This window comes from Dendrobates tinctorius, unplaced genomic scaffold (genome assembly GCF_039654945.1).
Source record: "Dendrobates tinctorius isolate UK_male_01 unplaced genomic scaffold, ASM3965494v1 ptg000518l, whole genome shotgun sequence".
Classification (NCBI taxonomy): Eukaryota; Metazoa; Chordata; class Amphibia; order Anura; family Dendrobatidae; genus Dendrobates; species Dendrobates tinctorius.
Genome location: NW_027362177.1, coordinates 18,010 through 449,334, shown reverse-complemented (window position 1 = coordinate 449,334; position 431,325 = coordinate 18,010). Strand labels below are relative to the sequence as shown.

At 44.5% G+C, this 431,325-nt stretch overlaps 2 protein-coding genes across 21 annotated transcripts in view; one reads left to right on the top strand and one right to left on the bottom strand.

The window, feature by feature from the left end:
- Positions 1 to 14,185: 14,185 nt before the first annotated feature.
- LOC141078221 (protocadherin Fat 4-like) lies at positions 14,186 to 308,683 on the top strand. Of its 20 annotated transcripts, XM_073565020.1 has the most exons (57): positions 14,186 to 14,390; positions 18,280 to 18,419; positions 36,998 to 37,057; positions 38,453 to 38,530; positions 43,338 to 43,448; positions 43,639 to 43,752; positions 43,980 to 44,070; positions 44,481 to 44,593; positions 54,324 to 54,497; positions 64,722 to 64,844; positions 65,471 to 65,728; positions 70,745 to 70,843; positions 74,328 to 74,500; positions 74,641 to 74,786; positions 84,584 to 84,876; positions 85,762 to 86,031; positions 90,432 to 90,572; positions 93,037 to 93,253; positions 98,274 to 98,435; positions 98,551 to 98,702; positions 99,061 to 99,232; positions 101,471 to 101,679; positions 104,665 to 104,847; positions 118,886 to 119,105; positions 119,893 to 120,026; positions 123,632 to 123,775; positions 127,614 to 127,855; positions 133,184 to 133,293; positions 135,652 to 135,768; positions 145,044 to 145,180; positions 148,616 to 148,807; positions 158,100 to 158,197; positions 159,131 to 159,253; positions 168,589 to 168,771; positions 169,310 to 169,405; positions 175,746 to 175,856; positions 175,969 to 176,067; positions 193,469 to 193,525; positions 196,631 to 196,741; positions 196,877 to 196,966; positions 203,792 to 203,869; positions 243,942 to 244,052; positions 244,188 to 244,280; positions 257,144 to 257,254; positions 257,550 to 257,642; positions 261,686 to 261,763; positions 264,775 to 264,885; positions 265,332 to 265,430; positions 268,896 to 268,973; positions 272,087 to 272,164; positions 274,241 to 274,318; positions 282,844 to 282,921; positions 287,194 to 287,271; positions 291,272 to 291,349; positions 295,598 to 295,714; positions 297,195 to 297,366; positions 306,873 to 307,027. In XM_073565020.1, exons 1-57 carry the CDS (start codon positions 14,327 to 14,329, stop codon positions 306,891 to 306,893), a joined length of 7,359 nt encoding a protein of 2,452 aa, XP_073421121.1. In that variant the 5' UTR covers positions 14,186 to 14,326; the 3' UTR covers positions 306,894 to 307,027. The 20 variants fall into 20 exon arrangements, with proteins under 20 accessions (XP_073421121.1, XP_073421132.1, XP_073421127.1 ...); XM_073565031.1 differs by lacking the exon at positions 148,616 to 148,807; XM_073565026.1 differs by lacking the exon at positions 175,746 to 175,856.
- A 34,446-nt stretch (positions 308,684 to 343,129) lies between these two features.
- Positions 343,130 to 431,325, bottom strand: part of LOC141078220 (ubiquitin carboxyl-terminal hydrolase 34-like) — a 99,115-nt gene continuing 10,919 nt past the window's right edge. Inside the window, exons 4-28 of the mRNA XM_073565019.1 lie at positions 428,876 to 428,923; positions 425,113 to 425,178; positions 424,950 to 425,030; positions 424,534 to 424,619; positions 423,096 to 423,264; positions 410,541 to 410,615; positions 410,282 to 410,433; positions 402,247 to 402,295; positions 402,020 to 402,124; positions 399,603 to 399,647; positions 399,241 to 399,345; positions 399,003 to 399,150; positions 397,014 to 397,648; positions 390,995 to 391,152; positions 390,468 to 390,546; positions 374,146 to 374,272; positions 373,956 to 374,063; positions 370,608 to 370,712; positions 370,322 to 370,446; positions 369,935 to 370,058; positions 368,900 to 368,979; positions 367,143 to 367,283; positions 366,807 to 366,950; positions 345,473 to 345,632; positions 343,130 to 344,395 (exon numbers count right to left, since the gene is read on the bottom strand). Coding sequence (XP_073421120.1) covers positions 343,788 to 344,395; positions 345,473 to 345,632; positions 366,807 to 366,950; positions 367,143 to 367,283; positions 368,900 to 368,979; positions 369,935 to 370,058; positions 370,322 to 370,446; positions 370,608 to 370,712; positions 373,956 to 374,063; positions 374,146 to 374,272; positions 390,468 to 390,546; positions 390,995 to 391,152; positions 397,014 to 397,648; positions 399,003 to 399,150; positions 399,241 to 399,345; positions 399,603 to 399,647; positions 402,020 to 402,124; positions 402,247 to 402,295; positions 410,282 to 410,433; positions 410,541 to 410,615; positions 423,096 to 423,264; positions 424,534 to 424,619; positions 424,950 to 425,030; positions 425,113 to 425,178; positions 428,876 to 428,923 — 3,723 coding nt within the window. The 3' untranslated portion in view covers positions 343,130 to 343,787. The remainder of the gene's footprint in view (positions 344,396 to 345,472; positions 345,633 to 366,806; positions 366,951 to 367,142; positions 367,284 to 368,899; positions 368,980 to 369,934; positions 370,059 to 370,321; positions 370,447 to 370,607; positions 370,713 to 373,955; positions 374,064 to 374,145; positions 374,273 to 390,467; positions 390,547 to 390,994; positions 391,153 to 397,013; positions 397,649 to 399,002; positions 399,151 to 399,240; positions 399,346 to 399,602; positions 399,648 to 402,019; positions 402,125 to 402,246; positions 402,296 to 410,281; positions 410,434 to 410,540; positions 410,616 to 423,095; positions 423,265 to 424,533; positions 424,620 to 424,949; positions 425,031 to 425,112; positions 425,179 to 428,875; positions 428,924 to 431,325) is intronic.

The following is a 431,325-nucleotide window of genomic DNA, read 5'->3' as shown; positions in this document are numbered from 1 at the left end:
TTCTTGGAGAACAGGAGAAGTCCCAGAAGACTGGAGAAGAGCAAATGTTGTTCCTATCTTCAAAAAGGGAAGACGGTGGACCCAGGGAACTATAGGCCGGTGAGTTTGACTTCTATACCAGGAAAGATCTTTGAACAAATTATTAAACAACATGTATGTAAGTACCTGGACAAGAATGAAGTGTTTAAAAAGAGTAAGCATGGGTTTGTAACTAATAAGTCATGTCAGACTAACTTAATTTCCTTCTATGACAGAATCACTGATTGGGTGGATCACTGAAATGCTGTAGATATAGTATATCTTGACTTCAGCAAAGCATTTGACAAAGTATTTCACACAATCCTTATTGAAAAAATGGCTAAGTATGGAATGGACAAGGCAACTTTTAGGTGGATTCATAACTGGCTTAGTGATCGGGCCCAAAGAGTGGTTGTAAATGGCTGCACATCCAGTTGGAAGAATGTCTCAAGTGGGGTACCACAGGGCTCTGTCCTGGGCCCTGTGTTGTTCAACCTCTTTATCAATGATTTAGATGAAGGAATTGAGGATAAACTGATAAAATTTGTTGATGATACAAAGCTAGGAGGGACAGCTAATACTAGAGAAGAGAGAGAGGATTCAAAAAGATAAAAATAAACTGGAGCAGTAGGCAGCAACTAACAGAATGGTTTTTAACAGGGAAAAATGCAAAGTACTACATCTTGGCAATAAAAATGAAAAAAAAAACATATACAAAATGGGAGGAATAGGACTAAGCAACAGCACATGTGAAAAAAAACTTGGGTATACTAATTGATCACAAACTGAATATGAGTCAACAGTGTGATGCAGCAGCAAAAAAAGGCAAATGCAATTTTAGGATATATAAACAGAAGCATACAGTCTAGATCACGTGAAGTTATTATTGCCCTCTACTCCTCTTTGGTCAGACCTCATCTGGAATACTGTGTCCAGTTTTGGGCGCCACATTTTAAAAAAGACATCAACAAACTGGAGCAAGTTTAGAAAAGAGCGGCCAGAATGGTGACCGGTCCGCAAACCCTGTCTTATGAGGAAAGGTTGCAGGATTTGGGAATGTTTAGCTTGCAGAAGAGAAGACTGAGAGGAGACTTAATAGCTGTCTACAAATATCCCAAGGGCTGTCACATTGTAGAAGGATCATCTTTATTCTCATTTGCACAAGGAAAGACTAGAAGCAACGGGATGAAACGGAATGGGAGGAGACACAGATTAGATATTAGGATGGTTTCACACTTGCATTTTATCGCGCAGCGCATTGTGCGCTATCGGTAGCATGCGCAATTGTCCCCTATCTTTAAAATGGCAGGCGCAGTGTCCAGCTATTGCACGCGGGCCTGAGTGTTTGCGTGCGCTGCGCATTTTCCAGGTGTGCGTCCAGATGCGCCGGACGCTACATGTTGCATTTTTTGTTGCGCCCAACGTCGTTAAAAAATCGCATGCATGCGTCAGCGCACGAAATGCGTAAAAAAATTGTATTTTAGTCTATGGTGTCGCTGACGTGTGCTGTGAAGTGCGCATGTCAGGGCTTTTTGAGCGCGCGCAATTTCAGAGTAAACAATGTCTAGACACTTGTTTAATACACCCCCTAAACAAGCAACATTGTTTTGGAGGAGGGTAGATAAAAGAAGGGGTCTGTAGTGCCAGATCATTACAATCCAGACAGACTGCAAGACAAAGAAGACAAGATAACACCCACCCAGCCTGAGACAATCCACTACTTTGGTGAACACAGCAGCTATAATGTGAGTATTCTAAAATCAATTTATGTGAGCCTGTCCTTTAAAATATATTATGTACTAATGTTTTTTTTTTTTCCAGCATGTCTTCTGGATCCCAATACAGTCCTTCCAGGGAAGAATTGGAAGAAGCAGAGCGTGAGGTGAGTATTTTGCTGCTTTTGTGTAAGTATACCTGCCTCTCCAAATCGGTAATTATTTCTGTTCTTTTTTACAGACCTCAGCATCGGACCAGCCAAGTGAGCCGGATCAGCCGGAGCAGCGTACACAAGGCTCGGCGGGGAGGAGACGCAATGTAAGTATCCATTATTTAAAGTTACCTTTTCTTTTAAATTCTGTTTTCTATACCTGTTTTTATGTCCTGTTTTTCATGTTCTATTTTTTTTTTCTCTATACCAGTCTCCACGATTTCCACGATTCTAATGTATTTCATTTCTAGGTTCCACAACGGGATGAAGACCTGTACATTGACACCGAGCAACTGATCATACTTGTCCAGGAGCGTGTCCCATTGTGGGACAGCCGTGACCAGCAGTACAAGGACATTGTGGTGACCCGGCAGCTCTGGAATGTGGTGGCCGCTACGTTGATGGAGGGCTGGGACAGCGCCTCTGCAACTTTTAAAAAGGCGTTTAGTAAGTATTTCCCTGTTGTGTGATGCTGTCTTGAGTCTTTGTCCTGAGGATACTGTTTTGTTTCCTGATAGATAGATTCTATCAGGGACCATAACAGTGTCCTCAGGATCAACATTGAATGCATTGTGAATTGTAATGTTGTATTGTTCATGCTTTATCTCTTGAACCTGATGATACTTGTGTGTTTACTGCAAGATATATTCTTGCAGTGAACACACAAGTGTCCTCAGGTTCAACAGTCAATGCATTGTGAATTGTAATGTTGTATTGTTCATGCTGTATCTCTTGCACCTGATGATACTTGTGTGTTTACTGCAAGATATATTCTTGCAGTAAACACACAAGTGTCCTCAGGTTCAACAGTCAAGGCATTGTGATTTTTAATGCTGTATTCTTCATGCTTTATCTCTTGCACCTGATGATACTTGTGTGTTTCTTGCAAGATATATTCTTGCAGTAAACACACAAGTGTCCTCAGGTTCAACAGTCAAGGCATTGTGATTTTTAATGCTGTATTCTTCATTCTTTATCTCTTGCACCTGATGATACTTGTGTGTTTACTGCAAGATATATTCTTGCAGTGAACACACAAGTGTCCTCAGGTTCAACAGTCAATGCATTGTGAATTGTAATGTTGTATTGTTCATGCTGTATCTCTTGCACCTGATGATACTTGTGTGTTTACTGCAAGATATATTCTTGCAGTGAGAACACAAGTGTCCTTAGGTTCAAAAGTCAAGGCATTGTGATTTTTAATGCTGTATTCTTCATGCTTTATCTCTTGCACCTGATAATACTTGTGTGTTTACTGCAAGATAAAGGATTGAATCTCCAGCGCTGGACTTCAGTTAAAAATTACCATGAGTAAGACCCTCTAGGTCGAAACGCGTTGGTTGGAGACCACCAGAGACCCCATCTGCCTGTATGTCCTTATTCATACTTTTTTCTGTCCGATTTTAAGAATTTATAATAAATGATGAATTTTTAACTGAAGTCCAGCGCTGGAGATTCCATCCTTTATTTTGCTTCAGTCAACGCCCCTGATCAAGGTGACTCCGTGCGCAGGAGGATTATGGATCGCAACTGAGACTGGTGAGCTGACCCCCCTTCATTTCCCCTATCCTTCTATTACTATATTTACTGCAAGATATATTCTTGCAGTGAACACACAAGTGTTTCTCAGGTTCAACAGTCAATGCATTGTGTATTGATTTTTTTTTTTTACACCGCATTGACTGTTTGACAAGGGAAATCAGGTGTGCGTGATTATACAAGATGTTGCCAGCTGTGCATTGTATAATGTTTATTTTATTATTTTTTCAACAGTGAACAAAGTCCGCACATGTTGGTGCTCGATGAAGGACCGCTTCAACACTGATGTTCGTGCTGATGGACAGGTTCTCAGTGGCTCATCGGCAAGGAGCAGACCCAAGTACCGATATCATCGTGCTTTGGAATTCCTACGACCGGTCCTTGCCACCAGAGCGTAAGTATAATTTCCTTTTTTGGGGGGGTTTTCATTGAACATAATCGGTGATTTTATCTTCCACATATGATCCTTCTTGTAAATGCATGATACTAATTTTTAACTTTTGTTTCAGCAACACCTGGCGCAGCACCCTGCAACCTGTCCCTGGAGCGGTTCTTCATCGATCGACCTCGAACCCGTCCCAGCCATCCGACAGCCAGGAAGCAAGTTGCAGGTCAGCAACACAAGACAGCTGGTGACCAGGAAGCTGGTCAATCAGGTGTTCCCCTGTCCCAGGTCTCTGCCACTGGTTATGCGGGCACTACCCACCAGCGGCAGAGAGCCTCGGACAGGAATGTCATGCCCGAGTTTCTGCACTTGAGCGAAGCCTTTCATGCCAGCCTCAAGACGCTGGCCGAAAGAGTGGAAAGTGTTTTTTCACTAATGGAACCTGGTTTTAACCACATGGAACACCTCATCCACTCTTGCGACCAGCGCCTTGAACGGCTGGAGGCCGACCTCAATAGACCAGCGCACCATTTCTTTAGTAAAATTGAACGGGGCATGGCGGATCACCTTAGTCCTGAGCAACAGCTGAATGTGTTACATGCCTGCAAGACTACTTTCTTGCAGGCTATGCAGCAGAATCAGTACGTGCAGCAGTCAGTGGTGTCATTTCCACCTGTGCCACCGCTGACTCGCTTCACCACAGTACCGACTTCTGCTGCATACCACAGCACGGCCACCTGCATTCCTAGCCAAGCCAGACACCACTACGCCACACCAATGCCGAGTGCTGCTGGACATTCCACCCCCGCCACCACCATGTCAAGCGTTGCTCCTGTCTGGAGCACCAGTACTGCCACCGTTTCCACATCTTGGCGCACCTCCAGCGCAAAATCTGCTTGGGCCACCGCCACCTCTTCTCCTGTTCAGACCACAGAGACTACATCATCTCCGGATCGGAGCACCGCCACTTTGCATCATCAGCATGGGAGCACAGCCACAACTCCTCATCATTCCAGGAGCACCTCCACCACTCATCATCAGAGGAGCACCGCCACCTCTTCTCCTCATTGTAGCACCGCCACCACCCCTCTTCAGAGGAGCACCGCCACCGCTTCGGCTACACGGAGCACCGCCACCACTCCTCATCACAGGAGCACCGCCACCGCTTCGCCTGATAGGAGCACCGCCACCTATTCTCCCACCAGAAGCACCGTGCACACTTCACCTTCAATTTGCACCGACACCACAATTTCTCCTGGAAGGAGCACCGCCAGCGCCTCCACCAAGCAGCCAGGGGAGACTCACATTCCATATTTTATTCTTCACAGACACGGTCCAACATCTCGAGGCGGTCAACAACTGTAAGGCGGTCACAAGGTGGTAGTCGGTACAGGCAGGTGACTCCTGCCCCAAAGAAGAAGAAACAAAAGACTTTGTTAGTCAGTCCCCCCTCTCCTTCCAGCGTTTCTCAACCAGCCTCCAGTTCCATGACTGATCTCCCTTCCCCCAGTACTTTAGTAGCCCCTTCACCTAGAACCCCTTCCTCAATTTCCAGCCGTTCCTCATCTCTCCACACCCCCAAAGTATCCCACTCTTCTCCCAAACGTCCTTCAAAAGAAAAATAAGCTTTTTTTTAGTTTAAAAAAATAAATGTGCAATTTTTCTTGTTCAAAAAAGTTTGGTTTAATGTGTCTTTCGCCGCCAACACACACTGCGCCGTACATACACTGTGCCGTACATTTTTCTTTTTTGTCAACACATAGCTCCATTAATGACACGTTTACGTGTGTCAATCTTGGAGATATATGTAGTCAAAACCAGAAATCTAGATGACTTGTACTTTCCACATCAGTCTCTTCAGTCAGGTAATAAAACACAGACTGAATAGAGGATGGTGTTGAGTGCAAGGCCTATCTATTGTTAGCTTGGTTTGTATCCAAAACAGTAACTTCACTATGGTGTGTTTTAACATCATTTAACTTTTTTTGATACAGTTCAAGGTTATTATAGATAGACCTTGTAATTAACCTCACCCTCTATTCAGTGTGTGTGGATAAACTGAGTAGATGATGTGTAAAATACCCGCCATATGTACAATACCCTGGCCTTGTATCATAACAATCACACCTGGGCAGGTGAATACACATGAGTTGTAACCAGCAGCGTCGCTTCAGTCTGCATATATATAAAACTCAGACTGTAGCGCTGCTGCAGTTAACCTCATATGTGTATTCTCCTGACAATGTGTGATAAGCATCTGAAGTGTGGATGTGTTAATTTTGCCGTCCTCACTTCAGCATGACACCAGGCCTGGGTATTGTAGAAGTTGTATCAACTTTATTATGTATACAGTCTTGAGTTCTAAACTGGACACAGTGATGACAGTACAACTAGTATGGATAGTCAGTGTTTTAGGTGTCATAAATAGTTATGGATGCTCCTGAATTCCAAAATGAATAATTGTAACATCATGACAGGTGACACAAATATTAGTTGTATTATCTCCACTGTCGCATCACACCGAACTCAAAGTGTAAAGATAATAAAGATCATACAAGTTGTGTGTATGTATAGTCACCTGATCTTGAGTACTATTAAATGAAGGATGCACAAAACACAGCATCATGAATTCATTCGTACACCTGGCCAGTTGATTATTATATTGAAGTTTAAAAAGACAGAGTGCACTCGGTACAGGTATCAACAATTTTTTTTATTAACATAAACACAAAAGTAAAGTTTGTTACACCATTTGGTCTTGCCAGGCCACCCGTCCTAGATCTGAGTTGAAGTAGGCCACAAATTGGTCCCTCATTTGGCCAACTTCAACGGATGACCTGAGAGGGTGCTGATTAAATTCTGGCAAGGGGTTAGGAGCGGCATCATCAAGTTCAAAGTTTGGGTGCTCTCTAACCATAACAAAATTGTGTAGAACCACACAGGCCTTCACCACCTCATCTACTGTTTCCAGTTTCAGATTAATGGCTGTGGTTAAAATGCGCCATCTAGAGACAAGTATACCAAAGGCACACTCTACAGTTCTTCTTGCCCTGGTCAGCCTGTAAATAAAAATTATTTTGTTGTGGTCCAAATTCCGGCTGGAGTAGGGTTTGAGGAGGTTTTGGCACATCTGGAATGCCTCATCCCCAACCACTGCAAAGGGCTGTGGTGGACCTTCGGTGTTGGGAAGAAGACGTGGCATGGGGAAATTGAACTGGTTGCCATGCAACCTCCGGCCTATGTCCGAGTTCTTAAAAGACTGGGAGTCATTCCCACGCCCAGATGCACCAATGTCCACTGCAACAAACTTACAGTCTGCATCAGAAATGGCCATGACTACAGTAAAGAAGTACTTTTTGTAATTATAGTACTCTGATCCAGTTATTTTTGGTTTTATAATCCGGATGTGTTTCCCATCCACCACACCCAAACAGTTGGGGAAATTGCAGACTGTCCAGAATCCTTCTGCATTTTCAATCCACTTTTCCATGGTGGTTAGGGGCAGAAATTTGGGACAGAACGTCCCACAAAGCCCGGCAGGTGTCCGCAACTATTCCCGACAAGGTGGAGATTCCAAGCCGGTACTGGAAGTGCAGTGAAGAGAGGGTCTCTCCAGTAGCCAGGAATCTGGGAAACAGAGAAACAACAAAAATTAATATTTGTGTATCTGGATTTTTACAACACCAAAAAATAAAATTACAAACAAAAAAAAAGGCATAAACATAAATATGCAGCCTTTTCTTCACTACATGGCATAATAATGCTGCAGCCTTTGGTTAAGTACATGGAAGAACAATAATTCATAGTACATCTGAGAGAACAAATAAAATTAGGCAGGCATTGTTTTTCAAATACTACGTACCGTAAGGTGACCAGGAGCCGTTCCTCAGGAGGAATCGCACGACGGAGCTGTGTGTCCCGTCTCCGGATGGCATCTTGGACACGACCAAGCAAATACATGAAGCTTTGTTGGGTCATCTGTGTGTAATCAGTAAATTTATCTGGGTTTGCCTGGAGCTCGCTGTAGAGGGTGTGGTACGCTCCACGGCTCTCCCGGAGTTCAACAGTCGGATGTATCCACAAACGCCGCCGCTGCCGTCTTCGTTGTCTCTCTCCCTTTGTTGATGGCAAGCAACTGCATAAGCCTGAGCCATCCTGATGTCCAGATCCAAGTTGAAGTAAGAAGTCTTGCAGCGCAGATCCATGTTGTCAAGAGAAAATCCAAGGAAATGTGAAGAATTCAGCTGTAAACTGGGTCTATATAAAGAATTTCCATAATACAAGCCCACTGCTGTCCCATTGGTGGTGTCTGATGCAAGAGTTTTTCTAGAATTTTCCTCCTGTGATTGTGACACCATACACATATAAAAACGCTACCCCTGCTATATCACAGGGAGCAGTTACCCCAGTTGCCACTTCATCTTATGTTAACCCACAAGCAGGAAGAGGATGTCCTCAAGTTCTCCCCTGGAAGCAGCTCAAGAAACCAGCTTCCATCACCCCAGGAGGGAACCAACATTAAAGAACATGCCCAAAATAACTGTTACCCAGGAGGGTATTAGCACCGTTGTGCCTTTTTTTGTTTTGTTAATCATGTTTTTCTTCCAGTTTTCTTCAAGTTGCCTGGTTGCATTGGCAGCCTTTATTATGAAAAATTGAACTGCCGTGATCATGAACTTGGAGTGTATCACAAACTTTCTTGTAAATAGTTGCACCTCTTTAGGTGCCCTTTCTTGGTTTTACATAGGCCTTCTAGGAATAAGGACTACCTCAACCTGGAGCATTGCTCCAACCTAAGGACACCGCAAGAAATCCCGGCTGGGAGCGGTGTCCAGCACTTACAAGAATTGTGATGTGTTAATATGAAGAGTTATATAATGTGTCTTATGAGAGTATTAATAGTTATAGAATAGCTTTTATATAAAAATATAAACTGATAGTAATGACTAGGTATCTGATTAGGAGTAAAGAGATGGAAATTTAAATAAAGAATATTCCGGTGACGAACCAGGTACCAGCAGTTGTCACTTATGGTCAAGAATAAAAGGGTTTTGAATAGCACTTTAAATTAGGTAACGTAACTTTAAAATAAGGTAATGCAATAAATCATAGTTAGTTAAGTTGTTTGCAACGTTCAAGAGCCAGTGCCTCCCACAGTGGGAAGTTTAGATAAGAATTGTTTATCAGCATACCAAAAATTTTTGTAAGTTCCTTTGTTTTGTCTAACTTTGTTCACTTGCAGCCCGCGGACATGCTGTGTTTAACGGGGGGTATGTGGTGCCCCTGAGGGTTCAGTCGCCACAGAGGTACTGCACCTCCGGAGGTGCGGTACCCCACCATCCAGGTAAGGTGGGGACACCTGACCACACTCCAACACCTGCATCCCACACAACATAGTAGTGTAGCAAAGCACCCTTTGGTGGTTCCCTGCTTGGAACACAGTGCTGGGAGGTGGGTGGAGCTTAGTCTGCACCAACAGATTGGGAAGAGTTTAGGATTTAGTCAGTCTGATGGGGTCAGAAGGAGAGAGAAGATCCCCGGAATGGGATGGACGAGGGAAGTGCTGCAGCGGACCTCAGTGACCTGGGTCTGCTGGCACGGGAAAGAGACATTGATGGAAAGCCTGACTCTATAAGAAAGATAGATTTGAAAGGAACGTAAGGAGAAGAGGAGGACTGAGGATTAGGGTTAGAGCAGAACCCTTCCCAAGTTCACAGCGCAAGGCCGGGGTCCGGTCCCCGAGGTCGTAGGGATACTAATGGTCCTGTAGCAGACACCGGAGGAATAGAAGTTGTCACCACTTTATTCCCACACTAGAATTTGGGGCACAACAGAAACGAGAGTGAGCCGGGACTTAGTAGCAAGGAGTCCCTGAAGCAGGCTACAGCTGTCTGCCGTACAAGTAGAGTTCATAGGAACATCTGACAGGAGGAACTCCAGTGTAACTCAGTACTGAGAGTACTTCACTATAGGCGCAAAAGGGGAGACGTTCAGAAAAGGAACATGTTGGCGGAGTGTGGGAAGGGAGTGCTTCATCTTGCCTGGCAGTTGGCTGAGCCCCTTACCCGGAGGACATGGCACGGATGTGGGCACCTGTATGCACAACAAACTGTGAGTAAAGCTTTGGAGCTACATGCCCTGGTGTCCTCCGCTTGTTCTTGCGGTCACACACTCCGCACTGCTACATCTCTGTGCCTAGCACTGCACCATCTACGTCTCCTTTATATCTCCTCACCTACACTGCCCTGGGACTAATGCCCTACCTGTGGAGGGCCACAACATCATTGCTGCACTACACCATCTGTCCCAGAGGATCTGTTTGCAGCGTCGGCTTAACACCTCTGTTGCCGAACACCACAGGTGGCGTCACAAATCATTCCTATACCAACTTTCAACCATTGCCCACACATGCAATGAACATTTCCGCTGTCTACAATGGGCACCCAGGGCCACGACCGGGTCATAGCTGCCGTGACAAAACCCCTCTTGGAGAGAACCGCGGGCCCGGTACCGAGTACCCCACCAGCCCTGGGAGGGCGACTCAACTATCGCATCGGGAGGGCGGTAATGTCGCGATGGGGGCAGGCTTTGCAGCATTGAGAATCTCTCCCCCCCATGTGCTCACCCATGTATCCACTCACTCTTTCCCCATGTGCTGACTTCTCCCATCTCTGCTCTCTTTGACCTGTCTACCCCATGTGCTATCCCCCTTCTGACATTACAGCAGGAGATCGCAGAGGATACATTTTGTGAGGTAAAAAATTTTTTTAAAACAGTCAGTGAAATATTTTACCTCACAAAATGAATCCACTGTGATCACCTGCTGTAATGTCAGTATTGTCTTTTGCTTCCTCCCCTGCCCATTAGATATGGTGTGCTCCATACACGCTAACACACTCATCCCTGTGTCAGACCATGTACAGAACATACCACAGTTCCTGGGCAGTGGTGGAAGCAAAAGACAATACTGACTTTACAGCAGGGAATCGCAGAGGATACATTTTGTGAGGTAAAATATTTTTTAAACAGTGAAATATTTACCTCACAAAATGAATCCACTGTGATCCCCTCCTGTAATGTCAGTATTGTCTTTTGCTTCCTCCCCTGCCCAGGAGACGTGGTATGCTCTGTACACGGTCAGACACACTCACCCCTGTGTCTGACTGTGTACAGAACATACCACAGCTCCTGGGCAGGGGAGGAAGCAAAAGACAATACTGACATTACAGCAGGGGATCTCAGAGGATACATTTTGTGAGGTAAAATATTTTTTAAAAACAGTGAAATATTTTACCTCACAAAAAGAATCCACTGTGATCCCCTGCTATAATGTCAGTATTGTCTTTTGCTTCCTCCCCTGCCCAGGAGATGTGGTATGCTCTGTACATAGTCAGACAGTCAATTTTTAAAATGAACTTTCGGTCGTGGGAAAACCCCTTTAATGTGACCGACTTCCTCTGCCTGTAGACACGTCACGCATCTGCCGCCGAGATCAGCCAAATGATTCACTGCACCTGTGCGTAATTTGCGCAGGCAATCAGACCGCCATCTTTGTGCAGACAGATGGCGGCCACATTAAAACTGCACATGCACTCCTCCTGTACAAAGATGGCGGCAGTCAGTGAATCATTCAGCTGATCCCGGCACCAACGTGTTCACGACGATGTTCCACTGGTGGTACCGTGCAAGAGGCTGCATGAGTGTGAGTGTGTGTGTGAGTCTGAGTGTGAATGTGTGTGTGAGTGTGAATATGTGTGACTGAGTATAAGAGTGTGAATGTGAGTATGTACTGTATGTGAGTGTGAAAGTGAGTGTGAGTTTGTGACTGTGAGTGTGTGTGTGTGGTGCGACGGTGTTCCGCTGGTGGTACTGCGCAATAGGTTGGTACCAGCAGCAGTTTCTGTATTCAGACACCCATCACTTGGGTGACTCAATATGGCGGTCGGTGAACTTCCTCTGCTTGGAATTCTGGGTTACGGTGACATCTGGACAGAACAGGAAATGAAAACATTACAAGGCAATTATATAAATAGATAGGGGGCAAATCACTGAGGGATCAGTGACCTGTCAGAAGCCATACAAGTGAATAGCCCCCCCACAGGCCGCCCTGGAGCATGAGCATAACATTAATTCAAAACTGAAAATAAAGATTAAACAACAACCACAAGACGGATTTCATCAATCACGGTATTAAAATCGTAATGGCGCCAACCTGACACCGTCTGTAGATTACTCAGCACAATCCTGTTGACATGTTCCCTTTAAGAGACACGTTACGATTGATGAATTTGATGGACGAACGTATTGATGTCCCGTCCAACTCTGGCTTCTCTCTAGCTCTCATCATTGCCCAAATCTGGTGAGAAAATATCAAGTCGACAAATTTTTGCACAACTCCGCATTACGAAAAAACGTAGCGAATTTTCAGAGCGTTTTATGCCAGTCTTCTGGTGTAAACGTTTTCATGAATCAGGGTTTATGTCTGTTCAAATCTGGCACAGTAAGAAGATAATGTTCTGCTCTCACCTGATATGCAGTGGGGAAAAAAGTATTTAGTCAGCCACCAATTCTGCAAGTACTCCCACTTAAAAAGATGAAAGAGGCCTTTAATTGACATCATAGGTAGACCACAACTATGAGAGTCAAGATGAGAAAACAAATCCAGAAACTGACCTTGTCTGATTTGGCAAGATTCATTTTTAAATTTTTTTTCAAATTATGGTGGAAAATAAGTATTTGGTCACCTAAAAACATGCAAGATTTCTGGCTCTCACAGACCTGTAACTTCTTCTTTAAGCGGCTCCTCTGTCCGCCACTCATTACCTGTAGTAATGGCACCTATTTGAACTTGTTATCAGTATAAAAGACACTTGTTCACAGCCTCAAACAGTGACACTCCAAACTCCACTATGGTGAAGACCAAAGACCTGCCGAAGGACACCAGAAACAAAATTGTAGCCCTGCACCAGACTGGGAACACTGAATCTGCAATAGGCAAGCAGCTTGGTGTGATGAAATAAACTGTGGGAGCAATAATAAGAAAATGGATCACATCCAAGACCACTGATAATCTCCCTTGATCTGGGGATCTACGCAAGATCTCACCCTGTGGGGTCAAAATGATCACAAGAACGGTGAGCAAAAATCCCAGAACCACATGGGGGACCTTGTGATTAACCTGCATAGAGCTGGGACCACTGTAACAAAGGCTACCATCAGTAGCACACGCTGCCACCAGGGACTCAAATCCTGCAGTGCCAGACGTGTCCCCCTCCTTAAGCCTGTACATGTCTGGGCCCATCTGAAGTTTGCTAGAGAGCATTTGGATTATCCAGAAGAGTATTGGGACAATGTTATATGGTCTGATGAAACCAAAGTAGAAACAAAATTCATCGTGTTTGGAGGAGACAGAATGCTGGGTTGCATCCAAAGAACACCATACATACTGTGAAGCATGGGGGTGGCAACATCATGCTTTGGGGCTGTTTCTCTGCAAAGGGATCAGGACGACTGATCCGTGTACATGAAAGAATGAATGGGGCCATGTATCGTAAGATTTTGAGTGCAAACCTCCTTCCATCAGCAAGGGCATTGAAGATGAAATGTGGATGGGTCTTTCAGCATGATAATGATCCCAAGCACACCACCAGGACAACAAAGGAGTGGCATCGTAAGAAGCATATGAAGGTCCTGGAGTGGCCTAGCCAGTCTCCAGATCTCAGCCCCATAGAAAATCTTTCGAGCGATTTTAAAATCTGTGTTGCCCAGCGACAGACCAAAAACATCACTGCTCTAGAGGAGATCTGCATGGAGGAATAGGCCAACATACCACCAACAGTGTGTGCCAACCTTGTGAAGACTTACAGAAAACGTTTGACCTCTGTCATTGCCAACAAAGGATATATAACAAAATATTGAGATGAACTTTTGTTAATGACCAAATACTTATTTTCCACCATAATTTGAAAAATAAATCTTGCCAAATCAGACAAAGTGATTTTCGGGATTTGTTTTCTCATTTTGACTCTCATAGTTGTGGTCTACCTATGATGTAAATTACAGGCCTCTCTCATCTTTTTAAGTGGGAGAACTTGAACAATTGGTGGCTGACTAAATACTTTTTTTCCCCACTGTACATGGCTGCAAATGTAAATTTTATTTTTGTTATTCAGAAAGCCTATTATGACTTCAGACATCATGATTTGAGGTACAATTCAATATTTGCAAGTGTGATCCATTATATTTACTGAAGACATTGCCAAAGGCATTTGTCAGTCAGCTGAACTCATCGGATTTAGAAAGTCATGATAGAGAAGTATGGAGGCTACAGACGAGTCTGACAGAACAACATGAGCGCGGGTTCCTGTTATGCATTGGGATTACTGGCAACAATCAGTTGTCTTGTAATAATCCTCAGAGAACAGATTCTTTATTAGGCTCATTATTGACTCATCGAGATGCCGAGACAATTAGTAAACTATCTACTTTTACATTTTGCTATTTTGCACCTTTGTGTTCAAGGTAAGTTGTTTGAAGTCTTGTAGTAAAAAGTTGTATGATAGATTCTTTCATTTTGTATCCTCTGAGGCTATGATCACACTTTGCATTTTTGCTGCGTTTTTTTCTGCAGGAAAAACTGCTCTCTTGGCAGTAAAGAAACTGCTTACAAAAAGCAGTTTTGCTGCATTTTTCAGGATCCCAAACCAGCTTTGTTTCCACCTCAGAAGCATGAACAGAGGTCACTAATACAAGACATATGTGAAACCATAAAACCATTTTTGGAAAATGTAACAGTGGTGGGAGGTGAATTGGTCAGGAATAGTTTACCCAAGACATGGACAGAGCATTGAGCTTGTAGGACACTGTTTACTTTCATACCATTGTCGGTCAATGTTTACTTTGTACACATCACTAATTTAATTTAACTATATCAATCCTATTAAATTGTAGGAATCATAAACTGCCATTCTCAATTGCCATGAACATCAAGACATTATGGTTTAAACTTAGGAATAATTACAAAAATAAATGGGTTTCACATACTGCTCTATCTGCTTTTTTTCCACTAAAAACGCATCAAAACCTGATAACTGCGCTTTTTTCTGTGTTTTTGCAGTATCCATTGCTTTCTATGGGTGAAAAAACACTGAAAGAAGTGAGATGCTGCATTTTGCAAAACCAAGGTATTGCACAAAATACTGAGGACAAAAAAACAAGCTGTGTGCATTAGATTTCTGAAATCTCATATTTTGCTGGTACTGTAAAATGCAGCTGAAAATTTGCATTAAAAAAGCAACGTGAGAACATAGCTTTAGAGGATCATTCTGTACTTATTTATACACTGGTGAAATTAATGTTACTTTATTCCCATTCATACAATTTGCAAATTAGATACATTAAAGTCACTTGACTTAGTCCACAGTTAGATGGCCGAATAAATTGGAGTGGACTGACCGGCGGCTCTCCCAACCAGTGTGACAGCTGTCTAGATACATGCAGCTCTCATGTTCGGGTCAAGAGAGCCGCCAGCCAGTCCTTGCACTTTGTTCTGATCTTGCTCCGATTTACACAACTGTATGATTGCTCCCTTCCTATGTATTTGAACTAAGTGAAAGTTTTCCTGGAGTGCACGTGCTGAAGGTTTTAACTTTTTCTATGATGGAAAGAGATAACTGTATTTACAAAGTAGATATAATTCATAAACCTACAGTTGTGCTCAAAAGTTTACATAGCCCTGCAGAATTTTTGCTTTCTTGGCCTTTTTTCATAGAATATGAATAATAACACCAAAACTTTTTCCTCACTCATGGTTTGTGGTTGGGTGAAGCCGTTTATTGTCAAACTACTGTGTTTTCTCTTTTTAAATCATAATGACAGCCCAAAACATCCAAATGACTCCGTTCAAAAGTTCACATACCCTGGTGATTTTCGCCTGATACCATGCACAAAAATTGACACAAATGGGTTTGAATGGCTACTAAAGGTAACATCATCACCTGTTTGCTTGTAATCAGTGTGTGTGCATAAAAGCTGAGTGAGTTTCTGGGATCCAGACAGACTCTTGCATCTTTCATCTAGCCACTTACGTTTCTGGATTGTGAGTCATGGGGAAAGCAAAAGAATTGTCAATGGATCTACGGGAAAAGGGATACGAAAAGATATCCAAGGAATTGATAATGTCAGTCAGCAGCGTTCAAACTGTGATTAACAAATGGAAAATCAGGAGCGCTGTAAAAACAAAACCATGGTCAGGTAGACCAACAAAAATTTCATCCACAACTGCCAGGAAAATTGTTCGGGATGCAAAGAAAAACCCACAAGTAACATCAGCTGACATACTGGACTCTCTGAAAACTAGCGGCGTGGCTGTTTCAAGATACACAATAAGGAAGCACTTGAAGAAAAATGGGCTGCATGGTCGAGTGGCCAGAAGAAAGCCATCACTGTGCAAATGCCACAAAGTATCTCGTCTACAATACGCAAAACAGCACAGAGACAGCCACAAAAACTTCTGGAACAAGGTAATTTGGAGTGATGAGACCAAAATTGAACTTTTTGGCCACAACCATAAATGATACATTTGGAGAGAGGTCAACAAGAACTATGATGAAAGGAACACCATTCCTACTGTAAAGCACAGAGGTGGATTGCTGATGTTTTGGGGATGTGTGAAGTACAAAGCACAGGAAACTTGGTCAAAGTTGAAGGAAAGATGAATTCAGCACGTTGTCAGCAAATACTGCTGCGCATGGGACGTACTTGTACATTCCAACATGACAAAGATCCAAAACACAAAGCCAAGTCGACCTGTCATTGGCTACAGCAGAACAAATTAAAGGTTCTGGAGTGGCCATCTCAGTCTCCTGACCTTCAGTATCATTGAGCAACTCTGGGGAGATCTCAAGCACGCAGTTCATCCTAGACAGCCCAGGAATTTACAGGAACTGGAGTTTTTTTGCCAAGAAGAGTGGGCAGCTTTACCATCTGAGAAAGTAAAGAACCTCATCCATAACTACCACAAAAGACTTCCAGCTGTCATTAATGTTAGAGGGGGCAATACACGGTATTAAGAAATGGGTTATGTGAACTTTTGATCAGGGTCATTTGGATGTTTTGGGTTGTCATTATGATTTAAAAAGAGAAAACAGTAGTTTGACAATAAATGGCTTCACCCAACCACTAAACATAAGTGGAGAAAAAGTTTTTGTGCTATCATTCATATTCTCTGAGAAAAGGCCAAGAAAGCAAAAAATCTGCCGGGGTATGTAAACTTTTGAGCACAACTGTAAGTGCCCACGATCAGGTATAGAATAAACCTGCACAGCAAGTGAGTTTACGCAGCGGTAAATAGAAGCACAGAGGGCATGGGATTTCTATAAATTCCTTTCACTGCACTTGTAATGTGGAATGCAGAGTTTTAGACTCGGTGCAAATGCGCTTCATCCAAAACGCTGCTATTCCTGATCGTGGGCACCCAGCCTGATAGATATTAGAAGTGATGGGGCAGTTTAACTAATCCTCTGCAAATCTTAGAAAGTGCAAATCTATTCTAGGCAGTCTTTATATACACCAAGGGTACCATATTTAGGAGAAAAGCCAGTAGCACCGTTCCAGTAATTTGGTGCACAAGGAAAGGACCGCTGTCCAAGTATATCTTCACCGTGAAGCCCCATCATAGGCAGGAGTGGCGACAGTCCAAATCATGAAATTTTTCAGTTTTTATTTGATCTGACAATTTAATAAGCAGATATAGTCCAATGTTCTGTTCTGTGCAATGGTCTTTATTAAGGACATCTGTTAGACAAACATAAGGGGTATCAATTACGTCAGCAGATAAAAAAGGAAGGATATAGGAAGGATTGAAAAATAACCTGATTCATTAAAGCTTTAACAACAAAATTCTGCTGTAAAAGCTTTGATCAGTTCCAAAATGTAGGCGCAGCTCTGACTTGTGTCTAAATTTTGCGATCAGTTTCTCACAGCTCCTACAAAATGGGTGGAGCTGGGGAGGGACAGGAGCATGGCAGCATTCATGATGGGAAGTTGCATTCCCTATGCCAGAAATCTCACTCCAGTCCTGACTGGAGTGAGATTTCTGGCGTAGTGCATGGAGGCTTAATTTCTGTGTTATATTTGTTATCTTGTAATGTTCAGACTTCATTTTGGATATACTTGTTTTCCATCTTTATGAACTTTTGTCTAGCTTTATAGCACCTTTTGCTTAGCTTACTTCATGCCACTTTGCATTGTCAACCACAACCCATTTTCAGTCTCAGCCATGCACTTTGTTAAAAAAAAAGGCTAAAAAATGTCTACAAAATATAATAAGTAGGTCTAAAACTCGATGCAACTGTATGATTAAAATGTGTGAAATTTAAATAACTGGTGATGTGAAAACTTTATTGAATAGGTGGTGGTAAGCCATTATCACGCTCATCTCTATATTCCACTCTTCATCTACAAGGAAATCACACAACAAAGGAGTTGAGGGACGTGGAAGTCAAATATGATGCAACTACATCCACAATACCATTGACTGCTTATAATGTGGTAACCACTATATGTTACTGTAGACTTTACTTAAGAATAAAGCTGGCCGCACACAAGGGAGAGTTTGCTCAACATTGTTGGCTCCCTCCTTATCCAATAGCTGTAGTGCTTACGAAGCTGCATCGGGAACCCGGATACCTGGAGCGCTCCCAATGATCTGCTGTTAGGCGCCGCAGCTGTATGTCTCGCGGCCGTTTCACTGTCACAACACAAGCATGGGAGAGCCCAACAAACAGGCTCTCCATGCATGTATTGTGCCTGTCACACATCCGTGGACACATGCAGCTGCGGCAGCGAACAGCTGATTATCGAAGAACTCCAGGTATCCGGGTTCACGATGCAGCTTCTTCAGTAAGCACTATAGCTTGCTGAATACAGAGGGAGCCAAAGATATTCACTCATCTCTACTCCCGAATCCCCCATGCTCATGAACGCTTGATTTGACTCAGCAGTTATGTATTCTTCACAGGTGGAGAGGAGAAAGCCACTGCCAGACTTTTTTGGCAGTGCCATATTCCCTCTGAAAACAAAAATTCCAAAATCCGAAGCTTTTTTCCCCTGACATCATCTGTTGATTATCTCAGGAGGACCTGTTAAAATAAGCAGGTTTTGGTTAACTTTTAACTCCTGTGTATGGGGGCCTTAAGACTGCCCAAATATGACTGTCAGCTGTACAATGTCTGAGGAATGGCACGCCATCACCCAAGATAGTCTAACTGGAAAGTTTTTTGTTTGGGATTTTGTAGACACTTTATTGATATGCCACTATAATAGTAGTTGTTCCAGGATTTGTAAAACTTTGTTAAAGAATAGGGAATTAGGGAATGATCAAAAAATTAGGAAATAAGAGTTACATAACCCTTGTATTCTCCCCCACTACACTGCATCCACCTGTTGGTTCCTGCCTATATCGAAAGTGATGACATCATGTCCATCAATCACCTGACCCCTGGAGTCAATTACTGTTCTAAACTTTGATGTTTTCATGTAGTCTGAAGACAGTGATTGTTTGCGGAAGATATTTGATGGATAAAACATCACTTGCGGTAGCGGCTGGGATCGCAGGAGTGTCAGTGCTGTAAAAGCAATGCTTACTGTTTTTTGCCTATTTTTGCAAAATTTTACAACATCACAGAAAATGACTAAAAGAAACCTTTCCATGAAAATGTTTTTGTAAAATGAATCTGTATATCTGCATGTAAGGTAGTGTGTGCGTTAATATACTAGCCTACCTCCGTCTTTTCTGATATTTAGTGCTCTTCTGAGTGACGTTATTGCTCTGCAACCACTCGCAAAAATGACTTTTACAATGCAAGTCTATGGAGCTTCAGAATGAGACACCATACACTTACATTGTAAAAGAGACTTCAGGCTCACAAACAGAGCATAGGGTGAGCGGGGCAGTCGCAATTGCAGTGATGTCAATGAGAAGAGGAGCAGAACAGTGCTGGTTCTCAGAGAAGATGGTGCTAGGTGAGTATGTAAACACACTCGCTACCATACTTGCACATATCCACAAATTTATGGAAAAAAAATTTGTTGGAGTGTTTTTTTAAAGCAATGTTATCTTTATGTGCACATTGCTTTGAATAGATGATAAACTTGTGGGGGCGAGTAACCCTTTAAATTAATCATGAGCCAACGTACTCAGATAAGGTGTTTTCAGAGCATGCTCGAGTGCTAACAGTGTCTTCGGCATGCTCAAATAATATGTTCTAGTCCCTGCAGATGCATGTCTCGCGGCTGTTCGACAGCCACAAGATATGCGGGGATTGCCTAACAAACAGGAAATCCATGCAACTGTTTTGGCTGTCTAACAGCTGCAAGACATGTCAAGGAGGAGGAAAAAAAACAAAAGGTCACAAAGGATGATAGGACAAAAGTTATGAAAAATAAAACATTATTTTTATTGCGACATAATTAAGAATGCTCATAAAAAGAGAAAGAGGAGCACTCAGGTGAATATAATAAAAGACATATTTTTATTGAAAGTTCAATTTTGGGGGGGAGGTCCGGTCTTGGTCAGATGGGTGTTGTGGTCTGGCGCCTCCCATCTAACGGTGACGTCCTCTTCTTTGCTGCCTGTAGTGGCTCCTGTGCAGGCGCACTGCTCTGCCCTGTTGAGGGCAGAGCAGAATACTGCAGTGCGCAGGCGCCGGACCTTTGCTGCCACGACAAGCAGCAAAGAAGTGGACATCACCGTTAGGAGATGTGAGGCGCCAGACCAGACCGCGACACCCATCGGACCAAAACGGACCCGGACTGCCCCTGGATGAGTATAATCTAACTCATTTTTCTTATCTTTTAGGTTACATCGGGAGCTTATCTACAGCATTACAGAATGCTGTAGATAAGCCCCTGATGGCGGTGCTGGCAGCTGATATTCGAAAAATGGGATGACAGATTCCCTTTAACGTGTTTCATATCCGAATGGTCTGCCATTTATCCCTATGAGCAAGTATATGTATATCCAATACTATATCTACTATCTGGTACTACATTTTAACATATACTATTGCTTTGTTCAGTGTGTATTTCTTTTCTCAGCTGCAAGACATACAGCCGCGGGACTTGAACATATTATTCGAGCACCCCAAAGTCATTCAGTTAACACCCGAACATGCTCTGATAACACCTTATCCCAGCACCTTCACTCTTCACTATTTAAAATTTAAAATGTGTCTGTCAACCAAATTCACAAAATAAACTCTATTCATTGTGAAAGAGTACTTACCGTATCATTTCATTTTTACTGTCTAATATGTCCATCAGACTGGTAGAGGTCCGGGTCCAGAAGTGCTAAGCTTTTGCCTGACTTTTTATTGAGCCTGTGCACCGCTCTGTGGCTATGTTCAGACAGAAGCTCAACAGTTCAGCCTGCTGAGCTTTCAATGTTATTATTATTATACATTTATATAGCGCCATTTATTCCATGGCGCTTTACATGTGAAAAGGGGAAATATAGACAAGTACAATAAACATGAGCAATACAAGACACACATAAGTACACAAGGAGAGAGGACCCTGCCTGCGAGGGCTCACAGTCAACAGGGATGGGTGAGGATACACTAGGAGAGGATAGAGCTGGTTTTGCAGTGGTTCAGTAGACCGATGATCATTACAGGCTGTAGGATTGTCAGAACAGGTGGGTCTTCAGGTTCTTCTTGAAGGTTTCCGTTGTTGGTGAGTCTGATGTGTTGTGGCAGAGAGTTCCAGAGTATGGGGGAAGCACGGAAGAAGTCTTGTATGCGGTTGTGGGAATAAGAGATGAGGGGGGAGTAGAGAAGGATATCTTGAGAGGATCGAAGGTTGCATGCGGGTGTAGGAGGGAGGGCCCCCGCAGAGTGTCCAGGCCGGAACCAAGGGGACCGCCATCTAGGTTCCTAAGCGAGCTGTGCCCAGGGGGCAGAGAGAGTGGGTGGACCACGGAGACTGACAGGACAGCAGGGGGAGGAGTCAATATAAAAGGGGCAGGGGGCGCGCAGGGGAGTGAGTCAGCAGAACGGCAGAGATGGAGCAGGAAACTGGGAGGGCCAGAACGACAAGCAGCGACCAGAGAGGAGGCCAGCAGCAGAAGGGAGACTTACGGTGGCCTGCAGGGAAAAGGCGCCGAGCTGACCAACAGGAAGTTGCCGCTATCCTCCAGCCCGAGGTTACGGCCTGCCCGCTACCTCCCGATGCCGCTATCCTCCAGCCCGTTGCGGCCTGCCCGCATCGCCCGCTATCGCCCGCGGCCATTACCGCTCCACTCCAGTCCGCAGCTGCGGCTTATCCGTTACTGCCCGCAGCCGCCACCACCCCACTGCAATCCGCAGTTGGGGCCTGCCCCTCGCCATCAGTGAAACCCTCTGCACTGCCCCAGGCCATGCATGCAGCCTACCAACTGCCGCTTCACGTAACTGCGGCTCACCCCTGCCCGGGGGCTATGGTCTCCTTCATCCCGCTAACAGGTGGAACCCGCTGCCCTTACAGGGGGTTGCTCCAGCAAAGGACTTGCCTAGGGCCTGTTGTGCCCCCACCTCGCCTGGGCATCGGAATGCCCGAAGACTACGCCAGATCCTCAGCGGCTGGGCCCAGCGGCTACGACGCCGCAGCACCATCATCCGGGACACCAAGGGACATCTGGACAGATAAGTGACTCAATAGAGCTAAGGACCCATAGTCGGCCATACCGCGGCCCTATAGTGACCGGCCTTCGCCGGGGTAGTCGTGTTCCCATTTTTAGTGTTTGTTTGTGCTGAGTCCCTGTGTGGACGACTGCTGTTATTTTGTTTGGTTGCTTAGGATAGCCCTAGCGGCTTCCAATTATAAAAGTTACTATCTAAAGCACAAAATAGTCTTGCGTCTCGTCACTGCATCCCGCGTACCTGCTATTACCACATTTGGCGTAGTCAGCACGATGCAGTCTCCGAGTGCGGACAATAGCGCCCCAGACCAGGACAGGGCCGTAAATTCAACAGATAATGAGGGCCCCCAGTCCAGCATTTCGCTGGGGGCTATGCTAAGCAACCTGCCTAGGTTTTCCGGCTCCAATACCATGCTATGGAGCTGGACAGAGCGAATGCGAGGGCTCTTCCACCCAATGACTCCTGACCTGGAGACCGAGGTAGCTCTCATGGCATTGGACGGGGCGGCTCAGAATTCAGTAATGTTGAGGCCTCCTGGACACCGCAACACCTTTGGTAGAGTTTTGCAGATTTTGGAGCAGACCCATGGGGACCCGACCAACGTGGGAGAGATGAGGACCTGGTTGTTTAGTCGGATGCAGGGGGAGGGGGAGACTAATACCCAGTATATGAATGCTCTCCAAGAGTTATACACGGCCTTCGAACGGAAGGACGGCATAGGGGTAGGACCTATCGACATTACCCTACGCGACCTGTTGGTGACTGGACTGCAAGACCTGTTCATAAAGCAGGCGTTACGGGAGCAGGTCAGAGTGAACCCACATATGGAATTTTCATAGGTGGGAAGTCAGGCACGCGCTCGAGAGCAGGAGCAGGGAATGGCGGTCCCCGTGGGGAAGGTCCGGAGTGTGGAGGCCTCCGTGAACGCTGTCGAGGAGCCCCGATGGATAGAAGAGATGAAACAAGAGTTGAAGAACATCATGGGTGAGTTGGCCGAAGTGAAAAGAAGGACCGAGTCCAGGACTGGATTGCCTAGTTTCAATCCCGGGCCCTGGGGGCCTCGCCCTACCCGAGGTGGTCGGTCATCGCAGCCTCGCTGCTATCAGTGCGGGGAGCAGGCCACTTTGCCCAAGAGTGTCCGCGGCGTGGGAGGTACCCACCCCGACGGCCATTAAACTAGAAGGCTCCGGGCTGGGGGGACGCCGCTCGGTGCCAGCAACCACAATCAGGAGTGGTGGAAGTCCCGAAGATTTGGTCGCAAAGTGTCCGGTGGTATGGGCAGAAGTCAAGGGCCGTGCTGTCCGGTGCCTAGTGGACACGGGGTTGCAAGTAACAACCATGCCTGCAACTTATTTCCGGCAGCATTTCCCCGAGGCAGTGAAACCCCAGTGGGGATCCATGATCAGACTGGTAGCCGCCAATCAACTAGTGGTCCCTGTTGCTGGAGTAGTGTGGGTGCAGGTGACACTGTGTGGTAAATCCCTCAGCCGCCGAGGAGTGGTCCTGACTCAAGGGGAAACCAATAAGCAGCATCCAGTCATTCTGGGCATGAACATACTGCGGGAGTTCGGCAATCTGCTCCTCAATGACCCCACACACAAGACCCTGAAGCAGTGGGGTTCCCACATGGCCCAAGGACAGGTATTCCAGCAGTTGGTGGGGGAAGCGCGAGTCCTCCAGGACTGCCAGGAGGGCGAGGCCCTGGGCAAAGTCATCGCACCAGCGGCTCCCCTGCTGTGTGGCGCCCCTGAGGCTCAGTCGCTACAGAGGTACTGCACCTTCGCCTAAGGTGTAGTGCCCCACCACCTAGGTAAGTTGAGAACTCCTTTCCACACTCCATCACTCGCATCCCACACAACAGGGTAGTTCTGCACAACCACGGTGAGGTGTCTCTCTCCTCCTAGACATTAGGAGTGCCTTGGTGGTTCCCTGCATGGAACACTGGGTGTGCTGGGAGGTGGGTGGAGTGGAGATCCATATAAAAGGTTGGGAAGGTTTAGAATTACAGGTCAGTCTGGACAGTCAGTCAGGAGAGTCTGAGGACGGGTCCGAGAGGAAGGAGTGCTGCAGCTGCCTCAGTGATCTGAGCCAGCTGGCACGGGAGACAGAAGGAGAAAGACGTAGCACTGCAACCTAAGCTTCCCTAGGAAAGAGGAGTAGAGAGAACAGACAGGAGTTGTGGGTCGGAAGAGGTACCCTGCCTATAGGTTCTCAGCGCAAGGCCGGGGCCCGGTCCCCGAGGTTGTATGGACGCTTATGGTTCTGCAGCAGACACCGGTGGAGTAGGAGGCTGTAAATGCACTACTCCCATCTAAGACTTGGGGCACAACAGCAACTGAATAGAGAGCCAGGACTCCGTAGAAGGGAGTCCCGGAGAGAGGCTACAGCTGTCTGCCATACAAGTAGAGTTGTTAGGAACATCTGACAGGAGGAACTCCAGAGTACTACGTACTGGAGCTCTTCACACCTTAAGGCGCAATAGAGGAGTCGTTCAGGAGAGGCACATATTGGCGGAGTGTTGGAGAGGAGAATCCTGACTTGCCTGGGAGGTTGATTGAGTCTCTGCCCCGGAGGACACGGCACGGAGGCAGGCACCAGTGTGTACCACGGACTGTGAGTAAAGCTTTGGAACTGCAAGCCCTGGTGTCTTCCATTCATTTGTGCGCTAACACCGTCAGCACCGTTACGTCTGGGTACCAGCATTCCTCACACCGACTGCGCCTATTCTCATCTATTGCAATTACACTGCCCTGGGGTTACAGCTTCACCTGTGGGGAGCTACACCATCTATGCTGCAACACACCATCAGCCCCAGAGGATCTGCATGCAGCGTTGGCTTAACATCTTGCTTGACAAACACCACAGATAGCGTCACGAACTATCACATAAACTATATCAGAAACCACCATTGATTTGGGTGCCCAGGGCCACGGACTGGGTCACCGCTGCTGTGACACCTTTCCCCCTGACACCGGCCCAGTACCGAGTACCCCACAGCCCTGGGAGGGCGACCCACTTGTGCTGCTCCCTGGGCAAACAGGGGTGGCCCTGCCAATCCGAGCCTCAATACCATTGGAGGGCATAGAGATGCAGGTGGAGCCATGCTACTCGGAGCGCTTGCCTCCGGGCATACTGGTGTCCCGCTCCCTGACCACAGTGCAGAGGGGGACCGTCCTGGTGCGCTGTGTCAACCTTGAAGACCAAGACATCGTCCTGAGGCCTCGGGCCAAAATGGCCAAGCTGGTAAGGCCTTTGGAAGAAGTGCTGCCGGCCCCTGCAGTCCAATTAAGAGTGCAACCCGAGGACCCTTGGGCAGTGACTATTCGGACTCTGCAGGCTGCCGAGACCTCAACCCAAGAGAAGGGACGAAACATCCTGGAACAAATGCGGGCCGAGCTCTCCGGCCTGACTTCAGCCCAACTTTCCCAGGTAAAAACACTACTCGGACAGTACCACAAGGTATTTGCCAGTCATGAGGATGATTTTGGATGTACCACCGCCATCACCCATGGAGTCCCCACGGCAGGAGCGGCCCCCATCCGCAAACGTTATTGGCAAATTCCTCCACAGCTCTACCAGGAGGTGAAAACTTTACTGGCTCAAATGCTACGAACGGGGGTCATCCGAGAAAGCAAAAGCCCCTGGGCGGCTCCCATCGTGTTGGTCCACAAAAAAGATGGCACCCTACGGTTTTGTGTGGATTATCGAAAACTGAATGTCTGTACTATCAAAGACTCGTACCCACTACCCCGCATAGAAGAATCCTTGTCCACCCTGGGGAACGCGACTTACTTCTCGACTTTAGACCTGGCTAGTGGGTACTGGCAGGTGCCCATTTTGGAAGAAGACAGGGCTAAGACGGCGTTCATCCTTCCCATGGGACTGTTTGAGTTCAATCGGATGCCGTTCGGGCTGGCCAACGCCCCAGGGACCTTTCAGCGGTTGATGGAGCGGTGTCTGGGGGATCTCAATTTCGAGGCCACGTTGATATACCTAGACAATATTATCATCTATGCTGCAACGTTTGAGGACCACCTGAGGCGGTTGGGGCAGGTACTCGGCCGGCTGCAAAAGTACGGGTTGAAGGTAAAACCCCAGAAATGCCACCTATTTCGCACCCAGATCGAATATTTGGGGCATATCGTCTTGGCGGAGGGCGTAAGACTGTCCCTGGAAAAGGTTGCTGCCATCCAGGGATGGCCTACCCCTGAAACGATAAAGGACGTGCGGGCCTTCCTGGGGTTGGCCGGATACTACCGTCATTTCGTAAAGAATTTTGCACGTCGAGCCCGAGCCCTGCACGACCTGCTGAAAGGGGCTCCCGCCGAGGCAAATGTGCGGAAAATCCAGTGGCAACAACCGCAAGAAGAGGCCTTCCAAGACCTTAAGGCGGTGCTCTCAGGTGCCCTTTTGTTAGCTTATGCAGATTTCTTGCAACCATTCATCCTACACACTGACCAGGGGAAGAGTCTTGAGGAGATCATTTGCATATTCCCAGTGCCTTCTGGGATAAGTGAAGAGTCTCCGCGAGCTCAACGATCACTGGGTTTTGGCCGATGCAGCTGAAAAGAGGAAATAGGAAAACCAGGGGAAGAGTCTTGAGGAGATCATTTGCATATTCCCAGTGCCTTCTGGGATAAGTGAAGAGTCTCCGCGAGCTCAACGATCACTGGGTTTTGGCCATTGCAGCTGAAAAGAGGAAATCGGAAAACCAGGGGAAGAGTCTTGAGGAGATCATTTGCATATTCCCAGTGCCTTCTGGGATAAGTGAAGAGTCTCCGCGAGCTCAACGATCACTGGGTTTTGGCCGTTGCAGCTGAAAAGAGGAAATCGGAAAAACCGCGCGCCGATAATTTTGGCTCATCTTTTATCGTTTTTAGAAATCTCAAGATGGAAGAGGCCAGGAGCCATTTGGTGAGCTGCATTCCTTGCTACATGTTCACAGATTTACCAGTGGAAAAGCCAAACTTCACATGCCACAAATGCAAGCTTGTGTCCCTGTTGGAGGAAAAGTTGCAAAATCTCGAAGAGAGGTTAGCTACGTTGAAGATCATTAAGGAAGGTGAAGAGTTCTTGGACAGAGCAGAATTATCTCTTCATGTTACAGAAAGAGAAGAAATTCGAAGTGCACCTGAAGAAACAGAGGAATGGAGACATGTGACCCAGAGAAGCAGGAGGATCAGGAGGCAGTCAGCAACCATACTGCTCAGAAACCAGTACCAGGCTCTCACGCAGGAAAACGATGAAGAAATGCATCAGGATAAGACTTTGCCAACAAACAGCAACCTTGTACGCCTTCAGAGTCCTCCTGGATGGAGAAAGAAAAATGTTGTGAAGAAGAAACGGAGAGTGGTGGTCATGGGGGATTCCCTGTTGAGAGGAACAGAGGCCGCTATCTGCAGACCGGATATAACTTCAAGAGAAATGTGTTGTCTTCCAGGTGCAAAAATTAAAGATGTGTCTGACAGGATATCAGGACTCTTCAGACCTACAGATGACTACCCATTCCTGCTACTACATGTGGGGACAAATGACACCGCAAGAAACGACCTGGAAACCATCGGCAGAGACTTTGAAGACTTAGGCAAGAAAGTGAAAGAACTGGGAGCGCAGGTGGTCTTCTCTTCCATCCTCCCAGTGGATGGCCATGGAACAAGGAGGTGGAATAAGATTCTGCAGGTGAACAACTGGCTACGTCGATGGTGCCATCAGCAACGATTTGGATTTCTGGATCACGGAGTGAACTACTTATACGATGGACTGCTTGCTAGAGATGGGGTGCACCTTACGAAGACTGGAAAGCATGTATTTGGAAGTCGCCTTGCTACACTTGTAAGGCGAGCTTTAAACTAGAACAACATGGGAAGGGAAGCAAAAGACCAGAAAAAGCCATACACCTGACAAATGCTATTGAGAACTCTGCTATTAGAAGTGGAAAGGAAGAACAAAGACGAAAGAATCTAATTAATAAAAATATTGGAGAAAGAGAAACCAATCACAAACTAAAATGTTTCTATACTAATGCACAAAGCATGGCCAACAAACAAGGAGAATTGGAACTACTAACACAGGAAAAGAAATATGATGTCATTGGAATCACTGAAACTTGGTGGGACAATACACATGATTGGAATACAAGACTAGAAGGATACAACTTATTTGCAAGAAACAGACTTGATAAACGAGGAGGGGGTGTCGCATTGTATGTTAGAAACGCATATATCTGCACAGAGATTGAAGCTTCAGAGACAGGGAGTTCTGTGGAAACTGTTTGGGTAAGAATACAAGGACAGAACAATGGAAAGGACACCATTGTAGGCATTTACTACAGGCCGCCTGTGCAAGCTGAAGATATGGATGAACTCTTTATGCATCAAATGGCCAAGTTCTCCAAAAAATATGACATAGTTGTCATGGGAGATTTCAACTATCCAGACATTTGTTGGGAATCTCTCTCAGGCAAAACTAACAGGTCAAGGAAATTCTTATCCTCTCTTGCTGACAACTTTATCTTCCAAAAGGTAAGGGAGAAAACAAGGGGAACTGCTACCTTGGATCTAATCCTTATAAACAGGGAGGAAATGGTTGAGGAGGTAAAAGTGGCTGGGACCCTAGGAGGTAGCGACCATGCTATTTTAGAATTTTGGATAACTAGAGGCGGAAGACCTGTGAAGACTCAGACGTCAAGGTTAAATTTCAGAAAGGCAGATTTTAAGGGATTCAGAAAGAGAATTGGAGGGATCCAATGGCTGGATATCCTTAAAGACAAAAATGTCCAGGAAGGATGGGAAATCTTGAAAAATGAAATTCTCAAAGCACAGTTGTTAACAATTCCGAAAAGAGGGAAGAATAGGAAGCATTTAAGGAAACCAGGATGGATGAACACAGAACTTAAGCACATGCTAAAAAGGAAGAAAAAAATGTTTATAAAATGGAAAGAGGGAGGCATATCTAAAGAAGAATATAATGCTGTCTGCAGAACCTGCAGGGCACAAATCAGATTAGCTAAAGCTGAAAATGAATTGAGGCTTGCAAGAGATGTCAAAAGCAATAATAAAGGATTTTGGGGATATGTCAAAAGTAAAAGAAAAGTCAAAGATGCTATAGGATTTTAAAAGGATGAAAATGATGAAATGGTAAGACAGGATGTTGAGAAGGCTGAGCTTCTAAATTCCTATTTTGCATCTGTTTTCTCTCAGAAAGGAAATGTAACATCAACTGTTATTCACTGTCCTATTAAGGGAATAGAAGAATCCAGGATATCTATAAACAGAAAGATAGTGAGGAAACACTTAGCTAACCTAAATGAATTCAAGTCTCCAGGTCCAGATGAATTACACCCCAGAGTACTGAAGGAGATAGCAGAAGAAATTTTTGAACCCCTCTCCATAATCTTTGAAAATTCTTGGAGAACAGGAGAAGTGCCAGAAGACTGGAGAAGAGCAAATGTTGTTCCTATCTTCAAAAAGGGGAAGAAGGTGGACCCAGGCAACTATAGGCCGGTGAGTCTGACTTCTATACCAGGAAAGATCTTTGAACAAATTATTAAACATCATGTATGTCAATACCTGGATAAGAATGAAGTGATTAAACAGAGTCAGCATGGGTTTGTAACTAATAAGTCATGTCAGACTAACATAATTTCCTTCTATGACGGTATCACTGATTGGGTGGATCAAGGAAATGCTGTAGATATAGTATATCTTGACTTCAGCAAAGCATTTGACAAAGTCTCTCATACAATCCTTATTGAAAAAATGACTAAGTATGGAATGGACAAGGCAACTGTTAGGTGGATTCATAACTGGCTTAGTGATCGGACCCAAAGAGTGGTCGTAAATGGCTGCACATCCAGTTGGAAGAATGTCTCAAGTGGGGTACCACAGGGCTCTGTCCTGGGCCCTGTATTGTTCAACATCTTTATCAACGATTTAGATGAAGGAATTGAGGGTAAACTGATTAAATTTGCTGATGACACAAAGCTAGGAGGGATAGCTAATACTAGAGAAGAGAGAGAGAGGATTCAAAAAGATTTAAATAAACTGGAGAAGTGGGCAGCAACTAACAGAATGGTTTTTAACAGGGAGAAATGCAAAGTACTACATCTGGGCAATAAAAATGAAAAAAGCATATATAGAATGGGAGGAATAGGGCTAAGTGACAGCACATGTGAAAAAGACTTGGGTATACTAATAGATCACAGACTGAATATCAGTCAACAGTGTGATGCAGCAGCAAAAAAGGCAAATGCAATTCTAGGATGTATTAACAGAAGCATACAGTCTAGATCACGTGAAGTCATTATTTCCCTCTACTCCTCTTTGGTCAGACCTCATCTGGAATACTGTGTCCAGTTTTGGGCACCACATTTTAAAAAAGACATCAACAAACTGGAGCAAGTTCAGAAAAGAGCGACCAGAATGGTGACCGGTCTGCAAGCCCTGTCTTATGAGGAAAGGTTGCAGGATTTGGGAATGTTTAGTTTGCAAAAGAGAAGACTGAGAGGAGACTTAATAGTTGTCTACAAATATCTAAAGGGCTGTCACATTGTAGAAGGATCAACTTTATTCTCATTTGCACAAGGAAAGACTAGAAGCAATGGGATGAAACTGAATGGGAGGAGACACAGATTAGATATTAGAAAAAACTTTTTGACAGTTAGAGTGATCAATGAGTGGAACAGGCTGCCATGAAAAGTGGTGAGTTCTCCTTCAATGGAAGTCTTCAAACAGAGGCTGGACAGACATCTGACTGGGATGATTTAGCGAATCCTGCTTTGAGCAGGGGGTTGGACCAGATGGCCCAGGATGTCCCTTCCAACTCTACGATTCTATGGTTCTATGACGGGAGCCTCCACGGGCTAGGGGTTGTACTGTCACAAGTTAAAGACGGCCGGGAGAGAGTGATCGCTTATGGACGCCGACCACTTCATGACTCCGAGCGCAACCCTGACAATTACAGCTCCTTTAAGCTCGAGCTCCTTGCAGTAAGTGTGGGCCATGACGGAGCAGTTCGCAGAGTACCTGGCGGGCTCCAAAGTGATAGTGCGGATTGACAACAATCCACTGGCCCATTTGGAGAATGCTAAACTAGGGGCTCTGGAACAGAGGTGGGTGGCCCGGATGGCCAAATTCAACAATAAGATCATCTATAAAAGAGGAGCCGAAAATGTACACGCTGACGCCCTCTCCAGGATCCGACATACAACCCCAGGGAAAAGTCGAGGCGACGAACTGGAAGGGGAAGAGACACCGTTCGCCCTCACCGCTGCCGCGCTCACGGCTGCCACCCAGGAAATGTCCCCCTCGGAACCCCTAAGGGGTATGCTGGAGCAATCCCGTGATAGATGGATCCAACAGCAGGAAGAAGATGAAGAAATTGGGCTCCTACGACGATGGGTAGCAGCCGGTAAACTACCCAATGACTCTCAAAGACAGACTTTGACTCAAGATATGTTGCTGATGTTACGACAATGGGAGAGACTGGTCATCAGAAGGGGACTATTGCATCGTAAAACAATATCACAGGCAATGTCTACGGCAACTTGGCAGGTAGTTGTGCCCAGAGTCCAACTCAACGAACTGGCCCGAGAAGTCCACGAAAAAGGGGCCCACTTCGGGGCTCAAAAGACCTTGCAATGGTTGCAGCAGCTGTGGACGAGACTTGCCGGGCCTGCCGCCTATGCGAGTTAGCCAAACCTCCCGCACAGCGAGCCCCAGTGCAAACAATAGTGACATCAGCGCCCCTCGAACTTTTGACCGTGGATTACTTGACTATTGGTCCCGCATTCCAGGGGTACGAATACTGCCTCTTCATGGTGGACCATTCCACTAAGCTCACTGTGGTCACTCCCACCCAAGACCAAACCACGGAGTCGGCCGCCTCCGCAATTTGTAGAAGCTTTATACAAGTGTACGGCTGCCCTCGATGAATACATTCTGACCAAGGAGCATGCTTCCTGGGAAAAGTTATGGAGGAGCTACATCGTCTCTACGGTATCGACAAATCCCGGACCACGCCATACCACCCGCAGGGAAACGGGGCCTGCGAATGATTTAATCGGACATTAATTCAAATGCTGCCTACCTTGGAGAGTGACAGGAAGGCACGCTGGCCCGAATATGTCCCTGAACCAGTATGGATCTATAACAACCGGATGCACCGAGTTACTGGCTATACCCCCTACTCCCTGCTATTCGGGCGAGATGGCAAAGGGATCACGGAGGTAGAATTGAACCCAGAGGAGCCCCAGCCCTGGATTGGAGTATCATCGTGGGTACGAAATCACCGACATCGGCTGCAAACCCTCCACCGAATTGTTCATACAAAACTCCAGGACTTAGAGCACCCAGAAAGGAATCTGCCTCCACCCCCCAACCTCCAAACTGGAGACCAGGTACTCGTACTAGACCAGCGCCCCCAGAATAAATTAGAACCACGCTGGGAAGAAAGTCCCTACGGAGTCTTGCGCCGCATAAGCCCCAATGGACCTGTATATGAAATACGACCCGAGAAAGATGGAACACATCCCACTCGCACTGTGCACCATAATATGTTACGCTTTTGTACTTCCGCAGACCCTGTGCAACCTGAGCCTACCCCCCAGGTCCCTGAACCACTGCCAGTGGCCTGGGACCTGGACGACGAGGAAGACTTCCCAACGATACCCGCGGGCCCTCCACTCAATGACAACTCAACTGGCCCAACTAGCCTGCCCGAATCGACTAGCCTGCTACCGTCCACCACCCCGGAAGACTCCACCGCAGTCGAACTTAGACGCTCCGAGCGGTCAACAGCTGGCAAACCCCCTGAACGGTACGAACAGGACCAGTTCATATGGCAACAAAAACTGGCATCTACACAGGCCAATCCGAGCCTACTAAGGCCCTCGCCCGAGGACTGGCGAGCATACAGGATGGGGGAGTGTAGGAGAGAGGGCCCCCGCAGAGTGTCTGGGCCAGAACCAAGGGGACCGCCATCTAGGTTCCTAAGGGAGCTGTGCCCAGGGGGCAGAGTGAGTGGGTGGACCGCGGAGACTGACAGGACAGCAGGGGGAGGAGCCAATATATAAGAGGCAGGGAGCGCGCAGGGGAGTGAGTCAGCAGAACGGCAGAGACGGAGCAGGAGACTGTGGGAGGGCCAGAATGACAAGCAGCAACCAGAGAGGAGGCCAGCAGCAGAAGGGAGACTTACGGTGGCCTGCAGGGAGAAGGCGCCGAGCTGACCAATAGGAGGCTGCCGCTATCCTCCAGCCAGGGGTTGCGGCCTGCCCACTGCCGCCCGCGGCCGCTGCCACTATCCTCCAGCCCGTTGCGGCCTGCCCGCTATCGCCTGCGGCCATTGCCGCTCCCCCTGCGGTTGCAGCCTGCCCGCTGTCGCCCGGGGACATTAACGCTCCACTCCAGTCCGCGGCTGCGGCTTATAGGTTACCGCCCGCAGCCACCACAACCCCGCTGCAGTCCGCAGTTGGGGCCTGCCCCTCGCCATCAGTGAAACCCTCTGCACAGCCCCAGGCCATGCACGCGGCCTACCAACCGCCGCTCCACGTAACTGCGGCTCACTCCTGCCCGGGGCCTGCGGCCTCCTTCATCCCGCTAACAGGCGGAACCCCACTGCCCTTACAGGGGGTTGCTCCAGCAAAGGACTCACCTAGGGCCTGTTGTGCCCCCACCTCGCCTGGGCGTCGGAATGCCCAAAGACTACGCCAGATCCTCAGCGGCTGGGCCCAGCGGCTGCGACACCGCAGCACCATCACCTGGGATGCCGAGGGATGTCTGGATGGATAAGTGACTCAATAGAGCTAATGACCCATAGTCGGCCATACCGCGGCCCTATAGTGACCGGCCTTCGCCGGGGTAGTCGTGTTTTCATTTTTAGTGTTTGTTTGTGCTGAGTCCCGGCGTGGACGACTGCTGTTATTTTGTTTGGTTGCTTAGGATAGCCCTAGCGGCTTCTACTTATAAAAGTTACTATCTAAAGCACAAAATAGTCTCACGTCTCATCACTGCATCCCGTGTACCTGCTATTACCACATGGGTAGGTACTGGGAGACCATGTGACAGATGTATGGAGGAGACAGGTTGTGGATGGCTTTGTATGTCATGGTTAGGGTTTTGAACTGGAGCCTCTGGACAATAGGAAGCCAGTGAAAGACCTGGCATAGGGGAGAGGCTGGGGAATAACGGGGAGAAAGGTGGATTAGTCGGGCAGCAAAGTGTAAGATGGACTGGAGTGGTGCCAAAGTGCTGGAGGGGAGGCCAGAGACTAGGAGGTTGCAGTAGTCGAGGTGGGAGATGATAAGGGCATGCAATAGTGTTTTTGTGGTTGCATGGTTGAGGAATGCACGGATCCGGGAAATATTTTTGAGTTTGAGGCGGCAGGAGGAGGCAAGGGCTTGGATATGTGGTTTGAAAGAGAGGGCACCCCAAGGCACCGAGCATGCGGGACTGGGTAAAGTAAGCAGCCATTGACATTGATGGCTAGGTGTGGTGGAGAGGTAGAGTGAGATGGGGGAGAGATGATAAATTCTGTTTTGTCCATGTTCAGTTTGAGAAAGCGAGCAGAAAAGAAGGCTGAAATAGCAGACAGACATTGTGGTATTTTGGTCAGTGAGGAGGTGAGGTCAGGTCCAGATAGGTAGATCTGCGTGTCATCGGCATAGAGGTGATAATGCAAGCCGTGGGATTCTATGAGCTGTCACAAGCAGAAGGTGTACAGTAGATGGAAAATAGTAGGGCTCCTAGGACTGAGCCTTGAGGAACACCGACAGACAGGGGGCGAGGTGAGGAGGTGGTGTGTGAGAGGGAGATACTAAATGTTCAGTCTGTTAGGTATGATGAGATCCAGGCTAGGGCCAAGTCTGTGATGCCAAGAGATGAGAGAATCTGTAGCAGGAGGGAATGGTCCACGGTGTCGAAGGCAGAAGACAGGTCCAGGAGAAGGAGGGCAGAGTAGTGTCACTTGCTCTTGGAGTTTAGTAGGTCGTTAGTGACTTTAGTTAGGGCAGTTTCAGTTGAGTGAAGCGGTTGGAAGCCAGAGTGTTTGTTTTTTTACAATCAATGCCAGTACTTTGATCATCACCGATCTGATGCATGCATTAGGTCGTACCGATCATTTAAAAAAATTGAAATGATAGTAACTCTTTAAAGGGAACCTGTCACATTATTCTTGCTGCCCATACTGTAAGCAGTACAAGTCGGAGACAGTCTCCATCATTATAAACATGGTAACTCTGCTGCATTTCAGAGGAAAATGTAATTGAAAAATAGCGTGGGACGAGATGACTAGGATGACGGGTCAAGGAAGCAGGTCCTCCCGGAATCAATGCCCTGAACAGACAGACTGACTGGTCTCTCCCTACTTGTTTGTACATGGAGAGACGTGTCAATCTACTTGACTGGATGGTGAGAAGCTGCCAGGGACATACTTATGTTACCGGTCACCTCGTTTCCACCTTACGTTTTCAACTCTGCTGCAGCATTTCAGAGTAAAACAAGTATAATGAAGGTGCCATGTATTGGATTCATGTTGCCTTGGCTCTTGGTTGTTCATGGCTCTTGATTCAGGCCACATGATTTATGTGACTGGATCCCTTTAAATATTGAGGCTGATAGCCTTACTTTGAAAATTCATGTCAAAATGGTTGTTCCATAAGATAGGGAATAAATTGCTGGCTTCTGGAGGTCTGACTGCTGATATCATCAGTGATTCAGAAAACAGGGCTATTGAATTCAAGAACCCAGCTTTGCAGAACAGCATCTTGAATGGGGCATGGCTCTCAAGATTCCTCCTCCATTCTTTGTCTACAAGACTGAGTTAGCACTATTAGTCGTTGTCATCAGTTCCGTTGACACTGAGTGCAGCACTCTGCAAGCTCAAACTCCATTCAAACTCCTCCTTACTGGGATCTTGCAGTGAAGAGGAACATCCTATTGGTTGTAGTGGTAGAGACACCAATAATCAGACATTTATTACTTATCGTGTATATAGGTGATAAATTTAAAGTGTTGTAATATGTAGTTAATGAGAACCTGTCATCATGTAAGAGTAGCCAGTTTTTGCTGTAGTTTTATTACTTCTGCTCTCCTGAGTAATCCAGTTTTTGTTTTGTTAAAATCCAGAGATATGGGCTTTTTTGCTTAATGCTAATTTTAATGGTCTCTAAAAGGGGTGTGGCATGCAGATTATCTGGGGCGGGTCTTTAGGTTGTGCTGCATAATTACCCTGTAAGCCACGCCCCTTAGTAAAACTATAAAAATAAGTACTAATTAAAAAGGCCCACATCCCTGGAACCGTACGGACGATTTAAAAAAGAAAACCAACGGAATACTCAGGGGAGCAGCAGTAATAAAGTAACAGCAAAACCTGGCCACTTTTAATATGGCGATATAGCCTCTTTATTATTGAAAATATGTGCAAAATGTAACCTCATTTTATTTTTTTGCTGTCAAGGACAAAGGTGACTATGGACCAGTGTTTGTTCAGGACAGCTACAGAACCTCCATTCTAGAGGTATGCTATAGATTTTTTTTCATGAAATACAGTAGTTTGTGTATTCACTTATTTTTATCAGGTTTTTTTAGCCATATAACAATTTTCTTTTAAGATGGGTGTCTTAGGGTGCTTTCACACTGCATTTACTCCTACGTTCAATGGCCATGTTGGGGCTTCAGTCCAAACTACTTCAAAACCAGATTCTGCCATATGCGCCGGCGGGGCCATTGAATATAATGGTGCAAACGGAGTCACTGTGTGTTCTGTTATCCATCATTTTCGGCCTTATGCACCTACTGGAGGTGGCAGCTAGAACTAGTAGACTGCATCTACAAAACTCACAAAAGTTATACCTTATTCAAAAGTGAATCTTTATTAAATAATCTTTGAAAACCCATCAGACATAGGTATATCATAATATTAAGATACCAATGAGTATAGACAAATATTCCTTTATCTGAGCTAACTGGTCTACCCATATAGATATGAGTGTAAGGTGATAGAGACAATCAAAGATAGAGGTAGACAGATATTAATCGAAAACAGGTCTCTCCCAAATAATGATAGTACAATGCCTAACACAGGAATGCTCTGTTCTTGTCCTTTGTATCTATCCCTACCTACTCGCTGAGGTTGCCACCCTACATATGCAAGCGGTTCACCTCTCAATGTAGACTCGCACTTATATGCCCTAGTAGACCCTATAGTCTCTGGTCTCGGGTCATAGACGCCGGGAAAAATACCGGCGCATGCGCAGTAGCGATTATATGCTTTGCCCACAGTTGGGCAAAGCATACTGCGCAAGGGCAAGCGGCCTTATGAATGCACAGCCGCTGACATACTACGCACGTGAACGCAAGACTTACTATAACAAAATATGCAGAATAAGCCATGCCCGTCGGACTGGACCGCGGCGATTTCCATAAATCTGAAGAGTGATAAAAAAGGTATTTATGCATCAAAGGTGCGGGGACAGGGGGGAAAAAAGTACGACTACAATACTTACGTAACACACAATTGAATGATATCATTACATGATATCTCAAAAAAGGGGTGACAGATTCCCTTTAAGCCCTGACTGGGGCCATATAAGAGAAAATCCAGTGTGACCACATCCTACAAACTGAACCCCCTTATATTGTAAATTGAAGTCTGTCTTCTAAACACCTCTTGCTAGTCCGGCTTCAGAATACTCCAGCAGTTACTGCCTATTAAATCTGCAACCGACCATGTAACTGAATTGTGTCTGGTCATCTCCATTTATACTCCTTTTTCCTCCCTCCACGCTCCCCGCAACCCCCCCCCCAAAAAAAAAATAAATAAATAAAATTTGAGACATGAGGTAACTTACAAGCTTGTGAATACCCCTTTAAGGAAGGGGTAAGTAATGTTAGTTATGTGTTTCCTTCTCAGACTTGTGAAGTAAATACTACAATACTACAAGTAGAAGCCAAAGATAAAGATGCAACTCTCATTAGGTACAGTCTGTCGGTAAGTCTTTCATTGGCACCATATCGATAATAGTTTTTTCTGTAATCATTTTTATGGATATCTCTTTCAGATAATCATCTTGAACTTCCAAAAATTAGAAGGCCATTGTGTATTTTTACACTGATCCCCACCTATATCGCTTATTAATTAGATATATACTGTAAACATATGATTGACGGTAATTCAACCAATGAAACCCCCCACACACCCTGATCTTCTAATAAAATTATTTATTATCATATGTCCATGAGTAGCAAAAGTAAGTGAACCTTTGCTTTCAGTATCTGGTGTGACGCTCTTGTGCAGCAATAACTGCATCTACCTGTTAATTATTGATTAGTCCTGAACATTGGCTTAACCCCTTAACGACCAGGGATATTTCAGTTTTTGAATTTGTTTTATGCTCCCCTTCTTCCCAGAGTCATACATTTTTTTTTCTTAATTTTCCAGACCATATGGTCATGTGAGTACTTGTTTTTTTGCAGGACAAGTTGTACTTTTGAACGACACCATTGGTTTTAACATACTGTATTGTGTACTGGAAAATGGAAAAAAAAAATTCCAAGTGTGGTGAAATTGGAAAACTTGTAAAAAAAAAATGGCGCCATATTCTGAGACCTGTAGTGCCTCCATTTTTCATGATCTGGGGCTGGGTGAGGGATTAATTTTTGCACGCCGAGCTGACATTTGTATTGATACCATTTTGGTGCAGATACAGTCTTTTGATCGCTTGTTGCATTTTATTGCAATGTAGCAGTGACCAAATAAAACGTAATTCTGGCATGTTTAATTTTTTTCTTGTTGCACCGTTTCAATCGGGTTAATTCTTTTTTTTATATTGATAGATCAGGCGATTCTGAACGCAGTAATACCAAATATGTATATATTTTTTTTATTAAATTGTTTTTACTTTTTTCAATAGTCTCTATTGGAGACTAGACACTGCAGTACTCTGATCTCTTCTGCTACACACAGGTGATGATCAGATCGCCTGTATGTAGCAGAAATGCTCACTTGCTATGAGTGTCAACCACGGGATGGCGCTCATCGCAATCTGGCAATGACAACAATAGAGGTCTGCGGCAGACCTCTGGTTGTCATGCCGACCCAACGTTGACCTGCGATCATGTGATGGGGTCACCAATGGGCTGCATTAGCAACGTACTACTGTTAAGCATGCGTTAACAGCCGCTGTCAGAGATTGACAGTGGCATTTAACTATTTCACAGTCGCGGGTGAATTGCGATTCCACCGGCTGTTGCGGGCACATATCAGCCGTATGGATCAGCTGTCATGTGCCTGGAAAGGTGCAGGCTCAATGCCACAGCCTAACAGGGGGAGTCTGACATGGGCGTATCATTACGCCCAATGTTGGTAAGGGGTTAGAGGAATTTTAACCCATTCCTCTCTACAAAACAGGTATTACTCTGTTATGTTGGAGTTATTTGCTTCAGTGCCTTCCACAAACATTTTATAGGATTAAGGTCAGGACTTTGACTTTGCCAATCCAAAATGTTAACGGTATTCTTCTTTAAAGGGAATCTGTCACCCTTTTTTTGAGATATCATATAATGATATCATTCAATTGTGTGTCACATAAGGATTCTCTTAGTACTTATGCTTCCCCCTGACCCCGCACCTTTCATGCATATATACCTTGTTTATATTGGTTCAGATGTATGTAAACTGCCGCTGTCCGGTCCGCTGGGCGGGGCTTATTCAACTGCTCCCCCCTCCCTGTCTTGCTCTACGCATTTCTTCTTGTGTAGAGCGAGACAGGGAGGGGGGGAGCAGGTGAATAAGCCCCGCCCATCGGACCGGACAGCGGCAGTTTACATACATCTGAACCGATATAAAAAAGGTATTTATGCATGAAAGGTGCGGGGTCAGGGGGAAGCAAAAGTACTAAGAGAATCCTTATGTGACACACAATTGAATGATATACTTGACAATGAATGGGAAAAGACAACCAAGCCATCAGGAAAAGAACCATTTTATAGTAATGAAAAAACCTGAGGCTACGAAAGGATTCTTTCAATATACGCTGTTTTTTATTTGTAGATAGCAGTCACACAATGACCCAACGTTTCGGCCGTACTGGCCTTTTTCAAGGGTATCTTATCTAAATAAAATATAGACATCAAATTACAATTACTGAAGTGTTTAAGAAAAATTAATAAATTCCTGACTGATATTTACTAAGTGCAAAAATATAATAATAATAATAATATTATGACATACAATTAGAATGATGAAATTATATACGGACATGGTGTACATCATTGGAAACAGGTAGCATAAAGAAAAAGAACTTTTTCATTTTTCATATCACAAATAACTACAACCTAAGGCAGTTTCTGGTATCACGATCATGTGGTATATAGGATAATAAGGAACAATTGTACCTGTGTGGCTATACTTTGAAAGTTCAAGTTTCTAAAGGAAAATAGAAAAGAAGGGAGTTTTTTGTAAAAAAGAAATGCAATCCTAAAAAAGGCATCATATCTGTAACACCACCAGAAGTCAGTCCCAAGGTGTAACGAACCTGAAAGTGAGGCATGCGGAAGAATAGGACAGCGCCGCAGTCAGATGAGCGAGTGAATGAGACACCGACAAGTGAATCTATTTATGCCATTTTAATGAAAAAATACACTACAGCTGGGTAGAATGAGTAGCGCTGGGTGGCGCTTGCGCAGACCGTCAACCAGGACGGAAGTGGGGCATAAAACCGGAAGTGAGGCATATTGGAAAAAAGAAAGGAAAAAGAATATAACGCCAAAATTAACCATGCATGGCGCAATCATATGCGCAAGAAGTATATAAGTATCACCGGGATATTTAAATCCCTAAAAACAGTGTAATTAATAAGACTTCAAAACCGAAGGTCATATTGAAATTGCGCATGCGCCGTCCTACCATGCGGACGGAAGTGGGGCATATTAAACTGGAATGATACCTCAAGAAAAGGGTGACAGATTCCCTTTAACCATTCTTTTGTAGAATGGCTAGTGTGCTCTGTACTCTGAGTCATTGACTTGCTGCATGACCCACGCTCTCTTGAGATTTAACTCATATACCATATACCTGTGTCCTTACATTTTCCATTAGAATTTCCTGGTATAATTCAGAATTCTCTATTCCTTCAATAATGGCAACCCATTCAGACCCAGATACAGCAATACAGGCCCAAACTATGACTACCACCACTGTGTTTCACAGAAGGTATGAGGTTTTCTGCTTTAATTATTTTTTTCTCTTTTTTCAAACATAAAGCTTCTCTTTTAAGCCAAAAAGCCATTTTTTGGTCTCATCCACAAAACATTGTTCCAATAGCCTCCTGGCTTTGCCAGGTGATAGCAAACTGTAAATGAGCAGCAGTGCTCTTTTTGGAGAGCAATTACTTTCTCTTTGCAATCCTGCCTTTTACACCATTTTTGGTTAATGTCGTCCTGATAGTGTACTCATGAACATTAACTAATATGAGAGAGTCCTTTAGTTGTTTAGAGGTTACCTAGAGTTCCTTGTGACCTCTGTGACCTTTATACAGCTTTGTTGGTCAACCACTCTTGATGATCTGTCTGACTCTAGATTGGTGTATGCCAAACTTTTTAGAGATGATTCTGTAACCTTTTTGAGTCAAATGAGTTTCATAAACTTTTCTTCTGAGGTCTTGAGAAACCTACACTGTTCTGGCCATGATACATTTAGACCAACCTGTTATGTAGATCAGACTTTGATCGATTTATGTTCTTTAAATAAAACAGGTCACCCACTCACCCTGATTGACAACCCATTGATTGCAAACACCAGTCTCTAATTTCACTTTCAAGTTATATGCTAATTCTGAAGATTCACATACTTTTGCCACTCATGGACATGTGATATTGGATCACTCTACTTAATAAATTAAAAAATATATTATTTTTGACCAATTTGTTTGATTTTGTTCTCTTTATCTACTACTTAGGACTTGGATGAAAATCTAATGTAGTTTTATGCAGAAATATGAAAAATTAATTCACAAATTTTCAATACCACTGCATAAGTAATCAGAAGACTCAGACCCATGCTGAGACATTAGAGCAAAAGACTAAAGGGGGTTTTACACATAGCGATATTGCTAGCAATATCGCTATAACGTCACCAATTTTGTGATGTTATAGCGATATCGCTATGTGTGATACTTACCTCCGATCGGCTCCCCCGCTGTCCATCGCAGATCGCACGAGATCGCGCAGCTCCATTTCTCGTCGGGTGCTTCCTGCTGGGCTTCCTGCTGGCGCCGACGAGCGACGCGTGGACGCGGGCGGGAGGACGTCAGGATCGCCGCGTCTGAAAGGTAAGTATCGTCCACTGTATTGCTGCTGCATCACTGGAGAGTCTGCCTGTGTGGCAGCTCACTAGCGATCATTTAACGATGCACCAGCGATCCTGACCGCGTCATATCGTGGTCGGGATCGCTGGTGCATCGCTAAATGTAAAAGGGCCTTAAACCTCTTTCTCCTTAGTCATTATTTTCATGCACCCCCTGTAGAGCAGTTGAGCATAGGATAAATCTATCGCTCATATGCCCAATTTACAGGGAGGTGGAAGTAAAAGAAAGAGCCACTTCATGAAGAGCCTAAGGGTTGGATATCCACACGCACAGTCTTTTCTTTTTTCTAAGATGAATACATGAGACCCAGAAACAAATGTAAATGTATTGAAATCTTAATAGGCATATATAGAATTACAAAAGTATTTATGATCCAAATTATGCCCGAAACCGCTTATTTCTTTATTTGTAGAGTATTTTTCTTTAATACAGGGACCAGAACATGATTATTTCCACATGAATCCACTAAATGGAGTGATAACATTGGCAAAAGTTTTAGAATACAACCTGATTAACAGATTTGATCTTTATGCTGGAGCTGCGGTAAGACGGCCACATATAGTATGTACTATGTTTGTGCTACTAATATTCGTATCCCTAGATGTATGGAGTCTTGAGATGTAGGCAGTACTAACGCATACATAATAATGATAGCAGTAATGTTGCTTTATGTAGTTCTCAAGAATTTCAAGTGTACATAAATTGATGCATTTTCTATCTACATTCGATGAAGAACCCATCGGGCCATTCCAGCATGGTGCCTGTGCTTATAGACATACAAGATGTCGATACAATGAACCCTCATTTTAATTTTCCTTTATATGAAGGCTCGATATCAGAAAATCAGGTGAGACATTATTTACCTCCAGTTATACATATTACTTAATGCTAATGAGAACTTGTCCTATGCTTTATGCCCCCAAACAACTAACACAACTAACTTGGCCTTTCAACTCCTGTTTTTTTGTAATGGAGTTCATAGTAGCCCAAGGTAATACCATACCGTATGGTAGTTTGTAGTGAATTGTTTATTGAGTCTACTTTTTTATGAAAATGTCACTTTCTAATTTCTAGACAGGCAGAATAACTACTCAACCAGAGGCAATAAAAGCTGTTGATGGTGATCTTGGCATAAATGAGACTGTAAATTATTCGATTAGAAAGGGTAAGTGTTGTTAGAGATGTACAATAATCTTCCAGCTGTTTAAAGGGGTAAATTGTAAAATATTAATGTTCCTCGACTACTCGGCCATGCCGTAGAACTACTACACAGAAGAGAAAATGGTTTTGTGGTTTGAGATTTTCATGTCATTCTCACATCTCATTCTTAAACAGGTTTTCTAACAGTTTGATATTGATGACCTATCTATAGGAATAGTCATCAATGTCAGATTGGTTGTCTTCCGCCATGCAAAAAACCCACAGATCAGGTGTTTGCTTCCAGCGGATATAAACAATGTGTGGTGGCAGAAGACCACCACTCCAGATCGGCTCATAACATCACAACGACGATGTAATATCACCACTGCGTACAGCAAACATTCACGTGGTACAATATTTGTTCTTCTATTGCAGTGTACCCGACTGAGTTGACGAAATTTATTTCTATTGACCATTCAGATGGACTTATTTCTGTTAATAAGGAAATAGACAGGGAAACGGTCAGTCTTATCACTGTGGAAATTCAGGTAACCTGCTGTTAATAGCAAATTATTGATTATTGATAATTCTTCCTCGCACACTAGATGTTTTTTTTTCTGAAAGTTGATGTCTGAAAACACTAGAGATAACCATGGGAGAGGTACTGGTCTTTGAAAAGGGGGTCAGTAGGCATAATATATTGGAGGGGGGTGATAGGGGACAAAAGGCATAGTACAAGTAGGTATTGTTACAATAACACAGAAAGGAAAAGCCACCTCACCGAGACAGTACGTTTCTTTCCGGAGTTCGGAGCAGCGTCACTGCCAGGGACTAAACCCGTCATAATTTGCAGAAAAGGGATCCAGCTCAATGGATATAAAATCTTCAACTTTATTTGCAAGACTGTCGATCAGCAGAAACACCAACACGTTTCTGGCATCTGACACCTTCAAGTAGATTATATCTGTTGAGCTGGATCCCTTTTCTGAAGATTATTGGAACAAGAAGGCACAATGCATGGTCAGTGCAGGACGAATACCATAGGTGACAGGGGGTACAATACAAGGGGCATAGTAGATGCAATATTAAGGACTCCTGTGTGTGTGTGGGGGGGGGGGCAACAGGCACAGTATGAGAGGGGAACTCAGGCAGCTCCCCTGGTTACAATATTAGTGGCCAGTAGAGTTGAGCGAAACGGGTCGAAAAATTTCAAAAGTCGACGACTTTTGGCAAAGTCGGGTTTCATGAAACGAAACCCGACCCTAGGATGAGGTCGGCCACGAGGTCGGCGACTTACGCGCCAAAGTCGCGTTTCAAAAGTTTGTTTTGCGCTCTTTTTCAGCCAATCAGGATCCACGGACACTGTGGGCAACGTGATGACATAGGCAGGGGTCACCACCATCTTTCAGAAGGGCATGCAAGTGATTGGCTTTGGTGGGCGTCACAGGGGTTATAAAAGGGCGTGCACGCCGACCGCCATCTTACTTCTGCCGATCTTAGCATAGGGAGAGGTTGCTGATTCTGTAGGGAGAGCGTTAGGCAGGGAAGAAGAAAAAAAAAACTGCTTCTGCTGCTAGCGATTTTGCCTGTACAACACACCAGTCACTGTGTGTGCAGTGCAAGGGGAGGCTATATTGTGGTGGATCAGCAGTGTTGGTTGTTAGGCTGCCTTCTAAGGCTTCCTGACAGCTGCATTGCTGTTTACCCACTGCTCTGCAAACTGCTTTTTTAAAATCAATCCCAATTTTTTTTTTTGTCCTGCTGAGGTACTGTCACGGCACCGCCAGACTCAGGGCCTGCTGTCCCGGCCTCGGCCAGTAGGAGGCACCGGACTATCACATCACCGTCAGACTCAGGGCCTGCTGTTCCGGCCTCGACCACTAGGAGGCGCCGGACTGTCCTATCACCGTCTGACCCGTGGCCTGCAGTTTCGGCCTTGGTCTCTGGGAGGCGTTGTGCTTCAACCCCGAGTGATGGCGGCGATAGTCATGAGGCTCCTGCGCAGGCGTCTGCTGGACGCAGGCTTCGCTCCTCGGTCAGTCATGAAGGGGCTGGTGCATTACCATCCAGCCTGGTCCTGGGGGCGGTCCGGATGACATCATCAGGCCACGGGCCTGTAAGGGATGACCTGATCCCTCAAATACCTTGGGACTGCTCTTGCAGGCCGCCGGATATATTCTTGGTTCCCCTGCGTGTTACTGTGTGAATTGCTGTTGACTGACTCTGACTTTTGCCTGGACTTCTGACTCTGCTTCTGCCTAACGATTCTGTACCTCTGCTGCCCTCCTGGTTTATGACTCTTACTTCGGCCTGGATTCTGACTCTGCTTCTGCCTAACGACTTTGTACCTCTGCGACTCTCCTGGTTTATGACTCTGGCTTCGGCCTGGAATCTGACTCTGCTACTGTCTACTGTTTTTGTACCGTTGCTGCCTGACTGGTTTAGTCTCGGATATCATTGCCTCTGTGTCCTGTATTGGAACACCTTTCTGGCGACTGTCCTGCTCTGGTCATTGCTCCTATTCAGACAGTGCCTCCTGGGCTCTGCTATAAATCCAGATCCCTGTATTGGGGTAAAGGGGATCAGTGTTTCTCGGGGTGCTGTCTGGCTGCAGTCCAGACCGCAGGCAGACGTCACAGGTACTGAGCGTGCATTTTTTCACACCATACAGCGTCAGTGGGCCTCACACAATCCAAAAGTGTCCAGTGTCCACTAGTGTGTGCAGAAATTCAAAATCTCCCTTATCCTGTAGTCACTTTTTTCACACCTGTGCCATCGAGCCTGTGACATAGCGCTCTGATATTCAGTGGGCCTCACACAATCCAAAAGTGTCCAGTGTCCACTAGTGTCTGCAGAAATTCAAAATCTCCCTTATCCTGTAGTCACTTTTTTCACACCTGTGCCATCGAGCCTGTGACATAGCGCTCTGATATTCAGTGGGCCTCACACAATCCAAAAGTGTCCAGTGTCCACTAGTGTGTGCAGAAATTCAAAATCTCCCTTATCCTGTAGTCACTTTTTTCACACCTGTGCCATCGAGCCTGTGACATAGCGCTCTGATATTCAGTGGGCCTCACACAATCCAAAAGTGTCCAGTGTCCACTAGTGTCTGCAGAAATTCAAAATCTCCCTTATCCTGTAGTCACTTTTTTCACACCTGTGCCATCGAGCCTGTGACATAGCGCTCTGATATTCAGTGGGCCTCACACAATCCAAAAGTGTCCAGTGTCCACTAGTGTCTGCAGAAATTCAAAATCTCCCTTATCCTGTAGTCACTTTTTTCACACCTGTGCCATCGAGCCTGTGACATAGCGCTCTGATATTCAGTGGGCCTCACACAATCCAAAAGTGTCCAGTGTCCACAAGTGTCTGCAGAAATTCAAAATCTCCCCTGTCCTATAGACACCTTGTACCTTGTTTTACATTACTATATAGTTTGTTGGATTTTGTCTACATTTCTACCAAAAATGAGGAAGGCTGGTGGAAGAGGCCGTGGAATTGGGCGGGGGTTGGCAGCTGGTAATGATGGTGTTGGTGGTGGATCTGATGGTAGTGGCAAAAGCAAAATAGGACCGAATGCAGGAGGTGTTGAGCCTGCGTCATTGTCTGGCTCCACAAGGCCTCGAAGGCTTAGTTTTCTAGGAGTTGGCAAACCGCTTTTAAAGCCAGAGCTTCAGGAAAAAGTTTTGTCTTACATTGCTGACTCAGCCTCCAGCTCTATCGCCTCCTCTTCTGAAGTTGTAAAAAATAAAAGCACTGAGTCGTCATTGGAAGCTCATGTTCATGAACCACACCTTTCCTTGTGTTCTTCACCCCAACCAAGATTGAAGGATGACGCAGGCCATACTACTGATTACTCCATGGAGCTGTTTTCACATACCATGCCTGGATTATCAAGTGAAATGGTGAATTACCCAGGCCAAGATGAATCTGACATGGAGTGCACTGATGCACAGCCGCTGATAGATGATTCTGCTGGTACATTCACTCAGAGCACTACATTGTTCTCGCAGTGTACAGAGCCAGATTCTGACCCTGATGAGACTCAGGTGCCCCTTCTCGCACACTATACCACCATACACGGTGACACAGAGGAAGGTGCACATGACATTGAAGAGGAGGTGATGGATGACCCAGTTGTTGACCCAGATTGGCATCCATTGGGGGAAGAGGGTGCTGCTTCCAATAGCTCAGATGAGGAGGAGCATCCACAGCAGACATCGACATCGCAACAGCTGTTATCTGGCAGGCCCGGAGCACTCCAAAGACAGGTTCCAAAAATCAAAAGAGTTGCTGGACAGCTTGTCCAGAGGGTCAAAAGATCACAGCGTGCTAGGCCGCAAAATGTCTGCCAAAGTAGGAAGAGTGCAGTGTGGCACTTTTTTGAACAAAATCCTCATGATCAGGCCAAGGTTATCTGTAAGAAGTGCGCAAAGACCTTTAGCCGAGGGAAAAATCTGAAAAATTTGAATACCAGTTGCATGCTTAGACATTTAACCACCATGCACTTGCAAGCGTGGACACAACACCAAACCTCAAGTGCCACATGTGCAACTGATCACAAAGAAGGTAGTCAGCAACGCTACATTGTTTCCCCCACTGTAAGTCCACCGGTTAGCACAGCAGCAAATGTTGAGGTGTCGTTGCAAGGCCACAGCAGTCAGGGAATCCCACTGTTATATCAATGAAATACTGAATCTAGGCCATCAGAAAGAACACCAACTCCATCACCATCATCAACCCTCTCTCAGTCCGCCCTGTCCACCGCTACTTCCACCATATGCAGCTCTCAAGTCCAGCTCACCCTCCCAGACACTATGAGTAGGTCAAGAAAGTACTCAGTCTCTCATCCGTGTACACTGGGTTTGAACGCCCACATTGCCAAACTAATCTCGTTTGAGATGATGCCCTATCGGTTGGTGGAAAGCGCAGCTTTCCGTGAACTCATGGCCTATGCAGTACCACGCTATGACCTACCCAGTCGCCACTTCTTCTCTCGCAAAGCCATCCCAGCCCTCCACCATCATGTAAAAGACCGCATTGTCCATGCACTCAAGCAGTCAGTGAGTGGAAAGGTGCACCTCACAACTGATGCATGGTCCAGTCGGCATGGCCAGGGCCGTTACGTGTCCATCACTGCGCACTGGGTTAATGTGGTGGACGCAGGGTCCACAGGGGACAGCGGTGGTGGGACAGTGCTGCCTAGCCCACGGTATAAGAAACAGTTGGCTGTAGGCGTTCGACCCTCCTCCTCCTCCTCCAGAAGCGAAAGCTCGTCCACAGAGCGCAGTCGTACGAGCACTCCATCTGCAGCTGCCACTGTTGCACACGAGGTGTCCCCCTATTGAGCAGCTAGTGGAAAGCGTCAGCAGGCTGTGTTGCAGATGAAGTGTTTGGGCGACAGACACACCGCCGAGGTGCTGGCCGAGTACTTGAAGCGACAAACTGAGTCATGGCTGGGCAGTGTACATCTTGAGGCAGGCAAGGTAGTTAGTGATAACGGCCGTAATTTTGTGGCAGCCATAGCCCTTTCAAAACTCAGCCACATACCTTGCTTGGCTCACACCTTGAACCTGGTGGTGCAGTGCTTCCTCAAAAATTATCCGGAGTTAACAGCCCTGCTCCAGAAGGTGCGAAGACTGTGCGCGCACATCCGCCGGTCGCCTGTACACTCCGTTCGTATGCAGAAGCTGCAGCGATTGCTCCACCTTCCCAACCACCGCCTCATTATCGACATTGCAACAAGGTGGAACTCCACCCTGCACATGGTGGAGCGGCTGTGCGAGCAGAGGCAGGCCATAATGCATTTGTGGGAGGATACACGGCCAGGCACTTTGAGAGCAGACATGGAGTTGACAGGTGTGCAGTGGTCGAAGCTGAAAGACCTCTGTAAAGTCCTTCAGTGTTTTGAGGAATGCACACGGCTGGTAAGCGCCGACGACACCATCCTAAGCATGAGCATCCCACTTATGCGTCTGCTCATGCAAACTTTGACGCACCTTAAGGAGCAGGCGTCTGCAGCCAATGTTGATGAGGAGGAAGAGGGGGAGGGAATCCTTGATGACATTCAGCCATTGTCTGCTCAGGGGCCTCTCCTGGACGAGGTGGAGGAAGAAGAGGAGGAGGAGGATGATGATGGGGATGATTACTTAGGGGAGGAGGATGCATCTCGTGGGGCAAGTGAAAATGTTGGCGTGGCAAGGTCTGGTACAGGGTTTGTGCGTGACTGGAGGGATGTGGATTTGCCAGAAAGTGCTCCTCCACCCAGCACTCGCAGTGCATCATTGACACCGGGAACATTGGCCCACATGTCAGATTATGCCTTGCAGATCCTAAAAAGGGACCCCCGCATTGCCAAAATGATGAACGATGACGACTACTGGTTGGCCAGCATCCTGGATCCACGCTATAAAGGCAAATTACAAAACATCATGCCACAGGAGAACCTTGACCTAATATTGGCTAATAAACAAGCAACTCTGGTAAATCGGTTGCTTGAGGCATTCCCAGCACACAGCAGCGGTGATGGTTCTCACATGAGCCGTACGGGCCGGGGGCAGCTTGGCAGAGGTGTTCATGGTGCACACAGCAGAAGTGGCGTTGGAGATAGGGGTTTCATGACAATGTTGTGGACTGATTTTTCACGGACCGCTCACACAACTGGTAATACTGCATCGATGGAAAGTGACAGGAGACAGCAGTTGTCAACTATGGTTACAAACTACTTTTCCTCCCATATCGATGTTCTCCCACACAGGTCATTCCCCTTTGACTATTGGGCCGCTAAACTGGACACCTGGCCTGAATTGGCACAATATGCCTTACAGGAGCTCGCTTGCCCAGCTGCAAGTGTGCTATCGGAAAGAGTCTTCAGTGCAGCTGGATCAATCCTGACAGAAAAAAAGGACCCGTCTGTCAACCCAAAATGTGGATGATCTAACCTTCATTAAAATGAACCATGCATGGGTTTCCAAGGATTTTGTCCCACCTTCCCCTGATGACACATAGGGTGACAGAAAAATGGCTTGCTTTGGTCCACCTCTTCCTGGGACTTGACCTATTTAGCCTTTTGCATCAGCTGAATGTCCAACATCAACATATGCCACTTTCTAAATCTCCCTAACTGTGCTGCCCCCCCCATGGCCGGGGTCACCACCTAGCGCACGACACCGTGCGAGTGCCGTTGCCCTGGACAGGTGGGTAGGCCGACTCTTGGGCGCGGGCACTGGCACAGGGTCCCTCATAGTGCAATCAAGTGTCTCTGACGGTGGTGGTGCACACCCGCCGTCAGACACACCACCGTACTATGAGGGGCCCAGTGCCAGTACCGACACCCATGAGTGGGCCCCCCTTCCTTGGGCAGGGCCCCAGCATTTGCAATCTTTACCTCTCCCTGCTCCTCCGCTGTGTAGTCTGGGCCGTCAAATCCATACTGTGCCTGACACCGTCTGAGCCTGCCTCCTGATGTATAGACATATATTTTGAATGTGTACGCTATCCATACATGTTATCCGGGGATACGGTACCCTTTCTCACCTTTGTGCAATCACGTGCAATCCATACTGGGCTTAACACCGTCTGAGCCTGCCTCCTGATGTATAGACATATATTTTGAATGTGTACGCTATCCATACATGTTATCCGGGGATACGGTACCCTTTCTCACCTTTGTGCAATCACGTGCAAGCCATACTGGGCCTAACACCGTCTGAGCCTGCCTCCTGATGTATAGACATATATTTTGAATGTGTACGCTATCCATACATGTTATCCTGGGATACGGTACCCTTTCTCACCTTTGTGCAATCACGTGCAATCCATACTGGGCCTAACACCGTCTGAGCCTGCCTCCTGATGTATAGACATATATTTTGAATGTGTACGCTATCCATACATGTTATCCTGGGATACGGTACCCTTTCTCACCTTTGTGCAATCACGTGCAATCCATACTGAGCCTAACACCGTCTGAGCCTGCCTCCTGATGTATAGACATATATTTTGAATGTGTACGCTATCCATACATGTTATCCGGGGATACGGTACCCTTTCTCACCTTTGTGCAATCTCGTGCAAGCCATACTGGGCCTAACACCGTCTGAGCCTGCCTCCTGATGTATAGACATATATTTTGAATGTGTACGCTATCCATACATGTTATCCGGGGATACGGTACCCTTTCTCACCTTTGTGCAATCACGTGTAATCCATACTGGGCGTGAGAACGGCTGGCGAGCTGTTAAGCAAGCTACAGCACCTGTGGTTTGCACACGTAAGTTTTTCATTTTTTCAGGAATGACGGTTAGGCCTAATTCCGGAACTACGGTTGACCTGCACTTACTGAGAAATCATCGTTCGCGGGTAATAATTGTAATCAGTGATCCCCATCACTAACGTTGTTCAGCGGGTTATCTGCACCTGTAAGCGACAAACGCTGGCCTTTTCAGTGTAGCGCACATGCAGCCACGGACATGTAAGGGCATGACACACCAGTTATTGGCCAATCTCATGTGCCAGAGCCTCACGTGTCCCTCTAGTAAGCCGGACTCGGACCGCGGGGCATGACGGAGTCTCGTTCGTTAACGGAATTAAGCTTGCAATGTGTGCATCTGTTCTGTAGCTGGCATGGTTGAGGTTTCCCAGGTGGAGTCGAATTTAACCGTAGGCTCCACTCCTGGTGGTGCCCTTCTGGACATTCCTTTAAGGTTCAGCTTTGCAACCATACTGCCCACGTAAAACAAACACTTTGCCTTCATGAACGCTGTTTGGAGGGTCATGACTCGTGGGAATAACGCCGCCCAATCAGTTAACCTGCTAGAGAGATCCTTCGTTGCTCCCAAGCTTGACATCACACTCCCTAGGAGGAAGGTAATGCCACTGTGGCGACCGCACTCCTGGGGGCGACACAAGTGCACTGATGCCCAGCCACTGCTCGATGAATCTGCTGGTACATTGACCCAGACCACTACATTCCCCTCGCACGCTTCACGGCCTGAATCTGACCCTGATGAAACTCAGGTTACCCTTCCCATATACAGTTCCATCTTACACGGTGACAAAGAGGAAGCTGCAGATGAAAGTGCAGGTTCGGCCCACCCGCCATCAGACACACCACCGTACTATCAGGGGCCCTGTGCCAGTGCCGTCGCCAACGAGTGGGCCCCCCCTGCTTGCTCAGGATCACAGCACTTGCAAGGTTGAAATACTGTGCAGTGAGATGGAAGATGGGGACGACGAGGAGTCCAGACTAGTACAGGGATTCCTTAGCGAGGAGACTTATTTGATTGTTTTCAATGTTGGGACAGCAATTTTTGGGGAGCACTATACTCTGGAGAATGATAGATGGGGCCCACCATACACTGGAACATTCCAAAGGTGGACATCAGACACTGGAGCAGCATTTACAGGGCCCATTATACACTAGAGCATTAAAAATGGGGCCCATTATGTTTGGAGCATTATTTGGGCCCATAAGACAGTGGAGCTTCATCCATGGGGACCAACATATAGTGTAGCATTATGTGGAGCTCATCATATACTGTTTCAAACATTATATGGGACCAATGATTCTGTATGGAGAAATAGATGGGCCTCGTCATGAGATGTAAAAAGTGAAGTATTTTTCATTGTACTATACCGCTATTTCTCTGCCGTATCGGAGCATGATGAGTTGTGGTATGTGTTAAAGGGGCGCTCTTTGGCCCAGGGCACATGAAAACCTGGAGCCAGCCCTACCCCCCCCCACAACTTTAGCCAAATAACCCCCATTTTTCAGTGCGTAACTTGTATTATGAAGTTAATTAAGGTTGACAAGCGTAAGTAAGAAGAATTGATGCTTTTGGCATTCAAATGGGCACTGTAGGTGTGTTTCCTGTCCTCCTCTCACTGCCGACTTTTATTCCCCATTGACTTACATTGGGTTTCGTGTTTCGGGACGACCCCAACTTTTCCCTATAATCGGCCGATCTTGCTCGACCCGACTTTTGGAAAAGTCGGGTTTCACGAAACGAAACTCGACCCTAAAAAACCAAAAGTCGCTCAACTCTAGTGGCCAGTAACAATGATATTGGAAGTAACAGGAAAGTCACAGCTAGAACAGCCTTAGATTAAGAGTTTAGGAAGGAAGGCAAAGGACCTCACCAGGGGACATTGTAGATTTCTTGAATGTGTTTTTTTTGGGGTGTAGGAGAGTGCGTATTTTGCTATGGCGTTTTATGATTTCTATATGCACCCCAGGCTTGAATTATAGATAAATAACGACTATATCATTTGCTTTAGGCTGCTCAGCAAAATAATCAACTTAAAAGTGCAGACTCGGTGGTACTGATCACTATTTTGGATATAAATGACAACACTCCACAGTTTTCTCAAGCCACCTATGAAGCATCATTACCTGAAAACTCACCATCTGGATCAATGATTCTTGTTCTTAGAGCAACTGACAAGGACCAGGTACAACAATAGTATCAGTGTATATATATATATATATATATATATATATATATATATAAATATATTAAAGGGGGTTCCTGGAAATTATCATGATATGGTGAGTGCAAAAAGCCAGTAAAGTGCATACACAAATTTAGAGACTGATCATCATTAAACTAAAAGGAAATCTATTACCCCTTTAACTAAGGGCATTTAATAGAATCACATAAACTTATAAGAGGGATGCGATAATATGGCCACATGGCCAACCAAGTCAAGGAACTGTTGCATTATAATACAAAGTATTTTTTGACAGCACCCCAAATGATTTACTCCATTTAAAAGAAGTTTGTCATGGTGAGAGATTCAGTGGAATAATTCCTGCGTGACTTCCACTCATTGCAATGGAGAAAATGCATAAAAAAATACTTGCATTACTACATTTCACTCATATGGGGGTCACGCTTGGTCTTTGAAAGATAATAGCTGGGAGGGGGAAGAAAGAATGATAACTCCCAGATTGCCTCTGTGGCTGTATAAGTCATAGCAGACCAGTGGCCTGTAAAGGAGGTGAGGAACGGAACGCCTTGATAGAGAGTGTTCCCCAGTGAGTAGATAGGAGCTAAGGATGAAGGTGATTGCATGCTGTCTGGCTGTAATAGCCAATGTCTGGGTAAGTAAAGCTTTTGAGTGCAAGTGAAAAGGTCTTCTCATCTCCAAGATCCTATCCCAGTATATTGTTGGAGGAGTAATAATAATAATATTAGCAAATACCTCCAATTAGAAATGTAGTATAGTTCTTCTGATTCGCTATGTCACGTACCCCATGTAGGGCATTGCAGTAGCTAAGGTATGCATGGTTACAACCACTCATATAGTGACAGCTACGGTAGTTGTTATTGGTCATAACCTTGGAAACCTAAGCTACTGCATTGCCCTGTACATGGGTTAAGCGACATAGCGATTAGAAGAACTATGCTACACTTCTAATTATAGGTATTAGCTAATATTATTATTATTACTACAAATACTACATATTGGGACAGGATCTTGGAGATGTAAAGCCACTTTAACTGAATTAGTTACCATAGTTATAATTATTATTTATTTATATAGCGCCATTAATTCCATGGTGCTGTACATGAGGAGGGGGTTGCATACAAAGTTATAGATATCGTTAACAGTAAACAAATTTACAATGACAGACTGGTACAGAGGGGAGAGGACCCTGTCCTTGCGGACTTACATTCTACAGGATAGTGGGGAAGACACAGAAGGTCGGGGATGCAGCAGCTCTGGTGGTGATGAGGTGGCAGAATGGTTATTGCAGGCTGTAAGCTTTCCTGAAAAGATGGGTTTTTCCTGTCCCGATACGTAGTAGGTGCCACAATAATATTAGAAGTATTTGCTAATATTATTATTATACCCAATAAAAATTAGGATAGGATCTTGGAGATGGCAATACCCCTTTATTAGGGACTGTAAGGGATGTGCACACGTTGACTATTTGGATGCAACCATTTCTGCATATCTTGTAAAGAAAAAAGCACCGGACAATACGCACTTTTTTATGTGTTTTTATCTGTGTTTTTGTTGAACTATGATTGCTTTTTGTAGCTTATAAAGCTAGCTGAAAAAAAAACAAAAGAAAGCAAGCTTAAATGGGTGGACGATAAACTCACATTTAGTGGCCAGTGTCAGGCAGCTGCTGCAAAGGCAAATAAAATAATTGGATGCATTAAAAGAGGCATAGATGCTCATGAGGAGAACATAATTTTGCCTCTATATACAGTTGTGGCCAAAAGTATTGACACCCCTGCAATTTTGTCAGATAATACTCAGTTTCTTCCTGAAAATGATTGCAATCACAAATTCTTCGGTATTATTATCTTCATTTAATTTGTCTTAAATGAAAAAACACAAAAGAGAAAGAAGCAAAAAGCAAAACATTGATCATTTCACACAAAACTCCAAAAATGGGCCAAACAAAAGTATTGGCACCCTCAGCCTAATACTTGGTTGCACAACCTTTAGCCAAAATAACTGCGACCAACCACTTCCGGTAACCATCAATGCGTTTCTTACAATGCTCTGCTGGAATTTTAGACCATTCTTCTTTGGAAAACTGCTCCAGGTCCCTGATATTAGAAGGGTGCCTTCTCCAATCTGCCATTTTTAGATCTCTCCACAGGTGTTCTATGGGATTCAGGTCTGGACTCATTGCTGGCCACTGGTCTCCAATGCTTTCTCTCAAACCATTTTCTAGTGCTTTTTGAAGTGTGTTTTGGGTCATTGTCCTGCTGGAAGACCCATGACCTCTGAGGGAGACCCAGCTTTCTCACACTGGGCCCTACATTATGCTGCAAAATTTGTTGGTAGTCTTCTGACTTCATAATGCCATGCACACGGTCAAGCAGTCCAGTGCCAGAGGCAGCAAAGCAACCCCAAAACATCAGGGAACCTCCGCCATGTTTGACTGTAGAGACCGTGTTTTTTTCTTTGAATGCCTCTTTTTTTCTCCTGTAAATTCTATGTTGATGCCTTTGCCCAAAAGCTCTACTTTTGTCTCATCTGACCAGATAACATTCTTCCAAAACGTTTTAGGCTTTTTCAGGTAAGTTTTGGCAAACTCCAGCCTGGCTTTTTTATGTCTCGGGGTAAGAAGTGGGGTCTTCCTGGGTCTCCTACCATACAGTCCCTTTTCATTCAGACGCCGACGGATAGTACGGGTTGACACTGTTGTACCCTCGGTCTGCAGGGCAGCTTGAACTTGTTTGGCTGTTAGTCGAGGTTCTTTATCCAACATCCGCACAATCTTGCGTTGAAATCTCTTGTCAATTTTTCTTTTCCGTCCACATCTAGGGAGGTTAGCCACAGTGCCATGGGCTTTAAACTTCTTGAAGACACTGCGCACGGTAGACACAGGAACATTCTGGTCTTTGGAGATGGACTTGTAGCTTTGAGATTGCTCATGCTTCCTCACAATTTGGTTTCTCAAGTCCTCAGACAGTTCTTTGGTCTTCTTTCTTTTCTCCATGCTCAATGTGGTACACTCAAGGACACAGGACAGAGGTTGAGTCAACTTTAATCCATGTCAACTGGCTGCAAGTGTGATTTAGTTATTGCCAACACCTGTTAGGTGCCACAGGTAAGTTACAGGTGCTGTTAATGACACAATTTAGAGAAGCATCACATGATTTTTCGAACAGTGCCAATACTTTTGTCCACCCTTTTTTTTTATGTTTGGTGTGGAATTATATCCAATTTGGCTTTAGGACAATTCTTTTTGTGTCTTTTCATTTAAGACAAATTAAATGAAGATAATAATAACAAAGAATTTGTGTTTGCAATAATTTTCAGGAAGAAACTGAGTATTATCTGACAAAATTGGAGGGGTGTCAATACTTTTGGCGACAATTGTAAGTCACTAGTGCGACCACACTTAGAATACAGTGTACAGTTCTGATCTCCGGTGTATAAGAAAGACATAGCTGAACTGGAGCAGGTGCAGAGAAGAGCGACCAAGGTTATTAGGGAACTAGGGGGTCTGCAATACCAAGACAGGTTATTACACTTGGGGTTATTTAGTTTGGAGAATCGAAGGCTTAGGGGTGATCTTATTACAATGTATAAATATATGCGGGGACAGTGCAAAGACCTTTCTAATGATCTTCTTACTATTAGACCTGTGACGGGGACAAGGGGGCATCTTCTACGTCTGGAGGAAAGAAGGTTTAAGCATACTCACAGACGCGGATTCTTTACTGTAAGAGCAGTGAGACTATGGAACTCTCTGCCATATGATGTTGTAATGAGTGATTCCCTACTAAAATTTAAGAAGGGACTGGATGCCTTTCTTGAAAAGTATAATATTACAGGGTATATACACTAGGTTCCTTAATATTGCGTTGATCCAGGGAGCTAGTCTGATTGCCGTATGTGGAGTCGGGAAGGAATTTTTTTCCCCAATGTGAAGCTTACTGTTTGCCACATGGGTTTTTTTTTGCCTTCCTCTGGATCAACATGTTAGGATAGGATATGGGTTGAACTAGATGGACTTAACGTCTCCCTTCAACCTTAATAACTATGTTACTATGTTACTAAATAAAGATATAGATAGATATCCAGCAGATATATAATTTCACAACCTCACGACGCATTCGTGCCTTGCGCGTGGAGCTTATTATGCATCTATTATACCTAATAAATAAAAAAAATAAAAAAAACAATGCAGGATCCCCGTATTTTCAGTAACCAGCAAAGGTAATTCAGATAGCTGAAAGCTGATATTATCCTGCTGGGACGGTCCATGGTTATTGGGCCCTTCCCAGCCAAAAAAATACCAGCTCACAGCCACCCTTGAAGTGGCACATCACATGAGATGTTCCAATCCTGGCGCTTTGCCATGGCTCTTCCCGAGTGCCCTGGTGCTTTGCAAATTTTGGTCCACTCCTCTTTGCAGATCATCTCTAAATCATGAACATTTTGAGGCTGTCGCTTGGCATCTCGGAGCTTCAACTGCCTCCATAAGTTTTCTATGGGATTAAGGTCTTGAGACTGGCTAGGCCTCTCCATGACCTTAATGTGCTTCTTTTTGAGCCATTCCTTTGTTGCCTTAGCTGTATGTTTTGGGTCATTGTCTTTCTGGAAGACCCAGCCACGACTCACTTTTAATTTCCTGGCGGAGGTAAGGAGGTTGTCACTCAGGATTTTACGGTACATGGCTCCATCCATTCTCCCATTGATGCGGTGAAGTAGTCCTGTGCCTTTATCAGAGAAACACCCCAAAACATAATGTTTACACGCACCTCCAGCTTGACAGTTAGTTAATGCCAAAAACCTCATTTTTTGTCTCATCTGACAACAGCACCTTCTCCCAATCACTCACAGAATCATCCAGGTGTTCATTGGCAAACTTCAGACGGGTCTGCACATGTTCCTTCTTGAGCAGGGGGACCTTGTGGGTACTGCAGGATTTTAAACATTTACGGCGTAATGTTTTACCAATGGTTTTCTTGGTGACTGTGGTCCCAGCTGCCTTGTGATAATTAACAAGTTCCCCCGTGTGGTTTTAGGCGTATCTCTCATCTTCCTTATGATCAAGGATACCCCATGATGTCAGATTTTGCATGGTGCCCCAGATCGATGTCAGTCATTTTGTATTTCTTCTATTTTTTTTTTACTATTGCACCAACAGTTGTCTCCTTCTCACCCAGCATCTTACTTGTGGTTTTGTAGCCCATTGCAGCCTTGGCCTATGATCTTGTCCCTGACATCGTTATAAAGCTATTTGGTCTTTCCAAGTTGTAGAGGTTAAGCCCCCGACACACACAGCGATCTCGCTAGCGAGATCGCTGCTGAGTCACAAGTTTTGTGATGCAACAGCGATCTCACCAGCGAGATCGCTGTGTGTGACAGCTATCAACGACCGGCCCTCCTGCCGGGTATCGCTGATTGTTGTTGAAACGTCTGGACATTTTTGGGGTCGCTGGTCTCCCGCTGGCCAGCACGCATCGCTGCATGTGACAAGCGGGAGACCAGCGACCAGCAAGCAGGAGCTGGTAACCAAGGTACACATCGGGTTTCTGAGGGGCGCGCGGCACTTAGAAACCCGATGTGTACCTTGGTTACCAGCTCCCTGCATCAGCGCGCTGGTAACTAAGAAGCACTGCGGGTAACTAAGCGACGTGCATCGCTTGTTACCCGCGTGTCGCTGGTCCTGATCACTGGTGAAGCTGCCTGTTTGACAGCTCACCAGGGAAGAGTCCTGAGGAGAGAATTTGCATATTCCCAGTGCCTTCTGGGATAAGTGAAGAGTCTCCGCAAGCTCATCGATCACTGGATTTTGGCCGTTGCAGCTGAAAAGCGGAAATCGGTAATCCAGGGGAAGAGTCCTGAGGAGAGAATATGTCATAGTTGTCATGGGACATTTCAACTATCCTGACATTTGTTGGGAATCTCTCTCAGGAAAACTAACAGGTCAAGGAAATTCTTATCCTCTCTTGGTGACAACTTTATCTTCCAAATGGTAGGGGAGAAAACAAGGGGATTTGCTATCTTGGATCTAAACCTTATAAACAGGGAGGAAATGGTTGAGGAGGTAAAAGTGGCTGGGACCCTAGGAGGTAGCGACCATGCTATTTTAGAATTTTGGATAACTAGAGGAGGAAGACCTGTGAAGACTCAGACGTCAAGGTTAGATTTCAGAAAGGCAGATTTTAAGGGATTCAGAAAGAGAATTGGAGGAATCCAATGGCTGGATATCCTTAAGGACAAAAATATCCAAGAAGGATGGGAAATCTTGAAAAATGAAATTCTCAAAGCACAATTGTTAACAATTCCGAAAAGAGGGAAGAATAGGAAGCATTGAAGGAAACCAAGATGGATGAACACAGAGCTTAAGTACATGCTAAAAAGGAAGAAAGAAATGTTTATCAAATGGAAAGAGGGAAGCATATCTAAAGAAAAATATAATGCTGTCTGCAGAACTTGCAGGGCACAAATCAGGTTAACTAAAACTGACAATGAATTGAGGCTTGCAAGAGACGTCAAAAAGCAATAATAAAGGATTTTGGGGATATGTCAAAAGTAAAAGAAAAGTCAAAGATGCTATAAGATTTTTACAGGATGAAAATGATGAAATGGTAAGACAGGATGTTGAGAAGGCCGAACTTTTAAATTCCTATTTTGCATCTGTTTTCTCTCAGAAAGGAAATGTAACATCAACTGTTGTTCACTGTCCTATTAAGAGAATAGAAGAATCCAGGATATCTATAAACAGAAATATAGTGATGAAACACTTAGTGTCATGCGGGGCTTAGGTCAAAGGAGGCTGAAATACCCGGGGCCCCTGCGGAGTCCCTCCAACTAGGGAAAACCCTGTCTGACCCTCAACCCAGGGTTTTTGCTAATGGTGCAAATGCCTGAGCCTCCAACCTTTCCTTATCTCCTGCTCAGCCCTAAGCTGAACCCTCCACCCTCCACCCAGTGAGTTGTCAACCACCAAAGCCCTCACAGTAATGACAGACAGGGAGAACTTAACCCACACCGCGCCGCAAACACACAGGACAATACTGTAATGTGAGCAGGGCAAAACAAAGCACAAATATAGGAAGGCGAAAAGGTAACAACGGATCATACGCCACCAGATATGAATTTCTCTCTCCAACACCTCCTCTCCAGACCGGAACCACTTGGCATAAAACACAAGCTATAATCGGCGACGCCCACAGGCCAGCACGACTATTTAAAGACCGTGGGCGTGACCAAACATCCCACCTGATTTCCAGCTAGATTAACCCCCGATAACCTGAGTAAAATCAAGCCGGCGCCACTGAATCTATAGTGGACGGAGATGGAACTACCGCTGCCTGCCGGACGCTGTGGTGTGAATAGCGTCCGACATGACACTTAGCTAACCTAAATGAATTCAAGTCTCCAGGTCCAGATGAATTACACCCCAGAGTACTGAAGAAGATAGCAGAAGAAATTTTTGAACCCCTCTCCATAATCTTTGAAAATTCTTGGAGAACAGGAGAAGTCCCAGAAGACTGGAGAAGAGCAAATGTTGTTCCTTTCTTCAAAAAGGGGAAGAAGTTGGACCCAGGCAACTATAGGCCAGTGAGTCTGACTTCTATACCAGGAAAGATCTTTGAACAAATTATTAAACAGCATGTATGTAAGTACCTGGATAAGAATGAAGTGATTAAACAGAGTCAGCATGGGTTTGTAACTAAGAAGTCATGTCAGACTAACTTAATTTCCTTCTATGACAGAATCACTGATTGAGTGGATCAGGGAAATGCTGTAGATATAGTATATCTTGACTTCAGTAAATTATTTGACAAAGTATCTCACACAATCCTTTTTGAAAAAATGACTAAGTATGGAATGGACAAGGCAACTGTTAGGTGGATTCATAACTGGTTTAGTGATTGGACCCAAAGAGTGGTCGTAAATGGCTGCACATCCAGTTGGAAGAATGTCTCAAGTGGGTTACCACAGGGCTCTGTCCTGGGCCCTGTATTGTTCAACATCTTTTTCAACAATTTAGATGAAGGAATTGAGTGTAAACTGATTAAATTTGCTGATGACACAAAGCTAGGAGGTATAGCTAATACTAGAGAAGAGAGATAGGATTCAAAAATATATAAATAAACTGGAGCAGTGGGCAGCAACTAACAGGATGGTTTTTAACAGGGAAAAATGCAAAGTACTACATCTAGGTAATAAAAATGAAAAAAGCTTATACAGAATGGGAGGAATAGGGCTAAGCAACAGCACATGTGAAAAAGACTTGGGTATACTAATTGATCACAGACTGAATATGAGTCAACAGTGTGATGTAGCGCAAAAAAGGCAAATGCAATTCTAGGATGTATTAACAGAAGCATACAGTCTAGATCATGTGAAGTCATTATTGCCCTCTACTCCTCTTTGGTCAGACCTTATCTGGAATACTGTGTCCAGTTTTGGGCACCACATTTTAAAAAAGACATCAACAAACTGGAGCAAGTTCAGAAAAGAGCGACCAGAATGGTGACCGGTCTGCAAACCCTGTCTTATGAGGAAAGGTTACAGGATTTGGGAATGTTTAGCTTGCAGAAGAGAAGACTGAGAGGAGACTTAATAGCTGTCAACAAATATCTCAAGGGCTGTCACATTGTAGAAGGATCATCTTTATTCTCATTTGCACAAGGAAAGACTAGAAGCAATAAATAATAATCTTTATTTTTATATAGCGCTAACATATTCCGCAGCGCTTTACATTTTTCACACATTTTCACTGTCCCTAATGGGGCTCACAATCTAAATTCCCTATCAGTATGTCTTTGGAGTAAGCAATGGGTTGAAACTGAATGGGAGGAGACACAGATTAGATATTAGAAAAAACTTTTTGACAGTTAGAGTGATCAATGATTGGAACAGGCTGCCCAAAGAGGTGGTGAGTTCTCCTTCAATAGAAGTCTTCAAACAGAGGCTGGACAGACTTCTGTCAGGGATGATTTAGCGAATCCTGCTTTTGAGCAGGGAGTTGGACCAGATGGCCCAGGAGGTCCCTTCTAACTCAACGATTCTATGATTCTATGTATCGACACACCAGCGATCCTGACAAGGTGATATCATTGTCGGGATCGCTGGTGAGTCGCTATGTGTGACGAGGCCCTTAGAGTCTGATTGATTAATTGAATCTGTGGACAGGAGTCTTTTATAAAGGTGACTGACTATGTAAGACAGTTGTCTTTAATGCAGGTAACTCTTAATGTAAAATTAACCTACCCTTAAAATTATAGACTGTTCATGCTTTGTCAGTGGGCAAACTTATAAAATCAGCAAGGGATCAAATACTTATTTCCCCAATGTAAAAGTTTAGCCCTTAAAATGACCGATGAAGCCCTCTCAGCAGGTAGTGTGCTGGAGAAAACTTCCAGGTTTCAAATCACATAAGCTAACAGCCTCAGTGAAACATATCTCCCCTTCAGTAAAAATGTAAACATGCTGAAAGAATTGAACTGCTGGAGATTTGAATCTGCACCAAATCTGCAAGTCACAAATAAGCAACGTGTGCATGAAACTTCAGAATTCTCATAGATTTTGCTGTCATGAGGAATCCCTTCAGACTTTATGGCAAATCCGCACTGCAAAAATACAGGAAAAACATGGCAAAAACGCAACGTCTGCCCATGGAATAATATGGCAGCGATATGTTTGGCAGTATATACTTTTGTAAGTTTGCAGCTGTGGCCGGTTGACGGGCAAGGTTGGAACAATGCAATAATACAAAAGAGGCTAGTGCAACTCCACTAAACAACTAAGAAGGGCAAGGAATAGTTTCCACAATCCTACTGCATCTCACAGGGTTTGACCAATAGGTGTCATCTTATGTCAGCACAATCTGAACCTCTGGGGGAATGTGTGGTGGTTCTCACGGTACTTCAGGCTTGGGTAAGAAGACTGTTCTGAAGCAACTGATGCATTGTGTGTGAAGTCAAACCCTGAAGCCATCAAGCCTTGGGTTCATGTTGGCATAACATTATTGTGTTTTTGTGTTAGTAAGGAAAGGTATCTGACACTCCAGGCTAGTGCTGCTGCCTTACAAGCTGGACCCCCACTATACAGACTTTTAGGACATTATGACTGACTTGTCATAATTGTTTTTGCAATATTTTCAAAATACTTTTTTTAAGATATTGAAAAGAAAGCCGTGACAAATATGTTATCCATAACAAGGTCTTTACATTTTAGGATGGGCTCTCCAATGGATATTTCCTAACCAATAATACAATGTTCACTGTGAACAAGAACGGGGTGATGTATTTTAATAATGGTGAGCTTGACAGAGAATCAACACCAAGACTAAATGTCCAGGTAAGTTTTGTTTGTTCTAGTAACATTTTATCACTCTGAGATGCACTTCCTCCCCTCTCACAGCACGCCGAAAAAAAATCAGTATTTTTCACTTTCACTTGTTCTGCACTATTATTACTTTCTATTTTTTACGGTATAAGGATGTTTCTCCTAGCCGAAAAAGTTGAACTGTGTTAGGAACTAACTATTGTCCCTGTAGTCTTCAGGAACTAAAGAAGAGTTGAACATTGGACAGCAAACAGTTGGGTGACAAGGATTAGTGTCAAAATGCATTGTGTTACTAGTGATTGGACATTGCACCATTAGATTACCTGGGACTGGTTAGTAATGCTTCACTGGGCCATCATTGCATTGACTCACCGCTGCACCTTGTTTTATCCAAGATGTGGCAAATACAGCCAATGAGTCATGTCTGCCCGCAGAGCCTTGGGCACCTTGACGTTTCCCTCACGACTGATTTCACCAATGTAGTTTGGTCTCAATACACCAAAAAACTGACCCTATGGAACAAATTTTGCTAAATATTGTGGAAAGCATTTCTTGACCACTACACTAAATTTTACCTGCTTATGCTTTTTGACATGAAATATTTTTGAGTAGAATATTTGATATGACATATTTTGCAGGTCTGGGCGTTTGATGCATTATTGGGTGGTCTAAATTCCAGCACGAAGGTCATTATAACAATTACTGATGTCAACGATAACAATCCAGAATTTAATAACCTGCCCCTCCGTTATACGATACCGGAAGGGGACTACACGGACACCTCACCCGTGCTAGTGGCGAAGTTAAATGTAACTGACTTGGATGCAGGATTAAATGGACATGTTATAGTTTCCGCAGATGCCGAAAATGGAGATAAGAGTTTCACAGTGCAAGAAGTAAGATTATTAGTATGAGCGTTTGTTTTTTAATCAAACACATCAAAAATTTTGTGATGATTAATTCCTTTTAGAACTGTAGCCGTGTTTAAGCTTATGTTTTTTTCTGATACAAATCTCCATATCATCTCTATTGACATAGAGGGAATTTGGTTGTGGTGAGATAATGGCTATGGATTGATTTAAGCAAGATTTATGAATTGCAACTTTAAGGGCTCGCTCATATGAGCGTATACATTGGACAAGCGATATCTGATATTTTCGGATAAGGTGTTACCCGAGCATGCTCGAGTCCTAATCGAGTGTCTTCGGCATGCTCGAATAATAGGTTCTAGTCCCTGCGGCTGCATGTCTCATAGAGGTTCAACAGCCACAACACATACGGGAATTGCCTGTTTGTTAGGCAATCCCTGCATGTTTTGCTGCTGCGAGACAAGCATGCTCGGGGACTAGAACATATTATTCAAGCACGCCGAATACACTCGGTTAGGACTTGAGCATGCTCTGATGACATCATATCTGAGCACGATCGCTCATCATCACTAGTACTTACTAGTATTGGTGTTGGCATTATAAGGATGTTTGAATGCTGCCATCATTCCAACCCTGGATTGTGTCTGATCAGGATGACATCGCCCCTAAACTGTTTCTGACCTCCCACTTGTGCAGTTTAATAAATAATTTCCCTCTTCAACCTGCAAAATGTTTATGCAAATACCACTAGTGGAAAAAGCTGAGACTATTGGGAGTGTTCACTGAGAAACCATAGTAGGTGGCAGGTATAAATATCATTTATTAATCCACCACTTACCATTAGGCCAAAAAAATGCCTGTATTCATTGCACTATTAATGCAGCTAATTTTATACACAACACATTCGTTTAATCAAGATTTATTGGATATCAAAGACAACAGAATTAAAAAACCATTGAAAACTGCTAATCTGCTCTTGTGCAACATCAGTCCAGGCATTACTGCCTATCATTGTGCTGTAGAGTTGCACTTGTAGTGCGCATCCGGAACTGAGAATACAGTTAAAGGCATTAACCCCTTCACATCGCAGCCCTTTGTTTTTGCGTTTCTGTTTTTGCGCTCTCCTTCTTCCCAGAGCCATAACTTTTTTATTTTTCCATCAATATGGCCACGTGTGGGCTTGTTTTTTTGCAAGTAGTACTTTTGAACAACACCATTGTTGTGTACTCGAAGACGGGAAAAAAATTACACGTGCAATGAAATTGCAAAAAAAGTGCAATTCCTCAACTGTTTTTTGAAAAATTTTTTACCATGTTCACCAAATGCTAAAACTGACCTGCCATTATGATTCTCTAGGTCATTATGAGTTTACAGACACCAAGCATGTACAGATTGTTTTTTATTTAAATGGTGAAAAAAAAATACAAAGTTTGTTAAAAAAAAGAAATGGCATCATTTTCCGAGACCTGCATCATCTCCATTTTTCATTATCTGGGGCTGGATGAGGGCTTATATTTATTTGCCTGCTGAGCTGATGTTTTTAATGATATTAATTTAGTGTGGATATCACCTTTTGATTACCCGTTATTGCATTTTAATGCAATGTTGTGGCGACCTAAAAAACGTAATTCTGGCATTTTGACTTTTTTTTTCGCTATGCCGTTTACTGATCGGAGTAATTCATTCTATAGCTTGAAAGATCGGGTATATTTTATTTTATTTTTTCAATTGTTTTATTTTGAATGTGGCGAATGGGGGGTGATGTGAACTTATACATTTTTTATTTTTTAATATTTTTAGAAACCTTTTTTCCTTACTTGCTTCAATAGTCCCCATGGGAGACTAGAAGCTGTGATAACCAGATCACCGTAGACACAGGCAATGATCAGATCATCTGTGTGTAGCAGAAATGCTCACTTGCTGTGAGCACCAACCACAGTGCGACACTCATAGCAATCTGGCTATGACAACCGTATAGGTCCGCTGGAGACCTCTGGTTGTCATGCCGACCCATGATCATTTGGCAGGGTCACCGATGGGCGGTATTAGTGACGGGCTTCCGGCGCCATCACATTAAATGCCGCTGTCAGAGATTGAAAGCAGCATTTAATGGGTTAACAGCCGTGGGTGGATTGTGACTCCACCAGTGGCTGTCAGAGGCACATGTCAGCTGTTCAAAACAGCTGACATGTGCCGAGAGAGATGTGGGCTCAACTCCAGAGCCCACATCAAAGGGAGGGACATGACATGCGCAGTACATGTATGGTGCATGTTGTGAAGGGGTTAAAATATTAATCATAGTCCCGTCCACCAAGATGTTTCTCTGGATAAGCCGGCTTCATCAGAGCCCCTGTGTCCCTGAGGAAGCCAGTTGTTCCAAGTAAACTTGTTCATTTCAAATAAAGAAGATTTTCCATTTAAAAAGAAAAAGCATAGTATTACACATAGCATAAAATGTTGTTTATTTCTGAGGGTTTTTTTTTTCATTTACATTTTAGGGCTAAACAAAAATTTTAAATGTATAAGAAGATAAACATTTAAATGCCATAATCTAATCACATCTAGAACATTGCGCACAATACTAGGAAAAGTCTTGATAAAAGTAACCTTGTATTCAAGGAGATTTCTTGTCTTTTAAAGCCATCTAGTGAGTGGAATGAATTTCTGACTGTTTTTGCAACATTTAAAAAAAAATCCTACTAAAACAGTCACTCCAATGAAACCATGTCTCCTTTTTCATACATAAAGGCACAGGGATATCTCATTTATATCGTCTACAGTAGAACATGGCATAATGTGACTACATATACAGTGGGGCAAAAAAGTATTTAGTCAGTCAGCAATAGTGCAAGTTCCACCACTTAAAAAGATGAGAGGCGTCTGTAATTTACATCATAGGTAGACCTCAACTATGGGAGACAAACTGAGAAAAAAAAATCCAGAATATCACATTGTCTGTTTTTTTTTTCATTTTATTTGCATATTATGGTGGAAAATAAGTATTTGGTCAGAAACAAGCAATCAAGATTTCTGGCTCTCACAGACCTGTAACTTCTTCTTTAAGAGTCTCCTCTTTCCTCCACTCATTACCTGTAGTAATGGCACCTGTTTAAACTTGTTATCAGTATAAAAAGACACCTGTGCACACCCTCAAACAGTCTGACTCCAAACTCCACTATGGTGAAGACCAAAGAGCTGTCAAAGGACACCAGAAACAAAATTGTAGCCCTGCACCAGGCTGGGAAGATTGAATCTGCAATAGCCAACCAGCTTGGAGTGAAGAAATCAACTGTGGGAGCAATAATTAGAAAATGGAAGACATACAAGACCACTGATAATCTCCCTCGATCTGGTGCTCCACGCAAAATCCCACCCCGTGGGGTCAGAATGATCACAAGAACGGTGAGCAAAAATCCCAGAACCACGCGGGGGGACCTAGTGAATGAACTGCAGAGAGCTGGGACCAATGTAACAAGGCCTACCATAAGTAACACACTACGCCACCATGGACTCAGATCCTGCAGTGCCAGACGTGTCCCACTGCTTAAGCCTGTACATGTCCGGGCCCGTCTGAAGTTTGCTAGAGAGCATTTGGATGATCCAGAGGAGTTTTGGGAGAATGTCCTATGGTCTGATGAAACCAAACTGGAACTGTTTGGTAGAAACACAACTTGTCGTGTTTGGAGGAAAAAGAATACTGAGTTGCATCCATCAAACACCATACCTACTGTAAAGCATGGTGGTGGAAACATCATGCTTTGGGGCTGTTTCTCTGCAAAGGGGCCAGGACGACAGATCCGGGTACATGAAAGAATGAATGAATGGGGCCATGTATCGTGAGATTTTGAGTGCAAACCTCCTTCCATCAGCAAGGGCATTGAAGATGAAACGTGGCTGGGTCTTTCAACATGACAATGATCCAAAGCACACCTCCAGGGCAACGAAGGAGTGGCTTCGTAAGAAGCATTTCAAGGTCCTGGAGTGGCCTAGCCAGTCTCCAGATCTCAACCCTATAGAAAACCTTTGGAGGGAGTTGAAAGTCCGTGTTGCCAAGCGAAAAGCCAAAAACATCACTGCTCTAGAGGAGATCTGCATGGAGGAATGGGCCAACATACCAACAACAGTGTGTGGCAACCTTGTGAAGACTTACAGAAAACGTTTGACCTCTGTCATTGCCAACAAAGGATATATCACAAAGTATTGAGATGAAATTTTGTTTCTGACCAAATGCTTATTTTCCACCATAATATGCAAATAAAATGAAAAAAAACAGACAATGTGATTTTCTGGATTTTTTTTTCTCAGTTTGTCTCCCATAGTTGAGGTCTACCTATGATGTAAATTACAGACGCCTCTCATCTTTTTAAGTGGTGGAACTTGCACTATTGCTGACTGACTAAATACTTTTTTGCCCCACTGTATGTATAAATAAAGGTAGTGGAAATCAGTCGGTACAAAAATGGTGTCGTTTGGAGCTTCATCCATCCCTAAACTATCTGATAGACTTTCTTTGCCAATTGCCTTTAACTCGTTTGTTGAATTAAATACTTAAAAGTTGTTTGTGGCAGGGAGACATTATTATTTTCTCCATGTTGATTCTAGTTCAGAATGTGGGAATGTCCCTAAATCACTGGCTAAATGGCTTCCTAGTAATTTCCCATACAGTGTGAACCTCTCATCTTTGGTAATGTGTCAACAAGGTATACTCTCTAACCACTTAACATTTGGCGTTACCAGCAATTGCATGAGTATTATATCTCCTAACTTTTTGAATGACTTAAAAGGTGCACGTCCAGTATAATGAGCTGGCTTACTGTTTCTGTTTATTTGGTAGTGTCATTATATGTGTAGTATTTATAAACCTGTTGATAGATTCAATTATTATAATTTTTTATAGCTTTGAGAACCACCAAAAGGTACAAATCTATCAGTTTATAAAATTTAGGTAAACAGTTTTGCCAAAATTTAAATTGCATACTTAGCATGGTATGACATGATGCCTTATTCTCCAGATTTAATTTTGCCTTGTTATTTCTGTTTTAGAATGGTAATATTTTTGTTTCTGGACCTGTGGACAGAGAAGTAAAGGACAAATTTGAAATAGTTTTAATAGCATCAGACAAAGGAAGTCCTCCGAGAAAGGTAAAGTGATGAATATAGATATAATATGTTCAGGTCATATGAAAAAAAAAACTTTCCTAACATTAACAAAGCATTACACGCTCATAGCCGTGGGCACATATCTTCATAGGCTAATATAGTAATATCCAGTCTTTTTGTAGTTAGGTAGCGCCAAAAATATTGTCATGTTCATGGGAAAACACCATCATAACCTTATGTCTGTTATGAAAAATACACCTCATTGTGTAACATTACCTGGAACCAACGGCGAATACACCTCAGAGATAGACATATGGCTGCCATTGGGCTCCTGGAAAGAGGGGAGAACATGCAGCCATCCTCTCTCCATCAGCCCTACAAAGTTGCCAAGTGTATGGGAAATAAACCCAAGGATCGTGGAAAAGAATTGAATGTAGCAGCCTGCATTCTGCTTTGGATATGCTTGTAACAGATGTGCTGCATTATTACTCTGCAAGCTATGACCCTTGGAAAAAAACATAAAGTTACGGCAGTTCAAACTCAGTGTATTCACAGCAGTTCACTGTGAGAATTTCTCACAATGATCTGTTATGAAGACACTGAGCTTGAACAGTTGTGACCTCTTCACTGACATTTTCCCACGGTAAAGAGGTCATCGCAGTTCAGGCTGTGAGGGAGCGCAAACTCAGTGACGTCGCCGCTAGTCACTGAGGCTGCGCTGGCAGCATCTCCTCATTCACCAGTGTTTTTCAGCCGGTACGGTCGCATCTTAGTACCGTCCAGGTTGAAAAATGTATATCCCCCAGATATGGTTTATGGTGTGGGACACAATGAAGGACAGGTATGGTATATTGTTGCTTTTTTATTTTATATTTATTACACGAGATCGAGGGCTTCGCATGGATTAGGTGTGTGTAAGTATGGTTTAATTAAGAATAATAAAGGAGTCTGTGTCTTTATTTCAACTAAAGGATTTTTTAATGGGTGTCTGTGTTTTCTTTACAATTTGACTATTGGGTTAGTAATATTGATGCCTCTTCATTACTAGCCTCCATTACTAACCTCGGGGCTTGATGTAACCTTAAAGGTGACATCAAAACCCCAGCTATTACCCCATATGCCACCGCTACAGGGCAGTGGGAAGAGCAAGGCTATGTGCCAGAATTGGCACATCTTAGAGATGTGCCTTTTCTGGGGTGGCTGAGAGCTGATGTTTTTTGCCGGGGGGCCAGGATCCATGGCCCCTTTCTAGGTTATTAACATCAGCCCTCAGCTGTCTGCATAGTCATTGCTCGCTATTAATTATAGGGGGACCCCTCACCATTTTTTTCTGTAAAATAATCTTTTATTAATTAAATACATGTCCAGTATTTTGCACACACAGTATACTAATAGTTTTTGTCACTGACATGCATATATATACCTATTCTATGTGGATTTACTGTATGTAATCCATCTCTCCTATCCTGTCGGCTCCTGCAGTGATTTTACAGAAGCCGGCAAATAAATTACCGGCTATTCTTCTAAATATCTCTCTCTGCAATATAAATACATATATATCTAATATATACTTACCTTGTAATGTCTTCACATCCTGTTCCGTCCAGATGTGTCCGGATCCCAGAATTCCAAGTGGCAGAATTTCACCGACCGCCATATTGGGACACCCAAGTGATGGGTGTCTCAATATGGAAACCGCTGGTGGTACCAGCCTCTTGCACGGTACAACCAGTGGAACACCGTCACACCCCACACACACAAACACACACAGCACATGGGGTACACAGGTCAAAAAAGAGATGACATGAGAGGAAAAGACAGCAGATGGGGGAGAGAGAAAGCACACAGGGGTGAGAGAGAGAAAGCACAGGGGGGAGACAGCTCAAACGGGACAGCACATGAGGGGAGAACACAGCACAGGAAGGAGAGAGACAGCAGACAAGGGTGGCAGCATATGGGATAGACAGGTCAAAGAGAGCACAGACGGGAGAAGTCAGCACATGGGGAAAGAGAGTGGATAGGTGGGTGAGCACATGGGGCCTGCCCCATCGTGACATTACCACCCTCCCGATGCGATAGCATCGGGCCTCCATCTAGTGTATATATATATAATCTATTCTAACCTGTCACTCTGTGATAATACTGTACGCGGCAGGTCATTTGCCGGCTTTTAATCTATCTATTCATCTATCTAATATAAGTATGTTTGTGTCTTGAAGAATATTTCATTTTAAAATGATGTGTAAAGGAGAGAGAACTGCTGTATGTAAAAGCTCATGTTAAAATCGCATTGCATACAGATTGCATACACATGTCATGCGGATGTTCCGTTTAAAAATCACACAGAAATTGCATGACACTCGCATTGAACTCGTCTGTTTTTTTTTTTCTCACACATGGGTATGAGCCCTTAGACCTGACAATCCCTTTAGGTAAATGAGGTCTCTTGCATTTTTTTAAATTATATTTTTTAGTTTTCTTTTGTACATGTATTTTATCGCGTTTTTGACACTGTGGTTTTTGTCTCTTGTTAGTGTGTCATATTTTGAATAAAGCTGCTTCGTTTCTGATACTTCCTGGTATTTGGCTTTGACAAAACTTTATTGCTATAGCAATGTGCAGATTACATGTGTTTTTAATAATAATAATCTTTATTTTTATATAGTGCTAACATATTCCGCAGCTCTTTACAGTTTGCACACATTATCATCACTGTCCCCGATGGGGCTCACAATCTAAATACCCTATCAGTATGTCTTTGGAATGTGGGAGGAAACCAGAATACCCAGAGGAAACCCACGCAAACTCCTTGCAGATGTTGTCCTTGGTGGGATTTGAACCCAGGACTCCAGCGCTGCAAGGCTGCAGTGCTATCCCCTGAGCCACTGCATTTCTGTCACGGAAGCACAGATGTGCACTCTTTACCTTCGGGTGTTCCGCACCTAATGAAAAATTTGGGGAAAATCTGCACATAAAGCTCAGCATACCCGCTAAATTCTTTTTCAATATGAAACAAACACCACGGGTCAGTTTATGCTGAGTAAAAAATAAAGCACAGTGGGCATGAGATGTCTATGAATCACATCCACTTTGCTGGGAAATGTAAAATGCTGCATTTTTGATGCAGTGAAAATACACAGCGTCAAAAACTCACGAAAATCTCATTGTGAGCACACAACCTAAAAAATAACACTAAATAAAAAGGCCCAAATCTGAGGAACCGTACTGTTGATTTAAAATAGAAAAACTACGGAATAATCACGGGGAGGGGGCACAGAAATAAAATGATAGAAGAAACTGGCCACCCGGTGATGGGTCATCTTGAAGAGTTGGTGATGGAGCCAACCTTAGGTTCCTTACCTTATTCGTCTTGTTGTTGCTTTTTCCACTATAGATGGGAGGTTCCACTACTATGTTCACAATATAATTGTAAAGAATTTTCATTATTTTGGTCCTTCCAGTATAAAATTTGAAGTTGGTGTCTTCAAATTACAGATAAGTGTAACATGATTATTTTCCTTCCTAGAGCTTCGCAGATGCAGTGATTGTCATACAGGACATTAATGACAATGTCCCAACTTTTACAAAAGAAGACTACTCTGCGGATCTGATCTTAACTAAAGCAAAAGCAGGAGATAAAATTATGTCAGTATTCGCTACTGACCTGGATAGCGGGAACAATTCCCTCATTTCTTATAGGTAACACATAACTGATGTTAGAAGTCCGATTAAATTAAATTTTAGGTCTTTTTTTGCGTCATTGCTTGCAGCTAGTTATTTCATTTATGCATTTAGACATTTTTAAATATATTTAATTTATGCATGTAAAATACATTTAGGTTTGTGCAGCCTCATAGTGGATTTGCCATTAATGAAGAAGATGGAGACATCTTTTTAACCAGCCAAGTATCTGGTATTTCTGGAACTAATATTGTCATCCCTGTGATGGCAACTGATCATGGCTCTCCCCCTTTGTCATCCACTGGTAAGTTGCTTTCAATTTGCGCTGAAATGTAAAAATGTCATTGCATTCTTCACTTGACTTCCCTAACCTTCTTGTAAAACTGATTACATTAAGAAAGATGGGTAATTTACGTGTTATCGTTAGGACTTTTAATTTTGCTGTTAAGGATGCTAATCTCAAGCTTTGTGATGCCATCTTGTATGCAACTACCATCTAGGACTGCCTGCAGAATTTTGCTGCCATTCTATAGACATCTTAAAGGGGTTTTCCCAAGAACAAAAGTTAACTGTAATCAATAGATCTTGAAATAAGAATAATTTCCACAATTGGATGTGTTTAACCCCTCAATGACCACCTATACGTCTTTTTACTGACCTGAGATATAAGAGAATAGCATCACCATACAGGTCACAATCCAGCAGCTGTCAGCTGTGCACTATAGCTGACAACTTGATGCATAGCCACAATCAGTGTTGGCACTGTCCATATCTGTTTAACCCCTTATATGCTGTCAATAATGACTATATCATATAAATAGTTAACACAGTGTGCGGTTTCCCTCTTTAACCCCATCGACATCCTCAGATCATGATTGTATGGTCCTGATATTTGCCATGGCAATTCACAGCCAAATAGCGGCCTTAGAGTCTGCCAGCTACAGTGACATGTTCAGGAGTTATCAACATTTACAGCTGTGGCCAAAAGTATTGACACCCCTGCAATTCTGTCAGATAATACTCAGTTTCTTCCTGAAAATGATTGCAATCACAAATTCTTTGGTATTATTATCTTCATTTAATTTGTCTTAAATGAAAAAACACAAAAGAGAATGAAGCAAAAAGCAAAAAATTGATCATTTCACACAAAACTCCAAAAATGGGCCAGACAAAAGTATTGGCACCCTCAGCCTAATACTTGGTTGCACAACCTTTAGCCAAAATAACTGCGACCAACCGCTTCCGGTAACCATCAGTGAGTTTCTTACAATGCTCTGCTGGAATTTTAGACCATTCTTCTTTGGCAAACTGCTCCAGGTCCCTGATATTTGAAGGGTGCCTTCTCCAAACTGCCATTTTTAGATCTCTCCACAGGTGTTCTATGGGATTCAGGTCTGGACTCATGGCTGGCCACCTTAGAAGTCTCCAGTGCTTTCTCACAAACCATTTTCTAGTGCTTTTTGAAGTGTGTTTTGGGTCATTGTCCTTCTGGAAGACCCATGACCTCTGAGGGAGACCCAGCTTTCTCACACTGGGCCCTACATTATGCTGCAAAATTTGTTGATAGTTTTCAGACTTCATAATGCCATGCACATGGTCAAGCAGTCCAGTGCCAGAGGCAGCAAAGCAACCGCAAAACATCAGGGAACCTCCGCCATGTTTGACTGTAGGGACCGTGTTTTTTTCTTTGAATGCCTCTTTTTTTCTCCTGTAAACTCTATGTTGATGCCTTTGCACAAAAAGCTCTACTTTTGTCTCATCTGACCAGAGAACATTCTTCCAAAACGTTTTAGGCTTTTTCAGGTAAGTTTTGGCAAACTCCAGCCTGGCTTTTTTATGTCTCTGGGTAAGACGTGGGGTCTTCCTGGGTCTCCTCCCATACAGTCCCATTTCATTCAGACGCCGACGGATAGTACGGGTTGACACTGTTGTACCCTCGGACTGCAGGGCAGCTTGAACTTGTTTGGATGTTAGTCGAGGTTCTTTATCCAACATCCGCACAATCTTGCGTTGAAATCTCTTGTCAATTTTTCTTTTCCGTCCACATCTAGGGAGGTTAGCCACAGTGCCATGGGCTTTAAACTTCTTGATGACACTGTGCACGGTAGACACAGGAACATTCAGGTCTTTGGAGATGGACTTGTAGCCTTGAGATTGCTCATGCTTCCTCAAAATTTGTTTTCTCAAGTCCTAAGACAGTTCTTTGGTCTTCTTTCTTTTCTCCATGCTCAATGTGGTACACACAAGGACACAGGACAGAGGTTGAGTCAACTTTAATCCATGTCAACTGGCTGCAAGTGTGATTTAGTTATTGCCAACACCTGTTAGGAGCCACAGGTAAGTTATAGGTGCTGTTAATTACACAAATTAGAGAAGCATCACATGATTTTTCGAACAGTGCCAATACTTTTGTCCACCCTCTTTTTATGTTTGGTGTGGAATTATATCCAATTTGGCTTTAGGACAATTCTTTTTGTGTTTTTTCATTTAAGACAAATTAAATGAAGATAATAATAACAAAGAATTTGTGTTTGCAATCATTTTCAGGAAGAAACTGAGCATTATCTGACAGAATTGCAGGGGTGTCAATACTTTTGGCCATAACTGTAAGTGGTAAAAATACATTTTTTCATTCCCGTCATGCCACTTTGCATTCATTCCTTAACATCACCTGAAGGGTTAATAAACTACCTTACAGCAGTTTCCAATATGTCGGAGGATGTTGTTTTTAAAATGGTATTACTTTTGGAGGTTTTCCAATATATATGACTCTCAAAGTCACTTCAAACCTGAATAGGTCCCTAAAAAAATAAATTTTGTAAATTTTGTAAGTTTTTAACATTTTTGTGAAATTTCTGATATTTTTATAAATAAACACAAAAGATATAGACATAAATTTACCATTAACATAAAGTACAACGTGTCAAGAAAAAAACAATCTCAAAATCATTGGTATCTGTAGAAGCATTCCAGAGTTATTACCACATAAAGGGATCCTGGTCAGATTTTTAAAAATTGGCCCAGTCAACTTCTTTTCTTGGGAGAACCTCTTTAAAGAATGTAGGTTTATGACTTGCTTTTTGAGAAGAGCAATCTTTACACCAGATCCAGGCTGTTAGTATAATGCAGAATGCAACTTCCGAAGTCCAAAGCAACACATCAACTTTTACTGTAGGCTTACAGATAGGTTTCAAAGAGTAAGTAAAAGAATATTATTTTTAATGAGCACAGACAGAGAAAGGATTAATTCTGGATTTTGAGTGTATGCTTGTGTGTATGTATGTATATGTTGTAGGGGTTCACTTGCTTTTAGGCAGCTGGTAGCGTTCACGCAGACATGTAGCTCCTTGGTCAAACAGGGACATTTATTACTGTAATCGCACAGACCTGAAGAATAAATCCGCGGGGTGAACGTCACAAAAATAAAAATAAAAACTATTCTTGTACTGCTGTCTATATGTTCATTCTACCTCCAAAAAAATTGGAATAAGGCTCGGCTCACATTTATCCTGTGCTTTCCGCTGAGTGCTTACTTTGGGGTTTCAGTGTAAATTCCCCTAAACCACGATTCAGACAAAATCCCCTATGGAACCACTCACTTATTAGGCAGATGGAGTCACTTTGCACTGATCTGTGTTCTGGCGGTGTCCCATCATTTTTGGCTTCTTTTTAGCGCACAAGTGTGGATGACCAAAGATCTGTGCACGCCAAAAAAGATGGATACCACTAAAACAAATGGAGTACGAAGTCTCTCTGCTTCATTATGGTGGGTTGTGCTGTCTGGGGTTTCGTCTGAATCGCATTTTTGTGAGCTTTACATGGAAACGCCAACATAAGTGCTGAGTGTAGAACACAAGAATGTGATCCAGCCTTATACTAGAAGCAATCAAAAAATATTATGTTCCCCAAAATGTTACCAATGAAAAACCTAATTTATCCCGCACAAAACCAGCCCCCACTCAGGTCCGTCATCTGTCACTGGAACTATAGGGAGATTCCACTTTACTAGTAGAACAAAGACTCTGGAAATGCGACATGCTCCCACACCCTCAAATAAAATCCAGTGAATTCTGCACTCCCAAATCCAAATTTCCCCTCTCCTTCTGAGCCCCACTGTGCCTAAACCACAGTAAGCGGCCAAATGTGTGGCATTATTGTAATGGAGAGAAGGTACTTTACAATTTACGGGTGCATATCACTAAACGCACAAGCTGGGCACAATGTATGGGGGTACTACAATATATGGGGGCTCTACAATGTATGGGGACAAAATGTATCGGTACTAGACTGGCAGATTTGCAATTGTCCAGAAAAAAAAGCCTGACGTGGGCGCTGCAAAGTAGTCACCTCAGCCGTAGATTAATTAATTGAAAGGTGCAATTTCTACAATGGGGGTTTTCTGCTGTTCTGGCACCTTAGGGGCTCCACAAATGTTGCCCAAAAACTATTCTAGCAAAATCTGTGCTCCAAAAGCCAAAAAGTGCTCCTTCCTACTCAGCCCCTGACATGTGGCCTAAGGCCAGGGTCACACTGGCGAGGAATACGGCCGAGTGAGAGGCGCTAAAAGCACGCATTAGACACGGACCAATGATTCTCTATGGGGTCATTCGCACCAGGCGTATATTTCTCATCCGTATTCTACGGTCCGTGCCAATCGCAGCATGCTGCGATTGTCAGCGTACTACGGCCATAGTACGCCAATGCAAGTCTATGGGTGCGCAAAAAATACGGATTACACACGGAGCACACATGTGACTTGCGAGAAATACGCACCCGGTGTCTTTTAGCAAAGCCGGCAATTCAGAATTCAGTGCGCTATACAGTAAACTCACACTGACAGTTTTAATAAAGAAACGAATGAATAGATATAGACACATAGAATACATATATATATATATATATATATATATATATGCATTCTATGTGTCTATATCTATTCTTTGGTTTCTGTTAGAAACCCTGTCATAGGGCTCCATTATATGTCCATTTTGCAAGCCTGCGAGAAATTCTCGCCATACGGATGCCATACGGATTACATACGGATGCTTACATGCGCAAAATACGCGACCACACCTTGATTACGGATGACATACGGAGCACTGTTTAGGGGCCATTCATCCGTATTACGCATGTAAAATACTGACCGTATTTTGCGTTGGTTAGTGTAACCCCGGCCTAACAGTAATTTCTGACAATATGTGAGACAGCATCGCGTTCAGTAGAAATTGTGCAATAAATTGCGGCGTCTAGTTTCACCTATTGACCCTTGTTTACTTGACAAATTTACAGCAAATACAAAATTTACGTTTTTACCGCTAAATTGCGAGGTCCAGTTTCACTATTTCACACTTGTGCACTTCACAAATTTACAGCAAATAAAAAAAATTAAATTTTTACCACTAAAATTTCCATGTCTCAATGTTATAAAATTCTGTGAGGCACCTATGGATTTAAAATATTCACTACACTCCTGGATGAATTCCTTGAGGGGTCTAGTTTTCTAAACGAGGTCACTTGTGGGGGGTTTCTGCTGTTTTCACATGTCAGGGGCTCTTCAAATGCGACATGGCATTCACTATCTATCCAAGGCAAATAGTGCTCTTTCCTTTCCTAGCCCTGCCATGTGCCCAAGCAGAAGTTTGTGACCACATATGGGGTAAAGTCGGGTTGGGGACAAATTGCGCAACAAATTATGTTGTCCATTTTCTCCTATTATCCATTGTAAAAATTACAAATTTGGGGCTGAAACAACGTTTTTGTGAAAAAAATGAAAATTTTCAATATGATGACCTAATGTTATCAAATTTTGCATAGTATTTGTGGGTTCAAAATGCTCACTATACCCCTGGATAAAATTTAGGCACATCTGTGGCTCTTCAAACATGACATGATGTCCGCAGACCATTCCATCAAAGTCTGTGTTCCAAAACGTCACTCCTTCCTTTCCGAGCCTTGCCGTGCACCCAAACAGTAGTTTTCCTCCATGTATGGGGTATCGCAGTACTCAGGAGAAATTGCACAACAACTTTTGGGGTCCATTATTTTCTCCTATTACCCTTGTTAAAATAAAAAATGGGGCTAAAAGTACATTTTTGAGAGGTAAAATGTGATTTTTTTTATTTTCACAGCTCTACGTTATTAACTTCTGTGAAGCTCCTGGGGGTTCAAAGTGCTCATCAGACATGGATATAAATTCCTTGAGGGGTCTAGTTTCAAAAACTGGGTCATATGTGGGGGGTTTCCACTGTTTAGGCACATCAGGGGCTCTCCAAACGCGACATGGTGTCCACTCTTGATTCCAGTCATTTTTCTGTTCAAAAAGTCAAATTGTACTCGTTCCCTTCCAAGCCCTGCCGTGCACCCAAATAGTAGTATTCCCTCACATATGGGGTATCGGCGTACTCAAGACAAATTACACAACAAATTTTTGGCATCCATTTTCTACTGTTACTCTTGTGAAAATAACAAATTTGGGGCTAAAGAAAAATTTTGTGAAAAAAGTTAAATGTTGAATTTTTCCTTTCACATTGCTTTAGTTCCTGAAGCACCTGAAGTGTTAATAAATTTCTTAAATGTGGTTTTGAGTAATTTGAGGGGTGTAGTTTTTAGAATGGTGTCACTTTTGGGTATTTTCTGTCATATAGGCCCGCCAAAGTCACTTCAAATGTGATGTGGCCCCTAAAAAAATGGTTTTGTAAATTTTGTTAGAAAAATAAGAAATTGCTGATCAACTTTAAACCCTTCTAACTTCCTAACAAAAACTTGTTTCAAAAATGATGCAGATATAAAGTAGACATGTGGGAAATGTTGTTTATTAACTATTTTATGTAACATAACTTTCTGATTTAAGGGCATAAGAAATAAAAGTTTGAAAATTGCAAAATTTTGGAAATTTTCGCCAAATTTCCGATATTTTCACAAATAAATGCAAGTCATAGAGAACAAAATTTACTACTATTATGAAGTACAATATATCATGAAAAAAACAGTTTCAGAATCAGTGGAATTTGTTGAAGCGTTCCAGAGTTATTAATACATAAAGTGACACTGGTCAGATTTTAAAAATGTGGTCATTAAGGGGTTAATTAGGTTAAAAGCAAATGAACAAAAGATGGTCCAACAGTGTATACAAACATGATATATTGTTTGCAGTAGGAGGTTTCTTGCCCAGTAATGTAATCCTATATTGGCTCTTAAATTGCCCTTTAAGAAATGAACAGAAGGAAAAGCTGAATGGACTTTATGAAATTTTGTAACTTAAAATCATTAAAAGTAAAGAAATGTATCAGAATTCAATTCTGTACAACAGTACAAGTACAAATGAAAGTAATAATACTTTGTAACATATCTTAGGCTACTTTCACACATCAGGTTTTCGGCGTCAGGAGCGATCCGGCGTCGTGCCGGAATGCCGGATCCGGCAAATGTTTTGTAAAACCTGATGTGCCGGATCCGGTTTTCTGCCGGATCCGTCTTGTTCTTGACAGACAAAACCAGATCCGTCTCATCCGGTTCATCCGTTTTTCTATCCGTTTTTCGACGGATTAGGCCGGATCTGGTTTTTAAAATTGACCCTTGTGGCCTTCCGAACGGGATTGGCTACTGGAAAACAATATATAGCATGTTCCTACAGCCCTTCTTTGACAGGTTGTAGTGGGCAGAGCTACTGAGCATGCTCAGACCAAAAAAACCGGATCCGGCCACCGGATCCGGCTTTCGCCGGATCAGGCGCATTGCGGCGCTCATAAGCTTTCATTGTGTGAAAAAGCCGGACGCGCCGGATCCGGCGTGTCCGGCTTTTTCGCCGGAGACAAAAAACGTTACAGTAGCCGTTTTTTCCAGACGCCGGATCGCGACACATTGCCGGATCCGGCGAAAACCGGATGAAACGCATGGCCATCCGGCGCGATCCGGCGCAAATGCAAGTCAATGGGGGGAAACCGGATCCGGCATTGCATTTCGCCGGATCCGGTTTCTGTCAAAAGCGCCGGATCGCGCCTGACGGCGAAAACCTGATGTGTGAAAGAGGCCTTACAGAAATCTGATTATTTCTCCTTCTATTCAATGAACACAGATTTTGACACTACATAATAGATGAGCGACAGTTGGTGCTTTTAAAATGTTATGGGGAAGGAGTAGCTAGAGGCAGACACAGAAATTCTCCTGAAACAGTTACAGTTCTCCATAGAACTTTATGAGCACCAACTGTCATCTCCTAATCTCTAGTAATGTGAAAATCTGTTTTCACAAAGGACAGATTTTACCCATAAATTGAACATTTTGGAAACAACTGATCAGTCAAGGAGGAGAAAGAAGTAGATTTCTCTAATAAGATATTTGACCAAGCTTATTATTTTCAGGCATACTATTGATTTATTTAAGAAAAAAAATCTTTAAAATGTTGCTCATTCCTGAGTTATTAAAAACACCTGCAGCACGCTCTAAAACACGAAACCACAAAAAAAAGCCTCAAATCATATTCCCCTTGGTGCTGTTGGCCACTCCTTTACTAACACTGGCCAGTCCCATCGCTGGTCTACGTGCTTTCTTTTCTGGCAGGAACAGGCAGATGACCACTGCAGCCATTCATTGGCCAACATAGTGACATTGTTGGTTGATTGACTTCATTGGTCACCAGTTTTTTACCATTAGAACACAAAAGCACGGAGAACGACCATATATACCGCAGCAGTGAAAGAGGAGCTGCAGGTGAGTATGATTTATATATAAATATATACACTCACTGGCCACTTTATTAGGTACACCATGCTAGTAAGGGGTTGGACCCCCTTTTGCCTTCAGAACTGCCTCAATTCTTCGTGGCAGAGATTCAACAAGGTGCTGGAAGCATTCCTCAGAGATTTTGGACCATATTGACATGATGGCATCACACAGTTGGCGCAGATTTGTCGGCTGCACATCCCTGATGCGAATCTCCCGTTCCACCACATCCCAAAGATGCTCTATTGGATTGAGATCTGGTGACTGAGGAGGCCATTTGAGTACAGTAAACTCATTGTCATGTTCAAGAAACCAATCTGAGATGATTCGAGCTTTATGACATGGCGCATTATCCTGCTGAAAGTAGCCATCAGATGTTGGGTACATTGTGGTCATAAAGGGATGGACATGGTCAGCAACAATACTCAGGTAGGCTGTGGCCTTGCAACGATGCTCAATTGGTACCAAGGGGCCCAAAGAGTGCCAAGAAAAAATTCCCCACACCATGACACCACCACCACCAGCCTGAACCGTTGATACAAGGCAGGATGGATCCATGCTTTCATGTTGTTTACGCCAAATTCTGACCCTACCATCCGAATGTCGCAGCAGAAATCGAGACTCATCAGACCAGGCAACGTTTTTCCAATCTTCTACTGTCCAATTTCGATGAGCTTGTGCAAATTGTAGCCTCAGTTTCCTGTTCTTAGCTGAGAGGAGTGGTACCCGGTGTGGTCTTCTGCTGCTGTAGCCGATCTGCCTCAAAGTTCGACGCACTGTGCGTTCAGAGATGCTCTTCTGCCTACCTTGGTTGTAACGGGTGGCAATTTGAGTCACTGTTGCCTTTCTATCAGCTCGAACCAGTCTGCCCATTCTCCTCTGACCTCTGGCATCAACATGGCATTTCCGGCCACAGAACTGCCGCTCACTGGATTTTTTTTCTTTTTCGGACCATTCTCTGTAAACCCTAGAGATGGTTGTGCGTGAAAATCCCAGTAGATCAGCAGTTTCTGAAATACTCAGACCAGCCCTTCTGGCACCAACAATCATGCCACGTTCAAAGGCACTCAAATCACCTTTCTTCCCCATACTGATGCTCGGTTTGAACTGCAGGAGATTGTCTTGACCATGTCTACATGCCTAAATGCACTGAGTTGCCGCCATGTGATTGGCTGATTAGAAATTAAGTCTTAACACACAGTTGGACAGGTGTACCTAATAAAGTGGCCAGTGAGTGTATATATACTGTATGTATATATATATATATATATATATATGTATGTATAACCTTTTGCATGGTGATTTAAAAAAAGAAATCAGTAGAAAACCCCTTTAAATATTATAAATATTCACAACATTTTCCATATTCCTTTATTCTAGCTTCTGTAATTATCAGTGTTTCAGAAGGTCAAACAGAGTTTGTGAATTCCAACTATAGCTTTAGCCTTCTGGAGGGGATGCCAGAAGGCACTGATGTTGGCTCTGTTGCGGTCACGGCTGGACCTGATGTGGCAGTAATGTATTTTGTTCAAACGTATGCAGACGTATTCTCCATAACAGAGAGAGGCACAATTATTACACAAGTCACATTAGATCGCGAGGAACAAGATAGCTATAATGTCATTGTGACGGCGGTGGACTCAGAGGATCCTCCTAATACAGCCGCCGCGAAGGTAAGACGGATTTCTCTATGATTAATAATGACTTTGCTCTTGTACTAGAATCAGGGGCGAACATAACATTAGTGCAACCTGCGCAGCCACATAGGGGCCCGCCCAATAGATAAGGGGTCCCACTACCACCTCCAGAGCAAGTGGAATTGTGTATTACAATGAGATATTGGACAGCAAGGGCCCATATATTGTTCTTGCCCAGGTGCCCTCTTCTGTCTGTGTCTGCACCTGTCTAGAATTAAATAACGAGAGAGAGAGGATAAAAGTGGAGTTCTTAATTCCACTTACTAGAGTATGGAATCTTCAACAGCTTGGTCCAAAATTCACGTTACTACTTTTTCAAAAAGAATGAATCTCCCAAATTTATATATACACCTTTTTAAATAAATTTAGAATTTAAACACAAAAAAACTGTAAGGATAAAGCTCTATTTGCTCTAATGAAGAGGATTGAAGGGAACTTGTCACCATGAAAATGCAGTTCAGTCTGCAGTCATCATGTTATAGAGCAGGATAGCTGAGCAGACTGATATATAGTTTTGTCAGAATAGATTCAGTTTAACCTCTGTTTTCATAATTCACACCGTTTCTGTGATTTTCAGTCCAGTGGGCGGTCCTACCAGTGACTGACAGCCTTCTATGTATACGTGTATACAGATATGGCTATCAGTCATTAATAGGACCGCCCACTGGACCAAAAACCCCCAAAAAGAGCAGTGGTTTAAATGATTAATACCCAGGTTATACTGAATCTTTTCTCACAACACTATATATCGCTCAGCTCCTTCTGTGCATGGTGACAAGCTCCCTTTAAGATGGTCCGTCATAGATATTTTTCACTAATATCAGCCTCAATATGTTCAGGTATTTGTTACTTCTTTCGCAGGTCACCATCACTGTAATGGATGCGAATGATAACTCACCAGTCTTTTCACCAATCATAAACTTAAATGTAACATGTCTAGAAAACAAGAATTTCCTGGATTTGGACAATGTCACTGCTACTGATGTAGACGTTGGGAAGAACGGTGCCATAACATACTCTTTGGAAAATGATTTTGATAGCACCTTCTATATTAACAGTTCCACTGGCAAATTAATGAACATAAAGCCATTAGATGCAGAAAATACTGATAACTATGACCTTAACGTAATTGTGAGTACAAATTCTCTGGAAGTATCTTGTGTTCATGTTAGCAGAGAAGGGTGACGTTACAAATGGCTGAACAATGGGAACTTGCGCTGTGTCTATGGCAAACTTAAGTTTTACATGGAATCTGTCAGCTGCATGATGTAGGGACAAAGAGCTTGATTCCTGTGATGTATCACTGACTGGGCTACTTGGTGCAGTTTTGATAGGATCCCAGTTTTCTGTCCTGTAGATGTAGCACTTGTCAAAATACTGAGCTGTGTATAACCCAGCCCACACACCTCATTGGCAGTTTCCTGTGAACACTGTACATCATGAGCAAGCTGCCAATCAGAGGTGGAGGGCAGGGTTACACAGATTAGCCGGACTGTTCTGCACATGAGACCTAGTCCACTAATGCTAATCTCCTGCTGATAAAACACTGATTGTATTGAAACTGCAGCAAGTTGCTGAGTAAGTCACATCTATTAGACCTATTAGACCTGATGAACTTTGTAAATTCACATTAGAATTGCAGTATAGTCGTGATATTAAAATGAGCATGTGATGGTGTATTATGGTGTGTGGGGTATCATTCTGCCTATGTTCATATTTTTACTGATTTTAGGAGTGTTGTCTTGCTGCTCTGTATCATTCTGTGTATCCCCTCTAATGCAACAACACAGCATTTTCATCTTAAATATCCAGACGTCTATTTTCAGTAGGTCAAGAACCATAGACTGTTGTCATATGAGTCTTTGAGTCTTAAAAGTTGACTCTTAATATTTAGTAATGGCTGCTGCTTGCTTTTTATATCAACTCCTACAGGATATTGTCTGCTATCTTTACAAGACAGAGACACAGCATCATTGAACAATCGATGTTCCATAATAAGTTGATTGAGCCATTCTATGGGACTCTGTGCCTTGCTTACCTGCAGAGCAAAGGAGATTCCGAACAAACTATGCAGGTTGATTAAATACTCAAACAATAAGAGATAAGCCCCTACCACCTCCCCCATACCCATGTACGATGACCTGAAACTTAAATGTGGGGATTTTCTATCCTTCTGAGGAGTGAGACAAGTAAGAGATCCTTTGTGGGATGCATGGACAGCACCTTAGAGAGACTTTGCGAAACCTGGATTGCCCTGGAAATACTTCTTGAGAACCTTTTATGGAGAAGTATCTGGAACCACACTGCCATATCAATCTCTAAGCAGAGGATTGTGACTGTCATCTCCTATGACATTTATCCCGTTACTGGACTGTATCCATGTTCTTGGACTATTTTATCCTCTGTGTGATGGATTGTTTTATGAATCTTTCAGTTTGCATATAATAAAAGTTTTTGGTACTGTTCACTCATCTCTTGTTCTGTTGATTGTATGATACTGGAGAAGGACCCTGTGACAACAGGTGGCAGCAGTGGGATGAACAGAGCATAACCCAATGGAGAACCACCCACAGAGTGAACACAGAAATTGGACCGTATCTAGTCTACAGGAGAAAGACAGATCTGGGCCTGAACTTCCAGGAACTGACAAAAGAGGTCTTAATTGATCTACTGGTGAGTGCTAGCCAGGCCACCTCCTTCAAGATGTCTGATGGACAAGTGGTGGAAACTGAGATCCCCACCACAAAAAGCCATTGGTTGGTGTGGTATGGAGAAGAAATGGTGGTTCTGGGCCCAGACGTCTTTCAGGACTATAAAGGGGAGGCTGCTTGCCGAGCACAGAGGAGACAAGAAGCATTGGAGCCCAAAGGAGGGAGTAATGTGAGTTGGAGTGTAAACCCAACGATCCGGGAGCCTGTACAGATCACCTGGATGGACTTCAAACCATTTGATGTTTCCGAAGATGTGGAGGGGTTCTACAAGGACTTTTAGCAGCAGTGTGCCATGATGGAGGTGCCCCACTCTGGCTGGATGTGTTTGTTAGTGGGACTCCTGAACGGAAGGCTTAATGAACCACTGACTCACAGCAGAACTGGGATTATAACATTGTAAAACGGCATATCCTGGATTACCATTCACCACGGGGGGATCATTTAGGATGTATGCTCATAAGATGTCCCAGGCATATCAGAAATGGCTGTAAGCAGAAAATGCCTTCACTTTGGAAGATGTTATACAGGTGTCCCTTATAAAAATAATTTATTTCCAAGTGCCCCACAGAAATACGGGAATGGGTCCGAGAGCGTATGCCGCACACCTTGGATAAAGCTGTAACCCTGGCCTAGCTCTTACTATCCGACCGCAATGGAGGAGCCTTCCGGACAATAAATCACAGGCTGCTCCCGTGCCTCAGTCCCCTCCGTTTATATCTGCCCCTTCACCCAGCCACAGGCTGATGGCAACCACATCTCACAATCCTGGGCCCCTACAGTTCCAACCACTACCTGTGGGAATCACAGAGACGAGATGTTGTAGGTGTGGGCAACTTGTGCAACTGCAATCCAGCTGTTCCTCAAAGATTAAGAGGAAGCCCCACGCACTCCATCCTGCCTGAGGAAGAGTTACATTGCCATGTTGTGGAATCCGTCACCTGAATACAGGCCCTTCAAGCACCTCACTATCCCAATTTCACCGGGAATAACCACCGCGACCCTTATCAGAGTTGGTAAGCAAACCGTCCTCTGCTACTACATTTGGAGAGTCTTGAGATACAGAGGAGTTTAAAAGAGAAACAAATGGTGACACTACCTTGGCCGCCCTTATGCTAAGGGCAGAAGCAGGGCATATGGGAGATAATGGGGATAGCTTCACCCTAGTAAAGGGATTGTATTATCACGTAACAAAGATTAGTGACAAGGGCATTCCTGATGCAGCGATCAGGCAACTCATTGTCCCTCAGAAGTATGACACAGCTACTCCAACTGGCCCATCACACCCCCTTGTCTGGGCATCTAGCGAGGAAAAAGACTGAAAAGAGTCCTACCCAAAGATTTACTGGCCTGGCATCTCACAGTCAATAGTCCATTATTGCCACAACTGCGATTTGTGCCAGTGAATGTGGCACAAGATAAGGTACTCCTGCCACCCCTGCCCATAAATAAAGAACCATTTCAACGCTTAGCTATGGACATTATAGGACCTCTGGCCCTCCCCAGCCAGTCAGGGAAAAAATACAACATGACAGTGGTGGACTATGCCACTCGATATCCTGAAGTCGTGGCCCTGTCCAGTATTACAGCAGTAAAGGTAACCAAGGCTCTTGTTACCATTTTTGGAGCGTGGGAGGAAACCCACGCAAATACGGGGAGAACATACTCCTTGCAGATGTTGTCCTTGGTGGGATTTGAACCCAGGACCCCAACGCTGCAGTGCTAACCACTGAGCCATAAATTAATTTTATTAGATCAAATGACTAAAAATTGGCATGTGCATATGTATTCACCCCTTTTGCTATGAAGACCCTAAAAATTTCAAGTGCAGGCAATTACCTTCATAAGTCACATGCTTAGTGAAAAGACGTCCACCTGTGTTCAATCTAAGTGTCACATGGTCTGTCAGTATATACACTTTACCTTTTCTGAAAGGCCACAGAGGCTGCAACACCATTAAGCAAGAAGCACCACTAACCAAACAACACCAAGAAGACCAATGAGATCACCAAAAAAGTCAGGGGCAAAGTTGTTGAGAAGTACAAGACATCAAATCCATTATCATTAAGGAGCTCCAGAGTTTCCAAGCAGAAACTGCAGTATCTGTCCATCTGACCACAATAAGTCGTACACTCCATAGAGGTGGTCTTCATGGAAGAGTGGGCAGAAAAAATCCTTTAATTACACACAAAAATTGTAAGGCTTTTTTTAAGTTTGCCAAAAGACATGTGAAAACTCCTCAAATGTATAGCGGTAGGTGCTGTGGTCTGATCAGACCAGAATTGAGCTTTATGACCACCAAGGTAAACACTATGTTTGGTGACAAACCAACACAGCTCATCACCCCAAGAACACCATCCCCACAGTGAAACTTGGTGGTGGCAGCATCATGCGGTGGGGATGTTTTTCGGCAGCAGAGACAGGTAAAATGGCCCTAGTCAAGGGAAAGATGAATGGTGTGAAATACAAGGATATTCTTGAGTGAAACCTGTTTCAGTCTGTCTAACCACTGAGCCACCGTGCTGCATATATTTTATTCTAAATACATTTAAATACATGGGGTTTAGCCTTTTCTCCAAATATAGATAACATTATCATAATGTATATTAAAATCTTTACATTTTGAGTAAATTAAATAAAATATTGACCCCGGCACCCAGTACAGATAATCCTCTTATATCCATGCAATGTACAATTTAGAAATTTATGGAGGGGAAGAGAATTATAATATAAAAAAATGGGTAGTTTATTCATGTAAAAAAATGGGCAAATATCTTCAGGAACCACAAAGGATATTATGTGACAGGTTCTTTTTTTTTGCAGGCTCGAGATGCTGGCACTCCACCATTGTCTTCTACAGTTCTGATCCATGTTACTGTTCAGGATGTTGATGATAACAGTCCTACCTTCCCCAAATTGAATCTATACAACATTACAGTAAAAGAGAACGAACCTCCTCATGTGGTAATGATACCCAATACATACATTATTAAGATGATTACAGAACTGTGCAAAAGTTTCAGGCAGATGTGGAAAAATGCAAAGTAAAAATGCTTTAAAAAAGCAGAAGTGTTAATATGTTTTTTATCAATTAACAAACTGCAAAATGAAGGAACAAAAGTAAAATCTAAATCAAAAGAATGTTTGGTGTGACCACCTTTTGCCTTCAAAACAGCATTAAAGCATCAATTCTTCAAGGTACACTTGTACACGGTTTTTGAAGTAACTCTGGGAGGTTGTTCTAAATATCTTGGAGAAATAACCAAAGATCTTCTGTGGATGTAGTCTTGCCCAAATCCTTCTGTCTGTTCATGTAGACCCACACAAACATGATATTGTTGAGATCAGGGCACTGTAGATGCAATATCATCACTTCCAAGACTCTTTCTTTACACTGAAGATATAACGTTGCATGTATGTTCGGGTGGGTGCAGTCCTACAGCAGAATACATTTTGGAGCCAATCAGATGCTTTCCAGCTGGTATTTCATAATGGATAAGTATCTGCCTATATTTCTGTGCATTGAGAATACCATTAATCCAGAGGTGTAGCTAAGGTTTTGGTTCGGGGGGGGGCATTTCTGAGTGGGCCCCTAACCAGGTAAACCTGATTACAACTATGGTGACACACCCTAATGGTGGATGTAGGAGAACCTGAGCAGATGATGGCGCTGTTACTAATAAAAATGTATATACGTAGACCAACACTGATATTACTGCCATATGGTAACCATATAGTGGCAGATACCAGTCCTGCAGAACATTACAGAGATTACAGTACAGTTATATATTAGATGACTTACAGCTGATGTTCTTTCTGATGGATTCATTAACTTTTAAAGTTTTTTCCATTGGGCAAAGACCGACATAACAACTTCTTCCAGCCAGACTTTACAACAAAGACACATTTCACATCTCATATTTTCAGCACCGTCCCCATCTATTCCCAACCTGCACAAACTCCATATTCTGCTAAAACCTCAATACTAAGCCGCTACTGCCATATGTGTCCCTATTACTGCACCTACTGTGCGGCACTGCGTGCCCTCAAGATGGTGAAGCAAACATCTCAAATATATTAATGCTCTATGAAAGTGCCCTAGAAAACAGTGTCCACACTAAAAAGTAATAATGCCATCTGTGTACTAACTAGAGTGCTGTATAACAAAAAGTGCCCACGTAACATTTAATAATGTTCCGAGTCTCACCCCTGTACAGCTCCCGTCTACACAGTGTGATGCTCCCCTATACATACACAGTATAATGCCTCCAAGCAGTATACTGACCCATTAGTAGGCCCCAAACTGTTTGATGACTCCAATACTGTATAATGAGCCCCAGACTTTACAAAGACTCCAAATTAGCTCACACACGGTATGATGGCACCCTCACTGTAATCTCCACACTGTATGATGATCCCATAAATAGCCTCCATATAGTTTATTGCACCCCATAGTCATCCATATAATATAATGCACTATTCATAGGCCTCCTTTTAGTATAATGCACTCCCCATAGGCCTCTATATAGAATAATGCACTCCCTATAGGTATTTATATAGTGTAGTGAACTACCCATAGGCCTCCATACAGTATAATACACTCCCTATAGGTATTTATATAGTGTAGTGAACTACCCATAGGCCTCCATACAGTATAATACACTCCCCATAGACCTCCATATAGTATAATGAACTCCTCATAGGCCTCTTTATAGTATAATGAACTTCCTATAGGCCTCCATATAGTGTAATGTACTCTCCGTAGGCTTTCATACAGTATAATGCAGTCCCTAAAGTCATTCATACAGTATAATGCACTCCCCAAAAGACCTCTATATAGTATAATGCTCTCCCCAAAGGCCTCTATATAGTATAATGCACTCCACTTAGACCTCCATAAAGTATAATGCTCTCCCCATCTTAAAAAAAAATAAAAATACAATATTCACCTCTACTCCTCTCTCCCCCACTGCTCAAGGGCCCCATTGTGTCCGGGTGGCAGTGCAGGGAGATCGAGTCTCCATGCCCTTCCTCTCTGAAAAGACAATTTGTATAATTAGTTTCCTAGAGGAGCATTGCAAGGTTTAAAAGTCTCCTCACCTTGGTATATCATTCTTGACATGTCACTCTCCGCAAGGAGAAACATTACCCCTGGGATTCCGGTCACATGTCTCTCACCCAGTTAAATCAAATCTGACACTTTGCACTGACGAGGGGGGAGTACCTGAAAAACAGTTACGTTAAACTCAGTATAACCTAGCGTTACTGATACAGCTTACAAAACAGATACATAAATACCATCCAGGAGCCTACTGCCTGCTTTCCTACAATATGTATATATGTGTGTGTGCATATGTGAGAGAGAAATTACATTCTATGTTCTACCACAAGAATATTCCTATGTGTCATTAATTGCTGTTTCTTTTAGTTGATAAATGTTTCTGCTGAGGATAGAGATTCTGGACCCAACGCTGTCGTCTTATATTCCTTTATGGAAGTCACTGACCTGTTTTACATTGGAGAAGAGTCTGGTAGTATCTCCAACCTAAAACCTTTAGACTTTGAGACAAGGGCAGAGTACATGTTGAATATAATTGCATACAACCGAGGAAAGCATCAGCCTCATAGCACAGCCACCGTCATAGGTATGTCTGTTCATGTCTTACAATCATATCTTATTTACAAACCAAAAACTCAGGATGTACAATATGTTAAAAGGAATCTAATTAAAGTAGAATTCATGTTATTTTTTTATTCACTAAACCTTTGTTAATACTTGTGCTATATACCGTAAATCCAACCAAATACTCACCGATCGCCGTCTTCCCCAGTTTCCAGCGCTGCTTCGGTCCCCTTCTCACTCATGTGACTGCAATTCTGACCAGCCGGACCACACTGGGTTTACGTGTGAGCTGGAAGTCGCTATTAGGCTGGATTCACATTAGCATATGGCATCCGATGCGAGAGCATGGGATGCGAAATGCTAATCACACTCTACTCCAACTCTGCCGCGAGCGTGACTCAAGTGTCGGTGCTCTGTGCTCTGATCCTCTTGCATCAGAGAATTGGAGCATAGGTGTGAAGGAGACGGAGAAAGTAATTTCTCCATCTCCTCCATTGCCTTTCTCTGCATATATTGTACTGCACTGGGATAACATCTGAGTGCAGTCCGATGTTTCTTATGCACCTATTAGCTTGTTTCGGTGCGAGTGAGCCGAGCCTTAGGGTCCATCGCAGCATGCTGTGATTGTTCTCTCATGCTGATTCAGCATGAGAAAATAATTGCAGATGTGAGCTGCCCCATAGAAAAATACTTGGCTGAGTCCTATGCAATGTTTTATTGCATAGCACTCGGCCATGTTATACGCTCGTTTGACCCCAGCCTTAAAATGTAAGTCTATGGTGCCTTGTGACGCTCCATAGACTTACATTATAATAGCAACTTCCGTCTGACACATAAATCGCAGTGTGATCCAGGGAGTCAGAATTGCAGTCACGTGAGTAAGAAGAGGACCGGAGCAGCGCTAGAAACCAGGGAAGACGGCAATCAGTGGGTATTTGGTTGTAGTTACAGTACAAAGCATACGTATTAACACGGGTTTGGCTAATAAAAAATTAATGTGCGTGTTTCTTTAAATAGCTAGGTAGAATAGTCTAACACAGGTAAAAGCATACTGTCCTTTCTGCAAATAGATGTATGCATCTATATATAAATTTGGTTAAATATATGGGGGATGGGCTGATTGCCAGGTATTGCATTGATCAATCACATCATTCCCCTCGCAGCACCACCCTCATGTGCTTCATTGACTGGAATCAGGACATCATCTGTGCACCTGCAATCTCATTTACATACAAATTAGAAGTTGTTCTTGTCATTTCTACCCTACCCAGCAATATAATTACTTTTCAGACTCTAAAATCTAACTATCATTATCACTTTTGTACTGGTAACATCTTGTATAAATTGTATAAATCAATAAGACATGCGAATATATGAAATATATGTGAATATGAAATCTCTCTCACACCCCTCGCCCCAGCAACAAACATGGTGGAGGAGTTGGCTTGCTCCTGTCTGATACCTGCTCCTTTACCCCAATTCCTCTGCCACCCTCCTCTACTCTTCCCTCGTTCGAGGTGCACTCCGTCTGCATCTATTCCCCCTCCAACCTCCAACTGGCTGTCATCTACCGCCCCCCAGAACTAGCCATCTCCACCTTTCTCGACCACTTCACTACCTGGCTACTCCATTTCCTTTCTGCTGACATCCCCACCATCATCATGGGCGACTTCAACATGTCTATTGACACTTCCACCCCGGCTGCCTCTAAACTTCTATCTCTCACGGCTTCCCTCGGCCTCACTCAATGGTCCTCTGTGGCCACTCACAAAGATGGTCACACGCTGGACCTTATCTTCACCTGTCTCTGTTCCCTCACTAATCTCAATAACTCACCCCTCCCCCTGTCTGATCAGAACCTACTGACATTCTCTTTCCTCTCCTCTCCTACTCCGCAACCCCCCCTCCATAAACTCGCTCACCCTCGCAGGAATCTCAAACACCTCAATTTACAATCACTCTCTGAGTCCCTTCTCCCTCTTACAGACATAGCTTCCCTTCATGACACAGATGCTGCTGCCACTTTTTATAACACCACAATAACAGCAACACTTGATTCGGCTGCCCCCCTCACGCAGAGCAAAACTCGAACAATAAACAGGCAGCCCTGGCTGACCAGCCTGACCAAAGAACTGAGACGGGTTTCCAGGGCCGCTGAGCGGAGATGGAAGAGAACCCATTCTATTGAGCACTTCAGCGCATACAAGCAATCCATTGCCAGCTTTAAGTCCACGCTCTCTGCCGCAAAACAAACTTACTTCGCATCTCTCATATCCTCCCTGTCTCACAACCCTAAACAGCTCTTCAACACTTTCAATTCTCTACTCCGTCCCACAGCACCTCCTCCCTCTCCTCTCATTTCTGCTGATGACTTTGCCTCCTTCTTTAAGCAGAAGATCGAAACGATCAGACAAAACTTTGGCCCGCAACCCCCAATGCCCCTCTTAGCTGCTCAGCCCTGTTCTGCAAAAGCCAGCTTCTCCACCATGACAGAAGATCAGCTCTCCACCCTTCTGTCAAAATCACACCTCACCACTTGTGCCCTCGATCCACTCCCGTCTTACCTCATCCCTAACTTGGCCACAGTCTTCATCCCATCTCTAACACACCTCTTCAACCTTTCACTTACAAATGGTATCTTTCCCTCATCCTTCAAACATGCCTCAATCACACCCATCCTCAAAAAGCCCTCCCTTGACCCATCCTCTGTGTCTAACTATCGCCCGATATCTCTTCTCTCTTACGCCTCAAAACTACTGGAACAGCATGTATATCTTGAACTGTCCTCCCACCTCTCCTCCTGTTCCCTCTTTGACCGGTTACAATCTGGCTTCCAACCGCATCACTCAACTGAAACTGCCCTAACTAAGGTCATTAATGACTTACTAACCGCCAAGAGCAAGCGACACTACTCTGTGATCCTTCTACTGGACCTGTCCTCTGCCTTCGACACCGTAGACCATTCCCTCCTGCTACAGACTCTCTCATCTCTTGGCATCACAGACTTGGCCCTATCCTGGATCTCATCATACCTAACAGACCGAACATTTAGTGTCTCCCTCTCACACACCACCTCCTCACCTCGCCCCCTATCTGTCGGTGTTCCTCAAGGCTCTGTCCGAGGACCCCTACTATTCTCCATCTACACCTTTGGCTTGGGACAGCTAGAATCCCACAGTTTGCAGTATCGCCTCTACGCCGTGACACGCAGATCTACCTATCTGGACCCAACCTCGCCTCCTTACTGACTGAAATCCTACAATGTCTGTCTGCTATCTCAGCCTTCTTCTCTGCTCGCTTTCACAAACTGAACATGGACAAAACAGAATTCATCATCTTTCCCCCATCTCACTCCACCCCTCCACCAGACCTATCCATCAATGTCAATGGCTGCTCTCTATCCCCCGTCCCACACGCTCGGTGCCTCGGGGTGGTCCTCGACTCTGCACTCTCTTTCAAACCACATATCCAAGCCCTCGCCTCCTCCTGCCGCCTCAAACTCAAAAATATTTCCCGGATCTGCTCATTCCTCAACCACGAAACCACAAAAACACTAGTGCATGCTCTTAATAATCTCCCGCCTCCACTACTGCAACCTCCTACTCTCTGGCCTCCCCTCTAGCACTCTGGCACCACTCCAGTTCATCCTACACTCTGCTGCCAGACTAATCCACCTGTCTCCCTGCTATTCCCCAGCCTTCCCCCTATGCCAGACCCTTCACTGGCTTCCTATTGCCCAGAGGCTCCAATTCAAAACCCTAACCATGACATACAAAGCCATCCACAACCTGTCTCCTCCATACATCTGTGACATGGTCTCCAGGTACCTACCCGCACGCAACCTTCGATCATCTCAAGATCTCCTCTACTCTCCCCTTATCTCTTCCTCCTACAACCGTGCTTCCCCCATACTCTGGAACTCTCTGCCGCAACACATCAGACTCTCACCATCAACCTGTGAGATGACCCACCAAGACCCACCTGTTCCGACAAGCCTACAGCTTGCAATGATCCTCGGTCTACTGAACCACCGCACGACCTGCTTTACCCTCTCCTACTGTATCCTCACCCATCCCTGTAGACTGTGAGCCCTCACGAGCAGGGTCCCCTCTCCTTATGTACTTGTGTGTCCTTGTCTTACACATGTTTATTATACTTATCTATATTTCCCCTTTTCACATGTAAATGGAATAAATGGCGCTATATAAATGCATAATAATAATATATCTTTTAGCATTTTGTATAATCATTTTCCCTTCCTAAGCCTGGAAAAAATAATGTTCAATAAGTGTAATGAAATAAATATTCAATAGGGTAAACAGCTGTAATAATGTTGAACTTCAGCCCTGCCACGTGTAGCAGAAATGATCATCTACTATGAACGCTGGCCACGGGGTGGCGCTCATAGCAGATTGGCATTGACAATCACAGGGGTCTCCTGCACGGGGGTCTCCTACCAACCCATTGGAACCCCATGATCATGTGACAGGGGTGCCGATGGGCTGGGTTTGTTATGCGCTTCTGGCACACTCATGTTAAATGCTGCTGCCAGAGATTAACAGCGGCATTTAACATATTAACAGCGGCGGGTGGATTGCAATTCCACCCGCGGCTGTTAGGGGCACATGAAAGCTGATCAAATCAGATGACATGTGCCGGAAATTATGCGGGCTCAGCACTGGACCTATACCTATATGTACTGTACATATACATCATAGGTCGTGAAGGGGTTAAAGGGAACCTGATTTATGCTTCCCAAACCGTAGTCAGCTTGAATCAGAGCCTGGCTGCACAATTGCCATCAGGTATATTTTCCTCTGAGACATTTCAGAATTTCAGAGAAGATATACTTTAATGTTGCAGCCAGGGACCATAAGAATAGGAGAGACTAGTCCGGCTCCATCCCAGCCGGCTCCTCCCAGGGCCGGCCCCTGCAGTCGATTATAGGTATCTCCCATGTGTGTACATTGTAGACAAATTAAAACACACCCTGATGAGACTTGATCTTAGATCCTTACAATCACTCTTGTTCATTTTTTCAGTGTTTGTAGAAGATGTCAATGAGGAAGGGCCGATGGTGGAATATCCAGTATACCATACAGTAATATGGGATGGTGAATTTGCAACTGGAAGTAAGATTCTTGATATAAATGCTAAAAAAGAAAATAAAAATATGGATGAAGGAATCCACTATTCTATTTCAGGTACACATCTTGTTTTTTCCCAGTAGAACTTAGTAACACAATTTCCTGTTAATCGGTTACGTATTATGGTTTCTTTTTCAATTTTAATGAAAATTTAAAAAAATATTTGTTTTAGGTGAAAACAGGGAAAACCTTTTTTCAATAGCAAACGCAACTGGACACATCTTTCTAACAAAGGACCTCCCATTGCACAGCTTCCCTGAGTACTATGAGTTCACAGTCACTTGCACCGACAGTGGAGAACCACCTCTATCCACATCCGTTAAGGTACTGCACCATACCAACGCTCTGTTCACTCATCCCATACTGATAGGGATTTTATAAATTAGATGGCTGTAAAAGCACAGACAGCATGCAGCTCCGCACTTGTTCTCAAAGTGCCGAAAACCTCTATGGGACCCCAACAGGCCTCCTTATAAGTATCTGTATAACTGCCCGTGATGTCATTTGATGTACTACGGATACGATACAGCTGCATGTTTTTCATTATGAACAGAAGCCATGAAGTCAGTCTGAATATAACCTCAGATTATATATCATATACAGTGTCTATTGATAGTAAGAACAATAACATGGAATAATTAAAACAGATCTTTTCATCTATATTTCATTTTTGTATTACAAGGTATATGTGGTGATATCATCAAGCAGTGTTACTGTCCCGGTTTTCTCAGCAGAATATTATAATCCTGAGCCGCTCAGTAACTGGACTGCGCCTCACACATATTTAATACAGATCAAAGCATTTTATCTACATTCATCGCTCAATTACAGCATACAGGAAGAGACGGCTAATGGTAAGACTGATCATCAGGAGAAAAACTATAACTGGACCAAGATGTATCTGGTGTTTTCAAGAGTTCTGGCATTTAAAGGGAACCTGTCACCAGGTTATTCCTGTATGAAGTAGGGCCAGCACTTGTATTCCCTATGTGACAGAATACTAGAATGCTTTCTATATGACCGATGGGGCGGTCCAGTCTGATGGACATCGCTAGTCTTAATCCGGCGCCTCCTCTCTTCTTAGTTCCTATTCATGGGATAGGGGATAACTTGCTGATCGCTGGGCATTCGACCATTGGAACCCACAATCATCTGGATAATTTTAGCTCTGCAGAGGCCCACCTTGAATGGAGCGGAGGTGCGTATGGTCAACCACTGCTCCATTCATTATTTAGGGGACTGCAATAAATAGCGGAAAATTATACTCTGCTTGTAAAGTTTGCTAATATATTTTAAAGCTTTACTTTCTATGTAAGTATACAAAAGTAAGAGCCTTAGAGGTAAACATTTTTGTAAAGGGGACCAGCAAGTAGGATCAACCTTCGTAAGCCGTCTACATGTACATGCAGATCATTAGATTCCAGAGAAATCCACATTTTTTAAAAAATGTAAGTGAGCTGTTACGATCTATGGGCTGGATATAAGGCGGCCAGGGTGGTAGTCGGGGCAATTGGCTATTCTGTTCACACACCCTGGCATCCCACAGATGAAATATAATGTCTTTTCCGCTGCATGTGCAGCGTGCGCAGCAGAACACTCACATTCACTGTCAGAGTCCCCTCGGCTGCGGTCACTCCTGTTCCGCATCCATGAACTTCACAAACCACTTCAGTAAAGTCAAACCGTTGGAAAAGAACATTGACTCTTAGCAGTAGGGCATCCATCACTTATGCAGCACAATCTACATGGAGTTTTTGTCTTACAGTCTTTCTCTTTCCGGCAATCCCTGCCTTACTTCTGGACAATCTCTGTCCCACACCTGTACAATCCCTGTCCCATTCGTGCTCCAGGCCCACCAGCTACCTACCATTCCCTGGTCCGGCTTCAGTAAGAATAGGTGCCAGGTTCGCCGTCTCAGCTTCACCTGCCCCGGTTGTAATCCCCGGATTCTCTTCAGGTTGGTCTCTAGCTAGTGACCACCCGCACGCCGCTCAGCCTGGGGCCCTTTCCTGCCGTAGCAGCCTTATTCCCATGGCTAGCAGACAGTCCTTTTTCACTTTTCACTGCTGCATCCTGACTGCACCAGGAAGTCGCCTACTATATCCCACTGCTCTGTGCTGCACTGCTCTGTAGTCCCTCCCAACAGGAAAACCCCTATGCTATCTAAATCTAAGCTAATAATCCTATTTCCTATCTCTATTGTGCCCCACTAATCTAACCCCACTATTATCCTATACTAACCTCTATACTATCCCTACTCCTACACATATTAAATACATCACAATACAGTATATAAACAATACAGCACATTACACTAACATTAGCAGGCGACAGGGTGCCGCACGTAAGACAGGTGTACAGTATCCACGGGGGGGGAAGACACATGACGGACCCTGTCACCTCCTTGCACGGACATAGATCTCCCTGAGAATCTGCCTCCAGAGATTATTTTAAATGAAAGGTGGCGTTACCAGTGTGAGACATGTAGATCAGAAGAGCAGGCTGTCAGTCATTACACTGGCAACACCCCATTTTATTTAATATAAGCTCTGGAGGCAGATTCTCAGACGTATGTCCAGCCCATAGATCTTAGCAGATAATTAACACATTAAGAAAAATGTGGATTTCTATGGAATAAAATGTCGGATCGCAGCTAGCAATTATTATAATTATATTTAATTATATTATTATAATATAGTATAATATAATAATATAATATAGTGTTGTTATATTAGATATTATATTAACTATATAATTATTATTTAATTATATTTTATTAAGCTTCCTATAACCTGCATGCCAATATAGACGGCTTACGAAAGCTTATCCTACAGACAGATTCCCTTTAATATTTGTGTGTTACAAAATGCCTTAATATTTATTGCTGTATATGTTGGTCCATCTTGCACCACGCAGTGTTGTGTGAATTCTTTATATTGCTCAATATCAATACATCGACATAGTCTGTCCTATAGATTTACACCTTGCCTATAGTAGATAAATCATTGTAAGCTTTGGCTGAGTATAATCTAACAGAGAAGTGAACGATGATCTGCATTTTATAAAACATTCTATGTGTGTATTATATGTAGATTATTTTGACATCGATCCATCGTCTGGAATAATAAGAACAAAGAGACTTCTAGATATCGAAGATTTTCCTAGTAATGTGACTGTGAAGGCAGCGGATTCACAAAGTCCCTGGATCTACAGTGAAGCCATTGTACATGTGACTGTTATCAGTGCTAATCAATATGCTCCTGTCTTCAACAACTCTCTACAAAAAGTGATAGTAAAAGAGGTGAGATTACTTAATTAAAGGGAGCAAAATGCGAGAGCCACAGAAAAAACGACCATAAAGTCCCGTATATTGAAGTATAAAAATTCAATAATTTATTATTTAAACAGGTGCAATAACAGGCAAAGTTTTTTTTTTCAATAAAAAATGTTGCATAAAAATACCATACAGATAAGGACGCACCTAGGGAGAAAGGTACTGAATGGAAAAGCCAGGGGGGACATACAAAAACAGGTATAAAGTGCTAAAAAAAAATCAAAATGTGTAAAAATCGAAAAAGTGCTTGTGCAAGCCAAGGGGAATTGAAATCACAATTGATGCAAGTACATGATAAATATCAAAGTGTGGGTCAGGGGAAGAGTGCCGAAACGCACGTGGGGGAGGATGGCATCTGGGTGCCAGGGATTCACACTGCCATTGTAAGTCATTTTCCACTTTGGATACAATGAATCATTAATTATTCCAGTGTGCCCTCATGCACATCTTATTATGTACAAAACCTTATTTTGTATGCTTTATGGCCAATGTGGACATGCGTTTATGTGCTGCATGTATACCAACTCAAACCAAGCTCAATTTTTGTGTTTTTCTTTGCATTTTTGCATTTTGTGCAAGCTGGGTTGTGGCCTCCCTCTCCTGAGCTGGAAATTGCATTTAAAGGCATCCCCTTACAGGTGTCCACTGGTTTGGACCCGGTCCTTTTGTCTGCCCTTATTCACACACTGACATCAACTTTGACACATGATAAGGTTTTTAATATTAGACAGTGTAGGACCGCCCCGACCACAGAGTCACCTTGTCGACGGTGGGACGGCTTTTATGCTATATTTGATCAAATACAGTATTACTAAGAACTCTGTATTACTTAAATGCACTTTTGCTTTTTATTTATTTAATTACGGCAGGGTTTTTCTCATTTTGTCTTTTGTAGGTTTTGTATGCTTTCCGGCCAATATGAACATGCGTTTATATGCTGCATGTGTACCAACTCAAACCAAGCTCAATTTTTGTGTTTTTTTTTACATCTTATTTTGTGTTACACCATGTATGTGACTTTTTCACTTTCACAATGAGTACGCTATATTTTATGACCCACACTTTGATATTTATCATGTACTTGCATCAATTGTGATTTCAATTCCCCTTTGCTTGCACAAGCACTTTTTCAATTTTTACACATTTTGTTTATTTTTTTTATATCCCCCTGGCTTTTCCATTCAGTACCTTTCTTCCTAGGTGTATCCTTATCTGTATGGTATTTTTATGCAGAATTTTTTATTGGAAAAAAAACTTTGCCTTTTATTGTACCTGTTTAAATAATAAATTATTGAATTTTTATACTTCAATATATGGGACTTTATGGTCGGTTTTTCTGTGGCTCTCGCATTTTGCTCATTTCAATTCCCGACTGTCCACTTGTCTCTACTTTGGTCCGGCTTCTTGGTCGCAGGGTTATTACTTTTACCTTTACTTACTCACTTATTTCATAATTTGGTATACATTGTCCCTGCCACCTTCAAGCATCTCCTTTGTCATTTTTTCATTTAATTAAAGGGAAAATTAAAGTGATATGCAAAAAATATAACAATTCTGAATCTGGAGATATGTGAGAATGATGATTGTGATTGGTCAAGGGTGAATGCTTAAAGAGGACCTGTCACTTGCATTAAAAGGGTTGTCCATTACTGAGCAACCCTTTCTTAAAGGGATGGTGCCATCAAAAGGAACTTTTTTTTCAACAATTCAAAAAATTTAAAGCATTAACTGCTTCAGCCCCAAAACCTGTTTTCACCTTCACGACCCAGGCCAAATTTTACAATTTTGACTAGTGTCACTTTATGAGGTAATAACTCTGAAACACTTCAACGGATCCCGCTGATTCTGAGATTTTTTTCTTTTGTAACATATTGTCCTTCATCCCTGCAGGATTTTAGTCCATGATGGTGTAGTGTGTTACTAACGGTAATGTTTGACACTGTTCCAGCTCTCTTCAGGTCATTGACCAGGTCCTCCCATGTAGTTCTGGTCTGATTCCTGACCTTTCTCAGAATCAACCTTACTCCTCAAGGCGAGATCTTGCATGTAGCCCCAGACCGAGGAAGATTGACAGTCATCATGTGTTTCTTCCATTTTCTAATAATTGTGACAACAGTTGTTGCCTTCTCACAAAGCTGCTTGCCTATTGTCCTGTAGCGCATCCCATCCTTGTGCAGGTCTACAATTTTGTCCCTGGTGTCCTTAGACAACTCTTTGGTCTTGGCCATGGTGGAAAGGTTGAAGTGTGATTGAATGTGTAGACAGGTGTTTCTTTTACAGGTAACAAGTTCAAACAGGTGCAATTAATGCAATAATAATAATAATAATTTTATTTCTATAGCGCCAATATATTCCACAGCACTTTATATTATACATAATACAGGTAATGAGTGCAGAGTAGGAGGGCTTCTTAAAGAAAAATTAACAGGTCTGTGAGAGTCAGAATTATTGCTGGTTGGTAGATGATCAAATACTTATTTCATTAAATAAAATGCAATTTAATTATTTAAAATCATACAATGTGATTTTCTGGCTTTAAATTTTAGATTCTATTTATTTTCCCTACTGTATATCCTGTAGATCATAACTTGCTAAGTTGTGACAAACCCTTTCACGACACTTAAAAATCAATAAATAGCAATGTGTGTTCCTCAAAAGAGTGTGCGTCCATGCTATACAGTTTCTGTATGTAGTGAGTGTGCAAATATAGGTGGACCTGTATGTAGTTAGTGTGTTTATCTATATTGCATTTGTGCAATATGTGTGTGCAAATGTGTGTCATGGCCTGTCTATGACCAATATCTGCTGGAAAAACCCGCTGAGAGTTTATTTTTTCCTAGCAGATTCTACTGTAAGTAAAAGAAATAGATTTATCAACTGAGCTAATAAAATTCAGCATCACTAATGTCTCTCTCTTACTTACCTTTGCTTTTTTCATGTCCTTTTTTATAGGAGCAGAGTGTTCCTACATTCATTGCTCAGGTGCAGGCTACAGATAATGATCCAGGCGAAAATGGTTTTCTCACATATTCCATCCTGAACAGTCAGAATCACTTATTTTCTATAGATGCTACCAATGGAATGGTTTTCGCGACTATAACCTTTGATTTTGAAAATGGAACTCATGAATTTGAGGTCAGAGCTATGAATAGATGGAGTAAAAGCAGAAAATGTATCACACTGTATATATGCAACTTTATCAAGAGAGGATGGGAGGTCGACCCACAGGACGGAATTACAATCCTACACCCTTTAAAGTGGATCTGTCACCAGATTTCACAATGCAAACTGCGTACAACCTTAAATAGATCTCTTAGAATTAATGAGACTGTTGAACTTAAAGGTACTGTCAAACTTAGCGATGTCCAGCGATCCCGACCAGCGAGATGACGCGGTCAGGATCGCTGGTACATCGCTAAGTGAAAAAATAATAGCAGGGGTATATCTACCAATGGCGAGATGTGTTATTTATAGCAGATTGGTACGGACTAGTTTATTAAAACTTAACTTTTAATCAACCTTTAAAAAACAACATAATATCAACAAAAAGTGCTATACAAAGTGCTCGTGCTAAAGTGTGTAAAAATAACAAATTGTTCAATGCCGCCTGAAATAGCCCATACAGGACAATAGGGCAATCGTTATATCATTTTGTACCTTAATTACAGCAGCCACAACTCTGAGCGTAGCATGCGTATAAGGCCTCAGTCCCTAAACCCAACGCGTTTCATCTACCACAAATTCATCAGGGGAGTAGTGGCATTTAGTCAGGTGGCATTGCGCGCCATATCGCGCTCTCATTACCTTTTATATACATTCAGAAGTCCCGCGGTCTATCCCTATTTCCGGACGCAGGGGCTGGCACTTCCGGTTTTCACCTTGCTTAGACCCTTAGACTCCTCTCCTGCCCCACTTCCTGGGCATGTCTAAGGGCCAAAGACGTCACATCCGGTGACGCGTCATGGCCAGATCCTATGCCCCACTTCCTGGGTTCGTCCTAGTATCGGCAGCGTCACATCCGGTTTAAACAGCGATGTAAACACATCGCGTTCATGTGACTCGCCCGTGCCCATGGCAACCAGACGCTATTATGCGTATCTAATTAGGGCGTTCAGCATCTCGTTCCATAGAATGGGGCTCGGGCTGGAAAAATCATACATCTGTTCTCATTTAAGTATAACCAATATTAGTGGCTTAGAGACGTGTATAATTGATTTTTCCAGCCCGAGCCCCATTCTATGGACGCGATGTGTTTACATCGCTGTTTAAACCGGATGTGACGCTGCCGATACTAGGACGAACCCAGGAAGTGGGGCATAGGATCTGGCCATGATGCGTCACCGGATGTGACGTCTTTGGCCCTTAGACATGCCCAGGAAGTGGGGCAGGAGAGGAGTCTAAGGGTCTAAGCAAGGTGAAAACCGGAAGTGCCAGCCCTGGCGTCCGGAAATAGGGATAGACCGCGGGACTTCTGAATGTATATAAAAGGTAATGAGAGCGCGATATGGCGCGCAATGCCACCTGACTAAATGCCACTACTCCCCTGATGAATTTGTGGTAGATGAAATGCGCTGGGTTTAGGGACTGAGGCCTTATACGCATGCTACACTCAGAGTTGTAGCTGCTGTAATTAAGGTACAAAATGATATAACGATTGCCCTATTGTCCTGTATGGGCTATTTCAGGCGGCATTGAACAATTTGTTATTTTTACACACTTTAGCACGAGCACTTTGTATGGCACTTTTTGTTGATATTATGTTGTTTTTTAAAGGTTGATTAAAAGTTAAGTTTTAATAAACTAGTCCGTACCCATCTGCTATAAATAACACATCTCGCCATTGGTAGATATACCCCTGCTATTATTTTTTGATACATGAGGACATGGCAGGATTCCTGTCCACAGGAATAGACACCAATCAATGGATGAATGAAGCTAAAGACGTATTTTCAGATGGTAATTTTACTCAGAAAAAATATATGCCATCATTTAGTGCAGCTTTTAAGGAATTGACTAAGGTATATAAAGAACAGATCACATCCTGGTGGGAGGTGCAAAGCTTGGAGAGTTATATTAAAGCAGGGATAGCACCCCGACATCTCAGAATCTCCGTGAACTTCGGTTACAGATATAGGAATTCAGCTTTACTGGCAAAACTTGAAAAAGAGGCAACGGATAGTTCACTGAGGCTGATGAAGATACTCCTCGATGAGGAGAAATCTATGTTAAATAACATTAACGAACGCCTCAGGGAACAGATTGAGGTAACCAATCTGTTTCAACAGAAACAGACTTTGCCCTAAAGGAGTCTAACTTGCAGGGCATAATAGAGAAATTTCAATATCATTTAAAGGAGAGGAAACATAAATATTTTATTCGAGATTGACAGGAGTTCCGCGAAAACAAAGCATATACAGTTACTAAAACTAACCGTACACAAGATACCGATATATCTTCCTCGGAGGCAGAATATTCTGACTCCAAGGTTAGATTTAAACACGGTAGAGGAAGAGCCAGAGGGAGAGGTGGCTCACGCGGGGGAAGGGGAGCGGGTCGAGGCTCACCACAGAGGGAGCATTCTTTAGACTCCAACTACCCTCTAAGGAGCAGATTCAACAGCCGGATCCCCAACTGAACAATCATATTATTAATTTATCCTCAAAATCCCTCAGTAGTGAACAGATGGCGGTCCTAAGTAAAGGCATGTCATTTGTGCCTACCTCTGACTTTGAATGTTTTGAAACCACTAAAGACCTCAATTTATTTGCCCGGAAATTGAAGTGGAAAAAGCACTTAATTAACGCTGATAAAAAAAGCTGTGCCGAACTGGGGATCGATGAAGATCTGTTAAATGATGTTAGATTTTTGTATCACTTGGGGGATGTGGACCCTAACGAACAGGGTAAAGGACCCTTTACAGCACTAAAAAATAAGAGCAGACGTATGCCACCTACCAGCAGTGATGCTGGTGCTATAGATGTCTTTCTGAACCTGGTCTCTAGGGATTTGATGGAACTTGATAAGATTAAAAAACGTAGATTTCACAACCTTTCCAAAAAAGAAATGGATGGGTTGTTGGATCTTGAAAGAGATAAGTCTATAATAATAAAACCATCAGACAAAGGGGGTAACATAGTGGTGATGGATGTGGCCCAATACAAAACACTTTGTTACTCCCTGTTACAGAGATCCATGGGTTATGAAAGGCTTAAGGGTAACCCCACAGAATCCTATGTGAAAGAACTGAAAGGATTAATTGATGGAGCCTTTCATTCTAAAATAATTGATAAAAATGAGAGAGAATTTCTGACACCAATGCATCCAGTTGTTGCAACCTTTTATGCTTTACCAAAAGTGCATAAGGGTCTGGTCCCTTTAAAAGGAAGACCCATCGTCTCTGGGATCGGGAGTCTAACACAAAATTTGGGATTATACGTGGACCTAATCTTAAGACCATTTGTCATTTCCTTAAGTTCATACATCCGAGACACCACGGACCTTTTAGTGAAACTTGACAACATTGATTTGGACACCAATATGATATTGGGTTCAATCGATGTAGAGGCCTTATATTCATCCATCCCCCATACAAAAGGTCTAATGGCTGCGGACTACTATTTAAAAACTAGGGGTATCCAGTATTCGGAACATAACAAGTTTGTCATCAAGGCCCTTGAATTTTGTCTCACTAGGAACTTTTTCCTATTTGATGGAGAGTACTTCCACCAGCTCAGGGGCACCGCGATGGGCAGCCCATGTGCGCCATCGTATGCAAACCTGCTCCTGGGCTGGTGGGAGGAAAACATCGTATTTGGAGAGCACACAGTTGTGGCAGGGGACAATATTGTGCTCTGGCTCCGCTACATCGACGATGTGTTCGTAATTTGGAAAGGAGACAAGGAGGGGTTTGGTAATTTTGTAAGAGGATTGAATAAGAATGATCTAGGCCTTCAATTCACCTTTGAGGCTGATAGACATAAACTATCATTCCTAGACATCAGCATTGAAAGAGGGGAGAATGGCCAGTTAATAACTAAAACTTTTAGAAAACCCACCTCCTCTAACTCTCTGCTGAGATGGGAATCTAGCCACCCAGCCCCACTCAGAAAAGGCATTCCAAAGGGGCAGTACCTACGAATGAAAAGGAACTGCTCTAATTATAGAGACTTCAGGGAACAAGCCGATGATTTGAGATCTCGGTTTTTGGAGCGTGGATATCCGGATGATATCCTCAAGGAGGCTTATAAGACCACTGTAGTCAGGGATAGAAAAGAGCTTTTAATCCCAAAGCAGAAAAACACAGATGAAGGGACGATCAGATTTATAACGAAATACTCTAATGGAGCCAATGACCTGAGGGAAATCATGAAACGGCATTGGCCAATTCTCCTCATGAATCAGGACATTCTAGGGATTTTACCTGGTACCCCACAAATTACGTTTAGAAAAGGTCGTTCCATCAAGGATAGATTAGTCCGCAGCCATTTTTCCTCAAACACTAACACTAGGCCTACCTGGCTGGGTACCCAACCTAAAGGGTGTTATAAGTGTGGCAACTGCAAATATTGCGCATCAATCACACAGGACACTATGTTCCGCAGCAGTGTCACAAGAAAAACTTTTCCTATACATCAGTTTATCAATTGTAGATCGGTTGGAGTCGTGTACAAGATTACCTGTAGATGCAGTTTAGAATATGTTGGTAAAACCAAGAGAGAGCTCAGAGTGAGAGTGGGAGAGCACCACAGGGACATCATAAACAAACGAGACACACCAGTGGCGAATCACATCAATCAGGCCCATAATGGGGATGTTAAGGCCGTCAGTTTCATAAGCATTGAAAAAGTCCCAAAAAATCAAAGGGGAGGAGACTGGGATAAGCGAATTCTTCAAAGAGAAACTTTCTGGATCTTCTCACTACGAACAGTACATCCTAAGGGACTTAATGAACTCCTTACCTATTCTTCCTTCTTGTAGGGAGGACTTTAATAGGGTCACCAAAGTATAGGGAGAGCCGCCGTTGAGTGGGGGCGCTACTTGCGCAGGAATTAGGGTGCCAACCTCCGCGTTAGGTAGGTGACATATAGAGAGGGCTTAATAGGGTAAGATCTAGTGAGCACCCTTTTTTATTTTTCCCAAAAAAGGTCCGTGGTGTCCAGTATATACCATGCAACATCTATTAACTAATATGACATTTTGACAAATACATTCTGGTAAATATTTTTTCCTCTGGAAAGTTTAATCATACGTTTTGCATCTTGATTATGGTGTAAAAATGTTGGATCTAGGAATGCACTGAAAATGTCCCTTATATGGGTTTATCAGCAAAAGACAGAAAACAGTTTTGCTGATTTCTCTAAATTATACACGTCTCTAAGCCACTAATATTGGTTATACTTAAATGAGAACAGATGTATGATTTTTCCAGCCCGAGCCCCATTCTATGGAACGAGACGCTGAACGCCCTAATTAGGCTAGTTTCACACTTGCTTCTTTTTGCAGCGCGTTTTTCCCGCAAAAAAACGCATTAAAAAAACGCATACAAATGCATACAAACGCTGCGTTTTTTTCAAGCATTTTTATGCGCATGCAGGAAAAAAACGCAGCGTTTTTGCGCGTTTGTATGCGTTTTTTGTGCGTTTGCGTTTTTTTACATATTTTGGAAAAACCCCACAAAAAAGAAAAAACAACCATTCAACAACACACAAGACCAATGGGACTGCATTGTGGGTGTGGTATGTTAATATATAGACCCTGTCTACAGTATTCTTCACATTTGCTTGATTCTTCTCGTGACCATGGATCTGCGCTGGAAGAGTTTTCACTTCAACTTGGATTTGGACATCGCGATGGCTCAGGCGTATGCAGTTGCTTGCCATGAACAAAGGAAGAGAGAGAGGCAGCGAAGACGGCGGCGTATGTGGATACATCCGATTGTTGAACTCCGGGATAGCCGTGGGGCATACCACACCCTCTACAGCGAGCTCCAGTCAAACCCGGAGAAATTTACAGATTATATCCGGATGTCCCACGAAAGTTTCATGGATTTGCTTGCTCGTGTCCAACAATCCATCCGGAGACAGGACACACAGCTCCGTCGTACGATTCCTCCTGAGGAACGGCTACTGGTGACATTACGGTATGTTTTAAAAACCAAGGGGTGCGGTCTGATGGTTTTTTTTTAAATTTAGTATTCAAAACCTTGGGTAATTAGTTTTCGTGAATGTACTAATATTTTATTTTATAGTTTTTTAAAATAATATACATAAATATTAATTTTACTTCTTTGTCTGTTCACAGATTCCTGGCGACTGGAGAAACCCTATCTTCACTACACTTCCAGTACCGTATTGGAATCTCTACCTTGTCTGGAATTGTTGCTGACACCTGCCGGGCTCTCTGGAATGTTCTTTGTCCAGAATTTATGCCCCTGCCCACCGCTGAAAAGTGGATGGAAATTGCTGACAAATTCTGGACAGTATGCAATTTTCCCAACTGTTTGGGAGCTGTTGATGGTAAACACATACGGATCATCAAACCCCAAAGAACGGGATCTGAGTACTATAATTACAAAAAGTACTTTTCAATAGTACTCATGGCGATTGCGGATGCCGGATGTATGTTTGTAGCAGTGGACATTGGAGCATTTGGCCGTGGTAATGACTCACAGGCTTTTAAAAACTCAGACATGGGCCGGAGGTTGTATGGCAACCAATTTAATTTCCCTATGCCACGGCCTCTTCCTCACACCGAAGCTCCGCCACTGCCCTTTGTAATGGTTGGCGATGAGGCTTTTCAAATGTGCGGAAACTTACTGAAACCCTACTCCAGCCGGGACTTGGACCACACCAAAAAAATATTTAATTACAGGCTGACCAGGGCCAGAAGAACTGTCGAGTGTGCTTTTGGGATTCTTGTCTCCAGATGGCGAATTCTGGGCACGGCCATTAATCTTAAACTTGAAACAGTCGATGAGGTGGTGAAGGCCTGTGTGGTTCTACATAACTTTGTGATGGCTAAAGAGCACCCGACCTTTGAACTGGACGATGATGCTCCTAACCCATTGCCTGAATTCACTCAGCACACTCTCAGGTCATCCGTTGAAGTTGGCCAAATGAGGGACCAATTTGCGGCCTACTTTATTTCTGATGTAGGACGGGTGCACTGGCAAGATGAAATGGTGTAATGTTTTTGTTTGTTTATGGTAATAAAAAACCTTATTTGATACCATTACTGAGTGCACTATATTTTTTAAACTCCAATTAAATAAAAAACTTCCCATGTATAACTGAATTTTTTGATGTTCACACACCTGGGCAGGTAAATACACATACGAGTTAAAATGCAGCATTGCTAGTCTGCGTGAAATATATTGGAACGAGCAAAGCTGCAGGCCATGAATCAGGAAACCAAATTTTTTCAAGAGAAAATTGTGCAACTAGTTGAAAAAAAAGTATGTGATTTTCTCAAAACACAACCCTCAAAACCCAACCCCAATGAAAGTCAATGGTGAATACAAGTCAGCATTGAGTGGATGAATGTAATCTGCTCCATTCCAACTTACAAGTTATTACACTAGGCCTTGGAATAACTATACTAGGCCGTGGTATTTCAAATATGAGTATAGTAGGCCTTGGGGCTAGTAGTATAGTAATATGTGAAATACCACGGCCTAGTATAGTCATACCAAGGCCTACTGTAATAACTCGATTTTTAACAACTAGCATCTTGTTTCACAAAAAACAAACTGGTGAAACTAGAAAGAAACTTATTTTTTAGACAAGTTTCAACAGTTTGTTTTTCATGAAACCAGATTCTAGTTGGTAAAACTAGAGTTATTACACTAGGCCTTGGAATGACTACACTAGGCCGTGGTATTTCAAATATGAGTATAGTAGGCCTTGGGGCTAGTAGTATAGTAATATGTGAAATACCACGGCCTAGTATAGTCATACCAAGGCCTACTGTAATAACTCGATTTTTAACAACTAGCATCTTGTTTCACAAAAAACAAACTGGTGAAACTAGAAAGAAACTTATTTTTTAGACAAGTTTCAACAGTTTGTTTTTCATGAAACCAGATTCTAGTTGGTAAAACTAGAGTTATTACACTAGGCCTTGGAATGACTACACTAGGCCGTGGTATTTCAAATATGAGTATAGTAGGCCTTGGGGCTAGTAGTATAGTAATATGTGAAATACCACGGCCTAGTATAGTCATACCAAGGCCTACTGTAATAACTCGATTTTTAACAACTAGCATCTTGTTTCACAAAAAACAAACTGGTGAAACTAGAAAGAAACTTATTTTTTAGACAAGTTTCAACAGTTTGTTTTTCATGAAACCAGATTCTAGTTGATAAAACTAGAGTTATTACACTAGGCCTTGGAATGACTACACTAGGCCGTGGTATTTCAAATATGAGTATAGTAGGCCTTGGGGCTAGTAGTATAGTAATATGTGAAATACCACGGCCTAGTATAGTCATACCAAGGCCTACTGTAATAACTCGATTTTTAACAACTAGCATCTTGTTTCACAAAAAACAAACTGGTGAAACTAGAAAGAAACTTATTTTTTAGACAAGTTTCAACAGTTTGTTTTTCATGAAACCAGATCCAAGTTGGTAAAACTAGAGTTATTACACTAGGCCTTGGTATGACTATACTAGGCCGTGGTATTTCACATATGACTATACTAGGCCTTGGGTTGGTTTTTAACATGTATTTACCCATCAGTGTGTGTGAGCGGCGCAAACAACATTAATGAAACTTTTTAATGGTGAACCACAAATGTAAATTTATTTTTAATCAAAAAAAGTAAACCAAAAAATTATTTTTTACGGCGTTTGGGGGCAGATGGTTTCAATTTGGGGGTGTGCAGGGAATATGCAACACTTGCAGTTGAAGACGGTGTTTGAGGGGAAGGGGCAACAAAACTTGTGGGGGAAGGTAGTCCAGTTAAGGGAATTAAACTAGGAACACTTGGAGGAGAGGAAATCTGTTCAGGTACATTAGTTGTAATGGCATGTCGCCGTAGGCTTGTGTGCCTGGACCGACTTTGGCCCAATGCCCGCCTTGATAGATTTCGCCTTGAACTAGGGGCAAATATTGAGTGTAGGTCCCCCGTCTGCTGGTGTGGCTGCTGCTGCTGCTGAGGTGGCTGCTGCTGCTGCTGAGGTGGCGGCTGCTGCTGAGGTGGCTGCTGCTGCTGCTGAGGTGGCTGCTGCTGCTGCTGAGGTGGTTGCTGCTGCTGAGGTGGCTGCTGCTGCTGAGGTGGCTGCTGCTGAGGTGGCTGCTGCTGCTGAGGTGGCTGCTGCTGCTGAGGTGGCTGCTGCTGCTGAGGTGGCTGCTGCTGCTGAGGTGGCTGCTGCTGCTGAGGTGGCTGCTGCTGCTGCTCTTCGTTGGCAGTGCTCGTCCTTGCAGGAGGACTGGTGGCGGCAGTGATGGTCCAGGTTTGCAGAGTGGTGGTGGCAGGGCTACTACATGTTGTTGTAGCGGCAGGGCTGTTCCATGTTTGCCTAGTGGTGGCTGAGCTCCACGCATGCATGGGAGTGGCGGTGGTGCTCCAGACAGGAGCAGCGCTTGCCATGGTGGTGTCGGTGAAGTGACCAGCTGCACTCAGACTTGTGGTGGTGTAACGGTGGGTGTCCTGGCTTTGAATAGAGGTGTCCGTGCAGTGGTATGCAGCACAAGTCGGTAGTGAGGTGAAGCGAGTCAATGGTGGCACAGGTGGAAATGACACCACTGACTGCTGACCGTACCGATTATGCTGCATAGCCTGCAAGAAAGCATTGTTGCAGGCCTGCAGCACATTCAGCTGTTGCTCAGGACTAAGGTGTTCCGCCATGCCCTTTTCAATCTTACTAAAAAAATGGTGTGCTGGTCTGTTGAGGTCGGCCTCCAGACGGTCAAGGCGCTGTTCTACAGAATTGAAGCGGTGTTCAAAGTGGTTAAAACCACGTTCCATGAGTGCAAAACCGCTTTCAACTCTGTCGGACAGTGACTTGAGGCTGGAATTAAAGGCCTCGCTCAAATGCATAAACTCGGGCAAGACATTCCTGTCCAAGGCCCTCTGCCGCTGGCGGGTAGTGCCCGCATAACCAGTGGCAGAGACCTGGGACAGGGGAACACCTGATGGCCCAGCTTCCTGGTCACCAGCTGTGTGTGTGGCTGACCTGCAAGGTGCTTCCTGGCTGTCGGATGGCTGGGACGGGTCAGAGGACGTCCGAGGAAGGACCGCTCCAGGGCCAGGTTGCAGGGTGCTGCTCCAGGTGCTGTGGAATAAAGGAAAATCATTACTACCATGCCTTTACAAGAAGCATCAGCTGTGGATTAGAAAAACACAGATTAATAAAAATAAAAACCCAAAATTTATAATACTTACGATCTCGTGGCAAGGACCGGTCTTAGGAACTGCAACGCGTGATAGTGACGGTATCGAGTTCTGGTCCTTGACGCAGATCCACTGCGAACCTGGCCCTCAGCACGAACATCACTGTTGAAGCGGTCCTTGATCGAACGCCAACGTGTTCGGACTTTGTCCACTGTTGTTAAAAAAAAAAACAGTGCCGTCAAGGACAACAGTCACTGCGGCACAATGTAGCAATACAATACTCAAAGCAGTCACTGTAGACCCCGATGACACTGTTGTGTTTCCTGCTAAAATACACCTAGCACGAAACCCAACAGTGCCGTCAAGGACAACAGTCACTGCGGCACAATGTAGCAATACAATACTCAAAGCAGTCACTGTAGACCCCGATGACACTGTTGGGTTTCCTGCTAGAATACACCTAGCACAAAACCCAACAGTGCCGTCAAGGACAACAGTCACTGCGGCACAATGTAGCAATACAATACTCAAAGCAGTCACTGTAGACCCCGATGACACTGTTGGGTTTCCTGCTAGAATATACCTAGCACGAAACCCAACAGTGCCGTCAAGGACAACAGTCACTGCGGCACAATGTAGCAATACAATACTCAAAGCAGTCACTGTAGACCCCGATGACACTGTTGGGTTTCCTGCTAGAATACACCTAGCACGAAACCCAACAGTGCCGTCAAGGACAACAGTCACTGCGGCACAATGTAGCAATACAATACTCAAAGCAGTCACTGTAGACCCCGATGACACTGTTGGGTTTCCTGCTAGAATACACCTAGCACAAAACCCAACAGTGCCGTCAAGGACAACAGTCACTGCGGCACAATGTAGCAATACAATACTCAAAGCAGTCACTGTAGACCCCCATGACACTGTTGGGTTTCCTGCTAGAATATACCTAGCACGAAACCCAACAGTGCCGTCAAGGACAACAGTCACTGCGGCACAATGTAGCAATACAATACTCAAAGCAGTCACTGTAGACCCCGATGACACTGTTGGGTTTCCTGCTAGAATACACCTAGCACAAAACCCAACATTGCCGTCAAGGACAACAGTCACTGCGGCACAATGTAGCAATACAATACTCAAAGCAGTCACTGTAGACCCCCGATGACACTGTTGGGTTTCCTGCTAGAATATACCTAGCACGAAACCCAACAGTGCCGTCAAGGACAACAGTCACTGCGGCACAATACAGAGCAGGGAAATACTCACTAAACGCCTTTTTGGAGGATGCTGTGGCGCTGTCCCAGCCATCCATCAACGCTGCGGCCACCTCATTCCATAGCCGCCGGGTCACCACAATGTCCTTGTACAGCCGGTCACGGCTGTCCCACAACGGCGAACGCTCCTGGACCAGGCTGATGAGCTGCTCATTATCCAGGTAGACGTCTTCATCCCGTTGTGGAACCTAGACAAAACACATTCATTAGAATAATCAAATTTAAATTGAATAAAAAGTTACAAAAAAAGAAACATAAAAAAGAGTAAAAATAGAAGATAAAAAATAAAGAACATTACAAATCATTTGATACATACATTCCGTATCACCACCGGGACTTGGCTTCGCTGCTCCTGCTCTTCGCCCTCAGTAGTCCCGTCCGCAGAAGATGATGATGACGATGTCTTAAAAAAGTAGAAAAAAACGTAAGAGATTTGGAGAAGCAGCAGATATACTTACTAGATGCACGAAAATAATCACCTCACGGTCTGCTTGCGCCAATTCCTGCCGCGATGGGGAATACTCGGATTCTGAAGACATACTGCATGTAAAAATAATAAAAATCATTAGTACATACATAATTTAAAAGGACAGGCATATAATGTAATATACTCACATTCTTCGCTGATATAAGATGGGTTCCTTGTTGACTGTCTGCTCTCCAATCTGTCAGTGTAGTAGTGGCAGAGTTTTGGCAGGCACCTCCTTTATATAGACTTTTTTTTTTTTACTTTAGAAGATTATAACTAGTACAACAAGTGGACACTACCAAAAAAACGCAGAGCTAAAAAAACGCTTACATGCGCATGCCAGTGCGCACGTATGCGCATCCATAGGCTATAATGGCCCTTTTTAGCGCAAAACGTGCGCATACGTGCGCATGCGCTTTTTTGCAGGGCCAAAAAATGCAACATGCTGCGTCTGGAAAATACAAACGCACACCCCAAAAAAACGCAGCGAATGAAAATCGCATACGTGCGCATGCCAGCGCGCAGGTATGCGCACCCATGTTAAATATAGGGGAAAAAACGCATGCGCACGTATGCGTTTTTTTACAGCGCAAAAAAACGCAAATGTGAAACCAGCCTTAGATACGCATAATAGCGTCTGGTTTAGGGACTGAGGCCTTATACGCATGCTACACTCAGAGTTGTGACTGCTGTAATTAAGGTACAAAATGATATAACGATTGCCCTATTGTCCTGTATGGGCTATTTCAGGCGGCATTGAACAATTTGTTATTTTTATACACTTTAGCACGAGCACTTTGTATGGCACTTTTTGTTGATATTATGTTGTTTTTTAAAGGTTGATTAAAAGTTAAGTTTTAATAAACTAGTCCGTACCAATCTACATTGCTAAGTGGTTGCTAGTGAGCTGCCACACAGGCAGATCTCACCAGCGACATCGCAGGGGTCGGGGTCGCTACTTACCTGTCACACTAGGCGATCCTGCGTCCTCCCGCCCGGCTCCACGCTCGTCGCTCGTCTCTCCACAGGACGCGCCACAGGAAGCTGATGACGAGAAGCGGTCCAGGACGTTCTCGCGCGATCAGCGATAACCAGTGGGGGAGCGGGTCGTAGGTAAGTATCAGACACAGCGATATCGCTAACAATATCGCTATAATGTCACAAGTTATAGCGATATTGTTAGCGATATCGCTTAGTGTGACAGGCCCTTAAGCCTCCGTCACACATAGCGATCTCGCTAGCGAGATCGCTGCTGAGTCACAAATTTTGTGACGCAACAGCGATCTCACCAGCGAGATCGCTGTGTGTGACACTGACCAGCGACCGGCCCCCCTGCCGGGTATCGCTGATTGTCCTGCAATAGCCAGGACATTTTTTTGATCGCTGGTCTCCCGCTGGCCAGCACGCATCGCTGCGTGTGACAGGCGGGAGACCAGCGATCAGCGCGCTGGTAACTAAGGTAAACGCAGGGTTTCTAAGCACCGCGCAGTGCTTAGAAACCCGATGTGCACCTTAGTTACCAGCTACCTGCATCAGCACGCTGGTAACTAACGTACACAGCGACGCCATGCGCTCGGCGTCACTGGTGCTGATCGCTGGTGAAGCTGCCTGTTTGACAGCTCACCAGCGATCATGTAGCGACTCACCAGCGATCCTGACACGTTGATATCGTTGTTGGGATCGCTGGCGAGTCGCTATGTGTGACGGGGCCCTTACTTTGAAAATTCAGGTCGTAATGTCCGTGTAATCCACTTTGAAGGCTGTTATAGGGGTTCTCCAAGAAATTGAATGAAATATATAAAATCCAAATATATAGATATTACAAATTTTTCTAAATGCCTCTATTTGGCAAAAAAAAGCAGAAAGGTCATCTTTATTTAGTGATCTGTCAGGATTTTAAAGGGAATCTTTCACCTGAAAAACCGCTATTAAGCTAAAGATATGGGGTTAATCTGTAGGATAATAGCATCCTAAATCATATAATGGAAGTAGAAGTCAAGGATGGTGTTTAAGAGATCAATCATATTCCTTTTTTATATGAATTTTGTGAAATAAATTTTCTAACTGTGGATTATTTTACATGTGTAGATTTTCATTTCTGCCGAGGATGATGGAATTCCACATAAGAAACAAGGCTACATTACTCTCGATATCCGAGTAGTGGATGTTAATGACTGGGAGCCCGTGTTTCCACCCCATGGCGATATGTACGTTGGAGAAAGTGCACCAATCGGCACAGTCATTGGTCAAATCACAGCAACTGATGAAGACAGCGGAGATAATGCCTTTATAGTCTACAGTCTGTTTGGTAATGTAAATGGGTTATATCATATTCTATGTGTAATCTAGAAATAAAGCAGTGATGTACGGCCGCCCCCTGCCACCAGCCTTACTCCTAGCGCCTGCCAAATAATTTCTGTTCAATTCATGGCTGAATATCTCCTGACATTCTCTAACCTTGCCATTTCTTTGGTTTTTACTTGTTCAAAGTTTTTCTGTATTTTTTTTAGTCGTTTCTATTTCTTTAGGTTATGTTCAAATACTACATTTTGGCTTCATTTTTTTCTGCAGGCAAAACCTGATCTCTTGGCAGTAAATAAGTTGCTTACAAAAAGCAGGCTTTTGCTGCATTTTTTTTGTGCGGATTATATGTGTCATATGCTTAATAAGTTTAGTTTTATGCACCAAAAAAAGCAGCAAAAACGCTTGGTTGTGGTTTTTGCAGCATTTTTGGACTTTCTCAGTGTTTTGCATGGTGAAAAAATGCCTCTAAAACACAATTCAGTAAATAAAAAAAAGGAATTGTGTGTTTGAAAATAAAAGCAGCTTTTATTTTTCATGAAAAAGCAGCAAAAAAACACTTAAAAATGCAACGCGTGAACATAGCCTCATTATGTTTGTTTATCTCTTATTTTCTGTCATAAGCCACATTCAATAATTAGCGAAGCTAAATGTCAGAATATCGTACTGAACCCTAAAATATACATATCCTTTACCTGCTTCATGAATATCCCATTATACCACTGTACATGTAGCAATACTATTACCATGTGACTTAATGGTTGCTGACGTTCTCTTCATTTCTCTGAGGACAGATGAAGGTGATCAATTTGATGTAGATAGACTGCTTGGAAACATTTTCGTTAAACGTCATCTTGACCATGAAACAAAGGAAAGGTCCATACTAACTCTTACAGCCAAAAACAACAAGACGGCTCCTTTCTACCAGGTGAGGGGATAGTGAGATCCTGGATGTACTGTATAGGAGGTTACTTTAAGAGGTCTTAAGAGTCTTATCCACTATATTAATAAATCCATACTTGTACTTCAACAAGTAATGGCATCCTATATTGCCTGAAGTCATTGCACCAGTCATGTAGCAAACATCCAGGATAGAGACACCTCAATTTGTCTTTCACTGGTTCTTGCAGTCTTCTGGAGGTACTGACCAGGGTTGCCAAAACCATCCAGAAGCTCTTGGACAGTCAGTAAAATTAGGGCACTCTTTACCCCTGTCTGTAGAAAAAATTGATGTGTCCATGATTGTTTTGAAGCTGTATAGCCTTGTACATAGTATTACGACTGTATATGATGACCTGAGGTTAGTATCCTCAATAGTCAGAACCTCCCACTCCCGTCTCCAAGACTTTACACGTGCCGCGCCAATTCTTTGGAATGCACTTCCCAGGTCAATACGATTAGTCCCCAATCCCCACAATTTTAAGCGTGTCCTGAAAACGCATTTATTCAGACTGGCCTATCGCCTCAACACATTAACCTAACCTATCCCTGTGTGGCAGAGCCAAAAGTTTTATCATAACCAGGTTCCCAGCATCATGTTCCCACATGCTTTATGCATCCATTAGCCCTCTGTGTCTGTACTGTTACACACTTAACATTATGGCTGGTCCATACAATCAGGGCAACTGTTACCACCCACCTTTCGTGTCTACCTCTTTCCTCATAGACTGTAAGCTTGCGAGCAGGGCCCTCACTCCTCTTGGTATTTGTTATAATCTACGGTATGTGATTATTGTTATGCTGTAATGTCTATTGTCTGTACAAATCCCCTCTGAAATGTAAAGTGCTGCGGAATATGTCGGCGCTATAAAAATAAAATTTATTATTATTATTATTATTATTTATCACCGTTTTGCAGTTCACAGTGAATGCAGCAAATGTCTTTTTATTGGAAACATGGTCTGTAGACATGTATCACTGATAATCCTAGTGATTTCGTGTGCTCATGTAATGTTATGTGTTCATATAAAAAGTTTGTTATCCATAATTTTTCAAGAAGCTATCCGAAAAAATAAAAACTTAAGTTTGCAACCCTGGTATTCTAAAGGTTAAAAATAGGGATGAGCGAGTAGTGAAATACTCGGACTCGTTGTACTCGTTACGAGTAGCTCCTAATACTCGGGTACTCGTAACGAGTCCAATGTAAGTTTATGGGAAATGCGAGTAATGGGCTGTGTGTGTGTGCGGGCCTGTGCTGGGCTGTGCGGGGACTGGCCGGGCTGTGCGGGGACTGTGCCAGGCTGTGCGGTACTGTGCGGGGACTGTGCCAGGCTGTGTGGGACTGTGCCAGGCTGTGTGGGACTGTGCCAGGCTGTGCGGGACTGCGCTGGGCTGTGCGGGGACTGTGTGGGGACTGTGCCAGGCTGTGCGGTACTGTGCGGGGACTGTGCCAGGCTGTGCGGGACTGTTCTGGGCTGTGCAGGACTGTTCTGGGCTGTGCGGGGACTGGAGTATAGAGTATATAGTTGGTCATTAATGACCAACACCTCACTCTACTCACCCACTGACACTGACTCTACTATATACAGAACACCCCTTTGTTGGGCCTATGAGTCACATACATGGGCAGTCTGCAGCACAGGCACTCACAGCGTATTCATGTGTTGGTGCGCATGCACGATGCTAAAGGGAATCTTAGCTTCTCAATGTACGTGACGTCACTTATTGATGACACGTACAAACAGGGAAGAACCTAAAAAGGCAAAATCATGTGTGTTAAATATGGCAATTGATTGAGGATGTCGCCGGGCGAGACCACCTGAAGAACTTAATAATAATTAATGATAATTTTATTTCTATAGCACCAACATATTCCGCTATTCCACAACACTTTACATTTTAGAGGGGACTTGTACAGACAATAAAGACATTACAGAATAACAATAATCACATAAATTAACAGATACCAAGAGGAATGAGGGCCCTGCTCGCAAGCTTACAATCTATGAGGAAATAGGGGAGGCACGAAAGGTGGATGGTAACAATTGCTTTCATTGTTCTGACCAGCCATAATGTAGGAAATTGGGTGTTCATGTAATGCTGCATTAACCAGTTATTAGCCAGAATGTGTAAAAGTACAGACACAGAGGGCTATTAAATGCATAAAGCGTGTGAGAACATGATATGAGGAATTTGGTTATGAAGAAAATTATCAGTGGGCAACACAGGGATAGTTAGATTAATGTGTTGAGGCGGTAGGCCAGTCTGAAGAAATGTGTTTTTAGGGCACACTTAAAACTGTGGGTATTGGAGATTAATCGAATTAACCTGGGTAGTGCATTCCAAAGAATTGGCGCAGCACGTGAGAATTCTTGAAGATGGGAGTGGGAAGTTCGGATTATTGAGGATGTTAATCTTAGGTCATTAGCAGAACGGAGGGCACGGGTAGGGTGGTGCTGAACCATGCAGTGCTTTGTGGGTGAGAGTGATAAGTTTATATTGAATTCTGGAGTGATTGGGTAACTATTGCAATGACTGGCACAGGGTAGAGGCTGCAGCATTCAAGACAGATTGGAGAGGGAGAGTTTAGTAAGATAGAGTTACAACAGTCTAGACAAGAATGATTAAGAGCAACAGTGAGGCCTCGTTCATATGTCCGTGTCTCTGGTACGTGTGGTGACAGTTTTAACACGTACTAGAGACACATACTCATGTAGACCCATTCAAATGAATGGGTCTGTGCACATGTCAGTGTGTTTCCACGTACTGTGTGTCCATGGGCAAAACACGCTGGCATGTCCGTTTTTTGCCGTCACCACAGACGGCGAACAGACATTGATTTTCTCTGTGTGCACGGATGGCCACCAGGGAAGAAGTACTACAGTAAGCGCTGTTCCCCTGCGGCAGGTGCTGAACGCGGCTCTCATTCTCCCCTGCTCTGTCGGCTATTGGCGTCAGCAGAGGAGAATGACTGAAAAACCAAATGTGGGTTCCCCTTATGTTTTTGAACCAACCCGGCAAAACTCACAGGTGCGGGCTGCTATTCTCAGGCTGGTAAGGGGCTATGGATATGGGCCCCCTAGCCTAAAAACAGCAGCTCGCACCGTTGAATTTTGCCGAGTTGGTTCAAAAATATAGGGGGAACTCACGTCGGGTTTTTCATTAATTCATTCTCCTTTGCTTGCACCGATCGCCGGCAGAGAAGGGGAGAATGAGAGTCACGTTCAGCACCTGCTGCAGGGGAACAATGTTTTATAGTAGCGCTTCCTTCCCGGCGGCCATCCATGTGGTACTGAAGCGGCACACGGTTGCCACATGTGTGGCGCACGTATTGCACACACGGACACTGATATCGCCGATCCCAGTTTTTCCGGTACCGGAAATATCAGGACGTGTGAAAGAGGCCTAAGAGTTTTTGCAGAGTCGAAAGTAAGAAAAGGTTGAATTCTAGAAATATTTTTATGGTGCAGATAACAAGAGCGAGCCAGTGATCGGATGCATAATAATGTTAGCATCCACATCAAAACATATTCCCAGACAACCCTTTTTATATTGAACTATTACCCATAATAACATTTTAGTTATATCTTTCAGGCTAAAACTCTTCTTACAGTTTACATACTGGACGAAAATGATAATGCTCCACAATTCACACTGCAAGAATACTTTGCTGAAATAGATGTGAAGAGTCCAGTGGGATCATCTGTAATAACTATGGAAGCAACAGACAGGGATGAGGTACAAACTTGATATATTTTTTCTATGAGTTAGAGTTTGTGATATGAAGTAAAGTTTATTTGGATGCACAGAACAAACAGTGGATACTGCGTTCACTACATTGCCATCTATCCTGACCTTTTTCCAGTAAGCTAGAATACTTGCTCTATGGGACAATGTGTCCACTTTGTCTTTCCCTTTACCTGTGCAGTCGGTATACTGATGAAGGTCATTTGAGACCGAAATGTTTGCACTTATTCATGGACTGCAATTAATATTAAGTAATTTGTTCCAAAATTAACAGGCAGGTAGATGTTCACAGAGGCAATTAATATTAAGTAATTTGTTCCAAAATTAACAGGCAGGTAGTGTGGTGCCCCTGAGGGTTCGGTCGCCACAGAGGTACTGCACCTCCTCCTGAGGTGTGGTACCCCACCATCCAGGTAAGGTGGAGACACCTGACCACACTCCAACACCTGCATCCCACACAACATAGTAGTGTAGCAAAGCATCCTTTGGTGGCTCCCTGCTTGGAACACGAAGCGTGCTGGGAGGCGGGTGGAGTTTAGTTTGCACCCAAAAGAGCGGGAAGAGTTGAGGACTAGGTCAGTCTGTGAGAGAGGATCCCCGGAGTGGGAGGGATGGAAGGAAGTGCTGTAGCCGACCTCAGTGACCTGGGTCCGCTGGCACAGGAAAGGAACATTGATAGTAAGCATGACTCTCCATAAGAAGGAAAGGATTAGTACGGAACGTGAGGAGAAGAAGAGGACTAAGGATTAGGGTTAGAGGAGAACCCTTCCAAGTTCTAAGCGCAAGGCCGGGGTCCGGTCCCCGAGGTAGTATGGATACTAATGGTCATGCAGCAGACACCGGAGGAATAGAAGTTGTCACCACTTTATTCCCACACGAGACTTGGGGGCACAACAGCAACATGAGTGAGCTGGGACTAGGTAGTAAGGAGTCCCCGAAGCAGGCTACAGCTGTCTGCCGTACAAGTAGAGTTCATAGGAACATCTGACAGGAGGAACTCCAGTGTAACTCAGTACTGTGAGTACTTCACTAAAGGCGCTAAGAGGGAGACGTTCAGAAAAGGCACATATGTTGGTGGAGTGTTGGAAAGGAGCACTTCATCTTGCCTGGAAGTTGGCTGAGCTACTGACCCGGAGGACACGGTGCGGATGCATGCCCTTGTACCACAACAGACTGTGAGTAAAGCTTTGGAACTACATGCCCTGGTGTCCTCTACTTATTCCTGCGTCAACCTGCCCGGCACTGCTACATCCCCTGCGCCTGACACTACACCATCTATGTGTCACTTCACCTACTCTGCCCTGGGACTACAGCCCTGCCTGTGGAGGGCTATAACATCATTGCTGAACCACACCATCTGTCCCAGAGGATCTGTCTGCAGCGTCGGCTTAACATCTTCATTGCCGAACACCACAGGTGGCGTCACGAATCACTCATAAACTTTCATCACCATAAGCACACTGAACATTCCCCTTTTACAATGGGCGCCCAGGGCCACGGGCCGGGTCCCAGCTGCTGTGACATCTCCCATTGAAGCTCATCGGGCCCGGTACCGAGTACCCCGCCAGCCCTGGGAGGGCGACCCAGTAGATGTTCAAAGAGACAATTATCTGCCTGTTCTACCTTCCACTGGCTCAAAGTGGTCACTGACCACTACTGCTGTTGATTCAGCTGCTCCACATCAACAGAGCAGCTCTTCTTCTTCTGGGCTTTTCTATCGACATGGCGTGACTGCTGACGTCATGCTGATTTGACAGCCGGCTACCTGCCACTGTATTGCTGGCAGGAGTGGTCTGTGACCGCTTTTTGGCGGCAAAGATCAGAGCCGTACACAACAGGCAGGTAGTTAGCAACCATCTGTCTGTTAGTTCCTAGGCTTGTAGTAAAAAAAATGACATAGTCCTGCATAACCCTTCTAAGCTAGTATGCCATGATTGCCCCAAGATATTGATTAACCAAAAATCCAATTGCTCACTTTCCCAGTCATTTCCATCAGTAAAAAGATTTAAAAGGTGTTTCCCCTTAACAACAAACCTTTTCCAATAGGCTCAATTATCTATAAAAAAAAAAAACCCCATAAACAAATTAACTTTACTTACCCTTACCAGGTCCAGCTGTGCGTCTCCACTGCTGCTCTGGTCTTTGTTGATCGGCTTTAGTGGAAATATAACTTCAATAGCATTGCCACCAATCACTGAGCTCAACGACTCTGACAATGTTAGCGGAATGAGCTGCTGAGCTCAGTGATTGGTTGCAGCGCTGTCAAACTGATGTCACCAATGCAACTATATAACAGACACCAGGGCAGAGATAGCTACACAGCGCTGTACCTGGGGAAGTTGAGTAAAGCGGAGTTTGTGTTGTACAGATAGCTGAGCACATGAGAAAAAGTTTGTTGAAACTGGGACAACCCCATTAAAACATGTTTGCTTTTTTAATAAGGTTATCATGACTATTGATATTTATCAAAAATATCTAATTCTTAGACAGTGCAAACTTAGACCGAAAAGGTTTAAAATGTGCCAGATTTATCATAACGGTTCGTACTGTTTGATAAATGCGGTGTATTTTAAGTCCGTCTATTCTAAATTTACACCACTTTTTAGTTGGCTTAACTTGTGTGTCATACTTCTGCTGCTTTGTTTTTTTTCACCAGGGTTTTTAGGCCATGCCCCACTTCCAATAACCCATACCCCTTTGCAGTAAGCTCAAGCAGCCTTATTGGGCAAGGCGCAGAAAGTCGTTATGGTGCACTTCATGAAAGACATTTCTCTGGTTCAAATTATGCTGGGATTAGCACTTGTGTGGGGGGGGGAGTGTTCTTTGCTAAAAATCTGAACACCAAGTAGCACTATAACTAAATGTCATGGACCCTATAAGACCGGTATATTTACTTTGAAAAACCTTTTTAAAAGTTTAATCAAAATCTGTACTGACATTTCCTCATTATCGTCCCCATGTTGCTGAGATCTCACGCTGCTCAGCACAAGTTGCAGCTGTCGGTAAATGTTACGGCTGATCGGTATATAATTATTTATGTTGTTTATTTCAATTACTGACATATATGTTACTATTTACAGTCCCCGCTTTTCCAGTACAGCTTTCTAGTAAATTTTAGAACATGGTTGTCAGGTTCATCTTCCTACGAGAGTGACAAAATGTTACCATACTGTCATAAGCACATGATACATATGGAATAAAATCCGTAAGATCTTCAGCCTGAAACATGAAAAATAGCCAAGATCAATATTCTTTAAGTAAAAGTTTACACTACAAGAATACATCTTCTCACATCTGCAAAACTGAAGTCTATACCTTGACAACTTATCAGAAAGTTGGCGCAGTGAAAGTCTCTGAGGTTTTTAGTATGAACTGTTGTTTGAATACACTTGATTTGTATAACCTCATGTTATGTAACTTTAAAGGGGTGGTCTGGGACTAAACATATTGATAACCTACCTTTAGGATAGGTCATCAATATTACAGTAGATTAGTTGTTATCATGCTTGGCAGTAGCCAGATATAACAATGTACAGGGTGGAAAAAACTTTTTTAAAAAAAGGGGGCTTGTCTAAAACCATACAATAATACTGAAATAAGCTGTTAATAATGCAAAAGGGAACAACTTTATTAGGAGATTAATAAAAAAAAACATATTGAAATGCAATACAAGGAATTCATACAAAGTAGGGAACCAGGAAAAAAGGAAAAGGGGTATGGCAGCTGGAAAATCCTCACTGTCTTTTCAGCATTTTTTGTATTTTTCATTGTCCTGTATAGTGTGAAAAAAATTGTTTGGTTATATAATGTTAATACATATTTCCGACAGGGCAATAATGGGGTTGTTGAGTATTCCCTGGTGTCTGACCCGTCATCCAACTACTTCGTATTTGAAAATATAAGATATGGAAAAATAATTACTGCTACAAACCAACTGAAGCCTGGGTTGGTCACTCTGTCAGTAGTCGCTAAAGACCGAGGGTCTCCTCCACTCACAAACATGAGCTCCGTCATTGTCAATTTGGTAAATAAGAAGAAAACTCTGCCGGTGTTCAGCCCCAATGAAGTAAGGTACGGATGTTTTTTAATTAGGGTATATGCAGACGTTCTGCAAAAGCCGCAGTGTTGTCAGGAAAAAAAGATGCGTAAAACATGTGCGGCGTTACAGCTTTTTTTTGCTTGTGTTTTTTTGATGATTTTTTTTTTTACTTGCGTTTTTTTTTTCTCCCCATTCGTTTAAATGGGTGAAAGATGCTGAAAGCATTGACATGGAAAAAGGCTTTGGAGGTTCTGCAAGAAAAAAAAAATCAGCATGTACAAGAGATTTCAGAAATCTCATTCGCTTTGCTTGTAGTGTAAATTGTTGCAGTTTTTCAATGACAAAAACACATGTAAAAATACTACATATGAACAAGCCTTTAGCAGGTTACCCACTACTGGAGAACCGCTTTTTAATTGCTTATGTGCCCACTTATAGTATAAAAAAATAATATACCTACCTCCCACACTCGCACCGCTCCAGCAATGTTGGTGGTGTGATTCCTGGCAGTCCCGTCACATTCTCATGTCATTTGACAATAAAAAAAATATATAATTTAATAAAAAATTGCTGACTGGCTGCAGCCATGTGGTATTCCCGGTGGTCACATGACATTATAATCTCCTATGACTGCCAAGAATCACGGCACGGACATTGCAGGAGTGCGGACAGTACAGGAGGAAAGTATATTTATTGTTTTACAATATGGCTATATATTGTTATATCATACATGCTAATCCTGTTATATAGTGTCCAGACAATAAAATGTACACAAAAGTGCCAAACCTATGTGATTACTCCTGGTGTACTTGTCTCCAGGGGCCACCCAGCAGACAGGAGCCTTAGGGATAACATCAGATGTTTGCTACCCATATGAGAGCAGCATAATGTGCCAAGACCTTGATTCTAGTAATGTGTCACTAAAGCCCCTAAGTTTTGTGACACAACAGCGATCTCACCAGCGATATAGCAGTGTGTGACACGTATCAGTGACCGGCCCCCCGCCGGCTGTCGCTGATCATGCTCGAATGCGCTGGACATTTTTTTGATCGTTGGTCTCCCGCTGGCCAGCATGCATCGCTGCGTGTGGCAGGCGGGAGATCAGCGATCAGCGAGCTGGACGCTGGTTTCCAATGTAAACAGCGGGTAACTAAGGGTGCGCTGGTGCAGGGAGCTGGTATCTAAGGTAAACAGCGGGTTTCTAAACCCGCTGTTTACCTTGGTCACCAGCTCCCTGCACCAGCGCGCTGGTATCATAAGGTACACATCGACGCGCGCTCGTCGTCGCTGGTGCTGATCGCTGGTAAAGCTGCCTGTTTGGCAGCTCACCAGCGATCATGTAGCGACACACCAGCGATCCTGACAAGGTCATATCGTTGTTGGGATCGCTGGTGCGTTGCTATGTGTGACGGGGCCCTTACTGGGCTGCTTGCTGCAGTTTTGATTAAAAACTGTTTTATCTGCTGCAGATCTAGCAGTTCTCCAAATACTGAGCTCTCTATAACCCCACCCATACCACTGATTGGCAGCTTTCTGTGAACACCGTGAAAGCAGCCAATCAGTGGTGGTCCATGTAGTCCTCTAGTGATAATATCCTGCTGTTAAAACAATGATTGTATAAAAACTACACTGAGCTGAATGGTAAGTGATACATGGCTGGAATCGCGATCTCTTTTCCTACATTGTGCTGATTTCAGATTAGGTGGGTACAAAACCTGGTGACAGATTCCCTTTTAAGGTAGTAAGTTACCAGACAGACCCATTCAATAGAGACTTTCATCCGAATAGGTAATCCATCCAGATTTTACAATAATTTAGATGTCTAAAAAATATACTTGGGTTGCTGCTCTCCAACCAGTATAAATAAATATTAATTGTCAGTTAAGTAATGAAGTGTTACGTTGCCATATGATACTATAGTATCTCCGCTGGTCTTTATCAGGTGTCAGTGTGAAATGTTGTACTTTATATATGGCTGCGGCCACCAATCGCTGTCTGCGACCATACTGTCAACATGGATGGTGCATTGCCACCGAGACTAGTGATTGGCTGTCACATTAATGAGTCAAATTTTTGTCAGCCAAAAAGAAGGCACAGGTGAGTAAGCACGGTGGATTGGAAGTTAGTTCTGTGAGAATTTATTACTTTATCTCTATGCATTTTGTACAGAGACTAATGATAAGCTATAACTAAGTATCTGTATGATATAACTGTACTGTGCAAAAGTTTTAGGCAGGTATGGGAAAAATGCTGTAAAGTAAGAATTCTTTCAACAGTAGAAGTGTTAATAGCATATTTGTATCCATCATCAAAATGCAAAGTGAATGAACAAAAGAAGAAATCTACAGTAAATTAAATCAATATTTGGTGTGGCCACACTTTACCTTCAAACCAGCATTACAGCATGTCACGGCGATAACTTGCATGGGTTCCCACAGCCGTGCTACTCACTGCATTTTCTGCCCTGCCTGGACTCGCCAACTCTGCTGCATATCCTTAATGTCTCCACATGGCTATGGGGGGCATGGCCAGATCCTAACCCTGCTGTGTCCTGCGGGGTTTGGATTCCCCAGCCAATCATCATCCAGCAGGTGCTATATTAGGCAGCGCCGGCCTCCTCACCTTTGCCCGAGCTCAGGTTCCTGGTTCCTGTCAGTCTCAGCAATCCATCCTGTGTTATTTCATCTCTTCTCATCTGTTACTGTTCAGGCTCATTTACTTGTTCTATGTGACCTCTCTGCTCCTGACCTCAGCTTTGTATTCTGAACCTGTATTGCCTTCCCCGACCCCAAATTGTCAGACTGTGTTTCTGTCTTAACCCTCCTGTACCTCATATACCTTGCTGCCCTGGAGTGATATCTGGCGTCTACCAGTACCAGCTATCCTCACCATCAGAGGCTCTAGTGAATACTCTGGAGACACTTAATCAAGCCCCTCCATTGTATGCCCGGCCCATGGCGCAATGAGTCCACACCCATCAGAGTTACATTGCATCAGTTCTTCTAGGTACACTTATCACTTGCAAAGTTTTTGAAGGAACTCAGGAGGGAGGTTGTTCCAAACATCTTAGAGAATTAACTACAGGTCTTTTGTGCATGTAATCATACGCAAAGTCTTCTGTTTCTTCATGTAATCCCAAGCAGACTTGATTATGTTGAGATCAATGTTCCAAATTGGCTCCAAATTTATTCTGCAACAGGAAAAACATACAGCCAATGTCATTAAATGAATCATGAGAGGTCTCTCATGCCCTCCAACCCCCCAGCATTTCTATATTTATTGCTAAATTCCCTGTCTAATCAGCCCTTTATTGTTTTTGACACCTAAACAGGTTTTTAAAAAAGTCTTTATAAACTCTAATATTTTTATGTAAATTAGATTTTTGACTAGTTGATAGGGCATTTGTTTCCCCAGACTAGTCATCCCACTCAACATGTCACTATCATATCACTCATCTAAGGGCGTGACAGAATGAATTGTGAGAGCCGACGTCATCACCAGCTCTTTGTAAAACTCGCTCTGTTTTCTTCACCCACACCAATGCTCCTCTGAAGCCGGATATACACACGTGGTCAAAATTGTTTGTACCCCTCGTTTAATGACAGAAAAACCCACAGAAATAACTTGAATCTGACAAAATTAATAACAAATCAAAAACCTGTGAAAATGAACAAATGAAAGTCAGACATTGCTTTTCAACCATGCTTCCAAGAATTTTTTGAAAAATAAAACTCATGGAAAAGGCCTGGACAGAAATGATGATACCCTTAACTTAATATTTTGTTGCACAACCTTTTGAGGCAATCGCTGCAATCAAACGATTCCTGTAACTGTCAATGAGACTGCTTCCTGGCTTCAGAAGCCGTCTTCTTCCCTTCTAGACATGCGCAGTGTGCCTCTGAAGCTGAGCAGCATACACCCGGCTTCAGAGGCGCTATGGCTTGGGTAAAGAAAGACGTGAATGCGTGAGTTTTGCAGAAAGCCGGCGATGGCGCAGGCTATTGCTAATGATTTTATTACGCTCACAGGGGAATGATAACATGCTGAGTGGGATGACTGTTCTAGGGAAACAAATGCAACTTTTCAAAAGGTAAATTTACATATGGAAAACTGAGTTTATAAAGACTTTTTTAACATGTTTTTAGGTGTCAAACACAATAAAGGGATGGTTAGGCAGGGTATTTAGCAGCAAAAATGCAAATGCTGGAGGGTTGAAGGACATGGAGGACTGGTCAGGTTCCCTTAAGAGAACTATCTTTAGCATAAAGAAGAATGAACAAGCAGTCCTGAAAGTGATGATATAGTCAACAAAGAGGCCTGATTTCAACTTCAAGTCTTTCTGGGATTACATGGAGAGACAGAATAAGGGTCCCGTTACATTTAGCGATGCACCAGCGATCCCGACAACGATACGACCCGGTCAGGATCGCTGGTGCATCGCTAAATGGTCGCTAGTGAGCTGCCAAACAGGCAGATCTCACCAGTGACGCAGCAGCAATAAGCGATCTGTCGGCGGTCGCTCTTACCTGTCACACTGCAGCGATGATGACGACTTCCGCCTGCGTCCATGCGTCACTAGTCGGCTCCAGCGGGACGCCAACGAGGAAAAAATAGCCCAGGACATTGAAGCGCGATCAGCGATATCCAGCGGGGGGGCGGTCGCAGGTACGTGTCACACAAAGCGAGATCGCTAGCGATATCACTGTTGCATCACAAAATCGGTGACGCTTTAGCGATATCGCTAGCAATCTCGCTATGTGTGAAAGGCCCTTAATTCACACAATCGACATCCAAAGAAGATCTTTGGTTTGTTCTCCAAGATGATTGCAACAACCTCCCTGCCGAGTTTTTTTTAAAAACTGTGTGCCAGTGTATCTAGAAAAATTGATGCTTTGATTCTGGTTTGAAGGCAAAAGATGGCCACACCACATGTTAACTTGATTTAGATTTCTCTTTTGTTAATTTTTTTTGTATTTTGCGTCTTGATAAAAATATGTTATCAAAATTCCTATATTTGGAAGCATTCTTTCTTCTCAGCATTTTTCCACACCTACCTATGGTACGTTTGGTATCTTTTACACATTACTGTAAGTTCTGTGAGGGAGCTATTGGACACCTGAGTATTTCCAACTGCAGAAAATTCTGAAATTCTTTCCTAGATTTTCTCTACTCTGTTTGTTTCTTTGTATAAATACATTATGGCTTTTCTTTTATGATGTCCGATATTTTTTACTGCAGGAATAAGAAAAATCTCCATGGAATAACCATTTCTTTTTATGTATAAATTATATTTTTTTTACTATTGTTTTGAGAACTCAGGCCAAGATGACCTGATCTAATGATGAACTCTTCCTCTTTAGCACAGTTCTTAGAGAAAACGAACCCAAAGACGAACCTGTCTATACATTTTCTGTTAAGAATGCTACAGGACAAGATGTCACGTACAGAATTGTTTCTGGTAATGACGGAGGTATGATCATCCATCAATCTATCATTATTTTTATGCTATTCCAAGTCTTTAATTTAAAAACTGGCTTACTTTTAGTTTGGTAATACAGTGATCCCTCAAGTTTAATAATAATTGATTACAGGGTTACTGCTATAAGTTACAATTATTGTAACATACGACTTGACCTATAATAATAATTAGTAATTGGCTGCAAAGTCTCCAAAATGTCAATCAAAAATAAGTACGGTAATTATAAAATAATGATAGTAATAACAATAATAATAATAATGCTGATGATGAAATGTGCTGATAACTAATAAACAGAGATTGTAGCCTTAGGCCGGGGTCACACTGGCGAGGAATACGGGAGAGTGAGAGGCGCAAAAAGCACGCATTAGACACGGACCAATGATTCTCTATGGGGTCCCTCGCACCAGGCGTATATTTCTCCTCAGTATCCTATGCTCCGTGCCACTCGCAGCATGCTGCGATTGTCAGCGTACTATGCCGTAGCACGCTAATGCAAGTCTATAGGTGCGCAAAAAATACGGATTACACACGGACCACACGTGTGACTTGCAAGAAATACTCACACTGACATGTTTAATAGAGAAAGAAAGAATAGATATAGACACATAGAATATATATATATATATATATATATATATATAAATATATATCTCTATGCATTCTATGTGTCTATATCTATTCTTTCATTTCTTTATTAAAACTGTCATAGGGCTCCATTATATGTCCATTTTGCAAGCCTGCGAGAAAATCTCACCATACGGATGCCATACGGATTACATACGGATGCTTACATGCGCAAAATACGCGACCACACCTTGATTACGGATGACCTACGGAGCACTGCTTAGGGGTCTGTCATCCGTATTATGCATGTAAAATACGGAGCGTATTTTGTGCAGGTTAGTGTGACTCCAGCCTTAGTCCTTATGTATAAAAGGACTAAGTGTCATTTCAAGTTGTCCCATTTAAAAAAAATCTTGTATCATAAGAAGGTACCTCTGAAGCCATAGAGACATGCTAAAAGTTAGTATTGGTGGAAAATCAATCGATGGAAACTCTGCCAGTTGCAAGGACATTGCGACTTATTGAGAACATAACCTCAATCAGTTATCACGACAATGTGTCTTGGTCAGAGCATAACCTCTGCCAGTTATCAAGACAACGTGTCTTGGTCAGAGCATAACCTCTACCAGTTATCACGACAATGTGTCTTGGTCAGAGCATAACCTCTGCCAGTTATCAAGACAACGTGTCTTGGTCAGAGCATAACCTCTACCAGGTATCAAGACAATGTGGCTTGATCAGAGCATAACCTCTACCAGTTATCAAGACAACGTGTCTTGGTCAGAGCATAACCTCTACCAGTTATCAAGACAACGTGTCTTGGTCAGAGCATAACCTCTACCAGTTATCAAGACAACGTGTCTTGGTCAGAGCATAACCTCTGCCAGTTATTAAGACAATGTGTCTTAGTCAGAGCATAACCTCTACCAGTTATCAAAACAATGTGGCTTGATCAGAGCATAACCTCTACCAGTTATCAAGACAACGTGTCTTGGTCAGAGCATAATCTCTACCAGTTATCCAGACAACGTGTCTTGGTCAGAGCATAACCTCTACCAGTTATCAAGACAATGTGTCTTGGTCAGAGCATAACCTCTACCAGTAATCAAGACAATGTGGCTTGGTCAGAGCATAACCTCTACCAGTTATCAAGACAACGTGTCTTGGTCAGAGCATAGCCTCTAACACTTATCAAGACTATGTGGCTTGGTCAGAGCATAACCTCTGCCAGTTATCAAGACAACGTGTCTTGGTCAGAGCATAACCTCTACCAGTTATCAAGACAATGTGGCTTAGGTAGGACTCTCCATTCCTGTTAAAAGACTTATTCCATCTGTTAAAAAACATGGAGCTGGGGAGGAGTGTGGAGAGCAGGATGAATAGACGACGGACATTTAGAGTAGATTTTGCTTCGACGGGTTCTGAGAACTCTTTTAACAGGAACGGTAAGTGCCACCTTCTTTTTCTCTTTTTCATGGACTGTTCTAGTATGATTATTCTTATTGGCCGGCATATATAATAGTAGGAATCACTCTGCAGACCTTGGGTCTGAGCTACTGGGCATATGTGTAAATGTATCACCGTTGAGTCGATGAATGATCACAAACTTGGTTCCGCAACTGATTGGATCCCTTACGCGGGCCCTACAATCGCTGGCAACACATTTCCTTTTGTTGGGAGATGTGCTGCCAGCAATATGCAAAATATATGGGAACAGCATGCGCATAGTAACGACAATTCGGTTGTATCGAGCATCAGCCCATCTCAGTTTAATGTAATTTACAGGTCAGTTTTATTTGGATGAGAAAAATGGAAATCTGTGGACAACAGAAAAATTTGATGAAGATGTCCAGCCATCCTATAATATCATTGTCGAGGCAGATACGCCTCCTGATGCCCAAGGTAAATAATAATCTTTATGTAGCAATAACCTATTCACAGGTAACAACCAATATTGTAAAGTATCTTGTACTTGGTATAAGCTCAGCCCAAGTTATCATTCCTTAAGTTAGTCAATATGTGCATTGTGCATAAAAACATGCAAAATAAATGAACTGCGGTAATTATGGCTACCAAGCAGAAATGTACCATTTTTGTAGAGGATTTTCTCTCAAGCTGCCATATTAGGCTTATATTGGTAAATCAGAGATGGATCAGCACCCAGTTTTGTAATTATGATTGTTTTACTTACAGATGGACATTTAAACATGACAACAGAAATAGAAGCCATATTATTAGTCATTTTTGTATTTAGCATTGTAACGGGGTCTTCCAATCTCGGGTACCTTTCAGTACCACCCCGTGTTTCCGAAGGTCCACTCTGCTTTGGTTGGAGTCTGAATGAAGGACGCTGGCTGGAATTCCTTGGTTACCTGGGCGCATATAAAAGATCACTGCTTCTCCACGTATTTCCAGTCTGACAACACTTTACTCACAGGACACAGAATATATCACACAGATACAGAGGGCAGGCCAATAGAAAAGCGGCAGGCCAGACATACATTACAATAGCCACAGGTGGCCGGAGCCTGCCGATATTTACTGTGGGAATTACAAAGGTGCGGGGGAGGGGGCGGACAAAAGGGGAATATCGTGTCTCCTCTGCCCAGGGCGCAGCCTGTGGGCTGATGCATTAGGGACATGCATCTCCCATGGAACCTATTATACATACATATAACTGCACAACATGTTCTGGGTGCTGAGTGGTTCCGTAACACGTAACAAGCGTCACGGGAACTTTGTTAGAAAACGTACTGATACAGTAACATTCGTTCTCAGTTTATGAGATATTTCTTGACTGGTAAAATATTTTAGAAGATAATAACTACAATATGTGATAATAAGCATTATAATATAGTTTGCACTGGAAATTACATGTCATTTATTTACAAAGGAGAATTCTACTTCCATCCAGCTTTTCCAGATTCCTGGATGACAGCTTTGTACCCCCTCTAACTATGCCCCTACCTATTGCCATTCATTATACTTCATGCAGTCCAAACAAGTGTTTGCCCACATTGGAGACTTAATAAAAAACTGATACAAATAAAGATAGCGATCAGTGATGAGTGAGTATGCTCGTTGCTCGGGTTTTTCGGAGCATGCTTGGGTGATCTCAGAGTATTTGGAAGTGCTCAGAGATTTAGTTTCTATTGCCGAAGTTGCATGATTTTCAGCTACTTGACAGCCTGAATACATGTGGGGATTGCCCGTTGCGCGGGTCTTTCGGAGCATGCTTGGGTGATCTCCGAGTATTTGGAAGTGCTCGGATATTTAGTTTCTATTGCCGAAGTTGCATGATTTTCAGCTACTTGACAGCCTGAATACATGTGGGAATTGCCCGTTGCTCGGGTTTTCTCGAGCATGCTTGGGTGTCCGAGTATTTTGGCGTGCTCGGAGATTTTGTTTTCATCGCCTCAGCTGCAAGATTTGCGACTGCTGGACAGGCAATCCCCACATATACAGTTGTGGCCAAAAGTATTGGCACTCCTGCAATTTTGTCAGATAATACTCAGTTTCTTCCTGATAATGATTGCAATCACAAATTCTTTGGTATTATTATCTTCATTTAATTTGTCTTAAATGAAAAAACACTAAAGATAATGAAGCAAAAAGCAAAACATTGATCATTTCACACAAAACTCCAAAAATGGGCCAGACAAAAGTATTGGCAACCTCAGCCTAATACTTGGTTGCACAACCTTTAGCCAATATAACTGCAACCAACCGCTTCCGGTAACCATCAATGAGTTTCTTACAATGCTCTGCTGGAATTTTAGTCCATTCTTCTTTGGCAAACTGCTCCAGGTCCCTGATATTAGAAGTGTGTTCTCCAAACTGCCATTTTTAGATCTCTCCACAGGTTTTCTATGGGATACAGGTCTGGACTCATTGCTGGCCACCTTAGAAGTCTCCAGTGCTTTCTCTCTAACCATTTTCTAGTGCTTTTTGAAGTGTGTTTTGGGTCATTGTCCTGCTGGAAGGCCCATAACCTCTGAGGGAGACCCAGCTTTCTCACACTGGGCCCTACATTATGCTGCAAAATTTGTTGGTAGTCTTCAGACTTCATAATGCCATGCAGACGGTCAAGCAGTCCAGTGCCAGAGGCAGCAAAGCAACCACAAAACATCAGGGAACCTCCGCCATGTTTGACTGTAGGGACCATGTTTTTTTCTTTGAATGCCTCTTTTTTTTCTCCTGTAAACTCTATGTTGATGCCTTTGCCCAAAAAGCTCTACTTTTGTCTCATCTGACCAGAGAACATTCTTCCAAAACATTTTAGGCTTTTTCAGGTAAGTTTTGGCAAACTCCAGCCTGGCTTTTTTATGTCTCGGGGTAAGAAGTGGGGTCTTCCTGGGTCTCCTACCATACAGTCCCTTTTCATTCAGACGCCGACGGATAGTACGGGTTGACACTGTTGTACCCTCGGAGTGCAGGGCAGCTTGAACTTGTTTGGATGTTAGTCGAGGTTCTTTATCCAACATCCGCATAATCTTGCGTTGAAATCTCTTGTCAATTTTTCTTTTCCGTCCACTTCTAGGGAGGTTAGCCACAGTGCCATGGGCTTTAAACTTCTTGATGACACTGCGCACGGTAGACACAGGAACATTCAGGTCTTTGGAGATGAACTTGTAGTCTTGAGATTGCTCATGCTTCCTCACAATTTGGTTTCTCAAGTCCTCAAACAGTTCTTTGGTCTTCTTTCTTTTCTCCATGCTCAATGTAGTACACTGTTGTGAGTTCATTTTCCCCTTCGTTACTGAGGTCTGGTGAACTCCCTATTCTGGTAAAGGAAGGTAATGAGCCTGATTATCAGGCACCTGAGCCTAATGAGGATGACTGGCTGAGTGGAGTCACGGACTGGATATAAGGCTGCCGATGCCCTTCTGCCCTGCGGGTGATTTCTCTGTGGACTTCTAAGACACCAGTCTGATTCCTGCTCCTCTAAAGCTAAGTTTTCTGCTTTGCCTGTTAGCATTCGTGTTTTGTTTTTGTTTTCCTTGCTTTTCTGGATTCTGCCATTCCCTGCTGGGGTGAGCTGAATCTCCTTTTGCCTGTTGCTCTGTCTTCAGAATATTCCTGAGTACTGACATAGCTTTTTTGAAGCCTAGCGTCTTCAGGGCCTTTTTCACTGTCAGTCTGTTGGCTCTTATTTTCATAGGGTTTTTCACGGATTGCAGACAGCAGCCTTCCTGTCCTTTCCTATCTAGTTAGCTTGGGCCCCGTCTTTGCTCAGTCTATCTTTCTGTCTGTGTTAGTGTTTTCATCTTGCTTCACCGTCATTATATGTTGGGGGCTGCCTATTGCTTTGGGGTCTGCTCTGGGGCAGTTTAAGTTTCCCCTTTCTTTCTTTAGGCCTATTTAATTCTCCGGCTGTGATCGAGGGGTCTAGGGCATCGTAGGAACCCCCCACGGCTGCTGCTAGTTGTGTTGATAGGTTCAGGGGTCTGCAATCCGATAGCTGCCAACTTCTCTGGTTTTCTGGACTTAGCTAGCATTTCTGTTTTTGCCTCCTACGGTGACTCAATCATAACAGAATCACCCGCCATACCGCAGATCCTAGGGTACTCAATAGCAGGAAAGAATTGTGTTTAAAAAAAAAAAAAAAAAAAAAAAAAAATTAAAAATTAAAAAAAAAAAAAGAGTGTGTATATTCTTTCCTCTATATCTCTGAGGCCGTAGGGGGAATTTTTTTCTCTCAATGGAGATAAAGCAATTGTCTGATTGTGTAGAGCAGCTCGCTGCGGAAGTGCGGGGAATTTCCGCCTACCTTGCTCGTTCGCATGCTGTTGAACCCAAGATCCCTACACCTGATGTATTTTTTGGGGATCGATCTAAATTTTTGAGTTTCAAAAATAATTGTAAATTATTTTTTGCCTTGAAGCCTAACTCGTCAGGGAGCTCCGCGCAGCAGGTTAAAATTGTCATCTCTTTGCTGCGTGGCGATCCCCAGGATTGGGCGTTTTCTTTGAAACCAGGTGATCCTATTCTGACTAATGTGAACGCATTCTTTCAAGCTTTGGGGTTGTTGTATGACGAACCTAATGCTATTGATCAGGCTGAAAAGACCCTGTTGGCATTGAACCAGGGTCGAGATTCTGCAGAGTTGTACTGTCAAAAGTTCCGAAAGTGGGCGGTCCTTACTACCTGGAATGATAATGCCTTGGCTGCTCTCTTTCGGAAGGGTTTGTCAGAAGCCGTAAAAGATACTATGGTGGGATTTCCTGTTCCCTCTGGTCTAGACTATTCTATGTCATTAGCCATTCAGGTTGATCGGCGTTTACGTGAACGCAGGATTGCACGAAAGGTGTTGCCACCGGTTGAACAGACGTCTGAACCTATGCAATGTGATAGAGTTTTGTCTAAGGCGCAACGTCAGGAGTTCAGAAGGTGTAATAAGCTGTGTTTTTTCTGTGGAGATGCCTCGCATATTATTTCTGTTTGTCCTAAACGAGAGAAACGCTTTGCACACACGTTTTCTGTTGGTGGTGTTCAACCTAAGTTTCTTCTGGCAATTAATCTGATCTGCTCCCTGTCCACATTTTCCTCCAAGGCTTTTGTGGATTCGGGAGCAGCGCTAAACCTAATGGACTTGGATTTTGCTAAACGTTGTGGATTTCCGATGACACCTCTGCAGACGCCTATCCCTTTGAGGGGGATTGATGCTACTCCTTTGGCTAAAAATAAACCTCAGTTTTGGACCCAGGTGGTCATGCGGGTCGCCCCAGACCATCAAGAAAATTGCAGATTTTTGGTGTTGTATGGTCTGCATGATGCCGTTGTTCTGGGGTTTCCCAGGTTGCAAATTCATAATCCAGTTTTGGATTGGAAATCTGTGTCTGTGGTGAGTTGGGGTTGTCGGTGTGCCTTTAGTGAGGCTCCGGTTTTTTCCACCTCTCCTCAGTCGCATGATGTTCCTGACTATTTGGCGGACTTTTATGATGTATTTAGTGAGAATGAGTCTGCGTCCTTGCCTCCTCATAGGAGTTATGACTGTGCAATCGAACTAAGCCCGGGGTGTAAATTTCCCAAGGGTCGGCTCTTCAATTTATCTGTACCCGAGCACGAGGCTATGCGGTCCTATATTAAGGAAGCATTGGAGAAGGGTCATATTAGACCATCCTCTTCACCCTTAGGTGCCGGTTTTTTTTTTGTGGCCAAAAAGGATGGTTCTTTAAGGCCTTGTATTGATTATCGTGCCCTCAATAAAATTACTATTAAATATCAGTATCCGTTACCCCTGATTTCGGATCTATTCTCTAGAGTGAGAGGTGCTTGCTGGTTTACCAAGCTTGACCTCAGGGGGGCGTATAATCTTATCCGCATTAAGCAGGGGGATGAATGGAAGACGGCGTTTAATCCTCCGGAGGGACATTTTGAGTACCTGGTGATGCCTTTTGGGCTCACTAATGCCCCTTCTGTCTTCCAGTGCTTCATGAACGATATTTTCCGAGACTTTGTCGATAAATTTTTGATTATCTATCTGGATGATATTTTGATCTTCTCCAAGGATTGGGATTCTCATGTGGAACATATTCGGACTGTGTTCCGGATCTTGAGGGAGAATTCCCTGTATGTCAAAGGATCGAAATGCCTTTTTGGAGTACAGAGGATTTCATTTTTGGGATTTATTTTGTCTCCGTCAACTATTGAAATGGACCCGGCCAAGGTACAGGCCATTTATGATTGGGTTCAGCCCACTTCTTTGAAGGCCCTCCAGAAGTTTTTGGGTTTTGCTAATTTTTATCGGAAATTTATAGCAAAATTTTCTAGTATTGCCAAGCCATTGACTGATCTGACTAAGAAGGGTGCTGATGTGTTGAATTGGTCTCCGGAGGCTGTTGCTTCCTTTCAGGAGCTGAAGCGAAGATTTACCTCCGCCCCGGTTTTGCGGCAACCTGATGTCTCACTCCCGTTCCAGGTTGAGGTGGATGCTTCTGAGATTGGTGCAGGAGCTGTTTTGTCCCAAAAGGATCCTGTAACATCTAAAATGAATCCCTGTGCTTTTTTTTCCCGAAAGTTCCCTCCATCTGAACGTAACTATGATGTGGGGAATCGGGAACTGTTGGCCATGAAATGGGCATTTGAGGAGTGGAGACATTGGTTGGAGGGAGCTAAACATCAAGTTGTGGTCCTCACTTTACCTAGAGTCGGCTAAACGCTTGAACCCTAGACAGGCTAGGTGGGCCTTGTTTTTTACACGTTTTGATTTTGTGGTCTCTTTTCTTCCTGGAACTAAGAATGTCAAGGCAGACGCCCTCTCTAGGAGTTTCTTTGCTGATTCTCCTGTGGTGACCAAGCCTGCTACCATCTTAGGCGAAGGGGTAGTTCTTTCTGCCATCTCGCCCGATTTGAGACTTGCTCTGCAAGAGTTCCAGGAGGACAAACCTGAGCGTTGTCCCAGTGGAAAGTTGTATGTTCCTGACCAGTGGAAGAAGAGAGTGATGTCTGAAGTTCATTGCTCTTCATTGGCTGGTCATCCAGGTATTTTTGGTACTAGAGATCTGGTGAGTCGCTCTTTTTGGTGGCCCACCTTGTCTCATGATGTCAGGAATTTTGTGCAGTCCTGTGGGACTTGCTCCTGGTCTAAATCTTGTTCTCGCTCTAGTGGGTTGTTGATGCCTTTGCCGGTCCCCAGGATGCCATGGACCCATATTTCAATGGATTTCATCTCTGATATGCCGGTCTCTCAAAGAATGACTGTTATTTGGGTGATTTGTGATAGGTTCTCTAAGATGGTTCATCTTGTACCACTCCCTAAGTTGCCATCTTCCTCTGAGTTGGTGCCCCTGTTTTTGCAACAGGTGGTTCGCTTACACGGGATTCCTGAGAACATTGTATCTGACAGAGGAGTTCAGTTTGTGTCTAGATTTTGGAGGACTTTCTGTTCCAAGCTGGGAATTCAGTTGTCCTTCTCCTCTGCTTTTCACCCTCATACCATTGGGCAGACAGAGAGAACAAACCAGACCTTGGAGTTGTATTTGAGATGTTTTATTTCCGCTGATCAGGATGATTGGGTTTCATTTTTGCCCTTGGCCGAATTTCCTTTAAATAATAGAGCTAGTTCTGCCATTTTGATGTCACCTTTTTTTTGTAACTTTGGGTTTCATCCTCGATTTTCTTCAGGGCAGGTGGAGCCTTCTGCCTGCCCAGATGTTGACACTGTGGTGGAGAGAATGCACCAGATCTGGGACCAAGTGGTGGATAAGTTATCTCTCTCCCAGGAAAAGGCCCAGCGGTTTTCCAATCGACATAGGACCATTGGTCCCCAGTTTAAGATTGGTGATATGGTGTGGTTATCATCAAAAAATATTGCTATGAAGGTGGCTTCTCCTAAGTTTAAGCCTAGATTTATTGGACCTTACAAGATTTTGGAGATTATTAATCCAGTCTCTTTTCGTTTGGCTCTTCCTGTCACATTTAAAATCCATAATGTGTTCCATAAGTCCTTGTTGAAGAGGTTTGTTGAACCAGTTGTTCCTGGGGTGGCACCTTCAGACCCTGTATTGGTTGAAGGTAACATGGAATATGAGGTAGAGAAAATACTGGATTCCCGTTTGGCTACATGGAGACTCCAGTATTTGGTTAAGTGGAAGGGTTATGGTCAGGAGGATAATTCCTGGGTCTCTGCCTCTGATATTCATGCCGAAAGATTGGTGCGTGCCTTTCATCGGGCTCACCCTGATCACCCTGGTGGCGTGGTTGAGGGTTCGGTGACCCCTCCTCAAGGCGGAGGTACTGTTGTGAGTTCATTTTCCCCTTCGTCACTGAGGTCTGGTGAACTCCCTATTCTGGTAAAGGAAGGTAATGAGCCTGATTATCAGGCACCTGAGCCTAATGAGGATGACTGGCTGAGTGGAGTCACGGACTGGATATAAGGCTGCTGACGCCCTTCTGCCCTGCGGGTGATTTCTCTGTGGACTTCTAAGACACCAGTCTGATTCCTGCTCCTCTAAAGCTAAGTTTTCTGCTTTGCCTGTTAGCATTCGTGTTTTGTTTTTGTTTTCCTTGCTTTTCTGGATTCTGCCATTCCCTGCTGGGGTGAGCTGAATCTCCTTTTGCCTGTTGCTCTGTCTTCAGAATATTCCTGAGTACTGACATAGCTATTTTGAAGCCTAGCGTCTTCAGGGCCTTTTTCACTGTCAGTCTGTTGGCTCTTATTTTCATAGGGTTTTTCACGGATTGCAGACAGCAGCCTTCCTGTCCTTTCCTATCTAGTTAGCTTGGGCCCCGTCTTTGCTCAGTCTATCTTTCTGTCTGTGTTAGTGTTTTCATCTTGCTTCACCGTCATTATATGTTGGGGCTGCCTATTGCTTTGGGGTCTGCTCTGGGGCAGTTTAGATTTCCCCTTTCTTTCTTTAGGCCTATTTAATTCTCCGGCTGTGATCGAGGGGTCTAGGGCATCATAGGAACCCCCCACGGCTGCTGCTAGTTGTGTTGATTGGTTCAGGGGTCTGCAATCCGATAGCTGCCAACTTCTCTGGTTTTCTGGACTTAGCTAGCATTTCTGTTTTTGCCTCCTACGGTGACTCAATCATAACAGTACACACAAGGACACAGGAAAGAGGTTGAGTCAACTTTAATCCATGTCAACTGGTTGCAAGTATGATTTAGTTATTGCCAACACCTGTTAGGTGCCACAGGTAAGTTACAGGTGCTGTTAATTACACAAATTAGAGAAGCATCACATGATTTTTGGAACAGTGCCAATACTTTTGTCCACCCTCTTTCTTATGTTTGGTGTGGAATTATATCCAATTTGGCTTTAGGACAATTCTTTTTTTTTCTTTTTATATAAGACAAATTAAACGAAGATAATAATAACAAAGAATTTGTGTTTGCAATCATTTTCAGGAAGAAACTGAGTATTATCTGACAAAATTGCAGGGGTGTCAATACTTTTGGCCACAACTGTATTCAGGCTGTCAAGTAGCCGCAAATCATGCAGCTGCGGCAATAGAAACTAAATCTCTGAGCACTTTCAAATACTTGGAGGTCACCCAAGTATACTCCGAACAACCCCAGCAACGAGCATACTCGCTCATCACTAATAACGATAGTTCCCATGTCATTAAATCAACATTTTCTATTCCCATTGTATTATGGGCGTTCATAGTCTGTGATTATGGGTAATGCGCGACTATATTTTTAAAGTACTTTATACATATTGTTCACAGGTCCACTGTCTCCTAATATGGTCCAATTACAAATTATTGTACCTGACGTCAATGAGGGTCCAGTGTTTGAGAAAAACATATATGCCGCTACAATAATGAATACTGTTCCTCCCGGATTCCCAGTTATTAAAGTCACGGTATGATACGTGTATTGATGTCTGTATTTTGTGGCTAGAAGTGTAACTGCTCGCACATTTGGGAATAGGCGACTCCTCTGCAAGTCACAGGCGTCCTCCCTTGGAAAAGGTCACAAGAAAGTTTATAGAGATATCTTTACTCAGGGCTCCTCCATCTTCCCATTTTACAATTCAAAAGTATTTACACACAACAAAGCAAAAGCAGCAGCTTCTGTTACTCACAACATTCACACTTAATGGGACCCTTTGTTTTCTTTTTTGGTGGATCTTGTCCCAATTTAATTCCATCTTACAATCCATTTCTTATAATGCCAGCTACCTTGCCTTCATGTTCTTCCAATTGTCATCCAGCACGTCTATTTATGTAGTTCCAATCTGCACCATACTGGCACCTGATACATCCTAACTGGTTGCCAATCTCCAATGTGATAAATCAACAAAAAGTATCAAGCATTTGTGAAGTATAAAGGAATTGATACATGTTTTTATAATTATTTAAAAATATATAAATCTGAAAATCGCGACTTGCATTTGTATTCATCCCCCTGTAGTCCGATACCCAGAAATAAAATCCAAAATAACCAATTGCCTCCAGAAGTCACATAATTAGTAAATTGAGCCCACATAAGTGTAACTTATTCTCAGTATAACTACAGCAGTTCTGTGAAGGCATCAGAAAATTAGTGATCAAAAAGCATCATGAAAACTAATGAACACACCAGACAGGTCAAGGATAAAGTTGTGAAGAAGAGTAAAGCAGGGTTAGGTTATAAAAAATAGCCCAAGCTCTGAAGACCTTGCAAAGCACTGTTCAGTTTATCATCCAAAAAATGGAAGCAGTATGGCACAACTGAAAATCTACCAATATATAGTCATTAGTGATGAGCGAGTATACTCGTTGCTTGAGTTTTCCCATGCATGCTCCGATGTCCTCCGAGTATTTTGGCGTGCTCGGAGATTTAGTTTTCGTCGTCTTATCTGCATGATTTGCGACTTGTAGACAGGCTGAATACATGTAGGAATTCCCTAACAAGCAGGCATTCCACACATGTATTCAAGCTGTCTAGCAGTCACAAATCATGCAGATGAGACGACGATAACTAAACCTCCGAGCACGCCAAAATACTCGGAGGACACCCAAGCAAAGAGTATGCCCGTGGCGATTTTGGAGGAGCTGCAAAGATCCAGAGCTCAGGTGTGACAATCTGCACGCAGGAAAATATTAGTCATATACTCAACAAATCTGGGCTTTATAGAAAAATGGCAGGAAGAAAATAATTTTTGAAAACAAGTTACAAGAAGTCCTTTTGCAGTTTGCAAGAAGCCATGTAGGTGAGCCAGCATGTGGAAGAAGGTCCTCTGGTCAGATGAGATCAAAGTAGAACTTTTTGGGATAAATGCTAAACAATATACAGTACATAGCTGAACAATAACACTACACATAACCGTGAAAACACCTTCTCCACCATAAAACATGGTGGTGGCATTATCATGCTGTAAGGAATGGATGCTTTTCTTCAGCAGGGACAGTGAAGCTGGACGGAGTTGATGGGAAGATAGGTGGAGCTAAGTACAGTGAAACCTGAAGGAAAACCTGTAGAGGCTACAAAAGACTTGGGATTGGGGTGTAAGTTCACCATCCAACAGGACACTGACCCTAAAAAATACTGCCATAGCTACAATGGAATGATTGATATCAATGCATATTCGTGTGTGAATGGCCCAGTCACAGTCCAGACCGAAATCACATTGAGAATCCGTGGCAAGACATGAATATTGCTATTCGCAGACGCCTCCATACAATCTCACTGAGCTAGAGCTAGTGTGCAAAGAAGAATGGGCAAAATTTTCAATCTTTACATGTACAAAGCTTCGACTTGGGGACTGAATACAAATGCCCATCAGAATTTTCAGATTTATATTTTTAAAATACTTAGAAAACAATTTATGATTTTCTTTTCACTTCACAAATACTTGCTACTATGTGTTGGTTAAATCACACAAAATACCAATAAAATACATTTAAGTTTGTGGGTGTAACATGAAAAAATGTGTAAAAGTTCACAGGGTTTGAATGCTTTTTCAAGGTACATCTGAAACCACAATGAAAGAAGATGGATGGATGCATCACACCACATACAAAATTCAGCAGCTATCTATGGGACAACCCCTTTAATACTTAAAAGTGAGCAGGAGATAACGTTGCCCACAGCGATTGTCAGTCTGAAGGTTCTATAAATAGGAAATTTGACTCAAAGTCGATCTATATTGATTGACTCAACTCTACTCAGCATTAGTGATAAGCGAGTATACTCATTGCTCGGGTTTTTCCGAGCATGCTCGGGTGTCCTTTGAGTATTTTGGCGTGCTTGGAGATTTAGTTTTCGTCTTATCTGCATGATTTCCGACTTGTAGACAGGCTGAATACATGTGGGAATTCCCTAACAAACAGGCATTCCACACATGTATTCAGGCTGTCTATTAGTCGCAAATCATGCAGCTGAGGCGACAAAAACTAAATCTCCGACCAGGCCAAAATACTCGGAGGACACCCGAGCATGCTCGGAAAAACCCGAGCAATGAGTATACTCGCTTATCACTAATGCTGAGTAGAGTTGAGTCAATCAATATAGATCGACTTTGAGTCAAATTTCTTATTTATAGAACCTTCAGACTGACAATTGCTGTGGGCAACGTTATCTCCTGCTCACTTTTAAGTATTAAAGGGGTTGTCGGAAAAACCCGAGCAATGAGTATACTCGCTCATCACTAGTCAGCATCTCTCCAGGTCCTTGGTTTCTTCCCAAATCATTCTCCTTTGTGACAGCCACAGGGAAGACCGTCATTATCAGATTGTTAGGCAACACTTCAATTTGACTTCTTTTGCTTTTAGCAGCTACTTTCCTTAGCTTCACAGCGATACACAGAAGCTTTGTTGGATTGGCTGGCATGGGCTTGTGATACACAAACCTTGGTGTTCTACAGTTTTCTGGTCAAAGAGGCAGATTGCCGTCAAAATGGCAAATACTATAGCACCCATACAGCTCCATATATGACCCAACAAATTTCCCGTAGTGTTCTAGATTGCTCCACAACATGGCCTCCATAACATGGCACACATGGTAGCCCACTGACCACCATCCATTCCCTTCTTATTTGCAAAGACCACTGGCCAATCCAAGAGCAAAATGGGAACATAAGACGACATTCAGATGTCAGTAAAGTGAGTCCGAGTGTCATCAGTGTCTTTCGTCGATTTTCCTGATATTTTTTGTCTGTGTTTTTACTGTTTAAGTAATAATCTTCTAATGTATAATGTATTCATTTCACTATTCTAAGAATATTTTATGCAAATAAACCCCCCAAAAAACAGAAAAACAGAAAAGGAAAGACTGCGACAGATTCAAGGTTATAATAATTTTGTTTTTTTTGAAGGCTAAAAATGGAGGTTCTTTGTTAAAGCCAACACTTACCTACAGCTTGGTGGATCAGTCAGGTTATGAGTTTGATATTGATAAGCACACAGGACAGATTGTAGCTGCCAATGTGACCGGAAAAACTGGAACTTTTAACTTCAAAGCGCAGGTTACTGACCAAAATGGACTCTCTGCCCAAGCTGAGGTTCAGGTATGTAATATGTAGGTCATGTAGGTAGGTAGGTCATGGTTTAAAGTTATTACTTCACCAGGTTTTCGCAACCCTATCTGAGAGCAGCGCGATGAAGGAGACCCTAATTCCAGCTATGATCATTTCCTGGACTGCTTGCTGCAGTTTTGATAAAATCACTGTTTTATCTGCTACAGATCTACCAGTTATCTGAATGCTGACTTCTGTATAACCCCACCCTCACCACTGATTAGCAGCTTTCTATGTACACTGTGCATAGGCGGAAAGCTGCCAATCAATGATGGGGTTGTGCTATACTGAGCTCATGAATATGGAGGACTACATGGCAGCAGGTTTACTACTCCTCTAGTGGTACTCTCCTGCTGATAAAACAGTGATGAATCAAAACTATATCTTCATTAATATCTCTACAAAACTTTACCTTATGCTGCTCTCAGGTTTCAGAAAGTTGCTGTAAGAAAATGCATCCGTATATAACAGCCTTATATTGGCTAGTTTCACATCTCCGTTTAATCTTCAGTTAGGAGGCTCCATCATTTTAACAGGATGAAAAAGTGCAGAATGCATTTTTTTTTTCCTTTTGTTGTTAAAATGATAGACAAACTTCCCAAAACCCAGAGGACTCCATTATAGTCTATCAGGTCCGTTCGGCTCTATTTGTGTGCTTGTTGCAATACATGGATAAAAGTAAAGAACACAACTCTTAATCATTAAATTCAAGTTTTTCATTCAGTACCATTGACACAAATGCATAAAATCCAGCCTCTTGCCATGCAGTCTGCCTTTACTAACATTTGTATACAAATATCAAAAGACTGTTCGTTACTTCCAAACAGAAAGCAGTGTGTACAGGTGCTTACTAAGAGCAGTCATCTCCTACATAACCTACAAATATCATTGCCCTCTGTAGCGCTATACCATGCAAATATGAAATATATGAAATTTGAATTCCATTACTGAACTAGAAAATAGGAAAAAGCATTGATACTTAGCGCATACTTTGGCCATTTCATCCTTGCCTAGCCGCCACAACAAGGCGATCTTCTTTGCTGGGAACATATCTAATGTTATTCCTCTCCTGGGCTGAAGAATACATTTATATGGGTAATTAATTGCTGTGGCTGCTGGGAATACATGAATTGGTGAAACGCGCGTTAGGTGTTTGGTGGGTGAGCTGTTTATGCAATGTTGGTAATTTACCTGTGATATTTGTGTTCTTTTTTCTATGTTAGATACTTGCCCTCATTCCCTGAGGGTGCATACCTTTGCATTTAGAGTTATTTACATCCTTCTAAACATTATATACCTATTGGTTGAATTTCTTCATTATAAGTGAATCGTCATTTAGCCCACTATTAATTGTACATGCATATATATAGCGTTGCTTTAATATTTTTTTGATATATGTTAGATATGCTTTTCATATGTATGTACATATATAGGTATCAATAAATTCCCAGGGGTTTCTCACAATAGCTCACCCACCAACTTTTAGCTTTCATACCTTTATTTGGTGTTTACTTGTACTCATTGTTTTTACTGAATATCTAAATTTAAATAATTTTTTTTAACTTTCTACTGCTTGTAATTTGTGTTCATTTCGGTGGTTACGTGTGAATGCTTACTTTTACTACGTAAGCAAAATGTGAAGGATTTATTTTGAATAAGAAAAAAAATTGGGGGGTGCGTCTTATAATGCGGATATACCTTACCGGCCGCAGTGGAGCAGGGTCCCAGGGTCGCTGCTGGAGGAGGAAAGAGTGGCGCGTCGCTGCAGGCCGCAGACTGTGATGAGGGGATGTTCCAATGTGCACCGCTGCAGGTGAAAATGGCTACAGTGCTCTGTGGTGCGGGGAGGCTCCGTCGGCATTTTGTGAAAGCCCGGAACCCCCCGCATATCCATTACTGCGGTGGCCTCCGGGAAAATGGCCGCCGGGGGCGGCGCATGCTCAGATTGAGCATGTGCCCTTGAATGTTGTACACCCACACTAATTCAGCCACAAACTCAGGCCACAGTATCTTCCAATCTTCCTCTAACGTTCAAAGCATCTGGATCAACGTCCGATTAAAGCATTCACAAGCTCCATTCCCCTGAGGATGATAAGGAGTAGTTCTGGACTTCTCAATCTGGTATAAACAATGCAACTCTTCCATCACTCGACCTTGGAAGCAGGCACCCTGGTCAGAGTGGATCCTTTTCGGGCATCCGTACATCTGGATGAAGTCTTATTAAAAGGCCTGTGCAGCAGATTCAGCAGTCTGGTCTCGGGTTGGAGTCACTGCAACGAAATTGGTAAAATGGTTGGTCATCATCAGGCAATGCTCATACCCAAGATGTGCCGGGCCTACAGACAAGTAATCTGTCATCAATACCTCCAAAGGTGCAGAAGTCACAGTGGTCTGTATCGGGGGCCCTCTGTTCTTGGGGTTTGGCTAGGTCACAGTTCTGACATTTTTGGCAGTCCTCTTCCATTGTGGTCCTCAATCGGGGGTGATACACCAGCTTCTGTAACCACTGGAACGTCTTCTCCCGACCAAAGTGAGCCCCTCTCTCATGAGCCTCTGTAGCCACCACAATGATCAACTTCTCTGGGAACACTACTTGCCAAGTGACTCACAATTCTCGTTGTAGCTGTACTCTTCGGTATAACAACCCATCTTCCAACTGAAGCCTCTCCCACTATCTCAGAATCCGCAGTATCCATGGTGACAGACTGTCCCTCTCTTGCCGGCTGGGACGTTGCTTCAGGGACACCCACTGTTGCAGCTGAGCGAGTTCCCTATTTGCCTGTTGAAGGTGGACCCAGTCATCCCCGGGCCATCCCAACACCTGTTCTTCAGACGTCTCCCCGATCTGTCCCTGCGTCACCACCAATAATTTGGCCAGGTCCCAAAAATCAGGAATCTCTTCCGCCTCCAGCTCTTCATCTCTGCCACGTTCGGGTCGCTCATGAGTGACCCTCGAGATGGCATCAGCATGGATGTTCTCAGCCCGGGCCCGGTAGGCGATCTTGTACCGATACTTCGCCATGCAGGCCACCCATCCTTTTTCCAAAGCCCCCAACTTTGCATTTTCCAGGTGGGCTAGGGGGTTATTATCCATCCACACCAAGACTTGTGACCCAGAATGGTACTCTGTCAACTTCTCAGTCATTGCCCACACCAATGCTAGCAGTTCCAACTTGAAGGAGCTATAATTGTCCGGGGTCCGCTCTTAGTAATGCAGAGACCGACTCGCGTAAGCTATCACTCGGTCCTTTCCTCCCTGAATTTGTGACAGGACTGCCCTCAGACCATATAAGCTTCCATCAGTGTGAAGGATGAAGAGCTGTGAGAAATCCGCATAGGCAAGTATTGGGGCTTCTGTCAGGGCATTTTCAAGGCTCTGAAGGTTTCTTCCTGACTGTTTCCCCACTGAATAGTTTGGTTCTTTAAACCAGTAGGAGACTCCTTTTAGCAATTCTGATAAAGGGTTGGCGAGGCGTGTGAAATCTTTTACAGGTCTTCGGTAGTACCCAGTAAGCCCCAAGAAGGCCCGAACATCTTTCACCGTCGTCGGGGTGGGCCACTCCTGTACATCCGCTATCTTCTCACGCGCAGGCCTCACTCCTTCACCAGATACAACGTGCTCCAGATACTCAATTTGCTTGCGGAAGAGGTGACATTTTTGTGGCTTCACCTACAGGCCATGACCCTGCAGCCGACATAGCACTTATTCTAGCTGCCAAAGATGTTCTTCGAAGGTGGCCGCATAAATGATGATGTTGTCAAGGTAAATAAATGTTGCTTCAAAATTCAGGTCCCCCAGGCATCTCTCCATGAACTGCTGGAACGTCCCATGGGCGTTTGTCAGACCAAAGGGCATCAGATTAAATTCAAACAGTCTCATGGGCAATATGAACGCCGTCTTCGGCCAGTTGTGTTCAGCCATGGGCACCTGCCAATATTCGCTGGCCAGATCCAGGGACCAAAAAGTGTTTTGCTTTTCCCAAGGCAGACAGCGACTCTGTCATAATCCAGGCTGGATCTGACAAGGTAAATGGATAAGTGAACTTTTTTTCCTTTGGCTTGGTGCCAAAGTGGGTTGATTGCCCCCGGTGGCCATTCGAATTATAACACGTGGTGTCGTTCATTCTAAGTTGCCCCGGTGGTGGGTAGTGGTATCGCACTTTAGTTCTTTGGTTAAGTGCACGTGATTAGGTAACAGGTGTGAATGCTCTATAAATGAGTGTCAGGTGGTTCAATCACTGTTGGTGATATTGTGCGTTAGTCATTCACAAGGAAGCCTGGGTGAATGAAGGAGCTGAACATGAGTCCTGCTCAGCCCAGTCAGAGGGGACAAGTGGCAGCTAGGTGGTCTGCAAGAAGGGCTGGCATGGCGTGGTGGAGTCACAGTTTATGGTGTCGGCAGGAGGTGTTTGCATGGCTTGGTGCAGTGGCGACGATGGTGAGAGTTGCACTCACCATGCTGGACCTGGTTGCTGAGAGCTGGACTCAAGCATGCTTGACTTTTTGGGCAGAAGCTGAACTCATCATTGGGACTCTGTTACTGGGCTGCTGCAATTGGTGGTGGACTCTGCTCCAAGGCTGCACTATGGTGAAGGATCCAGTTATGGTGATGGATCCGGGTGGAGGAGAAGATGCACGCAGGTGGTGGGCTCTGTTGCTAGGAGCGTGCGCAACAGAGCAAAGCTAAGTGGTGTTTCCCCTGTATTGTCATCTTTCCTCATGTGTGTTTTAGTGCAGTGGTGGGATTAGTTTCCGCACCGACCAATTCCCTAGTGAGGGTTTAGGTCAGGGCGAGCTAGGGTTTTTAGGTTCCTGTTGCGCGCCCGGTGCGGAACCGGCATAGGGAACGTTAGGAGTGCAGGGACACTGGCTCAGGGGAGCTCAGGAGGTCTCCACTTCCATATTCTCTATCGCAGGGCCCACCATTGTTAATGTTTCCCAGGTTTCCCTTATTGTTTAAATTCGCCTTACTGGAGGCGGGGTTTCCAGACTTGTATATGCGTGTAATGTCTAATTTTGCCAGTTGGAGGCGGTGTATCCAGCTGCACGTGTTTATTATTTAAATTCACCCCACTGGAGGCGGTGTATCCAGGGTCACGTGTGTCATATGGGTTCGCCTTGCGGTACTCGCTGCGTCCAGACACACGTGACCGTGACAGACTCCTCAATTCTATGTAATGGATTGTAATCCCGCACTGTGCAAGCATTCAGTCTTCTGTAGTTGACGCAGAAGCGCAGAGTTCTGTCCTTTTTCCATACTAAAACAACGGGAGTGGCCCATCGACTCTGATTTTAATGTATTACTCCGCTCTGTAGCATGTGAGCTGGCATCTACTTCACTTCTTTGTACATCTGAGGAGGTATCTGCCGATAACTTTCACGAACTGGTGCAGCACATCCTGTAGGAATTTCATAGGTGATAGCCTGAGTGCACCCGAAGTCCTCATGACAGGCAAAGACCCCCTGGTAACGCTCTAACAAAGCCTCCACTTGTTGCACCTGCTGAGGTGAGAGTCCTGTCAATTAAGGCCGCATCTGTTCCAAGAATCAATGACCCTCCTTGGTACTTCTGGATAAGTATTCTGGTGCCATTGTAATGGCTAGGGTTCAGGGATTTCCTTGCATTGCTGCCAATTGCACGACCTCAGGTTACACCAATATTGAGGCTATCTTCTCCCAGGTTGACACACTGCACTACAACGTTACCGTCATGAACTGTGGCCAATGTCCAAGCTATGAAAAGTCCAGGAGGTAGTTGATCCACCAATGTCAGCTCTATCTGCACCTCTACCCCCTCAAGGGGCATACAGGCTCGTACTGGCAACATGAGCGCCATCTGCCCAGGCGGTAGAGTAAGTTCCCCAGAACTTTCCCTTCACTTGACATTTCCTGAGCCTGGGCAGCTTGAATCAGTTGCTGGAATGCCTTTCTTTGGGGAGTTCGTGGACTCCACCGGTCCAAAAAGGCCTCTTGCGGCTCACTGATCAGGAGAGATCCAATCTCTTTCAGTACATTCATTCCAAGAGTCACCATGGGCCTGCTGTCAACGTCCCTGGCGACCAACATGACCCCTTTTCCACCCACATCCTTTCCACATACTCTGATCTCCATCCAGACCACCCCTGCGACCGGGTGTGACGTCCGCCTGCGGGTCTGGGCTGCAGCCAGGCAACACCCCGAGAAACACTGATACCCTTTACCCCTATACAGGGATCTGGATTTATAGCAGAGCCCAGGAGGCGCTGTCTGAATAGGAGCAGTGACCAGAGCAGGACGGTCGCCAGAAAGGTGTTCCAATACAGGACAAACGTGGAGATATGCGAGTCTAAACCAGTCGGGCAGCAATGGTACAAAAACGGTAGACAGAAGCAGAGTCAGATTCAGGCCGAGAGTCATAAACCAGGAGAGTAGCAGAGGTACAGAATCGTTAGGCAGAAGCAGAGTCAGATTCAGGCCGAGAGTCATAAACCAGGAGAGTAGCAGAGGTACAGAATCGTTAGGCAGAAGCAGAGTCAGATTCAGGCCGAAAGTCATAAACCAGGAGAGTCGCAGAGGTACAGAATCGTTAGGCAGAAGGAGAGTCAGAAGTCCAGGCCAAAGTCAGTCAGTCAGAAAGCAATTCACACAGTAACACACAGGGGAACCAAGAATATATCCGGCGGCTTGCAAGACCAGTCCCAAGGTATTTCAGGGATCAGGTCACCCCTCATAGGTTCCTGGACTGATGATGTCATCAGTACCGCCCCCAGGACCAGGCCAGATGGAGATGCAGTAACCTCTTGATGACTGACAGAGGGGTGGAGCCTGCGTCCACCAGATGCCTGCGCAGGTGCCCTTACTCTGTCAGCACCATAACTCCCCGGCGAGCCATGGCGCCTCCTAGTGACCGCGACAGGAGCAGCAGACCCAGAATTTAACGGCGACGTGACAGACCGGCGCCTCCTAGAGGCAAAAGCCGGGACAGTAGGCTCTGAGCCTGACGTGACAGAACCACGGCCCTGTCCAGTGGCCGAGGCAGGAACAGCCGTCCCTGAGTCTGACGATAAAGTGGCGGTCCGGCGCCTCCTAGAGGCCGCGACCGGAACAGCAGGCCCTAAGTCTGGCGGAAACGTGACACCGGGATGGGCAGCAGGTTGGCTGCCATCAGTCTGATTACGGGCCACCACTCTGGGCGTGACACTTCTGGAAAGAGATGTCTAAAGTAAACTTTGGGCATAGTGGTCTCTTGCGATCCAGTTTCAATTAGGCAATGATCTGCTCGCCCATTCACTTCAGCCCAGATGGTGGGGCTCATAGTGATTAGACCTCCGGGACTTCCTTTTTTCCTTGGTCCTTCAGGCTGCGGGCTGTGTCCCCCAGCCACTGAGCCTACTAATTTAATGGCTGCCGTGGTAGAGACCACCCCCTCTCGCACAGCCTCTGGCATAATGTCCAGTGTTCTCACACCTGAAACAAGTCGGATCTCATTCTGCACTTGGCTGTCGCTGTCTCATTCCCTGACTAGGCTCGACAGACAAGCAGGACTCTGAATCACTCTTGTCGCTCGATGAGGGGGACGCTCTTGACGTATCTGGGGCTGAGGCGGGGACTCTTCTAATGCTGGACCACTCTTCCCCCATTTCTGATATTTGTTTCCGGATTTCTCGGGGCCACTCTGGCTCGGAGCAGGCAGGGTGGGTACCTCATTGCTCCGGACCATTCCTGCTGGGGCCACCACCCCCTGCTCTTGCTCGCTCACGTGTGCTTCCGACCCTGTTTTTAGAAAAGTCATGCGCAGCTTAGTATGCAGGCACTCTCCAAAAACTTGTTCGAGCGGCGCATCCCTGAGACCTGACACAAACTGATCCCTCATTATCACATTAGGGGGTCCCACTCCCATAGCCCCCACATCATCCCACTTAGCGATATGCGCATTCATCTCCTGCAACGCATTAATATACTGGGTCACAGACTCTCCTTTCCTCTGGACGCAGTGGATCAGTTGCATCCGTAGCTCCCCAACATCTCGCTCATGGGGGGAACAGAACATGACAGAACACCGAACCTCACCATCCAGGGCCATCACAGCAATCTCAGCTTGCATAACAGGGGTCATGGGATGCATCCACAACATGCTCTTAACCCTCTCGGTCCAGTTCCACAGCATCATATTATCCCCCGTGAATTTTGGGAGATTACTGAGCATGGCCCCCAATGGCAAGCTGGATCTTGGGGCACTCATGGTGGATTGGTCTGCTGCGTCTGTGTCCAAAGACTGCATCCTGTCGATTGCGCCAAATGTAATGCAGGTAAATTGGATGCAGCAACACAAAGGTGCAGAGCAAGGGTTAACAGGGGTTTGGTTTAATTAATACAAAGAGAGTTCTCCTGGCAGGGAGCAGAAGGTGTTAAATAGATTTTAAGCTAAAGAATGCAAAGAACAGGATAACTGAAGGTCACAGTCTATGCATTTAACTGTTTCACTTATCGTGAGTCCGATGCTGATCACTTCTCCAAAGATGAAAATTGAAAGTCGGCTGATGCCGATGTTGTGATCTTCAGGCTTCCCCGCCCAACTGAGTGTTCTCTTTCGGCGGCAACGGGCGGTCACCGGTCTGACCTGTTGAACCCCTAGTCCATCACACTGCTCTACAGTCAGGAGTTTTTCTGTACAATCTCCCGCTCGGCGTGCTTTGCAACCCGGAGTTCCACACAACACTCTCCCGCTCGGCGTATTCTGCAGTCTGGAGTTCCGCACAACACTCTCTCGCACGGCATGCTCTGCAACTGGGAGTTCCGCACAACACTCTAACTAGCACGCGGACTAACTCTACCCGCGCTGCGAGGCAGGTCCCTGCTCTCTCTCTTCTCTGGCGGGAGTCCTGTCTGTTTTCCCGCGCAAAACTCTTGGTCCCTGCTATACTTACCACACCCCCTCTCTGCAGGTCATGGGTGATCTCCGTCCTCAATTTCCTTCCCACCCTGCAACAATAGGCATGGCCCCAGCAATTCTGAACCTGGTGCTCTGCTGGCACCCGCAGCACGGTCTTCTTCCCTACATTACTAAAATATACCAAGAAACAGAATTCCCTAATATAAGGCTGTTGACAAGATTATTTTTTTAGTGATAGAAGTGAACTGAAAATACAACAGTACTGCCGCAAGAAATGTAAAAATCCAACAGTTGCTCTGAAAGTCTGTTAACAAAGTACAAGCTGCCATTTACGTAACCTACCAGGTGGTTTCTATAATACATTGCATCATAGATGAACCTCAAATATTTTCTTTTATCTTTGTTCTCCAGATTCAAGTGAAATCGCCATCGTCATCAAATGATTTTGCGGAGATTAAGATAAATCAGACAGTAGATGAGGTCAAGCTGCATATTCCAATGATCCACAGGTACCGCTGTCCCGGAGAACTCCATCAACTATAATACAGTTGCCAAATTACCTCACGTTAGTTGCAGCTTCTCAAGTCTCATATAAAGAGTTCCTATCCGACTTTTCAGTTGTTATCTTACAAATGTTGTAGCATTTCAGAGTAAAACATACAAAGCTGCCATAAAGCAGACTGTCTGATTCATTCTCAAGGTTCAAGCAGAAAGAATCCCCGAGTCCTTAAGTTACACTTAGGCAAGCTGCCAGTCAGTGAAAAAAAAACATTTGTGTGACGTCTTGTTCCCGATAATCAGTCCATGGAAGATCACACAACAAATGACCAAAAGGCTTGTTTGTCAGGTGATAGGATCATTTATGCTGCAATAAAAATCATTGTTATCGTCAGCCATTACTCCGTGTAAACAGGGGATGAGCTGCCAGCAACAAGTATAAGAGCTGTATATAGCTGTTTATAGCTGTATAAGAGCAAGCATTCTATTCCCATCAATTTTTGTTGGCCTGTGTAAACAAGAGTGCCAATTAACTTGTATATATCTGGCCAGCTCAATTCTTGGTGCTCTAGGCCAGAGAAACCTGCCCACAGGCTGCCCCGAAGCACAAACAGTCTGTCTCTCTTAGTTTCTATGATGAGGGGCAGCTTGTGGGAAGTTCGATCCTTGGTTTCTCTGGCTTAGAACAGGAAGATAACACTCTGCCTACATTCCCGTCCCAGAGCACAGGCATATATATCATTAACTAAAAACTTCTAACAACTGATTACACAAGAACCACAAGACAGATTTCTTCACCCAGGTATCATTTTAATCATTTTAACACTGCCAACCTGACAATGCCTGAAGCTTACTTTGCAAAATCCTGCTGACAGGTTTGCTTTTAGAGGCATAAAACTTTTATTATTTCTGAATGTTACATAGACTATGTTTCTCAATTGCAGGGTCTTGGAGCAAGTTCTGCAGGACAAAGTTAAAATCAGCAGCTTTCATTCTGATCCCAATATTAAACAAGATACAGACATTGAATTTAAGGCTGCTGATGAGAGTAACCAAGACGTTGTAAGGTATTCTTCAGCAGTATTATGAAAGACTGATATCAAATTAGAGCAAGCATTTGGATGAATTGACCCAGTTTATTTTACATTTGGGTAACAAGTTTGTTTGTTAGATAACTGATACTCAGTTATTCTAATTCAGTGAAGTTATGTGTAGCAAACTTGTAAAAATTGGTCTTGACTCACTGACCATTATTTTGCTTGCAGTTTGGTAACATGCTACAAATTATATTTCTTGTCCTTTTAAAATATTTATAAGGGTATGATTGTGCCCCATTAAATGCTACTGCTTCCACTGCCACCTTTGCATACTTGGTGTTTGATTGTTTGTATACTTCTTGTGCCTGCCTGGTGCTCTTACTCTATTATGAGGTCCGGTCTGTCTTTTGGATCCCTTAGCAAGATCTTTTGAGAAGCACAAGTGGATGAGAAAAACCTCAGGTTCCTGAACTGTAAAAGATAGTCCCCTACTTCATATAGACAGGGCATAGAGATGCTTGAAGTCATGGTGACCATGAAGGCAGCAAGGAAGTTTTCCCGTAGCAGGCGCGTATAAGTAGAAATGCCCTTTCTAATGTCCCTTTGCTTTAGAAGGGTGGGTAGCATATAGAGAGATGGCCGGACAGGGACTGAAATTCAGCCCTGGTATTTGACCTGGTATTTGAAAGCAAACAAGCTCATGGTACCCTTTCCTCCCACACTTCCCCAGATGAGGGTTTCTGTGACAAATATTAACCTTCCAGATGTTTGAGAAAATCGAGATTTATTGCAAGACCTATATTGCTGCTGTATAAGATTAAATAATACTGCCACCCTATGGCTACATAATACCACTACATAGTGACAGAATAGTGCCATTATATTTGTCTTTAAAGAGGTTGTCTGCTCCTGTGTGCATTTTCAGCGAGCCACGTAGCTTGCCAAATTCTAAAGGTGTGTAATGCTCACAGTTAGGATTTAGATCTATTCCAGCAATTGTCACATGATTAAGTATGTGATTTGCATACTTGCGGTCACATACCCACTAGAGTCTCAGCCTATTCGCTCAATGTTATAGTGAGCAAAGCAGCTGAAACTCTAGTCGGCAGGTGACTGCAAGTATGCAAATCTTATACTTAGTCATGTAACAATCGCTGGAAGCGTCTACAGGACAAATAATTCCACTATTCTATAACTAAATACTACCACTATACCGTACAGGCCAAAAGTTTGGACACACCTTCTCATTCAAAGAGTTTTCTTTATTTTCATGACTATGAAAATTGTAGATTCACTCTGAAGGCACCAAAACTATGAATTAACACATGTGGAAATATATAATTAACAAAAAAGTGTGAATTAACTGAAAATATGTCTTATATTCTAGGTTCTTCAAAGTAGCCACCTTTTGCTTTGATTACTGCTTTGCACACTCTTGGCATTCTCTTGTTAATTCATAGTTTTGATGCCTTCAGAGTGAATCTCCAATTTTGAATTTTTATGCCCTTAAATCACAGAGATACAGCACACAAAAAACTTGATAAGTAACATTTCCCACATGTTTACTTTACATCAGCACAATTTTGGAACCAAAATTTTTATTTGTTAGGAAGTTATAAGGGTTAAAAACTGACCAGCGATTTCTCATTTTTGCAACACCATTTTATTTTTACGGACCACATCACATTTGAAGCCACTTTGAGGGGTCTATATGATAGAAAATACCCAAAAGTGACACCATTCTAAAAACTGCACCCCTTAAGGTGCTCAAAACCACATTCAAGAAGTTTATTAATCCTTTAGGTGCGTCACAGGAATTTTTTGAATATTTAAAAAAAAAATGAACATTTAACTTTTTTTCAGGTTCAATTTTTTTTATTTTACCAAAAGTAACAGGAGAAATTGGACTGCAAAAGTTATTGTGCAATTTGTCCTGAGTACGCTGATATCTGATATGTGGGGGGAACCACTGTTTCAGCGCATGGCAGACCTCAGCAGGGAAGGAGCGCCGTTTGACTTTTTCAATGCAAAATTGGCAGGAATTCAGATCGGACGCCATGTCGCGTTTGGAGAGCCCCTGATGTACCTAAACAGTGGAAACCCCCCAAAGTGACCCCATTTTGGAAACTAGACCCCCCAAAGAACTTATCTAGATATGTGGTGAGAACTTTGAACCCACAAGGGCTTCACAAAAGTTTATAACGTACAGCGGTACAATTAAAAAATCATATTTTTTCCACAAAAATGATCTTTTCACCCCCAATTTTTATTTTTCCAAGGGTAACAGGACCCTAAAAGTTATTGTGCAATTTGTCCTGAGTACGCTGATACCCCATATGTGGGTGTAAATGACTATTTGGGCGCATGGCAGAGCTCGGAAGGGAAGCAGCGCCATTTGACGTTTTTGGCTGGAATTGAGATCGGACACCATGTCGCGATTGGAAAACCCCTGATGTACCAAAACAGTGGAAACCCCCACAAATGACACCATTTTGGAAACTAGACCCCCCAAGGAACTTATCTAGATGTGTGGTGAGAACTTTGAACCCCCAAGGGCTTCACAGAAGTTTATAACATACAGCCGTACAATTAAAAAATCATATTTTTTCCACAAAAATGATCTTTTCACCCTCAATTCTTATTTTTCCAAGGGTAACAGGACCCTAAAAGATATTGTGCAATTTGTCCTGAGTGCGCTGATACCCCACATGTGGGGGTAAACCACTATTTGGGCGCATGGCAGAGCTCGGAAGGGAAGCAGCGCCATTTGACGTTTTTGGCTGGAATTGATATTGGACACCATGTCGCGTTTGGAAAGCCCCTGATGTACCAAAACAGTAGAAACCCCTCACAAATGACACCATTTTGGAAACTAGACCCCCCAAGGAACTTATCTAGTTGTGTAGTGAGCACTTTGAACCCCCCAGTGCTTCACATAACGCCCGGGCATGAAAATAAAAAAATCGTATTTTTTCCACAACCATGATCTTTTAGTCACCAATTTTTTCATTTTCCCAAGGGTACAAGGAGAAATTGGACCCCAAAAGTTGTTGTACAATTTGTCCTGAGTACGCTGATACCTCATATGTTGGAGAAAACTACTGTATGGGCACACGTCGGGGCTCAGAAGGGAAGTAGTGACATTTGGAATGCAGACTTTGATGGAATGGTCTGCGGGTGTCATGTTGCTTTTGGAGAGCCCCTGATGTACCTAAACAGTGGAAACCCCCCACAAGTGACCCCATTTTGGAAACTAGACCCCCTAAGGAACTTATCTAGATGTGTGGTGAGCACTTTGAACCCCCCAGTGCTTCACAGAAGTTTATAACGACCGGGCGTGAAAATAAAAATATCGTATTTTTTCAACAAACATCATCTTTTAGTCCCCATTTTTTATTTTCCCAAGGGTAACAGGAGAAATTGGACCCCAAAAGTTGTTGTCCAATTTGTCCTGAGTATGCTGATACCCTATATGTGGGGGTAAAACACTGTTTGGGCACATGGCAGAGCTTCGAAGGGAAGGAGCACCATTTGACTTTTTCAACGCAGAATTGGCTGGAATTGAGATCAGACGCCATGTTGCGTTTGGAGAGCACCTGATGTGCTCAAACAGTGGAAACACCCCAATTATAACTCCAACCCTAACCCCAACACACCCCTAACCCTAATCTCAGCCCTAACCCTAGCCCTAGCCCTAGCCCTAACCCTAACCCTAGCCCTCACCCTAACCCTAATGGGAAAATGCAAATAAATACATTTTTTTTATTTTATTATTTTTCCCTAACTAAGGGGGTGATAACGGGGGGTTTGATTTACTATTTATGGCGGTTTTTATGTTTGGCGGCTGTCGCTCGCTAAAAGACGCTTTTTATTGTAAAAATAGTTTTTGCATCACCACATATTGAAAGCTATAATTTTTCCGTATTTTGACCCACCGAGTCATGTGAGGTCTTATTCTTTGCGGGACGAGTTGACGTTTTTATTGATACCATTTTCGGGTACGTGACATTTTTTGATCGCTTTTTATTCCGATTTTTGGGACGCAGAATGAACAAAAACCAGCGTTTCATGAATTTCTTTTGGGGGGGTGCGTTTACACCGTTCCGCGTGCGGTAAAATTGATAAAGCGGTTTTATTCTTCGGGTCAGTACGGTTACAGCGATACCTCATTTAGGCCTTTTTTTATGTTTTGTCGGTTTTTTGCAATGAAAACAATTTTATATAAAAAATAATTATTTTTGCATCGCTTTATTCTGCGAGCTATAACTTTTTTATTTTTTTGCGGATGATGCTGTATGGTGGTTCGTTTTTTGCGGGACAAGATGACGTTTTCAGCGGTACCATGGATATTAATATGTGTCTTTTTGATCGCGCGTTATTGCACTTTTTGTTCAGTGCTATGATAATAAATTTATTTTTTGCTTCGTTTTTTATTTTTATTTGTTAAGGGGTTCGCTAAAGGGGTTAACTAATGGGTCAGTTTTATAGGGCGGGTCGCTACAGACGCGGCGATACCAAATATGTGTACTTTTTTTTTTCAAAAAATGAATTTATTGGGGAATTTTTTTTTTTTACTAATTTATTTAGCGATTTTTTTTTTAAATTATTTTTACACTTTTTTTTTTTTTTACTTTATTACATAGTCCCAGGTGGGACATCACTGTCATGTGACAGATCGCTGATCTGTCACATCACAGATCACTGTGACAGATCAGCAATCTGTCACAGGCAGTTCTGCAGACTTCCTCATGCCTGCGCTTTGCAGGCAGTGAGGAAGTCAGCTCCCTACAGGCCCCTGAAGGCCCCCGTCGCTATCTTGGATCCGGGGGCCTGTAGGGAAGGAGACCCTGCAGCAGCGCTGCACATTGCGCTGCTGTGGGGGGCTCAGGGAAGCACGGAGGGAGCCCCCTCCCTGCCGATGCTTCCCTTTAACCCCCGGTACACCGCGATCGTGTTTGATCGCGTTGTACAAGGGGTTAACATGTCGGGGGCGGTCTGTGACCACCCCTGACACATTGTGCCGGGTGTCAGCTGCGATAATCAGCTGACACCCGGCCGCGATCAGCGGCGCTCACCAAGTGGGCGCCGCTGATCGCATTAGTTGTACTATCCCGTCCTTGAGGATTAAGTCCCAGGGCACATGGAGGGGATAGTACGTCTAATGGCAGAAAGGGGTTAATTAAACTGATAGGACTTGATTTGTAAAGGCACACACCTGTCTGTATAAGCCCTCACAGCTCACAGTGCATGTCAGACCAAATGAAAATCATGAGGTCAAAGGAACTGGCTGAGGAGCTCAGAGGCAGAATTGTGGCAAGACACACATCTGGCCAAGGTTACAAAAGAATTTCTGCAGTACCCAAGGTTCCTAAGAGCACAGTGGCCTCCACTATCCTTAAATGGAAGAAGTTTGGGATCACCAGAAGTCTTCCTAAACCTGGCCGTCCAGCCCAACTGAACAATCATGGGAGAAGAGCCTTGATGGGAGAGGTAAAGAATAACCCCAAAATCCCTGTGGCTGAGCTCCACAGATGCAGTAGGGAGATAGGAGAAAGTTCCACAAGTCAACTATCACTGCAACCCTCCACCAGTCTGGCCTTTATGGCCCAACGGAAGCCTCTGCTCAGTGCAAGACATATGAAAGCCCGCATAGAGTTTGCTAAAAAACACATGAAGGATTCCCAGACTTTGCGAATTAAGATTCTCTAGTCTGATTAGACGAAGACTGAACTTTTCGGTGATCAGTCTTAGCGGTATATGTGGTAAATCAGGCACTGTTCATCACCTGCCCAATACAATCCCAACAGTGAAACATGGTGGTGGCAGCATCCTGCTATGGGGGTGTTTTACAGCTGCAGGGAAAGATGACTGGTTGAAATTGAAGGAAACATGAATGCAGCCAAGTACAGAGATATCCTGGATGAAAACCTCTTCCAGAGTGCTCTGGACTTCCGACTTGGCCGAAGGTTCACCTTCCAACAAGACAATGACCCTAAGCTCACAGCTAAAATAACAAAGGAGTGGCTTCAGAACAACTCTGTGACCATTGTTGGCTGGCCCAATCAGAGCCCTGACCTAAACCCAATTGAGCATCTCTGGAGAGACCTGAAAATGGCTGTCTACCAACGATCACCATCCAACCTGACAGAACTGGAGAGGATCTGCAAGGAAGAATGGCAGAGGATCCCTAAATCCAGGTGTGAAAAACGTGTTGCATCATTCCCAAGAAAACTCATGGCTGTACTAGCTCCAAATAGTGCTTTTACTCAATACTGAGCAAAGGATCTGAATACTTATGACCATGTGATATTTCAGTTTTCTTTTTTAATAAATTTGCAAAAATTTCTACATTTCTGGGGTTTTTTTCAGTCAAGATGGGGCGCAGAGTGTACATTAATGAGAAAAAAATGAACTTTTTTTTGATTTACCAAATGGCTGCAATGAAACAAAGAGTGAAAAATTTAAAGGGGTCTGAATACTTTCCATACACACTGTATATTTATATATAGCTCTTGCAAAAATTAAGAGACCACTTTCAAATGTTCAGTTTGTCTGATTTTTCTCTTTATAGGTTTATTTTTGAGTAAAATGTAAATTGTTCTTTTAGTCTACAAACTTCTGACATGTCTTCGAATTTCCAAGCAATAAATTTTGTTTTTTTTTTTTTTCTGTAAAGGAGAAATGGTCAAAATTAAAAAAAAAATCCAGTGCTTTCAGACCTCAAATAATGCAAAGAAAACAAGTTCATAGTCATTTAGAAATAGCAATACTAATGTTTTAATTCAGGAAGAATTCAGAAATCAATATTTTGTGGAATAAACATGATTTTTTAAAACAGCTTTCATGCATCTTGGTATGCTTTCCACCAGTCTTTCACACTGCTTCTGGCACAAAAATTTATGCAGGTCTTCTTTGTTTGATGGCTTGTGACTATCCATCATCCTCTTGATTACATTCCAGAGGTTTTCAATGGGGTTCAGGTCTGGAAAATGGGCTGCCCATGACAGGGTTTTGATGTGGTGGTCTCTTAATTGTTGCAAGAGCTGAAGAGCCCGGCGTTGCCCGTGCATAGTAACAAACTGTGGTTAGTTATAACAAATTATAATGATTATATTGCACATAAAGTGTCACTGTATGTCATCTCCTCCTGTATATAGTTATACCTGTGTGTCATCTCCTCCTGAATATAGTATATACCTGTATGTCATCTCCTCCTGTATATAGTATATACCTGTATGTCATCTACCCTGTATATAGTATATACCTGTATGTCATCTCCTCCTGTATATAGTATATACTTGTGTGTCATCTCCTCTTGTATACTGTACATAGTATATACCTGCATGTCATCTCCTCCTGTACATAGTATATACTTGTATGTCATCTCCTCCTGTATATAGTATATACATGTATGTCATCTCCTCCTGTATACTGTACATAGTATATACCTGTATGTCATCTCCTCCTGTACATAGTATATACTTGTATGTCATGTCCTCCTGTATATAGTATATACTTGTATGTCATCTCCTCCTGTATATAGTATATACATGTATGTCATCTCCTCTGTATATAGTATATACAGTACCTGTATGTCATCTCCCCTGTATATAGTGTGTACCTGTGTGTCATCTCCTCCTGTATATAGTATATACCTGTATGTCATCTCCCCTGTATATAGTGTATACTTGTGTGTCATCTCCTCCTGTATATAGCATATACCTGTATGTCATCTCCTCTTGTATATAGTATATACCTGTATGTCATCTCCTCCTGTATATAGTATATACTTTTATGTCATCTCCTCCTGTATATAGAATATACTTGTATGTCATCTCCTCCTGTATATAGTATATACCTGCATGTCATCTCCCCTCTATATAGTATATACTTGTATGTCATCTCCTCCTCCTATATATTAGTGATAAATCCACCATAATGATCATTAACCTAAACCACTGTACTAAACCTCATATTATCTCCATGTGCTGGCCATATAATAGTAATATTAGTTTTACACCAGTGCCCTGCAGATCATATCTGTGTATAGTGTACAGATAAATCTAGCGACTGACCGGTATTGTTCTTGCAGAACCATACACTGTTATAACCAGAGCCCTAGACAGTAACAGTACCCTCCTTTTGTTCCCCCACATAGTAGTGCTTCCTCTGTACCTCCTCATAATAATAATACTCTACTGTGCCCCCCTCTGCAGTCCCTCAAAGTAAGAATTTCACCTGTGCCTCGTTATAATAATAATCTCTGTGTGCTTATACAGTCATCATATGCATTGGGGAAAGCCACTTTGAGTCTGAAAAGCTAGTAGCCATGGCGTGGATATCTCCTTTCCTGCAGTTTAGTTAGTGAAGTTCTTGAGATGGAAGCAGAGGAGCCCTTTATAGCAGTAAACCCTTCTGAAACTGGGTGGAGCTCCATGTCATCTAAACTCCCCTGCCTGCATCCCCAGAATGCCTGGGCAAAGCTGAGCATTGTTCACCCCCCATTCTTGCAAATGCTTAAAGTGAGTTCATGGTGGACAACTGTTACCGCGTAGTATTTCATTTTGTGTGTCTCATAAAGCTGGTCTTACATGATCCAAAAAGCCTCCCGAAGAAGGTTAGCGAAGCGCGCGTTGGGGCAGCAGGGACACCAGGACATCCACGTGCATTATATTGGTAATGGCTTTTTAGCCTTTTTATATGTCTAATGAATGTTTTACCGCTATGCACTTTATATAGGGCTTCATATAGCCCTCTTATGAGCACATTTTTTTCTCATGACTAGCATTTAGTTGCATTCTTTGCTTAGGTGAGCACCTTAGCATTTTAGTTAAGAATAGGGGCATTTGTTTGCATAACCCCATCTGCAGTGTTGGGTTCATTGATCCATTGTTTATTGCATATAAATTGTGCCATTGATGTAGCGGGTTTAATCATTCTTTTATCATTACATAATGCTGTTTGCTTGCACTGTTGGTATTCTATGGCATGATGTCTCTGATTACATGTAAATTCAGTACTACTTTATTTTACTTGATTTTTTATTTATTTCAATAAAAATAAAAAAATTTTTTATCAGTATCCTTCAGTTTTGCCTAGTTCCTAGGAACCCATTTTTGTGATCTATGATCCAAAAAGCAACCGTCTTTCTCTGGCAGAGCCATAAACAATGAAAGGAGTGGTGGAGGGCATGCACGGCCACTGTTGTATTCCAATGGGGCATTGCAGAATCACGTTTTTAGAATCTGTGGTGTCCTCCTGGTCAAACCCCCACCGATTTACAAGTTAGTTTGGACACATGAGGAAGGATTAATCCTAACATTTCAAGTTAAGTCTATGTTCTTTTTCTCTACCTCTTTTTCCAGAAAGTTGAAAGACAATATATCCACAGTTAGAAACAAGCTGAGTTCAACATTTGGAAAACCCACAGATATTGTCATCCTACAACCGCAGAGTTATGCGCTGAGTCAAGAAGCTACAGTTGGCATTGCGGCCTTTGGGGGGCTCTTGGTGGTTCTCATTGTTACTGCATCAATCTTTTTGTGGAGGTAATGTCTTTTTTTTCTAATTGAAATTAAAGGGAACCTGTCATGTCCTTTTTAGCATGTGTAGCGTCCCCAATGCGTTGTTAGTGATGCAGTGTTTTTCAAAGTGGATTTGAGCAACACCAGGAACATCGTTCAAATTGCATGGGTGGCGACAACAGTGACTGAACTAAATGAAGCACACCCCTATGACTACATAAGTAGGTATGAGCTAACTATATAAAGTGCTTTTTGCACATGATTTGACCGCCATTTTTAATGAAAAAAAGCATGTTAGTGATGCAGATTGCATCACTAACAACGCACTGAGGACCACTTACTTCCATGCTACAAAAGAACATGACAGGTTCCCTTTAACAGTATAGTTATTTACTGTACCTTGATACCTCGCCCCCGATGTTTTTTTTTCTCCTGTGAAATTTTATATGGATCTGACAGAATATACTTGTATACGTTGTTGATGCTGTTGTATGTGGGAATATTCTCCCTAAAGATCATTGTGTACATACGACACCTGACAGAGCCTGCACAATATTTTTAGGAAAACTTGCCAGAAGGGCAATAAAGAAGCAAGTGAGGAATGGATTAATAGGATGCATCCATCAAGTGGTGATGATGGGCCCCCAAAAGATAAAGGGTAAGTTCAAAACATCTTTTGCTTGAGTAAAAGTGGGTGAATATTACGTGATTTTGTGGCGTTAAACAACCACTTATGGGTAAACATTTACCGATCGGCATTCATTTGATAGCCGGTTTACATTGGCAGACAGTGCTGCAGATGCGCACTGAATGATTATTTATATATCGTTTAGCTTACATAGGCTGCCATTGTTTTTGGCAGCACAGGTGCTGTTTACACAAGGCGATGTGTTGCCGAGAATGATGATTTTTTTCCGAGAATGATGATCTTTTCTACAGCACAAAAGATCATGTCGCCTACCAAATGAACTTTTTGTTCGCTCGTCGATTGATCGACAGAATGTGTAGACTGCTTGATTAACAAGTGTCTCTTGGAACTTTTGCTCAAGGTAATCCTGCAGTATAAATGGGCATTTTATGTTAGGCTCACTACATAATGTGGTTAGGTAGGTTTGGTTTTCTCTTGTCAAATTTAGAAAAGAAAACACAATTAAAAGTTGAAAGTGGGTAGAGCGACAATATAGGATCCACATAGATCCTGCTACTTTTTTTTTCTTTCTTTTTTTTAAAGATCAAAGGATTCAAAAACATGATGTGAAAAGCGTCTAAAATGATGAGCAATACAGTTTAATTTAGAAGAAAAAAGTAGAATGTTTGAGGCGTATTCTGGACATAAAACATTTCCAAATTTACAATTATGGATTTGCATTGGCCCACATGCAACTAAAGCCTCTTTCACACATCAGGTTTTCGCCGTCAGGCGCGATCCGGCACTTTTGACAAAAACCGGATCCGGCGAAATGCAATGCCGGATCCGGTTTCCCCCCCATTGACTTGCATTAGCGCCGGATCGGGCCGGATGGCCATGCATTTCATCCGGTTTTCGCCGGATCCGGCAATGTGTCGCAATCCGGCGTCTGGAAAAAACGGCAACTGTAATGTTTTTTGTCTCCGGCGAAAAAGCCGGACACGCCAGATCCGGCATGTCCAGCTTTTTCACACAATGAAAGCCTATGAGCGCCGCAATGCGCCGGATCCGTTTTTTTGGGTCTGAGCATGCTCAGTAGCTCTGCCCACAAGACACATATATAAAAGCATGACAGTGGGACCCTCAGCCACACCCAACATGCCACCCAAGACAGCAACCAGGCGCAGGAGAAGGCAGGAGACCACTGCAGCACCATCAGCACCACCACCACCCCAAATGGAGCAGCATGCTGAACAACGGGAGGGGAGTCCAGCAGCATATGAGAGAATGTAATTATCAAATCCCCCATTCCTCAAAACTAGGGCCATGGAATATCAAGATATTCATTGGCCCTTTGTTTCTCTTTATTCAACAGCCGCCCAAGAGATGCAGCAGCAGCAGTGGCAGCACTGGCAGCACTGGCAGCAGCAACAGCACCACCCACAGCCATGGAGTCTGGCCAGCAAGAGGACAGCAAATCTTCTTCTGGGAGCCTTCCCTCGCATCGTCAGCGTTTGACGGTAAGTTTTTATTTCCAAAATCCATCATCTCTGTAATATATGTCTATTCATTGCCTTTTATTTCAAAACAGGAATCACAAGCTGAAGAGGAGCTCCCAGAAGAAGAAGGAAGGGGTGGACAGACACCTGGAGTGGGCTCACAATTGGTAAGTTTTTTGCATCAAACGCAGAAACACAACATCACACTACACACAACACATAGAAAACAATGTTCTGCAGACCACACACAGCAAACAAATGCCAACATCCAAACACATAAATTTTTTTCTTTTCTTCTCTAGTCTTCCCAATCTGGTACTCGGCCAAGAGGTCCTCGCAGTGCCTCCCAGGGTCGTCGGCGACAGCATCGCGGCGGTCACCAGCGTGTAAGTATAATATTTAAGTGAAATTTTGGCACACTTTTTATTTCATGTCTTAAGTGTGGTGACTAATTTTGCTATTTTTCTCTTTTACTTTAACAGCCTTCACAGCGTGCTCCCGACTCAGACGGTGAGGATGGAGGAATAGATGTGGACCACCTCATCGTTCTCGTCAGAGAAAGGGAGCCGCTATGGAATATGGCTGACCGCCGCCATGCCGACCTGATCGTTACCCGACGACTCTGGGAGGAAATCTGTTCGCTCCTTGTGGCCCGCTGGGAGGACCTCGATGCTCGGGCCCAGATTAAAGAGCGTAAGTATATACAGTACCGGTTGCTTGATGTAAACCAGTGTTTCCCGAACTCCAGTCCTCGTGGTTCCCACGGATCATGTGTTCAGGATTTCTATTTACTATGGAAATCCTGAAAACATGACCCCTGGGGACCATGAGGACTGGAGTTTGGGAAACACTGATGTTGTATACTAACCACTTTGTCCTTTCTCGTTTCAGGGGACAGAATTGTGAAGCGGTGGAGGTCTGTGAGGGATCGTTTCAAGAAGGAGTTCAATAAAGAGATGCGGGCCCCGAGTGGATCTGGAGGACGCAGGAGCAAGTACAAGTACGCACGAGCCCTGTCGTTCCTCCGGGATACAATGGTCACCAGAAGGTAAATATTACACACCACATGTGAAAAAAAAATGTTTAGATGTAACAATTTTTTTTCAGCCAGGGCCATGCCATGTCACTATTTTAATTGTTTTTTTTTCTCTTTATTCCACAGCACGGTGAGCAGCACTCGGGAGCCTGCACGATTGGACCCTTCTGAGGCGATCCCTGAGGAGACCGGCACCGAGGGACACTTCGACCGCCCAGGTACATCTGCACCTTCCCAGCCTTCCCACACATTCGACCCATCTATCCCATCCACCAGCACAGGAGCATCGTGGCCGCCTACATTACATGAAGCTGCTGGTGAGGAGATCACTTTCCCTTTACCCCACCCTTCTGCCCCTGCCACCTCTAGTACACCTGCGGGTACTGGGCGGCAGAGGGGTCAGGAAAAGACTTATGCGCCAGAGTTCTTGCATCTGAATGCATCTTTCCAGAACTGTCTAAAAGTCTTGTCAGAGCAAATCTCCGCAGGCTTTCAGCAGATCAACTCCAGCATTCTGGAGGTGAAGACACTTCTGCAAACCATGCATTCAGAAGCAAGATCTTCGCCAAACCACACCTTTTTCAGGTCTGTTGTGGAGCGCATGGAAACGCTCTCTCCTACCCAGCAGATGCATGTAATGCATTCATGCCACGGTGCTCTCCAGCACGTTACCTCCCAACCTCCTCCTCCCACCCCAGTAGTTCCTCCACCTGCACCCCCTCCAGCCACTTTCCATCCTCCCCCTCCTATTACATACCAGCCACCTCCCCAGTACCAGCAACCTCCCCAGTACCAGCAACCTCCCCAGTACCAGCAACCTCCCCAGTACCAGACATCTCCCCACTTCCAGCAACCTGCCCCATACCAAACTCCTTCCCCGTACCAAACTCCTTCCCCATACAACTTTCCATCAACATCATCTGCTCCTGCAGTCCCTGCCCAACCCTCCACTCCACCGCCCACCACCTCTTCTGCCTCCCACATGTCCACCCATTCTGTAGCTTTTTCCACACCTTCACCTCTAACTGTTCCTTCCCCACCACGATCCCAGTCCTCTCTCCACACTCCCAGTGTCGAAGTGTCCCGCAGCCCCTCCAGCAGTATTTCCACCCCACACTACACAGATTTGTAATGTGTGTTTTTTAATAAAAATGCCCATTGGGTTTAAAACCTTTATTAAAAAAGTTTTTTGCACTTTAAAAACATTTTACAAAAAAAAAAATATTTTAAATAAAAGTTAAATTATCGTTTCACAATGGTTGTCTGTCATTTCTTTCTGCGGCTAAATATGTTTAAAAAAAAGGTTAAATACAGGTTATTTCAAAGGTAAAAAGGTATTCAAAACCAGGTATATAACTGTGGGTAAATTTTAGCTTTTTGCCACGTTTGTGTTCCTGGTTGTGTTTGAAGCAAAGTATTTCACCTAAAAAGTTGTGTTTATTGTTGGTGATTTCCTAACAATGTACACAACTTTTGTTAAAAGGTGAAATACTTTGCATAAAACACAACCAGATACACACCTGTGGCCTAAAGGTAAAAATAGTAAGACCATGACAAGATAGCCAACTTTGGTTGGCAAAGGTATATACTGTTGGTACAGAAGGTACACAAGTTTGGTTAGGGCACAAATCTTTCACACTCTGTCATCCTGCCAGTGTACTCTGCCTTGAGGTGACATAAAGTACAGTGCAAAATTGTCCCTCATTACTGAAGCCGTCACAGAACTTCTAGTGGTAATGTCATGGTAATCTTGCAAGGTGGTTTCTTCAGAGGTGTCCTCAATGGAAATGGGTTCCTTGCAGATAACAAAATTGTGGAGTACCACGCAAGCTTTGATCACCTCGTCCACAGTTTCTGTCTTGAGGTTGATCGCAGTCAATAAGACCCGCCATTTGGCTGTCAGAATACCAAAGGTACATTCAACCATTCTTCTTGCTCTTGTGAGGCGGTAATTAAAAATGCGTTTTGTTCTTGACAATCCTCTGCTACCATACGGTTTCAAAAGGTGTTCTGACAGCTGGAAGGCTTCATCCCCTACACAGACAAATGGCATAGGTGGACCAGATGTTTGCAGCAGCGGTCTAGGGGGTGGGAACTGGAAGGTGTTTCCATACAGTTTACGCCCCATGGCAGACAGTTTGAAAACTTGAGAGTCATTGGAGCGGCCATAGGCCCCAATATCAACAGCAATAAATTTGTATTCCGCGTCAGCGATGGCCATGAGGACAATTGAAAAATATTTCTTGTAATTGAAATATTCCGATCCCGATCCGGCTGGCTTTACAATGCGGATATGTTTCCCGTCCACAGCGCCCAAGCAGTTCGGAAACTGACATATCTGTTGAAACTTTTCTGAAATTTCAATCCACCTCTCTGTTGTGGGCTCTGGTAAAAACTCTTCAGCTAAGGAGTCCCACAGTGCACGGCATGTGTACTTCACTATTCCAGATATGGTGGAAATCCCGAGTCTGTACTGGAAATGCAGTGACGAAAGGGATTCTCCAGTTGCAAGAAATCTGTGGGGAATTAAAAAACAATCAATTAGTTTAAAATCACAGCATTACATACCAAAAGTCAGCTATAACACTTGGAGCTGCAAACTACCACCAACAAGATTGCAGTGAACGTGTGCTCTGATGCGAGCATATCCAATAAATGTGGCTTACCTTAAAGTCACCATCAGACGCTCTGCGGGTGAAACAGAGAAGAGGCAATAGGTGTCCGATTTTCTTATGAGGTGTGCAATGCGCTCCACCAAGTAATCAAAATTCTCCATTTTCATCCGAACATATCCAAAAAATGTATCCGGGTTTCGTCTAAGGTCCATGCAGATTGTAGTATAGACCCCACGCGTCATTCTCTTGGCTGTGATGTGGTGGATCCACAAACGTCGTCTACGATGCCTGATGCGCTGCTGCTGTCTCGCTCTCTCCTTCTCCAGAACAATCACCCTCAAACGATTCGCCTCCGCTGTAAAATCCGCCAAATTCTTCAAAATATTTCCAATCACAACATCCATCTTCACCAGTAACTTGCTCTTCTCTCCAACCTGCACTTTCTCCTTTACATCCTGTCAAAGAAGGGCTGTAGGAACACGCTATATAAGGTTTTTCAGTAGCCAATCCCAGTTGGAAGGCCACAAGGGGCGATTTTAAAAACCGGATCCGTCGTAATCCGTCGAAAAACGGATCGAAAACCGGATGAATCGGATCCGGTTTTGGCTGTCAAGCGCAAGACGGATCCGGCAGATAACCGGATCCGTCACATCCGGTTTTACTAAACATTTGCCGGATCCGGCGCTCCGGCACGACGCCGGAACGCGCCTGACGCCGAAAACCTGATGTGTGAAAGTAGCCTAAGCCTTCCATCTGTGACCAAACATAACAAAAGTGTTATCCAGATCAAGTCATAGATAACTCCAAATCTTGCTGTCCAGCTTTTTGGTTAGCGATTGGGAGGGTCTAGTTGGTTAAACAAACGGATGGGGTTCTCCATCGTTGGGTGCCAATCGGTTGTTATGTCAGCTGTGAACTTAACAAATTCGCCCTGATAGTACGAATGGTCGTAAGGATGCTAATGACATCAACTCAAGGGTTACTCTGACATGACAGCAAAGCCAGCACTCACATGGAACAGCTGAGAGCAGAGATCACTCAGATCATAACTGTTCAACCCTTTGAATGCCACAGTAAATAGTAATAGAAGGGTTTAGGTAGGTGGTTAGACAGGGTTGTCAAAGAAATTCCCCCAGATCTGTCGTGGCTTTATGCCTATTACTTTTTATTACTGACGGGCTGTAATTCTTTTGGAGTATTTATGTTTTTACTCTTTCTAGGGAAACTACCCCGCAGGGCTTCAAAGAACCAAGTAGGGGTTTCTTTAAAAAAATACCTTCAGCAAGTGGTGATGATTGGTCCGCAAGTAATGTTCCTAAAACAGATAATGCGTAAGTCTAATATGTCTATTGCCACAGATAGTTTCTCAACATCATATTGGAGGGATGATTGGTTTTCTTTCTATTTTATGTTTTATTATATTTATATTTTTACTCGTTTCAGAAAAACTTCCCAGAGGGGCTTCAAAGCAGCAAATAAGTTTTTAAGTAAAGTGATACGTTCAGCAAGTGGTGCTGCGGCTGCTCCTAAAAAAGATTGTGGGTAAGCTTGAAATGTCTATTGCTTTTGTTAGAATACATTTCCTTTTGTCAGATTTTGAAAGCAATACACCATTAAAACAGAATGTAAAAAAGTATAGCATACATATGGATAATGCTTTTTATATAATCAAGGTCAATGGTCATAGGAAAAAAGGATACAAAAACATGATGTGCAAATGAAAAGCAAAATGGTTTAAGAAAAAAATGTTTCTGGGAGAGATATACTGTATACTGTACATACGGTATTTCCCACTATACCAACATCTTCTTGCAAAGATATTACTAGCAGGCTACAACATTTTGGCATACACTATATACAAAAGCGTTAAATCAGCTGTCAGAGGATAACAATGTGGACATGGAAACTAAATACACCAGAGGCGGACACTGACAGCTTAGGGCTCTGTGCAAGAAATGTGTCTGGGCCCCCCCTTATTTTATGGTGACAAAGCTTTATATGTATATATATATTATATAAAGCTCAAAGTGTGTATGTATGTATGTGTGTGTGTGTATTTCCTGGATAGGCATCCGCACCATCGCAGCTACAGCCAGAAAATTTGGCACAGTCACACGTGTGGACCCCGAGAGCGTCCTAAGCTATGTTGTGAGGTGAAATTTTAACCCCGCGCGTTCCAATTCACCAAACAATTTTGCCCCTATCTGCATACTGGGGAAACAGTGTGTGTGTATCAAGCCCCGCCCCTCATTATGATGTCACAATGGTTGCCATGGCAACGCTGATGTCATCAAGCCCCGCCGCTCATTATGATGTCATAATGGTTGACTATGGGATGGAGGATGTGTGATGGGTACAGTGGGGCAAAAAAGTATTTAGTCAGTCAGCAATAGTGCAAGTTCCACCACTTAAAAAGATGAGAGGCGTCTGTAATTTACATCATAGGTAGACCTCAACTATGGGAGACAAACTGAGAAAAAAAAATCCAGAAAATCACATTGTCTGTTTTTTTTCATTTTATTTGCATATTATGGTGGAAAATAAGTATTTGGTCAGATACAAGCAAACAAGATTTCTGGCTCTCACAGACCTGTAACTTCTTCTTTAAGAGTCTCCTCTTTCCTCCACTCATTACCTGTAGTAATGGCACCTGTTTAAACTTGTTATCAGTATAAAAAGACACCTGTGCACACCCTCAAACAGTCTGACTCCAAACTCCACTATGGTGAAGACCAAAGAGCTGTCAAAGGACACCAGAAACAAAATTGTAGCCCTGCACCAGGCTGGGAAGACTGAATCTGCAATAGCCAACCAGCTTGGAGTGAAGAAATCAACTGTGGGAGCAATAATTAGAAAATGGAAGACATATAAGACCACTGATAATCTCCCTCGATCTGGTGCTCCACGCAAAATCCCACCCCGTGGGGTCAGAATGATCACAAGAACGGTGAGCAAAAATCCCAGAACCACGCGGGGGGACCTAGTGAATGAACTGCAGAGAGCTGGGACCAATGTAACAAGGCCTACCATAAGTAACACACTACGCCACCATGGACTCAGATCCTGCAGTGCCAGACGTGTCCCACTGCTTAAGCCTGTACATGTCCGGGCCCGTCTGAAGTTTGCTAGAGAGCATTTGGATGATCCAGAGGAGTTTTGGGAGAATGTCCTATGGTCTGATGAAACCAAACTGGAACTGTTTGGTAGAAACACAACTTGTCGTGTTTGGAGGAAAAAGAATACTGAGTTGCATCCATCAAACACCATACCTACTGTAAAGCATGGTGGTGGAAACATCATGCTTTGGGGCTGTTTCTCTGCAAAGGGGCCAGGACGACTGATCCGGGTACATGAAAGAATGAATGGGGCCATGTATCGTGAGATTTTGAGTGCAAAACTCCTTCCATCAGCAAGGGCATTGAAGATGAAACGTGGCTGGGTCTTTCAACATGACAATGATCCAAAGCACACCGCCAGGGCAACGAAGGAGTGGCTTCGTAAGAAGCATTTCAAGGTCCTGGAGTGGCCTAGCCAGTCTCCAGATCTCAACCCTATAGAAAACCTTTGGAGGGAGTTGAAAGTCCGTGTTGCCAAGCGAAAAGCCAAAAACATCACTGCTCTAGAGGAGATCTGCATGGAGGAATGGGCCAACATACCAACAACAGTGTGTGGCAACCTTGTGAAGACTTACAGAAAACGTTTGACCTCTGTCATTGCCAACAAAGGATATATCACAAAGTATTGAGATGAAATTTTGTTTCTGACCAAATACTTATTTTCCACCATAATATGCAAATAAAATGAAAAAAAAACCAGACAATGTGATTTTCTGGATTTTTTTTCTCAGTTTGTCTCCCATAGTTGAGGTCTACCTATGATGTAAATTACAGACGCCTCTCATCTTTTTAAGTGGTGGAACTTGCACTATTGCTGACTGACTAAATACTTTTTTGCCCCACTGTATATGGGCACTGGACTATGGGATGGAGGATATGTATGACGGGTATATGGGCACGGGACTATGGGATGGAGAATATGTATGACGGGTATATGGGCACGGGACTATGGGATGGAGGATGTGTGATGGGTATATGGGCACTGGACTATGGGATGGAGAATATGTATGATGGGTATATGGGCACTCGACTACGGGATGACAGATATGTATGATGGGTATAGGGGCACGGGACCATGGGATGGAGGATATGTATTATGGGTATATGGGCATGGGACTATGAGATGAAGGATGTGTGATGGGTATATGGGCACTCGACTATGGGATGGCGAATATGTATGATGGGTATATGGGCATGGGTCTATGGGATGGAGGATGTGTGATGGGTATATGGGCACTCGACTATGGGATGAAGGATATGTATGATGGGTTTATGGGCACGGGCCTATGGGATGGAGGATGTGTGATGGGTATATGGGCACGGGCCTATGGGATGGAGGATATGTATGATGGGTATATGGGCACGGGCCTATGGGATGGTGGATATGTATGATGGGTATATGGGCATGGGACTATGGGATGGAGGATAATTATAATTTGTTATAACTAACCACAGTTAGTTACTATGCCCGGGCAGCGCCGGGCTCTTCAGCTAGTATATATATATATATATATATCCACACATACATGTATATGTATTACAGTCTCCTGTATATAGCCATCCTTTATTACACAGTGCCCTCTCTTGTTATGTATAGCACCGTCCCTTACATATCCGATTATATAGAGCCCTGTCTTTATTACATACTGTCCTGTCTTGTTAACTGTATAATGCAATGACAGCTAATGGAGCATGAGAAAGCTTCATTTCTAATAGAGAAGCTGATGGACTGGTCGTCTGGTCATCAGATCCTCCATCAGCAGTCATTTTATATCTAACAAGAGGGGGACTATGTATTAAAAGAGGGCACTGTGAATAACAAAAATAACAAGAATAAGCTACGTGAGAAACAGCACTGTACATAACAGCAGAGGAAGCTATATAATAAGGGATGGCATTATATGGCTAGAATTGATGTTACCTAATAAGGGATGGTGTTATACATAATAAAAGAGGAAACTATGTAACTAAGGACTGTGCTTTACATAAGTGAGTACGCTATATACTAAAGGACTGACCTATACATAATAAGTGAGTACACTACATACTAAAGGGACTGTGCGACACATAGTAAGTGAGTGCACTATGTACTAAGGGACTGTGTTATACCTAATAAGTGAGTACACTATATACTAAAGGACTGTGCTATACATAATTAGTGAGTGCACTATATACTAAGGGACTGTGTTAGACATAATAAGACTACATCCCTGTATCTGTGTCAAGCAAATGTCCTGAATATTTTTTTCACCACCTCAATAATGATTATGAAAATCCCATATCCACCACCAATAAATGGCAGAAAGAGAGGCCTCTCTTTCTGCCATTTATTGGTGGAGGATATGGGATTTTCATATCCCTGTATCTGTGTGCAGTGTCAGTGTGCTACCAAATTTCCTCAAAATTGGATCAGAACATTCTCTGACCCTCACGGATCTCATTCTCCCATCCCAATCCCCCACATCTCTCATTGTCCTCCTTCGCCCACATTCCATCATTGTCCTCTCCCCCATTCCCATCATTGCCCTCTTCTCCACCTCAATCATTACCCTCTCCACCACCCTAATGATTGCCCTCCCCATCACCGCCCTTTCCATCACCTCCACCATTGTTCTCCCCCTCTACCCCATCCATCATTGCCTTCTCCCCCACCACCCTCATCATTGTCCTTTCCACCAGCTCTATCATTGCTTTCTTCCCCTCTTCCCCACCACCCGCATCATTGTCATTCCTCCACCTCAATCATTGCTTCCTCCACCACCCCCACCATTGCCCTTTCCACTACCACCATCATTGTCGTTTGCACTACCACCATCATTGCCTTCTCCCCCACCACCCCATCATTGCCCTTTCCACCATGTCCATCATTGCCTTCTCCCCCACCAACCCCATCATTGCCCTTTCCACTACCTCCATCATTGCCTTCTCCCCCCCACCCCCATCTTTGCCCTTTCCACCACATTAATCATTGCCTTCTCACCATCACCCCCATCATTGCCCTTTCCACCACCCAAAAAGCTAAATCCATAACCAAATTTTACTTTACAGTTTTTTGTGTCTTTTCATATCCAAACTAAACATGATTTATTGTCATGCATTGTTTTTCCTCATTGTTAAAGGGGTTATCCAAGACTTTGTTGTGGGCTAAGATGCCCAACGCCGAACTCTGCCGGCTCAGAGCAGTCACAGACCGCTCCTTCTGGCAATTCTACTGTTTCATTTGACCACACGTCAAAAAAAGCAGCCCTTCCTCTTCCACTTTGCTCTGTCGACGGGTCGTCACTGCCGATGTCATGCTGATTGACAGCCGGCAACTGCTGGATTTTTTATATCACAGAGGTCAGAGGCAAGCAATACAGTTCATTTAAATAAAAATAGCAAAGAAAAAAACAACTAAACAGAAAGTTTTCAGAACAGGTATACTATACTGTATATAAAACTCTACTTGCAAAGATATTGTTGGCAAGCTTAAATGTTACAGTATATTATTTAAATAATCAGAAGATAGCATCATGGATATTGAAAATAAATACACTTTGCAAAGTTTATTAAAAAAAAGAAATTTTGCATAAAAAGTTTTGTTTTTTTTATTGCAAAACTGTAAAAAAAAGTATGAATGACAAAAAACAATGGCAGAGCCGTTTGTCATAAACAAGCCCACATACATTCCGGAAAATAAGTATTTGATACAATGCCAATTTGGCAAGTTTTCCCACCTACCAAGAATGGAGAGGTCTGCAATTTTTATTATAGGTACACTTCAACTGTGAGAGACAGAATCTTAAAAATAAAATCCAGAAAATCACATTGTATGATTATTACATAAGATCAGACATTTCCTGTAGTTCTTAACCAAGTTTGCACACACTGCAGCAGGGATTTTGACCCATTTCTCCATGCAGCTCTTCTCTAGATCTTTCAGGCTTGTGGGCTGTCGCTCGGCAACACTGAGTTTCAGAGTTGCAGCTCCATCCAAAGATTTTCTATTCGGTTCAGGTCTGAGAATGTCTAATGTTTCTGGTCATTGTCATGCTGGAAGACCCAGCCACGACCCATCATCAAGTCTTACTGAGGGAAGGGGGTTGTTGGCCAAAATCTCGTGATACATGACCCATCCATCTTCCCTTCAATATAGTGCACTTATTTTGACTCATTTGCAGAATAGCACCCTCAAAGTATGATGCTTCCCTCCCCCAACATGCTTCACGGTTGGAACAGTGCTCTTGTGGTTGTGTCTAGATCTTTCAGGTTTGGGTGCTGTCGGTAGGCAACATAGAGTTTGAGCTCCCTCCAAAGATTTTCTATTGGATTCAGGTGTGGAGACAGGCTAGGCCACTCCAGGACCTTGAAATGCTTCTTACAGAGCCACTCCTTAGTAGCCGTGGCTGCTTGTTTCGGGTCATTGTCATGCTGGAAGACCCAGCCATGATCCATCTTCAATGCTCTTACTGAGGAAAGAAGACTGCTGGCCAAAATCTCACGATGCATGACGGCAGCGACGGCTAGATGAGTTTGGAGGAGCGCAGTTCGTCGCGTCACTGCCAGTCGCCCTGAAATGACATCGGCGGTCTCGCAATGGTTTCCAGGACTCGCGAGAAGGCTGGCTTCCGGGTCGCTATGGCGTTCGGGCTAGATGGTGGAGGTGGTGAGTATGGGTCCCGGCTTTTCCTTTTCTTCCGCAGGATCCTTGGAGAGTCAGCTTCAGCTGGCGCAGAGAGGACCTGTCCACTTTCTTCATAACACCAGTGATCTTCATCCTCTTTCTCCGCAGATGTACCTAAGGCTAGGCACTTCTTCAGCCATTCAGCGCCTCCTTCCTCTTCAGCTCTCCTGGCAGTCTCCTGTAGCAGCTTCTCCATGCTTCACTCTTTTGCACATGTAAGGGGGTGAAGCACAAGAGGACTCAGAGGGGGGTCACCTTCTCCTCTCCTGATCTGGAGCCACTTGGCCAGACAGCAGGCTTGCTAGGGGGAAGACTTTCCACCCTGGACGTGCTGGGTCATGTGACTGCTGGGAGGAGAGAGGAACAGGAAGGAGGGCAGCCTGAGAGCACGCGAAGCTCAGAGCAGCATGTGGAGGGGACAGGGCAGGTTGCAGCTGCATGCAGGGGAAAATAGAGAACTCCCATTCAGAGGACAAATCCAGGGGGACTGTGCAGAGAGACTGCATCTTGAGTACGTGAAACCAGAGCCTGCAGTGACTGGAGAGGTGAGCTCTGACCCCCATGCAGAGACAGTGACCCCCCCGTGCGTAGCCCTGATACCTGTGGTGTTGGTGCAGAGCCCCTGACTCCTGTTGAGAGACTTATAGAGACACAGAGCACCGTACCTGCAGAGAGACTGCTAGTTTTGAAGCATAGAGTCATAGCAGCGGGACCCGGAATGCCTTGTGTTCCCCCTGCCTCTCTTCATTAACCCCTGAGACCCCTGTTGTGGGTCCTTAGAGACTGCAGAGCCTACAGCGACTAGAGAGACGACAAGTGCCGCTGCTGACAGCGCCGACGTAGGAGGAGACTGCCCTACAAGCAAGTACTCAGCAGACTGATAAGTTCCAAGAACACCCGTTTCTAACTGCTATTCTTTTTGACTGTTTGATATACTGCTTTAAAACCAGTTTAACCCCTACTGCTTTCTCCCTGCGAGGAGTATCATATCCCTGTAAATAAAACCCTTTAAATTTTGATCTGTCTCGGTTCCGTGGTGACCTACCCAGCACCTGCACGTTTATTACATTTGGCATAGTCGGCAGGATGTCACACGGTAGCGCGGACAGGGCAGATCAAGCAGTTGGGGGAGGCCCCATGTCTAGCATTTCCCTTGGAGCCATGTTGAATAATCTGCCAAAGTTTACTGGGAGTAATGTGATGTTGTGGAGTTGGACAGAGCGTATCCGGGGACTGATGAAGATGCATCCTATGACACCGGCCCTGGAGATTGCATTAATGGCCCTGGAGGGGGAGACACAGGATTCTGTTATGCTTATGTCCCCCCCAGGTAAGAGATACCCTGGACAAAGTGCTGCGCATACTTGAGGAGACGCATGAGGATCACACTGATGTAGGAGAACTGCGCATGCGACTGTTTCACCGGGTGCAAAGAGAGGGGGAGACTGTGACACAATTTATGAATGCAGGCAAGAGCTCCATATTGCCATCAAATGGAAGGACGGCGTATGTGTAGGGTCAGTTGATGTTATGCTCCGGGACCAGCTGGTGATGGGTTTGCGCGAGAGGGCATGCGGGTAAAGCCAGAAATAACTTTCTCTGAAATTGGCAGTGAGGCACGTGCATGAGAGCAAGAGCAGGGAGTGTCAGGGCCAGTGGGGAATGTGCGGAGCGGGGAGGTAACCACCCCCATGGACACTATCCCTCAATGGGTGGAAGACCTCAAGATGGAGTTTAGATAGGTCCGTGAAGAAATGGCGGCCTCATGAAGAACTTGCGCCATAATATGCTCACATTTTCATTACTATGTGTGGGGCACTTATTTCATACAAAAAAGTACTGTGGCTATTCTACATAGAGGCATCGACGATTTTCCATTCTCCTCCCATGCTATCAGTGCGCAGGTGCGCGTTCCCTTGCACACAGCAACGAAAGTTGCTGTTTCAGACCAGTCAGATACTCTGCGCATGCGCGCCTGTATCACCCAAGCGCGATTCTCGTGGTATTACATGTCAGCTTGATTCTCGCCATAGCGCTGCAGGACGGCCAGTGCTCAGGGATAGGACGGGTCCATGCACACAAGGTTGCTATGCACACACCGGTGCTTGTTTAAGGTACTAATTGGACTATATTTAACATGCTAATGTTGAGGATTTGAACACACTTCCCCTGATGAAGCTGCTATAAGCAAATAATACGCGTGGGGTTTCCTCCCACACCCCTGCTCCATGTCCTCCTTGCCTTTTCAGCCTATTCTGGCTCTCTACATGCACTCCGTTTAACGGTCTTTGATATCCTCAACAGGAACATGGTCGATGGCTGGCTCTTTTCCACCTTTGTGGGCAATGCGGGCATCCAGGACATATTCTATTATTCTGGATGTGTAGTGAGTATGGATTATTAACCATCATATCTCACTGGCGCTCTGGTGTTCATGTTTTCCTGCTTCTCGTTATATATACACGTATAATTTTTTCTGTGTGTCCTGTCAGTGGATATGTTTTGGTCCACCTGTGGGTTTTCTACTTTGGATTATCTACTCATTTTCCCACAGTACATCTTGACAGGCTTCAATTGTTGCAGTGGCTTTGGTATTTGCAGAGGGGGGCCATTATACCATTTATGGTTGTATGCTACATCTGGGCTTAGGGGTGTGATATTGTGACATTCGTGGGGGTTTTTTAACTGTTTTTAAAATCGCGTATCCTGTTTTTCTCAATAAAAGCATTATTTATATATTGACTTCTCACTCATGTATTGATTCGGTGTGCATACCAGTGTTTTGCATGGGCTGTGTACTATCCATCAGCTAGTGCAGAATCGGCTGCAGGAGTTAGAACATTCTCAAGTCACTCCTCAAAGGGGGACAGCTCTGCGGCCTGGAGATCGAGTCCTGGTGAGGGAAAAGCGCCCACACAACAAATTAGAGTGCCGTTGGGAGAAAAGACTGTACAGGGTGAGGCGGCGACTTGGCAGAAAGGGTCCCGTCTACGAGGTCCGGCCGGAAACAGACGAAGGGGCCGCCACTTGCACGCTGCATCGGAATATGCTGCGTCCTTGTTTCTCTCGAGATCCTGAACCAGTTCCATTGGCCCCAGTGCCTCCACCAGCCGTACCAGTGGTTAATGTTGATGTTAAAGACGAGGAAGATATCCAATTTCCCCCAGGGTACTCAGAAACAGGGCTGGTGCCTGAAACTACCAATGTGCCGGGAGTGGCCCAGACTCCCGTTCCTCCCACAGCAGCTGACACCACGGCCCCTGCTGAATTGAGACGCTCTGAACGTTCAACCGCTGGTGTACCCCCCCGCTCGATACAATCAGGATGAGTTCACCTGGCACCAGATTGGAAGATTGTCAAAAGGAACTTCAGAAATTCTCGCCCGTGGAATGGCAAGCGAAAAGAGAGGAGGAATGTAAGGGGGTGAAGCACAAGAGGACTCAGAGGGGGGTTACCTTCTCCGCTCCTGATCTGGAACCACTTGGCCAGCTCAGAGCAGCATGCGGAGGGGACAGGGCAGGTTGCAGCTGCTCCCAAGGGAGAAGAGAGAACTCCCGTTCAGAGGACAAATCCAGGGAGACTGTGCAGAGAGACTGCATCTTGTGAGTACGTGAGACCAGAGCCTGCAGAGACTGGAGAGGTGCGCTCTGACCCCCGTGCAGAGACAGTGACCCCCGTGTGTAGCCCCACTACCTGTGGTGTTGGTGCAGAGCCCCTGACTCCTGTTGAGAGACTTATAGAGACACAGAGCACCGTACCTGCAGAGAGACTGCTAGTTTTGAAGCATAGACTCATAGCAGCGGGACCCGGAATGTCTTCTGTTCCCCCTGCCTTTCTTCATTAACCCCCGACGTGCCAGCGCGGGAGAAGATGACCCTACAAGCAAGTACTGACAAGTTCCAAGAACACCTGTTTCTAACTGTTATTCTTTTTGACTGTTTGATATACTGCTTTAAAGCCAGTTTAACCCCCACTGCTTTCTCCCTGTGAGGAGCATCATATCCCTGTAATTAAAACCCTTTAACTTTTGATCTGTCTCGATTCCGTGGTGACATACCCTGCACCTGCACGTTTATTACACACATACAGAAAACTGAGATACTTATAGACCAAAATCATCCCACACTTTTTCAAGTTAACCAATCAGATTTAAACAAAAAGACCACCAAAAAACTGGTTTTAAATGGAATAATAACCTGCTTGTGAATTCACAGCTGACTGAGATTTGAACTTTTGACCTCAAAGAAAAACCATACCATACACAATAATGTAAAAGACCAAAAGGGAAGGGGGTGAGGGTTTGTATTATCATGAGACCCCCATTATATTTGTTATGGGGGGCTTCCAATAAATTTCTATTACAAAGCGAGGCATAGGATAGATCCGTCATTGGTCGTTAAGGGGTTAACACCAGATACATCTTAGTCCAGTTATAGTTTTTATCCTGATGAGCAGTCTTACTTGTCTCTTCCTGTATGCTGTAATAGAGCAATGAGTGTAGGTAAAATCCTCTCCATTCTTTGTAGGTGGGAAAACTTGAAAAATTGTCAGTGTATCAAATACTTATTTTCCCCTCTGTATACAGTTAGGTCCATATATATTTGGACAGAGGCAACATTTTTCTAATTTTTGATCCAGACATTAACACAATGAATTTTAAACAAAACAATTCAGATGCAGTTGAAGGTCAGACTTTCAGCCTTCATTTGACGGTATCCACATTAAAATTGGATGAAGGGTTTAAGAGTTTCAGCTCCCTAACATGTGCCACCCTGATTTTAAAGGGATCAAAAGTAACTGGACATATTAAATAATTGTAAATAAAATGTTCATTCCTAGTACTTGATTGAAAACCCTTTGTTGGCAATGACTGCCTGAAGTCTTGATCTCATGGACATCACCAGACGCTGTGTTTACTCCTTTTTGATGCTCTGCCAGGCCTTCACTGCGGTGGTTTTCAGTTGCTGTTTGTTTGTGGGCCTTTCTGTCTGAAGTTTAGTCTTTAGCAAATTAAATGCATGCTCAGTTGGGTTGAGATCAGGTGACTGACTTGGCCATTCAAGAATATTCCACTTCTTTGCTTTAATAAACTCCTGGGTTGCTTTGGCTTTATGTTTTTGGTCATTGTCCATCTGTAGCATGACACGACGACCAATCAGTTTGGCTGCATTTGGCTGGATCTGAGCACACAGTATGGCTCTGAATACCTCAGAATTCATTCGGCTGCTTCTGTCCTGTGTCACATCATCAAGTATCAAAAAGCGCTCGCCGCTCAGTAAATGTAAAAAAGAATGATCATATGCACTGCGCCAATGTAGACGCTTCCAGAAAATACACCGGTGTTCTCTTGAAGTTTGTTCCTGTAGCAAAATTTGGTGGGTACGCCTGTGTCTAAAAGACGCCGTGTGCACATACTCTTATAGGTTATTACTGACAGACCATGTGCATACGTTCAGCATTTGGTCAGTTTTTTACCTCAGTATCTGTAAGCCAAAACCAGGAGTGGGTGAGAAATCCAGAAGTGGTGACGCGTTTCTATTATACTTTTTCTCTGATTGTTCCACTCCAGGTTTTGGCAAATACTGAGTTAAAAAACTCACGTGGCCTAATGCTTTGTTACTGTATACTTATCATACCAAAACATTATTCAACCAATCAGTTGATTGCATTGTGGAAATGAAAGTGAAAAATAAATACACTTTATAAAGGTTAAAAAAAAAAATTAAGTTTTTAATTCATCGGAAAAGCAAACCCGCCTAAACCTACATCAAATGAGATATACAAAATCAAAAGTTATGGGTTTTGGAATGTGACAATATGTTTTTTTTCCCATGCAATGTGCGGTTATTGTGCAAACCTACAAAAGAAAAAATCATTTTAAAAAACAATATACATTTTTGGTGTTGATGTAATTTCAGCCACCCATTCATGTGAACGAATCCCAGAACCTATTGTCAGTCTTCTCAGAAATGTCTGCAGCAAAATCTGCAGTGTGTGAATTCAGCCTAAGGCCGGAGTCACACTGGCGAGGAATACGGGAGAGTGAGAGGCGCTAAAAGCACGCATTAGACACGGACAAATGATTCTCTATGGGGTCACTCGCACCAGGCGTATATTTCTCATCCGTATCCTACGCTCCGTGCCAATCGCAGCATGCTGCGATTGTCAGCGTACTACGCCCGTAGCACGCCAATGCAAGTCTATGGGTGCGCAAAAAATACGGATTACACACGGAACACACGTGTGACCTGCGAGCAATACGCAGGTCTTTTGGCTGGTGACAGGAAATGGGCCAATCCATCATCAGGAAGCCTAGACATGCAAATGAGCTCAAAAAGCGCTCCAGACATCCAGGAAGCACGCCTCCACGGAGTACAGCAGCGTCATGGCGTCCACATATATTAATGTTGAGATGCTCATTGTGCTGGTGCAGGAGCGTCCTGAAATATGGGACCCACGCGATGCTAATTATGCTAACCGGACAAGAAAGGAGGCGACATGGAGGCGCATCTGTCGCCAGATGTACCATGACTTTGGTGACCGACCACGTGATGAGCAGCATAAAATTCGTAAGTGCAACGCTAAACATCATTAACCTTAGCACGCAAAAAAAAAGGAATCTAGAATCAGCACCCCCCTTCCTGTGCATGTACTTTTAGCCTCATGAGGCCGTTACATTAGGATGTGACACGTGGCTTCACACAGCCATAATTTGGGGTTAGGCCACAAGCTCCTCATCCTCCTAGACAAACAAATTATTTTAAGTGTAGCTAATGAGACCCTGTGTATCTGCCCAATTACATATGCCACCATGGGTAGAACGCACACCCCAGAAGGCCCCATGCCTAGACTACTGTTTTAGAAAATGTGACCTCTCAAATATGTGAATTTGACTATTTTTCCTGTCACATTGCAGTGGAAGATGTGATGAAACGCTGGCGAAGCAACCGGGACCAGTTCCGCCGGGGACACCAGCAGCGGTCCAGGAGTGGGGATGCTGGATATGTAAAAAGGAAGTACATATACTATGACCGGCTGTCCTTCCTCGCCCCAATTCTGGATCTGAGACTGTAAGTACATACCTCACACCATATTACACAAATACATTCCACAAATACTTTACAGGAACAAAAATATTGATGTATTTTTGCCTCTGTTCTATTTCATAACAGAACTCAATCCAACCTTACGGATCGAGGAACAGCCTCAGAGGCAGAGCCCATTATAGATCCTGTAGGGGATGAGGTGGCTGGCCCATCTTCTCCCCCTACAAGAAGGATGGCTGAAGATGAGGCATCACAGGACAACACAATGGCTGGCCTACACACAACACCACCAGGACGGTCTGCTGCTGCCACATCACCCATCCTGGAAGAGCCGGGCAACATGAGCAGCAGCCCAACTGCCCAGATCAGGTCCTCCCCACAGGCTGCTCTTACATCATGGCGAACAAGAAGAAGGCGCCAGGTCACTATTCAAGAGAGCAGGACCAATGTGGACACAGGGGTGCTCAATTATTTGTCTAGAGTAACTACAGATGATGGGGAGGAGGCCTATGCACGTAGCCTCACCCTTTATCTCCGTGCCCTTACCCGTGAGGTCCGGCTCCGTATTAGGGGATGTATTCAGATCCTGCTTGATGCAAGCACCCCCCCAATACCCTATATGAGGTTTTTGAATTTCTGGAGAGGTGGCAGCTCTCACCACGAAATCTAATGCGTATGAGACCATCCACACAGATGCTTGCTCAAGCAGGGTCCGAACAGCCCCTAATACATGGGCCAACACCTCAACCCCTTCCTCCCCCTACCCAACCTTCTATTCCGCAGCCCCAAATGTCATCCTCAAGCCAACCCCACCAATATGGCCACTTGTACCCACCCAGTGTTGGAGGCTGGTCCCAACCTGGTTGGGGACAATCTGGCTATCTTGGTGGGTATGAGCCACGTGCCTACCACAGCCAACAAGAAGCCCCTCACCATCATCATTACTCTGGCCAGTATCCCCAACAGTCCCAAGAGGCAGGACAATTCCAGCATCATGGGCAACAGTATGGCCCCACACAGGGCGATGTTGGCCACCAGTGTCCAGCAGCACCCACAGGCTGTTCTTCCACGTTCCCCTTCCCCAACCTATGAGGATTTATGATTCTGATGGGGGGAGATGTCCAGTGCGTTTTAACTGGTGCTCCAAATAGAAAGGAAAAAACAGGTGTTCTCCATCACCAACATTTAGAACATAATTTAACATTCACATTTTTAAACAATGTTTTCCAAACATATGAAACAATCCATCATGACAGGCAACGCTACCTCACGCTTTTCAGACAGATATTACATGTGTGTACAAAAGAGAATATTTAAACGCGCTATACTGTAAAACGAAAGGATGAAAATACACTACTCACTTGCTAATGCCTAGGAAAGGCGTGCTGGCCTTAGTGAAGTAGTCACCTTTTTTGCTAGCAATCTCTAGAAAAAAAATTCAAGGCGACCAGCATTCAGAATATCACGCTCTCTCTATGTCTTAACAAGTGACTTTTGTATTTTCATCCTTTCCAGTATAGCATGGTTAAATATTCTCTGTTCTACAGACAGGTAATATCTGTCTGAAAGCTGTGAGGTAGCCTTGCCTGTCATGGTGGAATCTTTCTATGATTGGAAAACATTATGAGGAAATGTGAGTGTTATCTTGTAGCCTTTATTTTGGTGATGGAGCTCACCTTTTGTTGGCAAAGCTAGTTTAATCTTGTCATGCAGCAATGTTGTTATTGCCTAATCTTTTTTTGTGTTTTGTTAAGTAATGTTAATTGAAAAAAAAAGTTAAAGAAGGCACAAAGGGTCATTTGCCCATTGCCAAAATGTTCTTATGGCAATATTATGTTTGCCTTTAAGCAAACCAAAAAAAAAAGGCAAAACTAAAAATTTGTCTACTCTAGTGAACGTCTGTGTGATTTTTCACAATCCCTCACAACATACTAACAGACACAAACCAATGCAATGAAACACTCATAGAATCATAAGGGCTTGAGTAATATATATTTAGACACAATTAAAGAAACAAATTATAACATTGACACAGCATGCTCTTGACAAGAAGTTGCACCCTCAGGTGAGATAAAGTAATTAGTGAAAATATCACGCACTTTTAGGCCAGAGAGCGGTCTACGTTGAGGGTTCATAGGTGGTCTCACCCTGCGCACATTGTCCGGCCTACGCACAACACCATCAGAGGAGGAACAATCATGTATCCAGGTGAAGTTATGCAGAACAACACAGGCTTTCACAACTTCATTCACATTTTGCTCACTCAACTGAATGGCAGACTGGAGTACCCGCCATTTGGCACAAAGAATCCCAAAGGAACACTCCACCAGTCGCCTAGCACGTGATAGGCGCAAGTTAAAAATTCCGCGCCTGTGGTCAAGGTTGCGCCGGGGATATGGCCTCATGACATTGTGCGATAACTGAAAGGCCTCATCTGCCACAAGGACATAAGGGACTGATTCTTCGGGGGAGCCTGGTAGCTGGCGTGGTGGTGGTAGATCCCACTGGTTGGTGCGTAGCCGCCGAGCCATTATGGAAGTATTGAAGACTCTAGAGTCTCACGTCCTTCCATAGGCCCCAATGTCAACAATTATAAACTTGTATTGAGGGTCTACCAGAGCCAACAATACAACAGAAAAGTTCGGCGGCTTACGCACCCTGATATGTTTGCCATCCAGGGCCCCAATACAATTTGGAAACTGGCAGTCCTCCTCAAAGTCCCTTGATATCCTTAACCAGTCTTCCATCCTGGGCTCGGGCATGACCACTTGATGGAGTCTTGTCCAGATTTCTGTACATGTAGACCTCACTATGCCTGAAATGGTTGACTTTCCAATGAGAAACTCATGGTGGAGGGCGGCATAAGACAGGCCAGTAGACAGGAAGCTGTAGAACAGAAATTGTTAAGTTTAGAATGCCTAAAGTAAAAAAAATCAGTTACATGCCGACCAAACTTGGTAAGAATTGAGAGAGAATAACACACATATTTGGTGGCACAATGACTAAGTGATATGCAGGACATATTAGATCTAACATTCTGGTGTGTAAGTTGAAACATATTTGGAGTAAGATGAGGGCATTAAACTTTGTCCAAGAAGGCCAAAAAACATAATTTATCACACACATTATGAACATAGAGAATGTGGTTGTGTAGTACATACCGTATTGTGAGTAGAAGTCGCTCCTCTGCAGATATCGCTTTACACATCCTTGTGTCCTGAAAGGTTATCCCAGGGCGCACTGTCTCCAAGAGTCGATCAAATGTGGAAATGCTCATGCGACAGTACTGGTAAAATTTCTCCGGATGCTCCCGCAGAGAAGAATAGAGGCGGTGAAAATGACCTCTTGTGAGTCGTTGCCTCAAAAGTGGATGTACCCACATGCGTCTCCTCCTCCGCGGATCCACTATTACTGGGTATGGTTGCCCAAAGCGCCGTGACAAGAGCCAGGTAAAGAGAACCTGCTCAGTTGTAATGAATCTCAGACCCTCTGCCATGCTGCACAAAGAACACCAACACACCTCGTGAAAGCAAGGTGACAAATGGACAGAATGGAGGCAGCCACCTGTTTCTGAGTGTATAAATAGGGTGCAGGCTAATGATTTAAATTGTATGCAGGCCTCAAAACCGTTAAATGTCCATTTTGCAAGGCCGCGAGAAAATCTCGCCATACGGATTGCATACGGATGCCACACGGATTACATACGGATGCAGACATGCGCAAAATACGCGACCTCACCTTGGTTACAGATGGCCTACGGAGCACTATTTAGGGGTCATTCATCCGTATTACGCATGTAAACTACGGACCGTATTTTGCGCAGGTTAGTGTGACTCCAGCCTTAAAGTCATAAATTGCTTATGCTGAAAGGTAAATGGCATAAAATACAACAAGACATGGTGGAATGATTTTTTTCCTTCCACCACCAAAAATAAAATATATTTAATCATTTACAGTAATTATATGTGACCCCAAATGGTGCATTTTTAAAATATACAACTAATCCTGCAAAAGACAAGCCAGATACAATTCCTTAAGGAGTTTAAGAAACAAGCAAGCCAATGTTTTCTTTCTTTTTTTCTGCCCCTGTGACCACATTTGACTGATTTATTTTACAGCTCAAAGAAAGCAAAAAAGCAGACTCTAGATCGGAAGACGGATCAGATTGAAGACAGGTAATATCACCAACTAAATCACCCCTAAAGTGTTGAAGAATGGGAAAATCGCTTGTTATATGTGGGTTTCCCTTCAATAAGTAGATCATGTGACATACCTCCTTCAGCCATGAGGCCTTAGAAATAGGATTAGCTTCTTAGGTCTCATGTTTACTCTCACTCTCTAGAACCCTAAGGGCCCGTCACACATAGCGATCTCGCTAGCGAGATCGCTGATGAGTCACAAGTTTTGTGACACAACAGCGATCTCACCAGCGAGATCGCTATGTGTGACAGCGATCAGCGACCGGCCACCCTGCCGGTATCGCAGATCGCTGCAAGAAACCTCTGGACATTTTTTTCGTCGCTGCGTGTGACAGGCGGGAGACCAGCGATCAGCTGGTAACTATTGCACACATCGGGTATCCATGGGACACGCGTCCCTTGGATACCCGATGTGTACGTTAGTTACCAGCGAGTTACAGGTGCCGCCGCCGCCTCACGCTGGGGACCAGGAGCCCTCGGAGTGTGTACCTTAATCGCACGCTGGGGACCAGGAGTCAGCAGGACGCCGCCAGGAGAGGCCGGGGATGCAGGCGCGCCCTCTGCTGGTGGAGGACTGGAACATCATGCACACTTGTCCACTGCTCTCGGGCTCGCTCCTCACCTCAGCGTCGGCGTGCTGATCGCTGGTGAAGCTGTCTGCGTGACAGCTCACCAGCGATCACATAGCGACTTACCAGCGATCCTGACACGTTGATATCATTGTCGGGATCGCTGGTAAGTCGCTATGTGTGACTCCAGCTTAATGCAACACAGGGAGCTGAACATGCGCAGTGATCTGCCCTTGGCCAAAGGCATGCACCAAGACCTCACTACTGAGATAGACATAGATCCCAATGGAGGGACACATGTACATCAGATATTAACTATCTTAAAATTACAAGATGGAGCAACAAAACGTGCAGTATGCAGAATTTTTTTTCCATTCTTAAAACTGACTCTGACCTTAATGGACCCTTTAATTGTCAATAGAACCCTTCTGTTTCAGTTGCATCAGTTATAGAACAGATGCAAAGATCCATTTTGCACATGAATGGATGATAAAAATGGACAGCTCCTTTGATCAGATGATGATCTGTTTATGACTTTGCAATGTGGTCAGGTCTGTGCAACAGCTCCAGTGGTTCTTCATTTCTGTATCCTGTAGAGTTCCTACAGAAAAGGAACTTGAAGAAGTCAAAATAAGTGAAGATACCGAGAAACCCACTATAGGACAAAGAGACAGATATGATGATGGTGGACCCTGATTATATAACCTGAGCTAACTACCTGCCTGTTCTGCCGACTGCTGGCTCACAGCAGTCACAGACCGCTCCTGCTGGTGTTTCTGCTGCTCCATGTCAACTAAGCAGCTCTTCTGGGATGCATTGTTGGCAGGTCATGACTGCCGACACTATGTCGATTGACAGCTGGCTCCCCGCAGTTAGGTAGCAGGGAGCCCTCTGTCAATCAGCATGACATCAGCAGTCGCACCCTGACAGAGCAGAGGGGAAGAGCTGCTCTGGTTACATGGAACAGCAGAATCAACAGCATGTGCGGACCACAACCGGTCTGACCTGGCATTGGGCAGGACAGTCAGGAAGTAAGCAACTACAGTTTAAACCAATAAAGGATCAATCTTGCAGTTTCTAAATATCTTAAGTCTGCAACTTTATTTTTGCAAAAGACAATGTTACCAAAAATGCCATCACACGACCTGCGAGGGCGTTAACTTACTGTAAATTATTCCCGCAAGAAAGGAACCACCTGATGTGAATTTAAGAAAATTGTAAATAAGATAATCAGTAAGCCAGGAAATAAGAAGTGCCCTACCCACAATTAAAGTGCCCACGCCACTTAACTTCCGTTTAACATAATGCTAATGACTTGGATCTAAGGACCATACACAGTCCCTGTCCCTTTGCTATATTCTCCTGTGATCACTGAAGAGTTATGTTGTAAATGACAGGCGTAAGCCTGAGATCACTACATTTCATCTCAGTTAGACCAATATCCTAGTACTTCAGGATGGACATCTAAGCCTTTTCACTTACAGATATAGATCGCAAAAATAAATAGAAGATCTGTTCTCTTCTTAGTAAAAGTAACAAGATGGTCACTATAGCTGAAGGGAGGTGGATTTACTTTTTTTTTGCTATGACATCCATTGTACTGGTGTTATAAAACATTGGTTTAGTGCAGTGGTCCCCAACTTTTCTGACCTTGAGAGCCACATTCAGCTTAGAGAGAGGGTCGTGAGCCACATTCAGCACTGAGAGAGGGTCGCGAGCCACATCCAGCTCCCACCCCCCCTCAAAGTAGTGTCAACCAAAACCCCCATTACAGGTATATTCATAACCAAAGCTTTTCCACATAAATCACTCCAAAGAAGTACAATGAAATGCAGGGGTTGTTCCCACAATATCCCCATTCAGTATTCTCCCATCAAGGACTCTCAATACACTGTCGCATCCAGCTTCAAGAACCTCCTCTAACAGGTAGTACCATCCTCCAGCGTACCATACCTAAATCATCTCTAAACCCCAAGACAGTATATGTGCATCCAGATCTGCTCTTCTGTGCAGGGCTACTCAAAAAATTCACCATTTTGAGATGTTCTCTTCATACCTGTTTGCTAGATCTGGAGCTAATGCAGAAAGCTGGCAGACAGTCGCGAGCCACAATTTATGGGACCGTGAGCCACATGTGGCTCCCGAGCTACAGTTTGGGGACCCCTGGTTTAGTGATTAATACACATCAGGGGACATTTATCATTAAGTCTGCACCAAAATGTGGGCGCCAACTCTTCTATAACATTAGGAAGTGTAGTATCTTATATTATACCCTGATATTACCGTGTTTTACGGCACAACTGGTGGTCTTCTATTTATTTCTATGTAGCTACATAGCGGGCACCAAGGTGCTCCAGTCCGGCACTGGCCGACTCCCAGAAAAAGTCATAGTGCTGGGGTGACAGTGTTGTCTAACAAATTCCCCCAAATCTGTCATGTCTTTATGCCTATTACTGTTTATTATTTAAGGGCTGTAATTCTTTTGGTGTATTTATGTTTTTACTCTTTCTAGGGAAACTTCCACGCAGGGCTTCAAAAAACAAAGTAGGGGTTTCTTCAAGAAAATATCTTCAGCAAGTGGTGATGATGGGTCTGCAAGTAATGTTCCTAAAACAGATAATGCGTAAGTCTAATATGTCTATTGCCATAGTTAGGTTCTCAGCATCATATTGGACGGAGGGTTGGTTTTCTTTGGTCAAATTTACAAAGAAATACACTATTTTATGCTTTGTTATATTCATATTTTTACTTGTTGCAGAACAATTTCCCAGAAGAGCTTCAAAGCAGCAAGTAAGGGTTTTATAAAAGTGATACGTTCAGCAAGTGGTGCTTCTAAAAAAGATTATGGGTAAGCTTGAAATGTCTATTGCTTTTCTTAGGATAGGGTTATTTTGTCAAATTTTCAAAGCAATACAGCATTAAAACTGTATGTAAACAAAATATAGCATAGAAAATGGATAATGCTTTCTATATAATCAAGGAAAATGACCATATGAAACAAAAGGATACAAAAATATGATGTGAGTAGAACATAAAATTACAAGCAAAATGGTGTGTTTAAGAAAGAAATGTTTTTGGAAGAGATATGCTGTATACTGTACAGATTTCCCACTATATCAACATCTTTTTGCAAAGAGATTACTAACAGGCTACAGCACTTTGGCATACACTATATACAAAAGCGTTAAATAAGCTGTCAGAAGATAGCAATGTGGACATGGAAACTGAATGCTCTATATAAAGGTTATTAAAAATCTACTTTTTTGTCATTTTTAACACTTTCACAAAAAAAATGATAGACTCATTTATCATAAAACTAAGACCACATATGACGACTTCAGTGGAAAATTAAAAAGGATGTGAGTTATCTAATTGATGACCAATTTGTTTTGTTATTAGGCTGTGTTCACACACAGCATTTTTTTAGCGGTTTTTATCGCGGTTTTCACTATAAAACCGCTAAAAATAAGCTTCCCAGTCATTTCTATGCATTTTGCACTTTTTGTGCACATTGATGCATTTTTTTACCTCGAAAAAACCGCATCGCGGTAAAAACCACAGCATGCTAATTAATTTTGCGGATTTTTCTGCGGTTTTGGCTTCTTCCATGCTGTTTGAAACCGCTGCGGAAAAAAACGCATCAAAACCGCGCAAAAACCGCCACGGAAAAATAGGTGCGGTTTCTGGGAAGGGATTCAGGTTTTTGAACAGAAATTTTCTGCAACGTGTGCACTTAGCCTTATGGTGACATAATGTAAGACATGAAATATTGATGCTGATAAAAATGAAAGAACTAAATTTCTGCAAAACAAAAATGTGAATGAAACATTTGAGCTTATTACTGGAGACGAGAACAAGAGGTAAGGCTTTACTTCAAAACTTGGTTAAGAAATACACTACCGTTCAAAAGTTTAGGGTCACATAGAAATTTCCATATTATTGAAGGAAAAGCACAGTTTTTTTCCAATGAAGCTAACATTAAATGATTCAGAAATACACTCTATACATTGTTAATGTGGTAAATGACTATTCTAGCTGCAAATGTCTGGTTTGTAATGCAATATCTTCATAGGTTTATAGAGGCCCATTTCCAACAACCATCAGTCCAGTGTTATTATGGTATTTTGTGTTTGCTAACTGTGTAAGAAGGCTAATGGATGGTTAGAATACCCTTGAAAACCCTTGTGCAAGTATGTTAGCACAGCTGAAAACAGTTTGGCTGATTAGAGAAGCTATAAACCTTACCTTCATTTGAGCTAGTTGAGAATCTGGAGCATTACATTTGTTGGTTCCATTAAACTCTCAAAATCGCCAGAAAAATAGAGCTTTCATGTGAAACTCAACAGTCTATTCTTGTTCTTATAACTGAAAGCTATTCAATGCGAGAAATTGCCAAGAAACTGAAGATTTCCTACAACTGTGTGTACTACTCCCTTCAGAGGAGAGCACAAACAGGCTCTAACCAGAGTAGAAAGAGAAGTGGGAGGCCCCACTGCACAACTGAGCAACAAGACAAGTACATTAGAGTCTGTACTTTGAGAAATCGACGACTCACAGGTCCTCAACTGGCAGCTTCATTAAATAGTACACAAACGCCAGTGTCAACATCTACAGTGAAGAGGCGACTCCGGGATGCTAGCCTTCAGGGCAGAATAGCAAAGAAAAAGACATATCTGAGACTGGCTAATAAAAGGAAAAGATTAATTAATATTGGCAAAAGAACACAGACATTGGACAGAGGAAAATTGATAAAAAGTATTATGGACAGACGAATCCAAGTTTGAGGTGTTTGGATCATGCAGAAGAACATTTGTGAGATGCAGAATAACTGAAAAGATGCTGGAATAGTGCCTGATGCCATCTGTCAAGCATGGTGGAGGTAATGTAATGGTCTGGGGTTGCATTGGTGCTGGTAAAGTGGGAGATTTGTACAAGGTAAAAGGGAATCTGAATAAGGAAGGTTATCACTCCATTTTGCAACGCCATGCCATACCCTGTGGACAGCGCTTGATTGGAGCCAGTTTCATCCTACAACAGGACAATGACCCAAAGCACACCTCTAAAATTATGCGAGAACTATTTAGGGAAGAAGGCAGCTGGTATTCTATCTGTAATTGAGTGGCCAGCGCAGTCACCAGCTCTCATCCCCATTGAGCTGTTGTGGGAGCAGCTTTACCGTATGGTGCCCATCAAGCCAAACCAACTTGTGGGAGGGGCTTCTGGAAGCATGGGGTGAAATTTCTCCAGATTACCTCAGCAAATTAACTGCTGGAATGCCAAAGGTCTGCAATGCTGTAATTGCTGCAAAGGGAGCATTCTTTGACAAAAGCAAAGTTTGAAGGAGAAAATTATTAATTCAAATAAAAATCTTTTTTGGAACCTTGTCAATGTCTGGACTAGATTTTAAATTCATTTGGCAACCCATTTGATTAATAAAAGTGTGAGTTTTCATGGAAAACACAAAATTGTCAGGGTGACCCCAAACTTTTGAATGGTAGTGTAATTAATTTGTTTCAGATTTTTACAATTTTTTTGCTACTTGTATTTTCCAAAAGCAACATAGGGAACTTGCCCAACAAGCTAAATCCATAACCAAATCTTACACACACACTAACACACTCACACACTTACACTCACTCTCACACTCACATTCACACTTACACACTCACACACTCACTCATACACACACACTCACACTCACATTTGCACACTCACATTCACACACTCACGCAGCCTCTTGCACAGTACCACCAGCGGAACACCATCGCACTGCGCCTGCGCGAATTCCGCTCAGGCACAGTGAATAATTTGGCTGATCCCGATGGCAGATGCATGACGTGTCTACAGGCAGAGGAAGTCGGTCACATTAAATGGGTTTTCCCATGATCGAAAGTTCATTTTAAAAATTGTCTGTGTCTGAACGTGTACTGAGCATACCACATCTCCTGGGCAGGGGAAAAGCAAAAGACAATACTGACATTACAGCAGGGGATCACAGATGATTCATTTTGTGAGGTAAAATATTTCACTGACAGTTTTTAAACAATATTTTACCTCACAAAACGTATCATCTGCGATCTCCTGCTGTAATGTCAGTATTGTCTTTTGCTTCTTCCCCTGCCCAGGAGCTATGGTATGTTCTGTACATGGTCAGACACAGGGATGAGAGACAGAGCACAGGTGGAAGACAGCTCAAACGGGACAGCACATGAGGGGAGAACACAGCACAAGAATGAGAGAGACAGCAGACAGGTGGGATAGTATTTGGGGTAGACAGGTTAAAGAAGAGAGCACAGACGGGAGAAGTCAGCAGATGGGGAAAAGGAGAGTGGATAGGTGGGTGAGCACATGGGGAGAGAGATTCTCAATGCTGCAAAGCCTGCCCCCATTCTGTAATGCTGTAGATAAACCCCCGATGTAACCTGAAAGAGAAGAAAAACACGTTATATTATACTCACCGAGGTGGGCAGTCCAGTCCGATGGGTGTCGCCGTCCCGTCCGGCGCCTCCCTTCTTCATGCAATGACATCCTCTTCTCCTGTCCTGTAATGCTCCAGCGCAGGCGCACTGCTCTGCCCTGTTGAGGGCAGAGCAGAGTCCTGCAGTGCGCAGGCGTCGGGAGATGTCTGGCGCCTGCGCACTGCAGAATTCTGCTCTGCCCTCAACAGGGCAGAGCAATGCACCTGTGCAGGAGCCATTTCAGGACAGGAGAAGAGGACGTTATCGCATGAAGAAGGGAGGCACCGGACAGGACGGCGACACCCATCGGACCGGACCGCCCACCTCGGTGAGTATAATATAACGTGTTTTTCTTCTCTTTCAGGTTACATCGGGGGTTTATCTACAGCATTACAGAATGCTGTAGATAAGCCCCCGATGTCTATGTCGGCAGCCAATACGGCAAAAAAAGGTGACAGATTCCCTTTAAATAAAATGGGAATGGTTGGTTGTATCAACTTCCTGTCTGTGGCACATTAGTATATGGGAGGGGGAAACTTTTCAAGATGGGTGGTGGCCATGGAGGCCATTTTGAAGTTGGCCATTTTGGATCCAACTTTATTTTTTCCAATGGGAAGAGGTTCATGTGACACATCAAACTTATTGAGAATTTCACAAGAAAAACAATGGTTTGCTTGGTTTTAACGTAACTTTATTCTTTCATGAGTTATTTACAAGTTTATGACCACTTAAAAAATCTGTTCAAAGTGCTGCCCATTGTGTTGGACTGTCAATGCAACCCTCTTCTCCCACTTTTGGGAATGCCGGACCTGACACCCATAATGTGGTGGTGCACCATCTTGCTGGAAAAACTCAGGGAACATGCCATCTTCAGTGCATAAAGAGGGAAACACATCATCACGTAGCAATTTCAGATATCCAGTGGCATTGGGGTTTCCTTTGATGAAGGATGGCCCCACTATCTTTGTACCCCATATACCACACCATACCATCAATTATGGGTGTCAGGTCCTGACATTCCAACATGAACTGTTTCCTGGAAAGTGGATTGGTCGTCATGGGCCAGTTGAATGGCCACCAAGGTCTCCCGATCTGCCCCCCTTAGACTTTTATCTTTGGGGTCATCTGAAGGCAATTGTCTATTGTGTGAAGATACAAAATGTACAGCATCTGAAACAACGGATACTGGAAACCTGTGCTGGCATTTCTTCTGCGGTGTTGCTATCAGTGTGTCAAGAGTGGGAGAAGAGGGTTGCATTGACAATCCAACACAATGGGCAGCACTTTGAACACATTTTATAAGTGGTCATAAACTTGTAAATAACTCATGAAAGAATAAAGTTACATTAAAACCAAGCAAGCACACCATTGTTTTTCTTATGAAATTCTCAATAAGTTTGATGTGTCACATGACCTTCTTCCCATTGAAAAAAATAAAGTTGGATCCAAAATGGCAGACTTCAAAATGACCACCATGGTCACCACCAATCTTGAAAAGTTTCCCCTCTCCCATATACTAATATGCCACAAACAGGAAGCTGATATCATCAACCATTCCCATTTTATTTAGGTGTATCCATATAAATGGCCCACCCTGTAGTTTTTGTTTTTCTATTGCAAAATTGTACAAAAAAATCTAAATAACAAAAGGCAATGGCAGAACTGTTTGTCATAAAATAAGCCCACATACAGTGGGGAAAATAAGTACCATATTTTTCGAATTATAAGACACACTTTTTTCCCCCAAAATTTGAGTGAAAAATGGGGGTGCATCTTATAATGCGGATATACCTTACCAGCCGCCGTGAAGCAGGGTCTCAGGGTTGCTACTGGAGGAGGCAAGAGTGGCGAGTTGCTGCAGGCTGCAGACTGGGATGAGGGGGTGTTCTGATGTGCGCCGCTGTGGGTTAAAATGGCTGTGGTGCTCTGTGGTGCGGGGTCTCTGCCGGCATTTTGTGAAAGCCCACAGTCCCCCCCCTGCAAATCCATTACTGCGATGCGGTGGCCTCCAGGAAAATGGTCACCGGGGGTGGCTCATGCTCATATTGAGATCTCGGCAGCAAGATCTCGTCCCGAGATCTCAGGAGACGAGATCTCGGCACCCGAGGTCTCGTTGCCGAAATCTCAATCTGCAATGCACCGCCCCGGCTGCCATTTTCCCAGAGTCCCCTTGCACATCCATTACTATAATGTGGTGGCCTGCGGGAAAATGGCCGCCGGGGGTGGCGCATGCGCAGATTGAAGTCTTGGCAACGAAATCTCGGGAGAAGAGATCTTGGCATCCGAGATCTCGTTGCCGAGATCTTAATCTGAGCATGCGCTGCCCTCAGCAGCCATTTTCCCGGAGGCAACCACATCAAAGTAATGGATGTGCTTGGGGGCTTCGGGCTTCCCCGCACCACAAAGCACTGCAGCCATTTTTACCCGCAGCAGAACACGCCCTCATCCCAGCCTGCGGCCTGCAGCAACGCACCACTCTTGCCTCCTTCAGCAGCAACCCTGGGACCCCACTTCACCGCAGCCACCACCCCCGGTATGCAATAAGACGCATGGATTATAAGAGGCACCACCATTTTATTAAAAAAAAAGTTTTTTTCCTATTTTTCTCCTCAAAATATGGGGTGCGTCTTATAATCTGCAAAATACGGTATTTGATACACTGCCGATTTTGCAAGTTTTCCCACCTACAAAGAATGGAGAGGTCTGCAATTTTTATCGTAGGTACACTTCCATTGTGAAAGACATAATATTAAAAATAAAATCCAGAAAATCACATTGTATGATTTTTTTACATAATTCATTTGCATTTTATTGTATGAAATATGTATTTGATTACCTACCAACCAGCAAGAATTGTGTCTCTCACAGACCTGTTAGTTTTTCTTTAAGAAGCTTTCCTTACTCTGCACTCATTACCTGTATTAATTGTACCTGTTTAAACTTGTTTTCTGTGTAAAAGACACCTGTCCACACAATCACACTCCAACCTCTCTACTATGGACAAGACCAAAGAGTTGTCTAAGGACACCAGGGATGAAATTGTTGACCTGTACAAAGCCGGGATGGGCTACAGAGATGGAAAAGATCCATTTTGCATATGAATGGATATTAAAAATGAACAGCTCCTTTCATCAGACAATGACCAGTTTTTGGCTTTGCAGTGTGGTCAGGTCTATGCAAACGCTCCAGTAATTCTTAATTTTTGTATTCTGCAGCGATACTACAAAAAAGGAAATTTCACAAGTGCAGATGAGTGAAGATACCAAGGAGCCCAATTCAGGACAAATAGACAGGTATTATGATCGTGGACCGTGATTACAGTGGCATGTAAAAGTTTGGGCACTTCTGGTCAAAATTACTTTTATTGAAAACAGTTAAGTAAATTGAAGATAAAATGATCTCTAAAAGGTCTAAAGTTAAAGATAACACATTTCCTTTGTATTTTAGGGGAAAAATATATTGCAATTTTTTTATATTTTAAAAATTACAAAAAGAAAAATGGGCTGATACAAAAGTTTGTGCACCCTTGGAGATTTGTGTGTTCAGATAACTTTGACCACGGTTTCAGACCTTAATTAGCCTGTTAGGGTTGGCTTAAGAAGAAGCACATTAAGGTCATGGAGCAGCCTAGCCAGTCTCAAGACCTTATTCCCATAGAAAACTTATATATGGAGTTGAAGCTCCGAGTTGCCAAGCGACAGCCTCAAAATCTTAATAATTTAGAGATGATCTGCAAAGAGGAGTGGACCAACATTCCTCCTGACTAGTGTTGAGCGATACCATAGAGAAATATCGGATCGGATTGGATCGGCCCGATACAAAAAAAGTATCGGGTATCACCGATTCTGATACCGGAAGTCCCATTCAATGGGACAGAAATATCGGAATGAAAAAAAACCCTTTCTTTACTTGCACATCCAGTTCAGGAGGGGGGAAGAGTGTGGGCGGTGCTTGGGCGGACACTGTGCGTGTCTGTTTGTGCGGGCGGGGTCTGTGTGGGCCTGCTGGGGGTCTGTACGGGCCTGCCGGGGGCTTGTTCCGGCTGCCGGGGGCCTGTACGGGCCTGCCGGGGGCTTGTGCCGGCTGCCGGGGGTCTGTACGGGCCTGCCGGGGGCTTGTGCCGGCTGCCGGGGGTCTGTACGGGCCTGCCGGGGGCTTGTGCCGGCTGCCAGGGGTCTGTATGGGCCTGCCGGTGGCTTGAGCCGGCTGGCAGGGGTCTGTACGGGCCTGCCGGGGGCTTGTGCCGGCTGCCGGGGGTCTGTACGGGCCTGCCGGGGGCTTGTGCCGGCTGCCGGGGGTCTGTGCGGGCCTGCTGGGGGTCTTGTGTGTGTGCAGGCATCGTCCGATGGGACTACAAGTCCCATCGGGCGATGCCTGCTACAATGACAGTGATTGACACATTAGCCAATGATGGGACAGTAGTAGTCCCATCATCCGGCTAATGTGTTGAATGTAAAAATATATATATATATATATACATACTACATACATACTACATATATACTACATTCATACAACATATATACTACATATATACTACATTCATACAACATACATACTTACTACATACATACAACATACATACAACATGCTACAGACATACAACATACATACAACATACATACTACATTCATACTACATATATACTACATTCATACAACATACATACATACTACATACATATATACTACATTCATACAACATACATACATACTACATACATACTACATATATACTACATTCATACAACATACATACATACTACATATATACTACATTCATACAACATACATACATACTACATACTTACTACATACATACAACATGCTACAGACATACAACATCCATACTACATTCATACTACATATATACTACATTCATACAACATACATACATACTACATACAACATACATACAACATGCTACAGACATACAACATACATGCTACATTCATACTACATATATATTACATTCATACAAACATACATACATACATACTACATACATATATACTACATTCATACAACATACATACATACTACATACATACTACATATATACTACATTCATACAACATACATGCATACTTACTACATACATACAACATACATACATACTACATACATACAACATATATACAACATGCTACAGACATACAACATACATACATACTACATTCATACTACATTCACACAGCATACATACATACTACATACATATATACTACATTCATACAACATACCTACATACTACATACATACAACATACATACAACAAGCTACAGACATACAACATACATACTACATACATACTACATACAACATACATTCATACAATACATACATACTACATTCATACAACATACATACATAGTACATACTACATACATACAACATGCTACAGACATACAACATACATACTATATACATACTACATACAACATACATACATTCACACAATACATACATACTACATTCATACAACATACATACATACTACATACTACATACATACAACATACATACAACATGCTACAGACATACAGCATACATACATTCATACAATACATACTACAGTCATAAAACATGCATACATAGTACATGCTACATACAGACAACATGCTACAGACATACAACATACATACTACATACAACATACATACATACATACATACAATACATACATACTACATACAATACATTCATACATTCATACAATACATACATATAGACATACAGTACATATAACATAGAGTACATACTCACCAATACTTGTCACATTGAACCCCGAAGCCAGTGTCATCTATGAAAAAATACGAAAATAACAAACAAGCCATATACTCCCTGATCCGCAGAAATCCACGAGTGTCCCACGCCGATTTCCCGTGGAGAACAGCAGCATCAGCTGAATCCAATGACGGGAGGTAGGTATCCTTCCACACTGTATTCCTCCGCCACTGTAAAAAAAAATAGTCCCTAGTCTCACTTTTGGCATTGCTGTGTGAAAAAGTTCCCACGCAGCTTTTGCCATAAAGTGAGACCAGGGACTATATTTTTACAGTGGCGGAGGAATACAGTGCGGAAGGATACCTACCTCCCGTCATTGGATTCCTGGAGCCCCGTAGAGAGCGGTCGCATCAGTTGATCCTGATGCTGCTGTTCTCCATGGGAAATCGGCGTGGGACACGTGGATTTCTGTGTATCAGGGAGTATATGGCTTGTTTGTTATTTTCATATTTTTTCATAGATGACACTGGCTTCGGGGAACAATGTGACAAGTATTGGTGAGTATGTACTCTATGTTATATGTACTGTATGTCTATATGTATGTATTGTATGAATGTATGAATGTATTGTATGTAGTATGTATGTATTGTATGAATGTATGTATGTAGTATGTATGTATGTAGTATGTATGTTGTATGTATGTTGTATGTCTGTAGCATGTTGTATGTATGTAGTATGTACTATGTATGTATTGTATGAATGTATGTATGTTGTATGTAGTATGTATGTTGTATGTATGTTGTATGTAGTATGTATGTATGTTGTATGAATGTAGTATGTATGTATTGTATGTATGTATGTTGTATGTATGTAGTATGTATGTTGTATGTTTGTAGCATGTTGCATGTATGTTGTATGTATGTATGTTGTATGAATGTAGTATATATGTATGTACAGTATGTATGTTGTATGAATGTAGTATGTATGTAGTATGTAGTATGAATGTAGTATATATGTAGTATGTATGTAGTATGTACTGTATGTCTGTAGCATGTTGTATGTATGTAGTATGAATGTAGTATGTATGTAGTATGTATGTATGTTGTATGAATGTAGTATATATGTAGTAAGTATGTAGTATGAATGTAGTATATGTGTAGTATATATGTAGTATTAATGTAGTATATATGTAGTATGTATGTAGTATGTACTGTATGTCTGTAGCATGTTGTATGTATGTAGTATGTATGTAGTATATATGTAGTATGTATGTAGTATGTATTAATGTAGTATATATGTAGTATGTATGTAGTATATATGTAGTATGAATGTAGTATGAATGTAGTATGTACTGTATGTCTGTAGTATGAATGTAGTATATATGTAGTATGTATGTAGTATGTATGTTGTATGAATGTAGTATATATGTAGTATGTATGTAGTATGAATGTAGTATGTATGTAGTATGTACTGTATGTCTGTAGCATGTAGTATGTATGTAGTATGTATGTAGTATGAATGCAGTATATATGTAGTATGTATGTATGTTGTATGAATGTAGTGTATATGTAGTATGTATGTAGTATGTATGTAGTATATATGCAGTATGTATGTATGTTGTATGAATGTACTGTATATGTAGTATGTATGTAGTATGAATGTAGTATATATGTAGTATGTATGTAGTATATATGTATGTACAGTGGGGCAAAAAAGTATTTAGTCAGTCAGCAATAGTGCAAGTTCCACCACTTAAAAAGATGAGAGGCGTCTGTAATTTACATCATAGGTAGACCTCAACTATGGGAGACAAACTGAGAAAAAAAAATCCAGAAAATCACATTGTCTGTTTTTTTTTTTCATTTTATTTGCATATTATGGTGGAAAATAAGTATTTGGTCAGAAACAAGCAATCAAGATTTCTGGCTCTCACAGACCTGTAACTTCTTCTTTAAGAGTCTCCTCTTTCCTCCACTCATTACCTGTAGTAATGGCACCTGTTTAAACTTGTTATCAGTATAAAAAGACACCTGTGCACACCCTCAAACAGTCTGACTCCAAACTCCACTATGGTGAAGACCAAAGAGCTGTCAAAGGACACCAGAAACAAAATTGTAGCCCTGCACCAGGCTGGGAAGACTGAATCTGCAATAGCCAACCAGCTTGGAGTGAAGAAATCAACTGTGGGAGCAATAATTAGAAAATGGAAGACATACAAGACCACTGATAATCTCCCTCGATCTGGTGCTCCACGCAAAATCCCACCCCGTGGGGTCAGAATGATCACAAGAACGGTGAGCAAAAATCCCAGAACCACGCGGGGGGACCTAGTGAATGAACTGCAGAGAGCTGGGACCAATGTAACAAGGCCTACCATAAGTAACACACTACGCCACCATGGACTCAGATCCTGCAGTGCCAGACGTGTCCCACTGCTTAAGCCTGTACATGTCCGGGCCCGTCTGAAGTTTGCTAGAGAGCATTTGGATGATCCAGAGGAGTTTTGGGAGAATGTCCTATGGTCTGATGAAACCAAACTGGAACTGTTTGGTAGAAACACAACTTGTCGTGTTTGGAGAAAAAAGAATACTGAGTTGCATCCATCAAACACCATACCTACTGTAAAGCATGGTGGTGGAAACATCATGCTTTGGGGCTGTTTCTCTGCAAAGGGGCCAGGATGACTGATCCGGGTACATGAAAGAATGAATGGGGCCATGTATCGTGAGATTTTGAGTGCAAACCTCCTTCCATCAGCAAGGGCATTGAATATGAAACGTGGCTGGGTCTTTCAACATGACAATGATCCAAAGCACACCGCCAGGGCAACGAAGGAGTGGCTTCGTAAAAAGCATTACAAGGTCCTGGAGTGGCCTAGCCAGTCTCCAGATCTCAACCCTATAGAAAACCTTTGGAGGGAGTTGAAAGTCCGTGTTGCCAAGCGAAAAGCCAAAAACATCACTGCTCTAGAGGAGATCTGCATGGAGGAATGGGCCAACATACCAACAACAGTGTGTGGCAACCTTGTGAAGACTTGCAGAAAACGTTTGACCTCTGTCATTGCCAACAAAGGATATATCACAAAGTATTGAGATTAAATTTTGTTTCTGACCAAATACTTATTTTCCACCATAATATGCAAATAAAATGAAAAAAAAACAGACAATGTGATTTTCTGGATTTTTTTTTCTCAGTTTGTCTCCCATAGTTGAGGTCTACCTATGATGTAAATTACAGACGCCTCTCATCTTTTTAAGTGGTGGAACTTGCACTATTGCTGACTGACTAAATACTTTTTTGCCCCACTGTATGTTGTATGAATGTAGTACATATGTAGTATGTATGTAGTATGTTCTGTATGTCTGTAGCATGTTGTATGTATGTAGTATGTATGTAGTATATATATATATATATTTTTTACATTCAACACATTAGCCGGATGATGGGACTACTACTGTCCCATCATTGGCTAATGTGTCAATCACTGTCATTGTAGCAGGCATCGCCCGATGGGACTTGTAGTCCCTTCGGACGATGCCTGCACACACACAAGACCCCCGGCAGGCCCGCACAGACCCCCGGCAGCCGGCACAGGCACCCGGCAGGCCCGCACAGACCCCCGGCAGCCTGCACAAGCCCCTGGCAGGCCCGTACAGACCCCTGGCAGCCGGCACAGGCACCCGGCAGGCCCGTACAGACCCCCGGCAGCCGGCACAAGCCCCCGGCAGGCCCGCACAGACCCCCGGCAGCCGGCACAAGCCCCCGGCAGCCGGCACAAGCCCCCGGCAGCCGGCACGTGCAGACCCCCGGCAGCCGGCACAAGCCCCCGGCAGGCCCGTACAGACCCGCGGCAGCCGGCACAGGCCCCCGGCAGGCCCATACAGACCCCCGACAGCCGGCACAAGCCCCCGGCAGGCCCGTACAGACCCCCGGCATCCGGCACAAGCCCCCGGCAGGCCCGGCAGGCCCATACATACTACATACTACATACATACAACATACATACAACATGCTACAGACATACAGCATACATACATTCATACAATACATACTACAGTCATAAAACATGCATACATAGTACATGCTACATACAGACAACATGCTACAGACATACAACATACATACTACATACAACATACATACATTCATACAATACATACATACTACATACAATACATTCATACATTCATACAATACATACATATAGACATACAGTACATATAACATAGAGTACATACTCACCAATACTTGTCACATTGTTCCCCGAAGCCAGTGTCATCTATGAAAAAATACGAAAATAACAAACAAGCCATATACTCCCTGATCCGCAGAAATCCACGAGTGTCCCACGCTGATTTCCCGTGGAGAACAGCAGCATCAGCTGAATCCAATGACGGGAGGTAGGTATCCTTCCGCACTGTATTCCTCCGCCACTGTAAAAAAAAATAGTCCCTAGTCTCACTTTTGGCATTGCTGTGTGAAAAAGTTCCCACGCAGCTTTTGCCATAAAGTGAGACCAGGGACTATATTTTTACAGTGGCGGAGGAATACAGTGCGGAAGGATACCTACCTCCCGTCATTGGATTCCTGGAGCCCCGTAGAGAGCGGTCGCATCAGTTGATCCTGATGCTGCTGTTCTCCATGGGAAATCGGCGTGGGACACATGGATTTCTGTGGATCAGGGAGTATATGGCTTGTTTGTTATTTTCATATTTTTTCATAGATGACACTGGCTTCGGGGAACAATGTGACAAGTATTGGTGAGTATGTACTCTATGTTATATGTACTGTATGTCTATATGTATGTATTGTATGAATGTATGAATGTATTGTATGTAGTATGTATGTATTGTATGAATGTATGTATGTAGTATGTATGTATGTAGTATGTATGTTGTATGTATGTTGTATGTCTGTAGCATGTTGTATGTATGTAGTATGTACTATGTATGTATTGTATGAATGTATGTATGTTGTATGTAGTATGTATGTTGTATGTATGTTGTATGTAGTATGTATGTATGTTGTATGAATGTAGTATGTATGTTTTGTATGTATGTATGTTGTATGTATGTAGTATGTATGTTGTATGTTTGTAGCATGTTGCATGTATGTTGTATGTATGTATGTTGTATGAATGTAGTATATATGTATGTACAGTATGTATGTTGTATGAATGTAGTATGTATGTAGTATGTAGTATGAATGTAGTATATATGTAGTATGTATGTAGTATGTACTGTATGTCTGTAGCATGTTGTATGTATGTAGTATGAATGTAGTATGTATGTAGTATGTATGTATGTATGTTGTATGAATGTAGTATATATGTAGTAAGTATGTAGTATGAATGTAGTATATGTGTAGTATATATGTAGTATATATGTAGTATGTATGTAGTATGTACTGTATGTCTGTAGCATGTTGTATGCATGTAGTATGTATGTAGTATATATGTAGTATGTATGTAGTATGTATGAATGTAGTATATATGTAGTATGTATGTAGTATATATGTAGTATGAATGTAGTATGAATGAAGTATGTACTGTATGTCTGTAGTATGAATGTAGTATATATGTAGTATGTATGTAGTATGTATGTTGTATGAATGTAGTATATATGTAGTATGTATGTAGTATGAATGTAGTATGTATGTAGTATGTACTGTATGTCTGTAGCATGTAGTATGTATGTAGTATGTATGTAGTATGAATGCAGTATATATGTAGTATGTATGTATGTTGTATGAATGTAGTGTATATGTAGTATGTATGTAGTATGTATGCAGTATGTATGTATGTTGTATGAATGTACTGTATATGTAGTATGTATGTAGTATGAATGTAGTATGTATGTTGTATGAATGTAGTACATATGTAGTATGTATGTAGTATGAATGTAGTATGTACTGTATGTCTGTAGTATGTCTGTAGTATGTATGTAGTATGAATGTAGTATGTAGTATGTATGTTGTATGAATGTAGTATATATGTAGTATGTATATAGTATGAATGTAGTATATATGTAGTATGTATGTGGTATGTACTGTATGTCTGTAGCATGTATGTAGTATGTATGTAGTATGAATGCAGTATATATGTAGTATGTATGTGTGTTGTATGAATGTAGTGTATATGTAGTATGTATGTAGTATGTATGTATGTAGTATATATGCAGTATGTATGTATGTTGTATGAATGTACTGTATATGTAGTATGTATGTAGTATGAATGTAGTATATATGTAGTATGTATGTAGTATATATGTATGTATGTTGTATGAATGTAGTACATATGTAGTATGTGTGTAGTATGTTCTGTATGTCTGTAGCATGTTGTATGTATGTAGTATGTATGTAGTATATATATATATATATATTTTTTACATTCAACACATTAGCCGGATGATGGGACTACTACTGTCCCATCATTGGCTAATGTGTCAATCACTGTCATTGTAGCAGGCATCGCCCGATGGGACTTGTAGTCCCTTCGGACGATGCCTGCACACACACAAGACCCCCGGCAGACCCGCACAGACCCCCGGCAGCCGGCACAGGCACCCGGCAGGCCCGCACAGACCCCCGGCAGCCTGCACAAGCCCCCGGCAGGCCCGTACAGACCCCTGGAAGCCGGCACAGGCACCCGGCAGGCCCGTACAGACCCCCGGCAGCCGGCACAAGCCCCCGGCAGGCCCGCACAGACCCCCGGCAGCCGGCACAAGCCCCCGGCAGCCGGCACAAGCCCCCGGCAGCCGGCACGTGCAGACCCCCGGCAGCCGGCACAAGCCCCCGGCAGGCCCGTACAGACCCGCGGCAGCCGGCACAGGCCCCCGGCAGGCCCATACAGACCCCCGACAGCCGGCACAAGCCCCCGGCAGGCCCGTACAGACCCCCGGCATCCGGCACAAGCCCCCGGCAGGCCCGTACAGGCCCCCTGCAGGCCCGTACAGACCCCCGACAGCCGGCACAGGCCCCCGGCAGGCCCGTACAGGCCCCCTGCAGTCGGTACAGGCCGCGCATCATGATGACATCATTTCAGCAGCCAATCACAGCCACAACAGTGGCTCATTGCATTATGGGGACTTCCGATTCCGGTATCTGATATTGAAAAAATATCGGTACTCGGTATCGGAATTCCGATACAGCGAATATCAGCCGATACCCGATATTTGCAGTATCGGAATGCTCAACACTACTCCTGATATGTGCGCAAACCTCATCATCAATTACAAAAAACATCTGACTGCTGTGCTTACCAACAATTTTTTTGCCACCAAGTATTCCGTCTTGATTTGCCAGAGGAATCAAATACTTATTTCTCACTGCAAAATGCAACTAAATTTATATAATTTATACTGTGTGATTTTCTGGAATTTATTTTTGATATTCTATCTCTCAATGTTAAAGTTAACCTACACTTAAAATTATAGACTGTTCATGACCTTGTCAGTGGGCAAACTTACAAAATCAGCAAGGGATCAAATAATTATTCCCTTCACTGTACATGAATTGTAATGTCCGGTCAGCCCCATATACATTTGTATCACATAAACTTTAAATTCCAAATATGTTCTTATCAATGGTAACAAGATGTTGGGAGTTATTATCAGTCATTATCAGACCGTGGACCAATCAGGGACCACAGTACTGTTGAGACGCGGGCAGGATCATACATAAACATTTACATCCAGGTATATTATAGATGATGTTGTCTCTTATTGGTTTTGTTCTCTTTCTTTTCTTCATCTTGTCTAGATGTCATGATGACTTTTCACAGCCACAGCCTGTCTCTTTTCCGGTCTTCTTCAGCAGATCTTGACACGATGCCCTTAAAAATAGCAGTGTCATTATAATGCTTCATAAAAATTTCTGCCCTATTCTGATACAGGAAAGATATATATATATATATATCTTTGTACCATGCTAGCCAGTAGATAAAAGAATATTTAGAATTGAGAGTCCTCAGTGGTTGATACCTTTTAATGGCTAACTGAAAAGATGGTAACAAGTTGCAAGCTTTCGAGACTACTCAGGTCTCTTCATCAGGCTAGACTAATACAAAATCTGAAGAATCACATATTTATACACAAAGCAGCACAGAAATAATGCAATAGATAAGACAAGTGACATGAAGTGGAACTATCAATATGGGAGAGGGATAAACATAAATATTGGAACAGTTCATAGATAAGGAGTGTGAAAGTTATATTGAGCACCTGAATAAATTATTGATGTTCACTATATCCCCTGCACAAAATATGTGACTCTTATGGTTCTGTCTCCTCACACTATTCCCCTCAATAGTCTCCTCACACATTTCTACCTCCCTCCCTCAGTTTCCTCTCACATCTATCCTGCTAACCATACTGTCTCCCCTCATATATTTACCTCTTCGCTCTCCATACTGTATTCTCCCACATGCAACTGCTCCCCATACTGTGTCGGCATACATTCACTCCATAATGTGACCACATGCATTCTCCCCTCCTACTTTGTCTGCACCCATCCCATACCTTGCTCCTCAAACTTTGTCAGCACCACTATACTGTTTCTGCTCCCATCCCCTCCCTTTGCTTCACATACTGTGTCTTCAAATTTCTGGCTCCCCGTGCTGCGCATGCATCTGTCTCTTCCCTCACTCTCCACACTGTGCCCTCAAATTTCTACCTTCCACCTTGCTCCCCAAACTGTATCTGCACCCACCCATACATGCGTCTCACCCCTGTTTTACATACTGTGTCTGCACCCAACCCTTGCTTGCTCCCTAAACAGTGTCCTCAAATTTATCCGTCCCTTCCACTAGTAAAAGACCTCATGTGTACATGCCCTTAGCCCCATTCATATGTTCAGTATTTGGTTAGTATTTTACATCAGTATTTGAAGCAAAAACCAGAAGTGGGTGAAAAATGCTTAGAAATACTGATGTAAAAAACTGACCAAATACTGAACATGTGAATGTGGCCTTACTGTGGATCTGTCTGTGATGTCCGGACCAGCTCCGGATCTCCCGGCCTGATTCAACACCCTTATGCATGCCTATGAGGTGGTTGGGGTCAGGAGACCTGCAGCCATTCTGGATATCTCAATCTGTACTGGACATCTGAAACCGGCTATAGACAACATTAGTGAATGTGCCTCATTTAGCAGACAATCAAAGTGCAACTCTCATGTTCCAAACTGCGCTTATAATATGAAAGCTGTACTGTGATTGTTTGCTATGAGCAATGTGAGCAGTTTTAATTTAGGCTGAGTATCCCACTGATTATGAACTGAATTGCAGTCACATACCAGAATCCCATTCGTTGCAGCTCTACAGCAAAGCTTCAGGACAGGCAGATGGCTCATCACAGCCTCTTGGGAACTGAAGCTCCTGTTTCCACCATGCCTCATACTGCAGCGCTTCCAAAGGACTACATAACCCAGCGAGTGACATCAGCAACGTGATCTCATGACCTGATCATGGTTCTGACATCTCCCTGACCCGGCTGTCAAGATTTCAATTGACACGAGTGCAATTGATTGTTGGGAACCAGCACGATGCACCTTCTATGTGACAGCTGTCAGCTTGAGTCCGACTCCCAGAAAATGTCATAGTGCTTGGGTGACGGTGCACTTGTCGACACAGAGGGCTGTGAGTGCCACCTCTAGCACGCGTGCCATAGGTTCGCCATCTCTGGTGTAGATGGTTAGACAGGGTTGTCTAATAGTGATGAGTAAATTTGTTTGGAAAACGATCGCCAAACATAAATTCGGCATGAAAATGGCACATTCGAATTCGTGATTGGAAACAAAAGCAAAATTTTATAAAATCGGTAAAAAGTGCGGGGAAAATACCGTGGGGGAAATAAGCATTTGATCCCTTGCTGATTTTGTAAGTTTTCCCACTGACAAAGACATGATCAGTCTATAATTTTAAAGGTAGGTTAATTTTAACATTGCTAGATAGAATATCAAAAATGAAATCCAGAAAATCACATTGTATAAATTTATTTGTATTTTGCAGTGAGAAATAAGTATTTGATCCCTCTGGCAAACAAGATTTAATACTTGGTGGCAGAACCCTTGTTGGCAAACACAGTAGTCAGACAACTTTTCTAGATGATGATGAGGTTTGCGCACATGTCAGGAGGAATTTTGGTCCATTCCTCTTTGCAGATCATCTCTAAATCATTAAGATTTTGAGGCTGTCACTTGGCAACTCAGAGCTTCAACTCCCTCCATAAGTTTTCTATGGGATTAAGGTCTGGAGACTGGCTAGGCCACTCCATGACCTTAATATGCTTCTTTTTGAGCCACTCCTTTGTTGCCTTGGCTGTATGTTTTGGGTCATTGTCTTGCTGGAAGATCCAGCCACGACCCATTTTTAATGTCCTGGCAGAGGGAAGGAGGGTGTCACTCCGGATTATACAGTACATGGCTCCATCCATTCTCCCAATGATGCAGTGAAGTAGTCCTGTGCCGTTAGCAGAGAAACACCCCCAAAACATAATGTTTCCACCTCCATGCTTGACAGTGGGGACGGTGTTCTTTGGGTCATAGGCAGCATTTCTCTTCCTCCATACATGGTGAGTTGAGTTAAAGCCAAAAAGCTCAAATTTTTGTCTCGCCTTCTTCCAATCACTCACAGAATCATCCAGGTGTTCATTGGCAAACTTCAGATGGGCCTGCACATATGCCTTCTTGAACAGAGGGACCTTGCGGGTACTGCAGGATTTTAAACCTTTGCAGTATAATGTGTTACCAATGGTTTTCTTGGTGCATATGGTCTCAGCTGCCTTGAGATCATTAACAAGTTCCCCCTGTGTAGTTTTAGGCTGATTTCGCACCTTCCTCATCATCAAGGATACCCCACGAGATGAGATTTTGCATGGTGCTCCAGATCAATGTTAATTGACAGTCATTTTGTATTTCTTCCATTTTCTTACTATTGCACCAACAGTTGTCTCCTTCTCATCCAGCGCCTTATATATGGTTTTGTAGCCCATTCCAGCTTTGTGCAGGTCTATGATCTTGTCCCTGACATCCTTATAAAGCTCTTTGTTCTTGCCCATGTTGTATATGTTAGAGTCTGACTGATTAACCCCTTTACCCCAAAGGGTGGTTTGCATGTTAATGACCGGGCCAATTTTTACAATTCTGACCACTGTCCCTTTATGAGGTAATAACTCTGGAATGCTTCCATGGATCCCGGTAATTCTGACATTGTTTTTCTTGTGACATATTGTACTTCATGGTAGTGGTAACATTTCATTCATATAACCTGCGTTTATTTGTGAAAAATAGGAAATTTGGTGAAAATTTTGAAAATTTCGCAATTTTCCAACTTTAATTTTTATGCCCTTAAATCACAGAGATACGGCGCACAAAAAAACTTAATAAGCAACATTTCCCACATGTTTACTTTACATCAGCACAATTTTGAAACCAAATTTTTTTTTGTTAGGAAGTTATAAGGGTTAAAAGTTGACCAGCGATTTCTCATTTTTACAACAGCATTTTTTTTAGGGACAACATCACATTTGAAGTCACTAAATGTAACCCACCTTGTCATTTAGTGCTGTGGTGATATAAAACTGTCTGCAGACCTAAGGCACATTTTAAAAAATATATAATTTTTTCTGTTTCTAAATGTGAAACAGCCAGCAGTATCCTACATTGTCATTTTGTGGCGGTGATATAAACCTGTCTGCAGACCTAAGGCACACTAAAAAAATTATCATTTTTCAGTTGCAAAAAGTTAGACAACCCACCGTATCACACTTTGTCCTTTGGTTCGGTTGAAATTAAGCTGTAGAGGCCTGACCCAGATGCAACAAAAAGTTCTTCTGTTCCTAGTGTCATACAGTAGGGGACCTGACTTTAAAATAGTTTGTAGCACTTTGTAGACTTTAAAATAGTTTGTTATAAAGGCCTGATCCATAGGCCACAAGAAATTCTGTTCCTAGTGTCATACAGTAGGGGAACTGACTTTCAAATTGTCTGCAGCATAACTTCTTTGTCATACAGGCCTCATCAACACTCAAACAATTCTTTCTTTCTGTGACTAACACGATACAGCACGCCATATTTCAACTTAGAATTTACTGTCCCTGAAATTCAGCTGTTTGCAGAGGTAACATAGTAACATAGTTATTAAGGTTGAAGGAAGACTTTAAGTCCATCTAGTTCAACCCATATCCTGTCCTAACTTGCCCTAACATGTTGATCCAGAGGAAGGCAAAAAAAAAACCCATGTTGCAAACAGTAAGCTTCACATTTGGGGAAAAAATTCCTTCCTAACTCCACATATGGCCATCAGACTAGCTCCCTGGATCAGCGCAATATCAAGGAAACTAGTGTATATAACCTGTAATATTATACTTTTCAAGAAAGGCATCCAGTCCCTTCTTAAATTTTAGTAGGGAATCACTCATTACAACATCATATGGCAGAGAGTTCCATAGTCTCACTGCTCTTACAGTAAAGAATCTGCATCTGTGATTATGTTTAAACCTATATATTTATACATTGTAATAAGATCACCCCTAAGCCTTCGATCCTTCGATTTTCCAAACTAAATAACCCCAAGTGTAATAACCTGTCTTGGTATTGCAGACCACCCAGTTCCCTAATAACCTTGATCGATCTCTGCACCCGCTCCAGTTCAGCTATGTCTTTCTTATACACCGGAGACCAGAACTGTACACAGTATTCAAAGTGTGGTCACACTAGTGACTTGTATAGAGGTAAAATTATGTTCTCCTCATGAGCATCTATGCCTCTTTTAATGCATCCCATTATTTTATTTGCCATTGCAGCAGGTGCCTGACACTGGCCACTAAATGTGAGTTTGTCGTCCACCCATACATCCAGCTCTTTTCTAATGACAGTTTTACCCAGTGTTTTACAATTAAGCACATACCATAAATACTAGCGTATAAGCCGAGATTTTCAGCCCATTTTTGGGCTGAAAGTCCCCCTCTCGGCTTATGCGCGAGTCATATACGCTAGGGGGTTGGTGGGGGAGGGGGAGCAGGGGTGTCAGGTCATACTTACCCCCCCGTCTCTGCAGCTCCCCTGCTTCTCCCGGTCTCAGGCTCCTTCCTTCAGCGGTCACGTGGCACCGCTCATTAAAGTCATGAATATGCGCATATTCATGACTTTAATGAGTGGTACCACGTGACTGCTGAAGGAAGGAGCCTGAGACCGGGAGATGCAGGGCTGCAGAGTCCGCTCCAGGAGGGGGTAAGTATATGCAATATTCACCTGTCCCCGGTCCATCGCTGCACACTGCTCTGTCCTCCGCATCCTCTCTCTGATGTTCAGGTCAGAGGGCGTGGTGACGTAGTTAGTGTGCGCCACACCCTCTGCTGCCTTAACGTCACTGATAGAGGAGCAGGAAGACAGAGCGGCAGCGGTGGACCGGGTACAGGTGAATATCTGAAATGTCTGGACCCTGAGCCAGTGGTGACACTGGCACCTGTCCCCCATAGCGTGCCGGTGTCCACGCCTGCTCAGGACACCGGCACCTGGACCCCAGAGACGAGAGGTGAGTATGTCACTTTTTTTTATTTGCAGCAGCATATGGAGCATAATCTATGGAGCTACATATGGGGGCATAATCTATGAAGCAGCATATGGGGGCATAATCTATGGAGCATTTTATGGGGCAGCATATGGGGGCATAATCTATGGAGCAGCATATGGGGCATTTTATGGGGGCATCATCTATGGAGCATTTTATGCCGCAGCATATGGGGCATAATCTATGGAACATCTTATGTGGCCATAACCTTTATGGAGCAGCATATGGGGCATATTCTATGGAGCATTGTATGGAGCCATTATTAACCTTTGTGCAGCATTATCTGGGGCGTGTTTTGTATGGAGCATCTTATGGGGTCCATCATGAACTGTATGAAGCATTATATGGGGCTCCTGATTCAATATGGATATTCAAAAACATTTAACCTACTGCTGTCTCAATTAATTTTTACTTTTATTGGTATCTATTTTTATTTTTGAAATTTACCAGTAGCTGCTGCATTTTCCACCCTAGGCTTATATTTGAGTCAATAAGTTTTCCAGTTTTTTTGTGGCAAAATTAGGGAGGTCGGCTTACACTCGGGTCGGCTTATACATGAGTATATATGATAATTATATATCTTGTTTGTTCTACCCAAGTGCATGACCTTACATTTATCCCATTAAAGCTCATATGCCATTTATCAGCCCAAGCTTCCAGTTTACATAAATCCTCCTGTTATATAAAATTGTCCTCCTCTGTATTGATTACCCTGCAGAGTTTACTGTCATCTGCAAATATTGAAATTCTACTCTCTATGCCCCCTACAAGGTCATTAATAAATATGTTAAAAAGAAGCGGGCCCAACACCAACCCCTGCGGTACCCTACTGCTAACTGCAACCCAGTCCGAGTGTGCTCCATTAATAACCACCCTTTGTTTCCTATACCTGAATCAGCTTTTAACCCACTTACACATATTTTCCCCTATCCCAATTGTTCCATTTTATGTCTCAAACTTTTGTGTGGCACCGTATCAAAAGCTTTTGAAAAGTTCATGTACACCACGTCCACTGCATTTCCTTGGTCCAGTCCGGAACTTACCTCTTCATAAAAGCTTATCAGATTAGTCTGACAGGAACGGTCACTTGTAAACCGATGTTTATATTGGGTCATGAGGTTATTCTTCTTCAGATACTCCAGTATAGTATCTCTTAGAAAACCATCCAGGATTTTACCCACAGTAGAGGTTAAGCTCACTAGCCTATAATTTCCCAGTTCAGTTTTTGTCCCCTTTTTGAATATTGGCACCACATTTGCTATATGCCAGTCCTGTGGTACAGACCTTGTTATTATGGAATCCTTAAAGATTAAAAATTACTGCAGTACTCGGGGGTACAGCCTAGGGATTTATCAATTTTAGTGATTTTTAGACACCGCCGTACTACCTGCTGTGTTAAGCAGGTGACATTTAATGGAGAATTTTTGTTATCACTGATCATGTTATCCGTCATGGGATTTTCTTGAGTAAATACTGTTGAAAAAAGTCATTTAGCATATTGGCTTTTTCCTCATCGTCTTTCTAGCCATTTTCTCCCCCAGCACAGCTGCACCCTCCCCATTGAGGAGCATCCCATCCCTAGCGTAGAACCTATAGCCACTGAGAAGTCGGCACAGTTCTCCAGGAACCCAAACCCCTCCTTCCTACACCTATTCTTGAGCCACTTATTAACCTTCCTAATCTCACGTTGCCTCTCTGGTGTGGCACGTGGTACAGGCAGTATTTCAGAAAATACCACCTTGGAGGTCCTTGCTTTAAGCTTGCAGCCTAATTCCCTGAAATCATCTTTAAGGACCTTCCACCTACCTCTAACTTTGTCATTTGTGCCAATGTAATAAACTGCAAGTACTGAGGATGTCACCACGGATCCGAGACAGACCAAGAGTTAAAGGTTTATTTACAGGGATTTTCTCTCCACGCAGGGAGGAGCAGAAGGGGGTTAAATGTGACAGTGTAAAACAGTAAAGCAGCACAATGGAACTGAAGAAAGCAATAAAACAGGAGTGCAGCGTTGAAATGGTTAAACTAATATAATTATAACTTATCAGTCCGGGGAAAGCTTGATTGAAGAGTCTATTTCTCCCATGTTGGCACCGACAACAGCAGCACTTGCAGTCTCTAAAGTCTCTACTCTGAATGAAGTTGGGGCCTCCAGGGGTTAAAGGAAGAAGCAGGGAGATGATGCAAACCTGAGTCTACCCTGCTCTGAGTCACTGTATGATACCCCGCCTGTCTCTCCAAAGGAACGATGCTACGCACACTGTGAAGTCTCTTTACCACACTCAGGGGCTCCGGCTTGTCACTGCGGTCCCCGGGATTGCGCGCTCGTGTCACTGTCTCTGCACTGTCATGGGGGAAGTCTCCTCTAGTCACGGAGGCTACCAAGTTCACGTACTCACATACGGCGCCCTCAACGCCTCGTTCTTCTGTCTCAGTCTCTTGACGGGGGGTTCTCTCTCTTTGGGAGCGCAGTGCGGCGGCATGCTCTCTGTCCCGCGCGCTCTGCTTTCGCGCCCTCACCCTGCATAGCTTCCTGTCCACTGCCCCTTTCCTTTCGTCACTGCCCCCCCCATGGTCACATGATTCAGTCTTTCCCCCGGCAACCCTGCTGTCTGGCTAGGTGGTTCCGGACACGGAGCAGGAGAGGTAACCCCTTGTAGGCTCTTCTTCCTCTTCACCCCCTTACACCAATGTGCACCATGACTGCTGGGTCCTCATCAGCCCCTCCCAGTAATCTGTCAACCTGATCAGCGATGTGTCGGGTTCGAGCTCCAGGTAGGCAGCACACCATTCAATGATCCCTGTCTTTGTGACAGATTGCACTATCTGTTCCCCTGATAATTGAATCCCCCCACTACCAGCACCTGACTGGCCTGCCTTTCTCTTCTATTTCCCCCCTTACTGGAGAAGACACTCCTCTGTCTTTCAGAGGACATGCCCTGATGCAGCAGTGCTACCGGTGTACTAACATTCCCCTCATCAGTCAACTTAGCAAACTTATTGGGGTGTGCCAGATCAGGACTAGCCTCCCTGGAGCTCTTCCCTCTACCCCGCCTTCTAACTGTCACCCAGCTTTTTGCTTCACTGTCCTGCAGTTCCAACTTAGCATCCCCCCTTCATCTATCCCAATGAGCGTCTGACTCCTTTCCATATTGTCTATGAATCTCAGTGTTGCCAGCTGCACATTTAGATCCAGTACCTGGGCTTCCAAATGCACAATGTGCTCAAATCTCGCACAGCAGTATGCACCCTCGACCAGCTGTTGAAGGATTGCATACATGTGGCAAGATGTACACTGGATGGCATTGGCAATAGTGGAGCACATTCCTAATGGGGATTGCACCAGACAGAAAAGATAAGTAAAAATAAATAAAAAGTATTAATAAAATATAACAGCAATTCAGTAACACCTTCCTTGGAAACTCCCTGAATCCAAAGTCACTGAGTCACAAGTCACACACTTACCACCGGTCGCACTTACGCTCCGGTCACACTCAGCTCGCTCACACTCGCTAAGCAGAAGATTTAAAGAGATTTTTTTTCCCTTCACCAGCAAACCACCCTGCTGCTCAATGCACTTCCAAAAGGTGGTGCAGAGTTTAAAATCTAATTTTTTGTTGCTAATGTTGTGCTCCTACCACACTATCTGAGCAACATGACTGGAAAAAAGCGAGGCCGTGGTGAAAACGGAATTAGGCTTGGTGTTCAAGGTGTACATGGGGTAGGTGGTAATGTTTGTGAAAGCACTAGTGAAGCAAAATCACATCCTGTGCAAAAACAACTGGCAACTTGTTACTGGACAGGCTACACCACTACATTTCTTTGGCAGACGCACAGTGCTACGCCTTGTCAATGATGCCCAGAAAGAGCAAGTACTCAAGTGGATGGCAAGCACAGCTTACAGTGGCCTCTCCTCCTCTTCCTCCACCTCAACATCACTTCCAGTACAGTCCACAGAGGTGGTACCCAAATTCCCCTTGCTTTCTCCCTCATCCCAGCTTTCCAATCATTCAACTGACTGTTCGGAACCACAGATGGGTGAGTCGGAAGAGCTGTTCACACATTCTATGCCATGATCATCAGAAGTGTACTCAAAAGCTTTGCAGAGTCAGGAGGAGGAAATCTGCACTGATGCCAAAAAATTTTTTTAGCTTGGATCAAGGACAGGACAACGTATGGTCCAAACAGCATTTTGACCCTCGTCATCAAGCGTTATCCCCTGGGGGAGGTGATCCTGATATGAATCTGAGGCTCACGCGGACTGTACTGTGCTGTCAGGGCAAAAAAAGGAGGAGGATGACTCCAAGGGCAAGGAATGTGATAACACAGATGATGATGGGATGCTAGATCCCAGTAGGCGTGAACATTGAGGCACACAGCTAAGTAGGTCATCTGAGGAGGAAGACAAGGAGGTTATATTGTGCTGTACGTCACAGACACGTAGTGAAGCAGTCACAATGAGTAATGCATCCTCAGCCACAACTGTGCCTGTGACCAGCAGCGTCTGCAGGTCTGCAGCTCGCAGGGGTGGCAAGGGTTGCCTAGTCTGGACCTTTTTTGACACTGCAAAGGATGTCAACTCACGTAATCTGCCAACTTTGTAAAAAGTGCAATAAAAAGGTAAAAAGTGCAATAATTTGACTACTACGTGTATGAACTTTCACTTGCACAATCAACATGCTTTACTGTGGGAATCCCACTGGGCAAAAATGAGGACTAGCGGACCTTAACAACCATCAGCCACCCCATCAATCGCATCTGCTGCTTCTTCCTCCTCCTCTGTTACCGTGCCAACTATTGAGACCCAGGTCTTAGACCACAGAACCTCGGGTTCTTTACCCACTCCAGTAACACTGACTGAGAGCCCACCATCAGCTGTAATGTAAGCAGACATGCCTGCTGTTTTTGACCGATCTCAGGAAACGAGCACACTACAAGTTTCTCAATCCACCGTAACATCTCCGCCTGCACCTCTCTCACAGTCCAGCAGTTTGTCCGGTTCACCGTACTCAGCCCTCTCTCAGCACTACAGCCAGCCCACGGTTCCGCAGTTGTGGTCACGTAAAAGATTGTTTCCCCCTACGAATGATAAAGCTAAGAGGTTGAACTCCACCATCTCCAATCTGTTGGCCACAGAAATGCTGCCTTTCCACCTGGTAGATGCAGACGGTTTCCGAAAGCTGATGGCCGTCGCAGTCCCCCAGTACTAATTACCCAGCCACCATTACATTTCTAAGAAAGCTGTGCCTGCGCTACACCAGCATGTCACAGACAACATCACCCATTCCTTGACAAAATCTCTGTCTGCCAGGGTGCATTTCACCACAGACACTTGGACAAGTAAGCATGGCCAAGGGCGTTACATCTCGCTGACTGGGCAATGGGTGACTCTGGTGGCTGTGGGGACAGGTGCTGCTCCACAAGTCTTGAAATCCCAAGGCTTGCAGGACAAACCTCTACATTTAACACTTCCTCTACTGCTTCTGCCTCCTCTATCTCTTCTAGGACCTGCACCCCCTACCTCTGCCTTAACAAGACACGCGTTCCAACAGTGCAGAGCGAATCCCCACCACCTCCGTACTGTGCAGCCAGGGCTCACCGCAATCAGACAGTCTTAAAATTGATATGCCGTGGAGATCCCAGTCATACAGCCAAAGAGTTGTGGAAAGCTCTCCAGGCTAAGGTTGATGAATCGCTGTCTCCGCTGAACCTGGTGGCAGCCCTATGGCAAGGCAAGCTCACACACGTGCCTTACATGGCTCACATCTTCAACCTGGTGGTACAGCATTTTCTCTGTTACTATCCTGGCCTGGGTGAGCTGCTCCAGAAAGCACGTAATCTGTGTGCTCATTTCCGCCGTTCGCACCCTTCTGGTCAACAACTTGCATTGATACAGAGGTCTTTGTCCATGCCAGTTAACAGGTTCATATGCGATGTGCTGACACAGTGGAATTCCACTCTGCAAATGTTGCAGCGACTGTAGCAGGAGCAACGAGCCCTGATGCAGTATGTCATGTCATATAGCCTGGGCCAACGCAGTACAGATGTGGCGCATATCATGTTTACAAAGCGGGCACAGATTAAGGACCTCTGCACCCTTCTGCACAGTTTCTAAATGGCTACTAATATGGTTACTGCTGACGACACCATCATCAGCATCACTATTCTGGTCATCTATGTGCTGGAGCAGACTTTGAATAGCCTGCAGGAGGAGATGGTGGTCCAGGAAGAAGAGGAGGAAGTAGAGGAGAATGCGGAAGGGATTACATTGTCTCTAAGTTCAAATCTGTCATCACACAGGTGTGTGCCAAGGAAAGGTGGATTACTGCGATCTGGGGGGTTGGTGATTACAGATAAACTATTATCGAAGGTGCAAGACCCGAGAAACAAATGGAGGAGGAAGAGGTGATGGGCGAACAACTGTCAGAAGAAGAGGATAATCCTCCCCTCGCTGTTGTTCAGGGTTTGCAGGAGGAGATAGAGGAAACGAGCCTCATTGTTACCCAGCCACCAAAACAGCATGAGCATGGACCTCATCGTAGAGCTCGACATATTGTCAGAGACACCGCACTGCACTTGCTCATAGAGCCAGTGCGCGTGTCCTGAGTACAGAAGCAGTGCTGAAAGTTACCTGGGGAGCAGGGCAGCAGAGGTGACCATGCGTGCTTCAGGCTAATAGTGTCAGGGTCCAGTCAGCGCTGGAAAGTAAAGAGGCATAGGACCTGCGGACACTGAAAATGAGTAAGCTTGCACGGGACCTATGGTCATGTGACTGCAAGGGGGCGGGGCTTAGCATCCTGTATTCAGATAGGACAGGACACCATACAACAACTCAGAGTCAGGCAAAACAGAGGTCACAGCAGTACGGGCAAACGAGGTACAGGAGGGACAAACAGACGGGTAGTCAGACAGAGCCAAAGGTCATACACAAGAGGGCAACGTGGTACCAAGTGGACGAGCAGAGAGGAGTCGGGTCACAAGCAGAGAGTCATACACGAGAGGTAGCGCAGTACAAGAGGGTCAGGCAGAACTCGTAACAGGGACAGAACCAAATCAAAACCACACAAGCAAGCAAGATATCAGGCACAAGGCACACGTATACAAGAGGTCACTTAACTCAGCCGAGGGCAGGAGTATAACTGACACCGGACCCAGGTCTAGTGAGCACTAAATAGCCTCCTGCTGCCAGAGAGAGGCAGCACAATTAACCCATAGTATAACTAGGACGGGTCAAAGCGAAATCCCGTCCTGGATCATGACAGTACCCTCCTCTCAATGGGGGGCCACCGGACCCCCAGGTCTCTCAGGGTACTTGGCGTGAAAGGCTTGGATCAACCGATCCGCATGAACTGATCGAGCAGGAACCCACGAGCGTTCCTCAGGACCGTAGCCCTTCCAATGTATGAGATATTGAAGGGCGCAACGGACCAACCTGGAGTCGACAATTCGTTCCACCTCGTACTCAGCCTGCCCATCTACCAGAACCGGTGTCGGGGAAGATGATGATCCCTCCCCACCGGACCTCACAGGTTTCAAAAGGGCCTTATGGAAAACATTAGGGATCCTTAGAGATGGCGGAAGACTCAACCGAAAAGCCACCGGGTTAACTGCTTCGGTAATTACATAGGGACCTATAAACTTGGGTCCAAGCTTCGCAGAGGGGACCTTGAGCCTTATATTTTTGGTGGATAACCATACCTTATCTCCGACCTGAAACACTGGACCCACGGATCGTTTTTTGTCCGCAAAAAATTTAAATTTGTCCTGGGCCTTCGTAATGTTATTCTGGACCTCCCGCCATTCCTCCCCCAACCGCTGGATCGTCTCGTCCGCCCCAGGACACCCAGAATTCAAGCGGGAAAATTCTCCAAAATGAGGATGAAACCCATAATTGCAAAAAAAAGGAGATGTACCCGTAGACTGGTTAGTGCGGTTGTTAAATGCAAACTAAGCCAATGGTAACGCAGAACACCAATCATCCTGTCGGGCTGAGGTCAAACAACGCAGAATTTGCTCCAGAGACTGATTGGTCCGCTCAGTCTGCCCATTAGTCTCTGGATGGTAGGAGGATGAAAAGGACAGACCAATACCCAACCTCCTACAAAAGGCTCTCCAAAATCTGGACACAAATTGCACTCCCCTATCAGACACCACATTCAGGGGTACCCCATGCAACCGCACCACATGCTCCACAAACAATCTGGACAATGTTTCCGCATTAGGTAGAGCTGCCAAAGGTACAAAATGTGCCTGCTTACTAAACCTGTCCACTACGACCCAGACCACGGTATTACCCTTGGAAGGGGGAAGGTTGGTGATGAAATTCATGGACAGATGAGTCCATGGTCTCTCAGGAATTGGCAGTGGTACCAATTCCCCGGCCGGTTATTGGGAGTTTTCGCACGAGCACAAACCTCACACGCAGACACATACTCCCCAACATCAGAGGCTAAAGACCACCAGAATATTCTAGCAATGGCCTTCCGGGTCGCTGAGATCCCTGGATGTCCACCCAGAACTGAGTCATGGAACTCCTGGAGGACCTTGAGACGAAACTGAGCTGGCACAAAAAGTTTATCCACCGGCTTAGCTGGAGGTGCAAGAGCCTGAGCTTCTCGAATCTCCCGTTCCAACACATTAGAAACCTCTGCCACCACCACCCCAGGCTGAAGAATGGAGGATGGAGGTTCCGGGGGGGACACCGGATCAAGACTGCGTGACAACGCATCCGCTCTGATATTCTTGGATCCTGGCCGAAAAGTGATTGAGAAGTTGAATCGGGAAAAAAAAAGTGACCATCTAGCCTGTCTGGGAGTCAACCTTTTAGCTGACTCAATGTAAGCTAGGTTTTTGTGGTCTGTGATTACCGTTATAGGATGAACAGCCCCCTCCAAAAAATGCCTCCATTCTGCAAAAGCCAATTTTACGGCCAGAAGTTCCCGATTCCCCACATCATAGTTTCTCTCCGCAGGGGAGAACTTCTTTGAGAAAAAGGCGCAAGGTCTTAAATTGGTCAAAGTGGCGGGTCCCTGGGACAATACCACCCCCACCCCCCACCTCTGAGGCGTCTACCTCAACAATAAATGGTTCAGAGGGGTCCGGTTGGATAAGAACCGGGGCCGACATGAAACATTTTTTCAAAAACTGAAATGCCGCAACCGCTGCGGTTGACCAATTCTTGATATCGGCCCCCTTTTGAGTCATGTCTGTCAGGGGTTTAACCACCTGTGAAAACCCCCTTATAAATTTCCGATAATAATTAGCGAACCCTAGGAACCGTTGCAGACCCTTCAAATTACACGGTTGAACCCACTCGAGAATGGCCTGCACCTTATTAGGATCCATGTGATACCCTTCAGCAGACACGATGAACCCCAGAAAGGACAGTTCCTGAAGAAAAAATAAACATTTTTCAAGTTTAGCAAACAGACAGTTCTCCCTGAGCCTTTGGAGAACTGCCCGAACATGACCAATGTGAGTCTGTTTATCAGGCGAGTAGATTAAAATGTCATCTAAATACACCACCATAAAACGTCCAATCAAATCGGAGAACACATGATTTATGAAATTTTGGAAGACCGCTGGAGCGTTGGTCAGGCAGAAGGGCATGACCAAATTTTCAAACAACCGTTCAGTAGTGAGAAAAGCGGTCTTCCATTCATCTCCGTCCCGGACACGGATAAGGTTATACGCTCCCCGTAGAACTAATTTCGAAAACCACTTAGCTCCGGACAACTGATTGTATAAATCAGGAATAAGTGGAAGGGGATAAGTATTCCTCACAGTTATTTTATTTAACTCACGAAAATCGAGGCATGGGCGCAAACCACCGTCTTTTTTTTTTACAGAAAAGAACCCTGCCGCCACAGGAGAAACAGAAGGACGAATATGTCCCTTACGGAGGCTCTCGGAAATATCTTCCTTCATCGCAGCCCGTTCCGGACCCGAGAGGTTATACAGGCGGGCTTTGGGCAATTTAGCACCTGGAACCAAGTCAATGGCACAATCAAATGGGCGGTGTGGTGGTAAAACCTCAGCCTCTTTTTCGGAGAAAACGTCAGTATAATCTATCAGGCACTCCGGAATGCCTTCTAGACCCACGGATGACACAGACACAGAAACAAGACATTTCTCAGAGCAATAGGGACCCCATTTAACAATATCCCGAGATTCCCAATTAATCACAGGATTATGCAGATGTAACCAGGGGAACCCCAACACCTGTCCCGCAGGCAGGTTGTTCACTACAAAACATGAAATACGTTCCTGATGTAAGGAACTCACTTTAAGGAGAAACTCTTCAGTACAAAACATAATGTCATTCTTAACCAGTGGTGTTTTGTCAATAGCAACAAGGTGAATCGGAGTCTCCAACCTAACTGTCCCTAACTTACACCTGGCCACCAAGTCAGAGTCAATAAAGTTCAATGATGAACCGCAATCCACGAAGGCAGAAGTGGATGTGGAGACACCCCCACAACAAAGTTCCACTTGAAATGACATTTTAGAAAATGCAGAAAAGGGTACCTGAGAGCCTGGGTGACCTCCACGATAATCACCCGGGCTCAGTCGCTTGTTGGTTAGTGGCCAGGAGGGGCAATCCTTTTTCCCATGTCCAGACTCGCCACTGTGAACACAGCATTTTCTCACGTGCCGTTGTCTCCTTTCTTCCTCCTTAAGGTTGATGGTTCCCATCTCCGTGATTTTCAATGAAGAACTGGCTCCCCTTCCTTGGGAGAATAATGATGTCTCGGTTTGTATCACTCCCCTTGCCCGTAACCTGCGATCCATTCGGACGGCCTGTGTCATAGCTTCCTCCAGGGCATCAGGTGGGGGGTGGAGAGCCAAGGCGTCTTTCAGATGCTCAGACAGGCCTCTACGGAACAACCCCCGGAGAGCGGCGTCGTTCCAGCAGACCTCAGCAGCCCAGCGTCTGAACTCTGAGCAAAACCACTCGGCTGAGTGTTTCCCCTGGCAAACATTCATCAGCCTGTCCTCAGCCATACGCACCCGATCAGGCTCATCATAAATATGTCCCAGGGCCTCAAAAAATGCATCCACAGTCATACGCTCAGGGGCCGTGGTAGGAAGGGAGAAAGCCCAGGCTTGGGGGGCTCCCCTTAACAGAGACATAATGACCCCCACTCTCTGACTTTCATCCCCAGAAGAGTGTGGTCTTAAGGAAAAAAAAAGCTTACAGCCCTCCTTGAAAACTCTGAAGTCATTTTTATCTCCAGAAAAGGTATCTGGTAACTTCACTGGAGACTCAGGGGAAATTAATGTAACATCCTGAGCCCCCAATGAAAGAACCCCCTGCACAGTGTCAGCGATCAGCTGCTGAGACTGAGCCAGGACTCTTTGTTCTCCAAAGAGTTTCTGAGACATCTGCGTCAGGTGCTTAACCTGCTCAGAAAGAGTGTGCACAGGATCCATCACACACACAGGTGAATGGGAGCAGAGAAAAAAAATGGTATCGGTTCAGTTATAATGTCAGAGACACCGCACTGCACTTGCTCATAGAGCCAGTGCGTGTGTCCTGAGTACAGAAGCAGTGCTGAAAGTTACCTGGGGAGCAGGGCAGCAGAGGTGACCATGCGTGCTTCAGGCTAATAGTGTCAGGGTCCAGTCAGTGCTGGAAAGTAAAGAGGCATAGGACCTGCGGACACTGAAAATGAGTAAGCTTGCACGGGACCTATGGTCATGTGACTGCAAGGGGGCGGGGCTTAGCGTCCTGTATTCAGATAGGACAGGACACCATACAACAACTCAGAGTCAGGCAAAACAGAGGTCACAGCAGTACGGGCAAATGAGGTACAGGAGGGACAAACAGACGGGTAGTCAGACAGAGCCAAAGGTCATACACAAGAGGGCGACGTGGTACCAAGTGGACGAGCAGAGAGGAGTCGGGTCACAAGCAGAGAGTCATACACGAGAGGTAGCGCAGTACAAGAGGGTCAGGCAGAACTCGTAACAGGGACAGAACCAAATCAAAACCACACAAGCAAGCAAGATATCAGGCACAAGGCACACGTATACAAGAAGTCACTTAACTCAGCCGAGGGCAGGAGTATAACTGACACCGGACCCAGGTCCAGTGAGCACTAAATAGCCTCCTGCTGCCAGAGAGAGGCAGCACAATTAACCCATAGTATAACCAGGACGGGTCAAAGCGAAATCCCGTCCTGGATCATGACACATATGAGTTCCTTCTTGCTGCACTATCTTTAACTTGATCCGCGTATAGTAATGATTAGGAATAATGCTACTACTGGGTTGCCACTCTGTTAGATCCACGTTATAAAACCAAATTTTGCCAGATGTTTCCCGCCCTAGAAAGGGACTAGCGAATGCTGGCGTATCGAAACATACTTTTACACAACTTAAGAGAGATTTTCCCCAAGACAGCAGTGAAGCACATAGTTCGCATCACAGCTCTAGACTTCCAACCTCCGGCACGCCAATTCGTCAATGCCAAAACATTAGCCGCAGCAGGAGCGGTGGAAGTGGAAGAAGCAATTTCTGTGAGTCCTTTGACACTTTTTTAGACCAACTCGTGCACCAGCACAACAGAGTCCAAGTCTTACAGGTGGTGAACGAATGGAGAGGATGGTACAGGAGTATCTAGAACTGAATATAAATACCATCAGGGAGGGTTTAGACCCTTTCACATTTTGGTCTTCCAAAATGGATGAGTGGCCTGAGCTCACCTCACACGCCTTGGAGGTTTTATCATATCCGGCAGCCATCGTTCTCTCAGAACGTGTCTTCAGCATTTCTGGTGGTGTCCTGATGGATAAGCGCAGCCAGCTGTCCCCTGAAAGTGTAGACTGCCCAACTTTCATCAAGATGAAAAAGCCATGAATCTCTAAGGACTTTTGCACCCCAATCGCAGATTCTAAAGACTAGGTGATATTGCATTTTTTAGTCTGATGCATTAATGTAATGTAATTGCAGTCTGTGATATCTTTAGTGTGGCTTCTGTGCCTGATGTGGCTGCTGCTGATGATGTTAACACACATTTGTGGAAATGTGAACAGTCATGGTTGATCTACATCTGCTGGGTTAGCTATAGTGGAAGACGTCTTGGTGCCGATTATACTATTTCTATTCTCGTGACAGTTATTCCACTTCGGTGGTGTCAGGCCCTAATTTTTTAAAATGTGGACACTCCTGGTTGAGTGTCCATCTGCTAGATTGGGTGTAGTAGAAGACCTGTCAGTCCCTATTATACTATTTCTACTCTCGTGAAATTAATGCCACTTTGGTGGTGTCTGTCAATAATTTTTGAAAATGTGAACACTCTTGGTTGGGTGTTGATCTGCTGGATTGGGTGTAGTGGACGACCTGTCTGTCCCTGCTATACTATCTATATTGTGGTGAAATTGATGTCACTTTTGTGGTGTCAGCCAGTAATTTTTGGAAATGTGAACACTCCTGGTTGGGTGTCCATCTGTTGGATTGGATGTAGTGGAAGACCTGTCGGTCCCTATGATACTATTTCTACTCTCGTGAAATTGATGTCACTTCTGTAGTGTAAGGCCCTTATTTGTTTAAATGTGAACACTCCTGGTTGGGTGTCCATCTGCTGGATTGGGTGTAGTGGAAGACCTGTCTGTTCTTATACTATCTATACTGTAGTGAAATTGATGCCACTTTTTGGTGTCTTCCAGTAATTTTTGTAAATGTGAACACTCCTGGTTGGGTGTTCATCTGCTGGATTGGGTGAAGTGGAAGAACTGTCAGTTCCAATTATACTATTTCTACTGTGGTGAAATTGTTGTCACTTTGATGGTGTCTGCCAGTAATTTTTGTAAATGTGAACACTCCTGGTTGGGTGTTCATCTGCTGGATTGGGTGAAGTGGAAGAACTGTCAGTTCCTATTATACTATTTCTGCTGTGGTGAAATTGATACCACTTTGGTGGTGTCTGTCAATTATTTTTGGAAATGTGAACACTCCTGGTTGGGTCGCCTTCATTCGTATTGCCTGTAGTAGTAGGCCTCCGAACTGTCAGGCCTCCACTTCTTTGGACTCAACTACCCATGTTACTATCCTTACATTTTTCTGACAATGGTAATCTACAAAACTGATATTTGTGCCACCTGAGTGTGGCTCAGCATGAAAGTAGGTAGAGGTATTGCATAAGGTATCAGGGCTCCCAGCAGCACCGATCCCTCACCCACCTCGTCTTACTGTGACGTTCAATTGAAAGCTGTAAATGCTGTCTCAGACCCCGAAACCTCATGCCTGGCTAATTGATGCAGTTCCATGCTAATAGTTGTACTGTGGGTCATGTAGGAGTTGTACTCACTCAGCTGCTGTTGAGGCAGGCACATGAAACGGTATCACTGGAATGTCCAAGCAAGTTTATTCAAAGGGCATAAACTGCTCCAGGTAGAAAAACAAATGAACAGCCTTTTCCAGCACAAAGTAGAAAACAGAAAAAAAATACACAGCGGGTCCACTGGCACAGGTCAGTGTCTTTAGCACACAGACAATGGATGTCTCCACACCTCCAGCCACAGACACTGAATTAGGCAGTTGGCCTCCATTTTATTCAACAAAACACACCCCTGGGGTGAGATATGTGAGCGGTCTTTCTCACCCATCTCTTATGACCGCTCGTAAAACCCGGCCCGGGAGTGTCCTAAACAATCCTCTCAGCACTATATGTGCTGGAGCATACCTCCGAGTTCACATCACCGCAGCTAATAGCCGCAATGACACATATCTCCCCTCAAGGACATGTCCGGCAGCCATTTTACATATCCTCCCACTCTGCCCTAAGCCAGGGGGGCTTGGCACCCTCTGCCAACAATCAGTGGATCCTCGACAGAGCATCCACATTGCCATGCAGTTTCCCTGACCTATGCTCCACATGGGAGTTGAAATCCTGAATCACTAGGAAACCACCTGGTCACTCACCTGGTTCCCTTTTATCTCCCTCATCCACTTCAGACTGGCATGGTCTGATACCAGTCAGAACTTCCTGCCCAAGAGGTAGTATCTTAGAGAGTCCAATGCCCACTTGATGGCTAAACACTCCTTCTCCACTATGGAGTAGTTTTTCTCGCAGTATGATAACTTTCGGCTGAGTTACAATATGTGGTGCCCTTCCCCGTTCACATCTTGGAACAAGACAGCTCCCAGCCCGACATCCGTCGCGTCCATCTGGACCACAAATTCCTTGGAGAAATTGGGTGCTACCAGCACCAGCTGTTTACACAGGGCCAGCTTCAGTTCCTGGAAGACCGTTTCAGCTTCTGGAGACCACGTGACCATTGTCGACTTCGTCCCTTTAAGGAGATCCGTCAGAGAGGCTGCTACCATGGCAAAGTTCGGAAAGAACCGGCGATAATATGCCACAATGCCCAGGAACGCCCTTACTTGTTTCTTCAACAATGGCTGTGGCCAGCCCTGGATCACCTCAACTTTATTTATCTGGGGATTTATTATGCCCCTGCCTACCACATAGCCCAGGTATCTCGCTTCCTCCATTCCCAAGGCACACTTCTTCGGGTTTATGGAAAACCCCGCCTTCCGTAGAGCATCAAACACCTCCTGGACCTTACTCAGATGGCCTCCCTAATCCTGACTGAATATTACAATATTATCCAGGTAGGCCGCTGCATACCTCCTGTGGAAAGATCCAGTCCATGGCTCTCTGGAACATTGCTGGAGTGCCTTGCAACCCAAACGGCATTGTTGTGTACTGGAAGCATCTATCTGGTGTTGAGAATACAGTCTCTTCTTTGGTGCCATGGGACATTGGAATTTGTCAATACCCTTTTGTGAGGTCAAGGGTAGTAATGTACCAAGCTGGCCTTATCCTTCTCAATTCATCGACCCGGGGCATCGGGTAGGCATGGGTCTTAGAAACCTTGTTCAGCTTCCTATAGCCATTGCAAAATCTCCATTCCCCATCTGGTTTTGGCACTATGACTATTGGCCTGGACCAGCCACTTTTGAATTCCTAGATGACTCCCAAGCTCAGCATCCGCTTCACCTCCTTGGAGATCACCTCTCGGTGTGCTTCAGGAATCTGGCATGGCTTTATGTTGACCCAGACATGAGGCTCCTTCAGGACGTCATGCTCTATGACCTTCGTGCAACACGGAAGATTTTAGAACAGGTCTCTGTTGTGCTGTAGCAACTCTCGGCACTGCTGCTTCTGCGAGGGAGACAAGGAGTCTGCCAACTTAACATCTTCTGCACTGACCTCAGACATGGCCATCAGACAAGGAGCTACCATGGGTTCTCTGTCCTGCTATGGTTTCATCAGATTCACGTGGTACACCTGGTATGGCTTCCGCTTCCCCAGTTGGTGGATTTTGTAGTTGACCTCACCATCTCTCTCCACCACCTCATAGGGACCCTGCCACTAAGCCAGGAATTTGGTCTCCACAGTGGGTACCAGCTCCTTCACAATGGGCATCACGTTGGCAATCCTCTCTTGCATTTGGGTGGCATGCTCTAACACATTTCTATAGGGGGTTGTTTTAGCCACCCATGATTCCTTCGCCACATCCAGGAGCCCTCAAGGGTGTCATCCATTGAGCAGTTCAAATGGGAGAAGCCAATAGAAGCTTGGGGAACTTCCCGGATGGAGAACAATAGGTAAGGAAGCAGACAGTCCCAATCTCGGCCATCCTTCTACACTGCTTTCTTCAGCATGGCCTTCAAGGTTTTATTGAACCTTTCTACCAAGCCATCCGTCTGGGGATGGTAGACTGAAGTCCGGAGTTGTGTGATTTGCACAACTCCTTCATCACCTTTGGCATAAACGGTGTCCCTAGGTCAGTCTGGATCTCTTTAGGCAAAACCGTTCTAGAGAAGACATGGACCAACTCTCAGGCGATACACTTGGTGGAGGAGTTATGTAGTGGAATGGCCTCCAGGTATCATGTAGCATAGTCCAGTATCACCAGGATATGCTAATGTCTTCTGGCGGACTTGACCAGGGGTCCTACTAGATCCATGGCTATATGCAATCAAACGGTATCTCAATAATGGGCAACGGCAGCAAGGGGCTATGAAAATGGGCCACGGGATGTCAGCTGGCAGTTGGGACTGGACCTACAGAAATTCACAATATCGCGGTGACAACTGAGCCAGTAGAACCTCTGGGAGATCCGTTCTTGTGTTTTCTCCACTCCCAGGTGACCACCTAACACATGTGTGTGGTTCATGTCTAATACTCTGCGTCTGTATGGCCCCAGCACCAGTAATTGCTCAATTATCTCCTGCCTCAGCTTGGTGACATGATATAGCATCTCCTCCTACATGGCAAAATGTGGGTATTGAGTTTCAGCCCCCGGCACTTGAGCAACACCATTAAGTACTGTTACATTTTCAAAAGCCCCTTTTAGAGTTAATTCCCTGAGTTGGGAGATCCCAAAGTTTCCCCCGGTCACCTCCAACTCAGGGACATTGGCCTCAGTGGATGCTGTCTCATCCTCTTCGCCAACAAGCACACACCATGGAAACCTGTCATCTGCCGCTTGCGACAAGGTTTCTTTAGGAGCGATCTGGCTGTTGTCTGGGCTACCAGACATCCTCCCTTTTCCCCACAAGTCCCGCCCTACTATTATAGGGTGCAATAGATTCTTGACCACGCCGACCTCATGGGACTCGGTCCACAGCTTGTGTTTATGACCACCTGAGCAACAGGGTAGTCTTTCGCGTCACCATGGATACAACGGACGCCCATCTTCTTTCCAGGAATCAGCCGATGTGGAAATGTGGACCTCACTAGGGTTACCAAACTTCCCGAGTCCAGCAAACCAGTCACTTACACCCCGTTTACTGTCACGGGGCATGTCTGCGGCTCCTCTCCTGTTTGGGGAACAGCACTGCAGACCGGATAGGCAAAATTAGAGCAGCGCCTTCCTGTGCTGCAGTCCTTTGGCTCAGTGGTCATGGGACAACGGGCGGCTATATGACCTGACTCGGGGCACCTCCAGCAAATAACATCAACCGTGGGGACCTTGGGCACCACCTACCTCGCCACTTTTGACCTTGGATGTCACACCCCTTCTTGAACCTCCATTCCCTGTTGCGACCCCCAGTATGGAGTGGGCTGCTTTTCCAAGAGTTTTCCATCCCTTAGTATCTCTCGATCAGTCCGACCAGTTCATCGGCATTCCAGGGATCACCCTGGGCAACCCAAGTCTATATAGGCCTCGGTAGGGAGTGCACAAACCGGTCCATCACCACCCGCTCTATCATCTGGGTGGGTGTAGAGGACTCTGGTTGCAGCCACTTTTGGACCAGGTGCAACAGGTCAAACATTTGGGAGCGAGATGGTTTTTCCCGGTGATACGCCCAGCGGTGAACCTGCTGTGCATTGATAGCCATTGTCACACCCAAGCGTGCAAGAATCTCACCTTTTAGCTTGTGATACTCTTTGGCGTCCTGCAAAGTCAAGTCATAGTATGCCTTCTGAGGTTTCCCCGTCATGTATTGCACCAGTACCTCTGCCCACTGCTCTGGTGGAAGTCTCTCCCTCTCGGCGACCCTCTCAAACACCGTCAGGAAGGCCTGAACTTCATTCCCGGGGTTATTTTTTGCAATGCATGTCTTACCGCCTTCCTGACGTGGGCGTCATCAGCCGAAGTTGGAGATGAGGTGCTCGTCCTGCCCTGGATGGCAGTTGCGAGATGCTGCATCTGCTGCCATTGCTCCTGCTGGCTCTGCTGTATCTGCTGTAACAACAGCCTGTTGGTGTCTTGCTGCTGTGACTGGAGCAAGTGTTTCAGCAGGTCCTCCATTTTGTCTGGCAATGCTACAGATTTAACCAGGACATGCGGTATCAGCAGTCACACTGTCTCTTGGGATTCGTGCCCGTGCTTCTACCACCAATTGTAGGGGTTGTACTCACTCAGCTACTGTTGAGGTAGGCACATGTAGCGGTATCACTGGAATGTCCAAGCAAGTTTATTCAAATGGCATAAACTGCATCGCGTAGAAAAACAAATGAACAGCCTTTTCTGGAACAAAGTAGCAAACAGAAAAAAAAAACACAGTCCATGTAGTACAGCGGGTCCGCCCACACAGGTCAGTGTCTTTATTACACAGACAATGGAGATCTCCACACCTCCAGCCACAGACACTGAAAGAGGCAATTGGCCTCCATTTTATTCAGCAAAACATGCCCCTGGGGTGGGATACGTGAGCCGTCATTCCCACCCATCTCTTATGACCGCTCGTAAAAACTGGCCCTGCAGTGGCCTAAACAATCCTCTCAGCACTATATGTGCTGGAGCATACCTCTGAGTTCACATCACCGCAGCTAATAGCCGCGATGACACATATCTCCCCTCAAGGAATTGTCCGGCAGCCATCTTACAGTGAATTGAGGCCACTTTCCAGGTGTCTGTCCCTCATTTGATGTGTTTTGGCTGCATTTGGGGCCGTTATAAGGTGTTGTGCATGCATTTGTTTTTGCATCCCATTGACCTGAATGGTGTTCGGATACGTTCGGTGAATATTCGATGAATTAATCGGCGAATATTGCAAGTTCGGCAATCGTAATCCGAACCAAACATCCCCAGATCTGTCATGGCTTTATGCCTATTACTGTTTATTATTTAAGGGCTGGAATTCTTTTTGTGTATTTATTTTTTTTACTCTTTGTAAGGAAACTTCCCCGCAGGGCTTCAAAGAACCAAGTTTGGGTTTCTTCAAGAAAATACCTTCAGCAAGTGGTTATGATTGGTCCACAAGTAATGTTCCTTCTGTGGTGTAAGACCCTCATTTGATTAAATGTGAACACCCCTGGTTGGGTGTCCATAAGCTGGATTGAGTTTGATGGAAGACCTATCGGTCCCTATTATGCTATTTCTTCTGTGGTGAAATTGATGACACATTTGTCGTCTCTGCCAGTAATTTTTGTAAATGTCAACACTCCTGGTTGGGTTTCTATTTGCTGGCTTGGGTTTGGTAGAAGATCTATCGGTCCCTATTATACTATTTCTACTGTGGTGAAATTGATGCCACTTTTGTGGTGTCTGCCAGTAATTTTTGAAAATGTGAGCACTCCTGGTTGGGTGTCTATCTGCTGGATTGGGTGTAGTGGAAGACCTGTAGGGCCCTATTATACTATCTCTACTCTCGTGAAATTGATGCCACTTTGGTGGTGTCTGCCAATAATTTTTGGAAATGTGAATACTCCTGGTTGAGTCTCCTTCATGCGTGTTGCCTGTAGCAGTAGGCCTCCGAGACCGTTTGGCCTCCATGTCCTTTGACTCAACTACCCGTGTTACTGTCCTTAATTTTTTTTGACAATGGTAGTCTACAAAACTGATATTTGTGCCACCTGAGTGTACGAAAGCAGGTAGAGGTGTTGCATGTGGTGTCAAGGCTCCCAGCAAAGGTTTTCCTACACCGATACCTTACCTACCTCATCTTACTGTGACGTTCAATTGAAAACTGTAAATGCTGTCCCAGACCTTGATACCTCATGCCTGGCTGATTGCTGCAGTTCCATGCTAAAATTTCCTTGTGTCTGTCCCTCATTTGATGTGTTTTAGCAGCATTTGGGGCCGTTATTATAAGGTGTTGTGCATGAGTTTGTTTTTGCCTCCCATTGACCTGAATGGCGAACCTGAATGACGTTCGAATATGTTCAGTGAATATTCGATGAATTAATCAGCGAACCTTGCAAGTTTGGAGACCGTTATCCAAACCAAGCATTAAAATATTCCCTCATCTCTATTCCCCCAAATCTGTCATGGCTTTATCTTTTTAACCCCTTCGATGCTGCTGCCAATAGTGACAGCATCATATAAATGGTTAACAGAGTGTGGGGGCTTCCACTTTATCCCAATTGGTGCCCTCAGATCATGATTGTGTGGTCCTGATGTTTGCCATGGGAATTCACGACCAAATAGCGGCCTTATAGTCTGACGGCTGTTGTAACCTGTTCAGAAGATAGCGACATTTAGGTGGTAAAAACACAATTTTTAATTTCTGTCATGCCACTTTGCATTAATTTCTGAAAATCACCTGATGGGTTAACAAACTACCTGACTGCAGTTTTCAATATGTCAGGAGTTGCTGTTTTTAAATTATTTTCAAAAATTATAGCAAATAGACTAAAAAACATCCTCCCAAGTATTATCCATAAAGATCAGCTTGGATTCATTGAGGGACGCCAGACAATTGACGGTACTAGGAGAACACTGAATCTGATAAATTTCATCAAGAAGAAAAAAATCCCTTCACTCCTTCTGGCTTTAGACGCGGAAAAAGCCTTCGATAGGGTTAATTGGGAGTTCCTAAAAGCAACCTTAGATAAATTCGGCTTTAGTAACAAAATAATAAAGACAATAATGGCACTGTATTCAAATCCTTCTGCAAATGTTTACGTAAATAGTCACCTTTCTGACCAAATTAAGATAACTAATGGAACCAGACAGGGATGCCCACTTTCCCCCCTTTTGTTTGCGCTGATAATGGAGCCCCTAGCGGAAGCAATAAGAGCTAATGATGAAATCCGTGGAATACAGATGGGTGACAACCAATCTAAGATTGGCCTTTTCGCTGATGACATTATACTAAGTTTGTCGAATCCATTGAACTCAATCAAAGCGGTTTTATCAACTATTGAAAGTTTTTCTAGGATTTCATTCTACAAAATAAACGAGACCAAATCGAAAATACTAGATTTTTTTCTTAATGATTTTACTATCTCAAACATTAAAAAGATTTCCAGGTTTGATTGGGAAAAAGAAGATATTTCTTATTTAGGTATCTCTATAACCAGAAACTTTAGAAAAACAGTGGAGACAAACATGCAGAATATTATTAAAAAAACACAAAACGAACTAAACAGTCTCTCGAGCCAGGAAATATCATGGGTAGGCAGAATAATTTTATTTAAACTCTTTACCCTTCCAAAAATCCTTTATACCTTCAGAGCAATCCCATTATTTATCCCACTAAAGTATCTCAGAAAGCTCCAATCCATTATAAACAAATTCATATGTAACAAGAAAAGAGCAAGGGTGGCATCACACATCTTAACTAGAAGTAAACTAAATGGGGGCCTAGCTCTCCCAAATATGATTAATTATTACTATGCAAATCTTATCAAACAATCCTTTTTTTGGGTAAATACAAACAACGCTCCAGCATGGGTAGACTTGGAGAAGCATTCCAATAAAAACAAAACTCTTTTAAAGACAATCCTGGAATGTCTTACGTCATCCTCCCCTTCACATTTTGATTCCCCAACAATTTCCGCAACCCTTTCAGCATGGAAACAACTAGCTAAACCCCAAATTAAGAAAAATCAGAGCCAAAGGTTTGTTCAGTTGAAAAATGTTCCTATAAAATTTCTCGGTCTGTTAGTGGAGAAGGAAATTCCAACAGATTGGAATAAATTAGGTATTAAGGTGATAGGGGACTTGTACGATGGGAAGGAATTTTTAAGCAACGAAACATTAAAGACTCAAAAAAATTTTTCTTCCCAGGATTTCACTCTCCTTTCTCTACTAAAAAAACACATATTAAAATTTATGAGGAAAAAATCATATATAACGGACTCTACTAGTCTGCTACTTTGTAACCCTAATGTTAAACTCCACTGGAGATCGAGAAATATCTACGACTTCTTAAATGGTTCTGAGGATTTAGAGAAAACTCCATATATGTTAAAATGGGAGAATGATTTTAACATTTCTGTCTCTATGGAACAATGGAAACAGGCCTTTAAAAGGACTTATTCATCCAATATTTGCGCATCTCTACATGAGTCCTTCTATAAAATGATATCTAGGTGGTACTTCACGCCATTAAAGTTAGCCAGAATATTCCCTGGCAGATCTCCAGAATGCTGGAGAGACTGCGGATTTATAGGTTCAATTTTACATATTTTCTGGGAATGTCCTAATATTAGACCTCTATGGTTGGAAATTTCTAGGTTAATTAATGAGGTGACAAAACAAAAAATAACCCTGACACCACAAATGGCACTATTGTCCTTAAATCTTGATGAGATCCATCCTTCCCATATCCCAACAGTCATTCATTTATTTCTTATAACAAAGAATGCCATAGCATCTCTATGGAATGAAAATGCAACACCTAAACTCAGCGATATTACAGATAAAATGTCCCTGCACTGTTCATACGAAAAAAGTCATGCTTTGGCAAATAACTATTTCACAACATTTAGTAAAAGATGGAAATCCTGGATGTGCTTCGCCTCAGGTCAAAATTTACCTGAAATCGCTTGCTCCTGATCTCTCCTATTTTGTGATTCAGTTAATTGGTTATATTATTTTATAAAAGCGAACATTTCCCTCTCTAAACAGAAATAAAGATATATAAACACTACTCTAGTTTAATGTAGGAATATTAAGTTGTACCTCTAATATATAACTACTGTTAAGGTATAGGTATAGGTATTGTATTAAATGTAGGACTATCTAGTTGTACTTCTACTATACTACTACTGTTAAGGTATATAATATTTATTTATTTGATACTCCTACTGTATAAACTCAAGGCATTACAATACTGCTATATTTGCATACCCTACGGCTGTAGGCATGATGTAAAATACTACTGTTAACTTTATGAAAAACTTAATAAAGTTGTTTGAAAAGGAGTTGCTGTTTTTAAAATGGTATAATTCTGGGATTTTTCCCAATATATGGGACCCCCAAAGGCACTTCAAACCTGGATATGTCCCTTAAAAAAAATAAATTTTATAAATTTCCTTAAAAAAATAAAAAATGCATGTGGGAAATGTTATTTATTAATGTTTTTGTGTGGTATGACTATCTGAATTAAAGGGATAATCATTCAAAGTTTGAAAATTGCTAATTTTTTAACATTTTTCTCAAATTTCTGATATTTTTTATAAATAGACACAAAACATATCAACCTAAATTTACCATTATCATAAAGTATCATGTGTCACGAAAAAACAATCTCAAAATCACAGGGATTTGTTGAGTTATTGCTACATAAAGTGACATTTGTCAGATTTTAAAAATTTGGCTTTGTCACTAAGGAGTTAAGGGCTGTAATTCTTTTCATGTATTTTTTTTTTACTCTTTCTAGGGAAACTTCCCCGCAGGGCTTCACAGAACAAAGTAGGGGTTTCTTCAAGAAAATATCTTCAGCAAGTGGTGATGACGGGTCCACAAGTAATGTTCCTAAAACAGATGATGCGTAAGTCTAATATGTCTATTGCCACAGATAGTTTCTCAACATCATATTGAAGGGAGGATTGGTTTTCTTTTATAACATTTACAAAGAAATACACTATTTTATGCTTTATTATATTCATATTTTGACTCGTTGCAGAACAACTTCCCAGAAGAGCTTCAAAGCAGCAAGTAAGGGTTTCATTAAAATAAAAGCAAGTGGTGCTGCGGCTGCTCCAAAAAAAGATTGTGGGTAAGCTTGAAATGTCTATTGCTTCTGTCAGGATAGCTTTACTGTTGTCAAATTTTGAAAGCAATACACCATTAAAACAGAATTTAAAAAAACATACATCATACATATGTATGGATAATGCTTTTTATGTAATCGAGGTAAATAACCATAGGAAACAAAAGGATACAATAACATGATGTGAATAGAACATAAAATTACAAGCAAAATGGTGTGTTTAAGAAAAAATTGTTTTTGGAAGAGATATACTGTATACTGTACATACGTATTTCCCACTATTTCAACATCTTTTTGCAAATATATTACTAACAGGCTACAGCACTTTGGCATACACTATATACAAAAGCTTAAAATCAGCTGTCAGAAGATAGCAATGTGGACATGGAAACTGAATGCTCTATATAAAGGTTATTCCTAAACTACTTTTTTGTCATTTTTAACACTTTCACAAAAAAAAACATGATAGACTCATTTATCATAAATCTAAGACCACACGACGACTTCAGTGAAAAATTAAAAAGGATGTGAGTTATCTAAACGATGACCAATTTGTTTTGTTATTATGAAAAATATTCAGAAATGAGAGAAGTTTGTTATTATGGTGATGGAGCGGCCCGCGGGGCCTGGGGGTACTCGGTACCGGGCCCGTCGACTTCAATGGGGACGGTGTCACGGCGGCGGTGACCGGGTCCATTGCCCAGAGGCGTCCAGTAAATGGAATAGGGGAAAGTTGTGTGGTATTTATGTGGTAAAAATAAAGATAATGTTTATAGATGGTGAAATACGTGACGCCACCTGTGGTATTCTAGTCAGAGGTTACCAACGCTGCGGTGTTGCTTCTCTGGGATGGATGTTGGGCGCAGCTATGATGTTGTAGCCCCTCCACAGGTAGGGCTGTAGTCCCAGGGCAAAGATGTTAAATAAATAGTAAAAATGGCTGTGAACGTTGGGGTGCAGAGAAATGAGAGAAAGACACAGAGAGGTGCAGTTTCTTTACCTTTTACTGGTAATAGGTTGCAGTACGGAGTACCACATACAGGTGATGAAATGAGTCCAGCTCGCCTGGAGACATTCAGGGGATCCACCAGGTGGGGATTTAGAACCTTCCTTTCTGTTCGGGTCTCCGCTGTATATAACTATGCTGCGACCCTCTATTCGTTTCACTAACCTGTATGGCTGTCAGCGTGAGCCTATTTCACGGGTACCGTTCTCTTCACCGTCGGCCCCGGGCTCCTTATCCGCTGCTGTGCCCTCAGGTGTTCAGTGTGCACAGGAATTTACAATCCCCTGTACTTTCAGATTCGGCTATCAGGGCTTACAGCTCCTGTCAGCCTAGGACTCTGATGTCCCTTTTCTCTTTATTAGCGCTTCACTCAGGGGTCTGCTCTTGTCCTTTCCCTCTTCACAGATCAGCTGCCTGTCTTCATCTGACAGGATCTTCCAGAAAGATCCTTTTACCTCATGTCCTCACATTTAAAACTGTGATTTTTCCTCACAGCTCACAGCTGCTTTGTTTCCATGACACCCCCTCAGCTGATTTCTAGCTGACTCACCAACCCCCTCTGCTGGCCAGAATTTATAAGGCATCTCCCTTTTCTGACCTGCAGCAGGAAATTGTGATTAAATCTATGCTGCCTGGCATGGGGGTCCCTTTTCTGCCTCCAAGCATGACTTTACCCATTAAAGGGAGGTAATGTCACTGTGACAACCGGACTCTGGGGTGTCACAGTGACAAAATGTAAAACATGAAAAATTGATACTGATAAAAATGGAAGAACTAAGTTTCTTCAAAGCAAAAATGTGAATGAAACGTTTGAGCTTATTACTGGAGACGAGAACAAGAGGCAAGGCTTTACTTCAAAACTTGGTGAAGAAATAGTTTCATATTTTTACAATTTTTTTTCTACCTGCATTTTCCAAAAGCAACATGGGGAACTTGCCCAACAAGCTAAATCCATAACCAAATCTTACTTGTTAGTATTTTGTGTCTTTTCACATCCAGTCAAACTGGACATAGATTATTGTAACGTACAGTTTTTGCATATTGTTAAATGGGTTATCCGAGATTTTGGTGGGGGCAAAGAACCTAAAGTCAAGTAGCTGTACCTACCTGTACTGCCCAATGCCGATCTCTGCCAACTCAGAGCAGTCACAGACCGCTCCTTCCGGCAATTCTACTGCTTCATTTGATCACACGTCAACAAAGCAGCTCTTCCTCTTCTACTCTGCTCTGTCGATGGGGCATCACTGCCGACGTCATGCTGATTGACAGCCGGCTACATGCTGGATTTTTTTATAGCACAGAGGTCGGAGGCAAGTAATACAGTTCATTTAAAAAAAAAAATAACAAAAAAACACTCCAACTACATAGAAAGTTTTCGGAACAGATATACAATATATAAAACGCTTCTCACTATAGCATCATCTGTTTGCAAAGATATTATTGGCAAGCTTATTTTAGAGAGAAACTGGGTCTGAGCAGAAAAAGTAAATTAATGTGCATGCAAAATGTAATTGCATATGAACACATGACCTTTACACAGAGAAAACCAAAAGGAAAACACAAAACAAATATCCTGGAATAAAAAAGTAAAAAAATATATTGCAAAAATTGCATGAAGGTAGTAATAATAGTAATAATAAGGGTATTTAGTTAACATAATTTTGATCAAAATAATGTAGAAGCCATCCCGCCACGTCACGGCAACCCTTGTGGGACAGTCCTAACTCTTGTATTTAAAACCTTTCCACTTGTCAAGTGACGTAAATGTGAACAAGGACAGAGGGACTGAACCACCAGTAATAGTATAGGCCAGACAGGATGGATTTTCCAACTCAGAAACAGGGCGGTTACACCCTTATATGCACAGAATGCCCGTGACGTGGCGGGATGGCTTCTACATTATTTTGATCAAAATTATGTTAACTAAATACCCTTATTATTACTATTATTACTACCTTCATGCAATTTTTGCAATATATTTTTTTACTTTTTTATTCCAGGATATTTGTTTTGTGTTTTCCTTTTGGTTTTCTCTGTGTAAAGGTCATGTGTTCATATGCAATTACATTTTGCATGCACATTAATTTACTTTTTCTGCTCAGACCCAGTTTCTCATTTGTTTCATTGTGCATTCTGTGCATATAAGGGTGTGACCGCCCTGTTTCTGAGTTAGGACTGTCCCACAAGGGTTGCCGTGACGTGGCGGGATGGCTTCTACATTATTTTGATCAAAATTATGTTAACTAAATACCCTTATTATTACTATTATTACTACCTTCATGCAATTTTTGCAATATATTTTTTTACTTTTTTATTCCAGGATATTTGTTTTGTGTTTTCCTTTTGGTTTTTTTTAAGCTTATTTTAGAGTATATTATTTAAATAATCAGAACATAGCATCATGCAAATTAAAAATAAATACACTTTGCTATTAAACTATTTTTTTGCAGAAATAGTTTTTTTATTATTGCAAAATTGTACAAATAAAATCTAAATGACAAAAAACAATGGCAGAAATGTAGGTCATAAAACAAGCCCACGTACAGTGGGGGATATAAGTATTTGATACACTGCTGATTTTTCAAGTTTTCCCACCTACAAACAGTGGCAAGGTCTACAGTTTTTATCATAGGTACACTTCAACTGTGAAAGACAGAATCTTAAAACTAAAATCCAGAAAAATCACATTGTATGATTTTTTGCAAACATAATTCATTTGCATTTTATTGCATGAAATAAGTATTTGATCACCCACCAATCAGCAAGAATTCTTGCTTTCTCAGACCTGTTAGTTTTTCTTTAAGAAGCCCTCCTAAAGCCCCCGTCACACATAGCAATCTCGCTAGCGAGATCACTGCTGAGTCACACGTTTTGTGACGCAACAGCAATCTCACCAGCGAGATCGCTTATCAGTGACCAGCCCCCCTGCCGGTTATCTCTGATTGTCCTGGAATAGCCAGGACATTTTTTTGATCGCTGGTCTCCCGCTGGCCAGCACGCATCGCTGCGTGTGGCAGGCAGGAGACCAGCGATCAGTGTGCTGGAGCTGGTAACCAAGGTAAACATCGGGTTTCTAAGCGCCGCACGGCACTTAGAAACCCAATGTGTACCTTGGTTACCAGCTCCCTGCACCAGCGCGCTGGTAACTAAGGTACACAGTGGGTAACTAAGTGACGCGCGTTGCTTGTTACCTGCGTGTCGCTGGTCCTGATCGCTGGTGAAGCTGCCTGTTTGGCAGCTCACCAGCAATCATTTAGCGACACACCAGCCATCCTGACAAGTTCACATCGCTGTCGGGATCGCTGGTGAGTCGCTATGTGTGACAGGGCCCTTACTCTGCACTCATTACCTGTATTAATTGTACCTGTTTAAACTTGTTTCCTATATAAAAGACTCCTGTCCACACACTCAAACATACTCCAACCTGTCTACCATGGCCAAGACCAAATAGCTGTCTAAGGACACCAGGGACAAAATTATTGACATGTACAAAGCTGGGATGGGCTACAAAAAAGGAAATTGCACAAGTGCAGATGAGTGAAGAAAGCGAGGAGCCCACTATAGGACAAGTAGAAAGGTATTATGATGGTGGATGGTGATTACAGTGGCATGTAAAAGTTTGGGCACTCCTGGTCAAAATTACTTTTATTGTAAACAGTTAAGCAAATTGAAGATTAAAGATCTCTATAAGGTCTAAAGTTAAAGATAACACATTTCCTTTGTATTTTGGGGGAAAAATATATTTTAATTTTTTACAATTTAAAAATTACAAAAAGATAAATGGGCTGAAGCAAAAGTTTGGGTATTTATGGTACTGTCTCCTCACACTATTCCCCTCAATAGTCTCCTCACACATTTCTACCTCCCTCACACCGTTTTCTCTCACATCCCCCCTGCTAACCATACTGTCTTCCTTCACATATTTACATCTTCGCTCTCCATACTGTATCTTCCCACATGCCACTGCTCCCCATACTGTGTCCGCATACATTCTCAATTCATACTGTGTTCATACAGTTGTGGCCAAAAGTATTGACACCCCTGCAATTCTGTCAGATAATACTCAGTTTCTTCCTGAAAATGATTGCAAACACAAATTCTTTGGTATTATTATTTTCATTTCATTTGTCTTAAATTACAAAACACAAAAGAGAATGAAGCAAAAAGCAAAACATTGATCATTTCACACAAAACTCCAAAAATGGGCCAGACAAAAGTATTGGCACCCTCCGCCTAATACTTGGTTGCACAACCTTTAGCCAAAATAACTGCGACCAACCGCTTCCAGTAACCATCAATGAGTTTCTTACAATGCTCTGCTGGAATTTTAGACGATTCTTCTTTGGCAAACAGCTCCAGGTCCCTGATATTTGAAGGGTACCTTCTCCAAACTGCCATTTTTAGATCTCTCCACAGGTGTTCTATGGGATTCAGGTCTGGACTCATTGCTGGCCACCTTAGAAGTCTACAGTGCTTTCTCTCAAACCATTTTCTAGTGCTTTTTGAAGTGTGCTTTGGGTCATTGTCCTGCTGGAAGACCCATGACCTCTGAGGGAGACCCAGCTTTCTCACACTGGGCCCTACATTATGCTGCAAAATTTGTTGGTAGTCTTCAGACTTCATAATGCCATGCACACGGTCAAGTAGTCCAGTGCCAGAGGCAGCAAAGCAACCCCAAAACATCAGGGAACCTCCGCCATGTTTGACTGTAGGGACCGTGTTCGTTTATTTGAATGCCTCTTTTTTTCTCCAGTAAACTCTATGTTGATGCCTTTGCCCAAAAAGCTCTACTTTTGTCTCATCTGACCAGAGAACATTCTTCCAAAACGTTTTAGGCTTTTTCAGGTAAGTTTTGGCAAACTCCAGCCTGGCTTTTTTATGTCTCGGGGTAAGAAGTGGGGTCTTCCAGGGTCTCCTACCATACAGTCCCTTTTCATTCAGACGCCGACGGATAGTACGGGTTGACGCTGTTGCACCCTCGGACTGCAGGGTAGCTTGAACTTGTTTGGATGTTAGTCGAGGTTCTTTATCCAACATCCGCACAATTTTGCGTTGAAATCTCTTGTCAATTTTTCTTTTCCGTCCACATCTAGGGAGGTTAGCCACAGTGCCATGGGCTTTAAACTTCTTGATGACACTGCGCACAGTAGACACAGGAACATTCAGGTCTTTGGAGATGGACTTGTAGCCTTGAGATTGCTCATGCTTCCTCACAATTTGGTTTCTCAAATCCACAGACAGTTCTTTGGTCTTCTTTCATTTCTCCATGCTCAATGTGGTACACACAAGGACACAGGACAGAGGTTGAGTCAACTTTAATCCATGTCAACTGGCTGCAAGTATGATTTAGTTATTGCCAACACCTGTTAGGTGCCACAGGTAAGTTACAGGTGCTGTTAATTACACAAATTTGAGAAGCATCACATGATTTTTCGAACAGTGCCAATACTTTTGTCCACCCTCTTTTTTATGTTTGGTGTGGAATTATATCCAATTTGGCTTTAGGACAATTTTTTTTGTGTTTTTTTCATTTAAGACAAATTAAATGAAGATAATAATACCAAAGAATGTGTGTTTGCAATCATTTTCAGGATGAAACTGAGTATTATCTGACAGAATTGCAGGGGTGTCAATACTTTTGGCCACAACTGTATACATTCTCCCCTCCTACTGTGTTCATATACATTCTCCCCTCCTACTTTGTCTGCACCCATCCCATACCTTGCTCCTTATACTGTGTCAGCACCAACCCCTCGCTTGCTCCCTTTACTGTTTCTGCACCCACCCCATTTCTTTGCTTCACGTACTGTGTCCTCAAATTTCTGGCTCCCCATACTGTGTATGCACCCATCCCTTCCCTCAGTCTCCACATTGTGCTCTCAAATTTCTCCCTTCCTCTTGCTCCAAAAAACTGGTCTGCACCCACCCATACATGCTTCCCACCCCTGCTTTACATACTTTGTCTGCATCCAACCCTTGCTTGCTCCCTAAACAGTGTCCTCAAATTTGTCCATCCATTCGCTCCCCAGATTTCCTAGTGCAATCCACTAGAAAAAGACCTCATGTGTACATGCACATGTACTATGTTCAGTATTTGGTCAGTATTTTACATCAGTATTGGAGGCAAAACCAATAGTGTTTGAAAAATGCATGCAAATACTGATGTAAAAAGCTGACCAAATACTGAACATGTGAATGTGGCCTTAGGGTGGTTTTAGGGATCTGTCTGGATGTCCCGGCCTGATTCAACACCCTTATGCATGCCTATGAGGTGGTTTGGGTCAGGAGACCTGCATCCATTCTGGATATCTCAATCTGTACGCAGACCTTTAAGGTCGATATCTGAAACCGGCTATAGATAACATTAGTGAATGTGCCTCATTTAGCAAACAATCTCAGCGCAGCTCTCATTTTTCAAACTGCGCTGATAATGTGAAAGCTGTACTGTGATTGGTTGTTTTGGGCAATGTGAGCAGTTTTCATTTAGGCTGAGTATACCACTAATTATGAAGTGAATTGCAGTCACATATCAGAATCCCATTCGTTGCAGCTCTACAACAAAGCTCCAGGACAGGCAGATGGCTCATCACAGCCTCTTGGAAATTGAAGCTCCTGCTTCCACCATACCTCATAAGCAGCTCTCTCAATGACTACATAACCTGGCGAGTGACATCAGCAACGTGATCTCATGACCTGATCATGGTTCTGACATCTCCCTGACCCGGCTGTCAGGGCTTCAGTTGACACGAGTGCAGGAAAATATTTGCGTTACCACAAAAGTATTTTCAGCACTTTAGCAATGATAATGGTGGTATATCATGAGCGTTTGGTATGTGTTTGATGAGGGGAGGGGATTTGCAGAGCTCAGAGGTGCGGCGTTCTTATAAACAGTCTTTTTTTCCCCCTAAATTTATGTGTGCACATTGCGGCTAGCCAATCAGGGCACAGGAAACACCCACAGTGTCCTGACACAACGGCTTGTGTCATTGGCTGCTGAAATCACATGTCTCTCTACATATAAAAGGCAGACATCTTGTTTTAGTGCCATTTTTACACTGTAACAGCACAGAGACGCTGCTCATGAATCTGACACTGTTAACAGCAAGATTTTAGCAAGTTAGTTAGGTGGTGGTATATCAGTAAGATAGTGTAACTAGCTTGTGTCCAGTGTGGCTGTTAAATTTACCTTCCAGCATTTTTTTTGCAGTTACTGCGGTCCACAAGCAAAGCCAGCAGGGCACATGTCCTATAAGTGCATTGCTTCTATTGTGCTCCATGCACGAGTATAGCATTCTAATTAATATTTTTTCACTAACTAAATGTGAAACAGCCTGCTGTATCCCACGTTGGCATTGTGTGGCAGTGATATGAACCTGTCTGCATACCTAAGGCACATTAAAAAAAATTATAATTTTTCAGTTGCAAAAAGTTAGACAACCCGCCGTATCACACTTTGTCATTTGGTTGGGTTGAAATTAAGCTGTACAGCCCTGATCCAGGGGCCACAAAAAATTCTTCTGTTCCTAGTGTCAAACCGTAGGGGACATGACTTTGAAAATGTTTGTAGCATAACTTCTTTGTCATACAGGCCTCATCCACAATCAAACAATTCTTTTTGTCTGTGACTAACATGATATAGCATGCCATATTTCAACTTGGAATTTACTGTCGTTGAAATTCAGCTGTTTGCAGAGGTGGTGCAGAGTTTAAAATCTTATTTTTTGTTGGTAATACTTTGCTCCTACCACACTATCTGAGCAACATGACTGGGAAAAAGTGAGGCTGTGGTGGAAGGGGTATTAGGCTTGGTATTCAAGGTATACGTGGGGTAGGTGGTAATGTTTGTGAAAGCACTAGTGAAGCAACCTCACGTCCTAAGCAAAGTCAACTGACAACATATGTTACTGGACAGGCTACACCACAACCTTTCTTTTTCAGATTCTCATCGGTACGCCTTTTCGATGATGCCCAGAAAGAGCATATACTGGAGTGGATGACAAGCGCAGCTTCAAGTAGCCTCTACTTCTCTTCCTCCACCTCAACATCACACCCGGTACAGTCCACAGAGGTAGCACCCAAATTCCTATTGAGACGCAGGTCTATGACAGCAGAACCTTGGGTTCTATACCCGCTCCAGTCACGCTGAATGAGAGCCAGCCATCAGTTGTAATGGAAGCAGACATGCCTGCTGTTTTTGACCAATCTCAGAGAACGAGCACACTACAAGTTTCTCAATCCACCGTAACATCTCCGCCTGTACCTCTCTCGCAGTCCAGCAGTTTGTCCGGTTCACCGTACTCCAACTTCTCTCAGCACTGCAGCCAGCCCACAGTTCCACAGTTGTGGTCACGTAAAAGATTGTTACCTCCTACGCATGACAAAGCTAAGAGGTTGAACTCCATCATCTGCAATCTGTTGGCCACAGAAATGTTGCCTTTTCACCTGGTAGATACAGACGGTTTCCGAAGGCTGAAGGTCGTCACAGTCCCCCAGCACCAATTACACAGTCGCCATTACTTTTCTAAGAAAACTGCCTGTGCTACACCAGCATGTCGCAGACAACATCACCTGATCTTTGACAAAATCTCTCTCTGCCAGGGTGCATTTCACCACAGACACTTGGAAAAGTAAGCATGGCCAAGGGCATTACATCTCGCTGACTGGGCACTGGGTGACTCTGGTGGCTGTGAGGACTGGTGCTGCTCCACAAGTCTTGGAATCCCCAAGGCTTGCAGGACAAACCTCTACATTTAACACTTCCTCCATTGCTTCTGCCTCCTCTATCTACTCTAGGGCCTCCACCTGTGCCCACAACCTCTGCCTTAAAGAGACATGAGGTTCAGCAGTGCAGAGTGAATCCCCACCACCTCCGTACTGTGCAGCCAGGGCTTACCGCAATCAGGCAGTATTAAAATTGATATGCCTTGGAGATCGCAGTCATACAGCTGAAGAGTTGTGGAAAGCTCTCCAGGCTGAGTTTGATCAATGGCTGTCTCCGCTGAACCTGCATCCAGGGAAGGCCATGTCCGTTAGCGGTGTGAACCTGGTGGCGGCCCTATGGCGAGGCAAGCTCACATGTGCCTTGCATGGCTCACGTCCTCAACCTGGTGTTACAGAGTTTCCCAGCCACTATCCTGGCCTGGGTGAGCTGCTTCAGAAAGCACGTAAGCTGTGTGCTCATTTCCGTCGTTCGCACCCCTCTGGTCATCGACTTGCATCAATACAGAGGTCTTTGTCCATGCCAGTTAACAGGTTGATACGCGATGTGCGAACACGGTGGAATTCCACTCTGAACATGTTGCAGCGACTGTGGCAGCATGAAAGAGCCCTGATGCAGTATGTCATATAGCCTGGGCCAACACAGTATGGATGTGGCGCATATCATGTTTACAGAGTGGGCACAGATTAAGGACCTCTGCACCCTTCTGCACAGTTTCAAAATGGCTACTAAGATGGTTAGCACTGACAACGCCATCATCAGCATCACTATTCTGGTCATCTATGTGCTGGAGCAGACTTTGAATAGCCTGCGGGAGGAGATGGTGGTCCCAGAAGAAGAGGAGGAAGAGAGATGGATGCGGAAGGGATAACATTGTCTCTAAGTTCAAGACTGTCATCACACAGCCAAGTACCAATGGAGGGTGGAGTACTGCGATCTCTGGGGGCTGGTGATAACAGACAAACTGTTATCGAAGGTGCAAGATCCGAGGAACAAATGGAGGAGGAGAGGTGATGGGCGAGCAACTGTCAGATAAAGAGTATAATACTTCCCTCTCTGTTGTTCATGGTTGGCGGGAGTGGATGGAGAAAACGAGCCTCATTGTTACCAAGCCACCAGCACAGCATGTGCTTGGAACTCATGGTAAAGCCCAACATACAGTATGAGTGCCTTCTTGCTGCACTATCTGAAACATGATCCCCGTATAGTTATGATTAGGAATAATGCTGACTAGTGGGTTGCCACTCTGTCACGTTATAAAACCATATTATGCCAGATGATTCCCACCCTAGAAAGGGACCCGCAAATGCTGGAGTATCGAAACACGCTTTTACACAACCTTAAGAGAGCTTTTCCCCAAGACAGCAGTGAAGCACACAGTTCGCATCGCAGCTTCAGACTTCCAACCTCCAGCACATCAATTTGTCAACGCTAAACATTAGCAGCAGCAGCAGTGGTGGAAGTGGAAGAAGCAATTTCTGTGAGTCCTTTGACACTTTTTTCAGACCAACTCGTGCACCAGCACAACAGAGTCAAAGTCTTACATGGGGTGAACAAATGGAGGGGATGGTGCAGGAGTATCTAGAACTGAATATAAATACCATCAGGGAGGGTTTTGAGCCTTTCACATTTTGGTTTTCCAAAATGAATGAGTACCCTGAGCTCGTCTCACACGGCTTGGAGGTTTTATCGTGCTCGGCAGCCAGTGTTCTCTTCAGCGCTGCTGATGGTGTCCTGATGGATAAGCGCAGCCAGCTGTCCCCTGAAAGTGTGGACCTGCACTCTGTGATATCTTTAGTGTGGCTTCAGTGCCTGCTGTGGCTGCTGCTGCTGCTACTGATGTTAACACAAATAAGTGGAAATGTGATCCGTCATTTTTGGTCTATATCTGCTGGGTTAGCTGTAGTGGAAAGCGTCTCAGTCCAAATTATACCATTTCTATTCTTGTGACAATCATTCCACTTTGGAAATGTGAACACTCCTGGTTTGGTGTCCATCTGCTGGATTGGATGTAGTGGAAGATCTGTCGGTCCTACTCTTTCTACTCTCGTGAAGTTGATGTCACTTCTGTGGTGTAAGACCCTCATTTGTTTAAATGTGAACACTCCTGGTTGGGTGTCCATCTGCTGAATTGGGTTTGGTGGAAGACCTATGGGTCTCTATTATATTATTTCTACTGTGGTGAAATTGATGCCACTTTTGTGGTGTCTGCCAGTAATTTTTGGAAATGTGAACACTCCTGGTTGGGTGTCCATCTGCTGGAATGGGTGTAGTGGAAGACCTGTCAGTCCCTATTATACTATTTCTACTCTCTTGAAATTGATGTCACTTTGGTGGTGTCTGCCTATACTTTTTGGAAATGTGAACACTCCTGGTTGAGTCTCCGTCATGTGTGTTGCGAAAACGCAAAAAAAGCATCCCATGCAATCCTATGGCATTCCGCACATGCCGTGCTAATGCTGCATATTTTTCCGTGGCGGAATTGCATCGCGGAAAAATACGTAGCATGTTTATTCTTTGTGCGGAATCGCGGTAAAATCCGCACACATAGTAATGCATTGTTCCGTTTACTTTCCGCATGTGGCTATGCCCACCATACGAAAAGTAAGCAGAACATTTGCGGATTGTACCCATGGTCTCCTCCAGGTTCTGGGTACCATATCCCTGATACAAAAATAAAAAAAAATTAAAAATGGTGATATTCTCACCTTCTGGCGTCCCGCGCAGCGTCCCCGGGCCTAAGCGATGCTCCCGGCAAGTCCCGTTCCCAGCGATGCCTTGCGACAATGACCTTTGATGAGATCGCGGTCTCGCAACACCGGGTGAATTGAGGCCACTTTCCTTGTGTCTGTCCCTCATTTGATGTGTTTTAGCAGCATTTGGGACCATTATAAGATGTTGTGCATGAGTTTGTTTTTGCCTCCCATTGACCTGAATGGCGTTTGGATATGTTCGGCGAATATTCAACAAATTAATCAGCGAACATTGCAAGTTTGGTGATCGCTATCCGAACCAAACATTAAAATATTCACTAATCTTTATTGTCTAACAAATTTCCCCAGATCTGTTGTGGCATTAGGCCTGTTACTGTTTGTTATTTAAGGGCTGTAATTCTTTTGATGTATTTGTTTTTACTCTTGCTAGGGAAACTTCCCCGCAGGGCTTCAAAGAACCATATAGGGGTTTCTTCAAGAAAATATCTTCAGCAAGTGGTGATGATGGGTCCGCAAGTAATGTTCCTAAAACAGATGATGTGTAAGTCTAATATGTCTATTGCTGCATTTAGGTTCTCAACATTATCAAATTTACAAAGAATTATGCCTGTCAAAGAAGCATCAAATAAGCTTGATTCCTTCAAACTTGTATGACTTACTTTTTGGTGATGCTCTTTAAACCAATATTTACACCTGTCAAATAGCTTGTTACTTCAAGACTTGTATGATTATCTTTTATTGTAATGCTCTTTAAATCAATAAAACATTTTGGGGAAAAAAATTACAAAGAAATACACTTTTATGCTTTATTATATTCATATTTTGACTCGTTGCAGAACAACCTCCCAGAAGAGCTTCAAAGCAGCAAGTAAGGGTTTCATTAAAATAAAAGCAAGTAGTGCTTCGGCTGCTCCTAAAATAGATTATGGGTAAGCTTGAAATGTCTATTGCTTTTCTTAGGATAGGTTTACTTTTGTCAAATTTGAAAGCAATACACCATTAAAACAGAATGTACAAAAAACATATCATACATATGGATAATGCTTTTTATATACCGTATTTTCTGGCGTATAAGATGACTGGGCGTATAAGACAACCCCCCAACTTTTCCAGTTAAAATAGAAAATCTTCTTAAAAGTCGGGGGACTTCTTATATGCCATGTGTCATCTTATATGCTGGGTGCGGAGCAATCTGCATATGGCGGGGGATTGGTCCCGATGATGAAGGTAGGGTGTAAGTGGAGTTATCATCCCCCTTTAACCTCATTGGTGGCAGAGGTGCTATCTGCAGGTCTCTGTGCAGGGGGTCGGCGGCTCCTTCTTCAGCAGTGTGGCGGTTCTGTGCTGGAGGAAAGAAGGTTTAAGCATACTCACAGACGCGGATTCTTTACTGTAAGAGCAGTGAGACTATGGAACTCTCTGCCATATGATGTTGTAATGAGTGATTCCCTACTAAAATTTAAGAAGGGCTTGGATGCCTTTCTTGAAAAGTATAATATTACAGGGTATATACACTAGTTTCCTTAATATTGCGTTGATCCAGGGAGCTAGTCTGATTGCCATATGTGAAGTCGGGAAGGAATTTTTTCCCCCAATGTGAAGCTTACTGTTTGCCACATGGGTTTTTTTGCCTTCCTCTGGATCAACATGTTAGGGCAAGTTAGGATAGGATATGGATTGAACTAGATGGACTTAAAGTCTTCCTCCAACCTTAATAACTATGTTACTATGTTACTATGTTAGTCTCAAAGTGCTGGTTGAGAATTTCACCCAGCTTTTCAATTCTTTTTCATTTTGATGAGACATGATTACATCGTCTACATATAGGAGAACATACATCCACTCCTTCGCTACATTTTTCGTATACAAACATGGATCATCTTGAGATCTTTTAAATTCTCCCACTTTACAGAAAAAATAGATAATATCCATCAGGAAATCTGCTCCCAACAACCAAGTGCTGTGGCTCCCATCCCTTCCTGCATCTCCCCTGGCTCACTTTCCACATTTGATCCCATCACAGGAGAAGTCTCCAGACTCCTCTCTTCCTCTCGTACGACCACATGCACTATCAACCCCATTCCCTCACATCTCCTCCAGTCTCTCCCCAGTTGTCACAACTTACCTAACTGCAATCTTTAATCTCTCCCTCTCCTTGGGCATTTTCCCATCCACCTTCAAACACGCCATTGTTACTCCATTACTAAAGAAACCCGCTCTCGACCCATCCTGCACAGACAACTACAGACCAGTCTCCAATCTCCCCTTCAACTCTAAACTTTTGGAGCGCCTAGTTTACTCCCGCCTTACCTGTTACCTCTCCACTCACTCCCTCCTAGACCCTTCACAGTCCGGCTTCCGCCCCCTACATTCAACTGAAACTGCACTCATCAAAGTGACCAATGACCTTCTGACAGCAAAACGTAACAGTGACCACTCTCTGCTCATTCTTCTTGACCTATCTGCAGCTTTTGACATTGTTGACCACCATCTTCTTCTCTCTAGGCTCCAGTCACTAGGCATTAAGGACACTGCTCTCTCCTGGTTCTCCTCCTATCTTTCTGACCGCTCCTTCAGTGTTTTGTTCTCTGGCTTCACGTCATCTCCTCTTCCTCTCGTTGTCGGGGTACCTCAGGTATCAGTGCTTGGCCCCCTTCTCCTCTCTCTCTACACGGCCCCAATTGGACAGACCATCAAAAGATTTGGCTTTCAGTACCATCTTTATGCTGATGACACACAACTATATACGTCATTCCCCGACCTTACCCAGCTGTACTAAAGAACGCCAGTGACTGCCTGTCCGCAGTCTCCAACATCATGTCTGCTCTCTATCTGAAACTCAACCTCTCTAAAACTGAACTTCTTCTGCTCCCGCCGTCTACTAACCTCCCTAAATCTGACATTTCCCTCTCCATGGATGGCACCACAATAACACCCCAGCAGCAGGCACGCTGTCTGGGTATTATGTTTGACACCAATCTCTCCTTCACATCCCATATACAATCTTTTGCCCGCTCTTGCCGCTTACACCTAAAGAACATCTCTAGAATCCGCCTGTTTCTCACCATGGTAACAACAAAAACCCTCACTGTAGCATTGATCCACTCCCGCCTGGACTACTGCAACGCTTTCTTAATTGGCCTCCCCGTTACTCGACTATCCCCTCTCCAGTCCATACTTAATGCAGCGGCCAGGATCGTCCATCTGGCTAATCAGTACTCGGACACGTCTGCTCTTCGCCAGTCCTTACATTGGCTGCCCATTCTTTATAGGATCCAATTTAAAGTACTTGTTCTCACCCACAAAGTTCTCCACAGTGCAGCACCCCCTACATCTCCTCCTTCATTTCTGTCTATCGGCCTAACCGACCACTGCGCTCTGCAAACGACTTTCGAGTAACCTCTGCACTAATCCGTACCTCCCACTCCCGACTCCAAGACTTCTCCCGCGCTGCGCCAATCCTCTGGAATGCTCTACCCCAAGAAATTAGGACTATCCACAATTTGCATAGTTTCAGGCGCTCCCTCAAAACACATTTGTACAGAGCGGCCTATCACGTTCACTAATCACAGTCATTCTATGTGTAAGTGTGCATGTGTAGCCCATTCACTATCTCCATCCATCCCTCACTCCCTCAAGATGGCTGGACCATTATTGTAAATACATCATTGTAAATACACACCTGTACTTTGTATCTCTCCCACCTCATTGTAGATTGTAAGCTCTCACGAGCAGGGTCATCTCATCTTATTTTGCTTTAATTATTGTATTGTTAACGTTGTTACTTATGACTTATGTTTGGAGCTGTTAAACTGTAATGCGCTGCGGAATATGTTGGCGCTATATAAATAAAGTTTATTATTATTATTATTCATCCACCAAAACTTTGTTAATTTTCGAGTTCCAAGCTCTTGCCGACTGCAAGTCCATCGAGAGATTTTTGCATTTTATAAACAAGGTGCCCTTTTTAATATATCTCTCGTGTTGGCTCAAGTACAACTCTTCTTCAATGTCACCATGTAGGAAGTCTGTTTTGATGTCAAAATATCTCACTCATCTGCTGAACTGCAGCTACAGACATTAAAGTTCTGAATGTGGTTTGCTCGCAACTGGAGAAAATGTAGCATCGTAATCTTCAACATGAACCTCCCCTCTTTAACAGTTTTACAAGCCACCCTAAAGTGCATCATACAGCCCAAAAAGTAGTCATAGTTACCCAATAGCAATGTTGGCCTGGACTGACTTGACGCTTGGACATTGCTATTGGGTAACTATGACTACTTTTTGGGCTGTATGATGCACTTTAGGATTCTTATATTCATTTATGATAACTGTATGATATTGGTGGTTTTTACAGCTCCCATCCATATATCATTTATTGTATAAATATTTTATTTAAGCATTTTTCCAAATTTCTATTCACCCAGTGATATATTCTATGGCCCTTGTTTACCATTATTTGATATATAGTCCAATACTGTATGTCGGTTCACATCAGTCCTTGCATGTTCTGATTTTAATGGTTTTATATGAATGTTTTCTGTCTGTTTGGCATGGTGGTTTAATAAAGCCTTTTTGATACATTATCTGCTGTGTGTGCATTGGTTACTGCGCTTCTTTCTCTTCGTTCTCTCTTGTTTCAACCATTAGACGCTTAGTAGCACCCGGCTAATTAATTGTATATTATATAGTGTGGTGCCCACCCTTTTCTTATATCTATCAAAGGGTATTAACATGCGAGACTCAGCCGTATTTCTTGCATATGTGATCCCAGCCTTAGGACTACAGGGATAAAATTGTTGACTTGCACAAAGCTTGGATGGGCTACAAAGACATAAAAGATCAATTTGGCACATGAATGGATATTAAAAATGAACAGCTCCTTTCATCAGACAATGACCAGTTTTTGACTTTGCAATGTGGTCAGGTCTGTGTAAAATCTCCAGTAATTCTTAATTTTTGTATTCTGCAGCGATACTACAAAAAAGGAAATTGCACAAGTGCAGATGAGTGAAGATAGCGAGGAGCCCAGTACAGGACAAGTAGACAGGTATTATGATCGTGGACCGTGATTACAGTGGCATGTAAAAGTTTGGGCGCTTCTGGTCAAAGTTACTTTTATTGTACACAGTTAAGGAAGTTGAAGATAAAATGATCTCTAAAAGGTCTAAAGTTAAAGATAACGCATTATCTTTGTATTTTAGGGGGAAAAATATATTGTATTTTTTAACATTTTAAAAATTACAAAAAGAAAAATGTTCTGGCTGATACAGAAGTTTGGGCACCCTTGGAGATTTGTGTGTTGAGATAACTTTGACCAAGGTTTCAGACCTTAATTAGCCTGTTGGGGTTTGCTCAAAAAGAAGCACATTAAGATCATGCAGTGGCCTAGCCAGTCTCCAGACCTTAATCCCATAGAAAACTTGTGGAGGGAGTTGAAGCTCCGAGTTGCCAAGTGACAGCCTCAAAATTTTAATGATTTAGAGATGATTTGCAAAGAGAAGTGGACCAAAATTCCTCCTGACATGTGCGCAAACCTCATTATCAACTACAAAAAATGTCTGACTGCTGTGCTTGCCAACAAGGGTTTTGCCACCAAGTATTAAGTCTTGTTTGTCAGAGGAATCAAATACTTATTTATCAATGCAAATAAATTTATATAATTTATACAATGTGATTTTCTGGATTTTATTTTTGATTTTCTATCTCTCAACGTTAAAATAAACCTACCCTTAAAATTGTAGACTGTTTATGTTTTTGTAAGTAGGTAAACTTACAAAATCAGCACGGGATCAAATAATTATTTCCTTCACTGTACATGAATTGTAATGTCCAGTCAGCCCCATATACATTTGTATCACAAAAACCTTCAATTCCCAGTATGTTCTTAACAAGGGTAACAAGATACTGGGAGTTATTAAAAGTCATTATCAGACCGTGGACCATTCAGGGACCACAGTACTGATGAGGGCAGTATCACACATAAACATTTACATCCAGGTACCTTATAGATGATGTTGTCTCTTATTGGAGTTGTTCTTTTTCTTTTCTTTATCTTGTCCAGACGTCATGATGACTTTTCACAGTCACAATCCGTCTCTTCTCTGGTCTTCTGCAGCAGATCTTGATACAATGCCCTTAAAAATAGCAGTGTCATTATAATGCTTCTTAATAAAAAAAAGTCTGCCTTTTTCTGAGCCCCTGAATAAATTATTGATGTTCACTATATACCCTCCCCTCAATAGTCTTCTCACACATTTCTACCTCCCTCACACTGTTTCCTCTCACATCTCTCCTGCTACCCATACTGTCTTCACTCACATATTTACCTCTTCGCTCTCCATACTGTATCCGTCACATGCCACTGCTCCCCATACTGTGTCTGCATACATTCCCGCCATAATGTGTCTGCATACATTGCCCCCTCATACTGTGTTCGTAGACATTCTCCCCTCCCACTTTGACGGCACCCATCCTATACCTTGATTCTCATACTGTGTCAGTGTAGGTAGGAGGCTGACTGGGAGGGGGTGACCGTTTTCTTTGCCGCGACAGACTCAAGACAGAGACAGGAACGTGTTCAACAGGTCTTCTTTATTGATCGTCTCTTCACGACCCACAGCACCTCACAGCAATTGCACGTTAATCTCCGCAGCCTCACACAGCAGCTGCTCGACAGTCTCCACAGCCACACATAGCAACTGCTCGACAATCTCCACGGCCACACACAGCAGCTGCTCGACAATCCCCTCAGCCACACACAGAAGCTGCTTGACTTCATACACAGGCCCAGGTACCTTCACTTTCTTTCGTTGGCAAATGGATGTCCCTCACGGCTCCTTCACCGTGGTTGCCCTAGGCCTACCACCACAGCGTTTCACCAGTCCGAGTCCGTTTACGGCCTCTCTTTCCTCTCTAGCTGTGATCTCTGCTGTCTCTGTCTGCGGCTAATCCTGTCAGGGTCACCCCCCTGACTGTCTCTATTGCCAGCCCTTCTCTGGAGCTTCTTTTCTGTCTTTAGTCCTCAGCAGAGCTTCCTGCCTCTTGTGCTCCTCTCGCTGACGGAACTTTCCAGAACCTTCACCCCCTTTTTTATAACCTTCCTGTTCTGGTAACTCCGCCCACCATGACTCAACGGTTTTCTTAGCCAATGGCTGTTGTTCAGTCCTAACTTCACAGCTCTCCATTGCCCTCGATCTCTGAAAATAGCTATAGACAACATAAATGAATGTGCCTCATTTAGCAAGCAATCAAAGCGCAGCTCTCATTTTTAAAACTGCACTGATAATATGAAAGCTGTACTGCGATTTGTTGCTATGGGCAATGTGAACAGTTTTCATTTAGGCTGAGTAGCCCACTGATTATGAAGGGTCGATTGTGACTTGTAGGGTCGCTACTATCAACAGGTGGTGCTATAGAGTTTAAGTCCTCTTTCTCTCTCTGAAGAGGCAATTTGCATATAAAATTTCCCAGAGGAGCATTGCACGGCGAATAAGCCTCCTTACCTTGACAAGCCAGAGCTGGTATGTTACTCTCCAAGAGGAGAAACCTTACCCCTTAGAACTGAATTGCAGTCGCATACCAGAATCGTATTCATTGCAGCTCTACAGCAAAGCTCCAGGACAGGCAGATGGCTCACCACAGCTTCCCGGGAATTGAAGCTCCTGCTTCCACCATGCCTCATAAAGCAGTGCTCCCAAAGGACTACATAACCTGGCGAGTGACATCAGCAACGTGATCTCATGACCTGATCATGGTTCCGACGTATCCCTGATCCGGCTGTCAGGGCTTCAATTGACACGAGTGCAATTGGTTGCTGGGAGCCCGCATGATGCACCTTCTCTGTGACGGCTGTCAGCTTGATGGCCAACTCCCAGAAAAGTCATAGTGCTAGGGTGACGGCTCGCTTGCCGACAGAGAGAGCTCTGAATGCCACCTCTAGCACGGGGTTAGGTGGTTAGACAGGGTTGTCTAACAAATTCCCCCAGATCTGTTGTGGCTTTATGCCTGTTAGTGTTTATTATTTAATGGCTGTAATTCTTCTGTTTTTACTCTTTCTAGGGAAACTTCCCCGCAGGGCTTCAAAGAACCAAGTAGGGGTTTCTTCAAGAAAATACCTTCGGCAAGTGTTGATGATGGGTCCGCAAGTAACGTTCCTAAAACAGATGATGCGTAAGTCTAATATGAAACAAACAAAGTTCAGCTCACCGTAGTAGGCATCTTGAGAGGTTTGGAGCACGGAAACGCTGTGTCAGGGCATGAAGCAACCAAAAGAAAGGAGGATCCAGCTCAACGAAATAGTGAAAAAAATTCTTGTCTTTACTCACTGAAAAACTTTCTCAGTAGAGGATAAAAACATCAGCGTGAACACATTTTATTCATTGTTCATGCTGATGTTTTTATCCTCTGCTGAGCACATTTTTCAGTGATTAAAGGCAAGGTTTTTTTCACTATTTCGTTGAGCTGGATCCTCCTTTCTTTTGGTAAGTCTAATATGTCTATTGCTGCAGTTAGGTTCTCAACATCATATTGGAGGGAGGATTGATTTTCTTTTGTCAAATTTACAAATAAATACACTATTTTATGCTTTATGATAATCATATTTTTACTTGTTGCAGTACAACTTCCCAGAAGAGCTTCAAAGCAGCAAGTAAGGGTATCATTAAAGTGATACATTTGGCAAGTGGTGCTGCGGCTGCTACTAAAAAAGATTATGGGTAAGCTTGAAATGTCTATTGCTTTGCCAGCGGGGATCTCACTGAGGTCACCGCAGTTCAGCCCGGCTGGGAACGCAGCCTTAGTGACGTCACTGATGTTGTACTTGCAGCAGCTCATTCACCAGTGGTACTCAGCATGGGCGGCCGCATCTTGGCACCGTCCAGGTTGAAAACTAATTATCGCCCAGACATGGATTACGACGTGGGACAGAGTGATGGACAGGGGAGGGATATTGTTGTTTTTTATTTTTGTTTTATTACAGAAGACGAGAGCTTCGGTGGAATTAGGCATTAAGTGTGTATAACTGTGTTTGTTATTTTTAAATTAAAAAAGTAAACCTGTGTTTTGTTTTACTTGAAATAAAAGACTTTATTCTGGCTGTGTGTTTATTTACAACTATAGGATTAGTAATAGATAGGTGTGTTTTAGAAGCATCTCCATTACTAATCCGTGGGCTTGATTTCACCTGACAATACAAAGGTGACATCATCCCCACAAATATGAACCCCAGTTGTCACTGCTACAGACAAGTGGGAAGAGCCAGGCAAAGCACCAGAATTGACGCATCTAATAGATGTGCCTTTTCTGGGCAGCTGTGGGGTGCTATTTTTAGGCTGGTGGCTGGGGTTTGGGTCTGCTGTTCAGTGTCTCTGCTGAATGACAGGTTGCATGGATGCATCATGCAGTCATGCAGTCTGTCATCTAGAGGTAGTGGAGCTGACTGTGAGGTCACATCCTGCTGTCCTTGTCTCCAGTGTTTTTCACCATCCATTCAAGTCAATGGGTGAAAAAGCCTGCAAAAACACTGAAAGATGTGACATGCTCATGTCACAAAAACACTGCAAAGCACAAATCCTGATGACAAAATAAACAATGTGTGTGCATGAGATTTCTGAAAGCTCATAGGCTTTGCTGGTACTGTAAAAAGCAGCGAAAATTAGCATAAAAAAGCACAGCAAAAACACCCAGTGTGAACCTACAGGCAAGTAGTTGTACCTGCCTGTACTGCCCAATGCCGAAACGCCAATCTCTGCTGTCTCAAAACAGTCACAGACCGCTCCTTCCGGCAATTCTACTGCTTCATTTGATCACACGTCAATAAAGCAGCTCTTCCTCTTCTACTCTGCTCTGTTGATGGGGCATCACTGCTGCCGCCATGCTGATTGACAGCCGGCTACCTGCTGGATTTTTTATATCACAGAGGTCGAAGGCAAGCAATACAGTTCATTTTAAAAAAAATTACAAAAAAAACAACTATTTAGAAAGTTTTCCGAACAGGTATACTATACATAAAACGCTTCCCACTATAGCACAATCTTTTTGCAAAGATATTATTGGCAAGATTTAAAGCAAACCTGTCACCAGGTTTGGCCGATAGGAGTTATGGCCACTGCCTTTCAGGGCTTATCTACAGCATTCTATAATGCTGTAGATAAGCCACCGATACGACCTGCAAAATAAGAAAAATAAATTTTATTATTCTCACCTGTAGGGCGGTCCAGTCCGATGGATGTTGTAGGTCTGGGTCTGGCGACTCCCATCTTTTTGCGATGCCGCCCTCCTGCTTGCTTCATGGCTCCCTGGCATCACGCTCCTACGCAGGCATACTTATCTGCCCTGTTGAGGGAGAGCAAAGTACTTCAGTGCGCCGGCGCCCGGAAAGGTCAGAAAGACCCAGCGCCTGTGCACTGCAGTACTTTGCTCTGCCCTCAACAGGGCAGATAAGTACGCCTGCACAGGAGCGCAATGCCGGGGAGCCATGAAGCAAGCAGGATGGCTGCATCACAAGAAGATGGGAGCCACTGGACCAGGACCGGCGACACCCATTGGACCCGACCGTCCTGCAGGTGAGTATAATAAAATGTATGTTTCTTCTCTTGCAGGTCGGATCGGGGGCTTATCTACAGCATTATAGAATGCTGTAGATAAGCCCTGAAAGGCAGTGGCCATAACTCGTATCGGCCAAACCTGGTGAAAGATTCACTTTAATGTTACAGTATATTCAGTATATTATTTAAATAATTATTGTTATTATTTATTTATATAGCACTATTGATTCCATGGTGCTGTACATGAGAATGGGTTGCATACAAATTACAGATATCACTTACAGTAAACAAACTAACAATCACAGACTGATACAGAGGGGAGAGGACCCTGCCCTTTCGGGCTTACATGCTACAGGATGGGGGGAAGGAGACGGTAGGTTGGAGGGTTGCAGCAGTTCCAGTGTTGGTTGAGGTGATATCTCCAGTAGTGGTAAGGAGGTAGCGGGGTCATTGCAGGCTGTAGGCTTTCCTGAAGAGGTGGGTTTTCAGCTTCCGTCTGAAGGATCCGAATGTGGTTGATAGTCGAACATGTTGGGGCAAAGAATTCCAGAGGATGGGGGCTATTCGGGAGAAGTCTTGGAGGTGGTTGGATGAGGAGCGAATAAGTGTGGAGGAGTGAAGGAGGTCTTGAGAGGACAGTAGATTACGTGAGGGAAGGTATCGGGAGATTAGTTCAGAGACATATGGAGGAGACAGGTTATAGATGGCCTTGTAGGTCAGTATTAGTAATTTGAACTGAATACGCTGAGGGAATGGAAGCTAGTAAAGAGACTTGCAGAGGGGAGAAGAGGAGTAGCGAGGAGAGAGATGAATTAGTCGAGCAGCAGAGTTAAGGATGGACTGGAGAGGTGCGAGTTAGTGTTAGCAGCGAGACCACAGAAAAGGATGTTGCAGTAGTCGAGGCATCATGGATGGAAATTGAAAATAAATACACTTTGTAAAGATTATTAAAAAACAATTTTTTGCATAAAGTCTTTGATTTTTTTATTGCAAAATTGTAAAAAAAAATACATAAATGACAAAAAACAATGGCAGGACCGTTTGCCATAAAACGTATAATGGGGAAAATAAGTATTTGATAAACTGCCAATTTTGCAAGTTTTCTCAACTACAAAGAATAGAGAGGTCTGTAATTTTTATCGTAAGTACAGTTCAATTGCGAGAGACAGAATCTAAAAATAAAATCCGGAAAATCACATTGTATGATTTTTTACATAATTAATTAGCATTTTTTAAAAGATATTAGTATTTGATCACCTACCAACCAGCAAGAATTCTGGCTCTCACAGACCTGTTTTTCTTTAAGAAACCCTCCTTACTCTGAGCTCATTACCTGTATTAATGGCATCTGTCTGAACTTGTTTCCGGTGTAAAAGACACCTGTCCACACACTCAACCACACTCCAACCTCTCTGCCATGACAAGACCAAACAGCTGTAGAAGGACACCAGGGATAAAATTGTTGAATTGCACACAGCTGGGATGGGCTATAAAGATGGAAAAGATCCATTTTGCACATGAATGGATATTAAAAATGAACAGTTCCTTTCATTAGACAATGACCAGTTTTTGACTTTGCAATGTGGTCACGTCTGCACAAAAGCTCCAGTAATTCTTAATTTTTGTATTCTGCAGCGATACTACAAAAAAGGAAATTGCACAAGTGCACATGAGTGAAGATACCGAGGAGCCCACTATAGGACAAGTAGACAGGTATTATGATCGTGGACCGTGATTACAATGGCATGTAAACATTTGGGCACTCCTGGTCAAAATTACTTTTATTGTAAACAGTTAAGCAAGTTGAAGATAAAATGATCTCTAAAAGGCCTGAAGTTAAAGATAACACATTTCCTTTGTATTTTAGGGAGAAAAAATATATTGTAATTTTTTACATTTTAAACATTGCAAAAAGAAAAATTGGCTGATGCAAAAGTATGTAAGTTTGGGCACCCTTGAAGATTTGTGTATTCAGATAACTTTGACCCAAGGTTTCAGACCTTAATTAGGCTGTTAGGATTATGACTTGTTCACTAACGGTCGGAAAGGTCAGATGATGCAAATTTCCAAGCTTTATAACAACCTAGCCTCCTCTAACCTTGTGCCAAAAAACAGCATTTACCAGCAGCTGGGTTCTTCTATGCAGCTACCTAGAACTCTGAAAATGGTGTAGGCCCACAAAGCAGGACAAGACTATAAGAAGAAAGCAAAGCGTTTTCACATAGCCCTTTACTCAGTTCAAAATGTATTTAAGAAATGGCAGTTAACAGGAACAGTGAAGGTCAAGATAAGGTCTGGCAGATCAAGCAAAATGTCAGTAAGAGCTGCTTGTAGGATTGCTAGACAGGCAAATTAAAAACCCAGCTTGACTGCAAAAGACCTTCAGGAAGATTGAGCAGACTCTGGAGTTGTAGTACATTGTTCTACTGTTCAGCAGCATATTTAGTGTCCCTGTAATCATAACGACCTGCACAACACAGCGATCAGATTATTTAAGGGAATCAGTAAATGACGTTATTGACATTTTTTTCCCTATTAAACATATTAAAAAAGTTATAAAAATGTAACGCTCACCACACAACTCAATAACAATCTTGTCTGATTAGTGTGGGTTTGCTACTTTTTCTATGCGTTTTCACCCTTAGTTTTGCCTTACTGGTTATAAAAAATACAGGGGATCCCACATCAATTTTTTTTTTAATTATTTATAGCGCAATTGATGGGTCAATTGATGCCACTTTTCCTGGTGTCTGCTCCTAATTTTAATTGTTTTGGTAGCTTTTTGCCTCCGCTGAAGGTGTTGTCTATTCGTTTGATTTTGCCTCCTAATGAAGTCAATGGGATCGGGTATGTTCAAACCATTCGGGAACATCGGGACGTTCTCCGATCCGGACCGGACCGAACCTTGAGAAGGTTCGCTCATCTCTAATAAAGATCAAGCCCAAACACTGCAGAGTACTACTTATGGTCCAGTTGTGCTCTAGAGTCTCTAATACACACACCCATTTTTTATTTCAGTGGAAACCCCCAACTGTCTAGTATGTTTGTGGGTCTCCTGAACAACGATATCAGGAGAAGGATGAGTTATATAGATTTCTAAATGCCAAACCTTTTGTTATCATGGTGTCTGGCATTGGTTTCTGCCTTGTTCCTACTGAGAACACATGAATGCTAAGATCAGCCCAGGAGGAGTCGGGAGAGATAGCTGAAGGCAGAATGAGTATTTATCAACTGCATCCTGGCAGATCTTTTAACTTCTAGGCAAATTAAGGACAGAATCTACATGACCAGGGTCACAACAAACCATGACATAATATAATGAGAACACCAGACAGCCAACGACGGATGGACTTCGTTCATAGCATTTATCAATGTGTGAATCAGAAAAGGATTTTTTGCAGCTCAGAAATATCTTAAAGGGAATCTGTCACCCTTTTTCGAATATGAGCTGCCGGCACCGATATCAGGGGCTTATCTACAGCATTATGTAATGCTGTAGATAAGCCCCGATGTAACCTGAAAGATAAGAAAAAAGAGTTAGATTATACTCACCGGGGGGGCGGTCCGGTCTGATGGGTGTCGTGGTTCGGCGCCTCCCATCTTCTAATGGTGACAACCTCTTCTTTGCTGCCTGTCGTGGCTCCTGCTCAGGCACACTGCTCTGCCCTGTTGAAGGCAGAGCAGAATACTGCAGTGCGCAGGCGTATGAGGATGGCATCGTAAGAAGATGGGAGGTGCCAGACCGGACCCCCCCCCCGGTGAGTATAATCTAACTCTTTTTTCTTATCTTTCAGGTTACATCGGGGGGGGGGGCTTATCTACAGCATTACAGAATGTAAAAGTCACTAATAGGCAGGTTAGTTAAAGAATTCCCCCTCCCCCCTCACTTATCTTAGTTCACGGCACCCCACACAAGTTAAATAATATCAAGAGCAACAAAAGAAACCGACTGACAGATGAACAAAAAAAAGTCACTAAGGCCTGTTTCATACTTCCGTTTTTGACCATCAGTCAAAATCCGCCGTTTTTTGAAAAAAACGGATCCGCCATTTTTTTTTGGCTGATCTTTTTTTTCCCCATTGAGTTGCATTACCGGCGGATCTTGACGGATGGCCATCCGTTGGATCCGTTTTTTTGCGGATCCACCAAATTTTTTGCGTCCGCCGACATGCCTGGACGGACCCTGCAACGTTTTTTGGCTGCAGGATCCGCATTTTACAGTGCGCATGCCCGGAGAAAGGAAGTCAGCCGGAAATTTAACCCTGAAATCCTTTCTGGTGGGCGAAAAAAATTCTCTCTCTCTCTCCTTCCCGGGCAGCGACTCCTTTAAAATTCTTAATTCAGCGGATCCGTAAAAAAAAAAACGGTCCGTGGCATCCGTTCACATCAGTTAGCAACGGATCCGCTTTCCACTATTTTGGCGGATTTTAACTGACCCAAAAAAGCGGAAGTGTGAAACAGGCCTAAGCAGGTAAGTTAAATAATTAGTCTTTGGCTTATTAAATACAGTTATATATTATAGTTATTCATTTTTGTTATTTAAACTATAAATATCGCAAAATTATGGGGTTTTTTCTCGAAGTGACACACCACCCAAGTTATGCTTGGTTTTTTGGCGAATTTTGACACACCAAGCTCAAAAGGTTGCCCATCACTGGTTTAAACCAATAAAGAATCAATTTTGCAGTTTCTAGATAGCTTAAGTGTGACTTTATTTTTGCAAAAGACAGTGTTACCAAAAATGCCATCAAACACTGTTTATGACTTTGCAAAGTATTTAGGTCTGTGCAAAAGCTCCAGTAATTCTTCATTTCTGTATTCTGCAGCGATACCTCAGAAAAGGAAATTGCACAAGTTCAAATTATTGAAGATAAAGAGGAGCCCACTATAGAACAAGTAGACAGGTATGATGATGGTGGACCCTAATTATATGACCTGTACTTGTATGCAGACTGGGTGTTTTGCAGCTTTTTATGCATTTTTTTAATGCTAATTTTCAGCTGCTTTTTACAGTAGCAGCAAAGACTGTGAGATTTCATAAATCTCCTGCACACAGCGTGCTTTTTTTGTCATCAGTATTTTGTGCTTTGCTTGGTTTTTTGGACATAGAGCATGTCAATCCTTTTAACGTTTTTCAGCGTTTTCACTCATTGAATTGAATGGAAAAAACCCATGAAAAGAACACACCAAAATGCCACGAAAAAAGCAGCAAAGCCTGCGTTTTTGCCATAGCTTCTTTCCTGCCAAGCACTCAGGCTTTGCTGCAGAAAAAAAGCTGCAAAAACGCACAGTGTGAACTTAGCCTTATATAAACTTTTTTTGTTTTAAAACAAATAGTTCGGAAATGATTATATTAGAAATTAAGGAGCAAATTTAATTAACCTTGTCACATAACCCACTTCTCAGCACATGTCTTGGGGTTGCGTTTGCAAGGGTTAATCTATCTCCTCTCACTCAGTCCAGCATTCACCCTCTGTTCTATGCTGCAATGGGAGCATAAATCACACCCCGACACAGGCCACACACCCCGCTTCATACACGGTGCCACCACTCACCGAACACATGGGCAATGAGTCCTGGAAATATTACTACTATGTGCCAATCACCAGGATCATACACTCTAAGGCTATGGATTCTTTAGAGCATACAAGGTTCAAATTTATTAAAGTTTTAAGCTTTAATGGAAAAGGTACAATGCTTACAATAAAAGGATATAAAATATGGAAATAAAAAGTGACATACAAATATGCAAAACAGTTATAAAATAAAAAGGGGGAAAACTTACACAAATGTCTAAACTCTGTAGTCTGGCTTCTGCACCCTGAGGGGGAAGGATGAATATGAAATGGATCGCATCAGCTTGGCTGCCCCCTCAACTGTGAACAAGTTTCTATGTGTAAAGGCCTAATTTGTAGATTTAACCTGGAGATCAGATTTCTAGACCAGCCTCTCATGTTAATATTATAATCCTTGGTTTGTGTCTGGATCCTCGCTATTTAACCAATGCATACATTATTTTTCTTTGAACACTATTTGTGTGACCTTTCTCATAGTAAATAGATAGTGTCCTGCTGCAATTTGGTATCTCTCCATCAATGACACTAGCAGGGGTGTAATGTTTCCAATTCTGTGTGTGTTCTCAGGAAGGCCCCTGGGGGGGGTCAGGGACCTGGAAAACAGCCTTCTCAGGATAACATATGTTGTGACCTTTGTAAAGAGCTGCAGCCTGGAACATATGCTATCACCTTTGCGTCATGGATGAAAATTGAAAATAAATACACTTTGTAAAGATTATTAAAAAACAATTTTTTGCATAAAGTCTTTGATTTTTTTATTGCAAAATTGTAAAAAAAATATAAATGACAAAAAACAATGGCAGGACCGTTTGCCATAAAACGTATAATGGGGAAAGTAAGTATTTGATAAACTGCCAATTTTGCAAGTTTTCCCAACTACAAAGAATAGAGAGGTCTGTAATTTTTATCGTAAGTACAGTTCAATTGTGAGAGACAGAATCTAAAAATAAAATCCGGAAAATCACATTGTATGATTTTTTTACATAATTAATTAGCATTTTTTAAATGAAATTAGTATTTGATCACCTACCAACCAGCAAGAATTCTGGCTCTCACAGACCTGTTTTTCTTTAAGAAGCCCTCCTTTCTCTGAGCTCATTACCTGTATTAATGGCATCTGTCTGAATTTGTTTTCGGTGTAAAAGACACCTGTCCACACACTCGACCACACTCCAACCTCTCTGCCATGACAAGACCAAACAGCTGTAGAAGGACACCAGGGATAAAATTGTTGAATTGCACACAGCTGGGATGGGCTATAAAGATGGAAAAGATCCATTTTGCGTATGAATGGATATTAAAAATGAACAGCTCCTTTCATTAGACAATGACCAGTTTTTGACTTTGCAGTGTGGTCACATCTGCACAAAAGCTCCAGTAATTCTTAATTTTTGTATTCTGCAGCGATACTACAAAAAAGGAAATTGCACAAGTGCACATGAGTGAAGATACTGAGGAGCCCACTATAGGACAAGTAGACAGGTATTATGATCGTGGACCGTGATTACAATGGCATGTAAACATTTGGGCACTCCTGGTCAAAATTACTTTTATTGTAAACAGTTAAGCAAGTTGAAGATAAAATGATCTCTAAAAGGCCTGAAGTTAAAGATAACACATTTCCTTTGTATTTTAGGGAGAAAAAATATATTGTAATTTTTTACATTTTAAAATGTAAAAAATTACAATATATTTTTTCTCCCTAAAATACAAAGGAAATGTGTTATCTTTAACTTCAGGCCTTTTAGAGATCATTTTATCTTCAACTTGCTTAACTGTTTACAATAAAAGTAATTTTGACCAGGAGTGCCCAAATGTTTACATGCCATTGTAATCACGGTCCACGATCATAATACCTGTCTACTTGTCCTATAGTGGGCTCCTCAGTATCTTCACTCATGTGCACTTGTGCAATTTCCTTTTTTGTAGTATCGCTGCAGAATACAAAAATTAAAAAGAAAAATTGGCTGATGCAAAAGTTTGGAAGTTTGGGCACCCTTGAAGATTTGTGTGTTCAGACAACTTTGACCAAGGTTTCAGACCTTAATTAGGCTGTTAGGGTTATGGCTTGTTCACTAACGTTAGGAAAGGTCAGATGATGCAAATTTCCAAGCTTTACAACAACCTAGCCTCCTCTAACCTTGTGCCAAAAAACAGCATTTACCAGCAGCTGTGTTCTTCTATGCAGCTACCTAGAACTCTGAAAATGGTGTAGGCCCACAAAGCAAGACAAGACTGTAAGACGAAAGCAAAGCGTTTTCACATAGCCCTATACTCAGTTCAAAATGTATTTAAGAAATGGCAGTTAACAGGAACAGTGAAGGTCAAGATAAGGTCAGGCAGATCAAGCAAAATGTCAGTAAGGGTACCGTTACACCTAGCGATGCACCAGCGATCCCGACTAGCGATATGACGCGGTCAGGATCACTGGTGCATCGCTAGGTGGTCGCTAGTGAGCTGCCACACAGGCAGATCTCACTAGCGACATCGCTGGGGACAGGGGTCGCTACTTACCTGTCAGACGTGGCGATTTTGCGTCCTCCCACTGGGCTCCACGCGTCGCTCATCGGCGCCACAGGAAGGGCAGCAGTGGTCCAGGAGCTTCTCGCGCGATCAGCGATAACCAGCGGGGGAGCCGGTCGGAGGTAAGTATCACATGCAGCGATATCGCTAGCAATATCGCTGCTACGTCACAAAATCGGTGACTTTACAGCGATATTGCTAGCGATAGTGTGTAACGGGGGCTTAAGAGCTGCTTGTAGGATTGCTAGAGAGGCAAATCAAAAACCCAGCTTGACTGCAAAAGACCTTCAGAAAGATTTAGCAGACTCTGGAGTTGTAGTACATTGTTCTACTGTTCAGCAGCATATTTAGTGTCCCTGTAATCGTAACGACCTGCACAACACAGCGATCAGATTATTTAAGGGAATCAGTAAATGACGTTATTGACATTTTTTTCCCTATTAAACATATTAAAAAAGTTATAAAAATGTAACGCTCACCACACAACTCAATAACAATCTTCTCTGATTAGTGTGGGTTTGCTACTTTTTCTATGCGTTTTCACACTTAGTTTTGCCTTACTGGTTATAAAAAATACAGGGGATCCCACATCAATTTTTTTTTAATTATTTATAGCGCAATTGATGGGTCAATTGATGCCACTTTTCCTGGTGTCTGCTTCTAGTTTTATTTGTTTTGGTAGCTTTTTGCCTCCGCTGAAGGTGTTGTCTGTTCGTTTGATTTTGCCTCCTAATGAAGTCAATGGGATCGGGTATGTTCGAACCATTCGGGAACATCTTGAAAAAAAAAAAAAAAAAAAAGACACTTTTACAATGTGCACAAAGGCAATTTAAGTAGTTTTAGATTTTGTGGAATCGAAAAGGTTTACAAACCTCCTAGAGGAGGTAATTTACAACAGAAATTATTTAACCGTGAAACATACTGGATGTTTATGCTTGACACTCGTATTCCCCGTGATCTCAATGCCAGACAAGATTTAATAAAATTATACTGAATACTGTTTATGCTGTATCTTATAAGGAAATGTTTTATCCTAATTCACTGTTGTCCATGATGATTCTTGACCAAGAAATATATATATATATATATTTTTTTTTTTTTTGTATATGCTTTTTTGCATTTTTAATTGTCTGTCCAATCAATGTCATGTGCACTCTATATATAGTTTCTCAATGTATTAGCAGGTAGATCATGACTAAGACTATTTTTTAGTTGAAATGCGTTGATCCTCCTCACTGGTGTGCTTGGTGTTTGCTATAAGAAATTTTTACAGAACCAACATTTTTTTAAGTTGTCCAATAAAGCTTTGTAAATTGCAGCCGCCTCCGTCTCTAGCTGGATCACTTTTTTCTCTTTCTCTTGCTCCTAATTCATGTGGATGCTCACCACAGTCCGTGCTGGGCGTTGGCAGGCTTGGGGATTGCTTTGCAGACGGGTAAGCTGACTACAACTTTTTTTTTTTTTTTTTCAACTTATTCATTGTGAGCTTTTCAGTCGTGCTATTACCGGGTCTATAATCCCTTTTAAATGCAATAAGGACAACTTGTTCACTATATAGCATTTATAACACCTACCTCCTAAGAGCTTTTCTCTATTAAAACAATTTTTTCTCCTGTTTCCAATCAAAGGATCCTCTACATAAGAACTTTATAGATATTGATGACGATACAACAAGGCTCACTAAGGTAGCCTCAGTATTCAGCAATGAAACACCTGATTTGATAACTGAAACTAATGAGTTGAGAACTTTAATGCTACAATTGGAGAAAAAAATGGTCAAAGAGATGAAAACCTGGTGGGATCTGACTACTTTGAAATCATACGAGTCCAAAAGTATGATCCCTAGAGGACTACGATTAAAAAAAGTACCTACAAGAATTTTCAATGAGGATTTTGAAAAGGAATGGTACTCCATTTTGAGTCAATGTTCCCTCAAGCTCATCTCTTTAATAATAAAATATAAGGACATGGAAATGAATTCTGTCAAACAGGATATAAAGAATCATAGAATCATAGAATCGTAGAGTTGGAAGGGACCTCCTGGGCCATCTGGTCCAACCCCCTGCTCAAAGCAAATCAAAGAGTTTGCAATGCTCTTTGGAGGGGCACACCAGTTCTAAAGATTTTAACTTTTACAATGACAGATTGAAAACCAATATTACTAAGTTGGAAAATCATATCATGGACATTAAGAAATCAAAATTTAAACGAGATACAGAGGACTACATTGCTAATAAAGTTTATAATTGGAATACTAGACCACATTCTATTTTAAAAAAAACAAGCACAGAGACGGGATTCTGCCAAAGGAAAAGTGAGCTTTAAAGATAAAGATTATTCTTCGGACATTTCTTTTTTTTCTACTACTGATGAACTTTCAGACTCTTCCATTGGTTCAACGAGCAGTATACATTCTGTGGATCAGAGGTCGGCTTCCAACATTCCTAGTACCAGTGGAGCGATTTCAAAAAACACAGGAAACGTGCGGGCCGTAAACACAGGGGGAGGAAGATATCCCATTCGGCACAAGAATCGCCGTTATTAGAGGCTCCAGTCTGGAATCTGTCAAGCTACGTGATCTCAGAAGAACAGATTGTGGTACTCAGCAAGGGTCTAAGTTTTTCTCCCACAACTGACTTTGATTTATTTAAAACTTTACTTGATCTGAATAAATTTGCACGTAATCTGACAGTGAAATGTCATTTTCTCACAGATGATGTTGCTAAACATGTTACCTGTACAGATAATCTTGATTCTCCTATTACTGATGATATTCGTATGTTTCAGGAACAGAAAGCACTTCTTAGCTTAAAATCATTAGAAAGAGAATCATGTGTGGGTCCCATTTCACTCAATGATTCTTTTTCTGTCAGCAATCCACTTTTTTATCCATTAAAATCCAGACCAGCGGTCTTAGACCAATTTCAGGATTTAATTGAACAGGAATTAGTTGACCTTAATAAATTTAATACGGAATCTAAAAATAAATATTATAATTTAACTAAAAGGGAGAAAAAAGCACTTAAAGACTTGCATAATAATCAGGATCTCATAGTAAGGCAGTCAGACAAAGGTGGCACCATAGTGCTTTTAGATGCTGGATTGTACAAAAAACTGAATTTGTTAGATTTGGAAAATAAGGAGACCTATCTTGAACTAAGTTCTAATCCTACTGATGAGTATAATTCTTTGCTTCATAATTTGTTGCTGGAAGGTGTTCATATGAATGTTTTGGATGACAGATTGGCCGAATTTTTGAAAAATGATCATCCTGTCACTCCAATCTATCATTCATTTCCTAAAATTCACAAAAATGTATTCCCTCCCCCTATGAGACCAATAGTTGCAGGTATTGGTTCCATAGGGGAAAGATTGGGATCTTGGGTGGACCATTACCTGCAACCTTTGGTGCAAAGCACACCTAGCTACATACGTGATTCCAAATATGTAACTGCAGTTTTTGATCAATTCCATTGGAAGGAGGAATATGCATGGTTAACATGCGATGTAGTGAGTTTATATCCATCAATCCATCACTCTGTGGCATTATCTAGTTTGACATATTATCTGGACACATATTCTACCTACAGTAATGACATAAAAAATTTTCTGATATCTGCTGTGGATTTTTTGCTAAACCATAATTATTTTAGTTTTGATAATAGATTTTTCAAACAGCTGAAAGGCGTCAGTATGGGCACGAAATTTTCGCCTTCCTTAGCCAACATTGTTATGCTCAAATGGGAAGAAAGTCATATTTATGACGATAGTAATGATATATGCAAACATATTGTTTGGTACGGTCGTTACATAGACGATCTGATCTTAATATGGAGAGGCACACAAAAGGAGGCTGAAAAATTCGTAGATCATATCAATGACAATGAATATCATCTGAAATTTACTTATTCTTTTCAGAAAAAAAATACTAATTTTTTGGATCTGAATCTCAGAGGTAATGTATCTAAGCATACCGTTGAGATCACTCCTATAGAAAGCCAACTTCAAGTAATTCTATTCTTAGGGCCAATTCTTGCCATCCAAAACATGTTTTAAAAAATATTCCATATGGTGAGCTTATTAGGATAAGACGCAATTGTTCTGAAAATGATGCATTTTTGGCAGAAACAGAAAAAACTTGTGAGCGACTTTCACAAAGAGGATAATCTAAATGGAATTTAGATAATGCACGTGAAAGAATTCTACAGACAGATCGTAAAAATTTATTAACAACCAAAAAAGGTAGATTTATTCAGAATAATTCACATGAAAATAAAAAAAAATATAATATGTAGTATTCAGTACTCCTTATAGCTTGCAATATGGACAAATTGTAGATATCATTAAACAACATTTACCAATGCTAAAACAAGATGACAGATTGAAACAAATACTAACACATAGTGACATCAAGTTTGTAGCAAAACGAGCTCCTACCCTGGGTTCGATCCTGTCTCCAAGTTTATTCCTCAGCTCTCCTCGGGATACTAATAGAGCTACTTGGCTGGACGCCACAGGATTCTTTAGATGTGGAGCTAACCGTTGCAAAACATGCAATTATGTTTATAAAACAAACACATTTTTGTCTTCATATAATCAAAAGCAATTTGACATACATGATTACATTAATTGCAACACTGAGAATGTGGTGTATCTTATAGAATGTACTGCATGCAAAGTTCAGTATGTCGGCTGCACTACTTGTCCGCTGAAGGTGCGGATCAGGAGACATTTATCAGACGCTGTAAATTCTCAAGCCCTGTCCGCCTCAGCTGTGTCAAGACACTTTTACAATGTGCACAAAGGCAATTTAAGTAGTTTTAGATTTTGTGGAATCGAAAAGGTTTACAAACCTCCTAGAGGAGGTAATTTACAACAGAAATTATTTAACCGTGAAACATACTGGATGTTTATGCTTGACACTCGTATTCCCCGTGGTCTCAATGCCAGACAAGATTTAATAAAATTATACTGAATACTGTTTATGCAGTATCTTATAAGGAAATGTTTTATCCTAATTCACTGTTGTCCATGATGATTCTTGACCAAGAAATATATATATATATATTTTTTTTTTTTTGTATATGCTTTTTTGCATTTTTAATTGTCTGTCCAATCAATGTCATGTGCACTCTATATATAGTTTCTCAATGTATTAGCAGGTAGATCATGACTAAGACTATTTTTTAGTTGAAACGCGTTGATCCTCCTCACTGGTGTGCTTGGTGTTTGCTATAAGAAATTTTTACAGAACCAACATTTTTTTAAGTTGTCCAATAAAGCTTTGTAAATTGCAGCCGCCTCCGTCTCCAGCTGGATCACTTTTTTCTCTTTCTCTTATTCGGGAACATCGGGACGTTCGCCGATCCGGACCGGACCGAACCTTGAGAAGGTTCGCTCATCTCTAATAAAGATCAAGCCCAATCACTGCAGAGTACTACTTATGGTCCAGTCGTGCTCTAGAGTCTCTAATACACACACCCATTTTTTATTTCAGTGGAAACCCCCAACTGTCTAGTATGTTTGTGTGTCTCCTGAACAACGATATCAGGAGAAGGATGAGTTATATAGATTTCTAAATGCCAAACCTTTTGTTATCATGGTGTCTGGCATTGGTTTCTGCCTTGTTCCTACTGAGAACACATGAATGCTAAAATCAGCCCAGGAGGAGTCGGGAGAGATAGCGGAAGGCAGAATGAGTATTTATCAACTGCATCCTGGCAGATTTTTTAACTTCTAGGCATATTAAGGACAGAATCTACATGACCAGGGTCACAACAAACCATGACATAATATAATGAGAATCATGAGTAAGACCCTCTAGGTCGAAACGCGTTGGTTGGAGACCACCAGAGACCCCATCTGCCTGTATGTCCTTATCCACACTTTTTTCTGTTCGATTTTAAGAATTTACAATAAATGATGTATTTTTAACTGAAGTCCAGCGCTGGAGATTCCATCCTTTATAATATAATGAGAACACCACACAGCGAACGATGGATGGACTTCGGTCATAGTATTTATCAATGTGTAAATCAGAAAAGGATTTTTTGCAGCTCAGAAATATATTAAAGGGAATCTTTCACCCTTTTTCAAATATGAGCTGCCGACACCGATATCAGGGGCTTATCTACAGTATTATGTAATGCTGTAGATAAGCCCCCGATGTAACCTGAAAGATAAGAAAAAAGAGTTAGATTATACTCACCGGGGGGGCGGTCCGGTCTGATGGGTGTCGCGGTCCAGCGCCTCCCATCTTCTAACGGTGACAACCTCTTCTTTGCTGCCTGTCGTGGCTCCTGCTCAGGCGCACTGCTCTGCCCTGTTGAAGGCAGAGCAGAATACTGCAGTGCGCAGGCGTATGAGGATGGCATCGTAAGAAGATGGGAGGCGCCAGACCGGACCCCCCCGGTGAGTATAATCTTGCTCTTTTTTCTTATCTTTCAGGTTACATCGGGGGGGGGGGGCTTATCTATAGCATTACAGAATGCTGTAGATAAGCCCCTGATGTCGGTGCCGGCAGCTCATATTCGAAAAAAGGGGTGACAGGGTCCCTTTAAAGCTGAAGCTTTATTTTACGAAAGACAATGTTACCAAAAATGCCATCACACCACTTGCGAGGGCCCTAATTTACTGTAAAGCATTCCTGCAAGAAAGGAACCACCTGCTGTGGCTTTAAGAAAATGGTAAATAAGATAATCAGTAAGCCAGGGAATAAGAGGTGTCCTACCCACAATTAAAGTGCCCACGCCACTTCCATTTAACATAATGCTAATGACTTGAATCTAAGGACCATTCGCAGACCCTGTCCCTTTGCTATATTCTCCTGTGATCACTGAAGAGCTATGTTGTAAATGACAGGCGTAAGCCTGAGATCACTACATTTCATCTCAGTTAGACCAATATCTTAATACTTCAGGATGGACATCTAAGCCTTTTCTCTTTCAGATATAGATCGCAAAAATAAATAGAAATCTGTTCTCTTAGTAAAAGTAACAAGATGGTCACTATAGCTGAAAGGGGAAGGGAGGTGCATTGTCTTTTTTGTTATGATATTCCTGAATTGCTTGTTATACGTATGTATACAGTAGAAAAGCTTATATTAAACTGAACATGTCAGAAAATTACCTATTGTTAAAATTATGTTAATGGGGATTGTCCTACGTTGATATTTTTTTCTGAAGCTCAGATTATGCTTATATGCATGTCCATGTGAATAATCGGAAGGAGGAATCCAATATTACACTTACTGACCATTTTTAAAATTTAAATTTTTTTAAATAACTATAACAAAAAAACATTAATATCTTAAAAAAAAAGAAAAAAAACCTGACACATAATGGAACGTAATAGATCATTAATAGTCAATAGGACTCTTGTGTTTCAGTCGCATCCGTTAGACAGACAATGACCTGTTTATGACTTTGCAGTGTGGTCAGGGCTGTGCAAAAGCTCCAGTAATTCTTCCTTTCTGTATCCTGCAGAGCGACCACAGAAAAGGAACTTGCAGAAGTCAAGATAAGTGAAGATACCGAGGAGCCCACTGTAGGACAAGAAGACAGGTATGATGATGGTGGACCCTGATTATATGACCTGAGCTAACTACCTGCCTGCTCTGCCCACTGCTGGCTCACAGCAGTCACAGACCGCTCTTGCTGGTGTTTCTCCTGCTCCATGTCAACTAAGCAGCTCTTCTGGGATGCATTGTTGACAGGTAATGACTGCCGACATCATGCTGATCGATAGCTGGTTCCCCCAATTAGACTGAAGGGAGTCGTCTGTCAATCAGCATGACATCAGCAGTCACACCCTGACAAAGCAGAGGGGAAGAGCTGCTCTGGTGACATGGAGAAGCAGAATCAAGTGCGGTCCACAACCGGTCTGAGCTGGCATTGGGCAGGACAGTCAGGCAGTTAGCAACTACAGTTTAAACCCCTGATGGCGAACCTATGACACACGTGTCAGTGCTGACACTCGTAGCCATTTTCGCTGACACGCGGCCGCATACAGAAAATTATGGGGCTGCATGCCAAGAAGGATGTTTTCATCCTCGGCTCCTGCGTGGCCACGTGCAGTGTAGAAACTTTGTGCCAGAGGTCTGTAGGCCAAAACAACAGAACTCCGGCAGAGAGCTAGTTCTGCTACTTCTGGTTAGGCCGCTAGGGGCCCTCACTTCCGGCCGGCGGAGCACAGCAGGGAGAAGCGGATTGCCGCAGATCGCATCTCTGGGGGCCCCTTGTGATTACCAGCAACTGCATAACGGTTATAACCAGCAACATCATCCAATCTACTGGGCCCTGGGGTGTCGTGGATTGTTAAATAAACAAGCATTACTGAGATAAGTGAGGGGGAGGCTGGGAGAGGCGAGGGCCTGTGATATGGGTGCCATTTACCATCATTAGAAATAGCAGCAGCCATCTTAATTTACATAAGGAACACCATCAGCATAGTGCAGACTCCATTTCACCACTCTTACTGTTTTGCATCCTTGTTAACCCCTATCTCTGCTTATTAACCCTGCCCTTTCCTAAAAGACAGTTACATGTGCCATGTGTCTTGTGGTCAGTTAGGCAAGTTAACCTCTAATTGCCTGCAGGGCTAACAGGCTATCTATAATTCTATCTTCTGTCACTGCCCCCTGATGGACCCAAAAAATAAAAAAACAAGGTTAAGTAAAGGAAGTGGTCGTAGCAGTAGCCGACCCTTTCAAGAGACATGGACTGAGATGTATGGCATTATAGAAAAAAATGGCAGATCATTTTGCGTTCTATGTTCTGAAACAGTAGTAAGCAGAACGTGGAATATAAATAGACATTTTGAAACTAATCATTCCCAGCTCCTGAAAAAAAGTGAGGATGAAAGGAAGGAATACATTTCCAGGCAGCTACACCTTTATAAGAGCCAATCTAATTCCATGCATCAATTTATAAAAGGCTCTACAAATTTAACGCATGCAAGTTTGAGCATTGCTCACTCCATAGCTCAGCATGGAAAAGCACTCAGTGAGGGAGAATTTATTAAAGAAACTTTCCTAAGATGTGCGCCAGTTCTATTTGACGATATGCAGAATAAAGATTCAATTATTAAGAGAATATCTGAGTTACCACTCAGTAGAAATATCATAAAAGACCGAATAATGAGACTGAACACAAATGTACAACATCAATTAAAGAGAGACATAAGTGAATGTAAATATTTTTCGATCTCTCTTGATGAAACTACTGATGTCACATCACATGCTCAGTTGGCCATTATTGGTCGATATTCTGATGGTCTCACAATGAGAAAAGAGTTGATAAAGTTAGTATCAGTGCCAACAACTTAGTACATCAGGAAGCGAAATATGTAAGGTTGTTATTCAAACATTCCGTGACCTAAGCATTGATATCTCTAAAGTTGTGTCAGTGACGACAGATGGGGCACCAAACATGGTGGGGAAAAAAGTTGGATTTGTCAAATTGTTTACGGATGCTATTGGACATCCGATTGTGCCTTTCCATTGTATTATCCATCAGGAGGCTTTATGTGCCAAGGCAGGATTCACCGACTTAAACGACTTAATGTCAGTTGTTACAAAAATAGTTAATTTAATAGCTGCTCGCCCCCTTCACAAGCGAGAATTTTCTGCACTTTTGCTGGAGGTTGATTCCGCCTACAGTGGACTGCTGATGTACAATAATGTAAGATGGCTGAGCCAAGGCAAAGTTCTTGAGCGCTTTGTGGAGTGCCTTGAAGCAGCTAAGGTATTTCTTGAGGATAAGGATCTGAGAATCTTTCCTCAGCTCAATGATGATAAGTGGGTCAGCACCCTGTTGTTTTTTACAGATCTCTCTGTTCATATTAATTAACTGAACTTAAAGTTACAAGGTTTTGGCAAAAGTATTGACGTTATGTTTGGATACATAAAAGCTTTTGAAAGTGAACTTAAAATTTTCAAGCGAGATGTAGAAACTAAAACTTATAAGTATTTTCCTCGAGTAACAAAGTATTTTGAGAAGGCCAGTGCAGGTGTACAAAATGAAATGGAACCCTTGCATATAAAGTACCAGCATGTTTTAGACTCGTTACTTGACCAGTTCAGTGATAGATTTAATCAATTTAGAAGCCTAGTTCAGACCATGAAAATAATTAAGTATCCTAATGTAGTAGTCTACAGTAGTTTGGAATTAAATGGTTTCCAATGGTTGCAAATTGATGATTTGGAGATGCAACTTTGCAGAATTTCAAGACAGCAACTGGGCTCAGGTGTTTGTCGACTTGAGGTCAAAGCTTGAGAATCTGGAAAGGTATCGCTTGGAGAATCAAGAGGAGTGCCACTACGAACAAGAAATTTGGAGTGCCTGGAACCGATTACCAGACACTTTTAGCACCCTGAAAAATAAAGCAATGGCTTTTCTCACAATTTTTCCCTCTACGTACTTTTGTGAGACCTTATTCTCAGCGTTAAATAATATCAAAAGCAACAGATTGACAGATGAAGTTAGTAGTGCTTGCTTGGGCTTGAAGTGTACTAAATACCAACCTTCAATTGAAGGTTTAGCCAATGAAATTCAGCAACAAAAAAGTCACTAATAGGCAGGTTAGTTAAAGAATTCCCCCTCCCCCTCACTTATCTTAGTTCACGGCACCCCACACAAGTTAAATAATATCAAGAGCAACAAAAGAAACCGACTGACAGATAAACAAAAAAAAGTCACTAAGGCCTGTTTCATACTTCCGTTTTTGACCATCAGTCAAAATCCGCCAGATTTAGAAAAAAACGGATCCGCCATTTTTTTTGGCGGATCCTTTTTTTCCCCCATTGAGTTGCATTACCGGTGGATCTTGACGGATAGCCATCCGTTGGATCCGTTTTTTTGCGGATCCACCGGCAGCTCATATTCAAAAAAAGGGGTGACAGAGTCCCTTTAAAGCTGAAGCTTTATTTTACGAAAGACAATGTTACCAAAAATGCCATCACACCACTTGCGAGGGCCCTAATTTACTGTAAAGCATTCCTGCAAGAAAGGAACCACCTGCTGTGGCTTTAAGAAAATGGTAAATAAGATAATCAGTAAGCAAGGGAATAAGAGGTGCCCTACCCACAATTAAAGTGCCCACGCCACTTCCATTTAACATAATGCTAATGACTTGAATCTAAGGACCATTCGCAGACCCTGTCCCTTTGCTATATTCTCCTGTGATCACTGAAGAGCTATGGTGTAAATGACAGGCGTAAGCCTGAGATCACTACATTTTGTCTCAGTTACACCAATATCTTAATACTTCAGGATGGACATCTAAGCCTTTTCTCTTTCAGATATAGATCGCAAAAATAAATAGAAATCTGTTCTCTTAGTAAAAGTAACAAGATGGTCACTATAGCTGAAAGGGGAAGGGAGGTGCATTGTCTTTTTTGTTATGATATTCCTGAATTGCTTGTTATACGTATGTATACAGTAGAAAAGCTTATATTAACTGAACATGTCAGAAAATTACCTATTGTTAAAATTATGTTAAAGGGGATTGTCCTACGTTGATATTTTTTTCTGAAGCTCAGATGATGCTTATATGCATGTCCATGTGAATAATCGGAAGTAGGAATCCAATATTACACTTACTGACCATTTTTAAAATTTAAATTTTTTTAAATAACTATAACAAAAAAACATTAATATCTTAAAAAAAAAGAAAAAAAACCTGACACATAATGGAACGTAATAGATCATTAATAGTCAATAGGACTCTTCTGTTTCAGTCGCATCCGTTAGACAGACAATGACCTGTTTATGACTTTGCAGTGTGGTCAGGTCTGTGCAAAAGCTCCAGTAATTCTTCCTTTCTGTATCCTGCAGAGTTACCACAGAAAAGGAACTTGCAGAAGTCAAGATAAGTGAAGATACCGAGGAGCCCACTATAGGACAAGAAGACAGGTATGTTGATGGTGGACCCTGATTATATGACCTGAGCTAACTACCTGCCTGCTCTGCCCACTGCTGGCTCACAGCAGTCACAGACCGCTCTTGCTGGTGTTTCTCCTGCTCCATGTCAACTAAGCAGCTCTTCTGGGATGCATTGTTGACAGGTAATGACTGCCGACATCATGCTGATCGATAGCTGGTTCCCCCAATTAGACTGAAGGGAGTCGTCTGTCAATCAGCATGACATCAGCAGTCACACCCTGACAAAGCAGAGGGGAAGAGCTGCTCTGGTGACATGGAGAAGCAGAATCAAGTGCGGTCCACAACCGGTCTGAGCTGGCATTGGGCAGGACAGTCAGGCGGTTAGCAACTACAGTTTAAACCCCTGATGGCGAACCTATGACACACGTGTCAGTGCTGACACTCGTAGCCATTTTCGCTGACACGCGGCCGCATACAGAAAATTATGGGGCTGCATGCCAAGAAGGATGTTTTCATCCTCGGCTCCTGCGTGGCCACGTGCAGTGTAGAAACTTTGTGCCAGAGGTCTGTAGGCCAAAATAACAGAACTCCGGCAGAGAGCGTCTAGTTCTGCTACTTCTGGTTAGGCCGCTAGGGGCCCTCACTTCCGGCCGGCGGAGCACAGCAGGGAGAAGCGGATTGCCGCAGATCGCATCTCTGGGGGCCCCTTGTGATTACCAGCAACTGCATAACGGTTATAACCAGCAACATCATCCAATCTACTGGGCCCTGGGGTGTCGTGGATTGTTAAATAAACAAGCATTACTGAGATAAGTGAGGGGGAGGCTGGGAGAGGCGGGGGCCTGTGATATGGGTGCCATTTACCGTCATTAGAAATAGCAGCAGCCATCTTAATTTACATAAGGAACACCATCAGCATAGTGCAGACTCCATTTCACCACTCTTACTGTTTTGCATCCTTGTTAACCCCTATCTCTGCTTATTAACCCTGCCCTTTCCTAAAAGACAGTTACATGTGCCATGTGTCTTGTGGTCAGTTAGGGAAGTTAACCTCTAATTGCCTGCAGGGCTAACAGGCTATCTATAATTCTATCTTCTGCCACTGCCCCCCTGATGGACCCAAAAAATAAAAAAACAAGGTTAAGTAAAGGAAGTGGTCATAGCAGTAGCCGACCCTTTCAAGAGTTATGGACTGAGATGTATGGCATTATAGAAAAAAATGGCAGATCATTTTGCGTTCTATGTTCTGAAACAGTAGTAAGCAGAACGTGGAATATAAATAGACATTTTGAAACTAATCATTCCCAGCTCCTGAAAAAAAGTGAGGATGAAAGGAAGGAATACATTTCCAGGCAGCTACACCTTTATAAGAGCCAATCTAATTCCATGCATCAATTTATAAAAGGCTCTACAAATTTAACGCCTGCAAGTTTGAGCATTGCTCACTCCATAGCTCAGCATGGAAAAGCACTCAGTGAGGGAGAATTTATTAAAGAAACTTTCCTAAGATGTGCGCCAGTTCTATTTGACGATATGCAGAATAAAGATGCAATTATTAAAAGAATATCTGACTTACCACTCAGTAGAAATATCATAAAAGACCGAATAATGAGACTGAACACAAATGTACAACATCAATTAAAGAGAGACATAAGTGAATGCAAATATTTTTCGATCTCTCTTGATGAAACTACTGATGTCACATCACATGCTCAGTTGGCCATTATTGGTCGATATTCTGATGGTCTCACAATGAGAAAAGAGTTGATAAAGTTAGTATCAGTGCCAACAACTTAGTACATCAGGAAGCGAAATATGTAAGGTTGTTATTCAAACATTCCGTGACCTAAGCATTGAGATCTCTAAAGTTGTGTCAGTGACGACAGATGGGGCACCAAACATGGTGGGGAAAAAAGTTGGATTTGTCAAATTGTTTACGGATGCTATTGGACATCCGATTGTGCCTTTCCATTGTATTATCCATCAGGAGGCTTTATGTGCCAAGGCAGGATTCACCGACTTAAACGACTTAATGTCAGTTGTTACAAAAATAGTTAATTTAATAGCTGCTCGCCCCCTTCACAAGCGAGAATTTTCTGCACTTTTGCTGGAGGTTGATTCCGCCTACAGTGGAATGCTGATGTACAATAATGTAAGATGGCTGAGCCGAGGCAAAGTTCTTGAGCGCTTTGTGGAGTGCTTTGAAGAAGTTAAGGTATTTCTTGAGGATAAGGATCTGGGAATCTTTCCTCAGCTCAATGATGATAAGTGGGTCAGCACCCTGTTGTTTTTTACAGATCTCTCTGTTCATATTAATTAACTGAACTTAAAGTTACAAGGTTTTGGCAAAAGTATTGACGTTATGTTTGGATACATAAAAGCTTTTGAAAGTGAACTTAAAATTTTCAAGCGAGATGTAGAAACTAAAACTTATAAGTATTTTCCTCGAGTAACAAAGTATTTTGAGAAGGCCAGTGCAGGTGTACAAAATGAAATGGAACCCTTGCATATAAAGTACCAGCATGTTTTAGACTCGTTACTTGACCAGTTCAGTGATAGATTTAATCAATTTAGAAGCCTAGTTCAGACCATGAAAATAATTAAGTATCCTGATGTAGTAGTCTACAGTAGTTTGGAATTAAATGGTTTCCAATGGATGCAAATTGATGATATGGAGATGCAACTTGCAGAATTTCAAGACAGCAACTGGGCTCAGGTGTTTGTCGACTTGAGGTCAAAGCTTGAGAATCTGGAAAGGTATCGCTTGGAGAATCAAGAGGAGTGCCACTACGAACAAGAAATTTGGAGTGCCTGGAACCGATTACCAGACACTTTTAGCACCCTGAAAAATAAAGCCATGGCTTTTCTCACAATTTTTCCCTCTACGTTCTTTTGTGAGACCTTATTCTCAGCTTTAAATAATATCAAAACCAACAAAAGCAACAGATTGACAGATGAAGTTAGTAGTGCTTGCTTGGGCTTGAAGTGTACTAAATACCAACCTTCAATTGAAGGTTTAGCCAATGAAATTCAGCAACAAAAAAGTCACTAATAGGCAGGTTAGTTAAAGAATTCCCCCTCCCCCTCACTTATCTTAGTTCACGGCACCCCACACAAGTTAAATAATATCAAGAGCAACAAAACAAACCGACTGACAGATGAACAAAAAAAAGTCACTAAGGCCTGTTTCACACTTCCATTTTTGACCATCAGTCAAAATCCGCCGGTTTTTGAAAAAAACGGATCCGCCATTTTTTTTTTTGCGGATCCGTTTTTTTCCCCATTGAGTTGCATTACCGGCGGATCTTGACGGATGGCCATCCGTTGGATCCGTTTTTTTGCTTATCCGCCAAATTTTTTGCGTCCGCCGACATGCCTGGACGGACCCTGCAACTTTTTTTGGCTGCAGGATCCGCATTTTACAGTGCGCATGCCTGGAGAAAGGAAGTCAGCCGGAAATTTAACCCTGAAATCCTTACTGGCGGGCGAAAAAAAATTCTCTCTCTCTCTCTCTCTTCTTCCCGGCTCCTTTAAAATTCATCATTCGGCGGATCCGTCAAAAAAAACGGTCCAGTGGCATCCGTTCACATCAGTTAGCAACGGATCCGCTTTCCACCATTTTGGCGGATTTTAACTGACCCAAAAAAGCGGAAGTGTGAAACAGGCCTAAGCAGGTAAGTTAAATAATTAGTTTTGGGTTTATTAAATACAGTTATATATTATAGTTATACATTTTTGTTATTTAAACTATAAATATCCCAAAATTATGGGGTTTTTTTCTCGAAGTGACACACCACCCAAGTTATGCTTGTTTTTTTGGCGAATTTTGACACACCAAGCTCAAAAGGTTGCCCATCACTGGTTTAAGCCAATAAAGAATCAATTTTGCAGTTTCTAGATAGCTTAAGTGTGACTTTATTTTTGCAAAAGACAGTGTTACCAAAAATGCCATCAAACACTGTTTATGACTTTGAAAAGTATTTAGGTCTGTGCAAAAGCTCCAGTAATTCTTCATTTCTGTATTCTGCAGCGATACCTCAGAAAAGGAGATTGCACAAGTTCAAATTATTGAAGATAAAGAGGAGCCCACTATAGAACAAGTAGATAGGTATGATGAGGGTGGACCCTAATTATATGACCTGTACTTGTATGCAGACTGGGTGTTTTGCAGCTTTTTATGCATTTTTTTAATGCTAATCTTCAGCTGCTTTTAACAGTAGCAGCAAAGACTATGAGATTTCATAAATCTCATGCACACAGCGTGCCTTTTTTTTGTCATCAGTATTTTGTGCTTTGCTTGTTTTTTTGGAGATAGAGCATGTCAATCCTTTTAACGTTTTTCAGCGTTTTCACTCATTGAATTGAATGGAAAAACCCATGAAAAGAACACACCAAAATGCCACGAAAAAAGCAGCAAAGCCTGCATTTTTGCCATAGCTTCTTTCCTGCCAAGCACTCAGGCTTTGCTGCAGAAAAAAAGCTGCAAAAACGCACAGTGTGAACTTAGCCTTATATAAACTTGTTTTTGTTTTAAAACAAATAGTTCGGAAATGATTATATTAGAAATTAAGGAGCAAATTTATTTAACCTTGTCACATAACTCACTTCTCAGCACGTGTCTTGGGGTTGCGTTTGCAAGGGTTAACCTATCTCCTCTCACTCAGTCCAGCATTCACCCTCTGTTCTATGCTGCAATGGGAGCATAAATCACACCCCGACACAGGCCACACACCCCGCTTCATACACGCTGCCACCACTCACCGAACACACGGGCAATGAGTCCTGGAAATATTACTACTATGTGCCAATCACCAGGATCATACACTCTAAGGCTATGGATTCTTTAGAGCATACAAGGTTCAAATTTATTAAAGTTTTAAGCTTTAATGGAAAAGGTACAATGCTTACAATAAAAGGATATAAAATATGGAAATAAAAAGTGACATACAAATATGCAAAACAGTTATAAAATAAAAAGGGAGAAAACTTACACAAATGTCTAAACTTTGTATTCTGGCTTCTGCACCCTGAGGGGGGAGGATAAATATGAAATGGATCACATCAGCTTGACTGCCCCCTCAACTGTGAACAAGTTTCTATGTGTAAAGGCCTAATTTGTAGATTTAACCTGGAGATCAGATTTCTAGACCAGCCTCTCATGTTATTATTATAATCCTTGGTTTGTGTCTGGATCCTGGCTATTTAACCAATGCATACATTATTTTTCTTTGAACACTATTTGTGTGACCTTTCTCATAGTAAATAGATAGTGTCCTGATGCAATTTGGTATCTCTCCATCAAAGACACTAGCAGGGGTGTAATGTTTCCAATTCTGTGTGTGTTCTCAGGAAGACCCCCTGGGGGGGTCAGGGACCAGGAAAACAGCCTTCTCAGGATAACATATGTTGTGACCTTTGTAATGAGCTGCAGCCTGGAACATATGCTATCACCTTTGTGAGAGCTGCAGTCTAAGAACAGATGTTAATTTACTGCCGGTCATACATCCATATTTCACTACAAGCCTCGTACCATAATAAATGCCCACTGTGCAGAGTGAAAGTTAATTAAAGGGGTTTTCCAGGACTATTTTTCAGGACTAACTACCAGCCTATTCTACAAGTTGCCGATTCAGAGCCATCACAAACCACTTCTGACGGTGATTCTGCTGCTCCATGCCAACAGAGCAGCTCTTCCTCTTCTGCTCTGCTCTGTTGACAGGGCGTAACTGCCTATGTCATGCTGATTGACAGCCAGCTCGCCGCAGTTAGACAGCAGGCTGTCCATCAGCATGATATTGGCAGTCACACCCCATCGTCAAAGCAGAGCGGAAGGGAGACTGCTGTTCTGTTGACGTGACATCAGCAAAATGAGCAGAATTGCTGGCAGGAGTGGTCTATGACCTCTAGGGCTGGACTGGGTCTTAAAAGCCAGCAGCCCAGATATTAACCCCTTTGAGACCTAGCCTGTTTTCACCTTAATGACCAGGCCAATTTTTACAATTCTGACTACTGTCACTTTATGAGGTCATAACTCTGGAGTGCTTGTTGAAGATTGTTTTCTCGTGACATATTGTACTTTATGATAGTGGTATAATTTCTTTACTATGAGTTGCGTTCAAAGTTTTAATTTTTATGCTCTTAAATCATAGACTCATATTGCACAAAATAGTTAATAAATAACATTTCCCACATGTCTACTTTACATCAGCACAATTTTGTAAACATAATTTTTTTTTCTTAGGAAGTTATAAGGGTTAAAAGTTGACCAGTGATTTCTCATTTTTACAATAAAATTTGCAAAACCATTTTTTTTAGGGACCACCTCACATTTGAAGTGACTTTGAGGGGTCTACATGACAGAAAATACCCCAAAATGACACCATTCTAAAAACGGTACCCCTCAAGGTATTCAAAACCATATTCAAGAAATTTATTAACCCTTCAAGTGCTTCATAGGAATTTTTGGAATGTGGAAGGAAAAAATAAACAATTTACCTTTCTTTCCAAAAAATTTTCCTTTAGGCCTATTTTTTTTTTCACTTTTGCAAGGGTAACAGGAGAAAATGAACCATACATTTTGTTGTGCAATTTCTCCTGAGCATGCCGATACCCCATATGTGGGGGAAATCTACTGTTTTGGGTGCACAGCAGGGCTCGGAAAGGAAGGAGCGCCATTTGACGTTGGGAATGCAAAATTTGATGGATAATAAGCAAATCAGCAAGAAGGTCCCTGTTGAGAACCTGCACAATATGCACATATAAGGTCTGCAGCGCACTACTGTAAAACTGAGATCACCATTTAATGGTCATTGTATGGTGGTGATATTAGTCTTAGTACAGGGGTTTTGGTTAAAGTAGTTGTCGAAGATTGAAGTTAAAGTTTGCAGTGACTGTGGACTTCTGAATCCTCACAGAGCTCGCTCGCTGTGAGGATTCTCTGGTGCAGGCGCTGGGAGTTGGTGATCATGTGCAGTGGTGTAACTTGAACAGAATTTGCCCCAAAGCAAAAGCTGTAAGGGGGCCCCCAATTATTGCAAGTCTTTAATAGCATTGGTCTTTTTATATAGGCCAAAGGGACTTTCTTGAAACCCTTACGCCTACTGTAGTTACGCCCCTGATCACGTGAGCACAAATATTTGTATACATGCGGTGACATGCCAACTAGACACGCACAACCTCGCTGAGTACAAGTGAAATCAGCAAAGCTAGTTCCAATGTGGCCAGAGATGTGAAAATCGCATACTTACGGTCACATGATGGCCGCTCCAATGCTGACACCGGAGAATTCTTACAGTGTGCGCTATGAAGATTCATAAGTCTGAAGTCACATAGACTTTAACCTTTATCAATCAGTATGGTGGTATTATTAATACTGGATATACTGGTAATATTTTGTTATGGTTTGTTGGTATTTGTCTGTAATATTGCAATATTATTACTTAGATATTCTAATTAGTTAATCTTATATAGCAACATTATTTTTATTATTAGAAATATTGGTTTTGAGCATGGGCCTGTGTGATTTCAAATGCCAGGGCTGAATTTCTGCCCCAGTCCGTCTTTGTCACACATTGAGCGTCCACCGCTCCAAGTTGTGATGCCAGTCATACCTCCTGAGCTGTACCACCCTGGTCTGTGCAGGAGCAGTCAGCCAGAGGCACCTATGTCTGTGAGGAGATTCCATGCAAAGCACATTTCAGCGCATGCACATGCTGCAGAACTCCGATCATAGCGTGCATGCATGCTCTAACCGAAAGCCATTATACCAGTGCCAGCGGCCCACTGTGTGTCAGAAAGCTGCAGTCCATCAGGAATCTGCCCCATGAGGAAGATTGCCAGTCTTGGCCTGGTAACTGCTCTGTGCCAGCAGAGATTTATGTCATGCTGATTGACAGCTGGCTTCCCACACTTAGGCCGGGTTCACACTTGCATCTGGGTAGAGTGCATGGGGCTGCATACTTCCTCCTTAAGCTCCACCTACTTGCACATGCGTCCTGCATACTTATATTTAACACTGGGTACGCAGGGACATGTGTTGTATATGGATGTGTCTCCAGGCGTCGTTTTGATGTGCCCGCCGAACGCAACATGTTGCATTTCTGTGCAGACAGCGGGCATGTCTGTTCACAAAAACTGAGGCATGATGGCAGCCCCATAACTAAAAAAAAATGGACAATCAAAATAGAATCGTGACAGAAGGACATCCTGCGATCAGTCTTACGTCAGAGGACCCGTTTAACAAAAATGGATTGCACAAAACGGACAACACAGACAATAATCTGTTTTTGACTTTCCAGTGCAGTGAAGTGTGTGCACAGGCTCCAGTATATGTTCATTTCTGTCATTTGTTTTACAGCACACTACGGACAGAAAAGGAAACGGGAACAACAGTAACGGAAACTGTAGACGTGACGATCAGTAAAACAGTGACTTATGTTGAGGATCCCAGTTATGAAAGCACTTTTGCAGACAGGTATTATCCAAACCAGTGTTATGGCTGAGGCCCTGGAAAAATGGTCTGTGCTTGTACAGAGACTATTACAGTATATATAATAATAATTTTTTTTATAAATAAAGCAACTAAAAAGATCCCTAACTGATAGCACCTGAGCTGCATAAGGGATTACCGTACATGGTAAATTTCTCTTACAATCACTAATTTATCTGTCCTTAGAATGCAGAAGTGAACAGTGCCAGAATTACCCTTTATGTCTCTTCAAGTAGCACAGGTGTATGGTATCTTCCCATTGTGCATGGATCAGGGAGGTACCTATAAATATGATGCCACTGGCACCGCTCACCTACCAATGTGCATCGTTGTCGCATACATAGGACAGGATTTTTTGAGTTTTCCTACGTATATCCATGTGAGAGAGGCTATATATTTTGGTCTCCTTTTTAAATCGGATGCAGTGGCTTACCGATAATAGCGCCAGACCACACTGGATGCAGATACAGTTGAAAGCAGTGGTGGAACAGCAGGCCATCAGCTCCCTCCTCCATCATTCTTCCTGTGCGTCTGATGTCTCAGGGCAATGGAAGATATAACATCATTATATCGCAACTGCTGTGCAGACCACACGCTGCAGACACTGGTGGAACGAGGAGAGGTATTTTTGAGTTCATTGTGAGGGCCATTATAATACTTGGAAGGCTATATGAGGGCCATCATACTATTTGTAGGGCTATACGTCAGCCAATCTGTAGAATGTAAGTCCACAAGGCAGGATCCTCTTTCATCTGTTCCAGTCTATCATTGTTAGTTTGTTTACTGTAAGTTGTATCTGTATTTTGTATGTAACCCCATCAGCACCATGGAATTAATGGTGCTATATAAATAAATCATAATAATTATACTGTTTGAAGGCCTACATGGGGGTGAATTATACTGTTTGGAGGGCCACATATGGGCCAATTGTACTTTTTGAATAGTATAATGAAGGGTCACTATACTGTTTGGAAGGCTAGCGAGAGTCATCATACTGTATGCAGGCTATCATACAGTGTAGATGATTGTGTGGGGCTCAACTTATGAAATGGACCCACTGAGCCCCAGCTATGGGTGGAAATACAGGCCCCGAGCTTCGTTGCAGCTGGTAGAATTCAAAATGGAGAGCAAGGATGAGACACCCTCGGGAATAATTTTTTTTTTTTTGTGCGGGGTGCAGTTAGGATGTTTCCTATGGGACCCCATGATTTTAATGTTCATACCTGGTCAGACGTGTCAATTTTAACTTCTTTCAATGAAGTCGGAATTCTCACTCCAGTAGGCGGTAGTTGTAAAAATTGGGAAAAAACTGTAGACAGAAATCTTGTCTTTAAAGACACGCCAAATTTGTGAAACACCATGCAACGCTAAGATCAATTTTGCCCAAATAAATGCAGCCACATGCACAATGGAGTTAAAAAATTCCCTCATTAACGTTTTACTCCTTTATTTTTTATCTATCTAGTAAACCAGAGCCAAGTGTACATAAAGTTGTAACAGTATCTGAAGAAGAAATAATAAAAGATGGAAAAGAACTAAAGATAGTAGAGGAGAAACAAATAGAATATGTAGAAACCTGGGAATCTTATGAAAGCAGTGAGGAAAGCAGTGATGAAAGCAGTGAAGATTCTGACATGGTACAGTCTTTGTTATAAACTATATTCTGCATAGAAAAACAATGCTAAGAATGAAAAGATATTACCTGAAATTTTGCTTTCACTGAGACTTAAAGAAGCACTGAAATCTCCACCTTGAATAAAGAGGTAACAATTATATAGACACTTTATAACCCCATATCATGCCAGATGCCTATACATAACTAAAAGAGATAAAATACTGCCAGAATTTAAAAAAAAAAAAAAAAAAAAATACTATATTTTTTTTAATAAAACTATTATTATGTGCTGCCTTTGGACTTGAAAGCAACATTTCCAGTAACTATTTTACTTTCCCATTTGGTCTTCAGCTACAAAGAAGGAATTTACATTGAATATTTGATTTGACCTGTAGTGGCCACAAAAGTCTTTTCTCAGTCGCTTCACTGGAGCACAAGGAAACCATGTGTGTATGCGGCTGCCACCAAGATTTACACGTAAAAGAACTTTGTCAGCACAGAATGATTGTTCAAACCATGTACAGTCGCCCGATGCATCATGGCAGAGCCGAACATTTAAATGCACCTCCCCACCTGCTTGGTTTCAACTAGAGATGAGCGACTTTGCCTTTTTTAGGGTCGAGTCGGGTTTCATGAAACCCGACTTTCTCAAATGTCGTGTCGAACGAAATCAAAGGTCCGACTGAAACACGAAACCCAATGCAAGTTAATGGGGAAGCAAAGTTGGCAAGGAGTGGAGGACAGTAATCACATCTACATGCCGGACCGCTTTTTTAAAGTGCACAAAATCTCTCTCTCTCTATCTCTCTCTCGTGCACCCACACCATAGAGGACCTGTACTTGGTTTGAACAATGATTCCATGCTGATTGAGACCCCTGAAGACTACACCCAACTGCAGACAACTAACTAAACGAGTTTTAGATTATTGTCAGTAGGAGGCAGACACAGGTCTGAGATCCAGATATTTTTTTTTCCCGTTATTTTTTTTTTCTTGTTTTTTCTTTCCTTCATTTTTAGGTTGGGAAACAGAGCAGAATGAGCTCTCGGTCACACCATATACAGATTATGGGCACATTGCTGAAAAGGTCTCGTTTTATCTTCTATGGTCTAGTTGGCAGGACCCGAAACCCTATCACAGTCCCGTTCAGGTGATCAGGCATGGTCCTTGCCCTTGTCTAATGTCTACTCACCACAGGGAGGCGTGTGCATGTAGAGAAGACATATCTCAAGATACCAATAAAGATGTTTTCAAGGACCCCAGAAGATCATCTCTAAAAGGTTCTGCAAAGATGACCATGCAAGACCTTCATTTTCAGGACATATAAGTGTATCCCGAACTCCATAGGGACTCTCTTCAGGCAGTGGGGTCTCCCTGGATCCATCTCTTTTGGCATGCTGGCTCTCTGTGGAAGCCAGCATGATAGACCTGCTCCCAGCCCTTCGTATATCTCCTGGGCACCACCATCTTTACTGTGCATGCTTGGTACAACAGCTCCTGCTCGCTCTTTCAGACAGCGGGTACAGCCATCCTCATATCCTGCAACCTAGTGCCCAAAGGACCCCATGGCTGGACCTGTGAAGTCCTCCCTAGTTGGAAAAGTCACATGATAGGTTATTGTACCCAGCATTCACTGCAACTTGCGTTGGCAAATTTTTACTTCTTGGTCAGTATCCTTTGCCAAGGCATCCTTTCCATGGGTTCCTATAACTGAGTTGTTGGACCTTGCAGAGCAGACTGCCATTGTGGATAAGTATGTCTGTTTTGTCTCAATTAAAGTTGTGTACTGTTCTGCAATCAACATTGTGATGATCTGTTGCGTTCTTGGCGCAAGTCGAGATACACAGTCCCGCATCTAAAAAGATCCCTTACTAACATTGCTTTTCATGACTGTCTTCTGTTTGGGCCCAAAATGAACAAGGATCACCTTGAAAGCCACAAGAGAACCCTGCTTCCAAATACCATTCCAATCATCCTGCTAGAAAATGGAAACTACAACAGTGTCATCATTTTCACCAATTTTCTCCCTTCTGCCAGGAGAGGCCTCCACCCCACATGGGATGAAGAGACCTTCCTTCAAGCCAGTTCCATCCTGCCTTCCACAAGGTCAGTTGGAAAATTCCTCTATATCCAAAGGTAACAAGTTTTCCTCAGCACCTGGGAACCTCTTTAGGGACACTTGGATCAGGGAGGTGGTTTCCTCCCCACCCATGAGCAAAGTGTTTATCTGTGTGGCCCTCCACTAGGCACGGAAGGGATCCAGTAGAAATGTCCAAGTGCCAACCTGCATGACACCATATACTATATCTCATCACTATCCGATCAGGCATTATTGTTCTGGTTTGAGTGCAAGAGCTCTTTAATGATTTTGTTTTGTTCCAACCTCATTGTCATCCCAATTGGGACTTCTCAGTATGGCCCACTCTGGAGCTGAAGCTGTTGACTAAACAGAACTGACTACACTGCTTCAGGATGGAATGTCTTCATTCCATTGCAGCCTTCATGGAACCCGGTTAATTTCTGTACCCAGTGGACAATAAGATGTGTATCACTTTCTTTGCATTTTTCACAGCTTAACAGATTTTGTTGTCAATTTCAAAGTCCAACATGCTCATTTCCCAGTTGTGGCTCTTCACTTCAGCTTGACTACAGCACAAGGATATGCACGGAGATCAGGGCTGCCATCATGACCATCTTGTGTGTCAGGAGAAGTGTGGTCATGCCCTACTTGGTGACATTTTCATCTCAGCTCACTTTTATTCAGAGAAAACTCTCCCGTATGGATGGATGGTCAACAAATCTAAGTCTACTCTGATTCCTGCTCAACATATCGTCTTTTTGTGGATGTTATTCTACATGGTCCCGGCAAAAGTTTTCGTTCCAGATGATAAAATGTCTGCTTCTCTAAATGGCATCTGTTTCTTGAAGCATCCCTCGCCATTTCCCTCCACTTTCACATGAGCTTCCTAGGCAAGATGGTTGCTGACATCAAGACAATTCTTTTTGCATGCTCCGCTTGTCCTCTCAATGGGAATGGGAGTGGGACACAACTGTATTCTCCCTGGATCATCCAGTTCTCCACCTTTCAAGCATCATACAGTTTCTTGTCTGGTGATAGGTCTCCCCTTCCCTCGCCTCAGCTGCTTTTTTTGTTCCTATTCATTGGCAGATGATGATGACGGATGCCAGTCTTCTCAGCTGAGTGGTCTTCCAGAAGTTCACTGTTCAGGGACTATGGAAGAATCATGAAGCCCTCTATGTCCTGAATTTCAGGGCCATTTGTCTGTCCCTTCTCCATTGACAGGACCAGCTGCCAGGTCTATTCATCCGGATCCAGTCCGACAATGCCACAACGGTGGCCATTCATAGCACGAACAAACAGTCAGTTAGCAATGGCACAGATATTTATGATTCTTGTCTTGGCAAAATGAAGAATTCCAGCAATCTCAGCAGTCTACGTACTACATACCCACAGTCGATTACAGCGCCACAAACTTCCTAAGCCGCAATAGGATATCCACAGGTAGATGATCTCCTTATAAGACATCTTCCTCCAGATTTGCATTTGGTGGTATACTCCAGACATCATCCTAATGCCATTCAGTCTGAACCGAAATTGCTCAAGAAGATCAAGTTGGAAGGGATTCCAGTCATTCTTATTAAGTATCTTCAAATGGCCAAGTGGTCTAAGGCTCTGCCTTTAGGTCACAATATTCACTGGGTTCAGATACCATTTCTGACATCAATATTTTTGTCTCTTGGACTGGCCCAGAAGACCCTGGTATGCAGAAAGAATTTCAATCTTCTCACAGATGCTCCGTGGAGATTGCCGGATCATCCAGACCTACTTTCCCAGGGTCCCCTTTTTCTCCCACATTAGTGGTCACTCAATTTACCGGCATGGCTGTTGAGTTCTAAGGTCTTCCATTTTCTCCTGTCATTCTGACTATTTTTAAGCGCTGATGCCCTATTTGTCTCATTCGTTTATACTTGGAAGAACCTTTTTTTCGTTGGCATGTATCCAACCATGTCTTCTTTATGCCCTTTTTTCTCCCGGATCTTCTCACTTTCCAGGATGATATAATTGAAAGCCGGGCTCCCAACTCATGGGCCCCATAGTGGCAGCGTGGTCTGATGCTATTAGTGGTAGGTCACTTTTCCAGTCACATGAGCTAAAACTGTGATTATTATTATTTATAATTATAGCGCCATTTATTCCATGGTGCTTTACATGTGAGGAGGGGTATACATGATGAAAACAAGTACAGTAATCTTAAACAATACAAGTCACGACTGGTACAGGAGGAGAGAGAGGACCCTGCTAGCGAGGGCTCACAATATACAAGGGATGGGTGAGAATACAGTAAGTGAGGGTAGAGCTGGTCGTGCAGTGGTTTGGTCGATCAGTGGTTACTGCAGGTTGTAGGCTTGTCAGAAGAGGTAGGTCAGATTCTTTTTGAAGGTTTCCATGGTAGGCGAGAGTCTGATATGTTGTGGTAGAGAGTTCCAGAGTAGGGATGATGCGCGGGAGAAATCTTGTATGCGATTGTGGGAAGAGGAGATAAGAGGGGAGTAGAGAAGGAGATCTTGTGAGGATCGGAGGTTGCGTGCAGGTAAGTACCGGGAGATGTGTTTCAAACAGAGATCTACAGTAGTAGGTCTTCTAAGAACAATGGAAAAATCCCACAGTGGAACTAAGTCTCTGAATTCAGGAGTTATTATTTTTGAGACCATTAAATAATTTGGAAATGAGACGATGATGAGAGAATTTAACATTAGTCATGCAGTTGATGGTCACAATATGAACCTCGAGATTATTTAGTTTAAAACCTTTGTGAAATACCTATTATCAGAACTGCTGGATACAAAGAACATACATGTGGGAAAACTGAGACTCTTCCAGAAACAGTGCACACTTTTATTAGATCTTAAAATAAGTGTTGCTAATGATACAATGACAAAACTCAAAAATCCATTCTCTCTTAACTTGGTCCTTTCAAATTCCAGGCTATAAGATATAATTTTTTGAGAGATTGATGGTGAAGAAAAAGATTAGGAGTCAGATGAAACTGCATCTAAAGGGGATGATAAGAAACCTAGAGTTCTCATATTGCTGTGAAAACTTTTTTCTGAAGAGAGAAAATAAGAGGAGGCAATTTTTTTCGGGATTGTCTACATCTTCTTCTGAGGTAGGCCGAAGGTCATGTAGATAGACTCTAACAAAGACTCCAAGAATAACATATTTGTTTTAGGAAGAATACATGATTTCTCCCAATTGACAACAAACCCCAGATATTGTAGTAGATGAATCATCTTGACTTCTCAGATGTTGAGCTCATAGGACCACTATGAAGCCTATTAAGTTGGGAGAATCTCGAGATTTTTTAGATGCAGGAAACTGGGCTCTCACAGATTTCTCACATCAGAATTAATTCTTGGAGGATCAAGGATTCTCTGGTTTCTTAGACTTTTCTGCAAAGGAGGACCTGTAATTTTGATTATTCTTCCTTTATGATTTTTTTTCTTCTCTTCACAGATCTAAAAAGGGCCTTGATCCTCTTTGCTGTTAAAATAAATGAGGAGGAAACTCCCTTTTGAACTGTGGAAAAATAACCCCTTTCCTTTCTGGACATTTTTTACGTCCCTTATCAGTCCCTCAGCATTCTCTCTTTAATTTTGGTTTGCGTAAACCTGACATTTTTCTCAGAGATCACTGTAATAGTTTCTGAATCAAAACTTAACATTTCTGCATCAGTGAAAGGGAATCAAAAGAAGATCTATGGCGTCTCTTGCTTTTCTTTATAAAAGTTGAGCGATTATTGGAAGAACGCTCATCAGGAAGCAGTTGGAGGCAGCAAATACATAAACTATTTGCTCTTTTGCTTTTTTTTTACCCCTTATAGTAGAGAGGCTGAGGCTTCAGGTTCAGAAGCATTATAATCAAAACACACATATATTCAAAACACACAACCGCAGGACAGCCATCAGAAGAGGGCTGATGACATGACATTTGCAAGTCTTGTGTTTTTTAGTTATTTTTTGACTACCTCTGCTGGATTGGTTTGACGTTCTGGCACACACTGAGGAAACTGCAAAAGTGCCTGTGCCAGAACTGTATGAAGCACTAATGCAAGTGGATCTTAGGAAGAGCATCATGCCCTTAGTAAAAAAGTGAGTTGAACAAAGCGCATGCATCCACTGACAAAAACAGGATCATAGGAATGCCCATGATAGCCTCCTCTAAGGTGTCCAGTGTATAACCACTTCTCAGTACTGTGCTAAGCAGAGAATGAGTAGTCAATAAAATATATGTGGAACACACTCCCCGTTAATGCACTCCAATTGGTAAAGCCTTGTACACCCAAATGGCATAAACCATATCGCGAATAGGTGAACATAATTGAGTTTATCAGTAAGGACAATAAAAACACAAGGGTGTTTGGCTTGATGAGGGGCTTATATAGCCTCTAATTAATTATGTTAATTCTATATTCTTGGTTGGCTGGTATTAGGTAAATATTTAGGGTTGGACACACCCAGTGTCAGACTGGGGTGCTAAGGGCCCATTCGTAACATTGACTGTGGGGGCCCACTTTTCACCTGCATACAAATATTACACTACCCTCGTTCACAAATTTACCTCGATATAATAATAAGCTGGGCCTGGGTAATTTGGTAAATGAATGATGATATGCTGTTTTTATATGTACAGAGTGAATCAATTGAATTATGCCAAATAATGCCCATATAGTGGTGTTGGGGGCCCAGATCTGCACAGGGGCCCACCGGGGGATTCCCGTTACTCTATGGGCCAGTCCGAGCCTGGACTTACCCTTCTATGTTGCTCAGGACAAAATGGGAAAATTATTGTTATCGCTTAAATTTGTTATCAAAATTATGAAAGGCAGGGAATGTGATAAAAATAAACTTATACAGTAGTCACATGCTCATGGTCAGGAATTTTCCTAGGTGCATATAAAAATTTTGTTACAACATTCCTAGTATTTTTTTTAAAATACTGGATAACCTCTTTACCTTTAGGCATATCTAAACACATGAGGTAACAATTTTTGAACTATTATAAAAAATTTACTTAAAGAACAAGTTTATCCAAGATCAATCTCACTTGTGAAAAACAAAGTGTGATACAAACAATAACCAAGAGCAGCAACATTTACAGATAAAAACTTAAAGAGTTATTTCCAACATTGAAAAGTTATCACTTATCCTCAGAATAGGTAATCATTTTCTGATCGGTGGGGGTCAGATCCCTGGCAAACTCCATTGGGTTCTGAAAAGTCTGCACATGCTCCATTCATTCTCTATGGGACTACTGGGAAAAGCCAAGTGCTGTATGTGGCTTATTCCAACAGTCCCATAGAGAAAAAATGGAGTTGTATTGCGCATGTGCAGCCGCTGCTCTATTCCAACACTGCGTTTCATACCCTTTTATTGGAAAGATATCGCCTATATTGTGGATGAGTGATAATTTACAAAGTTGGCAATTACTTTTTAACCAAGTTAATCCGTTAGGTGGAACACTATCTTTCACTTTCATTTTTTTAATCCCACTTTCCAAGAGTCAAATTTTTTTTTATCTTTTCATCGAAATTGCTGTATGATGAGTTGCAGTTGCAGTTTTTAATACAGTACCGTAATTTAATTTTGCAGATAACATCTTTATTAATTTATAGAGTTGAGCAAAAAGATTAGTGCAGCACTAGTCCAATGTCCATTTCAGTGCTCAATGGCAGGTGGACCAGCGCAGTAAGAACCTCATTGACTGGCACTCGAACGCTGAACAAAATGCGTACTGCCCTATTCTGGCTGCCACGAGCAGTGAAATGGACGTCAGACCAGTGTAGCATGAATATTTTTGCTCATCTCTATAAATTGAAATAAAAAAAGCACATAAAGTCTACTGATTGGACAGATACAACAAATAGGATACCTGGTGGGGAAAAAAAACATTAGGAAACTAATATCTAATGGGGAAAACACTTTCATATATCATGTCATTCAATAGTGAAACAATAGCAGCATCTAGAGGCAAAAAGTGGTCAGTTAGGATGAAGGCATACATTACCCAACAATAAACTCCTTCCCCCTAAAATAAAATTAAAAATACCCAAATTCAAAACTGTAAGCCTGGAGGAGAGATTTGCCAAGGAGAAGAAAAGTAGAACAAATATCACAACAAAGTAACTTCAGTTAAGCCACCAAAAGATCTGTCGCTCACAATGTTGATTTCACTATGGCAAAGTATTGTCATGGCATCCTCTGCGCAGGAAAAATTACATGTTTATTTATTTTTACAAGACAAGGTGACCAAATCCTGCATTTTTCATGTCATTTACTGTGTGCGATAAATAATGTTGTGATTGAACTTAAAAGGGAACCTGTCATGTGAAAAAATGCTATGACCCAGCAGATCTGGGGTTAATCTGCAGGTTCATAGAGTTCTAAAGTGGCTTCAGTCACTACTCAGTACAACATAGTGAGCGGGAGCTGTAACCGCGCCTCCAGCACTGACTGACAGCCTGCTTTGCACTGATGCACTGCTGAGCTGGCTGTCAGTCGGTGCTGGGGTACGGTTACAGCCGCTCACTACGTACTAAGCAGTTACTGAAGCCACACCTCTTTCACTGAAAGAACAAGGCTGCTGGGAGGGATAAATTTAACTTCCAAAGACATACTGATTGGGAATTTAGATTGTGAGCCCCATCGGGGATAGCAATGATAATGTGTGCAAACTCTAAAGCACTGCAGAATATGTTGGCGCTGTATAAAAAAAATTATTATATTATTAGTTACTTTCTCCCAATAGCCAGGCTTTCAGCACAGCGGCCGCACGGCTTCAGAACGCCAACAACCTGAAGATTACCCCTATATCTGCAGGTTAATGTTGTTTTTTCACATGACTAGTTCCCTTTAATTTATATTTTTGTAATACTTTACACTACTTTTTAGACATATTTTTAGTCCCCATAGGGGACACGAACTAGCAATCACTTGATTGTCCTTTCAGCACATATGTCTGGTAGGACTTCACATTGCCCTTTCAGCACATATGTCTGGTAGGACTTCACAGGAGTACAAAATGGCAAACGTGGGCTTTCATTAGAGCCCACAGCCACCAAGCTAATCCCCTCAGATGCATTGCTTCATTAGACCCCCTATGTCTAACTGCCTAGATGCAGCAGTAGCTTTTGATTGAATCGTCTAAAAGGTAAAAGTGTTGCAGTCAAAGGTTGTTCTAAGCTCAGGTGTCAGTTTCTGTCTCATTTGTTTTTAAGGTCATGTAAAGTGAACAGCTTTTATTGTGCTTTATGTCTTTACCTTTTTGTTTCTTTCCTTTATGAATATTTATTCACAGCTATGTTTGGTTATGGTCACATTTCATGTGGTAAGAAGTCTATAGTAGAATTATTTCTAGGTTTACATATTTTACTTATATATAATGTGATGATGCTGTCTTTGGCATAAGAATGCATGTTCACAAATCTGTGTTTATGTTCCTCTCTTAAAGGAATCTACTAAAAAACGATGAAATACAGCAACAAATCTCTGAATTTCCTGAAATTGTCAGCATTCAAGAAAGTGAAAGTCCAGAGAGTGAGGGCGATGAGATAAAGACATGTGGCGGTGTTACGTTTTTAAAGGAGGAATAAATAATATTGTTTATTCCTTAAAAGATCTGTTGTCAGGGTAGCATAGCGCCTTTCATCAGCCAAATTTGAAAGTTGCATTATATTCTGCTACTTATTAGAAGATAATAATAATACTTTAAAGGGGTTGTCCCATACATAAAATAATATATATATATATATATATATATATATACACAGTTGTGCTCCAAAGTTTACATATAAGGTAAGAATTTTTGCTTTCTTGGCTTTTTTTCAGAGAATATGACTGATAACATCAAAACTTTTTCTCCACTCATGGTTAGTGGTTGGGTGAAGCCATTTGTTGTCAAACTACTGAGTTTTCTCTTTTTAAATCATAATGACAACCCAAGACATCCAAATGACCCTGATCAAAAGTTCACATACCCCATTTCTTAATACCGTGTATTGCCCCCTCTAACATAAATGACAACTTAAAGTATATTGTGGTAGCTGTGGATGAGGTTCTTTATTTTCTCGGATGGTAAAGCTGCCTATTCTTCTTGGAAAAAAGCCTCCAGTTCCTGTAAATTCCTGGTCAGTTTAGCATGAACTGCACACTTGAGATCTCCCCAGAGTGGCTCAATGATATTGAGGTCAGGAGACTGAGATAGCCACTCCAGAACCTTCACTTTGTTCTGCTGTAGCCAATGACAGGTTGACTTGGCCTTGTGTTTTGGATCGTTGTCATTTTGGAATGTCCAAGTACGTCCCATGCGCAGCTTCCAGGCTGATGATTGCAAATTTGTGTCCAGTATTTGCTGATAACGTGCTGCATTCATCTTTCCTTCAACTTTGACCAAGTTTCCCGTGCCTTTGTAGCTCACACATGCCCAAAACATCAGCAATCCACCTCCGTGCTTTATAGTAGAAATGGTGTTCCTTTCATCATAGGCCTTGTTGAGCTCTCTCCAAATGTAACATTTATGGTCGTGGCCACAAAGTTCAATTTTGGTCTCATCACTCCAAATTACCTTGTTACAGAAGTTTTGAGGCTTATCTCTGTGCTGTTTTGCATATTGTAGGCGAGATACTTTGCAGCATTTGCGCAATAATGTCTTTTTTTCTAGCGACTCGACCATGTAGCCCATTTTTCTTCAAGTGCCTCCTTATTGTGCAGCCACACCGCTAGTTTTCAGAGAGTCTTGTAATTCAGCTGATGTTATTTGTGGGTTTTGCTTTGCATCCCGAACAATTTTCCTGGCAGTCGTGGATGACTTTTTTTGTTGATCTACCTGACCATGGTTTTGTTTTTACAGAGCCCCTGATTTTTCATTTGTTAATCACAGTTTGAACGCTGCTGACTGGCATTATCAATTCCTTGGATATCTTTTTGTATCCCTTTCTTGTATTATACAGTTCAACTACCTTTTCCTGTAGATCCATTGACAATTCTTTTGCTTTCCCCATGACTCACAATCCAGAAACGTCAGTGGCTGGATGAAAGATGCACGAGTCTGCCTGGATGCCAGAAACTCACTCAGCTTTTATGCACACACACTGATTACAAACAAACAGGTCACAGGTGAGGATGTTACCTTTAGTAGCCATTCAAACCCATTTGTGTCAACTTCTGTGCATGTTATCAGGCCCAAATCATCAGGGTATGTGAACTTTTGATCAGGGTCATTTTGATGTTTTTTTGTTGTCAATTTGATTTAAAATGAGAAAACACAGTAGTCTGACAATAAATGGCTTCACCCAACCACTAACCATGAGTTTAGGTGTTATCATTCATATTCTCTGGAAAAGGCAAAGAAAGCAAAAATTCTGCTGGGGTATGTAAACTTTGAGCACAACTGTATATGGTCATGGTTAAATCAGCAGTAAAGTACATCTGCAAACAAGAGAGATAAAGCTAGAAGTAATAATAGTATTCATTACCGAGATGTGCCCTGCGTTCCTCTGCGCGCGTTTCAGCACTTGCCTTCTTCCGGGGGGAGTGATTAATATGGAACAGGATAATAAACTATATAGTACACAGTAACCAATCACCTAAAGTGAGGCTTCATTGGTCTTTGTGTCGCTGAGCCTGATTGGCACATGCAGGTGATGGTAACCTCCCACCGGTCACATCCCCAGAAGCATCACGGTGACGTCACGCACACGTGACCCCGGCAGTCCGCCCACATGTGTCACATCTGTGGAGCATCAGGTCACGCGCACAGGGCGGCACCATGGAGACGCGACAAAGGATGGGAGCGGCGGAGGAGTCAGCCTGCATGCATACTGTCAGCACACATAGATCGTTTATGTAGAAATGTATGGAGCCCTGCTTTATTGTTATTATTCTGTGTATTGGATTACTTGGCATAATTCAAACAACAGGATAACAAAAATTGTTGAATTTATACTATATTCAGATAGGATAAACTCACTTAGAGAGACGGATAATAATTATTCAACATAGCGATTATAGTGAATTGCTGGGAATCTATTGGAGTGATTTTAAGAGCTGAAAATAATGTGAAATGTGTATGACTAAAGTAATGAAGGGAGGAAACATGAGGGAGATTATGTGTACATTAGTGAAATAAAAGATAAGCACAATTATTACAATATGTAGTTAAAATAAAGCAGTAAGAACGCATGTGTGAAAATAAGAGAGATAAAAATGAATTGTGTATATGCACATAGAGAAGTCACAAATAGAGTTGAGCGACTTTTGGTTTTTTAGGGTCGCGTTTTGTTTCGTGAAACCCGACTTTTCCAAAAGTCGGGTCGAGCAAGATCGTCCGATTATAGGGAAAAGTCGGGGTCGTCCCGAAACACGAAACCCAATGTAAGTCAATGGGGAATAAAAGTCGGCAGTGAGAGGAGGACAGGAAACACACCAACAGTGCCCATTTGAATGCCAAAAGTATCAATTCTTCTTACTTAAGCTTGTCAACCTTAATTAACTTCATAATACAAGTTACGCACTGAAAAATGGGGGTTATTTGGCTACAGACTGTGGGGGGGGAGGGCTGGCTCCAGGTTTTCATGTGCCCTGGGCGAAAGAGCGCCCCTTTAACACATACCACAACTCATCATGCTCCGATACGGCAGAGAAATAGCGGTATAGTACAATGAAAAATACCTCACTTTTTACATCTCATGACGAGGCCCATCTATTTCTCCATACAGAATCATTGGTCCCATATAATGTTTGAAACAATATATGATGAGCTCCACATAATGCTACAGTATATGTTGGTCCCCATGGATGAAGCTCTACTGTCTTATGGGCCCAAATAATGCTCCAAACATAATGGGCCCCATTTCTAATGCTCTAGTGTATAATGGGCCCTGTAAATGCTGCTCCAGTGTCTGATGTCCACCTTTGGAATGTTCCAGTGTATGGTGGGCCCCATCTATCATTCTCAGACGGTGTTAGGCCCAGTATGGATTGCACGTGATTGCACAAAGGTTAGAAAGGGTACCGTATCCCCAGATAACATGTATGGATAGCGTACACATTCAAAATATATGTCTCAGGAGGCAGGCTCAGACGGTGTTAGGCCCAATAAGGATTGCACGTGATTGCACAAAGGTTAGAAAGGGTACCGTATCCCCGGATAACATGTATGGATAGCGTACACATTCAAAATATATGTCTCAGGAGGCAGGCTCAGACGGTGTTAGGCCCAGTATGGATTGCACGTGATTGCACAAAGGTTAGAAAGGGTACCGTATCCCCAGATAACATGTATGGATAGCGTACACATTCAAAATATATGTCTCAGGAGGCAGGCTCAGACGGTGTTAGGCCCAGTATGGATTGCACGTGATTGCACAAAGGTTAGAAAGGGTACCGTTTCCCCGGATAACATGTATGGATAGCGTACACATTCAAAATATATGTCTCAGGAGGCAGGCTCAGACGGTGTTAGGCCCAGTATGGATTGCACGTGATTGCACAAAGGTTAGAAAGGGTACTGTATCCCCGGATAACATGTATGGATAGCGTACACATTCAAAATATATGTCTCAGGAGGCAGGCTCAGACGGTGTTAGGCCCAGTATGGATTGCACGTGATTGCACAAAGGTTAGAAAGGGTACCGTTTCCCCGGATAACATGTATGGATAGCGTACACATTCAAAATATATGTCTCAGGAGGCAGGCTCAGACGGTGTCAGGCCCAGTATGGATTGCACGTGATTGCACAAAGGTTAGAAAGGGTACCGTATCCTCGGATAACATGTATGGATAGCGTACACATTCAAAATATATGTCTCAGGAGGCAGGCTCAGACGGTGTTAGGCCCAGTATGGATTGCACATGATTGCACAAAGGTTAGAAAGGGTACCGTATCCCCAGATAACATGTATGGATAGCGTACACATTCAAAATATATGTCTATACATCAGGAGGCAGGCTCAGACGGTGTTAGGCCCAGTATGGATTGAACGTGATTGCACAAAGGTTAGAAAGGGTACCGTATCCCCGGATAACATGTATGGATAGCGTACACATTCAAAATATATGTCTCAGGAGGCAGGCTCAGACGGTGTTAGGCCCAGTATGGATTGCACAAAGGTTAGAAAGGGTACCGTATCCCCGGATAACATGTATGGATAGCGTACACATTCAAAATATATGTCTCAGGAGGCAGGCTCAGACGGTGTTAGGCCCAGTATGGATTGCACATGATTGCACAAAGGTTAGAAAGGGTATCGTATCCCCAGATAACATGTATGGATAGCGTACACATTCAAAATATATGTCTCAGGAGGCAGGCTCAGACGGTGTTAGGCCCAGTATGGATTGCACGTGATTGCACAAAGGTTAGAAAGGGTACCGTATCCCCGGATAACATGTATGGATAGCGTACACATTCAAAATATATGTCTATACATCAGGAGGCAGGCTCAGACGGTGTCAGGCACAGTATGGATTTGACGGCCCAGATTACACAGCGGAGGAGCAGGGAGAGGTAAAGATTGCAAATGCTGGGGCCCTGCCCAAGCAAGGGGGGCCCACTCGTGGGCGTCGGTACTGGCACTGGGCCCCTCATAGTACAGCGGTGTGTCTGACGGCGGGTGTGCACCACCACCGTCAGAGACACTTGATTGCACTATGAGGGACCCTGTGCCAGTGCCCGTGCCCAAGAGTCGGCCTACCCACCTGTCCAGGGCAACGGCACTCGCTCGGTGTCGTGCGCTAGGTGGTGACCCCGGCCATGGGGGGGGAGGCAGCACAGTTAGGGAGTTTTAGAAAGTGGCATATGTTGATGTTGGACATTCAGCTGATGCAAAAGGCGAAATAGGTCAAGTCCCAGGAAGAGGTGGACCAAAGCAAGCCATTTTTCTGTCACCCTATGTGTCATCAGGGGAAGGTGGGACAAAATCCTTGGAAACCCATGCGTGGTTCATTTTAATGAAGGTTAGATCATCCACATTTTGGGTTGACAGATGGGTCCTTTTTTCTGTCAGGATTGATCCAGCTGCACTGAAGACTCTTTCCGATAGCACACTTGCAGCTGGGCAAGCGAGCTCCTGTAAGGCATATTGGGCCAATTCAGGCCAGGTGTCCAGTTTAGCGGCCCAATAGTCAAAGGGGAATGACCTGTGTGGGAGAACATCGATATGGGAGGAAAAGTAGTTTGTAACCATAGTTGACAACTGCTGTCTCCTGTCACTTTCCATCGATGCAGTATTACCAGTTGTGTGAGCGGTATTTGAAAAATCTGTCCACAACATTGTCATGAAACCCCTGTCTCCAACGCCACTTCTGCTGTGTGCACCACGAACACCTCTGCCAAGCTGCCCCCGGCCCGTACGGCTCGTGTGAGAACCATCACCGCTGCTGTGTGCTGGGAATGCCTCAAGCAACCGATTTACCAGAGTTGCTTGTTTATTAGCCAATATTAGGTCAAGGTTCTCCTGTGGCATGATGTTTTGTAATTTGCCTTTATAGCGTGGATCCAGGATGCTGGCCAACCAGTAGTCGTCATCATTCATCATTTTGGCAATGCGGGGGTCCCTTTTTAGGATCCGCAAGGCATAATCTGACATGTGGGCCAATGTTCCCGGTGTCAATGATGCACTGCGAGTGCTGGGTGGAGGAGCACTTTCTGGCAAATCCACATCCCTCCAGTCACGCACAAACCCTGTACCAGACCTTGCCACGCCAAGATTTTCACTTGCCCCACGAGATGCATCCTCCTCCCCTAAGTAATCATCCCCATCATCATCCTCCTCCTCCTCTTCTTCCTCCACCTCGTCCAGGAGAGGTCCCTGAGCAGACAATGGCTGAATGTCATCAAGGATTCCCTCCTGCTCTTCCTCCTCCTCTTCTTCCTCCACCTCGTCCAGGAGAGGTCCCTGAGCAGACAATGGCTGAATGTCATCAAGGATTCCCTCCTGCTCTTCCTCCTCATCAACATTGGCTGCAGACGCCTGCTCCTTAAGGTGCATCAAAGTTTGCATGAGCAGACGCATAAGTGGGATGCTCATGCTTAGGATGGCGTCGTCTGCGCTTACCAGCCGTGTGCATTCCTCAAAACACTGAAGGACTTTACAAAGGTCTTTCAGCTTCGACCACTGCACACCTGTCAACTCCATGTCTGCTCTCAAAGTGCCTGGCCGTGTATCCTCCCACAAATGAATTATGGCCTGCCTCTGCTCGCACAGCCGCTCCACCATGTGCAGGGTGGAGTTCCACCTTGTTGCAATGTCGATAATGAGGCGGTGGTTGGGAAGGTGGAGCAATCGCTGCAGCTTCTGCATACGAACGGAGTGTACAGGCGACCGGCGGATGTGCGCGCACAGTCTTCGCACCTTCTGGAGCAGGGCTGTTAACTCCGGATAATTTTTGAGGAAGCACTGCACCACCAGGTTCAAGGTGTGAGCCAAGCAAGGTATGTGGCTGAGTTTTGAAAGGGCTATGGCTGCCACAAAATTACGGCCGTTATCACTAACTACCTTGCCTGCCTCAAGATGTACACTGCCCAGCCATGTCGCTTCAAGTACTCGGCCAGTACCTCGGCGGTGTGTCTGTCGCCCAAACACATCATCTGCAACACAGCCTGCTGACGCTTTCCACTAGCTGCTCGATAGGGGGACACATCGTGTGCAACAGTGGCAGCTGCAGATGGAGTGCTCATACGACTGCGCTCTGTGGACGAGCTTTCGCTTCTAGAGGAGGAGGAGGAGGAGGAGGGTCGAACGCCTACAGCCAACTGTTTCCTATACCGTGGGCTAGGCAGCACTGTCCCACCACCGCTGTCCCCTGTGGACCCTGCATCCACCACATTAACCCAGTGCACAGTGATGGACACGTAACGGCCCTGGCCATGCCGACTGGACCATGCATCAGTTTTGAGGTGCACCTTTCCGCTCACTGACTGCTTGAGTACATGGACAATGCGGTCTTTCACATGATGGTGGAGGGCTGGGATGGCTTTGCGAGAGAAGAAGTGGCGACTGGGTAGGTCATAGCGTGGTACTGCATAGGCCATGAGTTCGCGGAAAGCTGTGCTTTCCACCAACCGAAAGGGCATCATCTCAAACGAGATTAGTTTGGCAATGTGGGCGTTCAAACCCAGTGTACGCGGATGAGAGACTGAGTACTTTCTTGACCTACTCATAGTGTCTGGGAGGGTGAGCTGGACTTGAGAGCTGCATATGGTGGAAGTAGCGGTGGACAGGGCGGACTGAGAGAGGGTTGATGATGGTGATGGAGTTGGTGTTCTTTCTGATGGCCTAGAATCAGTCTTTCGTTGATATAACAGTGGGATTCCCTGACTGCTGTGGTCTTGCAACGACACCTCAACATTTGCTGCTGTGCTAACCGGTGGGCTTACAGTGGGGGAAACAATGTAGCGTTGCTGACTACCTTCGTTGTGATCAGTTGCACATGTGGCACTTGAGGACGCTTGCAAGTGCATGCTGGTTAAATGTCTAAGCATGCAACTGGTATTCAAATTTTTCAGATATTTCCCTCGGCTAAAGGTCTTTGCGCACTTCTTACAGATAACCTTGGCCTGATCATGAGGATTTTGTTCAAAAAAGTGCCACACTGCACTCTTCCTACTTTGGCAGACATTTTGCGGCCTAGCACGCTGTGATCTTTTGACCCTCTGGACAAGCTGTCCAGCAACTCTTTTGATGTTTGGAACCTGTCTTTGGAGTGCTCCGGGCCTGCCAGATAACAGCTGTTGCGATGTCGATGTCTGCTGTGGATGCTCCTCATCTGAGCTATTGGAAGCAGCACCCTCTTCCCCCAATGGATGCCAATCTGGGTCAACAACTGGGTCATCCATCACCTCCTCTTCTATGTCATGTGCACCTTCCTCTGTGTCACCGTGTATGGTGGTATAGTGTGCGGGAAGGGGCACCTGAGTCTCATCAGGGTCAGAATCTGGCTCTGTACACTGCGAGGACAATGTAGTGCTCTGAGTGAATGTACCAGCAGAATCATCCATCAGCGGCTGTGCATCAGTGCACTCCATGTCAGATTCATCTTGGCCTGGGTAATTCACCATTTCACTTGATAATCCAGGCATGGTATGTGAAAACAGCTCCATGGAGTAATCAGTAGTATGGCCTGCGTCATCCTTCAATCTTGGTTGGGGTGAAGGACACAAGGAAAGGTGTGGTTCATGAACATGAGCCTCCAATGACGACTCAGTGCTTTTACTTTTTACAACTGAAGAAGAGGAGGCGATAGAGCTGGAGGCTGAGTCAGCAATGTAAGACAAAACTTTTTCCTGATGCTCTGGCTTTAAAAGCGGTTTGCCAACTCCTAGAAAACTAAGCGTTCGAGGCCTTATGTAGCCAGACGATGACGCAGGGTCAGCACCTCCTGCATTCGGTCCTATTTTGCTCTTGCCACTACCATCAGATCCACCACCAACACCATCATTACCAGCTGCCAACCCCCGCCCAATTCCACAGCCTCTTCCACCAGCCTTCCTCATTTTTGGTAGAAATGTAGACAAAATCCAACAAACTATATAGTAATGTAAAACAAGGTACAAGGTGTCTATAGGACAGGGGAGATTTTGAATTTCTGCAGACACTTGTGGACACTGGACACTTTTGGATTGTGTGAGGCCCACTGATATCTGAGCGCTATGTGACAGGCTCGATGGCACAGCTGTGACCAAAGTGACTAGAGGATAAGGGAGATTTTGAATCTCTGCACACACTTTTGGACACTGGACACTTTTGGATTGTGTGAGGCCCACTGATATCTGAGCGCTATGTGACAGGCTCGATGGCACAGCTGTGACCAAAGTGACTAGAGGATAACGGAGATTTTGAATCTCTGCACACACTTTTGGACACTGGATGGACACTTTTGGATTGTGTGAGGCCCACTGATATCTGAGCGCTATGTGACAGGCTCGATGGCACAGCTGTGACCAAAGTGACTAGAGGATAAGGGAGATTTTGAATCTCTGCACACACTTTTGGACACTGGATGGACACTTTTGGATTGTGTGAGGCCCACTGATATCTGAGCGCTATGTGACAGGCTCGATGGCACAGCTGTGACCAAAGTGACTAGAGGATAAGGGAGATTTTGAATCTCTGCACACACTTTTGGACACTGGAAACTTTTGGATTGTGTGAGGCCCAATGAATATCTGAGCGCTATGTGACAGGCTCGATGGCACAGCTGTGACAAAAGTGACTAGAGGATAAGGGAGATTTTGAATCTCTGCACACACTTTTGGACACTGGATGGACACTTTTGGATTGTGTGAGGCCCACTGATATCTGAGCGCTATGTGACAGGCTCGATGGCACAGCTGTGACCAAAGTGACTAGAGGATAAGGGAGATTTTGAATCTCTGCACACAATTTTGGACACTGGACACTTTTGGATTGTGTGAGGCCCACTGATATCTGAGCGCTATGTGACAGGCTCGATGGCACAGCTGTGACCAAAGTGACTAGAGGATAAGGGAGATTTTGAATCTCTGCACACACTTTTGGACACTGGATGGACACTTTTGGATTGTGTGAGGCCCACTGATATCTGAGCGCTATGTGACAGGCTCGATGGCACAGCTGTGACCAAAGTGACTAGAGGATAAGGGAGATTTTGAATCTCTGCACACACTTTTGGACACTGGATGGACACTTTTGGATTGTGTGAGGCCCACTGATATCTGAGCGCTATGTGACAGGCTCGATGGCACAGCTGTGACCAAAGTGACTAGAGGATAAGGGAGATTTTGAATCTCTGCACACACTTTTGGACACTGGACACTTTTGGATTGTGTGAGGCCCAATGAATATCTGAGCGCTATGTGACAGGCTCGATGGCACAGCTGTGACAAAAGTGACTAGAGGATAAGGGAGATTGGATTGCTTTTAAAAAAGCAGTTTGCGGAGCAGTGGGTAAACAGCAATGCAGGAATGTCAGGAAGCCTTAGAAGGCAGCCCAACAACCAACACCACTGATACACCACTATATAGCCTCCCCTTGCACTGCACACACAGTGACTGGTGTGTTGTGCAGGCCAAATCGCTAGCAGCAGAAGCAGTTTTTTTGTCTTCTTCCCTGCCTAACGCTCTCCCTACAGAATCAGCAGCAACCTCTCCCTATACTAAGATCGGCAGAAGTAAGATGGCGGTCGGCGTGCACGCCCTTTTATACCCCCTGTGACGCCCACCAAAGCAAGCCAATCACTTGCATGCCCTTCTGAAAGATGGTGGTGACCCGTGCCTATGTCATCACGTTGCCCACAGTGTCCGTGGATCCTGATTGGCTGAAAAAGAGCGCAAAACAAACTTTTGAAACGCGACTTTGGCGCGTAAGTCGCCGACCTCGTGGCCGACCTCATCCTAGGGTCGGGTTTCGTTTCATGAAACCCGACTTTGCCAAAAGTCGGCGACTTTTGAATTTTTTTGACTCGTTTCGCTCAACTCTAGTCACAAATACAATTAGTGACAAGAATAGATAGTAGAAACATACATCATGATTACTGTGTGATAAAAATGAATATGCATCATATGTACTAATTCAACATGTGTCTATTTAAGAAAAAGAAGTCTAGATAAATTATGTATATATACATGAGAAAGTCATAAATAAAAATTAACAGTGGGAGTGAGTGATAAAATATACCACGTAGTTTACTTAATGATAAAAGTGAATATACGAGTACATGATGAAGGACTCATTTTATAAGGTATGTAATAGTCGTATGACAAAGTAGTCACCAAGAAGTAGTTATAGTCCAACTGAATTTCAAGATGGTTAATGACATAAAGTTCTTCCGTCATATGAAAAATGTGGATATTCTGTCACACGATAGTATTAGAATATAACAAGACTGGGATTGGTTTCTGTGACTAAAGAGGAGATAAAAACAATTCAATTAATAAAAAACATAAAATAATGTGAAAGGACAGCAAGAAAAGCGGTTAGATGATCAGAGGAATATTGCATAATTCAAGGTTTCGTTGAGGCCAAGAGGTTGAAGTGTGCGCAATGTCCAGATCCATCTTGCCTCTTTTTGGGCAAGTAGGCGACTAATGATACCCCCACGCAACTCTGAAACTACCCGATCTATCCCAATAATTCTTAAGCCCAAAGGATCAGAGGAAAGGTGAATTTTAAAGTTCTTCGGGATTGGCTTCAGATGTTTTAATGTTTCTTCTTTTGCATCGGACATAATATCTCTCACATGCTCCCTAATCCGTAATTTAAAGGCACGTGTGGTTAGGCCAATGTATATTTTGGCACAATGGCATGTTGCGTGATAGATAACTGCCTTTATTAAAGTTTATTGTGTGTGTAATTTTAAATACTCTGTTGATGGACACACAAAATTCTGTAGCATGGTCCACATTGGGACAGGCGACACACTTGCCGCAAGGTGAGCATCCTCATCTTTGAACAGGTTTAGGTAAAAGTGTGGGAAATAACATGGATTGATAACTGGATACAAGCTTTTCGCCAAATGGTCCTGCAGGTTTCATGCACGGCGAGCTGTGATAGTAGGTTGTGCTGAAAGGTATTGTTGGTTGATGGGATCACTGGTGAGTATAGGCCAATATTTCTTGATAATATTGTGCATTTAATACCAATACCAGGGTTGCACAATGGCTCAGTGGTTAGCACTGCAGCCTTGCAGTTCTTGGTTCAAATCCCACTAAGGACAACATCTGCAAGGAGTTTGTATGTTCTCCCCGTGTTTGCGTGGGTTTCCTCCGGGTTCTCTGATTTCCTCCCACATTCCAAATACATACTGATAGGGAATTTAGATTGTGAGCCCCATCGGGGGCAGCAATGATAATGTGTGCAAAACTGTAAAGCGCTGCAGAATATGTTAGCGCTATATAAAAAAATAAGGATTATTATTATTACCACTGAGAATGGTATCGTGTGATTAATCTCACCTTTTTATCTGCTTTTGATTTTTTGTTGTTTGAAAAGATCAGTTTTTGGCAGTCCTTATTCCTCGCACGATTATAAGCCATCTTAATGCTTCTATGGCTATAGCCACGTTCCAAAAACCTTTCCTTCATCTCCCTGGCACGAACCTCAAAGTCATCAAAAGAAGAACAGATCTGCCTTATTCTCAGAAATTGTCCAATAGGAACTGAGTTGATCACATGCATAGGGTGTACAGATGATGCATGCAGAAGAGCATTTACAGAGGTTTCTTTACAAAAAATGCCCGATTGTAAAGTCCTGAAATCATCCTGTTCCCTTTATCATTTTGAGCAGTGTATATATACAGGTGTACCTCACTAATTTACTGAGATAATGACAGTTGGATTTCCATTGACTGTAAGCCATAATCATCAACGTTAACAGAAATAAACTCTTGCAATAGATCACTCTGTTTGCTACGATTCTATGTTTTGCTTTTTGTATTTAAGAACTGAAATAAATTAACTTTTTCATGATATTCTAATTTTATGAGCTGCAACTACATTTGTACGTCCAGGTACACACCTCTAGCAGAGCTGCTGTGTATATGTAGCTACCATGGACACACATACATGTAGATACAGTCACGATATTTCTATCTGCACTTTCTTTATCCGCATTGTCTTTCTAGTAACTAAATATTATTCTAGTCCAGGGACTTGAAGCCAATAAACATCTTTATAGACAGCACCAGCCACGCCAAGGTAGGAGACTCTCAAAAATAAATGTATATGAACATCAGAAAATTTCTTGATACGCAGGAACCCACCAATACAGGACTCCTCAATTAAGGAACATATCCCTCGTATGACATAGTGATTAATGAATTTTCCATTATTAATACCCACCTTTTATAAATGGGCATAGAATGGCACCCATACACTGGTCACATGCCACTCCTATGCCTCCAAGAAACAGGACACCGATGAAACCCTGCAAGTTGCAACAAAACTCAGCTCCCTCATTGTACCCACATGCTACTTGTTGCTAAGCAACGTCCCAACACTGATTTAGCTTCTGCCTAGCAATGACTTATTCTAGAGTCCCTAATTAATAAGTTACTGAGACAAGAGTCAGGGGTGGCTCAGCCAGGGGCCTGAGGATGATCATGTGCCTTATCAGCAGCTTAGGGCTGATTGGCTGCAAATTACATTGGCAGCCGATCTGCTGGCTTAGCCACATCACATCCTGCCAGGCATGCCTAGTCTGCTCCACGTACACAGCTCACAGACACACTGAACTGCTGGGCTGAGAGACGTCATAGTGTCAGGCTATCAGGGGCATAGCCAGGCCTGTCAATGAGGCCTCATAAGCTAACAGCCCCGGGTCTCACTAGTAGAGATGAGTGAACGTGTTTGGAAAACGTTCACCAACTTCAAATTCGGCACGAATGTAGCACATTTGGATTTGTGTTCGCTTTCACGAGCATTTTTCCTCAAAATCGGCAAAATTCTGTCACAATCCAGTAAATCTGCTTTTACTATCACTTTGGCTAGGATATTGGTGCTGTGTGATGCGCGGGGGGACGGGGGGATGTGTTTGATGAGGGGAGTGGGTGTTGAGAGGTTAGAAGTGCGTGTGGAGAGGTTACAGTAGCGGCGTGCTCTTTTTTTTTCCCCCTCAAGTGTGTTGATTCCGGCAGCCAATCAGGGCGCAGAAACCAACCACAATATCATGACACAAGGTCTTCTGTGATTGGTTGACAAAGTCACATGTCCCTGGCCATATAAAAAGTGTACAATCCTCGGAGGTGGCACCCCAGTCACCCTTGTTTCCTTCTGTGTCAAAAATTTCCAAGCGCCCAACTGACTGTGGGGAACCTCAGAAGGGCCATTTTGCAGAGCTGTTAACACATTTTATTCCATGGTCATCAGAGGTTTGCTCCGAAGCATCACAGAATCCACAGGAAGAAAGTATCTGCACTAGAGATGAGCGACTTTGCCTTTTTTCGGGTCGAGTCGGGTTTCATGAAACCCGACTTTCTCAAAAGTCGGGTCGAATGCAATCGGCCGATTATCGTGAAAAGTCGAAGGCCGACTGAAACACGAAGCCCAATGCAAGTCAATGGGGAACCAAGGTTGGCAGGAGTGGAGGACAGGAAACACACCTACAGTGCCCATTTTAATGCCAAAAACATCAATTCTTATTACTTAAGCTTGTCAACCTTAATTTACTTTATAATAATAGTTAGGCATTGAAAACTGGGGGTAATTTGGCTAAAGTTGTGGGGGGGTAGGGCTGGCTCCAGAATTTCGTGGGCCCTGGGCCAAAGAGTGTCACTGGGCTCCTTTAACACATGCCACAAATTCATGATCCTCTGATACGGCAGAGAAATAGAGGTATAGTACAATGAAAAATACTTCACTTCTTACATCTCATGACTGATATCCATGTTAAATTCTCCAATAGCTCCAAAAATGGACAGTATATTACTCCATACAGTATTATGGCCACCACATAGTGCGCTATACAGAGTAATGAGGCCCATATATTTCTCCCATATAATGCTTGAAACAGTATATGATGAGCTCCACATAATGCTACAGTATATGTTGGTCCACATGGATGAAGCTCCACTGTCTTATGGGCCCAAATAATGCTCCATATATAATGGGCCCCATTTCTAATGCTCCAGTGTATAATAAGCCCTGTAAATGCTGCTTCAGTGTCTGATGTCCACCTTTGGAATGCTCCACTGTATGGTGGGCCTCATATATCATTCTCCAGAGTATAGTGCTCCCCAAAAATTGCTGTCCCAACATTGACAACAATTAAATAAGTCTCCTCGCTAGAGAATCCCTGTACTAGTCTGGACTCCTCGTTGTCCCCATCTTCCATCTCACTGCACTTGGACTGTTTATACAGAGGGCGTACAGACGTGATGTCATCTCCCTATCTGACCAGAATGTCACTGTCAGGAAACGCGGAAGACGTCATGGCGGTGGAGCAGGGAGAGGTAAGTATTTCAACTTTGCAAGTGCTGTGATCCTGAGCAAGCAGGGGGGGCCCACTCGTGGCCAGCGGTACTGGCACAGGGCCCCTCATAGTATGCCGGTGTGTCTGACGGCGGGTGTGCACCCCCACCTTCAGAGACACTTGATTGTACGATGAGTGACCCTGTGCCAGTGCCGTTGCCCAAGAGTGGGCCCACCCACCTGTCCAGGGCAACGGCACTCGCACGGGTGCGTGCGCCAGGTGGTGACCCCGGCCCTGTGGGGGAGGCAGCCCAGTTAGGGAGGTGGAAAAAATGGCATATGTTGATGTTGGACATTCAGCAGCTGCAAATGGAGTAATTGGAGAAGGCCGCGGAAGAGGAGGACAAAAGCGAGCCATTTTTCTGGCAACCTACGTGTCAGCAGGGGAGGGTGGGACAAAATCCTTTGAAACCCATGCATGGTTCATTTTAATGAAGGTTAGATCATCAACATTTTGGGTCGACAGATGGGTCCTTTTTTCTCTCAGGATTGATCCAGCAGCCCTGAAGACTCTTTTAGATAACACACTAGCAGCAGGGCAAGCAAGCTTCTGTAAGGCATATTGTGCCAATTCAGGCCAGGTGTCAAGTTTACTGGCCCAATAGTCAAAGGGGAATGACCGGTGAGGGAGAACATCGATATGGGAGGAGAAGTAGTTTGTTACCATAGTTGACAACTGCTGTCTCCTGTCACTTTCAATCGATGCAGTATTACCAGTCGTGTGAGCGGTAATTGAAAAATCAGTCCACGACATGGACATGAAACCCCTGTGTCCAACGCCACTTCGGCTGTGTGCACCACGAACACCTCTTCCATGTTGCCCCCTACGGCTCGTGGGAGAAACATCACCGCAGCTGTGTGCTGGGAATGCCTCAAACAAACAGTTTACCAGAGTTGCTTGTTTGTTAGCCAATATTAGCACTAGGTTCTCCTTTGGCATGATGTTTTAGAATTTGCCTTTATAGCGTGGATCCAGGATGCTGGCCAACCAGTAGTCGTCATCGTTCATCATTTTGGCAATGCGGGGGTCCCTTTTTGGTATCTGCAAGGCATAATCAGACATGTGGGCCAATGTTCCAGGTGTCAATGATGCACTGCGAGTGCTGGGTGGAGGAGCACTTTCTGGCAAATCAACATCCCTCCAGTCACACACAAACCCTGTACCTGACCTTGCCACGCAAACATTTTTTCTTGTCCCCTGAGAAGTATCCTCCTCCCCAAAATAATCATCCCCATCATCCTCCTCCTCCTCCTCTTCTTCCTCCACCTCGTCCACGAGACTTCCCTGAGCAGACAATGGCTGACTGTCATCAAGGCTTCCCTCCTCCTCTTCCTCCTCGGCTGCAGACGCCTGCTCCTTAATGTGCGTCAAAGTTTGCATGAGCAGACGCATAAGTGGGATGCTCATGCTTATGATGGCGTCGTCTGCGCTTACCAGCCGTGTGCATTCCTCAAAACACTGAAGGACTTTACAGAGGTCTTTCAGCTTCGACCACTGCACACCAGACAACTCCATGTCTGCCCGCAAACTGCCAGACCGTGTATCCTCCCACAAATGAATTACAGCCTGCCTCTGTTCGCACAGCCTCTGAACCATGTGCAGGGTGGAGTTCCACCTTGTTGCAACGTCGATAATTAGGCGGTGCTTGGGAAGGTGGAGTAATCGCTGCAGCTTCTGCATACGACTGGAGTGTACGGGCCACCGGCGGATGTGCGAGCAGTCTTCGTACCTTATGGAGCAGGGCTGTTAACTCCGGATAATTATTGAGGAAGCACTGCACTACCATGTTCAAGGTGTGAGCCAGGTAGGTGTATTTGAGTTTTGAAAGGGCTATGGCTGCCACAAAATTCCGGCCGTTATCACTAACTACCTTGCCTGCCTCAAGATGTAGACTGCCCAGCCATGACTCAGTTTGTCACTGCAAGTAGTCGGCCAGTACCTCTGCGGTGTGTCTGTTGTCACCCAAACTCATCATCTTCAGCACAGCCTGCTGACGCTTACCACTAGCTGTTCGATAGTGGGACACCTCGTGTGCAACACTGGCAGCTGCGGATGGAGTGCTCGTGCGACTGCGCTCTGTGGACGAGCATTCGCTTCTGGAGGAGGAGGGTCGAACACCTACAGCCAACTGTTTCCTATACCGTGAGCTAGGCAGCACTGTCCCACCGCCGCTGTCCCCTGTGGACCCTGCATCCACCACATTAACCCAGTTCGCAGTGATGGACACGTAACGGCTCTGGCCTACTGGACCATGCATCTGTTGTGAGGTGCACCTTTCCACTCACTGATTGCTTGAGTGCATGGACAATTCGGTCTTTCACATGCACGTGGAGGGCTGGGATGGCTTTTCGCGAAAAGAAGTGCCGACTGGGTAGGCCATGAGCTCGCGGAAAGCTTTGCTTTCAACCAACCGGTAGGGCATCATCTCTAACGAGATAAGTTTGGCAATGTGGGCGTTCAAAGCCAGTGTACGCAGATGAGAGGATGAGTACTTTCTTGTCCTACTCAGAGTCTCTGGTAGGGTGAGCTGGACTTGAGAGCTGCATATGGTGAAACTAGCGGTGGACATGGCGGACTGAGAGAGGGTTGGTGATGGTGTTGGTGGTGTTGCTGATGGCCTAGATTCAGTCTTTCGTAGCAATAACATTGTGATTCCATGACTGCTTTGCCCTTGCGACGACACCTCGACATTTGCTGCTGGTGGTGTGCTAATCGGTGGGCTTACAGTGGGGGAAGCGATGTAGCGTTGCTGATTACCTTCATTCGGAGCAGGTGCACATGTGGTACGTGAGGTTTGGTAGTCCGTCCACGCTTGCAAGTGCATGGTGGTTAAATGTCTAAGCATGCAACTGGTATTCAAATTTCTCCCTCGGCTAAAGGTCTTTGCGCACTTCTTACAGATAACTTTTGCCTGATCATTAGGATTTTGTTCAAAAAAGTGCCACACTGCACTCTTCCTACTATGGAAGACATTTTGAGGCATTGCACGCTGTGCTAATTTGACCGTCTGGCCAAGCTGTCCTGCAACTCTTTTGGTTTTTGTAACACGTTTTTGTACTGCTACGGTCCTGCCAGATAACAGCTGTTGCGATGTCGTTGCCTGCTGCGGATCCTCCTCCTCCTCTTCTGAGCTATTTGCAGCGGCACCCTCTTCTCCCAATGGATGCCAATCTGGGTCAACAACTGGGTCATCCATCACCTCCTCAATTTCATGTGCACCTTCCTCTGTGTCACCGTGTAAGGTGGTATAGTATGCGGGAAGGGGCACCTGAGTTTCATCAGGATCTGATTCTGCCTCAGTACACTGCGAGGACAATGTAGTGCTCTGAGTGAATGTACCAGCAGAAAAATCTAGCAGTGGCTGTGCATCAGTGCACTCCATGTCAGATTCATCTTGGACTGGGGAATTCACGATTTGACTTGATAACCCAGGCATGGTATGTGAAAAGAGCTCCATGGAGTAATCTGTAGTGTGGCCTTCCGCATCCTTCACTTTTGGTAGGGGAGAAGGACACAAGGAAAGGTGTTGTTCCTGACCAGGAGCCTCCACTGACGACTCAGTGCTTTTATTTTTTGAAACTTCAGAAGAGGAGGCGAGAGAGCTGGAGGCTGTGTCAGCAATGTAAGCCAAAACTTGTTCCTGAAGCTCTGGCTTTAAAAGCGGTTTACCTACTCCCAGAAAAGGGAGCCTACAAGGCCTTGTGGAGCCAGATGATGACGCAGGCTCAACACCTCCTGCCTTAGGTGCTTTTGCCACTACCAACAGATGCACCACCAACACCACCACCATCAGGACCAGCTGGCAACCCCCGCCCACTTCCACCATACTTCCTAATTTTTGTGAAAATGTACCCAAAATACCACCAGCTATATGGTACTTTAAAACAAGGTAGAAGGTGTATATAGTATTGGTGAGAATTTGAATCTCACTAGAGATTTGAGGACGCTGAACTATTGTCTCAGACCCAGTAGAGATTACACCTCAATGTAACAGGCTGAAATTGGATGGTGTATGACAAGCTGGAGGGTGTATATAGTATTGGTGAGAATTTGAATCTCACTAGAGATTTGAGGACGCTGAAATAGTATCTCAGGGCCAGTAGAGATTACACCTCAATGTAACAGGCTGAAATTGGATGGTGTATGACAAGGTGGAGGGTGTATATAGTATTGGTGAGAATTTGAATCTCACTAGAGATTTGAGGACGCTGAACTAGTATCTCAGGGCCGTAGAGATTACACTTCAATGTAACAGGCTGAAATTGGATGGTGTATGACAAGGTGGAGGGTGCATATAGTATTGGTGAGAATTTGAATCTCACTAGAGATATGAGGACGCTGAACTAGTATCTCAGGGCCAGTAGCGATTACACCTCAATGTAACAGGCTGAAATTGGATGGTGTATGACAAGGTGGAGGGTGTCTTTAGGATTGGTGAGAATTTGGATCTCACTAGAGATTTTAGGAGACTGACAATGATGCTCTTAGTCCAAGTATGGACGCAGGCAGCCTAATAAGCAGGACTGCTGCACACAAAGGGGTGGAAAATTGAACGCTTGGTAACTGTGCAGAAAAGAGGAAGAAAAGTATTTTTGCTTTTAAAAAAGCAGTTTGCACAGCAGTGTGCAAACAGCAATGCAGCTATCAGGGAGCCTTATAAGGCAGCCTAATAACCAACAGAGCTGATGCACAAAAATATAGCCTCCCCTGTCACTGCACACAAACTGTTGTGTTGTAAGTGGAAATCGCTAACAGCAGAAGCAGTTTTTTGGTTCTTCTTCCCTGCCTAACGCTCTCCCTTATTCAGAGTCAACAGCAGCAACCTCTCCTTAATGCTAAGATTGGCAGAAGTAAGATGGCAGTCGGTGTGCATGCCCTTTTATAGCCCCTGTGACGCCACACAAAGCCAATCACTTGCATGCCCTTCTCAAAGATGGTGGTGACCGATGCCTATGTCATCGCATTACCCACAGTGTGCGTCCTCCATCATTGGCTGAAAAAGGGCGCTTGAAGCATCATTTGAAACGCGACTTTGGCGCTCTGCTCGCCGACCTCGTGGCCGACCTCACGCTATGGTCGGGTTTCGTTTCATGAAACCCGACTTCAGCGAAAGTCGCCGACTTTTGAATTTGACCGGCCCGTTTCGCTCAACTCTAATCTGCACCAATGCCCAAAATGTTGGATCTGGGGCCAAACGAAGTAGGGCCCGAACAGAATCCAGACTTTCATCACCACATATTAGCCACCAAAGGTGGAGGTGATCTGATGAGACTCAGATACCAGAGGAGCACACAGACTGTACTGTGGTGTCAGGGCAGGAAGAAGAAGAGGGTGACTCTGAAGCTGAAAAGTGTGAGAACAGGATGATGCGAGTATAAGAAGAGGATGAAGATGAGGTTGTAGATTCCACTTAGTGAGAATCCAGAGGTATGCAGCTGAGTAGCTCATCAGAGAAGGTGGAGGAGGAGGTAGATGAGGAGGTTACGTTGCGGCTTCCCACATAGACACAAAGTGATGCAACCTTGACAAACACTACATCCTCAGCCCCAACTCTGGCTGTGACCAGAAACGGTCGCAAATATGCAGTTCGCAAGGGCGGCAAGGGTTGCCCAGCCTGGGCCTTTTTTAAGACCAGAAAGGGTGATCCAACTTACGATATCTGTGAAACTTGCATAAAAAAAATACAGTAGAGGCAAAAGTTGCAATAATTTTAAAACTACATGCATGAATCGGCACATGCGCGATCAGCATGCCTTAATGTGGGAATCTCACTGCGCTAAAATGGCCAACCATCAGTCATCCCATCAACCCTATCTGCTGCTACTTCCTCCTCCATCAACATTCCAAATCTTCTCACACAGGTCTCCTGCTGCAGAAAATACAATTGTTTACCCATCACAGTCGGGGTGAGTGAGAGCCAGTCAGCTGTTATGGAAGTAGACATGACTGCTGCTTTTGTGTCAACTAGCACCACACATCTTTCTCAATCCACCATAACATCTCCACCTGCACCACACTCACAGTCCAGCAGTTTGTCCTGTTCTCCGTACTCCGTCCTCTCTCAGCACTGCAGCCACCCCTCGATCCTGCAGTTGTGGATACATAAAAGAAAGTTTTGTCCAATGCATGGCAAATCTAAGAGCTTGAATTCCACCATCTCTAATCTGTTGGCCATGGAAAGGTTGCATTTGTGTGACGCGAGTCACTACAGTAAATATAAGTCCCAGAAGTGGAGAGAATGACTACAATAACAAATAGTAATAATATATACTAGTTACTAGCAGTAAAGGGAGGTCAAACAAACCGAGGTCAGGTCCAGGAAATGGCGCAGTACAACAAGGGGTAGTCAGAGACGAAATCCAATTCACGAGCCGAGGTCAGGAAAACCAGAAAGACAAGACAGTTTACAGGGAGCAGGCACAAAAGAAGTCAGGTCACAGGCAAAGAGTCTAAGACCGGGAAAGGAATAAAGTCAGGCTGGGTCAGCCTCAGAGCACAGAGGGATCAGTCTTACACAGGCAGCAGCAAGTGTATAATTGACACTGGATGGAGGAGCTAGCATGCTTAAGTAGACGACTAATCAAGGGAAGTGAGAACAGATGACTGCAGCACAAACCAAGCACAACCAAAACAGACTGACAGCCTCCACACAAAAGTAACATAGCAGACAAGGACAGTGTGGAGACTGTGACAGTACCCCCTCTTCAAGGGGGGCCACTGGACCCCCAGGTTTCTCAGGAAACCTCCGATGAAAGCACCGGACCAACCGATCAGCCCTTACAGAATGAGCTGGGACCCAGGACTGTTCCTCAGGTCCGTACCCCTTCCAATGTACCAAATATTGAAGGGAATTCTGGACCATTTGGGAATCAATGATCCTTTGCACCTCATATGCCAAGCTTCCTTCAAAAGACACTGGAGGAGGCGGGGGCGAGGAAGACAGAGCAGGGGGAATAAACTCCTTCAACAATAACTTGTGGAACACATTAGAAATACGGAAAGACCGAGGGAGTTTTAATCAGAAGGCAACTGCATTGACCACATCCAGAATTTCATTAGGACCAATGAATCTAGGACCCAACTTCAGCGAAGGCATCTTCAATCTAATATTCTTAGAGGATAGCCATACCTTATCTGCCACTTTGAAGGTGGCCCCTGATGAGCGCCTCGTATCGGCCTTCGGCTTCTGCCATTGCTGAGCCACCCCAATGTTCTCTTTAACATCCCACCAGACATCCCCCTGCCCTTGAATGGTGACATCCACCCCAGGACACCCAGAACTTATCATGGAGAACTCACCAAAATGGGTCAGGTCTAATTAACCCGACTGTTAAAGCAAACTCAGCCAGAGGAAGAAATGATGACCAATTCTTCTGCTGATCGGCGACAAAACATATTAAAATTTTCTGCAGAAAGCCCTCCAAAATCTAGAGACGAATTGTACATCCCTATCAGATACAATATTTAGAGGAATACCATGCAATCATACCACATGAATAATAAACAGTTTGGAGAGAGTTTCGGCATTGGGTAACCCAGATAATGGGACAAAGTGAGCTTGTTTGCTGAAGCGATCGACTACCACCCACATAAATAGCAGTCATCCCCCCAGACAGCAGTAAATCTGAAATGAAATCCATGGACAAATGAGTCCATGGTCTTTCCAGAAATGGCAAAGGAGCCAATTACCCGGGCCGGTCGGCAATGCTGTACTTTGGCGCGTGTGCAAGTTTCACAAGCTGACACAAAATCTCTAATATCCTTATGCATAGCAGACCACCAAAAGAGTCTTCTGGGTGGCAGTGACCCTAGGATGACCACTCAACACAGAATCATGGAATTCTTGCAAAAGGCATAATTTGAGATACATAGGGACAAACAGCTTGCATTCAGGGGTATTGAAAGGAGCCAAGGACTGCGCAGTACGGATTTCAGCTTACAGCTCAGAGAAAACCATGGCCACAAAAATACCCTGATGACGAATGGAGGAAGGAGGTTCTGGAGGAGACACAGAATCAAGACTATGAGACAGGACATCTGCCCTCGCGTTCTTAGACCCTTGTCTGAACGTAATAGAATAATTAAATCATGAAAAAAATAAAGACCATCGGGCCTGTTATAGGTGTCAACCGCTTGGCAGATTCAATATAAGCTAGATTCTTGTGATCTGTCACCATGGTGACTGGATGAACGGCTCCTTCCAAAAAATGACTCCATTCTTCAAAAGCCAACTTGACAGCACGTAACTCCCGATTACCCATATCATAATTTCTCTCAGCAGAAATTTTTTTTAGAGAAGGCACATGGTCGCAGGTTAGTTAAAGTCTCAGGACCTTGAGGTCTGGTTAAACAAGAACAGGAACAGACATAAAACATTTCTTCAAATTTTCAAAAGCCCCAACCGCTTCTGGCGACCAAACCTTTTGCTCTGCCCCTTTACGAGTGAGGTCCGTAAGAGGCTTGATGATCTAAGAAAATCCTCTAATAAATTTTCTGTAATAATTTGCGAAAAGCGCTGCAGAGCCTTGAGGTTGCTGGGTTGAACCCAATCAATTATGGCCTGAACTTTCCCAGGATCCATCTTAAACCCGGAGGCTAATACAATGAAACCCAAGAATGATATTTCTTGAATAGAAAAGGTACATTTTTCAATTTTAGTGAACAAACAATTATCTCTCAACCTTCGCAGAAACAAACGGACATGGTTATAATGTGAATCCAGGTCAGGTAAGAAAATTAGAATATCATCTAAATAAACCACAATAGATCTCCCAATATAATCAGAGAAAATATCACTAAAAATTCTGAAAAACAGTGGGCGCATTAGTTAGACCAAAAAGCATGCCGAGATTTTCAGAGTCAACCAGCCAGTGAGAAGAAAGTCATAGCAGCTGTACCACATCAATCTATTTAAACCGTGGCGAGACTGGGAACTGGTTGAAGCTACATGTCTGGTGGCCAATCCTGAAGCCAGGAACGAGGGTGTCACAGTGGCAGATGCACTGTCAAGGCCCAGAAGCAACAGTGCCGTGAACTGCTTCAGCGGATCTGAGATTTGTTTTCGAAGTTCACAGAAGGTGAACAACTGGCTACGTCGATGGTGCCGTCAGCAACGATTTGGATTTATGGATCACGGAGTGAATTACCTTTACGATGGACTACTTGCTAGAGATGGGGTGCACCTTACGAAGACTGGAAAACATGTATTTGGAAGTCGCCTTGCTACACTCATCAGGAGAGCTTTAAACTAGAACAACATGGGAAGGGAAGCAAAAGACCAGAAAAAGCCATACACCTGACAAATGCTATTGAGAACTCTGCTATTAGAAGTGGAAAGGAAGAACAAAGACAAAAGAATCTAATTAATAAAAATATTGGAGAAAGAGAAACCAATCACAAACTAAAATGTTTCTATACTAATGCACAAAGCATGGGCAACAAACAAGGAGAATTGGAACTACTAACGCAGGAAAAGAAATATGATGTCATTAGAATCACTGAAACTTGGTGGGACAATACACATGATTGGAATACAAGGCTAGAAGGATACAACTTATTTGCAAGAAACAGACTTGATAAACGAGGAAGAGGTGTCGCATTGTATGTTAGAAATGCGTATATCTGCACAGAGATTGAAGCTTCAGAGACTGGGAGTTCAGTGGAAACTGCTTGGCTTAGAATACAAGGACAGAACAATGGAAAGGACACCATTGTAGGCATTTACTACAGGCCGCCTGTGCAAGCTGAAGATATGGATGAACTCTTTATGCATCAAATGGCCAAGTTCTCCAAAAAATATGACACAGTTGTCATGGGAGATTTCAACTATCCAGACATTTGTTGGGAATCTCGCTCAGGCAAAACTAACAGGTCAAGGAAATTCTTATCCTCTCTTGCTGACAACTTTATCTTCCAAAAGGTAAAGGAGAAAACAAGGGGAACTGCTACCTTGGATCTAATCCTTATAAACAGGGAGGAAATGGTTGAGGAGGTAAAAGTGGCTGGGACCCTAGGAGGTAGCGACCATGCTATTTTAGAATTTTGGATAACTAGAGGAGGAAGACCTGTGAAGACTCAGACGTCAAGGTTAGATTTCAGAAAGGCAGATTTTAAGGGATTCAGAAAGAGAATTGGAGGGATCCAATGGCTGGATATCCTTAAAGACAAAAATGTCCAGGAAGGATGGAAAATCTTGAAAAAAGGAAATTCTCAAAGCACAATTGTTAACAATTACGAAAAGAGGGAAGAATAGGAAGCATTTAAGGGAGCCAGGATGGATGAACACAGAACTTAAGCACATGCTAAAAAGGAAGAAAAAAATGTTTATAAAATGGAAAGAGGGAGGCATATCTAAAGAAGAATATAATGCTGTCTGCAGAACCTGCAGGGCACAAATCAGATTACTAAAGCTGACAATGAATTGAGGCTTGCAAGAGATGTCAAAAGCAATAATAAAGGATTTTGGGGATATGTCAAAAGTAAAAGAAAAGTCAAAGATACTATAGGATTTTTACAGGATGAAAATGATGAAATGGTAAGACAGGATGTTGAGAAGGCCGAACTTTTAAATTCCTATTTTGCATGTTTTCTTTCAGAAAGAAAATGTAACATCAACTGTTCTTCACTGTTCTATTAAGGGAATAGAAGAATCCAGGATATCTATAAACAGAAAGATAGTGAGGAAACACTTAGCTAACCTAAATGAATTCAAGTCTCCAGGTCCAGATGAATTACACCCCAGAGTACTGAAGGAGATAGCATAAGAAATTTTTGAACCCCTCTCCATAATCTTTGAAAATTCTTGGAGAACAGGAGAAGTCCCAGAAGACTGGAGAAGAGCAAATGTTGTTCCTATCTTCAAAAAGGGGAAGAATGTGGACCCAGGCAATTATAGGCCGGTGGGTCTGACTTCTATACCAGGAAAGATCTTTGAACAAATTATTAAACAACATGTATGTCAGTACCTGGATAAGAATGAAGTGATTAAACAGAGTCAGCATGGGTTTGTAACTAATAAGTCATGCCAGACTAACTTAATTTCCTTCTATGACGGAATCACTGATTGGGTGGATCAAGGAAATGCTGTAGATATAGTATATCTTGACTTCAGCAAAGCATTTGACAAAGTATCTCATACAATCCTTATTGAAAAAATGACTAAGTATGGAATGGACAAGGCAACTGTTAGGTGGATTCTTAACTGGCTTAGTGATCGGACCCAAAGAGTGGTCGTAAATGGCTGCACATCCAGTTGGAAGAATGTCTCAAGTGGGGTACCACATGGCTCTGTCCTGGGCCCTGTATTGTTCAACATCTTTATCAACGATTTAGATGAAGGAATTGAGGGTAAACTGATTAAATTTGCTGATGACACAAAGCTATGAGGGATAGCTAATACTAGAGAAGAGAGAGAGAGGATTCAAAAAGATATAAATAAACTGGAGCAGTGGGCAGCAACTAACAGAATTTTTTTTAACAGGGAAAAATGCAAAGTACTACATCTGGGCAATAAAAATGAAAAAAGCATATACAGAATGGGAGGAATAGGGCTAAGCAACAGCACATGTGAAAAAGAATTGGGTATACTAATAGATCACAGACTGAATATGAGTCAACAGTGTGATGCAGCAGCAAAAAAGGCAAATGCAATTCTAGGATGTATTAACAGAAGCATACAGTCTAGATCACGTGAAGTCATTATTTCCCTCTACTCCTCTTTGGTCAGACCTCATCTGGAATATTGTGTCCAGTTTTGGGCACCACATTTTAAAAAAGACATCAACAAACTGGAGCAAGTTCAGAAAAGAGCCACCAGAATGGTGACCGGTCTGCAAACCCTGTCTTATGAGGAAAGGTTGCAGGATTTGGGAATGTTTAGTTTACAAAAGAGAAGACTGAGAGGAGACTTAATAGCTGTCTACAAATATCTAAAGGGCTGTCACATTGTAGAAGGATCAACTTTATTCTCATTTGCACAAGGAAAGACTAGAAGCAATGGGATGAAACTGAATGGGAGGAGACACAGATTAGATATTAGAAAAAACTTTTTGACAGTTAGAGTGATCAATGAGTGGAACAAGCTGCCACGAGAAGTGGTGAGTTCTCCTTCAATGGAAGTCTTCAAACAGAGGCTGGACAGACATCTGACTGGGATGATTTAGCGAATCCTGCTTTGAGCAGGGGGTTGGACCAGATGGCCCAGGAGGTCCCTTCCAACCCTACGATTCTATGATTCTATGATTCACAGGATGCAGGTTGTTGAACAAAAATTCCAGATGGAACCGCAGGTGCGAGGAACCAAAAGCCATATCGGATACCAGAAGCCCCCCGCGACGTGATCTTGAAGCAGGTGAGGAGGTGAATATGGGAGGGGGCAAGTCGAGGGTTAAAAGCTAGCTACACGGGGGGCGTGTCCAGATGCTGTTGTGAGAGGACTTGCGGCTGCAGAGCTCCCATTATTGGTTAAAGAGCCCTGCATTGGCGCTCTATCCTCCCCACCGATGGGTCCGAGGAGGGGGAGAAAAACTGCGCTCCCTGTAGAAGTACAGAACGGCCCCGCAACAGCCCTGGATGTCTTCCTTCTCTAGGAGCGGGGAACCGCCAGACTGTGGGTGCCATTTTGAAGAGAGGGGGAGGAGGCCAGCAAGCACGAGGAGGACATGCTGCATGGAGTCGGATAGGAGGGAGAGCTGCATTTCAGTCTGGTGGATGCTGGGCCCCCAGGGAATAAGGAGAAAATGGCGGATGTCAGGGAGGCTCAAATGACTTGTTGCACTGAGGGATCCATGAGGTCTCTGTCCCCGCAGGATTTTCATGCTGCTTTAGCTAGTGAATACCAACAAACTGAAGAAGGAACCAACCTCACCCCCACTTCTGTTCATGATCAAGCGGATGTGCCTGTTCCTCAGCAAAATCATATAGCGACCCTCACAGAAGGGAAGGGTAAATCTAGGAAAAAAGGGGTATTAAACTATCAAAACGATCCTCAAGCTAACCCCTAGTTTCTCCTATGAAGATGATAAGAGTGACTATTTAAAGAGGTCTTCTGATGAGGAGGGGGACCACCTGGATGAGCACTTCCCTCCACAATAGCTGAGGTTTTTTTGCATGTTTCCGCTCAAAAGAAGACTTTAAAGCAGTTATCTCGGACGTTAAAGGATACATGCAGATCTGAAATTGCTTGTGACAGCATTTGTAGCTTTTGTCAGGCAGAATTAACTCCTTGGAGGGAGAACATGATGGAACCTGATCCTACATGTCTGAGCACCAAGAGTAATCCAATATGCAGCAGAAAATGCTTAAAGATCTCCAAGTTCAAATGGAAGACTTAGTCAACAGGGGTAGGAGATGTAACATTAGAGTGAGAGGAGTCCCGGAATCAAACGAGCAGGAAAAGAGTAAAATAATCTTGCAGGAAATCTCCATTTTGGATGACCCAGACCTTGCACCCCTTAAATTTGCAGAGCACATGAGGCCATTCAGCCTAAAGGCTCAACACAATTTCCAAGAGACATTAGCTGTTTGCATGATTTTGAAATCAAAGAAATAATCATGATGAAGGCCAGGTCCTTAAAGATTACGTTCCAGGACACTACCATTCAATTATTCCGGGACCGATCTCGCATAACTCTACAAAAGAGGAGGCTGCTGGAACCTTTGCTGACTGTCCTGAAAGACCTTAGGATCCCTTATAGATGGGAATTCCCCTTTGCCTTAACAGCCCGGAGAGAGGGGGTTTCGGCGACGCTGTGCACCCTTGAGGATCTTCCAGCCTTCTGCGAGAAGTTAGAGCTCCAGGTCCCTAAGATCTCAAACTGGGATAGCCACATCCTCTTTGGCCACCTCCATCACCGGTTTGGACCCAGAATAGAAGGAGCGGCAGGGGCGGAAAGAGAGGAACAATGGGTCTTCGCTGATACTTCAGACTGAAGATACAGGATAAATCTCCCTTATCTCTCTTTCATATTCTGCAAGACTTAATCTCTTTAAAAATTGTTTAAGCATGTTAACTAGTAATAGCTGGTGCAGGCTCACCTTTATAGTTTTTCACAGTTGTTTATAAGCAGTTTATTTCAGTGGGCGAGGAAATCTCACGAAGTATTAAAATTATATGCCTGGGGGTGCCCTGGATTGTCTGGTGTCGGAGGACAGTTTTATTGTAGTTGTTTTTCCTCTGTAGGGGCCGGGTACTGGGCTACGCCTCCCTGAGAATCTTCTCTGTGGCTACGGTTCTCCTTTGTTGTCCCTTCCTGGTGGGATTGATATATTCCATGGGGGTAGCCACAGACTAGGATTACTATTCCTGGGAATTATAATGTCCCATTTCCTAAAGTTATATGTTTCTATTTTTTATGTTCTTTGTTGTCTTTCTCTAATGTCTCTCTCCTATTTATTAATCCGGTTGCAACATTCAGAACATCGGACGCTGAATAGTCTAGAAGAGATGGACCTATACTGTGCCGTGGGGAGGGGGGGGTTGGTGATACCTCTTGGGGGCCATGTGAGTGTGAGTAAACTGAATAATACAAAATACCCCCATAATATCATTGAATGTCAGGGGACTAAACTCCCCTAGAAAAAGGAGGCTCACCCTCCAGGAACTGAAGTCCCAAAGGGCTGATATTGCCTTTCTTCAGGAGACAGATCATGACAAATTAATTTCATAGTCCTTTCTTTTCGGCAAGGTCACTTCAATACTGAGCTCAACATATTCCACAATGATATATGTCATGTGGAATGAAAGCGAAGATAACAGAAAATATAAATCGTTAAAAATTATTCTTTATTGAATGTATTGAAAAATGAGAATATTAAAAAGACAGGTCTAAATGCCTCCAAAAAAGAGGGGGAAAAGCTGCGGCAAAAAAGTAAGCAAAGACATGGAAGAAACAATAAATAACCTTATAGGTATGTATACATACAAAAAAGTTCTTACACGCAAATTAGTCCCTACAAGAAACAACATGCCTTAGTAGATGACAATAATCACCAGTTTGTTACTACAAAGGTTTGCAAAAAGCAATACTGCACGTGAATACACAGAGGTTCTAACATGCAAATTAGTCACTACAAAATTCAACATGCCTCAGCAGACAAAAATCAACCATTGTTTTGTTACTACTAAGTATCTGCAAAAAGAGCAGTATTGCACATTGACTGTTATAAATCTGGGTATAATGTGGGGTTAAAAGGTTGGACTACACCAGGGAGCTGCAGAGTAACAAGATGGTAATTCTTGGTAAAGTGCTTATGTAAAAAAAAACACACAATCTGGATATATAAGTTAGATGCAAATACATGAGGTTCTAACATGCTAATTAGTCACTACAAGGTTCAGCATGCCTCAGTAGACAAAAATCAGCCATTGTTTTGTTACTACTAAGTATCTGCAAAAAGAGCAGTATTGCACATTGCCCATATGACTGTTAGAAACCTGGGTATAATGTAGGGTTAATAGGTTGGAATACGCCAGGGAGCTGCACAGAGTAACAAGTTTATAATTGATGTGTTTATGTATAAAACAAGGGACTGATGGTTAGTACCTGATACTAAGAGGTGTGCAGGGTTAGGTGCAGCATCCATCGGTGAAAGCTAATTGATTGCCACAGGATGTCTCCCCCCCGCCCGACGAGCGCCGTTTCGCTAAGTAGCTTCTTCCAGGGGCATGGAGATAAGGAGGTGTCAGAGGAATATTTATGCCGAGTTGCTAGATACCAGGAAGGAGTGCAAAGAAGCTTCCTTTGGTCTATTGCAGCGCACGTCAAAAAGTCACTTAAAATTTGCCCTTCTGAAATCTAACCTTGAAGTTTGAGGCTTCACAGGTCTTCCTCCTCTAGTTGTCCAATATTCTAAAATAGCATGGTCGCTACCTCCTAGGGTCCAAGCCACTCTTACCTCCTCAACCATTTCCTCCCTGTTTATAAGGATTAGATCCAAGGTAGCAGTTCCCCTTGTTTTCTCCCCTACCTTTTGGAAGATAAAGTTGTCAGCAAGAGAGGATAAGAATTTGCTTAACCTGTTAGTTTTGCCTGAGAGAGATTCCCAACAAATGTCTGGATAGACTGCACCATGCCAAGGACTGCATTACCCAAAGAGGCAGAAGAATGGGACGATTCTGGGAAGTGATCCTTTTGTCCCAAGCTGCCAGGAGGTCCAGCAGGAGAGGGCAAATATGGAATTGGGTGAAAGACAGCTTCCATTGCAGCAATCATCTTGCCCAGTACTCACATACAGAGACAAAGAGAGCAGAGGGGATGGGTGTATTAAGGCCCTGTGACACTAAGCGATATCGCTAGCAATATCGCTATTACGTCACTGTTTTTTGTGACGTAGCAGCGATATTGCTAGCGATATCGCTATGTGTGATACTTCCCTCCGACCGGCTCCTCCGCTGATTATCGATGATCGCGCGAGTGTCCAGGACCATTTCTGGTCGTCAACTTCCTAGTGGGCTTCCTGTGGCGCCGACGAGCGACGAGTGGACGCGAGCGGATGGACGTCAGGATCGCCTCGTCTGACAGGTAAGTAGCTACTGCCGACTGCTGCTATGTCGCTGGTGAGATCTGCCTGTGTGGCAGCTCACTAGCGACCACTTAGCGATGCACCAGCGATCCTGACCGCGTCATATCGCTGGTCTGGATCGCTGGTGAATCGCTAAGTGTGACAGTACCTATAGTGAACAAATCCCTAGGCGGAGCGCCGAGATAATATCCTCTGGGGGGAGGGCTCTGACGCGTTCAGTATCGAAAAGCATGCCTACGAAAACTAGGCGCTGGGCCAGGTTCAGAGACAACTTTGCCTTGTTGCCGAGCCAGCCTAAACGGGTAAGGGTCGAGGGTGATCTAAAGACTTTCGTTAAGTCTAGGAAGGACAGGACCTTCATTAGGAGGTCGTTGAGGTAGAGGATGATCACTATCCCCTTGGGGCGAAGAATGGTCATGATGGACCTCAGCACTCTGGGTGCTGAGGTCAGTCCAAAGAGGAAAGCTGTGATCTGATAGTTGGACTCCTGGATGGGTATAATGACACCTGCCCAAAGGAGAGAGGAGAAACCAGAAGGAAACCCAAGGCTTTTCTTTCTTCTATCCCCCACACTGCCTTGAAGAGGGAATGTGGAAAGAAGTAAATAAGGAAAAGATTAACACATAACAAGGTGACCTAAGGGAGAATCTGATCTGGGAGCAGATACGGGTTTGCCTCCTACTGACACCAAGCTAAAACTGGCAAGCCTCTTGCCAGTTGGTGGGTGTACCCTGAGAAGGAGCTAACTTTTTTTTGCCTAGTGCCAGCCTCCCAGCGACAGCAGCATACACTCATGGTTACCTTTATTCTCCAATGAGAAGATAAAGAAAGGGTGCATTTCATTTTGTGCCATTAATATTGCAGCAACCCTGCTTTGCAGTTTACCTTGCTAGATGATTAAGGCTATGGTACTTGTTTTATGTATTTGTATCTACTAAACCTAATATTTATGAAGCATCTGAAATTAAAAAAGAAGTTTAACAATTGGTATTACAGCATATAAGTGATGCCTGTAATGTCATAATACAGTTGTGGCCAAAAGTATTGACACCCCTGCAATTCTGTCAGATAATACTCCGTTTCTTCCTGAAAATGATTGCAAACACAAATTCTTTGGTATTATCTTCATTTAATTGAAAAATCATGTGATGCTTCTCTAATTTGTGTTATTAACAGCACCTGTAACTTACCTGTGGCACCTAACAGGTGTTGGCAATAACTAAATCACACTTGCAGCCAGTTGACATAGATTAAAGTTGACTCAACCTCTGTCCTTTGTCCTTTTGTGTACCACATTGAGCATGGAGAAAAGAAAGAAGACCAAAGAACTGTCTGAGGACTTGAGAAACCAAATACATACGGTACAGACCAAAAGTTTGGACAAACCTTCTCAAAGAGTTTTCTTTATTTTCATGACTATGAAAATTGTAGATTCACTCTGAAGGCATCAAAACTATGAATTAACACATGTGGAATTATATAATTAACAAAAAAGTGTGAAGCAACTGAAAATATGTCTTATATTCTAGGTTCTTCAAGTAGCCCCCTTTTGCTTTGATTACTGCTTTGCACACTCTTGGCATTGTCTTGATGAGCTTCAAGAGGTAGTCACTGGAAATGGTTTTCACTTCACAGGTGTGCCGTCAGGTTTAATATGTGGGATTTCTTGCCTTATAAATGGGGTTGGGACCATCAGTTGTGTTGTGCAGAAGTCTGGTGGATACACAGCTGATTGTCCTACTGAGTAGACTGTTAGAATTTGTATTATGGCAAGAAAAAAGCAGCTGAGTAAAGAAAAACGAGTGGCCATCATTACTTTAAGAAATGAAGGTCAGTCAGTCTGAAAAATTGGGAAAACTTTGAAAGTGTCCCCAAGTGCAGTGGCATAAAACATCAAGCGCTACAAAGAAACTGGCTCACATGAGGACCGCCAAAGGAAAGGAAGACCAAGAGTCACCTCTGCTGCGGAGGATAAGTTCATCCTAGTCACCAGCCTCAGAAATCGCAGGTTAACAGCAGCTCAGATTAGAGACCAGGTCAATGCCACACAGAGTTCTAGCAGCAGACACATCTCTACAACTGTTAAGAGGAGACTTTGTGCAGCAGGCCTTCATGGTAAAATAGCTGCTAGGAAACCACTAAGGACAGGCAACAAGCAGAAGAGACTTGTTTGGGCTAAAGAACACAAGGAATGGACAATAGACCAGTGGAAATATGTGCTATGGTCTGATGAGTCAAAATTTGAGATCTTTGGTTCCAACCACCGTGTCTTTGTGCGACACAGAAAAGGTGAACAGATGGACTCTACATGCCTGGTTCCCACCGTGAAGCATGGAGGAGGAGGTGTGATGGTGTGGGGGTGCTTTGCTGGTGACACTGTTGGGGGTTTAATCAAAATTGAAGGCATACTGAACCAGTATGGCTACAACAGCATCTTGCAGCGGCATGCTATTCCATCCGTTTTGTGTTTAGTTGGACCTTCATTTATTGCTCAACAGGACAATGACCTCAAACACACCTCCAGGCTGTGTAAGGGCTATTTGACCAAGAAGGAGAGTGATGGGGTGCTACGCCAGATGACCTGGCCTCCACAGTCACCAGACTTGAACCCAATCGAGATGGTTTGGGGTGAGCTGGACCGCAGAGTAAAGGCAAAAGGGCCAACAAGTGCTAAGCATCTCTGGGAACTCCTTCCAGACTGTTGGAAAACCATTTCCAGTGACTACCTCTTGAAGCTCATCGAGAATGCCAAGAGTGTGCAAAGCAGTAATCAAAGCAAAAGGTGGCTACGTTGAAGAACCTAGAATATAAGACATATTTTCAGTTGTTTCACACTTTTTTGTTAATTATATAATTCCACATGTGTTAATTCATAGTTTTGATGCCTTCAGAGTGAATCTACAATTTTCATAGTCATGAAAATAAAGAAAACTCTTTGAATGAGGTTTGTCCAAACTTTTGGTCTGTACTATATATATGTAATCGATATTACATAGTGTATGACATTTACAATTTATTACAGTTTTTTGTGTTCTAAAGTTGTATTCCAATAAATAGATATTATGTTCTATCTAAATATCTTGATTATTGGATCATAGAAAAGATTAAATGTCTGATGTTCACATTGTACTACAATAAGTTTTTCACTTAAATATAAACAATATATGTGGGAGTCGTGGAGTTGATGTAAGGGAAATTGAGGAGTCGGAGTCGCAGGTTTGGCTTAACGACTCCACGGCCCTGGCGGAAACGCATAAAAAAACGCAACGTGGGCACACAGCCTTAGGGGTACATGTAAATGAATATTTTGTGTGAGTTCCGCTCAGGTCATAGCAGTTCACGGCTCTGTCATGTGTATGTGTGATTAGGTCCCTATGGAGGCACTCAGCTTCCTACTGAATACGGGAATTGCCAATATGCAATGTTTGCGCTGTGTAGTTTCTTTGTAAAGATATAGCCTTTCTAGCTTTCTTAAACCCAATGCTCTTCACAAAACAGAAATGCAGCGCTGGGAATGACTCAATTATGATCATGGTAGCACTTGATAAGCAAACCAATAGAAACAGCAATTGTACTGAGAGAATTCATTCTGGCATGTTTGGTTACTTAATAGAAGAATCCGATTAAAAAAAACAAAAAAACAACTTTTTTCTTCCAGAAGCAGCACCACTATTATCTATGGCAGTGTCTGGTATTGCAGCTCAGCCAGTTACTTGAATTGCACTTCATTACCAGTCCAGAGCACTGTTGCGCTGCTCATTTTACATAACCCCATTAAATCAATAAGCCAAATGGAAACCAGAAAAGTTTCAAAGCCATGAAGGTGTATGCAAAAAGATACAAGAAGGCCTTACAAGAACAATACTAGGAGACGGGAGAATCTGTACTTTATGGACTCAATGATCGAGCCTCTAAAATAAGTTTTATTAATATCAGACTTGTATCCTGCAGGATAAACCATGGTAGAACAGTGATAAAATAGGTAGTTCTGTAACATCGCTCTTAACTTTTGAAATCTTTTACAAACTATATTTTAAAACAAAGTGCAATTTATATGTTCCTTCTCGGTCTCGTTGCTGCAGAACTTGGTGATCTATTTCTGTCTTCAGTCCCGCAAATTAACATTTTCTGAAATACAGACATGCGTAAAAACTAACTGAACAGTAGAAAAAAAGGTCAAGTCTAACGTGGCACGATGTATACACGTGGATTCTAAAAGAGGCCAATATACACAAAAAATGAAAAGTCGTCACAATTAGTTTAATGAAGTGCACAGAATAGCGATCAATCATATCAATAAAATAAAACAAGTATTTTTGTTTTCTTTTTTTTTTTTTCTTTACATCAAATGTGCTTTACTTCCTCCACAGGTATTCTGTTAAATAAAGCACCATATATACTGCCAGGCCACAGCTAGAGAGGATTCTTTACAGAATCAAATTTCTTGTGGTTTAGTACAAGTAAACTTAATTTTGATAATAAGAACCATAGAGATTTGAGGCAACTGCCTCGATTATAAGGTACAAAACTGGCACAGAGGACACCATATTTATTATACACTGTAAAAATGACAAGTTTAAATTACATCATATTGGGTAAGGGGCCCCCTATTAATTCAAGCGGCCACTTCATGAAAGCCACTACAGCGAACCTGAATTACATAAAACATAACCATAATGATTGGCCTTTACAAAGTGTACTGCAGATGCAACTTTTGTTTCTTGACTTCTGCCTGACCAAGAATAAAGCATATAAATCTATCTTGCCATCCAAGCAGAAAGCACTTGACAAACTGAAGCACAAAAAAAAAAATGAAAACAGGAAAAAAAACCTGCAAAAATGTATACAAACAGCTTTAAAAAAAATAAAGACTTAAAAGCAGACATGCTACAACTAATGTCAAGAAGCAGCTTTGTTTTCTTTTCCTGATATCCTCGAGACCACGAGAATCGTGGATTCAATGGTCCTGCACAGGGTATCTAAAATGTCATTCTGTTGTATATGACTAAAAAGTCCCCTGGAATGCTCACAATTTAGTGACAGGCTAAGCTCCGGACTGTCCAGTGTGGGTGACGGCTGACCATCACATCTCCGTAAGTCTGCCAAGTCAGCCAGCACAGCAGATATGGAAGTGGAAGGGAGCTCGCCGTCTTCCTCCATCACATTAGTCTCCTTTGGACTTTGGAGTTCTTTCATATCTTTCCCATCTTCGTATTTAGTGCTGCTGGGCTGATCATCTGTTGGTTGTGGCCGTGCAGGCAGCAGTATATCTTCAGTAAATGAAGATGACATTTCTATTCTGTATTCCTTAGAAAGGGGAGCAGGAGATGGAGGATCTTGTTCTGTTCCAGGATCAATGATGGAAGAGTCTCTTGTCTCATTGTCAGACGTGCTTGTTGGTGTGGATGCCTCACGTTCATTTTTCAGATCACCTATACAGCTGTCTACCATGTGATCCTCATCATTGCTAACCCGTCTCCGCTTTACTGGTGTAGCACCTTCATCATCTAAAGAGAGAAATCTCATATTTACTGATAAATGTTTAGATAAAGAAAATTTAGGAAATATTCACATAGAACTACAGGCTTCTCTAGAAATGTTACGTTAATATCACAGTATCAAACCAACTTTACTGGGATATTATGGGATGAACGTATGCTGAAATATTAGGAATCTGCTTGTTGCAACGGCATAAACAAAGTCAGTGGGAATTATGGAAATTTCTGAGTTAGGCCGGTTTCACATTAGCGCATTTTCTGCGCGCGCACGGCCGGGGGTAGCTCCGCCCCCGATCCGGCTCTCTGCCCGGCGTGCCTGCCCCTTCCTTATAGCGCCGCCTCCTAGCGGACGGCGGCGCCTGCGATCGGCGCACCCTATCTTTAGCATAGGGTGCGCCGATCGTGCGCAGGCCGTGCGCTAGTTGCGCTTTGACCTGCGCTGCGCACTTATGACGGTGCGCCGTGCGCGCCAAAATCCGAAAAGTTCGATTTTGGCGCGCACGGCGCACCGTCAAAAGTGCGCAGCGCAGGTCAAAGCGCAACTAGCGCACGATCGGCGCACCCTATGCTAAAGATAGGGTGCGCCGATCGCAGGCGCCGCTGTCCGCTAGGAGGCGGCGCTACAAGGAAGGGGCGGGCACGCCGGGCAGAGAGCCGGCTCGGGGGCGGAGCTACCCCCGGCCGTGCGCGCGCTGAAAATGCGCTAATGTGAAACCAGCCTAAGAGAAGCTTCTTTTCCGCTTTCACATAAGTCCTGTAAGACTTCAATACAAGAACATTTACCTCATTGATGCTGATGTTGATAATGGGGTAAGGTTCATCACATACCTCGAGTCACAGTCCAACTAGATTAAATATGCTGCAAATGTGAAATTCTGCAACATGCATCATACAGCCACAATCCAAAGCAGGTATGTGGATAGAGGTGTACGTGCATAGGTAGAAGTGTATGAGTGTGAGTATACATGTAGATAGACAAATGTTTATCGGGTTGCACAGGTGTGTAATACAGGGTTATGGATGTGCATGTATTAGGGTGTGTGTATGTGTAAAGTCAACATGGGGAATAGGGTCACTAATACTCACCTTTAGCTTTACCATCTTTGGATTCTTGCTCTTGTAATGAGTTTTTTTGCTGCTGACAGGCTCTGCATTTGCTCAGGAGATCCTGTAAAGTCGGTATTAAGGCGGTGTTCAACTGTTTAGGAGTGTGAACTGAAAGGAGTAGAACCAGGGCTCGAAGATCCTAGAACACAAAAATGGTGACATACAGTTAGCTCCAGAAATATGTGGACAGTGACTGAATCTATGTGATTTCAGCTCTGCAGGCCACTACCTTTTACCTGAAATGAAACAAATCGAGATACAATTGAAATTTAGACTTTCAGGTTTTATTAAAGGGGTTGAACGATATCATCCTGTGAAACGTTTAGGAATCGCAACCAATTTTCTACGAAGTCTCATTTCCAGAGGCTCAAAAGTAACTGGACAAATTAATTTTACAACAAAATGTTCATTTTTAATACTTTGTAGAGAATCCTTTGCAGGCAATGACTGCCTGAAGTCTGGAAGCCATGGACGAAACCAAACGCTGGGTTTCCTCCTTTGTGATGCTTTGCCAGCCTGTACTGCAGATGACTTTAGCTGTTGTGTGTTTGGGGGTCTTTCTGCTTTAAATTTTGCCTTAAACACATGAAACATATACTTCCTGGTGTTAAGATCTGGTGATTGACTCGGCCACTGCACAATATTCCACTTCTTTGCTTTGAAAAAAAATCCTTGGTTGCTTTAGCAGTATGTTTTGGGTTATTGCCGACCTGTACTGTGAAGTGCTGTCAAATCAACCTTGTGAATCTGAGCACAACGTATTGCCCCCTGTACACTTCAGAATTCATGCGGCTGCTTCTGTCTTGAGTCACATCAACAACACTAGTGGACCCAGTGCCACTGGAAGCCATGCATGCCTACACCTTCACACTGACTCCATCCACCATGTGTTACAAAGGATGTAGTGTTCATTGATCATGAGCCGTTCAAAGCCTTCTCCAGACTTTCTTCTTCCCATCATTCTGGTACAGGTCGATCTTAGTTTCATCTGTCCAAAACCACTATGATTACTTACTGGTAGCCGGTTTTTCCGGAACCCATGACAGCGCATGAGAGAGGGATCCGCCCCGCCAGGACAGGAACCTACTGAGACATAAGGGGCGGCACCTCTCCCCCGCTTCAGTTGGGTTACAGAGCATTGAGAGGACTTCCCGGTTAGTTACGTGTTTAATCAAACACCACATCACTCAAAAACACCCTACTAATTGTGCACACCCACACGGTGAAAAAGGGGGGGGGGGGGGAATATACGGGTGCTGTCATGGGTTCTGGAAAAACCGGCTACCGGTAAGTAACCATTGTGGTTTTCCCTTCACCCATGACAGCACCACATGAGAGATTTTTGGAGACTTCGAAACACCTTAGGAAGGGACCACCGCTTGCAGTACCCTTCTACCAAAGGTTAAGTCAACAGAGGAGGATAGATTTAATCTATAGTGCTTAAAGAAGGTTGACGGTGAGGCCGAGGTAGCGGCCTTACAAAACTGTTCAATTGATACCTCTGCTTTTTCAGCCCAGGAGATCGCCACGGCTCTGGTGGAATGAGCCTTGATGCAGTCAGGAATCGGGATACCACTAGCTGAATAGGCTACACTAATGGATTCCCTAATCCATCTAGCAATAGTCCCTTTTGAAACCCCATAGCATTTCCTGGCACCCTGAAAAGCTACGAATAGGGACTGGGACCTCCTCCACTGGCTAGTGACAGACATGTATTCTAATAGAGCTCTCTTAACATCCAAACTATGGAATTTTTCCTCCCCCAGATTTTTTGGATTCTTGCAGAAAGATGGGAGGACAATCTCCTGACCCCGATGGAAATCTGATGCTTCCTTAGGCAGATAAGCGGGGTCTGTTCTTAACACTACCCTATCCTTAAAGACTTGCGTATAAGGTGGATTCACTGAGAGCCTGTAAGTCGCTTAATCTGCGGGCTGACGTAAAAGACCACTAAAATGATCATTTTTAGGGTCAGAAACTTTAGGGGTAGCTGGTGTAAGGGCTCGTACGGTTCCTTTGTAAGGGCTTCTAGCACTAGGTTTAAATCCCAGGGCGCTATTCTGGGTATTGGGATAGGCCTAGCTCTATGGCCGGATTTAATGAATCTAGCTACCCATCTATTTGATGCCAATCTGCAGTTGTAGAGTGCCCCTAGTGCAGACACCTGAACTTTAAGTGTATTCACCGCTAATCCCATCTGCAACCCCGATTGCAAGAACTCCAGGATGGCACTAATCGGGGGTTCGCTCCCTAACGGCTTACCTAGGAACTGTAGGAACTTATTCCATGTCCTACTGTAGACGTTAGTTGTCACTGGTTTCCTGCTCTTTAGCAGAGTGGCCAGCAACCCGGGGGAGAACCCTCTATCCATTAAAAGTGACCTTTCAAATTCCACACCGTCAGAAGGAATCTTTTGACCTGAGCGTGGAATATTGGGCCTTGAGAGCTAGTAGGTCCAGGATTTCTGGCAGAACCCATGGATCGGAGAGAGACATCATTCGTAGCAGAGCAAACCAGGGCCTTTTTGGCCAAAATGGGGCTATTAGAATCACCCTGGCTTGATAGTTTCTGATCTTTCTGACAACTGTTGGGATCAGGGCCACTGTGGGGGAACACATAAGCCAGCTTGAAGTTCCACTGGATGTGCAATGAGTCCACTGCCCATGGCTTCTCCCTCGGGTTTAGAGAGCAGAACCTGTTTGCCTGTTGTGCTTGTTGGCAAAGAGGTCTATCACTGGTTTCCCCCAAAGCTGCGTTATTTTTGAAAAATGGACCGATTTAGCATCCATTCTCCTTGCCTCAGGGTATTGCGACTCAAAAAATCTGCCTCTGTTTTCTGCCCCTTTTATGTGTAAGGCTGTCAAGGAGTGTAGGTGTTGCTCTGCTCTGCCCAGAATGTTGTTTGCCGCTTCCATTAGGGAGTGTGATCTTGTCCCTCCTTGGTGGTTGATGTATGCCACTGCTACTCTGTTGTCTGATATGATGCGTACATTGCGACCCTGGAGTAGCGGAATGAAGTGACTTAGGGCCTTGTTTACTGGCCACAGTTCTCTCAGGTTGGACCATACCTCCCTTTCTTGAGGTGTCCAGGAACCCTGACCTATGAGGCCCCTTAGGTGTGCCCCCCACCCCGAGGAGCTTGCCTCTGTTAATATTCTATCCATCGTCTGTCTGTCCCACGGTATTCCTGAGGTCAGATTTGTACCGTCCAGCCACCAGTTGAGAGTCTCTGGTTTTTACGGAAAGCTCCAGCCTTCCTCCTAAACGCCCTCTTAGCGACCTTTGTGCTGATAATATCTCCCCCTGGAGTTGCTGGGTGTGAAACTGAGCCCACCTGACCGCCGGAATACAGGATGTTAGGGTACCTAGTAGGGACATTGCCCTTCTCAATGTCATACATGGTTGGTTTCGGGCTGCCAAGGTCAAATTTTGCAGACACTCTTGCCTTTCTGAATCTAGTATAAATCCCAGGAAGGAGGAAGGTCTGTTTTTTTAGGGGTTGCAATTTCGATTTTTTTAATCAGAGTTGGAAGGGACCTCCTGGGCCATCTGGTCCATCCCCCTGCTCAAAGCAGGATTCGCTAAATCATCCCAGTCAGATGTCTGTCCAGCCTCTGTTTGAAGACTTCCATTGAAGGAGAACTCACCACTTCTCGTGGAAGCTTGTTCCACTCATTGATCACTGTCAAGTTTTTTCTAATATATAATCTGTGTCTCCTCCCATTCAGTTTCATCCCATTGCTTCTAGTCTTTCCTTGTGCAAATGAGAATAAAGTTGATCCTTCTACAATGTGACAGCCCTTTAGATATTTGTAGACAGCTATTAAGTCTCCTCTCAGTCTTCTCTTTTGCAAACTAAACATTCCCAAATCTTGCAACCTTTCCTCATAAGACAGGGTTTGCAGACCGGTCACCATTCTGGTCGCTCTTTTCTGAACTTGCTCCAGTTTGTTGATGTCTTTTTTAAAATGTGGTGCCTAAAACTGGACACAATATCCCAGGTGAGGTCTGACCAAAGAGGAGTAGAGGGAAATTATGACTTCACGTGATCTAGACTGTATGCTTCTGTTAATACATCCTAGAATTGCATTTGCCTTTTTTTGCTGCTGCATCACACTGTTGACTCATATTCAGTCTGTGATCTATTAGTATACCCAAGTCTTTTTCACATGTGCTGTTGCTTAGCCCTATTCCTCCCATTCTGTATATGCTTTTTTCATTTTTATTGCCCAGATGTAGTACTTTGCATTTTTCCCTGTTAAAAACCATTTTGTTAGTTGCTGCCCACTGCTCCAGTTTATTTATATCTTTTTGAATCCTCTCTCTCTCTTCTCTAGTATTAGCTATCCCTCCTAGCTTTGTGTCATCAGCAAATTTAATCAGTTTACCCTCAATTCCTTCATCTAAATCATTGATAAAGATGTTGAACAATTGACTATCCACCCTAATTCTTGCAAGGTGTTGATCACCCGACTCAACTGCGCCGTACAGTGGTTCTCTGAGCTGCCCACTATAAGAAAATCGTCCAGGTATGGAATTATGACCGTATCGTGAATCCGGAGAAAGGCTGTCACTTCCGCTATGACCTTGGTGAAAACTCTCGGGGCTATGGATATGCCAAACGGAAGAGCTATGAACTGAAAATGCCTCAGTATGCCTTGAATATAAAGCGCTACCCTCAAGTATTTTTGGTTATCTGGATGGATAGGGATGTGATAATATGCATCCTTCAAGTCTACTACGGCCATGAAACAATCTTGATGTAGCAGCTTCACCGCCATAGCCACTGATTCCATCTTGAAGGTCTGGTTTCTTACCCATCGTTTGAGCCGTCTGAGATTTATAATCGTCCTGAATGATTGATCTGTTTTTTTTTTTTTTATCAGAAAAAGGGGTGACTAGAACCCCCTTCCTTCCTGTGTGGGACCTCGTAAAGTACCCGCTGGTCTATCAGGCTCAGGATCTCTGCTTCTAAGGCCAACTGCTCTTCGGTCACCTTCCTGATGGGTATGATGACGACCACAGGTTTTGGCTGGTGAATACCACCATGGTTACTTACCGGTAGCCGGTTTTTCCGGAACCCATGACAGCACCACCTGAGAGAGGGATCCGCCCCGCCAGGACCCTACTGAGACATAAGGGGCGGCACCTCTCCCCCGCTTCAGTTGGGTTACAGAGCATTGAGAGGACTTCCCGGCTAGTTACATGTTTAATCCAACACCACAACACTCAAAACACCCTACTAATTGTGCACACCCATACAGTGAAAAAGGGGGGGAATGTACGGGTGCTGTCATGGGTTCCGGAAAAACCGGCTACCGGTAAGTAACCATGGTGGTTTTCCCTTCACCCATGACAGCACCACCTGAGAGATTTTTGGAGACTTCGAAACACCTTAGGGAGGGACCACCGCTTGCAGCACCCTTCTACCAAAGGTTAAGTCAGCAGAGGAGGATAGATTTAATCTATAGTGCTTAAAGAAGGTTGAAGGTGAGGCCCAGGTAGCGGCCTTACAAATCTGTTCGATTGATACCTCTGCCTTTTCAGCCCAGGAGGTCGCCACGGCTCTGGTGGAATGAGCCTTGATGCCGTCAGGAATCGGGATACCACTAGCTGAATAGGCTACACTAATGGCTTCCCTAATCCATCTTGCAATAGTCCCTTTTGAAACCCCATAGCCTTTCCTGGCACCCTGAAAAGCTACGAATAGGGACTGTGACCTCCTCCACTGGCTAGTGGCAGATATATATTCTACGAGAGCCCTTTTAACATCCAGACTATGGAATTTTTCCTCCCCCAGATTTTTTGGATTTTCGCAAAAGGATGGAAGGACAATTTCCTGACCCCGATGGAAATCTGATACTACCTTGGGCAGATAACTGGGGTCTGTTCTTAAAACTACCCTATCCTGAAAGACTTGCGTGTAAGGAGGATTTACTGAGAGAGCCTGTAAGTCGCTTATCCTGCGGGCTGATGTGAGGGCTACTAACAGGATTGTTTTTAGGGTCAAGAACTTTAGGGGTAGCTGATGTAATGGCTCATACGGATCTTTTGTAAGGGCTTCTAACACCAGGTTTAAATCCCAGGGGGCTATTCTGGGTATTGGAATAGGCTTAGCTCTATGGCAGGATTTAATAAATCTGGCTATCCACCTATCTGATGCCAGTTTGCAATTGTAGAGCGCCCCTAGTGCCGACACCTGAACCTTAAGTGTGTTTACTGCTAACCCCATCTGCAACCCAGATTGTAAGAACTCTAGGATGGCCCTAATCGGGGGTTCTTTTCCTAACGGCTTACCCAAGAACTGTAGGAACTTATCCCATGTTCTGCCGTAGATGTTAGTAGTCACCGGTTTCCTGCTTTTTAGCAGAGTGGCCACCAGCCCAGGGGAGAACCCCCTATCCATTAAAAGCGACCTTTCAAATTCCACGCCGTCAGATGGAATCCTTTGACCTGAGCGTGCAATATTGGACCCTGAGCTAGTAGGTCCGGGATTTCTGGCAGAACCCATGGATCGGAGAGGGACATCTTCCGTAGCAGAGCAAACCAGGGCCTTTTTGGCCAGAATGGAGCTATTAGAATCACCCTGGCTTGATCGTTTCTGATTTTTCTTACCACAGTTGGGATCAGAGCTACTGGGGGGAACGCGTAAGCCAGTCTGAAGTTCCACTGGATGTGCAACGAGTCCACTGCCCATGGATTTTCCCTCGGGTTTAGAGAGCAGAACCTTTCTGTTTGCCTGTTGTGCTTGTTTGCAAAGAGGTCTATCACCGGTTCCCCCCAAAGCTGAATTATCTTTTGAAAAATGGACCGGTTTAGCGCCCATTCTCCTTGCCTCAGGGTATTGCGACTCAGGAAATCTGCCTCTATGTTTTCTGCCCCTTTTATGTGTAGGGCTGTCACGGAGTGTAGGTGTTCCTCTGCACTGCTCAGAATGTCTGTTGCTGCTTCCATTAAGGAGTGTGATTTTGTCCCACCTTGGTGGTTGATGTATGCCACTGCTACCTTGTTGTCTGACATGATGCGTACGTCTCGACCCTGGAGTAGCGGAATGAAGTGGCTTAGGGCCTTGCCCACTGCCCACAGTTCTCTCAGGTTGGAGGATGCCTTCCTTTCTTGAGGTGTCCAGGAACCCTGACCTATGAGGCCCCTTAGGTGTGCCCCCCACCCCGAGGAGCTTGCATCTGTTAAAATTATATCTGTCGCCTGTCTGTCCCATGGTATTCCTAAGGTCAGATTTGTCCCGTTCAACCACCAGTTGAGAGAGTCTCTGGTTTTTGAGGAAAGCTCCAGCTTCCCTTCCAAACGCCCTCTTAGCGATCTTTGTGCTCTTAGTATCTCCCCCTGGAGTTGCCGGGTGTGAAACTGAGCCCACCTGACCGCCGGAATACAGGATGTTAGGGTACCTAGTAGGGACATTGCTTTTCTTAATGTCATACATGGTTGGTTTCGGCCCGCCAAGGCCAGATTTTGTACCTTCTCTATCTTGGACTCTGGGAGCAGACACTCTTGCCTTTCTGAGTCCAGTATAAATCCTAGGAAGGTCTGTTTCTTTAGGGGTTGTAATTTTGATTTTTTGAAATTGACTATCCACCCTAATTCTTGCAAGGTGTTGATCACCTGAGTCAACTGTGCTGTACAGTGGTCCTCTGAACTGCCCACTATAAGAAAATCGTCCAGGTATGGTATTATGACCGTATCGTGAATCCGGAGAAAAGCTGTCACTTCCGCTATGACCTTGGTGAAGACCCTCGGGGCTATGGATATGCCAAACGGAAGAGCCCTGAACTGAAAGTGCCTTAGTGTGCCCTGAATATAAAGCGCTACCCTCAGGTATTTCTGGTAATCTGGATGGATAGGGATGTGATAATACGCATCCTTTAAATCGACTACGGCCATGAAGCAATCTTGATGTAGCAGCTTCACTGCCGTAGTCACTGATTCCATCTTGAAGGTCGGGTTCCTTATCCAAAGATTGAGGCGTCTGAGGTTTATGATTGTCCTGAACGACTGATCCGGTTTTTTTATTAGAAAAAGGGGTGAATAAAACCCCTTTCCTTCCTGTAAGCGTGGCACCTCGGACAGTACCCGCTTGTCTATCAGGCTCAGGATTTCTGTTTCTAAGGCCAGTTGTTCTTCGGTCATCTTCCTGATAGGTGTGATGACGACCACGGGTTTTGGCTGACGAATAAAGGGGATTTTCAGGCCTTCTTTTAGGATGCTCAGAATCCAGGTATTGGAGGAGATCTTTTCCCAGGCCTGGAAAAAGAGTGCCAATCTCCCTCCTACTGGAATACCGGCGTCATTGTGGTGACTTTTTTGAGGTGGAGGTGCCTCCACCAAACATAAACCCTGATTCTTTCTTTCTTTTATCCTCCCATCTTCTCCTGTCAGCGGGAGGACGCCCTCTATTGAATCTCCCCCTCCGAAAGGGCTGTCTCCTCTGATCCATAGGGAATCTGGGGAAGCCTTTTTTCTTATCGCCTGCTTTCTCCAGAATATCGTCCAAGTTCTTGCCGAACAGGAATCGACCATCGCAGGGGAGAGAGCACAATTTGGCCTTGGACTGAAGGTCACCCGGACAGCCCTTAAGCCATAACGCGCGTCTAGCAGCATTTGATAGTGACGCTGCTCTGGCTGTCAATCGCATAGAGTCCGCCGAGGTATCTGCCAAAAAAGCCGCTGCCCCGTGCAAGAGATACATGTCTGATAAGATCTCTCTTGGGACCCTTGACGCCAGCTTCTCTTCTAACTGCTGCAGCCAGATCATGAGGGAGCGTGCCGTGCAGGTGCCCGCTATCGCCGGCTTTAGACCTCCTGCTGTCGCTTCCCATGCGTGTCTCAAATATGAGTCCGCTTTTTTGTCCAGCGGGTCTCTAAGAACCCCTGCATCTTCCAAGGGCAGGGCCGACCTTTTGGAAGATCTGGACACCGCTGCATCTATTTTTGGGACTTTGTCCCATACCTCCGTATCCTTGTATTCAAAGGGGTATCGTCTCTTAGAGGCGGATGGAAGGGCCCCCGATTTTTCAGGCTTTTTCCACTCCTTCTCAATAAGCGCCTGGATTTTCGCGTTTACTGGAAAGGTTCGTTTTTTCCTCTCCTGAAGCCCCCCAAACATGACGTCCTCTAGGGTTTTAGCCGCCCTTTCTTCCTGTAGGCCCATTGTGGTTCTAATGGCCTTTAGGAGGGCATCTGTATCTTCTACAGGGAAACATGGCTTACCCCCTGTGTCACTATCTGAGGAGTATGATTTTTCCGCCTGAGATGATACTGACGCGGAATCTGAGGGGGAACTAGGGAAATCCTTCTTGCTTTTTTTCCCTTTTTTCAATAAGGACTTAATTGAGCCTTCCATTTCTGACCTGAGGGCAGATATTAGATTGGCTGCGAAACTAGGCGCTTCCTCCGCCATAGTCCGCTGAATGCACGAAGCACAGAGATCTTTCTGCCAGTCTCTTGCTAGGGGAGATTTACATATAGCACAATCCCTATTCTTCTTCTTGCTTCCCGCTTTTCTGGGCCTTTCCTACAGGGTGAAGCATACAATAGAAAACCCATATTAATATACTGTTAACATTCACGAAGATCACTCACCACCCGTAATCAAGGGTACCGGACTTGGAGGCTGCATCGGAGCACCTGACCCGCGCTCTTTGGACCTTGAGGAGTGCCCCGACCTGCGGCTGGGGCGACTGCTGCTTGAATGGCTTCCATGCTTCCTGCCAGAGGGCTGTGAGGGAGGCAGGGATGCTGAACGTTCCTGCTCGGACTCCATTTTGCACCGCCGATCTACAGCTGTCTTCCTCCTTTTAAATTGCATGCCTCCGCCTGGTGAGCGTCTTCCTCCCCTCCCCCCTGCGACCGCCGGCTCAGCGCTTCAGAAGCCGGCCGGCGTCGCACCCAGCGCCATTACACCGTCGCCTTCTGCTGACGTCAGCCGGCGCACCCAGCATTCCAAGCGCCGCTGACGTCAGCGGCCGGAAGACGCCAGCGTCTCTCCCCTACCACGGGGATCGAGATGCGGCGTGCGCGAGGGGAGGGCGGCGCGGTGGGGGCTTCCCGGAGCCACCGGAATCCCATCCACGCCCGCACGAACCCGGAGCCCCAGAGACCCCGGGGACTGCGCTTCCAGGACCCGACGGCCGGCGCTACAGGTAAGCTACCTGTTCTTCCCGCGCCGGGACGGGCCTGGGTCTTATCTTTTTCTTCGCCCATGACAGGCACCGCCACAGTGGGATTCCAGGACAGGAACCCAACTGAAGCGGGGGAGAGGTGCCGCCCCTTATGTCTCAGTAGGTTCCTGTCCTGGCGGGGCGGATCCCTCTCTCAGGTGGTGCTGTCATGGGTGAAGGGAAAAAAGGGGATTCTCAGGCCTTCTCTTAGGATGCTCAGGATCCAGGTATTGGAGGAGATCTTTTCCCAGGCCTGGAAAGAGAGTGCCAATCTCCCCCCCCACTGGAATGCTGGCGTCATTGTGGCGATTTCCTTGAGGCGGAGGTACCTCCACCAAACATAAATCCCGACTCTTTTTTCCTTTTATCCTCCCATCTTCTCCGGTCAGCGGAAGGACGCCCCCTATTGAATCTTCCCCTCCGAAAGGGCTGTCTTCTCTGATCCATCGGAAATCTGGGGAAGCCTTTTTTCTTATCGCTTGCTTTCTCTAGAATATCGTCCAGGTTCTTGCCGAATAAGAACCGACCATCGCAGGGGAGAGAGCACAATTTAGCTTTGGTCTGTAGGTCACCCGGGCAGCCCTTCAGCCATAAGGCGCATCTAGCAGCATTTGATAGTCCCGCTGCCCTAGCTGTCAGCCGCATAGAGTCCGCCGAGGTATCTGCCAAAAAGGCTGCTGCCCCGTGCAAGAGATACATATCTGCTAAAATTTTCTCTCTTGGGACCTTTGATGCCAGCTTCTCTTCTAACTGTTGCAGCCAGATCATGAGGGAGCATGCCGTGCAGGTGCCTGCCATCGCCGGCTTTAGTCTTCCTGCTATCGCTTCCCACGCGTGCCTCAAATATGAGTCCGCCTTCTTGTCCAGCGGGTCTCTAAGAACCCCTGCGTCTTCCAAGGGCAGGGCCGACCTTTTAGAAGACCTGGATACTGCTGCATCTATTTTTGGGACTTTGTCCCATATTTCCGCATCCTTGCGCTCAAAGGGATATCGTCTCTTAGAGGTGGACTGAAGAGCCCCAGATTTTTCGGGTTTCCTCCACTCTTTCTCAATAAGCGCCTGGATTTTCTCGTTCACTGGAAAGGTCCACTTTTTTCTCTCCTGAAGCCCCCCAAACATGACGTCCTCTAGGGTTTTAGCCGCTCTTTCTTCCTGTAGGCCCATTGTGGTTCTAATGGCCTTTAGGAGGGCATCTGTGTCTTCTACAGGGAAACATGGCTTACCCCCCCGTGTCACTGTCCGAGGATGATTGTTCTGCCTGCGACGAAACTGATGCGGAATCTGAGGGGGAACTAGGGGGATTCTTCCTACTTTTCTTCCCTTTTTTCAAATAGGGACTTAATTGAACCCTCCATTTCTGACCTGAGGGCAGATATCAGATTGGCTGCGAAACTAGGCGCTTCCTCCGCCATAGTCCGCTGAATGCAAGAGGCACAGAGATCTTTCTGCCAGTCTCTTGCTAGGGGAGATTTAAATATAGCGCAGTCCCTATTGTTCTTCTTGCTTCCTGCTTTTCTGGGCCTTTCCTACAGGGTAGACCTACAACAGAAACATGGATTTTTGTGAGTACTAACCGTAAAATCCTTTTCTCCGAGACGCTCATTGGGGGACACAGAGACTGTGGACACAGACTGTGGGTGTGTGCTTCTGCCGTCTGGAGGCTGACACTAAGTATACAAAAAAAGAGTTAGCTCCTCCTCTGCCGCATACACCCTCGCCCCCAGACCGGGCGTAACTCAGTTTAGTGCATAAGCAGTAGGAGAACGCGCCTTAAACTCAGACAAGAAATTATATGTCTGAAAAAGGGGCCACCCTAAACCTTGCACAAGGATTTGTATAACTCAAAATAAGTAAATGCCAACTGGCTGATAGGATGGGTGCTGTGTCCCCCAATGAGCGTCTCGGAGAAAAGGATTTTACGGTGAGTACTCACAAAAATCCATGTTTCTCCTTCGTCTCATTGGGGGACACAGAGACTGTGGGACGTTCTAAAGCAGTCCTCTGGGCGGGATCTTAGCTCACCCAATCCATGCTATTTTGCGCCCCTGATTAGAGGTGCGCAACTGCTGCCTGGAGAATCTTTCTTCCCAGACTTGCATCCGAGGATGCCTGGGTATGTACGTTATAATGTTTTACAAACGTATGCAAACTGGACCAGGTAGCTGCTTTGCACACCTGCTCCGCTGAAGCCTGGTGTCGCAGTGCCCATGAGGCACCCACTGCTCGTGCCGAGTGAGCCATGATCCCTGCCGGAACCGGCGTGCCACTGATTTGATAAGATTCTTGGACCGTCAGGCGAACCCATCTGGCCAAAGTCGCTCTGGACGCAGCGAGCCCCTTCCGCCGCCCTTCTGGGACCACGAATAGAGAGTCTGTCTGGCGGAATGGTGCCGTCCTTGTCACATACCTCCTAAGAGCTCTTACCAGATCCAGGGTGTGCAAAGCCTTTTCTACCCTGTGCACCGGTGCCGGGCAAAACGAGGGTAAGACAATGTCTTCGTTGATACGGAATGCAGACACAACCTTCGGCAAGAAGGGAGGAGCTGGCCTTAAAACTACCTTATCTTTATAAAAGGTCAGGAACGGCGGTTTACAAGATAAGGCCGCCAATTCCGAAATCCGCCTAATAGACGTTATAGCTACCAGAAAAACGACCTTTCTGGACAGATAAGGTAAGGAGACCTCTTGCAATGGTTCAAAAGGAGCCTCTTGAAGGGCCCTGAGCACCAAGTTCAGGTCCCATGATTCCGTCGGCGCCTTATAGGGGGGTACTAAATGTGCGACCCCCTGCATAAACGTCCTAACCTGCCAGACGGAAGCGACTTTTCGTTGGAAAAGCACCGACAGGGCCGAGACTTGCGTTCTGAGCGAACTCGGAGCCAACCCTGCGTCCAGCCCTGCCTGCAGAAAAGCCAGTACGTTGGGGATCGAAAAAACTAGAGGAGCCACTTCACGATCCCTACACCAACGGAAAAAAACTTCCCAAGTTCGATGATATACTCTCGCCGAGGAAGGCTTTCGGGCACTCACCATCGTGGCCGCCACATCGCGCCTGAATCCTGCCTGTGTTAACAGCCAAGATTCAATGGCCACGCCGTCAAACACAGGGCCCCTAAGTTCGGATGGCAGATCGGCCCCTGGGACAGTAAGTCCGGCCGATCTGGGAGACGCCAGGGTACGTCCGCCACTAGTTGAACCAGATCCGCATACCAGGCCCGCCGGGGCCAGTCTAGGGCCAGCAGAATTGCTGGAACCCTCTCTCTCCTTATTTTCCTGATGACTCTTGGAAGCAGCGGCGGGGGGGGGGAATAAGTACGAGAGACGAAACTGGCTCCATGGGAGCACCAGAGCGTCTGCTGCGATTGCCTGCGGATCGAGGGATCGAGCAACAAACCTTTGTACTTTGGCGTTCTCTCTGGATGCCATAAGGTCCACATCTGGTGTCCCCCACCGTTGGCAGATCTGCTGAAAGATCTCGGGGTGCAGGGACCATTCCCCTGCCGCGACCCCCTGTCGGCTGAGAAAATCTGCCGCCCAGTTTTCGACTCCCGGAATGTGCACCGCTGAAATTACCACGCGGTTCTTCTCTGCCCAACGCAGTACCAGCCCGACCTCGCGCATGGCTGCCTGGCTGCGTGTGCCCCCTTGATGGTTGACATATGCTACTGCTGTAGCATTGTCCGACTGAATGCGCACCGGCCGGTGTCTCAGGAAACACTGAAAATGTTGCAGGGCCAAACGTATTGCCCGTATCTCCAGAATGTTGATCGGGAGAATTATCTCCTGAATGGACCACCGCCCCTGGGCTGTGTGACTCTGGAAAACTGCTCCCCAACCCTGCAGGCTTGCATCGGTCGTCACCACCAACCACTGCTCCGGGGGAAAAGGTTTCCCCTGGACCAGAGACGAGTCGCGAGTCCACCACCGGAGTGAACGTCGGACCAGCGGAGACAACTTGCACCGATGACTGAGAGACAGCAGCCTTCGGTCCCATGCTGACAAGAGCGCATGCTGAAGCGGACGGAGATGGAACTGGGCAAACGGGATTGCCTCCATCGCCGCCACCATTCTGCCCAACACACTCATGCCGTACCGGATGGATCTGGTGCCCGGCCGTAGAAGGTTCCGTACCCCTTGCTTGATTTTTTGCGCCTTGTCCTGAGGGAGGATCACCAGCCCCCGGGAGGTGTCGAAAACCATGCCCAGGAATACGATTCTTTGGGCTGGAACCAAGGACGACTTGTTCCGATTGATCAACCAGCCTAGACGGGCCAGGGTATCCAGAGTGATACTGACATTGTCCTGGCATTCCTGAAACGACGGCCCCTTTACCAAAAGGTCGTCCAGGTAAGGTAGCACCGTTATGCCCCGTGCATGCAGGATGGCCATAACCACCGCCATTATCTTTGTAAAGACTCTGGGGGCAGTGGCTAAACCGAAGGGCAGAGCCACAAATTGCAAATGTCGTTCTCCGATCGCAAATCGCAGGAACCTCTGGTGTGGAGGAAATATCGGAATGTGTAGATATGCATCCTGCACATCGATTGAGGCCAGGAATTCCCCTGGATCCATGGCTGCAATGACCGAGCGGAGGGACTCCATCCGAAATCGCCTGACCCTGATGAATTTGTTGAGGATCTTTAGATCCAGTACTGGCCTCACAGTCCCGTCCTTTTTGGGGACCGAAAACAGGTTGGAGTAAAACCCCTGCGTCTCTTCGCCCTGTGGCACTGGGGCGATGACCCCTTTGCGCTGTAGCGTCATTATAGCCTGTAACAAACTTTCCGCCTGCGAATCTGTCTTGGAAAGTCGGGAACGGAAGAATCGCTGTGGCGGGCGTCCGACAAACTCTATCTTGTACCCGGACGATATTAGTTCTGCCACCCAAGTGTCGCGTGCCACTGCGACCCAAACGTGGCTGAACCCTAGTAGGCGTCCGCCCACTGTGTCGTCCGTAGGTACAGAGCGCCTCCAGTCATTTAGCTGGAGGCTTTTGGGATCTGGCCCCCCTCGCCTTGGGCAAACAGCCTCGGCCTCTACCCAGCGGATTGGCCCTGTAAGAGGTTTGCTTTTCCCTACTCTGGCCATCGTTTGCGGAGGAGTATGCCCTGGCCGAAGTCCCCCCCAGGGGTTACGAAAGGGCCGAAAACGCCTCTGCGTTTGCCTGAATGCCGGGCAACTTCTCTGCTGCGGGAGGAAACTACTTCTCCCCCCTGTGGCTTCTGAGATAAGCTTATCAAGCTTCTCACCGAACAGCCGATTGCCCTGAAAAGGCAATGAGGTTAAGGATTTTTTAGAGATAGAATCCGCTTTCCACAACCTCAGCCATAATGCACGCCTAATGGCGATCGCATTTGCTGCCGCCACAGCCGAACACTCGGCCGCGTCCAGTGAGGCGCTGACAAGATAATCACTCGCTCCTGATATCTGATTTGCCACCTCCAAGACCTCCGCGGGCAGATCCCTGTCTTGGAGGGCCTTATACAGAGCGTCCCCCCATGAAACCATGGCTTTAGCCACCCAAGTTGCCGCAAAGGAGGGGGCCAGAGCCGACCCTGCTGCCTCATATACCGAGCGGGCAAGCCCGTCCATGAGGCGATCAGTTGGGTCCTTTATAGAAGAAACACTGGGTATCGACAATAGCGATCTTGATGCTAAACGTGATACCGGTGGGTCCACTACTGGCGACTCTACCCATCCCTTATGGAGCTCAGGAGGAAATGGATACTTTGCTTGCAGCGCTTTTTGCATTGTAAAACGCTTATCCGGGTGTTCTCTATGTTTCTGGACTAGCTCCTCAAACTCCGGATGCGTGGCAAACCTTCTATGTGGTCGCCTGGATTTCTTGAAAGAGACCTTGTGACCTGAGGCTGTGGGCACATCGTCCTCGATCTCTAATGTCTGGTTGACTGCCTCAATGAGACTGTCCACCGAGTCCTGGTACCCCAGGCTTTCTAGATTCCAGGCCTCCTCCTCCCCGCCCTCATCCTGATCACTCCCTGAGCTCAGCGACGGGGAAAGAGATGCCCTAATACCTGCCGCCGAAGTTCCGGAGGGCCCAGCCGACGGGGAACGAGCCCTTTTGACATGAGCTTGCCTGGTACTGGAGCGGTCTCTAACGGTTGGAGGGTCCTGAGACGAGGACGAGCTATCTTCCGCTGGCAGACCACCATCCTTGTCCCTGCCCGGACCTCGAAGGGATTCAATTGCCTTTGTAAGGGACAGCATAGAATTCGATAAAGACACCGCCCATTCCGGGGGGTCCTGACCCCTGGGTTCTGAAACAGTGGGGGGCTCCTGGGCGCGCTCCGACTCGCAGGCTTCACAAAATTTACCCGCCTGTGCCTTTGGCAGCCTGACCCCACAAGAAACGCAAACAGCGTAAAGGAAAGAGTGAGCTTTCCCTTTGGCAGACATATTTGCACAAGCTGAAAGGCAGGGTAGGAGGAGGGTAACCCCTTCCCTGACTACCAGTGCGGATCTCCAAACGGAGTTGCACTCACCCACCGGCAGCGTCCCACTCCTGCTTGAAGTACCCCGGGAAAACTCCGCATGCGCGGATGCGAGGTGGTAGGGCGGGAGTCTCCGCTCCGGGACTTGTGCGCCCGCCGCTCTCCACCCCCTGGCCTGAGCCACACCGGAAGTCAGCGGGCGGGTCTTCCGGCTGCCACCGGAAGACGGCGGGCGGGGCCTCGCGCGATACTCACGGCCTCCTCCTGCAGCGGGGGCCGCGGCCTCCGGCCGCACTCCGGAACACACGGGCGTGCGGCGTCCGGGTGCAGCGCCACTCTGGGCAAACGGCCTCCTACCGTTACTCACCGGGGGAGAGAGGCAACGGGCGAGCGAGAGAGGCGAATCTCCCTATTATTAAAGGTGAGCAGGGCCTTCCGCCGTGGGGCTCCATCCCCGGCAGGGAGGGGGAGGTTTCTGGAACCGGCTTCTTCCTGTACTCGGCCGCGTCCAGTGTCTAGATTCCTCGGCTCACCTGCGCCTCCAACTCAACCCCTGGACTCACTACCTAGGGGCGGAAGGGGCCTCAATAAATTGTGTTGTAGGAGAGGAACAACGTGGAGGCTGACCCCTGGGTTCTGCTCACACGTGCTCGCCTGTTGAAGTTGTGGGGAAACCGCATCCTCTTATCAGGATGCGTTGCCGCCTCTTTACAAAATAAAAAAAGAAAAATGGTTGTCTGGGAAAAAGTCCCAGATGTGTCCCTCGGTGCGGGAGAGGACACGTGGAGGGTTACTCACACGTGGTCGCCCGTTGATGATTTGGGGAGATCGGACCCTCTCTATAGGATCCGTCGCCCCTGTCTTATCTTCATAGAAAAAGAGAAAAAAAAAAAAAAAAAATCTAGTCTGGAGCTCCAGACTGCGTGTGCCTCCATCAGACACTAAGCAAAAAACTGAGTTACGCCCGGTCTGGGGGCGAGGGTGTATGCGGCGGAGGAGCTAACTCTTTTTTTGTATACTTAGTGTCAGCCTCCAGACGGCAGAAGCACACACCCACAGTCTCTGTGTCCCCCAATGAGACGAAGGAGAAAAACCCCTATTAACATAAATGCTAACATTCACGAAGATCACTCACCACCCGTAATCAAGGGTACCGGACTCGGAGGCTCAGTCGGAGCACGTGACCTGTGCTCTTTGGACCTTGAGGAGTCCCCCGGACCTGCGGCTGGGGCGACTGCTGCTTGACTGGCTTCTATGTTTTCTGCCAGAGGGCTGTGAGGGAGGCGGGGACACTGAACGCTCCTGCTCTGACTCCATCTTGCACCGCTCGGTCTACCTCTGGCTCTTCTTTTTAAATGACGAGCCTCCGTCCTGGTGAGCGTCTCCCCCCCTCCCCCCTGCGACCGCCCGCTTCGGAAAGCCTGCCGGCGTCGCACCCGGCGCCATTTTACAGTCGCCTTCTGCTGGACGTCAGCCGGCGCACCCAGCATCCATAGCGCCGCTGGCGTCAGCGGCCGGAAGAAGCCAGCGACTCTCCCCTGCCACGGGGATCGAGATGCGGCGTGTGCGAGGGGAGGACGGCGTGGTAGGGGCTCCCCGGAGCCACCGGGATCCCATCCTGCGCCCACATGAACCCAGAGGAACTCTGGGGACTGTGCTTCCAGGACCCGACTGCCGGCGCTACAGGTAAGCTACCTGTTCTTCCCGTGCCGGAACGGGCCTGGGCTCTTTTTTTTTTTCCTTCTTTCTTCGCCATGACAGGCACCGCCACAGTGGGATTCCTTCCAGGACAGGAACCCCACTGAAGCGGGGAAGAGGTGCCGCCCCTTATGTCTCAGTAGGTTCCTGTCCTGGCGGGTGGGGCGGATCCCTCTCTCATGTGGTGCTGTCATGGGTGAAGAAAAAATGCTTTTCCAGAACTGGGCGGCTTCTTTAGATTTTTTTTTTTGGCAATTCTAATCTGGCCTTTCTATTGATAAGGCTTATTAATGGTTTGCGACTTGTGGTATTTGCTTTCATGAAGTTCTCTCTTTATGGCAGACTTATATTATTATGCTTTGCTGATCTGACACCATCATATTCTGCAGCGCTTTACAGACATCATCGCTGTCCCCATTGGGGGTCACAATCTAGATTTCCTATCAGTAGGTCTTTCGAGGCTTTGAAAAAAACGGAGAACCTGGTAGAAGCCCACACAAACACCGGGGGAGAACATACAAACTCCTTGCAGATGTCGTCCTTGGTGGGATTTGAGCCCAGGATTACAGCCCCACCAAGCCTGCAGTACTAACCACTGATATACTCTGTTGCCCTAGATACAGAAACACCTGCTTCACTTGGGTGAATGTTTTTTCCTTCACCATGGAAAAGGATTCTGCAATCATCAACCACTATTGTATTTCGTGCAATTCCAGGCCTTTTTGCGTTCCCAAGCTCACCAGTGTGTTTTTTTTTTTTTTTTTCGCAGAATGTACCAAACTGTTGGTTTGGCCACTCCAAACATTTCTGTTCTCTTCCTCTGTCAGCGCCATTTGACCACATGTTGAGGGTTAACAGCAACAGCTTTCTAGTGCAAATACCACACCTGGAATCAGCTCCACACCTTTCACCTGTTGAACTGATGGATTAAAAGGGAATAGCCTATGCAGCTCATGAAAGAACCGGTCACCAGAAAAAATGCTATTAACCTGCAGATATGGGATTAACCTGCAGGTTAATAACGTCATTATGATGGCTGGAGCCTACACTTAGCGCAATGCTGTGTGGAGAAAAATAACTATTCTCCCCAACAGTGTCTCCGTTTGAGTCATGGGGAGGCACTGAAGCAGGTTCAGTCACCGCTGAGTATACATAAATGCAGCTGTAAGGGTTCCGTCACACTAAACGATGCACCAACGATAGGACCTTGTCAGGATCGCTGGTGCCTCACTACATGATCGCTGGTGAGCTGTCAAACAGGCAGATCTCACCAGCAATCAGGACCAGCGAGGACGCTGGTATCCAAGGTAAATATCGGGTAACTAAGCACGCTTATCACTTAGCTACTCGCTGTGTACCTTGGATACAAGCTCCCAGCACGAGCACGCAGGTATCCAAGGTACACAGTGGGTAACTAAGCGACGCGCGCACTTAGTTATCCGATATTTACCTTGGATACCTGCGTGCTCGAGCTGGGATCCAAGGTACACAGCGGGTAACTAAGTGACACGCGCTTAGTTACCTGCTGTTTACTTTGGATACCAGCTCCCAGCGTCTGCTTACAGTGCTGGGAGCTCGCTGATCATTGGTCTCCCGCTGCCACACACAGCGATGCGTGCTGGCCAGCGGGAGACCAACGATCAAAAAATGGCCCAGGACACTCGCACGATCAGCAATACCCGGCGGGGGGCGGTCGCTGATGCATGTCACACACAGCGATCTCGCTGGCGAGATCGCTGATGCGTCACAAAATCAGCGATCTCGCTAGTGATCTCGCTGTGTGTGATGGGGCCTTAACTGTGCCCCCGGCTCTGACGGACTTTGGCTCTGCATTTGGCTGGCTGTCAGCCAGGGCCAGGGCCACGGTGCCGATGCAGATTTAGTCACCGTTCTGAACATGCATAGTAGTGGCAGTAACCTTTCCCTGGCAAAGCATGTCGCGCCCCAGCTCTGTGCATTTTGGCAAAGCTGGGAGAAACGGTCGTGAACACACCACAAGCCGTAAAATATTTGTGACTTTTCAAAGCCATTTATTCTAAAATTATGGCAAAACTGTTTTGATGAATCGAGGCCTATGAGTAATGCAAATTGCAATTGTGTAACAACACTAGAGATGAAATGTGTGGCTAATTTTCAGCCTCAAGTTTTATCAGGTCCCGGGATGATTATTTGAATAGTTGGGCAATCATCAGGCCAAGAAGGACCATTTCAGCCTGTTCTGTTTTGCCTCCATTACAGGTATGAATATTTGCTAATGGTCATGTTAGCGGTCCTTGGACTGCCTAAGAAGTATTACACAAAGAAGTTATGAACTTTCCATACAATAGGTGATAAATACTAAATTGATGGCGGTCCAAGCTAGGAAACCCCCACTGATCACCAGAAAGGGCAAAACATGTACATGCTACTCATTTCTTTGGGACTGGCTTAAATAGCCAATAGGCTTTACACTTGAAGGCTCTCGGTACTCCCAGAGACAATGAGCAGAGCTGAGGTGTGCGCACAGGACCGATACTCTAGTCAAGCGGAGCGTAGTTTAGCCTTATTCTCAGTATCAATGAGAGTGTCAGTTATGGGATCCACATTGATTAGAAAGTTATAAATTCTATGAACTAGCAATTATGGTCCAACACTCAAGTATGTGGAATGACGTCAACACCACAAATTAGGGTGTGTGCACAAGCTGCGGATTCTGCTACGGTTATAACCTATGGAAATCAAAAAACGGTGTGCAGACTGTGCGGATTTGCTGCGGTTTCTAAACCGCAGAAAGAATTGACATGTCAATTCTTTCTGCGGATTCCGCAGCAGTTTACCATCTCCTCCATTGTGGAGATGATAAACCGCAGGGCAAAACCGCAGGCTAATCCGCAGATAAACCGCAGGTCTTTTGACCTGCGGCTTTTGCAAAATCCGTGCGGATCAATCCACTGAAATTATGGATTTCACCTAGTGTATTGTGGAGGAAACAGATGGATAATTACTCACCCCAATTAAAGTGCTGCTTGCTTTGGAAATTTCAATTCTGCTGATAAAATCGGACTCAGCATTTTGATACTGATTGAGGAGATGCGTAATTATTGTGTTAATGAGACTTGCACAATTAGTTTCAGAAAAAACCTGACTTTGAACCTGTGAAAGCAAAGACCACAATCACATTGTAAAATGATAATCCACCTTCTTACTGATTTATATACATACACGCACATATACACACACACACATATATATATATATATATATATATACACACATACACACATACATATACATACACACACATATAAAAAAAAAAACAAAACAACCGTGAACTTAAATGCATACCTTCACTAGAAAATGTGTCAGGAATGTGTAGACCACGTTGTTATTGAGGAACACGCGTTCATCCATTAAAATACTTTTAATATATTCTGCGAAAACTGGATCCTCACACAACAGCTTGATGCAGTTTTTTGCCAGTTGAGACTAGATTTCCAAAAGAAAGGAATAATTTACATAGTGAAGTGAATAGCTTTCCATTTATTTGCTTTCCAAAATTCCCACAGCCCAATATTCTTTATTAAAAGGGGTTATGTCATGATGTCAACTCCAGTCAGTAGGCTCAAATGGATGGGGGGAGGAGGGGTCCTCCATTAGGAACAATTTTCTTTGGCCAAGAGTGGAGACTCGCTTTGTAAAAAGGATTATCACTCAGGTGGACCCAAGTAATCTATGCATTACATGGACAGTTGTTCATCTGACCACTGGAGGCTTTCTACAACAGTAATGGCCGATTTACAGAATCAAAGCAGAGTTAAGGCTGGTTTCACACTTGCGCTTTTTTGTGCTGCGTTTTTGTGCATAAATGCGCATGCGTTTTTTTCCTATACTTAAGATGGGTGCGCACTGTCATGCGTTTGTACGCGCATGCGTTTTTTTGTAGTGTGCGCCCGGTCGCACAAAATGCATCCTGTTGCATTTTTTGTGCGTCCGACCTGTCTCAAAAAAACGCATGGGCACGCAATTCACCCAAAAACCCATTAAAGTCTATGGGAGCGCTGTGCAAAAAAAGGCATGCTTTTTTTTTTGCAAAAACCATGCGCAAAAAAACAAGCCGAAGCATAAAAACGTAAGATGCGTTTTTATGCGCGTTTGCACTGCGCACGCAGCGCAAAAAAACGAAAGTGTGAAAGTAGCCTTCCTGAGGAAGGACCCCGGTGCTCTTGGAATTTTAAAATTTACATATTTAGTAGCAGGGCTGTGGAGTCGGAGTCGGAGTCGTGGAGTCGGTGCTCATTTTGGTGGAGTCGGAGTCGGAGTCGGTATAAAATGGACCGACTCCGAAAATATATAATAAATTGGGTACAGTAATTCAATGCAGAATATGCTGAATATTTTTTCATATGAGTTTGGGAAAGTTATGAAATGTCCTATAAATGGCTGTTCTATTCCTGATCTAAGGCTACATTCACACAAAGCGTTTTTCCTGTGTTTTTTGAGGATACGTTTTTCAGCTGCAAAAGCTGATCATCTTTTTAAAAAACTGCATCACCTGAAAGGTTTTTGAGCTAATAGATGTTTTCAATAGCAAAAGCAGATTAGAAATCTGCTCTATCCATTTATCCATATCTGTCTATCCATATCGTATCTGTACCAAAAAGAATGAAAACCGGGTAGTACACCAATATATATTCTGTTCTATCTAAATATCTTGATTATTGGATCATAAAAATGATTAAATGTCTGAGGTTCACATTGTACTACAATAAATTTTTCACTTAAATATAAGCAATATGTGTGGGAGTCTGAGTCGGAATTGTGGAGTCGGAGTCGGTGTAAGGGAAATTGAGGAGTCGGAGTCGCAGGTTTGGCTTACCGACTCCACAGCCCTGTTTAGTAGAAGGCCACGTATGTTCCTATTTTTTGGGGGGAATATAGAAAATATCTGAATTTGGGCCACCATCTGGGAACAGAGAAATGGAAGAATTTGTTCTGCTATCATCATGATGGACTTATTTCTTTGTACAATTTTAGAAAAATCCTTTTTGACCTACAGATCAGTTATGGGTAGCATGAGCATAGTGTAATAATACACGGCATACCTGTGTTTGGCATAACTCAGTCCAGAGTTTTGGAAACAATGTTAGGTGCAAGGAGAGCCCTTCATATGCAATCAAGACACCTGCAAATTAAATCAGTGTTATCAATATACCGTAGGCTTAAGTGGATGGCAACAGCTTCTTAATGAACCCGTTGCAGCACCCATGCTTTTAATACGTATATGCGCATGGAAAGAGACCAAGAAGAGCGCTGCTCTCAGGGACATAGCGCTGCTTTATTAGAAGAATGCTCCCTGCATGTGAGCAGCTTCACCATCTACCATCGTCACACCGGTCTGTGCTCCAATCACAGCAAAGACCAGTGAGATGGTGAATGATAATGAAGCTGCTGACACAGGGACAAGTGTGATAATTACACTCATCCCTAATGACGTGGCGGTGATCGGTCTTCTCAGATGATCTCACTGCTAAGTGAGGAGAGACCAGGAAGTGTTCTCAAACGCACGGCTGCTGGGGACATCACTGTACTGTCTGAAGACCGATCACCGCAGCTCCACCAGCAATGATCAGTCCTCTTTAAGCCATTTAATCAGGAGTGTACTTTAAATCGTACCAACAGCAATATCATCATCAGTATGATTACTTTATTACACATTTTTACCGGTAACCCCCAAAGTCTGTGCTGCGGACTGCACTAAATTACGCAACGCCCTGCTCGTCACTCATGCACTGATGGCCGCCTGGTAGCAGAAGAATTTTTCTTAGTTTCGTGCAGCTCAAAGCAGCAAAATTGATACCTTAGTTCTTCCGGGCAGAATATAAAAGCCATCGTGAGGCTATAGTAAGCATGGGAAACCATCCATAAAATGCAGAGTTAAAAAAAAAAAAAAGTAACACACCATTTTTCTTTACTCACTTGAACTTGAATGAGGCTATGGGGCAGTGACAGAGACAGCCCGTGGTTCAGAGTGCCACACTTCTTGGGATAAAAACAAACATACAGACCCAAGCATCTACCCTCATACAACCCCTATAGAAAGTAAACTATTAGGAACCTGTGTTATTACTGGTACTTACTTAGCTTGATTAAAGCTTCAGTAAACTTTTCACAATTGATTGCCACACGGCACAGAAGGTGGATAAACTGATGATATGAAGAAAGGTAATCCAGTAGCATGCGGTCATAAACGTCATCTTTACCCTGAAAGCACAAAATAGGGAAGCGTTCCTAGAACCAATCACAAATACATGATCAGGGCATGGTTATAACTTCTGAATGTAAGCAGGAAATATTCCATTCATTGACCACAAATAGAGGAGCTGGAGAGTGGTGAGGAACAGAAGCAAATTATATATTAGAAAGATGCAAATACGGTGAATAAGCTTTCTATACAAAACTGAAATTCCCCTTTAATAGTTTTGCATCAGGTAAAAATACAATGGGAAATCTGTACTTTCACCAACCTTGCTGGATTCCACCATTGTGGGCAAGAGGCACATATTAAGTTCAGGGCGGGGAGGACGGATATTGCTTTTTCCTCCAATAAGTTTCATATTTTCACGACAGGGAAAGTAGGGACCAAGGGACACTGGAGAAAAACAGGAAAAAAACATAAGATCTGGAAAATCTCATCATTCCTTTCCTTATCTTGTCCATTACCATCAACACCTTCTGTGATCACGTGCAGATAACACACAGTACATAGAAAAATAAAAACTTGGAGAATAACCTCCAGTAACAAACACTTACTTGGGATATTGCTATGATGGTATGTACAATGATTGTGCTGAAGAAAAGGAACCAATGTGTGCAAGAAATCATGGGGGCTCAGGAGCACCAGTTCCTTCAGGACATCTAAGAGCAAAAGTAAATGTTTATTAATAAAAACAGGATTACAACAATCTTCCACCATTACAGGATATTATAACATGAGAATATTGTTAACGAATAATAACGAGTGTAAGGGAATATCCAAACCATGAAGACGTGGGACACGCAGGTTTAGCAATGCTACATGTAGTGGCACAGAAAACACAACTGGCTTCTTAATGAGTGTAATGTGCAGGGGACTAAAACTATGAAGGCAATTTTCCTTTTGGATAAAAGGTCTCTTAAAGATTACGTAAACCTATTTTTAATTTTAACCAGAAGTGAAAGTTGTGAAACTTTGCAAAACGCATTATTAGAAAGGATATTTGTCTACATTTCTGTAAAAAAAAAAAAAAAAAAAAAAAAAAAAGTGCATGTAAGTGGCCATCAAACCCCTGCATTTGTTTATCTTTAGCTGCGCTAATATCAGAACGTACAGTACTTATATTGAGTGCAGATGATAGCAGGAAGGCTCAGCAACAGTATCTCGCTAGCTCTGGGGATATGCTGCTGCAGGTGGTTTTCATGAGGAGGAGACTGTTGCTGACCAATCATCATCTTCGGTACTCAAAATGAGCACCCTCTGATATCAATGCAGCTAAAGAAGGCAAACAGGGGAAAAGCAGGGATTGGGGAGCCACTTAGACTGAATTTTTTTCCCCCACAAATTGAATACTCCCTAAAAGGATTATTGGTACCTCCTGCAAAAGCTCTTTCTTGGAGCCTTCACTAGAGGACACAGGTAACCATTGGTGTATGTTGTTGTTGCTAGGAGACACTAGGCAAAAAAGTTAGCTCCTCCCCAGCAGTATACACCCACCGATGGGCACAAGGCTCAGCAGTTAGTGAGAAAGCAGAAGTAATGATAAAATAACTATACAAAAGGCCCAACAAAGGGAGGGTGCTGTTGGTCCCCCAATGAGGGTTCCAAGAAAGATTTAGGGGACACAGGTAACCATGGGTGTATGCTGCTGTTGCTAGGAGACTGACACCAGGCAAAAAAAAGTTAGCTCATCTCAGCAGTATACACCCACCGACTGGCACAAGGCTCATCAGTTAGTGAGAAAGCAGTAGAAGTAATGATAAAATAACTATGCAAAGGCACAACCAAGGGAGGGTGCTGTGTGTCCCCCAATGAAGGTTACAAAAAAGGTTAAGTACCAAAAATCCTTTATCACTTCATTAGAAGATACACAGGTGACCATGGGACATCCAAAAGCAGTCCTAAGGGAGGGAACAGAAGAAACATGTCCATTTCAGGTCGGACAACGGAAAACTGCTGCTTGGCGGACCTTTCTACCGAGGCCAGCATCTGCCGAGGCATAGGTATGCACCCAGTAAAATCTTGCAAATGTATGAAGGGAAGACCAGATAGCGACCTTGTAGATCTAAATTGCAGAGGCCTGTTGGCGAACGCCCCAGAAGTCCCCAACTATGAAGGAGACGGTCTATGCTTAACTCGATAAGCCTACAATATGGCAGAGCAGATCCAGCAAGCGATAGTAGACCTGGAGGCTGGGATGGGCAGAATGAAGGAAGGACAATATCCTCATTGAGCTGGAACAGGGAGACTACATTGGGAAGTAATGAAGGAACTGGTCGTAGGGCCACCTTGTCCTCATGGAGAACAAGGAAGAGAGTGCAGCACGAGAGGGGGCCGCCAATTCAGAGACCCATCTAATAAAAGTGATCGCAACCAAGAATGGAACCTTCCAGAAGGGAGTGATGTCTTGAATAGGTTCAAAGGGAGGTCCCTGAAGAACGCTAAAAACAGCGTTATGGTCCCATGGATCTGCAGGGGGACAATATGGTGGTGGTAAGAGACCAACTCCCTGAAGGAAGGTCGTGACCTGGATATGAGGGACCAAGTTCCGTTGGAGCAGAATTGAGAACACGGATAACTGACTCTTCAAGGTATTAAGAGACAACCCGGGCTCCAAGCCTGATTGTAAAAAGGACAGAAATTAAGGAAGAAAAAAAAAAAAAACATGGGGGCTGTGAAAGAAGGCTTTTCAGGTCTGATGACAGACGCAGAAGAATGAGGGTTTCCTCATCTTGATCATGGTCTGTGACGAAAACCTGCTTCCCTCAGGACTGAGGCTTCAACAACCAGGACGGGGAAGAGGGGATCCACCCAGAGAAAGTAGATCTGGGTGATCTGGGATTCTCCAGGGTGCTTCTGTGAGTAGGTAGACTAACTCTGTGTACCAGGGTCTTCTGTGCCAGGCTGGAGCCACGAGGATGACCAACGCATTCTGCTTTGGTCATCTTGATGAGTCTGCGAATCAGGAGAAGAGGTGAAAAAAGGTACCGAAGGTGGAACCGAGACCTTGGAATCCAGGGAGTCAGGTCCAAATACCAGGGGATTGCAAGACCTTTCATCAGGGATGCCATCAGATCAAAGACAGGGGTGCCCCACCCTGATGGTTGATGTATGCCACGGCATTGTTGGACTGAATGCAAACTGTGTGGCCTGCTACAAGATCCTGCCAGTGGAGTAGGAAGAGGTAGATGCATCTAGAAGGTGCACCCACTGGTATAAGAGCTTGAGATCCAGGATTGGGTTAAGTGAGCCGTCCGTCTTTGGGACCACAAAGAGGATTGAAAAGAAACCTTAGAAGCGCTACGGAGAGGAGACGGGTATTATGATATCTGCCCGGAGTAGAGAGGACATGGCCTGAAAGAACACGGGGGACCCTTGGGGGGGGCAGGACAAGAAGCAGCGTCGGTGGGGGAGAGAAGAAAAATCTATTTTGTAACTGGTGGTAACGATCTGCCTTACCTAGGTGTCATTGAATATGGAGAGCAAAGCATCCCAGAAGAGAAGACAACGGCCAGCCACCCTGAGAAGATTTCTAGGTGGGGGGCGACCAGTGATGCAGAAGATAATTTATTAGATTGGGACACTAAGCTAAAACTGATGAGCTTTGTGCCAGTCGTTGGGTATATACTGCTGGGGAGGAGTTAACATTTTTGCCTATGGTCAGCCTCCTAGCAACAGCAGCATACACCCATGGTTATTTACGTCCCCCAATGAAGCGATAAAGAAAAAGTGATTTGCAAATTTTCACAATTTTCCATGGTGAAAAAATTACTAAAAAATAAATATGAACATTTAGTTACTGAGATTTCAACAGTCGCCAAACAGGAAATAAAACTAATCCAGTCCCTTCCAATCCTAATCCCACCACTTTATTCCCTAAAGAATGACAATAGAATAAGAATTACCGATGCAGGCGTTTCTGAGCTCTGCTGGACTGTAGGAATTTAACAGGGTTAGGAGTTTGTGAGCAAATTCAATTCTCTCTTGCCACTGGATGAGCGCCTGCTTCACATCTGTGGATACAGAAAGGCATAATTAAGAGCGCACAGATGTAAACTCCATGTAACACAAGTCTATACTACATTACACACCTACCTTTTCTCTGAAGATAAGGACGGGTGGATTTAAGGACAGAAAGGAATATGGACAAAAGCTCCACCAAGTCCCCAGTCACATGGCAAGCTGTGGCCTCATGGTACATCATATGTAATGTGTTAAAGGACTGCAATACAGAGTTCACAAGAAATAAGCACTGTAGTATATATAATGTGGTCAGTATGAAAGATAATATTTCATGCACAATAGAAAATACTTTTTAATTTCTTACTGAAGAAACAAAGAAATATCAACTAGAATTCTACTAGGACTAGTAAACCCCACAGTTCATTCACAGGACCTTGTCCTGATAATCAGGTCATCAGTCTGGTGAAGCACATCCACCCTATTCACACATCATTTAGTGCCGGTGACAGGGAATTTCTATAAGTGGCTTTAAGGACTCTTTGCACTGTAACTCCTTACTTTTTCACATAGGACAGCACATTATACAGCGCTCCAGCTAGGTAAAGGAATCAAAATTTTTATTTAATGCCTAGATTTTTTAAAAATTTAAGAACCATAGGGTAGCAAGGTGGCTCAGTGGTTAGCACTGCAGCCTTGCAGTGTTGGGGTCCTGGCTTCAAATCCCACTAAAAAAAACAACTGCAAGGAGTCTGTATGTACTCCCTGTGATTGTGGGGGCTTCCTCCTACATTCCAAAACCTTACTCTTAGGGAATCTAGATTGTGAGCCCCAATGGGGACAGTACCGATAATGTCATCAATGTGGAATTAATCACGCTACATAAAAGTGAGTAAAATAAATAAAGCGCTTAAAGGGAAGGTGCCGTGTTTTTTCATAATTTAATGTAAAAAAGAAAATAGTATAAAAAGATATTGTCCCCTAAGCTTGACTCAGTGGTGTGTATGGATTTTTTTTTTCTGTAGTAATGCAGCCACTGGAGGCTGCCATCTTACCTCTCTGGCTGCTGAACGACACTTTCCATGCTCATTTACGGCAGTCCCTGGGCATGAGAGACAAGAGTTGGCTGCCGACCCTATCTCTTTCATTGCAGCAGCATCAGGAGTGAACTGGCCACGCCTCTGTGGGCAGCTCAATTCACAGCTGTAGGTGTGGCCAGGCGCCATCTTATTAGAGCCCAGTGCGTTCCTTTTAGCTTCATTTACACTATTGCAAGCCCTGGATGCTGTACTGTTCCAGCATAACGGCTTGGATGTTCACTCTGCCCATACCAGCCGTAGGAGAGGAACCAGGACGAGCTCCTGGACACCAAGCTGCTCTTTCCAAAACACCCGACCTGCTGCAGCCCCTGCTCTTGCAAAACATAGGAGGAGCTGCTCCCTGCTGTTTCAAAACACTTGGCCATCTGCTGGACATCTAATCCTCTCCTGTGTGATACTGACTGCTGAGCCCTGTATCTAATCCTCTCCTGTGTGATACTGTGTGCTGAGCCGTGTATCTAATCCTCTCCTGTGTGATACTGACTGCTGAGCCCTGTAGCTAATCCTCTCCTGTGTGATACTGTGTGCTGAGCCGTGTATCTAATCCTCTCCTGTGTGATACTGTGTGCTGAGCCGTGTATCTAATCCTCTCCTGTGTGATACTGACTGCTGAGCCATGTGTCTAATCTTCTGTGTTCTACTGACTGCTGAGCCGTGTATCTAATCCTATCCTGTGTGATACTGACTGCTGAGCTGTGTATCTAATCTTATCCTGTGTGATACTGTCTGCTGAGCCGTGTATCAAATCCTCTCCTGTGTGATACAGTCTGCTGAGCCGTGTATCTAATCCTCTCCTGTGTGATACTGACTGCTGAGCCGTGTATCTAATCCTATCCTGTGTGATACTGACTGCTGAGCCGTGTATCTAATCCTATCCTGTGTGATACTGACTGCTGAGCTGTGTATCTAATCCTATCCTGTGTGATACTCACTGCTGAGCCGTGTATCTAATCCTATCCCGTGTGATACTGCTCTCCTGAAATACTCTCTGCTGCTGTCACCCTGCTCCTCCACCATATATCTCCCTCGGTGCCCCCCATAGACCAGCACACTGCTCTCCTGAAATACTCTGTGCTGCTGTCACCCTGCTCCTCCCCCATATATCTCCCTTTGTGCCCCCCATAGACCAGCACACTGCTCTCACCCTGCTCCTCCCCATATAACTCCCTCTGTGCCCCCCCCATAGACCAGCACACTGCTCTCCTGAAATACTCTGTGCTGCTGTCACCCTGCTCCCAGAATCCTTGCTGCCTGCCATCCTCAGTGACCGAAGACCCCATTCCTCACCTCAGATCCCGTCCTGGCGATGTGTGAAAGTGAGGCGACAGGGGCCTAATATATGGTGGAAGGAGCAGGGCGACAGCAGCACATAGTATTTAAGGAGAGCAGTGTGCTGGTCTATGGGGGGCGCCCTGTTCGGTGCCAGGGATTGTACATAGAGCGCTGTGTTTTATACACATGGATGGACCGTCTGCTTGTCTGCTCCACAGAAATCCAGGAAACATGTCTGCTGACTGATGGCCTGTTCTGATCCATACTTTACATGCAAAGACAGTCAGTAACTTTGCAGGCCCCATCAAAATGGCTGCTCACTGTGTTCCTAGATGTCATCCTCTCTTTTCTCTTAGCAAACACCCAGAAGGGGAGGAGAGGAGTGACATCACACCCATGTCAGCAGACTCCACCCATAATTACTGCAGTGCAGTAATGTGAGCTAGTTGCACTAGGTTTTTGTGCCAAACTTCAGTAGCTGCTCCCCCTAGTGTTAACAAGTGGAAATGCCAAACTTTTTAAAAGATGGATTTTTGGTTCTTACCGTAAAATCTCTTTCTTGGAGCCTTCATTGGGGGACACAGATTACCATGGGTGTATGCTGCTGCTGCTGCTACGAGGCTGACACTATGCAAAACAAGAAAATTAGCTCCTCCCCGGCAGTATACACCCACCGACAGGCACCAAGCACCTCAGTTGGTGAAAAAGCAGTAGGAGAAGCAACGAGAAAACTCAACATATGTACCAACCCAACAAGGGACTCTAAGACCCAACACGGTACAACTTAAACAGGGAGGGTGCTGTGTCCCCCAATGAAGGCTCCAAGAAAGATTTTACGGTAAGAACCAAAAATCCATCTTTCTTTATCGCCTTATTGGGGGACACAGATTACCATGGGACGTTCCAAAGCAGTCCCAAGGGTGGGAACAGCAAAAAAGGAACGAAAGAATCGGAAAAAGGCTTAGGTCGGCCGGTGAGCCACCGCCGCCTGCAGATCCTTCCTACCAACAACTGCATCAGACGAGGCCTGGGTATGAACCCTGTAGAACCTCGCAAAGGTGTGCAAGGATGACCAGGTTGCGGCCTTGCAAATTTGCATGGCCGAAGCCTGGTGACGAACAGCCCACGAAGCCGCCACAGCCCGGGTGGAGTGAGCTCTTACCCCCAGAGGGGGCCATTTTTCCTGAAGTCGGTACGCTTCCAGAATGGTAGAACGAATCCAACGAGCGATCGTAGATTTGGATGCCGGAAGTCCTTTCTGGCGACCTTCAGAGATGACCAGCAAGGAATCAGACTGACGAAAGGAAGAGGTCCTGGTGAGATAAACACGCAGGGCTCTAACTACGTCCAGTTTGTGGAGAGACTTCTCAAGCGGATGAGAGGGAGCCGGACAAAAAGATGGGAGAATGACATCCTCATTGATATGGAAAGAGGAAACCACCTTTGGAAGAAAAGAAGGAACGGGCCTGAGGACGACCTTATCCTGATGGAGAATCAGGTAAGGGGAACGACATGACAAGGCCGCCAATTCAGAAACTCTTCTGATGGATGTAATGGCAATCAAAAAGGTGACCTTCCACGAGAGAAGGGACAAAGGAATGTCCTGGATAGGCTCGAACGGCGCCTTCTGGAGAGCGCTAAGAACGAGATTGAGATCCCACGGGTCTATCGGCGAATGATGAGGAGGAGCCACATGGGAGACCCCTTGGAGAAAGCTTCTCTACCACAGGTCAAAACCTCTCTCTCTTTGGAAGAGGATAGAGAGAGCGGAAGCCTGGCCCTTGAGTGTACTGAGGGACAGACCCGCTTCTAAACCAGACTGAAGAAACCCAAGGATAGATGGGATAGAAAAGAACATTGGGAAGACTTTTTTATCATCGCACCAACGGAAAAACGCCTTCCAGTACCTATGGTAAATGCGGGAAGAGGCTGGTTTCCTGGCTCTGATCATAGTTTGAATAACCTGACTGGACAGACCTGATTCCTTCAGGATTGTGGTCTCAACGGCCATGTCGTCAAACTCAGAGACTGAGAATTCTCGTGGTAAAAGGGGCCTTGCGAGAGAAGGTCTGGACGGTCTGGAAGCCTCCAGGGGACGTCCGCGAGCATGTTGACCAGTTCCGCGTACCAAGGCCGTCTTGGCCAATCTGGAGCGACAAGAATCACTGGTACGCCTTCAGATTTTAACTTTTTGACCACTCGTGGGATCAAGGCCAGAGGCGGGAACAGATAAGGAAGTTGAAACTGGGACCACGGAATCACCAGAGCGTCGCACGCGATGGCTAGAGGGTCCCTGGACCTGGCTACGAACTGCGGCACTTTGTGGTTCATCCGAGATGCCATGAGATCGACATCCGGGGTGCCCCAACGGTGGCATATCTGATCGAAGACTGAGGGGTGCAGGGACCATTCGCCGGACGCTAGGCCCTGACGACTCAAAGTCGGCTGCCCAATTTTCCACCCCTGGAATATGAACGGCGGAGATTTCCGGAACGTAACGTTCTTCCCAGCGGAATATCTTGGCCACTTCCGACATTACTTGCTTGCTGCGCGTGCCCCCCTGATGGTTTATGTACGCCACGGCTGTGGCGTTGTCCGACTGAATACGGACCGGCATGCCGGAGAGGAGAGGATGCCAGTGAAGAAGGGCCAGGAAGATTGTTCTGATCTCCAGAAGATTGATTGAGAGGAGAGTCTCCTGTGGGTTCCAGCATCCTTGGGCCGCTTTCTGATGGACCACGGCTCCCCATCCCAGAAGGCTGGCATCGGTGGTGATGACTTGCCACCGAGGCGGAAGGAAGGACCTCCCTTGGAGAACTGACGCCGGCAGTAACCACCAAGTGAGAGATTGCCTCACTCTGAGAGGGAGCCGAATAGGACGGTCCAAGGACATCGTGGTCTTGTCCCAGGCTGAAAGCAGAGCCAGCTGGAGGGGGCGAAGATGAAACTGCGCAAAGGGCACTGCTTCCATGGAAGCCACCATTTTGCCCAGAACCTTCATGCAGGACCGAATGGGAATGGGAGTTGGCCTCTTGAGAATTCTGATGCCCTTGGAAAGAGCCGCAATCTTTTCCCTCGGAAGAAGCACTCGGGCTAGCTCCGTGTCGAATTCCATGCCCAGAAAGGTCAGACGCTGAGTGGGGATCAGAATGGACTTCTCCCTGTTGACTAGCCAAGCGAGGCGGCCGAGAGTGTCCAGAGTGATCTGAAGACTATGGAGGCAGTCCTGACGAGACGAGCCCTTGATCAAAAGATCGTCCAGATAAGGAATGATGAGAATCCCTCTGGAGCGAAGGATGGCCATGACGGTCGCCATCACCTTCGTGAAAACACGGGGCGCTGAAGCTAGGCCGAAAGGAAGAGCCGTGAACTGATAGTGGTCTCCCTGAACCGCAAAACGAAGATACTTCTGATGTTGCACACAAACCGGAATGTGCAGATAGGCGTCCCGAATGTCCACAGAGCAGAGGAATTCCCCGGGCTCCATGGAGGCAATCACCGACCGAAGAGACTCCATTTTGAAATGAAGAATCTTCACGTGGCGATTGAGCAACTTGAGGTCCAGAATTGGACAAAGGGAGCCGTCTTTCTTCGGGACTACGAAGAGATTCGAGTAAAACCCGGAAAACCGTTCGTTTGAGGGAATGGGAACAATCACTCCGGCGGAAAGGGAGGCAATGGCCTGGAGAAACCCCGGAGTCTGGGACCGCTGTCGCGGAGGCCGAGACCGGAAAAAACGTCTGTTCAGGGGAGAAGCAAATTCGATCTTGTAGCCGGATGCGACGATTTCTCTGACCCAAGCGTCGTCGACAACAGACAGCCAAGCATCCACGAAAAAGGAAAGTCTGCCTCCCACCCTGGAAGAACTTCCAGGTGGGGGTGACTCGTCACTTGGAAGAAAACCTGCCGGAACTGGTGCCTGAAGCCCTGGAATATTGTCCTCTAGATCTCCAGCGGGGAGCTGGTTTGTAGGATGGCTTTTTCTGATCTCGCTCTCTAGTGGCCGATGAGCGATCCTGCTGGCCAGATCTGTCCGTGGACGAGAAGGGACGAAAGGGCCTAAACGGGCGAAAACCCCTTCTATTAAGGAAACGTCGTGGGCGAGACTGGGGAAGAGAGGTGCTTTTACACCACCAGTGGCATCGGAGATTAGCTGGTCCAGCTTGGCTCCAAAGAGTCTAGAACCGTGGAATGGCAGATTAGTAAGGGACTTTTTTGAAGTGGTATCCGCATTCCATGACTTTAGCCAAAGAACTCGGCGTATAGCTCCTATGTTGCTATTTGCCCTGGCCACGCACCCGGCTGCCTCCAAGGAGGCGGCCAAAAAGGTATTTACCCGCCTGGTTAATCTGATCTGCAAGATCTGCCAACTCGTCCTGAGGAGCTGTTGCCAATATGCCCCTGCGAAGGATTTTTGCCCAAGCGGATATGACTTTCGCTACCCAGGCTGATGCGAAAATAGGACAGAGAGGCGCCGGATGCCTCAAAAATTGACTTAGCCAGAGATTCGACCTGCCTGTCCGTAGGATCTTTAAGCGATGCCCCATCTGGTAGGGATAGCACCGTTTTGGAGGCTATCCGGGAAACCGGGGGATCAACCTCAAGAGCCTTGGCCCATTTTGTGAGCAGGTCTGCCTCAAAAGGGTACAGCACATCTAAGTACTTGCGGCCTGAGAAACGTTGCTCAGGTCGCTCCCAGTGTTTGGCCAAAGTAGTATCGAAATCTTTGTGATTGGGAAAGGTCTGAGACGGAGGTCTTGCTCGTTTAAGGAGTACAGAGCATTCCTGAGGGGGAGCCTTGTCCTGCTTAATTTTAAGGGTTTGAAAAATAGCCGAAGTGAGACTATCGACCATGTCCCGCGTTTTAGAAACATTGTCTGCCTCTGAACTCGATTCCGATTGAGAGTCATCGCCAGACCTGGAGTCGCCATCGGAGGAAGGAGAATGCAATCTGACAGGCTCAGAGGTACCCTGCGAGCTAGAGGACGAGGTAGACAGAGCCCGCTTCCTAGAGCTCCTGCTTTGTCTGTCTCTCGGAAGGTCACGGTCAGGAGCGGACGACTCACCCTGAGAGGCGGTCGGCGCGCAGGTGGCAGTAGACAGCTGTGGAAGTCGTTTCAAGACCTGGACCAGCGACTGGGAAACCTTAGTCAAGTCAGAGACCGACTGAGACATCACAATGGCCCACTCCGGGGGAGGTTGAGCGTCCTCGGCCCGGGACTCTGCGTGCTCCTGGGATGCAGACATAGCGGAAGGACTGAAGGACGGGCAAAAGGGGGACGGGCGAGCCGAAGCCCACTTCTTCTTACAGCGCGCACAGGCGTAATGAGTAGCGGTGGGCCTGAAGCAGAGATCCCTTGAAGGATTGGGCATTAGTAAAAATGCGTTGAGAGACCACAATAGGTCGTGAGAAAAACTGCAGAGGGGAGCTAATTAGCACCACAGTGTAGAGCCTACCCAGATTCAGATGAGCAACCGAATGGCGAAGTGTCCCCCAAACAGCGCAGGAAGAGAGATGAGGAACCAGGAAACACCCGATAAGGAAGGAGGGGCGGAGCTTTGCAGCCGTGCCGCGATTGGAGAAAGGCGGAGGAAGCTGGAGTAACAAAGTGAAAGGAGCCCTGTGATGGGGTAGAAAAGGGCGCGCAGGAAAGCGCGCTCAGAACAGAGGAGGAGCGCGCTGAGGCGCCCGAACGAAAGTGAAAGTGAAACTGACCCGGACTCCGGACGCCGCAGCCCCGCACTGCCTGAACCGATGAAGCCACTCCGGGGGGGCGATATAAGCGCCGGTATGATACATGATACTGCGCTGAGGGCGACGACTCCCCCTATGCTCACTGACCTGTCCCCTCTCACCGGAAGGGAGAAGCGCGGCTGAGAGGAGAAGGGGCGGGAGATTCAAATCTGGGATGTAGAGGTACGCTGGCTGGCAGGCAGCTGGGTATGATGTGGGGCCTGGAGGGATCGTACTGGCACTTACCTGACATCCCTGAAGAGGCTGTCACAGGGGCCCACGGTGAAAGCCACTGGAGAAGATCCTCTATGCCCACATCTTGCAGAAGACGGCGTAGACCTCCTGCGACAGCCCTCTTCCTCTCAGCCCTGTCCAGAGAGAGGGGTGAGGAGGGTAATTGGCAAGGACTAGCCACCGGTCCACAGCCCCTAGCACCGGAAGGTGATAGGGCCAAAGTCCTGCCTGCGGAACTGAGAGGTGCGATGTGGATGACGCCACACTGCTCGCTCAGCCGCCTGATATGGGAAATCAGGGTGAAGCTACACCCTGTTTCCTGACGGAGAACCTGAAAAATAAAGCAAAAAGATTAAAAGATTCGACAGGAAACCTAAAAGAAAAAAGGGGATATTAATAAGAGCGGATCTGGGGAGATCCCGGTCCGCCTCCTACAGACACTAAGCACAAACTGGGGTGCTCGGTGCCTGTCGGTGGGTGTATACTGCCGGGGAGGAGCTAATTTTCTTGTTTTGCATAGTGTCAGCCTCCTAGCAGCAGCAGCATACACCCATGGTAATCTGTATCCCCCAATAAGGCGATAAAGAAATTATTTTTCATATTTTACAAAATTACAAATAATATTTTTTAAGAAAATGTAAACATTAATTCTTTACATTTTTTCAATTGCTGAAAAACAGGATTTTTGGGTTGCTTACCGTAAAATCTGTTTCTCGGAGCCTTCATTGGGGGACACAGAGACCATGGGTGTATGCTGCTGCCACTAGGAGGCTGACACTATGCACAAAAAAAGGATAGCTCCTCCTCCGCAGTATACACCCCACCATCCGGCAGGAATTTCCTCAGTTAGTGAGAAAGCAGTAGGAGAAGTAACAGAATAGATTGAAACAGAACAGACAACTCAACTGTACATAACCAACAACATAAGAACAGGAGTTGTAGAACATGGGAGGGTGCTGTCCCCCCCAATGAAGGCTCCGAGAAACAGATTTTACGGTAAGCAACCCAAAAATCCTGTTTTCTCGTTCGCCTTATTGGGGGACACAGAGACCATGGGACGTCCCAAAGCAGTCTCTGGGGTGGGAAACAAACTTCCATCAGGCCAGTGGACTCACCACCGCTGCCTGCAGGATCCTTCTACCTAGGCTGGCCTCCGCCGAAGTGTAGGTGTGGACCTTCTAGAATGTCACAAACGTGTGAACAGATGACCAGGTTGCAGCTTTGCAAAGTTGCAGCGCGGAAGCTCTGTGGCGCACCGCCCAGGAGGCACCCACTGCCCAGGTAGAGTGAGCTCTAATTCCCTGAGGGGCCACTCGATGCTTGATCCGGTAGGCCTCCAAAATTGCCGACCTGATCCAGCGAGCAATAGTAGCTTTGGAGGCTGGCTGACCTTTCCGCGCCCCATCTGGAATGATGAAAAGAGAGTCTGACTCCCTCAAACGAGTCGTTCTAGCTAGGTAGACCTTCTTTGCCCTGACCAAGTCCAGCTTGTTCAAGGAGCGCTCCCGAGGGTGAGTTGGACCCGGGCAAAGGACGGGAGAACAATATCCTCATCCAGGTGGAAAGTGGACACCACCTTAGGAAGGAAAGAAGGCGGAGTCCGTAGAACTACCTTGTCCTGGTGGAGCACCAAGAAAAGGGAACGACAAGAAATGGCTGCCAAATCCGACACGCGCCGGATGGAGGTGACGGCTACTAGGAAGGCTACTTTCCATGAAAGGATAGGGAAACTTCCCTGAGAGGTTCAAAGGGAGGACCTTGCAGAACCTCGAGAACCAGATTAAGATCCAATGGATGTACGGGCGCACGGTAGGAGGAGCCGCATGAGCCACTCCCTGAAGGAAGGTCTTGACCCGAGGACGGGAGGCCAGTGTGTTCTGGAACAAAATGGATAGCGCCGAGACTTGACCTTTTAAAGAGCTGAGGGCAAGGCCCGCATCAAGGCCTGCCTGAAGAAACGCCAGAACAGAAAGGGGAGAAAATGACATGGGCGGAATGTTATTGGCCTCACACCAAGTGAAATAGGCTTTCTGGCCCAGATCATGGTATGAATAACCTGATCGCTTCAAAACCTTGGACTCAATAGCCTCGCCGTCAAATTGGGCGGCCGAGAATTGAGGTGGCAAATCGGGCCCTGAGACCGCAGATCTGCCCTGTCTGGAACCTTCCAGGAGGAGTCCGCGAGAAGGTTGACGATGTCCGCGAACCAAGACCTTCTGGGCCATTTCGGGGCGATGAGGATGACTGGACTTCCTTCTGCTTTGATTTTCTTCAACAGCTTGGGAAGAAGGGGAAGGGGAGGGAACAGGTAGGGGAGCTCGAACTAAGACCAAGGAATGGTCAGAGCATCGGCGCCCCTGGCGAGAGGATCTCGAGCCCTGAATACAAACTGTGGGACTTTCCTGTTGAGGCGAGACGCCAGCAGGTCAACGTCCGGAGTTCCCGAACGACGGCAAAGCTGATGAAATACATCCGGATGTAAGGACCACTCTCCCGCCGCGGGACTCCCGCGGCTGAGAAAATCGGCAGCCCAGTTGTCCATGCCGGGAATGTGCACCGCGGATATTGGTGGAACTGAAACCTCTGCCGAGTGAAGAATTTTGGACACTTCCGCTAGGGCTGAGGCACTGCGTGTCCCCCACTGGTGGTTGATATCTGCCACCGCTGTGGCAGTCTGTCTGAATATGGATTGGCAGGCCCCTGAGAAGTCTCTCCCAGTGAACGAGAGACAGATAGATCGCCCGTATCTCGATGACGTTGATCGGCAGAGCTGTCTCTATTCAACCACCGACCCTGCACAGTGTGATTGCGAAATATTGCCCCCCCAGCCGAGGAGGCTGGCATCCGTTGTCACAATCTGCCAGTGAATGAGAAGGAATGACCGTCCTAGGGCAATGAGCGGTGACGTCCGCCACCAAATGAGGGACTGCCTGACCTGGTATGAAAGGCGAATTGGACGATCCAGGGAAAGAACAGACCTGTTCCACCGAGACAGGATGGCCTGTTGGAGGGGTCTGGAGTGAAATTGAGCAAAGGGAATCGCTTCTGTCAACGCCACCATCCTTCCTAGAACTTTCATGGTTGTTAGGAGAGATGGAAGTCGTGTGATCTGCAGCGACCGTACATCTCGCTGCAGAGAAACTATCTTCTCCTCTGGGAGAAAAACCGTCGATCGACGAGTGTCGAACAATAGGCCCAGAAACACCAGACGTTGTGTCGGAACAAGGCAGGACTTCTTTTTGTTGACGAGCCACCCAAAATTGGACAGGGTGTAGAGGACGATGGTAAGATTTTGGCGAGCCTGGTGAAAAGACGGAGCTTTGATCAGAATGTCGTCGAGGTACGGAAAAAGAACGAGACCTCTCATCCTCAACAAGGCCATCAACGCCGCCATGATCTTTGTAAAAACTCTGGGTGCGGTGGCGAGACCGAAACGGCAGTGCAACGAACTGGTAGTGGTCCTGGTGAATCGCAAAACGCAGGAATCTCTGATGCCCGGGAAAGATGGGAACATGTAGATAGGCATCTTGAATGTCTATTGAACACATGAACTCCTGCGCCTCCATGGAAGCGATTACCGACTGAAGAGACTCCATCCTGAAATGACGCAATCGGACCCTGTTGTTCAGTAACTTGAGATCCAGGATGGGACGAACTGCACCATCTTTTTTCCACACTACAAACAAGTTTGAATAAAACCCTGTGAAACGTTCTGATTCGGGAGCGGACAAAATCACCCCGGAACTGAGGAGAGAGGTGATGGATGCGAAGAAACCCGGACTAAGGCAGGGTCTTTTGGATGGACTCGAAGAAACGATACCGGGGACGAGAAACAAACTATCTTGTATCCTGGGGATACAACTTCCCTGACCCAAGCGTCCTCTACTGAGGCAAGCCAGACGTCTCTGTAGAAAAGGAGTTGACCGCCCAGTTGGGAAGGACCCTCAGGACTTCCTTGATAGTCATGCTGCTGTGGACCAACCAGATCTGGACCTGGAGGATCTGCCCTGGGATGAGTGAGATCGCCAGGAGGGAGTGGGTCTGAAGGAGACCTTCTTTCTATCCTGGCGTGCCTGCGGCCTCTGTTGGTAGACCGAAAGGGCCGAAACTGACGCCTTAGCGGACCTACAAGGCTTGGACTGAGGAAGGAGGGAACTTGTGCCTCCAGTGGTGTCCCTAATAATCTGGTCCAGCTGGGATCCAAAGAGACGCGCTCCCTGAAAAGGCAGATTGGTAAGGGACTCTTTGAAGACAAATCCGCCTGCCAAGCCTTGAGCCAAATTGTACGCCGGATTGTCATCACGTTGCTGGACGTCTGAGGCGACCAAGACGCGGCATCCAAGGAGGCAGAGAGCAGATAATCCCCTGCATGGGAGATCTGGTTAGCCAGTTTGGCCGATTGCTCCGGTTGGGCTTTATCTAGGATGCCCTTGAGGAGATCCTCCGCCCAAGTAGCTATGGCCTTTGCTACCCAAGATGAAGCAAAGGCTGGGCTTAGCGCCGCCGCTTCGAATACTGACTTTGCTAGGGATTCTATAATTCTGCCATTAGAATCCTTTAGCGACGTCACACCTGAAATCGGAAGGACCGTGTTGATAAGATAGTCTGGACACGGGAGCGTCTACAGAGGAGGAAGCCGACCAGTTGTCGGTGAGCTCTTTTGAAAATGGATAGAGCACGCCGAGACGCTTCCCTCTTTGAAAGCGTCTGGTCAGATTTTCTCTCTCTCCCTGGTAAGCATCTTGCCAAACTCAGAGTGGGAGGTGAAGACTCTGGAAGGTGTTACTGCCCGTCTGAACGAAACCTCCTGATCCGAGCGTTTTGCAGGGGAGTCTGTATTTCGAAGGTGTGGTTAATCGCAGCAATGAGGTTCTGTACCGAAACCTTCATGTCCGCGTCCTGATCCGAATCCAGCTCTAAAATCTCTTCGGATGACGCATTCGAGAACGCTTCACCTGACTCGGGTGAGGAGGCACGGGAAGGCGACTGCTGGGAAGGACAATGTGGAGAGACCAGGCCAGGAGAGTATTCCGGCCGGAGATCCTGCCTGGGTCTTTTGCGGCTTCTGCTGGCTGGCTCAGATGGAACCCCTTGCGACCTGCTGGACCTTGCGGAAGTGTCCAGGGGCAACTTATCAAGAACGGCCACTAGGGACAGACACCCTGGTGAGGTCCGCCACTGATTGTGATAAAGAGGCCTAGCCAGGAATAGGGGGGTCCACACTCATGTGGCGCAATAGATGGTTCCTGGACGGCATCGGGCTGAATTGCAGTCTAAACCGAGGGGAGTGGGAAAGTTCTCTGTGCTGGTGGACGGGCACGTTCCGGGAGAAAGAACCCCGAGGAGATGCCGGAAGGTTGAGGGAAAGAAGGCAGAGGAGGGTGTCAGTCTGCAGTTGCAGAGCTACTCACAGTCCGGTGGCCCGAAAGGCGATGTGCCCAGCTCGTCTGAGATGCATGGCCGCAGTAGAGGATAACGAGGAACCCCTTTCCGCTGCCCGGTGTCTTCCAAGGCGTCCGGCTGACAGGCTGCAAAGATGGCGGCAGCCTGAGGTAAAAGGAAAGCGCGGTTAAGGAGAGAAGAAGAAGGGCGGAGCTAGCCGCCTGACCCAGAGAGAAGACCGCCCGCTGCCCAGCTACAGACTAGGAGGGTGGGTGGTCCTAGAACGGGCGGGAGAGCAGCCCGCCTATAACAGAGGGCGGGGGGCGTGGCCGCGACGGCCGAGTAGGCCCGAAATGAAGCCAGGGACTAAATTAGTATCGGCGACCGCCTGTCAGCGCGGGGCGGCGCGGAAGTCCTGCAGCGCTGCCACGGCCACCCAAGAAGAAACCGCCGCCCGAAAAAAGCCCTCACGATAGAATGAGGAGGGCGGCGGCGGCGGGTGGGGGGGACAAGGCCCGCGCCGTATCCGGGGCCTGGCATGTGGCGCAACAGAAAGTGCGGCGGCTGCCGGGAGGCGCAGGCAGCTGAGGACCCTGCGGCACTGCCCTGTGCCGCTCCGAAGAATCCTCCAGTGGTGTCTTCAATAAAGGTACCTTGTAAATCCAACGCTGTCTGAGTCTATTTTCCCAGTGTCCGCGCCTCGTCCGACCGACAGGCTCTGGTAGGCGAGTGGGTGGGAGGCGGGGGAGCAAGGACCATCCATATAGCTGGCACGCACCTGTGCAAAGCTCTTGGTCCTGCTGCGGAGAGCTATGAGGATACGGGGTTGCAGTACACGCCGTACTCAGTCTCTTGTGGGACTACAGATGTGACTATTCACTCTGTATCCCTCCGGGACCCTGAAAAGGAACGACGCACGACGAGGTAGATATGGGTCTAATGAAAGACCCGTGTCCACCTCCTACTGACACTAAGCTAAACTGAGGAAATTCCTGCCGGATGGTGGGGTGTATACTGCGGAGGAGGAGCTATCCTTTTTTTGTGCATAGTGTCAGCCTCCTAGTGGCAGCAGCATACACCCATGGTCTCTGTGTCCCCCAATAAGGCGAACGAGAAAAATTTTTTTTGGGATGTCACCTTCCCTTTAAGTGACTTATTGCCTGGAGCTCTTGCAATAGCATAGATCTAAAAGTATGGGTTGCCTGCCACTAGAGGGATGATGGGAGTTGACTTCACTCAATGGTATTAAAGGGATTTTCTGGGATCACAATTTTAACTTATCCCTAGAGTTGGACCTCGTTGATCGGCTGAATAGAGGGGCCATGGTGCTCATTTAAAACCTCTTAAATGTTTAACCTACTACGTTTACTTACAAAACCATCTGTTAAATAGTGTCAGTACTGCAGTGTTGTCCCATACCAGTGAATAAAACAACGCAGCACCTTTGTGGGGGTTCATAGAGTTGGACTCCACAGATCTGACACTGATGGTCTAACAAGGGGCTCCAAGAAGAAACTGGAGGATAAAGAGCATTAACACTGAAGTCCAGAGTTGGATGTAATCTCTATTGCACATTTGATAATTTTTTCATTTGTCAACCAAAAATTATAATATGGTGCCTAAATGATTAGATATAGGACTCTCGAGTCTTGCTATATGCAAGAGGTGGGGAACCTCTGGCCTGAGGGCAGTTTACGGCCCACAATATCATTTCCACCCCCCCCCCACCCCCAGGTCAAATCCCAGGGACTGCTGTGCTTCAGCGGCCAGACCGGTTTTACCCCTGACACCAGCTATTTAAATCTTCCCATACACTGTGAGCTCAAAAGCAGCATTTCACTACTGAACACTGTGGCACATGCAGATCCTGATGTTTGTCAGTATTAGCGTCAAGATGCTCTTTGAAGGTGGAGTTAGTGTGCCCTGCGCTCTCTACTTTGAGGATGAAGCAAGAAGTCTGTTTTTTTGGTGCTGCATCAGCCCCACTGTATTTATGTCTTATGTGATGTGTGTGTGTATAATCAGCAGTCTGGGTGTCTCCCATGTGATGTGTGTGTATTTAACAGCAGTCTGGGTGTCTAACATGTGATGTATATATAGCAGTCGCAGAGTCTCCTATGTGAAGTACATACACCTACCAAAGTGTCTCTTATGTGTCTGTACACACAAACCTTAGTGTCTCCTATGTGATGCGTATGGATAAATCCCAGTGTCTATATAATGTATACAGCAGTCTTGGTGTCTCCTATGTGATGTATATACAGCAGTCTCACTATCTTATGTGATGTGTATACTGCATACCTCCAACTGCTTGAGTTCAATAAATGTACCGCGAGCAGTGATAATTTCCTACTGTGAGGAGACCTGTAGTGTAAAATACATCTATGTTCAGTACAACTTACTGCTGTGAACAATGCACTACAAAACTTATCGGAAAGAGTCACCTTGCGCTCCGGACTGATGCAAACCTGGAAAAGCAGTTGCGAGTAGCAATATTATTACCATCAAACAACTTAAAGAAAAGCAGTTCAAGCCACCACATTAGGGGCAAGTTAATTCTTTGACCAAATATAGAAGGATCATTTTCAAGTTAACAATTTTGTATGGCCTCCAAATGAGCTTATAATTACCGAAATGGCCTATAGAAAAAAGTTTCCCCATCTCTGCTATATGCAATAGATCTGTTTTCTATATGTACCATTCAGATGCCTGAGCGTAGAGCATGTGTGGCTTACCTCTGTCATCAGGATTAAGCCTCTATTAAATACAACAAGAAGCCTGTCTTCATCAGACTCTAATAATATTCTGAAGGCACTGCAATACACACACGTATACTGGGTTACTAAATCACATATTGTAACCAATGTACACAACTACGCATTTTAAGTGGTTGCCCAGAAGAAATAAAACTTTGCCCAATCACAGGCAGCAGTGGTCCAGCTGTTGGTGGAGTGGTAACACCATCACTTCCTCTCTCTGCACAGACCATGGAGCGGTCTGCGCTAGGTCCACATGGGACCCGACGAGTATGAATGAGTTTGTTTTTTCTTTTTTTACATGTCTTGTACCTTTAGCAAAGTGGGTTTTGTTTGCCCAGACAACCCCTGGCAGGTATACATTAAATAAGTGCTGATATGAGATAAAATAAGCACACATTTATAAAATGACTAAATATTTAAGGGTTACTAGAACATAAAAAGCTTATTAACATGATTGGAGACATGACAAAACTGCAAGTTCAGCTCTTTCCACTCTCACTTACCTTATTAATGTAGTCCAACAGGAGCGGCCGTCTAAGCAACGTAAATAGCAACTTATTGTAGTTTTCTTAAACTGCTTGATATCCTCAAGCTCCTCTTCTCTCATGTCTGGTCTCTGAGCTACAAACAGTTGCATGAGGTTAAACAATTCTTCTACAGCCTAGAAAGAAACAAAAGAAAAAGAAAAAGCTAAAAATATGCTTGAAAAAGTCCTTGGAAAATGTATTTCAGAAATCAACAATTCTTGGCTCTGCAATGTAAGCAGCAATCCATTTAAAAGGGGTTTTCCTGGACTAAGATACTGATTTTCATTTCAGATAGGCCATCAATATCAAATCGGTGGAGGCCAGACCCCCAGTTCCCATGCTGATCAGTGAACAGTAGACACTGAGGCTGAGTGCACACGGACTTTTTGGCCCTGCGGATTTTTCCGCGCAGAATTGAAGAAATCTGTATGTCAAATGACCTGCATTTTTTCTGCGGATTTCTTCCATTTTTAGCGCGGTTTTCTTGCGGTTTTCCACTGCGGACTCCCCCCTGCGGATTTGGAGACAGGGGAGGTGGAAAACTGCACAAAAGTAGTAACATGCTGCGGATTTTGTACCACAGGAAAACCGCGCGGAATAATCCGCAGCGTCTGCACAGCGTTTTTTTTTACATTCATTTTAATGGTACTGTACATCACAATGCGGATATGCGTTTGTGCGGAAAAATCCGCTGCAGATCCGCTGCAAATCTGCATCGTGTGCACACAGCCTAAGGGAGCAATGAGGCTTGCCCCTGTTTACCATGCTCAGACAAACTGGCCAACAGCTGTGCTGGATATCAGATCCCAACAGATCTGAAATCACTATTAACATCCTGGTAAACTACCTTAAAGATGCTAAGAAAAAATAGCATGAAATAGAAAACACACCAATATGGCTTATGAGGTTCAGCCCTGCACCAAAGATCCAAGTCACAGTATGATCATCATGACATGACCAAAGGTGCCCACATTAGATCCACAACTACTTTGTATCAGCTTATATTTCACTTAGCCATACCAAATTATCATCATGTTAATCTTATCTATGAGGTACTTAAAGGATTATGAATAACAAAAGCAGGAAATGGGTTATGTCTAAAGGATAAATCCAGCCCATATAAAGCTCATATTGATTATTATTTATTTATATAGCACCATTGATTCCATGGTGCTGTACATGAGGAGTTACATACAAATTACAGATATCACATACAGGAAACAAACTAACAATCACAGACTGATGCAGAGGGGAGAGAGGACCCTGCCCTTTCGGGCTTACATTCTACAGGATGGTGGGGAAGGAGACAGTAGGTTGGTGGGTTGCAGTTCTGGTGTTGGTTGAGGTGATATCACCGGTAGTGGTGAGAGAGAAGGAGGTAGCGGGCTCATTGCAGGCTGTAGGCTTTCTTGAAGAGGTGGGTTTTCAGGTTCCGTCTGAAGGATTCAAATGTGGTTGGTAGTCGGACTTGTTGAGGCAAAGAATTCCAGAGAATAGGGGCTATTCGGGAGAAGTCTTGGAGGCGGATGGGTGAGGAGCGAATAAGTGTGAAGGAGAGAAGGAGGTCTTGGGAGGACCGGAGATTACGTGAGGGAAGGTATCGGGAGATTAGTTCAGAGACATATGGGGGAGACAGGTTATAGATGGCCTTGTAGGTCAGTATTAGTAATTTGAACTGGATACGCTGAGGGAATGGGAGCCAGTGAAGAGATTTGCAGAGGGGAGAAGCGGAGGAGTAGCGAGGAGAGAGATGAATTAGTCGGGCGGCAGAGTTAAGGATGGACTGGAGAGGTGCGAGGGTGTTGGCAGGGAGACCACAGAAAAGGATGTTGCAGAAGTCGAGGCGGGAGATGAGGGCATGCACAAGCATTTTAGTAGATTGAGGGTTGAGGAAAGGACGGATTCTGGAAATATTTTTGAGCTGGAGGCGACAGGAGGTAGAAAGGGCTTGGATGTTCGCTTTGAAGGACAGGGCAAAGTCAAAGGTTACTGCGAGGCAGAGGACTTCCGGTACTGGGGAAAGTGTGATGTCATTAATTGTTATAGCTAGGTCGGGTAAGGAACATCTGAGAGATGGAGGAAAAATGATGAGTTCAGATTTGTCCACATTGAGCTTGAGGAAGCGAGAGGAGAAGAAGGAGGATATGGCTGATAGACACGCTGGGATTCTGGACAGCAGAGAGGTGACGTCTGGGCCAGAGAGGTAGATATGAGTGTCATCAGCATAAAGGTGGTACTGGAATCCATGGGACTTTATGAGTTGCCCCAGACCAAGTGTATAGATTGAGATGAGTAGGGGTCCTAAAACAGAGCCTTGGGGGACTCCAACAGAGAGAGGGTGGGATGAGGAGGTGGTGTGGGAGTGGGAGACGCTGAATGTGCGGTCATATTAGGTGACCCCATCCTTTTCCACCACTCTGATCCCCCTCTGATCTAGAATGAAGAACCTCTCTGGCAAACGAGAGTCCACTGTTTATTAAATGTATTGTCAGCTGAATGGCCACCATGTAATGCAATATATCCCCTGCAGTGGCTTTACCTGGGGGCCATCAAGTCATCATCAATGAGACAACCTCTTAGAAAGTGGCTCTAGATTGCCCATCTATTATATACCTACCTAAAATTGTCCATCATCCACTTCCATCTGGATGTCCTCGAATCCCACAATCCACCACGCCGCACCAGAAGTACGCCGACCACCAAATTGTAATACCCAAGTGATGGGTATTCCAATATGGCACCCGCTGTTGGTACCAGGCTCTTCCACAGTACCACCAGCGGGACATCGCCGGAACCCCCCACCTCCGTGCAGTCACAGCCGGCAGGAAATACCGCGGCTTGCGGCCTGTGCTGGAGATGGGGTTAGGACGCCCTCTGGTGGCACCGCACCCCATCTCCAGCACAGGCCGCAAACCGTCTTTCCTGCCGGCTGTGAGAGGGGTACAACGATGGGGGTAGGGGTACATCGAGAGGGGTAGGGGTATAATGAGGGGGGCGTAATGAGTGGGGTATATAATGAGGTGGTATTATAAGGGGGTGTAATGAGAGGGGGTTTTTATTTAATCATATGAACATATTTCATCATCTATTATATACTTACCTAAAATTGTCCGTCATCCACTTCCATCCGGACATCCTCGAATCCCACAATCCGCCGCACCGGAAGTACGCCGACCGCCATATTGGAATACCCAAGTGATGGGTATTCCAATATGGCACCCGCTGGTGGTACCAGGCCCTTGAACAGTACCACCAGCGGGACACTGCCGTTACACGCACACTGGACCCTCCCGCAGCCGGACCCCCGCTAGGACCCGTCGCCGGACTACACGCGCCAGATCCCGCTGCTGCCTGCCCACCTCCGTGCAGTTACAGCTGGCAGTAAAGACTGCGGCTTGAGCCTGTGCTGGACATGGAGTGCGGGCGCCCTTTGGTGGCGCCGCGCCCCATCTCCAGCACAGGCCGCAAAACATTGTCTTTCCTGATGACTGACTGCACGGAGGTGGGTGGGCCACCACCCCCAGTGCCAGAGTTGCCCCCATCGTGATGTCAATGCCCTCCCGATGTGATAGCATCGGGCCCACATCTAGTTTGTAGACTATGCATATATGTGTGTATATGTACATTATTAAAAAAAATAAAAATACAATTTATTATATACAGCTCTGGTAAAAATTAAGAGACCACTGCAACATTTTCAGTTTGTCTGATTTTTCTCTTTATAGGTATATTTTTGAGTAAAATGTAAATTGCTCTTTTATTCTATAAACTACTGACATGTCTTCGAATTTCCAATCACTAAACTTTGTATTTATTCTCAGAAAATGAGAAATGGTCAAAAGAACAAAAAAATGCAGTGCTTGCAGACCTCAAATAATGCAAAGAAAACAAGTTCATAATCATTTAGAAACACCAATACTAATGTTTCAACTCAGGAAGAGTTCAGAAATCAATATTTTGTGGAATAACCATGATTTTTAATAACAGCTTTCATGCATCTTGGCATGCTTTCCACCAGTCTTTCACGCTGCTTTTGGGTGACCTTATGCCACTCCTGGTATAAAAATTTAAGCAGTTCTTTGTTTGATGGCTTGTGACTATCCATCTTCCTCTTGATTACATTCCAGAGGTTTTCAATGGGGCTCAGGTCTGGAGATTGGGCTGGCCATGACAGGGATTTGATGTGGTGGTCCTTCATAAACACATTGATTGACCTAGTTGTGTGGCACGGTGCATTGTCCTGCTGGAAAAAACAGTCCTCAGAGTTGGGGAACAGTGTCTGAGCAGAAGGAATCAACTGTTTTTCCAGGATAACCTTGTATGCGGCTTGATTCATACATTCGTCACAAAGATTAACCTGCCGAATTCCAGCCTTGCTGAAGTATTCCCAGATCATCACCGATCCTCCACTAAATTTCACAGTGGGTGCAAGACACTGGCTTGTACGCCTCTCCAGGTCTCAGTCTAACCATTAGACCACCAGGTGTTGAACAAAGCTGAAAATTAGACACATTAGAGAAGATTACCTTACTCCAGTCCTCCATGGTCCAATCCTTACGGTCTTTGGCAAACTTCAGCCTGGCTCTCCTTTGCTTCTCTTTGATGAAAGGCTTTTTTTCTAGCTTTACATGACTTGAGCCCTGACTCTAGGAGCCTGTTACGAACTGATCTTGCCGTGCACTCCAGCCCAGCTGTCATTTGCCATTCCTTTTGTAGGTCACTTGATGTCATCCTGCGGTTGCTGAGTGACATTCGAATAAGATGACGGTCATCTTGGTCAGTGGAGAGTCGTTTTCGCCCTCTACCGGTCTGTAGCTTTGTCGTCCCCAATGTCTGCTGCTTGACCCTGCTGTAATGGACTGCTGTCTTAGAAATTTTAAGGATGGAGGCAACATGACGCTCACTGTATCCCTCTGATAGTAAAGCCAGAATTGAGCCAGCCCTTTTCCTCATGCAAGACTTTTCTTTTCAACTCCTTTGGCATGGTTAAAACTTATTTTTTCATTGCTATTACTTTTGATATATTACTAGCACTTGTTTTGCCATCCAGCTTGTCCTATTGTGAACACCACAGCAGGGTTTTTTTTTTTATACTTTCCTTAGTTAAATAAGTTTTGGTTCAGGTGATCACCTAATCAGAAGCACATTAAGTAGAATGAGGTGTCCTCTGGATGGAATTCAACTGACACTGGAATGGAATTCAGACATACAGAGAAGTTGATTTTTTATAAATCTGTGTAGTGGTCTCTTAATTTTTGCCGGGGGGGGGTGTGTGTGTGTGTGTGTGTGTGTGTGTGTGTGGGGGGGGTGCGCGGGTGTAGACACACGTATACAAACGTGCAGTGTGGGGGGGGGGGGGGTGCGCGGGTGTAGACACACGTGTACAAACGTGCAGTACGGTGGCTCAGTGGTTAGCACTGCAGCCTTGCAGCGCTGGGGCCCTGGGTTCAAATCCCACCAAGGACAACATCTGCAAGCAGTTTATATGTTCTCCACATGTTTGCGTGGGTTTCCTCTGGGTTCTCCTCTTTCCTCCCACATTCCAAAGACATACTACTGATAGGGATTCTAGATTGTGAGCCCCATCGGGGACAGTGCCAATAATGTTTGTAAAGCGCTGTGGAATTAATGGTGCTATATAAATGAGTAAAATAAATATATACAAACATACACATATAAATACATACACACTGTACTATGACATTATTCAAGTTAATAAACTAAATTAAAGGAGTGATCTGGCACCACTCAGTTCTGCATGGAAAGGGGAGCATTGCCAATGACACAGAGTCTACACATACGTATCCAATCCTGTGTATGTATGGAAGGTATTGCGCACCTTTCCCATTTATTAGGCTAGAATACATGCATAATACCAGCTTGTTGTGCACACGTTAAAGGAGACATATATAGATGTGACACCACTGGCATTGCTAAATTGGCGGAAGTGATTGATGCCAGACGAGCATTTAGCAAGTTTCTTTACATTGCTTACCGCGGGGTACTGGCTGGCATGTGGTGTGAGGTTTTTGAAGGCCCATTGAATGTTCTGGTGTGAGGCAAGTTGACGAGTGAAGGCAGGCGACTGCTCACAGCACATACGAAGAATACCGTAATAGGCAGGCAGCATGCCACGATTGAAGAGCACCACATCCTGGTCGTCATGGTCAGCCAAAATGTAGTTAAAGGCAATGTTCTTGGTGACCACAGGGTTCTGAACAATAAGGCGCACATTCTCAGGACAGTCGACACATACGTTGTACCAGAAGGAAAGCAATGCTTGCTTATTGTGGTTTGTGGCTATGGCTGGTTCAGACAGTTTGGGTTGGAAGAGGTTCCATAAATCCATAAAATATGTAGAGAACATGAGCTTTTCAGTTTTAGAAATCAAACAATAAGTCATAAAACTAAAATATGGCACCAGTTTGGTAGTACCATGGACAGCAGCATCAACATAAAGCTTTGCTCTAGAAAGGAGGCCGAGGAGAACATTGTACACTTGATGAAGTACAACTGTTGTGTCTGGACTAAGGGGCAGGTCTCGTGTAGGAATGTGAAGAGAACGTGTCGATCTGAACATCTGCCGAAAAGAGTTACTTGGGATCAGGGATACTAGCAGGTAAGCTGCAGCTAAAAAAGACAAAAAAAGCAACAAATTACTAAAATGAGAAAAAACTAAAATAAAATTAAAAAAACAAAAACAAACCCACTTATCACACATGGCTTCCCAGCTTCAGTAATGTACAACTCAATATATTACCAATGGCTAGTACCATTTGTATGCAGATTAAGGTGTAGCCTATATACTGACATCTGACGCCGATGTTCACACTCAAACTCCGAGTCATGACACGCTCACTGGTATTCCTCTTGGATCGCTATCAGTGAGCACAACATATTTGCGAGTGCTAGCATAGCAAAGTCTCCTGACATATTAATTTTCTCCAATTATTGCACACAAGTCAATAGGTGTGGGGACGTGGTTTTAACTTCCCATCACAGATTGTTTGGACCATTCGTAGGACCCAATTTGCCCGAATGCCTATGGAATTCAATGACTTGCAGACACTAAATATACCTACTGAGCAGTGAAAGGGAGCACACTGATCGGCGATCAGGATTATTTTAACAGAGGGCGTTTATAGAGATCACCTCAATGAGGCAACAGCTAAAAACAGTGCTCCATGTCCAGTGACCTCAGTCCCTGGCGAGGCAAAACACGGAGAGGCTACTCTCTAAAACATGGTGCCAAGTAGATATAGCCCTAAAACTGTGTGCAGTAATGAACATCCACTCTAAGTGACCTTTAGTTTGCGGTGTCGGTAGATGGCACTAAGCCTGCAATATCAGGGACAATTACTACACAGTCCCAAATAGGTAGATTATTGCAATGCATTTGCATCATATATAAAATAGCATCTGGTGGATACATTATTGATGCCCAATAGAGATTAAGTTTAATCATTAATGGGGTATTCCCAAGTTTTTAAAATGCCTTAGTTGGATAGCAAGAAAATCAAGTTTGCATAGATTTGCTTTTTTATTATCCGCTTCCAGTCTGCAGCAATGATGGCTTTAATCTTATAGAGTGTACAGCTGGTTTCCATGGAGTAACAGCAGCTACATTCCAGGAGAGGAGTTAACTCCCAATATCACATAGAATATACAGAAATGTGAGCAAGTTGCTTTTTAAGATCCAACCATAAGAATTATGCATTTCCCCATCTAATAATAAGTATCTATTGTGCTTTACACCAAACCGTAGTTTGAAAATAATGCAAAAAAAAAATGTAAGGAAGGATAGTTTACAAGACTAGTGGTAATTAATGCTCTGCGGTATCTGTTTAGTATATTCTTGTGCAGTAAGCCATACAAAACAATTTACTAATGTTTTAAGTGAAGGTATTTCTGAAGTAATATTTATGCTGATAGCACTAGACAACCTCTCCACTGTTATGAACTTCTTTATCTTCAAGGTGCTTACATGTTCTCACTCTTGGATAGTTGTGGGCCAGCAGGAAACGTTCCACCCAGTTCTCCATGTTCTGTAACACCCAGCTATGTGCCAGCTTGTTCCGTGGTGTCTGCACTGCCAGCCAATCCAAGCACTGAGATGGGTTGTACTCTATTACCTTTAATAAGAAAAAAAAAATAAGCAAGACTAAAGCAGAAGTTTCTATAATGCTCAATGATTTTTTTTTTTTATTACTACATTTATTTACCTCCCATATTCTTTGCAAAATAAAGGAGGCAAAAGGAGGCATCCCTGGTGGCCCACCGGCAAACTCCATTATCATGGTCAGCAGCTTGAAGAAAGGATTTGCAGCCTAAAATAAAGAGTAGATCAACATTTTACTCAGCTGTCAGAAGGTAAAATAATAATAAAAAAAAAAACAAAAAACGAGTGCTCCTTTCAGAAGGGGGTACACTAAGTCTTCCAGTACAAGAAAATACATTGACACTGTCCATGCAGATGCAAAATATACATTTTTTTGTTTTATAATTCAGCTTAATTTTTAATACTGTACACATTTTACAAGTGAAATGCTTGTTTAATGTGAATCTGGTATTATATGCCTCTTACCTCTGGGGTCAGCTTTGCTATGGATGTAAACAGCATTGATGCAATCTTTATTTAAAAAAAAAAAAAAACAAAGTATGAGAACAGAAAAATTTCTCTGCATTTTACAAGCTAAGCGCATCTCAACACATATTAACCTTAGAACATTTTGCAAAATTGACTGATTTTATTTTTCCCTACCCAACGTTTTCAAAGTGACGAGAGAAGTGGGGAAAGCGAGGTGGACGAGTAGCCAAAACTGGCAGGACTACACCATCTCATGATTTGTGTATATTTAAGTTTATGGTGCATTGATACATAATCACTGATGCTCTGAAAATGTCAATACTGTTCACAAAATTGTGTTACCACTAATATGATTCACTGTGCCTTTACCAAATTAACCAATGAGTAAAAGCCAAAAATAATGGCACTATATGTGCGGAGCGATCTACTGCGGAGAGATCTACTACAGATCGATCAGCAGGCATCGTTAAGCGCTATCTGCCTGTGTAAACAGTCTATAAAATCACCGATTGGTAACCGCTTACCGATTGGTGGTTGTTTAACCCCTTATCGTCCAATGACGGGCACAGTCTCATTGGACACTTAACCCTGTTTGATGCGGGCTTCGGTGATGAGCCCACAACTTTTCCGGCACATGACAGCTGATCTCATCAACTGACATGTGCCTCTAACAGCCACGGGTAGAATCACGATCTACCCGCGGCTCTTAACGTGTTAAATGCCGCTGTCAAACTCTGACAGCGGCATTTAACATGGAAGTGCGTCATTACCTCCTCCCATCGGCACCCATGTGACATGACCGCGGGTCGCCGATGAGTTGGTATGACAACCCGGGGTCAGCAGGAGACCCACTGTGGTTGTCATAGCCGGATAGCTATGAGCACCACCCAGCGGTTGGCGCTCATAGCAAGTGAGCATAAAGCTGAAGCCCTACTCTACGTAGCACAAGCGATCGGATGATCGCAGCTTCTAGTCTCCCACGGAGACTACTGAAGTAAAAAAGTAAAAAAAAAAAAGGTTATTAAAAATAGAATTTAAAAGTTCAAATCACCCCTCTTTCGACCCATTCAAAACAAAACGAAAAAAAAATCAAATATACACACATTTGGTATCGCAGAGTTCATAATCGCCCGATCAATATACAAAAATAATTAATCCAAACTATAAACTGTGTAGCGATAAAAAAAATCGAAACACCAGAATTACGATCTTCTGGGGTTTTGACATTTTTTACTCATTACACCTTTTAGCGATCAGGTTAATCCCCCTTTTTTTTTTTTTTTTGGTAGATCGGGCGATTCTGAATGCGACGATACCAAATATGTGTATGCTTAATTTTTTTGATTGCTTTATTTTGAATGGGGTGAAAGGGGGGTGATTTTAACTTCTATATTTTTAAAAACATTTTTTCTTAATTTTTTTTACATTCGGCATGCTTCAATAGCTGCCACAACCCCATCGGCTCTGATACAGAGAGGCGATGATGAGATCGCCTGTATATAGCAGAATTACTCACTTGCTATGAGCACCGACCACCGGGTCACAGCAAGCCGGCACTGACAACCATAGAAATCTCCAGGGGTCACGGGTGAGTGGGTTTCCAGCCCAATCGCCGGAAACGCAAGTTAAATGCCAGCGGCAGTTATTATTATACATTTATATAGCGCCATTTATTCCAAGGCGCTTTACATGTGAAAAAGGGAAATATAGACAAGTATAATAAACATGTGTAAGACAAAGGACACACAAGTACATAAGGAGAGGGGACCCTGCCCGCGAGGGCTCACAGTCTACAGGGATGGGTGAGGATACAGTAGGAGAGGGTAGAGCAGGTCGTGCGGTGGTACAGTAGACCGAGGATCATTGCAGGCTGTAGGCTTGTCGGAACAGGTGGGTCTTCAGGTTCTTCTTGAAGGTTTCCGTTGATGGTGAGAGTCTGATGTGTTACACTGCCAAAAGTTAGTCAATAGCCAGGGGTGGATCGCGGTGGATTGCGATTCCACCCACGGCTATTCCGGGCACATGTCAGCTATTCAAAACAGCTGACATGTCCTGGGAAAGATGTGTCACTGAGCCCACGTCAAAGGGAGGGAGAGTGACGTCGGCGTACTATTACACCTAACGTCGGAAAGGGGCTAAGGCTATAAAATCGGGTTGTGTAAGTCCACCTTAAGAGCTGTGCCAATGTAACCAGTGAATGAGCTGTGAATGTGCAGACTGGTGGAACATGTGAATGATCAGAAATTCTTAACCTATCCAAAGGATTGCCAAATGATGTTTAAGTTTCCGAAAATCCATTTAACACATACTGTAGTAGTTTGTTGTAGCGCTATTAAGTAGTAGAACTTTAGGTTCGGATTTTATTTTTAACTAGGTCACTATGTATTACGTGGCTGAGACACCATTGTACTTACATGCTCTGCAAGACGATTGTTGTATCGGCAAAGACTGAAAATGAGATTACAAGTTTGCCGTATATTGATTCCATCACGTATATGTTGGAACAGAAAGGGAAAACCCTGAAAAAGAAAACAAAAAAAACCTAACTGAGGGGTATTCAGATAATTACAAGGAAGGGGAATGCATAGAAGATATACAAGTTAATTGCATCTGAACATGCATACACTGCCAAAAGAGTTACCTTTCCACCGGTTAAAGCTGCCATGTCATTCTGGGAGAGAGTAAGGTGCCTGTCAAGAGGAGAAAAATATTTTCTAGTTTAAGCAGATTTAATTTTATTAACTAAAATAGAATTGAAATAATACTTTTTTTTTGGTTGTAGTCTTATTTTTTTTTACAAAAGGGCGAAATAATTAATAGAAGATGCAATAACTGGCAATCAGTATTTACACTGCTTAATGTTCAGCATAACTACTGCTCTCCCAGTTTAGTATAGTTATCAGCTTAACTTACCATCTAAAAAACAGCCACCCAAGGGCATACTCCATGTATGCAGCAAAATTAGACAATGCAGGACTCCATAATAATGTAGCTCCAGCATGCTTTTTTATCAGCTGTGGGGGACAGGTTACCCACTAATGGATATTTATCAAAGTCTAATATCAGAGATCGCTGGTTTTAATGCTGCATAATCCGATCAGCATTAAAAGGAGATTTTTGTGTACTCACCGTAAAATCTCTTTCTCTTAGCCTTTAATTGAGGGACACAGAACCGTGGGTGTTATGCTGCTGTCCACTAGGAGGCGACACTATGCATAATCTGAAAAAGATTAACTTTATATCCTCCTCTGCAGTATACACCCCTGGACGGCGTCAGCCTTCTCCAGTTTTGTGCAAAAGCATTAGGAGGAAAATACCAGAAACATAACCATGCCTGTAAGAAGGCTACTATAAACAAGCTCAAACAACAATATGAGAACCCAACCGTAACAACGGCCCGCAAGGGCAACAGGGTGGGAGCTGTGTCCCCCAATTAAAGGCTAAGAGAAAGAGATTTTACAGTGAGTACACAAAAATCTCCTTTACTCTGTCGCCTTATTGGGGGACACAGAACCGTGGGACGTCCCAAAGCAGTCCCTGGGCGGGAAGCAGTGGACGAATATTGTGCTGACAGTCCCCTAGACTTGGGGTACTGCCGCCTGCAGGACCCGTCTACCCAGGCTCGCATCCGCTGAGGACTGGGTATGCACTCGGTAGTGTTTTGTAAATGTGTGCAGGCTAGTCCAAGTGGCCGCCTTACACACTTGATGTGCCGAGGCTTGATGCCAAATGGCCCAAGAGGCCCCTACCACCCGCGTAGAGTGTGCCGTGATACCGGCCGGAAGGGGAGAATTGTTGAGGCGGTAAGCCTCTTGAATGGTGGACTTGATCCACCTAGCAAGGGTGGCTTTGGAAGCCGGTAGGCCCTTGCGAACGCCTTCTGGAAGAAGGAAAAGTGAATCAGACTTCCGGAAAGGAGCAGTCCTAGACACGTAAACACGCAATGCCCTGACAAGGTCAAGCGTATGCAGAGCCTTCTCCACCCTATGAACGGGAGCCGGGCAAAGGGATGGTAGTGAGATTTCCTCATTGAGGTGGAAGCTGGACACAACCTTCGGAAGGAAGGATGGGACTGTACGTAGAACCACCTTGTCCTGATGAAAAACCAGGAAGGGTTGTCTGCAGGAAAGAGCTGAAAGTTCAGACACCCTGCGTAGCGAGGTGATCGCCACCAGGAAAACCACTTTCTGTGATAGAAAGCGGAGTGAGACCTCCTTAAGGGGTTCAAAAGGAGGTGACTGTAGTGCTGTCAAGACCAGGTTGAGGTCCCACGTCTCCAACGGATGTTTGTAGGGGGGAACCAATCGGGAAACCCCTTGGAGAAAAGTCTTCACTTACGGCTTGTTAGTAATACGCCTCTGAAAGAGCACTGAAAGCACTGACACCTGGCTCTTCAGCGAGCCCAGGGATAGCCTGGCGTCCAGGCCTGACTGAAGGAAACCGAGGACCCTTGGAAGAGAATAGGGGAGTGGGATCTGCCCACGAGATTCGCACCATGTGAAGAAAACCTTCCAGGTACGATAGTAAATCCTGGCTGAAGTTGGCTTTCGAGCCCTGATCATGGTTTTAACGACTTCCGGTGAAAAACCTGCTTGGGTCAAAACCCAGGTCTCAATGGCCACGCCGTCAAATTGAGAGCTCCTGAGTTCTGGTGGAAGAACGGGCCTTGTGACAGAAGGTCGGGACGTGTGGGGAGACGCCAGGGAGCGTCTGCTGTGAGTTGCACGACGTCGGCGTACCATGTACGCCTGGGCCAGTCTGGAGCGATCAGGATGGTGGAAACTCCCTCTTGCTTGATCTTCCTCAGGACTCTGGAGATCAGGGGAAGAGGTGGAAAAATGTACAGAAGCTGGAACTGGGTCCAGTCCTGAACCAGGGCATCTGCTCCGAGCGACCGCGGATCGCACGTCCTGGCCATGAAATTGGGAACCTTGGCATTGAGATGGGATGCCATTAGATCCACGTCCGGGGTGCCCCAATGATGACAGATCTGACAGAAAACTTCGGGATGGAGAGACCACTCCCCCGAGTCCATTCCTTGTCGGCTGAGATAGTCGGCTTCCCAGTTGGTCACAACCGGAATGTGGACCGCAGAGAGTACCGACCTCGCATTCTCCGCCCATTGTAGGATACGTGTTACTTCGGTCATCGCCTGGATGCTGCGGGTGCCGCCTTGATGGTTCACGTATGCCACTGCCGTGGCATTGTCCGACTGTACTCTGATATGAGAGTCTGCTAGCAAGTGATGGAAGGCTTTCAACGCCAGGAAGATGGCCCGGATTTCCACGATGTTGATGGGCATGGTCGCTTCCATTGGTGACCACCTGCCTTGCGCTCTGTGATGCAGGTGCACCGCGCCCCAACCTATAAGGCTTGCGTCGGTGGTCAAAACCTTCCATTGACCAGAGAAAGGATTTTCCCCTTGCAAGCGAGGTTGGCTCGAGCCACCAGTGCAGGGACCTCCTGGTTTTTACTGATAACCGGAACTCCCTGTCGAGGGAGAACGGATTCCTGTCCCAGGACTTGAGGATGGCCAGTTGAAGGGGTCTGAGGTGAAACTGGGCAAACGGTACCGCCTCCATTGCTGCTGCCATCCTGCCAAGTACTCTCATGGCATACCGGAGAGATCTGGGGGACTTGCGGAGGAGTGTGTGAACTCCCAGACGGAGAGCCAGTGCCTTGTCTCTGGGGAGGATCACCAGACCCTTGGAGGTGTCGAATAACATCCCCAGGAAGGTCAGAGACTGACTCGGGGTAGTCGAGGACTTCTGTAAATTGACTAAGCACCCCAGGCGCCTCAAGAGTGTCGATCGTGATCGAGACGTTGACCTCGCAGTCCTTGAGGGTGGGGGCCTTGATGAGAAGGTCGTCCAGGTATGGAACGACTACTATGCCTCTGGAGTGCAGAACGTCCATGGTAGCTGCCATGACCTTTGTAAATGTTCTGGGAGCCGTGGCGAGACCGAACGGGAGGGCCACAAACTGGTAATGGTCTTGGTCGATTGCGAATCTGAGGAACCTCTGATGGGCGGGAGCAATCGGTATATGCAGGTATGCATCCTGTATGTCTATGGAGGCGAGATATTCTCCTTTTTCCATGGACGCAACGATTGACCGGAGAGATTCCATGCGAAAGTGACGAACTCGAACATACTTGTTGAGTTGCTTGATGTCTAGTATGGGTCGGACGCTGCCTCCTTTCTTGGGCACCACGAACAGGTTGGAGTAGAACCCTCGGAAGCGCTCTTCTGCTGGGACCGGCACTATGACTCCTGCTTGCCGGAGGGAAGAAACCGCTTGACGGAAGGCCTGAGCTTTGAGCGGGGATTTTGGAGGGACAGAGGGAAAAAACCTGTGCGGTGGGCTGGTAGTAAACTCGATTTTGTATCCTGAAGACACTATATCCTTGACCCATTTGTCGTCTGTAATAGGCAGCCAGACCTGCTGAAAGAGTAGCAGTCGTCCGCCTACAAGTGGGGTGTCTTCCGGAGGGCACGAGTCAAGATGAGGGAAAAGTCTGAGGTTTTCCTCCTTTAGATTTCACTTGGCTTGCCTTTGACTGCCAGTTCCTGTCCGGCCTCTGTGCCGCACGTGTGTTGTCCCTGCGGGGGGAACGACTACGGTTTTGTGCTGGGCGCGAGACGGACCAGCCTGAAGAATTCCGAAAGGATCGGAAACGAGATTGATTACGTCTTTTAAACGTGCGTTTTGGTCTTATTTGTGGGAGGGAAGTACTTTTGCCCCCGGTAGCATTGGATATGATTGTATCCAGCTTTTCACCGAAAAGACGGCCACTGAAGTACGGGAGATTTGTTAGGGACTTTTTGAGGCCGCATCCGCTTTCCATCCTCTTAGCCAGAGAATACGCCGGATTGTGATGGCGTTTGATGCTATTGCCGCTACCCCTCTTGCAGAGTCCAACGCTGCATGGACCATGTAATCTGCCACCACTGCAATTTGCACCTCCTGGTCCGCCAGCTGAGGATTTGAGGCTTGAAGGCCCTTTTGCAAGAGATCAGCCGAGGCCATGATGGCCTTGGCTGCCCAAACTGAAGCAAATGCGGGAGCCAGAGAGGCACCTGCCGCTTCAAAGATTGAACGAGCCATGCGTTCAACCTGCCTGTCTGCTGTGTCCTTGAGGGTTGAACTGTCTGGCAGTGAGAGAAGCGTTTGTGCTGCTAGTCTAGAGACTGGAGGGTCCACTTGGTGTCTTTCTGTGGGAAGGGGTACTTTGCTTCCAAATACTTGCGATTGGCGAATTTTTTCTCAGGCTGCGAAAAATGCTTAGAAAGGATTTTTTGTAATTCCGGGTGATTAGGGAAGACCTTCGATGGTTTCTGAACACTTCCAAAGGAAATCTTGTGTTCTGGTGCATCCGGGGTTGGATCTGAAATGTCCAGCACCCGAAGGATGGTAGAGACGATATCCTCAACTATCGCAGTATTGCTAGGGGGACAAGGGAGCAGAGCGGTCTCTGTTTCGTTATCGGAGTTGGAGCCACATATGCCCTCTGAGTCTTGCGCATCGCTAAGGAGCTCCCTAGCGGGCGAACTAGAGCGGAGGTTTTCCCTGGTCTGGGATTGTGGAGATCCGCATTGTCTTTCCCTATCAGGGGACGGCCTCGGTGACCTGGAGCCATTGTGTCTCTCCCTGGAGGGGGAAGGCCTATTGCTATGTGAGGACGTAGATGAACGCGACCTGTGGGTCCGCTTACGCCTCGAACTGTCGGAAGCGCCCTGTACATGAGACCGGACATCCCTTTGCTGGGTAACGTTCATAGCCGAGACATGACCCTGCAGAGCCTGCAGTAGTGTGGAGGTCAGGTTATCTATAGACTGTCAGACTGCGACATCTGAGTTGCCCATTCCGGCGCAGTAGCGGTCGCAGAAGCGTTGGTAGGGACTTCTTGGGGTTCTGCTCCGGTTTTTTGGGTACAGTCCTGGCAGTGCGGATACGTGCTGCCGCTGGGGAGAGTGACCTTGCAGGCTGTGCAGACTGCATAAAAGCAGTCTTGCCTGGTTCTTTTCTTTGAGCCCGACATAGTACCTAGGCTGATTAATAGAGGCCCTACAGGGGTATCTACGCAGAGGAAAAAGGAGTAGGAGAGCGCTATATGGTATAGGAATTCACAGCGGAGTACCAAGGACCCAGCTGTGATCTTACCCCACTCGGTGCTCCCCTTAGGTCCAGCGCTGATAAGCCCCACGTCCTGTGCCCCCCGGAGACTCTGTGCTGCCTTCCTCCAGGTGCAGCAAGATGGGCACCGGATTCTGAGGTGGAGAGGGGAGGGGACGGAGAGCTGGAAAAGGGCGTGCTGAGCTATGTAAAAGCGAGCCCTTCCTGCCTCGATCCACCCCTTCTATGACACTGCAGTGTCATTTTTGTCATCCGGGGGGCGGGGAAAAGACAGCGGCTTCGGCTAGGCCGAAGCCGCGGTCTAAATTAGAGTGGGGGCAGCAGGGCTAGCGGTTCCTGTGTGGGGGGTCCCTGGAGCGCCATGGAGCCACTGCTGCTGCAGAGGCAGGGGCGCAGAAAGCCCTGTCTCTGCTGTGCCATGTCTGCCTGCACCCTCCCCCGGCCCCAGCAGGATCCCACAGCTGGTCTGGGGTCCCTGGTGCAGAGTGCTGTCTGTACTCCGACCCTACCTGCGGCGTCTCAACCTAATGGGAGGGTACGTCTGTCACCGTCAGGGGGTCTTCATCCTTGCCTCAACCCAGACCCTGTAGGGGGTTGGGGAAGGAGGGGGGGGGGGGGGGGGTCTCAACTTCGGACCAGTACCCGAGGGACTGGGGAAGGAGCGACATGGGGAACCGCCATCTTCACTTCAACTGGGCACCCCTAAAAAGGGGGACAAGGAAGGAGCCATGCCGGGAGTCTCGCTGGAGACCCACTTTTCTTCATCTGTTCCGACGAAAGGAAAAAAAAAAGAAAAAGGTGTGCCTCCTTGCGACACTAAGCAAAAACTGGAGAAGGCTGATGCCGTCCAGGGGTGTATACTGCAGAGGAGGAGACAAAGTTAATCTTTTTCAGATTATGCATAGTGTCGCCTCCTAGTGGACAGCAGCATAACACCCACGGTTCTGTGTCCGCCAATAAGGCGACAGAGTAAATGGGATACTATCCACCATTACAGCGTTATTGGCGATTTCCATGCAGGTTTCAACATATCTACCATGTTATACATTCACATTTTTACATTACCCAAAAGACAAACCAGATATCAAATGCAATGGAAACTATAGTAGCAGCTGTATAACATCAGCTTTATCTAAGAAAAAAGGACGAATAGGACAGTCAATAAGCGGAAGACAGAGGATTACAGATATGGCTACTTTTTGATGTTCGGGTGAAATGTTCTCCAATATGTAACCTGATGGAGCATTCACACTGTTGATACTCTTAATCTATATATATATAAAACTGAATGTATGTATGTATGTATGTATGTATGTATGTATGTATGTATCACCAACCAAACATGAAGCATCTTTCATTTCACCAGAGCTGTTCAAAAGAAGCTGAGCTGTGATTGGTTGCTATGAGCAAGTTTTCCCACTTGACAACACCTCAGCAGACACTGACATGGTGGGAGAAATCTAGAATCCCTGGGAACATAAGCTCCCAGCCATTGTCTGCCCCCCAGAATGGAGCAGCGAGCATATAACAGAAATGAATCCCCCCTCCCGTGCCTATATACCCATCACACATCCTCCATACCAAACCGTCAAAGTGTGAAATAACGGATCCATTGCAGATTTGCAAAAAACTGATGCACTGGATCCGGTTTTTGGACGGATCCGTCGCAGCAGCCAGTGTATGAAATTTAAAGGAACAGAACTCTGGAAAAGGGGAGAGAGAGAGACCCCAGGGTCTCTTAAAGGGATCATTGGTATGGACGCTAGGGCAAATACACACTGCGCTTTGGTACTGACCCCAGGCCTTTCTTAAAGGGATCTCCAGTATGGAAGCCAGGGCAAATCCATCCAGCGCTTTGGTTCTGACCCCAGGCCTCTCAAAAGGATCCCCAGTATGGAAGTCAGGGCAATCGCCTTCAAATGCTCTGGTACTGACCCCAGGCTCTCTTAAAGGGATCTCCTGTATGGAAGATAGAATCAGAGCGCTGAGGGATTTGCCCTAACTCCAGAGTTCTATTAAAGGGATCCCCGGTATGGAAGTGAGGGCAAATCCACTCTGCGCTTTGGTACTGACCCCAGGCCTCTCTTAAAGGGATCCCCGGTATGGAAGTTAGGACCATTCCACTCAGCGCTCTGGTTCTGACCCCAGACTGACGGGCTGATGTGGGATATTAGGGGTAGTAGTCCGGTGGCTCTGGCTGATGGGATGTGGGATATTAGGGGTAGTAATCCGGTGGCTTTGATGGGACGATGTGGGATATTAGGGGTAGTAGTCTGGTAGCTCTGGCTAATGAGATGTGGGATATTATAGTGAATGTGGCTATGCGGAGGGGGCAGGGCTCTACACTCGGATATATATATTCATTACCATTTGTTATAACTAACCGTAGTTCGTTACTATGCCCGGGCAGCGCCGGGCTCTTCTGCTAGTATGAAATAAAATCAAGTCTAACATTGCGCTAAGCAATATCAATAGAGTATTGACCACTTGATGAGAAACAATTGGAGTGAAAATGAGCAGGTAGATAAGTTTCAACCAACCTTTCAGAACGCGACTGTTCCACTAGGAAAGCTATTAGCGCAATCATCTTTTCCAAAGCTGCTGGTCTGTACTTCTCCTCTGCAAGTGAGAGAATATCTTCTTCCTCCTCCTCTTCGCCTTCCTCCTCCTCAGACAATACTTCAACCTGTGGCTGAACACAAGCAGTCGTAAAAAAAAAAAAAAAAAAAAAAGGAAACAATCATCAAATAATGCTTTCAACCAACATTAGAGTAACATGGCTGTGTATATAACACTTACATTTTCAGGCCCTTTGGTTCCCATGTAAAAATGCACCATGGTTGATATGGCTTGTAGAGATAATAAAAACTGGCTCTGAAAGGAAATAAATTAAAGGGAATCTGTCAACATTTTAAACCCTTCAAAATCATGGCTATGCACTTGTAAGGTCAGGAAAAGAAAGGCCTTGGCACACTTATATCTGCTAACCATTGCCTGAATCCAGCTGTCACGCTTAGAGCCCTTAAAGAAACGCTGCCTGCGAGGTTATTTCCCTCTTCCTAAGAGTGATGGGTCAGCGTGTCTGACGTCAGGCGCCGGCCAGGAAATCTAGCTTCAATAGTAAATCCTTCGTTCAGGCACAAGGATGGAGACATAAAATGTTCTTTAGGTAATTATCCATGTTTCAGCAGAGTAACATTGTAAAGATCAGGTACAAAACCAAGGCATTTTGCGCTTTTTACACACTCTTAATCACTGTATAAATTTGTATATTTTTTATACCATGATGTACAAGGGGGTAAACTATTTGAACCGCATAGGTTGTGTACCTCATTTTTCCGATGTTACTCAGCTGAAATATATTTTATCAGCATAAAGATTTTATTGCTCTATCCCTGTGACTGGGCTAAGGTTTAACATTAGAAGATACAATGGAACGCTACATAGGAGCATGATCTGTGAGAATAGGCACATCCACACCAGGTGAGCGGCTCCATGAAAAATACCCACAGGAAAAATTGAGGGCTAAGGCTGTATTCACATACGGAAAATTGGGCACATGCCGGTACAGCCAGGGTCACACGGTACACAGGCTATGGAGTGATATATCATAACTGGTCAGGAAGGAGGTCATAACGTTATACAGCTGGGCTCACACTGTACATAAGGCAGTGGAGCGATAGGGGAGGGGATGACGTTCTATAGCCCGAGTCACACTGTACAGAGGCTGCAGAGCAATATAACATTACACATCAGGGGAAGGTGATAACTTTATATGGGTACGGCTGGCATACACTGTACACAGGTTACAGATCAATATAACATGATGCGCTTGGTTGCGATACAGGAGCCCTCCTGCGGATAGAACCACTGGCCAACACTCATCCGCGGAGATGCTGGGAAGCCGCCGGAGGGGGTCGAAGGACCGCGTTTTCTTCTACAGGTGAGCTGCTGTAGCGTGGACTTTGCGGGAATTCAATCGATCCGCCATCACTTTGATAGGGAGGTGGAGAGGGACCGTCCGCTGTCTTGCATACACCGTTGTCCATCAGTGGTGGTGCAATGGGAGCTGCACGGACTTCGGTGAATGACTCTTGACATCCTATGGGTTGAGTCCTCCAGGATGGACAGGGCTGATGGTCCGGCGTGAAGAGCCTGGCTGCAAAAGGGGGTACATGGAGGCGACACTCCATGTTTCAGTCTGTTGCTGTGGGGAGAGCGGTGCCCTGAAGGGAACCGTCACCCCCTAAGAGCTCAGGCATAGGTAGTAACGTTGCAGGAGGGGGTACGTGGAGGAGACACTCCACGTTCCGCCTGTTGATAGCTTGGGGAGATCGGATCCCTGAAGGGATCCGTCGCCCCTTTGTAATTGTTGGAAAAAAACCCCTCAGAATTTAAAAAAAAATTGAAAATTAAAAAATAAAAAAATATGTGGTCTGAATATCAGACCCGTGTGCCTCCTACGGACACTAAGAGTAAACTGGTTCAACTAGAACTAGCTAATCTTTTTATTCACTTAGTGTCAAGCCTCCTAGAGACAGCAGCATACACCCACGGTTCTGTGTCGCCCAATGAGGCGAAGGAGAAATAACATTACAGGTTCGAGGGGTGATAACACTATCAGTACAGCCAAGGTCACTCTGCAGGTTCCAGGGCAACAATATTACTAGCTGGAGGGGCGTGTGGGGCGGATAACTTGTTATTTTGTCGGCATGGGCATTTATCGCTGTGGGCATTTTTCTGGTGACCCAGTGAGCTGGCTTAGTACTCTGTTAGGAAATCTATTGCTTGTGTAGATGAGCGCTTTCTATGTTTCTGCGAACTTGGATCTCCTGCTAAGGACACTGGCTTCATTTTACTGTGCATGTGCCAGTCACCCAGCCACTATGTACATCTGCACATGCCAACAGATCTTCATTGCTCTTCAACATGCACAGAACACTGCAGCCAGTGCTCTTAGCAGGACACAGTGGGCCGTAGCGAGAAGAGCGGTGATCGACGCAGGCGCCTTACGTCACATTGAGCCACCAGTCAGAACACAATTGGGTCCCTATTGGGTCCTCCAGGCATTAATTAAAAAGCCGTTAAGGCTAGTATAATTGTTTTTAAATGTATGTTTCTTGCTTGCTTGTACAATTGTACCACAAATTTTTTTTTTAAATATTTTATACGTAACGATGATCCTGGCCATTATGCACACAGTTTTACTTTTTACAATCTTTCACTCAGAGCACAGGGTGCTAAAGATGGAAAGAACCTCAGGAGACAGCGTTTTTGTTAAACAGTAACCGTCGTTTTAATTTTTATTTACCAATTCAATAGTATGTGTGAAAATAAGTTTCTTTGTAATGTATGTCATCAGAGGAATATGCTTCTTTTTCTGCCAAAATTGATCCTCTATTATCAAAATTCTCACTTCTGAGGTAAAATCTGTATCCAGCGCAGACACTTTCCCATTACTGGGAGGAGATGGCAGCTGGTGCTGATGAGATTCTATGTAGAGGGAGGAGCTCTGCCTCTACCTCCTCCCTCCTCCCATCTACATAGAATCTCATCAGCACCAGCTGCCATCTCCTCCCAGTAATGGGAAAGTGTCTGCGCTAGATACAGATTTTACCTCAGAATTGAGAAGTTTGATAATGACTGATCAATTCTGGCAAATAAAGAAGCAGATTTCTCTGATAAAGCTACGTTGCAAAGATTCTTATTTTCACAAGTACTATTGAATTAGTAAACCACCATGGTTACTTACCGGTAGCCGGTTTTCCCTTCACCCATGACAGCACCACCTGAGAGACTTTTGGAGATTTCGAAACACCTTAGGGAGGGACCACCGCTTGCAGTACCCTTCTACCAAAGGTTAAGTCAGCAGAGGAGGATAGATTTAATCTATAGTGCTTAAAGAAGGTTGAAGGTGAGGCCCAGGTAGCGGCCTTACAAAGCTGTTCAATCGATACCTCTGCTTTCTCAGCCCAGGAGGTCGCCACGGCTCTGGTGGAATGAGCCTTGATGCCGTCAGGAATCGGGATACCACTAGCTGAGTAGGCTACACTAATGGCTTCCCTAATCCATCTAGCAATGGTCCCTTTTGAAACCCCATAGCCTTTCCTGGCACCCTGGAAAGCTACGAATAGGGACTAGAACTTCCTCCACTGGCTGGTGAGATATGTATTCTAGCAGGGCTCTTTTAACGTCCAAACTATGGAACCTTTCTTCCCCTGGATTCTTTGGATTATCACAGAAAGATTGGAGGATAATCTCTTGACCCCAATGGAAATCTGACGCTACCTTAGGTAGATAAGCGGGGTCTGTTCTTAGCACCACCCTGTCTTGAAAAACTTGTGTATAGGGTGGATTTACTGAGAGAACCTGCAGGTCGCTTATTCTACGGGCTGAAGTAAGGGCCACTAAAATGATTGTTTTTAGGGTCAGAAGTTTTACAGGGAGCTGATGTAATGGTTCATATGATTCTTTTGTAAGGGCCTCTAGAACTAGGTTTAAATCCCACGGAGCTATCCTGGGTATTGGAATAGGTTTAGCCCTATGACATGATTTGATGAATCTGGCTATCCATCTATTTGCTTCCAAGTTGTAGTTATAGAGTGCCCCTTGTGCAGACACCTGAACCTTAAGTGTATTTACCGCTAACCCTAGCTGTAAACCTGCTTGCAAAAACTTCAAGATGTCATTAATCGGGGGTTCTTGTTCTAACGGCTTGCCTAGGAACTGTAGGAATTTATTCCATGTTCTGCTGTAGATGTAAGTTGTCAACGGTTTCCTACTTTTGAGCAGAGTGGCTAACCCCAGGGAGAACCCTTTACCCCTTAAAAGCGACCTTTCAAATTCCATGTCGTCAGATGGAATCCCTTGACTTGCGCGTAGAATATCGGGCCCTGGGCTAGGAGGTCCGGGATTTCTGGCAAAACCCATGGATTGGAGATGGACATTCTCCGCAATAGCGCAAACCAGGGCCTTTTGCTAGTATCTCCCACTGGAGTTGACGGGTATGAAATTGAGCCCACCTGACCACAGGAATACAGGTCGTCAGAGTGCCTAGTAGAGAAATTGCTTTCCTCAATGTCATCTGAGGCTGGTCTCGGGCTGACAAGGCCATGTTCCGTACCTTCTCTTTTTTGGCCTCCGGAAGCAGACACACCTGCTGTTCTGAGTCCAGGATAAATCCTAGGAAGGTCTGTTGCTTTAGGGGTTGTAGTTTTGATTTTTTGAAATTTATTATCCATCCTAATTCTTGTAAGGTGTCGGTCACCTGGCTTAACTGCGCAGTACATTGGTCCTCGGAGTTGCCCACTATGAGGAAATCGTCCAGATAGGGTATTATGACTATCTTGAAACTGAAGGAAAGCTGTTACCTCTGCTATGACCTTGGTGAAAACTCTCGGGGCTATGGCTATACCAAACGGAAGAGCTGTGAACTGGAAATGCCTCAGTACGCTTTGGATATAAAGTGCTACCCTCAAATATTTTTGGTAATCTGGATGGATAGGGATATGATAATATGCGTCCTTCAGATCGACTACAGCCATAAAGCAGTCTTGATGTAGCAGCTTTATGGCCGTCGTCACCGACTTCATCTTGAAGGTCTGATTCCTTATCCACCGATTGAGTCCTCTGAGGTTTATAATTGTCCTGAATGACTGGTCCAGTTTCTTGATCAAAAAAAGTGGAGAATAAAACCCCCTTCCCTTCTGTGTGTCTGGGACTTCGTAAAGGACCTGTTTGTCTATTAGGTTCAGGATCACTGCTTCCAAGGCCAATTGTTCTTCGGCCGCTCTTCTGAAAGGGGTAACTACGAACACGGGTTTTGGTTGGTGAACAAAGGGGATTTTCCGGCCTTCTCTTAAGACGCTTAGGATCCAGGTATTGCAGGAGATCTTTTCCCAGGCCTGGGAAAAGAGTGCCAATCTCCCCCCTACTGGATTACTGGCGTCATTGTGGTGACTTTTTTGAGGTGGAGGTACCTCCAACAAACAAAGCCTGACTCCTTTTTCCTTTTGTCCTCCCATTTCCTTCTATTGGCCGGAGGACGCCCCCTATTGAACCTTCCGCCCCTCCGAAAGGGCTGTCTCCTCTGCTTTGTTGGGAACCTGGGAAAGCCTTTTTTCCTATCGCTTGCTTTTTCCAGGATGTCATCCAAGTTTTTTCTGAATAAGAATCTCCCATCACAGGGGAGAGAGCACAGTTTAGCCTCAGATTGCAGGTCACCCGGACAGCCTTTAAGCCAAAGTGCTCGCCTAGCAGCATTTGATAAATTTGCTGCTCTGGCCGTTAACCTCATAGAATCCGCCAAGGTGTCCGCTAAAAAGGCTGCTGCCCCATGCAAGAGATACATATCTGCCAATATTTTCTCTCTTGGGACCCTTGATGCTAATTTTTCTTCCAACTGCTGCAGCCAGATCATGAGGGAGCGTGCCGTGCAGGTGCCCGCTATCGCCGGCTTTAGTCCTCCTGCTGTTGCTTCCCATGCATGCCTCAGATATGAGTCTGCCTTCTTATCTAGTGGGTCTTTAAGAACCCCTGAATCTTCCAGGGGCAGGGCTGATTTTTTAGAAGACCTGGATACTGCTGCGTCTATTTTTGGGACTTTGTCCCATATCTCCGCATCTTTGTGCTCAAAAGGATATCGCCTTTTAGAGGTGGAGGGAAGAGTCCCTGATTTTTCGGGTTTCCTCCATTCTCTCTCTATAAGCGCCTGAACCTTTTCGTTCACTGGAAAGGTACGCTTTTTCCTCTCCTGGAGACCCCCAAACATAACATCTTCTAAGGTTTTTGTCGTTTTCTCTTCCTGTAGGCCCATTGTTGTCCTAATGGCCTTTAGGAGGGCATCTGTATCTTCCACCGGAAAACATGGCTTACCCCGTGTCACTGTCTGAGGAGTCTGATGAGGAGGCCTGTTCCGACTGGGACGAGGCCGAAGAGGAATTTGAGGGAGAACTAGGGGGATCCTTTCTACCTTTCCTCCTTTTTTTCAATAGGGTCTTAATTGAACCCTCCATCTCCGACCTAAGGGCTGATATCAGATTAGCCGCGAAACTAGGCGCTTTCTCCGCCATAGTACGCTGAATACAACTGGCACAGAGGTCTTTCTGCCAGTCTCTTGTTAGGGCTGCTTTGCATATGGCGCAGTTCCCTTTATTTTTCTTGCTTCCTGCTTTCTTGGGCCTTTCTTACGGGGTCAAACATAGACAGGGAAACCCTATTAACACAAATATGCTAGCTTTCACGAAGATCACACCACCCGCAATCAAGGGTACCGGACTCGGAGGCTGCGTCGGAGCACGTGACCTGTGCTCTCTGGATCTCGAGGATTCTCCCGACCTGCGGCTGGGGCGGCTGCTGCTTGAGCGGCTTCCATGTTTGCGGCCGGAGGGCTGTGAGGGCGGCAGAGACAAGGACCTCTCCTGCTCTGACTCCATCGTTGCACCGTCTGCCCCGCCGCAGTACCTCGTTTTAATATGCCTCCGTCCTGTGAGTGGCCTCCGATCAGCTATCTTCCCTCCCCCCTGCGACCGCCGGCCAACTGCCTTCAGAAAAAGCCGGCCGGCATCGCACTGGGCGCCATGACACCGTCGCCTGGTGCTGTCGTCAGCCGGCGCGCCCACAATCCTCTGCGCCGCTGATGTCAGTGGCCGGAAAGCGCCCACGCCTCTCCCCTGTCAGATGCCGCGGGGATCAAGATGCGACGCGCGAGAGGGGAGGGCGGCGCGGTGGGGGCTTCCCACAGGCCCAGGGGATCCCACCAGCGCCCACACGAACCTGGAACCCTGGAGGGCCCGGGGACTGTGCGTCCAGCACCCGAGGGCCGGCGCTACAGGTCAGACACCTGTTCTTCCCGCGCCAGGACGAGGCTGGGTTCTTTTTTTTTTTTTCCTTTTTTTTCTTCTTCCTTCTTCGCCCATGACAGGCACCGCCGACAGTGGGGTTCCTTCCAGGACAGGAACCCAACTGAAGCGGGGGAGAGGTGCCGCCCCTTATATCTCAGTAGGTTCCTGTCATGGCAGGGCGGATCCCTCTCTCAGGTGGTGCTGTCATGGGTGAAGGGAAAATATAAATTAAAACGATGGCTACTTCAAGTGCTCTGGGCATAAAAGTATTTCTCTGACTTTAGGCTTAGAAGAGATGCTATAAGGGTACCAATGTAAATATACTGACCAACAAGAACAAGCAATTGGGGGAACACTTATCTTTACGACAGATTTCATTCAATGCATACAATTGTAAATGAGAAAAAAAATGGGCTATAGTGTGCAATAAAACAGGATTTTTGGTTGCTTACCGTAAAATCTGTTTCTTGAAGCCTTCATTGGGGGACACAGGAACCATAGGGGTGTACGCTGCCACTATGCACATAAAAAAAAAAGTCAGCTCCTCCTCTGCAGTATACACCCCACCGAGCGACCGAGAACTCTGGTGGCAATTCGGTCCTTGTGACAGAAGATCTGGCGTGTCTGAGCTTCCAAGCGAAGATTGACGATCTCTGTGAACCGAGACCTTCTGGGCCAATCCGGTGTGATCAGAATGACCGGCACCCCCTCCGCTTTGATCTTCAACAGCCTGGGAAGAAGGGGAGGAAACAGGTAGGGAAGTGCGAATTGCGACCAGGGAATGGCCAGAGCATCGGTGACCACCGTGAGAGGGTCGTGGGGACCTGGAGACGAACCGTGGAGCTATCCTGTTCAGCCGGGACGTCACGAGGTCCACATCCAGAGTTCCCCATCGAAGGCAAATCTGGCGGAAGACCTACTGATGCAGGGACCACTCTCCTGCCGCGAGACCCTCGCAGCTGAGAAAATCGGCAGCCCAGTTGTCCACGCTGGGAATATACACTGCAGATATTGCCGGAACCGTCGCCTCCGCCCAGAGGAGGATCCTGCATACCTCAGCCATCGCCAGGGGACTCCGGATCTCTCCCTGGCGATTGAACTCTGACTGGCAGACCCCTGAGAAGCCTTTCCCAGTGACGGAGGGACAGAAGGATAGCCCTTATCTCGAGAATGTTGATCGGTAGAGAGGACTCCTGCACAGACCAACGTCCTTTAACAGATGGCGAAAAACCTCCCCCAAGCCGAGAAGGCTGGCGTCTGTCATCACCACTTGCCAATGGACGAGAAGGAATGACCGGCCCTGGAAGATGAGAGGGGATGACCGCCACCAGTCGAGAAAAAACGCTTGACTTGGGAAGAGAGACGAAGCGGAAGATCCAGCAACAGGACAGACCTGTCCCACTGTGAAAGGATGGCCAGCTGAAGTGGTCTCAAGAGGAATTGCGCAAAGGGGATTGCGTCCGAGGCTGCCACCATTCGGTCCAGGACCTCCATTGCTGAACGGAAGGAAGGAAGCCAAAGGCCTTGCAGAGAGCAAACTCACTGCTGGAGGATTGCTCTTCTCTTAGGAGATAAAAACTCTCACCTGTCGGGTGTCGAACAGCATGCCTAGAAAGCATGCATGCATGCCTAGAAAGACAAGGCGCTGAGTCGGAACAAGGCAGGACTTTTTCCTGTTGACTAGCCACCCGAACCGGGCCAGGGAGTCAAGGACGATGGGCAGACTTTTCTGGGCCTGAGAGAGAGAGACGGAGCCTGGATGAGGATTTTGTCGAGGTACAGGATAAGCACTATGCCCCTGATCCTCAAAATGGCCATCAAAGCTGCCATCTTTGTGAAGACTCTGGGAGCGGTTGCGAGTCCAAACGGCAGGGCGACAAACTGGAAATGGTTCTGCTGTACCGCGAAATGCAGGAACCTCTGATAAGCTGGAAAAATCGGAACATGGAGGTAGGCGTCTTGGATGTCTATGGAGCACATGAATTCCTGCGCCTCCATGGAAGCAATTACTGAGGGGAGGGACTCCATCCTGAAATGTTGCAGGCGGACTCTTCTGTTCAGCAACTTCAGATCCAGAATGGGCCGAACCGCTTCTTTGACACTACAAACAGGTTTGAATTGAAACCTGTGAAACGTTCTTGTTCTGGGATGGGGACGATAACCCCCAAACTGAGAAGGGAGGCAATGGACGCAAAGAAACCCGGAACTAAAGCAGGATCTTTTGGAGTACAGGATTCAAAGAACCGATCTCAGGGACGCGAAGCGAACTCTATTTTGTTTTCTAAGGATACTACCTCCCTGACCCATGCATCCTGCACCGAGGCGAGCCAAACGTCCCTGAAAAACAGGAGACGACCGTCTAGTCTGTGAGATACACTGGGATCTGGACGCGAGTCATGCCGAGGAAGATCTGCCAGGTCTGGGCCTGGTGGACCTACCGTGGGAGCTTTAAGGACGCCAGGAAGGAGTGGGCTTGAAGGAAGCCTTATTTCTGACCTGGTGGGTCTGCGGCCTGCGCTGACCGGAAGAATTCTCAGTCACTGTGAAACGGCGAAAGGGGCGGAATTGCCGCTTCTGGGAAGAAACCTCTGTCGTCGCGAAACGGCTGGAATTGCGGCTTCCGTGAAGGCCAGCGAGATCTGGACTGGGGAAGAAGAGAACTTGTGTCTCCCGTAGCCCCTTTAATAATCTGGTCCAATGTGGAGCCAAACAGGCGGTCCCCCTGGAAGGGGAGGCTGGTAAGTGACGACTTTGAAGTTAGGTCCGCCTGCCATGCTTTGAGCCAAATATTCCTCTGGATGGCCACCATATTGCTGGATGCCTGAGCAGCGCAGGACGCAGCATCCAGGGAGGCACATACCAAATATTTCCCTGCATAGGAAATCTGGTCTGCAAGGTCGGCTAGCTCCCACGGAGGAGCTCCCGCAAGGATGCCCTTACGAAGCTGTTTGGCCCATCTGGCTACGGCCTTTGAGACCCAGGTAGAAGTAAAGGCTGGGCATATTGTAGAAGCAGCCGCTTCAAAGCCTGACTTTGCCAGCGATTCTATAATCCTATCGTTGGAGTCCTTGAAGGATGCTGCATTAGAAAGCGGGAGGACTGTGCTGGTTGACAGTCTGGAAGCTGGCAGGTCCACAGCCGGAGAAGTTGTCCAGTTAGCAGTGAGCTCAGGGTAAAAGGGATATAGGATGCTGAGGCGCTTCCCTCTTTGAAAGCTCCTGGTAGGGTTCTCCCGTTCCCTATTGAGCACCTCCACAAATTCACTGTGTGGGGCAAAGACCTTGGAAGGTGGTTTTGACCGTCTAAACAAAACCGCCTCATCTGCGGGTTCCGTAGAGGTATCCTTGATCCCTAAGGTCTGGTTGACCGCGACAATCAGGCTCTGGACCATATCTCTTATGTTAGAGGCCTGTTCGGAATCTAGGTCCGAATCTTCCTCTGAAAGCGCATCCGAAGACGCCTCGCCTTGACTCAGGAGGAGGAGGATCTGGAAGAGGGATCCCGCCGTGAAAGATCGGAGGGTCAGATGGAGTGGGAAGAGTACCTAGAACGGTGCTCCTGACTGGGTCTCTTGCGGCCTGTGTTGGAAGGGCCAGACAGAGAACCATGTGACCCACTGGTGACTGCGGGAGCCGGAATGGGCAATCTGTCAAGTACTGACACCAGGGTCTGCGACACGCTGGTGAGGTCTGTCACAGGCTGCGACAGAGAGGAAGCCCACCCTTGGAAAGGGGTCTCGGACTCGCCTGGGGTAGAGAGGGACTCCTGGGCAGTGGGTACAGAGAGATTGCTGCAGTCCTGACAGAGGGGAGAGTACTGACCTGAGTGGAGTTTGGTTTTGCACAAAGAGCTCATGAAAAGTCTGACAAGAGTAGAGGAGGAAGAGGAAGCAGGGGGATGAGCAGGCTCTCTTTTATGTTTAGGCATGATGAGCAGACCCACTAACTGATGCCAGAAGGCTTGGGGACAGAAAAGATGCAGAGGAGGGTGTCAGGCTGCAGAGCAGCTACTCACAGTACGTGCAGAACGTCAGAACTGATGTCCCCCGTGCTGTATTCGGTCTAGGCTGTAGCGAAAGGCACCAACAGGATCCAAACCGGGAAAAACTTGCAACCGCAGGAGGATGGCAAGGTCCACGGGGCAAAAAGCGCGTGCCGCAGGTGTATGCTGCTAAGCCTGCGCTAAAACTGGAAGAGAAGGGGCAGGGCTAAGCGCTGGGTCTTGGAGTAACAAGATGGTGCTAGGGTGCTAGCTCCGACAGGGAGATGAGGTCGAGGGGGCGGAGCTAGCTGCAGACCAGAAGAAGCAGCCCAAGAGACGGGTGGGAGATAGAAGGCAGCCAGAAGAGCAGGGAGAAGGGGGCGGAGCCAAGTGCCGGGTCCAGGAGTAGCAAGATTGCACTGGCTCCAGCGGAGAGATGTGGCCGAGGGGGGCTTAGCTAGCCGCAGGCCGGAAGAAGCAGCCCAAGTGACGGGCAGGTGAAAAGCCCACCTGAAGAACAAGGAGAAGGAGGAGCCAATGCTGCAGCTAGGCCCAGCTGAAGCCGGGACCTAGATTAGCGCTGGTGACTGCCGGAGCATGGGGGAGCGGCATGGCGGTCCCAAAAACACCGTCAAAAATGCGCAGCTGCGGGCAGAACACTGAGCAAGGTATGAGATATTCAATGGCTGCTGCTCCACCTGCTGGATCTCATCCAGAGCTCCAGAAATGTGATCGGAAAAAGGAGAATTAAAGGGGAAATACCCCGATTGAAATAAAGGAGAGGGTTTTTTGTTTTGTTTTTTTTATTCTCTTCCCTGATTTTCTAATTTCTTCTTTATTTGGGTCCTGGAGGGGGGAGAGAAAATACCTCCACATCCCTGAAGATCGCACGTCAGAAAATTCGGCGGAGCGGGACGTCTGCGTTTCCTTAAACCGACAGGCTCTGGTGGGAGAGTAGGAGGGGGAGACGGAGGCAGGACCGGATCCGGATCATCTGAACACGCTTCTGTGTTAGGGGTTGTGGTCCTGCCGGCCAGACATATGAGGATACGGGGTGGCAGTACACGCCATACTCAGTCTCTTCGTGGGAGTACAGTAGTAACTGTTCACACTGTTTCCCTCCGGTACCTGAAAAGGAACGACGCACACCAAGGTAGATATGGGTCTAATGAAAGACCTGTGTCCACCTCCTACTGACACTAAGCTAAAACTGGTTGACTTAGTGCCAGTTGGTGGGGTGTATACTGCATATGAGGAGCTAACTTTTTTTATGTGCATAGTGTCAGCCTCCTAGTGGCAGCAACATACACCCCTATGGTTCCTGTGTCCCCCAAAGAAGAGATAGAGAAACACCCTTTATTATTAAAACATTAGTCTGTTGTTGCTGGGCCAGGTTTGGCCCTTTCTCCCCCAACTTCCACAGCGCAGCAGCCCTCGTTAGCGTCACTACATTTATACGTATTTTACAAATACAAATTGTATAAACACAGGCGAACAAATACCTACTGTTATACAGAACATAAGAAATTACCTCTTCCTCTCCCATTTTGACAAATTCATAGAGAAATGCAAAGTACTCGGTCAAGTGCTTGCTATGAGGCTTGACTCCATGCTCCATTATAGACAGCAAAGTTTTTACAAATCGCGTAACACAGGAGCGACTGCCAATGTCCTCTACAGGCCCATCCATGTCATCAGAGCTACAAAATGCACCAAAGAGATGAGGTTTAAATATCTAATGAAATAGAGAAATACTGACAGGATTTGCACTAACAGCAATATTTCCATAAATATGCAGAATGGAGCATTAGAGCTGAATGCAAAACATTATTTCATCAACATGCAGAACGGCATTAAGTGTCACACCAGTAAAAATTTTTAACTTTTGCTCCCATCTACGTGTATGCGGTGTACATAGTGCAGGTGTTCGTATACTTACATGAAATCAACAACGAGATTCTCTCAGTACAAGTGTGAAACTCACATTAAAGCTCACAAAGGATTGCATTAAGAAAGCCACTTCCAGTCAACACAGTAGACACTGTGGGATCTGACTAGTCTCATTGGAGGTTACGAAGTGCAAGAGGGAAATAGAGCAAACATCGGGGGGAATGGAGGTGATCAGTAAATTTAACAAACGCAATGTATCCACCACATACACTTCAAATGGGAGTAAAAGCTACTTAAATAAGTTGCAAATAATCATAATACAAACATTTGACCCAGGATTGACTCTGCTTTTAAAGTGAACCTGTCAGCAGGGTTTTGCTAAGTAAACTACAGGCAGACTGCTAATGTTAAACTGATTAAAATAATACCTGGGGTGAAGAAATCAGTCTTGTGGTTCTTGTGTAATCAGTTAAAAGTTTTCTATTAATGATATGCCCGTGCTCCAGGGCGGGACTGTAGGCAGTCTTATCTTCCTGCTCTAAGCTAGAGAAACCAAGGAAAGACCTGCCCACAGACCACCCCGAATCACAAACATGTTCCTCATCATAGAGACAGACTGTTTGTGCTTCGGGGCAGCCTGTGGGCAGGTCTTACCTTGGTTTCTCTGGCTTAGAGCAGGAAGATAAGAACCTGCCTACAGTACTGCCCCAGAGTACAAGCATATCATTAACTGAAAACTTCTAACACTGATTACACAAGAACCACAATATGGATTTCTTCATCCTGGTATCATTTTTATAAAGTTTAATACTTCCACCCTGACAATGCCTGTAGTTGAATTAGCAAAATCCAGGCTGACAGGTTCACTTTAACCTGCAAAACTTATGAGGGGGATGGGCAAACTTTTTGGCCAAGACAGCTTTATAGTCCAGCCATCTCACAGCTTAAGAATTCCGATGAATATACATAAGTAGATCTATGCTCTATTAAACATTTATGAATGAATTAAGTGCTCAATAAACTGTACATATCTGGGTAGAAAAGTATTCATTAAGAAGGTGATCTTCCAATATACTTACCCATCTTCAATACCAGGCTGCAGGTACAAGTGAGCATGTGCTGATCGCAGCCTCTGAATAACATGGATACAGAGACGCTGGAACATCTAATTAAAAAATAAAATACCAATTTATAAAAACAAAAAATAAATATTCTTAAAGGGATTTTTACAGAGACATTTATCTATTTACAGAATAAGTGCACAATTGCTCGATCTCCACGTTACGAAGACCCCATCCGATGCCAATGGGGATAACCAAAATGGGAAAGTGGTATTAAAGCTGTAGTGAGCATGTGTGATCCTGACTCCTACAGACATGTTCACCACTGCGGGACCCCCATGTAGTTTAACAAAAAAAAACCCTAACATTTCAGATTCAGAATTGGCGTATTTACAAAATGAAAAGATCAATTTTAGAGAAAATTCTTCACCCACCTGTCTTACAATCTGATTTGGACACTTGATCAGTATCTGCATAGGCCACCAATCATCATCAGCCATGCGGTCCAGGAACCACTGAGAGAAAAAGCAGGCTCAGTCAGTCAGCAGCCCTGATAATGGCACATAGTGACTCACTAGTAGCTCATGGGCATCTTACCTCACAAGCCGCCTGGCTATTATTAAACTGCTTTGTTAGAAGCTCAATCCACTGAAGCATAGTGGGCTAAATCAAGGGGGGAAAACATTACATGTATAAATGTACGCCTTAGAGTAAAATGTATACATCGCTTTGCATGCACATCCATTGCAGTGCTCGACAATCAGATAAACTTTGAACAGAAGTTACTGGTTCTCATGTGTCTGACTATTGTTGGGGAAGATTTCATGTTAGGGCGAACAATAAATAAGGCCACTCCTCAATTTTATTTTATATATAACTTTACACTCCGACTGATTTCTCTGGGCAACATCGCTGTTCTTATCAGCACAAAACGCTGAGTGTATTCGAACTCCACTGACATGAGCTGCATACTCCCACTTCCTTGCCTAACCTAACAGGAGATGATCACTGTACCACAACACTGTATTTGGCTTTCTCCAACAGTCCCCTAGACAATAGATTGGTCGTATGAAGACTTGAGCATCACTCCATTAGGCATGCGGAGGCATCCGCATACATCCGCATGGCCTGCGTACCCAAATGTTAAAGATAGGGTACGCAGGCCACATGCAGGAGTATGCTGATGTAGGTGGAGCTGGCCGGAGGAGGTGCGGCAGTGGGCGGAGCTTCACGGAGGAAATCCGCAGACGTACACAGCTCGCCCATCCGCATATGTGAAGCCAGACTTACAGAGTTGTCCCTGCCCTGGATCAGTGAGTTCACTGCAGTCAGACCCCCAGAGTATGTAATAAAATATGAGCAACTGAGAGAACTGATTTATAGCTTTGCGGGAAAGGATTACGTATTTATTCATACATCATACACATCGCACATATCAAAGTCTGGCCTGCGGGACAGGGTGATAATATTTGGCCAGCGATGCTTTCATCCACCCCCCTCATACTGTATGGAAGACTATGAGTGGCCCATCATACTATATGGAGGACTGTGTGTGGCCAATTATACTGTATGGAGCCAATTATACTAAATGGAAGGAAGGGGGGGCCCATTATACTAAATGGAAGGAAGGGGGGGGGTAAAGTAGGGTCATCATACCATGCCTGTGGAAGGTGCTTTGGTGGAATTCACTGTGGGGGTATCACACTGTTTGTGGGGGCACTTTTGTTGGCATCATAGTTTATTACTTGTACTATCTTCAAGGTTTTTTTTATTCTTTATTACATATTTAAATTAGGCCAGAGCACCATATGCTTTTACTGCTGTTATATAACATATTATTCCAATAATAAGTTTGGTTCCATATGAAAAGGTTCATTTTTATATTTGATAAAGAAAAACTTCTTTATTTGTAGACAAGTTTTTTTATTTTGGGTCTCTCTGTATGAGTTTGACATCTTTGATATACATCCTCCTTCCTATCAGCTTATGGGTCAAGACAAGGAGATCCGACTCTGATGAACAGCGATTTCTGTAAAAATCCTCATATAGGAAGAGCTATTAATAATTGAGTAGAGACTGTCTAAATATCTAGAAGCGTCTTGAGTGGCTCTGAAGGACATGTAGATCTTCATCATTCTCAAGATGGCTTGAACAGGACAAACATGGGATGAAACCTAATTAAAGTGTAGTTTCAGCTACAAGTTTGGACACCATTCACCTCCGTATCTTTAAGGATGGATATATGAAGTCATAGGTATAACAGTAGGTGGCCCAATGGCCTAGGCTCTCTTAGGTTATGTGCACACGCTGCGGATTGGTCTGCGGATTTGTATCTACGGAACCGCAGGTAAAATGACCTAAGGTTTTACCTGCGGATTGGCCTGCGGTTTTCCCCCGCGGTTTATCACCTCTACAATGGAGGAGATGGTAAACCGCAGCAGAATCCGCAGAAAAGTAGTGACATGTCATTTCTTTCTGCGGATTCAAAACCGTAGATTTTCTGCAGTTAAAAAACTGCAGCATGTGCACAGCAGATTGTAAATCACAGATTTACATGATACTGTACACTGTATGCAGAACTGCTGCAGATCCGCAGCAAAAACCGCAGCGTGTGCACATAGCCTTAAAATGATTCTAGCATCACACAGTTTGCTCAGGTAACCAAACCCCCTGCTCTAGGACCAAAGTCCGCTCTTATGGAAAAGTGAGGGCTGCAGCCGATCAGTGGCCGCTGATCGCTTTTATGTCACATGTCCACCAGAGGACAACACTGAGGTCAGAGGAGCGGTGCCAGTCCGAGAGGTAAGTCTATAGTTTTGTTTTATGCTTCAGAGTGGAGCTGGTAATAAGGGGTTGACCACTAATGGACAACTTTTTAATCTTATGGTTGGAGATGCACCAATACTCCAGCTCGATAAAACCCATGTTGAGTAATCAGCCAACAAGGATAATAGAAGTTGTGCTTTTCATAGATCCAACTGGGCAAAAAAAGAAATTACAGCTTTGCAATGATCACTCATAATCGGGTTATCGAATATTATTGCAGGAATAAGACTGAACTACAAATCACTCAAATCTACTCTACATCTATACCCCAGTTATAGGAGGTGGATTTGTAAGGATAGAATATAATGTAGTTCATCATACTGAAAAATGTACCTATGCACGTATAACAAGCAGCAAAAACTGCTAAGGCTGGTTTCACATTAGTGCTTTTTAAGCGCACGCACGGCCGGGGGTAGCTCCGCCCCCGAGCCGGCTCTCTGCCCGGCGTGCCCGCCCCTTGCTTGTAGCGCCGCCTCCTAGCGCACAGCGGCGCCTGCGATCGGCGCACCCTATCTTTAGCATAGGGTGCGCAGATCGTGCGCAGGCCGTGCGCTAGTTGCGCTTTGACCTGCGCTGCGCACTTTCGACGGTGCGCCGAGCACGCCGAAATCCGAAAAGTTTGATTTTGTCGCGCACGGCGCACCGTCAAAAGTGCGCAGCGCAGGTCAAAGCGCAACTAGCGCACGGCCTGCGCACGATCTGCGCACCCTATGCTAAAGATAGGGTGCGCCGATCGCAGGCGCCGCTGTGCGCTAGGAGGCGGTGCTACAAGCAAGGGGCGGGCACGCCGGGCAGAGAGCCGGCTCGGGGGCGGAGCTACCCCCGGCCGTGCGTGCGCTTAAAAAGCGCTAATGTGAAACCAGCCTAAGAGAAAAAAAATCTTCCCTCTCTGGATCCAACCAATAAAAAGGTCTAACGCTCAAAGTAACTTAAAGGGAAAGTGCCACCAGTTTTCTTGTAGTTTTTTTTGTGAAATTAATCTTCAAACAGTAATTAAAATGTATTAATGCAATGTTTGCACTATTTGCAAACATTGCTAGAGGAAAATTATATATTTTTTTACAATTATATATAATTTCCACTAGGGGGAGCATTTCCCATTTTTTAGACATCAAGCAGCTATAGTAAGACTTACCAGCTTTACTGTTGGCTGGAAAATTGGGGCTGTAACTGCTGACATCAACATTTCCCTCCCCTTTTGGGTGCTCTAGTATCAGTGGGGCAGAATGAAGAGTAGCATCACAGGGCAGCGCCATTTTGTGGGTGACTGCCCTGAGATCTGCTATCAACAGCAGTTACTGTCTCTCTCTCATTAAAGGTGAATTCATAAATTATTCTTGGGTGCGATTTATTTTTTACATTACAAAAATCTGGCAATTTATCACAGGTGTGTAGACTTTTTATACCAACTGTAATTTCTGAAATGATTATTCGAAAAGAATAAAACAAAAGTTAGCATTCCCTTCCAACAGTAAACTTATTTAGCATGTGGCTTTTGTAATGAGAATAAAAACAACATTCAGGAAGAAAATACCTTCTCTTTTGAATGAATGAAGGTCTCCAAAACAAATGATGTACTGAGCTGGAAAGGAAAAAAAAAAATAAATTATTTCCAGATCTGCATTTCTCAAGATCCAGTAATATTTGAGCCACAAATTATTCTTTTAAAAGATATGGGCACCTTATGAGGCTTTTTTTTTCTTTTGTTTACTAGAGATCACTTTTGCAGTAGGCGTTTCAGTAAAAAAATTTGAGCTTTTTGACGACAATGGTCTTTATGTATATCAACTTATTCTGCAGTCTGCTGTATACTAACCAAGTCCATCAGTGAGATTGCTTGACAGCACGGTTTGCAACACTTACAGTAGGTATGGAAAGTATTCAGACCCCTTTACATTTTTCACTCTGTTTCATTGCAGCCATTTGGGAAATTCAAAAAGTTCACTTTCTCATTAATGTATACTCTGCACCCCATCTTGACTGAAGAAACAGAAATGTAGAAATTTTTCCAAATTTCTTAAAAAAGAAAAAGAGGGATTTTTGGTACTTACCATAAAATCTCTTTCTTGGAGCCTTCATTGGGGGACACAGGTAACCATTGGCATATGCTGCTGTCGCTGACACTATGCAAGAAAAGGAAAAATAGCTCCTCCTTAACAGTATACACCCACCGACAGGCACAAAGAAACTCAGTCGGTGTTAAAGCAGTAGGAGAAGCAACCAGAAGCTCAACATATGTACCAACACAAAATAACGACACGTCGGCCAATACGGTACAACAGTAAGGGAGGGTGCTGTGTCCCTCAATGAAGGCTCCAAGAGAGATTTTACGGCAAGTACCAAAAATCCCTCTCTATCGCTTCATTGGGGACACCGGTAACCATGGGACGTCCAAAAGCAGTACCAAGGGTGGGAAAATGAAAAAGATATGTAGAGAAAAATGAACCTAGGTCAGCCGGTGGGAAACCGCCGCCTACAGTATCTTCCTACCCAGGCCTGCATCAGCAGAGGCGTATTAACCTTGTAAAACCTCACAAAGGTGTGTAAAGATGACCAGGTTGCAGCCTTGCAGATCTGCAAAGCCGAAGCCTGGTGACAAACAGCCCAGGAAGCTTCCACAGCCCGAGTGAAGTGAGCCCTCACTCCTGGAGGAGGCCGTTTGTCCTGAACACAGTATGCCTCCAGTATCGCTGAGCGAATCCAACGAGCAATGGTGGACTTAGAAGCTGGGAGCTCTTTACGACGACCCTCGGGAATGACAAACAGGGAATCAGACTGACGAAAGGAAGCAGTCCTAGGAGGTAAACTCGAATAGCTCTGACCAAATCCAGCTTGTGGAGGGACTTTTCCAGTGGATGAACTGGAGAAGGACATAGAGAAGGAAGGACCAGGTCTTCATTGATGTGGAAGGCAGAAACTACCTTGGGCAAAAGGAAGGAAAGGGCCGGAGGACTACTTTGTCCTGGTGCAGGTTCAGGAAAGGAGAACAGCAAGACAATGCTGCTACTTTGGAAACCCTCCTGATAGACGTAATGGTGATTAGGAAGGCCACTTTTCATGACAGGAGAGAGAACAAGATAATCTGGATGAGTTCAAAGGGCGCACGCTGTAGAGCGCCGAGAACAAGATTGAGATCCCATAGATATATCGGAGGATAGAAAGGTGGTGCCAGATGGGCGACAACCTGAAGAAAGGTCTTCACCTGGGAACGGGAAGTCAGATATCTTTGGAAGAGAATTGACAGGGATGACACCAGCCCTTTAAGGGTACTGAGCGAGAGATCCAGGTCAAAACCCGCTTGAAGAAAGCAGAGGACGGAAGGAAGAGAGAAGGACATTAGAAACAAACAGTTTTCCCTCACACCACCGAAAGGCGGCCTTCCAACATCTGTGGTAGGTGCGCGAGGATGCCGGTTTTCTCGCCTTAATCATAGTCTGGATAACTTTGTGAGAGAACCCAGCTTCCTTCAGGACTGCGGCTTCAACGGCCATGCCGTTAAACTCAGAGACCGAGAACTCGGGTGGAAGAGGGGGCCTTGTGAGAGAAGATCCAGACGGTCTGGAAGCCTCCAGGGGATGTCCGTTAGCATGTTCACGAGCTCTGCATACCAGGCCCATCTTGGCAAGTCTGGAGCTATCAAGAGAACAGGAATTCCTTCTGCCTTTATCTTTTTCACGACTCTCGGAATCAAGGGGAGAGGCGGGAAAAGATAAGGTAGCCGAAACAGGGACCATGGGATCACTAGGGCATCGTAACCGATGGCCATGGGTTCCAGGGACCTGGCTACGAACTGAGGAACCTTGTGGTTAATCCGAGATGCCAATAGGTCGATGTCTGGAGTGCCCCATCTCGTGCATATTTGGTGGAAGATGGCGGGATTGAGAGACCACTCGCCTGATGCGAGACCCTGACGACTAAGAAAATCGGCTGCCCAATTTTCACCCCCGCCATTACCTGTTTGCTGCGAGTCCCTCCCTGATGATT

Bases quoted from the DNA above. Each gene is read 5' to 3' on its own strand.
- LOC141078221 (XM_073565020.1), top strand. From the start codon at position 14,327: ATGCCGAGACAATTAGTAAACTATCTACTTTTACATTTTGCTATTTTG. The intron at 127,856-133,183 runs GTACGGATGTTT...CTTCCTCTTTAG, and splicing joins TTCAGCCCCAATGAAGTAAG to CACAGTTCTTAGAGAAAACG. The intron at 291,350-295,597 runs GTATGATGAGGG...TTTGTTTTACAG, and splicing joins ACTATAGAACAAGTAGATAG to CACACTACGGACAGAAAAGG.